The sequence below is a fragment of the Ambystoma mexicanum genome, chromosome 11 (genome assembly GCF_040938575.1).
Source record: "Ambystoma mexicanum isolate Mex_15411 chromosome 11, UKY_AmexF1_1, whole genome shotgun sequence".
In the NCBI taxonomy this organism is placed as follows: Eukaryota; Metazoa; Chordata; class Amphibia; order Caudata; family Ambystomatidae; genus Ambystoma; species Ambystoma mexicanum.
In genome coordinates this window covers 62,588,032-63,164,747 of record NC_090934.1, presented here as the reverse complement: position 1 = coordinate 63,164,747, position 576,716 = coordinate 62,588,032, and positions in this window count along the sequence as shown.

Below are 576,716 nucleotides of genomic sequence, written 5' to 3'. Positions count from 1 at the left end.
TACCTCTCCTCAATTACCATAGCAACAATTATTTGCATAAACCAGAGGCACTACCCTACATCAATTACCCTAGCGACACACACACACACACACACACACACACACACACACACACACACACACATATAGAGGCGCTACCTCAGTCAAGTGCCAATTGTGTCCCACCAACCGGAGGTGCACCTCCCTCAATTGAGGAGCTACCTCACTAATCACTGTAGTGCATACCTCAAACATTTCTAAAGAAAAGTTTCTAAAGAAAAGGTTAAAATTCATCAACACTCCCAAACGGAGGCACTACCTCCTATCCTTTGCAGTACCCATGACATACTACTTATAATTACTCTTCATTATGAGCTAGCATGATTACTCTCCAAATGGGCATACCAAGCTCATAACATCACCAGCAGGCTCATATTCACTCTCACACTTCTCCAACCATGTGAATAAAGCAGTTATTTCTCATAACATCATAAAGCATTGAATTAAAGCTTTAAAAATATTTGAGGTATACACTGCCCATGTTATAAAGCACAGTCCAGGCACCTTTAGGTTACTTCTTAGTAAGTTTACTTCAGTTTCTTAGTTACAGTTACATGGACTAAGACATCAGGTATAAGACATAGCATAAAGACACCGGCACCCATCACCCGGGGACGGAGGGCCCAACTGAATCCACATAGAACAATCACCACAGAATTCTCCCACTTCTAAATCAACATTCCACAGGTACTCAGGTGACATCATAAATCACATGACAAACCACATCAGACTAACAAAGCACTTCACAACACATCTCCCTCCTTACCAAACACACTCACAAACAAGTACTTCACAACAGTTTCCGTTACCAAAGATCCTGCAACACCTCAATTTGTTTGAGAGCATAATAATTCAAACAGTTCACCCATTTCAAGCAACTATAATCCTTCATCCAAAAACAGCAAAATTACCTACCTCTGAATTGGTGAAAGGCATTTGTGGCAAAGTAGTTTACTTGCCATTAGATCTAACGGAAAATGTACACACTCTAGGAGTGGAATGTTCAATATACCATTCTTTAATAGTCTTGGTAAATCGAGTACCAACAAAGGATCAAAACAATTTGGCAACAATGAGTAGACTTACACAAAGTTACACAAGCATTGCAATATCTAAAAGATAACAATGAGTACTTCAAGGAAATAATTATTGATGAAAGCCTAAGGCAAACAACTGAAATAATTCAAGAACCATCAGAAACTGGGCAATTCAAACATCTGGATCCAGCTACAGTATCCACTCTTTTGGACCATTACACAATTCATCCATTGCATTCCAATGAAAGCATAGATGATGCACTAGAAACTTACCAAATGCGACAAACCAAAGGGTCACCAATGAGTATTTGGGAAAAAAGTATAGAAGAACGTGTTTTTCCACTGCTATTTCCAACTGGCAAAGGTGGGAGATATGATGATAGACCCACTCAGATTGGGGCATCAGAATACCGCTCATAACGAATGTATTCACAAGATACCAGATTTAGGCAAAATGTGGAATACATATTCTACCTACTCTATGAAAGCGAATTAGCAACACTATGTTATGGAGTTGCACACATTCTTAAATCTGGAACGCACGTTCAAAATATGTCAGCTATGCAGTTAATACAAAAAGTACAAGAAAAAGATGAGGTTTTAAAATCAAGCACAACAAATGTGTTTGCAAACATGCGTGGTACAAAGGAATACTGGTTCAGATGGCACAGAGATGTGCATTGCATGATCAGAAACCTTGGACCACCAACTTGGTTTGTTACGCTAAGTTGTGCAGAATATGCATGGGAAGATTTGCATGAGTTCCTACGCATAGCAAACAGCAACAAAAACAACATAAATATATTAACACCTGGAGAACTTTTCTCTCTAGATCCCGTTAATGTCTCAAGATATTTCCATCATCGTTTCATTGCAATGCTACACTTTATTTGCAATAAAACTGTTCCTCCCCTTGGAGAAGTGCAACACTTCTTTTGGAGAAAAGAATATCAAGCGAGAGGAGCACCACATATTCACATGCTGTTATGGATCAAAGGTGTTCCGAAATGTGGGCACGACAGTGATAGCGCTGTTTTGCAGTTTATCCAAAAATATGTCACATGTGAAATCCCTTCACAACAGACCCATAGTGAGCTGCATGGGCAGATTTTACAATTTCAAAGACACAAATGTGGCAAATATTGTCGCCGCAAATACAAAAACAAAGATAAATACTACACCCAATGCTGCTTTGGTTTCCCTAGACCAGTTACAGAAACAGGTGAAGTAAACAACTTCATGTCTTCGGTTTCACATAGTGTTAAAGGTAAATCACCTAAAAACACGTATTACATAAAAAGAAGGGAAGATTCAAAATATATCAATGATTACAATGCAATAATTGCCCTCTTATGGAATGCAAACATAGATGTGCAGTACATTGCAGACAATTCAACTGCTGTTGCACGATATGTTACAGCCTACTTAACAAAAGCAAAACAAAAGGATTCCAAGATGGCCGCCGTGGAGGGAGGACGTGCGTGAGCGGAGCTCCGTCTCCCCTCCCGAGCCACAGTAGCAGCAGGAAGCATCCGACACACATGAGGGTTGAATTCGGCCTTCCCTTCTGAACTCGCAGGCCCTCGTTGCCGCGGGTGCCGAGCGCCCCCTCCACGCTGCCCCCCCCTGGGCACAACACACCGACGGCGGACACAACAAGACGCGGGAGGCCTACCGCCGAGAACTCCACCGGCACGTCCTCGGAAGGCGCCGCCCGAACCAATTTCCCGTCGGAGACGGCCAGCGATCCCGGGGCGTCGACGGACCCAGCGACGCACCCCGCAAGCAAGACCCGAGAGAGGATATACCCGCCCGGGTGAGGGACCGGCGGTAAAGGGGGCATCGTAAGATTGAGCCGGGTGGAGGCAAGACGAGGCGGCCTCACCCCGCCAAGGAAGAGCGGACCCGAGACGTGGGGCGGAGGCGCAGCCAAGGGCCCGGCAGGGGACGCGCCCGTGCCCGCACGGCCTACACTCCGCGATCGGAGCAGAGGCAGGGGACCAGGACGGAAGGTACCTCTCGCCGCTAGAAGCAGCCGGTCAGGGGCGAAGACCAGCCAACAGCGTTGGGGATCGCCGGTGGGTGAGCCACAAACTTACGAGAAGATCCCGTACAGCGCCAGGGCCCGTGGTCGGGCCTTCACCGCCTTGCGGCAACCCGACAGCGCAATATCGCAACGTCCCAGATGTCACAGACAAGAGGGAAGCTTAAACAGCCGATCCCCTCGTCCCACACACAGAAGCAGGACCAGAATCTGGTCCACCTTTGGGCGGGGAGACAAGACGAACCCGGACAAGGCCGCAAAGCCCAAGACACCGAGGGGCGCTCAGGAATCAGACGCTCCCCACGGCGAAATGGCCACAAAGGAGGACCGGAAAGCGTGGTTTGGGGAATTTCAGCAGCAATTTATGGATTCTATGAATACGCATCTGGATACCATGAAGCACGAATTCAAATCAGCCCTCCAGGAACTAAGAACAGAGGTCGATGAACTGGGGGAGAGGACGGATACCCTGGAGAGGGTGGTGCAGAACATGGAGGAGGAATCCCAACAAGTGGCAGAATTGCAGGAACAACTGACCCGACTGACGCACAATCTTGAGATTCAATGCGAAGATTTAGAAAATAGATCGCGCAGGTCCAACATCAGGATCAAAAACATGCCAGAGTCGGTCGAGGACAAAGATCTCAAATCGGCGGTGCAACAAGTCTTCCTGGACATTCTCGACCTGCAGCAGGAGGAAGAAATACCGATCGATCGAATCCACAGAGTGGGCCCAAGGAGAACGAAAACACAAGGCAACCGCCCCCGGGACGTGCTGGTGGCCCTCACCCGGTACGCTCAGAAGGAGCAAATACTACAAAAGACCAGGGCAATGGACCACATCCGAATGAATGGAGAGGAGGTACAATTTTATCAGTATATTGCAATATCAACGCTCCAGAAAAGAAGGGCCATGGCCCAAATCACAAAATAACTCACCACGCGCCAAATTAGGTACAAATGGACGTTCCCATTTGGCCGATTATTCTCGTGGGAAGGCGAGCAAAAGAGAATAACAACGAAAGCAGAAGGACTGACAATTCTAAATGTACAGGAGCAGGATGATGACTCCCCACAAGCAAGCGGATCGTCCCCACTCCCGAGGAAGATCTGGGGGGAGTGGAAGACAATGAACAAAAGGGTGCAGCGCCCTAGCAAACGGAAATAAAGCAGACGAAGGACAGATCTGGCCGAGCGGAAGCAGGAGAAGGAGGTGCGCAAGAAGCCCTGATATTTGGGGGCAAGAAATGTGAGTCGGACACAAAAGGTCTCGGGAGGGGAGGGGAGTGAAGACCAGGAGTCACTCAAGTCACGAGGAAGGGTTTAGGATCCCCTTCAAAGTTTTCCCTGAGTATGTTAGAGGGTATGAGGCACAAGGCGACACGCCTGAGCACCAATAGGAAATCATGCCATCCTCAGGGCAGTTGGGGCAAGTTGGGGGGAAACGCGCCAGTTGGGGTTTGCGCAAGTGTTGGGGGTAGGAGGGACTTTGGGAACTGGGGGAATACCGAGCTTAACACAAATACGAGGAGCGGGAGGAGGGAGCATAGGATAAGCCAGATATCACGCACACATCAATGGGGATGAAGATCTTGACACACAATGTCAGAGGCCTCAATTACCCAGTGAAGCGAAAAAAAGTGGAACACTCCATTAGGCAAGGCGCATACGAGGTAGTAATGCTACAGGAAACACATATTAGAGACCGAGATAAGCAGAAGGTGCGCCTCAGGGGCTTCAATCAAATATTTCAGGCGAACGCACAGGATAAGAAAGCGGGAGTCCTTATAGCGATCAAAAACTCCCTACACGCACAGGTTAAGTCTTCATGGAGAGACAAACTGGGAAGATCCCTAATACTAACCCTGACGATCGAAGGCAGACCCCTCACTTTGGCCACAGTATACGCACCGAACACAGGGCAGGAGGGTTACCTGAGGGACATCTTGAATAGAATAGAACAGATAGCAGAAGGGGAAATCATTATGGGCGGGGATTTCAATATGGCGTGGGACCCATCCTTAGACCGATCGGGACCCAGACAGCGAGATCAAGGCACCCCATCCAAAACTTTGAAGCAGAAATTTACATGTATAGGGCTGACAGACGCATGGAGGAACGGCAACCCCACACAGAAGACTTTCTCATACTTCTCACATGTACACAGTACCGCTTCTAGAATAGACTACCTATGGGTCTCGGCCGGGCTTCTGGGGAGGATAAGACGAATAGAGATGGAACCCATCACACTCTCGGACCATGGTCTGCTGTGGGCAGAAATTGACTGGTCAAGACATGGCCACAGGTTATGGAACTGGCGCCTCCCAGAGGACATCATTAGAGATCCGGTGATGAGCCAGACGTTAAGGGAACACATACTAGAATACATGGCCACTAATAATCTCCCCGGAACGAACATGAACACTTTGTGGGACGCCCACAAGGCGGTCGTCCGAGGGCACCTCATTACGCTTAGCTCTTAAAAAGAGAAGGCGCACCGCCAGTGGGAAAAAGAACTAGAAAGGCAAATCGGGGCGATCCAGGCAGAGTTGATACAGACTCCCACCAGGAAACTCCTGCGTACGATGAGACACGTCCAGGGGCAATTAGAAACACTCAGAACGAAGAGAGCAGAAAGGGCACTACTCTACACAAAACAATGGTACTATGTTAAGGCCAACAAAGCAGATAGACTCCTGGCAAGACAACTGAGAGGGAAACAGCAGGCCCACACAATACGAGCCCTAAAAGAGGAATCAGGCCAACTTAGAACACAAACGGTAGAGATAGGAAGAATTCTGGGTAGATACTACCAGACGCTATACTCCTCCGACTCCCCGAGGGAAGACCAGCAGGATGCCTTTTTAGCAGGGACTCACCTACCCGGCTTGACGGAAGCAGATAAACAGGCCCTAGATAGAGACATCACCATAGAAGAAGTCCACGCAGCAATACAATCCCTCCCGAACAATAAAGCCCCGGGCCCGGACGGATACACTGACATTTATTATAAGACATACAAGGACATACTAGCCCCCATACTCACTTCTCTATTCAATACACTTGGGGAGAAGGGGAATTTGACACAGTCCATGAACGAGTCCAAACTCCTGGTCTTCCATAAGAAGGGGAAAGATGAGCAACTCCCTGCCTCATATCGCCCGATAGCCTTAATCAATCTAGATGCTAAACTATACACAAAGATCTTGGCGACTAGATTGCGCCCAATACTCCCCAGAATAATTCACCAAGATCAGTCGGGATTCGTACCAAACCGCCAGACACATGACAACATTAGAAGGGTCATACATCTCGTTGAAAAGATAGGCATCAAACAAACCCCCGCCGCACTGGTAGCACTGGACGCCGAAAAGGCATTTGACAGGGTTGAGTGGTCTTTTCTATTCCGGGTCCTCCAGAAGATGGGGATGGGCAAAAGTTTTATAGACAAAGTCAGAGCCAATTATAACTCCCCGTCGATGAGAATAGCGGTGAACGGTGAAATATCGGAGGTAGTGCATCTACGGAGAGGGACGAAGCAAGGGTGCCTGCTCTCCCCCCTCCTATACGCCATATACCTGGAACCTCTTCTAGCAAGAATCAGGGACACGCCAGCGGTGCAGGGAATAGAGATGGCAGGGCAGGCCCATAAGGCGATGGCATACGCGGACAACATGTTGGTAGCCTTAGGAGACCCAGAGAAGTCACTCCCACATCTTATGGGAGTAATTGAACGATTTGGAGAAATGTCAGGATTAAAAATAAATAGGCAGAAATCGGAGGTGCTGATACTGGCCGGGAATGGAGAAAGAATCAGCGCAGTGGCTACAGACTGCCAATTGAAAATCGCCTCCGCGGGCGTCAGTTATTTAGGAATCACCCTCACAGATCATGTAAATAAACTATACTCCCACAATTATCCGCAAGCTCTAGAAAGGGTCAGGAAGGACCTGTCAAAATGGAACCCTCTATCGATCTCCTGGTGGGGCAGAATCACGGCAGTGAAAATGACAATTCTCCCCAAGTTATTGTACCTATTCCAGGCGCTCCCGATAAGACCCCCCGAGGCCTTCTTCAAAGCGCTACGGAAGGCGGTCTCTGGGTACGTCTGGCAAAATAAGACTCCAAGAATCTCAAATGCGGTACTAACAGCTCAGAGAACGGCAGGAGGCTGCGCCATGCCACATTTCAAAAAATACTACGAAGCTGCCCAACTCTGGGTCATGAGGGACTGGATATCGGAACAGGGGGAGAAAATTTGGGAAAAACAGGACAGAGCAGTGGCGACTACACCCACCAGGCACATGTTATGGGTCAACAAACGATTCAGACACCCAAACACCAACATTAGTGTAATAATGAAGGCAGCATTAGAGATATGGGACGCAGCCACGACAAACGAAACATTAACCAAGGACCCCGCCCCGTTTATGCCTTTGTTTGGAAATCCCGAATTCCCCCCAGGATTGAACAAGGGCGCGTTCAGCAAATGGGAGAAAGGGGGGTGCAAGATGCTGGGGGACATGCAACAGAACCAACAGATTAGATCATTCGAAGACTGCAAAACACTTCTGAACTTAACATCGAAAGATCGTTACAAGTACGAACAGTTACATCACTGGCTCAGCACCCCTCGCATGAAAGAAGCGATGACCAGGGACCTGACCCCCTTCGAGAAATACATCATGACGCAGTCTGGATCTAAAAAATTTGTATCCACTACGTACAAATTCATTAACACCCTAAAGGAACCTACCACTTGGCAATACATGAAAAAATGGGAGAAAACCTTAGGCTACGCACTCTCCAAAGAGAGGTGGGAACACCTATGGGGCATGATACCAAAACTGACAAGAGCCATCCAAATGAGAGAAATGTGGGTGAAGATGATGGTGCAATGGCACTACACACCGGAGAGACTGAACACTATGTTTGCGGCCTCCCCGAACATCTGCTGGAGGAAATGTGGCGGACGGGGCGATTGGAAACATATCTGGTGGGATTGCCCTAAACTACGCCCATACTGGGGGGAAATTAAAACCCAAATGACCGGAATGTTCCCGGGTACAGAACATCTGGGGGAGGAAATATGGCTAGCGGGCTTCTGGGATCCGCAAGACAAAACGCTAAACACCCCCCAAAAAAGAAATTTCATGGGCCTCCTAATAGGAGCATGGCTGGAAATCACAAAAAACTGGAAGCACGATTCCCCGCCATCGGCGATAGACTGGTCAAGAAGGGTGTGGGCGCATCTGGCTCTTGAGCTAATAACTTACAACATCCAAGGGGATCACGGGAAATTCAGAGATCACTGGGGACAGGTTCTGGAATTTCTGCAAAAAGAATATAAAGAACAATGGTGCCCTCACAATATAAGGATATTGGACTTATTCACGTGAATGAGAAACTTTCTTCCGCGGAACAATGAACTTAGACTGAGACATGAAGCTCGGGGGGTGGGGGGGTGGGTTCGTTTCTTACAATTTGTTTCTTCGATATGTTGTAATGATAACAAAAAACTGAATAAAAACATGTTTAAAAAAAAAAAAAAAAAGCAAAACAAACCAGAGCTTCAAGACCTCTGGGATGACCTAGCAGCAGACAAAACATTATCACAGAAATTGTACAGCCTAGGCATAAAAATTCTCTCTCATACTGAATGTGGGGCCTATGAAGCAGCAGACCGTTTAACCAGCACTGCTTTGTATGGAAAATCAGACAACATAGTATGGCTCAGTCTTGGTCCTGCAAAATCTAGAAAAAGAGTGCTAACATCATATTAGGACATAGAAACAATTGCCAGAAATGATCCCAACAGCCAAGACATTCTAAAAAACAATTTACTGGACACATACTATCCGAACATGAGTACCACTCTGGAAAGCATGTGTCTATACCACATAGCTCAAAACTTTGCATACAAAAATAATGTAAAACCCGATGAAAGCAAACATCGATATAGAGTGACCGGTTGTGAAGGGAGCTTAGTGAAACTTAACAAACAAAGCTTAATTAATCATGTGAAATTGTCATTAAAAACTCCTCAACAGAAAGAACTATATTACATGTCTCTGTTACAACTTTTCAAACCATGGAGAAAAGAGGAAGACATACTAGATAATTATGAGTGCTATGAAGATGCTTTCAAAGCAAATGAAAGCACTATCACCCATGTTAACTTTACGCAGTACAAAACAATGTTACACAATGAGCAGCAACAGGAAGAAGAAATACAGGCTCAACTAGATATTCTTCTGACAGTAGTCAACCTTCTGTAACAGGAAGTCAAGAACCATTAGGACAACCACTAATAGCAAATGAGGATGAAGTTGCTATGGCAGAAGTAGAAAACACCATGTATCAGTATCAAGAAGATACAGAGGACTTAGCTGTACAACAAGGAAAACTTAACAACGATCAGTGCACCATTTTTGAAGAGGTAACAAAACAAATTGTGCATAGCGTACAACACGAAAATAAAGAATGTACCTGCCTAAATTACAAACCTATACTGCTGTACGTCAGTGTTGAAGCTGGATCAGGGAAAACATTCTCAATCAAAATTATCAGCAAGTTCCTTCAACAATTGACAAACAACAAACTGTCAGCTGTTGTAACAGCCCCCACTGGTTTAGCTGCCTACAACATAGGCAGGGTGACTTTAAACCGATTACTACTGCTTCCAGTAGGCCTTCGATTCTGTTGACCGCAGAATGCTATGGCAAAAACGGAGGAAATGGGGTTGTCCGATTAACCTGAGAGAACCTCTGGAAGCACTGCACACTGGGACAACCCTCAAAGTGAGGTTGGACAGACAGGGCAACCTTTCAAACAATATGGAGGCCTTGAATGGTCTGAAACAGGGCTGTCGGTTGGCTCCTGCTGTTTTTTGTCTTTTTATATCCGATATGCAGGAAGCCTTCGAAGCAGTGAGGTGTTTCCCCCCAAAAATCGCGGAGACCACCGTGGGAAGGCTGTTGTTTGCGGATGATCTCCTGTTGCTAGACCAGACGGCTGTCGGATTACAGCGGCAACTAAAGGCACTCGAGTTATACATACAAGGAAACGGCCTCTGTATAAACCCGAAAAAATCAAAGATCTTGAGGCTAGGACCTATCATCGGCATGAAAAATCTAAGGTGGTTCCTATCCGGGGAAGAGGTACCAGTGGTCTCGACCATGGTATACCTTGGAGTAACCTTAAACAACAGCATCCAAGATGGTCCGGGTATCGTCAGGCTTAGAAGTAAAGTTACGAACTTAGCTTCACAAGCATTCTTAATTAAGCGACAATACTGTTCCTTCTCCCTTCGTCCTCTGATAGATTTCTACAAACTGAAAGTTGTGCCAATTCTCACTTATGCGGCGGAGGCGAATTTCTTCATCAATTCAGAGGTTTGGAAACTGTTGGAGGGCCTATTCTTAAAAAGAGTATTGGGCTTACCGACATCAATTCCAATGGAAAGTGTGCGTAAAGAACTGGGCCTATCGTCCCTTTACATATCCACAGTCTGGAAATCCTTGACACTCCTTGGCAAATGCCTGCACCCACAGGAAAGAAGCGGATTTGTGGCAATTAATGAAGCAATCAAAAGAAAACTGATTCCGGTTCTAACCAAGTGGCAATTAATCTGCTCAGAAATTCTGAATACCATAGCATTAAAACTAGACAATCTTATGTTAAATCCACTTATGGTAAAGAGGAAACTCTTGGATTGGGATTGGACAGCCACCCTGGACAGGCTTAGTGTTTTGCCATCAATAACCCAAGGTATGGACGAGCACTATTGCAGAGGCACCGTTCACCCGTATTTGGATAAATTTCCCTCAAATACGGAAAGGCAGAGGTTTTTAAAATTCAGACTAAACCTTTTCCACACAAGAGAAGTTCTAGGGAGAAGAAACAAAAAAGAGGAAAAACCCAGTTTGCTGTGTCAAGGTTTTGGGCAAGAGGCTGAAACCTTACAGCATCTAGTGATGAACTGCGTTACCTTATCTAAGCACAGAGAGAAATGGTTGGGGTTGCACCTTTCAAATTTAAGTACTTTAACCTTGCAGGATAGGTGGTTAATCCTGAGAAGGTGAGAAAAAGTATCTATGAATCTTTGTTGAATTTCGTGAGAGAAATTTCTTCAATTCTGGACATTTAGTTATTCTTCCTTAGCTATACTGTTTTCTCCTCTATATATAATTGATGTAATTGCGTTTTTTTTTTTTTTAATTCTCCTTCCTTATCTTCACTATGCATTTAAAGTTTCCTTTGGTAACTAATTGATGCAATAAAAATAAAAAATAAAAAATAAAAAATAATAAAAAAATAGAGCATCAAAATGAATTAGACTACTACAAACTTTCTGCAGAAGCTGCAATGGAATTACATAGAGTATTGAAACAAATGAAAATGCTACTAATAGATGAAGTGAGCATGGTCTTGTGTGGGAGCGAGGGTCCAGCAGGCCCCTCTCTGCCTTCACTTCTCAGTACAAAACTTGGACCAAGTACCTCCAGTAGTGGGTTCGCCCCTTTGCCCTTATGCAATGTTAACTTTGGTTGATTTTCGTGTAGATGGGACTACTGAGCAGGACACAGGGCATCCATTTTTTGTACTCCCTTTCGACTCCATCTTGGTGACCAGGCCTCACTGTGATAGTACGAAATGCTTCTCTCCCTCTCCTCACTGCGGTCAGGCACACAGAGCATATGGCCCCCACCTTCGTTCCCACTCTGACTGGAAAACTCTGCGACTCCATTCTCATTCTGAAGCCGGAGGTACTCGCAACAACTAATAAATGTATCACATCAGCCTTCCTCTGAGATCACTGTCCTGCATGTGAACCAGCACAAACTAAGCCCATACCCCTTCATCTCCACTAACGTGTCCTTGCCCCCGCACCCTCGCTGATGGAAACGTACTGCCATTCTGATCCTGTGTCCCTGCAAGATTTTCCTTTCATGTGCCAGACCACTGACCATGCCATGATGCCCAACCAGCAAACCCCCAAATAACATTAGACCGCTGCTGCAGTATATCGTGTGAAAGGAAGCGCCCCCAATTTCAGCACGATCCTCCCCGCAATGAGAGACAATAAAGGACTCTCCCGTAACGGGAATAATGCCAAGACAGAGTGCGGGTGAGCGTAAGTGGGAGTTTATCCAAAGAATATGGCATGCAAAGAACTCTGCAACCTCTGAGAGCGCTCTGTCTGACAATAGCAAAGACAGGCGTATTTCTAATACAAAAAACGTCATCAGAACCTACACACTATAGGGGGCACAGGTTAATTGGGATTGGGTGGCGTCGACTAACTATAGGTGTTGCTGCAGTGTGGTTGGTCTTGGCGAGAGGACGTCACTGGTCAGCCTCGTGGGTTGGGTTGGGCCTGGCAGGCCGGCTCGAGGTCATCCGGGCGGTGTTGGTGAGCTGGGGCAGCCTGTGACAAAGATGAATACCTTCCCTGACTCTTTGGCCCTAGGTCATGCACATTGTAGTTACTTAAGAAACGACATTTTAACTTCTACAGTAAATCCTTTACTTAGTTATCTTACAAAAATATACAACACGTGAGGAATGCACCCTGTGCGGGGTCTGGTGGGCATCTGTCGGGGTTAGATTTACCTGTGCCTTTGTGACCGGTATTTTGGGTCGGGGGGCTGGGCTCTGGGGCCTGGGACGGGTGGTACATGCCTGTCTGCCGCGTTAGAAGTAATTATAAATGGTCCACTTTGTCTTGTCCCAGTGCTGGGGGTCGCCCATGCACGGGGCCATACTTAGGGTGATCTGGGGGGACTGGGGAATTTACGAGAGGGTGCTGGTAGATCTGTGGATTCAATGGTGGTCTTTATTACTATGCTGTAAATAACGCAGGTGGCGGGCTGTGGCCTTGGATGCAGCAATGGGGTCTACAAATCTCTGAAGCGGCTCCAGCTTGCTTGGGGGAGGTGAGGGAGCGTGATACAGGCCTTAGCCTTCGCGTCTGGCAGGCTCCACGGGGTGGGAGGGAGAATGGCCTTGCACATATTCACAAAGGTATTTTCCTCATGTGTTGTCGACTCTTGGGTGCAGGCTTTTATAATGCCTGCCTCATTCTAGTTTGCTTGAACACACATATATTTCGACTTGATTATACATTTCTTTGTTAACTAGTTCAACGTACCTTTTCATGGTAATGCATTCTGTCCACTACAATATCTGTCTCTCTGTATATATATATTTCTGGCATAAACGAGGTAGTATTAGGTTATAGACCGCAGAGGATGGTACTCGCCGCTGCGGGTGGCTAAGAGAACATGCAGGTGTTAAGGTTTCGTACACAACTTAAAACATTCTCACATATATGGGTTACACATGTCATCGCATACTTATGTACATCTGTGCTCTGGCTTCACTAGTGTGGTCATGGTGCGAAGTCATTTACACGTTGCATTTTTATGGTTAATTCACATTTACAGACTATGTTTAAGAGAATTAGTTTTCTCTGGTACTGATGCTTGTGCAGTTTTTTCCCCCGGCGCCCTGTCCTTGCTGACCAGATCGCGCGGGGCGCAGTGTTACTTTGTGGGCTAGGGATTGTTACAATGTTAATGTTGCACCGACTTTCTCATGGGAACGTGCTCGCAGCGAATCTGCCATGGTGCTGCGGCAGCAGAGATGTTTGAAGGTCCTCCGAGGGTGGGGGCCGCGCTGCAGTGTGCTAAACTCACGCCATCTTTGTCAACCAAGATGGCTTCTAGGCATGGCTAAGTTCTAGTATATGTGAACAATGGATTTGTAAGGGCGATGTCATCGGTGGGCGAACCCTCCCTCACCTGGGCCCGGGTGGCGTGAGGGGGCGCCCAACGAGCCATGGTCCTCACCTGGGGAGAATGATGTGGGTGAGGAGGGCCTCAGAGGCCTGTCCTCCCCTACATTTCCCCCCTTTCGTTACTTAAAGTAACGAATTCTTTAGCTCTTCTATCCTTCTACACTCCTGCTCGTCTACCACTGCGTCATCCCATGCAGGTGTCCCTTGGATGGGCATCCAAGCTCGACACACCCCCCTTAAGCTCCCACCTCTTCTAGCATATTGGTCTGGTGTGCAAGTTAAGTATATGCAATCACCAGTCTCTTCCAAATCTACCCAGACCTCTTCGTACCATTCCAATTCCACATCTCGGGGCTCCTTGATAGTGGTGTGCCATAGTTTGTCAACTATATGCTTATCACGGTACAGGGGCACTACCTGGTACCTGGGAGTGTTGTCTGTCCCTGTCTGGATATGTACTTCTTGTGTTGCTTTAATTGCACCGCCAGAGTTGCCCATTGTCACCATCATCATTGCACCATTAGGCACTGCATTAACACAACACCGGAGGCCCACCTGGCACAGGCAGAAGACCACGAGGAGGAACACCACGACTGGCACCAGGAATTTCATTGCCATTCCAAGCCATGACGGAACCCAGGAGAAGATATTGTCGAACCACGCGCTGTTTTCCGCCCCGCCTTCCATCTTCATTTTCTCCCCCAGGTTATGCACTGCCTCGATCACGTGGGACAGGGAGCCGTTTTCCGCGTCTTCAGAAGGTACGAAAGTGCAGCAGGCACTTCCTATTTTTCGGCAAACACCACCGTCCATCGCTGTTAACAGGTCCAAGACATACCTGTTCTGCATTGTCATCAGTCGTAGGGCTCGTAGTTCCACCTTTATTATGTTGAACCCTTCTTCAGTGTCATTTGCCAGCTGAATTAGTTCCCAACGAGTTATCTGGAGCCATTTTGCATTTGCCCTTGCTTGGATACTTGGTATTAGTGAGGCAAAGAATGTTTCTACAGAGCTGAATAGTCGATACCTGTCCGGGATCTGTGCCAACAAATCAGATGAGGCTTGTGATATGTAGTTTGAGGCTCTTTTGCTCCGCGATAGCTCTTCTCCCTTCTCTCCGGAGGACAGGACATAGAGGTGTGGTGTTGCAGTTGGAGGGGCCGCACCTTGGCCTAGTGTCTTTTTATCCTCGTTGACGTGGCTTTCTGGGATCACCATTAGGGCTGAGTGCAGAGTGGCCATTGAGCAGCTGCCACTCCACGCCTGGGGAAGGTGCAGGTAGGCCTGATTCCCACACACCCAGTATGTGTCCATTAATGCTGCTGTTCCTTTTTTCATGTCTGGGATGGCGAGGGTTTTGTTACAGTTCTTGTTTATTCCCATTGCCACCTTCCCTTCTCCCTTGAAACATAGTTCGCTCCTTATTTCACTCTGGAGTTTGAAGGGCTTCTCCATCGCTGTTACCCAGGTTAGTTTGGAAATGTGTTCCTTCCATACTGGCGTGCATGTTTCTTCTATCCATTTCAGCTTGTCCTGTTGGACACCTTTCAGTGCTTCTGCCTTGCACAGTATTTCTTCATCTTTCCATTTGTTGTCAGAAAACAGTGTCCCTTGTATTGCAAAAAATGGTTCCTTGAGACAGATCACTCCGGATGCTTTTGGGTAGCAGGTTTTTTCTGTCTGCATAATCTTGAAGGCGACGTCGTGTGCCTGGAAGGTGTTTTTTATTCGGCATAGCGTGAGATGAAGGAGACATTGGGCATCTATAATGGGCAATTCTTTGGGTAGCAACACTTTGGGCATGCCTGATGCATGGGGGATGAGAGAGCAGACATAACAGCTCTCGTTCGTTGTTTGTTTAGCTGTTGCACTCATTTCTGCGTACCATTTATTTGTTTGATGGGGGTGTCGTGGGTCTTCCATTTTGTCTAGGCCCAACCCATAGTACTCATCATACACCCTTCTACTTGTCTCCCTTTTCCACCTTTTATCCTTGCTATTCTTGCTCCTTCTGTTTCTTTGGTGTGCAATAGGTGAAAGGACAGGCCCCCCTTCAGTCTTCCCACCCCCCTTTTCCAGTTCCCCATATAACTCCTCGTGTTCTGTCATCGTTATCACCTTGCCATCTTCCTCAAAAAATAATAAATCATTGTTTTCCATGGGGGCGGGGTGGGCAGTGGGTCTGTTATATGTTCCATGTGGGGGCATCGTGGCATTTTCTGTTTTTGATTTTGACAGGGCATCAGTGGGTGGTGTGGTATAGAAACCCCATACGAGGTTTGATCCATCCCACACCAAAAAATCACCTTCTTCCGTATATACACTTGTAGTTGAATTGGTCCCATAGGCTCGAGTGATGTTGCTCCCCCCTCCCCCCTCGTTCATCTCGATAGAGATGAACGCTATAAACCAGTATGTTACTAGACAGAAAATCGAAATAAAAAATACTATAACACACAATGATAGTCCACATTCGTATGAGTATGTGCATCTCTTAATTAACATTTCTTTAATTCTAACAAATCTATCCGTTGCAGGCTGCCCATTAGATGCCATGGTAGCTCCTGTTTGAGATACAAAAGTGCATTAAGTACAGACATGTAAACATTCCCGACATTGTAGTACCTTATCTTTACTGAGTATGGACGGGAGTGGGGGAGGGGTGGTATTCACAGACAAGGGCATATACAATCAGAGCAATAACATCAATACAACATCTTATATGTATATAGATATTTTCTTTAAAACCAAACCAAAAATATTAAAAATTCACACACAAAAGAAAACCCAATAAAAATCAATACAATTGTCATTTTTGCAGACGTTTCACCATTGATCACTGTGCATACACCGTCCTTTCACTCATTTTGTTCAATTTCACTGTCCGCTGTTGCCTGTGCCTCGTCCTGTACTTCGCCCTCCACGGCGCTATATGCTCTGCGTACATCTGTCAAATGCACCCAATATCTAAGGCCCTTCACTTTCACCGCCGTGGGCGTGCAAAATACTACTTCATAGGGGCCATGGAAACGTGGTGCATTCCACCTTCGCACAAAACTTCTGACATATATAAGGTCGCCCGGCAAGAGCTGTAGCTCTTTGTCAGGCAGTGTCGCTTGTTCTGTTGTATTTCCCTCCTCCCCTGTAAAGGGTGGCGCCAGTTGTTTCGCTATTACGCGCGCTGCCTGTGTCAACTTTTTCAAATACTCTGCGAATTCTTCTCCCAACACCGTAGCACTTCTGTGTGCATCAGAACGTTCACGGAGAGGCGAATGTGTTGTATTCATTCTCCTCCCCGTGACAATCTCGTGTGGGGACAAATGGTGGTCCTTGCTAGGCTGGTTGCGTAATTCGAACAGGGCCAGGGGTAGGCAGTACATCCAATTCTTTTTTAGTGAAAAACATAGTTTTGATAATCTACTTTTTAACAGGCCGTTCATCTTCTCCACTACGCCATTACTTTGAGGATGATAAATTGAACATAATTTGTGTTTTATCCCCAACAATGTGGTCACTTCTTTGAACAGTTCATTGACAAAGTGTGTTCCGTTGTCTGAGCGAATCACGTCACAAATTCCCCAGCGCGGGAATACTTCCCTCACTAAGAACTTCGCGGCACTTTTCGCGTCCGGGCGCGCGCAGGGACCTGCCTCCACCCACCTCGAGAAGGGACATACGACCACAATCATGTAACGGGCCCCGTTGCACCTTTCTCCCATGTCGACATAATCAATGTGGAGCTCTCTGAATGGGCCATTGGGTTTTGGTATTGTCCCTCTCAGTGTACGCAATGTCATTCCTGAGTTGTAAATTTGGCATGTTGTGCACTCTAGTGCCAACCTAGTGATGTGTTCCTGGAGGCAAGGTGCGAACCAATCTTCTTGTATCTCTGCCACTATGTGTTGTTTTGCATTGTGTGCAGGGAAGTGTAATTGTTGGAATGCTATTTCCAGCAATGTAAGTGGCATCACTACCTTCCCTGAACTTTCCTGTCGCCACAATAAATCTGTTGGTGATTTGCTGCACCCTCTCTTAGTCCATAGCAATTTTTCTTCTGTAGTAGCTCCCTCTTGTAATTCTATTAATTCTTGCGTAGGCATCATGTTATAACCTGTAGGGACCTCTTGGCTTGTCGTGTTGTGCAACATGAACTCCCCTACTTCATTCTTTTGAAAATATGACGCTTCCTTGGCGGCGGCGTCTGCTGCCGCGTTTCCCAAAGACACCACATCTGTGTTAGACGTATGTGCTTGGCATTTCACAATTGCTACTGCCGTGGGGTCTTGCAGGGCCTCAATCAATTCGTTCAACAACTCTGCATGCTGGACAGGTGTTCCGTCTGCTCGACGGAACCCTCTCCGCCCCCATCGTGCCAGCCCTCCGTGCACTGTTGTTGTCATGTATGCTGAATCTGTGTATATTGTTACTGCGCACCCCTTGGCTGCATGCAGTGCTTCTATTAGTGCTATCAGTTCTGCTGCTTGGGCCGAATAGTGTGATGGGAGGCGATACTGCACTAGTGTTTCATATTCGCCCTCCTCTAATCGTACCACTGCCATGCCCACATGTTTCTCTCCTGTTTCCATGTCAATTGACGCTGACCCATCCACGAAATACACCTCTCCCTCATTCAGCGCATTCTCAGAAACCACCCGATCCTCACCTTCGTCCCCTGTGTATGTTGCACAGTTGTGGTTCTGCATGTCTTCTATTGTGCACGCTTCTGTAATGAATGTGGCTGGGTTCACTGTTTTGCATCTTACTATGTGGATGTTTGCACTGGACAGTATTATCTCATATGCTGTGGCGCGTTGCGTTGTCAATGTGCTTTTTGATCGTTCCAATATTGCAAAAAGCGAATGTTCCACAAACAATGTCACCGGACAACCCATTACTATCGTAGCACTTTTTTCAATTGCGAACGCGGCTGCGGCGAGAGATTGCTCGCACGCGAAATGGCCTTGCATTACTGCGTCCAAAGTGCCGCTATAGTAAGCCAGTGGCTTGTGGCCCAATGATGTCTTTTGTGTCAGTACTGCTGTCATCAACGTTCCCTTGCAGTGTGAAAATAGGAAAAATTCGCGTCCGTAATCTGGGTTTGCCAGAACGGGAGCGCTTGATATGAACTCCTTCAGTGAGTTAAAGGATGTGTTCATTTCTTCCGACCACTCTATGTGTCTGTTTTCCTGTTGGGCTTCTTTTAGTGCCTGCAATAAGGGCCTCGTGTATGCTGCGTAGTCTAGTATCCATGCTCGGCAGTAGTTGCACATACCCAGAAACTTCTGCATGTCTTTTACTGTTTTGGGCTCTCCAACTGCTCTTATTGCCTCTGCTCTGTCTGGTATGATCCGTTTTCCATCTTTTGATATTAGCTGACCCAAGTATAGTACTTCTGTCAGGCAGTATTGTAACTTACCCTTGTCCACCTTGTACCCTTTGTTGGCCAATAATGTTAGAAGTATTACTGAATCCTTTCTACACTCTTCCTCGTTCTGTGCACAAACCAATAAATCATCAACGTACTGAATCACCGTACTCTCTACAGATAAGTTCCCCAGATCTTCATGTAGTATCCTGTTGAATATGCTTGGGCTTTCGCAATACCCTTGTGGTAGCCTGCAGTGTTCAAACCTCCTCCCTCCTAGTGTAAATGCTGTTAAATACCTACTTTCTTCTGCTAGTGGAATTGAGAAAAATGCATTTTTCAGGTCAATTACTGTAAACTGTGATGCTTCTTTTGGGATGTTGCATAGTATTGTCGCCGGGTTCGGCACTAGAGGGAACTCTTTTTGAATCACATCATTGAGTGGGCGTAAATCTTGTATCATCCTCCATGAACCTCCCTTCGCCTTTTTGATCGGGTAAATGCATGTGTTACATGGGGAGTTTGAGGGCACTATTATTCCCTGCGCCAGCAGTGCATCTATTGTCTCCTTGATCCCTTCTTCTGCTTCACGTGACAGTGGATATTGTCTTACCCGGGGTAGAATTGCTCCCTCTTTCAGTTTTATTACTACAGGCTGAACCCCATGCAGTAACCCCACATCATGGGGGCCGTTCGTCCATATGCTAGTGGGCACTGTCCTCATGTCGTCATCGAAAAATGTATGTGGTGCTCCTACTACTGCCATTAATTCAACTTGTGTGTCTCGCGCTGTAACTACAATGTCGCATGGCATTGCTAGCTCCAGCACTATTTCGCCATCTGTCTCGGCGTCTGAAAACAGCTCTACGTCTGACAGCTCCCGCAGCGGGATGTTTGCATCTGTACACAGTACCGTTCGCCACTCGCACCCTTCCATGTCAATGCCAATTACGCATATTCTCCTGGCTGATACGTGTACTGCGTGTAAATCCAAAGACAGCACTGACCCGGGGGCTATATCGGGACACACTATGGGGCGGAAGAGGAACTCTGCTGGGATCCTCCACTCCATTCTTTTCAATTCTGGTACTATGAGAGCCAATGTTCGTATGCCCTCAATAAACATCTCCTCATTTTTTGGTAATCCCCTAATCTCTTGCATTGTTGCGTGGCCCTGTATTACTGCCATTATGCGCAGTGGACATATGCCGGGGGTCGAACAAACTATACCACTTCCTGTGAATGATATTGTCATATTTAGTTTACTTAAGAGATCCCTCCCCAGCAAATTAATTGGGGACCGTTCGTAATACAGCAAAGGTGCCTTCACTGTTTTACCTCCCACTGTCACATCTAATTCTTCTGTGTAAGGAACTTCAATTACAGCCCCAGAGAACCCCTGCGTCTCTAACGTCCTGTTAGATAACGGGAATCGGCCTTCTTTAATGCATGATTTCTCCGCTCCCGAATCCACCATGAATATGAATTGCTTGTCTCCTATCTGCGCCCCTATCAGTGGTTCCTCTGCTGCACTGAGGGTCGTAGATAGAACTGGACACGCAAGTGTTCTCTGTGGGCTGTCCTATGCATTTTGTCTCTGTGCTCCCCCCTGATCGAAAATGTTTCCCGACACCACTGAAACGCCGCTGTAGGGCGCGGGGGCGGGTGCTCCGTTTGATACTGTGGCGAACGTGTTACCTGGTGTGTACTGTATAACGTCATTATTCTGTGGGTGGTTTTGTGTTCTGTACTGGTGTCCTTGCAATTGGCCATTGCCCCCTTGTCCTATGTTTCCTTGCTGTTGGTGCTGTCCCATGGGGAGGCCGTATGGGCTTCCTGGGTGGGGATGACCGTACTGTCCGTTCTCCTGAAATCCGTTGTTCTGTCTGTTTCTGCACTCCCTTGAGTAATGTCCCCACCTCCCGCAATTCCAACAGCTCCCCTGGGGTCCTCTGGGACCCTGCCACCCATTTCCTCCCATTCCTCCATACCCTTGTCCGCCTCTCCGGCCCCTGTACCCACCTCGTCCCCCTCGTGGGGCCCACATCGGACCTCCGCTCTGTTCTTGCTCCGTCCACTGCCGCTGTCCTTGTCCTGCCCAATTAGCTGCTATTCTCCCTTGTATTGCTATCTGTCCCCCCTCTCCTTCGTCCCCCTCCCTCATGAGTGGGAGCCCGGCTACCACTGCTGCAACCTTCACAAGTTTTGATTGTACCAACTTCGCCTCGTCTGCCAACCTTTTCTGTGCCACCTCCCTCTCTCTCTCTTTTATCCTCTTGCAATGGTGTACTATAATGCTTTGTATTTCTGGCCACCCCTTTGCCTCTATGCCTGCTATTTTATCAAGCGCCTTTTGCACCTCTTTTGGGAGCCCTCTTTTGATAATAAAATAAAACAGTGATGTTGACTGGTGCCAGGGCGTGCCCGTTTCCGCTCTCCACATCTCCTGCACCCGGAGGATGTAATCCATAGCATCCTCCCCATCATTCATTGTGCATTGCATTACTGACTGTAAATCTGGAGTATCTGGGAATGTCTCCCGCAGCGCGTCCCATACCCTTGCCCGCACTGTATTAAATGAAGCCCCATCATGGCGGTCACAATCTAATGTCACACCCGGGAAACCAGCCTTAGCCCATACCCTGTCTGCTTGATCTCCCACTGCTGATACTATTAGGCTTTTCACATCGCCCACTGCCAATGGTATGCCGGCAGTATGTTTCTCAAAGGCGTATATCCACTTGCTCGCCCCTCCTGACAACGGGGGCAATAACTTCATTAAATTAGCTTTATCCATCTGGGCCCATGGTATATAGTTCGGTCTCCCTCCTCCTCTGTGTATCAATGGAAGTTGTAACTTCCCCTTGGCAGTTGCACCTTCACTTCCTTTTGGCGTCATTGTCCCCAACGGCGCCATCCTCCCCACTCTATTCCTTAACCTTCCCATCCACTCGTCATCTATTCCTAGCGAGCATGCACCATCCATCTCATCGCTTCCCCCTCCTACTGCCATGCTCAACCTATCGCTCTCATCCAAGTCCCCTCTAACATCACATAGCAGGTCCTCCCTTATCCCTGTCTGTCGTGACACATCACTGACATCCCCCTCTGGTGGTCCCACCTCTATTATTCGTGTCGGTTCTTCTTCAATTCTGAACAGTATTTCCCCCTTTTTCCATCCTTCCTCAATTTGTCTACCTTCACTTGATACCCTAGACGTGCGTCCCGATCTAGTTGGGGAGCACGCCGTGCGCTCGCATATGTCCTTTATTCTCGACAGTTCGTCTCTTGCTATTGAGAGCCTGGATTCTAAATCATTCGTTAGTTTTTCTACATCTACTCGTGGTGTACCTGTCTGGGCTCGCTCCCTAGTACTTTCGTATGGCGGGGGGGCCGTTGGTCTTTGAGGCGTAGTTGTCATTGGGGGAGGCACATAAGTAGGGTCACTATACCCTGCCGCGGGGACTGGCTTCTTTAATATCGGGTATAAACTAATTACTTCTGTTGGTTGCTCTGCATTTGGCTGCTCCTTTTCCTCTCTGGGGATCATGAGCGGGTTGTCTGTGGTGGATGGTAAATCCGCGTTTGGTGACGTAGTCTTGGGTGGGGGTACTTCCTCGAACAGTCTCCAGAGATCTAGTATCTCCTTCCTGTTTTGCCACTGTTTACCCTTGTATTTAAGGCGAATGCATGTTAATACCATATCCAGAATGCTTTTATCAAAAGACCCCCCTTCGGGCCATATCTGGGGCAATCCCTCTCCCTTCAATTCTGTTACCCATTGATCGTGATACTTCTTTATTCGCTCGGCATATCCTGGCAAACTTTTACAAATATGTGACAAGGGAGTTTCTGCCCCCATGTTCTAAATCAATAGCAGTGATCGTGTACGGTTCCTTTACCTTTAGTTTAGAAATGGATATATGTATGTGTATCTCTATGGCACAGACAAGAGCGGACTCTCAACAATGTCACCTAAATTAATTCACTATGCAAATTCTTTCTTACTCACCGTACCTCATATCCTTCTTGTTCCATACATTCACACGTAATTTCCCTCGCAATCACTCCGCTGCTCCTTACGGCCAACACCCTCTTGCACCCCCTAACGGTCAATTCTCCTCCTTCACCACTCACACGATGTGCGCACACCTCACACTGTCTTACCACTCACACCTCACTTTTTCCTCCCTTTCCTCCCTGGCCAACTGTCCCTGTTGTTCTATTTGGGCAACTAGATGCCCTTCTACGTGTACTAGTATTCTGATCCCCTACTCGTACCCTTTTTAGTTCACCCCAAGCTTACTTTTAGTCCCGACCCTTACCCCCTGAGCAAGAGAAATAGAAAGAAATAGCAAACACTAAAATATACTCTGTGTCTCCCTTTGCCAGACACTAATAACTTATTTTTTTCACTTCTTCATATATTCCCAGTACTAGTTTAGATAGCACTATGCGGCGCCGCCTTCCACCCCCTCTCGGAGCTAGGTTTCCGTCACTTCTACTTCTTCATTCACTTATTACTCCTAATGGCCATATGCATAGAGAAAGATAAAGAAAGTTTCAAGACCCGTCTTCAGTAGACCCCCGTGGTTCTCTTTTCTACCTGTCTACGTTCCCTTATTCTCAAGTTCCCCTCCCACTCCCTTTATGATCGCTCGCACTCGGTACTCACGTGCCCGTCTTGAACCGATAGTCTCCGAAACTGGGTCCGTCCAGGCGGTGTGGCCTTCCTGCTCAACGGTCCGCCCCGGCTCCGGCGAGCGGTACTCAAAGGGGATTTTTCAACCGGGATCCCGTACCCCCTTTAGTTTGAGTGCGCACTTCTAAGCGTACCAGTCGCCGGTGGCGGGTAGCTTTCCGGAGCCGGCTCACCGTGCGTTTCCCTTTTTGACCGGAGATTCTCGTGCCAAAAGGGGGTCGTTTTTTTAAAAAGGAGTTGGGGAAAAGATTTGGAGATATCACGCTATCGGGGTCACCACTGAAAGGAAGCGCCCCCAATTTCAGCACGATCCTCCCCGCAATGAGAGACAATAAAGGACTCTCCCGTAACGGGAATAATGCCAAGACAGAGTGCGGGTGAGCGTAAGTGGGAGTTTATCCAAAGAATATGGCATGCAAAGAACTCTGCAACCTCCGAGAGCGCTCTGTCTGACAATAGCAAAGACAGGCGTATTTCTAATACAAAAAACGTCATCAGAACCTACACACTATAGGGGGCACAGGTTAATTGGGATTGGGTGGCGTCGACTAACTATAGGTGTTGCTGCAGTGTGGTTGGTCTTGGCGAGAGGACGTCACTGGTCAGCCTCGTGGGTTGGGTTGGGCCTGGCAGGCCGGCTCGAGGTCATCCGGGCGGTGTTGGTGAGCTGGGGCAGCCTGTGACAAAGATGAATACCTTCCCTGACTCTTTGGCCCTAGGTCATGCACATTGTAGTTACTTAAGAAACGACATTTTAACTTCTACAGTAAATCCTTTACTTAGTTATCTTACAAAAATATACAACACGTGAGGAATGCACCCTGTGCGGGGTCTGGTGGGCATCTGTCGGGGTTAGATTTACCTGTGCCTTTGTGACCGGTATTTTGGGTCGGGGGGCTGGGCTCTGGGGCCTGGGACGGGTGGTACATGCCTGTCTGCCGCGTTAGAAGTAATTATAAATGGTCCACTTTGTCTTGTCCCAGTGCTGGGGGTCGCCCATGCACGGGGCCATACTTAGGGTGATCTGGGGGGACTGGGGAATTTACGAGAGGGTGCTGGTAGATCTGTGGATTCAATGGTGGTCTTTATTACTATGCTGTAAATAACGCAGGTGGCGGGCTGTGGCCTTGGATGCAGCAATGGGGTCTACAAATCTCTGAAGCGGCTCCAGCTTGCTTGGGGGAGGTGAGGGAGCGTGATACAGGCCTTAGCCTTCGCGTCTGGCAGGCTCCACGGGGTGGGAGGGAGAATGGCCTTGCACATATTCACAAAGGTATTTTCCTCATGTGTTGTCGACTCTTGGGTGCAGGCTTTTATAATGCCTGCCTCATTCTAGTTTGCTTGAACACACATATATTTCGACTTGATTATACATTTCTTTGTTAACTAGTTCAACGTACCTTTTCATGGTAATGCATTCTGTCCACTACAATATCTGTCTCTCTGTATATATATATTTCTGGCATAAACGAGGTAGTATTAGGTTATAGACCGCAGAGGATGGTACTCGCCGCTGCGGGTGGCTAAGAGAACATGCAGGTGTTAAGGTTTCGTACACAACTTAAAACATTCTCACATATATGGGTTACACATGTCATCGCATACTTATGTACATCTGTGCTCTGGCTTCACTAGTGTGGTCATGGTGCGAAGTCATTTACACGTTGCATTTTTATGGTTAATTCACATTTACAGACTATGTTTAAGAGAATTAGTTTTCTCTGGTACTGATGCTTGTGCAGTTTTTTCCCCCGGCGCCCTGTCCTTGCTGACCAGATCGCGCGGGGCGCAGTGTTACTTTGTGGGCTAGGGATTGTTACAATGTTAATGTTGCACCGACTTTCTCATGGGAACGTGCTCGCAGCGAATCTGCCATGGTGCTGCGGCAGCAGAGATGTTTGAAGGTCCTCCGAGGGTGGGGGCCGCGCTGCAGTGTGCTAAACTCACGCCATCTTTGTCAACCAAGATGGCTTCTAGGCATGGCTAAGTTCTAGTATATGTGAACAATGGATTTGTAAGGGCGATGTCATCGGTGGGCGAACCCTCCCCCACCTGGGCCCGGGTGGCGTGAGGGGGCGCCCAACGAGCCATGGTCCTCACCTGGGGAGAATGATGTGGGTGAGGAGGGCCTCAGAGGCCTGTCCTCCCCTACATTTGCCTAATACTAACAAATGCCACATACCTGAGATTCTTGTGAGACTAAACCTACAGTTCAATCAGTGTATTATAGTGGTCAAGACCCTTAACCTGTGACCTGTATAATCCAAATGTTATAGATGATATAGACACCTGTGTGATTTGTATAGAGACATGATAAACTACTGAGAGTCTTTTGAACAACTATTATTTAGTGCATGCATTATTTAGAATGTATTCATTAGCTTAAATAGTGACCACCCTGCTTCATGGCGACCTGACCATCACCCATCCAGAGCACAGATGTCTGACGTCTGTCCTCTCGCCAACCAAGCAACCAACCAGGAGGACGAGATGATGCCCACACCTAAGACACCACCCTGGCTGACCAACGTAGCATCATATGTTAGACGTGTCATTGCACCTATATAGTGGAATGTAACATTAATTTTGGCAGAGCGCTCTCAGAGATAAACTTTTCCTTGGACGCTCGCAGCCTGCTCTCCTTGCCTTATTCCCCGCCCGGGTGTGTCTATTTTATTTTCTTGCACGTATAAGTCAGGGAGGGCACAAACATTTGGTGACCCCGATGTGATTTGGGGAGGTGCCTTGAGGCCCACACTGTGCTGCGAGATCCGGGACGCATCCCAGCAAAACCATCCCCTCCGCAACCGACCAGCCTGTGCGCACTACAAGAAAGGGTCAAGGGTTCCCGGTTGACAAATACCCGACTGAAAAGCTGCTCACCGAGGTGGGCCACAGCTTCTTTGGGCTTTGGACCTGACTGGGGTTAGACCACGAACGGTGACCCTCGGATCAGCTGACTGAACAAGTGAGTGCCGGTTGCGAAGGTTACCAAGGAAAGGTAAGGGGGAATAGAAGGGAACAGAGGAACAAGTGGTAATGGGTTATAGCGAAGAATAGGGCCTGTGTGAGTGATGATGAGGCTTTTCTGATCTGTCCTTTATATGGCCATTAGGTTTCGTGAAAAGTGAGAAGAAGAAGAGTAAAGGTATCCTAGCCTGAACGGGGTAGAAGGTGGCACCGCATAGCATTGTCTCGTCCAGTAGATAAAATAAGAGAAGATAAAGAGAAAATAGTAGGGGTCCCGTATATTGGGAAGACTCAGAGTTGTTATTTAGAATATTCTTTTTCTGTGTAAGCAAGAATTCTTGGGTAAGAGTAAAAGGGTGTGAGAGGTGGGGAGTGAATGAGAAGAGTAGGTAAAAAGGGGAAAGGTTTGGTAACGGGAACAAAGAGGAAATAAAAGTGCCAGGTAGTGCATGTGCATGTTATGTGTTATATGTGTTTCCATGTTCTGTCTAATTTTTGTCAAGAATATCAAGGGTATCGTAATTGATTTATTGGTAAAGTGGTACACATGCGAAAGTGAACTGTTGAATTTGGAAATGCAATAATTACAAAAGTAACAGTGAATACTGATACATAAAAACTACTAGTGATTGAGAAGTACTTGATATATTGTTGGTCTAAAAGAAAGGACGAGTGGGTGGAAAGGTGATTAGGGGGAGATTGAGATCCAAGCACACACACAGGTCAAGGGGAGAAACATCGTCATGGGGGAATAACACCACTAGCTCATATTTGTCAACACCTTCCGTTATACAGTGAAAAGATACAAAAGTACCATGATCAATGGTTGACAGATATAAAAGGAGACAGTGTGATGCCGATTTGGCCAGAAGGAGGGTCATTTGATAAGAGGGTGTTAGATTTAGTGTCTATGCACTTGCTAGCAAGATATAAGGGGAAGCAGTTACAGAATAGAAGGGAAGTGCTGGATCTATGGTGAATGTTCGAGGAAGTTACCCCCACAGCAGAGGTAGGTAAAGAAAGAACAACTGAAAAACAGAAACCACAGGAAGAGGTAAGCGGGACGCCAAAGGGCGAGTGCACTACAACCACAGCTGAGGGCGATACAACTAAAATATATCCTTTAATGACAAGACCAGCAGTGGGGTACAGCGAGCCTCTGTATGTACCGGCGTGCCCCAGCCCCACTCCCTCAAATGGAGCGGTAGCTACAGCACCCCCACCCTATGATAAAGGATGTTTGTATGGCCCAACGAGTGCACCCCCGTGAATTTAGCACGCTTAACAGGTGAGTTAGACCGCCAGCTAGCGCATGCACAGATGGAGATAACACGGCTAAGAGCACTGTGCGATAGGGGCCAAATGCTGCCAGGGGGAGGGGAGGTACCACCATTGTCTATGACAGATCTCACACCCTCACTAAGTACAGCAGGAGAGGTGGCGCCAGCAATTTCAGAGCGAGCACGATCCATATTATCACAGGGGACACACATACCTATAGGATGAGTAAATGAATGGCAATCAGGAGAGTTCCTGTTCCATCTGAATGACAAGCCAGTGCGGTATAATACATCCAGCAACCCCAGAAAGCCAGCAAGGGAAGGACAGGAGGAGAATGGTGAGCAAGAAACAGAGATAGAAGAGGTGTGGAGTGATCTAGACGAATACGAGGAAGGATTGGCCACTGTAGGATCCCCATTGCCACATCATTTCGATGACTCAGACCCACAGTCACCCACACAATGGCAGGGTAAGTTAAGACAGCGAGCAGGGAATATGTTGGTAAGTAAGGTAAAAAAGGGGACAGTAAGTAAAACTGGAAGGAGACATAAGTTACAGATGCCGTTGATACATAAGGGAGCAGGTAGGGCGCACTACATCTCGTTGGGCCCAAAAGGACAAAAACAACCTGCTGAAAGTGCTCCCCCCACTAGGGGCGGGGCAGGGAAATGGATACATGCGTTCAAAAAGAACACGGCAGGAGTGCCACTAGCAATAGGGGATGTGCTTGCTAGTGTCAGCAATTGGTGACCAGGCAGACGCGGTGTGGGAAAAGGCAGGATTTCCCAGAGTAACAATGAGTTGGGACCGCCACGATGGGTCACCGTTTAACAACGTTCGAGAGCAAGTATGGGATGCATTGCGGCGCACGTTTCCAGACATTCCAGATTTACATTTAGTGATGCAGTGCATGATGGAGGAGAGCGAGGATCCTACGCAATTCATACTGCGGGTGCAAGATTTGTGGAGAATCGAAACTGTCACGGCGTGGAACCAGTCCACCGCCTTGTTCTATTTATCATCAAGAAAGGGCTCCTGAAGGAGGTACAGAAGGCCTTGGATAAAATGGCTGGGATAGAAGCCAAGGGTTGGCCTGAAATTCAGAGTATAATTGTGCACCATTGCAGGAGGATCAAAGAGAGGGAAAAGGAGATAGCACAAAAAAGGCTGGCAGACGAGGCAAAGCTGGTACAGAACAAATTAGTGAAGGTCGACACCATAAACGCCAGCGTAGCCGCAGATAGAGAAAACGAGGGGGATGAAGGAGCAGAAAACCGACCAGTTGCAATAGCAGCGTTGCAGGCAGCAGGAGAACATGGACCGTGAAACGAAGAGGAGTCATACAGAGGATCACAGTGGCAAGAAAGATCGGCAAGAGGAAGAGGTGGGTACCGTGGCCAGAGAGGGGGGTTCAGAGGTATGGGGAATAGAGGATTTGGTGGGCAGGGGATGAGAGGAGGACCGCAAGGGTCATGTTGGAACTGTGGGAGATGGGGACACTATTCAAGAGATTGCAGAATACGGCCCTCAGGGTATTTCCAAGGGTAGCAGCCCATGGAAAACGAACAAGGATGGGGATGCCCACACCCAGGTAGCCCCTATGGATTACCAATGGGAGGGGGAAGACAACAAGACCAGTTCTATAACAAACCCCAAATGCAGCAAAGACAGCCACCCCCACAACCACATCACAGTGCATTGCAACCCATGGCAAGGCAAAACGCTGTAGGAAATGCAAATAATAACTGTTTCGCAACGGCTGCAAATGGCGCACCTGCACCATTCCGTCGCATAACAGTGGTTGGAGATACTGTCTTTTCAGTAACGGGGCAAGAAAGGTATGCAGACTAGGACAGCCCACAGGGAACACTTGCATGTCCAGTCCTATCCACCACCCTAAGTGCAGAAGAGGAACCACTAGTGGGGGCAGAGATAGGAAACAAGCAGTTTATCTTCATGGTAGACTCAGGAGCAGAGAAATCATGTCTTATGGAAGGGTGTTTCCACTCTCAGGCAGGAATTTGGAAATGCAGGGGTTCTCTGGGGCTATTTTAAAAGTTCCTTACACTAAAGATCTTGATATAACGGTGGGGGGAAAAACCGTGCGCGCCCCTTACTGTACCACAAAGACACGCCAATCAATTTACTGGGCAGAGATTTTCTAAGTAAATTGAACATGACCATTTTGTTTACAGAGCGAGGAATAGTGTGTTCCACCCCACGAGTATGCCCAGTATGAGCAATGTTGATGATTAGCACAGTGATGAATGAAGTTGTAGTGCGAGGAATACCCATTGACATAGACATGTTTATCTATGGCATCACAGTGTTAGCCCGAGTAGTGCCAGAGATAACGAGAAAGGAATGGAGAACACCATCAGATGTTATATTCCGCCCATTTGCACACACAGATGTTGTGCCAGGCACGATCATGTCCATAGACATTGAGGCAGTACAGGTATCAAGCAAACGCATTGTGGTCATAGGATTGGACACACATTGGTGTGAGTGGAGAACTGTGTTATGCATAGATCCAAACATAATGCTAAGAGACATAACTGATGAGGAATTATTCACTGATATTGAAGATGATGGAGAGATAATAATGGAAATAAGTATACCATGCGACATCATGATCCAGTATAGAGAGGTACACAACCCACTTATGGCTAGCATTAATGCCCCGCCAACTATATTTGAGGAAGACATGGCAAAGGTGGCGCCTGAAATTTTGACTACAGGCCGCCATGATGTAGGATTACTCCATGAAGTGACACCAATAAAGATAAAACTAAAACCAGGTGCCATACTGCCACGAGTGAAACAACACCCCATATCCAGAGAAGCAGAGGAAGGGACTAGGGAAACAATAAATGCACTCCTAAAACAAGGTATTATAGTACCGTCAAACTCCCCCTTTAACACGGCTATCTTCCCGATCTAAAAATCAAAAGTAGGGGCGTGGAGGATGATCCAAGATCTCTGCCCACTCAATGACATCATTCAAAAAGAGTTCCCATTAGTGCCTAACCCGCCATCAATACTGTGCAGCATACCCAAAGAATCTACATGTTCTACTGTGGTTGATTTGAAGAATGCTTTCTTCTCCAAACCACTTGACCCAGGCTCACAGTACCTGACAGCATTCACACAAGGAAACAACAGGTATGAACATCGCAGACTCCCGCAGGTATTGCGTGAAGATATTGGAAACATAGATGTAGAGAGCACCTTTATACAATACGTAGACGATTTACTCGTCTGCAACCCTACAGAAGAAAAGTGCAGAGAAGACTCCATAACACTATTAAACGTGTTGGCTGCCAAGGAGTATAAAGCGGACAAAGGAAAATTGCAATACTGCCTTGCCGACGTTGTATACCTCGGACAGCTAATATCAAAAAATGGAAAACGGATACTCCCAGACAGGGCAGCTGCTATACGTAACATAATCATACCTAAAACAGCAAAAGACATGCAAAAATGTCTGGGCATATGTACCTATTGCCGAGCATGGATCCTTGATTACGCAGCATACACACATCCACTGCTACTACAAGCATTGAAAGAAGGACAGAAGAGTAGGGCTCCAATAAAATGGACACATGACATGATGGCACAGTACTTTAGATTAAAAGACCTCATTGCAGTTGCTCCAGTACTCGCGAACCCAGATTATGAGAGGGATTTTTTCTTATTTTCACACTGCAATGGAATACTGATTGCTCACACAGAAAACCTTGTTAGGACACAAACCATTGGCCTATTACAGTGGAACATTAGATGCAGTGATGCAAGGACACTTCACGTGCGAACAGTCCCTCGCTGCAGCAGTTTTCACCATTGAAAAATGTGTCACAATCGTGATGGGATGTTCGGTAACATTATATGCAGAACACTCCTTATTTGCAGTTCTTGAGAGGTCAAAATCAACATTAACAACACAGAGAGCAACAGCATATGAGATAATAATTTCAAGCCCCAATGTACACGTTGTCAGGTGCAAAACAGTAAACCCTGCAACATTTATTACAGAACCATGCACCACAGAGGACATACAGGAACACGACTGCACCACCTATGAAGGGGAGGGCGATGACATTCCCAAAGCGAGCAAAAACGCCCTGAAGGAAGGAGAGATATATTTCTTAGATGGGTCAGCATCGATAAACCCAGAAACAGGGGAGAAGCATGTAGGGATGGCAGTAGTACGCATGGAGGAAGATGGCTATGAAACAAATGTCCAGAAGCGCCTCCCGTCCCATTACTCTGCACAAGCAGCAGAACTAACTGCATTGATTGAGGCATTGCACACAGCAAATGGATGCACATTAACAATATATTCAGACTCAGCATACGCAACAACCACAGTCCATTCAGGGCTATCCCGCTGGTGTAATAGGGGGTTCAGAAGAGCAGATGGCTCCCCATTACAGCACGCCACACTATTGACTGAATTGATAGATGCATTAGCAGAACCATCGGTAGTGGCAGTGGTGAAATGCCAAGCCCATACCAACAACACAGATGCAGTCTCATTGGGAAACGCGGCAGCCGACGCAGCAGCGAAGGAGGCCTCGTATTTCAATACAACACCAACAATCGAATGCGTTGTAAAATCAACCATTACAGAGCCATTAGAAGAGTCGTACATTAACACACCAATAGCGCAGATAATAGAACTACAAAGGAGAGCACCACAGGAGGAGCAAGAGTTGTGGAGCAAACGGGGGTGCAAACAATCAGCAACAGACCTAATTTGGAGACAGGAGACAACGGGAAAGGTAGTGATGCCAGTATACTTACTAGAAGTAGCATTCCAATAGCTGCACTTCCCAGCCCACGTAGCAAAACAACACATTGCTGCAGACATCCAGGAACATTGTCCCCAATTTACAGGAACATTTGTCAAAATTTGTAGTAGAATGTACAACATGCCAAACATACAATTCAGGGATGACATTGAGAACACTGCGTGGTACCCTGACCCAACCAACAGGACCATTTAGGGAACTCCACATAGACTACGCGGACATGGGAGAGCGATGTAACGGAGCAAGGTATTTAGGTGTGGTGGTATGTCCCTTTTCAAGGTGGGTGGAAGCGGGTCCATGTCCCCACCCAGACACAAAGTGTGCGGCGAAGTTCCTGGTGCGAGAAATTTGTTCTCGTTGGGGAATATGTGATGTGATAAGATCAGACAATGACACACACTTTGTGAATGACCTTTTCAAGGAGGTGACGTCACTCTTGGGGGTGAAACAGAAATTGTGTTCCATTTATGATCCGATGGTGAATGGGGTGGTGGAAAAGATCAACGGATTACTCAAGAGTAAACTATCAAAATTGTGTAATACGCTGAAAAAGAACTTGGTGTATTACTTACCCCTAGCACTGTTTCAACTTAGAACGCAACCATGCAAGGACCACCATCTGAGCCCCCATGAAATTGTGACTGGGATGCAAATACACACACTGCTCTCCCCGATTAGGGGAGCATCAGATGCACACAGAGCTGCCACAGTGCTGGGGGAGGAATTTAAGGAATACCTGACCCAGCTGATGTGCTGTCATGATCTCTGCTTCCAAAAGGTCAGGGTTTTCCCAACTCCCTTGGAAGCAGATCCATAACCCAGGTTCCGAGTGCCAACCAGTCCCAATTGGGACCTTTTGGACCCAGTCCTGGCGCCAGTGGCACCAGGCTCATAAATATGCCCAGTCCCAGCGCTGGAAGCGCCGGGCTCATAATGCTTGGGTGGACTTACCTGCAGCAGACCATGCTGCTTACTTGCCTGCCAGTTGAGCCTCTGATCCTCTTCTGTTTGGAACTACTTTTCCTGTTGGGTGGGGCAGGAGCCACTCCCTAGATTCAGAACACTGGAACTCTTCTGGAAAGCAGGAACTCTTTTCTTACCTAGGCGTGGCTGTGGAAGGAGACACCTAAGCACTACAGGAGGCTATGTAAACCACACCCGATGGATGAATCTTGCTTTGCGTTATTCTGCATCCTCTGCAGCAGAACGCTCATTGTGTCTTCTGCATCTGATCCTGGGCCTAAGGGAAAAGGCTTACCATCCTGAATCCAGTCTTCAGCAACACCTATAAAGACAAGAAAGAACAGGTTAGCATTACGGTCTTCGGTGACAGCTCTTCACTTACCTGGTCCATCGGCTGTCACCAACGCCTCGCGCTGCATTCCGGCATCTGAAAGACAAAGGCTTACCTACTCTTCGTGCGCTCCGGAGGTCTTCACACTGCATTCCGGCATCTGAAAGACAAAAGCTTACCAACTCTTCGCACGCTCCGGAGGCCTTCGGCGCTGCATCCCGCATCTGAAAGACAAAACAAGGTGCGTTTAAAGACATTGGGGAACTTTAATACTCACGTGCCATTACTCCTTTCCACATCTAACCCAGTGGGTATTCCGGCACCCTGCAGCCGCTCCGAACTTGTACCTGCAAAATAAAAAGACAGTTAGAGCGCATCGTGAAGCAGGCAACAAGCGCTTACTTACGTGCTTCCAGGCGCTTCTTTTCATCACACGGGCTCCATTTTCAACTCACTTCAGCCCGTCATCCGCCATCGCCGGAACCCTGCAAAACAAGAGACATCATTACTAAAGACTTTAAAGACATTAGAATTACTCGAAACTTACTGTTCGTGCAGTAAACGACGGACAGCAGTCCTCTGAAGTCAAGAGGCCTGCTCCCCTTATCCAGTGAAGAAACTGGTTACAGCACCCTGCCCCGAGGCAGATGGAGAGCACGGCGTTCACTTACCTAAGGTGAGAGCGTTAACCTTTGGGGTTCTACAGGAGAAGAGAAAGGGAAGAAGAGAGAGACATTCAATAACCCAGTTCCTTAATCCCATATTTTCTATCTGCAGACATCTTACCCTTCGAGTCAGATATACAGTGTACAGAGGTCCAGCCCAAAGAGCCAGCCGTGTGTTACACATCACCTTTGAAGATACAGTATACGCCCAGTCAAGACCGGCGCCTCTACGGGAATCAGGTGAGCGTTACATGTGCGTAGTCCGCAGCATAGCACGACAAATTGCACCACCATTTACTGAGAATGTAGCAACTGATACTACCACGCCAGCTGCAGACAGCCCTAGTGGGCCACTGATGTCAGGAGCGCAGGTCTGCGTTAGGAGTTTTGTGAGGAGATGGAATTAACTGAGGTTTCATGGCCCCTACGAGGTCATCTATAGTACGCCCACTGCAGTTAAAGTCAACGGACTGAAATATTGGGTGCACCTCTCAGATGTGAGGAGGGCACACGATAGTACACTCCCTCAGACTAAACAGGAGTGTGCAAGCGGCACCGCGGATGAGGTTCAGGCACAATGATGATGTGATTTAAGTAAACAGAACCTGTAAAGGACGAAAGTGACGACACGCTGTCTGGTTTAAAGTGAACTATGTCCATGTCATTTTCTCCTTCCACTCTCTTTTCATCACTATCTCTCTCTCTCCATATCTTGATATGAAATGCCTAAAGCAAACTAAAATAAGAGTAAAAAAAAGTAAATAGAAAAAATGAAAAGTAAATATGTAGGTACACAACTGTATTTATTATGGTGACTTAACAACTTTGACCCTCCAGGTCGCAAATGGACCAACGCAGCGCAATCACCGAAAACACCATTATGTTAGATAGCAATAGGGATGCCATTAGGGCTAATAGGTTCAGCAATGTTGAATTTGTTTTGAAATGTGTTGCAGTTTTGTTATCAGGGATGTTGTTTTTCATGGCCTGGTACTATAAACTTTTATCTTTGGTTAATGACATGTACAAGGGGGAGGAGCGGGGCTAACCTGATACGAGAAGGTTCGCACTTAATATGGACTGGAGTAAAGACAATGTGGAAAGAAAGATATGACATTGATGTTAATGGTACAAATGCAATGCGACCTTCAGAATACTCCGCCGCAGATCCAACAAGTGTCCCCTTGTCACATCCGAGTATAAATATGAGTAATGATTATGAATCGAATATATATGATGGTGACTATTATTGGCCAAGTGATGTAGCCAACACAAGTATGCGTGCACAAACAACCATAGACCCTACCTCATATTACGCTGCTGCTACTGATGAGTATACACATGCCATATTGAACAGCAATGATACTGCCTGGGCTGGAATGTTTCCAATACATTACCAAAAAGTGAGAAACAATAAGGAGGGAAGGGATAAAGAGAAGGAAAAGGGGGGCGGAAGGCAGAAGATATGATATTTATCATGACCTGGGGTTAGATGAGATAGAAGACCCTCGCCACCCTGATCAATCAAATAAATGGTATTCGGACATGAGTGCCACAGCAAAGCTTAGCAACAAATGAAAGCTGCTACATCTGTTCACTCATCCCGCACGCATCAGGAACACCGAAAATGTTATTACCACAGGAAGTGCCCTTGTCGGAGGCCCTATGTTTGATTCATTTAGTTTTGTGTAGGATAAAAAGTACCTTCCAAGCACACACTGTCACCATAGAAAGACTGGAAAATGAAAGAACATGCACAAGGAGTTATTTGCCTTAAGGAACCATATCTTGTCATCAAGGGAACAAGGTATGCAGAGACCAAGTGGCACGATATCGAATGTAAAGCAGAAGCACTCCGAGGGCTATCCGATGACACCTTCCAATGGATAAAGGAAGTATGTGCCCCCATATGGTTGCAACATGTCACAAAGCTAACGTGTGTCACAGCATTGGAAAAGCCTATAAAAATACAAAAGGAAGTACTGCACAAACTATGTTTCCATGGGGAAGGAAAAGTTAACATGGGGGAGGTAAAAAGGTGCAACAAAACAGTGATCATACCTGACCTGAAGAAAGGTACCGCAGCACTCATGGACTTTTATTGGATTTGCGGCAAGCAAGCTTACCTGCACCTCCCTGCATCCTGTAAGGGTACTTTTGCCCTAGCCATACTCCATACGGCCCTGATGGTAATACCAGAAAGCCATATCCAAGGAGCAACGGGAGAATCGGCTGGCATATCGACAGCGCCCCAACTGATGATAACAGAAGCTCCAGCTTATGAACTATTGTCAGAATATGAACTAAAGAAAAAACGATCACAAAGAGGTCCTCCAATTACATCCCATCAGAATCATCGAAACTCCTTGCTAGGATTCCGCAGAAATGCAAGCTCTTTTCATCAGCAGAGACATTTTTCGCATTGCTCCTTGCTCCGGGACTCCAAGCATGGTCAAATATCAAGTGGTTAGAGATTGTGCGCTGGGAGCTCATCCAACTGGCCAACGACACTGAAGAAGGGTTCAACGTTATCAAAATAGAGCTCTGCGCCTTGCGCCTAATGACAATGCAAAACAGATACGTTCTAGATCTCCTCACAGCAATGGGCGGTGGTGTTTGCTGAAAAATCGGGGTGGCGTGTTGCACGTTCGTGCCAACTGAAGATGCTGATAACGGGACACTCTCACATGTGATAACAGCAGTGCATAACTTAGGAGAAAGGATGAGAAAAGAAGGAGGCGCAGAGCAAAGCACATGGTTCTACAATATGTTCAGCTGGATACCATCGTGGGTAAATGTGGCAATGAAAATACTCGTCCCCGTCATCGTCTTTGTGCTCCTATTCTTCTGTGTGTGCCAACTAGGTCTCCGGTGTTGTGAAAAGAGCATGCTTACCTCAACTATGATGATGGTAACAATGGGCCGACCGACAACGGTAGTTACTATGATAGATGCACAAATACAAACAGGGGAATACAACACAACGCAATACAGGATGACAGCCATTTACAGGCAATATGGGGACAGGGTTGATCATTTGTACCACACAACAATAAAGGAACCAAAGGAGCTACAAAGTTACAGAGAGGTATGGGTGGACTTAGATGGAGATGGTGGGTTCTACTTGATGTATACACCAGAAGAATGTGCAAGTAGAGGGAATAGCTTAAGAAGTGTATGCAGGGCGTGGATGCCAATAAAGGGCACCCCAATGTGGGACGAAGCAGTTGCGGAAGCTGAGTACTACCGAAGGGAGAATGAAAAGGATAAAAAATAAATCTTTGTTACTTTAGATGTAACGAAAGGGGGGGATATGTGGGAGCGAGGGGCCAGCAGGCCCCTCTCTCCCTTCACTTCTCAGTACAAAACTTGGACCAAGTGCCTCCAGTAGTGGGTTCGCCCCTTTGCCCTTATGCAATGTTAACTTTGGTTGACTTTTGTGTAGATGTGACTACTGCGCAGGACACAGGGCATCAATTTTTTGTACCCCCTTTGGACTCCATCTTGGTTACCAGGCCTCATTGCGATAGTACGAAACGCTTCTCTCCCTCTCCTCACTGCGGTCAGGCACACAGAGCACATGGCCCCCACCTTCATTCCCACGCTGACTGGAAAACTCTGTGGCTCCATTATCTATCTGAAGCTGGAGGTACTCGCAACAACTAATAAATGTATCACATCAGTCTTCCTCTGAGATCACTGTCCTGCATGTGTACCAGCACAAACTAAGCCCATAGCCCGTTCATCTCCACTAACGTGTCCTTGCCCCCGCACCCTCGCCGATGGAAACTCACTGCCATTCTGACCCTGTGTCCCTGTAAGATATTCCTTTCATGTGCCAGACCACTGACCATGCCATGATACCCACCCAGCAGACCCCCAAATAACATTAGACCCCTGGTGCAGTATATTGTGCCTAATACTAACAAATGCCACATACCTGTAATTCTTGTGAGACTAAACCTACAGTTCAATCAGTGTATTATAGTGGTCAAGACCCTTAACCTGTGACCTGTATAATCCAAATGTTATAGATGATATAGACACCTGTGTGATTTGTATGGAGACATGATAAACTACTGAGAGTCTTTTGACACTGTCAACCACACCATCCTGCTCAACCGTCTCCGTGATAACCTGGGTATCACTGGTCAAGCTCTGGCATGGCTGACCTCCTTCCTCTCCAATCGACCCTCCCAGGTCCAACTGGTTTCCTTCCTCTCTGACATCTTTTTCTCTACCTGTGGTGTCCCCCAGGGATCTAACCTCTCCCCTTGGCTGTTCAACCAGTATCTGGCACTTCTTGCTCACCGCATCGCCACTCTCTGTCCCAACTTTCAGTGCTATGCGGATGATACCCAGCTCATTTTCAGGCTACCCTCAGCATCCTCTTCCCCTTCCCTCATCTCTGACTGTCTTTCTGCTATCCAGGAATGGTGTGCCACCAACAACCTCTGCCTTAATGCCAGTAAGACTGAGATTCTACTTATCGGCAAATCTACTCCCTCCTTCCCTGCAGCTCTCTGGCCGGCCTCCCTTGGCCCTCTTCCTGCTCCGACCTGCAAGGCAAAAAACCTCGGGGTCATCTTCGACTCCACACTCTCTTTCTCTCCTCCTATATCTGACGTCTCTAAGAAGTCACACTACCAGCTACATCTCCTCAGAGGTATCCTTCCTTTCCTCTCCTTCCCCCAGAAGCTCACTGTCTCCAAAGCCTTGGTTCTCTCGAAGCTGGACTACTGTAACAGCCTCCATCTAAATCTTCCTGCCTCTACTCTCTGCCCTTTGCAACTCATCCAGAACAGGACTGCAAGACTTGTCCTTGGCCTCAAGCCCAGGGACCGTATCTCTCCAGGACTGAAATCGCTACACTGGCTCCCAGTGGCTGCGAGTAGTAAGTTCAAAACCCTCTGCATTGTCCACAAGGCCTTCTGGGGCCTTGGGTCAAAATACCTTCAACTCTCTCTTCCTAAATATCTTTCTTCTCGAGCTCTTCGCTCATCCACCTCCAACTACCTCAGGGTCAGCCGCTTCTCCAAGCAACGAGCTGGGGGTAGATCTGTCTCCACAGCAGGGGCCTCCCTCTGGAACAGCCTTCCTGCCTCCCTGAAACTTGAGGAGAACCATCTCCGGTTCCGGAAGCACCTCAAAACCTTCCTCTTTGCCTCCGCTTTCTCTCCCTCTCTCCCCAGCTAAAATCACTGAACCTGCACTGAATCTGCAACTGGGCGACTCACCGATCTCGGTACTTGGCCCAGCCACTCTTCCCTGCACTGCCTACCTGCACTACAGGACTGTCTCTGTATCCTACAGCCCCTTCTCCTGGCACTTACCTTGCACTTGCCACCAGCTGGCACTATTATTTATCTTGTATTCTACTAACCATGTACTGCACTTTCCTCGCGCTTGCCACCAGCTGGCCCTATTATTTATCTTGTATTCTACTAACCATGTACTGCACTTCCCCATCTCCCCTTCCCCTTGCACTTTTCCCAGTCCCCCTACCCTTGCACTTGCGTGATCTGATTGACACCTGGCCTAGTAGGATTGTTGTCTGTCTCCCCTTGTCCGCCCCCCCCATGCCTCGCCGCGCCTTGAAACACTTGTATATAGGCGCGTTACAAATGCCATATCATATCATATCATATCATAACAACTATTACTTAGTGCATACATTATTTAGAATGTATTCATTAGCTTAGATATTGACCACCCTGCTTCACGGCGACCTGACCTTCACCCATCCGAGCACAGATGTCTGACGTCTATCCTCCCACCAACCAAGCAACCAACCAGGAGGACGAGATGATGTCCACACCTAAGACACCACCCAGGTTGACCAATCCGGGTCCAACGTAGCATTATATGTTAGACGTGTCATTGTACCTATATAATTATTTACCTGCACATCACAGACCAATTGTGTTTGCAAATGTTAGAGCTGCATAGAAACGCAACAAGCAATCCTGACAACACGTACAGTGTTTATGGAGTAAGGCAACAATTGGACGACTGTGCTGGAATAGTGAGATTCACTATGAACTCACAAGAAGATCCACAAGAAGGTCTAATGTACATACTATTAGTATTGGAAAACAAAAGCCTACCTGTAAATGAAATCTTCCAAATTTCGTACATGTGGAAATATACATGCACTCTCTGTAACAAAGTGATATTGGAAGAAATTCCAAATGAGCGATTTGTGTATATTACCATACCAAATTGTGAGAGCATTCCATTTCAGCACCTTGTACAAAATGCAAACCATGGCAGATTATGTAGTATTTGCAATTCAGACAATCGCTCTACCTTACTGATTCAATCACATAGTGCCTACATAATAGTTATGCTTCTACGTTATAATGCAGATGGCACCAAAAACAACTGCAAGCTGACTGGATTTAGACACGGTCAAGTATCACTTGGAAAGAAAACCTTTACAACAGAAGGAATAATCTACCATGCAGGAGCTACAACCAATGCAGTTCACTACACTGCATACATTAAAAAGAGTTCTGGATGGTTTGAATGTAATGATAGCACCATTACTCCAAAGCAGAGGTTGCCAGCTAATGCATATTTAGAGAAACCGATGGAGCTAGACTAAAAGATACCAAGTGACGGCCCTGATGCCGTTGTCAAGACCTTCTGATGGTGCACTAGCGAGGTTAGGTGTACACTAACTGGGAGGCCAAAGCGCCCCTTTCATAATTTGAGGGGGGCAGTTGCCTCTTAGCCCCACTGGTAGTTCCTGAGCATTTGGGCAGTGTCGCTGCAGGGGAAATGCTGCGGGCTGAGCTGCCGAGCCGCTGGCACACATGATGGATAGCGTGTGCACATGCACGGGGAAGAATTCACTGTGAGCTCAGAGGCTTCACAAAGAGCGACTCTTCCCAGTCTGACAAGCCTGGCTGCCCAGCTCCACCTCCCGAGATGCTTCCAGAACGAGAGCGCCCAGGACTGTCTGCAGGCAGAGCTCACCTAGTGGGGGAATGTAATTAACGTTTTAGCGCCCGGTGCGGGTGTTTGGCAAACCGACTGCTTTCAGGGGACCCCACTGCACATGTCAGAGAAGATAGAGGAGGTCTGCAGCCGGATGCGTTCCCCAACTGCTAGGTGGGGTGTCCTTTCATCCTAAACATCTGTGCAGTGATGGGAGCCTACAGGCGTGCAAAGCATACCTTTTGGTGTGTGTTTAGACAGCACTCAGCAATCGAAAGTGCTGAACAGTTTTTATAAAGCAAGCCCGATGTCTTATAAAACAGTCATCTGTACCTGGTACAGCTCAGAGGGGACTGTCGAGAGAGAGAGGAGCGAAGAGAAAGTGCAACCGGAAGTCGGCCTGCATATTTAATGTTCTTGAAGCCAAAATGTACATAATAAGGTGTACTTCAAAATTGTCAACAAAGTATGTGAAAGACTACAAACAGTTAGAATACGCCCACAGGTATCTAACTACCCAACAGGATGGAAGAATGACACAAATAAATGATTATCACAGATCGTTGGAAATAAATGCACAGGCAGAATACACCTACAGGTATGTAACTGTTTTTAAAAATCAGCAGAAAGGCAACAAAGAAAACATTAATGGGAAAGATGAAGGAAACAGGATATGTCAACGACACAAATGAATGAGTATCACAAATCTGTAGGAACAAATGCACAGTTAGAATACGCCTACAGGTATCTAAGTGTCCCTAAAAATCATCAGGAAGGCAACAAAGAAAACATTAATGGGAAAGATGAAGGAAACAGGATGTAACAACTACACAAATGAATGAGTATCAAAAATCTGTAAGAACACATGCTCAGTTAGAATACTCCTACAGGTATCTAACGGTTGTGAAAAATGGGCAGGAAGGCAACAAACATAACATTGATTAGAAAAATGAAGAAAACACTGAAAGGAAAAATTTAAGTACTTAGTTGCATAAGAAATGAAGGATTTTTTCCGACATGGATTTTTTTTCCCCCAGACCCAAGGATTAGAAAAGCAAACACAGAAACTGAGTGCAATGCACAGTTCACTGGTTTGTAAACTAAATATGAGGGTATAAAAAACAAAGTTAACTGTATATTATGCAATGTAGTAAATGTGGAAAAACTGCAAACATTAACACACCTTTTTCTTTCATCACAGAAATAGAAAAAGTGATTCTTCTGCCAAGTTCGATAACCAATTTACAAAAAAATGTATGGATTCTGAACAAAGTAAGGAGTAAGTATATTGGCAGGCATTTTCTACACATGGGAATCAACTCGTCTAATCTATGGTAGTAATATGCTGCAGTGCCTGTATGCTGGCCTTTCATCTGCGGTAAATTACCTACCACCTACGCATTACAATCAAGATTCAAGTAGTACATTTCCTATCCACAACCATCGCTGCATATGTAAAACATGATCCTTATAAATTAGCTGCTTATAAATGTACTTTGCGGACCATCGTCTGCAGCCATGAAGTGAAGAAACTAGGGCATGAACACAACGACCACAATCCACCACGCCCATATTTACTTGTAACGCCACTGCTTATGACTTCAGTCTTGCGTGCATGGGCTTTAGCCATGCACCCAAGACTGCAGGGTCTCCCCACAACTACCTCGGTGATGTTTGGTAGTGGGGGTTATTCTATATGTGTGTTATCATTAAGTACCTCTGCCCAGAGGCTTCCCTCCTAGGTGTGTGTCTGTAGATCTTACATGGGATGGGTGTGCAGTGTTTTTCAACTCTAGTACTTACCACTTTGTTCTTGGTTGCATGGCCTTTGGCCATGCACCCAAGACTGCACGCACTCCCCACAACTTGCCAATCAACACTACGGGTGTGTGCATGGGTGGCACATGTGGCGGTGGTTGTGGCCGGGGCCTACAGTCTTATAAGTAAGGCCTTTGGCATTCGGTCGACGGCCATGCATCCAAGACTCTAGGCCCTGGCCACAACCACCGTAGCATGTGCCACCCATGGTGGCGTACTAATGAATATAATGATAACCATTACAAAAAACAATGCATTCAGGGCATGTTGTCAATTTCAATGTTCCCTAACACCACACGTGTCCTTACAAATCTAACAACTTCCCTGTGCACTGCACGGGCTGAAATACTGGCCTTATTGGACCCCTCATTTTCTGTGCGTACAAGGAGGCCACAGAACATACATCATAAAGTAGGTATAAGTGTATTATTGGGTGCATGGTCTTCAGCCCTGCACCCAAGAGTCCAGGATCTCCCCACAACTACCTCTTTGTTCTTGGGTGCATGGCCTTTGGCCATGCACCCAACACTGCACGCACTCCCCACAACTTGCCAATGAAAATGCAACACAAGGGGTGTGTGCATGGGTGCCACATGCGGCGGTGGTTGTGGCCAGGGCCTAGAGTTTTGGAAGTAAGGCCTTCGGCAGCGTACTAATGAATATAATAATAGCCATTGGAAACAGTAATGTATTCACAGTATGTAGGCAATTTCAATGTTCCCTAACACCACACGTGCCCTTACAAATGTAACAACTCCCCCATACAGTGCACGGGCTCAAATACTGCCCTTATTGGACCTCTCCTTTTCTGTTCATACAAGGAGGCCATAGAACATACGTCATTAAGTATGTATAAAAGTACTGTGCGTACAAGATGTCCATACACATTACATCATGACAACCGACCCCCAGAACAAGTGCATTAATTACCCATATGTTAAAACTGTAGCCCCTGGCCAATACCACCGTAGCATGTGCCACCCATGGTGGCGTGCTAATGAATATAAAAATAGCCATTGGGAGAAATAATACGTTCACGGCATGTTGTCAATTTCAATGTTGCCTACCTATACCCGTGTGCTTTCATGAGTTACAAATTTCCTGTCTGCTACATGGACTCAAGTGTTACAAATTTCCTACCCACTATATGGACTGAAGTGCTATTGTTATTACCCCCCACATTTACCGTACGTACATAGAAATTACATCATGACAGCCGAAGAACAAATGCATAGATCACCCATTTCTTACTGTCTGAACATTTCCCAATGCTCTGTGACTCAGCAAAATAGGTTAATGAAAAAAGCATGTGTACGCTGCTTTTTGCTCCGCTTTCCGCGGATCCAAGATGTTGGGCGCATCCAAACCATCTAACACAGAACACGTCTTGCAGCAGCCAATGGGCAGAGATGTCGTGTGTATGCGGTCATGACGGCAGCCCCTTAGCCAATCGGTTTCTTGTTCGTCGACCGAACAGGGAAGTGTGACCGCGGAGCGAACATAGATATCACTAATTATTTCAGACCTACTTTTTCATAATTATAAATAAACGTACTGCACGTATGGTGACAATATTTACAAAAGCACGCTTTCTGGACCAAGCCCCTGTACCTATTGCAGATTTCATCAAAATCCGTCCAGCGGTTTCACCTGTAGCCGTGCGCAAAGTTTTTCCCCCATTCAGTCTATGGGAAAAAAAGATGTTTTGGGACCCCCCCTATAACTCCGCCCCCCTGGATGAATTCTCACCAAAGTTTACAAGAAAATTCAGAGTGGCCCATTTACTTTCTTTGCAAACTTGGGTTGGGATTCGTCCAGGGGGAGCAGAGTCATAAGCTGCCCAAAAAGTGCTCTTCCTATGGAAACAGCAACTTAACCATAACTACATGGCACAACTGTGGCCAGGTAATATACTGGTAACCCTGGGGAAGGGTTAGGATTTATTTATTTATTTATGTATTTATTTATTTATTTATTTATTTATGTGTAACACGCCGGGAGCCTGCGCCAACAAAAAGAAGACGGGACGGAGGAAGGGAGAGAGGTCATAGAGCTCTTGAATCCACTACTTGAAAAGTGTGGTCTTGAGCATTTTCCTAAAAGGGACCAAAATGTCCACCAGTCTCAGGTCCCGCGGAAGAGAATTCCACAACTGGCCGGCCCGGGCTGGGAAGGAACGACCAAGACCTTTTGCCCTTTTGAAGGTCTGGCAGGAGACCGGGGCCAGGTCAGATGAACGTAAACGTCTTCAGGGTGAGTAGGGAGTCACCGCAGATTTGGCACAGCAGGGGGCGTTACCAAGGAGGCAACGGTGGACGATTGTGCATGGTTTTGAATGTAATACGGTCCTGGGTGGCCAGCCAGCGCAGATCTTTCCGATGTTTAGAAATGCGCTCCTTCCATGGGACATTCTTTAACCGTTGAAATGTATGTAGGTATGACGCCTGTGAAACTCTGTAACCGCTGTAACCTGCTCATCTATGTAACCTTATACGCCAGTATGAAACCTCTAATGCCAGCTTCTATTCAATGTCAAGAACAGCCCCTGGATGTCCTCAGGCTTGGTGCGCTATATAAATGGCAAAATACACGCATAAATAAATAAATAAATAAAAACGTGGGTTGCGCTTGCAGACACCACGCAGGCCTCTTTTTTTTTCTTTCTCATGAAAGAGTGGGGGCCGTTACACAGCTTTAAAGACCCTGCCCTCCGGCCCTACTTGTCCAGTCTTAACCAACAGAGCATTATCACATTTCACAAAAATGTGCAACTTTGCATACAACAGGGGCCCTGAAGTTCCGCTTTTTTTACCCTCGTGACCCATTTGCAAACAAATGCTGCTTGCAGGCAAACACTTGGCCTTCACAGAGATGTGATCTGTTAGTGCACAGAGCAAAGCAGAACGAGTGACATGGCCGATAATTGGGAACAAAGCAGGAAGCCTTGAGGAAGGGGCACCCGCCTTGGAAACTCTAGAGTCTAGACCCTCTCCACCTGTCACTGGGCCCATGTATTTATTTTTATTTTATTTGTACATTTTTAAAGCGCACGTAACTCATAGCCATCTAGGTGCTATAGCTTTGAGAACATGGTCACACTTAAGTTACATTTTATGTTACATCGATACAGTTGCAATGGTTAAAGACATTTGCATAGGATCATAAATTGCAGACAGGCACAAGGAATTGCATTGGGTGATAGTCAAGGCATTACTGACAGACATAGGAGGCTATGGTTTGGTCCCTTGACATGCTCAGTGCACTGCTGCAAACATCAGAGAATATGTGATAAGGGATCTGATCTATCTGGCCCCAGGGGACATTTCTCCTCGTGTCATCAACACCCCACTTCTACCGTCCACAGTGTCCCTGGCAGCCCCAAACTCAAAATCCTATTAAACTACTCCATGAGCCCGCACCACCCTAAAAATACTGCACAACTTCACCGAAATCCGGAGAAACAGATGGAGCCAGACTAAAAGATACCAAGTGACGGTCCTGATGCCGTTGTCAAGACCTTCTGATGGTGCACTAGCGAGGTTAGGTGTACACTAACTGGGAGGCCAAGGCGCCCCTTTCATAATTTGAGGGGGGCAGTTGCCCCTTAGCCCCACTGGTAGTTCCAGAGCGTTTGGGCAGTGTGGCTGCGGGGGAAATGCTGCGGGCTGAGCTGCCGAGCCGCTGGCACACATGATGGATAGCGTGTGCACATGCACGGGGAAGAATTCACTGTGAGCTCAGAGGCTTCACAAAGAGCGTCTCTTCCCAGTCTGACAAGCCTGGCTGCCCAGCTCCACCTCCCGCGATGCTTCCGGCACGAGAGCGCTCAGGACTGTCTGCAGGCAGAACTCACCCGGTGGGGGAATTTAATTAACGTTTTAGCGCCCGGTGCGAGTGTTTGACAAACCGACTGCTTTCAGGGAACCCTGCTGCACATGTCAGAGAAGATAGAGGAGGTCTGCAGCCGGATGCGTTCCCCAACTGCTAGGTGGGGTGTCCTTTCATCCTAAACATCTGTGCAGTGATGGGAGCCTTCAGGCGTGCAAAGCATACCTTTTGGTGTGTGTTTAGACAGCACTCAGCAATCGAAAGTGCTGAACAGTTTTGATAAAGCAAGCCCGATGTCTTATAAAACAGTCATCTGTACCTGGTACAGCTCAGAGGGGACTGTCGAGAGAGAGAGGAGCGAAGAGAAAGTGCAACCGGAAGTCGGCCTGTTAGCCCCAGGGAGCTTTGTGATGCTTGAATGGTGTCCTGTCTAATCTTCCTGTTTCAGTGTGATATGCGACCTTTAATCTAAAGTTAAACAAGGAGTTTACTAGAAACCCTGTTTCACCATTTGACAGCGAGGCTGAACGCTCAGGCTTCGCATTGTACAAAGTGAATGGGTTTGCAAGTTTATTATTATAATATACACATCGATGCTTGTGCATAAACCTGTCACAACACATACATGAGAATAACTGTGCATAACCAACACCAAAACACACATTTGTAACTGGCATTACAGAAATATTAACGAGAGATTTAAAATCCTACCGCGGGCCTTGTAGTTATGGTTAAGTTGCTAAACCCATAGGAATAGCACTTTTTCGGTGGCTTATAACTTTGCTGCAGAAGGGTGAGGTGAGTGGTGCACACCGAGTAACTTTAAATGGAAGACTTAGGTAAATATAAATCCAGCGGAAGCTGGTTTAGGAAACTTTAAGGTGCGGGGGAGGAGAAAGACCTTGGCACAAAGCCTTGTTCAATGAAGAGAAAAAATAAGAGGACCCACATGTGGGATCCTCCCGTCCCCTGCACGCTTGCTACATACGTGCTATGGACGTTCAAATATTTAGATATTCCAGAGTCATATATGATTTAGATAGCAATTTGATAGACAAAAGGCATCCACATTTAAGAACAGTGATTTATTATATACAATATAGTTAGATGTGAAGAAAAACACATAGTGCAAATGGCGTTGTTCAATGAATGTTTTGGCCGACGCGTTCCGAGAATTCCCTCTTCTTCAAATGGGCCCGATTGGACTGGTCATTAAAATTAAAGGAGACAAAAAAAAGGGCTAAAGTAAGCTGATGTTTATATAGGATTGATATGAACGCAGTTATACGTGCACTAGTCAGATACATAGCAATGGAGCCTTAATTGGGGAGGATAGTTTGACGGTGTTATAGGTCAATTCAGAAAGTTCTCAACATCACCAAGGGCACTGTTAGGGTACTCTATCAAAGGGCTTGAATGTAACCATTTAGAGAGTGATTGGAGACCACAGGTACTCAAATGTGGAGTATGAGTGGTTCTAGGTGAATTACAGATAAGTAGCTTCAAGATTAGGAACCCTATAAATGTATGTAGATAGACAACCTATATGAGGTAACAGATAAGAAACAATTGGGCTCATGTGGATGGTACAAAGAAAAAGGTGGTTAATGTGATATATAACTCACCGTAGAACGGTGAAGTCTTCCACGATTACTTACATACACGGAGGCGTCGAAATGTAAAAGTGAAGCTTCAAGGTTAGATGCCTTTAAGAGGAAATGGATCCGGAAGTGCAAAAGATCTTATGTTATAACAATCATGGCATGGAGGCACACCCAACAGTGTCATGCAAGTTGTAATAAACAACCTTGTATATCTATTGTGATATTAATCAGGAGAAAGGAAATATATATCTTCTAACAGCCTGGATATAGTGTAAATAAGACCATAATCCAAGCCCTATTTCAGGAAGAATGATATGAATGACATTTATGAAAATGAATCATAATAACACGTACCAAAACATATTGCAGTTCTACATATGGGAAAAATGGTCACATGCAGTGCTAATTACCTCGCGATGAAGCTCCTGACTACAAGTAAAAATGATGTCCTTATATTCTATGGCAACATATCAATGCCATGTGTTTTCCTGACCGGGTTCACGTACCCGGAGAATGAAGCAGATTAACAAGCGTATTATTCATGGTACCAAAAAGTGTATATTGCAACGCCTGTTGCAACGTCTGTTTGAACAAAATATAAGGTACGATTTCGGAGGAAGGAAGAAAGTACCTCATAATCATGAGCCTTGGGATTGTGGTGGTGGTCCCTGTAAAGGTTGCCATGGAGACGTGGACGCGTGTGCAACGCGGGAGCCAAGTGTTAGCCGCGATCAAGTTCAACAAGAAAGCTGTATGATACAGAAAGTATTGTATTTCGGGGGCTGGGGAGCCAAACAGGCCGATTCATGGAAATACAGTCAAAAGTATCGCGCGCGGCTGGCGCAGAGTGTTCCCGTGCGAATGTCTGCGCCAGCCACGTGCGATAAAATCCATTTCAGCGCACATCGTATTCATGGATTAATCCTCCAAAACAAGCCGTGGCGCAGAGTATCGCAGCGACCCTGCAGCAGCGCCAGTTACGCCCCCAAGAACGCCCTCACGCAAGGAAAAGCCATCAAGATCGCAAAACCATCGCAAAGGGCTGCGCCAACCCTGTACCAGTGCGAGAAGTAACACACACGACCTGGGGGAGCGTGTGCGTGTATTACAGGGGTGCGCGAGAAGTTCCACACGCGATTGGCCTGGGCGCGTGTATTTCAGGGGTGCGCGAGAAGATCCACATGCGATTGGCCTGGGCGCGTGTATTTCAGGGGCTCGCAGGTGGTTTCACACGCGATCGGGCCTGGGGGAGCGTGTGCGTGTATTTCCGGGGTGCGCGAGAAGTTCCACACGCGATTGGCCTGGGCGCGGGTATTTCAGGGGCTCGCGGGTGGTTTCACACGCGATCGGGCCTGGGGGAGCGTGTGCGTGTATTTCAGGGGTGCGCGAGAAGTTCCACACGCGATTGGCCTGGGCGCGTGTATTTCAGGGGATCGCGGGTGGTTTCACACGCGTTCGGGCCTGGGGGAGCGTGTGCGTGTATTTCAGGGGTGCGCGAGAAGTTCCACACGCGATTGGCCTAGGCGCGTGTATTTCAGGGGCTCGCGGGTGGTTTCACACGCGATTGGCCTGGGCGTGTGTATTTCAGGGGCTCGCGGGTGGTTTCACACGCGATCGGGCCTGGGGGAGCGTTTGCGTGTATTTCAGGGGCTCGCGGGTGGTTTCACACGCGATCGGGCCTGGGGGAGCGTGTGCGTGTATATCAGAGGTGCGCGGGAAGTTTCACACGCGATTGGGCTGTGTGTGGGTATTTCAGGGGTGCGCGGGAAGTTTTACACGCTCGCCTACAACACGTATTCATGGAAACGAAAGTGGCCAATCCGGAAACACGTACGCCAGCAGGAAGCAGGCGTACGTTGACCCGCACAGCATAAAAGTGCGCGCAAACAACAAACAAGCCCAGACGCCAGGATGAATATACCGTTCCTAGCAGCAGTGGCCGTGGGATATCGCAGGAGGAGGAGGATAGTCCGGGCCAGAATTTTTACACCCAGAACCAGCCTTTTTGGGATGCCTGATGACCAGGTGTATGGGAGGTACAGGTTTCCACCTCACATCATACTCGACCTGGTCAGTGAGTGGGAGGATGACCTCACATCACCCACCCTTTGCTCCCAAGCCCTCAGCCCCCTGGAGAAGGTCCTTAATGTACTGCACTTCTTGGCCACTGGATCATTTCAGCGGACAAGTGCCATAGTGGGGGGGGTGTCACAGGCCACCCAGTCACGCTGCCTACACCAGGTCTTGGCCATCATCACTGCACGCCCATCAGTCCGCAGGCACATATACCTGCCCAGAACACCTGCAGAAAGGCAGGCTGTCGCACAGGAATACTACAGGGTGGCACAATTCCCCAAAGTGCTAGGCGCCATTGATTGCACCCATGTGGCTCTACGTCCCCCCAGGGCAACAGAGCACATCTATAGAAACCGCAAGCACTGGCATTCCATCAACGTCCAGGTAGTATGTGATGCCAAGGGAATTATCACCTCAGTATATGCAAACTATCCAGGCTCCACCCACGACAGCTTCATCTACAGAATGTCTACCCTAAACCGGGACATAGAGGCTGGGCGGCATGGCGATACATGGCTGCTCGGTGAGTATAAATGCCACTGCGCGTGCATGCATGTCAGATACTGAGTAATGTCACAACCCCACTAATGATACCCATCACCACCTCCCCTGGGGACAGTGCCTACCCTCTCAGCACCCACATGATGACCCCAATTCGGAACCCCACCACGCCACCCCAGGTAAGATACAACACAGCCCACATTGCAACCCGGGGCATAGTGGAGCGCACATTCGGAGTGCTCAAGTCACGCTTTCGCTCCCTTGACCGTTCTGGCGGGCAGCTGTTATACGCTCCCCCAGTAGTGCTGCAGGATCATAGTGGCAGCATGTGTCCTGCTCAACGTTGCAACACGCCGGGGCCTGGCCGTGGACTTGGTGGTGCCCCCACATCCCCAACCACATGCACGCCCGCTGCGCATGGGAGGGGAAAGGGCACGGGGGGAGGCAGCCCGTACGCATCTGGTGGCTAATTACTTCCCATAAAATCACACCCCTGTGGAGTGGGCACAGCCTGGCACATACCAGCTGACAATCAATGATGACTCATTCTGACAAAGATGATGCCTCAATGGAGAGTCACCTGTCACAACCATACCAGCCTGAGACTGGTCATCTGGAAGTGTACCATTGTGTGCCACCCTACCTACACAAACACCACCAATGCTGTGTCATCAAATGACACACTTCAATGATGCCAATATCACTATCACCATCCAAGATACTACATGACAACAGTGCCATGTCACCCAACACCTCCCCCCCAGGCCCCCATCCATGTCCCCCTGCACCCCCACCCCCCAGCAGTGAGGGGCACCTGCCAGCAGGCCCACACTCATCTCCACCATGGCATGTCATGCAATGTGAGAGCAAACAAATTCATACCCCAAACATTACACAAGTGCCACGAAGTACAGTGTCCCGAATGGAAACTGCCCACACACAATATGCCCACATATATGTAGAAATAACAACAAACATGACCAAATACTAAAGGATATGTTGACCTACGACCTGTAATGCCAGCACATCGACCACCTCTTACTGTACAGTGTTGGTGCCAGCCACATCTGTGAGTGCACTGCTTACAACATGAACTCCATCTCCAAAGTAGACGGGCTTGTGAAGACATGAGGACTGACCCTGCAAATTAGGAGGGAGACATGGAAGCACAAGCACACATCAATACACCATGCAGTGTACAATACTACTACAATATGCACTAGGAATGTATACACAGTATTGACTACAGACTGGCCACATAGCTCATGGGAGTCCAACGTCACTGTGTAAGTCACTGTCACTCTGGCACACCCTTTGCAAGCCCATGGAAACGGGAAGCAGGAGGGGTGTGTGTCTCACAAACCCAAGCATCTAACCCAAACTCAGGACAAGCCTGCATGTGCCCAACGGAATACAGTGGATGCCCACGGGAGCCACACAAGGCAACACACTGCACCTCAAAAATCAAAAAGCAATAATCAAAAATGGCCATGTGGGGGCCAGGGGGGTGGGGGAGGCCACCCAGGAGGTCCGAGGACAGGATGCTCACCAACAGCCACCTGGGTGAATGTTGCGAAAATAAAACACCTCCATGGGCTCATGGCCTGCACGGCTACTAATTTGTGGGAGAATCACTGCTGGATTCGCTCTCCTCAACCTCTGCTGCTGCCACAGGAGGTGGTGGTGCTATGGGAGGCAGCCCACACAAAGCCCTGGTTTGGTCCTCCATTGCAGCAAGCATGCGGGTGTTGAAGGCCTCGTTCTGGAGGGATATGGTGCGGAGATCCCCATGCAACACCCGACGTGTTGCCTGGACCTCCGCCCGAGTTGCCTGCATCTCTGCTGAGAGCGTACGGGTGACGCGCTCCAGCAGATGTTCTGTCCTGGTGACAGTGGAAGCCTCAAGGTCCAGTAGAGTCTGCCTGAGGTGCTGGACCTCTCCCCTCAGGGCTTCCCTCTGTCCCTGGGCATCTAGAGAAATTGATTCCCTCAGATTGTCCAGGGCCGCCTGTCTGTCCCTGTTGGACGCCAACATGTCCTCCTTTACTGATTGGCAAATGGAGGCTGTTGCCTGCTCTAGTAGCTCCCTCTGCCTTTCTGGGGGGACAATGGAAGTGGCCACCCTGTCCATGGCTTGAGCAATCATTTCTGATGATGCTGCCTGTTGGTTGGCCATACCATATATGGATTGCTCCCATACGGTATTGCCAGGTGGCGGACGGCCACCGCGTTGGCGGGCACCACACCTGTCTGGGGCAAGGCGAACTGCGCTTCGCTGTGTCGGCACTGCCTGAGGCTGCAGGACTGCATTTCCTCTCTGATCTGCTGGCCCAGGAACAGGATCAGATGTTGCGGAGTGTGGCCCTGCATCCGTAACCACCACAGGCGCACCTACCAACACTGACATCCCCATAGTGGGCTCTAGCCCTGGTGCAGGTGGGTCGGACAGAACAGTATCCCTTCCATGAACACATACCTGCGAATCCACATGGGTCTCATCCGAATCAACACGTGTAAAGAGTTCTGGGGAGGTGCACCCATATTCAGCCCTGGAGAGAATGCCCTGCAGCAAGAGTGGGTTCTCACCCACCAACACACCACGTCCCCCACTCGTGCTCGGACGTGTCAGAGATCCCTCCTGGGTGAGCACCATCTCCTCACCCTCAACAGCATCAAGTGCGTCATCCTCTGAAAAAACATGAAAGACAGAAAATGTTAACAAGCATTAGCACCATGGCACACAAATAGGCCAGACAAGCTACAGAAACAGTACTTGATAGACACATGTCCCACATGATTTTGACCCTCCCATGCATGCACTGGCACTGAGTTGGAAGGGGAGGAAAATGTCAGACACTGATGACACCAAGATGGAAGGGCAACACATCAGATGCATGCTGGCTAGCAGTGCCATCCCACAGTTGGCATGTACCATAGGCATGTCATATTTTTGAGAATAGGGCAGAGTGATGTGCAATAGAACTGGGGGTATTTCAACAATCAGCCAGAACGTGCACAGCAGAATACGGTACAATGTTGTTGCATGTTGCCACTTCAAGGTCAACTGGCGCAATATAGTGGCAAATGCCTGCTGTGGCCAGAAGGGACACTGCAATACCCAAATCCCGGGGGGCCAAATGCATTGGATGAAGCACATGGGTGACCCAAACCACTCAGGCACACACACCCTGACCTGGCACCCACCCTGGACCCCTCCCACATGCAACGTACACATGGATCACACACACATGCATGTGCACTCACCGGACAATGCCTCGTAATCTGGAAGTTCTCCCACACCTTGGATCTGCTCCTCTGTGACGTAGGTCCCAGCAACATTCTCATGTAGAGTGAGCTCAATGTCCTCTACTGGAGACCCACCTCCAGTCGCCAGAGTTGCGGCATGACTTGAGGCCAGCTTACTCTTTGCCCTGCGCTTTAGGTCATTCCATCGCTTGTAGCACTCAGTAGCTGTGCGCCTCATAAACCCAAGGGAACTTATGCTGTCCGCGACGGCCTGCCAGTGTGCCTGACGCCGAGCAGGTGTGATCCTAGACCCTGGAGTGCTCAACATTTCGGCGTCATGATCGGACACATACTGCACAAGTTGATTCAGTTCGTCATCATTGAAGCTAGGCTTCCTCGGCGTGCCGGACTGTGTAGCCGTGTCTGGGGCATCAGCCTGTAGTGCACGAGCACTCTTCCTCTTCCTCTTGTAAGGTGGTGGGGACTGTGAGTGGCATATGCCGCTCTGGCCACTCGGGGCAGGAGCTCCGGTGGACTGTGTCGTAGTGTGCAATGGCACACTGACCATCTGACTTCCTGCAGGCATTAGCTCGAGTGTGATAGTGGCAGGGGGAACCTCAGACTGATGGACTGGGACCAACACTGTCCTGGCTGGGAGAGACAGAGCTGGGGTGGACGGAGCTGCAGCTGCCCCTGCAGACTTCCCACCCCGCCTACTAAGGGCAGCAGATGACATGGCTGCCCCTGATACACGTGGCCTGGTGACACTGACTGGCACGACCACCCGTGGCCTAGACTTGGGGACCTGGAAATCAGCCTCTGAGTCAGCCTGTGCCAGGTCAGGTGCCACAATGGACGGGTCCAACAAGGGCTGAGCATCGATGGTGTCAGCCACGTTTTCCTCAACCATGGGGGGGGGGCATGGGTCTCCCTGACTGGTCCTCCACACGTGGGGTGCTAGGGGTAGCCTGCAAATCCCGGCCACATCCCCTACCGCGCCCACCATGCCCACCTCTTGAGGGTTGGCCACCTTTGCCACCCTTACCTCTTGCTCGCCTCCCAGACATGGCACTGATGTAGCTGTGCGTATGGGAGTAGCAGGAAAGTATTGTCCTGGGCAATTGGGGGTCAAAGGGGTAGGGTACTAGATGGTATTCGTACCCTAGTGCACTTGCAAGGCTGAATGGAACCCTGGTGAAAGATGACGGGTCACGCAAAGCACAGGCACCCCAATAACAGAAAATGACGTGCAAGCGACCCCTCGTAGACCACGTGCGTGGAAACAAAAACACGCACTACGCTGTGGCACCCAGAAACACAATAATGAACGTATGCGTGTCACACGCAGCCTACAATGACCTCTGAAGGGGTACGCGACACACGGGGCAAGCACTGTTAGAAAATAGGTGCGCAACTCACCGTCTGCCAGGAAAAAGTGCGTGAAGGACACGCGCGTGCACGCGCACGCGTTGGCAACACCCCCGCCAAAAGAAGAATTGTATGCTGTCTGAGGAGACAGGACTACAGGAGAAGTAAACGCTGTCTGAGGAAACAGGTCCAGAGAAAAAGAGAAAAAGAAAAACTGACAGAGGTAACAGGGAGTACGAACTCGAAACGCTGTGAAGTAATCCGCGTGTGAACCGACAAGAAGTACAGATTTCACCCACTCGCTCTCCACGAAAAGCACGTACAAGGAAATTACGTCCTACACGTACCTTTTAAACCGGACCACACGTCCAACGTCACTTCCGCGTATACATGCTAAGGACCTATTACAAGAGCTGGAACTAGGACGTGCAGTTCATGTCACAGACGCGCCTGCGCTGTAAGGGCCTTTGGTCCAATGGATTCGCGTACCCAGCCCTCACGCGTGTGAGACTTCTCGCGCACCCCTGATATACACGCACCCAGCCAAAACGTGTGTGAGACTTCTCGCGCACCCCTGAAATACACGCACCCAGCCAATACGCATGTGAAACTTCTCGCGCACCCCTGATATACACGCACCCAGCCAAAACGCGTGTGAGACTTCTCGCGCACCCCTGATATACACGTACCCAGCCAAAACACGTGTGAGACTTCTCGCGCACCCCTGATATACACGCACCCATCCAAAACGCATATGAAACTTCTCGCGCACCCCTGAAATACACGCACCCAGCTAAAACGCATGTGAAACTTCTCACGCACCCCTGATATACACGCACCCAGCCAAAACGCGTGTGAAACTTCTCGCGCACCCATGATATACACGCACCCAGCCAAAACGCGTGTGAAACTTCTCGCGCACCCCTGAAATACACGCACCCAGCCAAAATGCGCGTGAAACTTCTCGCGCACCCCTGATATACACGCACCCAGCCAAAACGCATGTGAAACTTCTCGCGCACCCCTGAAATACACGCACCCAGCCAGAACGTGTGTGAGACTTCTCGCGCACCCCTGATATACACGCACCCAGCCAGAACGCGTGTGAGACTTCTCGCGCACCCCTGAAATACACGCACCCAGCCAAAACGCATGTGAGACTTCTCGCGCACCCCTGATATACACGCACCCAGCCAAAACGCGTGTGAAACTTCTCGCGCACCCCTGAAATACACGCACCCAGCCAAAATGCGTGTGAAACTTCTCGCGCACCCCTGATATACACGCACCCAGCCAATACGCGTGTGAGACTTCTCGCGCACCCCTTATATACACGCACCCAGGCAAAACACGTGTGAAACTTCTCGCGCACCACTGATATACACGCACCCAGCCAAAACGCGTGTGAAACTTCTCGCGCACCCCTGTTATACACGCACCCAGCCAAAACGCGTGTGAAACTTCTCGCGCACCCCTGAAATACACGCACCCAGCCAAAACGCGTGTGAAACTTCTCGCGCACCCCTGATATACACGCACCCAGCCAAAACGCATGTGAAACTTCTCGCGCACCCCTGATATACACGCACCCAGCCAAAACACGTGTGAAACTTCTCGCGCACCCCTGAAATGCACGCACACGCTCCCCCAGGCACAATCGCTGAGCTGTGTATACAGTATTTTTTAAGCGCACATTTTGGCGCACATGTATTGGGACGCTACCACCTGCTTTCTGTGGCGTACGGGTATGGGCCTGTGCATGTCTTTGGCCGTGCGCTGTTTTACCTGATTCGATTCCATGAATGCCTGTTGTAGGCGAGCGTCTGGGCGTTCCGCGCACTTGCCTCCTGGACCTCCCCTGTGACGTCCACATTTTCACGAGTTGTTCCCCATTCCGCGTGTCACGCCCCGGTTTCCGCCTACTTTTGGGATGTGTGCCGCGCTATATGCGAATTCGCTGTGGCTTTATCGCACAGCGTTAGATGGCCTGTGCACTAGCATGCGGCGCGCACTTTTTAAGCGCACATCCCACATTTTGCTCGTGCCCGTGCTTCCATGAATGGATGTGCGCTGTTTTCTGTGCGATATTCTGTGATTTTGCCTGTGGCACTGCGAATCGCACGTTTTTGCACGCGTGCGCAGGTTTTTCTGCGCACATTATTTCCATGAATCGGCCTGAAAGTGAAATACCTTACTGATCCGGCTCCGGAGAACGCCAGCTGTTTGCTGTTCAGGAGAGGAGTGCAGAGTCTCGGCCAATCGTTTCCTAGGAGACTGTCAATGCCAAGAATGCAGGCCGCCATGTTAGTAAAGTGCTGATGGTGTGAGATGGAAATAGAAGAGGGCACTGGGCCTCCTGTGAATCACTGACCTCCATCTTGGAGGAGTTTAGAGTCTAGTATAATGGATAGGAGTCAAGTGAAGATAAAGTGTCATACACACGGGTGAACCTTATGTTTGTTGGTAATGAAACAGAAAAAGGCGGAGAGACTTATTTAGTGTAAATATGGGGTCCTAAGGAGGTACTCGAAAGGATGCAACCATGTCTATAATAGCCAGAAAAGATGCATACTATTAGTAGCATCAAGGGGAATGTTGCTGAACGAGGACTATTCATGTGAACATACTTAAAAGGGGGCTCAATGGCTGGTATCTGACTATTGCATGGTGCAAGAAGTATAAATATGTTATATACATATAGACGGAATCACAAATGTATTAATTACATATATGCATACATAATTAGAAAAGATGCCTACTCTGAGGAGTAATGCATTTCACAGGAAGTATCATATTACTGTAATAATATAGATCTACCTTAATCGTTGTAGTCAGAGAAATAATAACTTCACAGTTCATGTTACAAGATTTGTATTGCTTATAAATAGCGGTGTCAGTAACAATGTTGTACAAATCATTTTGTCTATCAAATTGCTATCGAAATCAGATATGACTCTGGAATATCTAAATATTTGAACGTCCATAGGATGTATGTAGCAAGTGGGTCCTCCAAATTTGGGTCCTCTTATTTTTTCTCTTCTTATAACTTTGCTGCCCCTGGAGGAATCCTCACCAATCTTTGCAAAAAAAGTGTATGGCCTGCTCAGAATCTTTTCGGCAAGTTTGGTGAGGTTTCGTGCAGGGGGGGAGACCTACAGGGGAGGATGCCAAAAGGTTTTTTTGCTCCATAGACTGAATGGGGAAAAACTTTGCGCACGGCTACAGCCCAAACGGCTGGACGGATTTGCACCAGATTTGCTTCAGGAACGGGGGCTTGGTTCAGAAAGTGTGCTTTTGTGTGTTTGGTGGAAATCTGACAAGTACTTTTGTTGTAAAGAACTGAAATGTATGTCTAAAAAAAATAGTGATTTCTGGCTTCGTTCCGTGGACCCATTTCCCTGTTCGCTCCGTGGACAGAAGTTTCATTGGCTTGCAGTACACCATGCTGTCAGCAAACATTCGATGCGGCCGGAGGACAGTGTTGTGGTGTGTGCCAAGCCCCTAAGGCATTGTGTGCATTGCTGGGGCTGTTGTACGTAACAGTGTGCCCACTAAAATGAGTTATGTGGCTCAGCTCCAGCGTCCCATTTCCCTGTTCGCTGCATGGATTGTGTGCTGTGACGTGACGTGTGTCATAACTTTACGATAACGCTGGCATGTTGTATCCGAGGACAATTCAGCGGGGAAAGGGCCTGTAAAACCTACTTCATGGCATCTGGTGGTGGGAAGAAGGAATGGAAAGGGTGGGGGAGTGAGAAGTGGTTCATCTGATATAGCTCATTAGAAGAAGACGGTGGTGTGCCAGCGCGAACACAGCATCTACCATGGTGTGTTGTGCGTGGTAAGTCTGTAGCCCCGATGATGCATGGCTAGAGCCCTTGCATGGAAAAGTATGTCCACTGCTTGAAAAGGTATGTCCACTGGTTGCAAGTAGGTTTCACATTGTTGCTTCAGTCGTGTGGTGATTGTTAGAACATCCTGCAGTTGTCAGTGTATGGGTGGAGATGCTGCAGTGAGCAGTCCTGTCGTGTGCCCACTGGGTGCAGTGTTGGAATAGTATCCATATAGAAGAGGGTACTATTGATCTATTATGCTGTGGTGGGTGTGGGCAAGGCCTAGACTGTTGCGTGCATGGCCTTCAGCCGTAGGCCATGCAGCCAAGAGCCTAGGGATTCACCACAGCCACCACAACATAATGCAGCAATGCAGTTGTAACTGTGCATGTCTTCGAAGGTGGGGACGTTTACACAATGGTTGTGGAGGACATTGGAGACTTGGTAGAACAGCAGACGTGAGATGCTATGCTTACAGTAGCATATGGTGTAGGTCATTGCATGTGCTGCACATTAGGGAGTTACATGTGACCCTTTCCGTTTGCTATGGTTTGCCCTTTATAAGACCCTTCCTATGTTGCGTTGGATGTATGGCTGGAGCCATTGCACCGACAAGTATGTCCACTGGTTGCAAGTAGCTTTCACATTGTTGCTTTGTGTGTGTGGTTTGGCTGCATTGCATACTTTGTTGGCTCCATGGGTGTGGTGATTGTTAGAACATCTTACAGTTGTCGGTGCATGGCTGGAGATGCTGCAGTGAGCAGTGCTGCAGCATGTACAGTGGGTGCAGTGTTGGAATACTGTCCGTATAGAAGAGGGTACGGTTGAAGTGGATGTGATATGTGCTTGGATAGTGTACATTGTGCAGATTAGGAAGTGTTGTACTGCACTCTGCACTATTGCTTGTATGCAGTTACTTCTTACAGTTGTCGCTGCCTGGGTGGAGATGCTGCAGTGAGCAGTCCTGCAGTGTGTCCACTGGGTGCAGTGTTGGAATAGTTTTCATATAGAAGATGGTTCGGTTGAACTGGTTCTTATATGTGCTTGGGTAGACTGCATTGCATAGATTAGTGAGTGTTGTAGTGCACTATGCAGTATTGGTTCTATGCACTTAATCGAGTGTTGGGAGCAGGACCAATGTTGTCAAGATTTTGTTCTTTGGTTGGCAGTAATAGAATGCTTTGTGAATGGAAGTGGGTAGGTGTGGCAAATAGTGTGGTTTGTTTGTGGATTAAGGTAACTGGAACATGTTTGCATGCATCGCTGTATTATGGGGCAACGCTTGAGTAGAAGTGCTGGTGCCTATGTTGCATTTGTGGATTCTAGAACCTTGCAACATGTTCGCCTGCATGGCTCTGTTATGTTGTGGTGGGTGTGGGCAAGGCCTAGAGTGTTGGGTGCATGGCCAAAGGCCGTAGGCCATAGGCCAAGCACCCAAGAGCCTAGGCCTTCACCACAGCCACCATAAGATAATGCAGGCATGAATTTGTAACTCTGCATGTATTTGAAGTTAGTGACTTTTACACAATGGTTGTGGAGGACATTATAGACTTGGTAGAACAACAAAAGGGAGCTGCTATTCATAGATAAGCATATGGTGTAGATCATTGTACCTGTTGCACATTAGGGAGCTACATGTGACCATTTGCGTTTGCTATGGTTAGGCCCTTATAAGACCCTTGCTTTAGAAAGAACTTTACGACATTACATCATGAAAGGAAGTGCTCAGCATCACACATGTAAAATATGGACAATGTACAGAGCCACCTACATACTGTTCAGCACACCCAACACAACATTATGCGACCATGAATGCAAATATGTGGCCAGGGTGAAATCTGGCAGGCTCAATTGCAGATGGGGAGTGCATTGGACAGGACATGAGCATTTAAACATAGGGTGTACTATGGTGTGTTGTGTGTGTTGAGGGCCAGATGTGGAGTGCATTGGATAGGACATGAGCATTTAAACATAGGGTGTACTATGGTGTGTTGTGTGTGGTGAGAGCCTAATGCCTTGGATGTATGGCTGCAGTGGAAAGGGAAGAAGGACTGTCCCTGGTTTACTGGGGTGCGGCCCTCACTTTAGCAGGGAAAGTGCACATGCCATATCCTGGCCTTGTAAGCATTGTGGCTATGGAAATGGAACTGTGGGAATTAGCCAATCAGGTGTCAAGGTTGTGCCTCACAGGAAGGGCTGGTACTATTTTTCCCCATTAGTCTGTGTAGTGAGGGTGGCAAGCAGAGATGGAGAGATGTAAAGTGCTAATAGTGGGTGATACCTTTGTGCAAGATGTGTACAAGTATGCTGCGCAAAGAGGCATAGCAGCTCATTTTCCCTTGGAAGGAGTGGAGGCTTTCTGGGGCACTGTCTATGAAGGAAGTTTCGGCGGTATGGTTGACCTTTGCAGATTTGTGGCCTCTGTTGGTACTGCTGCATTATGGAGCTCTACATTTGGGGTAAATGTCATGTGGACATTTGCTCCGTCGCCTAAAAAAGTTGTTGGAAGAAGTGATACAGATTTTTCCCACTGCCAATGTGGTTTTCTCAAGCATAACACCAAGAGGAGCATGGGACCATGTTGGTGTACTTTGTCTCCAGCCAGAGGTCGGAAGGTGTTTCATTAACAGAAGCATGTGTCAATTTATGTCCACTTTAAGCACTTTATCTACTTGTTTGAAGTTGCTAGCATACACTTAGTGTTGCTTTTTTGTGATATTGTTCATAGGTTTGTAGTATGTTGGGTGCTGCAGAAAAACAAATCTGTGAAGTGTACAAGGTAAGTGGCAGGGATCCTGCTGTGATGAATGCAATGTGTGTATGATATGATGTGGTGTGATATTGTATGATATGCCATTTATAGTGCGCATATACACAGGTTTTTGAAGGTGCGACGAGGGGGACAGAGGGGTGACAGATACAACAAACCTACTAGGCCAGGTGTCACTCAGATCGCCCAAGTGCATGCGGAGGGGGAGGAGAAAGTACAGTAAATGGGAAGAAGAAAAAATAACAATAAGTTAAAATACGGGGCGCTGGTGGCAAGTGCAAGGATAAGTGCAGACATCAGGTGGTGGTGGACCTGTTATGGATACAGAAAACACTCCCCAAGTGTGGGGTTTTCCAGACAACCTGTGTAGGGGTGCGACTGGTGGGTGGAGTTGGCCTGGGGCCGACATCAGAGGGTGGCCAGGTAACCAGTGCAGAATCAGTTTCAGCCTTGAAGTCAGCAGGGGAGAGGAGGGCAAAAAGCAGAGGCAAAGAGAAAGATTTTGAGGTGCTTCCAGAACCGGCGATGGTTCTCCTCAAGTTTCAGGGAGCCAAGGAGGCTGTTGTATATGGAGGCCCCAGCCGAAGCAAGAGATATACCACCAACTGGTTGCTTGCAGAAGTGAGTGACCCTGAGGGAGTTGGAGCCGGATGATGGAAGAGCTTGAGCATGGAGATATTTTGGAATTGAGATTTGCAGGTATTGAGGTCCCAGGGCCCAGAAGGCCTTCTGCATAATGTAGAGGGTTTTGACCTTATTCCTCGCAGCAAATGGTAGCCAGTCCAGACATTTCAGTGCTGGAGAGATACGATCCCTGGCCTTGAGGTCAAGTAGAAGGCGAGCAGTCCTCTTCTGGATTAGTTGCAGAGGGCAGAGAGTACAAGCGGGCAGATTTAGAATGAGGATGTTGCAATAGTCCAGCCTAGAGATAACCACAGCTTTGGAGACAGTGAGCTTTTCGAACCTTGCTTTAGTTTGCTAACATACATTAAGTGCTGCTTTTGGTGCCATGTTTTTACGAGTTATGTAGGTGACGGGATAGTGGAGAAAAAATGTGCAGTATTGTCGGAAGGAAAGACAACAGTTCCTGTTTCGATATTACAATGGGTAAATGGAAAGTTTGCAAGCATATACAATTGAAGTGCCACTTGATGGTAGTGAATGGGAGAAAAAAACAATACGCTTTTTAAGAAGGTAATGGGTGCTAAGTTGCAGATACCGTGCACACAGGCACTTATAATGGAGCTGTAAACATATTAAAGAATAAGTATTCATACCTACAGTTTGTGGTGATGGGTGCTCATGTGGATTAATGTTGATGCACAAATCGTGCATTCATTTACTGAACTTTCTACTGGACGCGCACCCCAATGACACAAAATTTGTAGGCTTAATGTGAAATGGTACATATGAAGTGTTGCAGAGAAGTGACAGTGTTAGATGCTAACGTATTCAATGCCATTGATAATCGCATGGCTGTTCCAACAACGAGGCACTAGGCCACCACAACGGTAGGTATGTTGCATCTAACCGTTAGTACCGCGTAAGGGCATACTTGTACTTGGCGATCGTCCCATAAAATGTTCCGGGTGGTAACGTTGTGCACGCGGAGAAGCAACTGGTGGTTGAAAAAGGAAGGTGAAGGGGGGAAGGGGGGGCTGTAGGATACTCAGACAGTCCCCCAGTGCAGGGGTTGACAGGGAGGCAGTGCAGGTGGATGTGATGCAAGCGATGTTCGTGTGCAGTACACAGGGTGTTGGTTTACGATAAAATAAGCTCTTCGGTCGCACTGATAATCGCATGGCTGTTCCAACAACGAGGCACTAGGCCACCACAACGGTAGGTATGTTGCATCTAACCGTTAGTACCGCGTGAGGGCATACTTGTACTTGGCGATCGTCCCATAAAATGGTCAGGGTGGTAACGTTGTTCACGCGGAGAAGCAACTGGCGATTGTAGAAACCATCCGCCGGTGTCTGGTACTCGTGACACAGACAATAATGTATTAAATACCTAAAAAATAAAAAAATAAATTAGTCTCACCATCAGATCTTTATTACAATTATTCATTTCATAGCTAGGACAGCGCTACTGGGTATTGTCATTTCCAGTAACCCACCCCCTCTCCTCCGCCTTTTTCAGAGCCGCCTGAGCGCCAGTGGACCACTTCGTCACTGATATGATATAATATGGCATTTGCAATGCGCCTATACAAGGCTCTATACAAGGGGGGGCTGTAGGATACTGAGACAGTCCCCAGTGCAGGGGTTGACAGGGAGGCAGTGCAGGTGGAGAGTGGAAGGGCCCAGGACCGAGGTTGCAGACAGTGGACCAGTTGTAGCAGGGGAGAGGGAGAGAGAAAGCAGAAGCAAAGAGGAAGGTTTTGAGGTGCTTCCGTAAAAGATAGATAGTACGCGGTACAAAACAATATGCCACCTAGAACGAACAAGTACAACTTAACCCGTCTTTAAAGCCACTGTATAGTAATTAAATTGCGGTATAAACTCATCTAAAGAGTTACTTACATTATATTTGCATTTTCCATTGTGTCTGTGCGTAGGGCAGTCGCGAAATACCACTCCTTGTATGCCGACATTATTTCTTCTAATGAACGTGAAAGAAGTCTTTCGGAATGGTCCCGGGCTGTCAAGGTCAAATAACAATAGCAACTTATACTGAGTCGTGGGCCGTTCCGGCACCCGAGCAAAAAATCAAAGCAGCTGACCTTCACTTTGAACGAGCACACATTCCAAGTTAGCTACATACATACATTCAGTGCAAGGGCATCTCACAGGACTTGAAATTTCCACTCCATCTTTGCATTTTGTCTGCGTGCTTTGCAGCCCCAGAGAAACATAAATATTTTTTGAAAAATTATTTATGAACAAGGTTGGATAGACACATTGCATGTACAATGAGCAATCACTTTCATTTACACATTCCATAGATACACATATTCAATGGGCCTGCGACATGAGGAGACACGAGAGCAAAGTCACAGGTGACACCCGGGTGGTTCGCACTACTGCACGGTGAAGGGAGGGGCAAGGGTGGAGAGACACATTGCATGTACACTGAGCAATCACTTTCATTTACACATTTCATAGATACACATATTCAATGGGCCTGCGACATGAGGAGACACGAGAGCAAAGTCACAGGTGACACCCGGGTGGTTCGCACTACTGCACGGTGAAGGGAGGGGCAAGGGTGGAGAGACACATTGCATGTACACTGAGCTATCACTTTCATTTACACATTTCATAGATACACATATTCAATGGGCCTGCGACATGAGGAGAGTCGAGAGAACAGACAATCAAATTACAATCATTTAAACCGTGATGTGTATTTCTCAATGAGCTCTGCTTTAGGTGGACATGGAACAGAGGCAATGTTGGGTGGCAATGCAGTTGCCCCCTGCACAGGTTCGTTCACAACTCCATGTATGTGCCTATCGAGGACATCTACGATAAGTCTCTCAATAAACTCATATTGCATATCCTCAAACACTGGTTTGATCACCCATTGTTTACTTCTTTTAGTGAAGGCCTTATTGTAGCGAAGCGTCCCTAAAGTTCCGGTCGTCCTACTTTGTTGACGGCCAACATTATGGTTATGTGCCAAGACCACTAGAAGAGTCTGATTTTTCATGCCTTCCATGCCAAAATGCAATCGTTTTGGCCTGTACTTTAGGCACATATTGTGGAACACCTCCCAATCTCCTGTGTGGCAGAATTCCGTGAGTCCCCTCAAATCTCTTGTTATCGTTTTATCAAATACAATCTTTTCAATGGCTTTGTGAGTGGGTGATGAAGGAATCAACCACTTCTTCTTCCGTGCTTCTTCTGTGGACAAATGGCCATGTTCACAATTGTGGAAATGTTGGTTTGTGGACCAGCGGTGAACGTTGGTGCAGTGCAACATTACTGACCGCCATTTTTCCAGTAGAATTTCCAACGACCCTTCACATGTTTTTGAGCTCCACCAAAGATGGTTGCTGATTGACTTGGACCACTGTGAAATACCTTGCATATCTTTTTTTTTACCTGCAGCCGACATTTTCTTATTGATTGTTTTTGCAAGATGCCATACGTCAAATTGGTGATTTATATTTTTGTACTCTTCTCTCATTGTCTTGGCAATTGAAACGTGTCTGTCCGTGGCTATCAGGTCGATCACCATTCCCCGCGATTGTAGTTCTTGCAATGATGCTACAAAGCCAACTTTCTCCATGGCCACTCAGGATGTACTTTGTGACACCTGCACGACCACCAAACTCACAATTTTCTTACTTTCCATGTCCTGAAAGTGGTAGGTGCAGTACTTGGCTGAAAATCCTGGGCTGTCGCACTGTCCATCACCGGCTAGCCTGAACCGTTTGCCCGCGAATGTACTTTCAATAGACATTTTTTCCATTCTCCAAGCTTCGCCAATGGCTGGAAATAGATAATCGGTTTGGTGTTTGTAGAACTGAGTTTTTGCAATGAAATGGATTCCCACAAACTGAAAGAAATACTGTAACTTTTTAAAACTTGAACCACTAAAAAGTGCGGCCGCTGCACAAAGTAAATTGCCTGCTGGCAGTTGCCCCAGCATGGGTTGTGCAGACCATGAGAACGGATGATATTGTGTACAGGTGGCATGTATTTTAAGGTTAGTGCCTCGAATTGCACGAGTCACATTAATCAATGGCTCCCCACATACTTCCCCACCAATAGAATGCCCACATTTCATCATCATAATAATATCCATCAAACAACTGCAAATACAATGAATTTGGCCTCTTTCCTTATACTGTCACTCTGCATCCCAGCTGGTTCGGCCTGTAACGTTGAGGACATGTCACTCACATGAAAGGTACAATCTCTGATATCGTCTTACGCTATGTTCAGTGATATTGATGGTGTTTCATTGTCGTCCATTTCATTCTCTTCCATTGCAACATCTGTTGCTTCTCCGGCGATGGGAGAATAAAACAATTTCTTCAACTTTCTCGCGGTCTTAGTTTTTGCGGGTGTGGATTCTGTGAATTGATCTCCGACTGCATCCGAACTACCAGGAGGACATTCACTATCAATGGCTGGTGGTGGTATAGCTCCGTTGTCAATCACGTCATATTCTTCCCATTGGCACGATGCTTCTCCAGTCTCAAGTCCCTGCCAAAAGGTTTGACAAGCAACATCTCTCGTTCGCTTCACTGTCTGTGTAGATCTAGTTCGTACACCCACTCGCAACTAGAGGACAGATTGGAAAAGGGATGTTCTGTTTAAACACAACTTACAGTATTGAACTATTAACAGTGAAAAACAACATAATATAGTGACCAGGACACTAACCTTCTTTTGTTTTCTTTTCTTTGAAACTTTCTTGCCTCGAACTTCAACATCTGGACGCTGTTGCTCCGACTCGTGTGTGCATGTCTCTACTTCCTCTTGCGCTGCAGCGACTATATTTTCATGATAAGCACATCCATCACGCACTGACGCTCCATCGACTCCCTGAAACATAGAACTTTCATTAGTATGTATAATAATAATGAAAACACAAAATGTCCTTGGGGACCAATACCCACGTACATCTCAATAGCAAAACACGAATGAACGCATTGTGTAAAACATTCAAACGACAATTATTCACGCATTGTTGATCTAGTTAGATGGAACTGTCAAGATCCATACCTCGGGCTCCGCATAGACTTCCATTGATGATATTATTGAAGATGACGCTTCAGCAACTCCCTGAAACACAGTAATAGCATTAGTATGGTTTTCTATTTTGTTAAAGAGAACATAAAGTTTGTGCAGGCGTCAACGGCTCATCTAAATAGACCTGCACAAATGATCAGTTGTCTAAAATAAATAATGGATATCTAAATATGATTCGATTTGCTCGATCGTTGGAAGTGTCACCACCCAGAGATCTGCATCAACTACTAGGGCTGATGTTCTTGTAGAAGAAGCTCCGTCATCTCCCTGAAACATAGTACTTGCGTTAATAAAGAAGGAAGTATAGCGGATGTAATCACGTCATATGATCTCGCTTGATCGAACTGTCAGTATACATACCTCGAAATGCATAAGAACATCAAGGGACGCTGTAACTGCGGTGCACACTTCTGCAAGCTGTTGCGCCGACCCGTAACTGCATGCTCCCCCTTCTTCTTGGCATAATGCTCCATCGACTCCCTGAAACATAGGACTTTCATTAGTAATGAACACAATATTGAAAAAAGAAGACACATAGGAGGGCGACGACAGAAGGACATATCAATGGCTAAAAACGAAAGAAACATTGTGTGTAACAATCACGCTACAAGGATGCAAGATCTGATGATCTCCATCGATGGAACTGTCCGGAAACGTACCTCGAGCATCTGAGTGACATCAACGGTTGTCGTCAATGCGTTGGACTCCTCAGCATCTCCCTGAAAGACAGTACTTGCATTATTTTGGATAACAATAATTATAACTGAAAACAAAGACTAGAGGACGAGTACTAGGGTGTACCATTAGGTAAAATAATTACACGATAAATTAAAACTATTGATTTACATGCCTAAAACAAGTCAGTGGCAGAATAGCTAAGTAAGATTACCCGATAGGCGCTTGAAGTGGCTGATGACTGCAATAACGACACGGATGGAGAATCTTCCGCCTTCATATTGAGTGGATACATAAATGGGGAAATTATGGTTAGCTAATGCTACTCACACTACCGCAAGGCCGAGAGCTAAATCCGTAAACTTGACTCACCAGTGGAGGGATGTGGACGAATAGAGTGGGGATAGCGGTTGAGAGCAATTTTCGCTTCGCTCGCGGTGTTTTCTTCTTTATTAGCAATGATGTGGAGTACATGTCTGAGCTAAAGTGCCTGCTGCAGATGCGGTATCGATCACCCCTCTTGTCCGCAAAGACTTCTAGGACTCTACTTTCAAGCTCAGACGGTGGATATCCGCAATATCGGACCCATTCTCTTATCTGATCTATTGTCTTAGGTAAAACATGCATTATAGTACCTTCAGATTTGTTATGGGTCTTCGAAGGGCAACCGCCAATGGAACAAGCAGGCATTGTGGAAAGTTCTGAAAAGTAAAGATCAACAATTCTCTATGAATACCAATGTGTTAAAAAATTAAATGACACATAAAAGGTTCAATGCAAGGTTCGTTTTGGTTCTTGGAACTATACACGTTATTCACATGCGGATAAGTATTTGAATAACTTTAAAAAAATAGAAAAATAATTTGACTAAACTCAGAACATGTGACTAGTTCCTTGCATGTACTGTCGTGAACGAAAAGAAAACATGGATGCATTTTTATGACTACTAGCAAATAGATATAAATAAAAAAATTGGACGCAAAATGATTATGGTACAAGGCCTTACCTTGACGAACAAACAGTTAGATGCAGGGATCAGAGTAGTTTCTTGTCGTAGAACAGGGAGCAGTTCACAGGTTGCAAACTGACGAGTTTGCTCGAAGTGGTCACGGAAGTTCACAGAGACGAAGAGCAGATAACCAGCATCTTCACGGGTTGAGTAGCAAAGCGCAAAGAAGTTCTCATTAGAAATATGAAGTGGGTTATAAAGAATTCGAAACAGGGGTGTGTTTGTGAATGAATGACGTGTATATGTCGTGGCATTATGTGGATTGCAGGGGGGCGTCCAGCGTGAGGGGGGATGCTTGGCAGGAGACACAGGGTCTGGAGGTAGACATGGGAACAACAACCCATGCTCTATAGACCACTTTGAAGTGTACATGGTCTTTGGCACCTCTTGGCCTTTATCGCTCCCTGACAGCTCCACTTGCCAGCGCAAGTACCCCGGTGCGAACTGCCTTTGATAGGGCGGGGGGTGGATTGGGGCGGTGGTCATGCAGACAAGACACAGGCAGACTCGTGAATGGAGACACACTTATGTGGATTGCAGGGGGGCGTCCAGCATGAGGGGGGATGCTTGGCAGGAGACACAGGGTCTGGAGGTAGACATGGGAACAACAACCCATGCTCTATAGACCACTTTGAAGTGTACATGGTCTTTGGCACCTCTTGGCCTTTATCGCTCCCTGACAGCTCCACTTGCCAGCGCAAGTACCCCGGTGCGAACTGCCTTTGATAGGGCAGGGGGTGGATTGGGGCGGTGGTCGTGCAGACAAGACACAGGCAGACTCGTGAATGGAGACACACTTATGTGGATTGCAGGGGGGCGTCCAGCGTGAGGGGGGATGCTTGGCAGGAGACACAGGGTCTGGAGGTAGACATGGGAACAACAACCCATGCTCTATAGACCACTTTGAAGTGTACATGGTCTTTGGCACCTCTTGGCCTTTATCGCTCCCTGACAGCTCCACTTGCCAGCGCAAGTACCCCGGTGCGAACTGCCTTTGATAGGGCGGGGGGTGGATTGGGGCGGTGGTCGTGCAGACAAGACTCGTTTGCCGCAGGGCCTCACCAAGGAGAGGCCATCAAACTGCATGTAAGAGGCAGGCTGCAGGATATAGTACATGGAAGGCAGGGGGGTGAGTTTATAAATACCTCACCCTCCCAGGAGAATTTATGGGTGCAGTTCACCCTGGAGACCCTGGTTGCCTAGGCAGTTAGTCAGCAGCAGGCTGGCCTGTGGTGGCAAGGCGGCACGGGCCAGAGGGGGTCATCGCTGTACCCGGTGCCCAAAAGGATGATTTATTATGATCAACCGTATTGATTATTTACCTATAACCATGTTTTGTATCAATAAAATCCAACGTCCTTTTATTGCCAATGCTTGAACAAAGTGGTGTGGTAAGTATTTTTGGGGGAGGAGGCAAGGCCGGGAGGCTTGATGCCAACCCGCAAAATAACATATGTATGTCTGCTGCATATGGGTTCAACGGTTATGTGGATTGAAGGTGGGCGGCCAGCGTGAGGGAGGATGCTGGCCGGAGACATGTGGTGTGACAAGACAAGGCACAGGAAGACTATTCAATGGAGACACACTAGATTCATTTAAAAAATCAAAACAACCATTGTTAAAATATATGTTGGGTTTTATTTTAGATTTTAATTAAATATAAATAATAAACATTACACATTGTAAAGTTCAGGTTGCAGCACATCGAGGGAAAATCTGCGGTATTGTCCACTGTCACTGGGGAAATGTTGTCTAATGGCAAGTACCGCACAGGCAGGTATTACTCTACGAACGCGGTGTCCGAGCCTCCCGTGAAGCCACCAAGTGAAGCAACGATAGGCCACCAGCCTGTACCACCTGTGAAAAAGAAAGATGCAAACTGTATTAAAATGACAAAACTTTCTTATCAATGTCGATTCAGGTAAAAAATGTCATTCTGCTTTGAAAAAAATTCTATCTAGAAAATGCACAATATGGAACCAATTTACATGCGTTCGAATGATATGTAGATGTAATTTTATATATGGGAGACGACCATGAAATAGTAGTGGCATCACTGACATCACAACCAGAGTATACTTACTCGTTACTCGGATTACGCGGACGAACAGTGCCGCGAAGTTCGTGCATAAGCACCATCATCATCCTCAACACGGTCCGTGAGAGGCAGGCTTCCCTGAACTCTGGCAGCTCGGTGATGCATTGCGGACTTGGCTCGCCTTCCGAAATGTAGGCCAAGCACCCGGAATTTTCACGGCAGCAGCAGTTCTCCTCCTCGGTCGGCATTAGCTCACACCGATTGCACGTGCACCAGGTGGAGACGCCGTCCATGCGACATGGTCCAGGCTCTTCATCCGTTGACTTGTCCTCCCAACTGCCATCCGAATCGCCATCGTTTTTGCGTGCCCGCCTTTCCAGTAGTTCCTCCTCGGTGTACTCGGGCTCGTACATATACAGCATTATTGTAGCCATTGTGTGGTAAAGAAAGTAAAATAATTTACAGAGATGGTACAGGTGTTCACAAGGCCTAGAAGCGGCGAAGGTAGCTGACCAGAGCACAGAAACGAGTCACAGAATACTCAAAGTAACACAGAGAGAGGAATGGAATCGAAAATCTGCTGCTGTGTGTTGTGAAACGGTCTGTTTATACTTATTGAGGAAAGAGGCGTCATGCCATTTCCATGGCGACACGTCATTAGCTGAGGCGCAGCGATTGTTGACACGAGACGTGCTTTGGTGTTGGGAAATGGGCGGTACGCGTCTGCTGATGTCTGTTTCAGGGACGGGGGATTTGATTTAGTGCCGCAAAGGCAGGTGAGCCAGGGCGATGCGGCAAGTGATAGGATTATCACAAAATGGCGGATGATTTCGAGTGCGATAATGGACGAAAAGTCGGGTAAGGTCCATAGGAAAGTTTTCTAGGATCTACCGATTTATGCTTAAAAACACATGGCCAAACCGTAGGGACAATAAAAAAAAAGTCCCGGAACTATCCTTTAACCTGAGAACCAGACCTTCCTCTTCTAAATATCTTCTAGGCTCCCACACCCAATGGATTGACAAACATATACTCACATCCAAATCCTGAGACTGTCAGAACGAGTACATGTGATTCATGTTTCCAAACACATTACTACTAGGGTGAGTGTGATCAAAATGAAAAGAATATCAAGCCTGGTGTGTGGTATGTAGTTAGTGATTGAAGCATACCATCCTTTTTATTACAGAAATATGTGTAGAACCCAGAGATCTGTTGTCATTGTCACATTCCAAAAATGTTCTTTGATTTTATGCAAAGTAGTCTGGAACCCACATTGGTGCTATTTATTTGCTTTTCCGTAGGGGTATCCAATAGAGTACAATAAATGTGTAATATTATTTTCTGAATGTTCTATATACTGGGGGAATGATCAGGAGAATTTAACATTGCAGAACTTCAAAAAGACTCATATGTTAGCACAAATAATTACATTTTTAACACATGCGTTTAATGAGAATACCCATCATTTTGGTATTCTAAAGGTTCTCCCTTCTTGCAAAAAGTCAAGCTCAGATTCAAACATTGATATCTTTTTACTGTGAGAACCACAGGAATGTGGCTTTTCTCTTGCTGGTCACTGATTGATTGTTAATGCTGCCAAGGTGCTGTGTGCTACTAGCACTTAGTATCCCTTTTCTCCCAGGGGCCATTGTTCATCACACAACAGGAGTGAGGTATGAGTGAAGATGTCTTCACCAGTTTGGATTTCCATTCAGAACCAACCTAAATGTGGATGTTTTTGCCACTTGGTTGGTTTGGCAATATAACATTGTCTGCTTTCCCTTACTGTGGGGTTTTCCAGGATTCTCAGGTGTGAAGCAATGAATGCAATTATTCAGTTTCAGGGGATTTAATAATGTCACAGGTTTCTGCCTGCAGACAATTAAAGTATATCACATACAATGTTCCTTTCACTGCATCTTCTTTTATTAGTGGGTATTGTTCAATCCATTAATAAACACAGATCATAGAAACACAGTAGCCTGTATTTTGCATTTCTCAATAAAGGTGCATGAAAAAGGTCATCATTAATGAGAAACACAACAGAACCTGTATTGCAGCCCCATGGAGCTTGGGTAGACAATTATATTGTTACTGGAAATAATAAAAGTCACAATTCTGGCTAAAAAGGGAAAAATAATGAATAATTAACAGCAATGTATGACATCCAAACTAAGATGACAGCCTTGTACCACTTGTCATTTCCATCATTTAGGCTTCCTTCTTGGAACTACACATTCCAAACCCTCTAAAGGTCATGGGTGCTTCTGCTGCAATAGTAACTGCTTTGCTCAAGTGATACCAAGGTATCTCCTAATCCTATTTACACTACTTTCCATCTTTTCTCCCTGCCATGTGCTCATATACGCCTAAATATTGAATCCCCCCATTCCTTTGCTTTATTATTGTGTTCCTATTATCTTCCTCAACCTACCACTTTCTTCCCTTTCCCCCTCTTCAACTAATCCAGAAAAAGGACTGCAAGACTTACCCTTGGCCTTAAGCCCAGGGACCGCATTTCTCCAGCCCTAGAACCTCTCCACTGGATTCCGGTGACCACAAGGATCGAATTCAAGACCCTTTGCATCATCCACAATGCTGTCTGGGGCATGGGACCTCTCTACATGCAGCTTTCCCTGCCCATATACCTCCCTGCTAGAATTCTTCGGTCCTCTAGCTCCAATTCCCTTCAGGTCAGTCCCTATTCCAAGCAGAGAGTGGGAGGTAGATCCCTTTCCTCGGCAGGAGCCTCCCTCTGAAATGGCCTCTCCACCCCCCCCCCCCCGTTAAACTTGAGCTGGAGATTTTTAAGTTCCAGAAACTTCTCAAGACTTTCCTGTTCTCCTCTTCCTTCCCTCTCTCCCTCCTGTGCTAATCTCCCTCTTCCACTGAGACGGGTGCCTGGTTCCTTACAAGTTTTACCGGGATCCAGCCCTCCTTGACCAGCATCCAAACCAGCACTATCCTTTGGCCACCTTTCCCGGACTAGCCTAAGTCTAGCACTTGTCTTCCCTCTCCCACTTTCCCTGGCACTTGCCCTGTGGCTCCCTTGCACTTGCTCAACCCCCTGGGCTCCCACTACTGCACTTCACCCCCTCCAACCATCCACCATCCAATCCCTTCCCCCTATGCCCACCCTCCCCTGCACCTCTTGTCTTTACACTTGCACGGTAAGAATGTCCCAAGGCCTAGTATGACCATTACTGCTGTTTTTTGTCTTATACCACCACCCCCTATTTTGTCCTGTGGTGCCTGGAAACACTTGTGTATAGACCCATACAAATGTCCAATAAATAAAATAAAATACATTGAGCCCTCTCTTCTTCTATTGCACATCACTCTGTTGCATCCATGCTTAGCCTGTTCTACAGAAATGCCCCTACATACATAAAAGTATTTCATCATTAACAGATGACTCAAATATAATAAGTTTAAACGTTTTTTTTAAACACTATGTGAGGAGCCAGGAATTAGACGCGGACACAGAGAACTAATAGTGGTTGCTAAAAACCTTTATTCCAATAATAGAGGGGTTGCAAAATGTCTCGCTGTGACTGCTCTAGGAGGTTCCCTACCTCAACCAAAAACTAAGGGTTGGTCTTGTGTCAGGAGGTCCAACGCAAAAATGTACTGTATCTGAAATGCTAGTCTAGCCCTCACATTCTAAAAATAACTGTAAGGTGTTAAGGGTAATGTTCTTGGCCTTATAAGCGCACAAATGTTCAATTTCAACAAAAAGGTATGATTCCAACACACATTTCAAATGGGTATTGTTCACAGTTCCTGGGAATGGCCACCTTCCCCAAGTTTCTCTTCACCAAAACAAAAGTTACAAAGAATAACTAAGTTCTTTAAAGCCCAAGAGGATGACCCAAGTCTTTTACACAATCAATGTAATTCAAAATCCTAAGGGCATGTCTCTTCCTTGAGATTTTCTTTTGAAAGTACCATAGCTCCCACGTTATCACACTGCCCAGTACTTAGCCCCTCTTCGCTCTTCGTTTCTGAACTTATATGTTCTGAATACTCACAAGGCATACTAGGTACGTCCCCCTCCCTCTTCCCTCTCTGCTCTAAAATACGGTGTTGCAATGTTGTTGTACAAGAGGGCGGAGCGACCTCTGATGGACCCATGGGTCAGAGCTCACCCTCGAGTACTTTGAAGACGAGATAGCAGCACCTTGAGGAGGATGGGGTGCAGGATTCTCTTTCTCCACCACAATTCAATAAGGACAACTCAGAAGTTTGGCAAAGGGAAGTCTGTTTAATGACCAGTTCAAAAAACAGGGAAACAAATGGAAATCAGCAGTGTTGCGATCATCTGTCTCGCTTCAACTTCCAAATTCTTCACTCAGACAGCAATAGTTATAGCACATTTTCGTCATCGTTGACGTGTTACATTCAAAGTTTGTCATGCAATTCTAATGGTCAGAAAAGGTAACTTAAGTATTGGTGCTATACCTGTATATGGTAACAGAGCGTGAGGATTGGATAACTCTCATCGGGTGGGCATCTACGCCCATCCCTCTACAACACTCGTGATAGACGTCACTATGAGTACAACGTCTTATTGGTTCTTACTAGAATATAGGACTCTAGATTATTTGGTCCATTGTGATTGGGTGGGTTACGCCCCTAGGCATAAATCTTCACTTTAATTAGCAGCATGCAGAATGACACCCAGGTGCCTTGTGCCCCAAGATTCACCCTGACGCCCTTCCATCAATCAGTACTTTAGGGTTATGTGTCAATTAGTTGGCTGAGGATGGCCTCGAAACTGTAGCTTCATATGAGGAAAAGTTATGGCATCCTTGGGTTCTGGGTGACATCAGATGTTGGTACCTCTTCGCGCTTGGCTGGTCACGTGTCTGTTCACCGTGAATCTGCTTCATTTTCCCTCTTATTCGTGTATTTGATTCTTCCTTAGCCTCGCCACCTGCCTGGGGCCTCCTTATCTCGACTTTCACTGGCTGGCTGCTATGCTCTGAAGTTTCGCTTCTTCAGAGTTGCCGCTCTCCTCCCTTCTTGGAGTTGACCTCGAATTCCCAGGCATGAGCTTCCTTTTACTGAGTTTCTATTCCGCTCCTCCCTTCTGGCTTTAGCTGGAATATGAATCTCGGCCTTGTTGGGCCCCTTACAGCCTGGGCTTAGTTCTGCTTTTAAAAAATGGAGTCGCACTTGTTATAATGTGCTTCATTGAGGTAGATATAATATTGGCGCTTGCCGCTCTATTCTTCTACTAAGCATTGCAAGCAGTACTGTTTCCTTGGCTTCTTGAGTTCCAAGCCTATTTACAGGCATTTGTTAGTTGCACATTTTCATCTCACTTCATGGTTACATTTGTTCGTGTTGCTACGTTGTTTCTTTTTTTTAAGTCTGTTGCACCATTATTCATACATTTTCAACGTGTGTGTCCTCCTTTTCGCTTATCATTTATGTTCATCTGTACAACTGTCCGGGCTCTTATGTCGTCACCATTTGTCTTCTATTAAGGCTCTCTGGGTCTCTTCGGGGACAGTTTGTAAGTAGTCTTCACTTCGTGCCAGCTGCTGGTACGGTTGCCTCAGCCGGTACCGAGCTGCCCATGGTTGTCTGGTTATAGGCACTTAAACAGGTATTGCTCTTCTGATGGGGACTGGGCATAGGCCCAGTGCAGCTCTCTGTTGGTTCAATTGTTCCTCATACGTCACGTACCTTGGCGAGTACGTTCCTGGTACTTCAAACTGTGAGGTTGGGGTGTAGGCCAGGTCTGGACCTCCTCTCCACTCCCCCCTCTGGTCGGTTCATCGACCACTTCTGCTTCCTCCTTTGGATTTGTCTTACTTGGTTCTTCTGTATCTTGTTCATCGTCTTCTGGGTTTGTACATGATGGTGTGAACATGTGTGTCTTTGGAGTCCATATCTTTATCACTCCTTTCTAACGTCCTGCTGTTTTTACATGATCGTCTTTGTTCCAGGTCATTAGCTGGCATTGACAATTTGGGCTGCAATAGACCCATTTTCCTTCATACTTTCTTCGTTTTCTGGGATACGCAAACTTTGTTCCTTCTGGGGCAAATTTGCTGTACTTCACAAAGTTTCTTATTTCTTCATCAATCAGGTCTCTGGGCTTCCATCCTTGTTCAACATTGACCATGGTTTTCATCCCAATGGCTTTCTTTGCAGTTTTCTGGCACTGTGTTATGATTATCTTGATAACACAGAATCCTAGCAGTATCATTACCAGTAAGGCTCTCAGAAACTTGAATGTATCTTCCATTCATTGTGGGACCCATGAGAATAGTGCTCCAAACCAGCTGTCATCATCCACCTCATGGGTTTAGTTGATCATCTGGTTCTTTAGGTTTGTCAGCATACTTATGGCTTCTGTTAAGGTTCAATTTTCTTTGTATGTGAAGGTATAAATGTGTAACATGCTTCTCCTATTTTTGCACAAACACCTCCATCCATCGCTGTGATCATGTCAAGTACATATTTGTTCTGGAGGGTCATCAATTGGATTGCTCTTAGTTCTTCTTTGATCGCGTTGAATCCCTTTATGGTGGTGCCGATGGTCTGCAATAACTCCCATCTGGTTATCTGCAACCATTTAGTATTTGCTCCAACTTGGATGTGTGGCAAGAGTATTGTTGTGAATACTGACGAGGTGAGGCTAAACAGCCTGTGTTCATAGGGGATTGCATTAAATGGTTCTACTGATTTGGCAGAAAAGTAATTCTCTCTCCTCATTCGGGATACCAGTTCCACAGACCTCTTCTTCCTTAGGTGAGCACCTGATTTCGGGAAACTGTCAATACTCAGGTCACTTTTTGGGATCACTAGTGCAGGAACGTGGGCGTTTACTAGTGTGCATATGCCTCCCCAGTTTTTCTGTAGTCTTATATATGCCTTTTATCCACACGCCCAGTCATTCCGGGAGCTTCAAAGATTTGTCTGCAGTTTTGATTCTCCCCCACCTTTCTTGTGCCATTGTTTCTGAAGCACAATTTCGGGCTTTCCAGTGGTACTATTTGCAAGGGTCCTCCTCTGTCTTCCACCCATGTCAACAGCTTTACCAATTTCGGCCATAGAGGTTTGCATAACCTCTGTGAGTTCTCTATTGCTTCTTGGCAGGCTCCAAGGACCATCCAAGCTCGGCAGAGTACCACTCCTTCTTCCCATCCGTTTGGGGAAACCACTGTTCCCCAGATCTGCATTTGGCCTCTATTCTTCCAAATTTGAGCCTCTTCTGCAGTCTTTCCCTGGACGTTCAGCCTCAGGTTTATTTCCCATATTGTTCCTGATCCTTTCACTTCAGTCTTCTCGTACCTGATCACGTGATTCTTAGTGTGCGCTCTGTTTCTTGTCTTGATATCCTGGACGTAACCGTCCTCATGGGGATACTCTGTTTCAGTTGCCCATATCAATGAGGCATCTCTTCCCATAAATTGTCCTCTGGTGTTGCACATTGCTACGTGTGAGATACAGTATGCTGTAGGGACATCGATTTCTACAGCCACAAAGATCTTGGATTTTCCCATGCTGTATGGTAGAAGTGCACAGACAAAGCATTCTCCTTCAGCTTTTCATCTTCCGACCTCTTTCATGTGTTGGTACCAAATGTTGTTTCCTAGAAGTGCTGTGCTGCCCAGGTAATCGTTTAGCTCATTGTTATCTTCATGCGGGCTTCTCTTGATTCTTAGTGTCTTTCTGTAGTTAGCTATAACTACATCTCTAAATGCATCTGTGTGACTTTTTCTTGCTGGAGGATTCTCAGGCATTCTTGTCGGTGAAGCAGTTTTAATTTTCTGCATCGATGTGCTAGGAGGCGGTTTCGCATCTCTTTTCCTCTCCTCTTGTATTCTTTCATAGAGTGCCTTTACCCACCATCCGTCTGACATCAGCCCAACGTAAGGCTGCATCGTGGGCCTGGTGCTTGTTCCTTGTGTTGGAACTGGTGTGCTTGTCATTACAGTCTCTGTGGTTCTATTTTTCAGGTCCTCATGCAGTTTCTTCGCTCTAGCTACAAACGGGAATAAATGATCTATCAACATTTGTGTCTTTGCAGTGAATTGTCTCGCAGCCGCTTCTGTCTTCTCGAGGGCTTTTGCTATATTTTCTTTAATTGGTCTTTCGCTTGATTCTTCTTGGTTTCTTCCACTACTTTCTGGGACTGGTTGTTCGGTAGGCATTCCCATACTCTCTGTTTCCATCGTTCGAGGATCTGTAGCCATTGACACCTGCCCTGGTTTGTGTGCATTCAGTGTATGGGTGCGCGTAGTAGTCAGTGCTACGTTTTCATTAATTCTGTGCTGACCCTGTCTCCAGCTTTTCTCTTCATTCGTTACCTCAAGTGTATATGAATCACTGCTAATTACATTCAATTTCAGTTCATTTACTTTACCATCAGATTTTCTTGGGACTGGAATAACTATAGAGGGTGTAGGTGCTTTCGTGGGACTCATGCGTACTTTATCCGGTGGGTGCACTGAAATTGTGACGCTTCGTTCACCAATGAAAAATGTAATTCTGATTGTTAATGACAGGAAAACAATGATAATTACTATGCATATACACATAATCGAGCGGTATGAAAGTTGGCAGCATTTCCTTCCAGGGAAGCGGGGGTGCCCCTCTGTTTGTGGGAGGACCAAGTTACTGTTCTGGGCCCCCATTTCGATCATGAGTCAATTTTCAGTGTTTAATTCTTTTCACTTACTCCGTTCTTGTTTATTAAAGGTTTTGCATCATAAAGTGTCTTGTGCTTCTTCATGTGTCCCCCTCCTGCCCATGGCGATTGTCTCTGGTTATGTGAAACAGTTCCCTTGCTAGACTATGGAAAAGGATTAGACTATCCCCTTTGGTGATTCGCATTTATTGAGCATATTCAAAATAGGTCAATTCCCAATCCACCCCCCGAATGTGCTTCAGTCCTGAAGAGATGCTGGACACTGTTTAATATGAAAGAATGTTAAAGATGGTACCAATCAAAGTCAAACTAGAAAAATAAAAACCTAAGAAAAAATAAAAATGAACGGTGGAGTTCTCGTCTCTGCTTTCTCGATCTGTCCCTCGGCAGAAGGATGAAGAACTGTGTCTCTGTCTCCTGGGTCTGTCCCTCGGTGGAAAGATGAAGAGCTGTGTCTCTGTCTCCTGGATCTGTCCCTCAGCGGAAAGATGAAGAACAGTGTATCTGTCTCCTGGAGCTGTCCCTCGGCAGAAAGATGAAGAGCTGCCTTGGCTTCCTTGATCTGTCCCTCGGCAGAAGGTTTCACTGGAATCTCCTTAGGTATTCTCTTTAAAGGTTGGACAGCTCCAATGTTCCCATGTGTGCGACATTAGCTGGATCTCTGATGAATGTGATTACATCAACCTTGCCAGGTCTCCCACCATTTTTGGAAAACTCAGTGACTAGATGGAATAGGACGTTGTGAGACAGCCGGCTGTCCTCGGGTGACAGGGACATTTGTCCTGCTTTGCTGGGCTCTATATCACAGGCCTTTCTTTTGACGTGAACAGTCTCTACACTTTCCGGCTTTGTGGATTGCAACCACATAGTTGAGCTTGATCCACAGTTGGTTCAAATGTTCAGTGTTTCTTGGATCTCTAATGTATGTAAGTGTGTCTGTGGTTCTCCCGACGAGTGCTGGGCATTCCTCTATGATGTGAATGAAAAGTGTATACGTGAGTTCATCAATGATCACCTGCAGTGGAAGCATGTGTGTCCTTATCACTGTATTCGGGAAACACAGTGAAGGCTTCCGCGATGACAGTCAGTAGTTGCCGGATTACCTTCTTGTTGGCAGGATCTTGAACAAAGTCTGTGACACAGGTTTCTCTCTCTACAAGTGACGGATATGATAATACCTCTAACTGGAAGTAGGTGAGTAGATTTCTGCTGGGAGGTACCATAAATTCTGCGAGACAAATGTTTGGTGTTGTTTGATTCAGGGTACTGTATTCTGCTCTTAAACGAAAATTCTTTGCTCACAGTCTATCAGAGTCTTGTTTTCCATCAATGCTTAGGTGTGGCTTGATTTAAAATTATTATCAGTGCGTTGTGGCTTAGATGCAAAATGTTCTTCTTCACCCTGCAACTACAATGCACAGAGTGTCCATTATGTCCTTATCCCCTTTTTTGCTTTAGAGGAATATGTCCAGTTTAAGCCACAGCTTGCAGAGGAGTTCCTTTTCTTGGCTTTTGCTGCTTATGCGTCCTTCTTCCTCGTCATGGATCTTGTCTGCACGTGCTGAGGTTCTTCCCCATTGTCTGTGATTTCTTTGTGGTGGGTTGCAGCAAGGGGGATCTCACCGATATAGGGTTTAATGTCATTCAGGAAGACCCATGCTCTCCTGCCCTGCAGTTTAATGGATGACGGAGTGCAGTCCTCTACGATAAAAGGGCTGTTGAATCTTGGCTTAACCCACCTTTTTCTCGTGTGGTTTTTTACCAACACGGCATCTTCAGGGAAGATGACAGGTGCACATAGACCTTGAACTGCGTTTGTTTCAGAATCTCCTGATGTGTTTTGTGCTGCGCTGCACCCTTTTTGTCATCGCTGTAGTTGGTCTGAAATTAGAATGAGACTGGATGTCATACAGTACAGGTACTCCTGCAGTTCGGCTCCTAAGACCTCTCGGGTTGGCTGGGCATCACATCTAGCTCTATCTCGAGGGGTAAGGGGGGTCCTCATTCTCCTTCCTGTGACTATCTTGTGTGGCGTAAGATGATGGTCGGAGCCTGGTTGGTTCCGAAGTGCATACAATGCCAATGGTAGACAGTGCAGACATCAGATCTTTAGAGTAAGCTTCAACTTGGCTATCCTTTCTTTTAACAAGCCATTGAGCCTCTCACAAAATCCCGTTACCTTCCGGATGATACGCCGACGAGAACTTGTGCTTTATACCAAGCATCAAGCTGATCTGCTCAAAGACTGCATTAACAAAATGAGCCCTGTTATCTGACCTCATCACCCCACACACCCCCCAACTATGGAACACTTCCCTCACCAGGAATTTGGCAGCACAGGTTGACTCTCTGTGTGTACAGGGACCTGCTTCTATCCATCTAGAGAATGGACACACCACTACAATTAAGTACCTGTACCCGTTACATACTTGAATCATGTCGACATAATCAATATGTAAGTACTGAAAAGTCCCATTAGGCCGGGGGATGACTCCTCTCACTACTTTTAATGTGTGCCCAGCGATGAATTGCTGGCAGATTATGTAGTTCACCATAAAGAATGCAACATGCTCCGCTAAATTCGGTATAAACCAGTCTTCTGCGAGCGTTGCAGCAAGATTTTCTTTTGACATATGAAATGGGGATTGCAACTGTTCCAAAGCTATTTTTAGTAGGGCTGCAGGCATTACTGGTGTACCAGTGCTGTCTTGCCGACACAACCCTTCTGAGGGGTTTAAAGCACAGCCTCGACGCGTCCACAGGTTCTTTTCGTCCTGCAGTGCCTCCCCTTGAAGCTCCATCAGTTGAGTCTGCCCCATATTACTGTAGGCCTCTGGTGTGGCTCGAGCTACCCTCATTCGTTCATGGGTGCGTGCCACTTCTACTTCCATGATCGTCTCACTTTTAGATGCCATACGCTTGGCCTCCGCATCTGCTGCTTGGTGTCACGATAACACAAAATCTATCCCTTGGGTGTGGGAGGCGCATTTCACGACTACTATGCCCACTGGGAGCTGTAGTGCCTTTATCAGCCTGTCCAATAAGGCTGCAAGTTGTACTGGTGTGCCGTCTGCTCGGAGGTATCCCCTCCTTTTCCATCGCGCTAAACCTGCGTGCACTGTTGATGTCACATAGGCGGAGTCACTGTACACCGTTACTTCCTGATCTACGTGATTCTCAATGGCGAGTGTCAACGCCAATAGTTCTGCAGCCTGTGCTGAATAATGAGATAGTATTCGTGCACTGACAAGTACTTAAAATTCTCTGTTTGCTAATTGTTTTATTATGGCCACGCCTGTATATCTTTGTCTGTCTTCTTGGTCGATTCCCAAAGACCCATCAATAAAGATGATTTCCCCTCCCGCCAGGGCATTTTCTTTCATCCTGGGGATTTCATCATAGAATTCTACGTAGTTAGCACAGTCATGTATCGGCTCTCCTTCAGTGACTGGCTCAGCTATGAACGTAGCTGGGTTTACTGTTTTACATCAAACTATTTTGATCGATGGATTAGATATGATCACTTCATATGCAGAAGCTCTCTGTGATATCAATGTGCTTTTTGGTTTTTCTAAGATGGCAAATAATGAGTGCTTGACGTATAACCAACACAGGTAAGTACACTTGCACACCAATTTGAATGTAATTTAGTTAGGTTTAAACAGAATGGTAATCTTTAGTAAATAATTTGAGGTGCGGGGGAGAAAGACACAGCCTTGGTACCTAGGCTGGTTATATACAAAAAACAAAGAAGAAATCCAATATGGATAGCCACGTCCCCTGCACACTTTCTAGATGGCCAAGATAGGCCCTTTGAACATTTTTTGTAAATTTTTTTAAATACAATATTGATAACTTTCAATGAATTCTGTAGAAAATGTCCATACATGATTCAGTTGAAACTTTCTGTTTTATAAAAAACAATTTTTGCTTTTTATTTGTCTTTTGGTGAGCCCAACGCGTTTTGAGTATAAAAAACTCTTCATCAGGGGTGGCATTTTTCAACAAATTAAAGTCTACAAAAGAAAAATACATATATACTTCAATTAGTTTGTTATTTAAAGCAGTTTTTACACAATTTTGAAAAACATCATATCAAACTTTTAGATCAATTTTAACAGATAAATTGTTTACAAGGCAGTCAGCCTAGTCTATAGGGCAACTTCCCATTTTTCAGTACTCATTTTAAATGCACCGGAGTGCTGAGCACACTGCTGCTGGGGTACAGGATTGGCTGTGGGCGCCTACATCTTGCCCAATGGGAAGGCCGGCAGGCTTGGCCGGCCCTCCTCACAAGGCCCACTCCTGGCCCTCTCTTGGTGCACTTTCCTCCATCCTGGCTGAATCTCACATGCGGCTGCCGGAGCGGCTGCATCTTTCTCCCCCCCCCTGCATTCTACGTGCTGCCTGCTCGCACGTGTTGGACTCTGGTGCTAAGGTAAGCCCCACTCTATTGGGCTCCCACGAGAGACACGCATCGGCGCATCAACATGGATGAACATATTAATAACTTTGCTTGTTTAGCACATCATCCGCATGAATGTACTGACATTTTGGAGCCTCAATACCGCTCCGTTGTGTGCCACCTTGCATTGCACCATGCCTTTTCGTTTGTAAAATCGCCATTCAAAGATGGCCGTTTCACTGTGCCTGCACCGGAGTGCTGAGCACACTGCTGCTGGGGGTACGGGATTGGCTGTGGGTGCCTACATCTTGCCCAATGGGAAGGCCGGCAGGCTTGGCCGGCCCTCCTCACAAGGCCCACTCCTAAGGCCCTGTCTACCGCTGTCCACCGCGGTACGCCGGATCGCCGGCCCCTCCGTGCGTGAGTGTCTGTGTGACCCCCTGCCCCTCCGTGAGTGTCTGTGTGCTCCCTGCCCCTCCGTGAATGTCTGTGTGCCCCCTTGCCCCTCCCTGAGTGTCTGTGTGACCCCCTTCCCCTCCGTGAGTGTCTGTGTGCCCCCTGCCCCTCCGTGAGTGTCTGTGTGCCCCCCTGCCCCTCCGTGAGTGTCTGTGTGCCCCACTGCCCCTCCGTGAGTGTCTGTGTGCCCCCTGCCCCTCTGTGAGTGTCTGTGTGACCCCCTCCCCCTCGGTGAGTGTCTGTGTGCCCCCCTGCCCCTCTGTGAGTGTCTGTGTGACCCCCTCCCCCTCTGTGAGTGTCTGTGTGCCTTCTGCTCCTCCGTTAGTGTCTCTGCGACCTCATCCTGCTTGCTCCCCCCTCTTTTGCTCTGCGTTTCACCCCCTTCCTGCCTTCTTCCCTTCCCCCCTCCTCACTTCCATCCTCTTCCACTACCTTCCTACTCCCCCCCTTCTATATTCTCCCTCCTCTCAGATTTCCCCCTCCTAGCACTTACTCCTATCATCTGTTCCGTGACTCTTGATAGCAGCTTGTCTGTCTCCCCTCCTCCCCCCTTGTTCTCTCAAAACCGACATTTTTGCTCAGTAGCGTGCCTTGTTCTCCTTCCCCCCTCCATCCCCTACCTACCCTCCCACCCCGCGTCTTATTACCACCTGCACTGCGTAAATTGTCGTCAGACATAGTAATGTTACTGCTTGCTTTGTTCTCCTTCCTATCCATTACCTCTTGCCTTACTTGTTCTAGGCACTTGCACTATCAGAAATGTCGACAGGCCTATTATGATAGTTATTTTCACATTCTGTATTGTTTCAAGGACTTTTGCTGAATGTAACTGTATTTTCCCATGTCCCCTCCCTCCTTGAAGCGCTTTGAAACACATTGTGTATAGGCGCTATATAAATAAACTATCATATCATATCATATCTCCCACAGGGCTACAAGTTATAGGATTTCGTCAAAAATCAACAATTAAGGTTGATATGCAAATGACCTAAGTCTAGTATGGGCATATAGTTCCTTATTAAATTTCGAATGTGGGATAATGTGCCTTATGTATCTATAGTTGTGGTACACAGAATTGGAGAACGTGGTATAATATTTTACGCAACTGTGAGTATACGGAGGAAGTGATGAGAGAAACAGGCTAGGAGAGGTGGGTCAAATAGTAGCATTCCGAATGTAAAAAAATGGGCAACCATCTTACCCAGGAACATATATTAGGATCATGGAGTGGTCCAAGATTAGCAGAGCTGATCCAGGTGTCAAGTGGACACTATGTAGTGCATCTCATGGAAAGAAGACTTTGGTGAAGCCTTGATGGGTATGGATATCTAAATGAGATAATGGTATAACCAAGCGGTTATTAAATTAGCTGAGCAGAATAATAAGTGCAAACGAGAGGGTCCAGCCTCTAACTCAAAAGGAACTTACAAGTTATGTATCCATCTGCGTCCAGGAGTAGTCCAAGTACGATCGGGAACCGCACCAGAGTGATGTATTCACTCGGCGTTCCTGTTTTATATACTGAAGAGAGGCTGTGAGGTCAATGCGCGCAAGTGCGTGCAATGTCACGAAAAGCGTGACGTCACCCGCGCACGCGCGCCAAGACGTAAACAAACCAAGTAAGTAGGTTTTAGGGGATTGGATTTGAGCCATAAAAGAATTAAGAGTGCTAAGGATGGTCATGAAGTTGACCAGTATTTGTAAAGACTAGGTGATGTAAATCACGATCAGAAGGTATGTAAAAAGGAAAGAGTTAGGCACATAACGAACAATTAAAAACAATGTTATTAGTCCCATAGATTATTGGGTGTGCTTTCTGGTGTTCATCTAAATGGCAAAAAAAATTGTCTGGCAAGGGAATCATCAGAATGCAGACAGTTTAGATAAATCTAGAGAATGTCACTTACATTTCAATTTGAAAACAGAATATGTACACAAATCTCAAGATGCCAACAGTATATATATCCTAGGTATACAGACTAGTACCTGTAGGAATAATTTATGTTTAGAAAATGGGGTAGCATATAATACACAATATCAGTCACAAATTTCACAATATTAGTCCCAAATTACAATTGTTGTGAGTTTACATGACATGAGTAAACTGTACATTTATATTCCAAAAACCGGGTACAGGTGATCCCTTGTCTAGACAAACAGGTGCTAAAAGTGAATAAAGTTTTAAGAAGTGTAAGGCCAAATCTTGAATTTTGATGTTTGAGCTCCTATCATGGAATGAGATGTTTGGGCTCAAAGTATTACAGGGGCAATTTACAAAAACGGTCCTAAATAGTAATCTTCATTGATTCCAAGTGGAGTCATGGAATCAAGTTTGTTTATCCAAAAAAGTTCTCTTTGGGCCAGAAGTTTTGGAAGGTCCCCACCTCTACTTAGGGGTCGTAGGACTTCGTGTACCACAAATCTCATCTGTGATACATTGTGTTTTTCGTCTCGGAAGTGTCTATATACGGGGGATTTGCTATTTTTCGTCCTCACACAAGATTTGTGCTCTGTCCACCTGTCCTTAACCTTTCTGTTTGTTTTGCCTACGTAGTACATACCACATGGGCAGCGGATTGCATAGATTACGTTCTTTGTATCACATGTAGCAAAGTTCCTTAGCCTTATTTTTTTGCCATTGTGTGGGTGTCTAATATTGTCACCTTTGATCACGTTGTTACAATGTTGGCAATGTAGACAGGCGAAAGTGCCTGTTTTTTGTTTGCTGAGGGTCATCTGAGTTGTCTGTTTGGGTTTCTCTGCTTTTATCAAATGGTCTCTCAAGTTTCTGCCTCTTTTATAGGCCATCATAGGTGGGTCCGGGAACAATTCAGATAGTGTACTGTCGGATTTGATAAGGTCCCAATTTTTGTGTATTATTCTTTTGATCTGGAAGCTTTGACACGAGTATCTTAGTGTGTGGATTAGTCCTTTGTCTTTTCTTTTTAGGTTTCCTTCCAATAGTGTATTTCTGGCTTGAGTTTCCGTGTGTGCTATGGCACTATCAACAACCTCCGAAGGAAAACCTCTATCCAAGAATCTTTTCTTCATTGTGCTGTATTCATTATGCAGCGTGTCTGCCTCTGACGTAATTCTCTTTACTCTTAGTAACTGGCTGTACGGTAGGTTGTCTTTCAGATGTTTCGGATGGTGGCTTGTATGGTGAAGACAACTGTTCATGTCCGTAGGTTTTCTGTATATCTTGGTTTTCACAGAGGAGCCTGTGATTTCCACCGTGACATCTAGCCACCATCCGAAACCCGGACCCACCTATGATGGCCTATAAAAGAGGCAGAAACTTGAGAGACCATTTGATAAAAGCAGAGAAACCCAAACAGACAACTCAGATGACCCTCAGCAAACAAAAAACAGGCACTTTCGCCTGTCTACATTGCCAACATTGTAACAACGTGATCAAAGGTGACAATATTAGACACCCACACAATGGCAAAAAAATAAGGCTAAGGAACTTTGCTACATGTGATACAAAGAACGTAATCTATGCAATCCGCTGCCCATGTGGTATATACTGCGTAGGCAAAACAAACAGAAAGGTTAAGGACAGGTGGACAGAGCACAAATCTTGTGTGAGGATGAAAAAATTGCAAATCCCCCGTGTATAGACACTTCCAAGATGAAAAACACAATGTATCACAGATGAGATTTGTGGTACTCGAAGTCCTACGACCCCTAAGTAGAGGTGGGGACCTTCCAAAACTTCTGGCCCAAAGAGAACTTTTTTGGATAAACAAACTTGATTCCATGACTCCACTTGGAATCAATGAAGATTACTATTTAGGACCGTTTTTGTAAATTGCCCCTGTAATACTTTGAGCCCAAACATCTCATTCCATGATAGGAGCTCAAACATCAAAATTCAAGATTTGGCCTGACACTCCTTAAAACTTTATTCACTTTTAGCACATGTTTGTTTAGACAAGGGATCACCTGTACCCGGTTTTTGTAATATAAATGTACAGTTTACTCATGTCATGTAAACTCACACCAATTGTAATTTGGGACTAATATTGTGAAATTCGTGACTGATATTGTGTATTATATGCTACCCCATTTTCTAAACATAAATTATTCCTACAGGTACTAGTCTGTATACCTAGGATATCTATACTGTTGGTATCTTGAGATTTGTGTACATATTCTGTTTTCAAATTGAAATGTAAGTGACATTCTCTAGATTTATCTAAACCGTCTGCATTCTGATAATTCCCTTGCCAGACATTTTTTTTTGCCATTTAGACGAACACCAGAAAGCACACCCAATAATCTATGGGACTAATAACATTGTTTTTAATTGTTCGTTATGTGCCTAACTCTTTCCTTTTTACATACTTTCTGATCGTGATTTACATCACCTAGTCTTTACAAATACTGGTCAACTTCATGACCATCCTTAGCACTCTTAATTCTTTTATGGCTCAAATCCAATCCCCTAAAACCTACTTACTTGGTTTGTTTACGTCTTGGCGCGCGTGCGCGGGTGACGTCACGCTTTTCGTGATGTTGCACGCACTTGCGCGCGATGACCTCACAGCCTCTCTTCAGTATATAAACAGGGACGCCGAGTGAATACATCACTCTGGTGCGGTTCCCGATCGTACTTGGACTACTCCTGGACGCAGATGGATACTGAACTTGTAAGTTCCTTTTGAGTTAGAGGCTGGACCCTCTCGTTTGCACTTATTATTCCGCTCAGCTAATTTAATAACCGCTTGGTTATACCATTATCTCATTTAGATATCCATACCCATTAAGGCTTCACCAAAGTCTTCTTTCCATGAGATGCACTACATAGTGTCCACTTGACACCTGGATCAGCTCTGCTAATCTTGGACCACTCCATGATCCTAATATATGTTCCTGGGTAAGATGGTTGCCCATTTTTTTACATTCCGAATGCTACTATTTGACCCACCTCTCCTAGCCTGTTTCTCTCATCACTTCCTCCATAAACTCACAGTTGCTTAAAATATTATACCACGTTCTCCAATTCTGTGTACCACAACTATGGATACATAAGGCTCATTACCCCACATTCAAAATGTAATAAGAAACTATATGCCCATACTAGACTTAGGTCATTTGCATATCAACCTTAATTGTTGATTTTTGACGAAATCCTATAACTTGTAGCCCTGTGGGAGATGGATTTAAAATGAGTACTGAAAAATGGGAAGCTTCTCTATAGACTAGGCTGACTGCCTTGTAAACAATTTATCTGTTAAAATTGATCTAAAAGTTTGATATGATGTTTTTCAAAATTGTGTAAAAACTGCTTTAAGTTCAAACTAATTGAAGTATATTTGTATTTTTCTTTTGTAGACTTTAATTTGTTGAAAAATGCCGCCCCTGATGAAGAGTTTTTTATACTCGAAATGCGTTGGGCTCACCAAAAGACAAATAAAAAGCAAACATTGTTTTTTATAAAACAGAAAGTTTCAACTGAATCATTTATGGACATTTTCTACAGAATTGATTGAAAGTTATCAATATTGTATTTCAAAAAATTTACAAAAAATGTTCAAAAGGCCTATCTTGGCCATCTAGAAAGTGTGCAGGGGACGTGGATATCCATATTGGATTTCTTCTTTGTTTTTTGCTTGATGTATAACGCCATGGAGCATCCCATTACAATGGTTGTCGCCTTCTCTATGGCGAACGCTGTGGCAGCTAAGCTCTGTTCGCATGGGAAGTGGCCTCTCATGACTGGGTCCAGATTCCCACTGTAATACGCCAGGGGCTTGTACCCCAACGAAGTTCTTTGGGCGAGTACTGCTGTCATAACGCTGCCATTCATGTGCGAGAACAGGTAGAATTCCTCTGCATAATTGGGAATCCCGAGAACAGGAGCCACGCAAATTGCTCTCTTGAGTTCTGCAAACCCTTTTTCCATTGCCTCAGTCCATTCAATTCTTTCCTCTGTCGCCTAGGCCTTCTTTAGGGCCTGGAGCAAAGGCTTGGTATACGTGCTGTAATCGAAGACCCATGCTCTAACATAATTGCACAAGCCTAGGAAGCTCTGCATTTGCTTTATCATGAGCGGCTTAGCCGTGTTCATGATAGCTTCAGCCCTTTCTGGGGTGACCTTTTTCCCTTCATGTGATATTAACTGGCCTATGTACAGCACCTCTTGTTGACAGTACAATAACTTTTCTTTGTCAACCTTATATCCTTTCTCGGCCAGTATAGTCAATAGCTGGATAGAATCGTGCCTCCATTGCTCTTCCGTGGTGCTGCAGATCAGAATGTAATCTACATTCTGCAAAACAACACTGTCTACTGCAATATTGCTTAGGTCCATTTGTAAGACTCTGTTGAAAATGGACGGGGACTCGCAATACCCCTGTGGCAGCCTTTTGCTTTTCAGGCGCATTTTTCTGAAAGTGAATGACGTCAGTCACAATTGTGAGTCACGGTGCAGCGGGATTGAGAAAAAAGCATTTTTTAAGTCAATCACCGTGAAATATTTCGCTTCGATCGGTATGTTACACAGGATCGTAAATGGATTAGGGACTAGAGGGAATTCAGCTTCGACAATACCGTTTAATGCTCTTAAATCTTGAATTAAATGCCAAGACCTCCCTTTGATTTCTTGACAGGGTAAATCACAGTGTTACAAGGTGATTCTGACATCACTAGGATGCCCTGATCCATCATGGCGGAAATTGTCTTCACAATCCCTTCATCCGCTTCTCTGGACATGGGATATTGTCGCACTCTTGGTAAAATTGCTCCTGGTTTCAGTTTGATTTTCACTTCTCCCATCCCCTTTAGAAGGCCTAAGTCATAAGGTCCTGTGGTCCATACTGAGACAGGCACCTGGGCCATATCGTCTTCAAAGTATGCGGACGGATCAGTGCCAACATCGTTCTCTGTGACACTTCTCGTTTGATCATTTTGACCCAGAATATGAGACTTACTTCCACCCTCGTCTCATCTAAGTCAGCGTGTTCTACGAACAGATCGTCATCGGTGACGTCAGTCACTCGATACCCTTCTTCAATGGCGATGATCACACACCATTGCCTGCCTTCGTCATCATTTGTCCCATGCTACCTTTCCTCGTACTGCTGCCATATGAATCGTCAAAGGAAATACTTGTCCCCCTTCTTCATGCATAGGTATTCTTGGCCTGAATAGAAACTCATCAGGGGTTCTCATGGCCCTATCTGCAAGGCCTGGCAATCCCCCCATGAGCACACGCATGCCATATGCAAAGACTTCTGATTCTAATGGTATAGCTCTCCTGGCTATCCGTTCGGAGTATGCTCTGATCATTTCGCACACGTATCAATAATGCATTCCAAGAGTGGAGCATACTATGCCCTCCTCCATGAACGAGATTGTCATATTCAACTTTGTCATTAGGTCTTGACCCAAAATGTTTACTGGGGTCTGGTGTGAATATAATAAGGGTACATTCATCTCACAATCTTCTACAGAGACTGGGAGGTTGTCCGTAAAGGGAACTCGACTATGAACTCCTATAAAACTCTGAGTATCTATGGCCTGGCCGGACAAGGAAAACTTGCCTTCTCGTATGCACGAGCGTGTTGCACCCATGTCAACTAAGAATGAATATTCTTTCCCCCCTATGACGACATTCACCCTTGGTTCCCTGTTAGGGTCTGGTGTCACTGATAGGATAGAACACATCAGAGTTCCCAATGAGCTGTCCTAGTTCATGTATAAGTTTGGTCCACTGTATGCCTGTGTATTTTCTCCATTCCCAGGTTTGCCTCCCCTTCCGGAGTTTGTGCCCTGAGAGATTTGCGGTGGTGCCGGTTGGGATTGTCCCTGTGGCAGGTTCCCCATGTTCGAGAGTTGAACCCCTTGCTGTGCACCTTGCTGCTGCACTGTGTGATTCTGTGAACCGCCCTGTTGTGGGATAGCAGGCAGATTCATGGTGCCTTCTCCCATTCCTTGACCATTTTGCCACGCGCCTTGGCTTCTGCACGAGCGTGCCACATGTCCTGTCATTCCACACAGCCAACATACTGGCGGTGGTCGGGCTATCTGTCCATTTGACATATCTGGACTGCCCATCTGCATGTCTTGAAAGCCTCCTTGATTATTCTGGAAACCTCCCGGATTACTTTGAAACCCTCCCTGATTACTCTGCCATCATCTTCCTCTGAATCCCCTTCCCCTTGCATAAAGTCCTGCGTTACCCTGATTATTCTGTGGTGGGTTAGTCGCCTGTTGTACGTTCGGTTCAACTGGGCTTGTCAGCATAGCTCCTTCGAGAGCATACTTTGATCATTTCCTTTGCACCAGCTTCGCTTCCTCACCCTTACAAGTTGCCTCCTTTTTTCGATTCTTTTCTTGCAACAACCTACACTAATGTGCAATAATCAACTGTATTTCGGCCCACAGTTTAGCTTCTACTCCTACCAATTTCTTGAGCTGTTTTTGCACCGATTCAGGCAACCCTTGGCACAATATATGGTAGAATACAGGGATAGATTTCATCCAAGATTCATGCGTTTCGAGCACCCACACGTCCTGGAAATTCTGGATATAAATCAACAGATCTTCTGACTCCTTAATTTTTCGAGTCATTATAGCTCCCATATCAGAAGTGTCCGGGTACAGCACTCGTAGTGCTTTTCACACTGCGGCTCTACAGTTATTAAATGGTGCTCCGTCATGGGTAGTGTTAATTATGGTTACACCAGGGTACCCTGCCCGCTTCCACACAACGTCTGCTCTCACACCAAGTATGGTGATCAGGAGACCCTTAATGTCCCCTATAGCTAATGTGACACGCCCTGTCATTTATTCTAACTCGAGTATCCACTTCCTGGCTCCCGATGTCAGCATTGGAAGCTTGTTTTTCAGATTCTCTCGATTCATGTGTGGCCATGGAATATATTGTGGTCTTGCTCCCCCTTTTTCTAGCAGCGGAAATTGGAATGTGCAGTCTTCCTTCTCTTTCCCCATGGCTTTCCTGTCTATCGCCAGGGTAACATTCCTACATCGCCGTCTACCTGGCAATATCCTCAATCTGTCTACATAGGTGGGTGCTGACACCCCCCTCTGACCATGGGGTGTTCCTTCATGCCGGCCAGGATGCACGGCAAACTCTAATGCCCTAGGTGCGGACTCGCTAGCGTCTGAGCATCGCACCCCCGTGTCCCTTGGGAGCCGCCTTTCGCGCCGTCTCGCTTCTTCATTTGTCTCTTTCTCTGTCTCCTCTCCGGAGTCAGACACTGATTGTTCCCAATTCACGCAACTTCTTGAATATTCGTCATTCTTACTAATTTATAGCCTGTCCAGGGACAGTCCCCTGCTTCCACTACTTCGGGTGACACCCTCTGTAGCATACACCTGAGTGCTTTCCAAGCATTTGTCTTCTCTTCCCCGTGGGAATTTGATTCTAGCCCCATTTCATCGTATATTTTACCGATCGTTTCCCCGATGCTTATGGTGTCGAAGTCATCTTCAATATTTGCCCCACATGTGCCTGGTACTGAGTCACACGCAGGAAAGAATTCTTCAATGTCTTCCCATTCTACAACAGGATTGGGTTTCTTAACTTCCTGCTCCAAATATTCGAGATCCTGTGCCCTCTGTCTACGCTTACGTTCAATATCATCATAAACTTCCTTGCGCTTCCTCGCTTCTTCTCGAGTCTTATCTTCTTCCCTTCTACTTTCATTCCTATGTTCATTTGCCCTTCTAACTTCCTCATCTTCCTATCTTTTTTTTCTCTTTTCACGTACTCTTTGCTCTTCTTCCAACCTTTTCTGATTCTGTATGTACTGGTCATAGGCTGCCTTCTGTTTGCAATCTAACTGCTTTTCTTGCTCTTTGCGATATAGCGGTTCTCGCCTCAGCCAATCTTTTCTGTTTATCCTTTCGTCCCTTTTTCCCTTCTATTTTTCTTTCTCCATTCTTTGTGTCTCATCAGACTTCTCTCTCGGTCTCACATCATCATCTCCCTTTCCATCAAGTTTCAATAATATCTGTCCTCCCATCCATTCGTCTTTTGCGAATGCTATCTCATCAGCTCTATCTTCACTTCCTTTCCACTTCTTTCCCTCTCTCTTCTTATCGAGAAGTGCACTAATCTGTGCCTGGTCCTTCCTTTCATCATTGCGTCTCTCCTTGTCCCTCGGGACTGCGGAGGTGATGTTAATTTCCTGCTCCTTCCCCTTGATTTCATCACTACTGTACATAGGTAACTCATATGCGGGGTTTCTATATCCCGTGGCTTCCTTGAACTCTCTTAGCGGGTAAAGTCCCTCTGACTTACTTCCCTCGATTTCTGGCTCAGGCGGGGCTGGTGGCGCGGTAGGCGTCTCACCCCCCTCCCTGCATACATTTAATATCCACTCTGCGGGTGGCTCTTCCTCCTTCCGCTGTTCGAACATTTTCCAAAGTTCTAGAACAGCGAGGCGTTTCTCTAGATTTTTTACCTGTATAGGTGGCATGTAGATAAGTTGTCATATGCTGTAAAACGGCTTTAGATAAGGATCCGTTCTGTGGCCATGGCATAAACATCTTGTGGGCGGTACCCTTAACCCACTCGGTGCTGTATTTCTTAAGTTTGGGTGCATGTTTAGATAGTTGCTTACATAGGTGGGCAAGTGGTGTAATATCCTCCATGCTTGGGTTTTATTTACAACAATATTTTCATGCAATTTCACCACTCCCAACAATATGAGCGAGCATCAAATACTACAAGCTCCAATCCAATCTTTTCCGCCAAAATGTTATCTCATCAATTCACTCGAGAACATCAATCCATGTGCGATTCCCTCTCAGTTACAGAATCACGTAAAACTAAAAACTTTGTTTCAAACAATCAATGATACACAATTTTTTGCATGTGACATACAACAGAACACGTACAATAGACACTTGGCAGACCAGACAGACACCAGCTGGACACATATATCTCTGCTTTCTAATCAATACCCCGACATGGGGTGTAAACGAACCCCCTTAACCAAGTCTTTAAACGTGGTCATATACTAATTGTCCCCTATTCAGTGTGCTCTGAGTTCATGTTTCTTCTGACCGCTTTATTAAAGCGCAGGAATAAGGCAAATCCTCTCTCTTCCTCAGGTGTCCTCCTGGTATCCTATTTTCTCTTGGGTGCCCCTCCCGGTAACCACTGTTTTCTCTCCGGTGTCCTGCCAGTAACCACTGTTTTCTCTCGGGTGTCTATCCCAGTAACCATTATTTTCTCTCGGGTGACCCCCCGGTAATCACTATTTTCTCTATTATGCTCGAGTCATTATCCCCTTATATATATATGTACAGTCTTCTCTACTTCTGACTATTTTTATTTTCCGCGTCCCTCCGTTACCTTTTCCCTTACTTGTTCTACTGCCTACAAGACATTTGCCAAATTATTGACTTTTTTGGTTCACTCACCGGTCACATGGTTCCTCTCTGGATCTTCGGGATCACCGCCCCTCCTTTACCGCCTCTTTCGGTCTTTTTGTCCGATCGACTGCCCATAGGAATGCGAAGGGTTATGCTCTGTAAGGCAGGTTCCATCAGACCCACTGCAGTTTTTTATGGACTTACACTATCATTGTCCACGGGAAGCTGCTCAGTCTACTTAGCCGAATGGCGAAGGACTTGTGATATTGCCAAAGACCTAGAGTTACTTTGTGTCGACGGTCAATAGGTGTCTTATCAATAATTAATCTATAATTGATGGTCAAAACCATCCTCACCGCTACCAAGTGTGCAAGAGGGCGGAGCGACCTCTGACGGGCCCTTGGGTCAGAGCTCACCCTCAAGTACTTTTAAGACGAGATAGCTGCACCTTGAGGAGGATGGGGTGCAGGATTCTCTTACTCAACACAATTCAATAAGGACAACTCAGTAGTTTGGCAAAGGGAAGTCCGTTTAATGACAAGTACAAAAAACGGGGAAAGAAATGGAAATCAGCAGTGTTGCGATCGCCTGTCTCGCTTCAACTTCCAAATTCTTCATTCAGACAGCAATAGTTATAGCGAATTTTCATCATCGTTGATGTGTTAAATTCAAAGTTTGTCATGCAATTCTATTGGTCGGAAAAGGTAACTTAAGTATAGGTGCTATATCTGTATATGGTAACGGAGCGTGAGGATTGGATAACTCTTATCGGGTGGGCGTCTGCGTCCGCCCCTCTACAACACTCGTGATAGACGTCACTACGAGTACGACGTCTTATTGGTTCTTACTAGCTCTCAAACCCTAGATTATTTGGTCCATTGTGATTGGATGGGTTACACCCCTAGGCATAAATCTCCACTTTAATTAGCAGCATGCAGAATGACACCCAGGTGCCTTGTGCCCCAAGATTCACCCTGACGCCCTTCCATCAATCAGTACTTTAGGGCTATGTGTCAATTAGTTGGCTGAGGATGGCCTCGATACTGTAGCTTCTTATGAAGAAAAGTTATGGCATCCTTGGGTTCTGGGTGACATCAGATGTTGGTACCTCTTCGCGCTTGGCTGGTCACGTGTCTGTGCACCGTGAATCTGCTTCATTTTCCTTCTTTTCGTGTATTTGATTTTCCTTAGCCTCGCCACCTGCCTGGGGCCTCCTTATCTCAACCTTCACTGGCTGGCTGCGATACTCTGAAGTTTCGGTTCTTCAGAGTTGCCGCTCTCCTCCCTTCTTGGAGTTGACCTCGAATTTTCGAGGCATGAGCTACTTTTTACTGAGTTTCGATTCCGCTCTTCCCTTCTGGCTTTAGCTGGAATATGAATCTCGGCCTTGTTGGCCCCTTGCAGCCTGAGCTTAAGTCTGCTTTTACAAAATGGAGTCGCACTTGTTATAATGTGCTTCATTGAGGTAGACATATAATTGGCGCTGGCTGCTCTATTCTTCTACTAAGCATTGCAAGCAGTACCATTTCCTTGGCTTCTTGTGTTCCAAGCCTATTTACAGGAATATGTTAGTTGCACATTTTAATCTCACTTCATGGTTACGTTTCTTCGTGCTGCAACGTTGTTTCTTTTTTAAGTCTGTTGCACCATTATTCATAACTTTTCGACTTGTGTGTCCTCCTTTTCGCTTATCATTTATGTTCATCTGTACAACTGTCCGGGCTCTTATCTTGTCACCATTTGCCTTCCATTGAGGGTCTCTGGGTCTCTTCGGGGACAGTCTGTAAGTAGTCTTCACTTCGTGCCAGCTGCTGGTACGGTTGCTTAGCGGGTACCGAGCTGCCCATGGTTGTCTGGTTATAGGCACTTAAACAGGTATTGCTCTTCTGATGGGTGCTGGGCATAGGCCCAGTGCAGCTCTCTGCTGGTTCAATTGTTCCTCATACGTCACGTACCTTGGCAAGTACGTTCCTGGTACCTCAAACTGTGGGGCTGGGGTGTAGGCCATGTCTGGGACCTCCTCTATATTGTAATCTATTTCCCACCCTCCTTGCCTTCCTGCCCTGTGGGCGCTTTGAAACAGTATATTCTTATTGTATAAGCGCCTAACAAGCAAACAATAAATAAATAAATCAAACGTGGGGGCAGGTTTTAGACTTGCAAAACACCTGGTATACTCTCCTGCCAGGTTACAGAATTTGGGTGTGAGTCCCAATATCGCAAGACACCTGTTAGACTATCCTGCCAGGCTATCTCTTTATTAATGTATTTCTTGTATTCTGACAGTTCCAATATTCTATATCGCTTTTATCAAAACACTGGGTCACAACCCACTTTCATTTACTACCTTTGTCAAAAGTCCAGACACCTGGTAAGTCCCCTGCCAGATTCTCTCTTTATTCTTGTATTTCTTGTTTTCACACAGTTTCAATATTCAGTGTCCTTTTTATCAAAGTACTGGGTCTCCCAACCCACATTCATTCTCTTTCTTTATCCAATGCCCTAGTGACCCATCCTGCTTGCTCGGGGTATCCCTACTCATGTAACTGGCACTTATTGGTACTTGATGTAGCTGACGAAGCTTCCCTTCTCGTGGCTCACTGGATTTCTTTGGCATTCAACAAACCCCCGTCAGACAGCATCTCCTGGATTGCCAGCCCAAGCTGGAAAGTCTTCACCAGGGTCCTCTCAGGTCTCTCTACTCGCCTGTCATCCTGACAGCTCGCCTTCCCTGGCAGTGACTAGCCAGTTCAATCTTCTGTTTACTTTCAGCTATTCCAGCTTCAAACTCCCGCTTCAAGGAAGGGGGTTGCTTAGAACCAGCTTCCTCCAAGCACTACGCTGCTCCTTCTGGTTCGGCTGAGTATTCGGCATTACTCGGCCCCTCTTCCTCGTCTCAGTCTTTATCATACTGTTTGTTACAGAATATTGAGGGATACTGTCAGCAGCTTTATGGGTTGGTGAAAGGGATGATCACAGTGTGCCATCAAGGCATGAGGAATGGAAGGGATGTCCTTAAAAGGGAAAGGGGGATGCCATGTCTCATCTGATGATGCCAGGCCTTGCCCCTGAGGGTCAAGATCAGATGGTGGCTGCCGTCCCCTGGCCACATGGGGAGAGGCTACTTCAGGGAAAGGAGTGATGACATCACCAGAATCATCACAACGTTCATGTCCTCCTGCAATCCGGAGTTCCTCAGTCTTTTGATTTTTCTAATCCTGTTGGTGGCACTTGGGATGATTCTGGTCAATGATATTCTGGCAAAATTGAGATGTTAATTTCAGTGACAAATGTTCCCTTCCCCTGAACGAGTAGTTTGGCGTGCCATGGCCACGTGGTGCACCTCTATTCTGTATTTCATGTTTCATTTAATGGACATAAAATGTGTCTTTGAATGCAGACTGAAAAATGTAAAAGCATGTGAATGTTTTAAGAATTAGCCCTCATGGTCCTACCTCAATTAGTCTTGCTGGTGGTAGCAACTGAGGTCTATGAGTGAAAGGAAATGGCTAGGTCTCATTACTGAGCTCTGCTTTTAAATGGAGCTTGTGCAATCAATCCTAAACTTTATAAACTTTTCGGTACAGTAAATCACCCAGATCTATAGATAATTCTATAGGTAATTCTTTACAGCATTCCAAAGAAAAGTCCCCTTCCAGCCTTTGTCCAATTAAGGGCGATTGATTCATATCCAGTGGGAACTGCTCAACAAAAGCTACAAGGGTCAAGTAGGAGCTTTTGCTGTGGGTGTCTTTCTAATGCAAGGATAGGCATTGCCAACATTGGAGCAGCATTTCTCTGGAACACAACATGCACAACAACCTACTTTGAATAGTTGTTGGGGGTCCTTAACTGTTTTCAAGCTAAAAGCTGGCGACTTGCTTAATTATTTACAGGACCAGACATCTTCCATAGGAGGAATGATTTCTCCAGACTACGCTTTCAGAACGAGGACCACCAGGGTGTGCCTGGAGTTCTGACAAAGCATCCAAAGAGTTAGTGTCTAACAGCAGCTCACACAGCCCATTGCAGGTCAATGGGACATTGTTCAACGCTCTTACAGTCAGCTCACTCATCAGTCACAGCAAACATGTGGGAACATCTCGGATGCAATCACCAATCAAACAGAACGATCCATAGAAGAATTAGCCTGTGCGGTGGCTGTTTCTCAAGTTTAAAATAAACTACAATTGAAAATGGCCACCGAGTAAATAAAACAGAAGGGAATTGCTCATAGTCCCTTCTCTTTTTCCATACAGCTATCGGACAGGCTGTCAATGTGGCAGAGTTCTGGAGATGGGAGTGGACAGAGGTGTGGAGCTGTGAGTGAACAGGCACGGTGAGCGGGCTAGAGCAGAAGGTAAGTGAAGGAGGGCAGTGGAATGTGGTGATTGGGTGGGGCAGTGGTGGGTAGTTAAGTAGCAGTAGGGAAGATGGCAGCCTTCCACACATTAGGTATATAGGAGTGTGGCCTGATGCTTGAGCCCCTTAATTGGTCAGGAAGCCACCTTGCACCTAACTACCCAGAGGTTTCTAAGTGTGGACCCAGGGATTTGAACCTGCTTTGCTCCACGTCGTCTTACTTCCAAAGCGAGCGTGTTGCCCTGTGCCATGAGTGACCTCAACGATCAGCCATTTGCCGATCTAAGTCACCCACCCACCGCAGATGCCTTTCAAGGGCCAAATCGTATTCCTCTCTGGGCGGCCTCGCGTTCTGACTTTTTGCTTTGGACGCCACGTCGGCGCATCTGCTCACTACTCCGATGAGTGGGGACAAGCATTTGAATTTGTATTAAAGCTGCAGATCATCCTCTCTTGACAGGTCGCTTAGAAACGCGATCTATTGATTCTCCGCTCAAAGCTGAAACGCAGAATGAGGCGCTGAAAGATTTATATCCATTCTGCATCCAGGGAATCAATGAGGAACCTTCCGGGGTGGAGGCGGTGGAGTAGAAATCAACAGTCTTGTGCGGTGGGTGCTAAGCGGGTAATACAGCTAAGCACCATTGGATGAGTGCTCACAGTAGCACACTGGGGGTAAAATGTGGGTCGCAGTTTGAATCCTGCCTGGACCAGCTCAGGATTTCTTCCTGAGAAGGTCACCCAGGTGAACATCGCTGCTGTGGATTAAAGCTATTATATTGAAGCGGCTAGATGCTGTTGGGTTGGTGATCTGCTCTATTTGTGCTCACTGTGTGAAAGGAGACGCCTTATTTTATCTTTGCAATGTTGCTTCTGTAATCTTTTTGCACCAGAGGGTTCTTTTGGAAGGGCGGGTAGGTGGGACAAGAAATTGAAAACTCTTTATCTCACCGCCTGCAAATTCCTTGATTTGATTGGCCCGACATTTTGATATTCTTCCCTGTAATTGACATGAAACTGATCTCTCTATGGTATGCTAATGGAATTGGTCCATTAAGTGCATGTGCTTATTGCAGGCTGCATAATTACAGGCATGAGTAAAAAGCAGGAAGATTTACGTTCCCTAAATGCACTTTTGCCGGGCGACGGTGGGCAGCTTGTGAATTTAATTTTGAAGCATTGTCTATCCTGAGTTAGAGGGATGTGGCATGGGTACACAGTTATTTCAGACATCTAGGGCAGGGGTCAGCAATGGTTGCTCTGCAGGTGTTTGCAACTGCAAGTCCCATGATTCCTCACCACTGAACATAGTGACTAGGGCTGATGCAAATTGTAGGCTTGATTTTCCAAGTTCTATAGCCTCTTGCGGGGGTAGGGGGGCAGCCATCCACAACCTGTGCCCGTACTCCAGAGAGAGTTTTTAGGTACCTGCAAATAACACAGAGAGGACCATGGCTGCTACTACTTATGAGTCCAGGGTCGACTACATGTGACTTGGATTATTTTTAGGTAAGGTGTAAAAAGGCACGTGAATCCAGCCAGTCCCGGGTTCCATTGCCATGTTACAATCCTACCAGAAAACAAACTGCGATGCCAGCCACCATGCATATGCAAGACTGGTGGCAGCAGAATGGATGCCTAGGGATTCAGACTACTTTTTCCTGGTGTAAATTGCAGACAGAGTCCGTAGAGTTGCAAGCCTTGTCACCGGCATCAACTCCTACCAATTATGTTCCGGTTCATTGTCTCGGGAGGATAGCTCAGGAGCAACGTGTTAACCTTGAAAGGAAGACGACAGGGAGCAACACAGGTTTGATCCCCGGGTCCGTACTTCGAAACCTCTAGGCATTAAGTGCGTTATAAATAACCTATCATATCACATCATGTAGCACCCAATTTAAAATGAGGCCTTTAGACTCCAGCTTTACCTTGGCTTTGTCAAATCTCACGGGTATTTGTAATTTCCATAATGTGATGTAAGTGTATTCCTTTTCTGCTCACCCTCCTTTTCCCTCTACTTGCTGATGACTGCGGCCCACTGGGCAAAGGTTAAAAAAATGTCAAGGCTGCCTTGAGGAAGGGGTAGGGGGCCATTTGCCCCAGGCCTCGCACAGTGAAGCCTGCATGCATTTTCTGTTCAGAGTGCCCATCTGACAGTGCGTCTGGGGCTTCTGTACTTACGCCACCCAATGATTTCTTGCTGTGTTTCACTGCCTGCCGATCCTAATGCCGCGGGTTTCTTTCAGGCCATCCTTTCAGATGTTGGGGAGGTTGTGGCGGGTAAGGAAGGAGGCTGGCGCACAATTCAGTGGTGTGCAGCTTCAAGCGTTAATAGCAGTCTGCACTCTGCAACCACCGAATACCGGTAATGCAGCCAAGCACAGCTACTGCAGGACTGCCGGTGCTTTCATTTGTAATGCAGTAGTTTAAGATATCCAGTGATAATATTTCAGGAAATAATAAAGAATGAATTTACACAGATGAACAAATATTGCAAGAAATAACAGAATGGGTAAAAAATACCTAAACGCAAAAAAAAATATTGAAGAAAATTTAATGATAGGGGTGGGTTTTAGGTGTAAAGAAAATAAAGAGATAAAGGGTAAGGAGACAAGAAGAGTTTAGGAGTAGGAGAGGTAAGGGAATTTGGGGGGTATTTGTGCTGCTGTATCACACCCCTGAAATGTGCTGGTCACGTCTGAATATAAGGTGACCTGAGAATTTCTCAAACAAGTTCAAAACAAAAAGTCGTATCTTCTTTTTAGTTTGACTATTAGGTGTTGTTTGTGACACCTAGGGGGTCATTACGAGTTGGGCGGTAAGGGTTAACGGTCACTGGTAAGGAGACCATTGACGTTAAACCCTTACTGCCCTATTCCGAGGTCCCTTAGCGGGTCTCACCTGCAACGGCTGGTCGGACCAGTCGTTCTTTACGGGACACGTTCAGGGACCTTGGAGCTAATAACGGGCCCGCAATTTGCGGGCCCGTTATTAGCGCCTTCCCCATTCCCATTGAGCCCTACGGGGGCCCAAATGGGAATGGAGAATGGCATTTGGAATGGGGATATACTGGGTCCGCCTAGGTCGGGATGTCCCGATAAATCCCCATTCTGCCAGACCGGACCCAGACCCTGGTTTGGAGGCCCCTAGAAGCCAAAACAATTGCATTGGAGTGTAGCTATGGAGGAATAGCATATGAGGAGGGACACACACCACGTAGGCGTTGTTTGGCTGTGTGCCCAGCCATTGACTGCCCATGGCCATGCTATTCCCTACAGTCATTTCCAGCCAGTACCGGCACCTCCCGTCCCAAAACAACTCCTCATGGGAACTCAAGCCTACCATCAAACTTTGCACTCGAAGTGCCTGCCGGTGTTCTTTCAAAGCAGTCTTCTGAGATTTGAAGGCTTAATTGGAGCTGTAAACACGCTATTTGTATAATAAAAACAGGCCTGCCTTCAGCCGCTCCATTGATAAGCCCTCTACATGCCCATCAGCCAAGCCAACTGTTTGGGCTTGTGTAGAAGTATTAAGCATTTGCCAGGCACTGTTGTTACACGCCCAGGTACTCACAACATTTTTCACCTGCCCCCATCAATGGCCAGTTAACACCACTACAGCAGAGCCTGGCTTGTGCCTTTCTCACCCATGTCTACACAAAAGCCCAAACTGTTGGCATTGCCAGTGCTTGTTGGATTGGGGAGTCCCTTTAAAACACGCAGCAATGCCCCCTTATTTGAATGTGCGCATCGATAATGCGTGCAAGTCTAATGCCCCGTGTGCAAGGGGCACATTCTTTGTGCTAGCTACCCCATCTCGGCACTTATGCCAACACAACAGACACCAGAATCTGCCCCTCTGTCTTCAAGTCAGAAACGTGAGCCATCAGAGGCTGATTACAGGTGGGTGGAATATCACACCTGGACCCATGTCGGATGCGAGTTCCCTTTCTACTGAACCCAGCAGCCGCACGTGGCTGTTGAATGATGGATATTCACCAGATGAAGTCAAATCACCCCAGGGACTGTCTTGAAAGCAATTCAGGAGAGGTACACACACCCACCTCTGTGCGGCTGGGTCCATTCCACACCATTTGGACATAGTTAACTGGAATGTGTAGGTCTTCCTGCTTCCAGGTGGAAAGCACAGGACATTAGGGTCTTTGATATGTCAATTGACTTCTACTGGATCCAGTTGCTGCCATATACTTTATTTGACAACCTGGTTTCCTATACACATAGCAGAAACTAAATAGGCCCCGGGTTTATGCACCTTCTCACACTCATTTCTTCTTTTTTTCCACGTGTGATTAATTCTACATGGAACACTCATGCAGGCATATCCTTAAAGGGTATTCTAAAATAAAAGGTTTGGCTGGTCATCACCCCAATGTAAATACGTTATTGTATTATTTCCATGCACCTTAAAATGCATTTGATGGGAGCATATCATTTCCCCAGGGACGTCATTAAGGGGTCACCAGGGGTAGCAACTGTAATCCCTGAAGTCTCCCTTGCTACCCCTGTGGTCTCCCTGGCTATCCCTGTGGTCTCCCTTGCTACCCCTGTGGTCTCCCTGGCTACCCCTGTGGTCTCCCTGGCTACCCATGTGGTCTCCCTTGCTACCTGTAAAAGAAATAAAAGATATATATATATATATATATATATATATATATATATATATATATATATATATATATATATATATATATATATATATGTTGAATGCTAGCTCCTGGGCTACTTCTGGAGTGTCTGGCTTCCTTGTTCAGGCCTCTTATAAAAAAAAGGAACAGGGGTGCCTCAAGTCTAACACTTTCAGCAGTGACCCTAAATAAGAAATAATAGGAATACCAAATAATGTGTCTTTCTGGAATTCTATACAATAATTGCTAGACGTATTAAAGGTTTATTTCAGGCACACTTCAGGGGGTGAGTCACTGATTTAGTCTGTTCTTAAACACCCCAACTCAGCCTTTCATCCTTCTGAGGTCGATAAATGAGTACCAACACAGGTTGGGTGATATTATATGTATATTTGTTCTATGTAAAGCACTTAAGTGCTATATAATGACACATCATTATCATTTGACCATGGACGTCTGCTTGCATTGACAGTAATTTGGTAATATGGGCCTATACACACTGATTTTAATGATACATATGGCGATCCATTCTTGTATGAAATGTATATCACATTTAAAGTGATATCGTAACCATATTTTTCATAGGGTACATAGGAACAATGCTATGTGATGCCACTTCCTGTTTTGTCACGGGGTGAAAGGTCATGTTCTATCGTTTCCCGCGGTATCACTTCAGGGTGGGGTCAAATGACATCACTTCCTGCAATGTCGTCAGAGGTCAAGGGTCGTGTGATGCCACTTCCACTAACCCAGGCATTTTGGTGAAATGACATTGCTGCATTTCCCCTCACAGCTAAACTATTAGGAGGGGCCTGGACATGAAGAAAGGGGTACACCGGGTAAGTCGTATACCATAAACAGACAAACCACTTCTAGATAGTGAATGGCACCTAAAAAACCTAGCATATGATGTTATGCATAATTGTTCTTTTGCCACACAATTTAATACTTAATTGCACGACCTTATACTGCTTAACAGCTGCTGCAACTTACTCCCTAGCTCTTCCTCAGTGGAACTCCCAGCACTTATGCCCCTCCCCCAAACACCCTTGTCTCTCTCTGCACTTGCGCGCTCTGAATGCTCACAAGGCCTAGTAGGCCTGCCTCTATCTTTCATTGTTACATTTGCCTTTCATTCCCATGGTCCCTCCCGGTTGCCCTGGGGGCGCTTTGAAATACAATTTACTTGATGTATAAGCGCCTTACAAATGCACAGCAAATACATGAATTAAATAAATAAGAAGGTACGCTTTTTAGGGCTTGCCTTCACTCCTTTCTGCGTACTTTTGATGTTATGCTCATGATGTGTAGATGAATTGTCTGCTGATTGGTTTAAAGGATGGATGCAGTATTTGTTAAGTAGTTCAGTGAGCTATAGGGAGCTATGTTCAGTAAGACTCGCCTTTGCATAAGTATAACTTTGTGTATTAAGCCTAGATAGGAAAGAGGAATGGTTTATTCATAACATCACATGCCACACGGGTGTCCCGTTCATTCATCGACAGTGATTACTTTGAGGTAATTGACTATAAATCAATTACTTTGAAATGACTTCGACAAATATGGGCGCTTAAGGATTAAGTGGAAAAAGGGGGTGGCCAGGGTTTTAGGGAGGCGTAGTGATGAAGGGGAAAGGAGGCCTCCACTCAAAATAAAAACGAAAAAAATTCTAAAAAAAAGTTGAAGGCATGCCTTTGTAGTAAATTACCACAAAGTAATTACTGCCAATGAAATAACAATGAAATGTCACATGTTAGGAGGCTAGACACTCACTCGACGGGGTTATAGTATTTATGATAACTTTTTTCCTACATGTACTTTGTGAGTATATTTGCAGCTCTCTTCCCATTCCCAACTAACGTTGGTGTTGCTGGTATTTGGCATTACATGCAGCATAGGGAAGCAAAGGCAGGCAAGGAATAACTTGCTATGTTGCCATAAAGTGTATGGGTGTTCGGGTAGAATTGTCCCTTTTGTCTTGGCCCAATACGAAAACCCCATAGCCTGCAGCAGGATCCGGGAGAAACCATTTGAACAGAGAACTGTCATCTCCACCGAGGACGTGTTAACATGTGGAGTGCCAATTGACTGTATTTCAAGAGAGGGTGACTACAACACTTGGATCTGAGTGTTTGGTAGTGACACGCACAGCACAACTCCTCTAATACTTTCGTTAGCACTCATTGTACCCTTTAATGCTCCGGTCCTGGATTCCCTGATACCCAAGTTAGGAACTCCCACAACATGAGTCCCCTGGGAGCACATGGAACACTCCTTACACTGCTCAGGTATGCAGTCTTAGAATGCTTCGACCTGCATACAGTACTGACTTTTCATAATACCCAAGGAGGCTACCATACACCCACCATCGAGTATTGCTTCTCGAGACTCCTTGCTCATAAACTCTCTTGCTGTGATCCCTTGATGCCACTCAGGGCTGGACTGGGAACTAAAAGAGGCCCTGGAAATAATTACTGGGGACCAAAAGAGGCCCTGGAAATAAAGTACAAAGTGGCCCCATATGACACATTTTCAGCAAACCAATGCTTTTCCTATGAGAAAATTTGAAAATACCACAGAAAAGAGGCCCAGGGTGCAGAGACCCACCGGGAAATCTCCAGAGTTCCCTAAAGGCCAGTCCACCCTTGATGCCACTCTGCCCGCGTTTCCCATTTCTCCCTCTTTCTCCTTACCATCTCCCTCTATTCCAATACTTGGCTCTATGTGCCAGCTAGTCCCTCCTTCTGTATTCCCGCGGACCCTTTTCTGGGCTCACTGTATCTGTCGGCGGTGTTTCTCATCTGCTTCTCTGCCTTTATCAGTGTGTGTGCGCTGTCTCTTTCCTTGCTATGCAGGCACACCCGAGAGTGAAGATCAGAAGTGCAGAGGCACTCTGCCTTTCTCAGGGTGTGTGCTGTCTCTTCCCTTGCTATGTAGGCACACCTGAGAGTGTAGATGAGAAGTGGAGAAGCACTCTGCCTTTATTAGTGTGTGTGCTGAGAGTGTAGATGAGAAGTACAGAGGCACCCTGCCGTTATCAGGGTGTGTGCTGTCTCTTCCCTTGCTATGCAGGCACATCTGAGAGTGTAGATGAGATGTGCAGAGGCACTCTGCCTTTCTCAGGGTGTGTGCTGTCTCTTCCCTTGCTATGCAGGCACATCTGAGAGTGTAGATGAGAAGTGCAGAGGCACTCTGCCATTCTCAGGGTGTGTGCTGTCTCTTTCCTTGCTATGTAGGCACACCCGATATGATATGATATGATAAGGCATTTGTAACGCGCCTATACACAAGTGTTTCAAGGCGCGACGAGGCAGGGGGGGAACAAGGGGAGACAGACAACTATCTTACTAGGCCAGGTGTCATTCAGATCGCGCAAGGATAGAGGGGAAGGGAAAAGTGCATGGGGGAAAGGGAGAGGGGAAAGTGCAGTACAGGGTTATTAGCATACAGCATACAGGATAAATAACAAGGGCCAGCTGGTGGCAAGTGCGAGGTAAGTGCAGAGAAGTGCTGGGAAGGGGGGCTGTATGGATACAGACACAGTCCCGTAGTGCAGGGGTTGCCGTGGAGGCAGTGCAGGGGAGAGTGGCTGGGCCGAGAACGGTGAATGGCCCAGTTGCAGATTCAGTGCAGTTTCAGTAGTATTAGCAGGGGAGAGGGGGAGAGAAAGCGGAGGCAAAGAGGAAGGTTTTGAGGTGCTTCCGGAACTGGAGGGGGCTCTCCTCAAGTTTCAGGGAGGTAGGAAGGCTGTTCCAGAGGGAGGCCCCTGCAGTGGAAAGAGATCTGCCCCCAACTCGTTGTTTGGAGAAGCGGCTGACCCTGAGGGAGTTGGAGGCGAATGAGCGAAGAGCTCGAGAAGGAAGATATTTAGGAAGAGAGAGTTGAAGGTATTTTGGCCCAAGGCCCCAGACGGCCTTGTGGACAATGCAGAGGGTTTTAAACTTGATCCTCGCAGTCACTGGGAGCCAGTGTAGTGATTTCAGTCCTGGAGAGATACGGTCCCTGGGCTTGAGGCCAAGGACAAGTCTTGCAGTCCTGTTCTGGATGAGTTGCAAAGGGCGGAGAGTAGAGGCGGGCAGATTAAGATAGAGGCTGTTACAGTAGTCCAGCTTAGAGAGAACCATGGCTTTAGAGACAATGAGCTTCTGGGGGAAGGAGAGGAAAGGAAGGATACCTCTGAGGAGGTGTAGCTGGTAGTGTGACTTCTTGGATACGTCGGATATGTGAGGAGAGAAGGAGAGTGTGGAGTCAAAGATGACCCCAAGGTTTTTTGCCTTGCAGGTAGGAGCAGGAAGAGGGCCCAGAGAGGCCGGCCAGAGAGCAGCAGGGAAGGAGGGAGTGGGAGTGCCGATGAGTAGAACATCAGTCTTACTGGCATTAAGGCAGAGGTCGTTGGCGGCACACCATTCCTGGATAGCAGAAAGACAGTCAGAGATGAGGGAAGGAGAAGAGGAGGCCGAGGGTAGCCTGAAAATGAGTTGGGTATCATCGGCATAGCACTGAAAGTAGGGGCAGAGAGCGGCGATGTGGTGGGCGAGAAGTGCCAGATACTGGTTGAACAGCCAGGGAGAGAGGTTAGATCCCTGGGGGACACCACAGGTAGAGAAGAAGATGTCAGAGAGGAAAGACCCCAGTTGGACCTGGGAGGGTCGATTTGAGAGGAAAGAGGTCAGCCACGTCAGAGCCTGACCAGTGATACCGAGGTTATCACGGAGATGGTTGAGCAGGATGGTATGGTTGACAGTATCAAAGGCAGAAGAGAGATCAAGCAAAATGAGAACACATGGAATGTTAGAGTCAAGAGAGTGTAGATGAGAAGTGCATAGGCACTTTTGCTTTATCACTGTGTGTGCTGTCCATTTCCTTGCTATGCAGGGACACCTGAGAGTGTAGATGAGAAGTGCAGAGGCACTCTGCCTTTCTCAGGGTGTGTGCTGTCTCTTCCCTTGCTATGTAGGCACACACGAGAGTGTAGATGAGAAGTTCATAGGCACTTTTGCTTTATCAGGGTGTGTGCTGTCTCTTTCCTTGCTATGCAGGCACACCTGGGAGTGTAGATGAGAAGTGCAGAGGCACTCTGTCTTTCTCAGGGTGTGTGCTGTCTCTTCCCTTGCTATGTAGGCACACCGAGAGTGTAGATGAGAAGTGCATAGGCACTTTTGCTTTATCAGTGTGTGTGCTGTCTCTTTCCTTGCTATGCAGGCACACCTGAGAGTGTAGATGAGACGTGCAGAGGCACTCTGCCTTTCTCGGGGTGTGCGCTGTCTCTTCCCTTGCTATGTAGGCACACCCGAGAGTGTACATGAGAAGTGCAGAGGCACTTTTGCTTTATCAGTGTGTGTGCTGTCTCTTTCCTTGCTATGCAGGCACACCTGAGAGTGTAGATGAGAAGTGCAGAAGCACTGTGCCTTTATCAGTGTGTGTGCTGAGAGTGTAGATGAGAAGTGCAGAGGCACTCTGCCTTTCTCAGGGTGTGTGCTGTCTCTTTCCTTGCTATGTAGGCACACCCGAGAGTGTAGATGAGAAGTGCAGAGGCACTCTGCCTTTATCAGTGTGTGTGCCGAGAGTGTAGATGAGAAGTGCAGAGGCACTCTGCCTTCTGGATCACCACCCTTCGCATCCATGCCCTCGAGCTCTTAACATGCACCTGGGTTTACCTGTCAGAGCCGACTAAATGCCGACAACAACAACTTTTACTATGAATATTGTAAAGATTCTGCAGCCATCGCTCTCTAGTGTCCAATCAAATCTAAGTGGCCTTCTTTGCTTCACCTTTGCAGAGCTCAGACCAACACAACATGTCATCTGATTACTGCCTACACACCTTAGTCCATTGAACCGTCTGCAACATATGGTATAGAGTACCTTTCCCTCAACGGCTTTACTTGCATGATTCTAAAAACCACAAAGCAACAATTGGTGTTTTTAATAATTTGAAACAACCAAAGTGACAGGGATACAGTCTGGGTAGAGAGCATACATGCACACCAAAAATCCAAAATAGTAAATGTATGAATTATGTTAAGAAGCTTGGATGTATGTCCCCATGATAAAAAGCTCGAAACATTCCTGCACTTATTCTGTTTTCTTCGTATTAAGTTCGAGACAAGCACGCTACTGTTTATGCCTTAGTAAATGCTTGAGTAAATCATCTACAACACACATAGGTTGACCGGATTAAAAAAAAAAAAAAAAAAAGGCTGTGCGATACACAGAAGCATGGCTGTAGTGTTAGCGGACATAAACACAAAGAAAGACTAAAACAGAAATAGGACTCTGATAAAATGGCAGTCCTTCTTCTATGTCAGTGGCCCGTTACTCAATGTACCGGGGTTTGTTCACAGGCACAGAACTCTCATTGGAGCAGAGAAGCCCGAGAAAGACAATGGGGGTGTGAAAATCGAGCAGGAAGAGTGGCGCTGGGCCAGATGTTGGGATTTGTCAATCAGTTCCCAGCAAAAATCAGGACAATAGTAAAGGCACGCCTACAAACGCTCACGGCAGAATAAATACAATGCGCTAGGGAAAAAAAAGACAAGAGATTCTTGCAAGGATAACAAGTTTTAAATGCACAAAAAATAGGTAGGCTAGCAAAGAACTCTGCAGCTCGCAAACGTTCTTCCTAAAAATGGTACAAGCAGAATGTTATAAGGAAACACATCGTCATCAGTGATATAAGCATATACAGTAAAAACCCATGTGGCTTTTTGGTGAGACCTTACACATGGTCAGCCTTTTCTGTAGGAGATGCCAGGCCATTGCCCTCTGCCCCGTCCGTCTGTCTTCCATTAGGTGGGGTCGGCTGGCCTCATCACCTCCTGGGGACCAAGGTTGAGTTTGCAATTAGTTACTATTTGAGAAAATGCTACTCTATCATTATGGCATGTACCTGGGAGGATCAGGGATTGGCACAGGGGGAGGCTTAAGATCACGCTGACCCACACATTCTTCACTCATTCTGTATCGCACTATCCACACCCAAGGCTTCCACCCTCACTTTGGACTATAATGTAGCCCAACCTGTACCTTGCGTTACAAATCTTATCATTATGAAATAATGTGAAATGGTCTTGTTCTTTTAGATCTTTTATGGCCAGTTCATGGTTGGTGGTCTGGGGTCCCCTACTATCGTGGAATTCAGGGGTCTTGGACTGGGACAGTTGTGGGTGTCATAATTTATGGTTGCCTGAGTGGGGGTCAGAGGCCTGCTTTGCCCTGGCTGCGATAGATGTGCACTGGAAGGCACCTGGTACCGCAGGGGACATTCCTTCCTGGGATAACACGTATTAGCAACAGTTGTGGAACAAAGGAAGGTTTCCATGGATGCTAACAGTGTGGGTCTCTTTATCATCAGCACTTGAGCCTATTCAGGTTTCTTCGTTAGGTTTATGGTCTGTGTCTACCACGCAGCCCCTGCAGGCCCGAATTTTTCTACCATAACTACAAAAGGGCACTTGTTTATATGCGTTATGCGTGCACTAAGTCTACGCATATACATTCTGCATAGTATTGTGTTTGTGCAGGTTCTCTTAAAACGCCCCTCCCCCTGGCACATCACAAGTGTACTTATGGGATTCACCTTACTCTAAAGCGCCTTGGAGGGTGGGATAGGTTCATTTCCTTCCCACAATAGTTACCAATGCAGAGTCAGTGCAAAGTTATTTTGTACTGCAAACATGACTTTGCATGGCAAAAATACACTTTGCACAGTTCCATGAATAAGAGTCTGTATCGGTAGTGCAAAGTCACTTTTCGGCGCTGCAAAGTCACTTTGAACCGTGCAAAAAATTCCACAAATGGGGCCCTTGTGGTGTAAAGTGCACATACACCCACGTCAAGAGGGACAAACCAGAACTTGCCGTTTGTTGCGTGGCCGCACATTGAAATTGCTCAGCACTCTTGGATCCCCAGGCACCCCTAGAGGCAGCATAGCACAACCTTAGAAATGCAAACAATACAAATTAGTGTAAAAGTGCTTACTTTTTGCAATCCTGCAAAGCCCCCCCTTGAATGCCATGTGGAATAATAATAAAGGAGTTCCAATACTACAGCAAGTGTCTCTGCTCAACCCAGACTCCAAAGTAAGTCCCGGGGCTGGGCAATGGAAAACACTTCTACTCTTTATCATGCACCTTGGCAATGCTCCATTCCTCCTTGTGGTCATTCTTCTCCTCCCCTTATCTCATAGTCTTCAGCCACAACTCGATCTAAATTCTACATTACCTCTACCCATCTCACTCTCTCCACATAAACTGCACCCCTTTAACATGTCACTCCCTAGCACCCATGTGTATCAATCCCCCGTCCCTACAGCGCAGCAGCTGCTATCACTCTTTCACATGGCCTCTGGAATGCATTTCCTCTCTGCAACAAGCCTTCCTACATCACTGACCACTTCAGCTCTGATCATTCACAACATTCATATTTTGTTCTGTGGGGTTTAATCACTGGCCAGCACCCAAAAGGGGAGGCCAGGATAGGGCTCTAATTGGGAAAAAACATTTTTCATATGGCAAGGCACATTGGAATAATAATAGGCCTAAGACCTGAACACAGTCAAGGGGTATCATGGAAAATGTGTTTCTCACTGAAAATGACACAATGAACAGTGTATTGTGGAAAATAACGTGTCTTGTTGAAAATGACACCACCCTTTCAACACAGAAATTGACATCATTTTAAATAAAGATGCCCTTTGTCAATTAACAAAATGAAGAGCAACCTTTCACTGTCAGATTGCCACCTTAATTAATAAAATGATGTACAGGGAAATGAATGCAATCATTGCAAATGCTGTTTTGTTTTCAGAAGCCACAGCTAAATTTCTTCTGAGCCTGAGGAAAACATGCATTTATTTGAGGTTGCTGGACAGAGTTTCCATATGCATTCCCCCACTGTTGACCTGTTGGCTCCTTATCTAGAAGCCAGATCGCTGTGAGACCTCGCCTCAAGCATACCAGGTATTTACAACATGCTGGTGGAACACAGGGCAGCCAGGGGGGGTGAAATGTTTAAAATAAGTACACTTTTACATCTCAATTGTGGTCAACTCAAGATTATAAGAACGAAAATGGCAAATGGCAGCAGGGCCTCATGATGTCAGAGGGCAGAGATGACCCATCTGCTACAGGATAAGAATCTCTTCAGCTCATCAGCTCTCAAAGAATGAAAGGCTCATGTTTTTACCCGAGAACCCTGCAACGCGTGATTTCAGGGCAAGAGAAACCAACAGAGCGAGTGGGAAATTGAAACTAACTGTCTTAATGGGGGAATACGTATCATCTGTTTTGCCAATGAATTGCCCATAGGATCACACGTTTGTGATTTTCTCCATCCTCTGAAGGGTGAGAAAAGACATTCAGGTGTCATTTTGAAGATGTTATGGAGGCAGTGTTGTGGGGGAATCCTCATAGACATTTGAATCGTAGAACTCTGGTTCCAAGTTAAAAAATGATCACAGCTCCCTAGAAAGTGGGACAAATCTGAAACCCAGTGGGATGTCAATCTAGGGAATCGTGTAACTATGAACCAGATTCAGAGATACTGGGCCTCATTACGAAGTAGGAGGTAGCCTTGCCGGATTTACGGACAAGGCTACCTCAAAACTCGCATCCAGGTCCGGCACCTGTGAATGGGCAATTATCGGGCTATTCGGGCCCAGCCAGACCCCGTAATTGCCATTTCGCGGGTGCCAGGCCCAGTACATCCCCATTCCCATTTGAGCCCCATAGGGCTGAATGGAAATGGGGAGGGTGGTAGCACCGGTACCATTAAAAATGGTGCCGATGCTACCATCATGTTCTGCTCGCGGGTGCTAGTACGGCCACCAGGTCAGACCTGGTGGCTGCAAGGGCACCCGCGAGCAGAACTCCTAGTATGGCGGTACGGTAGCAACAGTGCCGGTAGTGATACAAGCACCGTTGTTGCCTTACCGCCATACTTGTAATGAGGCCCACCGACTTTTATCATGTTTTAATAAATCGGGAAAAACTATCATGTGCGCATGCAACCTCCTGCAAACATGGCTGTTATGTCATTAAGTCTGCCATGAGTAGGGGAACATTAATATCTATACACATGCCATTTATAAGTAAATTACTAAAATTTGACACGTAGGGTCGTTTTTGAGGCAACACTGTGGTAGCTGTGGCTGAGCAGTCAGACTTCCCTCAACAAGAGTTAGACAGTATACAGAGGATACACAATAGATACAGAGGCACAGTAGTACAAGCAAACACTGACCAGAGCTAGGTGTAAAAGTATAAACTTATTTATTAAAGGCACACTCATAAATTACACTAGCACAGAAAAAGGTAAGAAAGTCCAAACACAGTTACTATCACTCATATGTACATCCCTAATCATTTGATGGACAATTCTATGTTAACACCACTTATTTCCAACCAGAGGTGAGCGCTTAACGTTAGATGGTACTCCAGCAAGTTATTAAAAAAGGGAGGGAAAAGGCAGAAATAAAGAGAGCAGTAAGGTAAAACACTTTTCACATAAGGTTAGAAAAGGCAGTCAATTGTGGAACAAGGAGAATTAGTTCGGGGCCCGCTTTAGAGGGAGCCAGGCGAAAATATGCCCAAGATCACACAATGTCACAAGTCTTTGCAGGTGAGTAGAAAAGGTTTTACTACGTTTCCGAAAAGTTTAGTTAGGGTGTCCCAGGCCTACCCAGGTTCGAGAGCCGAGGGCTAAATCTACCCCGTACAATCGGTGGCAAGGGAGGCCGGGCGGAACACAGTACCTTTAAAAGTGGAAAGGATCCTCCAGCGGTGGTAGTCGTTCCTGGTAGTGGGTGCAAGTCACGGCGTCGTCCAGAGGAAGAGGTGATCTCGACGTGGAGGAAAGCTGAAGGTCGTTGCACTACCAGGGATGAGGCCAGCCGTGGAGTTTTCCGCACACAAAGGATTTTACCCCTCTTTCGCGGTTGAGGTAAAAAGTGGTATCCCGGTTGCCGGGGTGCTTGGCACAGGCAAGGCGGCCACGAGATGCTTCGGGACGGCGAAAAGAAGGCAGCAACTGGTTGTCCCCACCAGTTAAGGGAAGAAGACTCTCCGGCGGGAGATCTCCTCTGTCGTCGGGAAAAGTGGTGAGACGGTTCCGCAGGGCTCCACCGGTGGTGTCGTCTTGGCAGGTCAGCTCGGCTTCTCCCTCTTCGACTTCTTAGGTCCTGTGGCGACTTCTGAAGAACCAGTCCCAAAAACCCTGCTTTTATGCAGCAAACCCCCATTCATACAGCCTAGCTGTCACTCAAACATGCTAAGTGGTGAGCGGGGTGGCTCACCACTTGGGCCAATCACACTAGAGTGCGACATGGGTTGGCAAGGCAACTCAGTCCAGGGTGCCTAAACCCCCTCCCACACCCCCTGTGGTACCCAGACAGAATGGCACCACTGTGGAGGGCTTCTGTGCAGAAGCCCGCCAAAAGTGGAACAAAGGCTCGACTCGGGTTCAGGGTTACTGAAGTGAACCTAGACGCCATTTTGGTGGCGAGTTCTGGCAAAAAATCCCAACCGGTGAATTTATATTAAATAAATAAACCGGCGGTATCTTTAACATTGCACCAAAAAGTGGTGCATAAAAACCAATGGGAAATCCCATTGGGAAATATTCCGGTGGAATATTTCCGTGGTATCCACTGCCACCAGCCAGAACTCGGCGAGGGGGGGACGGAACAGTACCTCCCTCGACAACAGACCCAGGGGCAATCTAATTGCCCCTACCAGTACTTCCACAGTAAGATGGTTTGTACTGGTTAAGTTCCTAAATTAAGACTAGTAAGGTCAATGGTGACTTTACAGACCCAGGGAGACAGTAGTCAGTCCCAGGGTGTGGAGTCTATGTTTGGGGGTCTCTATGACACCCCTGTGTTACTGCACTGAGGGTGCTGTGTAACACACATTCAAAAACCAATGATGGCCTATGGGGAAAATTACCCCCTAGCCCATAAGCACATAGCAAGTCACAGAAAACACTCTCAAGTCATGTCCAAGAGTGAGGGTAAAAGAGTCTCACTCTTGGCAGGAGAAAAAATGAAACCCCAAAAATACAGCAAAGCTGCTGGGGGACTCACTAGGTTAGGAAATTTAGCCTAAACAGAGAATTCTCCCTAACACTCGCCCCCCCCAGACTAAGGGACAGGAGGATTTAATCCACTCCTGGATGAACCTCATACCTCTAGTCGATGACATACATCCTAGAGAGTCCATCAGCATTTTGATGGTGACACCCTGACCTGTGCTCAATGGTGAAATCAAACCCTTGGAGGCAGATTGACCATCTCAATAGTTTTGGATTTTCCCCTTTCATTTGCATTAACCATCTCAAGGTTTGGTAGTCAGTCTGAATGACAAAAGTAGAGCCATACAAGTATGGCCTAAACTTCTTCAGTGCCCACACAATAGCAAAGCATTCTCTTTCGATTGTTGCCCACCTTGTTTCAGGATCCTTCAGTTTTCTACTGATGAAGCAAATGGGGTGTTCCCTACCCTTCTCATCCAGTTGGCTAAGAACTGCACCTATACCTACATTGGAAGCATCAGTTTGTACAATGAAAGTTTGGTGGTAGTCAGGAGCTCTGAGTACTGGAGCTTGGCAAAGAGCTTTCTTCAGGTTTTCAAAGGCCTGATTGCATTCCTCATTCCATTTGACCTTCTTAGGGAATTTTGGAGAGGAGATCACATTCAGAGGAGAAGCTATGGTCCCATAGTTCTCAATGAATTTCCTGTATTACCCAGTGAGGCCTAAGAAGGCTCTCACCTGGGTCTGAGTAGTAGGTGTTGTCCAATTTTGCACAGCTTCAATCTTGCTGAGCAAAGGCCTTATTTCTCCACCTCCTACCTCATGTCCAAGGTAGACCACTTTACTCTGACCAATTTGGCACTTGCTTGCCTTTATGGTCAGATTGGCCTGCTCAAGAGCCTGCAAAACATGTCCTAAGTGGGTCACATGTTCTTCCCAGGAGTGGCTGAAGACTGCAATGTCATCCAAGTATGCCATGCAGAAGTCCTCCATCCCAGCTAGAACTTGGTTCACCATCCTTTGGAATGTTGCAGGTGCATTTTTCGGTCCAAAAGGCATAACCTTGAATTGGTATAGGCCAACTGGGGTAGAAAATGCAGTTTTCTCCTTGGCATGGTCTGTCAGGGCGATTTGCCAATAGCCTGACGTAAGGTCCAGTGTGCTGAGGTACTTGGCTGCACCAAGTTTATCCACCAACTCATCTGTCCTTGGCAAAGGGTGGGCATCAGTCTTGGTGACTGCATTAAGAGCTCTATAGTCCACACAGAATCTCAACTCTTTGGATCCTGCCTTTGGTACTAACACCACTGGGCTAGACCATGGACTAGTAGAGGGCTCTATTACCCCGAGATCAAGCATCTTCTTGACCTCACCTTTGATGTGGGTTCTGACATGTTCTGACATTCTATATCCTCTGCTTTTGACTGGCAGACAGTCACCAGTGAGTATCTCATGCTGTCCCCAAGGGGTCAAGCCTGGTGAAAGTGAGAACAGGGGGGCAAACTGATTTAACATAGCTTTGCACTCCTCCTGTTGCTCAGGGGTCAGATCTGAAGAGATATTAACTCCTTCAACCTTTTCGTCCAAAGGTAAGCCTCTCAGGAGGTCAGGTAGAGCTTCACTCTCCTCCTCCTCTTCTGATGAAGCTAGAAGCAATGCTCCTACTTCTGGTCTATAGACATAGGCTTTGAGGCGGTTGGTGTGGAAGACTCTGGGAGCTTCCCTGGGTTTGCCCAGATCCACCAGATAGTTGACCTCTCCAAGTTTTCCCACAACCTTGAAGGGTCCCATCCATTTGTCTTGCAAGGCCCTCTGCCTTGTTGGGAGCATAACTAGAACTAGCTGGTCTTGAGTAAACTCAACCATGTTAGCCTTCTGATCATGCCAATGTTTGATCAGAGCTTGGCCAGCTTTCAAGTTGTCACTTGCTTCTGCCATCATGTGTGACATTCTCCTTCGGAGACCTATCACATAGTCAGTCACTCTGACTGGCTTGGGGGAAGGAGCACTCTCCAACCCCTCCTTAATCAGGGCCAAGGGGCCTCTGACGGGATGGCCATAGAGAAGTTCAAAGGGAGAATAACCTACTCCCTCCTGAGGGACTTCTCTATAAGCAAAGAGAAGGCATGGCAGTAGAAGGTCCCACTTCTTCTTAAGGGGTTCCTCTAAAGCACCTATCATGCTCTTCATAGTTCTGTTAAATCTTTCTACCAACCCGTTTGTCTGAGGGTGGTAGGCGGTTGAGAACTTGTAGGTGACTCCGCAGGTTTTCCACATGGCTTTCATGTAGTTGGACATAAAATTTGACCCCCTGTCAGAGATCACCTCCTTAGGAAACCCAACCCTGGTAAAGATACCAAGGAGGGCCTTAGCCACAGCCTGAGCTGTAACAGTCCTCATAGGAATTGCCTCAGGGTACCTAGTAGCATGGTCTACTACAACAAGGATAAACCAGGTGCCTGAGGAGATTGGGGGATCAAGGGGACCAACAATGTCAATCCCTACCCTCTCAAATGGGACTCCCACAACTGGGAGAGGCACTAAAGGTGCCACATTCTTGGAACCAACCTTACCAGAAGTCTGGCAGGTATGGCAGCTCCTGCAATATCTATCTACTTCAGCCCCCATCTTTGGCCAATAAAAGTAGAGGGAGAGCCTTTCCTTGGTCTTCTTGAAACTTAAGTGACCAGCCAAAGGAATCTCGTGGGCTAGTTGCAAGAACTGTTGTCTGTTCTCTTGGGGCACTACCAGGCGTTGGTAGGCTCCAGGTTCAGATTCGGTTGGTTCACTGTAGAAGAGGCCATCTTCCCAGTGTAACCTATACTTCCCAGGCTCTTGCCCATCAGCCTGAGAAGCTGCCTGCTGGCGGAGACCCTCCAGAGTTGGACATTCTCTTTGTCCCTTACGGAAAGCTGTCCTGCTGGGTCCACCTTCTGCCAGTAAAGACTGCAGCTCAGGATGGTCAGCCGGGTCCAGGTCTCCAATAAGTTCTGGGCCTCCTACTAGCTCTTCTTCAGAGTCTAGTTCAACCAAACAGGGATGTACCTCCCTCTCAGCCTCAGCTGGAGGTGGAGTTACAGGTGTAACTTTGGACAACCTCGGGGAAGTCCTGGTTGGAAGCACTGGAGTGCTTGCTGTAGGCTTTTTCCTAGGAGTCTTGGGTTGCCCTTTTGCTCCTGATCTGGTAGTTACTGCAGAAAGTTGCTCCAGTGGGAGAGGAGTGATTTCTTTCATCATCTCCTGAGATAAACCTCGCAGGGTTTTCTCTCTTGCAGGTTTTGTGAGCTCCTGTAACCTTTTACTAGGAGGTCTGGGGGTATGTGACACCACTCCAAGAGCTTTCAGGTCATTTCCCAACAGAACTCTTCCTGGCACTTCACATTGTATACTGACAGGTATCTTCACAGCCATATCATTACACTGGATGAGAACTGGTAACTGGGGACACATCTGCACAGGCCCTCCAGCTAACTTGGTGAGGCATTTGGGTGCCTTAGCAACATCCTCTGCCTTGAAAAACGATTCATCCACCACAGTTATGCTGGCCCCAGTGTCCCTGATGGCAGGAGTCTCCTGACCATTCACGTGGACACTGTCCTTATAATACTCTTTAGTATTATCTGGGATAGAATTATATACATCTAAATTCTGTTGTTCCCACAACCCCAGAGAGACTAAAGAAACACTGGCTGAGACTCCAGTGGGTTCATCAGCCAGCAGTAGAAAGTTTCCACTTGCCATAGTGACTTCCTCCTCTGGAGCGAAGGCTAAGGAGACAAGCTGGACCCCTGAAGGTTTACCCTTACATCTGGGATCTCCTTTCACATGGTCAGTAGCCTTACAAACATAACAGGCCCCAAAGGTCCTTTGGAATGGAGGCTTGTTCTGACCTCCTTCTGGTTTAGCACCAGAAGGTATACTATTCTGCTGTGGTTTTCCAGGTGGCTTACCCTTATGGTTTGGTTTGGGGCCCTCTTTGGAATTAGGATTATTAGAATTCTCTTTGGAGTCTTTCTTAGGCTGTCTTCCCTCATCCTTCTTCTGAGTTACCCCAGAATCCTTGTGAGGAGCCCTGTTGGCAACCCACAAGTCAGCAGCCTTAGCTAGCTTCCTAGGGTCTAATTCCTGTGAATCAGCCAAGTGCTGTCTGAGCTCAGGAGAGCAGGCATCATAAATTGACTCCATCATTACAAGATTTCTCATTCCTTCATAAGTGTTCACTTTGTAACCCTTAATCCATCCCTCTAAGTTTGTCAACCCTTCACACACCCAGGTAGCCCAAGGGGTACCATCATGCTTTTTGAGGCTCCTAAACCTCTTAAGATACTGGGAAGGGGTCTTCCCGAATCTAGCTATCAAAGCTAGTTTCACACTTTCATACTCTTGCTTATCCTCCTCCCCCAACTCCATTACCACATCAGTCGCAACAGGGGGAAGCCTAGAGAACAACCAGGTAAGTAAAGCATTTCCTGTGATGTTCTGGAGCCCATGATTATATTCAAACTGAGACAACCAATCCAACACATCCAATTTAGGTTCATACATACCAATCAATTCCTTAGGCATCCGGGGTCTTTTAGGACTGGTACTTCTAGAAGCATTCTCAACAGACAATTTCTTCATTTCTAGCTCATGCTTGAGCTCCATTTCCCTTAGCCTTAGTTCTTGTTGTTTGTGTTCTGTTTGAGCACTAATACTTCTATGCTCTAATTCTAGTTTCATTTTCTCTAGTTCAAAGTATTGAGGGTTAAATGTGGGACCTGGTAAAGGTCCAGTAGGTACAGCTGGTAGAGCAGACAGAGGCCTAGAGGGAACATCTACAACAGTTTCATCCTCCTCTTCTGGTTCTGACCCAAGATCATCAATACTTTGTTCAATATCAATATCATTGCTGTTCTCTACATTTGCTGGAGTGATAGGTTCCTCTGAACCATCATCCAGACTTTGGTTTTCTAACAACCTTTCTATTAGCTCCATTTTCTTTCCTTTAGTCATGAGATTCTTATGCTTACAGAGAAATCTTAGACAATCAGCAGTTTTTGTAGCAAGGGACTCTTGACTATAACTTTCCATAGTAGACAGGTTAAAAATGACTTTTTCTTTCGTGTGATTAAGCTTTGTGGTTAGTTGCACTAAGGTATCTCAAAAGTACTCTAAAGTGTATACTCAATACAAATCCCACCGCTGTACACCAGTGTTAGGCAGAAACCTGTGCAGTTCCCTCTGGGACCACTGCAAAAGATTTAAGACTACAGGTGTTGGCAGTAAACCCACTTGGTAGCAGTCTGTACCACACAGATTCACTGTGGTAGCTGTGGCTGAGCAGTCAGACTTCCCTCAAGAAGAGTTAGACAGTATACAGAGGATACACAATAGATACAGAGGCACAGTAGTACAAGCAAACACTGACCAGAGCTAGGTGTAAAAGTATAAACTTATTTATTAAAGGCACACTCATAATTGACACTAGCACAGAAAAAGGTAAGAAAGTCAAAACACAGTTACTTTCACTCATATATACATCCCTAATCATTTGTTGCACAATTCTAAGTTAACACCACTTATTTCCAACCAGAGGTGAGCGCTTAACGTTAGATGGTACTCCAGCAAGTTATTAAAAAAGGGAGGGAAAAGGCAGAAATAAAGAGAGCAGTAAGGTAAAACACTTTTCACATAAGGTTAGAAAAGGCAGTCAATTGTGGAACAAAGAGAATTAGTTTGGGGCCCGCTTTAGAGGGAGCCAGGCGAAAATATGCCCAAGTTCACACAATGTCACAAGTCTTTGCAGGTGAGTAGAAAAGGTTTTACTACGTTTCCGAAAAGTTTAGTTAGGGTGTCCCAGGCCTACCCAGGTTCGAGAGCCGAGGGCTAAGTCTACCCCGTACAATCGGTGGCAAGGGAGACCGGGCGGAACACAGTACCTTTAAAAGTGGAAAGGATCCTCCAGCGGTGGTAGTCGTTCCTGGTAGTGGGTGCAAGTCGCGGCATCGTCCAGAGGAAGAGGTGATCTCGACGTGGAGGAAAGCTGAAGGTCGTTGCACTACCAGGGATGAGGCCAGCCGTGGAGTTTTCCGCACACAAAGGATTTTACCCCTCTTTCGCGGTTGAGGTAAAAAGTGGTATCCCGGTTGCCGGGGTGCTTGGCACAGGCAAGCCGGCCACGAGATGCTTCGGGACGGCGAAAAGAAGGCAGCAACTGGTTGTCCCCACCAGTTAAGGGAAGAAGACTCTCCGGCGGGAGATCTCCTCTGTCGTCGGGAAAAGTGGTGAGACGGTTCCGCAGGGCTCCACCGGTGGTGTCGTCTTGGCAGGTCGGCTCGGCTTCTCCCTCTTCGGCTTCTTAGGTCCTGTGGCGACTTCTGAAGAACCAGTCCCAAAAACCCTGCTTTTATGCAGCAAACCCCCATTCATACAGCCTAGCTGTCACTCAAACATGCTAAGTGGTGAGCGGGGTGGCTCACCACTTGAGCCAATCACACTAGAGTGCAACATGGGTTGGCAAGGCAACTCAGTCCAGGGTGCCTAAACCCCCTCCCACACCCCCTGTGGTACCCAGACAGAATGACACCACTGTGGAGGGCTTCTGTGCAGAAGCCCGCCAAAAGTGGAACAAAGGCTCGACTCGGGTTCAGGGTTACTGAAGTGAACCTAGACGCCATTTTGGCGGCGAGTTCTGGCAAAAAATACCAACCGGTGAATTTATATAAAATAAATAAACCGGCGGTATCTTTAACATTGCACCAAAAAGTGGTGCATAAAAACCAATGGGAAATCCCATTGGGAAATATTCCGGTGGAATATTTTTGTGGTATCCACTGCCACCAGCCAGAACTCGGCGAGGGGGGGACGGAACAGTACCCCCCTCGACAACAGACCCAGGGGCAATCTAATTGCCCCTACCAGTACTTCCACAGTAAGATGGTTTGTACTGGTTAAGTTCCTAAGTTAAGACTAGTAAAGTCAATGTTGACTTTACAGACCCAGGGAGACAGTAGTCAGTCCCAGGGTGTGGAGTCTATGTTTGGGGGTCTCTATGACACCCCTGTGTTACTGCACTGAGGGTGCTGTGTAACACACATTCAAAAACAAATGATGGCCTTTGGGGAAAATTACCCCCTAGCCCATAAGCACATAGCAAGTCACAGAAAACACTCTCATGTCATGTCCAAGAGTGAGGGTAAAAGAGTCTCACTCTTGGCAGGAGAAAAATGTAAACCCCAAAAATCCAGCAAAGCTGCTGGGGGACTCACTAGGTTAGGAAATTCAGCCTAAACAGAGAATTCTCCCTAACACCGCCATACTTGTAATGAGGCCCACCGACTTTTATCATGTTTTAATAAATCGGGAAAAACTATCATGTGCGCATGCAACCTCCTGCAAACATGGCTGTTATGTCATTAAGTCTGCCATGAGTAGGGGAACATTCATATCTATACACATGCCATTTATTAGTAAATTACTAAAATTTGACACGGTGGGTCGTTTTTGAGGCAAAATGGTGTCATGACAAAATTGTAAATTATGGAAGGTGTGTACCTCCCCACTTCACTTCAACCAAGGGCTTATTGGCACAGAAGGGTTGGCTCTTGGGAGGAGGAAGAGATGATAATCCTCCAATGAAAAAGTTATCACCAATTAACTGGCACCTCCTAATTGTAATAATAAAATACGTTATAAAGCACTTTCTCTATGCAGTAGTGAACCAACTGGAGACTGACAGGTAAAGACAGAGAAGAAGAAAATGGAGTGTTGCTAAACATCTTGAAGGAGAACTGTCCTTAATCCACCTGGAGGTGTCCTGAGACAGCTGCCTGACATTACTTGGGTGAAGAGGCCGACAAATGGGAGGCCTTCAACTTTGCCTGGGAAAGAGAAACTGGAGAAGCCAACAGCAGATGGGGCCCTGATTCTTAAGGGGAGCCAGTTGAGGGATGAAAGCTGGTGATGATCTCTGACTGAAGGGACCAGACCCTTTGCTGTCTAAAAAAGAATCATGCCTTCCCTGAGCACCCCAAAACAGAGGTAAAATATAAGTAGAATTGATGCATTTGAACCCAAGAGTATGGGGGATCCCCCCCCTTAATATATTCCCTTCATAGTAAGTGGGGGGCTAACTGTGCAGACCATTAGCATACTAGACTGAATATTAATTTAAAAACTCCCAAATATATTGATGCAGTGTGATGAAACAATTTCCGGGGCACGAGTGTTCCAGGGATGAATATCGGTTTCTAAACCATCAATCAGCCCCACACCACCAATACACCAGAAGGGACCCGAACAGATTAGAAACAGAAGCAAATTATAAACCTCCTTGCCCAGTTTTGGTAACGTGGGCAGAACGGCAGACTTATCTCTGCAAGGTTGTGGATCGTTGGTTAGTTGCAACACAGCAAAAATATAGTCATTACCCAATGATGAAAGGGACTGTCCAGTTAAGGTTATATACAAATATCTACTTTATTATTTTCACAATAGATAGTTCTAGCACACTACAAAATACAACCCATCGTGGAAAGGAATGCAGGAGACAGACAGTTTCAAGACTGAAAAGGGGTGCAAACTGGATACTGACAGGAGGATAGTCAGTAAAGTAAATAATCGCAATAGTTCAAGGATACTTGGTTTCAGCACAGAGGGGACAATGGGTCATAAAATGTCACTAGAGGCCTTCGGAGAAGAATCAGGGGGACAGAACCTCAACTTACCTTGTGCTTGTAAAGGTTCTTGATGCACAACAGGGTTGAGTCGGTTTCAGGGTGCTTTGCAGCTTCTGCAACAGAGTTCAAGATGGCAGACAGCTGTGGGTATCAGTTGGCAGGCGGTTTGTCAAGCGAGGCTAGATGGATGGCTACAGGCTGGCCTACATGGCGGCTCTGGGTCAGTAATTATTTCCTAAGTGCTGGTTGGCTGGTATGAAGCACTAGTCAATGCATTTGAGATGGCGTGAGCGACTGCGGCATAACAACTGTCAGCCGTGCATACGGTTGCTGCTCGAGGGTCTCAACTGGCTCAAAAATGTCCTTTAAGATGGATGCTGGTTGATGCTTGTCGATGCACTTCTTGTAGCTTCTTCACTGGACCAAAGCTGAGGAGTTTGTTGCAGGCAGCTGCCTTGTCCCTGGTTTGGTTCAGAGACTCTCTGGGACTTCTCAGCTAGGAAGCCTGCTGTAGAGCCTAGCAGGGCATGCTGTGTGCTGGCTGAGTACCAGTTCTGGAGCTGCTGGAGGTTCCTTTGGATTCAGTATCTCCCTCTGTTCCCTGGCAGATGTTTAAGGGAGGGATATTGCTTCCCTCTCTGGAAATATTTTCCTTACTTCACTGGCAGAAGCTGTAAGGCAGACTGTATTTTCAGACAGGGTCAAATGATGAGTTATTCTTATTACTCCTTGCAAAGTCATGAGATGATCTGCCAAAAGAGGGGCTCAACCCTCTTTTAAAGCCAAATGGGCCCCAGTGATCGGTGTAGGCTTGGCCTACCTTAATGAACCAATCCTGGGTCCCCACCAACAATCTCTTGTATGTGTGAAGTCATAACCAGAGTGCTTTGCAACAGAAAAGGTAAAGGGGTGAAAACATGTAATACTAAGTCCCACCCATCTTCCAGGCTGTGGTGGATCAAACTGTCTCTTTGGTTAATTGAGCTCTCTGTGGTTCCCGATTAAAGCGTCAGGTCTTCATTGAAGCTGCAGCGGAACCAAACTTTTGGCCTCTGCCACACCACATACTCATACTTTCTGAATGGGCTCCCCATACAGGCATGACTACTGTAAATACATAGTCCCAGACATGACAGGTCACTGTCCTTGATACCGAGAGGCAGGAGGTGGCTTCATGTTGACACAGTGCATATCAAAGGTTGTTGGGTTTTCCGTCCTTTGTTAGTCCTGCGACCAGACCTCCCCTGGGCCTGTTTGAATTAACTCTGATTAGTATGCAAGACTGCCACCAGGATCTGACAAAGGAAAGGGCAGATCAATGGAGACTGTTAGTTTATTAGGCTGGCCATGTCAGGAGTAGGAATTTGCCCTCCCCCTTCTGAGATGCCTTGAGGTACTTTTGGCTGTCATATTCCAACTAAATATGACAGTGGCGGCGGCACCTGTAGGCTGTGTCCACCCAGAGAACATGGATCTATGTGAATGTTGTGCAGTGAGCATAGGAAACTGTGTGCAGGTTTGCCCCACACATTTTTCAGAGGTTGATCTACCATCATTCAATTTCATTTCAAATGTCAAAAAAGCCCAGGTGAGCACACAACCACCGTGCGGATAGTCGAATTCCTCACATGCACGGGGGAGCGTGGAAGAGTTTGAAACTTCGACCCTCTTTCCTAGCGGGACTTAAGTTAGAATTACGTAAAGTAATTGGGTGCCTTTATTTTTCCAGTCCTCCCCAGGTGCCTCTAATGAACAGGGGTGTCCTAGCCGCAAAACTAAATGTATAACTGTCACCATTCCCAACCCTTGCCTTTAAAATACTAAGGTGTTTGTTCCATTCCCAAACCTTGCCTTTAAATCAGAAAGGTTTCCTTGCCAAAATCAAAATTCCTGAACTGGGTCCACTGCCTAGACCTGGCCTTTAAACAGAGGAGAGCTGCCTATAGCTGATGCCTGAGGTTTCAGTGTTTGGGGAGAGAGGCGCTTTGCAAAGTGAAACTAGTGTAATTTCCATTGAACATTATACACTCTCTCCTGAGAGTGAGCGAGGCACCCTGATAGTAGAACGAGGGTGGATTGATTTTGGGTGAATAGGAAACAAGGTGCTTTTTGCCACCTGTATTCTTATAAATCTGTTTTTTTTCAAAACTTCAAGCATTTTCAAGTGTGCATAGAAACCCCATGTATCAAGCAATGTACATATAAGGTGTAACAAAATCAAAACTGTGCTCTGTTTTCACTCTTCATTGTATCAAGTCATGTTTGACTGTTTATTAAAAAAAAGGTAAGTGCATTGTGTGTTGAAGCTTTGCTTTGAGAAACAGAGTTGTGTGTAAACATTTAAAGATCTATTGAAAGTGTAATTTAAATAAATATATATTCAGGCCATACCATTGCCTGGTTCTTGGCTCATTGTTGGCACAGGGGGAGGGATCTAAGTGGCTCTATTAGAGTCAGAGATAGGGCTGGCTGAACCTAGTATACATGGTATATTGTGGACCATCTTAGTTGGGGGAAGGAACTCTTTATGTTGAGCGTGGCCTCCAAATATATCATGACATCTACCACAGAAACCTGGCTCTCCTCTCATGACTCTCTCCGCAATGACACACCTCCCTGCTCCCATCATAGTGTGGCAGAGTGGGGTTCCTTAATAATAAGGCAATCAACTCTGCCTACAGACCCCCTCTGATTTCACCTCTTCCTCTTCTGAATATGCCACTATTTAACTCCTCCCTCCTATTCCTGTTATGGCTCTCTACCAACCCCCTCAGCTCCTTCTTCCCTAAACTGAACCATCTCCTTGAGCCCCTCCCACCAACCTCCACCATTGTCATGCTGGGGGATAGCCCAAAGGCCTCTGCAACCACTCGTCTTAAACTTCACATTCTGTCATCCGCCGCTGCCGCGACTGGCGGATTCTTCTGCGTTGGCGCTTGCGGTAAGGGTTTAGAGGATGGTAGTCCTTCCTTTTTGTCATTGCTCTGGGCGCCGTTCTAGCTTTCGTAGCATGGAGCCTGCCAGGAGTACTTATTCCACCTCCTCCCGGCAGACTCTGCGTTGCAACCCCTCTGGATTGTTTCACGGCTTCCGGGTCAACGCTTGTGTGCTACTGACACTCCGCTCGGATCGTCAGTTTTCCTCCTTTCCTTCGCCCCTCAGTTTCACTGCATCTTACCTGTCTCCTGAATTCACTCAGGCCCGGGTCTCCCTCCCTCGAAGCACGGCATCCGTTTTTTCCTCCGATTCCGTTCCTTTTCTCCTCTCCTCCTGGTTCCTCCTGCCGCCACTGCTCCGGATTCTTCCTCCTTTCCTTCACTTACCTGTGGTCTGTGTTTCCTGTGTTCCGTCCGGGATACCAGACTTTAACCACACCTACCTGTTTCAACGTGTGCTGCTGATTCCCATACCACCGTTGCCAGTGACTTTCTCCCTGTCCCTGCTGCAGTTTTCTTCCTCGCCTGCCACGCCACCTCAGAGGTTCCTGCGAGGAGTTGGAGAGAGTCCATCGTTGTGCCACGTAAGTGGTTTTTCTTCCTGCTTGACTTTTTCCTTTAAATTTCGGCTTGCTTCCAGAAAAGGAGCCACAGGTTTGCTGTCCCATCAGCATTCACTGTGGCTTCCTTCTGTGACAGGCATTTACCACCTAAAAGGCAGAAGGATTACCTAGCCAGGCGAAACCTGTAATCTGAAAGCATCCATTCCAACAGTTCAGGTGAGGAGAGTGTGGAAACAAGGTGTGAAGAGGGAACTAAGGGGTCACAGAAAGGACACATTCCCCTATCTGACCACTCTGCTGACATCCAAAAACAGCAGACCCACTCTTTTGTGATCTTTCTTGACCTTCGCTTTAGTCCTCTGACCCTTCTACTGACCCCTCTCCCTCTGATCACTCCATTATTCACTTTGACATCTCGGTCCCTCCATCCTTCACCCCAACTTACCCTCTTCGATAACCAAGAGGATACATTCAGGGAAGACACTCTTTCCTCTTTTGTGATGATTTGATGATCACTCTCCTGTCTCTCTCCCCAATTCATGCTTTTTACATTGACTTTGACTGTTCTGATGTTTCCTATGCTCTTCTGACTCGCTTTCACTAACACTAACCTGCGTGCCCATTGGCATCTTCCTATCACCGTCCTCAAACCCTGAACCACCTCGGAAATTCAGTCACTCAAAACACGCATGCACCATGACTTACCATGCTGGCACAAATCATGGTCCCCCTCCCTAGTGCTAGCCTACCAAATTCCCTTTTCACCCTCACCACTGCACTGGACTATGCCAATTCCTCCTACTTAGCAAACAGAATCCGCTCCCTTTGAAATAGCTCCTACAAACGTTCACAAACCCTCCAAGCTTTGCTTATACCTCAAGAACCAATATCCATTGCCCCCACCTTTTCTGCTAACGATTTTGTTCACTATTTTCCTCTAAATTTCTCAAATTCATGATAATGCCACAGCTGTCCTCTCTCTTCGTCCACCCTCCTTCTGTCCACCACCTCTCTCCATCCCCACTATTTCCCGACAAATCCTAATTAATTAGCACTCGTCCTTTGCAGAGCCAACCCTTTGTGTGCTCCTATCAAACTGTTTGCTCCTCAAAAGACTGAAGACACAATTACCTCTCACTCCAATGGACGCTTGTTTGCCTCCTTCAAATCTGCAACTGTCCTTCCTGTTGGAAGAAACTCTTAAGTACCTGGAGGATAATGGCCTTGGAGAGCCATTTCAATCAGTCTTCTGCAGTAAACGTTCTATGACCACTGCACTCATGCATTTCTTTACAAGTCCCTCTACTGCTTACCACTCAACTCTCTTCTATTCCCGTCCTTTCGGACTTCTCTGCCATTTTTGACACTGTTGATCTCTACTCTTTCATCCTCACTCTACAAGACCTTGGGTTTGGCAAATCTGCATGCCTAGATCGACTCCTTTCTGGAGGGATCATAATTTGGAACTCACAAACCTCTCACCCAACTCTTCTCCCTGTGCGCGTCCTCGAAGGATCAGGCCTTGGACCTCTGCTCTTCACCCTCTATAACTATACCCCAAGAAGACTTATCTTGTCCTTAGGATTCAAATATCACTTATTTGCTGAACCCGCACACATTCATTTCTCTTTTCCCTGCTACACCTCACCCATCTCAGGGGGGATTACAAAATGTCTCACTGCATTTCATCACTGAATAGGTCGTTGCTGACTCATGCTGAACTCTTAAAAAATGGAATAACCGTTCTCCCAAAATACAATTCCAGCCCGGCCCTCTACTCCCTCGCCCATGGATCGCAACCTTGGTGCCCACTTTGATAGTGAAATTGACTTGTAAGTGGACCAATTCATCACTTCGTCTGCATCTGCATTGTCAACATTCAAAAAATGGGTCAATTTCCGTACACACCACTCTACAAATCTATAATCTCCATCCTCATTCCCAGGAAACTAGACTGCTGTCCATATTAACTCCTTGGCCTTCCTCCCTGCTCCTTAGATGTAGACAAAGTCCTCAACTGTGCTCTACAACCTTCCCATATCCTCCCCTCACTTCTGCTTATGGTGCTTTGCTCCTTGTGCACAACCACTCCCACTTAGAATTCCTTCTCGTAATCTACAAAACTAGCCATGGTCTTGCACCCCAGTACCTCTCTGATTGCGTCTCTGTCTTCCCACCAACTCGTTCCCTGTGATCCTCCTCTGCATTAATCTCACTGATGCAGGCCTTTTGTGCCTCCTCTCACTTCAGCTCTTCCTCACCCCCCCCCCCCCTGGCAACCCCCTCCCCCCAGTCCCTACACACTCCTATGGAACCCGCTGCCAATCACAATCAAAGCCAGGCCAACTCTGGATCTCTGTAAACCTTGGCTTAAAATTCACTTCCTTGCCAAAGAGGGAGTTCCCCCAGCTCTCTCCCCATTCTCCCCACCTGACTGGATAACTTCCTCCAGTGCCGCTTTATAATGTAAAACTTGCATTTTGCATATTTGTACAGTGCTAATGTTTAGCCTGAAGCACTTGACTCACCCTGGGTTAATGTTACCTTTGCAAGACACTTGATTCTTCTATTGTTCTGTTTGTCTCTGTCCCTGGTATATTGCGTCACTACTCTGCTCACACCCTCTCAAAGTGTCTCACACTCGTTTTCATCTTTGTGCTATTGTACAGGCACTCTCCATCTGTGTTTTATTTTTAGTCATTTCTGATTGAACAAATGAATCTCTGTTCTTCAAATAAATACAAATACAGGAAATGTAAACACCTACTGGAAGGACTGGAGGAAGCTGTTAAGACTAGTCCCACATTACCAGATCATAAAGCCCAGTGGCTGCTAGGTAAAACAAACCCCCCCTATGCATGACACTGAGAAAAGCTCCCCCCCCCCCCCCGTGAGCTTTGCGCTGAGTAATCAATAGTACGCTGTTGTGGGGGTTTCCCCCCAATAATACTATGATCAAAAGTTGGACAGAAAACCAAAGTTGTAAAGTCCTCCCTCCCTCACCCCAGACACTGTGTCCTGCTGTTTGATATCCCCATTGTGTGTCAGACAGGGGCTGCAGTGGTGGCAGGCAGCCATCCCACTTGAGCTGAAGACTGGGCGAGTTTAAGTTCTGTACTTCCTGTCGGCCCCTCATCCTCTGCCCTTCCCATGGGCATCCTGCAGGGTAGAGGAAGTGGTAAAACTCTGGAAAAACCCGAAACAAGCAAAGTGTCATCTTCATTACCCAGTGAGAGTCTGCCAAGGAAATACCGTGTCTGTAGGCCGGTCCCCAAGCTTCTTAGCCTTGGAATTCTGTGTAGACCGCCCACTGCCCCTGCAAAGCCGTCACTGCGGCAGTTAATCAAGCTGAGTGCCGGAGCTCACACTCTCCCGTAATTAAAGAATTACAGCCACACCTGAGGAATGCAGATCTAGGGATAAAATGAAATGATTTAAATGAAGCCTGGCCATTAATTATGCATGTTCTTCATGCTTTCATCCCCGGATAAGCTCTGGCAGTCTTTCGCATGGTTAGGGAGCCAGCTTATGTTTCTGATGTAAACACCGTAACAGGGGCCGCTGCAAACTGCAGACATAATGATGTGCAGAGGGGGAACGACAGGAACTCATGACTTTATACAGCACGTCTTGATTCATCGCTTTTTTAAGTGATGCACAATGATATAAAATGAGATAACACTCTAAGGATGTCTGTGCATTGGCGACTGGGCATGCGCACACTGAGACTCACAGCCTCCACTTTAAAAAAATCTCTGGACACAAGAATCAACAGAGTTCTAGCACCTCAATGGAGTGGCAGTTGTTGCAGACACTTTAACATACAATCCAAATCCTAAAACTGTCCAATTAAGCCCTGATGCCCTGATGGCTCAGGGTTACAGACATTTTAGGGCGAGTATGAATGAATTAATTAATTAATTAATTTCTTTTATAGCGCTACACAACCATAGGACTCAGAGTGCTCAAATAACAGAAGTCATTATTATCCCCCAGCGCGGTACTCATTTTATCAACCTGGGAAGGATGAAAGGCTGAGTTGGCCCTGCCGGGATTCGAACCTGTCACAACAGTCTGCACACAGATATCAGGGGTGAGCGCTGTAAAATGACATGAGCACCAAACCCTTCGTGATTCCAACATGCTACCCTTTTAGCACAGGCATATTTGTCAAACATACATCTCTGTTGTAATTCTTGTATTCCCAAAATGGACTTTGATTTGCTGCAAAGCAGCCAGGAACCCACATTGCCTCTATTTGCCCCCTTTCGCATGAGGGTATGTCAAAACAGTTTAATATGAGTGTCCTAGACTATCTATAGAGGAAAAATAACATTCTATCAGAAAAGAAATGTATATGGTTATTCATGATTTTAATAATACACTTTGCTCATTGCGACGGGTGTAATGTTCTTATTATAGCCACAATATGTATATATTTATTTATTTGTGTTTTACATCTGAAAAGCGCCTAAGCCGGGGGTATCAGGGTGCTGTGTCATCTGATTACAGGGCTGGTTAATGAGGGAGAAACAGTTACACTTAGATGAGGATACATACCAAACAGATAGGTGCATGGTAGTACAGGGATGTTGAACAGTGGTGCAAGAGAAAACGTAATGTGAGCCATCATGTGTAAGATAAAGTCAATTTAGGCAAAGAGCTATGTTTTTAGACCTGCGTTTGGGGGGTTGTGAGTTCCAGGGGTTAGTGGCCACAGTAGGAAAGCTAGACCCTCCTACTCTTACCCTTTCAACCTTAGGCAAAGAGAGGCGGGTAGCGTGGATAGATCTTACCAGTCTGGAAGATTTGGGTTTTGTGAAGGTCTAGGCTAAGTATAGGGGGGCTGTATTGGGGAGGCACTTGTGGGTGATGGACAGGGTTTTCAATACGATCCTCTCGCAGATCGGAAGCCAGTGAACTTGTTTTCTGGTCTCAGAGACGTGGCCTCTTTTTGAAATGTTTAGGGCTGCTCAGAGAGCATTGTTTTGGATTACTTGTAATTTGCTGTTGTTCTGTGTTGATGGTACTGCAAAGAGGGACATGCAGTAATCAAGTCTTACACCCCAATAATTGCTTGGGAGATGGTCAGGAAGCTGTCAGGGGACAGGACGTGTCTGGCCGCGTTGATGAGCTTAGGCGTGTAAGCAGATGAAGAGGCGATTGCGTTGACTTGTTTGGTAAGGGGGAGGGTGGCATCTAAAAGGACACCTAGGGCCTCATTCCGAGATTGGAGGTAGTCATGGCGCAATTTGCGCCATGACTGCCTCCAATAATGGTACCGGCACCGGTCTCGTTCAATGGGGACTTACCAGTGTAGTCCGACCTTTGCGAGACCGGTAAGTCCCCATTGAAAAAAAACATTCCCCATTCGAGCCCCCATAGTGCTCAATGGGAAGGGGGAAGTAGCTAATAACGGTACTGCTATTTGCAGACCAGGCGTTAAAGGAGGGACCCGCTAAGGAAACTCGTAGTAGAGCGGTAAGGGATTACCGGCACCGGTCTCCTTACCGGTGCCCGTTATCCCTTACCGCCCCACTTGGAATGAGGCCCCTAGAGTTTTTACAGATGTAGAGATTGGCACACGAGTTCCGTCAATGGTGAAGGAGGAGAATTGGTCACTAAGTTTCTTGAGGGTAGCTTGGGATGCGATTAGTAGGCACAAATCGTTGGTGGCCATCCAGGTCTGGATTGTAGAGTACATTTTGTTGATGGTGATGGTATCTTCGTCATAGGATCCTGACAATGAGTGTAGAATTTGAGTGTCATCGGCGTAGTTGGTGTAGGAGATGGCGAGCGTGTCTAGGATGTTGAACAGGGGTTTGGAGAAGATGGTATATAATGATGGGGATACACAAGAACATTGTGGATCACTGCATGGAATTGGGGTGGGAGGGGCACTTGCTGTGTCCGAGAAGACTCTCATATATCTACCTTCTACGAAAGAGGCTATCCAGGAAGTTGTTTCGGTTGAGAAGTTTGCTGATGTTGTGAGGTGGTGGTATAATGTTTTGTGGTCTACCAGGTGAAAGGCTTTTGGTAGGTCAATGAGGAAGAGTAGTGCCGGTTTTCCCTCATCTCTGAAGGCATCAAGTTTGATTTTAAGGTCTAAGAGCACCATTTCAGTTCCATGACTGGGTCGGAAACATGATTGGCGGGTACCCAAGATGTGATGAAGTTCTAGGTATGATTGTATTGTATTGTAGGCAGCTCAGTTTAGAATCCTGAGTAGGAGGGGTACTGTGGTGTTAGGCCAGTAGTTAGTTAGGAAAAGAGGGTCAAGGGAGGGTTTCTTAAGCAGTGGGCATACCCAGGCCTCTTTGAGGCTAGCTGAGACAGGGCTAGATGAGAAGGAAGCATTTAAGAATTTCCTGAGGAACCTGGGGTATTAGGACGTCCAAGCAATCTTTGATTACGGAGGCTGGGCTTTCATCTTGAGAATTTGAGATTTTTGATAACGTTGGTTGTTTCTAGTTCCAAGACTTCCCCGAGTGGAAGAGTGGAGTGTAATGAATTGTGGTATTGGAATATTGGTTGTGTGGTTGAGTGGTGGCTTGCTTATTTTCAATTTCTACTTGTAGGGATCAGATTTTTGATTGCAGAGCATTCTGAATGTTGGAGCACCAGGTCCACTTTTATCTATTGTAGGGGAGGGTGCAGAGGGAGTTTCTAACTCTTAAAGGAGTTCAAATAATTCTTGCGAGTAGGAGTTGGCTTTGGCTACTCTGGCGTTGTAAGCTTTGGCTTTGGCTGCAATAGTGGCATGTTTGTATTCTTTGGCATAGTGGCGAATGTGGTTTTGGAGAAATCGGTAGGATCTTTCTTCCATATGGCTGTGGCCTGCCTTTTTTTGGCTCATAGGGCTTGGAGGTTTGGGCTAACCCAGGAATTGTTATGGCTAGTGTGTTTGTTTTTTTCTGGGAAGGAGGGGGTCTACTAGGTTGACTGCTTTGGTTAACATATTAGTGTACAGTTCTGCTAGGATGCCTGGGTCTGTCGTATCTATGAGAGCTGGGTGGAGGGCTGAGAGGAAGGAGGAAAGTGATTCCTTGTAGATGTTCCTGGAGCTGCGGGGCAGGTTGAGTGGCAGACTAGGGGTAGCTGGCAGTTGTTGTTTTCTGGGTGGGAAGGTGAAGCACAGGATGCGATGATCTGACTAAGGACACAGGGTGTTGGATGTGCTGGAGATCTGGTTATTCAGGTCCACTATCCAGTCTAAGGATCTGCCTTTGTAGTGGTTGGGGCTGGTGACCCGTTGTTTGAAACCTAGGTATATGAGGGTGTTTGCTACCCCAATTGCTAGGGGGTCTTTGAGGTTGTGGAGGCCTAGCTTGGGGTCACCGAGGAGTATGACTCTTGAAGAAGGTTTAACATTATTCGCAATCATGTGAGTGATCTCTTCCTCGAAGGTAGTGGAGTGACCGGACTGTCTATAGATGATGTGCATGGTGATGGAGTCAGAGGGGGTGGATGCGAGTTTGGCAGAGAGGAGTTGGCAGTTTCTATTAATAGTGCAGTTGATAGTTCTGATTGGCAGGGAGTCTCGTTCTGCCTCTTCTCTTCATATTTCTCAAACAAATCTCAAAACCTAGCACGTATCTTCTCTTAAATCCTCTGCCTTCTCTCCCTTCTGATGTAACTTGCAACTATGCTCAATTTTTATCTTAATGAATTGTACTATTTCTTCGATACTCTTTTATTATTCAGCGCCGTTGGTGAAAGGTGCTCTATAAAGTCAATGAAATTAAGACATGTAATTAAATATACAATGTTGACTGGACAGTCCCTTTTATTGTTGGATAATAATTGTATTTTTGCGGTGTTGAAACTAACCAACGATCCCCAAACTTTCATAGATAAGCCTGCTGTTCCATCCATGTTACCAAAATTGGACAAGGAGGTTTATAATTTGCTTGTGTTCCAAATCTTTTTGGATCCCTTCTGGTGTACTAGAGTTGTGGGGCTGACTGATGGTTTAGACTGAGATTCATACCTGGACCACTAGTGGCCCGGAAGTTAATTTGTCACAAAAAGCCTTGGAGGAAGAACACATGACATCTTCTACAACCTTCAATGTCTTCTATCACTCCTAACATTGTCTTCTCTGCCTCATCTTCAGCTATCATCTCAGTGTCTTTCTCGATACCGTGGCTATCTGAATTGACAGAACGCCCACACTATCACTCCTCTATGTAGTGAACATGGGCACCCCAGGACCCCTGATCCATCATTGCAACCCACTGTCCCGGTTGGCCTCCATGGTAGCACACATCCCTCACCCACCCCCTTGGTACCAAGGAAAAAGAGCACAGGTGACCCATCACCCGGCTAACCATGGAGAGTCATTCCGGCAGAGGACCAGAAGGTCACTGTTAGCATATGTAATTTGCAATTAAAAATGACTCAACAAGCAACTTCACCTGAGCATTTGTTTATCATAATTGTCCGATTGGTTCTGGTGTTTAAGTGGCTCTGATAGTGAACATAGATCTTGGGCTAATCCCTGGGTTTAGACCCCCGATGACCATTCTTTCCTCTCTTCTCCCTGTGTTTGTGCCCAGGTGACTTTGTGTTGCTTCTCTTCTTTGTTGGCTGGTCCCAGGGTGACCATGCTTACCTCTCTTCACCCAATGTTAGTCCTCAGGTGAACTCCTCTTGCTTCTCTTCTTTCTAAGTATGTCCCCAGGTGACCTTTCCTTCCTTCTCTTCTTTGTCAGTTGATCCCCAGGTGACCACTCGTACCTCTTTTCTCCCTGTGTTGGTCCCCAGGTGGCCTTACTTGCTTGTCTCCTACTTGAGCTACTCTCCGTCTCCACAGTGAGGGCCTCTGCCCTTCCTGCTCTTCCCTCTCTTTGGGCACTTCCTCCTTGATCAGTTGTGGAGTTCTTCCACTGGACCACCACCTGCAAAGGGTCATAGGGTCTTGCCACAGCCTGTTCCCTCCGGGACTATGGTGCCCCACTCAGCGTCTTCACTTCTTGGGATATGTGCTCCTGATCAGCCCTTGCTCCTGCTAGCATCCTGTCTTTTCTCCTCTGCATCAGCTTTGCCGATTCTCTCCTCCACTACGCCTGTGTCACCGTCTCTTTTCTTGTCAAATCCACTCCTGCAGATCTTAAAATCTGCCTCTTATCTTCAGTAACTATCCCCTCCTCTGCAAAACCTCAACTCACCATCTGTATACTATTCCATTCCCTACCGCTCTTGTCCTTGAAGCTGGGGCCAGTCAGCTCTGGTCTGAGTAGCTGTGAGGGCATGTGACCTGTGTGCACATGCTCAGTGGCAGGGATGCTTTGTACATTCATCTCCACACTGGAAGGCTTCAAGGAGGCTGGCGGCCATCTTGGATCCCTTGCCTGTGAGGGTTGACTAGCTGCCGGGCTGTAGGTGCTGTTTTTCGCTCCTGTCTGTATCTCAATTAAATCATCCCCACAACCTCTGGGCTTCACATAGGATGTTCCCTGTGAACATCTAGTTGGTGTGTGTACTGTGCAGCCCCTTGGCAGGAGTAGGGAGGGGGTTTGAAAGTGTTTCTCTTCTGTTTGGTGTGGTACTGCTGTTTCCCCCATTGATCCCAATGAGGGGAAGGTCTGGAGATGCCTCTCCACCCATCCTGCCTGCAGCAGCTGTGAGTGAGACATGGCCTCTTCCCCTTGCAGATATCTCTCACCTTTGTGCATTTCCTGCCTTGCCTCCTTGGACCCCCTTCTGTTATGCCGCTCTCATTCAGGAGCTCATTCCTGTTTCTCTTTTTAGGCCTTCTCCACTGGTTTTGCCTGCTCCGCTCTCAGCAGTTTTGCCTCTGCCTTCCACCTCATCGACATCCTGCAGCTTCATTGCTACGATCTTCATGGCTCCAGCCCGCCTTGATGGTACTAGCAACAACCTAATTCTTCTGGCATTTTGACCCTCATTGATGCCAAAAGGACTTTTCCCTCTTGGAGGGTTTTTCCTTGGTTCTGGCCTTTCTAGAGCCCAGGGGCACTCTTTTCCCATGAGGGAATCCTGGCTTCTAGGAAGGACCGGCCATATCTCGACAGCATCAGGACTACTATCAAAGCACAGGTGAGAGCTAAAGCTGAAAGTTTGCAACACCAAAAACTTGATTCAGATACAGCCCAGTTGTAGGATTTATCAGCAACTGTGCAAAACCTTACACTTGAAGTCCAGTCTATAAACAATGAAAACTTGTATTTACAGCAAACATTGCCGGCTTGTGATGATTTACCGGGTGGCACCATGGGTGAAGCAGTCTCTATTGAGCAATTTTCCGTGAACCCTAAAAAACAGAAGGAATTTAGGGATGCATGTGCCATGCAATTCTCATTTCAAAAAGTCTAATTTCCAGTCTTTATTCAGCATTTTAATAGAATGCACCCTTGGAAGCCCGGTGAATCTATGATATGATATGATATGATATGGCATTTATAATGGGCCTATAGACAAGTGTTTCAAGGTGCGACGAAGCAAGGGAGGGGGAACAGAGGGAAGACAGAGACAGTGATCCTACTAGGCCAAGTGACATTCAGATCGCGTAAGTGCAGGGGAAGGGGGAAGAGGAAAAGTGCAGAGTATGAGGGGATGGGGACAGTGCAGTACAGGGGGTAATAGAATAAATAAAACAATAGGAGAAGCAGGCCAGCAGGTGGCAAGTGCAGGGTAAGTGCAGACTTCAGGTGTCAAGTGCTGGAAGGGGACTTTAGGGATACAGAAAACAGTCCCCAAGTGCAAGGGTTGCCATATAGGCAGTGCAGGTGTGTTTCTGCGGGGGAGTGGACCTGAGCCTGAGATCAGAAGGTGGCCAGGTAACCAGTACAGTTTCAGCCAGGAATTCAGCACGGGAGAGGAGGAGAGAAAGCAGAAGCAAAGAGGAAGATTCTAAGGTGCTTCTGAAACCAGAGGTGGTTCTCCTCAAGTTTCAGGGAGGCAGAGATGCTGCTCCAGAGACCCCAGCTGAAGATGATGATCTCTTTACACAATCACTATGGAGTATGGGATTTCTTGTTGTGCGAAATGCATTATGGGGCATGTAGTACTGAGTGGATGCTGGCAAAGTTCACCCCACCACAGATTTGCTCTACAAATAGTAGAGCGCATTTCAATAAATCTGTGTGTTTATATAGCACTGTAGCAATTAAAAGGTGTGCTGTTTGTGGAGGAAAAAAAACACACAATGAAAGACTAGCATTGATCGCCCATGGGGTCAAAAATTAAGTACGTTGATCCTTGGATGGACGCCCTCAGGCATCATGCAGCAAGAGACCCCTACAACTATGACAGCTGGAAAGATGATTGCTTCCCCAAAACAAAATCAAACAAAAGGACAATTACTGACTCCCCACATTTCCGCAAGACCCCTGGTAGTAGCGTTCATAGGTGATGTCCTCCTGAGACCGACCTTGCTGTCCTAGTCTCTATCCAAGCGGGCCTTCTTTGTTCAAAAGGGAAAATGGAACTTTGTTCATCAGTCTTATTGTTAATATTAGCATGGGTACTAATAACAATAGTAATGGTAGGATTTTAACTGAAGGACCATTGTAGTCAATATGGCCAATAACAGTTCACAAACAAGGTATTAAAGGAGAGGTTTTAAACCAGCTCCTAATGTCGCTCCCTGTTTCAAGTTGAGTGTTCAAACCCCTATACCAGCAATGCTGTGCCCATGAACTGGCCACAGACACATATAAGCTTTGCCGTGCTTGCGGGCGATCCTGCAGCATCTGGGGCAATAATGACTGTCCTGCAGCATCGGCACTGAGTCTCATGCCCTCTCAGCAGGACAGTAGTTCATAAAGAATATTGTGCATGGCCTCAGCCTTGCCCGTGGGCAGCGTGTTTTGTGTCACTGGCACACCACAGAGTTTGGAGATGCAATTCGTTTGACTTCCGGCCTCTTGTCAATGTGGGAAACAATAAACCAGTGTGTTTAAAGATGTTAGGCGGGAAAAACGGTCTCCATGGTGACACATGGTTTATTGCATTTCGGACGATATTACAAGGGGTTTGCACGAAAAGGTCTTCCCTAAAATGCCAAGTAATGTTTAGAGCACCTTCGGTATAGTAGATAAGATCTAAGCCCATAATATCGAACAGGGGTGCAGGGTTTGTGGGGTGTCCCCCGCACCAAGCAGTGTGGGGGACAAACAGTCAAAATCCCAAAAGACAGAATTACAAAATGCGGCCTAGTGGGCTCCGTGATTATGTAATGTGGTCGTTTGGAATACGATATTATAACGTACATTCCATGACACGTACTGTTTGACTCGGGAGCAAGTCGACACAGAGCAACACGGGTTCAATCCCCGGGTCCGCGCTTAGAAACCTCTGTATATTAAGTGCGTTATAAATAACTTATCATATCATATATATATATAATAGAAATGCAATATAGGCTTTCTGCATCACAGAGCAGTTGATTGACACCAGGGTCTCTCTATTGTGTACTTGCAAATGCTCTGGTGTAGAATGAATGTGATGCCGGCACTGAGGTCTATGCCTTCCCCCTGAAGACCCCCCTTCCCCACGGCCCCCCGGTTCTCCTGCCTGCACTCAGATCAATCAACCCGGTTCCCATAAATGATCGTCTGATCAATAATATCAATGAAGATCTGAAAGCACAAGGCCCTGGTGCCCTCAGATAGGAGGCAATGACCCAGATCATTTAAAGTATTTATAATAATGGCCGGAGTGTGGCAGATCGATGCTGAACAAATGGAGGGTAATGTTCGACAAAGTGAGACATCAAGTTCAGTGGGATTGAACGGAGTGGCGCGGGGGGGTGGCTGTAAAATGCCCCTCAGGGGTGGACTGGCCTATAGGGAAGTCAGGAGATTTCCCGATAGGCCTCTGCACCCTGGGCCAAGGGGTGGACTGGCCTATAGGGAAGTCAGGAGATCTCCCGGTAGGCCTCTGTACCCTGGCCAAGGGGTGGACTGGCCTATATGGAAGTCAGGAACTCTCCCAGTAGGCCTCTGCACCCTGGCTAGGGGGTGGACTGGCCTATAGGGAAGTCAGGATATTTCCCGATAGGCCCCTGCACCCTGGCCAGGGGGTGGACTGAGAGATCTCCCGGTAGGCCTCTGCACTCTGGGCCAAGGGATGGACTGGCCTATAGGGAAGTCAGGAACTCTCCCGGTAGGCCTCTGCACCCTGGCCAGGGGGTGGACTGGCCTATAGGGAAGTCAGGATATTTCCCGATAGGCCTCTGTACCCTGGCCAAGGGGTGGACTGGCCTATAGGGAAGTCAGGAACTCTCCCAGTAGGCCTCTGCACCCTGGCTAGGGGGTGGACTGGCCTATAGGGAAGTCAGGATATTTCCCGATAGGCCCCTGCTCCCTGGCCAGGGGGTGGACTGAGAGATCTCCCGGTAGGCCTCTGCACTCTGGGCCAAGGGGTGGACTGGCCTATAGGGAAGTCAGGAACTCTCCCGGTAGGCCTCTGCACCCTGGCCAGGGGGTGGACTGGCCTATAGGGAAGTCAGGATATTTCCTGATAGGCCTCTGTACCCTGGCCAAGGGGTGGACTGGCCTATAGGGAAGTCAGGAACTCTCCTAGTAGGCCTCTGCACCCTGGCTAGGGGGTGGACTGGCCTATAGGGAAGTCAGGATATTTCCTGATAGGCCTCTGCACCCTGGCCAGGGGGTGGACTGAGAGATCTCCCAGTAGGCCTCTGCACTCTGGGCCAAGGGGTGGACTGGCCTATAGGGAAGTCAGGAACTCTCCCGGTAGGCCTCTGCAACCTGGGCAGGGGGTGGACTGGCCTATAGGGAAGTCAGGATATTTCCTGATAGGCCTCTGCACCCTGGCCAGGGGGTGGACTGAGAGATCTCCCAGTAGGCCTCTGCACTCTGGGCCAAGGGGTGGACTGGCCTATAGGGAAGTCAGGAACTCTCCCGGTAGGCCTCTGCAACCTGGGCAGGGGGTGGACTGGCCTATAGGGAAGTCAGGAGATCTCCCGGTAGGCCTCTGCACCCTGGGGCTCTTTTGTGTGGTATTTCTAAATGTTCCCATAGGAAGAGCATTGGTCTTGCTGCACACGCCTAATATGGGGCCACTTTCACAATTATTTCCAGGGCCTCTTTTGGTTCCCAGTCCACCCCAGTACCCCCCTCAGCCCCCTTGTTCAGACATCTTCAAGAGATGAATAGGGAGAGAATGAAATGTGCAGAACGGAAGGGGGTGGAAAGGCAGCTGCTTGGTGAGTGACTGAGCCAGAGCGGTGGTAAGAAGGGTGCCCCCTTGGCGGTCCTTTCACACCCTGATGCCCCCCCACCCACCCCCTTCACCAACCACTCTCAATGGAGTGAAATGGTATTGACCTACTCCCCACGAGAAGGCCTTTATCCCATCTGGGACCCACCCTGCCTCCACCACTGTGTGCGGTGCATTGCCAAGGTGTGACTATGAGCTCGTGGTTTCATTGTATGTGAACAGCCTTCAACAGTCCACATGTGCGGGGTGGCAAACTGAAAACATGCGTGTCGCTTGAGACGTCTCTCTGTGTGACCACGACTAGTGTTTCAAGTTTTCTTCAATTCAGAAAGATGACTCCTCAGTCTGAAAATATCACAGACTTGTCACATGGATGTTTAATGGTTTCAATAAACCAGACAGCAATTAATGGAACAGCCGCGACGTGTACACGTTTTAATCCATGCAGGGTGGCTATGGAAACATATACAAATGCACACACCATAAATAAATCACACATGTGTAACTACAATCGAGTATAGGTTAATACCAAAGACTGATCTACTACCTCTAGCTCTCCGCATCACATCAAGTCGCGTCTATAACAATGAACCGTCTGTGAGAGCGTCAGGTAGGTGCCTTCTGAACCCGTGTGTAGTGGCCGCATCACGCGCACAGCCTCCCCTGCTCCGCCTGCCTGTGTCACTTGCTCACTTGGTGCCCACAGCTGAGGGGCTGCAATGTGACACACTTAGTGACTGTACTATCACGCTTCAACCGGGTGCTTCAGAATGCGCACCTTTAAAACGCCGTCAATGTTACCCAAAGTCCAAAATAACCCTGGGTCATGTAGATCGCTTCCTTGGTGGTCGCCGAGCTGCCATGTACATGATGCGGAAACTGTCATGAACATCTACTGTGTATAACATGTTCTACAAATAGTGAATACTTAGTATTTACAACGATGTGTGGGTGATTAACATGTGGCGTGTTGGTTATGTGTTAGGTACATTGTACTGTGGGAATGTTTTTTTTTTTGTTTACTTATCTATTAATTTATATTGACCTATTCCACTATGTGTATACTGTGTAAGAACTCCCTGCTAAGTTCATTACATCAGGAAATTTCAAGGGAGGCTACTCTCTACCATCTAAAAACTCATATGGAAGACCTATACAAGGAGATTGGTTGGATTCCTGCATTGAGGAGCACACTCGACGCATCAAAGAAGGCTCTTCCCAAACAAATAGATCTATGGGACTGGGTCGAGAACTTTGATCATCAGAGTAAACTTACAAAGTATCAATTTGTAAAGTATAGACTATATACCTACTTGAAACCACAGCTGTACTTTAAACTTAGACGTTTCCTTTTGTTGCTGCGTCTTGACTGTTTACCGGTGCTAGCAAATAAGTGGATAGACAACCATCTACTGCCACACGAAAGATATTGTCGAATGTGCAAGAACATTTCCACCAACGAAACAACTATACACCTTCTAACAGCCTGCCTGTCTACGCTTAAAACTTATGAACTATGCTATGGGAAAGTGGTTCATAATTTGGATCACATAGAGGCACCATGGTTTTGGTATCGCAGCTTAAATTCGACCTCTATAAAAACTCACATAGCTATGTACAGTATATGGCTGAGCATTGAGAAATCTCTGGGCATCGCCATCTAGCCCAAACAATAACTCCATCCCATCACAGCTTATTGGGCCAGCAGGTTATGTCCCCTATCATATGACTTGTTGAGATTATTATCTTCTCAAGGGCCATTGGTGTACGATATGTGATCCTGTGAAACTAATTGAAGATATTTACAACACCACTGACCATCTTACCTCGCGTTCTTCAGGTTATGCTCTCCAAAGTTGTGTGCGTGCCATGCAACATTAACAACATGTGTGAAGTTTGTCGCTTGTCTGCAATCACTATACTGAATGGTGTGTATGTTTGATGTGAACAAATAGGAAGCAGAGGTTAATTACACGAGTAATGAAGTGGGAAAGGCGTAGTGTTAGCGCATGACTGCAATATAGTTGACTGTGGGTGGCGTATCGTTTTGTGCCAATAGCAGGCAGCTTATTATTGTGGGACCTGGGCACAGGCATCCTAAAATTATTTTACTGTGGGACTGATTCTGGGAAAAACATCATGAAAATGTGTTTTACAGGGCAATGCTGGCATATATTGAAGGAACATGAATCATGAAATACAATTTACAAATGCAATCCTGACATATATTGTGGGCACAGAAGTTAAGGCAATATGTTTTACAGAGCAGTTCTGGTATATATTGCAGACATATGCATCAAGGAAATGGATTTTATGGCAATGCTGGCATACTTCTGGCATAAATTGTTGTCTTGTCGTTACTTGTTCCCCTCCCTTGCCTCGTCGCGCCTTGAAACACTTGTGTATAGGCGCGCCATAAATAAAATATCATATCATTATCATATATCACAGTGTTCTGAAAATGTACTTTATGCAACAATGTTACCATATGATGTGGACACTGGCATCATGCACATGTTTTACAGTAGCAATACTGGCATAGCGTGTGGACAAAAGCATCCAGAAATCACGTTTGACATGGCAATGCTGTTATCTATTCCATAAACACACATCATGAAATTGTGCATTACAGGACAGCACTGGCGTATATCTTTGGAATATGCTATTAAAATCATGGGATGCAGGACAATACTGGCATATTTTGCATGGACAAGCTTTATGAAAATGGGTTTTACAAGGCAATACAGCATACATTATACGGAAATACATCTGAAAACATGTTTTACAGGGTAATGATGGTGTATATTGTTGGAGTGTGCACCATGAACCCATCGTGTTCAGGCAATGCTATATTGTGTGGGTCTGCATCATGAAATAGTGTTCGGCAGGGCAATGCTGGAATATATTGCGGACACAGACATCATGTAAATTTGCTGTACAGGGCGATATAGGTATGCATTTGGAGACACTCCATCATGATGTCGTGATTTACAGGACAACAATGTCATGCCGACATTAAAATGGTTTACATGTCAATGACTGCCTATATTATTCGCACACATATCATAAAAATGTCCATTATATGGCAATGCTGGCATACACTGTGGGCACAAAAATACTAAAATGATAGACACCAGGTATCTATAGTAGGGTGGGTCACCCCTTGTTAGGTATAGCCACAATAGCATAAAGATGTAGCCTACTTTATACTCTTAAGGCGAGAGAGCTAGAAGCCACAAAATCTGGCCTTCAATGAGTTTGTAGTTTGGCTCTTCTCTGGTAGCAACTACATTCAACACAAGAATACCTAAATGTCATTACTAAGATTTGTAATAAAAATGCATACTTTATTGAAAAAAGAAATCTTCGTTTTAAAAACATTATGGACATTAAAATAAAACATGTAACTGGGACGAATTCAGTTATATTGATAATAGCTGAGCAACTATCCACAGAGGGTGCTGTGTTTCCAGTACATTTCATGGCCTTGCAAATCTAGCGGGTTGCTTACATGGAAATATCACATGTTACTGTGAAGAGTCAGTAGACTGGTTAGCACACAACAAATGCTTGATACCTAGTAGTGTGTTTAATTCAATTCAGATATTACTGTTAAGCTAATTACTTCACTTGACACCAATTTGTGGATTACTGGACACTTTTTTAATGTCCATATTATGCTTTTAAAACCAACATGTCTTTGTTGAAAAAACTATATATTTTTTACAAATCATAGTATTGATATTTAGGTATTCTTGTCTTGTCTTGAATTGAGTTTCTACCAGAGCAAAGCAACGCTAGTTTCTAATTCTCTCGCCTATACAGTGTAAAGTAGATTTGTTTTAGATGTTATTATGGATATACATTGTGTAGAAATGCATCATGAAAATGTGTTTTACAGGGCAATGCTGACTTAAATTGTAAATGTATACGTTGTAAACATATGTTGCAAAGTTAATATATATTTTGGCCACAGGCATACTGAAAATGTGCTTCACATGACTGCTGAAATATATTGTGGGCAAAGGCATTATTAGCATGTGTTTTACAAAGCAAAGCTGGCATATATTATTGGCACAGCTATCATGAAAGTTTTACATAATGTCAAAGCTTCATCTATTGTGGGCATATGGGTCATGAACGTGTATTTTACAGTGCCAGTGCTGCATATAGTGTGGGCACAGAGATCATGAATTTCGTTTTACAGGATGATGTTGGCATGTATTCTGGGCAGATTGATCATGAAAGTGTGTTTCACAAGAGCCATGCTGGCATATATTGTAGGCTCCGGTGGCATGCACATGTTTTGTCAAATGTTCCTGAGTACTATTGGTGGCCTGGTATCTACTGCATGTTTTCATGTGAACACGTAGAGAAATAATTTTAACTTGTGTGGATTTTTGTTATTTTTTAACAACTGTGCTGGAAATTTAACCATTTCAACACTTTATTTTAAACATGTTCTTGAGGGGAGCATCTCCCCAGACTTACCATGTGTGGTTTAGGCTTACTAATTTATCCATCTGGCGCCCCCTCCATCCTTAGTGGCTCACAACCCCCATAGGTAATCATGGTAAACACAGTGAATTCACCACACAGTAAACATTGATGCTCAAAGCTAGGAAACCAGTCCCAATAATGTCTGCTATTGTTATCCAAATGTTGGACAATATTTTTCCTATTTGGGTGCAAATGTGTGTCTTTCGTATAATTATTCACTGGTAAATGTGTAGCTAGATAGTACACAACCACAACAGGACATGGATTTCTGCCACGTCACATGTCTCTCTTCTGTAGGGAAGACTATTGAGAAATCTGCCACCTTCAAACTAAATGAGAGTGCCACCCAAGCCACCTCATTTAGGATAACCACTCCTGCTTCCCACCAAGCGTGCCATCATTCAGGTCTTGGACACAGCCCTTCACATCACAGAGAAGGGGGGCACCTACCGGCTGGTGCAATGCCTGTGACCTTGCCTACCACAACGTTCTCCTCAATATCCTTAACACTCGCATTGGGTTTCAGTAACAGGGACCTAATGAGCTGTGCCACCACAGGCTTGCACAAACCAAAGGCTCCCTTCCCTTCCCAGACATGTTCACCCTCTGCATGGAGCCCTCAATGGGCATGGGGGTCCATATGTAGATGACGAAGGACTTAAGGCACACCACCGCTCACTCAACCTGCATCCGAATGGAGAACCCCTACTTCTTGAAACAATAATCTGTCATTCTGAAAAAATGTTCTCAACCACACGCTCTAGATACGTGTAGGAAACGCACCTTGACAGATTCCTTGCACACCTGATGCCCCGCGTGAAATCTGCGCCATTTACCTACTGGTGTGACCGCGCCTTCAATGTTCACGTTGCCAAGTAAACGCAGACCGCTTGGTACCAAGAAGTTCGCCTTTCAGCCCAGAACCCAGTTTTAAGGCTGCTTTGCAATCTATAGCAAGGCTATCCTGACAGGTGTCCTATCTCTCAAGTTGGCACCCTGGGTTCAGTCCCACATGCTGTGGCACAGCTCCTCAGATATTAGAAAAAACCCAGCCACGCCAGTCTCCCCCTCCAGGAACTGGATTTGCCACCCCAGCGCGACTGCATCATTCTTTAATTCAGCCTCCATTACCTGCAATATCGAGATGATGAAGCGACCCTCAAACCTGGGGGGGAACGGTGGGGGGGGGAGGGGGGGGCAACGCATCAAAATAGTGCCAGGCCGGAAACAAGAAATGCAAGAAAAAAGAAAACATAAAAATAGGACTTACTCTTCTGCACACCATGACTCTGAAATAAATGGCCTACTTTGACCAAGCCGTCCCATCTCTCCTATGCTTCAGGTAGGAACTGAAGAGCTTCAATGGACAGTGTCTGGTGAAAAACTGATGCCCCCCCCCCCCCCCCCAAACATGTATATTACCTGTTCCCCTTCCAACAAGCCCCTTTTGGACACTGCCCATTGCTCACGGGCTAGGTCCAGGCTACAGAAATTAGACACATATGTGACAGCCCTAGATCTTTGTATCACAAGCATGGTAACAACGGGAGAAGCGTGAGCATGCGAGAGGGGGGTGCGCGCCCCTTTTGGAGCACAGAGCACATGGCCCAGGACACATGTGTTGGAGCTCTCTCACTGCTTGGCAGTCTGTGATTGTGATAAACATTGACAAAAGAACATTTATTACATGACAATTCTCAGCTAATGTTCCTGACATTTATTTTAACTACAGCGTTACAATGGGGTCCAGTGTATATGATTATATATGATAGGTTATTTATAACGCGCTTAATACCCAGCGGTTACTAAGCACGGACACGGGGATCGACTTGTGTTGCTCTGTGTCGTCTTGCTTCGAAGGCCAGCACATTGCCACAATCCAGGAGGCCCCCTCGGTTCCTCCATACACTGGGTAAGCCAGCAGTCTCATTAAATCAATGGATACATATGTTCACCACGTATAATTATAATTGGTTATTTATGGTGCACTTAATACCCAGAGGATTCTAAGCGCGGAGCCGGGGATCAAACCTGTGTTACTCCGCATCGTCTTGCTTCCCAAGCGAGCAAGCTGCTCCTGAGATACAATCCCGACTCGAAGTATGTTGCTGTGATTGGAGGAACAGAATACTCCACCACAGGAAAGACAGCTATGTTACTGAATACGATGGTAGTGGAGGTGCAGAGCATCTTCAAAAATCTACAGAAGGAACCAACCCCCTAGTTGCTGCTGACCATGATTATTAATAGAAACAGGTGGTAAGGATGGTCATAAAAAGGTTTGAAGACAAAGAGCATACCATGTCACAGAAGGTAACATTTTACCCTAGAGCAGGGCAAACCAGAAGATGATTATGTGGTCAAGTTGAGAGAAACAGCTGCAACCTGCAACTTCCACGAATATGCGGAAGACCCAGAAAGGGACATGCTACTTGTGTGCACCAACAGTGTCAAAACTCAGAAAAGGTTCAATCAAGAAAAGGGCTCAACATTAGACAAGGCGCTAGAAACGTAGACAAGGCGCTAGAGACAGCCAGACCTATAGAGAAGGCTTGCACCAGGAAGAGTGAGCCGCCTGCCAAATCCCCAAGCTCTGGAGTGATTGCACTAAAACTGAACCATCCCTTCAAACCTAGGAAGAGAAGTCAGAGCCGCAGAGACAAGAAAGAAGGAAGAAAGCCCAGTAAGAGACTGCCATGCCACCACGGTGCCGCCGCGTGAGAGATGAAACTCAGAGGAAGTGATGGGACGGGACGCTACTAAGTAACTTTTCAAGTCACCTTTTCCATGCCTAGAACAAATGGCATTTTAACAACATGGGCACACAGAAAATGTCAATGCTCTCGTTGGGCAAGTAGAGGGTAGCGTTGTGGTGTTATTTGAAGCATGCCCCAGTATTACATCTGGGCGCGTTGTCAACACTGAAAGTTGAAAGTGGTCGTAAAGAATATTCTGTGACTCCGTGGGATCACAATAGATGGGTGTGCACTGAATTCAGTGAACACAACACACGTACACAATCTGCCAGCACCTGAGGAATGTCCAGCGTATTAAAGCTTGAAGGACTGAAAGTTGGACAAGTCGGGCTTATGTATGAACAAGAATGTGCACATTACGTGTATTTGACTTGCAAAACCTGTGGATAAGAAAGTGAACAGTGCCCTTTTTTTTTGTGTCTTAAGTATGTGTGTAAGATTAAATTATTTGCATGTTTTTAACTGTATATTTGTATACATGTTTTTAGGATCTAGTGCATATATGTTTAATAACACGTATTCTATGATAATGAATATGTGATTTGACACATTTTATGAGTGAGCACACTACTAAATATTTCACTAGAGTGCCCTTGATATGAATTGATTGTGGAGCTGTCCTTTTGTTTAAGATTAAATCACTGTGTCAGCACAGACCACCCAACACATGGTACAACATGTCAAGAGAGTGCGGGTAGGTAGGCCACTTTGCTAAAGTCTATTGAGAGAAGCTCTGGCTACTCTGCGACAAAAAATAAATAATAATAGCCCCACCAGCAAGGAAGAAGACACAGTTTACTGCATTCAAAGCATCACACGGAAAAGAACATCATAGTCGTGCTGCGTGAATAACGCCGACAGTATTAATGTCCGATTGAGGGTCAAGTCCAGATCAGACCTCACAATCACCCCCCTTCAAACTTACTAAATGAGGATAGGCCATGATACTGCTCATGTCAAGAAAATACACCCAAGACCTGTAGCATCAATGGGGATCATGAGTAATACTCCTAGGACACAGGATTTGTCGCACAAGCTACAATGATCACACATCCCAATGTGTGTATATCTGGCAGAACATGGATCCTCCATAATAGGGTGGTACGACCGAGAGAAACTGGACCTCTTTCTTTGCCACAGAATTGTGGATTGGGTACTTGCTCCCTAAACAACAGTCTTTAGACTATTCTCGAAATCCATCATGAAATCTGTGCATTGGGTGCTTTAAGAACTATGAACAAAAAGTAAAACTGCAGCAGGAAGCCATTCAAATAAACAAAGCAAAGCATGTTCCAACCACAGTGACAGAATGCCTTAAAGCATAACTGGAGTCGCTACTACCCGAAGGGACCATAAACACTGTTCAAGCAATGGAATGGATGAGCCTAGTTATGCTAATAAAGAAACCATCATCCCAAGAGCTACGCCTCTGTGTAGATCTGAGCAGTTTGTACAAAGACGTAGTGAAATGTAGCTTTCCCCTACTGAGTATCTGAGAAATCATCTTAATGCGGCAAAAATCAAAAGCATTCACAAATACCAATTTAAGAGACTGCTGCCATTAGGTAAATATGCACAACTCTTCAGAGCACCTCACAGCATTCTCCATGCCCTTTGGAACATTCCAGCGCTCCTGAATGTCTTTTGAGGTCAGTTCTGCAACTTGCCTTTATAGACTACTTTAAGAGCGACATACTAATAATCTATCGGAAGTCAAAGCAGGACCACAGTGCCACTTTGAGTATTATACTCCGGAGACTGAAGATCGCATAGCTATGCAAGAAGTGTTTCTTTCAACCAGACTCCCTGAGTATCTGGGCTCCTCCATTTCTTTCCCTCACCAAAGATCATACCATCATTGCCCAGGAGAAGCAGGAAATTGGAGCATGGTTGAAAGATGGCATCTGGGAAGCACCCTCACCGAGGAGAGTGTTAGGGAGGCCCAGCTATGGAATCACCTTCTCCAGGCGGCCTCCCGGCAACCTCATACTGAGGGCCAATGTGGCTTTTCCCAAGAAGAGGATACAGGTGGCGGCCAAGCCCAGGCTTCAGCGTATTCCTGAATCACACGCACCGTAATGCAGGGACACATGGGGAGCAGTGACTGGGTCAGCTCGAGCATTAAGACTGTGCACGCCACCTTTAGAGGAGGAGCTTGTGAAGACGGGCACGTGTGCTGGAGCTCCTGTGCCGCTTGCAACACAGGTAGTTCAGAACTTGTAATCCTGCTTTGAGAAATAAAACGTATCATAATACACAAGCTTTCCTGATATGTTTTTCAACTACCACTTCACAGCATACATGCATAGATGTCTGTAATCAGACACGTGACATGCGACTTACCCCTGCCCCGACCTACAGTGTTTCCTGAAACCTATTAATTTCAATTAAGAACAATACTGCTAAGACTATGTTTATGTAGACGGTTGATTTACACATGAGTGTGATCAAATATAATGACAGAGCCTGCCTGCACACAGTTTAGCCACTATACAATATGTGTTGCCATCGCAGGTTAGTCAAGACACGTATGAGAAGCAGTGGCGTCGCAGTGGCGTCACCAGGAATCAAATTTAGGAGGGGCACAGAGGGGGCCAAAGACAAAACTAGGGGGGCCACAGACAAACGTGTGGGGGGGAGGTGCCTATGAAAGGTAATGTGTGATGTCACAAGCACTCCTGCAGAGAGGTTTTTGCACACACCAACTACCCACATCCTACTGCACCTCCCCTTCCATCAGAATGCAGGCACGAAACCATTCAGTGACGAATGGCCCATCATTAGCAGTTTCCTGCGCTGCATTCTGATTGGAGGGGCTGCAAGCTGCTCTGCACACTGTGGAGGTCGCTGTGCAGAAGCTGGGCAGGAACACCTGAGAAGTGGCTCGTGCTCATGTTCATACCAATGCCAGAATACATACCAAGATCACTGCTAGCTTTCAGACAAAAGGAGAGTATTTGCCGTGTGATAGGCAGACATTTGGCTTAGTGAGTGTCACAAATAACACCATGAACAGAGAACACGGTCACTGCTCGCCTTAGGTGGGGGGGGGCACAAGGGGAGGCACAGGATTTCAGAGGAGGGCCTCCCCCTTCCAGCACAGCCACTGATTAGAAGGGTGTTTCCGCTTGAGTGGAATGTTTGCTCACATGTGTGCAGCGTGCGTCTGTTGTATTTCTGCAAAGCACTCCAGGTAAAAGTGCTATACAAACATGAAATCAATAAGTGCGTGATGGAGCTGTGGGTCTGCGTTGTCGCCATCTCCCCGGGGAGCCAGGAGTTTAACCTCAATCGCAGGCTTCCATTATAATGGGTGTACCGTGAAGGGCCATTAAACTCACACAGCCCCCTGTCAGAAGGCTCCTGTGTAAATCACAGAGCTGTCTGTCTGCTCGCAGAAGCCAGCAGTGGACTCTAATCACACATGCAGGGAGTGGGAGCGGGAGGTGGGGAAGAAGGGGGCGGGGAGGAACATGTGTGCGAGGAAAGGGACGAGCAAATTGAGAGAGAGAGAGAGAGAGAGAGAGAGAGAGACTGGTCGATGGGCCACGGAAAGTGACAAAGGACTAGAGAGAAAACGGCTGACAGGTAGAAATAGAGAGGGGTGAGGGGGGGCGAACGTTTAGCAAGGGAATGGAAGTGATGGGGTACTTCATATGAGAGTGAGAGCCGGATCTGAGAAAGAGAGAGATATAGAAAAGGGAGTGAGAGAGACACGGGTCCTCATACAAAATAGACAGGAGAGAGGGGCAGCGAGAGAGGGATCTACATGGAGAGGGAGATGGAGAGAGACAGACAGAGGTCTGCAGATAACATAGAGGAGAGAGAGGGGGCTATAGAAAGAGAGTAAATAAGAGGCATATATATATAGAGAGAGGAGAATATAGAAAAGACAGACGCGAGAGAGCGCAAGGGATATATAACACTCTGGACTGTTTGTCCCTTACAAACGTTTGATGTATTGTTTTTATAAGCTTCATTTAATTTTTCAGTCACAGTACGACATAGATTAACGCAGCAAGATAAGAATGATAATAGAGCATGTGACACATTTCCTCACATGGAGCCTCGCTGTTGTGGGGGACCACCTGCAGCAAAGCTTGATGACCCCCTCCTTCATGTGTGGGCATCTTCAGCTTTCATGTGTTCGCTGCCAGATTCTACTCCAGGATTCCCAAGAAAAGCCTTCTCCAGTGCCCCGCTACCATTGGATCATGTAAGGGTGTTTCGTCTCGTTCTAAAAATTCTCCAAGAGCCTATACAAATGGGAGACCCTCCCAGACCTCCCTTCCTCCTGTGCCGTAACTTCTATCTTACTTAGCATTGGTGGGAGAGGTCCTCAGAAGGCAACCCGCCTTATTTCAGTGCGTCAGGAGGACTGCAGTTATTCTGTATCTGAATTCCACGTTATTTTGAAAGAAATGGAAGATCATATAGCGGAGATGTCATCCCCGCTTCCTCTATGTCCTTCCACTGCAGGGCTCTCATGTCTAGCGGGCCGTTAAGTAGTGGGGCTATATGTGCCCCCAGAAAGTAATTCCGCACTGACGGGACACTCATCCCCCCTATGTTCTCAGATTTCAGCATGACCTACCTTGAGACCCTAGAACGTCTACCCGCCCAAATAAACTTGGTGATGAGCTTCTGGAGCTCCTCAAGGTCTTCAGTCCTCATGCCTGAAAAACATATATAACCCTCAGGAGCAGGGTCATTTTTACAAAATGTTTTCTTTCCAGCCAATAATTCTCCTGCTGTTCCCATTGCGAGAGTTGTTCTTTCGAGTTCTTCAACAGGCCCGAGACATTGGCACCCACCAGTGAGTCATACGAGGCTGTGATCGTGACTCCCAAATATTATATCTTTTCTGTTACCCACTGGCATCCAGAATGCTCCCGGAGAGTATGCAGGGTTGTGTGCATCTCTTTGATGTTTTGATGTTCAGATGCAGTGATTTGTCGCTGTTAACTCGGAACCTCGATACCTGCCCAGAATTCATCCAGAGCCCCAGTGTGCTTGGGTAGGGACCTGAAGGGATCAGATAAGAAACACAACACATCATCTGCATATAGTGCCAGCTTATGAATGGTTCCCCGTAGGGTCACCACAGAGATCAGAGGGTTACTCCGGACGTGTAGAGCCAGGGGCTCCATTACCAGGGCGAATATCAGGGGTGAAAGCGGGCAGCCCTGCCATGTGCACCTTTCTATCTGAATTGGCCGTGACAGCTGCCCATTGACATTCATCCTAGTCTTTGGGGAGTTATAATTGGCCATAATAAATTCCCTGAATTTCAGGCCAAAGTTGTAACTTCGCAGAACCACCTCCATATGGATTTGGGTTGTTTTACTAAAGTAGAAAGAATTGCATCGGAACTGAACGTAGTTGATTTTGCCACAATTCAACTTTGGTAAAACAACCCAAAACTGCCTAAAAATCCCCCCCCAACTCCTTAGTTACCTTGTTGCTGACTGCCGCTGCTTCTCCTATACGCCTGCGTCATCAGTTCCGTCCCTTAAACGCGGGTCGGATCTGACGTTGCACAGTCCCTTTTTCAATTTTTCAGTTTTTGCTCTTTTCTTTTTTCCCACTTCCGATGTCATGGGAGAGGGAGACACCCCATGCACCTGAAGTACATAATAACGAACATGGAGAGTGGGGGACATCCCCACAATCCCCGCCCCTCATGTTCAGTATTTTGGGCTTGAAATAAATGGTATTGGCCGAATTTGGTCGAATGCTTGATACAAGCATTTCTTTCGGACAATTTAGGTAAACCCCTCCATGTTGCTCCGGTCCATGCAGTTGAATGCCTTATGGGTGTCCAAAGACAAAATCACAAAGTGCTCTGGAATTTCTTTCTTTGTAGCAATCAAATTGATGACTCTGCGAATATTATCATGCGCACCCCTCTGCACTATAAAACCCATCTGATCTCGGTCAATTAATCAATTTGTGGATGATATCGGTCAGCCTACTGGCCAGAATCTTATCATAAATGTTTGCATCCGCATTAAGTAGTTCTATTGGCCTGTATGCTGAGCGATCAGCTCCATCCTTGCTGGGCTTCAATATAAGCTTTGTGAGAGACTCAGATATGGTTTCAGAGACCAAACCTTCTGTCAGGAAGCTGTTGAATACCTTGGTTAACTGAGGAGCCAATATTGGCTTGAATATCTTGTAAAACTGAGCAGAAAGGCCATTGGGACCCGGAGTCTTCCATGATGAAAGGCTGCGGATGGCTCCCAATACCTTCTGCTCAGATATCTCCTTTTTTAAGCACGTTCCTATCTTCAGCAGGCAGTTTAGGGAGCCCCGCCTGATCTATGAATTGCGCTTTCCAACCCTGTTCCCCGGGGACCCTAGCACCTATCTCTGTAAAATAATCTTCCATTTGTGATAATCTGGCCTCTTCCTTGGTGCCCCTGTTCCCCTCACCATCTCTCAAAACTAGGCTATAATTACGCTGAGCTCATTACGAGAGTCGCAGCCTATTGGCTTTGTTGCCTTTTACATAATAAATCTGCCTTGTCCGTGAGATGGGCTTCTAATATGTTCTGTGCTGCCTCTAAGCGACTAACCTTTTTATCTAGCTTCATCCCCCTGTATTTCTGTGCTCTCATGTGGGCAGCATGGCACATCTACCGATTGCCTTGGCCGCTTCGCACACTATCCGTGGGCCAATCTGTCCGGTGTCATTCTCTGAAAAGTAATTAGTGAGGGTGTCTGAAATATGCGTTTTCATGTCTTTTAGGAAAAATGTTAGGCTTCATGGATTCTGCTGCCAGAATGAAAGAACTCCAAGGTCTAGTGAGGCTGGGACATGGTCAGAGAGGACACTAAGGAGAATCTGACATCTGGTGACAGTCGGAATAAGGGAGATGGAGACCAGTATCATGTGAAGTCTTGAAACCCCCAGATTCACTGGGGAATAGAAAGTGTTATATCAAAGAATCTTCAGGTCTCTATCACCGAGAGATCCCTCAGCAATTCTGTAGGCAACATTGCACAGAATTGGCACTCGAACCGGAATATTCCTTGTAAAATATGAGATCGGCCTGTCTGATTTTTGTGACTGTTGTAAATATGAAGTTGTGTTCCATAACCCACTTTTGTGAAAAAATAAGCTTGTGAGACAAAGGGGGTCTTTAAAGTACACACACATAAGGTGAGGTCACATCCCTGGAGCCAATCAGCCCGCAGGGAGGAGGGAACACCCGTAGCCTGGCCTATCCCATGCAAGGGGTAGGTCCAGACTGTTTCCACCCAGATTGTACAATGCTATGATGTCACTCTGCCTATATAAGTAGTATACAGGGAGACACAGGGAAATATTAAACATAAAAATTCACCCTTCAAGATTCCAAGACTCCAGATCCAAATCCAGGCAGAACCACCTATCCAGAACCACATTACTTTAGTTTAGTTTAGTTTAGTTTATTATTTGATAATGCGCTCCAAACCCAGGGGTAGCCGGGCGCAGCCGTTGCAAGAACACTTAAGCTTAGGTTACATACAGAAGTTGCATACGGAAGATACGTTACATTAGGTTACATGCAGAAGTTACTTACGGAAGATACGTTACATTGGGTTACATGCAGAAGTTACTTACAGAGGATGCATTAAATGGATGATACCATATTTTCAATAAAAATGTGCGCAAAATTCAAAAAGTAGGTATCGCTTATCACAAGGGATAGTCTATGGTCCGGTTTCAGAAATAACGTGGTAATTATTTACAGTGTTTGATCTGGTCCTAGGGCATAGTATCAGATTGATCAGGCGTCATTAGTCCAGAGCCAACTTTTCACCTTACATCTAAATCTAGAATAAGGTAGATTAGCTCTCAGTGCGGTGGGGCGTGCATTTCATGCACGGGCAGCTCTAACAGGGAAGCTTACTCCACCCACTTATGTTAGTTTGAATTCATCCCAATAATCCAGGGAGAAAGGAGGAAAGGCAGCTGATCACTTTAGGAGAATCCAGTGACCAGACTCTTTGCCCAGCTGACCCATCCCGCTGTCCACAGTGACCAGACCTTGTCCAGCTGTTCCCATCCAGGAGAGTCTAGCTGATCCAGTAACTAGATCTCTTGACCCCGCTGCCCGTGACCAGATCCTTGGCCCCGTGGTCTAGAGGCCCCGCTGGCTGTCCAAATTCCCAAACCCAAGCTTGCCTTGTAAGTATCCCATCACCCAGTACCCAAAAACGGAATATCCCGCAATGTTTCCTTGCATCCTGTTCAAACCCTATTCAAATCCCATAAAAAAACCCTATTCATATCCCAAATTGCCAGTATCCTCTGTTCACCCTTTCCTTAGAAGAATCTGTCTAAGTCCATATCTGTTAGCATATTTATTTTCTATTTCCTTCAGTTATCTGTGTAAGTCCCTAGTATCATTTGAAATACATCAATGAATTCCCCATTGAAAATTCACGTTCATTATTGTTGCACTTCGAAAGTAACAATTTTGTCGAGTGTTTTTACTAGTTATAGCCTTAAAATCTGCTTTCAGTAGAACTAATCATTGTGCTAACAAAACCGATTTTACCCATATATTTTGCTTTCTTTAAAATCCGACTTGCATTTCACATAATAAAAGCCTGTATCGTCATCCCATAAGATTCATCCCTTCCGCCCAGTATCCTATCTGTTCTATGTCATTGTTTCCATCCCAAAAATCGATTTCCAATTTTGATTGCAAGCCCATTTTCTTAACTGTTTGCCAATTTAAAGCCTGTGTGAAATAAGAAATTGCAATTCTGCCGCGTGTGATTTCTGTTGCATAGTTTCCCTCCCAAAATTGATCTTCTCACTTGTGTTCCCATTGCTTTAGTGCCCTGCTCAGTAGCATGTAAGCTTCCTTGTCTCTTTAGTGCAGCCACACACATGTCTGTTCTATCTATCCTACCGCAAATGTAAACTGATCTCTAACTAACAAGTGAAATCTGAGTATGCTATTTTGCTCATGTTTAAGGTTTTCATTGTCTTCTTTGACCTCATATCCTGGGGTGGTGGATCGAATTTAAAAACCAATGTTTCCCTTCTTGCTGACTCCTTGCTACTGCTTTCCATCCACACAGAATATAGTTAGAAGGTGTTTGGGGGAGTGCTGCAGGGAGAGTGCATAACATAAGTGCCATCTAAGCTTGTATTATAACATTTTGCATTATATTGTCACCACACAATTTGTTTTGCACTGATTTTTCATTTGAATTTTCAAATCAATAAATATTTATTTGTTACACACCGGCCTGGTTCATGGTCCATTGCAACAAAACAACCAAAAGAGGTATGAAGGACGCGATACCACCAGGCAAACCCTTCAACAAGGTTATTAACCATAACTTTTGCAAACCACAACTGCCTGTGGTTTGCTAAGGTTTGTAGCCATTCGGGGGAAGGAACAGCATTCAGCACTGTACCATCACATTAAATACTAGTACAGGTATGTGTTGCAAAAAACATTATTTTAATAATTAGTAGCTATATAAAAAGCTTCCAAGAAGCACAGAGCAAACAAAATTCATGAGCTGTTTCCTTATAATACACAATACATTTCAAACAGCGAGTGAACAACACAGTAACACACAGCAGTACATAAAAGGAAGGAATTATATTTTGATAACCCTCACTCTGCGTCTAATGCAGTGTATTCATTTCACCTCACACATCAGCACTTTTACTGATGCAATTCATTCAAACTTCTGCATTCACTCTCAAAAATACATCCATAAAAACTACACACACATCCTCATTCTTTCATATCTGTGTTCATGCTGCCCAACATGTTTCTTTCCCTGTTAGTTAGTTTGGGAAATTGATCAGCGGTGTGTGTTGATGTTAGAAATTACACTCTTTAAAAAGGACACAACACATTACAAACATTATTCAATTGCATGAAACACCACTGCAAGTGTCATTTTCCACTTAGTGGCACCGGTCTTTGATTCACCGGAGAGTAGTGTTTCAACTGAATGTCACTACCATAGGTGTCTTCCCCTGCGGCACAAACAAGTAACAAATAACAAATACATTGGATGTTGAAAATCCATATGTCAAGTGAGTATCAAGCTCATCATAGCCACTAGATTCATTAAATTCATCTATGCTATTCGCAGAATTTAACATTCTCCACACCATTCTCTAGGGGAGCAACACATCATGGACCCCTTAAATCTCAACATTTTCTTTTACTACATCGGTTGCAACATCTACTTATGTCATTTTGACTTCTCCACCAGGTCTCAAATGGGGCAATAATAGGGTTCACCATGTGGATTACGTACAGTCAAATAATTTGTGCCATCTGACTACCCCAAAGGAGAATGATTACACAATCGTACCCGTGGGGAAAGGATTGAGCTAAATAACAGCTCCTGAATTACAGTAATGAACCGTCAGTTACTACAGGCGTCACGTCAGGGCTCCTCGAATTTCCTTACTCCCAGTATAGTAGCCTGTCGGAAAAGAAACAAACCGAGGTTAGGAATACAGTTTCCTGTAGGGAGCTTTAGGAACACTTGGCAGCTCCTAGCCTTGTCTTATGTTTATACCTTGCACAGTCGAGAGCTGTAATTTTCTGAGACAACCCGCTGCGATGCTGGGGTCTCTACAAAAGGGGCTGTACCGCTCGGTGGAGCTACAAATTGGCAGTTGTCTAGCTGGTGGCTGCTGGCTTCAACAAGACTGGTGCTGACTATAATAACCAGGTGATCTGTTGGCCTAGGAAAACAATACCCATAGTGTTTGAATTGCAAAGTAGATCTGTACCAGTTTAACTTGAACTGTGCTGGTGGTGTTGCAGATATTCCTACAATTAGCTTAGAACACAGAAAGCATGATCGTAGTAAATCGTCCTATGTAATGTTGCTAATTGATTCTTCCGGTAACATTACATTCGTAGTGCATATTGACCTTCTCACGTATCCGGGGTTCTTACCTACGCGGTTAAATTGTGTTGGAGGATTGTTGCAGGCAAAATGTCCTGCGTGTATCGAAAAGACTTGTTAGTTCGCCTGCATTGAGGAGGAACTTCAAATTCAGCACGTCTCTAGTCACTTAACAGTCTTGACTCGCACGGAAAAGACTAAAAACAGGATGACACAGTGTACACGTTCCTGAGTTCGCGGAGTGCATTCACTACGTTAGTAGAGAATTCATTATGAAAGCTGATAGAAATCACACAAAATCAGCTATTCTTGCGTGTTAGTACAACCCGGTGGTACGAACGTACTCCTCCTATCGACTTCACTGTCGTGTGTGCACTGACATCAGTTTAGTGCTGCCGAGCGGGTCCTCTTAAGAGTTTGAGGTTACCATGGCAACGTAATGCTTTGGTAATATTTATCTAGTCCATTTTTTATGTCTGTCGCGCGTTGTGTGCTATGATGGAAATACGTATTGCAACTGGATTGAAACAGCTATTAGTACAAGTTTCAACTCATAATCTGTTGCTTAACGCGTTGTAATCACTGTGACACCCGTTCACAAGAATAAGCTGATTCAGCAATGTTGCAAAAATCGTAAGATGTGGATAATTGAAAAGGGCAATGTCCCGATGAGCTGAAGAATCTTGGTTATGGAGGAAAATCCTTTAAGTGTTCCATTCAATGTTTTCATTGAGTCCCGTCAACATGCTTTTGGTAAGGAAAAATATTTCTTGTCCTTTTTTCAGCAATAGTTCTTTTTTATGTTTGTTGCTGTCCACACTTTATTTCAGTTTATATACAACTAACCAACTGATGTCGTCAATCCTATGTTGGAGCTGTGCCCAATGGTCAACGAGAGGTGCATTGCATGTGCGATTTTTTATACAGCTTTTGTGTTCACTAATCCTTATTTTTATTTTCCGTTCTGTTTTGACCATGTATAATTTTCTACACGGGCACCAAATTGCATAGATCACCATTGGTGAATTGCAATTGGTGAAGGTTTTCTGTTGCCATGCTCAGGGTAGTCATAAATCTATTGTGAGGCTCTTTTTGGTTCCTGAGCAGCATGAACAGTGACCACACGGAGGATGATGTCCTACCATGTCTGATAAACCCCATTGCTGTGGTAATGTAGGTTGTTTAATGGGTCTAAGACTAAAGTCATTACGAGTAGTCAGGTCTTTAATGTTCCTACTTCTTTTAAAGGCGATAATGGGTCTAGAGATGTGCTGGTCACTTTTCTCCATAATATGCCAATGTTTGCCAATGATTTTGATCATATTGGACATGTTGCTATACGTATTAACAAAACAATTTGCTTGCTTCTTTTTTTCTTCTCCATTCTTTGTTCTTTATAATCCAGTAGGGCTTCTCTATTGTTATTGTGGGCTCGCTTTTTAGCATTGGTGGTTACTTTGATGGGATAGCCTCTATTAATCAGGTGTGTTTGCAATCTGTCAGCCTCAGCTTTAAAGTCCGCCGTCTTGGTGCTGTTCCTTTTAAGTCTCAGGAATTGGCCCAGAGGCAAATTATCTCTCATGTGCCGCGGATGGAAGCTCATGTAATGGAGTAACGCATTCTTATCCGTGGGCTTGTTGAAGGGTTTCACGTAGAGTTTATTATCAGTATCGTCCAGCATGATTGTGATGTCAAGAAAATCCAAAGATCGTCTACTGTGATGGGAAGTACATTTTAGAAATCTGTCTAGTTGATTCAGCCAGGTGTAAAAGTTTTTAAGATCGCCTTCGGTCCCATTCCAGGTCATTATACTTATCGAGCTGTTTAACAAGATGATCCACATCTGGAAATTGTGAAGTGGCATGACTTGCACTGGGAAAAGATGAGGGATGGAATCCATAAGTACAGAGAAATTGACTCATCTTAATTGAGGAGTGAAAATAATTATTATATGCATACTCGGCAATAGGTAACAATTCCCTCCAGTCATCCTGAGCAGCGGATACATAAGTTCTCAAATATCCTTCCAGGGTCTGATTTAAACGTTCAGTTTGACCGTTTGTTTGCTTATGGTACCCGGAACTCAGGGCTCTTGTAATGCCCAATTTGAGGCACACTTACTTCCAGTATTTTGAAGTGTACTGTGATCCTCAATCGGATATTATCTTTTCTGGTAAACCATAAAGAGAAAATATTCTCTCGATGAAGACTCTTGCCATTTCTGATGCTGTCGGAAGTTTGCTCAAGTTAATAAAATGTGCCAATTTTGGGAAATAGTCTACCGTAACCATTATAGTAGAACATCCCCCTGAGGGAGGCAAGTCAACAATGATGCCTGTAGATATCTGCCAGGGCTGAGATGGTAATGACAGTTGGACCAGTTTACCCAAAGGGGGATGTCGAGGAGTTTTCACCTGTAAGCAGTGTGGACAAGAGTTAAGGTATTCTGTGACATCCTTCTTCCAAGATGGCCACCAGAAATATCTGGCTACCAGCTCTAAAGTTGTACTTGTTCCTCTGTGTCCTGATACCTTTGCGTCATGACATAGTTTCAGGATTTCTCTTCTTAAGGAATCGGTTGGGAGAAAAACCTGTTGTCCAGAATAGTAACATCCTTCCTCTTGGACCAATTTCCAAGGAGTGAGTTCTTCCTTTTGTTGACTTGTCAATCTTTTAGTTTGTTCCTGAATTCGAGTTAACAAATCCTTAACAACCACCTGAGACACTTGAGTTTGCGGAAAGATTGATTCCGATCAAAACTGTTTTTGGGGCAATATTTCTTTTCGGGAGAGGACATCTGTGTCACGCTGCGCGCACGTGCGCCACTTACCTGTTCTGGGGTCCCGGTTCTCCAGCCACGGAGGTCTCCCTCATGGAGACTGTATCCGCGGTGGCGTCTTTCCTCGCGACGCCCCGCGGTCCGGGACGGCTCCATGGGCGCGGCCATCTTGAATGTTCTGCGCATGCGCGGATCGTCAGTATCCGACGTTCCGCGCATGAGCAGTGGCAGGGGCTTGCGTTCCGGGCCTCGCCTTGGCCCGGGACAATAAAAAGGCTCCGCACACACGGAGACTTGCGTCTCAACGTGGTTCTTCCGTGTGTGCGCTGCTGGAGCCTTGCTTGTCTCAGCCTCCAGTTCCCTTGTGCTTACTAGCCCTAGCCTGCCTTCCTGCCTTCTTCCTTGGGTCCCCAGTCCCAGTCCTTCCTGCCTTCTTCCTTGGGTCCCCAGTCCCAGTCCTTCCTGCCCTCTGACCTTCTCCTTGTCCTTGCCAGCCCCTGATTCTATTTCTGGGGTCTTGCTGGCCCGCCTGGGTTCTCCTTCCCCTGCTCCTTCTCTTGGAGACATCCTTCCCTGGGTGGGCTGTTCTTCCTACCTCCTCCTGCCTGTGTTGTGCCCTGCCGGTACCTGCGCTCATAACCTCCGGGGAAGTTCTGAAGACTCATTTCCGGATCAGCTTACTGGATTCAGCTTGGCCTTCTCTGTCAGTGGTAACACTGTCTCAACGTCACGCTAATACAGAGAAGTGCCCCTCGTGGCGTTGGGAGCTGATTCAGTCCCATCCTGTCGTTAATTGTCAGGAGCGGGTTGGGTCGGTTCCTAGCGTTGCACTTTCCTCGGCTGTGATCCATCGACATACTGGCAGCCTCAACTCAGCGCTCTCCAGGAAAGAAAGGTAACCCAAGCTCTCGTGACGGATCTTATAACAGATTGAGACGCCTATCCACCAGTCTCGACATGGATGACCTGCGGGAAGTACGTGATGAAATGCGAGCCATGCGCCTTGAGATGTCTGCCCTTCGTCAGGAGAATGACACCCTCCGTCAGGCGATGGAGCGGGGTGTGCATGTACCTCCACAACCCGAGAATTCCATGGCCTACACAACCCCCATGAAGTTCGATGGTTTTCCACGTCAAGTAGTAGAGTTTTGTACCCATTGTAGGATCCATTTTCAGTTCCGATCAAGTCATTTCAGTCAAGACAAGGCAAAGATTGGTTACATTCTTGGAAATTTGACTGGTAATGCTCTTGCCTGGGCCGCTCCCCTGGTTTCCTCCAACAGTCCTTTGTTGGGGGATTTCGCTGCCTTTGAGAAAGCCTTCCTGGATGTCTTCAAACCGCCAAATTTGGCAGCCATGGCCCAGAATCAGCTAATGGACATTAAACAGGGATCTGGAGACATAATACACTACATTAGTCGGTTCCGACAGCTAGCAACTGACTCCCAATGGCCTGAAATCACTCAGAAAACGTTGTTCCGCCGTGGATTACGTGATGAGTACAAGGACAAATTGCTACATATTCCTGAGCCAGAAACATTACCTGCATTGTTGGAACAGGTCCTCCGCATTGATCACAGGTTGGCCGAAAGACGACGTGAACGTCGCCGAACTGACCGATACCACCCGGGACCCTCGGTACACCCTTCAGGATCGACCTCCACTACCGACATAGGACCCAAACCTATGCAATTGGGAGCCATTCGTGGACCATTGTCTGAAGCGGAAAGGAAGAGAAGACGCCGGCAAAACCTGTGTTTGTACTGTGGAGGTTTCGGCCATTACTTAAGCATCTGTCCGCTACGTCCTCTGAAGAAGCAGGAAAACTAACAGGCCCGTTGTATGGTGAGAAGGCAGCGGCGGGCCGTTCTTTTGGATCAGACCTTCCTCCTATGCAGTCAGTGCCTTTATTGGTTTTAGAAGTAGGCATCGCCTGGCAAGGAAAATGCTTGAAGACTCGGGCTCTTTTGGATTGTGGGGCATCGGGTAATTACATCGATGTCTTGTTTGCAGCATCTAACGGGATCCAGTTACATCGCAAGGAACAGCCGGCGGTGGTAGAGGTGATTGATGGTACCCCCTTGTCTTCTGGCCCGGTGTGCCAACATTCCGATCCACTATGGCTATCAGTGGAAGGGCATCTAGAACGGATCTCATTTGATGTCATCAAGTCTCCTTCTTTTCCGGTGATTCTCGGTCTACCTTGGCTGCTCTATCACGACCCTCAGGTCAATTGGACTTCCAGAACCCTAGTCTTTTCCACTTCCCGTTGTCCTCGGGATTGTCGTCTTCTAGAAACCTTTCCAACAGCTTTGGGGTCAGTGGGGTCTCCAGCCCTTATGACCACCTTAGATGGTCTATGTGTCACTCAGTCTGTACCGCCGGAATATGCTGGATCCCTTAAAGTGTTTTCTGAACCAGAGAGTATTCCGCTACCACCTCACAGGCATTTCGACTGCTCCATTGACATTCTACCTGATGCAGTAATTCCCCATGGCAAAGTCTACTCCTTAACGCAAACAGAAAAGGGGGTCCTACATGAATACATTCAGGAGTGCCTCAGTAAGGGCTACATTGTACCGTCTAAATCCCCTGCGGGTTTTCCGCTGTTCTTTGTCAAGAAGAAGGAGGGTACTTTGCGCCCTTGTATCGATTACCGGCAATTGAACGAGATCACGTGCAAGGACAGGTACCCCCTACCACTCATCAGGAACATCATTGAGTCTCTAAAATCTGCCCGGATTTTCACCAAGTTGGATTTGAGAGGGGCCTACCACTTGGTGAGGATAAAAGAGGGTGATGAGTGGAAGACAGCCTTCAAGACTCCCTTTGGACACTATGAGTATAGGGTAATGCCCTTTGGACTTTGCAACGCCCCGGCCGTCTTCCAGCGATTTATGGATGTTGTCTTTTCGGATCTTGTTGGAGTTTCAGTGTGGGTATACCTGGACGATATATTGGTGTTTTCCTCTACCCGCACGGATCATATCACGCACGTTCAGGAAGTGCTACAAAGATTGGCTGCCAACCATCTGTACGCCAAGGTTGAAAAGTGTCAGTTTCATCAGGAAAGCTTAGAGTTTCTTGGCTATGTTATCAACAGCACTGGAGTACGAATGGACCCCACAAAGTTACGAGCCATACAGGAATGGAAACAGCCCCATGACATAAAATCGCTTCAACGATTCTTAGGCTTCGCGAACTTCTACCGACGCTTCATATCTAATTTCTCTCACCTTACCACCATGCTAACTCGCCTGACTAGCAATAAGGTTCCCTTTTTCTGGGATTCTCAGGCTGAAGCGGCTTTTCGGGATTTGAAGAGATCCTTTACTACGGCTCCAATTCTAAAACACCCGGATGATGAAAGACCGTTTGTAGTGGAAACCGATGCTTCGGACTTTGCAATTGGTGCGGTCCTATTACAGCATGATGCAGACACAGAGACGGAACATCCTGTGGCCTATTTCTCACGGAAGCTAACACCCAGCGAAAGAAACTACGCTGTCATCGAGAAGGAACTTCTGGCAATAAAAGCAGCCTTCGAGGAATGGCGCCATCACTTACTGGGAGGAAGATATCCAGTGGAAGTGCGCACGGATCACCGTAACCTTCAATTTTTACGTTCCCTGCAATGCAGAACCTCCCGGCATGCTCGTTGGGCCTTTTTCTTCTCTCAGTTTGATTTCGTGGTGACATACATACCTTGTTCACAGAATATAAAGGCCGACGCCCTGTCTCGTTCTTTGGAGAACGACATCGAAAAAGCCAAGAGCCCAGAACCCTTGATTGCCTCGAAGCATTTTTTGTCGATGTTGACTCCTTGGCTCCATCAACTACAAAATGCCACCCAGACGGATCCCTCCAGGTCTAAGATATTGCAACTTACTGATGTCAGTGAACGTAACGGTTGTTTGTTCTTTAAGGATCACCTGTACGTTCCCACGTGGGACCTCCAGAAAATTGTCCTACAAAACAATCACGACTCCGTTGTTTGCGGTCATCGTGGGGTCAAAACCACTCAAGAACTGGTTGCACGGCAATTTTGGTGGCCCGGATGGGCCAAGCTGGTTAAACGATACGTGGATTCCTGTCCAGTATGCGCTCAAACCAAGATACCTCGCAAGAAACCTCTTGGTCTTCTACAGCCCACGCCTGTACCACCATACCCATGGCATACTATAGCCACGGACTTTATAGTCGAACTACCACTCTCGGGAGGGCATACGTGCATCATGGTGGTGATTGACTGTTTCTACAAGTTGGCTCATTTCGTTCCCTTTTCTAAGCTACCCACTGCCTCTCAGATGGCGCAACGTTTCCTCCATGAAATATACCGTCTTCACGGCCTTCCTGAGAAGATATTGTCGGATCGTGGCTCTCAGTATATTTCTTCTTTTTGGGATCAATTGTGTCGTCATTTGAATATCCAGCGAGCTTTGAGTTCCGGTTATCATCCCCAAACCAACGGGCAAACCGAACGGACTAATCAAACCCTAGAGCAGTACCTACGATGTTACACAAATGCCACTCAAGACAACTGGTCAGGTTGGTTGGACACCGCTGAAGTGGCTTACAACAATGCTGTCCATTCTGCTACAGGACTCAGTCCTTTTTTTTGTTCTGTCGGCTTGCACCCCAAGTTGCTACCTGTTCGTCCTACACTTCCCAGTGCGGTTCCGTCGGCTGATGCCATGGTGTCTCTCATCCACGACCAGCATCGTCTAGCGGCCAGTACCCTAGCAGTGGCACAAACACGCATGAAGGACCAGGCTGATAAGCGGCGGAGGCCTGAGCCCGACCTTCGGGTGGGTGATAGGGTGTGGCTCTCTTCCAAGAACTTACCAGTTCGCAATCTACCCGTGAAACTGGCTCCCCGCTTTTTTGGCCCATTTCGCATCATTGGGCGGGTTTCTCCTGTTGCCTTTCGTTTGTCCCTGCCGCCTTCTTGGCGGATTCATCCAGTCTTTCATGTCTCGCTCCTGAAACCCTGTGTACCTGATGTTTTAGGACGTTCCTGTTCCCGTCCTGCCCCGGTCTTGGTTAGGGGTGTTCCTGAATTTGAGGTACAGGAGATTTGTGATTCCCGGATCAGGCGCGGGGTGCTACAATATCTGGTCGGTTGGAAGGGTTATCCGGCTTGTGACCATACTTGGGAGCCTCGTTCCTCTGTGCATGCCCCTCGCTTGGTTCGGGACTTCTACCTCCGTTTTCCCTGGAAGCCTGGTGCCCCTGGGTTGTCCGGGAGGGGGTGTGGTGTCACGCTGCGCGCATGCGCGCCACTTACCTGTTCTGGGGTCCCGGTTCTTCGGCCACGGAGGTCTCCCTCATGGAGACTGTATCCGCGGTGGCGTCTTTCCTCGCGACGCCCCGCGGTCCGGGCCGGCTCCATGGGCGCGGCCATCTTGAATGTTCTGCGCATGCGCGGATCGTCAGTATCCGACGTTCCGCGCATGCGCAGTGGCAGGGGCTTGCGTTCCGGGCCTCGCCTTGGCCCGGGACAATAAAAAGGCTCCGCACACACGGAGACTTGCGTCTCAACGTGGTTCTTCCGTGTGTGCGCTGCTGGAGCCTTGCTTGTCTCAGCCTCCAGTTCCCTTGTGCTTACTAGCCCTAGCCTGCCTTCCTGCCTTCTTCCTTGGGTCCCCAGTCCCAGTCCTTCCTGCCTTCTTCCTTGGGTCCCCAGTCCCAGTCCTTCCTGCCCTCTGACCTTCTCCTTGTCCTTGCCTGCCCCTGATACTATTTCTGGGGTCTTGCTGGCCCGCCTGGGTTCTCCTTCCCCTGCTCCTTCTCTTGGAGACATCCTTCCCTGGGTGGGCTGTTCTTCCTACCTCCTCCTGCCTGTGTTGTGCCCTGCCGGTACCTGCGCTCATAACCTCCGGGGAAGTTCTGAAGACTCATTTCCGGATCAGCTTACTGGATTCAGCTTGGCCTTCTCTGTCAGTGGTAACACTGTCTCAACGTCACGCTAATACAGAGAAGTGCCCCTCGTGGCATTGGGAGCTGATTCAGTCCCATCCTGTCGTTAATTGTCAGGAGCGGGTTGGGTCGGTTCCTAGCGTTGCACTTTCCTCGGCTGTGATCCATCGACATACTGGCAGCCTCAACTCAGCGCTCTCCAGGAAAGAAAGGTAACCCAAGCTCTCGTGACGCATCTTATAACAATCTGCCTGCAAATTGTTAGTTCCATAAATAAAGGTAAAATGAAGTCTAAATGGAGAAATAAAATGAGCCCAACAGGCCTGTCTGCTGTTACTTGTCTGTGCATACTGAAGGGCTCTCAGATTATGATGGTCTGTTCTGACCTCAATTACTTGTTTAGCCCCTAACAGTAGGTGTCTCCACTCTTCAAAAGCCCTCTTTATGGCCAATAGCTCCTTTTCCAACACGGAATAGTTTAATTCAGCCGGAGACAAAGTCTTTGAGAGGTATGCAATCGGGCGTTCCTGGCCCCTGGTGTCTTTCTGAAGTAAAACAGCTCAAAGGGCATAATGAGATGCATCAGTCCCCACTATGAATGAGTTATCCTGATCTGGGGTCATTAATACTGGGGCAGAGGTAAATCTTCACTTTAGTTCTTCAAATGCCACTTGAGTGGAATCTGACCAATGAAAAGGAATTCCCTTCTTCAAAAGTGAAGTAAGAGGATGAGCTAGGTTGGAAAAGTGAGGTATGAACCTACGGTAAAAATTGGCAAATCCAACAAACCTTTGGATCTCTTTTACCGTAGTTGGAGCAGGCCATTCTTGAATGGCGGAAATCTTAGAAGGATCCATGGCTATCCCAGTATTTTATAGGATGTACCCCAAATAGGCAACTCGGGACTGGTGGAATTCGCATTTATCAATCTTACAAAAAAGATGATTATGTTGTAGCCTAGGTAGAACTTCTCTGACATGCTTCTGATGTTCTGGTAAAGATTTGGAAAAGACCAGGATACAACCAAATAAACGATGACATAGTGAAGGAGAATATCAGCGAAGAGATGGTCCATAAATCTTTGGAATACCGATGGAGCATTTGACAAACCAAAGGGCATCACCTGGTACTGATAATGGCCAAAAGGGGTGCGAAATGCAGTTTTCCACTCATCTCCAGATCTTATGCGGATGAGATGATATGCCCCTTTGAGGTCCAACTTAGTATATACCATGGCTCTCTTGACTGCTTCAAGAATATCTGGGATTAATGGCATTGGGTATTTGTCTGGGACTGTAATCTTATTGAGACCCAGGTAATCAATGCACAGGCATAATTCCTTTGTGTCTTTCTTGGGAATGAAAAATAAAGAAGCAGCGGCGGGTGATGTAGATTCCGTTATCAAACCATTTTTGAGATTAGTCTGCAGATATTCACACAGAGCCTCCTTTTCAGATGCTGATAATATGTACATTCTGCCAAAAGGTAATGGTTGATCCGGAATTAACTCGATGACACAATCATCTCTTCGATGTGGAGGTAACTCCGAGTATTCAGATGAGGTGAATACCCATTGATACTCATGATACTCCTCTGGTAATCCAGCTATCTGGTTGAGTAAGAGAACCTTTGACAGAGCCAGCATAGATGTAGTCTTTCCTCTGGGTACAGGCGAATGACTCTGTATACAATGTCCCAAACAGTATTTGGACCCCAAGAAAAATGATCCCGCAGACCAATTAATAAACGGGTTGTGTTTTCAGAACCACGGCAAACCTAGAATCACCGGGTGATGAGCAGCTCTTCTTTGTTGCCAAATTTTAAGGAGACCTTCAAAACGATCATCCCTGTGTCGATAACCACTGAGGAAATGGGTACAGGGGGCAGCAAAGCATTAGATGAGGAACCGGTGTCCAACAATGGTTCCCGGACCGTGGTTCCCCTTACAGCCGGGCACTGGCTTTTCCCGACTTCCGGAGTGGAGCAATGGGGCAGTCCTGCACTGTGTGAGTATTTGCATACATAGTCCCAGAGTACGTCGGTGAGACCGTTCCTCTGGAGATAACGGACCCCTGGATGCATAGGTTCATCTCCCGAAGAAGAAGGTTTAGATACTGCAGAAGTTTCTATACAGGGTCTATATGTCCGTCCCTTCTTCCTTTCCAATTGTCTTTCTTTTAACCGGTAATCTATTTGTAGAACCAATGAAATAGATTCTGCCAATGTTTGGTGCCGGGGTACCCGAGACAATTCGTCTTTGAGATCTTCTGAGAGTCCCCTATGTCTGACCATCTTGTTTCACCTGACATTTGTTTAAAGCGAGTAATGTAAGACAAAATATCTTGGTTCCCTTGTTTGAGATCTAATAAATGTTCTTGAGCGGCCACTGTAAGTTCCTGACGACCAAACATACTTTTTATGCTATTGCAGAATGCAGTGTGAGAATCAAGAATAGGATTCGTGGTGGTCACCGACGGAGTGGCCCAGGGAGCGCTGGTCCCGTCATCTGGGAAATCATATACCCAACCTTGTCGCGATCTGTATAAAAATAGGTTCCATTAAAGGCAAATTGTATTGAACAGGAGTCTAGAAACTCCTTTACCTTATGGGGGTTCCCATCAAACTGACCCCCAGGTAAGGGACTAGGTGGTACTTCCGAACAGTGTGGTGTTCGAATACCCTGTTGCAACTGTAACTGTTGTTGTCTTAATGTGGCGGTATCTTGCTGTTGCTGTTGTCTGTGATTGACATTCTCCTGCTTTAATTGTTGAACCTCCGCTGTTAAAGACTGAACCACAGCAATGAGCTTGCAGCTGAAGCCGTCTCAGAAAAGCTAAAGGCACGATCATCACACACATCTCGGAATGTAATGGAAGAAACTATTACAATGGTAAGGAAGAGGAGGAGTTAGAGGTAGGGGTAAAGGGGAAGGGAGGAGGTAGGGAAGGTGGGGTGTTAAGGAGGTGAGTGGAAGAGGTAAGATTTTAGAGAAGAGCAAAATAAAGGGTAGGAGGGAGAAGAGCGGATGTGAAGGGGGAGGCAGTTCCAGTCGAAAGGAGCAAGGAGTTGGAAGGAGCGGAAGCGGCAGGGGGTGCAGGGTGGAGGAGGAGGAGAGAGTAGGAAAAGATTAGCAGAGCAGAGAGGACAAGAAGGGGTGTAGAAGGAAAGAAGGGAGGAGAGCTAAGGGGGAGCAAGATCAAAGAGGGATTTGAAAACACGACAGAGGAACTTGAACTTGAGTTGGGAGTGAAAAGAGAGCCAACCTAGAGATGGAGTCAAGAGGTGAGAGAAGGCATAGGGAGCAGGTGGCAGAGTGGTAGATGGATTTAAGAGGGGAGAGATGAGAGAAGGGGAGTCCGAAGACAAGGGAGGAACAGTAGAAAAGTCTGGAGAAGAGGAGGGAAGTAATTAAAAGTTTAGTGGCATGAAAGGTAAGGAGGAGTCGAATTTTACAAATGTTATAGAGGTGAAAGCGTCAAGATTTAGCAGTGAGAGAAATGTGGTGCGATAGAGAGAGGTGAGGGTCAATATGGAGACCAAGGTTACGGGAATGGGGAGAGAAGGAGAGCTGGGAGGGGGGAAAGAGAATGAAAGAGGGAGGGGAGGGAGGAGGAATAGTGATATCAGGGAAAAAAAGGAGTTCAGTTTTATCAGTATTCAGAGTAAGGAAGTGTGAGGACATCCAGGATTTAATAGCAGAGAGGCAAGAAGAGAGTTTATCATGAATGTCAGGAGAGAAGGAGAAGAAGGAGAGGAAGAGCTGGGAGTCATCAGCATAGAAGTGGTGCGAGATGCCAAAAGAGGAGATAATAGAAGCTAAGAATGAGGTGTAGAGTGAGAAAAGAAAAGGGCCAAGAAGTGTGCGTCACATTCAGTGTCAGTAGAAGAAGTCTCTGCCTGGTGTGTGCCATGCCATAAAATGTGTTAGCACAAGCACGGAGTGCCGGTCTAGTGTTTTCCAAGATGGCGCCCACACACGCCAGCTTATCTTTCCTCCACAGGACTGATTCTCTGTGTTTCAACCCTCCTGATTTTGCTCATTCCTCGCGAGTGAGACGTTAGTGCTTTCTTGCCTCCTATCTCTGCAATTCCTCTTGTCCTGCCCTTCAGCCTTCGCCACACTGCTTGCTTGCTGCCTTCTCTCCTGGTTTTTCCTGTGCTCACTCCTGGCGTCTATTTCTCTCCCTTGCTGGCTCGCCATTGCATGTTGATTTCTCCCCTGGATTTCCCTGTGCTCCCTCCTGGCTTCTTTTTTTCTACCTTGGTAGCTCGCCATTTTTTTCCCTGTTTTGGGGTCACTGCCCTTCTGTTCTGCCTCTGTGTACCTCCTGCACAGATTACAGGATACACTGTGGCAGAGGAGGAGGGTCATCCTTTTCTCCATTCTCAAAAACTTCAGGATAAACAGAAGGGGAAGACTGTGCCTATCGATTAGAAACTACAGGTGAGAGACTTGAGAGATACAAACCAAAATCATAGTTAAAGGTGACCTGCTAGGCAGGGCAGACAAGCACATTCCGCCAATAGCACTCCTGAAGGTCCCGCTGGCACTAGCTCACAAAAGTGATCTGGGCTGCAAGCTGTCCAAAAGGAGGCTGCAAGAGCTCTATTGGTGGCTGGGCATGGACAGCGACATCGAGAGACACATCAAAAGCATATGCATCATGCAAGGAAGGTAACAAACATCTTGCCACATGCACTCCACCAATAACATTGGTTGAATGGAACGGGCATTTCTGGTGTACAGTGGGCATAGACTTCATTGGTCCCATAGATCTCATGCCCGCAGAACACACATTTGCTATGGTATTGGTAAATTATACCTCCAAGTGGGTGGAAGTAGAATTCATGGGTGAGATAACAAGTTCAACTATTCAAGTTCTTGCAACCGTATTCAGGAGGGAAGGATGTCCAGAGGAAGTAGTCTCAGAGAATTTAGTACAATTTGTACACAAAACTGATCAACTTTCTGTTTAGGAACGTCATAAAGAAAATCAGTGTGTCCCTCTACCACCTAGAGGTAATGGACAATAGGAAGGAGAAAATTGTATGATTAAGGAAGCAATTCAGTAAAGAAGAGCATGTGGTGCAAATTGCCACAATGCAGTGCAAAGAACACTTTCACCATACAGAGTTACAGTAAATTCCACTACAGGAGTCACAGAGAGGGCGAAAAGCCAACATGAAGCTCAACCCAGCATGGACACACCAGAAGGGCCAAGAGAATACCACAGATGGCTCAAAGATCATACAAAGGGTGGCAAACCATCAGAAACACCAGAGGGAAATATTTGGTGCATGCAACTCAACAGGTGGGCAGTGTAGTTAGGGTACGTATGCCCGCTCCAAAAGGACAAGGATACATCATCCAAACAAAGTCAACCATTGACTGTCATGGGAGCACTTGGGAAACTTGAGCAGAACCATCTCCGGTTCTGGAAGCACCTCAAGACCTTCCTCTTTGCTTCCGCCTTTGCCCCTCTTCTCACCAGCTGATCTGTTTTCTCTCTCAGCACCGTGCCCCTGGACACCCTCTGTCCTTCAAGCTCTGGGCACTGGCAGGGTTTCTACATCCTGGGCACTGGCAGGGTCTCTGCATCCTGGGCACTGGCAGGGTCCCTGCATCCTGGGCACTGGCAGGGTCTCTGCATCCTGGACACTGGTAGGGGCCCTGCATCCTGTGCACTGGCAGGGTTTCTACATCCTGGGCACTGGCAGGGTCCCTGCATCCTGGGCACTGGCAGGGTCTCTACATCCTGGGCACTTGCCCAGGTGTCTGTATCCTGGGCACTGGCAGGGTACCTGCATCCTAGGCACTGGCAGGGTCTCTGCATCCTGGACACTGGTTGGGGCCCTGCATCCTGGGCACTGGCAGGATCTCTGCATCCTCAGCACTGGCAGGGTCTCTGCATCCTGGGCACTAGCTCAGGTCTCTGCATCCTGGGCACTGGCAGGGACTCTGCATCCTGGTCACAGGCAGGGTCGCTGCGTTCTGGGCACTGGCAGGGTCCCTGCATCCTGGGCACTGGCAGGGTCTCTGCATCCTGGACACTGGTAGGGTCTCTGCATCCTGGGAACTGGCAGGGTCCCTGCATCCTGGGCACTGGCAGGGTCTCTGCATCCTGGACATTGGTAGGGGCCCTGCATCCTGGGCACTGGCAGGGTCTCTGCATCCTGGGCACAGGCAGGGTCGCTGCGTTCTGGTCACTGGCAGGGTCCCTGCATCCTGGACACTGGCAGGGTATCTGCATCCTGGACACTGGTAGGGTCTCTGCATCCTGGGAACTGGCAGGGTCCCTGCATCCTGGGCACTGGCAGGGTCTCTGTATCCTGGACATTGGTAGGGGCCCTGCATCCTGGGCACTGGCAGGGTCTCTGCATCCTGGGCACTGGCTCAGGTCTCTGTATCCTGGGCACTGGCAGGGTCTCTACATCCTGGGAACTGGCAGGGTTTCTGCATCCTGGGCACTGGCAGGGTCCCTGCATCCTGGGCACTGGCAGGGTCTCTGCATCCTGGGCACTTGCCCAGGTCTCTGCATCCTGGTCACTGGCAGGGTCCCTGCATCCTGGGCTCTGGCAGGGTCTCTGCATCCTGGGCACTGGCAGGGTCACTGCATCCTGGGCACTGGCAGGGTCTCTGCATCCTGGACACTGGTAGGGGCCCTGCATCCTGGGCACTGGCAGGGTTTCTACATCCTGGGCACTGGCAGGGTCCCTGCATCTTGGGCACTGGCAGGATCTCTGCATCCTGGGCACTGGCTCAGGTCTCTGCATCCTGGACACTGGCAGGGTCTCTACATCCTGGGAACTGGCAGGGTCCCTGCATCCTGGACACTGGCAGGATCTCTGCAACCTAGACACTGGCCCTGCATCCTGGGCACTGGCAGAGTTTCTACATCCTGGGCACTGGCAAGGTCCCTGCATCTTGGGCACTGGCAGGATCTCTGAATCCTGGGCACTGGCTCAGGTCTCTGCATCCTGGTCACTGGCAGGTTCTCTACATCCTGGGAACTGGCAGGGTCCCTGCATCCTGGGCACTGGCAGGGTCTCTGCATCCTGGGCACTGTCAGGGTCCGTGCATCCTGGGCACTGGCAGGGTCTCTGTATCCTGGGCACTGGCAGGGTCTGTGCATCCTGGGCACTGGCAGGGTCTCTACATCCTGGGCACTGGTTCAGGTCTCTGCATCCTGGGCACTGGCAGGGTCTCTACATCCTGGTCACTGGCAGGGTCTCTACATCCTGGACACTGATAGGGGCCCTGCATCCTGGGCACTGGCAGGGTTTCTACATCCTGGGCACTGGCAGAGTCCCTACATCCTGGGCACTGGCAGGGTCTCTGCATCCTGGGCACTGACTCAGGTCTCTGTATCCTGGGCACTGGCAGGGTCTCTACATCCTGGGAACTGGCAGGGTCCCTGCATCCTGGGCACTGGCAGGGTCTCTGCGTCCTGGGCACTGGCAGGGTCCCTGCATCCTGGGCACTGGTAGGAGGGGTCTCTGTGTCCTGGGCACTGTCAGGGTCCATGCATCCTCGGCACTGGCAGGGTCTCTGTGTCCTGGGCACTGTCAGGGTCCGTGCATCCTGGGCACTGGCAGGGTCTCTGCATCCTGGACACTGGCAGGGTCCCTGCATCCTGGGCACTGGCAGGGTCTCTGCATCCTGGGCACTGGCAGGGTCCCTGCATCCTGGGCAATGGCAGGGTCCCTGCATCCCGGGCACTGGCAGGGTCTCTGCATCCTGGACATTGGTAGGGGCCCTGCATCCTGGGCACTGGCAGGGTCTCTGCATCCTGGGCACTGGCTCAGGTCTCTGCATCCTGGGCACTGGCAGGTTCCCTGCATCTTGGGCTCTGGCAGGGTCTCTACATCCTGGTAACTGGAAGGGTTTCTACATCCTGGGCACTGGCAGGGTCCCTGCATCCTGGGCACTGGCAGGGTCTCTGCATCCTGGGCACTGGCTCAGGTCTCTGCATCCTGGGCATTGGCAGGTTCCCTGCATCTTGGGCTCGGGCAGGGTCTCTGCATCCTGGGCACTGGCAGGGTCCCTGCATCCTGGGCACTGGCAGGGTCTCTGCATCCTGGGCACTGGCTCAGGTCTCTGTATCCTGGGCACTGGCAGGGTCTCTACATCCTGGGAACTGGCAGGGTTTCTGCATCCTGGGCACTGGCAGGGTCCCTGCATCCTGAGCACTGGCAGGGTCTCTGCATCCTGGGCACTTGCCCAGGTCTCTGCATCCTGGTCACTGGCAGGGTCCCTGCATCCTGGGCTCTGGCAGGGTCTCTGCATCCTGGGCACTGACTCAGGTCTCTGTATCCTGGGCACTGGCAGGGTCTCTACATCCTGGGAACTGGCAGGGTCCCTGCATGCTGGGCACTGGCAGGGTCTCTGTGTCCTGGGCACTGGCAGGGTCCCTGCATCCTGGGCACTGGCAGGAGGGGTCTCTGCGTACTGGGCACTGTCAGGGTCCATGCATCCTCGGCACTGGCAGGGTCTCTGTGTCCTGGGCACTGTCAGGGTCCGTGCATCCTGGGCACTGGCAGGGTTTCTGCATCCTGGGCACTGGCAGGGTCCCTGCATCCTGGGCACTGGCAGGGTCTCTGCATCCTGGGCACTTGCCCAGGTCTCTGCATCCTGGTCACTGGCAGAGTCCCTGCATCCTGGGCTCTGGCAGGGTCTCTGCATCCTGGGCACTGGCAGGGTCACTGCATCCTGGGCACTGGCAGGGTCTCTGCATCCTGGACACTGGTAGGGGCCCTGCATCCTGGGCACTGGCAGGGTTTCTACATCCTGGGCACTGGCAGGGTCCCTGCATCTTGGGCACTGGCAGGATCTCTGCATCCTGGGCACTGGCGCAGGTCTCTGCATCCTGGACACTGGCAGGGTCTCTACATCCTGGGAACTGGCAGGGTCCCTGCATCCTGGACACTGGCAGGATCTCTGCAACCTAGACACTGGCCCTGCATCCTGGGCACTGGCAGAGTTTCTACATCCTGGGCACTGGCAAGGTCCCTGCATCTTGGGCACTGGCAGGATCTCTGCATCCTGGGCACTGGCTCAGGTCTCTGCATCCTGGTCACTGGCAGGTTCTCTACATCCTGGGAACTGGCAGGGTCCCTGCATCCTGGGCACTGGCAGGGTCTCTGCATCCTGGGCACTGTCAGGGTCCGTGCATCCTGGGCACTGGCAGGGTCTCTGTATCCTGGGCACTGGCAGGGTCTGTGCATCCTGGGCACTGGCAGGGTCTCTACATCCTGGGCACTGGTTCAGGTCTCTGCATCCTGGGCACTGGCAGGGTCTCTACATCCTGGTCACTGGCAGGGTCTCTACATCCTGGACACTGATAGGGGCCCTGCATCCTGGGCACTGGCAGGGTTTCTACATCCTGGGCACTGGCAGAGTCCCTACATCCTGGGCACTGGCAGGGTCTCTGCATCCTGGGCACTGACTCAGGTCTCTGTATCCTGGGCACTGGCAGGGTCTCTACATCCTGGGAACTGGCAGGGTCCCTGCATCCTGGGCACTGGCAGGGTCTCTGCGTCCTGGGCACTGGCAGGGTCCCTGCATCCTGGGCACTGGTAGGAGGGGTCTCTGTGTCCTGGGCACTGTCAGGGTCCATGCATCCTCGGCACTGGCAGGGTCTCTGTGTCCTGGGCACTGTCAGGGTCCGTGCATCCTGGGCACTGGCAGGGTCTCTGCATCCTGGACACTGGCAGGGTCCCTGCATCCTGGGCACTGGCAGGGTCTCTGCATCCTGGGCACTGGCAGGGTCCCTGCATCCTGGGCAATGGCAGGGTCCCTGCATCCCGGGCACTGGCAGGGTCTCTGCATCCTGGACATTGGTAGGGGCCCTGCATCCTGGGCACTGGCAGGGTCTCTGCATCCTGGGCACTGGCTCAGGTCTCTGCATCCTGGGCACTGGCAGGTTCCCTGCATCTTGGGCTCTGGCAGGGTCTCTACATCCTGGGAACTGGAAGGGTTTCTACATCCTGGGCACTGGCAGGGTCCCTGCATCCTGGGCACTGGCAGGGTCTCTGCATCCTGGGCACTGGCTCAGGTCTCTGCATCCTGGGCATTGGCAGGTTCCCTGCATTTTGGGCTCTGGCAGGGTCTCTGCATCCTGGGCACTGGCAGGGTCCCTGCATCCTGGGCACTGGCAGGGTCTCTGCATCCTGGGCACTGGCTCAGGTCTCTGTATCCTGGGCACTGGCAGGGTCTCTACATCCTGGGAACTGGCAGGGTTTCTGCATCCTGGGCACTGGCAGGGTCCCTGCATCCTGAGCACTGGCAGGGTCTCTGCATCCTGGGCACTGACTCAGGTCTCTGTATCCTGGGCACTGGCAGGGTCTCTGCATCCTGGGCACTGGCAGGGTCCCTGCATCCTGGGCACTGGCAGGGTCTCTGCATCCTGGGCACTGGCTCAGGTCTCTGTATCCTGGGCACTGGCAGGGTCTCTACATCCTGGGAACTGGCAGGGTTTCTGCATCCTGGGCACTGGCAGGGTCCCTGCATCCTGAGCACTGGCAGGGTCTCTGCATCCTGGGCACTTGCCCAGGTCTCTGCATCCTGGTCACTGGCAGGGTCCCTGCATCCTGGGCTCTGGCAGGGTCTCTGCATCCTGGGCACTGACTCAGGTCTCTGTATCCTGGGCACTGGCAGGGTCTCTACATCCTGGGAACTGGCAGGGTCCCTGCATGCTGGGCACTGGCAGGGTCTCTGTGTCCTGGGCACTGGCAGGGTCCCTGCATCCTGGGCACTGGCAGGAGGGGTCTCTGCGTACTGGGAACTGTCAGGGTCCATGCATCCTCGGCACTGGCAGGGTCTCTGTGTCCTGGGCACTGTCAGGGTCCGTGCATCCTGGGCACTGGCAGGGTCTCTGCATCCTGGACACTGGCAGGGTCCCTGCATCCTGGGCACTGGCAGGGTCTCTGCATCCTGGGCACTGGCAGGGTCCCTGCATCCTGGGCACTGGCAGGGTCCCTGCATCCCGGGCACTGGCAGGGTCTCTGCATCCTGGACATTGGTAGGGGTCCTGTATCCTGGGCACTGGCATGGTCTCTGCATCCTGGGCACTGGCTCAGGTCCCTGCATCCTGGGCACTGGCAGGGTCTCTACATCCTGGGCACTTGCCCAGGTGTCTGTATCCTGGGCACTGGCAGGGTACCTGCATCCTAGGCACTGGCAGGGTCTCTGCATCCTGGACACTGGTTGGGGCCCTGCATCCTGGGCACTGGCAGGATCTCTGCATCCTGAGCACTGGCAGGGTCTCTGCATCCTGGGCACTAGCTCAGGTCTCTGCATCCTGGGCACTGGCAGGGTCTCTGCATCCTGGTCACAGGCAGGGTCGCTGCGTTCTGGGCACTGGCAGGGTCCCTGCATCCTGGGCACTGGCAGGGTCTCTGCATCCTGGACACTGGTAGGGTCTCTGCATCCTGGGAACTGGCAGGGTCCCTGCATCCTGGGCACTGGCAGGGTCTCTGCATCCTGGACATTGGTAGGGGCCCTGCATCCTGGGCACTGGCAGGGTCTCTGCATCCTGGGCACAGGCAGGGTCGCTGCGTTCTGGGCACTGGCAGGGTCCCTGCATCCTGGGCACTGGCAGGGTATCTGCATCCTGGACACTGGTAGGGTCTCTGCATCCTGGGAACTGGCAGGGTCCCTGCATCCTGGGCACTGGCAGGGTCTCTGTATCCTGGACATTGGTAGGGGCCCTGCATCCTGGGCACTGGCAGGGTCTCTGCATCCTGGGCACTGGCTCAGGTCTCTGTATCCTGGGCACTGGCAGGGTCTCTACATCCTGGGAACTGGCAGGGTTTCTGCATCCTGGGCACTGGCAGGGTCCCTGCATCCTGGGCACTGGCAGGGTCTCTGCATCCTGGGCACTTGCCCAGGTCTCTGCATCCTGGTCACTGGCAGGGTCCCTGCATCCTGGGCTCTGGCAGGGTCTCTGCATCCTGGGCACTGGCAGGGTCACTGCATCCTGGGCACTGGCAGGGTCTCTGCATCCTGGACACTGGTAGGGGCCCTGCATCCTGGGCACTGGCAGGGTTTCTACATCCTGGGCACTGGCAGGGTCCCTGCATCTTGGGCACTGGCAGGATCTCTGCATCCTGGGCACTGGCTCAGGTCTCTGCATCCTGGACACTGGCAGGGTCTCTGCATCCTGGGAACTGGCAGGGTCCCTGCATCCTGGACACTGGCAGGATCTCTGCAACCTAGACACTGGCCCTGCATCCTGGGCACTGGCAGAGTTTCTACATCCTGGGCACTGGCAAGGTCCCTGCATCTTGGGCACTGGCAGGATCTCTGCATCCTGGGCACTGGCTAAGGTCTCTGCATCCTGGGCACTGGCAGGTTCTCTACATCCTGGGAACTGGCAGGGTCCCTGCATCCTGGGCACTGGCAGGGTCTCTGCATCCTGGGCACTGTCAGGGTCCGTGCATCCTGGGCACTGGCAGGGTCTCTGTATCCTGGGCACTGGCAGGGTCTGTGCATCCTGGGCACTGGCAGGGTCTCTACATCCTGGGCACTGGTTCAGGTCTCTGCATCCTGGGCACTGGTAGGGTCTCTGCATCCTGGACACTGGTAGGGTCTCTGCATCCTGGGAACTGGCAGGGTCCCTGCATCCTGGGCACTGGCAGGGTCTCTGTATCCTGGACATTGGTAGGGGCCCTGCATCCTGGGCACTGGCAGGGTCTCTGCATCCTGGGCACTGGCTCAGGTCTCTGTATCCTGGGCACTGGCAGGGTCTCTACATCCTGGGAACTGGCAGGGTTTCTGCATCCTGGGCACTGGCAGGGTCCCTGCATCCTGGGCACTGGCAGGGTCTCTGCATCCTGGGCACTTGCCCAGGTCTCTGCATCCTGGTCACTGGCAGGGTCCCTGCATCCTGGGCTCTGGCAGGGTCTCTGCATCCTGGGCACTGGCAGGGTCACTGCATCCTGGGCACTGGCAGGGTCTCTGCATCCTGGACACTGGTAGGGGCCCTGCATCCTGGGCACTGGCAGGGTTTCTACATCCTGGGCACTGGCAGGGTCCCTGCATCTTGGGCACTGGCAGGATCTCTGCATCCTGGGCACTGGCTCAGGTCTCTGCATCCTGGACACTGGCAGGGTCTCTACATCCTGGGAACTGGCAGGGTCCCTGCATCCTGGACACTGGCAGGATCTCTGCAACCTAGACACTGGCCCTGCATCCTGGGCACTGGCAGAGTTTCTACATCCTGGGCACTGACAAGGTCCCTGCATCTTGGGCACTGGCAGGATCTCTGCATCCTGGGCACTGGCTCAGGTCTCTGCATCCTGGGCACTGGCAGGTTCTCTACATCCTGGGAACTGGCAGGGTCCCTGCATCCTGGGCACTGGCAGGGTCTCTGCATCCTGGGCACTGTCAGGGTCCGTGCATCCTGGGCACTGGCAGGGTCTCTGTATCCTGGGCACTGGCAGGGTCTGTGCATCCTGGGCACTGGCAGGGTCTCTACATCCTGGGCACTGGTTCAGGTCTCTGCATCCTGGGCACTGGCAGGGTCTCTACATCCTGGTCACTGGCAGGGTCTCTACATCCTGGACACTGATAGGGGCCCTGCATCCTGGGCACTGGCAGGGTTTCTACATCCTGGGCACTGGCAGAGTCCCTACATCCTGGGCACTGGCAGGGTCTCTGCATCCTGGGCACTGACTCAGGTCTCTGTATCCTGGGCACTGGCAGGGTCTCTACATCCTGGGAACTGGCAGGGTCCCTGCATCCTGGGCACTGGCAGGGTCTCTGCGTCCTGGGCACTGGCAGGGTCCCTGCATCCTGGGCACTGGTAGGAGGGGTCTCTGTGTCCTGGGCACTGTCAGGGTCCATGCATCCTCAGCACTGGCAGGGTCTCTGTGTCCTGGGCACTGTCAGGGTCCGTGCATCCTGGGCACTGGCAGGGTCTCTGCATCCTGGACACTGGCAGGGTCCCTGCATCCTGGGCACTGGCAGGGTCTCTGCATCCTGGGCACTGGCAGGGTCCCTGCATCCTGGGCAATGGCAGGGTCCCTGCATCCCGGGCACTGGCAGGGTCTCTGCATCCTGGACATTGGTAGGGGCCCTGCATCCTGGGCACTGGCAGGGTCTCTGCATCCTGGGCACTGGCTCAGGTCTCTGCATCCTGGGCACTGGCAGGTTCCCTGCATCTTGGGCTCTGGCAGGGTCTCTACATCCTGGGAACTGGAAGGGTTTCTACATCCTGGGCACTGGCAGGGTCCCTGCATCCTGGGCACTGGCAGGGTCTCTGCATCCTGGGCACTGGCTCAGGTCTCTGCATCCTGGGCATTGGCAGGTTCCCTGCATCTTGGGCTCTGGCAGGGTCTCTGCATCCTGGGCACTGGCAGGGTCCCTGCATCCTGGGCACTGGCAGGGTCTCTGCATCCTGGGCACTGGCTCAGGTCTCTGTATCCTGGGCACTGGCAGGTTCTCTACATCCTGGGAACTGTCAGGGTTTCTGCATCCTGGGCACTGGCAGGGTCCCTGCATCCTGAGCACTGGCAGGGTCTCTGCATCCTGGGCACTTGCCCAGGTCTCTGCATCCTGGTCACTGGCAGGGTCCCTGCATCCTGGGCTCTGGCAGGGTCTCTGCATCCTGGGCACTGACTCAGGTCTCTGTATCCTGGGCACTGGCAGGGTCTCTACATCCTGGGAACTGGCAGGGTCCCTGCATGCTGGGCACTGGCAGGGTCTCTGTGTCCTGGGCACTGGCAGGCTCCCTGCATCCTGGGCACTGGCAGGAGGGGTCTCTGCGTACTGGGCACTGTCAGGGTCCATGCATCCTCGGCACTGGCAGGGTCTCTGTGTCCTGGGCACTGTCAGGGTCCGTGCATCCTGGGCACTGGCAGGGTCTCTGCATCCTGGACACTGGCAGGGTCCCTGCATCCTGGGCACTGGCAGGGTCTCTGCATCCTGGGCACTGGCAGGGTCCCTGCATCCTGGGCACTGGCAGGGTCCCTGCATCCCGGGCACTGGCAGGGTCTCTGCATCCTGGACATTGGTAGGGGCCCTGCATCCTGGGCACTGGCATGGTCTCTGCATCCTGGGCACTGGCTCAGGTCTCTGCATCCTGGGCACTGGCAGGTTCCCTGCATCTTGGGCTCTGGCAGGGTCTCTACATCCTGGGAACTGGAAGGGTTTCTACATCCTGGGCACTGGCAGGGTCCCTGCATCCTGGGCACTGGCAGGGTCTCTGCATCCTGGGCATTGGCTCAGGTCTCTGCATCCTGGGCACTGGCAGGTTCCCTGCATCTTGGGCTCTGGCAGGGTCTCTGCATCCTGGGCACTGGCAGGGTCCCTGCATCCTGGGCACTGGCAGGGTCTCTGCATCCTGGGCACTGGCTCAGGTCTCTGTATCCTGGGCACTGGCAGGGTCTCTACATCCTGGGAACTGGCAGGGTTTCTGCATCCTGGGCACTGGCAGGGTCCCTGCATCCTGGGCACTGGCAGGGTCCCTGCATCCTGGGCACTGGCAGGGTCTCTGCATCCTGGGCACTTGCCCAGGTCTCTGCATCCTGGTCACTGGCAGGGTCCCTGCATCCTGGGCTCTGGCAGGGTCTCTGCATCCTGGGCACTGGCAGGGTCCCTGCATCCTGGGCACTGGCAGGGTCTCTGCATCCTGGGCACTGGCTCAGGTCTCTGCATCCTGGGCACTGGCAGGGTCTCTACATCCTGGGAACTGGCAGGGTCCCTGCATCCTGGGCACTGGCAGGGTCTCTGCAACCTAGACACTGGCCCTGCATCCTGGGCACTGGCAGGGTTTGTACATCCTGGGCACTGGCAAGGTCCCTGCATCTTGGGCACTGGCAGGATCTCTGCATCCTGGGCACTGGCTCAGGTCTCTGCATCCTGGGCACTGGCAGGGTCTCTACATCCTGGGAACTGGCAGGGTCCCTGCATCCTGGGCACTGGCAGGGTCTCTGCATCCTGGGCACTGTCAGGGTCCGTGCATCCTGGGCACTGGCAGGGTCTCTGTATCCTGGGCACTGGCAGGGTCCGTGCATCCTGGGCACTGGCAGGGTCTCTACATCCTGGGCACTGGTTCAGGTCTCTGCAGCCTGGGCACTGGCAGGGTCTCTACATCCTGGACACTGATAGGGGCACTGCATCCTCGGCACTGGCAGGGTTTCTACATCCTGGGCACTGGCAGAGTCCCTGCATCCTGGGCACTGGCAGGGTCTCTGCATCCTGGGCACTGACTCAGGTCTCTGTATCCTGAGCACTGGCAGGGTCTCTACATCCTCGGAACTGGCAGGGTCCCTGCATCCTGGGCACTGGCATGGTCTCTGCGTCCTGGGCACTGGCAGGGTCCCTGCATCCTGGGCACTGGCAGGAGGGGTCTCTGCGTCCTGGGCACTGTCAGGGTCCATGCATCCTCGGCACTGGCAGGGTCTCTGTGTCCTGGGCACTGTCAGGGTCCGTGCATCCTGGGCACTGGCAGGGTCTCTGCATCCTGGACACTGGCAGGGTCCCTGCATCCTGGGCACTGGCAGGGTCTCTGCATCCTGGGCACTGGCAGGGTCCCTGCATCCTGGGCACTGGCAGGGTCCCTGCATCCCGGGCACTGGCAGGGTCTCTGCATCCTGGACATTGGTAGGGGCCCTGCATCCTGGGCACTGGCAGGGTAGCTGCATCCTGGGCACTGGCTCAGGTCTCTGTATCCTGGGCACTGGCAGGGTCTCTACATCCTGGCAACTGGAAGGGTTTCTACATCATGGGCACTGGCAGGGTCCCTGCATCCTGGGCACTGGCAGGGTCTCTGCATCCTGGGCACTGGCTCAGGTCTCTGCATCCTGGGCACTGGCAGGTTCCCTGCATCTTGGGCACTGGCAGGGTCTCTGCATCCTGGGCACTGGCAGGGTCCCTGCATCCTGGGCACTGGCAGGGTTTCTGTATCCTGGGCACTGGCAGGGTCCCTGCATCCTGGGCACTGGCAGGGTCTCTACATCCTGGGCACTTGCCCAGGTCTCTGCATCCTGGTCACTGGCAGAGTCCCTGCATCTTGGGCTCTGGCAGGGTCTCTGCATCCTGGGCACTGGCAGGGTCCCTGCATCCTGGGCACTGGCAGGGTCTTTGCATCCTGGACACTGGTAGGGGTCCTGCATCCTGGGCACTGGCAGGGTTTCTACATCCTGGGCACTGGCAGGGTCCCTGCATCCTGGGCACTGGCAGGGTCTCTGTATCATGGGCACTGGCTCAGGTCTCCGCATCCTGGGCACTGGCAGGGTCTCTACATCCTGGGCACTGGCAGGGTCCCTGCATCCTGGGCACTGGCAGGGTCTCTGAATCCTGGGCACTGGCCCAGGTCTCTGCATCTTGGGCACTGGCAGGGTCCCTACATCCTGGGCACTGGCAGGGTCTCTACATCCTGGGCACTTGCCCAGGTCTCTGCATCCTGGGCACTGGCAGGGTCTCTACATCCTGGGCACTGGCAGGTTCTCTACATCCTGGGCACTGGCAGGGTCTCTGCATCCTGGGCACTGGCAGGGTCTCTGCATCCTGGGCACTGGCTCAGGTCTCTGTATCCTGGGCACTGGAAAGGTCTCTACATCCTGGGAACTGGCAGGGTTTCTACATCCTGGGCACTGGCAGAGTCCCTGCATCCTGGGCACTGGCAGGGTCTCTGCATCCTGGGCACTGGCTCAGGTCTCTGCATCCTGGGCACTGGCAGGTTCCCTGCATCTTTGGCTCTGGCAGGGTCTCTGCATCCTGGGCACTGGCAGGGTCACTGCATCCTAGGCACTGGCAGGGTTTCTGCATCCTGGGCACTGGCAGGGTCTCTACATCCTGGGCACTTGCCCAGGTCTCTGCATCCTGGTCACTGGCAGGGTCCCTGCATCTTGGGCTCTGGCAGGGTCTCTGCATCCTGGGCACTGTCAGGGTCCCTGCATCCTGGGCACTGGCAGGGTCTCTGCATCCTGGACACTGGCAGGGGCCCTGCATCCTGGGCACTGGCAGGGTCTCTACATCCTGGGCTCTGGCAGGGTCCCTGCATCCTGGGCACTGGCAGGGTCTCTGCATCCTGGGCACTGGCTCAGGTCTCTGCATCCTGGGCACTGGCAGGTTCCCTGGATCTTTGGCTCTGGCAGGGTCTCTGCATCCTGGGCACTGGCAGGGTCCCTGCATCCTAGGCACTGGCAGGGTTTCTGCATCCTGGGCACTGGCAGGGTCTCTACATTCTGGGCACTTGCCCGGTCTCTGCATCCTGGTCACTGGCAGGGTCCCTGCATCTTGGTCTCTGGCAGGGTCTCTGCATCCTGGGCACTGGCAGGGTTCCTGCATCCTGGGCACTGGCAGGGTCCCTGCATCCTGGACACTGGTATTGGCCCTGCATCCTGGGCACTGGCAGGGTCTCTACATCCTGGGCACTGGCAGGGTCCCTGCATCCTGGGCACTGGCAGGGTCTCTGCATCATGGACACTGGCTCAGGTCTCTGCATCCTGGGCACTGGCAGGGTCTCTGTGTCCTGGGCACTGTCAGGGTCCATGCATCCTGGGCACTGGCAGGGTCTATGTGTCCTGGGCACTGTCAGGGTCCGTGCATCCTGGGCACTGGCAGGGTCTCTGCATCCTGGGCACTGGCAGGGTCTCTGCATCCTGGGCACTGGCAGGGTCCCTGCATCCTGGGCACTGGCAGGGTCTCTGCATCCTGGACACTGGTATGGGCCCTGCATCCTGGGCACTGGCAGGGTCTCTACATCCTGGGCACTGGCAGGGTCCCTGCATCCTGGGCACTGGCAGGGTTTCTGCATCCTGGGCACTGGCAGGGTCTCTACATCCTGGGCACTTGCCCAGGTCTCTGCATCCTGGTCACTGGCAGGGTCCCTGCATCTTGGGCTCTGGCAGGGTCTCTGCATCCTGGGCACTGGCAGGGTCCCTGCATCCTGGGCACTGGCAGGGTCTCTGCATCCTGGACACTGGCAGGGTCCGTGCATCCTGGGCACTGGCAGGGTCTCTGCATTCTGGGCACTGGCCCAGGTCTCTGCATCTTGGGCACTGGCAGGGTCCCTGCATCCTGGGCACTGGCATGGTCTCTACATCCTGGGCACTTGCCCAGGTCTCTGCATCCTGGGCACTGGCAGGGTCTCTACATCCTGGACACTTGCCCAGGTCTCTGCATCCTGGGCACTGGCAGGGTCTCTACATCCAGGGCTGGCTCATTGTTATTCACAAACCTGATGACCAAGGTTGGTAGGGTAAGACAATTCTGGGCACTGATGCTGGCCATGTACACAAACTGCTCCACTCAGCCTTCATGACACAGCTGCACATTCTCTCTGTAACAACTAGCAGGGTGGGCCGGCATCAACAGGACCCTCATCACTCAACAACCCGCACAGTGGGGCAAAGTCAGTGAAAAGGCCAAATTGAAGAGGAGAGCCAGTCATGAGTGCCAACCTAAGCAAGACGATCGTGTTGACAGGCAACTCACCGGTTCAGTAATGATTTTGCTTAGATGGTTAACATGCTCCACTTGACACTGATAGCAACATATAAATGACGATGTGTTTCAATATCAGCTTGAGCATTTATTTTAACCAATGTGTTATATTGATTTCACCCTCAATGAACCAGTGGGAGTTGAAGAGTTAACCCCAACTACGTTGACACCATATGGAGCAGCCATGTGACACTGTATGGAGCAACAGTGGGTGGTGTCAACAGTAGAGGGGGAACTGCCCCTCCCCCACGCAAGACAATCATGCGGCCCCTGGCCCTTATGTCCTTAGAAATGAAGCACTGGTGTTCCCTCTCCTCCTGCTCTTCCTCCCTCCCGTCCCTTCATCTCACCCTTTCTTCTCTCCACACACCCCCGCCACCCCTTCCGCCCCTTCCTTGGAGGAGAGTCCAAGGTGAAGACGGGCCCTGCTCACCTCCTGCGGGCCATTAAGAGACGCATTTGTTCTGGTCAGTGGGCAGGGGCCTGCAGGGACGTTTCCCCTGGCAGCTCCTGCTGGGCCTGCGTTATCACGCACAGACGCCCGTCCATTTGTCACTATTCCCCTGATGGGGGAGCGAGGGAGGGCTGGCCCGGGCGCGCGAGGCGCATGGGACCAGATTCAAGATGCCAATCACCCCATCACAAGACCCCCGTGGACAGGCATTTAAGAGGCCGCAGCCTGAGCTACTGAAACGTGCAGTCTAGTCTGGATTCTGCCCTGTGCTGTGCACTGCATCGTGTATACAGAGGCCACACACAATAACTTGGAGACAGCAAGTAACGAAACAGGAACAACACAGATACTAAAACCTCAGCATGGCCCTGAAAAGTGACGAGATGGGCTCCGTGTAGGGTGGCCAAGGGTTTCACAGGACACTTTGGTTTCGGTGGTCCGTCAGGAGCAGGATGAGATGCGCGTGCTTCCAGACAGCATCATGCACCCACCTTTTGTTCCTCCACACCCATCAACTTTTATGGTGAGTTGTGTTGCAAAGGGCTTTTAACACTAGCACAGCATACGCTATTATATATATATATATATTTAAAAAAAAAAAAAAACCTCTCTAGGACTGTTAAAGGGAATGACCCATTAAATTTCTATTTAAGACCGGTATTGGAAGTTTCGAGGCGCTATATACAAAAGACAGGGAGACCCACTAGTCCGGATCTGATTTGACATCATCAGAAGTGACATCATGGAAAATGACATCAGAAGGAGCGTCACTCTTTGACACTCTAGAGCTGCATTGCTCATGACGTTGATAGACGTGTGTATGATATGTATGACATGATAGGTTATTTATAACGCGCTTAATACCCAGAGGTTTCTAAGTGCGCCCTGGTATAAGCTATCTAAAACTTGTGGAATGAGATATGTGAAACCACACTTTTGCTCATATGCAAAAAATCTAAGGTTTAGCACACCATGAGAGATGATATTTTAATTACAAACACTTAACACTACAGGGTTTGAAATTGCTGGAAGCTGAGAGCTATTTAGCTCCTGCTTGTAGCCCACGAGAGACTCGATAGCTTGAAACAGGAGCTACATTCGGCTCCTCCGGCTAAATGCTGCCTAAAAACGTGCATACGTGACATTCACTTTGAGTATTTGAGAATGCTCTCCTCCCTCATCTCTCTCTACTCCCCCTCCCGTTCCCTTCGGTTTGCTGACCATTTCCTTCTCACTGTACCTCCGTCCCCTTGTGCCCCCCCCCCGTTTCCGCTCCTTCCAACTCCTAGCCCCCCTGCACTGGAACTTCCTACCTCTTGAAATCTGCTCTACCTCCACCTTCTCCTCATTCCGCACCTCCCTTAAATCTCTCCTTCTCCACTCCCCTCCTTGAAATTCCTTCCCCTTCCTGCCTCCCCTCCTTCCCTCCCTCCCTCATCTTTCCCCTTGACCATTTCCCTCCCCTCCCCCACCTCCCCACTCTCTCCCTTCCCCTTCCCTCCTCCTACCCCTCACCCATCCCCACCCCACCCAGTCCTACTCCAATATTCTCCCTATCTCCCTTCAGTTAATTGCCCTTCTTGCTGTTTTGCTGACTGATTCATATTGTAACTTTGCTTCGACTGTTATATTGTTTACGTTTATGTTTTATGTATTAAGTTGTTCACTTGTACAGCACTTTGGTGTAAAGTGCTTTTTAAACCATTAAATATAAATACAAATACAAATACACATCTAGTACACATTTGAACCCAATTGATCACACACAACGTTCAACATGGGAAAGCTTGGAAGTTTGATGTGCCATGCGTTGTGTACTCCCTCCTGGTTCCCCAGAGGTAGCTCCTACCTGCTCTGTGAAGTAGACAACCAGGAGCTACTTTTAGCTCTTGCTCACTCGATCTTAATTTCAAACCATGCACTAAAACTCGTCTAGGGGCTCCCAATTTTGCAGACACAGTGGCATTACATAATTTGCCAAGGATCACACAAATGGCTTAACTATTAAAACCAAGAATGGGGCCAGGTCAGCGATTTAAGGACTTGAATGCACAGCTTCACAACGACAGTTCTGATAAACACAATTAGTATATTTTGTTATAGAAACATAATGAGCAAAATAAATGAGTACAACTTTATTTTCCCGTCCTAAATACAAGTTTAGAGTAGCAACCTCCAAAGGTATGCACGCCTAAACACATCTCATTTGGGTTGTCAAACTGTGTTTAATCTCATTTGGGTTTAAAAACAGTTTTCAGTGAAATAAAAATGCAGAACAGGCTGAGGTAACCTGCTTCAGTCATTATACCACACAATAGCAGATGCAACTTTTGCTGCTGGTGTGTTTGTGGTGGTGGGGGGTAATAAGGCTCTAGTGGTAGACTGGGCGGCACACTGGGCACCAGCGGGGAAAGGGGGAGCGGCCGCCCCCCTGCCCTCCTGGCACCACCGCCGACTGGGATTTCAGAACATGACAGGTGAGGTCTGAGTAGCGGCTTGGCATATCTACGCAACTGATGCAGCCCAGGACGTAGTCACCAGTCTTGTGGAACCCCCCTGTATACGGTCATGTAGAGCACCTGTAGAAATGTCACACGCCATTGAAATGGTCAGCCAAATCCACCAGTGTAGGGTGTAGTGGATGGGCTAAACGCCGGACTGCCCGGGCCAAAAGAGACCAGCAAGTACTCCAATGATCTGCCTAGCTCGGTTGTAGAGCAATGCTCCTTACCTGACCTGCCCACATCCAGTAGATGACCACTCCCCTGCCTCGCTGCAGTGGAGTGCAGTGGGACACACCAAAATCTCGTTCCGCTGAAAGGTTGGGAGAAAGGCCAGTGAAGGTCCACGGACCAGCCCTTCTTGAAGACCAGAAAGAAAGGGGAAGGCAGAACCATGTTCCCAGGTCACCCAATCTATGAGCTGAAGAGATGTCTACTAAAATGGGGGTTTGTACTACAGTTATTGTAGAGGAATTATCCCATTTGACTCAAAGGTGGAGGGAGCAGGGGTTTTAGCAATCAAGGAAGTGCTTCGGTCAAGTGCTGTTACGCTGTTCATACTCTGGACAAAACTGTGGAAGTCAACTTTAAAAAAAATAATAATTATTTATTTGTATCATGTACAATTGACCCTCAGGCATGCTTTAAACAGTTATTAATGGATTACATGCGAAAGGCACCTTGGACACGACCACACTTGCCATAATTAATCATAAACAGCAATTACACACATTCGATTAAGTGCTTCGGGCGAGTGCTGATACTCTGTTGAACAGCCTCTCGAGTCTTTTGTTTACTTGCCTTTGTCATCGGGTACCTTATAGCCAGACGTATTTGCCATTCCTGAGAGTTGCGGCTTATCTGCACGATTGTTAATTGGACAGGCAGCAGCGCCACGCCATGGCTGCTACGACGGGCCCTTACACACTAAAGACCTCGCACTCGGTCATATACAGCCGACATCTTGAATTACTGGGCCTCATTACAAGTATGCCGGTCCGGAAATAATGGTGCCGGTAAGCTACCAGCACCATTCTTACCAGACCAGCATACTCCGAGTTCTGCAAGTGGGTGCCTTTCTGCCCGCCAGGTCTGAACTCGCAGACCTTGACAGATGCACCGACTGTGTTGCACACAGTGCCAGTGAATTTGTCCTCCCCATTCCCATTGAGTCCAATGAGAATGGAATGGATATGGGAGTAATGTTTTCCGCCACCCGGCATGGGCAATTACCAGGTAAGTCCCCATTGCTGGGTTCTGGAAAAAAAATAATGAGGCCCACTGTGTGACTGACGGCCGACCTAGTCAGCACATTTCCGACACCAGCTCGGTAATTGTGGTCGATCTCATTCCCCAACTCATAACAGCCGATGTCCATTCGACAAATCAGATTTGTCCACGCCCCTGATTTGATAATGGAAGCAGGGTATACTGAGCTCCCGCTTGAAATTGTATCTGGAGGCGCTGAAGCCCCGACAGTTTCTGAGGATATGCCTTCCATTTTAAACCCCATGAGGAAAGCTCTGACCCCATGCTACTGCTAATGGGGGACACCCACCACTCCTCAAACACAAACCATATTCAGACCCTCTAGCGAAACAAATCTTCACGTGCCTTTCCGTCCGCTCCCCGTAATTTCCCTAGTGCTGCAACTGCACTTTCTCAGTCCCGGATCCTATTCCCTCACTTGACTCACAACTCCTCGGCTCTCTCCATTTCTTTTGCCAACCCCACTTCTAGGAGATTTCCTCAGTCTGCACTCCCGGAACACCCAACTGACAATGCATCTCCGTACTTAGCTCATACCCTTGCTACCATGAACACCGCCTTAATGTCTATTACAAAGCTTTACGAGACTCTAGGCAGTAAAATCAGCGCCCAAGGACACGTGCTGATGCAATTGCCACAGCGCGGTCAGGCTATCGGTGGTACAGGGTACAGGGTACTCCCTCCTTACGTCCTGAAAATTCGAACCCTTTGTTTGTTTGTTTTATTTATTTCTTTTGCGCACCTGACCTGAGGTATCTGGGCGCATTAAGTTACAGACATAGGCACATAGTCAGTATTACTGGATAGTAATACAATTGTTACAGACATAGGCATTAGAGGAGAGGAGGAGAGATAGAGTTATGGTAGTAGATTCATTCTTACTGACTGGCCAGGAAATGGTGTTTCTTCTGAAATTGGTAAAGTGATGGGTGTTCTTGATGTACAGTGGGAGAGTGTTCCATAATTGGGCTGCCAGGACAGTGAAGCTACTCCCTCCTGTGTTTTTTTAGTTCATATCTCGGGTAGACTAGACAGGATGTGTTGTCTGACCTAGTGACCGGTGTGGAGGATCTGACAGGGAATTTTTCAGTTAGGTAGGGTGCAGCAGTCCGGTTCAAGGATTGGAATGTGAGACACAGAGTTTTCAACTCGGTCTTTTCCTTGACAGAGAGCCATTTATGTTGTTTTCTTATTGCAGAGCTATGCTCATTCCCGGGAATGTTTAAGGTGACTCTAAGTGCATTATTCTGCATGATTTGCAGTTTGTTGAGCACAAACCTGCTGGCACCCAAGTAAAGTCCATTACAATAGTCAAGTTTGGAAAATATAAGTGCTCTGGCTAGGGTGAGACAACTTTTCGTAGAAAGAAGTTGTCTGCAAGCCCTTATTAGTTTGCCCATGTAGGCAGTGGCTGAAGCGGTCATGTTAACTTGTTTATGTAGGTTGGGTGTGGTGTCAAGGTAAAAACCCAATGTTTTTACTTGTTTCACTACTGGGATATTATGTCCACCTATGTTGAAAAAGGCATAGTTTGGGCTGATCTTGTTGATGTTGGCTGATGAGCCTACCAACAGGAGTTCAGTTTTATCATCATTCAGGCAGAGCCCATCGGATCCATGCCTGAATGATGATATAAATTTCATTCATAAACTGTACATCAGTGTCATAAATGCCAGTTAGAGGGAGGAGGATTTGGGTGTCTTCTGCATAGTTTGTGCAGGTGACACCCAGACGGTCCAGCTCATTAAATAGCAGCTTTGTGAAGATGTTATACAGGGTCGGTGATACGCACTATCCCTGAAGCACTCCACATGTGATGGGTATAGGGTCTGCTGCTGCTGACGGTGAGAAGACTCGCATGGTCCTGTTGTTAAGGAATTATTCTATCCATGTGATAGCCATTTGGGAGAAGTATGCTGCTGTGGCAAGGTGATTGCAGAGAACTCTGTCGTCAACCAAGTCGGAGGCCGCTGAAAGGTCAAGGAGGAGCAGAATTGCCATTTTACCTTTGTCTTTGAGTTCGTCAATCTGGCTTTTTAAATCAATCAGGGTGGTTTCGGTCCCGTGTTGAGGTCTAAAGCCAGATTGGCGAATCCCCAATAACTGCCTATCCTCTGGGTATACTTGGATTTGCAAGTATGCAACCCTTTCCAAGATCTTCAACTGAAAAGGGACTGTGGTGATTGGTCTGTAATTTGTAGGAATGGAAGGGTCTAATTAATGTTTTTTAAGTAGTGGGAGGACCCATGATTCCTTCAAATTACTAGGGACAATGCCTGTGGAGAAAGAGACATTTATTAGCTTTGTTATGGACGGAGCCAGGTCTCTGGCGGTGCCTTGGATGATCTGTGCCAGGCAGCTATCTCCTTGGCACCTAGACGTTTTCAGGAAGGCAATGATGTTTTGGATCTCTAGTACCGACACTTTTGAGAACTTGAAGCCTTGGGAAAGTTCGATACGAGGCTCTTGGGACTGGGCAGTGGAGACAAGGTTGGTCAGGTTACGACATGTGTCTGCTATTTTCATTTGCAATGTGGCAATTTTGTTAGTGAGGGCATTCTGAATATTTGTGCGCCAGAGTTTGTTTTTGGTGCACAAATCAGCAGGTGGTTTAGGCGTCTCCATTTCTTTCAAGATGATGAAGAGGACTTTGGTGCTAGAGCTAGCTTGGTTCTTCCTGTTATCATCGGTGCCACGTTTGGTGCGGATAATCTCATCTTTGTATTTGGCAGAGAAATTGGTAAGGTTGGTTTTATTCTCTAATGAAGGAGTATGTTTCCAGATGGTTTCGAGTTTTCTTTTTTCTGTTCGTGAAGTTTTCAACTCGGGGGTGAACCAGGAGTTCAGATGTCCTCTTGGTTTGCCTTTGCATATTTTGAGGGGATGTAGAGCAGCAAATACTGTCCTCGCACTCGATTGGCACAGACCTTTGAGGGGATGTAGAACAGCAAATACTGTCCTCGCACTCGATTGGCACAGACCTTTGAGAGGATGTAGAACAGCAAATACTGTCCTCGCACTCGATTGGCACAGACCTTTGAGGGGATGTAGAACCGTAAATACTGTCCTCGCACTCGATTGGCACAGACCTTTGAGGGGATGTAGAACAGCAAATACTGTCCTCGCACTCAATTGGCACAGACCTTTGAGGGGATGTAGAACAGCAAATACGGTCCTCGCACTCGATTGGCACAGACCTTTGAGGGGATGTAGAACAGTAAATACTGTCCTCTCACTCGATTGGCACAGACCCTATTGATCTAAATGATTGCATACAGTTACAACTTACTGCTGCTCTCCCTAAAGAACCTGCACTGGCACCCCTGGACGCTTCGCTTCAGGCACAGTCCAAGCCTGAGGCATCTAGTAAACCTGCCTTTAACATATTTGCAGGAGCAAAAAAGACACCAGCCCCCAAAGTGAAAAACAAAGAACATGAAAAGTGCAAATTGTCCACCAGGCTTGGCGTTGAAGCACTTCATAAAAACTGTATCGTTCCCAAAAAGGGCTACTGAAATAGCTTCCTTGTCAATTGTCAGGAAATATGCCGCTATAGGTTCCACGAAAAAAATCATGTAACTAAGGCAAATGTCCATCAAATGCTGAGATGCGAGCCCCTCGGTCCACATGTGCAAGAAGTCGATAACCGAACTAACCCTCAATCCATGACAGAAAATGGAGGCGATTCTGGGCCTCATTATAAGTATGGTGGTAAGGTAACAACGGTGACGGTAGCGTTACCGGCACCATTGCTACCGTCCTGCCATACTACGAGCTGTGCTTGCGGGTGCCTGTTAGCCCGCCAGGTCTGCCCTGGCGGGGAGAGCAGCACCAGTGAAAAAAGCAAGCTGGATGTATCGGCACCGTTGTAAACGGTGCCGATGCATCTGACATCCCCGTTCCCATTGAGCCCTATGGAGCCCTATGGGCTCAATGGGAATGGGGATGTACTGGTTCCGGCACTCGCAAAAGGGCAATTTACCGTGTCTGGGGGGGCCAGAATACCCCGATAATTGCCCATTCGCAGATGCCAGACCCGATTGGGAGTTTGGAGGTGGCCTTGCCTGTTTAACCAGCAAGGCTACCTCCAACCTCGTAATGAGGCCCACTGTCACTGGCCGAGCCTGTCAATACAATCCAAGTCAGCAACCGGCATCAAAAGACGACGCCTGCTTTGCAACGTTGCACAGACTCCGTTCTTCAGGACGCAATAAAAAAGGAGTCAGTAATCTCAGCACCCCTCCATTCTCCACCAATCTTCCGTGTTAACACAATTGAGAAACCTGTCAGTACTCTCCCCAGCGGAGAGAAGAAATTGCCAAATCAGTAAAGTTATACATTCAAACAACTCAAGGCTCCCATTGACAATGGCAAACACTGAATGTCTCTCAGGAGCAAGCCACTAAACCACAGCAGTTGACTACTGCGGAAACTTCATCCCTTGCAAATCAAATCAGCCCTAAATCAAGCCCTATGGACATGAAGCATGATGTCAAATCTGGGAATTCCACTCACTGTCACCATTTGATAATTGAATGCAGGAGGACTACATACCCTTCATATGACCTAAACCGGGCATGCATTCTTAACATCCTTGCTGACGTTCCGGCCTTGGAGGATCTAACAACAGCAAATATCCACCGAGTAGAATTTTTGATGGGCACAGACATCTCGATAGCCAGGATCTGGATACCATCTGGCATTGTCTTAAATGTCACCTGGCAGACCAGGTCGCCAATTCAAGAGTTAGGATTCCATTTGAAGCAAGAACACTCATTCCAAAAAAACTACTAAACTTAGTATAGACAGAAATCAGTTCAACAATATTCATCAATCACAATCCAATGTAGATCGAAGTCATCTTGACGATGACGCTTATGCATTAGACCCTTCCTTCAAGATCACTTGTTCCCGAAAGTTACAACGAACGCTGCATTGTTTTCAGCCGTCCCAGAACAGAACAGAACACGCTCAATTGGCTCATGACCTACCTCCACCAAGTAGCAATCCAAGAACCCAACAACCAAACGCATTACGCTGGCCTCCTGGAATAAGCGAGGATACAAACATTTATTGGGACTCTGCCCAAGAATTGAATAAATACGACATTGTGAGTCTTCAAGAAACTTGGCTCTCTAATCCTCCAGTCTGGGATGGCTATGACTTACTCCTTCTCCCAGCTGAAACTCAACTGAAAGGAAGACCTATGTCTGGCCTCCTCATTGCCACCAGGAAGGCTGCAGTGCTGTGCCTGGAGCGCGGGGCAGAAATGAACAAATGTATTCAGCTAGCGAAGATCACAATTCAAACCAAGGTACTTGCCCTTATCAATGTCTACTGGAACCATCCAGCAATCAAGAGAATACATCTTTTTCCAAGACATGATTGATACCATGGACCGTAATTGCATCAGATCCTTCAGTGACGCACACTCTTCTAGTGTGCAATTTGAACATTCGCTGCATTTCCAAAAATGGGACCTAGCCATCCCTCTTGGTCAAACGTTGGACCAACTTCATGAATGAACATTCAATGTTTATGGCTAATGGTTCCCTCCCGGGAGACATACCACCTAAATGCACTTGGAGGCATATGAATCAGGAAGCCATAATAGACTACGCGTTTGTGAGCACTGCTCTATTTACAGTGGCTGAGACTTTTTCAAGTCATTCAACAAGACCATAGCGATCTCGAATTAATAACGTTAACCCGGAACAGTGATTCAACCTCGTCCACTCACTCTGAAAGATTGCATGGTAGTTTCAGGGTCAATGGAGGCCGAAATCGATTCCATTGGACATCTGATAAATTAGAATCCTTATAGACCTGCATTGAGGATCATTCCTACCAGCTCTGTCAAAGAACCACCGAAGAGAAAGGTTTATAAGTCGCAGCCTTACAAATCTTTCAACAACTGCCTTCCCCCATCTCCAAACCTTTGCATAAGCATAGACATACTCATAACGCTGATTTGCAAGAGAGGAAGACTGCGCATCGAAAGGCAAAAAGACAAGATTTACGCCTTCCCTTCGACCTGAAGAATCAAACTTTAAGATTTCTAAACACGCAATACAAAAACTGGTTAACATCCACATAAAGCTATTTTCATTCAGAAAGATGGGGAACCTATGCTAAAGACTTTGGATTCCAAGAACTCGGCTAACAAATGAGGCCACCTTCATTCAACAGAGGACCCCCAATAACTCTTTTCCATTGACTTCGATCTTGACGATATTAAGAACTACATTGCAGTATATCGAGAGCTCCAGGACCGGACGGATTAAGCAATCTGATGCTCAAAAACCATCCAGTAGATTGGGCTAGAATACGATTTAGTGAATTCAATCAAATAATCCAAACACAAACTTGACCTTCATCTTGGTGCAAATCCATAGTGATTCCGATGTTTAAAAAAGGTGACCACCTCCAACCCAATAACTACCGCCCTCTAGCACTCTGGATGCCCCTAGTAAGGTGGTTGATCGCCTTATTTTATAAAGAGTTTAACCCTTGGACAGCAACCAATGTTTACAGAACCCTTTCCAAACGGGTTTTATACGTGGACTAGGAACATCTGTTAACCGGACTCTCATGAGCGCAATTAAGGCTCATTGCTCACAAACAAGCCAGCCAGTCTGCATGGCTTGTGTAGATTTCAAGTCAGCTTTTGACCCTTATCTAGGGATCTTTTGATTAGCAAATCTCACACGCTGCCTGCCCACACCCACAATCTCTTTTGACGCTCATTGCTCACTTACACAAAGACACAGCAGTCCAAATACGCCTAACTTTGGATGGTCACATGTCTCAACCCATAAAGACCCCACAAGGGCTGAAGCAAGTCTGCCTATTGGCCTCCACTCTTTTTAACTTTTTCATATCAGATATAGGCATGACATTCACAGAAGTTATATCCGATTCTCCGAAGCTAGGTCCCCATTTGGTCCCATGGCTTTTTTATATAGGCGAGTTGGTCCTTTTATCAAAAACCCCAAAAGGCCCTAAGAACTTACTAGGCATATTAGAACATTACACTGATGACGATCACCTCATGATAAACACAGAATAAACAAGATTCTGCAGCACATTCCGAGACCGACGAAACACAAGCATCAACAACTGCGGTCTCTGCATGGTACTAGGCTTGCGGTGATCAACGAGTACCCTTATTTGGGATTAAATATAAATAATCATACTGCAGATCACCCGCATTGCGCGGAACTTAAAAGAAAAATCCAAACTGCAACATCACTGGCATTTATCATTCACAAAAGAACTGGAAAGTTTTCCTATTCGCCTGTAATAACCTTCTATCTGTAAATGGTTGTACCGACGGTCCTGTACGGAGCAGAGACTAAACCGTTGACGTCAAAAGTGTTTTGGTCCCAAATCGAGGGTTTTTTCTGGAAACGTGTCCTGAAACTACCTCCATCACAACCTATGTGCATCATCAGGCATGAGCTGGGCTTGCTTTCTTTGCATAGCATGTACTTGTGGAGATTATATTGTCTCTATAGAAAGTGTCTGATCGACTCCAAACCAGGAACCTTATTGCACATTTTGTCATCGTATTTGGTGACTTCTAAGCATTCATTTCTAGCCAAATGGAAGCAACGAATCCTGAGTATCAATGAAACCGCGGACTTTCTCCTTGAACTACTTCTCAGTAATCCAACTCGAGCCAAACAAAATAACTGGCAGAAAGACCGGATAGGCACACACGAAGCATGTTTCACTGATGCCTCCTTTAAAATCAACCCTCATGGCTTAAAACAATCAGAGACTTACTTGTTCAGAGTTCCCTCCCGCTGTACAGATCTACATATCTACGATTTTGCTTAAATCTGTGCCACACTGGAGACCTCATGGCAAGATGGAAGATGATACCGAAAACCGAGAACGTTTGTAGGTTTGGCAAAGATCTTGACCAACCTGAAACTGTACAACACCTGATGACAGAATGCCCTGAATTGGGCCGCAAACTAGTTTTATATTTTAAAATGCACTTCAAGGATTTAAGAACTCTGACTCATGAGATAATGTGGAATTAATTGTTTGCCACCACCAGAAATGTGTTGCGAAGTGCAATTGTCATTCTTGATTTCGCTGAACCTTACTTGATAATAATTGTCGGGGACCTGCAATCTTGCTGTGCTATAATGTTTGAATGTCCCTTTTATCATGTTCGATAAATAATGTTCGGGAGGCTGGGGACCACGCAACTTTTCTTTTTATGTTCCCTAATTATCACATTGAAATCATTTTAAGTAACATGCTATATCTTTATTTTATTATGATAAATTATTGAAAGATTGAAATTCAGTTCGTTTTACTTTATTTTGTTCAACCAAATCAATAAAAAAAATAAAAAAATAAAAAAAATGTGCACTAAGAGGAGATTCCAGGAAGGCAAAGAGATCTGACATTAGCGTTGGCAATCAGGATGCCCAGATGAAAATGCCTGGCGTAGTTTCCACCTTCTTAAATTCAACAAAAGGTTTTCAGAAATCAAGGATAGCCACTAGTTGGCAAATAGGAGTGGATACAGACAGCCCAAACACAACTAGGAAATGGTTGCACTCCTGTTAATTACTCGTGCATCCCCTATACCATAAACAGACATTCTTCCAGTTCTTTTTATAAGCATTGCGGGTAGAGGCTTCCGGGTGCGTTGGGCTGCCGAGGCCATAGCCCCAGATATTCCCAGTGTGACGAGGCCCTGTAAAGCCATGGTATCAGATGAGGGCAGGTTAGGGAGAGACTCAACCTCCCACCAGAGGATAAGGCGTGAGTAGGAGTGGGCACTGCCTCTCTGATGACAGGCAAAGCAACAGAGACCTTCAGAAACCTCGATGACAATAATCACCACCTCCCTCTTCACTCTCAGCAGGAACCTCTGTGCGCCCTGAGGCTAACGGGCATGAGGCGCGTAGTAAGAAATAAAATAAATAAATGAACCTGGACAGAAGCATGAATGAGGACTGGCGGCAAGGCATAAAGTCAATACTATTCTGCCATCTGGAGCAGAAGTTGTGGAATGCTGCATTGTCTTTGGTGATGAACATGCAGGGTCTGGGATCCAAACTTATGGCAAATTAGATAAAACATGACAGGTCTCCAGTAAATGGGAACTATCTGCTTAGCCTGTTGGCCTGTATGTTTCCCCCTTCTGCAATCTACGTGACCTCCAGAAACGGAACGTTCCCCTCTAGCCAAGATTATCATTAAGGTTATTTCCCCCTGATCATCCTGTACCGCACCCCCATGTATTTGAAATAGCATTAAGTAACTAGATTGGTTGTCTGTACTGGTACAACACTCCCAGAGCAATATATGGACTACTGATGGTTCTCTCCAATTCGATGACCAATCGTCAAAACTCGTGGCCAGAGTCCTTGTGCTGAACTGTTTTATGAGAGGGGCTCCCCAATCCCCTATACTGTGTCGTGGCAAATAGACCACAGCCTCTTCAGGTAGATTGGTAAGCATCTTTAATGGCAGTCAGCAAAGCAGCAAACAGGTAGTCCACAAGACAGGGTGCAAAACCAATGATCTAACTGCATATAACACTGCAACCCCACTTTCCGGGATTGCAGGCTTTTTATACAGCAATGAACAGGTGTTCTTCTATGGACGGGGTTATGAATCATACAGTGGTAACAGTATACAGTGTTTTAAAGTGCAATACCAGATTCTCAACATAGGGTATACAGGTAATTGCCAAACATTTGCAACATGTAGCCGACAGTGAACTTAAGGTGCTGGCGATTAGTGTGTCATGCAGTTGTAAGGGGCACAGAGCAGTTAAAATAATCATTGTACTCAGGAAGATAGCAAAGTGCTTTTTGCTGTTTTATTATCAATTGTCTAAAGCAGGGAGTTACAACCGACATCTACGGATGTCACACTGCATTCTCTCGAGGCATTTCATACAAAAATCACAGTTATATAATAAAAACTCATCATACGTGATGTCACACTATGTGGCAAATAAGAAAAACCTACGAGGGATTGTGGTTGCTTCAAGGGGAACATCTAAGTATACTTTGTATAATGGATCGGGTTGTGGTTGGGTCTCTACGTTCAGGTGGACAACTCAGGCCCACCCCTAGTGCAAGTCATCTTCAACAGTTATTAGAAACAAGGTACATCATTGGCTCTCAAACTATAAAGGCCCTTCGTTATATGGCCCTCTACAATTGGTTAATATGCTTGTGCCATGCCTGGAACATTCGGCTCACCAGCAGGACGTAAGCTCATACCCAAAGTGCCAAGGGGTTAATTTAACTTCACCGCCCCACCCAATTAGCCCCACATCTCTCATCGTCCATGCCTTCTGCCAAGCAGATTGTCTTTGAACTTGGCCTTGCCATAGATTGTCTTTTTTGGGAACATAAGGGAGTATGGGTACATGCTTATCAGAGTTCTGGGACTATGTGCCAACTTTATTTTCATCCGGGGCTTACGTGACAGGAGACTGCAATTTGGCCTATTTTATAACATGTAACTGTCTTGAATTAATAGGATTTGGCACTCATAGTGTTCTTTCTTTGCACCTAATAAGGGATGATCCAGCTTCTCACATTCTCTGCCTTGAGAATAGATAATCAGTTCTTGGCTGCCTTCAGTCTTGAAATCAGGCCAGACAACCCTTCCTGATTTCTTCATGCTCCCAGCTAATTCTTTGCGGCAACACAGTTTTCGATCTTTCTTTCTCTGTGGGTTTGAGTTTACTAAAATTGTGACACCTATAATGGCGCTTCGCCTGCAGTCTTTTCACTACGTATAACCATCTTCTATGACCACTTATTTCTACTAGCTTTGCCGCATCTGTACAGTTATCAAACAATTTACATTTTCTTCAGTGCTCTTCACATGTGCAACCTTCATTTCGCACATGAAAGCCTCCTCGATTCTTTACTTCGTCATCAGGTTTTGTAAGGTCCATACATTCCCTTCTTCAACCAGCCTTGTCAGTGTGTCACGCTTATTTCTTGTGACTCCACCAAGTTCCTCTTTCACTTTTACTCATATTCCTTCAGGGACTTCTTCCAAGAGATTATCATACCTTTGACGATACATCATGTATGGTTTTCTTAGTGGATAACCTTTCTCAAAGACTCGCCGTGGTATGGTCACAACTGCCGGTGTCAAGCATGGCACAATCTCAGGCTTCCAGCATATACGTAGTAGGGGGCGGGACTTCCTGCAGGGGCATTCGGCTGCTCCTCTACAACAGTGTCAGATACATTTCTACCAGTTCAGTAGTTTTTACTATGACTACGATTCTCACGTGGCTCATGCAGTGCCTGTCCACCTAATGTTGCTAATTCAACCTGCTGACGCCGTCTCACCAGGCGAGGTGGAGACCTAAAACACACTTCCTTGCTTGCGCCAAACAGAAATGACGTCAGAAACAGGTAAGGTAGAAGACAGCCACATCTAGCAGAGCACCTACACTCACATTACAGTTAAGGCATGCACACAATGACTTAGGACAACACACTTATAGGCAGTAAGGATCAGGTTAAAATGGCAGCCGCGGATGGCTGAGTTTTCACAAGAGAGAATCAGACGATTACATAAATGGGTGGCTTGATGTTACTTTTGCCACCACAACTGGCATCCATTGATCTGCCCAGGGACGGTCCAGGGGAAACACTGTCAAGAGGTTAGGAGTCTTTAGCAGTAATGGTAGCTCTCCCTGATGGTCTATGTTAACAGTATTGGCACTGGATAATGCAGAGACACTGAGTTTCAAGGGTGAAGTAGGTGTAGAACTAGGGACTAAGATGGAACCTTGCCAAGGAAGCATGGTCATGGTGGCCGCCATATCTCCCTGGTTCTGGAGCCACAAACGTATGTGGTTGATTGTTTGCTCAACCCGCTCTCCCGTCTCTGCAGAAGCTGCTCATCATGGCTCGGAGGGAGGGAAACCCTGATTTCCCTTGTGTTGAAACGTATCCCAATGAAGTTCAAGATGTGAACTAGCTCCAGGTGACTCTCTCCATGTTCACGTTCCATCCGAACATGGCGAGGCTTCTGTAAACCGGTCTATGATCTCAGTTATTGCTGAGCATTCCCTCGCAGTTGCTATTTGTCATGGTATCAGAGTAACTAGATGTTCAAAGCTTGGTTAATCTCTACCAAAGTGGATAGCATTTTGGAGAAAAAAAAAACCTAGAGTTGTCTTCGGGACAAAGGGTAGAGCTGGGAACCAGTATTGAGTACCCAGCACTGAAATTATGAGTCCAGCACAGGAACATGGAGGTAAGAATCGTGCAGATCTGCTGAGCACATAAACCTCTCCCAGAAAACCATGCGACATATAGCCTGAAGTGTCTCCATCTTGAATGGGATCTTTTTGATATAGGGGTTCACCCTCTTATTATTGGTCAGAAGGCCCTTAATGGCTTCAGGTCCAGGGCCAAGGTGCCCATTTACTTGGCTGAAAAACTCATGATAGCTCTTTCTGCAACAGGGAGGAAAACCCCCTGATTATTCAGTTTTCTGTTGGACTTGTCCTTCGGCACAGGAGTGATGCCTATGCAAACTCAATAACATAGACTTTTTGCATTAACTCCAAAGCTCAGGTGCCAGAGAACTAGTCTGCCTAAGCATGGAAGAAGTTGATCCAGCAGCCCCTGTAAGAGGATTCAATTCAACACTACAGCTAAGTCAACGCCTAGTCTAGAATACTGAATGAAAACCCTTATTGATATACCTTTATGTCCAGTTCATGAGTTCTGGATGACTACCCCTATATAACACCCCTCTCTTGGAATCCTCCTGACCCCACTGAGCCAAGAAGTAGTTCTGTTTTGCAAGTTAAAAGGTTTATTTGATAATTTAAACAATAGATATAGATACCACACCTTATAATAATTTAATAATTGAATAGCACACTTAATCTGATATGATCAAGATTAACAACAGAGAATCTGGCACTAGCACACTGGTAAATAGGTACAGAAGTATAATGTGGTAGAGAATGCTTTATAGGGTTCAAATGGATGTAATGTTGAATGAAAATGCAATACAGAAAATACTCAATATGATTTCAACAAAACAATGTAATCACTTTTCTCTGGCAATCCCCTCCCCCCCTTGATGCAATGCAAGGAAATGGAAGGAAGCACACAGTTCTCAGAAATGCAATCAACTGTAATTCAGTTCACCCCAGCAAGCTTACACTACAGAAGTTGAAAACACAGGCAAAATGCTTTTATATGTGCTGGCAATGAATTGAAAAATATGCGGGAAATGCTTTTAATTCCCTGTAGAGGTTCAGGGTGAGTGGTATCTAGTTAATATTAGTCCAGGCTCACACTAGCAATGATTCAGGGATAGTTAGCAGGTTAAACGAATTTCTGGCAAATGGAAGGCAAGCAGCAGCAGATTTTTTACACGTGGAGAAATTTGTAAATCGCGGCAAAATTCGCGATTGCGCCGAGCGCTATTACAGAAGAACTACAAGGACTATCACTATCGTTTTGGGGTCCTAGGAAAGCCTAGGATCTCAGCTTCCAAATGAAAGTTACTGCAAGTCTCTAAGACAAACGCGGAGATATGAGCGATTTTGTGAAGGTCGTTTTTGGTTTTGCAAATTTTAAAAGCTCAAAATGACAAGTGACAGATTTTGCAGCTAGAATGACAGGTGACAGATTTGGAGCTATCAGGCAGTTCTACTTAGGTTAAATAGATTGAATTAGATGAATTTAAACTAAGAGCTTTGGTTTGCTACAGTTTGGCGGTACTCACAAGAGATTTTAAACAGGAAGGCGGCTTTGTCACGATCTGATCAACAGGTCTGGACTTCGGACGGTCTCTCTCTGGGTACAGCACTGCTTTCTCTCTGGGTACAGCACTGCTTTCTCTCTGGGTACAGCACTGCTCTCTCTCTCTGGTCTGGTCTCTAGTTTGGCTTTCTGGAGGTTGATGGAGGTAGAGTATGGATTTTCCGGCAGAGCTTCCAGCTGCAGATGGAATTGAAGGTCTCTACCTAAGTTTCAGTGGTCCATTTATATGTTCTGCCATTGGGTGTGTGTGTTGGTCATAACTAAACTTGCCCCTCTCACTTGTCATTGGTCAAATTTCCATTCCTCACTTGATTGGGGAAGGAACTGTGAGTCAGAGTGATGTCATTTTATGGCTTGCAGAGAGGACACTCCCCTGTCAGATTGCACACATTCTATATTTGATAACAAAAGACATATTTCACAGTTACACAGTTGCTTGAAATTACATATACATGGTGTGGCTGAATTTAGCCATGTCTCTGTCCAAATCTGCTCTTTCTAGGAGCTTGCATTCAGAAATGGCACATATTTCACTTTTTAACTGATTTTGCCATTTCTGACATTGACCCCACTTTACATACATGTGCGCAGGGAGTATGGACATTAACTGATGAAGTTTCAGATTTTTAACATGCACACATTTAGAGTAATATCCTCTTTTCCGCTAAAACCCCCCTGAACATACCACCGGTTCTAAAAACCTCTTAAATTGTGTACAGAAAAATCACAAGAATTATGGTATCATTTATAACATTTTCACATGTCCGCACCATGAGTTATTCATCTTTTTCTAAACAATATTCTGGCTACAAAGGGGTGTGGTTTCCCAGGTCACATGGTGGAAATACTGGTTCTTCCAGTTCTGCCAAGCCAGCTTGCTCTCACAGGCAGTGCCCCTCCCAGCTTCTTCCAGGAGGAAGCTACATTTTACGACCGCTGTAATAAAACCTTTGCCTGAGTCAAGACAGGCTTTGTTCAGAGCTCCTGTATTCTGTGGGGCTCCCCTTAATTCAATTATCAGAGAGATGGCATATCCTTAGTGTGGCCAGCAAAAGGCAGATAGGCCTGGGAACACAGTTGTGACTCAAGTTTCACTCCTGATGGGGGTAGCTGTCAAGCAAAATCAAGTTCCTTAAGCCAGACTTTCAGCTAACTGTCATGTTTTTTGTTGCTTTTTAAATTAACTTGCAATTTTACACATGCAGCTAGAATGCTGATTCTAAGTGCAAAACTATGACATTTCAACAGTTACAAAGGCATGTGACACCAAACATAGGTCACTCATTTAATCTAAACATTTTCGATTTTAGTGTCTTTAAATCCAGTGCAACTTAAACTGCTGACTCCATAGCAGTTTTGTTATAAGCATAGTTTTGGGCTCTTCATTTCCCAAATTTTGTAGGCACACAAAACTCCATTCTGCCAAATGTCTGCTGGTGTTCAGTGAATATTTTGCACATGTTGCAATGTTTGAAAATAGGCATTTTGAGCCTGCCTTCAGAGAAACACAGGGTGGTTTTAAAACGCCGGCTTTTGGATAGTGGTGAGTACTGGTACTGCACCCATTTTTGGGATTTAAGAAATGAATTCCCCACAATTCTAGGTTGCATTTGGCAATCAGCATTGCCATTCCCAATGGTTTCAGACTACTCTGCGGGTAGTCCTATGGTGGTTTTAGGCAGTGCCCTTCTGTGCCCATAACATCGGCAAAAATGGGTGGCAGCCTATTCCTCATGCATTTCCCTGGGCATTTTCTGGGAAACTCTGGCCATCATGATGTTTTCCATATCAATACTGCACAGTTTTGAGGTAGGGCTCGAATGCATGGGTAAATACATCCCACAAGCCCCCCTCTTGCGATGGCCATTCGGTTTCACTGATGGGACTCGCAAGATCTGGGATGTAGTTCTCATCTTCTTCCGGTAGATGGCACAGTTCAGCATCTTTTCCTTCATCCGGTACTGATCGATCGGTTCTCCTCGCCGGTCCTGATGGGAATATTGGGCGGTCCACTGGGCCCATTGGATCTTCGTTCCCGGTCTCCGGATCGTCCTCCTTGGGCCGTCTCCAGGTTTTCTTTCTCCTAGGACGACAAAGGAAGAGCGGCAATACCTATTCATGGACGTTTTTCCACCACTGTTGAGATAGTGGGGCAGCATATGCATTTCATCATAACAAAACATTACATACTTATTTTGGAAAAAAAAACAGTATAACTAAGAGACAGTTTCTTCCCCACCATTGATATGGTGGGGTGGCATATGTATTTTGAACGTGCACATTTTTTTTTTTTTTACATTCATAGACAAGAACCCACATTTGCAAAACACAGAATTTGATAGGCTATATATAGGATATTTTAGTTTAGAAATAAATTAATCTGAGACCGTACCCTCTAGGATTCCAGAGGATTCCTCCAGTTGTTGCAGAGTGTGCCTGGGATGGCAACATTTCAACTGGTTTATGTGGACCCACTTGTCTTCCCCCGCTGCCAAAGGACCTTTGGGGATGTGGATTTTGTAGGCCACAGGGGAGATCTTGTCTATGATCTCAAAGGGTCCCTTCCATGTAGGCAAAAATTTGCGCTGCTTGGCCTGGTTCCTTTGAAAGTTGTATAGATAGACCCGGTCTCCCACCTGATATTCCTTCCTGGAAGTTTTCAGGTCATAATGGGTCTTCATGCTATCAGCTGATCTTTCTAGATTCCGCTGAGCATAAGCAAAAGCATGTTGGAGGTGTTTCCTTAAATTCTCTACATACTCATGAGTAGTGGAGGCATTTATCAGTGTCTGCTCTTGGGTCCTGTAGAGCAAATGCTGAGGAAGCACCATCTTGCGCCCAGTCATCAACTCAAATGGTGATATTTTGGTTGCAGATGAAGGGGTAGATCTGATAGCCATTAGGACCAGAGGTAATCGGATATCCCAACTTGGTCCAGAATCTGCCACAAACTTCTTTAATATGCTCACAATTGTCCGGTTATATCTCTCTACTGCCCCAGAAGAAGCTGGTCTATAAGCAATATGCAGCTTTCTCTTGACCCCCAGTATCTCCCACATCTTTGTCATTACTTCACTGGTGAAGTGGCTACCTCTGTCTGACTCAATCCTTTGAGGTAGACCAAAACGGGAAAAGATGTGGTTAATCATCAAGGCAGCTGCCGTTTCTGCCTTGCAGTTTGGGGCTGGGAGACATTCCACCCACTTGGTAAACAAGCATGTCACAGTCAACATGTACTTATTCCCCCTAGCCGAGCGAATCACAGGGCCTACAAAGTCGATTTGTAAATCTGACCATGGCAGTGTCATCCCCCTCTTTTGGAGAGGCGCACGGTGCGTGAGGGATGATGGCTGAAATTGTGCACCCACAAGACACCCCTTCAAGTATTGGTCGAGGTCCTGCCCCATGTGTGGCCAGTATGCAACCTCTCTTAAGATTTCCAATGTTGTGTGAAACCCCCTGTGACTGGCAGTGGCCGCATCATGGGCGTGACTTAACATCAGGCTTCGGAATGAGGTAGGAACCACCCACTGATCGTGGCCAGCTTTGGATTTCCTTACCAACAAACCGTCTTGGATTCGGAACATTTTTGGACATTTCATCAACACTCTTAGGTCCTCTTTCCCAATGTAATCGGTATCCGTCAGGGGAAAGTTCTCAGGGTCCTCAAGGTGCTGGTAAAATTGACCAATTATTGGATCCCCCTTCTGAGCAGTAATCAAATCAGCATCAGGGGTCTCCTTACTCCATTGTGCAATTGAAAGGTCGTTGTGAGCATTTGTCTGGGACCTAGTGATGGCAGTGACCTGGATTTCCCCTAACAGGGACTCAATCTCAATTAGATCCCCTTGGGTGGCCCTGGTCTTGGCCAGCTGATCAGCTAAGTCATTTCCAGTTTTGTCTGGTCCCTCTACTTTGGAATGACCCTTGATCTTCTTCCAGTAGATGGTCATCCCATTCGATGTGACCAGATCATCAATGTTTTGGATCAACTTCCCATGTTTCAAGGGTTTGTTGTTAGCACATAACATGCCTCTGGTTTTCCAATTAACCAGGTGCTCCACGAACCCATTCCGTACATAATCCGAATCTGTGATTATGACCAGTTCGTGGAGTTGATGCTGGACAGCAGTGAGGATGGCCTGATGCACAGCCATCAATTCTGCCACCTGACTACTTCGGGGACCAATTTTGTATCCAGCGGAGGGTTCTGGGGACTCATTCACCCATGCATTCCCTATGCCGACCACCAGTTCTTTCTCTCCGTCGTTGTCAACATGGTAAGAGCATCCATCCACATAGACAGTGGGCATTCCCTCACACTTGTCCTCTTCAAAGACTTTGTGGGGGGAATTAAGGTATGCCTCCATGTTGTCCTTTATTTCTAGACTTTCGTCCTCGAGACAGTTTTCTCTGGCACAATCATGCAAGTCAGCCAGACCTTGCGCGAGGGGACTCTTCTTGTTTTGGCCATATCTGACCTCCACAGGAAAGCCTTGCATTGACAGAATCCAGGAGGTAATTCGGGAATTACTCACATTTCCGGCCCGGATTCTGTCACTTTGGAGATATTGCAGAGGCTGGTGTGGAGTCTCCACTATGATGTGTTCCCCCTGGATAAACGGGCGGTAATTCTTCAATGCCCACACCGTTGCCAGGAGTGCCTTCTCACAATCGTTGAATTTTTCCTCCACAGAGGATAAAGTTTTGCTCGCATAGGAGATTACTTTATTGACCTTGTCATGCTTTTGGTATAATACTGCCGTCAAGCACGTATTAGAGAACCCTGTCTCCAGGAAGAACTCCTTGTTTCTGACAGGCTAAGCTAGGCAGGGCGCTTGTGAGAGGCTTCTTTTGAGTTGTTTTACCGCCTCGGTTTGTTCTGGACCCCATTCCCACTTGACCCCCCCCTTCAGGAGATGAATCAGGGGTCTGGTGATCTCTGCGTAGCCCTCAATGAACTTTCTGCTGTAATTAGCCAGTCCAAGGAGGCTCCTTAGTTCCCACAGAGTTGTGGGGTCTTTCAGTTTCTGAAGTGCTCCCACTTTCTTTTCCTGGGGACAGAGACCCTGAGGAGTAATCTCATGCCCCAAGAAATTAACACGGGTTCTACACCACTGTGCTTTCTGAAAGGGAAGTTTTGCTCCGGCGGCCCTCAACTGTGTCAGAACATAACGGATCTCCGCTATGTGTTCCTCCACAGATTAACTTTTGATGAGGACATCATCTACATAAGCCAGGTTACCCCTCGTACCCAGGTCGGGCATGGCCTTATGTAGAAAAATGTTGAATTCATTGCCGGAGTTGAGGTATCCGAAGGGAGTCCGGGTCCATGTGTATTGCTGGCCCCCAAAGGTAAAAGCCAGTTTGTATTGGTCCTCCCTGCTGACAGGCACGGTCCAGTATCCATTGGTCAGGTCTATTGCAGTGAATACCTGTGACCCCTGAATCTGGGTCAGCCCTTGGTCAATGTAGGGCAGAGGCCATCGGGAAGTATGGACCCGTTTGTTGAGCTCCCTGAGGTCGGCGCAGAGCCTCCACTGGCCGTTTGGCTTCAATATTCCCAGCACCGGATTATTGAAGGTGCTGTGGACTGGACGGATTATTCTCCGGGACTCAAGGTTCTTAATTATTTCAGTAAGGGACTCCATTGATGCGAGAGGCAAGCGATATTGCTTCACAAACACTGGAGTCATGCCAGGGTCCGTGGGGATTGTTGTTGTGTGGATGTCAGTGCGACCACAGTCATATGAGTCTACCGCAAAGAGATCTTGGAAATCCAAGAAAACTTGTTTCAACTTTTGCTTTTGTTCCAGAGTCACACAGGCATCAGCTAGGTTGACTCTCTCTTCCACCATCTGCCTGAAGCCTGGAAAGACTTCTGGCTTGGCTATCTCCGCGGCCTCCTCCAGCTGGGTGGAGAAGTCCCTGGTCAAAGTGCTGATTTGGACCGGAGGCTTCAGGTGGGAAAAGCAGCCCTCATGGACCTGGAAAATCACCTCATCCCTCCTGAAGTCACACGTCACATCTTCCTTACCATAAGGGCAGGAAGTGTACACCAGGAAGTTCCCCCCATGCTGGGTGAAAATCCTGTCTGGTGTTGTATTGTCCTCACTGTCACTGTCAACACAGTCCTTGGGGATTGGTCCTAACAGTTCATTTACAAGCTCAATGGAGAAATGTCGGTCATCAACCGCCATTCCAATAATGGTGCCTGCGGCTAGAGTAATACTCTTTAAGTCGCTGTTATCCACCTCTATTAGAATGGTGTCATGTTCTATGTTGATTAATGGAGTTGGGTTTACCCCCAACCCTTGCTGTTGGAGAGAAGCATTTAGATGTATGTAAGCATCAGGGTTTTTCAACTCTTGTCCCCTTTTAACTTTCACTTCCAGGGAGAATTGTCGGGTCCTTTCTGGGATGGTGACTTCCTCTTTAACCTGAATTTCAACTGCATAAGGTAGCAATTGAGCTGACCTAAATGCTTTTTCTGGATCATCAAAGCCCATGGGATTATCCGCTAATCGGGACCAAGCTTTGAAGTTTATTAGGTCCAAACTAATGGCAAAGCGATTGAGAATGTCACTGCCTAAGTAAAAGGCGGCAGGGACGTCTCGCACGACCCAACAATTGTGGACTATGCTCTTGTTGCCAATGGAGATTTTGAGCATACACCTGCTTGGCAGGAGATGTTTGGAATTAGGTGCTTCCAGGTCCATTTCCCATTTGTCTATCAGTTTGAAGGTTGGAATGGCCGGATCTTTTTGGAGTTGGCGAAACATGGCTTCGCTAATGAAGCTCTTACCGTTGTTCACACACACTCGAGCGAGAACAGAGTCCTTCCCATCATTTAACTGATCAGGGATGAACAACTGCTCTCCAATTTGCTGAATATCAGCCAGGCTCTGAGCTGATTTCACATCTTTCTGGACTATAGGAGTGGGAGTTTCTGATTGTGGATTGGTATAGAATTTCAGAGTGTTTCCTTCCAGCGTGGAATACCACTTTAGACTGGAAGGAAGGTTGATTTTCAGAAATAGAGAGGACCCCCCATCACCAGTCTGTTGTCCTACTTCTATTACTGTCACGTCTGGAATTTGGTTATTCTGGAAGTGGAATTCTACTTGGTCAGATTTTTGTTCAACCATGTGGCAGGTGCCGTTTAAACTAACATGGTTAACGCTCTGTTTTAATTTTATGGGTCGGCTAGTCTGGGTCCAGAGGACCTTGTTTACGCAATCTATTAGGGGTGACAACCTTCTCAGGAGGTCATTCCCTAGTAAACAAGGGGTGCCCTCTGGGGTCACAACTATGACCGGGTGTTTCAACTTGTGTCCCCCAATTTTAATGTCCAAATCTGCCGTCCCTTCGACGGGAATTTCCTTCCCGTCAAAGTTCTGCAGTTGTCCAGGAAGAGAGGTGAGAGGAATTTGGTAATTCTCTCCCCTTCCTGCATTCAGTTCGTCAAAGGCCCTTCTGGACAGAAGGGTAGCTTGAGATCCAGTGTCCACCAGTGCCGAGATTGTACCCTGCCCCTGTACTTGTACCGGGGCATAATATCTTCCCTCCTTCTCCTCAAGGGGGCACAGATAATGTACATTTTTGGACAACGGGTGGGCTAATTTTCTGGTTTTGGACATCGCTAGCGAAGAGATTTGGGCAGACTTCTGTGCAGAGCCTTGGGAATCTGAAAGAAAAAGTTGGCAACTGGAGATCAGAGCCATTGTGGGTTCCCCTGGCTCCGGTTCTGGGCCGCCCCCCCCCCTTTTGGAGGCAGTCACCAGGATGGGTTTGAACCAGGGGATTTTCTTGCTGTTGGTTCTGGGATGAGATGGTGGGCGGCGGTAGCTCAGTCTCCACATCTCCCCAGTTTGGATTTGCATCCTAGGGACCCATCTTTCTTTGGGAGGAGTTCCCCCCTCTCTGAAGGAGAAGATCCTTTTCCCAGGATCCTCTGAGGATCCCTCTCCCTCAAATTGGAAGATCTGTACCTCCTCCTCAAACTGAGTCTGTTTGGGTCTTTTGTTTCTCCTACCCCCCCTCTGCTCCTTAGGAGGCAGACTTTCAGGGGCAAGAGATTTTGTTTCCGGTTCCTGGGTTTCCAGGGGCTGTTTACAAGTGAGGAAGGAAGCTTCCTCCAAGGCTTTACACCCCCCTTCCCTTTGTGCCTCCTCCCTGGGAACCGGTGAGTTATCGGGGTGCTGCCCCCGTCATTGTTCTGGAGCACCAGGCCCAGAGTTGGGTGCGTTCTGCGCCGGCACGCCCATCTGAGGGTTCTGCTGAGGCCTCAGTATGTGACCCAGATCCCGCGCCATGTTTTGAACCTGGCGCTCTAACTGGGAAACCCGCTCAGGCTGATACAGGGCCCTGTTTTCTCCCCTGGGCTGATCCCGGGAAGGGTAGCTGTCCCTCCTCTGGTAATACCCCGGGTTGGGAAGATTTGGGTACCCCTCCACCCTTGGCCTCCCCTCTCCCGGATTCAGTGGTCTGGGCTCAGGGAATTGGGGAAAGAAGGATGGATGGTTTTGGGGCTGAAAGTCGGGTGGATATCTGGGGAAAAAGTTCTGCCCAGGGTTTGGTAAATTTCTGCCCTCCTGTGGGAAGTTAGGAGGGAAGTTCCCTGGGTTAGGTGCTTGGCTGGATCCCCCCCCTTGGGCTGGAGGAGTCCACACATAACCCAGGATGGGTCGATTTCCCTTGTAACGGGGACTTACATAATCAGGAGAGCGAGGGACCCCATTTGTGGGGCTGCCTCCTTGGCTCCCTGTCTGTGACTGACCCGAGGACCTCCTGGGCCTAGCATTATTAGGTGCAGGTAGGTTTTTAGGCCCCCCCATCTCCAAATCCAAAACGGGGGTGACCTTTACCTCTGCCACCTTGGCAGCAGCAGGGGTGCTGTTGGCTTTGGGGTTTTTCTGGGCATTACTTTTGCTATCTACCGGTTTCTGCACCTCATAGATCCGGGTAGCCTGTTCAATGACCCAGTCTAAAGATCTTTTCTCGTGAAAATCCCTCACGAGCTGGGTCATGATATATTTGGGCAAGGCATGGAAAAACGTATTAATAAATTCTCTGCTATCCGTGCGCACCCTTCTTGTGGTCTGTGCAAAAGCACGCTTTAACTCCTGCACAAATTCTTGTGGGGCCTGATCCTCCCCACATTGTAAATTGTAGGCTGCCCTGCGAGCCTCTTGAGGATTTCTGTGAACAGAAAAATGTTTCAAGATGGCCGCCTTATAGGTGGACCATCTTAAATGATTTTGGTCCTCCAGCCCCGCAAAGAAACTGGAGTATTCCGGGGAGAAGGTCCACTTTACATATTGAATACAGCTTTGGCTGTCCTTCAAATGAAAAGTCTCCATCATTTGCTCAAACAACTCTAAGTGCTCCCAAACAGAATACTTAGCGTTCTTATGGTAAGGCGTGATGACGCTCCTGATCGCCTTAATCTGCTTTAAGGGGTCCTTAAGCAAGGCCCTTTTTACCTTATTGGCCTTTTTGGTTCTGGTAACCCTTGTCCATTCGTCCTCGGACTCAGAGGCACTGCTCCCAGAGGTTCCCGTCTGTTCTTCCAGGTTTTCCCGGATTCTGCGAGCCTGGTAATGGCTGGCAGAATGTGGGGACCTGGTCTCCTGTGTCCTGCGCAGTTCAGAGGAGTCTTCAGATTCCTCCTTGCTGCCAGGATTTGATGGGTACCCCCTCCACTGACCTAACTGGGCAGAGGTTTTCAGAATGCCCTTAATGGGCCTACTCTCCTGGGGTTCCCCACTGAACTGTACTGTACTTGGGTGCCCATACCCGGATGCCCACCCCTCCATTCCTGGGTGGTACTGGCCTATGAGCCCCATGCTTCTGGCTGGATAGTAATCTGCCATCCCTGTGGCCCTGTGCTCACGTGCACCAGGGGACATGGGGGTGGCAGAGTCCAGGGACTGAGAGGTATGAGGGCCTCTGGTAATAGGGCTCCTGAGGTTATGCTCCTGAGTTTCCATTTCCCAGCGAACCTCATCTCTATCCGCCCCTGCTCCCTGTTGCAATGCAAGAGCCTGCACTTGTGCCTTCAGTTCCTCAGTTAAGGCCTTACTAGACTCTATCAGTCTCTCCTGCATCGCTACCTGTTGTTGGAGTCTATCATTGTGCTGGCAGAGAGCCTCATTTTCCCTCTGTGCTTCCTGGTTGGTCCTGGAGAACTGGGCCAGTCTTTGCTGCAGGAGGTTTACCTCCTGAGCTGTGTCCCTATTGGCCTGCTCCTTTCTTGCTAGAGCATCCTCCACCCTTCTGGTGTGCTCTACCAAGTTCTGGTTTTCTTTTTGGAGGTCACCCAGCCCCTGGAGGGCCAGGTGATTTTCTTCAATTTCCTTTTTTAAGTGGCAGACTTCCTGGCCTAAGGTATCCCTTTCCTGACTAAGAGCCTGCATCTGTGCCGCCAGGTCGTCCCTTTGCCTTTGGAAGGCACCAGCTTTTTGGCGCTCCTGATCAAACTCTGCCTGGGTATCCAGGTCTTTCAGGATCAGTTTATTGCTCTCCTCTTTCTCTCTGTCTAGTTGGATTTGCAGGGTGGCTACCTGCTCTGTGCATGCCCTGTTGAAATTGATCTGTTGCTCCAGCTTTTTCTGGCTCTGCAGTAGGGAGTCCAAACTGTCTTGGTGCTCCTTCTGCAGGGCCAGAAATCTGGTATCCTGGTCTGTCTTTTCCTGTTGTAGGATGCCCATATCCTCTTTTATTTTAATGATGTACTGCCTACTATCATCTTCTGACTCCTGGCTCCTCTGCAGCCTCTGCTCAGAAGAGACCATGTCAGATTGGACCTTCTCTAACGCCATCTGTTGCCTTTTTGCCAGATCATGGCCTTCAGCACATTTATTCTGTATGGCTCCCATATATAAATATAAATATGCCGCTATCCTAACAATCTTGTCGTGTTCATCTTTGGCCTTAGGAGCCATATATAGTTCACTCAGGGCCACATGTAATGGACCCTGATCTCTCCATAAGTCTGACCCTGTTTCAGTGACCTGTCGCGTGATGGCCTGCAACCAGGCATCCTGGCCCTGCTCAGCCCATTCACCTCTCACAAATAATTTATGTAAGAAGTGCTCTCTGGCTATTTTCATATCTACCAAGGTCGTCATTCTAGAGATTGGTCTCTGTCCTGACTTACAGAAGTTAGTATTTTATTTTTGCAGAACAGAACTTTTCTTGGAGTGTCCCTTTTGAGGAATGCTTCACAGCGTAATGCAGCGTGGTGATCCGACTGGATGTATGTATCCCGTCAGTTAGCACACTGTATTAAGCTGCACAAGTGGTATTCTAACCCAGAATCCCGGATACGAGCCCCCAGTTTGTAAGAGGATTCAATTCAACACTACAGCTAAGTCAACGCCTAGTCTAGAATACTGAATGAAAACCCTTATTGATATACCTTTATGTCCAGTTCATGCGTTCTGGATGACTACCCCTATATAACACCCCTCTCTTGGAATCCTCCTGACCCCACTGAGCCAAGAAGTAGTTCTGTTTTGCAAGTTAAAAGGTTTATTTGATAATTTAAACAATAGATATAGATATCACACCTTATAATAATTTAATAATTGAATAGCACACTTAATCTGATATGATAAAGATTAACAACAGAGAATCTGGCACTAGCACACTGCTAAATAGGTACAGAAGTATAATGTGGTAGAGAATGCTTTATAGGGTTCAAATGGATGTAATGTTGAATGAAAATGCAATACAGAAAATACTCAATATGATTTCAACAAAACAATGTAATCACTTTTCTCTGGCAATCCCCTCCCCCCCTTGATGCAATGCAAGGAAATGGAAGGAAGCACACAGTTCTCAGAAATGCAATCAACTGTAATTCAGTTCACCCCAGCAAGCTTACATTACAGAAGTTGAAAACACAGGCAAAATGCTTTTATATGTGCTGGCAATGAATTGAAAAATATGCGGGAAATGCTTTTAATTCCCTGTAGAGGTTCAGGGTGAGTGGTATCTAGTTAATATTAGTCCAGGCTCACACTAGCAATGATTCAGGGATAGTTAGCAGGTTAAACGAATTTCTGGCAAATGGAAGGCAAGCAGCAGCAGATTTTTTACACGTGGAGAAATTTGCAAATCGCGGCAAAATTCGCGATTGCGCCGAGCGCTATTACAGAAGAACTACAAGGACTATCACTAAGGTTTTGGGGTCCTAGGAAAGCATAGGATCTCAGCTTCCAAATGAAAGTTACTGCAAGTCTCTAAGACAAACGGTCGCAGAGATATGAGCGATTTTGTGAAGGTCGTTTTTGGTTTTGCAAATTTTAAAAGCTCAAAATGACAAGTGACAGATTTTGCAGCTAGAATGACAGGTGACAGATTTGGAGCTATCAGGCAGTTCTACTTAGGTTAAATAGATTGAATTAGATGAATTTAAACTAAGAGCTTTGGTTTGGTACAGTTTGGCGGTACTCACAAGAGATTTTAAACAGGAAGGCGGCTTTGTCACAATCTGATCAACAGGTCTGGACTTCGGACGGTCTCTCTCTGGGTACAGCACTGCTTTCTCTCTGGGTACAGCACTGCTTTCTCTCTGGGTACAGCACTGCTCTCTCTCTCTGGTCTGGTCTCTAGTTTGGCTTTCTGGAGGTTGATGGAGGTAGAGTATGGATTTTCCGGCAGAGCTTCCAGCTGCAGATGGAATTGAAGGTCTCTACCTAAGTTTCAGTGGTCCATTTATATGTTCTGCCAGTGGGTGTGTGTGTTGGTCATAACTAAACTTGCCCCTCTCACTTGTCATTGGTCAAATGTCCATTCCTCACTTGATTGGGGAAGGAACTGTGAGTCAGAGTGATGTCATTTTATGGCTTGCAGAGAGGACACTCCCCTGTCAGATTGCACACATTCTATATTTGATAACAAAAGACATATTTCACAGTTACACAGTTGCTTGAAATTACATATACATGGTGTGGCTGAATTTAGCCATGTCTCTGTCCAAATCTGCTCTTTCTAGGAGCTTGCATTCAGAAATGGCACATATTTCACTTTTTAACTGATTTTGCCATTTCTGACATTGACCCCACTTTACATACATGTGCGCAGGGAGTATGGACATTAACTGATGAAGTTTCAGATTTTTAACATGCACACATTTAGAGTAATATCCTCTTTTCCGCTAAAACCCCCCCGAACATACCACCGGTTCTAAAAACCTCTTAAATTGTGGGCAGAAAAATCACAAGAATTATGGTATCATTTATAACATTTTCACATGTCCGCACCATGAGTTATTCATCTTTTTCTAAACAATATTATGGCTACAAAGGGGTGTGGTTTCCCAGGTCACATGGTGGAAATACTGGTTCTTCCAGTTCTGCCAAGCCAGCTTGCTCTCACAGGCAGTGCCCCTCCCAGCTTCTTCCAGGAGGAAGCTACATTTTACGACCGCTGTAATAAAACCTTTGCCTGAGTCAAGACAGGCTTTGTTCAGAGCTCCTGTATTCTGTGGGGCTCCCCTTAATTCAATTATCAGAGAGATGGCATATCCTTAGTGTGGCCAGCAAAAGGCAGATAGGGCTGGGAACACAGTTGTGACTCAAGTTTCACTCCTGATGGGGCTAGCTGTCAAGCAAAAGCAAGTTCCTTAAGCCAGACTTTCAGCTAACTGTCATGTTTTTTTTTGCTTTTTAAATTAACTTGCAATTTTACACATGCAGCTAGAATGCTGATTCTAAGTGCAAAACTATGACATTTCAACAGTTACAAAGGCATGTGACACCAAACATAGGTCACTCATTTAATCTAAACATTTTCGATTTTAGTGTCTTTAAATCCAGTGCAACTTAAACTGCTGACTCCATAGCAGTTTTGTTATAAGCATTGTTTTGGGCTCTTCATTTCCCAGATTTTGTAGGCACACAAAACTCCATTCTGCCAAATGTCTGCTGGTGTTCAGTGAATATTTTGCACATGTTGCAATGTTTGAAAATAGGCATTTTGAGCCTGCCTTCAGAGAAACACAGGGTGGTTTTAAAACGCCGGCTTTTGGATAGTGGTGAGTACTGGTACTGCACCCATTTTTGGGATTTAAGAAATGAATTCCCCACAATTCTAGGTTGCATTTGGCAATCAGCATTGCCATTCCCAATGGTTTCAGACTACTGTGCGGGTAGTCCTATGGTGGTTTTAGGCAGTGCCCTTCTGTGCCCATAACATCGGCAAAAATGGGTGGCAGCCTATTCCTCATGCATTTCCCTGGGCATTTTCTGGGAAACTCTGGCCATCATGATGTTTTCCATATCAATACTGCACAGTTTTGAGGTAGGGCTCGAATGCATGGGTAAATACATCCCACACCCCCTACTGGAATCTGTGGCTGTTGTGACGAATTGAGGGAATTCACCCCTTCTCCCCAAGGGGGATCCCCACCCCATGGGGCTAGGAAGGTGAGCCCACTAGGCAAAAAACTCCCTAGTGGTTGAAGCAAGTGTGACCTCACAAAGACACTCCCCGTTTGGGGACAAGCATTGACATTCCTGTAAGGAACTCCCTAAAGCTGTGTACTACATGGGAGACTCTAAAATACAAGAAAGATTTAAATACTAAGGCTTGGGCGTATAAACTCCTAATAGATCCCATTATATTACAAAAATATCATGTCCCTTTAAATGTAAATATCCAATCAGCTGGGAGGAGTATGTTAAATAACGTGCACTCGATGACCTACGGGGAGAGAGAAGAGAGAGACGAATGCATGCACAGCCAAGGGGAGGCCCGGTGCTGCGTAACACCTGGTGGAAGTCGGGTAAGCACAAGCCTGGAAGCCCGCAAGTTTGAAACTCTCCACATATTGCAGACTGGGTTGCCAGAGCCATGACGACCCCCAGCACAAGAAACAAGCAGGACACAAGCCCGGAGGAAGGTGGTGGCATGACCACGATCCTGTGGTGAACAAATGGTCCTAAAACATCACGGATACCACTACATGTAGAGAGCCGCAGGCTGTCTGGTTCCTAGGTAGAAAACCGGGACACCAAAGGGAGAAGAGAGACCAGAAGGGGGAGTGCTCTGATGAAGATAAGGCGGTGGTGCTCTGAGACCAGAGAGAGGGTCCCTGAAGAACGAGACTCCCGAAGACGTTTCCCTTCTCAATAGAAGGTAACGGGGAGAATGGGAATAGTGGGAGGCCACGGAGGGATCATTATACAGTACAAACAACTTGTCTCAGTGGAAGTCATGAGACAAAGTTACTATTGAAGCCGATAAACTTCAACTGATGGGATAAAAGAAAAAGCAGTAATATTGACAGAAAAGATCTGTGGATAACAATATCCTGGGAAAAGGGGAAAGAGGCAAAGCCAAACCTGAAACCCATGAACTTTAATTGCCATGATTCTAGAGAAAGAAGTACTGGAAATCTGAATACTAAGAGAAAAGGACAGTGGCTAAAAAAAACCTGGGAGAAGGGGAAAGTAAGTGGATATTGTGTACAAGAAGAAAACAATATCAAAAAGAGAGAATATTTTAAGTCAGCGTTCAGAGGAACAAGATCCCATTAGAAGAGGTACAGAGACTGATTGAAGAACTCATGAGAGGCGATTTGAGGATCATATATTGATAAATCATTCTACAGACTGGTACTAGAGGTACCCTCAGGAGAAGGGAGTCATTCTCCAGATATAAGTTAGTTTTCATAGTGGTAGGGTCAGTTAGGATAGTTTTGGACAGCAAACATATTCCTTTGGACATTCACAACTGACTAACAAGCACCTTAGTTGGTAACTTAGGCAGGGACCACCCATAGTGGTAGAGAAAGTTTGGTCTTATACTTTTTCTTTAATAAAAACTTGTAAACCATGTCCTTAAAGTGTATGTCCTTCTGACTCGCTGCACTGTGTGCAGGTCAGGGTGCCTGGATTCCAATTAGGAATGCTGACCCTTGACTGACTGTGGAGGGAGTCTAAACCTGATCTGGGGAGCTGCCCTTCTCTCTGAAACTTCCTCTGGGTTCCACTTTCGGCAGAAGGAAGACATCTTGCTTGGTTCATATCAGCACTACTAAGTTGGTTTTGAGGACTGTGGCTTCATCCGAAGAGCACGGTTTAAGTCGTCAGCATCTTCTTTGCTAATTCCCTGGCTATTTGTCTCACCAGTTTCTTACGCCTAGGAATTATCAGACGCCTGGGAATGGATGTTTGTGGTGCATCTGCTTTCCCGGCCCATAGTCCAAAATGGCATCTTCCAGCCTCTCCCAGTACCTCATCTACGGCTACAGCTCGAAGCATTTAACACGCAATTTCTGATGCCAACATCAATTGCTACTCAATGATGTAAATCAGTGGGGCACTGTCAGACCCCTCTTTCATGCTGAAAAGAGTGCTTGATAGTCCTTCAGCGCGGATTGGGGAATTATAGCCAATGCATATCTCCAACAAAACCCAAAATGGATGCCACATGACCATTCTTTAGTAGAGCGCCCACTCTTGTCCCCATGGTCTGTGGAGGAGACATCTTCTGACGGCTGGGAAACACGGCTGGGGTGAGTAGAAGTCTAGTCATGGGGACACTCAGGCTGAAAACCCTGGAGTCGATGCATGAAGGCCAATGATGTCCTGTCTGTTCACACTTTTTTTTCTGGGTGCCTTCATTCTTTCTCGTGGTTTGCAAAATTGGGATCCATCTAGTGGGAGAAGTAACATAACCACTGTTTGCGTCCTCATGCTCGTCGCGTGGAAACACTGCCACCGCAGGTGTGCCCCAGGTTGGTCAGGAGGCGAGCTGTCACTGCTATGACAGCCTCTCCTAAGGGTTTTCCTGGCCGTCTCACAATCCCCATCCTCTTCGTCTGTTGGTCAGGAAGAGCTGCCTGGGTCTCAGGATTGGGGGTAGAAGAATAGGTATCCCGTGCCCTGACAAGTGCTGAGGAGGAAATCCAATATAAAAGGCAGCGTTTGACAGAATAAAAAATCATTATCTACAAGTCACCCACCTAAATGGTAACAGTAAAATGGATTGGATTAGCGAGAACCCAAGATTTGGGGAATTTGAGATAAGGATATGTGTTATGACTCCTGTGGGGGGCCTTGTATTACTCATATGCCCACTACCATATGACCTGGAGTGTGCACTGGGTATTCTTATATTAAAGGAGCTCTGTTTCTCACTCAACCAGTGAAATAGTATATTTGTAAACCTGGTCCACCCTTGTGTGCACTCTAAATGCTGAGTTATGAGCTTCTGTTGCTCAGCAATTCACTGCCTGACTTCCAGCGATTCGCTAAGCGCTTCCGGCCCGATGCTAGCATGGACAGCCTCGGGGGAGGTAAAGGGGTGTGTGGGACTAATGGCTGCACCCGTAACTGGGGCGGCTCATGCAGCATCCTGCACTCGTAGTGAGGGACATTCTTCAAAGTATGGCCCTTGAGACCTTCATATTCTGCCCCTGAGGGGAGATACCTTAAACAAAGGCAAAGGAAGTGAAAACCTGCCCATTAGAGAGAATACTCTCTTGGGGGAGTACCTTGATCACCTACAGATGGAGCTAGCAGTAATGACGCTCATCCCCTCCTGAGGAAAAGAGAGGAGGGACTTTGTTTTTTTCTTCTTTTTTGTCAAGCGCACAACTGGTTGAGCTTTGACGTCATTAGCATTGAATATATGGGATGCAATATAGTGGCATATGCATAATTGGAAAATGTCAACATTCTTAAAGTTATACCTTGAAACCGTATATTCATGTTTTCATTATCCCTGTCACTAAAGATGTCTCACTTAAATGAATTTTCATAATATAACAGAATCGCGACTGTGCTTAAGGTTTGTGTGACAAATCAACTCCCGTGGCACCAGTGGACCAGGGATGAATATTGGTTTCTTACCCATCCATCAGCCCCACAGCTCTAGTACACCAGAAGGGTTCCAAACAGATTGGAAACACAAGCAAATTATAACCCTGCTTGTACAATGTTGGAAATGTGGATGGAACGCAGGTCGTGGGTTATTGGTTAGTTGCAATACAGCGAAAATACAATTATTACCCAATGATAAAAGGGACTAGCCAGTTAAGCTTGCATACAAATATCAACTTAATTATTAACACAACAGACTGTCTTTCAACACTACAAAATACAAACCAAGGAATGCAGAGGACAGACAGTTTCAAAGAAGGAAAAAGGGATGTACTCTGGATACTGACAGAAGGGTAGTCAGTATGCTTAATAACCACAACAGTTGGTTAAGGTTTCTTGGCTTTTTCACAAAGGGAGACATGGGTCTTAAAATGGCTCTAAGTGCCTTCTGGGAAGGACCAGGGGGACAGAACCACAATGTACCTTGTGCTATAGATGTTACTGGTGCTTGACAGGGTCGAATCGACTTCAGGGCACTTTGCATGCTTCTGTGACAGAGTTCGAGACAGGAGTCGCAGGTATCAGACAACACTACAGTTCGGCATCAAAGCTGAATAAACGGCTGCTGGCTGACCTACATGGTGGCTTGGGGGCACAAATTGTTGTCTCAAGTCTGATTGGTGGTTCTGAAGCACCATTTGAGATGCCTCAGATATCTTTAAGTGACAGTGGCTTGACAACGGTCAGTGTTGTGGTCAGTTGTGGATAGAGGCACTCGACTGGCTCGAAAATGTCCATTAAGGCGGACGTAGGCAGTGGCATGTCATGGCGCTTCTCCCAGCTTCTTCAATGGGCTTGTGTCATCCTTAAAGGTGGACGGCCCAAAGCTGAGGAGTGTGTTCCACGCAGCGGCCTTTTCCTTGGTTGTAGGTACAGAGACCTTCTGGCACTTCTTATCCAGGAATCTTGCTGCAGAGCCTAGCAGGGCTTGTTTTTTCTGGAGCGGTTGGATTGTCCTCTGAGTTCTGTATCTCCCTCTATTGCCTATGAGATTTTTAGGGGAGGGATCTTGCTTCCCTGTGTGGATAACCTGGCCTTCCTTAACTAGCAGAAGACGTAAGGCTGATTGTACCTTCGGCCAGGGTCCAAGGTTGAGTTCTCCTTTCTTACTTCTTGTGAACTCTTCAGATGATCTGCTTAAAGATGGGCTCCGTCCCTCTTTTAAAGCCACAAGGGTCACAGTGATTGATGTAGGCTAAACAAATCCTGGCGTCCCTACCAACAATCTCCTGTATGCATGCGGTTATAATCAGAGTGGTTTGCAACAGGGAAGGTAAAGGGGTGAAAACAGAACAAGGTGTGCCCCAGAACTAAAATGACAGAGCCCTTCTTTCAACCGAAAGAGTTCTAGGCTAACTGCCTTGTGATACCAAGTCCCACCCATCTACCTGTTTGTTGTTTTCAAAAAGTCTCTCTGGTTAATGGTTCTCATTTTCTGGTTCCCATTAAAGAGGCAAGTCTCCATTGAAGCTGCGGTGAGACCATACTTTCTGGCTCCTGCAAATCACATTCTCATACCTTTTGAATGGGGTCGCCTTAGCGGGGTGGCCTACTGTAAACAGCAGTCCCAGACATGACAGTTCACGGTCATGTATACAGAGGGTGGGAGCTGGCTTTAGCTTGATCCAGTTCCATATGAAATTTTGTTGGGTTTCCTGTCTCCTTTGTTAATCTCTGCAGTCAGGCCTCCATGTGGGAATGTTTCAAGTACTCTCTATTAGTAGGCTAATTGCTGCCACCCGCTGCTGAGTCTAACAAAAGAGGTGGGCGGATCCATGAAGCCTTAGTTAATCAGACTGGCCATGGCAGGACAATGTTGGCCCTCCACCTTCCAGGAGATGACATTGTGCGCTTCTGGCTGTCACTTTCCAATTAAATATGACAGCGCCAGTAGGTTGTGTCCATCCAGAGTACATGGGTCTATGCATTTGCCATGGTGTGAGCATAGGAAAATGTGTGTGGATTAGCGCCACATATTTTTGTGAGGTTGGTCTACCATCATTACATTTAATTACACATTTCAAAAAGCCCAGATGAGCGTACGCCCACCATGTGCTTGGTCGTCTTCCTCACAGCTTGTTTGGAGGATTTGTTGGGTATTTTAAGGATACACTCAAGAAAAATATGCCCAGAGCTAGCAGGCACTGTGCCAGGTTCATGATCTTCAGCCCTGCACTGCCCACTACTTAACCTATGACTTAATCTAGAGAAACCTGCCCAGTGAGTGCAGTTCAGCCACACCCCAGATACAGTACAAATGTAAACAGTGCCCATGTGCAGTGTCAAAGGTCATGACCATTAGTCCATGCCACGGCATGGCCTTCACACATGCCCTTTTCACACGGCACATACCAATAATACCTTCTGAGCTTTTGCTGTGAAATAAATAATAAGAGGATGTGTGTCTTAATTGGATTAAAGGTGCACATCTGTGCTTGTTATCCCTGGAAAACAGAGAAATGACCCTGGGAGGCCAGGCTTGCCTGTCCTCTCACATAAGACCATTGTGCTAATTGGAGGGAGTGAAATCCTTCCTAGAGAAGTTATAGAATCTTCCTCTTCCCTATTGAAGTCAATTAAATAAAATGAGGAAACATTTTTCTGATAAAGGGGTGGGATAACACAGTGTTGGGATTGCTTGGGGATTGTGTGCTGTCCATTCCTCTGTTAACCCTATAGTGCTGCTATTAAAGATTTTATAGGCTGGCCACACCAAAGATTCAAGCTCTGCATCTGATTTCCACAATAGTTTTAGTATTTATATTCTCAGATTCATTGTCTGAGAGGTGCCCCAGAGGAGTCACAGACTAGCCTCCCATTGTTGCCCCCAGACAACCGAACAATGCAAAATGCTATCTCTTAGAGGGAATCCTGAGAGGGAGTGTTCCTGGGTTAGGATGCCTTTTGGTCAATTGGAGGAAGAGGTGGCTTTACTCAGAGGACGGTTCAGTAAATGTTTAAGATCATAATTGCTTGCTTTCTTCTATATGTTCATTGTGTTTGTCTCTGGTAATTGTTATTCTGGATCTGAAAGAAAGATCACTCTTAAAAAAAAAACATCTTGTGGGGTGCCAGCCGACTGTCAATAGTAGAAGCTCTTGCATCAACACACCAAGTTGAAGGGGTCATTATAATTGTAGGAAGTCAATATTCTTACACAATCAGCGCTTACATTAATGTGAAAACAACTTAGGAGGCCAATCTTGCCTTTCTCCTTGTAGAAGACCATTGTGCTAATTGGAAGCAGTGAATTCCTCCTTAGTGAAATTACAGAACCTTCCACTCGTATTTAAGACAATTGGGCCTCATTACAAGTTTGCCGGTCCAGTAGTAACGGTGCCGGTAAGGTACCAGCACCGTTACTTTTGTACCGGCAAACTAAGAGTTGTACTCGTGGGTGCATTTATGCCCTCCACGTCTGACCTGGCGGGGATACAAGCACCCAGGAGTACAACTTGACGGATGCACCAGCACCATTCTGAATGTTGCCAGTGCATCCGGCTCCCCATTCCCATTGAGCCTTTTGGGGCTCGAATGGGAATTGAGAGCTTTTTTTACCGGCACCCGCAAATGGATAATTACCTGCCCCGGCTGGGCCATGATGACCCGATAATTGTTCATTTGCAGGTGCTGGTAAAAAAAATGATACCTGCGGCAGCGGTGCCTGTGTTACAGGCACGGTTACTGCCAGGGTCGTAATGACCCCCCAATGTACTGAAAACCTATGAAAGTTGTTGATAACGGGTCAGGTAAATCAGTGATTGGATTAGTTAGGGAGAGATTACCATCTGTTCCTGCTTTCACTCAACAGTGGAGCTATTAAAGATTTACAAAACTAGCGTCACCTGAGATTTGAGTCCAACCTCCGATTTCCACCGCATCAATGTTTTTTTTTCCCATCAGCCTCATTTTGGTGTATTTATTTTGCAGGGTCCGACAGCGGGGAGACATAGGGGGTAATTCATAGAATTCAGCGCACAAGTGGCGCACGCGGTTGGCGCAAAGTGTGCGCGTGCGAATCCCTGCACCAGCCACGTGCGCTAAAATACATTTCCGCGCACAGCGTATTCATGGATTCCAGCCACCAAAACCAGCCGTGGTGCACAGTGGCGGAGCGAGCCTGCAGCAGCGCCAGTTACGCCCCCAAGAACGCCCCTTGCGCAGGGACAAGCCATCCAAATCCCCAATCCAGCGCAAAGGGCTGCGCTAACCCTGTACCAGCACGGCAAGCGGGGTACGTGTATCACTGGGGTGCGCGGGAAGTTCCTCACGTGAATTCAGCTGGGTACGTGTACTACTGGGGTGCGCGGGAAGTTTCACACGCGATTGGCCCTGTGCGAGCGGGGTACGTGTATTACTGGGGTGCGCCGGAAGTTTCACACGCGAATTCAGCAGGGTACGTGTATTTCAGGGGTGCGTGGGAAGTTTCACATGCGATTCCATCAGGGTACGTGTATTTCAGGGGTGCGCGGGAAGTTCCACACGCAATTCCATCAGGGTACGTGTATATCAGGGGTGCGCGGGAAGTTTCACATGCAATTTCAGCTGGGTACGTGTATTCCAGGGGTGCGCTGGAAGTTCCACACGCGAATGTCCTGGGTACGTGTATTTCGGGGTGCGCGGGAAGTTAAACACGTGAATTCAGCAGGGTACGTGTATTTCAGGGGTGCGCGGAAAGTTCCACACGCGATTCCATCAGGGTACATGTATATCAGGGGTGCGCGGGAAGTTCCACACGCGAATGTCCTGTGTACGTGTATTTCGGGGTGCGCGGGAAGTTTCACACGCGATTCCATCAGGGTACGTGTATATCAGGGTGCGCGGGAAGTTCCACACGCGAATGTCCTGTGTACGTGTATTTCGGGGTGCGCGGGAAGTTTCACATGCGATTTCAGCAGGTTACGTGTATTTCAGGGGTGCGCGGGAAGTTCCACACGCAAATGTCCTGGGTACGTGTATTTCTGGGTGCGCAGGAAGTTACACATGTGAATTCAGCAGGGTACGTGTATTTCAGGGGTGCGTGGAAAGTTCCACACACGATTCCATCAGGGTACGTGTATATCAGGGTGCGCAGGAAGTTCCACACACGAATGTCCTGTGTACGTGTATTTCGGGGTGCGCAGGAAGTTTCACATGCGATTTCAGCAGGGTACGTGTATTTCAGGGGTTCCGTGGAGTACTACATGGCCATGTGGGTCCTCCCAGGTGTTCGCTCTACAACCTCCACGGCCCCTGCAGGCAGCCCACACCACGGGGGACTACCCTGCACCCCTGCTCATGTCCCGCAGGCAGCCCATCCACCATGGTCATGCCCCCCAGCCAAGCCACATGTCACCTTGCACTACCGATCAACAATGCATGTCTCCCAGCACCCCCACTCCCCAGCACTGTGGGCCACCCTCCACCATGCCCCCACTCATGTCCAACTCATGTCCCTCAGCGCCCCCACCCCCCAGCAGTGCAGGGCACCCTCCACCAGGCCCCCAACTCATGTCCCCATGCACCCCCACCCCCCAGCATCCAGGGGCACCCTCCACCAGGCCCCCACTCATGTCTCCCAGCACCCCCACCCCCCAGCAGAGCAGGGCACCCTCCACCAGGCCCCCACTCATGTCCCTCTGCACCCCCACCCCCCAGCATCCAGGGGCACCCTCCACCAGGCCCCCACTCATGTCCCCCTACACCCCCACCCCCCAGCAGTGCAGGGCACCCTCCACCAGGCCCCCACTCATGTCCCCCTGCACCCCCACGCCCCAGCACTGTGGGGCACCCTCCACCAGGCCCCCACTCATGTCTCCCAGCACCTCCACCCCCCAGCACTGTGGGGCACCCTCCACCAGGCCCCCACTCATGTCCAACGCATGTCCCCCAGCACCCCCACCCCCCAGCAGTGCAGGGCACCCTCCACCAGGCCCCCAACTCATGTCCCCCTGCACCCCCACCCCCCAGCATCCAGGGGCACCCTCCACCAGGCCCCCACTCATGTCTCCCAGCACCCCCACCCCCCAGCAGTGCAGAGCACCCTCCACCTGGCCCCAACATATGTCCCCATGCACCCCCACCCCCAGCACTGTGGGGCACCTGTCAGCAGGCCCCCACTCATGTCCAACTCATGTCCCCCAGCACCCCCCACCCCCCAAAAGTGCAGGGCACCCTCCACCAGGCCCCCACTCATGTCTCCCAGCACCCCCACCCCCCAGCACTGTGGGGCACCTGCCAGCAGGCCCCCACTCATGTCCAACTCATGTCCCCCTGCACCCCCACCCCTCAGCAGTGCAGGGCACCCTCCACCAGGCCCCCAACTCATGTCTCCCTGCACCCCCACCCGGCAGCATCCAGGGCCACCCTCCACCAGGAGACCACTCATGTCTCCCAGCACCCCCACCCCACAGCACTGTGGAGCACCCTCCACCAGGCCCCCACTCATGTCCAACTCATGTCCCCCAGCACCCCCACCCCCCAGCAGTGCAGGGCACCCTCCACCAGGTCCCCTACTCATGTCCCCCTCCACCCCCACCCCCAGCATCCAGGGGCACCCTCCACCAGGCCCCCACTCAAGTCCCCCTGCACCCCACCCCCCAGCAGTGCAGGGCACCCTCCACCAGGCCCCCACTCATGTCCCCCTGCACCCCAACCCCCCAGCATCCAGGGGCACCCTCCACCAGGCCCGCACTCATGTCCCCCTGCACCCCCACCCCCCAGCAGTGCAGGGCACCCTCCACCAGGCCCCCACTCATGTCCCCCTGTACCCCCACCCCCCAGCACTGTGGGGCACCCTCCACCAGGCCCCCACTCATGTCTCCCAGCACCTCCACCCTCCAGCACTGTGGGGCACCCTCCACCAGGCCCCCACTCATGTCCAACTCATGTCCCCCAGAACCCCCACCCCCCAGCAGTGCAGGGCACCCTCCACCAGGCCCCCACTCATGTCCCCCTGCACCCCAACCCCCCAGCATCCAGGGGCACCCTCCACCAGGCCCCCACTCATGTCCCCCTGCACCCCCACCCCCCAGCAGTGCAGGGCACCCTCCACCAGGCCCCCACTCATGTCCCCCTGCACCCCCACCCCCCAGCACTGTGGGGCACCCTCCACCAGGCCCCCACTCATGTCTCCCAGCACCTCCACCCTCCAGCACTGTGGGGCACCCTCCACCAGGCCCCCACTCATGTCCAACTCATGTCCCCCTGCACCCCCACCCCCCAGCAGTGCAGGGCACCCTCCACCAGGCCCCCACTCATGTCCCCCTGCACCCCCACGCCCCAGCACTGTGGGGCACCCTCCACCAGGCCCCCACTCATGTCTCCCAGCACCTCCACCCCCCAGCACTGTGGGGCACCCTCCACCAGGCCCCCACTCATGTCCAACGCATGTCCCCCAGCACCCCCACCCCCCAGCAGTGCAGGGCACCCTCCACCAGGCCCCCAACTCATGTCCCCCTGCACCCCCACCCCCCAGCATCCAGGGGCACCCTCCACCAGGCCCCCACTCATGTCTCCCAGCACCCCCACCCCCCAGCAGTGCAGAGCACCCTCCACCTGGCCCCAACATATGTCCCCCTGCACCCCCACCCCCAGCACTGTGGGGCACCTGTCAGCAGGCCCCCACTCATGTCCAACTCATGTCCCCCAGCACCCCCACCCCCCAGCAGTGCAGGGCACCCTCCACCAGGCCCCCACTCATGTCTCCCAGCACCCCCACCCCCCAGCACTGTGGGGCACCTGCCAGCAGGCCCCCACTCATGTCCAACTCATGTCCCCCTGCACCCCCACCCCTCAGCAGTGCAGGGCACCCTCCACCAGGCCCCCAACTCATGTCTCCCTGCACGCCCACCCCGCAGCATCCAGGGCCACCCTCCACCAGGCCCCCACTCATGTCTCCCAGCACCCCCACCCCACAGCACTGTGGAGCACCCTCCACCAGGCCCCCACTCATGTCCAACTCATGTCCCCCAGCACCCCCACCCCCCAGCAGTGCAGGGCACCCTCCACCAGGTCCCCTACTCATGTCCCCCTCCACCCCCACCCCCAGCATCCAGGGGCACCCTCCACCAGGCCCCCACTCATGTCCCCCTGCACCCCCACCCCCCAGCAGTGCAGGGCACCCTCCACCAGGCCCCCACTCATGTCCCCCTGCACCCCAACCCCCCAGCATCCAGGGACACCCTCCACCAGGCCCGCACTCATGTCCCCCTGCACCCCCACCCCCCAGCAGTGCAGGGCACCCTCCACCAGGCCCCCACTCATGTCCCCCTGTACCCCCACCCCCCAGCACTGTGGGGCACCCTCCACCAGGCCCCCACTCATGTCTCCCAGCACCTCCACCCTCCAGCACTGTGGGGCACCCTCCACCAGGCCCCCACTCATGTCCAACTCATGTCCCCCAGCACCCCCACCCCCCAGCAGTGCAGGGCACCCTCCACCAGGCCCCCACTCATGTCCCCCTGCACCCCAACCCCCCAGCATCCAGGGGCACCCTCCACCAGGCCCCCACTCATGTCCCCCTGCACCCCCACCCCCCAGCAGTGCAGGGCACCCTCCACCAGGCCCCCACTCATGTCCCCCTGCACCCCCACCCCCCAGCACTGTGGGGCACCCTCCACCAGGCCCCCACTCATGTCTCCCAGCACCTCCACCCTCCAGCACTGTGGGGCACCCTCCACCAGGCCCCCACTCATGTCCAACTCATGTCCCCCAGCACCCCCACCCCCCAGCAGTGCAGGGCACCCTCCACCAGGAACCAAAATCATGTCCCCCTGCACCCCCACCCCCCAGCACTGTGGGGCACCTGCCAGCAGGCCCCCACTCATGTCCAACTCATGTCCCCCAGCACACCTACCCCCCAGCAGTGCAGGGCACCCTCCACCAGGCCCCCAACTCATGTCCCCCTGCACCCCCTCCCCCCAGCATCCAGGGGCACCCTCCACCAGGCCCCCACTCACATCTCCCAGCACCCCCACCCCCCAGCACTGTGAGGCACCCTCCACCATGCCCCCACTCATGTCCAACTCATGTCCACCAGCACCCCCACCCCCCAGCAGTACAGGGCACCCTCCACCATGCCCCCACTCATGTCCAACTCATGTCCACCAGCACCCCCACCCCCCAGCAGTACAGGGCACCCTCCACCAGGACCCCACTCATGTCCCCCTGCACCCCCACCCCCCAGCAGTGCAGGGCACCCTGAACCAGGCCCCCACTCATGTCCCCCTACACCCCCACCCCCCAGCATCCAGGGGCACCCTCCACCAGGCCCCCACTCATGTCCCCCTGCACCCCCACCCTCCAGCAGTGCAGGGCACCCTCCACCAGGCCCCCACTCATGTCCCCCTGCACCCCCACTCCCCAGCACTGTGGGGCACCTGCCAGCAGGCCCCCACTCATGTCCAACTCATGTCCCCCAGCACCCCTACCCCCCAGCAGTGCAGGGCACCCTCCACCAGGCCCCACACATGTCCCCCAGCACCCCCACCCCCCAGCACTGTGGGGCAGCTGCCAGCAGGCCCCCACTCATGTCCATCTCATGTCCCCCAGCACCCCCACCCCCCCAGCAGTGCAGGGCACCCTCCACCAGGCCCCCACACATGTCACCCAGCACCCCCACCCCCCAGCAGTGCAGGGCACCATCCACAAGGCCCCCACTCATGTCTCCCAGCACCCCCACCCCGCAGCACTGTGGGGCACCTGCCAGCAGGCCCCCACTCATGTCCAACTCATGTCCCCCAGCACCCCCACCCCCCAGCAGTGCAGCGCACCCTCCACCAGGCCCCCAACTCATGTCCCCCTGCACCCCCAGCATCCAGGGGCACCCTCCACCAGGCCCCCACTCATTTCTCCCAGCACACGCACCCCCCAGCAGTGCAGGGCACCCTCCACCAGGCCCCCAACTCATGTCCCCCTGTAACCCCCACGCCCCAGCATCCAGTGGCACCCTCCACCAGGCCCCCACTCATGTCCCCATGCACCCCCACCACCCAGCAGTGCAGGGCACCCTTCACCAGGCCCCCACTCATGTCCCCCTGTACCCCCACCCCCCAGCATCCAGGGGCATCCTCCACCAGGCCCCCACTCATGTCCCCCTGCACCCCCAGCCCCCAGCAGTGCAGGGCACCCTCCACCAGGCCCCCTCTCATGTCCCCCTGCACCCCCACCCCCCAGCACTGTGGGGCACCCTCCACCAGGCCCCCACTCATGTCTCCCAGCACCTCCACCCTCCAGCACTGTGGGGCACCCTCCGCCAGGCCCCCACTCATGTCCAACTCATGTCCCCCAGCACCCCCACCCCCCAGCAGTGCAGGGCACCCTCCACCAGGCCCCCAAATCATGTCCCCCTGCACCCCCACTCCCCAGCATCCAGGGGCACCCTCCACCAGGCCCCCACTCATGTCTCCCAGCACCCCCACCCCCCAGCAGTGCTGGGCACCCTCCACCAGGCCCCAACTAATGTCCCCCTGCACCCCCACCCCCCAGCACTGTGGGGCACCTGCCAGCAGGCCCCCACACATGTCCAACTCATGTCCCCCAGTACCCCCACCCCCCAGCAGTGCAGGGCACCCTCCACAAGGCCCCCAACTCATATCCCCCTGCACCCCCAGCCCCCAGCATCCAGGGGCACCCTCCACCAGGCCCCCACTCATGTCTCCCAGCACCCGCACCCCCCAGCAGTGCAGGGCACCCTCCACCAGGCCCCCAACTCATGTCCCCCTGTAACCCCCACGCCCCAGCATCCAGTGGCACCCTCCACCAGGCCCCCACTCATGTCCCCATGCACCCCCACCACCCAGCAGTGCAGGGCACCCTTCACCAGGCCCCCACTCATGTCCCCCTGTACCCCCACCCCCCAGCATCCAGGGGCACCCTCCACCAGGCCCCCACTCATGTCCCCCTGCACCCCCAGCCCCCAGCAGTGCAGGGCACCCTCCACCAGGCCCCCTCTCATGTCCCCCTGCACCCCCACCCCCCAGCACTGTGGGGCACCCTCCACCAGGCCCCCACTCATGTCTCCCAGCACCTCCACCCTCCAGCACTGTGGGGCACCCTCCGCCAGGCCCCCACTCATGTCCAACTCATGTCCCCCAGCACCCCCACCCCCCAGCAGTGCAGGGCACCCTCCACCAGGCCCCCAAATCATGTCCCCCTGCACCCCCACTCCCCAGCATCCAGGGGCACCCTCCACCAGGCCCCCACTCATGTCTCCCAGCACCCCCACCCCCCAGCAGTGCTGCGCACCCTCCACCAGGCCCCAACTAATGTCCCCCTGCACCCCCACCCCCCAGCACTGTGGGGCACCTGCCAGCAGGCCCCCACACATGTCCAACTCATGTCCCCCAGTACCCCCACCCCCCAGCAGTGCAGGGCACCCTCCACAAGGCCCCCACTCATGTCTCCCAGCACCCCCACCCCCCAGCACTGTGGGGCACCTGCCAGCAGGCCCCCACTCATGTCCAACTCATGTCCCACAGCACACCTACCCCTCAGCAGTGCAGGGCACCCTCCACCAGGCCCCCAACTCATGTCCCCCTGCACCCCCTCCCCCCAGCATCCAGGGGCACCCTCCACCAGGCCCCCACTCATGTCTCCCAGCACCCCCACCCCGCAGCACTGTGGGGCACCTGCCAGCAGGCCCCCACTCATGTCCAACTCATGTCCCCCAGCACCCCCACCCCCCAGCAGTGCAGCGCACCCTCCACCAGGCCCCCAACTCATGTCCCCCTGCACCCCCAGCATCCAGGGGCACCCTCCACCAGGCCCCCACTCATTTCTCCCAGCACACGCACCCCCCAGCAGTGCAGGGCACCCTCCACCAGGCCCCCAACTCATGTCCCCCTGTAACCCCCACGCCCCAGCATCCAGTGGCACCCTCCACCAGGCCCCCACTCATGTCCCCATGCACCCCCACCACCCAGCAGTGCAGGGCACCCTTCACCAGGCCCCCACTCATGTCCCCCTGTACCCCCACCCCCCAGCATCCAGGGGCATCCTCCACCAGGCCCCCACTCATGTCCCCCTGCACCCCCAGCCCCCAGCAGTGCAGGGCACCCTCCACCAGGCCCCCTCTCATGTCCCCCTGCACCCCCACCCCCCAGCACTGTGGGGCACCCTCCACCAGGCCCCCACTCATGTCTCCCAGCACCTCCACCCTCCAGCACTGTGGGGCACCCTCCGCCAGGCCCCCACTCATGTCCAACTCATGTCCCCCAGCACCCCCACCCCCCAGCAGTGCAGGGCACCCTCCACCAGGCCCCCAAATCATGTCCCCCTGCACCCCCACTCCCCAGCATCCAGGGGCACCCTCCACCAGGCCCCCACTCATGTCTCCCAGCACCCCCACCCCCCAGCAGTGCTGGGCACCCTCCACCAGGCCCCAACTAATGTCCCCCTGCACCCCCACCCCCCAGCACTGTGGGGCACCTGCCAGCAGGCCCCCACACATGTCCAACTCATGTCCCCCAGTACCCCCACCCCCCAGCAGTGCAGGGCACCCTCCACAAGGCCCCCAACTCATATCCCCCTGCACCCCCAGCCCCCAGCATCCAGGGGCACCCTCCACCAGGCCCCCACTCATGTCTCCCAGCACCCGCACCCCCCAGCAGTGCAGGGCACCCTCCACCAGGCCCCCAACTCATGTCCCCCTGTAACCCCCACGCCCCAGCATCCAGTGGCACCCTCCACCAGGCCCCCACTCATGTCCCCATGCACCCCCACCACCCAGCAGTGCAGGGCACCCTTCACCAGGCCCCCACTCATGTCCCCCTGTACCCCCACCCCCCAGCATCCAGGGGCACCCTCCACCAGGCCCCCACTCATGTCCCCCTGCACCCCCAGCCCCCAGCAGTGCAGGGCACCCTCCACCAGGCCCCCTCTCATGTCCCCCTGCACCCCCACCCCCCAGCACTGTGGGGCACCCTCCACCAGGCCCCCACTCATGTCTCCCAGCACCTCCACCCTCCAGCACTGTGGGGCACCCTCCGCCAGGCCCCCACTCATGTCCAACTCATGTCCCCCAGCACCCCCACCCCCCAGCAGTGCAGGGCACCCTCCACCAGGCCCCCAAATCATGTCCCCCTGCACCCCCACTCCCCAGCATCCAGGGGCACCCTCCACCAGGCCCCCACTCATGTCTCCCAGCACCCCCACCCCCCAGCAGTGCTGCGCACCCTCCACCAGGCCCCAACTAATGTCCCCCTGCACCCCCACCCCCCAGCACTGTGGGGCACCTGCCAGCAGGCCCCCACACATGTCCAACTCATGTCCCCCAGTACCCCCACCCCCCAGCAGTGCAGGGCACCCTCCACAAGGCCCCCACTCATGTCTCCCAGCACCCCCACCCCCCAGCACTGTGGGGCACCTGCCAGCAGGCCCCCACTCATGTCCAACTCATGTCCCACAGCACACCTACCCCTCAGCAGTGCAGGGCACCCTCCACCAGGCCCCCAACTCATGTCCCCCTGCACCCCCTCCCCCCAGCATCCAGGGGCACCCTCCACCAGGCCCCCACTCATGTCTCCCAGCACCCCCACCCCCCAGCACTGTGAGGCACCCTCCACCAGGCCCCCACTCATGTCCAACTCATGTCCACCAGCACCTCCGCCCCCCAGCAGTGCAGGGAACCCTCCACCAGGCCCCCAACTCATGACCCCCCGCACCTCCACCCCCCAGCATCCAGGGGCAACCTCCAACAGGACCCCACTCATGTCCCCCTGCACCCCCAACCCCCAGCAGTGCTGGGCACCCTCCACCAGGCCGCCACTCATGTCCCCCTGCACCCCCACCCCCCAACATCCAGGGGCACCCTCCACCAGGCCCCCACTCATGTCCCCCTGCACCCCCACCCCCCAGCAGTGCAGGGCACCCTCCACCAGGCCCCCACTCATGTCCCCCAGCACCACCACCCCCCAGCATCCAGGGGCACCCTCCACCAGGTCCCCACTCATGTCCCCCTGCACCCCCACCCTCCAGCAGTGCAGGGCACCCTCCACCAGGCCCCCACTCATGTCCCCCTGCACCCCCACTCCCCAGCACTGTGGGGCACCTGCCAGCAGGCCCCCACTCATGTCCAACTCATGTCCCCCAGCACCCCCACCCCCCAGCAGTGCAGGGCCCCCTCCACCAGGCCCCCACACATTTCCCCCAGCACCCCCACCCCCCAGCACTGTGGGGCAGCTGCCAGCAGGCCCCCACTCATGTCCAACTCATGTCCCCCAGCACCCCCACCCCCTCAGCAGTGCAGGGCACACTCCACCAGGCCCCCACACATGTCACCCAGCACCCCCACCCCCCAGCAGTGCAGGGCACCATCCACAAGGGCCCCACTCATGTCTCCCAGCACCCCCACCCCCCAGCACTGTGGGGCACCTGCCAGCAGGCCCCCACTCATGTCCAACTCATGTCCCCCAGCACCCCCACCCCTCAGCAGTGCAGGGCACCCTCCACCAGGCCCCCAACTCATGTCCCCCTGCACCCCCAGCTCCCAGCATCCAGGCGCACCCTCCACCAGGCCCCCACTCATGTCTCCCAGCACCCGCACCCCCCAGCAGTGCAGGGCACCCTCCACCAGGCCCCCAACTCATGTCCCCCTGTAACCCCCATTCCCCAGCATCCAGGGGAACCCTCCACCAGGCCCCCACTCATGTCCCCATGCACCCCCACCACCCAGCAGTGCAGGGCACCCTTCAACAGGCCCCCACTCATGTCCCCCTGTACCCCCACACCCCAGCATCCAGGGGCACCCTCCACCAGGCCCCCACTCATGTCCCCCTGCACCCCCACCCCCCAGCAGTGCAGGGCACCCTCCACCAGGCCCCCTCTCATGTCCCCCTGCACCCCCACCCCCCAGCACTGTGGGGCACCCTCCACCAGGCCCCCACTCATGTCTCCCAGCACCTCCACCCTCCAGCACTGTGGGGCACCCTCCGCCAGGCCCCCACTCATGTCCAACTCATGTCCCCCAGCACCCCCACCCCCCAGCAGTGCAGGGCACCCTCCACCAGGCCCCCAAATCATGTCCCCCTGCACCCCCACTCCCCAGCATCCAGGGGCACCCTCCACCAGGCCCCCACTCATGTCTCCCAGCACCCCCACCCCCCAGCAGTGCAGGGCACCCTCCACCAGGCCCCAACTCATGTCCCCCTGCACCCCCACCCCCCAGCACTGTGGGGCACCTGCCAGCATGCCCCCACTCATGTCCAACTCATGTCCCCCAGTACCCCCACCCCCCAGCAGTGCAGGGCACCCTCCACAAGGCCCCCACTCATGTCTCCCAGCACCCCCACCCCCCAGCACTGTGGGGCACCTGCCAGCAGGCCCCCACTCATGTCCAACTCATGTCCCACAGCACACCTACCCCTCAGGAGTGCAGGGCACCCTCCACCAGGCCCCCAACTCATGTCCCCCTGCACCCCCTCCACCCAGCATCCAGGGGCACCCTCCATCAGGCCCCCACTCATGTCTCCCAGCACCCCCACCCCCCAGCACTGTGAGGCACCCTCCACCAGGCCCCCACTCATGTCCAACTCATGTCCACCAGCACCTCCACCCCCCAGCAGTGCAGGGAACCCTCCACCAGGCCCCCAACTCATGACCCCCTGCACCTCCACCCCCCAGCATCCAGGGGCAACCTCCACCAGGACCCCACTCATGTCCCCCTGCACCCCCAACCCCCAGCAGTGCAGGGCACCCTCCACCAGGCCCCCACTCATGTCCCCCTGCACCCCCACCCCCCAACATCCAGGGGCACCCTCCACCAGGCCCCCACTCATGTCCCCCTGCACCCCCACCCCCCAGCAGTGCAGGGCACCCTCCACCAGGCCCCCACTCATGTCCCCCTGCACCCCCACCCCCCAGCACTGTGGGGCACCTGCCAGCAGGCCCCCACTCATGTCCAACTCATGTCCCCCAGCACCCCCACCCCCCAGCAGTGCAGGGCACCTTCCACCAGGCCCCCACACATGTCCCCCAGCACCCCCACCCCCCAGCACTGTGGGGCACCTGCCAGCAGGCCCCCACTCATGTCCGACTCATGTCCCCCAGCACCCCCACCCCCCAGCAGTGCAGGGCACCCTCCACCAGGCCCCCAACTCATGTACCCCTGCACCCCCACCCCCCAGCATCCAGGGGCACCCTCCACCAGGCCCCCACTCATGTCTCCCAGCACCCCCACCCCCCAGCAGTGCAGGGCACCCTCCACCAGGCCCCCACTCATATCCCCCGGCACCCCCACCCCCCAGCACTGTGGGGCACCTGCCAGCAGGCCCCCACTCATGTCCAACTCATGTCCCCCTGCACCCCCACCCCCAGCAGTGCAGGGCACCATCCACCAGGCCCCCACAGTTGTCCCCCAGCCAACATGTCATCACAATCTAGATCCCTGGCCTTTATGGGCAGCCTCCAAATGCCAAACACCCACCCGAGTATTGCATCCACCCACTTAGAAATGGCAATAACATGATAGAACTCCAATTGCAAGTTTGGAAATGAACACATGTCCCACACATACACCCAATGGGTGTCAGTGAATGTCAAAACCCATATCATGATATGCATGAAACCAATGAGATGATACTACACATTGAAGTTTGAAGAAAAAATATGTATTAAAAGCAACATAAATTGAATCAAAAATAAACAAACAAAAATGGGAATTAAAAAAAATAAAAACCAGCATGTCCGTGAAATAATGCAAAACCACAAATCATAATCCAAAGGAAAGGTGTCCAAAGTCACAGTCCACAAAAGTAAATCCAATGGAAAATTAAAATCGAAAACCATTGCTCCATGGGTAAATCATTAAAAAAAAATGAAAATCCAACAGTCAACTATATACAGATAAACAATCCAGGGTCCATGATCCCAATAGAAGAAATGAAACCTATCTAATAACACTACCTAATAAAAAAAAAACTATATACAAAAATATGGCCCATTGTCCAAAAGGTCCAAAAAAAATGCAAAACCAATGGAAACCTAACACTAACTACAGAACTATTTACAAGGGCAGCGGGCTAGTCAGACGGCTCACTTTTGGATGTCCCGGGCCAGGGCATCATCAAACTCCTGCTCAATGTCCCAGAGGCGGTCCTCCTCCATGGCCCCGAGGGTCCGCAGGGCCGTCAACATGTCCACCTCCAACCCCCTGCGGATTGCCTCGAGGCACTCGGCCCGCCTCAGGGCCCTCCGCATGGAGTTCTCCACCCTGACCATCGTGAGCCGTGCCTCTTCCGCCCGCTGCCGCTCCACATCTATGGCGTGGCCCAACCGCTGCCACACGGAATACACTTCCCATCTTGGGTCCTCCTGCCCTCCGGCCGATGCCTGCCCCTCCGATGTCAAAGGCCCCGAGCCATCATGGCTCCCACCACGTTGCTGCTGCTGCTGTGCCTCTGCCTGTGCACTGCCTCCTGCTGCCTGCACATCCTTCGCTGGCTGGGGTGCAGTCATTGATGTGGCCACCCCTGCTGGACATCTGACTCCCGACTGTGGCAGGGATGCCTCCTCCACCAGCCTGGCCGCACCGTCAGAGGCAGCTCCACAGGGCACCCAGGTGACTAATGGGTGGGAAGATGGCACGGAGGACGACTGGCGCATAGGGGGTTCAGTTGAGGAGGGGGTCGTAGCAAGCCCCATCAAACAGAGGAATCCGGCCTGGGTGACCTGTCCCAGTAGGCCGATGCGGTCAACGAGCCATTCGAGATGATTTACATTCTCCTCATGAAAAGACTGCAGGTCACCTCGCATGGCCCGTTGACGCAACGCCACACCAGTCAGGACAGGCTCAACCCGGACCCGGATAGCCACGTCTGCAGGCAGAGGAAGGCCAGTTGTCGTGAGCTCATCCTCTGCCTGAAAACGGGTCTGGACGTAGGCATCCCTGCTGGTGCAAGATGATGCAGTGACAGGATCAGGGACAGGATTGCACACAGGCACCTCCGCGGCGGCCTGTGCTGCCTCCTGTCCCTGGTCCTGCACTGCACCACTAGCATCAGTGGAATCCCCACCTCCAGACCCCATCTCTGTTGCTTGCACGGCCTCCTCCTCCACCAAACCCCCCACCAACCTGTATGACTCCGTGCCATCTTCCCCCGTTGGGCCCTGTGGGGTCCCAGCTTCCCCTTCTGCTGCCGAGGAGTCCAACTCCAACCTCCGCCTCTTGACATCCCCCCGGCAGCTGCAGCCTGGGATGTGGCACCGGACTCCTCACTCCCCGACGAGATCACAATCTGGGACGGGAGCCGGGCCTTGCGTCTCTGGCTGGCGGTGCGATCCCCGCCGCTGTGCTCCACAGCACCTTCTCCGCCCTCTTCATTAGTTGACGCTGCAGACAGGGAGAAATAAAACACAGGCATCAGGGCACTGTACAATGGACACACACACACGTGACAGTTGTACATGAGTGGCATTGGCAAACCTCAGACATGGCATCACAATCGCCAACACACATGTCATTTCAACTTGCACACATGAGCCATACCACAGCCATATCGCAACTGCCAGCACCATCCATACACATACAACAGCATGAGCAGGCAAAGGTGAGCCAGACATCACATGCAACACAGGGAGTGCACTGCACATGCACGCACACCACCACACTTGCATGCATGTGTACACCTCTGCCAACTGTCGCAGTGTTCAGATGGGCATCCATGTCACATCTGCCAATCAGGCTTCCACATCCCGCTGTCACATGCATCCATGTTGCATCACTGTTGCACCTTTGTCAAATACACACAAATGCACATGTACACAGTGCTGATACATGCAGCTGAAAACAACCTACATGCATGACATCACGGACATGTCTACTTACATACACATTCATCCAAACATGTGTGCCCACACAACTGCATTTGGCATGCAAGCCTACACACACAAGCACCATCCATGTCTCACACATGACAGCCCTCGCATGTGTTAGCCTCACGGCCCTGTACACCCCTCCCATACTCGGCCCCAAACAAACAGATGTGCAACCTGCACACTACTGGCACATCACCACACGCACAGCTTACAATCATGATGCATGTACACTTACCGCTCGACTACAGACGGGTCTGCCTCTCAAGGACCTGGATGGGGAGCGCTGGGGATATGCATTCCAGGACCCTCATCAGATCTTCTGACAAGTGGCCCCGGCGCCCCTTAGCATCCGCTGCCTTCAAGAGGCGCTGGGCCATGTTGAGGGTCCTGGACCTGAAGTCCTCCCAGCGCTTCTTGACATGTTGGAAGTCGCGGACTGCAACCCCCTCCGCATTGATGGCAATCACGATGTCCGTCCAGATCCGAGTCCGTCCTTCCTTGTTGGCGCGGGAACTTCCGAAGAGGGCATCATACTGCCCCAGGACTTGCTCCACCAGGACACCAACTACGGTGGCAGTGAAGCTGGTGCCCCTCTGCCTCTCTGGCCGGGGGTTGTCAGTGATGCCAGATGTTGCAGTGCCCGACATGACAACCCCAGAGGCAGGAGTGGGTGGGCAACTGGGGGCTGGGCTGTGGAGTGATGGAATCCCAGTCAGGAGTCTTCGGTTCCAGCAGGGGTGGTCACAGCAACAGCACCCCTTGCTGATGTGCAGGCAGCAAATGGCAGGGCACGTGGGCTGCAGGCAGTCAGGCAGCAGCAGATGGCAGGTGGGTGCGTGCTCGGGGCTCTGGGGGGCAGTAATTCGGCCTTCTGGGCAGGAGCGTGGTCTTCCGTGTGCTTACGCGTGGCCAGCTTGATACGGAGTGATTTGGCACGTGAAAATTCTGCACGTCAGCGTGTAATTCGAGAAAAGGCCCTTAGCGCATAAGCGCGTCTGCACGCATACTCAATTTCATTGGACAGAAGGCCCTTCAAGCGCAAGTGCCTCTGTGAAGTGACGCGTGCAGGCGTGCATGGGCGTTTCAGCGCGTGTGAAAAACTGCACATCCGCGTGTAATCCGAGGAAAGGGCCCATGCGCGTAAGTGACGTGACGCGCATGGGCGTTTCCCTCAGCACGGGTTAAAGGTGAGCGGGGCCAGCAGTTCGCTGTACGTGCCTTTCATGGAGACTGACGTGTGTTGCTGCTTCCTGTTGTTTCGCGTGCCATCACAACTTCACAGCTATCAAGGACGTATCTCTTCTTTTGGCAGGGGGTATTGGCTACACGTGTTTTTCTGCATCGCGCTAGTCAGACGGTTAGTCGCACACGCTATTTTTCTCACTGCGTGTGCCCCTGTGTATCGCACCCATTTTCGATGTCATAGTAGCCTGCGTGTCCCACACGTACGCGTTATTCGTGTTACTGGGTGCCACCGCGTACTGCGGGAGGTTGATTCCACTCACGTAGGCTGCAGGGTTGCGTGGACGTTTTTACTGCAGTTTTGGGGTGCCTGAGCGTTGCGTGACCCGTCACTACATCACCGGGGTCACATACAGCCTTGCAGGTGCAGGGGGGCTGTTAACATCTTGCTTCCCACCCCCTTCACCCCAATTTCCCAGGTCAATTGTGGTGTACACCTCCCATTGGCACTACTCCATCTGTGCCGGCACTACTACATCTGTGCCATGGTTGGGAGGACACCAAATGTGAGGGGCGCCTCAGCTGGGCGTACTCTTTGTGGTGGGCGTGGTCGGGGACGTGGCCGTGGTGACCAGGTAGTAGGGGGACTCCAGGGTGTCCAGGGCGGCCACAGAGGGGGAAGAGGCAGGGGTGCGCCACTTGAGCACAATGTTGTGCCATGTGTCGGTGCAGTCATGCCATCACCCCCTGTGGTTCCGGGGGATGCAGCTTCTGCATCTGGCACTGGCGCCCGTGTGACCCGGCAGTCCGTTCCACCGACTGCCACGGGCCCAAGGGTGGTGGTAGCTACAGGTGCAGCTGTGGACACCGCCACCCAGGCTCAGGGTCTGCCAGCGCAGGCTGCCTTGGCACTTGAGGAGCCCTTGGTAGATTTCCAACAGGCCAGGAGGGAAACCATAGGGGCAGGCAGGGCTGCTCAGACCAAGACACGTGTCCCTGGGGCAGTTATGTCATCTGCTGCCCCGAACAGCCGGGTGTTGGCAAGTGCAGGGGCAGATGCACCCCCAACAACACCCCGGTTGTGAGTCTGCCAACCAGGACCGTTGCGGTCAATGACCCTGCCACAGCTGATGTTGCTGCGCAGGGTCCATAAGAGGGCACCCAGATGCCACTGACACAAGTCAGGCCTCTGGTCGTCCCTCCACCTGCCACTCCCTTGGCTCAATCCACCGAACCCACTGGCCATACTGGTCAGGGCGGCATTAGCCAGCCAGGGTCTGCGCCACAGTCCAAGAGGAGGAAGGTTGCACCTGCAGCACAGGCTGGGACCCCACACACAGCCACGACCTCCTGCACGTCGAGGAAGAAGCCTTTCTGCAAGCATGAACTGGACTTCCTCGTGGGCTACGTGCAGGGCCACAGCCGTGACATGCTAGTGGGTGCCAATAGTCAGACTACGGCTGCCCAATGTGACACCCACTGGAAGCATGTTGTGGAACATGTCAGTTCATTCGGCCATGAGGTGCGCATGGCACAAGAGTGCAAAAAGCGTTGGAATGACATCAAACGCAGCACTAAGGCTAAGCGTGCCTCTAATTACAACTTGACTCTGGTGACTGGCGGTGGGCCTGCACCAGAGGAGGAAGAGCTCACTCCGCATGAGGCACTCGTTGCGGAGTTCATACCACCTGAATTGGTCAAAGGAGTGGTAGAGATGCTGGACTTTGATGCCCAGTCCAGTGAGTGTTGATGCGTGTTTGTTGAGGACGTGTGTGTTTCACTTGTGGGATGTGTTGTGCATGATTGCCACTACATGTGACGTGTACATGGTTCTGATGTGTAAGTAATGCAATGCTTCCGTGATGCATGTCTGCTCTGCTGGATGGTGGACATGTGGAGCAGACGGGGACTGTCCGCATCACCACTATTGCACCCTACTGACATGCTGGTTACAAGTATGCCCCTCCGGTCCATGTTCCAGCTCACTGGCCCTTCTGCATGTGGTGTGGGGTGACCTTCCTCTCAGCCCAGGCACAATGTCATTGCATGACTGACGTGCATGTCTCCTCTGCCTGCATGCGGGGACTCCATCTGCCAGACATATGCCGTGTGGTACAGCCTTAGTACTTGATGCAGGGTATCTCACTTGTACTGTGCATAGGTCAGATGTCCTGCAGGGACATGAGTGCCCATTCATGCTCCATGTGCATTGCACGCATGCCCCTATGTGTCCTTGACTGTATGATCACTGTAATACAAGTCCTGGGTGACATACATTGCATGGCATCACATCAGCCTTCCCATGTCAACTGTGGCTCAGTACTGCGTTGCACACATGTTTAGGGTCTGACAATCTATGTGGCTCACAGGCCTCAGCCTGTTCAATGGCCAATGACTCTGTCCAACTGTTGTTGTGTCTTCTTCACACGTGGGCGGCCTCCAGAGTTTTCATCATGTGTCCTGCTTACTGTCCCATCATCATTTGCAGTGTTGTCACTTGAATCACATTAAGCTGTTGATGCCAGTCAACACTGCCTGTCAATACACAGATGTATGGTCAGCCTTTTGATACGATGCTACGCATCCCTGCTTTTGTACTGGGGTGGAGGGGTGCTTGGCTTCTAGATATGGTACACATTGAATGCACAATGCACGTGATGCCTGAATTTGACCTTGCACTGCCTTCACATTTCCTGACACACACCATGGAGTCCTTGTACATGTAGGTAGTGAGTGGCGTACACATTTTCTGCACTGCATAGACCCACTTCCATGGAAACTGCCACCTTTCAACAAGTCTGATCACAGAAGCAATTCAAAGTTGACCCAGCATGCATGCCAGGTTATATGTTGTGTGTCACATGTCTGCCTGATGCGTTTGTTGTCGGTGTGTGTGTGTGTTGTGTGCTTCTGACATGTGTAGTGACCTTTTTTCTCTATATTTTTCAGGTGATGACGCAATGGAGGCGGAGGATGGTGTTGTCATGCCAGACACAGGGTTGTTACCACTACATCAACCCGGCACAAGTGGGGGTCGTGGGGTGGTAGGCCACGAAAACCCCCAAGTGCTACAGTCTATCTTGTCTCTGGCTGCCTATGAGTCCAGCCTTGATGACGACTCTGACATCCATGTTGAGTTGGATGAGCATCAAGTCCATGTGTCAGGGGTGAGTGATTCTGATGTGGACACTCCTCTGTCCGCGACACCTGCACTGAGGGATCAGACAGTCTTGGTTCCTCCGCCCGAGGTGGATCGGGACGCAGGGTCACCTTCCACACCAGTCACTGATGTGTATGCTTCCCTCAAATCCACTCTGGGTGTCCTTATGATGTCCCAGAGGCGGCGGGCAGAGGAGAGGTTTGCACAGCATGAGCGTACCATCTCGGCTGAGCTACAGGTTTTCCGGGAGGTGCAGCGGTTGTCCAGCCAGGCCTTGCAGGAGGAACTCCGTGTTACATGTGCTACCTTGCAAGAGGAAGCACGTGTATCATGTGAGGTTCTGCATGCAGACCTACGTCACATCGCCACACAGAACCAGGCTCACCCGTCCGGCAGACTTGCTGCCGACGAGGGGCAAGCTGCGGCTAGGCGTGGCCAGGCTACTATGCCACGTCCTCCTTTCCAGGATGAGCCAGACTCGGACGACCATCCATCTCCCACATATGTCGGGCTGTGCAGGCGTTGAGCCCATGGAGGTTTTTTTTTTGGCTCAGCATCATTGATGTGGGTGTTGACCAGCACCCTGTACCTCCCCCCTCCTGGGTGCCTCCCCTTCCCCCGGGTCGTATGTGGCCATTTTTGATTTTTCTTTTAGTTTAGTTAGTTATGTTTCTGTTTGATAGTTAGTTTAATTAGGTAATGTAGGTTTTTCATAGTTAGTGTAATTAGTTAATATAGTTTAAAATTGCTTGTCTATTGTGCTTTCATGTGACGGTGCGGTGCTTTGTGGCTTTTGAAGGCATCCACTGTCTGTTCCAGCTGGGCCCTTCAGGCTTGTCTTGTGTATGTGTTTGCTGCTTGGGGTCCTTGACTCACATATGCCACTCCTGCCTCCCTTATCCATGGGCTTGCAAGGATGGTTCGGTGTGACAACCTATTACACAAGGGCTTTGAACTGTCATATCTGTGGCATTTCTGGTGCTATGTGACTTGTGTTGACACCCCTAGTGGGGATGATTGCGGTCTTATTATCCACTGTTCAGCTTTTGCTAGATGGGGTGTTTCATGATTAATGTGTACATTCATTGCTATGCATTGTGTAGTATGTTTCTTATCTTTACTGTACACGTGCTTGTTGCAATTCATGCCGTAGATAGTGTGTTCCACACTTTGGATGTGAAAGACGGACTGATGGTGTGATTTCTGATGTAAGTCTCTGACATGGTCCAGTAATTAGATGCCTGAAGAGACACACACAGATGACTTTAAAGCATTAATCATGTGTTTCATGCCCTTTCTGCAGGGGGATGAGCCTCGAGAGCACCTTTGCCAGCAGACATGGCCCATTGGACATCTGAATTCTGGACACGTTTGTTGGTGCCCACATACACATGTGTGCACAAGCAGAGGCACAGGGATTGCAGACCTACATCCTAGAAGTGCTGACGTGTTCCAAGGAACTCCAGGCAAGGTGAGCAGCACAGGGGGGCCACAACACAGCAAAGCTTGCACCAGGCGAGTTGCACATGCAGGCTTAGTTACAGCACTGAGGGTGAGCTTGGACGAATATTGGTGTTGAAGCACACAATGCAGCTCAGATGTGTTGGTGGACTGATGGCTGTTGATTGTAAGGTTGTCTGAGATACCTGCAGGGGCAGTGGCACATACCCTCCGGTACACCAAGGTCCATTGAGGCGCTTGTATCAACCATGTAGCCTTCCGAGACATGGAAAGGGGCAGCTCACAGGGACATACAGCAAGGGACATACTCGGGTGAAGTGCATTTCATTTCCATGTACATTTTGATACATGCACTGCCTGCTTTGTTTCGGTTATGGTGGAACACGACTTGTTCTGAAGTCATGCCTTGCTATATGGGTCTGTCTGCTTACCCAGGGAACATTGCATGTTGTGTGAATTGTGACACATTGGTGTTCCATTTGCCACGCACCCACCGGCGGCTGACTTACTGCATTGACTGTGTATGACCCATCACAGGGGTAATGTTATATATGGGTACGAAGCATCTACACCAGATTGTCTGTTTGTAGAGTAGTTTGTTGCTATGGGGCATGTTTGGTCGTGTGTTTTTGTGTTATGGGCACAGACAGATTATTAACTGTGGCTCTCTTTGCAGCATTGCAGTGCTCCTGTAACCGGACCTGAGAGTGCGCAGGCAGGAGGCCAGCACTCAAAACCAGAGCTAAGTGTTTTGTTGTTTTTCTTTCAAACTGCTCTGCATAGGCTTGCTGGGGGGTACACTAATGCATGGATGAATTTGTAATTCAATTTGGTATGTTTGTTTTCCCCTAATCACCCAGAGTCCTATCCAATTTTAAAACCTGTACCCTCTACCCAGTGTTCCTGCTTCCCGTACCTATCCAAGCAACGTTCCCTAACCCTCTTTCCCCGCTGGGGTTGCGGATGCCTGTGTAAGCCCCAAACTTGCAGGCGCTAAAACCCTAGAGGGGGTGGTTGGTTCGTGCCACTCCTAAGCCTGGACTACAGAAGGCCATGACAATGATGTCCAAGTTTGTTCGGATTGTGTATGTGTTCATGCAGGTAGTACATTTTCGTGCATTCCCTACTTTCATGTGTCATTCCTCCTCCCCTCTCCTGCCACTCATTCCAGTTATCCAGTGTGCCAACACCTGTCCCGACTGCATATCCCTGACCCTCCTTCCCCACCAGGGTCTCAGGGGCCTGTGTGAGTTTGACCTTGCAGGCACCCGGGACACGGTGGGGGTGATTGTTTCGTGACACTCCCGCGCCTGTACACGGGACCTGTGAGAGTACACATCCGTTCGTGGTGCATCATTCTATGTTATGTACCACACATGGTTCACATCCTGTTGTGACATTGTTTTACTGTGCTACCTTGGTTGTTGCATCATTGTGATAGTACTTGGCCTTTGTGAGGTACTGCTACGTCAAGTCATCTACTGGAGGGTGTTCTGGTTCGTTTTTATGCCTTGGATTTTGTGATTTTAGAAATGAGTGTGGATTCTGAGGGTGCAGGCACCTTTTTACACACAAGGTGGGAGATGGTGACGAAGGGGAAGGGTGATCCTGTGGCCAGGTAAAATTGAGGTTGAAGGCTCCATGACCCAGGTGCAGTTGTTCAGTGGGTCATGGTGATTTGTGAGGGAGGGGGGGTGTTTTGTTGTTGATAGTTGCCTTGCCCTGCAGTGTGATGGGAAGCCTGACATTGTGATGGTGGTATCCTATGTACATGTTGTGTTCTGCTGATCAATGCCTGTTCATGTGTTGTGTTTACCTTTCAGGTGTGAGGGGATAGTTGTGGTTTGACATGCTGGGGTGTACACATGGTGAATGTTCACATGTGATGTGTAGAGGACACTGATGGTTACTTGATTGCACATGCATATGTTGAGTGCATGTCCTTACTGACCCACACACTTGCACTATGATGCACTACATGTACAACCACCCTTGCATATGCAGCACATGTTCTGTGACCAATTATGGATCCTGTACATGCCTAACTTGCTTTTTGATGTGGTCTGTCGCTTAGATGTGATGCTCAGGGTGTGCATCACACACAATGGCTGTTCACTGTGCTGTGCGCTGAGCAGTGTGTTGCAGGAGTTGGACACAGCACACAGAAGCTGCAGTGTTGATTTTGCAATGCACAATGTGCATGTAGACAGTCATTCATTGTTATGTTACGTCTACAACTTTTGTAATGCATTTGGGAATGACTTATTTTGGGTGGGAGGTTGTTGGTCAGTCATTTCATCTGATTCCATGTCAGGCATCATTGTCTGATGCCACTGTACATTTTTGACATGGCAATGTGTACCTTATTGGTACTGTGTTGGTGTATGGGTATTGCTTTCCATGTGATGTTGTGGTTTGGGAGGGTTTGAGTGACATAAGAGTGATGGTCATGGCCTGTTTTGCAGGTGTGTGTGATTCACACCTTGCATGTCAGGGTCATCCGCTTCTCAAAGCAACTAGCTGGGGGTAGATCTCTCTCGGCGGCAGGGGCCTCCCTCTGGAACAGCTTTCCTGCCTCACTGGAACTTGAGGAGAACCATCTCCGGTTCCGGAAGCACCTCAAGACCTTTTTTTTTGCTTCTGCTTTCTCTCTCCCTCTCCTTTGCAAAATCCTTCACTGGAACTGCACTGGATCTGCAACTGTGCCACTCTCACCGACCTCGGTCCCTGGCCCAGCCACTCTCCACTTGCACTGCCTCCCTGGCAACCCCTGCACTGCGGGACTGTCTCTCTATTCCCTACAACCCCCCCTTCCCAGCACTTGTCTGCACTTACCTTTGCAGTTGCCACCAGCTGGCCTATTTATTTGTTTTTTAGTCTACTTACCCTGTACTGCACTCCCCCCCCTCCCCTTCCCCTTGCACTTTTCCCTTCCCCCTAACCCTGCACTTGCACAATCTGAATGACACCTGGCCTAGTAGTATCGTTGTCTGTCTTCCCTTGGTCCCCCCTCCCTGCCTCGTCGCACCTTGAAATACTTGTGTATAGGCACGTTACAAATGCCATATAATGTCATGTCATATGTGTGCCTTTTGGTCACACAGGATAGCTTGTGTTTAAGTAGCTAGGGATGCAGACAATGTGGCACTTCCATGGCAACTATCTCACGGTGGTAGGGTTGTGACAGTTGACTGTCTCTTTGTCATCATCGATTGTCACCTGGTATGTGCCAGGCCTGTGTGCACTCCGCAGGGGTGGGAGTTTAGGTGAAAAATGTGACCACAAGCTGGGTCCGGGCTTCCTCGCCACGTGCCCTGTCCCCTCTCATGGGCAGCGCCTGTGCCTGTGGTTGGGGATGTGGGGGCACCACCATGTCCACCGGTACGCCCTGCCGTGTTGCAACATTGTGCAGGACACATGCTGCCACAATGATCCTGCACACTACTGGGGGTGCATAGAGTAGCTGCCCGCCAGAGCGGTCAAGGGAGCGGAAACGTGACTTGAGCACTCTGAATGTGCTCTCCACTATGGCCCTGGTTGCAATATGGGTGGCGTTGTATCTTACCTGGGGTGGTGTGGTGGGGTTCCGGATTGGCGTCATCATGTGGTTACTCAGAGGGTAGGCACTGTCCCCTGGGGAGGTGTAAATGGTTGTGATTATTGGGGTTTGTGTATTTGTGTGTGTGTGTGTGACATGCATGCATGTGCAAGGGCCTTTGTACTCACCTAGGAGCCATGTGTCGCCATGCTGCCCAGCTTCCAGGGCCCGGCTCAGGGCGGACATTCTGTATATGAAACTGTCATGGGTGGAGCCAGGGTAGTTTGCATAGACAGAGGTGATGATTCCCTTTGCATCGCATACCACCTGTACATTGATGGAATGCCAGTGCTTGCGGTTTCGGTAGATGTGCTCAGTGGCCCTAGGTGGACGTAGGGCCACATGGGTGCAATCTATGGCACCAAGCACTTTGGGGAAGTGTGCCACCCTGTAAAAATCCAGGACAACGGCCTGCCTTTCTGCGGGTGTTCTGGGCATGTATATGTGCCTGCGGACTGAGGGGCGCCCTGTCATGATTGCCAGTACCTGGTGTAGGCAGCGTGACTGCGTGGCCTGTGAGACCCCCCCACTATGGCAGTAGTCCGCTGGAATGACCCAGTGGCCAAGAAATGCAGGACATTGAGCACCTTCTCCAAGGGTCTCAATGCTTGGGAGCAAAGGGTGGGGGATGTAAGGTCATCTTCCCACTCCCTGACCAGGTCTAGGATGATATGGGGTGGAAACCTATACCTGCCGTAGACCTGGTCGTCAGGCATCCCAAAAAGGCTTGTCCGTGGTGCGAAAATGCGTGCCCTGGCTATTCTCCTCCTCCTGCGGTGTCCCACGATAAGTGCTGCGACAAATGGGGCATTCATCGTAGCTGTATATACGTGTTTGTTGTTTGCGTGCACTTTTATACTGTGCGCGGGGACGCCTGTGTGCGTCTTTTGCCGTGCGCGGGTTTCCCGTATTTGAATCCATGAATACGGGTTGTTCGCGTGCGTGTGGGCGTTCCGTGTAGTTCCCTGCAGTTCTTCCCCAGTTACCCCTTCTTTTTCACGCGTTGTTCCCCATTCCACGTGTTATGCCCACTGTTCCGCCCACTTTGGTTGTGTGTGCCGCGCTATGTGCGCTTTTGCTGTGCGCGTAGCGCACGCCGTGTGTGCCCGCGTGCGCCATGGCAGGATTTGGCGCACGGACAGCGGGAAACACGCGCAGCGTCTTCCTTGAATCGCACGCGTGCGCGTGCGCTGGGTTTCTCACGCTTGCGCCACCTTGCGCCTGCTTGCGCTGGGATTTTCGGCGCACGTTTGCTCCATGAATCGACCCCATAATGTGCCTGCCTCCTTTTCCCACTTCACATAAAATGTGGGTGCATTAAAGCAGTTCATCCCAGGTGTTTTTACCCTGGCCTGGAGGCTCTTGTTCACATCTGCTCCCACGCCGGGAAGTGTCCACTACACCTCCCCTCCCCCACAGTTCAGCTGCAAGGGAAGTGTTAGGCAGAACTGTAGCACAAAAGGTTGTCAAACAGCCAAACAGGAGAAGAGCTACATCCTGAGTTCCTATAATTCACAAAGCCAACCACACCCTCTCAGATGTTACCTCAACCCGTCTAAGAATGACACCAGGCACCAGGATAGCTTTTTTCGGGTCCAAGTGGGGACCTATATCTATATACAAATAACCGAGAAACACAATGCATATAACGTTTTGAACCTGCTGGCAATGAACATTTAGTACATGTCCAGACCGGATACAGCCCTTCTGCGGTGTCCTGCTCAACCTATCTCCCCACTCTCAAATGGGACAAATTACTCCCCCACACTCCCCCCCGCCCTGGGGTGAGCAGGCACAGCTGTTCCCCTATGCCCCATTCAACCACGTCCCAAATGACTGAGGGGCTAGTGGGTAGCCCTTTCCAGTGCCCCCTCTACCAGGATGCACTTGAACATAGAGTGACCCATCACCCTACTACAACACCCTTGTCACTTACATCTACATTACCCCTACAACCGTGGTGCTCACAATAATTAAGCATGTGTACATATAAATATATACTTATAAATGAATCTGAACATACATACATGGGTGTAGCTGCTGCAGTCAGACACCCCAAATGGCCGCCATGTTCTTTCGCCAGGGCTCTGACAGCCCCATCCGCGGTACCTTGATTCTGTGTCATGGGGCAGGATCTGCCCCTTACTGCTGCTCCTGAGGGACTGGCCGTCCAAGGCGCTGTTCTTTGCTGATGGGGCAATGGTGGGTATCCCTCAGAGTCACTGCCATAGGGTCAAGAGAGTCTCCATCTTCATGGTGTTCACCATGCACTGGTGGGGAGTCGCTATCAACGCCTGGGGTCCAGAGAGTCAGTTCTTCAATGTGGTGCCCCATGCCCCTGAGGGGTGCTGCAGTTTCTAACTAGTGTGGCCTGCTCCAGCACATGACCCCCCTTTGGGGAATATGGAGACGGGTCCGACCCGCCAGCCCATTCATTCTCTGTGCACCCTGTACATATGCACCCCCTCATGCCAGGGGGGCCTGTATGCTGGTGTCTTCCCCCAGGCCGCACTGCTTATGCAACCATTGCATCTGGGCTTTCTTACCCATATGGGCTGCCCCTGGGTGTGTAGCATGTCTCTGAGGCCTGTCCCGGTGCAGGCTAGGGAGCCTTCCTGGCCAGGGTATCCTACTGGGCTACCTACCACCTGTGTCCTAGGTATGCCGACCCTCTGGCCAAACCCGGTCAGGCCCTCAGGTGGGCTGACTCACTGTCAGTCTTTGTGGGTACCCGGGCATGCTGCCCAGTGGGCACACTTCACACTGGGCCGCGGTTGGCATACGTGGCCTGGCTTGCTGACTCCATGCAGCCTTGGGGAACCGTTAAATACCTTGACCACCGTGGGAGTTTTTAGCTGAACCTCCTACTCCCTCTCTCTCCAATGGTCTTTCTTTAATGATTCCAGTGGACCAGTCTTGTCATCCAGACCATGTGGTGGGCTATCCATTGCTCCTGATCCCCAAGGTTCTACATGGCCCCTGAGAATGGATAGATGGCATAGTTTTGGTGATAACTCAGCGGTAAATCCGCTGAGGTACCACCAAATCGAAGTATTGTTATCGCCACATGGTCTGGCGGTATTATTGTCCCCATTTATTTGGACTACATGGGGCCTTTTGGCAAAATGACCATTGTGGTCATTCCGCCGGCGGTAATTCTGTCAGAATTTAGCGGAGAGCTGAAGGATTTAACTCCAGCTCATGGCTGGAGGTGAATCCCCGAACTTTCCACCAGACATATAGTTGGGCGGCACGGTAATGCGGCAGTATACGGTAATGCCGCTGCATTTAACCCACACCTCGCAACCCGTAATGAGCTCCACAGTCCCCTAAAAAGAAGTTAAGTCCAAGTAACAAAAAACACATACAATCAAGTACCTTCACCACCACTGGTGTGTGTCTTTTTACATTCCTCTTCTTTCCCTCAGGGTTTGGGCCGTGTAACACACCTAGCCAGGGCCTAATTGGGTTAGGGGCTACGGCAGCATGGATTCCCATAACGGATTCCTTTTGAAATCCGCCTAAAATGACCACCTGGTAAAAGCATGCAGATTCCCTAGGAAGCTAAAGAAAAACCTAGTAAAACCATGCAGATTCCCTAAGGAGCAGTAGTAAAACCTGGTAAAAGCATGTAGATTCCCTAGGGAGCAATAGAAAAACATGGTAAAAGCATGCAGATTCCCTAGGAAGCAATAGAAAAACCTAGTAAAAGCATGCAGATTCCCTAGGGAGCAATAGAAAAACCTGGTAAAAGCATGCAGATTCCCTAAGGAGCAGTTTAGTTTAGTTTAGTTAGTTTAGTTTAGTTTATTAATTTGTATAGCGCGCCATACCCTGGAGTATCAGGGCGCAAACAGACAAGGATATGCTCAACTTAGTTACAGGTACATAGAAATGGGGGTACAGAGATGCGCTGAGCTTGGTTACAGATATGCTCGGCTAATTGCAAGTACAGGAAAAGGCAGGAGGTGTAGACATAAGGAGACATAAGCAATATTACAGCAAGCAAATATGGACAGGGAGAGATCAAGGACAGGGGAGCAAGGAGCATGCTCCTGTTCACGTAATATATAGTTATATACAGTAATGTACAATGTGACAAGTGGACTAGTTAGCTGTCATTGGCTCTCAGCCACCTGGTGAGGTTTTGTCTGAATTTTGCAAAAGGCTGAGGTTCTCTGACGTCATGGGGGAGGGAGTTCCATAGCTGCGCCGCCTTAACCGGGAAGCTATTACCTCCTATAGTGGCAAGTTTGAAGCGCGGGACTTGAAGGCAATTGGCGTTGGCTATTCTGGTAGGTCTGGAAGAGGTCCTTTTACGTAGTCTATCCATGAGGTAAGGTGGAGCTTTGTTATTGATACATTTGTGGGTGAGGGAAGTGATTTTGAGATGAATTTTGTCTATGGTGGTGAGCCATTTGTATTCTCTTCTTGTGGAGGATATATGCTCGTTTCTGTTTATCTTGAGTGCTGCTCTCAAAGCGTTGTTCTGGAGCACTTGAATTTTGGGGATGGTCTGTTTATTAGCTCCAATGTAAAGTCCATTACAATAGTCTAATTTGGATAGTATCAAGGCTCTGGCAAGTGTAATGCAACTGTCTGTGGAGAGGAATTGTTTGTAAAACCTGGTAAAAGCATGCAGATTCCCTAAGGAGCAGTAGTAAAACCTGGTAAAAGCATGTAGATTCCATAGGGAGCAGTAGTAAAACCCGGTAAAAGCATGTAGATTCCCTAGGAAAACCTGGTAAAAGCATGTAGATTCCCTAGGGAGCAGTAGGAAAACTTGGTAAAAGCATGCAGATTCCCTAGGGAGCAGTAGGAAAACCTGGTAAAAGCATGCAGATTCCCTAGGGAGCAGTAGGAAAACCTGGTAAAAGCATGCAGATTCCCTAGGGAGCAGTAGGAAAACCTGGTAAAAGCATGTAGATTCCCTAGCAAAACCTGGTAAAAGCGTGCAGATTCCCGAGGGAGTAGTAGGAAAACCTGGTAAAAGCATGTAGATTTCCTAGGGAGCAATAGAAAAACCTGGTAAAAGCATGCAGATTCCCTAGGGAGCAGTAGGAAAACCTGGTAAAAGCATGCAGATTCCCTAGGGAGCAGTAGGAAAACCTGGTAAAAGCATGCAGATTCCCTAGGGAGCAGTAGGAAAACCTGGTAAAAGCATGTAGATTCCCTAGGAAAACCTGGTAAAAGCGTGCAGATTCCCGAGGGAGTAGTAGGAAAACCTGGTAAAAGCATGCAGATTCCCTAGGGAGCGATAGAAAATGGTGCCTGCAAAGCGTACTGTGCAGCAAGTATCATTTACACTTTTCTACTAACGAGATGGAGAAGTGAAGCGGAGTGGTGAGTTTACCTCGGTTTTACTCCTCACGTTTCCTTCATATAATGGAAATGAGGAAATTGGCATGGACTGAACATTTATGCATAAAAAAGCCACACTGAGGAAGATCCCCTCCGTGCAATTAGCATCAGAGGTTGTTTATTGTTGATTCTAAATACCCATTTCATTCCCTGGTGCAGTAGGGGGGCGCACACTTATCCAGCGGTGGACTGTGAACCAGAAGAGGCCCTGGAAATAATATTCATAGTGGCCCCATGTCACACACGTTCAGCAAGCCCAAACCTTTTCCTATGGGAACATTTGGAAATACCACATAAAAGGCCCACGGTGTGCAGAGGCCTACCAGGAAATCTCTGGGGTGCCCTATAGGCCAGTCCACCCCTGGCAGGGTGAAGAGTCCCACCGGGAAATCTCCAGTATTCCCTATAGGCCAGTCCACCCCTGGCAGGGTGCAGAGTCCCACCAGGAAATCTCCAGTGCTCCCTATAGGCCAGTCCAACCCTGGCCAGGGTGCAGAGGCCTACCAGGAAATCCCCCAGAGTTCCCTACAGGCCAGTCCACCCCCTGCCCAGAGTGCAGAGTCCCACAAGGAAATCTCCAGCATTCCCAATAGGCCAGCCCACCCCTGGCCAGGGTGCAGAGGCCTACCAGGAAATCTCCAGAGTTCCCTATAGGCCAGTCCACCCCCTGCCCAGGGTGCCGAGGCCCACCAGGACATCTCCAGAGTTCCCTATAGGCCAGTCCACCCCCTGCCCAGGGTGCAGAGGCCCACCGGGAAATCTCCGGAGTTCCCTATAGGCCAATCCACCTCTGGCCAGGGTACAGAGGCCTACCAGGAAATCTCCAGAGTTCCCAATAAGCTAGTCCACCCCCTGCCCAGGGTGCAGAGGCCCACCAGGAAAACTCCAGAGTTCCCTATAGGCCAGTCCAACCCTGGCCAGGGTGCAGAGGCCTACCAGGAAATCTCCCAGAGTTCCCTATAGGCCAGTCCACCCCCTGCCCAGAGTGCAGAGTCCCACAAGGAAATCTCCAGCATTCCCTATAGGCCAATCCACCCCTGGCCAGGGTGCAGCGGTCTACCAGGAAATCTCCAGAGTTCCCTATAGGCCAGTCCACCTCTGGCCAGGGTGCAGAGACCTACCAGGAACTCTCCAGAGTTCCCTATAGGCCAGTCCACCCCCTGCCCAGGGTGCAGAGGCCCACCAGGAAATCTCCAGAGTTCCCTATAGGCCAGTCCACCCCTGGCCAGGTTACAGGGGCCTACCAGGAAATCTCCAGAGTTCCCAATAGGCCAGTCCACCCCCTGCCCAGGGTGCAGAGGCCCACCAGGAAAACTCCAGAGTTCCCTATAGGCCAGTCCACCCTTGGCCAGGGTGCAGAGGTCTACCAGCAAATCTCCAGAGTTCCCGATAGCCCACCCACCCCGGCCAGGGTGCAGAGAGCCGCCTGGAAATCTATGGAGTACCCTATAGGCCCATCCACCCCTGCACACATCTGACTGTTTGGATTCACATTAAGAAGACATTTTTTTTTTGTTCAGTTTTAATTAGCAATAGTGTGAGCATTGGTAAACTTATGATGGTTTATCAATCTGAATGTAATGCTTAAAAAAAAAGAAATATATATATATATATATATTTAGTATTTGATCAAGATTATGGGACCCCTTGAAACATGATCTACACAATGTATTTGCAACTATTAATGTGTTAGGTGCTTTCGACGTAAAAAATAGGTCAATACAAGAATAGGAATAAACAATATGACTAAAAATAAATAAAAAAATAAGAGATGTTAGAAAGCATGAAGGGAAGAGAGAGTAGGTGGGAATGGATCTGATGTGGAGATGCAAATAGTTCCAGTGTTTAGGAGCCAGTCAAGAACATGAAAGGACACGAGATTGTACGCAGGGTGGCTTGGGACTGTTAGTAGAAACCTTCACTGAGACTGAAGAGAGCGGGTGTGGACTGCGGCAGCATAGAATGAGGAGCCTGACTAAATGTTGGAATAGTGAGTGCTATAAACCTTTATTAACAACCAACAAAACCTATTTTACCCTAACTAGAGGTGGTGTCCCTAGCTCAAACTAACTCAAACTCTGGCAGTCAGGAAGGATGTGTAGTCCAAATCAAAAGTCCACTGTCCTAGTCCAAACTCCTATTCTATCCCTACCACTTAAAGACAAATCCTAATCTATGAAAAGTTGGATGACTCCCATTCTATCCCTACCACTTAAAGACAAATCCAAATCTAAGAAAAGTTCTCTCTATAGCCCAGGAGAATGACTCCCATTCTATCCCTACCACTTAAAGACAAATCCAAATCTAAGAAAAGTACTCTCTATAGCCCAGGAGAATGACTCCCATTCTATCCCTACCACTTAAAGACAAATCCTAATCTAAGAAAAATACTCTCTATAGCCCAGGAGAATGACTCCCATTCTATCCCTACCACTTAAAGACAAATCCTAATCTAAGAAAAGTTCTCTCTAAAGCCCAGGAGAATGACTCCCATTCTATCCCTGCAACTTAAAGACAAATCCAAATCTAAGAAAAGTTCTCTCTATAGCCCAGGAGAATGACTCCCATTCTATCCCTGTCACTTAAAGACACATCCTAATCTAAGAAAAGTTTTCTCTATAGCCCAGGAGAATGACTCCCATTCTATCCCTGCCACTTAACGACAAATCCTAATCTAAGAAAAGTTCTCTCTATAGCCCAGGAGAATGACTCCCATTCTATCCCTACCACTTAAAGACAAATCCAAATCTAAGAAAAGTACTCTCTATAGCCCAGGAGAATGACTCCCATTGTATCCCTACCACTTAAAGACAATTCCTAATCAAAGAAAAGTTATCTCTATAGCCCAGGAGAATGACTCCCATTCTATCCCTACCACTTAAAGACAAATCCTAATCTAAGAAAAGTTCTCTCTATAGCCCAGGAGAATGACTCCCATTCTATCCTTACCACTTAAAGACATATCCTAATCTAAGAAAAATTGTCTCCCAATTTATCCCTACCACTTAAAGACAAATCCAAATCTAAGAAAAGTTCTCTCTATAGCCCAGGAGAATGACTCCCATTCTATCCCTACCACTTAAAGACAAATCCAAATCTAAGAAAAGTGCTCTCTATAGCCCAGGCGAATGACTCCCATTCTATCCCTACCACTTAAAGACAAATCCAAATCTAAGAAAAGTTCTCTCTATAGCCCAGGAGAATGACTCCCATGCTATCCCTGCCACTTAAAGACAAATCCTAATCTAAGAAAAGTTCTCTCTATAGCCCAGGAGAATGACTCCCATTCTATCCCTGCCACTTAAAGACAAATCCTAATCTAAGAAAAGTTCTCTCTATAGCCCAGGAGAATGACTCCCATTCTATCGCTTCCACTTAAAGACAAATCCTAATCTAAGAAAAATACTCTCTATAGCCCAGGAGAATGACTCCCATTGTATCCCTACCACTTAAAGACAATTCCTAATCAAAGAAAAGTTATCTCTATAGCCCAGGAGAATGACTCCCATTCTATCCCTACCACTTAAAGACAAATCCTAATCTAAGAAATGTTCTCTATATAGCCCAGGAGAATGTCTCCCATTCTATCCCTACCACTTAAAGACACATCCTAATCTAAGAAAGATTCTCTCTATAGCCCACGAGAATGACTCCCATTCTATACCTACCACTTAAAGACAAATCTGAATCTAAGAAAAGTTCTCTCTATAGCCAAGGAGAATGACTCCCTTTCCATCCCTACCACTTAAAGACAATTCCTAATCTAAGAAAAGTTCTCTCTTTAGCTTGGGAGACTGACCCCCTTCCCCTGGGTATTAGTTTTTCAGGTTATAGCTGTCTGAAGTTCTGGAAATGTTCCAATGTTCTCAAAAGAAAAAAACACATTTCCACAATACTCCAGTGGTGCAGGGTGAATGACCCCTTCTCCTAGCTTGTTCACCATTCTTTGCAAGCCTTGTCTGGGCTATTTCAATTTTAACTTATTCCACAACTTATGTAGCTCCCTCCAAGGATTTCCTTCCCCTTCTATTTTCTCTAGTCTCTTTACCTCGCCCAACAGAGATGAGGAAGAGACTTGTCGATGGCACTTTGGTTCTCCGGAGAAAGTACCTCAAGCACAAGGCAGTTTGGGTATATGTTGCAGACCCGAGGGCCCAGCGTATCCAGGTAGCGTGTTGCTCATACTCCCGGATGTTTATCGTACAATCGCCTATCCATCTCAGCGGGAGACCAGTGCAGGAGGTTTTGGTGCTGTTCTCGGACTACTTGGTCCACCTACCGCAGGTCACCCCACCACCACACTTTCTCTTGGTTTTTACTGTGTATGTCCGTGGTCGACTTGCACAATACTCTCTGAGCATCCAACGCCCAATCTTCTTGACTTCACTCAATCTCTTTAAGTAGGTGCACCTTCGAACTGCCCGGTCTCTCTTCACTCAGGCTGATAGTCCACTACACCCATCTAGCATTTCCTCAGTCTCTTGCTTGCTCTCAGGTTTCCACTTTCTTCTTGCACTTCTACAGGGAAACTGCTTTCCTGAACACCCGTGAAGATATGCTCACTGATCTTGATTCAAGATTCCTTCTGTTTGTTTGTTTGTTTTATTAACATTTATATAGCGCACATCAGTCCGGGGACATCGTGGCACTTGTTACAGTACAGTCTTAGTTACATAGTCACGAGCAAGATATATACAAGGTACAATAGTTACATTATTTAAATTTCTGGTTATTTTACAATATACATGTCAAGGTGGGAGAGGCAGTCATGCTACTAATTGAGGAATGTGGACTTGAGGTTGTTGCAGAAGGCCGAGATGGATGTTTCAGCTCTAAGGGTAGATGGGAGAGAGTTCCAGAGTTGTGGTGCAATGTATGAAAAGCCCAGGCCTCCAGCAGTGGCTCTCTTGATGCGAGGTTTGTATAGCTGGTTGGTGTACTGAGATCTAGTAGGTCGGGTGGACGTGGTTCTAGATATTGCTTCAGATAGGTTAGTGGGAGCAGTGTTGTTGATGCATCTGTGTGTGATGGTGAGGGTTTTCAGCGTGATTTGATCTTTGACCTGAAGCCACCGCGCTGTGCGTCTGGCATGGGATATATGGACCCTTCTGGGGATGCTCAAGGCAGCTCTGAGGGCGTTATTTTGCGTGATTTGTAGTCTGTGGATGTTTTTGGCTGAGGTGCCGCTAGGAGAGCATTACAGTATTCGAGTTTAGCACCTATGGTTGCTCTTGCTATGGCCACTCAGTTGGGGTGCGGATAGGTAAGTTTTGATGGCATTGATGAGTTTGGTGCTGAAAGCTGATGCAGAGGCTATGGCGCTGACTTGTTTGTTCATTGATAGGTTAGCGTCAATGTGAACACCTAAGGTCTTGACGGATGGTGATACCAATATGGTTGAGTTGTCTATGTTGAAGTTGGCGTATTGGGGGCTTAACTTTGTTATAGTGTTTTTTAGTCCAAGAATGAGAATTTCCGTCTTGTCTCCGTTGAGACATAGGCCGTCAATTGCCATCCATGCTTGGATTGTGGCATAGATGTTGTTGAGGATGGTGGCGTCTTTGTGGTAGAGTCCAGTTAGGGGTATGAGTACTTGAGTGTCGTTTGCGTAGTTAGTGTATGCCACACCAATGGAGTCAAGTAAGTCGAAAAGGGGTTTAGTGAGGAGGTTACAGAGGGTAGGGGCTGTACAAGATCCTTGGGGGACACCGCAGTTTATAGTGGTAGGGTCTGAATTTGCTGTGCTTCTGTCCTCATCCTCCTTGACCTTTCCTCTGCTTTTGACTCTGTCAATCACGCCATTCAATCAATCAACTCTGTGAGAACCTGGCATCACAGATCAGGCCCTGGAGTGGTTGACCTTCTTCCTCCTGGACTCACCCTCCAAGCTCCAACTTCAATCATCTCTCTCCACCACCTCTAACTCCACATGTTGTGTTCCCCAGGGCTCCAACCACTCACCCTGGCTCTTCAATGTCTACATGGCCCCGTTAGCCCACCTGATGTCCACCTTCTCTACCTTTCAGTGTTATGTGGACGACACTCTGCCATGCTATCATGAGCCTCCTCTCTTGCTCATTCCAACTGTCTATCAATGATTCAGGAGCGGTGCACCTCCAACAATCTCTGCCTTAATGCCACTAAGGGACCCCTTTTCTCTCTTTCCCTCTCTCACTCAGCTAGTCCTCCTTGGGCCCTCTTCCTTCGCCTTCCTGTGAGGCAAAAAACCTTGGTGTCATCTTTGACTCCACTGTCTTCTTCTCTCCTCACATCACGGACCTGTCAAAGAACACCCTTTTCCAGGTGCACCTCCTCAGAGGTATTCTTCCTTTTCTCACTTTCCCCCAGAAGCTCACTGTCTCCAGAGCCCTAGTTCTCTCTAGGCTGGACTAATGCAACAGCCTCTTTCTCAATCTGCCTTTGTCTACTCTCTGCCCTCTTAAACTAATCCAGAATAGGACTGATAGACTTGTATTTGGTCTCAAGCACAGGGACCATATCTCTCCAGCCTTAAAATCTCTCCACTAGCTCCCGGTGGTTGCAATGATCAAGTGCGAGAGCCTTGGCATTGTCCACAAGGATTTTTGGGGCCGGGGTCCACACTACATCCAACTCTATGGGCCTCATTAGACGGAAGGCGGTAAGGGTTTACCGGTACCGGTAAGGGCACCGGTACCGGTAAACCCTTACCGCCTTACTACGAGGAGCCTTTGCAGGTCCTCCCTTAACGCCTGGTTTTTACGGGCGTTAAGTACGGGACCCGCAAAGGGACCTTGGTGCTAATTACGGTACCGCAATTTACGGTACCGTAATTAGCACCTTCACCATTAACATGGAGCCCTATGGGGCTGACTGGCAATGGTGAAGGGGCAATGGTGGATGGCGGAATTAGCGCCCCCACACACCTTGGAATATGGTGCTAATTCCGCCATCCACCAAGGCGGACCCGGTAAGGTACCGGCGGCAGCCATGGCACTAATAGCGCCATGGCTTACCGCCTTCCGTGTAATGAGGCCCTATGTTCCAAAACACCTTCCTTCTCGAGCCATTCTCTCAGCCACCTTAAAGTCTTTGTGGGGTAGTTATCTCTCTTCTGCAGGTGCCTCCCTCTGAAATGGACTCTCTGCCCCTCTCAAACTTGAGCCGAACCACCTGACGTTTCTTAAGCAGCTCACAACCTTCCTTTTTGCCTCTGCTTTCTCTATCTCTCTCCTCTGCGCACCGACCTGTCTGGCACACTGACTGGTTGCCTGGCTACCCTCACAGTCTACCTGGATACCAGGCTCCTCCATGACCTGGTGCCCCTGCATTGCCTCCGGGCCTACCATGCACTTAGGGGCTGTAACTGTAACCCTACATCCCCCAGCTTCCTTACTTACCCAGAGCCGCCCTGCATTGGCAGGGAGCAATGCTGCCCTGATTGCACTTCCCCCTTCGCTCTCCCTAAACTTCCCCATCATGCTCCACCCCTGCACTTTGCGTTTCCTCACTTGCACAAACTGAATGACACAAGGCCTAGTAAGATTGTTTGTTGTGTCCTCCCTCTGTCTTTCCTCCATTGTCTTCTCGCACCTAGAAACACTTATGTATAGGCGTGTTATAATTGTCTTAAATCATATCATATCAAATCATATCATATCTACTGCTGTAGATGTCCGGCCAACCATCAAGACATCCTTTGCACTTTCTACTACTACTGCCAACACCCTGCAACCTTCACCATGTACGTGTGTGTTCTGATGAACGACACCCTGCATGTCAGTCGCCTATTCTCTGTTCTCATCCTTTTCTCCGGTATCTCTCTTGAGAGACCTCCACCGGTCTCTCATTCTATCTCTTCTGGATTCACAGCAGAACAAATTCCTTCTTTACTGTTTAGTTTAAATAGCAGGGACTTCCCCAGCGTAACGTCAGATTGATTGACAACAGCTGGTCGAGCACTCTTTCTATTTGATGGCACCTTGCTTGTGACATTCTTCATCCCAGTATTTATTACAGCGAGATTATCTGACACTTTACCATAACACATTGTTTCAGGCTGTATCATAGGTAGAGAAGGTGTTGGTGTTACCCTATCGGATCTGGAGTTAAAGGGGTCATGTCACAAACTCACATCCTTTTACCCAGGAAGGGAGTTCCTCCCCATAAGGTGTTCCCACCCGCAGGGGGACTATTGGTTAGTGGCTGCACCTCCCTAGCCTCATGAAAAGGGTCTTCCCTCTGGGGAGAAGTGATTACATCCAAAGGTTCCTCACATACCCTTCCTCTTAAGCTTCTAGCTTACCCATCTAGATTTGTCAAAAGGTTCCTAGTTTTGCCATTTTCCTGGGTTTAACTCTTTGGGATTTTCTACCCAGCTCCAAAGATTGTTTTTTCAAGAAAACCTATAATATTTTTCTTATTTCTAAATCAACTTTTTTCACTTTCGACATAGTAAATTAAGATCAGAGACAATATCAACTGTCAGTCAAAATATGCAATGTATGCAATTGTGTGTACATGTGGATTGATATACATAGGTAGCACAATTTGTGAACTGCGGGTTCGCATCCGAGAACATTTATCTTCGATTGGCAGCAAAGATATAACACTACCCATGGCCCACCAGTGGCAGCAGAAGCACCAAGTATATGACAAGAAAGAAATCAAGTTTATTGGTTTCAGCAAGGTCAGCCTAGGACCAAGGGGCGGCAACCAAGAATTAAGGATAAGACAAGAAGAAGCCAAATTAATTTGCAAATTTAGAACAGTCGAAACTGGACTGAATTCGGACAGTGAAATGTCTTTCTTCTTGTAGGAATGTAATATCATGCACATTTGGAGTTGCACACACTCCAAAACATCGTCAAAGATTTACAGTGCAAGAACAATACGTGTTTCTCAAACAGCGACAAGTGTGTGAAGACAAGATCAGACATACACCAGAGAATCAAACACAAAATATAATAGACAACCAAGAGTTACAACTCACCAAAAAATCAGGAATGTTATTTCATTAGGCACCCCCAGTGGTAATCACTAGGACAAATGAAGACCTGTACCTATATAGACTGTGCGCAAATGTGGCACCACATGATTATTAATGTGCACAAATAAATATAATTAGATACTTTAATAGGTACCCGCCAGATCCAGACAACAGTCCGGACAATTACCAGTCCCACAATTAATCCTCTCAGGGCTAATTAGATAGCAAGACAAACTTATTGGTCACATTAAAAATGTACTTATGTTAAATTAAGTATCTTTGTATGAAAATAATGCCCAATCGATACGGGCACAGCCCGCCATGTTGTATGGCTGTGATCCTATCTAACCCCCCCTTGAAATCTTTGGTCTTCCTGGATCTGGTGTTTGACCAGGTGTTCTAATAATATCTCTATGGGACTCATGGGTTCCTCTAATAACACCGACTGTTCCTTTAACCCTGGAAGATTCTTCTTCAGTACTCCCACTATCAGGTAAAGGGGAATTTAAAGGAATTGCTGGTGGTAATTTGCTTGAAGATCGTTTTAAACTAGGTTTAATCCCTATGCTTCCTATCCGTTATTTGGTTTTGTCTTTAACCATAAACCATTATATGGAGGATCCCCCAATGACTGTATCAGTTGGGCAGGATCCCACCTCCAACACCATTTGTGGCAGCATGGATTGAGGAGTATTACCAAAAGGTGGCAAGGTGATTGCTATAAACGTGTATTAACAATAAACAAAACCTATCTAACTCTAACTAAAATTGGTTTCCCTAACTCTAACAAAATAAAACATGGGCAGTCAGGAAGTCTGTGTAGTCCAGATCAAATATTCACCAGCCTAGTCCAAACTGCTATTCTATCCCTACCACTTATAAAAAAAATGCTATTCTAAGAAGAATTTTCTTCCAGTCTTGCTTTTCCCCAATCTCTTGCTCGCCCTCAAGTTTCAACTTTCTTCTTGCACAACTACAAATGTAGATGGTGGGCAACTTGCGAGACGTCCTTTCCACTTTCTACTACTACAGCTGCTACTGCCAACACCATGATGACCTTCACCATGTGCTTCTGCGTTCCGATGAACCACACCCTGCATGCCGGTCTCCTTTTCTCAGTTCTCTGGTCCTTTTCTCTGGTTTCTCTCGTGACTTCCTTCGGTCTCACGTTCTGTCTCCTTCTCGATTCAGAACAGAACAAAGCCCTTCTTTACTGTTTAGTTTAAATAGTGTGGACTGCCCAGCGTAACGCCAATTTGATTGACAACAGCTAGTCGAGCACTCTTTCAACGTGATGGCACATTGATTGCAATTGTCTTCATCTCTGTTTTCATTGCAGCAAGATTATCTGATACTTTACTCTAACACACTGGGCCTCATTACGAGTATGGAGGTAGCCATGCCCCTTTTAGCGGAATGGCTACCCCATACCGGGTACCAGGTCCGGGTCCCGCAAAAGGGGACTTACCGTGCTATTCTGTCCTTGGAGGGCCAGGTAAATCCCTTTCGCGGGACACAGACCCGGTCCATCCCTGTTCCCATTACCATTCTAGGCAGGGGGATTGATATCCCCCTGCCTAGAATGTAGTCAGATCTCGCCTCTGTCTAGGTTAAACAGAGTAAATCCGAGGCCCATAGGTGTAACTCACCACCTGTTGGACTGGCCGGGGCATTGAGAAGATGGAGTACCAATTGGACCGGAATATTCTGTCACTGCTGAGTATTGTCCAAAAGGACTCCTCAGACCGGACTGCCTCACTTAAGGCAGCTCTTTATGATAATGGAGTATTACCCAAAAGAGCACGGAAAAACCATGCCGCCACACCAAGCTGCAAGAAACAAAAAGGCACAAGTTAGGGCAGATAAATCAAAGAACTAATAGAAGTCTAGAATGTGGGTGAGTACCTGAAAAGGATTGTCAGCTAGTGGTAAAGGAGAATTCTAATGAAGAAGAAAGAAAGAAAAGATCAATAGTTGAAGTTCTATTCAGATGGGCAAATCTAATAGGAGACTATAAAGAAAGTCTTAGCCCCCTCTATTGATGAGAGCGGTCCACAAAGAACACAACGGCGGTGTAAAATAATAAACAGGTAAGGTTAGTAGAGGGTAGCTTCCCGGATGGCACGAGGGTCGCAACTAGGTTCGGGATGGTGCAAGAAATCAGCAGAGTGTCCAGCTTGCACATGTGAGGTTTCCAAAAGAAAGTTAGTTGTGTTCCTTCATAGAAGACTGCAGATGGTAAGCGAAACAAAGTCACAGTGGTTGACACGTCTTACTGTGGGTAGTATGGAAATAGGAGCACTAGTAGCAGACACCAGAAAACGGATGAGGATGGAGTTGTCCAGCTGAAACTTTAGTGAAATGTCAAAAAAGAACAGATTCAAGGAATGCAACGAAATACACAGCCAAGCGAATTTCAGGTAACCTTGCGGAGAAGAATGAAATGGCCGATAAGGAGAAGACAAAATCAGGTCAGGATGCATTCCGAGGTCGAAAAAACAGCCGGTGGGTCCAATGGCAGACAAGGGGCGTGAAATAACAAGGTCAAATAGCAGAGTCCAGAGTCAAGGAATAGGAGGAAGTCCAAATCAGCACACACGAACGACGGCGAGAAAACAACGCTAATTAGAAGCGCCGCGCTTCGTGTCACGTGTGTTTTTATGCAGCAGAGGGTGTGTCTGAGTCAGCTGATCAGGATACCGCCACTCAGTCCTGCGACATGGTTTCCCTGACAGCCGCCAGCACTGCCAGAACAGGGAAGCAAGGAATGAAACCCGCTCTCTTAGACGTCGGGAACACCGCGAGCTGAATAGAGCGGATCCGCGCCTATGTATAACAGCATCCGCCCCCAAAGAGAGCGGCAACCCCCTGGAAATGTGGAATTCCCACAGAAGGTCAGGTGAGTGGATGTGCGACAAGGGTTCCCAAGTCCTTTCTTCAGGGCCGTAGCCCTTCCAATCAACCAAATAGAGCAAGGAACCCCTAGAAACCCTAACATCCAGGATACGGGCCACCTCAAATTCCTCCTCCCCATCCACCAAAAAAGGTGCGGGACGGACCTGCAGACGGGTGTCGGGCAGACAGGGTTTCAACAGGGACACATGGGATATCGGGTGTACACGCCAAGAGGCGGGCAAAGATAGACGTACCGCCACAGGATTGATCACAGCCGATACCTGAAAAGGACCCACAAAACGAGGTAAGAGAGATCTCTTACCGGGAAGGCGCAAGTGACGCGAAGACAACCACACAGACATGCCCATGCTATATGTCGGAGCAGGGGTGCGATGGGTATACGCAAATTTATTCGCCCGTATCTGGGCACGTAATAAATGCACCTGCACATCTCGATGTAATTGGTCCATATCCCGTCCATATCCCGCACACAAGCCTGGGCTGCTGGTTTGTCTATACGCAACGTGGGATCCAGCGGTAGCGAGCGGGGATGATAGCCATACAAGGCATAAAATGGACAGACCTTAGTTGCAGAATGCAAAGAATTGTTGTAGGCGAATTCCGCCTGAGGCAAGGCAGTCAGCCAAGTAAGTTGATATTGCAGGCATAAACAGCGCAAGTACTGCTCCATAGTGGAATTTGTACATTTCGTGAGACCATCGGTCTGAGGATGGTACGATGAGGAGTACCTGCCATCAACAAGTAAAGAAGCGGTGAGGGCGCTCCAAAAACGAGAAGTAAAACTGGGACCCTCTGTCAGAGATCAGGACTGAAGGTAGCCCAAAATGCTTGAAGATGTTGACCACAATCAATTCCGCCAGAACAGAAGCTTTTGGAAGACCGGAACAAGGAATTAAAATGGCGTACCGGGTGAAATAATCGATTACCACCAGAATGGAATCGAAACCCTTGACTGTAGGTAGTTCAACCACGAAATCCATGGCAATCATCTGCCATGGTCTGTAGGGAACCAGAAGTGGGTGTAACAACCCCCTAGGTTTCGACCTGGATGACTTACATTGGGCGCAAATAGAACAAGAGGCCAGATGGTCAACAACATCTCGAGTCATGGAAGGCCACCAAGACCATCTACGCAAGGACTCAATGGTTTTCTGTTGACCAGGATGCGCTGCTACAGCTGAGTCATGAGCCCATTGCAGAACAAATGTGCTGGCACGGACAAGCGGCACATAGATCCTTCACTTGAAGTAAGCCAAACAATGATGTATTTCAAGCTCATAATCTGAGACAGCCGTTGGATTGGACCTAACCCATTCTTCTAACATAGCCCGCAACAATGGTTGAACAGCGCAACCACAGACCACATTGTCCTGTAATAAATGAGTTGGTTCAGGGCGGAACCGTGGAGCACCCAATGGTAAGGCGTGCCGGTCGATAAGTAATGGAGAAATGAAATTGCGAAAAGAACAAATGCCATCGGGCTTGTCTTGCGGTCAGGCACTTCATAGACTTGAAAGCCAAGAGACTCCTGGGATCCGAATAGACCGTGACGGAGTGTTTGGCCCCCAACAGGTGATGTCTCCACTCGACGAACGCCTCTTTGATGGTTAGAAGTTCCCTTTCCGTGATTGCATAAGTTCCCTGGACATGGGCCCCATGCAAGCGCCATCCACCACCCTGGCTACCACCACCCTGGCTACCACCACCCTGGGTACCACCACCCCGGCCACCAGCACACCCGCTACCAACGACTCCTTTGAGGCTCGCCTGTCAAGGGTGGAGGCACGACAGGAGTCGATGCTAGACCTACTGCGGCAACATATTGCCGATGGGAAGGACTCCATGAGGGCCATCACTACAGCCATCGCTGCTAACACTGTTGCCATTGAGGTGTCCACAACTCCCATGAGGGAGTGTCTGGGGGCAGTTACGCAAGCCCTGATGTCCAACCTGCTTCAAATGCAGCGCCCACACCTTGGAGCAGGCATGGGACCGGCCACTGACACGTCCACTGCTTCGACCCCTTCGACCTAAGCCCCCTCAGGCCCCATGCAGATGACCGGGAGGAGTGCACAGCACTTGGACATGCCACCCCCAGATCCCAAAAAGGCGAAGAAGTAGAGTGGCCAGACAATGCCATTGGACAAATGGACGTTGGTCAAGAGAACAATCTTTGGTGTACATTTGGGGACATTTGGGGTTTGTAGGGTGGGTGAGGGAGTTCACTGGGGTATTTTTGGGGTTTGTAGGGTGGGCGAGGGAGTTCACTGGGGTATTATTGGGTTTTGTAGGGTGGGTGAGGGAGTTCACTGGGGGTTGTGAGGGGAATGTTTACATTATTACGTGTCTGAAAAATACACCCGTTGTGTGCAAGAAAATCAATGGCTGGACATACTTCATTTTGTGCATGTACATTTAATGTGTGATGTGTACAGTGGTGAACTTCAAACAAAACAAGTGTGCATGTCCACATGCAGCCAGTGTGTCACTGGCACATGACTTTCATGGGCCCTGCATTTCAGAAGTATTTGTTGATTAGTGCTTGGCGTACAGCATGGCCATCCTGTGCATCACGTACTGGCAGGGGGGCTCCTTCGCCTCCGTCTCCATCCCCTTCAACCTCACCCGGCCCATGCATGTCAATGTCAGGTGGTACTGGTACATTCCTCAGGACGCACATGTTGTGCAGCATGACACAGGCCATGGTGATCTTTGCCACCTTCTCAGGCCTGTATAGGAGTGCCCCACCAGACCTGCTGAGGCAGCGGAACCGCGCCTTCAACAGGCCAAAGGTCTGCTCAATCACAACATGGGTACGGGTGTGCACACGATTGTACTCCTCCTCATGGCTGTTCTGCGGGTTCCGCACAGGGGTGAGTAACCACGTCCTCAAGGGATATCCTTCATCACCTGCAAGCAGACACAAATAGGCATGTGTCACTCTGAACTGCCACCTTCAGGGAGCACAGTCATGGCGGCAGCTATTTGGTGTGGGCATGCACATGTCCCTGTATGCATTCAAAGATGTTACCTAGATGCAATCTATACTGTCATGAGATGTGGTAGTCTGGATGGGGTTTAATAGATGATGCAGGGTGTAATCATGCATGCTGAGGCAGATGTGCAGTGCTATTGCAACAATTTTTAGCCCCCAATGCATGCTGTTCATTCTCCACTATGCATGGTCACACTGACCACATTGCCACAGTTGCCATCCTGTTCATTCATGCATTGCTTGCCATCAGCATGGTTGCCTGGTTGTGCCTCTTACTTGTTGACATCGATATGCATTATTTGTGATATGTGGCCCAGTGATGTGTCATGTTCCGTTTGAATGGTTCAGGTCAGGAGTGTTTAGCTCTGCATGCATTCTCCAATCACCGGCTATTTCCACCCAGGTGCAGTACCCTCCCCCTTTCCCACCCAGGTGAAGTATCCCCCCCTTTCCCACCCAGGTGCAGTATCCCCCCCTTTCCCACCCAGGTGCAGTATCCCCCCCTTTCCCATTCAGGTGCAGTATTCCCCCCCTTATGCATCCCCACACATCAGTGCCCCGAAGCACTGCCATGGGATGGTTGTGCAACTCACCAAGCAGCCAGGCACATGATCCAGCATGTCACTCCATTTGATGGGGTAGCGTGGAGTTACGCAGTACCATGGCATCATGTGTTGACCCAGGAAATCGGGCACAGAAATGTGTGATGATCTTGCTGGAGTCACATACGATTTGCACATTGATGGAGTGGTATTGCTTGCGATTGTGGTACACCGCCTCTATGGCATGGGGGACTACCAATTCCACATGGGTGCAGTCGAGTGCACCGACAGAATTGGGCATGCCTGCCAGTGCATGGAAGCCTACTTTGGTGTCTGCTATCTCCTGGGCAGTCCGTGGTAGGGATATGTGGCTGCTTGCGTGCTTCAGGAGGGCATCCAGCACTTGGTTCAACATGCGTGAAAATAGTGGCTGTGAAATGCAATGCAGCTGGCCCACTGTGTGTTGGTAGGTGCCTCTGGCCAGGAAGTGTAGCACAGACACCACCTTTAGTAGCGGGGGGATGGCAGTGCGTATTTCAATGAGGCTGGCAATGTTGTTTTGTATCATGTTCACTATGGTGGTGATGGTGTCACGGTCCAACCGGTACAGGGTGTGGATCTGCTCAGGGGTTAGGTTGAAAGGCCTGGGTCTGGTGCGATGGATTGGTGGTTGCCTATGAGGCACTGCTGCCTGCGCTGGTGGTAATTGCTAGGCCTGTCTCACCCTCCTTCTCCTCCTGCGTCTCCTCTGTGCTGCCTGTTGTTGCTGCTGTAGTTGTTGTTGTTGCTATTGTTGCTATAGTTGTAGCAGTATGGGCATGTCCTCCAGCGCCATGATTGCAACAGCTAGTGGTAGCATTTTGGTGTTGGAAGGGGTGTGGTGTGTGAGTGTGCTCATTTTATACTGGCCCAGCCTCCATTGACTCCACCTGTGGGGATTGTGTGCACCTGTGGCAGTTGCCTTGTATCCTGATTGCTGTTTGCGGGTGGTCCGCGATGCCTGTATGGCCGGCATCGTGTAGTGATTACCGGCTTCACAATGCCGGTATTTGCATGTCTGCATGGGTTGGGATTTCCCCCTATTACCGGCATGCCGGTATTTGCTCCCTGAAGGGGCGCGTGTACGCGCCTAGGCCGCTATTAGCGGCAACGTTATTTAGGGTGCCGCTAATACTGGGTTTGCGAGTAGGAATACAACGGAGCGGTAAACGATGCCGGTATTACTATACCGGCATTGTTTTTGCCTTACCCCAAACCTCGCAATGAGGCCCAATGAGTAGACTCTGCTTGATGGTATTTTAGCCCCCAGAACCAGCTCGATAGGGCAGTCATAAATACGATGAGGTGTTAGGATCTCAGCCTTTTTCTTGTCAAAAACGTCTAAAAAAGACAAGTACTCACGAGATATATGTGGAATATTTTTGAATGATAGTGCTCCGATGGATGATGAAAGAGTCACCAACAATCGACTGGAAGGGCTAGAGACGACCTCATGTGCAGAGAAACACTGACTGTTACAAAAGGCAGAAGAGAATTGGATAATACCCACAGCCCAATCGATATGGGGGTTATGTAACTGTAACCAAGGTATTCCCAGAATGATCCTATAAACTGGGGCTTTAATCACGTCAAAAACGATCACCTCCGAATGTCCGTCCTCTGTACTCATAGTTAAAGGTTCCGCTGCTGGACTACCATTCCGGAGACCAATGCTGAACCGTCAACAGCACTAACCGACTCAGGTTGGGGTTTAGCCGCTAAGGCCACCCCGAAGGAGTTGGCAAACTCACAGTCAGTATATTTACCCGTGGCGCCTGAGTGACGACCCCATCACAGTCGCAAATGTAGCTGACAAGTGAAACAAGGAAGGAGGACTAGCAATGATCGAGTCCAGAGCAGATTTTCCTGACAAAGGGACTCTATCTATTGTCGGGACCTGGCGTTTCCCCCCTTCCTCTTGGGTTTTTTGTTACAATCAGGTAATAGGTGGTCTGCTGATCCACAATACATGCAGAAATTGTTCTTCCTGCGATGTTCCCGTTGGGCGGGACTTAATGGACCCCTAATGGTTTCCGCTCTACGAGCGTCGATTTGAAGCACCAAATCCAGCAGGTCATTAAAACCCATAGGGACCACTGGAAGGGTAGAAAGAGTGTCCTTTAGTTCCTCGGAGAGGCCTTGGTAGAAAACTGCTGATTTCTTTTCTTCAGGCCAATCGGTTTCAGCAGCCAACTGATTAAACCTGGCCAAATAGGCGAGGAGGGTGGTAGAACCCTGCCTGAGTTTGAGAAGTTTCAAGATCAGAAGCTTGGGTAGTATAGCGGGTATCGAACACTCTACTCATGGCAGTGAGGAGGGCATCGTAATTGTAAAGAACATGGCTATTAGACTCTAAAAGAGGATTAGCCTGGCGGCTTCTGTGCCCCCCAAGTGTGACAACACAAAAGCAGCCTTGGTGGTGGACGTAGGGAAAGAGGAAGGTCGGCAAAGAAAGTGTAGGGTGCACTGGTTAATAATATGCAGTATTGCTTAGGGTCCCCTGTAAAGCACTCTGGAGGAGCAAGGGGAAGTTGGGTAGAGACCACTACAGAAGGAGTGTCTTGAGTAGTAGAAGGGAACCCCAAACCAGAAGTAGACGCACCTGTTGCTCCTGCCCCTTGCGAGGCAGATGACATTCCCAGGCCTTGTAAGTCATCCACCCTCTGACAAAGAGAGTCCTGAGCAGCGACCATGTCTGCCCTTAGGTCAGACATCGTCTGCATCAGCTGGGCTAAAGTTTCCGAAGGTTCCATTGGTGACGTTATTTATTTGGCTTCTAATTCTGTAACTCACCACATGTTGGACTGGCCGGGGCGTTGAGAAGACGGATTGGATACATTACTCACTGTAATCGAATTTCTGGTGCTTGTATCTGCTTAGATTCACACGCTCTGCAGCGGCATGCACCAAGCCATGGACAGCAATATCTGGACAGCACTATCAACAGCACCATATACAACACCGTACACCGGACAATGGGCAGCCCTAATGAAAGCACAGAAGATAGCACCAGGGACAGCACTTAGACTGCACCATACACCACAGCAAGTCTAGGACCGTGTACGGCTTCCTGGATACCACAACCGGAATATTCTGTCACTGCTGAGTATTGTCCAAAAGGACTCCTCAGACCGGACTGCCTCACTTGAGGCAGCTCTTTATGATAATGGACCCCCTTGACTGTACTAATAGAACAGGCAGGTTGGTGCATTACCCAAAATAGCGGGGAAAAACCACGCCGTCACACCAAGCTGCAAGAAACAAAAAGGCACAAGTTGGGGCAGATAAATCAAAGAACTAATAGAAGTCTAGAATGTGGGTGAGTACCTGAAAAGGATTGGCAGCTAGTGGTAAAGGAGAATTCTAATGAAGAAGAAAGAAAGAAAAGCTCAATAGTTGAAGTTCTATTCAGATGGGCAATACTAATAGGAGACTATAGAGAAAGTCTTACCCCCTCTATTGATGAGAGCGGTCCACAAAGAACACAACGGCAGTGTAAAATAATAAACAGGTAAGGTTAGTAGAGGGTAGCTGCCCGGACGCACGAGGGACGCAACTAGGTTCGGGATGGTGCAAGAAATCAGCAGAGCGTCCATCTTGCACATTTGAGGTTTCCAGAAAGAAAGTTAGTTGTGTTCCTTCATAGAAGACTGCAGATGCTAAGCGAATCAAACTCACAGTGGTTGACACTTCTAACCGTGGTTAGAATGGAAATAGGAGCACTAGTAGCAGACACCAGGAAACGGATGAGGATGGAGTTGTCCAGCTGAAACTTTTGTGAAATGTCAAAAAAGAACAGATTCAAGGAGTGCAACGAAATACACAGCCAAGCGAATTTCAGGTAACCTTGCGGAGAAGAATGAAATGGCCGATAAGGAGAAGACAAAATCAGGTCAGGATGCATTCCGAGGTTGAAAAAACAGCCGGTGGGTCCAATGGCAGACAAGGGGCGTGCAATAACAAGGTCAAATAGCAAAGTCCAGAGTCAAGGAATAGGAGGAAATCCAAATCAGCACACACGAACGGCGGCGAGAAAACAACGCTAATTAGAAGCGCCGCGCTTCGTGTCACGTGTGTTTTTATGCAGCAGAGGGCGTGTCTGAGTCAGCTGATCAGGATACCGCCACTCAGTCCTGCGACGTGTTTCCCTGACAACTGCCAGCGCTACCAGAAAGGGGAAGCAAGGAATGACACCCGCTCTCTTAGTCGTTGGGAATGCCGCGAGCCGAGGAGAGCGGATCGGCGCCCATGTATAACAATAGGCTATTGATCAATCCACTTTTTTCACCCTCCTTTAGTTTTTTGCCTCGTCATTTATCGCACCAGCAATCCATTGCTCCATTGCTCCATTGATGCCCCCCTTTATTCCCACTTCAATCATTCTTGGTAAGCATTCCGCAGTAATGTCGAGTTTTCTGATTCCTACCGTAAGGCAATATCTGCTGATTTCTGCGGAAACAGGAAAACGCTTGAAAATTACCAAATCTTTCATATTGTGATTTGCACTCACTGTGTGTCCTCCCGCTCCTTCCTAGGACCCTCCAATACCCCTGGAAAAGTTTGTGCACTTTCTTCATGACCTCCTCCCATTTCCCCCTTCCACTCTTTGTTTTTTGTGAGAAATGTTCCTTTGCGAGCTTGGCTTTTGATGTTACTGTGAGATACTTGTAAGATTCCTGGGGGGTTCCTCCAGTAAGACAAAAATGTTCCAGCCCAAACGGCTTCAAAGCCCACCCGTACTTCCCCCACAGCACGTGGACGTATCCACCCCTTTCTTTCCTCCAAATATCATTTTGATAACTTTTCTTTTTCAGCTTGCCTTACGATTACAGTAAGAATCGCTTGCATTGAGGAAAAAATATGTCGCCTTTATACTTCTGAAAAGCCTCTCAGCTGCAATAAACCATGGGAGATATATAAAGGTTTTCTGGGACCAGGCTCACCAGCTTCTCTGAATTATTTCATAAACCACTGCATGGATTTGCACCAAATTAACAAAATGCAAATCTGTAATGCTTTTTGCCCAACCTGTTTATTTGTTGCAAATCCGTCCAGTGGTTTTCGTGCTGCACATGTTTAATTACAGCACTTTTTATTGTTTTGGAAAATTAATTAAAAAAAAAAAAACGTTTTTTTTTCTATTCTTAAACGTGTCTACAATTTAACACATTTACTTAAAATGTGCATTTTGGAAGGACCTGGGCCACAGATTTCCTTTGGAAAATGTCATCCAAATACATTCAGCAAGTCACACTTTAGCAAACAATGGAATTTTGTTAAAAACTCAGTGTAAACAAGTTGTATCTTGGCTATAGGGCAGCATATGTATATAGATAGATAGGTAGATAGATAGATAGATAGATAGATAGGTAGATAGGTAGATAGAAAGATAGAGAAAGAGAGAGCGAGAGAGATAGATAGATAGATAGATAGATAGATAGATAGATAGATAGATAGATAGATAGATAGATAGATAGATAGATAGATAGATAGATAATGCCATTGCATTAGCAGATGGTATCGTGAAGGTTAAGACAAACTGTCTATGGAGTTGCAGAACATAACTTTTGAAAATAACTTTTAAAGGTTTGCTTGCAAAACTCTGAAAGAAATCCACAGTGAAAGTTTGAGGAATCTGCCTCTGCATGGAATAATAAAGAATGTTTCCTGGTCAGCTTTATATTAAAAGAAAATATGGTTACTTTGACTGCTTTTTTAAAAGCTTTTAACATGGAATTTTGAACAGCAACACTTGTGGATACGGCGAAGGCCCGCAAGGTAAAGGCCCTGTTAAGGATTCTAAAGGGGCGTTACACTCCAGACCAGAACTCTTGATACTGGCCTAGGATGCAGCACACAATTAAAACACTTGTACTTTATTTTCTAAGAATTCAGATTTAGAAGGCACCCAACCTGTCTCACACCCACCTTTACAAACACCCCGGGTCACAATGGACCATGAACCAGACGGTGTGTAATAATACAATATTTATTTATTTTGAAAATCCATCTGAAATCACACAATTTTAATATTGGGCAGCAATCACCAGTGGGGTGATAATGACACTGTAAAATGATAGAACACACTTAGTTTGACCTTCTAATATAACATAAACAAATCACAAATGAATAAGAGCAAAATTACTTTTCGGGTAGATAGCACCAATTAAGATTTCGCCCTGCAACGCTCCCTCACACCTGATTAACTGAATTTTGGGTTGAAAGAAAGGAGTAGCAAGGAGTCAGGTATACTACGAGACTTTCCCCCAAGAAATGGGAGGAAAAATCAGATTTAAATACCTTTGCAATTGCACAAAATAGCACTCAGAATTAGTAAATATTTGTTTTACACAGTGCAGCAAATCACACTTGGAGAAATTACATTTGCTACTTTTCACGGGTTTAAAATGACAAAACAGCTGGAAAAACGGGGGAAACAGACACAATTGTAATGCTGTTTTTATGCTGAGGGACAAATACACATCACAGGAATGATAAGAACGTGCAAGAGGAACTCTAAATGAATGACAGCATGAGATTCTCAATGGGAAAGGAAATCTGGTTTTTGAAAGTCACAGCTGAAGACAGGGACAATCGGTTGGAAAGGAAATGACAAGCGTTCTTACAACTATGTTTCGCAACTGGATTATCAAAAGGAGAAACACTGCCCGTGGGAAAGGTCAAGCTGCAGTCTCGGCACCCCTCACGCCGCACCTCTCCTTATGGGGGAATTCATTATTTATTCCAAATATTACTAAGGATTCATGCAATGGACTATAAGGACGGGGAAAATGACGCTAACACTTGGAAATCAAGGAATAGGACACACAGAGGGTTCTGGTAATTTTAAACAGTTACTAGTGCACTTTCAGGATTACTTATAGGGTTTGAACAAATGGCAAAGTATGAGAATGGGACATGCTATGTTTTGCAATGGGATGAGGTGATACTTACAATAAGCATTTGAATATGGAATTCTGCACTGCCAACCATATATCTGAACAGCGGGGCAAGGGTTTGGTCACGGCACACTGCCCATCAGCTGGATAAAGCAGGTAGCAGGGCAAGCAGATAGCGCTGGATAAACCCAATTAGGATTCAGCCACCTGTCCCCTTTCTCCGTGAATTGCTGGGATGTTTATGGGGTTTAGCTCTGCAGGGTGGTTTTGCCTGGATAGGAGGGTCTGGATCAGCTATCCCTGTCCTAGCAGTGGAATCTGGAATCTTGCAGGGTGAGTATGAAGTTTCTGGATGTCTAGATAAGCTGGAGCTGGAAATCAGAAGAGTCTGTCTTTTGTCTCTCTGAGACTCCACCTCATATAAGGCGGATGACATCACAGGATTTCACTATGGAGGCAGGCTTTGGCTGGACATGCTCTAACATCTGGATTGGTCAGAGGTGGCTGTAACCGCCTTCCTGTCAGCTGGTTGGACTTCAGGGACATGACATTATTTTTATGGTATGTGCCTGCAATGCCTACAATGCACATGGCCCTCCTGCAGTAAATTTTGCCACAAATCAGTTATGACATGACTTGCACATTTTTACAGTTGTGGCACTTTTGCCCAATCACATAGGCAAATGACATATTTCACACAGAGCATGGCATTCCAACTCCCAAGTTTGTACAGTGTCATTTAGCCCTTCTAATAATCTTTCACAATTTTTAGTTGGAACCGTCTCCCCTAAAAATCGATAAATAAGTGCACTGAAGCAGGTTAATATGGGTCATATTTACATCCAACATTCATAACCGGGTCCTTTGTACTTTTCCCAGAAATGTCATTTTTCCAGCATTTGCGTCCACAACCTGTCAGAAAGGTCTACATCGTCGTGTTGTAAAAGCACAAACTTTGCATTCGTACTGTCAAAATCTCACATTATTACGTTTTCAGGTTACAGAAATAACAGTTTTAAGAAGAAATGTTTTTAGAACCAAATGGGCCGGATTTACCCCCGTTAGTCTTCCAACCCTCCAAGCCAAATGTCTTTCTCTGGCCCACTGGCACAGAGGTTGTCATGATAATTCCTATGAGGTTCTTCAGTTTTAGTTGAGAGGAGGGGTCACCAGGACTTCACACCTATGTGTCCTGGAAATCCTTTGTCCCGGGATGGAGCACTGCCGCTTTGTCTGACGAGGGTGCAAGATCCTGCACCCCTGCCTATTCATATGCCCCAGATGCTGGTCCACTTGGGGGAGGGGGGTATATCCTGTTCCCAGGAAGCAATGTCCTTTGAAGCCAGGGCCTGAAAGAAACCTGTTCTGCTGGCCTCACAGCAAATGTAGTTATTGATTTATTGTTCCTGAACCAGAAAGCAAGTCTGTTGGAATTAAATATCCTATATATGTTTTCAAACAAACCCCATCACATTTCTATGCAAGGACAGGGCCTTAATTCAACATTTCACTTTCAAACCAACATTGTCTTGTTTGTCAAAAGCACAATTTTACACATGGTTAATTTTTCTTGAATGTCACTTTACAAAATGTGGCCTTCTTCGCATCCATTTTCCAAACCTTTCCAAAGTCCTAGTCATGTTTCTAATGCACAGGCAGCTGTTCAAATAAAAGGTCCTTTGAAACTGACATGAGCTAGCAGAGAGAGAGAGCTTTTTGGAAGAGTTTTCCTGTGATATTTTGTTGCGAAATAGTAAAACGCTTTCTGCACGGCTTGGAGTGTAGTTCTATGCTATTTCACAGCTCTTGCCTGACACAGACTATCATTCAATGAGGAATTTCCCCTTTTGCAGGAGCATAACCTGAAGGTCGATGAACATAGCTGAGTCTTACTGGAACCAAATTGTGTATAGTTGAAAGGATGGACAGGGCATCGGTGCGCAGTCATTTTTAAATGCAGACGCTTTCTTTTTCAATGGGAAATTCGGAGCTGGCAGCATAGCAGCTCTGCCCTTGACTTCTTTTCTCTGGTGCAAATGAAGACATTATTGGCAGCAATTCTTAAGGTATTCTGTGTTTCCTCTCGCCTCATATGTGTCTGGTGAGACAGCGCAGCCATTATTTTGGGTGAGTGCAAAACACAGTTTAAAGGCAAGGCAATCGTGCTCAACAGAGTCAGCACAGCCATTCTGCTGGTGACTGCTGAGATGTAGTTTGGTGAGTTAGGGGGTTTTGCTGGACTGGTAGATGTATCCCACAGCCCTGCTTGTGCCTCCAAACCCCCCACTCCAACCAGGACTGCAGGGAGGGGAGGAGCCCTCTCCCTACACCTACGACATTCAGCAGCATCACCCCCATCTTGCTGCAGGAGCCACAGGGTCACGCTGTGCACCATCCTGTGCACCATCAATTGGAAGGTGAGCACATCCGTATCTCGTATTTCCCCAAATAACCTTCCAAGGAGACACAATTGTGGTGAATATACGAGCAGATCCACGTTTGTTGTCCCAAGGCTGGCGCCTGTTCATAAAATGGCCCCCCGTGTTTGATCGTGGCTGGCATTGCGTTGCTAGGCAATGCGTGTTGCATATTAATCCAGCAAATCTGCTGTCAGGTGGAAACCGGCCCGCTGCAGCGAAGGCCCGCAAGGTAAAGGCCCTGTTTTCGCCTATTCGCTCACTGGAGCGCAGTGCCGTACCGATACCCCTCTTACGGATGCACATAAAAGTTAGGACCCCTACTCCTGACCATCTCGGACCTTGACTCCCCTACTCGCACCTTACCCTACCACGGCCAACGAGCAGCGTAATAGCCTTACTAAAAATATTTCTGCACAATCTGTGCCCATTAAGCCTGTACTGCATTACTGATCTATTTTGATAAAAGGTATTACTGCCCAATCTGTACTGTGCTCAGTCAACCGCGTACTGCATTACTGATCTATTGAGCTAAAAAAAAGTATTTCTGCCCAATCTGTATCGTGCTCAGTCAGCTCTGTACTGTATTGCGGCTATATTGTGCTACAAAAGTATTTCTGCCCAATCTGTACTGTGCTCAGTCAGCCCTGTACTGCATTACTGATCTATTGTGCTAATAAAAAAAAATATTTTCTGCCTAATCTATGCTGTACTCAGTCAGCCCTGTACTGCATTACTGATCTATTGTGCTAAAAAAGTATTTTTGCATAATCTATGCCGTGCACAGTCAGCCCCGCACTGCATCACTGATCTACTGTGCTAAAGAAGTATTGCTGCCCAATCTGTACCGTGCTCAGTCAGCCCCGTACTGTATTGTAGCTATATTGTGCTACAAAAGTATTTCTGCCCATTTTATGCCAAACCTAGTCAGCCCGTACTGCATCACTGAACTACTGTGCGAAAGAAGTATTTGTGCCCAATCTGTACTGTGCTTAGTCAGCCCTGTACTGTACTGTACTGTGGCTATATTGTGCTATAAAAGTACTTTGCCCTATCTGTGCCGTGCACGCCCCCTACGTATCGATGCATCCTAATACTCTATCACAGCCACCACACATGCTTACACACAAGCACACTCCATACACCACTCTCTCACTACACCCCTTCATTGCTATAATATTCACACTAGCCACACTCCGGCACTCGGATTCCACCACCACAATGACATCCACCAGGAACTCCAGGCTTAGAGCACGCACCGAGCCATCGCTACACCCGAACTTCCCCAACATCATGGCTAGTAGAAATCTCAAACTAGGCTCTTGCACTCCCACCACATACTCACCCCCTCATAACACCACAGCCAAACACACTCATGGCAGACTCGCGCGACCACGCATGACTCCTCCCCAGAGCCTCCTCACACAACCTACCCGCTCCCTCTCACCTCCTACTACCAAACTTAACTGGCCCACCACATCCTCAGCCACCCCCCTTCTGTGCTCCACCAGCTCCCCCCAAACACCTCCCACCCCAAAAAGATCAGGCCTCCCCACGCCCTCAAATGAGCCCTTATCAATGCCTGATTTCTCCCCGCTCACTCCCTCGAGATTAACGACCTCATTACCACTATTGACCTAGACCTACTTACAATCACGGAAGGAAACTTGGCTCCACAAGGCATCCAGCCCAGCCATCTCTCTCGCTCTCTCACAAGGTTACTTCATCCTCAGACAGGACAGACAGCACCTCAAAGGTGGAGGTTTAGCTCTCATATCCAGGGATGAATTCCCCATAAGGATGTGTAATCACACCTGGGAAGGCAATGCTGACCTCCTCTCAGCCAAACTGTCCCTGTCCCCTAACTGCACTATAAACATGCACATCATATATAGGCCTCGTGGCACAGCCCCCGACTTCCAAGGGCACCTCCTCCATGTTCTAGGTAATAATTTAAAAAGCTCCACTAAAACCATCTTACTGGGTGACCTCAATTTAGGTCTCACTGACCCCAAGGACAAAGAAGCCTCAGCCATAGCCAATGAACTCCAAGGCCTTGGGTTCACACAAAAAGTTACTCATTCAACTCACTGCAAAGGCTGCACCCTTGATTGCGTGGCAGACCTCAACTGCTCAACCACCATAATTTCCAACTCGGCCTACCAATGGACAGACCATAATTGCATCCAATCTTACCTTCCCTCCGAGCCTACCGCTAAAGTACTCTCTTAAAAATAAACAAAAGACAACCTTCTTCCCTTCCTGGATGTCCAGGAACTCAAACCCCTGTTTGCAAGTGACCCCGGTGCACTCGCTGACATCTACTCTCACACAAAAAATCCATGCATACCAACTCATGGTTCCTGGATGACTTACTAGCCCTTTGCACCAGCAGATGGATTCCTCTTACCAACTGGCAGACCAATCCCTCTGACCCCACCAAGGATGAATTCAAAAGGCTTTCTATGCTATATAATAAAGCAAAATGCAATGCCAAGTCTAACGCATTCAACCTAAGGATCTCTAACGCTAATTCTAAATCTAAGGAGATTTTCTTCATTTTTAAAGATCTCACCACCCCACCCACCAGTCCTGATGAGATCATAAAGGATGGAGCCTGGTGCTCCAGCATACAGGCAGCCATGCTAAGCAAAATGACTCTCCTCCAAAATAAAATTCAAACTCAACGCAAAACGCTACCCAAACCGGACCATCTTGCTGTGCCTAACGCCCACTCGCCCAAGCCCCTTACCCCCCTCTTCTATTTCAGAGACGTTTCAGAAGAGGAAGTCATAGACCTCCTCCGACATCTCAAATCCTCCACGTGTAAAGAAGACATCTGTCCACCCAACATTATTAAAGACTGCGCGGACTCCCTGCCTCCTCTCATCACTGCCTTCACTAACGCCTCATTTACCACTTGCTCTGTCCCGTCCAGCCTAAAAGAAGCATGGTCCGCCCCCTTCTCAAAAACCTTCCCTAGACCATCATCCCCCAATAAATACTGCCATATCACCACTATCCCATTCCTCCTTAAAATCCTAGACAAAGCTGCCCACGACCACATCCAACACTTCATAGAGTCCATTGCCATCCTAGTGAAAAGGCAATCAGGATTCCATAAAGGCCATGGCACCGAAACCGCCCTCCTGGACCTTTAAAACCTGATAACCGAGATAATGGACAAAGGTAAACCAGCACTCTTATTGCTTCTGGACCTGTCAGCCACATTTGATCTTGTTGATCACAAATCCTTACCGCCCATCTCACCAATTAAGCCCACTTCTCTAAACAGGCCTCCTCCTGGATATTCTCCTTCTTAGATAGCAGAGCCATGAAGGTCTTCTCTGACCAGGCAAACTCAGCTCCCGCCACCATCCACTGCAAAGTACCCCATGGCTCCTGCACGGTGCCTACCCTCTACTAGCTGTTTACAAAGCCACTCTTTGACAAACTGGACTCCTTCGGCATAGCTTACACCAACTATACCGATGATACACAAGTACTCCTCCCTCTCACCAGCTCGTATGACCTAGACTCTGCAGCCCTTCTCCAAATGTACTCAACCATCCAAACTTGGATGGCAGACAACAACAACAGACTTTGCATCAATGTAGACAAAACAGAGATCGTACTCATAGGCCCCAAAGAAATACTGTCCAAAATCAACCAAAATACGGCGACTTCACCATTGACAATACCACCATCCCCGTCTCCTCCTCATTAAAGACCCTCTGGGTTTACCTAGACTCCACCCTGTCTATTACCCAACAGGTCAGTGCCATTACTTCCCCCTCTGCTCACACCACAAAATTAATAAATTCTATATAAACCATTCCTTTCCAACCAAAACTGCCTCTCCATCGCCCGAGCCACCAATGAAGGTAAACTAGAATATTGCAACGCTCTTCTTGCAGGCACCTCAGCAAAAAACTTAAATCGGCTCCAAATAGTCCAGAATAACGCGCTCACGCAGCACTCAATATCCCCAAAAGAGACCATATCACACAGGCTAGAAGGGCTGCCCACAAGCTACTGGTAAAAGAGAGAATCACATTTAAGACACTCACATTAACATAAATGCTTAGGCCTTTGAGCCCCTCCCTACCTAGATGAAACCATCATCAGAGATACTTTGTCGAGTCCCAAGAGAACTCACTATGGCAACCAGTTGTGCATCCAGCCCATCAACAGGGCCAAAGCAGGGGGGATCGGCTTTCCGCATTTAGCACCCAAACTTTGGAACGCCTTGCCTGACGCACTCCGAGCTGAGACATCCCTCGCAGCTTTCCGCAAAGGCCTCAACACTACACTATTCGACTAAAACACTCCACTTCACGCCGGGTGGATCTCTGCATAACTTATGTATTGCCTGTAACAAAGTATGTACATCTAAGCACACTGTCATGTAACTAAGTATGCCTTTCTTCTGTAACCAGCTATGAGTATATGTAACAGCACCACAATGCCTCAGGGCTGCTGTGTGCTATATACATGCAAATCAATAAATAAATAATTAAATGAATACATAAATAAATACTACTTGTACGTACTGAAATCTCACATCAAATTTAGAGCTCACTTCAATGTGAGTTTTCAAACGTAGACAAGGCGCATAACACGTGAGCAAAATGGATGTATATTGTATATACAAACTCTATACATACATGTGGGAGATGTATCTTGCATACATGTGAACTAATATATGTTTGAAAACTCACAGGAAAGTCAGAACTGGCTTTTGTATCAGTTCTCAGGAGATGCAAATTGCATGCATGTATGAACTACAAAACTCATATGTGCCTCGTGTATGTATTGAAAACTCACAAGAAAGTTATACCTGTCATCAGTGTAAGGTTTCAAACATATACGAGAAGATTAGGACATGTGCATTTTATGACTTTATACCAAATGCTCATACCCTGCTTATACATCATAAACTCACATGTCAGACATTTACATCTCAACAAGCCATACTACTTGCATCACACAGTCTTACAACACGTGCCTTAACGACACACACACACACACACTTAAGACAGATGCTCCTATGACACTCGCTTTTACAACATGTGTTTTTACAAAACACACTCGTACGACACACATTGTTATGACACACACACTTATGACACACATTCTTACAACACACATTGTTGTGATACATACTGTTGTGACACACACCTTTACGGCACACACCCTTATGACACACACTCTTACAACACTCTCAGTTATGGCATGCACTTTTACCATGCATGCTTTTACCACAAACACTCTTATGACACTTGCACTTACAACACACAAGGTCTCATGACACCAACCTTTACGAGACACACTCTTATGGCACACGCTGTTAGGACACACATACACTTACAACACACCCTCTTACAAAACACATTGTTTTGATACACACCGTTATGACACACATTCTTACAACACACACACTTATGACACACACTATTATGGCTCATGCACTTAGGACAAACACACTTACAACAGTCGCACTTATTACACACACTCTTATGGCCCATGCTCTTATGACAAACACTCTTACAACACAACTCTAATGGCATTCGCACTTACGACACATACTTTTATGACACACAATGTTATGACATACACTTTTTTGATGCATACTGTTATGACACACTCTTACGATGCACTCTTGTATGATACACACTGTCATGAAACATAATGTTATGGAACACACGCACACACACACACACACACTTACGATGCATGCTCTGATGACACACGCTCTGACAACAGACACTCTTACCACACATGCTCTTATGACAGATATACATACAACACACATATTTAAGAAACATACATTTACAACACATGCTGTTACACAACATACTCTTACCTCACACACACTTACACTTAATGTTGTTATATCACGTGCTATTATGACACACACTCCCAATCAATGCGCAATTTCTATACAATATGTACAAGTACCTGTAGAAGATATACATTAATCACATTTACGATGAGTATAAAAACTCACATTAAATGTCTGAGCAGTGTTAAGTCAGTTTTCAGGAGAGGTAAATTGCATACTGGGACGAAACATAACACTCATATATGCCTCTTGTATGTATTGAAAACTCACACCAAGCTTGGAGCTCACTTTGATGTGAGCTTTCATACGTATAGGAGGCAGATCATATCTCAGTATAAAGACTCTAAACAGACGTGTGTGAGATGTACATTGTATACGTGTACACTGATATATGTCTACACATGTGCAGTGTTCGATGTAGTCCTAAAATTCAAAAGCTCGGACTGGGGATTCATTGTTGGTTTTCTGTTCACGTGATAGGCCATGGGCTGATATTATTTTTCCAGCCTAGGGATAACAGCCTCACCCATGTGGCATGGGCTGTCTCTGCTTTTGGATGTAGAGAGAAGTGTGTGTGGAGGACCAATAGATAGCGGCCATTGGCTAGGGAGCAAACATTGGTGCTGGCTTTGTTGCTGCAGTCTTGTGAGCAGGTTGTTTGGGGTTCAGTGTTTCCCTGCATCTGCCATATGACGCATGTGGCTACCAGCATGTCAGTTCTGCGGTCCATTTGGGGGAATCATCCCATCTCTCTCAGGCTGCGCTTCCTTTTAACGATGCTTTGATGATCTTCAAGTGCAAGTGGGATTACTTTATCAGTCCGTGTATGACTGTCCCTGGTGTGCAGTCATTTTTTCACAAAAAAAATGTCGAAAGACAATAATGTCGAAAAATAAATGTCGAAAAAAAAAAGTCGAATTCCTTGTTTTTAATTATATATTTATTTTGGGGTCTGGGAATAAAAAAAAAAGGGGTAAAATAAATAAAATTAAAAAAGGGGGGGATGATTTTCTCGAAAAAATGACTTTCGACATTTTTTATTTCGAAAAAATGACTATGAACCACTGTCCCTTCCCTAGTGCCATGACGGATGATAGGTGATACCGGAATGTAGCTGTCCTATCCAAATTTTCCTGGAAAATTGACGATTTTATTTGTGAACTCACATTTGTTAATGAATGCGAAGCACAATATGTACTAACGGTATCAGCGACTTGCAGCCCCAAGGACATTTGGGTTCCTTTCAGAAACTTCCTGTGTACCATGCTATCTGATAGTGACTTCTCCCCTCATCTACGCCTCGTTCTACTGCCTCTTCCACTGTATATATGCTGTTACTCTTATGTTGTATTGATTGTGATATACCTGTTGGTGTTGATATGACTCTCAATAAAATCGTTTTTTTTTTTAAAACAAGTGTTCCTGGAAAATGCTGCTCCTGGATTGAGTGGCTACCTCTAGGCACTTGTCTCGCTGATCAGGTCAGCTGATGTCATGGCTCTGGGAGTTGCCTTCTCAACACTATGGAGGTGCGATCTTTTGTGCATTGTACTTTGCGGGACTCGGAAGCTGACCCATCCTGACGGTGTCGAGATAGGGAGGTCAGCTTGGTTTTTTGCACCACGACGGAGTTGAAGTAAACATTGGGCCCATTACAAGCTTGCCGGTCCGGGAACTACGGTACCGGTAAAACTATAAGTTCTATTCGCGGGTGCCATAATGGCCGCCAGGTCTGTCCTGGCAGCTGTACCAGCACCTGCGAGCAGAGCATGTCGGACGCACTGGCACCATTCTGAATGGTGCCGGTGCATCCGACCTCCCCATTCCAATAGAGCCCTATGGGGCTTGAATGGGAATGGGGAGTAAAAGTTTCTGGCCCCTGCCAATGGGGAAATACAGGGTCCAGCAGGGTGTAATCGCCCTGTATTTCCCCATTGGCAGGGTCCAGAAAAATGTGCAAGTGTGGCAGCAGCTTGCCGGTTTTACCGGCAACGCTACAGCCAAACTTGTAATGAGGCCCATTGTATAGTTGGGTGCAAAGCCTCGGAGCTGATCCTTGGTGATTGGGGAGTGGGGGATTACAGCTCCTGATTTTAAATCTCTGTTCATATGTGTACAGATGAAAGTGCTTGTTGCCCCACAGCTAGGAGTATCTGCGTTCTGTCTCCACGAGGGTCCAGCTGGAGTAGGCCACAGTGTGATGGCATTGGTCACTGTCTACTTATGTGAGCACAGCTCCTTGGCCATGTGAAAACATAAAAATTGATATGAGGCTGGGAAGCCCAAAGGAAACACACCAACACAGGTTACAAAGGACATACAAGTGCTTTATTTAAAAAGCTACAACAGTTACCAAAGTCAATTGACAAACGGATAGCTAGTCGGCTCTTAGAGTAACGTAACGAACTTCAACGAGGGTTTGATGCATTAGTCGAGAGACCGTACATTGGAATACTTGGGCTTTTATATCCTTTATCCAGCCCTTGGCCAACCCCCTCGCGGGTTAACCATTCTTGGGACCAGGCCTAGGGTTCCTTGCCAGGTCAATCCTATAATGTATGCATTTTGATCAGTTCCGCTGATACAGTTGTTCATTTACACATAGGTCAGTGATAGGACAAGGTCTCAGTTCGCGACCCCGACAAGTGGCCTGCAGGCATATTAATTATTTGTGTGTGCGGAGGTCACAACGGCCAGAATCTCACTCAGAATGTTATTCGGCCTCCATTTTGATGTTCAGGGTGACTTCCACTTTACAAGAGAACCTAAAATGGCGGCTAAATCCAAGATGGCGACTTACATAACTTTTCGTTAAGGTCAAGACCTCGCCGCGGAGTCTATTTACATGTTATTTTAGACAACTTGGCGTAGGCCAATACACATTAAAATACTGCGATAGGAGGCATAATATCATTTCAATTCCAACAGACCCTCCTTTTGGCCTATGCCAAGTGCTAATATCATTTCTAATACTTTTGCAAATAACTCCATGTGCTGTCATCCATACATCCCGAATCATTGTCTGTAATATCTATAGCCATTAGGTCGTTCATCAGAACCTCTTTTAACACAAACTCTTTGGATGCTGTATCTGGGGCATACATTCTATGCCCTATTGTGCTCCCTGCTTGGGCACAACATCCCCCTAGCATTCCACATATACTCGGAAGACATTGAAAACAGCAACAAAGGAATAGCAGGATCCCCAAAATAACTAGAATAACAGAAAGCACCTTCCAACCCCAAGATCGTAAAGAATCCCAGAACCAGGTGCTAAGATTCCAATCTCCTACAGGGATATGTACTTCAGAACTAAGAATATGCAAGTTCTGTATTGCTTTAAAGATTGTCGGCGAGGAATCTGGTACGAAAACACAGCAAGCGGACCCCACCAATTTGCATACTCCACCTCGTTCCGCCAAAATGACATCTAAAGCCATCTGATTTTGGAGTGCTACCAATCTTATTGCTTTTTGTTCTAGTGTCATATTGTAGAGTATGTCCGTGGTCTGGTTAATCGTTCTCTCCAGTACCCTTGCTAATCCCCTAATGTTCTCAGAGTTTGTTATTTGTCCCCAAAAGGGCACAACTGATTTTGCTATATCTCCCAATACTTGCCCAGGGGTATCTCCGTTCTTGTCCCGCCGTGGGCGAGCCTTAGAAACCTCCAATGTACTAGCTACAAATGCCCCGGGTAACAGGATTCCTAAATAACAGGTTCCCTGCCAATCCTTGGGCAACCAGGGAAATGCTAAACTACCACAAACAAAATAAACAGGCCCCCCTACATACAGAGGCCTGTTTTCTCCAGTCAAATTTACAATGTTCATACAACCTTCAAAATCTTCCATTGGCCGAGTGCCGTTTCTTTGTGCACAAAAGGGGACCGAGTCAGGGCTATGATTTATAGAGTAGGAAGGAGGCACGGCATCCTTATTGCCTATCAGAGCCATTTTAAAGGAAATTAAAGTTTGAAAAGGAAGAGACAGTTTATCAGATGGCCTAATAGAAGCGACATTAGGTTTACTTCTATTTGCAAAAAGCGAGCATCCGAGGGGAGTTAATTCACGTTTCTCGAAATCATTCAAATTAGTTCCATCAAAGTTCCCTGAGATGCTATCATTCCAACGGCCAAAGAATAGTGCTCTAAGAGAGGCATAGCAAGCAGTCGTTAAAGGTAAAGGGTGAATATACCATCCTAGTCCCTTGTTCCCATGTTGCGGTAAATGAGTGCAAATCCAACAATTACTCTTATTAAAAATGGCATGTGTTGCATTCATTACTATCATTAGAGTGTTGTTATGATACTTTTGTCTATGTTGGGAGTCTCTAGGGGACAGAGTGTGAAGGTGTACAGAGGGAGTCAAAGCAGTTGGTACAATCTCGGTCGGTAGTAGAGGTTTTAGAGGATATATTTCTTCAAAGTACCAAAGTCCTACAGCAGTAATCGCAAAAATAACAATTATCATTATCAAAACACAGCAGTACGTTTTCGGGGCTCAGGCACATTGTTCATTGTCCAAGTTGGTCACCCCCTTATTCACAAGTCCAGTGCGGGGAGCAGCAGTGGAGGTGGCAGGCATTGTAGTTCCTCAATCGACGACCCCAATGTTAGTTGCTGGCGACGCTACGGTCGCGCGATTTCTTAGTCCTTCCCAACCCTAGCCAGCAGAATCCCTTTTGTTCAACAGAAACTTTCTTATACAAAAGAAAACTTCCAATCACTTCCCTTTCCCAAATGCACAGAAAACCCGTGCCGTAGTTCTATTGTCTTCTTCGAAGGTTGTACCTGGTGGTACCCAAGATTGTTTGATCCAAAAATAAGGTGTCGTCACTTCCTGAGGGAAGCAACGTGTCGGAGGCGACGGAAGTCGCAGAGCTTGAAACAGTGTTTTCCGGAAGTGATTTTTCAAGAGAGAGCGGAGACGAAATGGACTGTTCCCCAAGCTCCACGGGCTCAGAGAGATTCTCTGACGCACTCACAGCACTGTTTGCTACTCCAAGATCAGAGACTGTAGCATCAGTGAGGGGTTCTGCTTCTTCTGTAATGTGTGGCGTCGGGTGAGGAAGTTTCTTGACATGTGTCGCGTGGATCCAGTGTTTCTTCCCAGCCACCCGCACTGCTGTCTGGGTGACCAACAGCACATGGTAGGGTCCCTTCCAATGAGGAGCGAGACAGGAAGACCGTTCGTAGGCCTTCACTAGGACCCAACTTCCAGGCTGTATATCGTGTCCTGCGCCCGTGAACCGTACAGGTAAAGAAGAATGCACCTGGTGATAAATGAAATACAGGTTTTTAGTTAACTGGTTACAGTAGTCTACAAGCAATACATTTTCCACCTCTCTCAGGGCTTTAGGTTTTGGGAGACCCCAAATGTTAGCAGGTCTCCCCATCACTACCTCAAATGGAGAAAGCCCAGTCTTAGTTTGAGGTGTGGTACGCATAGCCAATAATACAATAGGTAAGGCATCTGGCCATTTCAGTTTGGTATCGGCACATGTTTTTGCAAGCTTATTCTTTAAGAGACCATTGTGTCTTTCCACCAACCCAGCACTTTGAGGATGTCTAGCTGAGTGAAATCATTTCTCAATATGTAAAGCTGTGCATACCTGCACAATTACTGCTGCAACAAAATGAGGACCATTGTCCGACCAAATTACCCTTGGGAGCCCAAATCGAGGAAATAATTCTTTTACCATAATCTTTGCAGTGGTCATGGCGGTAGCATCTTTAACGGGGAAAGCCTCGACCCATTTACTGAAGGCACAAATAATTACAAGAACATATTTTAGATTGTTACACCGTTCCATCTCAATAAAAACAAAGTGAATGACCTCGAAGGGAACAGAAGGGGGCCCAAAGCTTCCCCTTGGAGTTACTGTCCCCTTACCCACATTGTGCTGTAAGCAGATCATGCAGTTCCGAACATGTCTTTTTGCAGTCTCCAGAATCTTGTTATTCACCCAAACTTGTTCTAACATTTTCGTGATCTGCTGAGCACACACATGGGTAGGACCGTGTACCATCGTAACCATTGCCAGTACATATGAATCTGGGAGCAACCATTTTCCTTCAGATGTATCCACCCAACACCCATCATCATCTAGTTTCCCCATTCCTTCGGCCCACCTTTTAGATTCTTCTACTGTGGCATCAGTTTCAATATCTCGTACAGACCCAATACCTTCATCCATTATATAAGCATCTTTCATTTCCCTCAAAGCATACATGTCCGTGCTAAGGTCTGTGGCCGTTTGCCTGGCTATCAGGTCTGCAAAAGCGTTCCCTGTTCCCACATCATCTATGACCTTACGATGGGCTGCACACTTCATGATCGCTAACTGCCTAGGGAGTGAGAGTGCCGAGAGCAATTGCACTATCAAGGGGCCATGCTGAATCTTGGTCCCATGTGAGGTCAGGAACCCTCTTTCCGACCAGAGCCTCCCAAAGTTGTGAGCCACCCCAAAGGCATACTGGCTATCAGTGTATATATTTACTATACGCCCTTCGGAGAGTTCACAAGCTCGGGTCAATGCTATAATCTCTGCGGCCTGCGCGGAGTTATGCAAAATTCTCTTAGTTTCAACAACTTTACTCAATGTAGTAACTGCGTAAGCAGCTGTAGATGTACCATCTGAAAGTTTGAAGCAGGAGCCATCACAAAACAGCTCCCCTTCTGCATTGTCCAAAGGAGTATCTATAAGATCTATCCTTCCCTTCGTTTCTTGTTCAGTGGTGTACAGACAGTCATGTAATTCTTCGTCACCGCAAACAGTGTTTTGCGGGAAAGGTAAGAGTTCAGCCGGATTAAGAATACAACACCTCTTAATTTGAATGGGCGGGGCAAACAGAATTAGTTAATACCTTGTTAACCGTGCAGAGGTGAGGTGTTGCGTTTGGGTTTTGTTCAATAGGATATCCACAGAGTGAGGTACCATCAAAATCAAATCATGGCCTAGGACCATTCCCTCACTCTGTTTTACAGACGCGGCAGCAGCAGTGACAGCTCGCAAACATCTTGGCAAAGCGCATGCGACAGGATCAAGGGCGAAGGAGTAGTAGCCGCACAGCCTATTCTTCCCTCTGTGTTCCTGTGTTAACACAGCCAAAGCACATCCATCACATTCATGCACAAACAACACAAAGGCCTTGTCATAATTTGTAGTACCCAGAACCGGTGCAGAGCATAACGCGGTTTTGAGAAGCTCAAATGATCGTTGATGTTCCGATTTCCATGGCAGTGGCAGAGAAATGCCCTTCTTCATCAAAGCCAACATTGGTTTTATCACTAGCGAAAAGTTCGGGATCCACAACCTACAGTAAGAAGCCATACCTATTAAGGCTCTGACTTCCTTCTGTGTATTTGGAACAGACATGCCAGAAATGTGTTTTATTCTTTCAGGTGTCAATCTTCTCCCCTCCTTTGACAGGAGGTAGCCTAAATAGGCGACCTCCTGACAATAATATTGAAATTTTTTTATCTAAGCTTTATGACCATTTTCGGCTAGATGAATAAGCAACAGTACAGTGCCTTCTTTACAAGCACTTTCAGAGTCTGCAGCCAAAAGCAAATCATCGATATATTGAAGCAGTGTACAAGTAGGTGGCAATTCAAGGGTGTCGAGCTGCTCTTTCAAAGCTCTACTATAAATGCTTGGACTTTCAGTATACCCTTGAGGTGCCCTAGTAAATGTAAATGAGCGCCCCCCCTAGGTGAACGCAAACAAATATCTACTTTCCTTATGTATAGGGATACTAAAGAAAGCCTTTTTTAAATCCACAACGCTAAAGTGCGTAGCCGTAGCAGGGATCATTGTCAATATCGTCGTCACATCAGGCACGATTGGAAATTGTGGGGCGACGACTCTGTTAATAGCACGAAGATCAATTATGAACCGGTATGGGAGTGCATTGTCGCCTTTCTTATTTACAGGCAAGATCGGACTGTTACACAAACTCCCTGTAATCTCCTCGATCACTCCTCGATGCACGAAATCAGAGACAATGCACTTCAAAGCACGCTCGCCCTCAACTGATATTTTATACTGCGGAATGCGTGGTAGTTTAACTCCATGTTTCAAAACTATCTTAACGGGCTCAATCTGCAGTACCCCGACATCATTGTCGTCAACCGCCCATAAACATTCCGGGAAATGCTAAACTCGGGAGGTAAAGGTCGAATCAGAAACTGAGAATTAGGAAGTTGCTGTGGTGAAACCGTCAGCCGTACTCCATCAGAGGAACAATGAATTACTGCATTCAATTTCTTTAACAAATTCAACCCCAGCTAATTCTCTCCACAGTTTGAAGTCAGAAGAAAAGGGCAATGGTCCGTAAAGGGACCCAAAGAAACAGACACCGGTGAAGAAACTGGACAAACAATTGGTATACCAGAAAACCCTACGGAAACATAGGTTTGCCCTGACAGTGGAATGTTTGGAACCCGAGAATGATCAATGGAGCACTTCTGTGCTCCAGTGTCTATCAAAAACTGGTGTTTCCTATTCCCTACTAATAATTCAACGTAGGGGCCTTTCTGATTAACGGGAATAGGTGAAGGTTCCAAACCCTGCTTCGGGCAGTCCTAATGAAATAGAGTATCATCAGAAAGAAGCTGTTCAGATAGGTAGGCAGCAGAAGGGTGATCAAATATGTTCCTCGAGTCCACACTCGAGGGCTGATTTTCCTGTGAAAAAGGTTGCTGAGGATCTTGCAAAAACTGACCTCTATCAGGGCCCCCTGCTCCAGGGCGACCCCTGGGTCGTCTACCCATACTCCCAAACGCACTGTTTGACCTTTGTCGAAGGACGGGGCACTGTGCTCGCCAATGACCTTCCTGGCGGCAATAAGCACATTGATTAATATTCACAGAACCCAAAGGAGCATTTCCTTTTGGGACATACTAACCTCTGGTCTGTGTCGTGCCTCCTCTGGGATTTCTAACAATTTGTTGTAATAATACTTTGGTTTTCAAATCTCCTTTCCTCTTTTCTATTTTCTCCTTGTCATTATTAACACGGTTCTCATAATACTGAGCCATGTGCAAAACCTCAGATTGAGATTTTGCCTGCCAAGCGCTCTCAGAGGACATAATCTGTGACTGGATGTCGGGCAACAATCCACGCACAAATTTGTCCACAAACAACCTTTTCCCAGACTCTGTACCCAAATCCTGCCCACTGAAGTCAGAAAATACCTGCTTGAATCTGTTAAAGAATTCGGTGGCGCCTTCAGTTTTCCCTTGAACACAGGCCGTAAACTTGTCCCAAATAATTATTTTCTCTGGAATTATAGTCTTTAATTTTGCGACAATTCTATCAGGCAAAGTAAGTATTACCTGTGGTGGTTTCTCACCTGCTGGTCTTTCCCCATCTATCCTAATCATATTAGCCCACGTATCTCCCAACCCTGGCACATCGTCTATTGTCCGAACCTGCTTCCATACATCTACGGGTAGGAGTACAGGGAATAGCAAGTCAATATCACTTAAGGTGAACACAGAGGACTGCAAGACGGACTCTATCTCTTTGTAAAACCCCGTCGGGTTTTTCCTGATGTCGGGAACTGATTGTCTAATAGTGTTCACTTCCTGTCGTGAAAACGGGACGTGAAAGAATTGCGATACATAATGTGCAGGGATATCCACAGCGGGTGCACCAGTCCCAGCGTTGGCGGGAATCTCAACTTTTGGGACAAAGGTCGGAGGAACCTCTCTCATAGGCAACTGAGATATAGGTACCTCCGGCCGCTTACTAAGCAACAGAGCTAGGTCGAGCGCTAAGGCAGCCGAAGAAGTGTCGGGCGAAAAAGCCCTTTTACAAATCCCCAACAATTCTATGGGGCAACTAACCTTCTTTCTTACACATTCTTCTTGCAGGTACTGTACCATTACCTGAATTACCTTTCTTTGCATTTCTACTGTATACTGACTATACGTGTCATACACTTCATCTGGCGGAATCGATGAATCCGAGATCCATCGTATCGCATCTTTGGTACAAATTCGTACTTCCTCAGGTGCCGATCTATGACATGGAAGGAACCGTTTCTGTACATACATACTATCGTCTTCATCATCCTCATCTCGTGACTTTTCAAAGTCCTTCCTATACTCAAACAATCTTTCAACATGACCATATACTTTCTGCTCTGTGTCCCTCGAAAGTGCCAAAGCATTTAGATCTCTCACCCCTTGTGGAAGATCCGAATTTTGTAATCTACCCCACATCACACATAAATGAGTCCCCAAACCTTCGATAAAAACATTTTTCTCAGGAAAACTGTTCAAATTAGATAATGTGGAAAGAACATGAACTTGATCACCTTTCTCCATACAGTGCTTAGCCCATGCAAACAATTCCTGTTTCTTATCTGCAGAAACAGTATTACGAGTGACGATCTTTGATCCTGCACCTTGATCAACTTTAGTCAATACGGAACCACTCGGAAGTGGAGGTGCAGGCAAATTTAATAAAGGTGCAACTATCGGCGCAGAAGGAAGGGGTGGTGCGATAGGTGGAGGAACAACAACTAGAGGAATAGGAACAATAGGTTGTACAGGGGGAACAGGAATAACAGCAGGAACAGCAGCAGGAATGGGCAGAGCGCCCAAGAAAGGATCATACGGAGGCGGCGCAGAGGCACCAGGCCTACGTTCGTTTAACAATTTTTCAATAAATTCTTCGGAAACATGAAAATCTTTAGAGGGGTAAATTTTCTGGATTCCAAGTGAAAAAGCCCTATCCATATTTTTAACTGATTCTGAATGTTTTTCTTTATCATATAACAACGCTTTTTCGGCATTTGTTTTATGACAGCGTGCATGTTTATCCCTACTTTTAAGCTGCTGTAACGCTTCTTTTTTCCAATTCTGTAAAACATCAAAGGCTGCAGGTCTAGCCTTCTTTTTTAGCAAGACCGATTCTAGGTATTCAATACGGGAGATCTCAAAACTGCCATTGATTGGCCACTGAAATTCGGAGGAATGTCTGGTCTGTTTGTGCCAAATATCATTAAATACTATAATACCAATGCCATACTTACAGTACATAGTACATGCCGGCGACCCCTCCTGTGGTGCCGGGCGGCTAAATTCCAAAGATTGTCGATCGCTGCGGAACAGAGCCCTAAAGCAGCTAGACAATTTCCAAGGCATTTCACAAAAAATTGGTGTTACCTGGTCAATAATTGTGTCTGCAGATACAATACGCCAAATTCAAATTGTCAGGGTTAAATTAAGAGCCGGGTCACGACTGCACCTGACCAAACCTAAGGAGGACCGTACGGTTTATCAAAGAACTTACCTAACAAATTTTGCCTTGTGTTTGGTGGTTTCGACAAATCTGCCCGCCTCAAAAATGGACCCTCGTCAAGATGCCGTGTCAGACCACACGACTATCGTCCAAGGATCGGATCGTGCAGCGCTGCCGAGGTATCGCGTCTCGTTCGGTCGGGCCCGCAGAATCACACCGTCCGATCCCGGTTCGATAGTCTGCGTCAACCTTCAATGATCCGGCATCAATCTTGGGGGTCCCTTTCCGGGCGGCAACTGTGAAAACATAAAAATTGATATGAGGCTGGGAAGCCCAAAGGAAACACACCAACACAGGTTACAAAGGACATACAAGTGCTTTATTTAAAAAGCTACAACAGTTACCAAAGTCAATTGACAAACGGATAGCTATTCGGCTCTTAGAGTAACGTAACGAACTTCAACGAGGGTTCGATGCATTAGTCGAGAGACCGTACATTGGAATACTTGGGCTTTTATATCCTTTATCCAGCCCTTGGCCAACCCCCTCGCGGGTTAACCATTCTTGGGACCAGGCCTAGGGTTCCTTGCCAGGTCAATCCTATAATGTATGCATTTTGATCAGTTCCGCTGATACAGTTGTTCATTTACACATAGGTCAGTGATAGGACAAGGTCTCAGTTTGCGACCCCGACAAGTGGCCTGCAGGCATATTAATTATTCGTGTGTGCGGAGGTCACCACGGCCAGAATCTCACTCAGAATGTTATTCGGCCTCCATTTTGATGTTCAGGGTGACTTCCACTTTACAAGAGAACCTAAAATGGCGGCTAAATCCAAGATGGCGACTTACATAACTTTTCGTTAAGGTCAAGACCTTGCCGTGGAGTCTATTTACATGATATTTTAGACAACTTGGCATAGGCCAATACACATTCAAATACTGCGATAGGAGGCATAATATCATTTCAATTCCAACAGCCACACTGGCAGCAGATACTAACTCTATCTGTTTGTGTATTGCGAAGTTGGCTCTGGTGGTGCTGCACAGGCGAGGTTCCTTGGCTTCTTGAAGCATTGCCTGTTGGAAGAGCTCCAACCATTCCTATCTTCTACTGCCTCTGGTTACGACCCTGACAGGTTTGGTGAAGGTGGCAAGCCTTGGAATGAGGCATCCATAGTAGTTGTTTATGCCAAGAAAACTGTATAGGTCCGAATAAGGGCACAGAACAGATGTTGTCTACCCTGTTCAGATCGAGCAATATCCCATCATGGGAGAAGATGCAGCCAACATATTCAGAAGTGAGTTTAAAGTATTTATAGTTCTCGCCGTGGAGCATCCGCCCACAGTTTTGAATGCCTGGCATATTACATGTCAGTTTCATAAATGTTTGTCTTCTGTGACTGAGTAACTGGAGTGTAGGTGCTCTGAATGGCCTTCTGGAATACTTTGACGGTGTACGAGAATCCAAGCTTTACCCATTTGTGGCATTTTATGGTGTCTAGTCAAAGGATCGAATCAAAAGGGTCGACAGGTCAAAGGATCAACACCAAAGGGTCGACAGGTCAAAGGATCAAATTTTTTGTTTTAATTATATATATTTTTTTAGGTTTTCGTTTAGGGAAAAAAGTGTTTTTTAGCAAAAAAAGGAGTTAGGGGGTGGAGCCCCCCAAAAAAATAAAATATATGTGAAAAAAAATAAAATAATAATTCGATCCTTTGACCTGTCGACCCTTTGGTGTCAATCCTTTGACCTGGCAACCGCATTTTATTTATTGTGCATGTGTAAGGCGCTTATACATCAAGTATCGTCTGTTTCAAAGCACCCACAGGGCAACAGGAAGGGAACATGGAAATGAAAATCAAACTTAACAATGAAAGATACAGGGGCACCTACTAGGCCTTGTGAGCATTCAGAACGCGCAAGTGCAGAGAGAGAAGGGATGATGAGTGGGGGGTAAATGCCAGGAGTGTCAAGAGGGTTGTGCTCCTACGCCCAGTTTAGGTGGTGCATGTGGTGTAGGCTCTGGAGGTCTCCAACTCCATTTGATGCCATCAAGGCGAGAGCTCTGGACTAGAGAACAAACACTGCTCCAATGGCATCAATAGCGGCTGTGATGTAAGACCCCCGTTTTCAAGGCTGTGTTATGCAGCAGATGCAGGCTTGTCCAGACTGCTTGACCTTGTGAGTCAGTGCGGTTGGAGAGACTCACAGGATGGATCCATAGACCTGCTCAATGACTCCAGCAGCTCTGAGCTTCTCAAGCTCTTCTTCGACCTTTTGTCGCAGGTGCAATGGGAAGCGTTAATGGCAAAGACAGAAAGGTTGGACACGGTGTCGACGTGAAGCTTGACAGGTTTACTTTCAGACAGCCTACACAGGCTTGAATTCTACCAGGTGGTCTTCCAAGTCGGAGGCAAGGAAGTGGGAAACAAAAGTCATGGAGACTATGGCCTCATCGGCCTTACACCTACTGTGTCCGAGCCAATCTCTGCAAGAACCCCCTTTCTGATATGCCGGTTGACCTATGGGTGATGGAAAGGGTGAACACCCCTTTTGAGAAGATGTGAGTTCTGTTGCCTTATATAAAACTTACAACGTTGCTGTGATATAGGTGTGGATGAGAGATATTTTGCAAAATGTCAATCCCAGCAATACATTGATCGAGGAACCTGTGGCGATGGCAGAAAACACACAAAGCCCATTCATGTGCATTTGGCAACTAGGAGGTTTTGTTTTCCAACTTCGAAACTTGTATGGAATTTCATAAACATCGAAGATGGCTGGTTTCTAGAGCCTTGCGTGTCTCCAGGTGTCTGTCTTCGGGTGTAACTGCCATCCATTGAACAGTGGAACTCCTGTTGGCTGATTTGCATGGCCAGACTGACGAACATTTGTTTAATTTGATGACAATTCCTGCTTGTGTTGCTGTTAGGCGGAAACCTGTGCAGTTCCCTCTGGGACCACTGCAAAAGATTTAGGACTACAGGCGTTGGCGGTGAACCCACTTGGTAGCAGTCTGTACCACACAGATTCACTTGGTAGCTGTGGCTGAGCAGTCAGACCTCTCTCAAGAAAAGTTGGTCAGTATGTGGAGTATACAACATAGGGCAATTCTTCACAGCAAGACAAGCAAACACGCAACGAGGCTTAGTGTAAAGATAGTAAGTTATTTATTTATAACAGAACGTCTATGGAAAACACTAAAGCAAATCACGGCAAACAAATCAAACACAATTACTCTACGGAGTAGAAAACGATCAATCCCCCTAACACAATATTGACAACTCTAGGTTCTACCGGTACCACTTATTTTCAGACAGAGGTGTATACCTCAACCTAGATGACACTCGAATATTAGTTAGGAAGGGAGAGAAAAAGATAGGCAGGTCATGAAATCAACACAGTTCAATCCGATGCGGATACAATGCAAGGCGTAAAGGCAAAAATCACAATAGGTCATAAAGTTCAGGGGCCAGGCCTTCTTGGAGAGAGGCAAGGCGCGATGTCCCAAAAAGTCTCTAGTGGAGATGCATTCAAGTCTTTTGTAGCAAATTGTTATCGGCAGATTGAACCAGTTCAGAACAAAGAATGAGCAAAGCTTGGAGGCGACCCAACGGAACGGAGAGGATTAAGACACCTCACTCGAACCGATCGAAAGGGAAGCCAGGTGGACACGGTACCTTGTTGTGGAGGGCAGCTCCGGCGGGGGCAGTTGTTACTGGTGGTGGATGCACGTCGGGTCTTGGCTAAGATTAGAGATGATCTCGTCGTCGAAGGAAAGTGAAGTCCGGTGCACCACCAGGGAAGAGACCAGCCGCGGAGTGCTCTGTCACAAGGCACCACCTTTTGGTCGCGGTACAGGGGTAGTGGCTATCCGGTTGCCGGGTGCTCTGCACGGGCAATTCGACCACTGCGTCCTGAGGCGAATAAAAAGCAAAGGGAGACTGGTTGTTCCCACCAGTCAGGGGAAGAGACTCTCCGGCAGGGAGATCTCCTCTGTCGTCGGGAAGTGGTGAGTCGGTTCCGCAGGGCTCCACCGGAGGTGTCGTCGTGCAGGTCGGCTCAGTGTTACCCTCGTCGGATTCTTAGGTCCTGTGGCGACTTCTGAAGATCCAGTCCCAAAAGCCCTGCTTTTATGCAGAAGACCCCCATTCATTCAGCCTAGCTGTCAATCAACACATGCTAAGTGGTGAGCGGGAAGGCTCACCACCTGGGCCAATCACTCCAGAGTGCGACCTGAGTTGGCAAGGCAACTCGGTCCAGGGTGCCTAAACCCCCTCCCACACCCCTGAGGTAACCCAGACAGAATGGCACCACTTTGGATGGTCTCTGTACAGAGGCCCGCCAAAAGTGGAACAAAGGGCTCAACCTTTGGTTTAGGAGTCACAGAGACGAACACAGACGCCCTTTTTAAAACCGAGTTCTGGCAGAAAATACCACTCGATAAACTTATTTAAGATAAGTAGATCGGTGGTACGTCGAGATTAATGAGAAAAAGTATCAATCTCCAACAATGGGACGAATCCCATAGGGTTATGTTCGGGGTCGAACATAACAAGTAGTTTCCACTGCCACCAGCCAAAACTCGACGAGGGGGGACGGGACAGTGCCCCCTCGAGTAACAGATCCAGGAGTAATCGAATCACCCCTACCAGTACGTCCACAATAAGATGGTTGGTACTAGTTCTGTTAGTAAATGTAGGTCTAGTAAAGCCAATGGTGACTTTACATGCCATGGGAAACAGTAGTCAGTCCCCGGGTATGGAGTCTATGGTGGGGGAACCTGCTAGGGCGCCCCCGTGTCACGACACGTAGGGTGCGGTGTGACACACATAGAAAAACATATGAGACCCTATGGAGTAAAAGAACCCATAGCTCATTGAACACATTGACATTTCAAAGGAATTACACACATACATGTCCAAGAGTGGGAGAAAAAGAGTCTCACTCTTGGCAGGATAGAAAAACAAACTCCAGAAATCCAGCAAAGCTGCTGGGGGACTCACTAGGTTAGGAAATTCAGCCTAAACAGAGAATTCTCCCTAACAGTTGCCACTGCTGGACAGTCCTTTATGTCGTTAACATCTCTGCCAGAGTGGGTGAAGGCTGCATGATGTTGTATTAGTCTACGCTCGCATTGGGCGTCTGACTGGTTTGGAAGTCTGATGCAGAGTTGGGATGACGACTGCGTGTGCCGATTCAGCTGTGGGCCTCTCAAGTGCTTACTCCATGGATGCAGTAAGGCACTCCTTGAAGTCTGGAGTTTGTACCATCTCCAATGTCTTCAGAAGCGAGATGTGTCCTTCACACAGAATGTTGTGTCGCAATTTCATGAATGCAGTCTTGTATTTGCTGGGTGTGAATTTTGTTATTTGCGTCGTCCGGTTCACATAACATGGCATGGTGTTGGACTGCGTGTGCCAAGCATCAGTGGTTTGCCAGGCCGCTGGCATGACTGGCGTAGATCGAATCTCTCATAGTCTCGGTTGATCTAAGCTTGAAAGTGTTGGAGAGGGCAGTTGCGGCAGTGATGTAGTCATCGCCGTGCCAGTCTTGGAGACGGCACTGACGAGTTCATGCACATCATTGCCAACCAATGCACAAGTGCAGAAGAGTGCAACGAGTTACTCATGGATCAGCAAGAAACAGATGCTGAGGCGACCCTGCCAAAGTGCCCATCTTGAGCCTTGCCTGGAAGGATTGTTGACCATGGCAGTGGGTGCAGGCCAGATGTGAGAGGCATTAGTAATAAAAAGGGGGCTGCAGCCGCAGCAGTGTTGCCGGCATTCGTCAGTTTCACTTGACATTGTGGAGAAGCAAATCTTATAATGTAGGGGTGTGCTACCTCCGGCTCTCAAGATGTTTTGCACTACGACTCCCATGACCCCTCAACACTGGCTATGCTGGCTAGGGCTGATAGATTTGTAGTCCAAAACATCAGAAGGGTCAAAGGTTGCAGACCCTTGCTGTATTGGAATATGTTGTATGTTCGACCACAGGAAGGGGACCAGCAGCTATAAGAAGCAGCTGCCTAGGGGGCTTGGAAAGAGGGCACGGCTCCAGCAGGGGGCGACTCGTGCTGTTGGTTGTGGAGAAAGAACACACAAAGCTCATTACGGCTTCACACGAGAGGGCAGTGGATGCTAGCCACCTAGTAAGCAGTTCAACCACATGAAAACTATGGTGAAACATGCCAAATAAGGCAGCGTGAGATATCGTGATGCTCGATTGTGATTGCATGCCAGTGCGCGGGGGCGTGGCTCTTCACTTGCATGAGAGGTCACGTGGGGAAGGCCACCTGGCATGGTCCTAGAGACGCCTACGGTGGCCTATCAGGGCCATAAATATGTGTTGCACATAACAGGATCCATTCACATCGTTTTTTTTTGCAGGCTCGGCTTTGTTAATGTCTTCGGAAGGCAACTCGTGGTATTCTTGATTTCCCACTGGTCGTGCATCAGCATCCGTGCAAACTGTGGCTTGTGGTGGTGAGTGTGATCCTAATGCGGTGCCCTAAAGGAGCCCATACATATTAGCAGTGCAAGCAGTGGGAATACTTTTCGGGTGGATGTGTTGGCACGGGTTGAAATCTGCAGGGCTGGCAGGGTTAGGCGCGGGTTGAGTACTCACAGCTGGGAGTGTGTCGCAGTGGGTGTAGAATGTGGGATGGCAGGAATAGCACTGGGTGCACAGCGTGTTATGGCAGTGTTGGGAGTGGCTATGAGTTCAGGTAGGGTGGGGAGTGCAGGGTGTGTACACCTGTGAAGTGGGAAGCAGCTCACTGAGTCTGAGGTAGGGTAGGGAGTGCAGGGTGTGCAGACCTGGGGTGTGGGGAGCAGCTCACTGAGTCTCAGGTAGGGTGGGGAGTGCAGGATGTGTGCACCCGGGAAGTGGGAAGCATCTCACTGAGTCTCAGGCAGGGTGGGGAGTGCAGAGTGTGCAGAGCTGGGGAGTGGGGAGCAACTCACTGAGTCTCAGGTAGGGTGGGGAGTGCAGGGTGTGCGGACCCGGGGAGTGGGGAGCAGCTCACTGATTCTCAGGTAGGGTGGGGATGCAGGGTGTGCAGACCCGGGGAGTGGGGAGCAGCTCACTGAGTCTCAGGTACGGTGGGGAGTGCAGGGGGTGCAGACCCGGGGAGTGGGGAGCAGCTCACTGAGTCTCAGGTAGGGTGGGACGTGCAGGGTGTGCGGACCCGGGGAGTGGGGAGCAGCTCACTGAGTCTCAGGTAGTGTGGGGAGTGCAGGGGGTGCAGACCCGGGAACTGGGGAGCAGCTCACCGAGTCTCAGGTAGGGTGGGGAGTGCAGGGTGTGTGCACCCGGGAAGTGGGAAGCAGCTCACTGAGTCTCAGGCAGGGTGGGGAGTGCAGAGTGTGCAGACCTGGGGAGTGGGGAGCAGCTCACTGAGTCTCAGGTAGAGTGGGGAGTGCAGGTGGTGCGGTCCCGGGAAGTGGCGAGCTGCTCACCGAGTCTCAGGTAGGGTGGGGAGTGCAGGGTGTGCGGACCTATGTGTTAAGTTTAAATGTTTTAAGGAAACGTTCCCGTCTCCTGCGGTGGCTTGCGCACTGCCATGTCTCCTGTGGTGGCTGCGCACTGCCATGTCTCCTGTGGTGGGTGAGCCCTGTCACGTCTCCTGCGGTGGGTGAGCCCTGTCACGTCTCCTGCGGTGGGTGAGCCCTGTCACGTCTCCTGCGGTGGGTGAGCACTGCCACGTCTCCTGCAGTGGGTGAGCACTGCCACATCTCCTGCGGTGGCTGAACCCTGTCACTCTCCTGCAGTGGGTGAGCACTGCCACGTCTCCTGCGGTGGTTGAACCCTGCCACGTCTCCTGCGGTGCGTGAGCACTGCCACGTCTCTTGGAGTGGGTGAGCACTGCCACGTCTCCTGCGGTGGCTGAACCCTGCCAGTCTCCTGCAGTGGGTGAACACTGCCACGTCTCTTGGAGTGGGTAAGCACTGCCACGTCTCCTGCGGTGGTTGAACCCTGCCACGTCTCCTGCGGTGCGTGAGCACTGCCACGTCTCTTGGAGTGGGTGAGCACTGCCACGTCTCCTGCGGTGGCTGAACCCCCACGTCTCTTGGAGTGGGTGAGCACTGCCACGTCTCCTGCGGTGGCTGAACCCTGCCAGTCTCCTGCAGTGGGTGAACACTGCCACGTCTCCTGCGGTGGCTGAACCCTGCCACGTCTCCTGCGGTGGGTGAACACTGCCACGTCTCCTGCGGTGGCTGAACCCTTCCACGTCTCCTGCGGTGGGTGAGCACTGCCACGCTCTCTGGGTGAAGAGTAAAATATAACATTCGATCTTGAAGTGATAAAACCTTTCTTAGGTTAACTCATATTTTTGGTTGCCGCTATCTTTTCCCTTCATCGGTAAGTGAGGGGATGTGTCTTTGTACCTGAACCAGGTGGAGGGTGGAGTAGCAGGGGAGGGGGGGAGGGTATCGACTATGTGGGACGTAAGCTTGGAGGCTGAAATTACAAATTCAGCAAAGTCACAAAACTGAATACACTCGGGGCCTAATTCACAGAAGTGTTTTATAATGGCAAAAGCCCATTTGGAAACGCTCTGTGAATGGCTACCTTTCTCACTTTGCCTCAGCTGGCATAAGTCTTACTGGTCGGTATCCATGAAAGCAAAGAGCTCACACGCAATGCAGGGTAAGCGCTCTGAAATACAGTGTGTATAGGCGCTATATAAATAAACTATCATATCATAAGTGACACATTGGAGTATGGCCAGTTTGTATTATTTTTTGGGATCTCAGCAGAGCCTCCGGAAGGGACCGTTGGGTAAGCTGTGCTCACAGAGTTCAGCCCTGCGACGTGCCCGCCTCTGCAGGAAGCCTGTGTGCCAGAATACCCTGGCACAGAGACTCGATGCCACCGTCGGCTGGCCCCGGGGGGAGCCTGTGAATGCATCGGCTTGGAGACCTGGCCGCGCGGCCGGGGCGAGATTACTTTTGCCGGATCGATCAGTTACTCGCTCTCCCATTTGTCCTAATAAACGGGCCGCGGCCCCATTCATCACGTCGCCCATGCTAATGGCAAAAGTAGCCAGGACGGGTCCCCGGCTGCAAGGCCAACTTTCTCTCCGTCACAGTGTTGATATTACAGTGTCACATCATGATAGATTGGGGCGTCTGAGCTGCTGGGGTGTAATATTCCGCTGCCGCAGGCAGTCGTGCACGAAACGAGTGTGGGGAGAGGGTTGTGTGCAGCGCCTTCCTCGGCCTCACCGATACCCGGCCTGTGCCCGCCTGTGCCCGGCCAGTGGCAGACACTCCCCGGCCGTGTGGCCACCGGGACCCTCCAGTGTATGCACCTTCCGAGGGCCTTCTCTCTAGGGGTCCTGAAAAACCCGGAAAGTGGGAGCCCCTGACCAGGCAAGCCACGACTCGCCTCGACTTACACAGGGCAGAGCAGTGTGTGCGCCCACAAACGCAGAAAAAAGGGTAACACTGTCTCAGATATGGGGCCTGGGGATTAAATTACCATTCGGTCATCCTGCAAGCATTGAAAGGGTTAAAGGCGGCACTGAGTGATCACTGATTAAAAAAAATGTGGTATGTGAAAATACCGCTTCCCCCTCCCCCCGTACAGCTCTCCGCAATTATATCCGGGGGAGACACTCCTGTCCCCATGCTCCCCTTATATATTGCAGTATCCTATGACCCCCCCCCCTCCGACCACCCCTTCCCCCCCATATAATCGCGTGGGAATGTGCATTTCGAATTCGGTATTTCCGTGCTCCAGATTGTCTCCAGCTCAGTCATTAGATGATACCCTTAACGCGCATGCGTATCTCCTCCTTTGATACTTTTTTACTATACTTTGTAATAAAACCGCTGGGGACCACCAGGATGGGTGCGGGGGCATGTGCTTCCCCCATCCAAGACGTCCAGCAGGAAAAGTCCATGCCCCCCCCCCCCCCCAATCAGTGACTTCATGCATCTTTTCAATGGGACCAAGGGGTTCTAGAATCTTCGTCCTAAGCAAAGGTTATGACTATCTGGAAGTCAAAGTTTCCTCCCATTACATAATGACATTAAGTGAATACATCCCCTGCCTCTGAAACGGTATTAAGAAGAAATATCCTCAATCATTTGCCTTATAGCACCAAAATTGTTTCAAATACAGGGACCTCCCAAGAGGAAGACGGTAACACGCTGGAGTGACTCTGCGTGGTACTGGAGGACGCTCACTTGACACTCAGCAAGTGTGCACTCAAACTCTTCGGTCTCTGAGGAAGGTACTGCACACGCTAGATGCCGGCCAGATCAGAAAAACAGGGTGAAAAGCCACAGAAACAAAAGAGAAACCCAGCAACCTTACCAGCCCAGTGGTCGTTCTTAGGGATGGCCAGACGCTGTGCCTGCTGCCTTCAGAATTTACACCCATCAATAAATTGTTGAAGGTCACAGGTCACAATGCTTTCTTTGGCATTAAGCACCACAATGTCAGAGCAGCCTGCATGGCCTACTTTGACCTTGAACTGAAGTGTTGAGTGATGTGCGAGTGCTGAAGGCAGCTAGCAAGCAAGTGTGCCAGGGTGCTCTCAGCACGCCCAGTATGACTCCTCATGAAACTTTGTAAAAAAAAAAAAAAGTATATGGCTCCCTCAGATTGATTCTGCGAATATTGGTGAAGTTTCGTGCAGGGTGTGCAAAGTTATAGGAGAGGCCCGAAATGTGTGGTTTTCCCATAGATGCAATGGAAACAATGTGTTGCTCACGCCTACAGCCCAAACCGCAGGATGGATTTTCACTATATGTGCGGCGGAGCAGCGGTTGGTCCCGGAAGCATGCTTTGGGAAATATGGTGTAAATCCATCCAGTATTTTTTTTTTTTTTTTAAAAACAACCCAAAAAAAGTAGGTAAAACAAAATGAGTGATATCTGTTTTCGGTCTGTGCACTCACTTCCCTGTTCACTCTGCGGATTGGCCTTCGATTAGTCCAGACATAGGACGCGCAGGATGATTGAATGGTGAAAAGCGTGAGGTGCGTCAGATTTTTGGAAATGCCCGCCATCTTGGATTAGGGGACTGCGCCCGAAGTCTGCAGACATTGCGATAAAAACATATTAAAAACCACAACCTTGCACTTGTCAAACTAATAAAACAATCTCCGGGGAGATGAGGGGTGTTGAATATTGGATGGGATATGGCCTTAAAAAGCCTCAAAAACGGGTGGCTTTTCAACCCCAATGTACACGAACAGTCTGGATGCCCGGGGCAGTCCTGTGATGTTTGCGAACATCAGTGAGATTCGGGCTTGTGTATGTTTATTTCTGCATTAAAGGGTTGGTAAAATGCAGTTTTTGGATGGCTTTTTTACTTTGGTGCCACTCAATGAAACTGCATGAAATTTGGGAATTTCTTTCTAGACCTGACTCTGAATAGTTTTGCAAAGTGTGGTGCTCTTTTGTCAAGAGCGAACAAAATCAGATGGTGGGGCCCCAAAATATTTTAAAGGCTTATACATGTGGAACCATTTAACAAATCTGCAAAAGAGTTTGCAAAAAAGATAGATATCAGGTTTTTTTTGCAAAGATTGGTGGGATTTTATCAATAGGGGGCACAATTAGATGGGAGTATCAACATTTTAGAGGACTTCTAACTTGTTGCCATTTGACGAATGCGGACACACGTTTTCAGAAAGATTATAGACCCGACCTTGAATGTTGTGCAAAGTCTGAATGTATTTTGTCAAGTGGGGGCTAAGTTGCATGACTATTGTATTTACGTACATTTTGACACTTTTGAAAAAAGAAAACATGGGCGGGTTTGTAGCAAACTCGTGTAAGGAGCATTGGTGATGACCTGAAAGCATGGTCTTGCAAATGTGTTCACCTTTTATTTTTTGAAAAGTTTCATAATGGAGGTACAAAAAATAGTGATATACCTTTGGTGACTGAGGTATAGCCTGAGGCCATGGGCCGAGGGCAGATTGTCCGGGTCATGGCAAGCCCCAGACAATCTGGCTACTGGCCATGACCACGAGGGACCAGCAATGGGGTTAAAGTGTGCATGGACACCAGGGATGGGCTATCTGCTGAAGATCTTCGAAATTGGGATAGATTTGAATGGGGAAAGAAAATCTGCTTGTGGGTACAGGTTGATGTGCTGGATGGAATTGCAGCAAATATGCACGAGGGGGGTCAGCAAGAACTTCATAGCATGGTTTTACAAATGTGACCTGTTTTATTTTTTTTAAAGTGTAAAATATAAGTACATTACACAGGGATATAACATTGCTGTCAGCAAGGACAAATGTGTACTGTAACTTACTTATTGGGGCATGCAGCATGGCTGAAGCAGTAGGTTTGAATTGGAAAAAACATTCTGCTTGCGGTTACAGCCTGAAGTGGTGAACTAGATTACAACAAACTACCGTTGGGGGAGCCAGCCAATCAGGTGGCTAGGAACATGGGCTTGAACCGCCGGTACAAGCCTGCATTCCAAGCCATCTGACAGCCAGCTCTTTGCGCTGCCAACTTCCCCCCTACTTACCTGACGTCAGCAGCGGTGGTTGCTTCCACTGTATTCGCTCCTTCTCTTCGCTTCCTGCAGACCTCCATGGAAAGGGAAGAGGGGCTGCACATGTCCCACCGTAGCAAGGAACATCCCTTTTTTTAACACCCCGGTTTACCGCTGTGGCAACCCGGGATGCTTATGGCCTTCATCCCCAGTTGCAGGGGCTGGAACGGGGGATAATGGCCCAGAGCTTCTTGTTATCTACCCTCGCTTCACTTGGGCCAATAAGCCTCTGGAACGGGGGATGAGTCCATATTATTGCCATTAGCATGACACAAAATGCTAATGGATATGTTGGAGAATCTTACTACTTTATTGAGAAATGTAAAGTAGACAGAGTCTATACGATTATTGCTATTAGCTCTATTTTCTAAATGTGAAAAGTTGCTCCTAAAGGAACCTTCTTTATTTTTTGCAAGAGATATCAGAAAGTAAGGCAGGGAGGGAAATGAGGGAAGAGGCACCAAGCACTAATATGGGGGCCGGAGGGGCAGGTGGACAGTGGAAGATGTTGCGTGTTGTTACTTCTATGGTAGGGGGCAGAGTTTCTCATGCTCCTTGATTACAGCTTTGAAAGCACTTTGAAATTGCTCCTCCCTGCAGAGTGGTGTATTGCTGTATATACAGAGTACTCTAGTATGCAAAATATATGGACCAACAGCCTCTTTTATTGGTTGCAAGGTAGCCGGTGGGATTTTGTTTGCCACAGAAGTAGGCTGTGTGGTTACAGTATTGGTTGAGGAAGATAAGGTAGAGGAAGACAGACGATTACTTGCTAAGAAAGGAACAACAACCTTTCTGAGAGCATTGCAGTGGTTGGATTTGGTGTGGCGGTGCATGGAGGTGGTCCAGTAGGAGTACTCTCCGTGACTGAGAACAGCGTTTTCACTTTGGTAGCTTTAGCCTTTGGTACATTCCCAACAGTGGTAAATAACTGCCACACCCATGATTCTCTCTGGGTGCTAGAGGTATGCACTTCCTCTACCTCATCTTCTTGGTCCTCTTCATTGTCTTTGGAAGTACTGCGCTTTTTTCTTGTGTAGGGTCTCCAGTTGGTGAAGGTTGTGGTGGTGGATCTTGGGCAGGAGGGATGGCAATAGCTGATGATGTTTTTACGATAAATAGCAGTTTTGCTAATATTCCTCCAAGTATGTGCGCTGTGCTATATTGTTAATGGATAATGAGTAAGCATAGGTGGTGGAGCTGTGCAAGGGGAACATTTGAACTTGAAAGTTCCTAGATCAGTAGAAAATGCAGTTCCAAACTTTCTGTGAAACATGGACCCGATCGCAAAGTGAGGATACGTTCATTGACACGTCATCATGCTGTGAGCATGCGTGGTCACATGATACTGTCTGGAAAGTCATCGATGACATCAGATGTTCGCGAACGTCAACAAACACAAAAATCTGGAAAAAGTTGCAAAAAGTGTGTAGAAGTGTTAAAAATGATGCTAGAAGGTGGGGAATGTCAGACTGTAAATTGGACAAAAAAGTTTCTATATTGGGGTAAGTATGATATTAGTAAATTGTAGGAAATTAGCGTGCACTGGTAAAAAACCATGAAATTTACTGAAAACACTTTGTTAAAGGGATGTTATGGTTACGTTTCATTAATAAAAACCTATAAAATTCACAGAAAACATGTTGTCAAAAGGGACATTATGGTTAAGTTGCACTAATAAAAACATATGCAATTTAATATAAAAACGTTGTTTAAAAGACATTGGACCTCATTACGACCCTGGCGGTACGGGGTAAACGGCGCCGTAAAAGGTGCCGGCGCCGTTTACCCTGTACCGCCTCATTACGAGGTCCCCTCGCGGGACCCAGGAAGCAATGCCTGGTCAGACCAGGCGTGCTTACCTGGTCCCGCGAGGGGAAGAGGGAGCAAAGAATGGGCCAACTCGTAATGGCCCGTTGTTTGCTCCCTCTACCATTCCCATTTCAACCCTATGGGGGCTGAAATGGGAATGGGGAAGGACCGGGTCCGGGCCCTTGGAGGGAGGAATTACCAGGCCTTCTGAACTCAGAATGGCCCGGTAATTCCTCATTCTGAGGACCCGGACCCGGACCCGGACGCGATTTCGGCGGCAGCCACAACCTCAATAGTGGCATGGCTACCGCCGAGGTCGTAATGAGGCCCATCATGTTTACAAGTAAAACCGAAAAACCTATGAAATTTGCCAGTTATCATAAGCTAAGAAACCATATCTCGTGCCACCACTGTGTACTGCTAAGACTTACACCCAGGACATGAAATATGACATCACAAATGTCATTAATGACATAGCGTAAGGATTGGCAATAGGTTTTTCTTAGTATAGAGCACTATATTTGACACAGGGACTGCCATGTTTTCATTTGATGGTCGAAGTATGCCCCATCTTAGATTTAGGTTCAGATTAGGCGTTTATCTCACCCACTTTTGCAGTTCAATAAAGACCCTTGAACTGTGATCCCTTGTGTATGTTTTTACTGTTGCCACCATAAGTTCCTTACAAGGGATATACTGAAAAATGCATTCTGCAGATCAATCACTGTGAAATGAGTGGCTGCGGGTGGTATATTACACAATATCGTTCTCACTCTGGGTAACATTGCCCACTTATTCAGTTTTACTTTCACTGCTCCAATCCTTTTTAACTACCCCACATCATAAGTGCTGGTTGTCCATATTGTGCTAGGCACTTTTGCATCTTCCTCCATAAAGCATTGCACTTGCTGAGCTAGCATTATACTGTGTGGCACTTCCCTATATTCTATATTCAGCTGATAGGATATGGCCATTTCAAAAATGACCTCATCATCTGAGTCACTGTCTTCAAACAATTTGTCATCTGTCAAGTCAGTCAGCCTATCTGTAGAATCAAGGGCTATCACTGTGCACCAATTCACCCCTTCCTTATCTTCTCCCTGTAAAATCAGCCTGTCCCCTGACACAGGATTGTGTTGCTCCAGTGTCAACTAAGAAAAAAGGAGTCCTGTCCCCTACAGTTACTCCCACCCTCGGTTCCTGTTTAGGGTCTGTAGTTACTGAAAGGATAGTGTACATCAAGTCACTCTGTGGGCTGTCCTATTGTGGGTACTTATTCAGTCCTGTTCCTGTAAAAGGATACCTACAGCCACTGTCACCCCTCTGATCCTGGGTGTCTGAGTCCATGGTAAAAAGTTTGCATCCCACTATGACAATGCTTGTTGTGGTTGTACTATATTCTGTGGTTACTGCGGCATCTGGGTCTGCTGTGTCTGTGATGGCACTATCTGTGATTGTGTCTGTGGCATTTGTGGTTGCTGCATTGGTTGCATCTGTTGTGTTTGTGTCTGATCTTGTGGATATTGTGTGTAGTCATAATAACCATGTGATGCACCATGCGGTGGTGAATATGCCATCCCCCCTCTTGGCCCATATTGCATTGCACCTTGCTGCATGGCTCCTCTACTTCTGCACCCCAGTAAAAGGTTATCAACCTGTCCAAGGCTGCCGTACAAGACGGGACCACCCACCAAGGCCATCCTCTGGCAACACACTCCATGTGGCTGGTACCTGAGATTTGGAAGGGGATTGGTTGCAGCAAGCTCCTCCTTAGGGTCCCGAGACCCCCTTCCAGGAAGGGTGAGCTGACATAGCCGGTCCCTGCTTAGATCGAGCTCACACAAGTGTGTTTAATAAAGAGGGGTCACCTTTGGGATCCCTATAATAGTTCACTCTGGTGTCTGTGTATGTTAGTCATCTAAGAACTCAGGGTGTAGCTCATCTCCTGTTTTCAACAATTTTATTTTAGTAGGTGCAGTGCCCCTCCCTACACAGTGGGCTAGGGGTTGGGGGTGATGGTGATCCATGGGAACTGTCCATGCTCCCGGGAAGGGAAGAGTACACCCTTGTATGGACCAGGGCCGAAAAAAACCAGGGGCTACACAAAGGTTCACCAAAGGTTCACCATTTAAAGAAATATTAAGGGAGTACAAAGGGACCTCCCATTTCTCATGATGTGCAGTGAGTGGTGCATACAGAATTCCGATGAGCAGCATGCTACGGCCCGCGTGGATCCCGGCCATGCATTCGGCTCTCACTTGCAATACATCTGCCGGCAGCTTTAGAGATGATGAATCTTTTCCCCTCTACTGCCCGCTGGATCATGGTGAGCATCGTAGTCACCGATAATGATAGTTTGCGGACTGTGCCGACTGTCCCAGAGGCAACCCTGCCTCGGCCACCATGTTCCCATCACTGCAGGAAAAGCAATGATAGCAGAAGGGGCAGAGAGAAAAGCCATTACTCACTTTGTGACGCACCTCTGGGCTCTGCACATTGTCCCCACCACAAGGCTCACATACTTTGCTATCCCAATAACCTTCATTATATGTGCATCAAATGTTATGGCAGCACCAGGGTAATTTGACAATTTGTTTATCAACATGGTTTTCTTCGGTGCTCGTTAAAACTTGCAGAGGTTAATTACGCATATACTCGTGTGGCTGCCTTGAGATTGTATACTGATGAAATCTCTTGCACATACATGGCATTTGTATGTATTTATACCCAATAAGCAAAAGGTAGATAACGACATACACGCACACACACACACAGACCCACATACAAAGCAAAAAAAAAAGATGCATACTTAGGGCTGCTGGTAACAAAACAGACATAACGGCACTCAGAGGCTTTGCTGGGGGGACTGAGGGGGCTATAGTCCTGAGTCTTTTGGTTGTAGCCCTGGACAGAAGTTCAGGGGCTACTGCCAAAAGACCAGCTAGTCCCGAGCCCCGGCAGTCCCAACATTAGCGTTGCCCCAGATCTTTTCCAGACCTAGCAACACCCCTGAAAGCACTATTGCATTCAGCAGTTGCATTTTACTAAAAGACAAAAGAATGCATAATGTGTACCCTGTCCATGGCACTAAAAGAAGACACAAACTTAAACAGAGAAGAAAGACACCCATCTAGCCTTGATAGCCAGCAGCCAACAATATGAGCTGTTAGCCTAGTAATACTATACACTCTGCAAGAGCACCATTTGATGTAACTGTGTTAAAATATTTATATATATATATATATATATATATATATATATATATATATATATATATATATATGTGCATATATATATATTACACAGCCACAGTAGTGGCTGTGTAGTTATGGCTAAGTTTCTAATCCCATAGGAAGAGCACTTTTTGGGAGGCTTATAACTTCGCTCCACCTGGACGAATCCTCACCAAACGTTGTAAAAAAAAAAGTATATGGCCCACTCTGATTTTTTTCACTAATTTTTGTGAGGTTTGGTCCAGGGGGGCAAAGTTATAAGTTATAGGGGAATCCCAAAATGTATTTTTTTCCCATAGACATAATAGGAAAAACTTTGCGCACGCCTACAGCTCAAATCGCTTGACGAATTTCCACCAAAATTGCAGGAGGAGCGGCGGCTTAGTCCCGGAATTGTGCTTTTGTTAATTTGGTGTAAATTCGTCCAGTAGTATTTTTATAAACGGGCAAAACATAAGGCAAAAAAATTAGTGATATCTATGTCTGCTCTGCGGACACACTTCCCTGTTCGCTCCGTGGACAGGGCACCGATTGGCTAAACAGCTTGCGTCATGTCCGCGGACACACAATGTGTTCTCTGATTGGCTGGGGTGAGGCGTGAGGTACATCACACTGTTTCGATGCACCCGCCATCTTGGATCCTCCGACAGTGTGGCGGCGAACAGAGGCAAAATGCAATTTTGGGGAGTGCGTTGGTGTGCAGAAGTGCTTGGGGATGGTTGGGGAGTAAGAGATATGTGTAATACTGTATTTGTTTAGGTGGCAGGTGCCCCTGATGTGTTCGCCATGTCCGCGGTCAATATCGCCTATAAGCAGCCCACATACCACAGTCAAAATGTTTGGTATTATAGGTGTGTTATGCTGAGATGGTTGTGGCCAGGGCATAGAGTTTTGGGTGCATGGCCGAAGGCCGTAGGCCGTAGGCCATGCACCCAAGACTCTACACCCTGGACACAACCACCACAGCATAACACACCCATAGAATCAAACACCCATGAAATATCCAGAACGCAAAAGTTTGTGTACTGTTTCATTTGTAGAGTTTGTATGTGAAGTTTTGGGTAGGCTATGCAGTTAAGACTGTACTGTTTGTAATGGGACTGCGTTATAAGATACCTTTGGAAGTAAAATATTTTAGATTGTGGTGTATGATTGTGTACATTTTCTTTGAGATCTAATCATAAACAAACTACTTTTGCCCCGAATGCCTTTCACTAATTTAGAGGGAGGTAATTTTGCTGTTTTTGTTGAAGGTGCACTGACAGCGCGGCGGCGAACAGAGGCAAAATGCTATTTTGAGGAGTGTGTTGGTGTGCAGAAGTGCATGGGGGTTGGGGAGTAGGAGAAGGGGCAAATACTGTATTTGTTTAGGTGGCAGGTCCCCCTGATGTGTTCACCATGTCCGCGGTCGTAGTGGTTGTCCGTGGATATAATCAATGCACTACTGGCTGTATCACTTTAGTATGATGTTTGTTTTGAGTTGCTGTGTGAACAGGAGAATAGCTGAGCTGACAGGTGGTGTGGCGTGACTGTGGGTCACCCGCATTGTTGAATGGTAGCAAACAATTCATATGTTTTTCAAAAATATTTGTAATGCCTCTGTGCTGTGAAGCACTATCTGCTCCCATCGGGAGTGAAGGTCAGTGCCGTAGAATTTTAGTTTCCTAGCTGAGCAGACCCACGCATGGTACACAGTATAAGGTTCAATTGTTTTTTGACCTTGAAACAAAGGGAGGATTGCGAACAGAATGCATGAAGGTAGGGATGTAAGACTTTCAAATATGATAATGTTCACCATTAAAGAATTGCAGAAAGAAACATGTAATTTAATTTTATGAAAAGTTGTTGAAGTGGAGGGAGTGCTTGTTTTACGTCGATACAATGGAAATGCTGAATATTATGTAAGTTTTACTTTGGACGATTTTGTACACAAACTATTCAAATTATAATTTGGTGACAATATTGGTGGGGTAAATAGTATTGTGTGTTGTGTGTGGTATATTGCAATGACACGCAATTAGAACTTGTGTGTTTAGTTTATTTTGTCGTGGGGATAGGGGCAGTGCAGCATCGAGATGGGTGTAGTGCAGTCGTGGGTTCCCCTAGGTTCACAAACGCGTAATTGAACGCTACTATTTAATAAAAATTCTGTCTATCTGTTCTTTTTGGTTTTATTTAGCTCTCTGATTGTAGCGTCAGCGTTAGCATCCCATTTCGAGCTCACCATACTCCGTAGCAGTAATGTGTACAGAAAACTGAAGAGTAATTTGCACGTTTGTTTGTTTAAATTATCATTGTTCGACGTCCGTGTTTATCAATAGTTGCAACAGGGGCCCAAATTGATGGATAAAATGCTAAACTGTAATAAGATTGGTTACTGAGACACATTTTTGTTATCTTTTTTTAAACAGCTGCATCTTGAGTTTCTGCGATTGTCATTGACTCCAGATACCAACTGATGGTTTATTTAACAGTCAGCTACAGATATACGCCAGTGGTTGGATGCCAGTGACACTTTTTTGGGATGATCGACACGGGCCCATGTGCCCGTACACCATACCAGCGATTTCATATGTTTTGCGGTGGCCTAGCGGAAGCTCATGCAAAGTCTTCACAGGAATAACGCGTGACTCACGATAAACATTTTTGGATCGAGAACGAAGAAAATAATTACTTATATGCTTGCATATGTAAGTCTCTGGATGTTCTCGGAGCGTTTATTGTGAAATAAAAGTACTTTACAAATTGTACAATTTGGTATTTCCTTTAAAAGTATGGTTTCATATGCAAAATTGGGACGCGCTTTGTTGTGAGATGATGTGTGTTGATATTCTGGGTTGTGCGTCAAGTAACGTTATCACGTAGGTGATGATTGGGTGTGTTTTACTACGCTGTATTGAAATGTTCTGGACATAGGTGGAGCATATCTTTAGTTTTTGTGATATTAGACTCAGGGGCCGGGCATATGCATTGGTGCGCCAGGGCAGTTCACCTTCGGCGATGCGGGAACAGATAAGATTATCACAAGATGGCTTTGCCCTGCTGCCTGATTTCGCACGTGTAAAAAAGAGTAAATGTACGTTAAGGTGCATAGGAAATGTTTGTACGATCGATCAATGTATGTTTAGAAGTACATGCCCGAACACTTGGGAAATAATATTTCTGAGTGCACTATTATTTTAATAGATACATTTTTTTCTGCATTCGCTGCAGATGACTTCTATGGTCTGTTTCTGTATTATTTTTAATGTCTGTAGGGTGTGTTTAAAAATGTTTTTGGGGGAAAGTACACATAAAGTAATGGGCAATAATTTGTTTATATAGAGAAATGTGGTGTTCTCCATTAGGAGGGCCGGTCTTAGAAGGTGCAGGCATTTACAAAAGGAATGCCACTGAGTTGTCGGTTGAGGGGGTGCACACTGTGATCCGATTTAGCAGACTTCTGGTAAGAGGTTGTATACAACTGACTATGCTGGCATTTTCAAACACGACTAAGGAGGATTTCTGTGCTATAAAGGAAGTTGTTTCAATGCATAAATACACACATGGTCCAATCACTGTATCAGTAACTAGTCTGCCAAAAATTGGTTTCAGTCTGATATGCTTGACGCTACATTTAATGGTCGTCTTCCTATCCTGCTGTCCAGTCAGTGCACCTTTGAGCCTTGCTTGCATTTCCAAACTCCCTGCCACGCTTGATGTCCAAGTGCATAGCTGCCATGTGAGCCACTAAGAGCCATTGCTGGCTTTTCTCGTTGCATGATTGGATTTGTAGTTTCATGTTTCCCATGCTAAGTATGGTCCTACAAATTCCAGCCTGTAAAGTCAAAAGCAAGAACAGGCTTGTATTATCGGGCATAATATGGGAGCACTTGACAGCTATGCAAGTGTTCATCAAAAACTCATGCTCGCGGCAGGTTTTGCGACTGCTCTTCACACTCTGCTATGCCCAGTACTGTGCTTTTAAATGCTTCTGTAGCAGAGGTATTACCACGTGTTGGTTTTTAGGTAAACTAAAGCATGTGTCTGTCCTATATTTTTAAGAAGACTGTCCCTTATTTCTGAGAGCACCTCATGGTGGCCACAGTAGTGAGACGTTCAGCAAATGGTTATTTTCTTAAATCCTATCAGTTTAAATTGAGGTTCTTGTCACGATGCCCGCTCCCGGGGAGCCGGCTCAGGCCCTGCGTCCCCGAAATAGGACATCAAGTCCCCGAGTAAGGTCCCAGCAACCCCTTATAGGGGCCCTTTGGACAGCGTCCTGGTGCCTATGGCGCCAGGCTCATATAAAACGTCAGTCCTGGCGCCATAGGCGCCAGGCTCATTATGAAAGTGTTTGGGTGCACTTACCTGATGCAGACCATGCTGCAGAACCCCGGCCTCCTTGAGGCCTGAAAGGAACTACTTTACCTGTGGGACTCATTTACCACCCGGGCGTGGTCGGGGAAGGATACATACCTGATTGGAGGAAGGACACATTCTAGGAACTTCTTCCAAGGCTATTTAAACCACACCCGATCAGCCACACGTGCTTCGCGTTGTTCTGCATCTAGCAGCTGGACGCTCACTGTGTCTGCTCCTGCATCTTGACTTCTGCCACACCTGCCAGCATCCTGAATCACCTGCAAAGGAAGGGAACAAGAGAACAGAAGAAGGAAAAGGCCTCACCTGCTAAATCTGCATCCCAGAGACATTTCGCCGACAATCCTGAAAAGGAAGACATTTATTTTTAAAAGCACATCGCATCGATCGCTGCGGCGCCGCATTCTACTCACCTTTACAGGGCGCCTCCATGTTCAGCAGCGACCATCCGGATTCGCAGTCGCGCCCCCGCGCCTAGGGAGAAAAAGACAAGAACAAAGGCGAGAGAAAGAAGGGAAAAGGGAAGCTAAAACTCCATGTCAAGACTTACCTGTTGGGTCATTCCCTTTTCATTTCGGGTCCGCGCCGCATCCAGGCATTTTCGGACCCCGGCCCCTAAGGGGAAAAAGACATCAGCGTTAATGAGTGAATGAAAAGACATTACCAAAACACTCATTAAAGATTTACCTGATTTCCACAAGGATTTCACCGCTCACCTCGGGTCGGTGCCTGTTCCCCGGCATTCCGTACCCCGGCCCCTATGGGGAAAAAGACACTAGCATTAGAACATTAATGCATGGAGACAAGGGGAACCACTTATAGAAAAACTTACCTGGAAGCCAAGCAAGTTTGGTTCTCACCCATCCGAAAATCCAGTGACGTAACTGGATACCAACGTGCCACTGCATCAGAAGCAGGATGGAGAGCTCGTCCTTCCAGACCCTAAGGTGAGACGCTACGGGGAAGCACAGAAGGGTTTTGAGGAGGGTGAGAGGGGTAAGTGGGAGGCCGATTGCATTACCCCGCAGACAGTTAACCCCCTTTTCTCACCTACAAAAGGATACTTCTGCGAGTCAGACAAGCCAGATCTGGGGCCCGGTCCAGTCCGTCTTCCGAACCCTGCGCATCACCTTAGACGAGGTCACAGCAGCGTGAACCAGGCCAGCGCCCCCGTGGGAGTCAGGTGAGCGTTACAGTTCTTGGGGTTTTCAATTTTAGTTATACATGCATGATAGTACATATTCTAGAAGGCACAGAGATCTAAGTTAAGTGCTACGAGCCAAGTGACTAGGCAGGTTCAACATGACGGGGACCCAGTCCTGCTCCTCAGACACACGTGTGGTCTGGTGCTACATCCCGAGTCTCCCCACAGCGTTTAACCATCCCTGGCTGTCTGAAGGTTCAGCATAGGCACCAGAATTCTGAAGTGCGTCAAGCGCACGTTTGTCTGAGTGTGTATGTGTGTGTGTATTGTGTGTGTGTATTGTGTGTGTGTGTGTGTGTGTGTGTGGCCAATGCTGGTCTTTGCATCAGGCCATGTATTTTTGAAATGTCAAAATTAACTTGCAGGATTTAAAGCACTTCTTTTAATCCTGCGTGTTAATTTTGCTTCCCATTTGCACCTCGTTCACACTCCCATTCACACCTGCTGGTGGTTGCGCCCCCTGGAGGCTGGCACATCAGGCAGCCACCTGCAAGGCCTGATGCAAAGTTAGTATCAATGTTTTCACTTATTTCATCACAAAGAAAGGTTTCTTCCAGCCATTCTAAAGTAGTAGACATTGCTGTGTAAAAAGAAATATATATATTATTTTACTGTACCTAATACAGAAAGTTTATAAATATATAAAATGAGTGAAAAAGACTTTGTTAAAGGGACGTTATAGTTAAGTTGCGCTACTAAAAACTATGAAATTCAGTGAAAAAAACTTTGTTAAAGGGACGCTATGGTTCGAAGTAAAACAGAAAAATCCCAGAAATGTGCAAGTTATGGTAAGCTAAACAACCATAAATCACCGCCATGCCCTGCTAAGACTAACACCCAGGACATCAAAGATGACATCACAAATATAATTGATGACATCGCTGATGTCCAGCCCCTTCTTTTCTGTTCACTGCCATATCTAGGCCAGGTGGTTTTATTTAGTGACAGTCAGAAATTTTACTTTCTAAAGACATTACATTTATAGATTTTGCTATTCTCACATGTTCTTACACTACTTTCCTTAGAATTTAAATGCATCTTATGATGCACATATATAGAGGAAGACGCAGGCTTGAAACACAACAATCATTTTTGTGCGTGAATACAATCATGTAGATTATACACAGTTGCTAGTGATACTGCATCTTGTTTGCTTACTTTAATCTCCATATAGAAGCCCCATATTTGTATGCATTGTAGTCTAATAATGTTTTGTGTGTATTAGTAGAAATATGCAGTAAGTGATGCATTATTAGCTACTTAGTACATGTTTCACAGTACGGAAAAGTCTGATACAGAAGCATTTAACGTTTTATTATATAACTTTGGAAAATTACAAATATAGCACCTCTGTGCTGTATGCCGCAGCCAATACCTACATTTCTGTATGAGTAAGTTCCTCTACTAGAAAGAACACTGCACGGGAATTTTCTTTAGAACACTACATTGCGTAATGAAGTATGTAGTTTATTACACATTTCCCGATAATCCCTTATACTTTTTTGCCAACATTACATTCACAATCCCTTGTATGAAAAGTAAATGCACATGTGATGTCATCAGTGATGTCATCAATGATATTTTTTATGTCATCTTTGATGTCCTGGGTGTTAGTCTTAGCAGTGCACGGTGGTGGCGAGAGTTATGGTTGCTTAGCTTACCATAACTTGCAAATTTCTGGGTTTTTTCGGTTTTTTATTTCGAACCATAACATCCTTTAACAACGTTTTTAGGTTTTTAGAAGCGCAACTTAACCATAACATCCCTTTAAAAAAGGGTTTTTCACTGAATATATATTTAGAATATATATTTATTTATATGACATGACCTGCGGGTGTGGCCGTGCAGTTTTGGTTACGTTGCTCAACTCATAGGAAGAGCACTTTTTGGGTGGCTTATAACATTGGTGCCTTTCAACGAATCCTCACCAGTCTTTGCAAAAGAGGTATTTGGGGTGAGAAACCTGAAGGTGTCCCCCTGACTAGTCCCCGGGGGTCTGTTATTCAGGTGACCAGGATCCAGTTTCTGTGGGTGGACCAGTGAGGGAGGATCACCTGGATGTGGGGTCCTCGGGAAGTGGAAGTGGGTTACTGATGGGTGAGACGTGGTATACCCCTTCTTATGACACCTTTTCCCCACCCTACCATGTAAAATACACAAACACTTTACCCGTCCCCTTTTTGCATATTACAAAGGACGACAGACTAACACTCAAGCCATTTACCTGACATGTACCAACACCAGGGTCAGGCAAAGTCAGTCAATTGAGCAAAACCACACACACTTGATGGCCCTTTCCCTTCCCCACAGGGATAAAAGATGGAGCACAAGAGCTCAATACGAGCAAGGCCGACCCCACAGCAAGGGAGCTATCTCACCATGGCAGTAAAAGAGGAGGAGAAAGACGGCACATACCGAGAAGGTAACAAGGACAGAAGCCAGCCTTGCCCTTTCTGACAATGGACCGTGTAACCTCCGCACAAGGAATCGTAAGACCGCAAACAATAGCCAGCATGTGTTGCAGCAAATGTTATGGGTACACAAGACCCTCCTCCACTGACAACCAAGCCGTGGAGAGACACTTGTCTCTGTGGTACCAACCTTGACTCCAAAGAGAAAGAAAGCAAAGCGGTTCATCATAGCTCGTGAGTCGAGGAGAGAGTCAATAAGAAACCAAACTTTGTTGAACAAAAAGTAGCAAACGGCTAATTAAACTGTGAAAGGTTAAAAGAGTTATTGATGCGAAAAGGGAGAAAACCAGCAAAAGAGGAGTCCTGCACCACGTGGGTGCTCACTCAGGAAACTCTGGGTGATTACCCGATTGTCAAAACTACCATAACCAGAACGCCTTGGGAAAGGCGAGATAGGGGTCAAAGTAGTGATGCAGTGGTCTGGTAAACTCCTCTGTACAGTCGAAAGTCTTTGACCGACAGATGACTGTGAAGCCAAGGAAAATGAATCCTGCATCATAAAGAGGTCAATGAAAAAGGCATTATTGACAAGATTGGCAAGAGTGAACCCGAACGAGGGATGCCCATAAAGAGGGGGAAAAGTGTAAAGTCTTGAAATACAGTGTCTTGACAAGAGTGAACCCGGTCGAGGGATGTACACATTGAACTGTACACAAAGACATTAAGATTTGTGAAAGTCACCAGCTAAATTGCATTGAAGGCCATAGTGAACATGATCGAGGGAGGCAAACAGTCGAGGCGGATCTGAACCTGGAAGAGGGGGATCCAAGGGTGAGAAACCAACACCCACCCACCAGTGAATGCAACAAAGAAAAGTACAAGAGGGAACATCTTTGAGTACATGCCATGCCAGAGTGAACCCCGACAAAGTGAAGCAAACATTCAAGAGGGGTTTGAGCACGGAAGAGGGGGAACACCGGGGAGAAGATCTACCAGACAAACAAAACTTTTTTTGTTGAGTCTTTTGTTTTGATACTTTGAACCTGACAGGCCCTCGAAAGCAAGAGAACATAAATATCTGAGGTCCTAGTATCATTACTTTCTAGGGATCTTCGCCAGGAAAAGGGGAATCCAGGGGTGAAAGGCATCACCCAATGTATACGTGAAAAAGAATGTTTGTTTATCATTTTGAATACATCAGGCACACAGCGACAAGAGACTTTTTGTAGAAAAGAGACTTCACCACCGAAGGCCGTGATTGCTGAGAACAGAACTGTTAGCTTGTGTTGGGAAAACTTGAGCATGTGCTGTGCTCCAAAGTCCAACCTTATCCCGTGCTGAAAACATGGGGACGGGAATCCACAAGGGCTGCATCCTGACTTATTATTTGTGAACGCTTCCGTCTTTGTAAAGAACATTATCCCACACTTCCTTTTGAATTTAGCGTAAGGATTGGCAATAGTTTTCTTTTAGTACTGGCGCTTTTATTTTGACAAGACACCACTCGGACTGCCTTATTATTGTATGATAGTTGAAGCTTGCTCCCATCTTAGATTTATTTTTAGATTAGATGTTTTTCCAACCTACCTAAACAGTTTAATAAACACCCTTGGACTGTGATCACTTGTGTCTGTCTTTATTGTTGAGAAGAAGAAGATGTTCCCAAAGTGGGCCCTGCACACTGTCTAATATCTGTATAAACAGATCAATCATTTGTATAAGTGGTGTACAGATACCAGGTAGTAGAAATATTACCCAGTATAACCACTTGCTACTATTCAATACAATTTGGTTCAATTTTACATATAGCATAGGAAAAAAAGTTTTTTGTCAAATGAAACATTTATAAATGACAGTCTTCAAGTTAAGAGCTTGAGATTTATTGTATTTGTTGGCCCAACGCGTTTCGAGAATTCACTCTTCATCAGGGGCAAAGTAAATATGTCATAAGTTCTACAAAATGAAAGAAAAGTAATGACAAACTTAGTATTACATATTTTACATAATATTGCATAATTATAAACTTCATGCCAGTACCTATCACAATATTTCATAGTACAGGACCATTTAGCCTGCACAAACATAAATTCAAAAGAAAAATTCAAAAGAATTTTTAACAGTCCATGATCTAATTCAAATGACATCTGGATGTTTGTGCTTATACAGAACAGGAATATACCTTGTTAAAAAGTTGAAATGAAGATAAAATTAAATTCCAAATTTGTATTTCATTGAGAGGAAAAAATACTAGGCTGAGGGCTAAGAAGACGAATACATAATTAGATATTCTGACCTTGTGAAGGTGCATCATTCCTTCTGAATATGGGTGTGTTTCTGTTTCCATTAATAGCTCAACAACTGAGAGTTTCCACTGGTTGAAAATGTCGGTCCCTGTGGATTTGTTAAGTAAACACTTGTGTTAGTATGCTAGAAGCATGAGCATGAATAGTGTCACCTCATTGATTAATTGTTCGAAGTATGTTAACCTTTTTCATTTTGTACCCATCGTTATCAATATAGGACAAGTATCTGGTGTCCAAACTTGTAATTCCCTATGGGGTTATCATAGAAGACACTCATTAGAGCTAAGAAAAAGGAAACAATTGAAAGACGAAAAAATGATAAATAAATAAAATGGAGGGTGGTATAGCTTACCCTCAGTAGTTGAATATGCCACAAATACGGGGAAGATAAGGGGTTTGTCAAAATTGAAGTTGTTGAAGGAACGACTTGAACTAAGTACGGCACTAATCCACCTGATGGAAACAAAAGAACAAGGTTTCCCCATCAGGCTCTCAATAGAAGGTAACGTGAGAAGGAAACAGAGACTAACTCTGTTCAAATGAAACTTACTCAGTGGACGTACTGTTGTATGGAGACTGGAGCTCTTGCTGCGTCTAGCGCCACCTCGAGCAGGCGATATTCTCAGGATGTGAGTGTTTACTTTATATGGCGTCATAACAGTGACGTTATTGCGTGAATGCATGACTGCATCATTGCGATTGACGTCATGTCGCACATGCGCAATGGTGAAGGTTACGGAAATTTCCAATGCGCTAGGGTAAAAATGAAAATAAGATGAAGATGGAGTTTTAAATGTGTGTTAACCCGGAAGCGTGCTGGTCATTTATAAAAAAGGTACATGCGTAACCTTGAATGATAGTGATGTCACACAGTGTTATAGAATTGTAAAACAGTTCTCCAAAAAAGATTGGAGAACACGAGACTCAAAAGGATCCCAAGGCCAAATTTGTTAATAGATTCCTCTCAATGAAATACAAACTTGGAATTTAATTTGATCTTCATTTCAACTTTTTAACAAGGTATATTCCTGTTCTGTATGTTTGTGCAGGCTAAATGGTCCTGTATTATAAAAACTATTGTTATAAGTACTGGCATGAAGTTTATAATTATGCAATATTATGTAAAATATGTAATACTAAGTTTGTCTTTACTTTTCTTTTATTTTGTAGAATTTATGAATTGATTATTTTGCCCCTGATGAAGAGTGAATTCTCAAAATGCGTTGGGCCAACAAATACAATAAATCTCAAGCTCTTGTGATAAACTTGAAGACTGTCATTTGTAAATGTTTTATTTTGACTAAAAACATTTTTCCTGTGCTATATGTAAAATTGACACAAATTGTATCGAATAGTAGCAAGTGGTTATACTGGGTAATATTTCTACTACCTGGTATCTGTACACCACTTGTACAAATTATTGATCTGTTTATACAGATATCAGACAGTGTGCAGGGGACAGGAGTTCCCCACTTTGGGAACATCTTCTTCTTCTCATGTTATTTCCAACCCAGCCGCCAGGGTTGAGTCTATCTCCCCCGCACTGCAAATCCTATAAAACTAATATCTGATAATAATATAATAACATCTCTAAACAATTACTTATACTTTCCAAAACAAGAGGTGTGCCGAGTGTAGACACTTGGTCCTCTGTCTTTATTGTTGCCATCATCAGTTTCTTACAAATGGTATCAGAACTGATGCTTAAACTGATACAAATTGAAACCCATGCTATTAATTGTGGTACCTCCAGAAGGGGAAAACAGATTTGTTGAACTCCTCGACTCTGACCGTGTATCATTTGTTCTTTAAGACTCAGGTATTACTAGCAACCCTTCCTCTCTCACACTATGACATACAGCAGTATGGGATAGTATCATATTGAATGTTCGACCCATTTTTTCTTTTGTAAGACCTAGCACCCTGAATCCTCCTCCCTGTGAACTTTTATTTTTGGCACCCAATTACCCTCAATCGCAGGACCATCAGGGATAGAGATAAACCTACTGAAGTCCAATCCTCCACAGATTCAGACCCAGAAGAACATGAACATTTTTAGACATGATACAAAGGGATCGAGACTTCTTTCTTTTCTGATTCTGAAACAACCACTGAAGGGACCCTTACACCCACAGAGGAGATGGCGACCTAACCAATGTCATTGCCCAGTGTCATGTCCCACAGGAGGCGCTGGTCGATCTGGCACAGCTGGAGACGGGTTGGATTCATCTCTCATGTTCCCTCCAACATGGTGGCCTGTATCCACAGATGCATTCCAGCCTCATTTCATACTGCTCTGAGGCTGACTCCACCCCCGTTGCAAGGGACGGCTTGTCAGACGTCTCAGACTGGGCTTCGACACGTTGCTACTCTTCCTAGCTCAACGCTTCATGAGTTTGTGTCTTAGTATCTTCACTTCTCGCTTGAGTGTACCTCGTCCTCTTTTCTGACATCTTTCTGACATCTTTCTACCCCTTAGGACTCCCTGATTATACTGATCACACTCCTGTGCCCCGATCAAATTCTGCTTTTCATTCTATTTGTTCCGTGGATAGGAGCCCCTCCGGTACGAAACCCCTGTTCCCTTTCTTGGCCAACCTTGCACTTGGTTCTGGTAGTAATCTCTCTTGTCATTTCAGGAATCGCTAAATTTCCTTGGTTGCTACAACAACGAGCGACACCGTCTTCCTTTCCGCAAGTACGCATATGCTCCACTGCAATCCCAGCTGTAGCTCCTCTTTCTCGGAGGGTCACGAGGACGTCTCCGGTAAGATTCTCTCACTCCCCAGATATTCTCATATGTATCGTTTCCTCCACTCACGCCCTCACTGACCTGTCATGATCTTACAGAGTTTGTCTTCTCCTTTCGTCCGCAATTCATCTGAGCAGTCACAGCAACTCAAGACTCCATTCTGATCCTATGTTTACTCACGGCATTCCCGTTCTAAAGCTTAATCTTAATTTCTTTAGGGCCAATAGTATTAGCTACCTGAAACATCCCTACTAACGTTCTGCCTTGCATTTAATAGTCTCATCTGGAAGAAGCTGCCAATCCTCTAGCCTGATCTTACTCGCTACAAAAACATCCAAAAGGATGCCCAGTCTCCTAGAAGCAAGCAGGGTTTTATTCCCCAGAGGGTTTCCCTGGCGGTTTCATTCCATCCTGGCAAGATTTGCAATGGGTTGGAAAGGGATCACCCGGAAGCTTCTCATTGTCATCTTCACTGCTGCCTCAGATTCAGGTTGGTGAACTTTGTAATACTGAAAACCATTTTGTGTTAAATGTGCATACAAACCTCACACCCAGTTAGCGGCCCATCAGCTATAAGTTGAGGTTAGACTCTAAGAAATATTTACAAAACTAATTGAGTTGCAAGCAAGACCCCTACTACCACAAGGGTTGCTTCAACCATATCTGGAGGGCGAAGATTTGGGTTTTTCTTTCCTAAACCTTGAGCGTCTAGCGGCACAGCTGGGATGAGAGGAGAATCTTAAAAGATGTTATTTGAGGCATCTGTTGAAAGGCGAATAACAAACCTCATATCAACTACTAAATCTGGCCCAAGGAGCTACCTTTCTATACATCAAACAGTTGCTACTGAAAAGAGTGGGACAAACCTGTAATCTTTATCAGCAGAAGTTAAGAGCTATTAAATTAAATCCAGGAGAACCCCCCTTAGAAATGGGTGAACACTGTGGCTCTGTGGATAACTTGTAAAACCTTAGAAGGGCTAACAGAAATGATTACCCTGGAACAGTTTACTAATTCCTAACACCCATTTCTGCAAAAAGCTGTTCTTCAGTTAAATAAGCCTACCCTGGCTATGTCCATTGAGACTGTTTGAAACCACTCAGACACAGCTAAATACCTCAATTCGGCCCATGCTTGGGAAGATCAGAGGGATAAAAAATCGATCCATCGACTTCAACATCACGGAATAGAGAAACTAGGGGGATTATATCAAGGCAAGGAAGGGCTGCTACGCAAAAGAACAGACATCAAAAGAATTGACCCCAACGCCAAAAATTAAAGCAAAAAAGGAAGAAACAAAAGGAAGTAGACCATCTCCTCCTGTCTTTTTCTCCTGTAGAGAAACCAGTAATGTGGCTCGACACTGTCCAAAGAATCTAAAGGATGAAGTTATGCAAATAGGATGCCTAAAATGTGAAGAATGGGATGAACCTGAGGAAGAGATAGAAACCTTTAGTATCTGTTTATGCCAATCATCTACAGATTTTACATACGAGAAAGCTCGGGTAAACGAAAGACAATTAAGGGCCTTAATCGACTCGGGTAGGAAGCAAACTGCTAACCGAGCCGATTTAATCTCAACTAAGGACCTAGTAAATGCAGGCCTAGTTTGATTCACTTTTGTGCATGGCGATAACAAAGTTTACCCCAAGATTCCCATACACATTAACAACTGGGGAGAATCTTGTGAAATATTGTCAGCCATAATACCTGGGCTCCCAGAAGACGTTATCCTGGGACGAGACTTCCCTACCTTTTCAAATCTCTTACAGGAAAACAAACCTCCATATGGAGATGTTCTACCCCAGAGTAGCTGGCAAGCAGACTATTCCTCCCAAAGCTCTTCAATATGGAACTGGGAGATAGCAGAATTTATAAAACCAGAGACAACCCTCAAACCCCCGTTTATAGGTTTCTGTAGAGAGACCAATATAACCTCTAGACCTCTATGAAAACCAACCAACGACAAGCAATAGTATATGAAAGAGTTTGTGGATATATCTCGTCCCTGTTCTCTTCCATATCTTGGACAAAGAACAGATATATCCACCCGCATAGGGGAAGGGTATGTGAGAAACCTAAGGTGTCTCCCTGACTAGTCCCCGGGAGTCTGTCATCCAGGTAGCCAGGAAACGGCCATCGCTATTGGATCCATTTCCGGGATGGACCAGTGAGGGAGGATCACCTGGATGGGGGTCCTCGGAGAGTGGAAGTGGGACACCAATGGGTAATACACGGTATCCCCCTTCTTATGACACCTTTTCCCGAACTTACCACCTAACATACACAAAAATTTTACCCCCTGCGCTTTTCCGATGCAAATACTTTTGCATATTACGAAGGACATCAGACTAACATGGAACCATTTACCTGACCTGTCCCAACACCAGGGTCAGGCAAAGTCAGGCCAATGACCAGAACCGCACACACCTGATAGCCTTTTACCTTCCCCACAATGATAAAAGGTAGAGCACAAGAGTAGAATACAAGAAAGGCAGACCACACAACGAAAGAGCAAACTCAGCATGGAAGTTCAAGAGGAGGAGAAAGACGGCACATACCGAGAGGGTACAAGAAGAGAAGCAACATTGCCCTTTCTGTCCAAGGCCCATGGAACTTCTGCAGAAGAAGACTGCGAACAATAGCCAGCGTGTGTTGTAGCCAATGTCAACGGTACACAAGAACCTCCTCCACTGATAACCAAGCTGGGGAGAGATGCTTGTCTCTGTGGTACCAACATTGACTCCAAAGAGAAAGAAAGCCAAGCAGTTCATCACAGCCGGTGAGTCGAGGGGAGAGTCAATAAGAACCCGAACTGTGTTGAACGAAATGAAGCAAATGGCTAATTGAACTGTGAAAGGTTAAACGAGCTATTGATGCGAAAAGTGGGAAAACCAGCAACAGAGGAGTCCGGTACCACATGGGTGCTCACTCAGGAAACTCTGGGTGATTACCCGATTGTTGAAACTACCATAACCAGAACTACTTGGGAAAGGCGAGAAGGGGGTCAAAGTGGTAATAGAGGGCTCTGGTCAAATCCTCTGTACATTCAAAAGTCTTTGACCGACAGATGATCGTGAAGCCAAAGGAAATGAATCCTGCATCGTAACAATTTGAATGAGAAAGGCACTATTGACAAGATTGGCAAGTGTGAACCGGAACGAGGGATGCTGATAAAGAGTGGGCAGAGTCTAAAGTCCCGAAATACAGTGTGTTGAAAAGAGTGAACCCGGCCGAGGGATGTACATAGTGAAATGAACGCAAAGACATGAAAAGTTTTGAAAGTCACTAGCTAAATTGCATGAAAGCCATAGTGAACCCGATCAAGGGAGGCGAACAGTCAAGGCGGATCTGAACCCAGAAGAGGGGAGTCCAAGAGTGAGAAAGCAACACCCACTGACCAGTGAATGCAACAAAGAAAAGCACAAGAGGGTAAACCTTTGAGTACATGCCATGCCAGAGTGAACCCGAAAAGAGAAGTGAATATTCGAGAGGGGTCTAAGCCCAGAAGAGGGGGAACCCAGGGGTGAAGATCTGCCACCCAAATGAAACAAGAGAAGAACTCTAGAACTTTTGTTGTTGAATCTTTTGTTCTGATACTTTGAGCCTAACAGGTCCTCGAAAGCAAGAGAACATAACTATAAGAGGTCCTGATATCATTAAGGAACTTTCTAGGGATCTGCGCCCGTAAGTGGGCAATCCAGGGGTCAAAGGCATCACCCAATGTATATGTGAAAAATAATGTTTGTTTATTATTTTGAATACATTAGGCCCACGGCAAGAGACTTTTTGTAGAAAAGAGACTAAACCATCAAAGGCCCTGATTGCTGAGAGCGGAACTGTTAGCTTGTGTTTGGAAAGCTTGAGCGTGCGCTGTGCTCCAACGTCCTTCCTTATCTCTTTCTGAAAACATGGGTAAGGGATACCCCAAGTATCGCATCCTGACATATTATTTGTGAACACTTCATTCATTCTTAAGAACATTATCCCACACTTCTTTTTGTATTTAGCGTAATGATTGGCAATATTTTTTGATTTTACTATAGGTCCTTTCATTTTGACAAGATTCCACTCTGACTGCCTTATTATTGTTTTGTGATTGAAGCTTGCTCCCATCTTAGATTTAGGTTTAGATTGGGAATTTTTCTAACCTAGCTGCACAATAAACACTCTTGAGGTGTGCTCATTTGTATCTATCTTTACTGTTGCCACCATGCGTTCAAAACAATGGCCACCTCAGAATGATTTTCCGAAGTTTGGTGTGGTTTCGTGCACAGGGGGCAAAGTTGTAAGGGGGTTCCAAAACCTTTGAAATCCTCATAGACATAATGGAAAACGAAATTCTGCTCATGCCTACAGCCCAAACCGCTGTACGGGTTTTCACCAAATTTGCGCGAGGAGCGGCAGCTTTGTCGCGAAAGTGTGTTTTTCCAAATTTGGTGTAAATCCTTTTGGAAGATTTTAAAAAATTGTCAAAAAGTAGATACAAAAACAATTAGTGGTATCTGCAGCCAGTCCACAGACTCATTTCCTGATTTGGAGCCTGCGGATGTGTCTGGGCCAATCAGGGAGTGGCTTGGTGTTAGCAGATATCAAACCCGCACACTGACTGGATGTTGAAAAATGTGAGGTGTATCATCATTTTTGAAACAGTGGCCATATGTATTCCATGGACCACTGCCTCCATCTGTGGATAGTGTGCTGAGAAAAAAGTCTGGAAAATACAGTTGGGATTATTTTGTGGGTGGAAGAAGGCATGGAAAGGTTGGGGGAGTGAAAAAAAATTCATATGGTGCAGATTTTATAGGTGAAAAACTGCTGTGCAGGTGCCACTAAGTCTGCAGTCAATTTTACTTTCCGCAAACACAAACGCGTGTCCGTGGACGCCATTGGGATTGGGGGGGAGGTTTCTGGGTGAGTCATGTTAGTTGAAGGTGTATTGTACACATTTATGATGAGGTTTAATTTTAATGTATGTATTTGATTTATTTACAATGTGCTGGGACATGGCTCTTAGGCATGGAAGCGCAGTACAAGACAGACAAACAAAAAACAAGGATTCCAAACGACAGGAGGAGAGTAGCTAGAAGAGGCTATCATTTGAAAATTCTATTGTTGTGGTGTGGTCAGTGGCCCGTTTCTTGAGGCATGGCCATAGGCCATGCCCCAATAATCTTGCCACTGGCTATGGCCATAGTTATGTGTATAGTAATTATAGGTACTGTAGTGGGAATATGCAGTATTTGAAATATGGTGGAATCTTATCATTGAATTTCATGTGGTATTTATAATCATAGTACAATTGAGGATACTGCTTATTGAATCTGTGGTTGTTTGTTTGTGAAGAAAACATTATAATACTGGGTATGGATACTTAGTTGCATATGGTAATAAGGCTTCAATCTCTGGTTCTTTGTCTGTGTAAAAACAGTATAATTTGTTAAACAAGCTACTACAAAACCTTTGATTGCATTCCATTGTACATATAGATATACTTATTTGACCCTCGTAAATAGTACATTGTATGTACTATGTTTGGTACAACATTTGTGTGTGGTACACTGTTGTATTAACATGAAGTAATCATTGGGTCATTGGGAAAATAAATCCATGGTGGATAAAAACAAAACCAATTGTATTTACATACAGTTTTTGGCATGCAAATGATTTTAAAGAATATACATGTTACTAAATACATTAGTTTGGTAACATGTATATATTATGTGAGTGTAAGTGTGATAGGATGTTTGAAGTGTATTGGCATGTAGGGTATGGTTAAAGTAGTTAGATACCCGTAGGGGTATGCAGTCATAATATCGAAAAAATAAAGTCGAATGACAAAAAAGTCAGTTGTTTTTTTATTATTTATATATTTTTGTTGGGTTTGGTAAGTAAAAAAAAGGGGTAAAATAAAAAAAAAATAGAAAAAAAGGGGGGTTGGGGGGGGAACCCCCCCATTTCGAATAAAAAACGTATTAAAAAAAAAATGCGACTTTTTTTTTTTCGAGATTATTTTTTCGAGATTTTGACTTTCGATTTTTTTTATTTCGATTTTATGACTAGGAACCACCCGTAGGCGTATTCTAACTCTATTGGATTTTAAATGTACTATTGTAGTGTTATGGATGTATTTTGTAAGCATCTCTGAAGTGTGTTGTAATTAAGGGTATGTTTAAGGTAGTTAGATGCCGTTGGCATATTCTAACTCTATTGGATTTTACAAGTAGCATTGTATTACTTTGGATGTATAGTGCAAAAATAACTGTGATGGCATATTTGAAGTGTACTATAATAAATGGTAGGTTTAAAGTAGATTGCAAGGGAGTTGGAAGTTTGGTGTCAGATCAAATGGTCCCCTGCCCAACCGTTCGTGTGTGTTTAAAGTTTAGCCTGTGGCCTGGCACATGGTTTGTCTGGGAACCAAACTCCAACGTTCCTGGGAGGTTACATGTTCTAGGTGGGGTGACAAAACCTTGTTAGTTGTGAGCGTCGGCAGGAAGCTGGTGGTTCAGTACTGTCGATAATTATTCACAATTCAGTCTTGGGTTGTAGTTATGCATTGTTATTTATTTTGTTCAAATGCAAAATAACAATTAGGGCACATTGTACCAGAGTGGTGAAAAAGAAAAAAGCTGACGCACGTTTCAACCGAAGTCTTTATCAAGGCCAAGAGAAGTTGAGCAACAGGCTCGCATTGGAGCACGTAGCAGAGTCACCCTGGATAGGGTGCTTGGTAGTGGCTTAGTAGCTCATCTGAGAGGATGTCACCGTCCCACGTTCCAGTGAAACCATTCGGTGTAGGACGTTGACATCCTTCCATTGTTACATTCAAACCAACCACTTATTTTGTTGACATATCCAGTATAGTGGCCTGAAGTGGTTGTGGCACCAGTGTGGTAGAGTATTCCTACTATTGTGAAGGGTTTCCTGCCAAGATATACTTGGCTATGTATAAAGCTAATGAGCTTACAGTTATTTTGGTACCATCTGCATTGTACCTTAGAAGCATTAGTATGACATATTTGCCATATGAGTTTATTTGTATGCTTGAACTGTGGAAATCAAAATAATATTGTACCTCTTATCGCATTGTTTAAATGTATGTTGGCCTACGCCAAGCTGTCTAAAAACATTGTGTACATAGATTCCGCGGCAAGGTCCTGACCTTAATGTATTGTGCAAATCGCCATCTTGGATTAAGCCGCCATTTTAGGTACTCTTGCAGTGTGGAAGTCACCCTGAACAACAAAATGGAGGCCGAATGACATTTCGAGTGGGATTCTGGCCGTTGTGACCTCCGCACACGTGAATAAATAATATGTCCGCAGGCCACTTGTTAGGGTCGCGAACTAAGACCTTGTCCTCTCTCTGACCCATGTGTAAATGAACAACTGTATCAGCGGAACTGATCAAATTGCATATATTATGGGATTGACCTGGCTACGAACCCTAGGTTTGGTTCCAAGAATTGTTAACTTGCGAGAGGGTTGGCCAATGCCGGACAAAAAGTATAAAAACCCAAGTATCCCGATGTTCGGTCTCTCACACTAACACGGCGAACTACCGTTGATGGTTCGTTCTGAGGGGAGAAGATTGACACCTGAAAGAATAAAGCACATTTCTGACATGTCTGTTCCAAAGACGCAGAAGGAAGTCAGAGCCCTGATAGGGATGGCGTCCTACTGTAGGTTGTGGATCCCGAATTTCGCACTAGTGGTAAAACCGATATTGGCTTTGACGAAGAAGGGCATTTCTCTGCCACTGCCATGGGAATCGGAACATCAACGATCATTTGAGCTTCTCAAAACCGCGCTATGTTCGGCACCGGTTCTGGGTACTCCAAATTACGACAAGGCCTTTGTGTTGTTTGTGCATGAATGTGATGGATGTGCTTTGGCTGTGTTAACACAGGAACACAGAGGGAAGAATAGGCTGTGCGGCTACTACTCCTCCGCCCTTGATCCTGTTGCATGCGCTTTGCCAAGATGTTTGCGCGCTGTTGCTGCTGCTGCTGCGTCTGTAAAACAGAGTGAGGGAATGGTCTTAGGCCATGATTTGATTTTGATGGTACCTCACTCTGTCGATATTCTATTGAATAAAACCCAAACGCAACACCTCACCTCTGTACGGCTAACAAGGTATGAACTGATTCTGTTTGCCCCTCATATCCAAATTAAGAGGTGTGGTGTTCTCAATCTGGCTGAACTTTTACCTTTCCCGCAAAACACTGTTTGCAGTGACAAAGAATCACATGACTGCCTGTATACCACCGAGCAAGAAACAAAGGGAAGGATAGATCTCATAGATACTCCTTTGGATAATGCAGAAGGGGAGCTGTTGTGTGATGGCTCCTGCTTCAAACTTTCGAATGGTACATCTACAGATGCTTATGCAGTTACTACATTGAGCAAAATTGTTGAAACTAAGAGACTTTCGCATAACTCTGCGCAGGCCGCAGAGATTATAGCGTTGACCCGTGCTTGTGAACTTTCCCAAGGGCGAAGAGTAAATATATATACCGATAGCCAGTATGCATTTGGGGTGGCTCACAACTTCGGAAAACCTTGGTCGGAAAGAGGGTTCCTGACCTCACATGGGACCAAGATTCAGCATGGCCCTTTGATAGTGCAATTACTTTCAGCGCTCTCACTCCCTAAACGATTAGCAATCATGAAATGTGCAGCACATCGCAAGGTCATAGATGATGTGGGCAGAGGGAATGCTTTTGCAGATTTGATAGCCAGACAAATGGCCACAGACCTTAGCACAGACATGTATACCTCGAGGGAAGTGAGAGATGTTTGCATAATGGATGAAGGTATTGGGTCTGTGCGAGATATTCAGACTGATGCCTCGATGGAAGAATCTAGAAAGTGGGCTGAAGGAATGGGGAAATTGGATGACGAAGGGTGTTGGGTGGATACATCCGAAGGGAAATGGTTGCTTCCTGATTCTTATGTATTGGCAATGGTTACGATGGCACACGGTCCTACGCATGTGTGTGCCCAGCAGATTACGAAGATGTTACAACAGGTTTGGGTGAATGATAAAATTCTGGAAACTGCAAAGAGGCATGTCCAGAACTGCATGATTTCCCTACAGCACAACGTGGGTAAAGGGACAGTGACTCCAAGGGGAAGTTTTGGGCCCCCCTCTGTCCCTTTTGAGGTCATTTACTTCGATTTTATTGAAATGGAGCGATGTAATAATCTGAAATATGTTCTTGTCATTATTTGTGCTTTTAGTAAATGGGTCAAGGCTTTCCCCGTCAAAGATGCTACCGCCATGACCACTGCAAAGATTATGGTGAATGCTGCTTTACCTGTACGGTTCACGGGCCCAGGACACGATATACAGCCTGGTAGTTGGGTCCTTGTGAAGGCCTACGAGAGGTCTTCCTGTCTTGGGCCTCGCTGGCGTGGACCCTACCAGGTTTTATTGGTCACCAGGACAGCAGTGCGGGTGGCTGGAAAGAAGAACTGGATTCATGCGACGCACGTCAAGAAACTTCCTCACCCGACGCCACACGCTACAGAAGAAGTAGAACCCCTCGCTGATGCTACAGTCTCTGATCTTGGAGTAGCAAACAGCACTGTGAGTGCGTCGGAGAAGTTCTCTTAGCCTGAGGAGCTCGGGAACAGTCCATTTCGTCTCCGCACTCTCTTGATCAATCACTTCCGGAAAACACTGTTTCGAGCTCTGCGACTTCCGTCGCCACTGACGCGTCGCTTCCCACAGTAAGTGACGACACTTTGCTTTTGGATCAGACAAATTTGGGTACCATCAGGTACAACCTTCGACCACGGAAATAGAACTACAGCACGAGTGTCGTGCAACTGGAAAGGGAAGTGATCAGAAAATGGTTTTGTTTTGTTGAACAAAAAAGGGATTCTGCTGGCTAGGGTTGGGAAGGACTAAGAAATCACGCGACCGTAGTGTCGCCAGCAACGAACATTGGGGCCGTCGATCGAGAAACTACGATGCCTGCCGCCTTCACCGCTGCTCCCCGCACTGGACTTTTAAATAAGGGGGTGACCAAATCGAACAATGAACAATGTGCCTGGGCCCCGAAAACATACTGTTGTGCTTTGATTTTGATTATTGTTATTTTTGCAACTGCTGCTGTAGGACTTTGGTATTTCGAAGAAGTCTATCCTTTGAAACCTTTATTACCGACCAAGATCGTACCAACTGTTTTGACTCCCTCTGTACACCTTCACACTCTGTCCCCTAGAGACTCCCAACATTTTTTAAAGCAATTCAGAACTTGCATACTCTCAGTTCTGAAGTCCATATCCCTGTAGGAGACTGGAACCTTAGTACTTGGTTTTGGGATTCTTTGCGATCTTGGGGTTGGAAAGTGCTTTCCGTCATTCTGGTTATTTTAGGGATCCTGTTATTTCTTTGTTGTTGTTTTCAATGCCTCCCAAGTATATGTGGAATGATAGGGGGGTGTTGTGCTCAAGCCGTGAGCACAATAGGGCATAAGATATATACCCCAGATACAGCATCTAAAGAGTTCATGTTGCAAGAGGTTCGTATGAACGACCTTATGGCTATTGACATTACAGACAATGATGCGGAACCTATGGATGATAATACCTGGAGTCATTTTCGAAAGTATTAGAGATGATGTTTAGCACTTGGCATAGGCCAAAAGGAGGGTCTGTGGAAATCGAAATAATATTGTACCTCTTATCTCATTGTTTAAATGTATGTTGGCCTACGCCAAGCTGTCTAAAAACATTGTGTACATAGATTCCACGGCAAGGTCCTGACCTTAATGTATTGTGCAAATCGCCATCTTGGATTAAGCTGCCATTTTAGGTACTCTTGCAGTGTGGAAGTCACCCTGAACAACAAAATGGAGGCCGAATGACATTTCGAGTGGGATTCTGGCCGTTGTGACCTCCGCACACGTGAATAAATAATATGTCCGCAGGCCACTTGTTAGGGTCGCGAACTAAGACCTTGTCCTCTCTCTGACCCATGTGTAAATGAACAACTGTATCAGCGGAACTGATCAAATTGCATATATTATGGGATTGACCTGGCTACGACCCCTAGGTTTGGTTCCAAGAATGGTTAACTTGCGAGAGGGTTGGCCAATGCCGGACAAAAAGTATAAAAACCCAAGTATACCGATGTTCGGTCTCTCACACTAACACGGCGAACTACCGTTGATAGTTCGTTCTGTTACTCTGAGGGCCGAATAGCTATCCGTATGTCAATTGACTTTGGTAATTTTGTAACTTTGAATAAAGCGCTTTGTATGTCCTTTGTAACCTGTGTTGGTGTGTTTCCTTTGGGCTTCCCGGCCTCATATCAATTTTTCTGTTTTCCACAGAACAATTGTCTGAATTGCAAAAAATGGGCCTACTACATAATGATTTGTATTCTGTAGAAGCTGGTGAAATGGAATTGATTCATGATTTGGTATGGATACATAGCTACGAGGATGTGCTCGTATGAAACATGGTTCCAGATAGCGCATGTATGTTTCCACGTTTATGAAATTTGCAAGATTTCATTCATAGGGATGTTTTTGCTTTCTAGTATTTGTAGTAAGTACATTAGGAATTTGCGTGGATCTTCCTGTGGGCTTATGATGAATGTGACCATTCCTGTTCAGTAGTCCAATTATTGCCTTATACCTGAGACACTGTAGGTGCTATCAGGATTATTTGTGGCATTTCTATGAAGGGTGACCATTTGCAATCACAACTAGTCCGAGGCATCTAAGTGAATGTTCTTAACAATTGGTGGCAATTGGAAGAGTAGATTGACTGCTACATGTGCATAGCAATTTACTCCAGTTGTGTTACTGAATTGAAATGCACCAGAGAGTTGTGCCTCTGTATCCTTTTATGTGCCTGCAGTTGTTATTTTGAGAAGAGACATGTGTCTCTTTGTCTTTTGATAGACATGCAGTTGTTTTTGGACTAGAGAGTTTGGTGGTTATATTATTTGACAGTGCAGCAGTTGTTCTTTGTTTTCTTAGTTATATTCCATGGAGATCTAGTATAGTTTCTGTTTGTAATAGTTTTTTTTTTTTAAAGGTTTTGTTTGTTGAGGTACAGGATACATATCCAGATGGGGGTATACAGTGCACGTATCCTGTTGTATTCCAGGAAGTAAGGAATGTCAGCATTGACTTTGCTTGCATCAAAGTTAAAGAAGAATAGACCATTGAGTGTACAGAGATGTGAAAGTGCTATGTAACTCATACCTTCTTTGAAGACTGTGCTGCCACTGTCAAGCAATGCATGATCTAGAGTTAGACCTTGTGATTTGTGAATAGTGACAGCAAATGCAAGAGATAGAGAGAAATGTTCTCTGTGATATGATATGGTATTTGTAACGCGCCTATACACAAGTGTTTCAAGGCGCGACGAGGCAGGGAGGGGGGAAACAAGGGGAAGACAGACAAACGATCCTACTAGGCCAGGTGTCATTCAGATCGCGCAAGTGCAGAGGTAAGGGGAAAAAAGGAGAAAGTGCAAGGGGAGGAGGTGGGGGGGAAGTGCAGTACAAGGTAAGTAGCGTAAAATAATAAATAAAAGGGCCAGCTGGTGGCAAGTGCGAGGTAAGTGCAGAGCAAGTGCTGGGAAGGGGGCTGTAGGGATACAGTGACAGTCCCGCAGTGCAGGGGGAGCCAGGGAGGCAGTGCAAGTGGAGAGTGGCTGGGCCCTGGACCAAGGTCGCTGCGCGTGGCCCAGTTGCAGGTTTAGTGCAGATTCAGTGAAGAGTTAAGCAGGGGAGAGGGAGAGAGAAGGCAGAAGCAAAGAGGAAGGTTTTGAGGTGCTTCCGGAACCGGAGATGGTTCTCCTCAAGTTTCAGGGAGGCAGGGAGGCTGTTCCAGAGGGAGGCCCCTGCTGCGGAGAGAGATCTACCCCCAGCTCGTTGCTTCGAGAAGCGGCTGACCAAGAGGGAGTTGGAGATGGATGAGCGAAGGGCTCGTGAAGGAAGATATTTAGGAAGAGAGAGTTGAAGGTATTTAGGCCCCAGGCCCCAGAAGGCCTTGTGGACAATGCAGAGTGTTTTGAACTTAATCCTCGCAGCCACTGGGAGCCAGTGAAGAGATTTCAGTCCTGGAGAGATACGGTCCCTGGGCTTGAGGCCAAGGACAAGTCTTGCAGTTCTGTTCTGGATAAGTTGCAGAGGGCGGAGAGTGGAGGCAGGCAGATTAAGATAGAGGCTGTTACAGTAGTCCAGCCTTGAGAGAACCAGGGCTCGGGAGACAGTGAGCTTCTGGGGGAAGGAGAGGAAGGGAAGAATACCTCTGAGGAGGTGCAGCTGGTAGTGTGACTTCTTAGAGACGTCAGATATATGAGGAGAGAAGGAGAGTGTGGAGTCGAAGATGACCCCGAGGTTTTTTGCCTTGCAGGTAGGGGCAGGAAGGGGGCCAAGGGAGGCTGGCCAGAGAGACGTGTATATATATGTCTTTGAATAGAAGGAAACATGCTTTTGTGCAGCCTTTTTTTTACCTCTGTACATTTGTCAAAGGGTATTTTGACAAACTAAATGATGTTGTCAAGTGGATATGTTTGGAATCCAATAATTGTACCAATTGCTCCATCCACTAAACCTTGTTCTACGTCAAGGTTACATTTTAGAATGACTCTGCAGTTTAGACACAGAGATAATCATTTTTTCTAATCCAGGGGGCTGATTCATGGAATTATGTGTGCTAAAAAACGGGCTTTGTGCGCCATTCTGCCAGCAAATCCCTGTTTCACAAATGGATCAGCCCCCAGGTATGTTGGAGATATAATTTATATGATATTAAGTCATGCTGTTGCTTGTTGACACATAGGTTGTGTCATGCTATGCACTTCTAGTTTGTCTGTGGAGCTGATATGCATGATGGGTTGCATTTCCTTTTTAAAAATTGAATTGTTGAATTGACTACAGCTGGCAAGGGTTGGCATTAAGCATTTGCATGTTATATTTTGTTGAGTTAACTGGTCCATGACATCAAGGGCCTATGTTTTTTGTCCATATAGCTCATGAATTACTCATGTTTTTAAGATGGATATAACATCTTTAGTGAGCAGGCCATTTCTAATGTTTTTAAAAAAATGTTTGCATTGGTTAGATCTACAGATTGATGCATGTTTTGAGTTAGTTGTCTGTAGCAAAAATGTTGCAAGAGATTTACATTTTCAATGCTGCTGAGTGTATTATGGAATTGTTTGTGTCCGAATGTTTTGAAAATAGGATAACTGTTTACTGGTGTTAACTGTAGGAGGTCTCCGAAAACATTAACGTGTTTCCTCAAAACAGTTCTTCACTGTCACATTTTAGGACTTCTTGCATTCTGGGATGAATTAAAGCCAGTCTGACATTGGAAACCATGCTCACTTCATCAATAAGGAGGCCTTTCATTTGCTTCATAATTCTGCGTAGTTTAGTTGCAGCTTCTGCTGGCAATTTGTAGTATTCTCATTTTATTTAGTGTTCTACTGGGAGGAGAAGTAGTCGGTGTGAAGTTACTCTTCCTATGTTGTATGCAGCTAGACATGTGGGGGTTGTTACTACAGCTGAACGGTTGTTGTTTGTTAAGATCTGTAGAAATGTGCTGATTATTGTAATTAAGCACTTTTTGCCAGAACCAGCATCACCACTTAAATGCAGGAGCCAATGTTTATAATGTTTACAGCTACAAGTTTTAGTCTCATTTTTAAAACCATGTTCAATTTCATTAGTGACTTCTAGATAAATGGTGAGTTGTTCATCATCTAGCTGTGAGTTGAGCACGGACAAGTCTTCTTCAGATTATTTATATTGATACATGGTATTTTCTACCTCAGTCATGGTTATGTTACTTCATTTAGAATTAGTGTTTCTCCAAGTGATTCCTGGATTCCTGAAATAGAAGGTTGACTGCCTTTAAGAGTATCTTTATCTAGTAGAAGTGCAATTTCTTGCTCTTGTTGGCGTTCATTGTCCAAAGTTTGTTTTTATTGTTTAAAATTGAGATTTATTATAGTGCTTTCATGTTCATTGAATGCAGCTTCAAATTAGTCATAGTCACCTAATCATTCTGGATCTTTTTTCCAAGGTTTGAATAGTTGTAATAGTGCCATGTAATAAAGTTCTTTATGTTGCAGAGATTTAAATGATAACTTTATATGATTAATTAGGCTTGGTTTGGTAAGTTTTACGTGGCTTTCCTTCACAAGTTGCGACTGAATATTTGCCAGTTGCCGCATTTGGCTTGACATTGTTATTGTAGGAGTAGTTTGGGCTATGTCTAAAGGTAATTGTTTTCCAAAACAGTACTTCTGTTTGGGTAGTATGTGTCAATTAAATTATTTTTTTTAAATGTCCTGGCTGTTGGGTTCATTTGTGACTAATGTTTCTATTGCTTGGTAGGAATTTAGTACCCTTTTTCGTGATGAAGCTTGACCAATGTTTAACCAGACAACATGTTTTCAGGTTTACCATATAAGGGTGTATCTGCGAAACGGCCTGGAGCTTCTTAGCACCCACATTATCTATGGGAGAGCATTTTTATTCCAAAGCTGTAACATTTTTGTGACAGCGTTTTGTCAGATGATATGTCAAACCAAACGTCTTTTAGACCTGTCTGCTCAGCTTTGGTGAGGTAGGCTGTGACATATCTTGCAAATGCAGTGGAATTGCCTGCAGTGTATTGTATGTCTATATTTGCATGCCACAAGAGGGCAATGATTGCATTGGAATCATTGATGTACTTGGATGCCTTGTCCCTTTAAATGTTGTATGTGTTTTTACACTGTGTCTAACAGAAGACAGCAATCTATTTACTTGTCCTTTTGTGCAAACTGGCCCAGGGAAGCCAAAGCAACATTTGGTAGAGCATTTACCTCTGTTTTCATATCAACGTCAGCAGTATTTGCCACACTTATGTTTTTGAAAGCATAAGATTTGTGTACATAGGTCACTATATGTGGTTTCTGAAGGGATGTCACAGGTAATCTATTTTTCAACAATTGTAAAACAGTGGCATCACTGTCATGGCCAAACTGTAGAGCATCTTTTATCCACAAAAACATGTGGATGTGTGGTTCTCTGGATTGATATTCTTTTCTCCAAAAGAAGTGTTCTACTACTCCGAGTGGAGGGGTAGTTTTATTGCAGATGAAGTGCAGCATGGCCATGAAGCGATGGTTAATGTACCTTCAAACATTGACAGGGCCAAGAGAACAGAGATCTCCTGATGTTTTATATGTATTCCCTCTGTATTTTGGTTTGCGTAAGAAGTCATGCAAGTCAATCCATGCATATTCTGCACAACTTAAAGTAACAAACCATGTGGGTGAGCCTAGGTTCCTTAGCAGACAACCTACATCAATGTGACGTTGGAATCAGTATTCTTTTGTACCACGCATGTTTGCCAAGAGATTAGTGACACTTGACTGCAAAACGTCATCTTTGTCTTTTATTTCTTGAAGCAGAAAGGTAGCAGAGATGTTTAAGAAATGAGGGCCTGTTTTCAATGTGTGTGCAACTCCATAACAAAGAGGTACTAGTACAATTTCGAACAGGAGATGTAAAATGTATTCTACATTTTGTCTGAGTCTTGGGTCTTCAGAAAACATTTGTGAAGACCGATATTATGATGCACTAACTTGTGTGGATCTTTCATCGCATCTACCTCCTATTCCTGTAGGAAAGAGTAGAGGAAAAGAAGGTGCTTCTATTTTTTTCTCCCATATATTTGTTGGTTATCCTTTAGCTTGACCCATTTGATATATTTCTAATGCATCATCAATGGTGTCTTTGGAGTGTAGCGGGTGAATTGTATACTGGTCTAAAATGTTGGCTACAGTATCAGGATCTACACGTTCACAATGATCAGTTTGTGGTGAATCTTGAATTATTTGGGTTGTTTTGTTGAAGTTTTCTTCTGTGTTTATATCTTTGTTGTATTGATTATTTTCTTTGAAATATTGTAAGGCTTGTCTAACTGTGTTTAAATCAACTATTTGTTGCCAAATTCTTTTGTCTTTTGTTGGTACAGCATTGACTAGTACAATCAATGATTGATTACTTGGCTGTCATGCTCCTAGATTTTCTACATTTTCTTTTAGATCTAATGGCAAACATACTGCTTTCCCACAAATACCTTTTAGTAACTCAGATTGAGGCAATTTGCCCTCTTTCGGTTGAAGGCGTATTATAGCTTGAAATGTGTGTACTGTCTCGAGTAACATGAGCAAGATAGTGGAGCTGCTCCAATGCTACTCTCAATAAAGCCAGAAGCGTAGCTGACTTTCCTGGCTATCCTGCCTCCAAATTGCCTCAGTGGGGGATAAAGAACACCCCCACATATTCCATGACTTCTTTCTTCCTGTGATGCTCGTCCTTGTATCTCAATTAACTTTACAAGAGACATTGTATTAAATCCTTCTTTAACCAACATGCATCGCCTTTTCACTTTCTTTAACTCTTTTTACTCATCTTCACACATAGTTGAGTGATATGTGCCATGTTGGCCTCTATGTCTGAGGCTGTGATCCCGCAAGAGATTGAGTCTGTCCTTTTTGAACGAGCGGTGCATTTTACAATGGCTATGTTTGCTGGAAGGTTTGAGGCTTCAATGAGTTTGTCTAATTGCCCTGCATGTTGCACTGGAGTGCCGTCTGCCTGGAGGAAGCCCCTCCTCTTCCCACGTGCTAGACCTGCATGTACTGTTGGCGTCACATAGGCAGAGTCAGAGTACACTGTTACTTCCTCATCTTCAAAGCTTTGCAGTGCATCAATAAGCACAGCTAATTCTGCAGCCTGCACTGAATAGGTTCACGTTAATCGTCTGCCAATTAATACTTCAAAGGTGCCCCCGCGGGTGACCCTTACTACTGGCAATCCTGAATGTCTCACACCAGTTTGTTGGTCAATCTTGGATGAACCATCAATGAAAACCACTGCCCCTCTTCCTAGAGCTTTCTCTCTAACATGAGGAATATCATTATAGCATTCAGTGTAAGTGACACAGTCATGCACATCATCATCTTCCCCTACTGGGTTAGCGTTGAACATTGCTGGATTCAGTACGCTATATCTTACAATTTTAATTGCTGGGTTTGAGATAATTACTTCATACCCCTATCCTCTTTAGGTGATCAACATGTTCTTGGGTTTCTCTACAATTTCAAATAATGCATGTTCTGCAAACAAGGTTACAGAACATCTCATAGTTATACTTGAAGCCTTTTCTATGGCAAATTCAGCAGCCACCAAAGATTTCTCACACGGATATTGTCCTTTCATAACTGGATCCAAGATCCTACTGTAATAAGACGATGGTTTGTGACCATGTCCTAGTGTCGTCTTTTGTGTAAGGACTTTGGGGATTAAAAACACACATTTCTTGGCTTCTTATGGCCATATCCTATCCCATCCTCGTTACCCCCCACTTCTGCAGAGATTTTTGATGAGTTTGACAAGTGCAATGTTGTGTTTTTCAATACGTTTTTACTGCGATGTCTGCGGACACCGGCGGATGTCCGCAAATCCAACATGGTGGGTGCTTCCAAAAATCTGACACACTTTCACCATCCAATCAGTGGGTGCGTAAGATGTTCGCGGACATCACGTCACTCTCTTGGCCAATCGGAGGCCCGTCCGCGGACCGACCAGGGAAGTGAGTCAGTGGACCGAACCCATATGTCACTCATTTGTTTTGACCTACTGATAGCCCATTTTTAAGAAAACTACTGGATGGATTTACACCCAATTTACAAAAGCACACTTTCGGGATCAAGCCACCACTTCTGCCGTAAATTTGGCAAAAATCTGTCCAGTGGTTTGGGCTGTAAGCGTGTGCAATATTGGTTTTCCATTGTGTGTATGAAAAAAAAAAAGAATTTTGGGACCACACCTACAACATTGCCTCCCCCTTGAGGAAACCTCACCAAACTTATCAGAAAAAATCCAGAGGGGGCCATATACATTTTTTGCAAAGTTTGATAAGGATTTGTCCAGGGGGAGCAAAGTTATAAGCCACCCAAAAAGTGTTCTTCCAATGGGTTGAGCAACTTAACCATAACTACAGGGACGCTACTGCAGGCCTTGTAATATATAAGAGTCAGAGACTTGTCCATTAGCATGCTGCAGCAATCAGGCTCAGAGCAGACACACACACGCAGGGCAGTGCCTCACATACTTAAGGTCAGGTTCCATCACGGGTGATGGTAAAATCACACTCATACTCACAAATTGTGGAGTTGGGTACTAAAGGCAACTCTCTACATCTGGTGCAATCTTGAGTGAATGGGTGTGAAGTGAAAAAATCTGTTTTCATCAGAGAAAAGAAATCAATTTAGAAAGACCGCTCTGAGACTGCTCTGTAAGGTCTTTCTAAGTCAAACTGTCCTGCCCCTGGTGGGGGTCCAGGGGATCAGCCTCTGTGAGTACTTGGACGGTGAAGTCCCCCAGATATGTCTTGTTTCCGCAAATTAAGGCAGCAGAAAATCGACTGAACAAAATTGGTATTTTTTGTGTTCGGTCTTCAATATGCAGAAACATCACTTGGAACCGAAGAATGAAGATACGGGGCATGCCAGGAGTAGTACCAGGGTTTAAGAGTAATGCAAAGCATTCTTGGAATCACTGATATTGTTTACCTTAAGCCCCGCTGAGTGGGATGGGTATGCCCAGAGAAAGGAGCCAGGCCTGTTGGGCCTAAAAACCTAGGCCACACCTCACTAATGATGCAAACCCATGACACCCATGTCTGGGTATGCTTGTGATATTGTGCAGAAGGGATGTGACCAAGCAGTTCAGGCGACAAAGATTGCTTTGCATATGTCTTTCCCATATCTATAATGGTTTGGCAGGATAAAGAGTGGCTGCCTGGAGGGTTCACCAGAGCAATGTTGATGCTTAATTGATTTCAGAACCTTATTGCCATCTCCTCTTTTATTTTGCTTCCTGAGCACAGTTACTGTAATTTGATGAACTTCGTCTGATATTTCAGGAATCTTTCCAATCATATTCAGTCATTTTATGTTCATGGTCTATGCAAACGTACAGCAATTATAGGTATTCATGGTTTATAGATAACAAGTTGCTGCCATGCCATAGATTTACCCAAGTCCCTATGTACAGTCACAGCCTCATAATAAATACATAATTCTTCTCATTTCCTTTCAATGGTTTCCATATTTTCTTCCCTATTACACACCATCTCGCATCTGTATCTTTGAGTCCCTTTCTAATAAAGTGATCTACTAGCGGGGCAATGGGTAGCTACCTTCATAGCCAGGACTGATGCCACCAGCTCTGGGCATCATGACAACAAGAAAGAAAAACGAGTAGAAGTTACCCAGCACATGAAGTTAAAGCTGTCTAACAATCCTGACTAATGAATCTATTGTGAAGATCACCTCACATCCTCTTCAATGTTTTACGTATTGATTTCTACTTTATTCAGTCCAGATAATTTTGATATCTAATTTTGTTAAGGTGTCAGGCCAGGACGTCATTTCACCAAAATACCAGCGGTAGCAGAAGTGACATCACACAACCCTTGGCCTCTGATGACATCACGGGAAGTGATGTCATTTGACCCCACCCCAAAATGACATCTCAGGAAGCAATGGTTATGGAACACGACCTTTCACCCCTTGACAAACAGGAAGTGGCATCACATTTGATTGTTCCTAGGTACACTATGAAAAATATGGTTACGATATCACTATAATATGATATACATTTCATACATCATATGCATTGTTAATGTCAGTGTGTTTAGGCCCATATTACCAAATGACTGTGAATGCAAACAGATGTCCAATGCCAAATGATAATGATGTGTTATTATATAGCAGTTACGCTTAAGCGCTTTATGTAGAACAAATATACATACAATATCACCCAACCTGTGTTTGTGCTCATTTATCAACCTCAGAAGGATGAAAGGCTGAGTTGAGGTGTTTAAAAACAGACTAAATCAGTGACTCACCCCCTGAAGTGTGCCTGAAATAAACCATTAATGAGTCTAGCAATTATTGTATAGAATTCCAGAAAGACACATTATTTGTTATTCCTATTCTTTCTTATTTAGGGTCACTGCTCAACGTGGTACACTTGTGGAACCCCCCGTTTTCTAAAGAAGCCTGACCAAGAAAGCCAGCCACTCCAGAAACAAAGTCCGACATGGCACTGGCCACAGCCCAGGAGCTTATACTTACAAACATTTTTTATTTATTTTTTTATTTTTTTTGGGGTAACAAGGGAGACATCAGGGGTCGAAGCTACGACCACTGGCAATCCTCAAATGGCATCCCTGATGTCAGGTATTTTCCATAAGTCTCCACTGTGTCATTAATACATGTTCCTTTTATTTGAAAACCAGGACAGAAAATTTAAGAACTGCTTACATCCGGGGAGCTAACAGTTTCAGGGTGATATCACTAACCTTGATCACACTGTCAAAAGCCACAGGGTGTAGTATGCATTCCTTAATGTGCAGAAAGAACTAAAATTGCGGCGAAGGCCCGCGTAGGTATTCCACATCCCATTCATGTGGTCTTCCCTTCAGGCAATTCAGAATCTTCATGTCCGTCGAGCCAATTCTAAGGCCGGGTCCATCTGAGCCTGAGATCTAGTACCGCCCAGTCGGTTGATCCAAGGAGCAGCCGTGCTATTGGCTGTTCAAACCATTACACTCATTCCTGGATCTGAAACTAAAACCACAGGTGGACCCTATCGACCACTACCTACTCCTGTCCAGTTGGAGGAGTGAAGAAGTACCCAGTGATCCCACATAATCTGATCACATGGCGGCTGTAGGGAATTAGCCATTAAGGACTGCTGCCATCTCTTGTGGGAACAATTGGCAAAGGTCAGAACAAGGGATGTGTGTCATCCTTTGCACTTAGACTTTTAGGTGAAGGCCATAAACTTGGCCCTTGCCGTTGGTAGTTTTATACTATTGGGAAATTCATTTATTATCAACCATAAGCCAGTAGCTTGTAAGGAAATGTTTACCAGCACTCTCCACAGCCATTCTTATAATCGATCAACAACCTCCCTTCCCCCCAATTTCTACTGGGGTTGGGGAGAAACTCCAATTGCCTTTGCCTGGCTCCAAGGAAGGGAGAACAAAAGGAGTGATGGCTGGAATGTTTTGGACGAATTTTAACCTCAGCACTGCTCTGGGCAACCTTCCAGACCATTGTTCCTCATCCTGGCAAGATATTGCAGTAAGGGGCAAGAGCATGTACAAATAAGGCTTGGTCCCACATGGAAAGGTGCAGACATGGCCAAACTGCTTGGTCACATCCATTCTTCGCAAGACCACATGTAACCCCAGCCTCATAAACTGCACCTCACTGCGCAATGAGGCCATAACACGACTTCAGAGAAGGATTGCTCATAGCTATGTGTTCATCATACCGGTTCTAGGACCCATCCAGTGGTTCAGTGTGCTGTCCACATATTGTCCGAAGTTACATGTCCCCAATGTGGGGACAGGTGATGGAAGTTGCTATCACGCTCAAGCTCCTCCTTACCTCTGCCTCCCTTGTATCCTCCTACTTCCCCCTTCCACACTAGTCATTCACAACACCACACTCCTCCTCGCCAAAAGCCTTCCTCGAAAGGTATCCTCATGGGATACATCGACCTAGGTCTCAATGACGCAGCTGACGCTAACGTACGCGCCATAGCCAGCACCATTAAATCACTAGGGTACACGCACCACATCTCTAAACCTACTCATGACAAATGCTGGATACTAGACTGGCTGGCCGACATGAACTGTAACACCATAATAACATTAAACAGTCCTTGTTCCTAGTTGGACCACAATATTATATTGTTCTCGGTTCCAAAATAACAACCCCCGAAACACCACCCCACTCTCCGCACCAACTGCCCTCACAAGAAACACTCCCAGAATCACACCAGCAAACATGCTCCGACTGAAGCAACCGCGCTTCTGAACTACCAACTTCTGACAATGATCCCAAAACCATGGTAGAGCTTTACAGCAACAAACTGCTTCTAGCCATCGACCAAATAGCACCTCTGAGCACACGCATATCAAAGCCCTCTGCACACTTAAATGCCTGGTTCACACCTAAGCACAAAGAGCTACGCACCAGTAAGAGAACTGCAGAAGCTCTCTGCAAATAAATTAATCAGACACAAAGAAAAATCTATGAACCTCTTTGGCCAAAACCCACAAACGTGCCTTTCTTCTAGCTAAAAGAGCTCTTTGCCATCCTACGTGAAGTTGAATCACATGTCACACCTCCAGATAATTGACCAAAGGACCTTACATGGTGCTCCAACATCCAAAAGGCCCTCCTAGACAAAATTGTCATGTTACAAAATGAAATTGAGATTAAAAGGAACTAACTAACACCTGCTGAATCACCGCCCACCACCGACCCACCACCCCACCAACAACTATCGCCCTTTGAATTCAACAATATGACCACGACAGAATTCACCAGAATTATACAAGTCCTCAAGCCTTCGAAATACCAAGGTGATATTTGCCCAGCCTCTCTCATCAAAGACTGTGCTACCGAACTTGCCCAATTCATAGCATCTCTCATAAACAACACCTTTGCATCTGGCAGCATCCCCACTAACCTCAAAGATGCGTGGATGCTTCCGCTACTGAAGAAGCCACCACTCAAACCTAATATTCCGACCAACCACCGGCGCAGTAGTACCGTACTGTTCCTTCTCAAAATAATTGACAGAGCAGCCTACTTACAAATCCAGAAATATCTACAAAGCAACAACCTCCTTGACCTGAGGCAATCTGGTGTCTGTCCAGGTCATGGGACGGAGACTGCTCTCCTGGATTTAAAAATTCAAATGGATGAAATAATTTACAATGTTAACTTAGCCATTCTCCTTCTGCTGAACTTCTCGTCGACCTTTGATCTATTAGACCCCAAAATACTATGTCAACACCTCTCCTCAGCTACCCAGTTCTCACCCAAAGCCAACCGGACAATGAGGTATTTTCTAAATCTGCCACAGCACCCCTGACCTAGTCACTTACAGGGTTCCACAGGGCTCTTGTGTATCGGCAACACATTACAATGTCTTCACTAAGCCGCTGTTTGACCTATTGGATGAGCAAGGCATCTCCTACACTAACTATGAGGACGACACACAGATTCTCCTACCCATCACAAGCACCTGCATTACTGACTCTACCGCGCTGAACAAGCCATTCAAATATGGATGGCACACAATGGTCTATGCCTTAATGACGATAAAACTGAGCTTCTCTTTGTAGGTAACCAAACTAAGCTCAACAAACTAGATGACAACTACAAAGGCTTCGTCATTGATGGGAACCCCATCCAGGTATCCAAAGAAGTTAAGACATTGTGCGTTTACCTGGATTCCTCACATTTGTTCACAAGACAAGTTAATGTCATTGCCTCAGCAGCAGTTCACGCGACTAAGCATATTAACACTTGTAGAGCAATCCTCACCCCTGAGAGCTGCATCACACTAGCCAGGGCACTGGTCCTCTCCATAATCGACTACTGCAATGCCCTTGTTGTTGGCTCTACCACCCACACATCCAAAAGCTGCAAGTCATTCAGAATAATTCCATAAGAACAGCCTTGAACGGTATCCAGTCATTATTTCGAAAAAATTGTTTTGAGCGCAAAAGTTTCGAAAAATAATGCATTGAAAAATGTTTTTTTTTGCAGGTAAAGGTTTTTTTTTTACTAAAATGGGTGTTAAGGGGTAAAAAAACAGGGGTTGGGCGGACCCCCCCATTAAAGAAATTAAAATGAAATGCATTTTTTTCGATACATTTTTTGTGGAAACTTTTGCATTCAAACTTTTGTAGTCGAAACAATCACTATAAGCCGTCTTGAACATTCCAAAAAAAGAGCACATTTCCACGGCCAGACGGTAGGCCCATTGGCTCCCGGCACTTGAGTGCTTCACCTCCAAAAAGCTCTCTCTGACACATAAATGCCTTTCAGCCACTGTCCCCATACCTCTCCAGCACATTCAGCAAACATCAATCCAACAGGCCCACCCGAACAGCCTATACTCGTCTCCTTGCCATCCCCAGATTCAAGCAAGCCAAAGCATGTGGCTGTAGCTTCCCAGTGATTGCAGCCGAGCACTGCCGCATGCGCCCGCTCGCCCTGAGATCGGAACTCTCACACTGGAACTTCCGCAAAAACCTCAAGACCTAGCCCTTCATGCTAAATTCCTAAACACCTCAACGCGTTCCTGGTTCATCCATAACCATAAACCCAAACACATAGTACCCCCACCACAGTCCGGCCTGGAGCCTCTCTGTAACCTACCCACACTCTTCTCCTATCTACTGTACGAATAACAGGTTAAGACTGGTTGGCACCTCTCTGTAACCAGCCGCCAATCCAATTTGGGTGTGTTTGCTTGCCTTCCCTATTAACCTAGCACACAGATGCCTACGGGCTTGAAGTGCTCTACAAATGCCAAACTAAATAAAATAGATAAAACACTTGCTTTTCGGTTCTGTTCTAAAACACCCTTGTGCCGCCTATTGTCTCTGCTCTTTCTCTCCCCTCCCAACTAAACTCTGGAGCACGTCCTCTATCTGATATGTGTTGCTCGCCCTCACGTCACATCGTCAAGCTCTTTTCCCACTAACTTCTGTGTGTTATTACTTACTTTTGTACCTTATCGAATTCATATTTTATACTGCTTTCTTTAGGTCCTGCACAGCCCTTTGGCGAAATGCACTACAAACGTCAATAAAATGCATTACACAAGTGTCGAATCCATGGTTTTCTGGAACTTTCTGGTCAAGCAACTGCAAGAGACTGTGATCACAGTTGACCTCAGTATTCTCTCAAAAGTCCCCCAGTTGGAGTCCATGCAGCTCTACCTAAGTGGTAGAAGTGAGCGGGAACGGTTGGGAGCTCCACAACTTTTTGCAACTATTTTAACCATTCTGGAACTGCTCTTTGTGAAGTTAAAGCCCACTTCTCCATTTTACCACCGGATATCAGTAACCGCCAAACTGAAATCCATTATCAGCGGACCCCTGGCAAGGTAAGGAGTCTCCTGTCCCTCACCTCCCAAGAAGGCAAATTTAAAAATAAATACATGGCGTTTAAAAGCACCATCCACTGCGCACTCGGCGCGTGGTTTGTCTCCCCGGGGCTGGCCGCTTCCTGGTTTCCCTTGTGCCCGCCTTCCCGTCCCGATTGGCCCATCCAAGATAAGAAAAAAAGAAAGAACCAAACAGAGACCGCAGCGAGACTCGGCTCGAGCAGCACCCCGCCATTATCAGCGGACCCCTGGCAAGGTAAGGAGTCTCCTGACCCTCACCTCCCAAGAAGGCAAATTTTAAAATAATTACATGCGCTTAAAAGCACCATCCATTGTGCACTCGCTGCGTGGTTTGTCTCCCCGGGGCTGGCTGCTTCCTGGTTTCCCTTGTGCCCACCTCCCAACCCGCCCACTGCACCCGGATTGGCCAACACATCCCATATCAAGAACATCCCAAGGCAGCCCTCTGCCCGGCAGCCCCCGCGGCGAAGGACCACGAAGCAAAGGGCTGCTCCTACATTGACGGCTCCAAGATGTGTCTGCAGGTGTCAGCAGGGGAAGCCAGCAGTCAACAGACACCAACAAAAACTGTGAGTGTGGCATGGGTGGGGAGTAGAGCAATCACTCTACTCCAGAAAACCCCTGCCACTCTACCTTACCTCCAAATAACATAGCGTGCCATAATATTAGCATGTCCACTCCTAGATAGAATTGTGAATATTAGCATGTCCACACTTAGATAGAATTGTGAATATTAGCATGTCCACACTCAGATAGAATTGTGAACATTAGCCTGCATCGCATCTAGATAGAATTGTGAATATAAGCATGTCCACACTTAGATAGAATTGTGAACATTAGCCTGCGTTGCGTCCGGACAGAACAGTGAATGTTAGCATGTCCACACTTAGATAGAACTGGTAAATATTAGCATGTCCGCACTTAGATAGAACTGGTAAATATTAGCATGCGCACACTTAGATAGAATTGTGAACATTAGCCTGCGTCGCATCTAGATAGGATTTTGACTGAAGGATAGCATGCCCGCGCCTAGATGAAACTTGAATGTTAGCATGTGCCACACTCAGAACTGTGAACACCAGCCTGCACCGCATCTAGATAAGGCTGTGAATGTCAGCATGCCCACACCTAGATAGAACTCTGAGCATTGGCCTGCGCCACATCTAGATAGGATTGTGAAGGCCAACAAGTGCCACACTTAGACAATACTGTGAATGTTAGCATGCAAAAGGTCAGGTAACCCACTAACCAATATAACCTCAAACTCTGCATACTTATCTCACTCAAAAACTCACACAACCATCTCTCGCACCACAAGCCGCACACTGCAACAACACATAAGCCGGAGCAACAGAACATGAGGCCTGTCACCGATCCAATACCCGCACCAAAGCTCAGCACCCGGTGTATACCGAGTTGAAGCTGCCAACAGAACACCACCCCTCTCACTATCCTAATCCTTCTTCACCTTACTAACCCATCCCCCCTTATCATTTGCAGATCCGCCAGAGCGCCTGAGGACCAATTCCGTTGGTGACGGTGCGCGGTACAAATACCTTTAACATTTAACATTTAACATTTCAACTCCATTGGCCATCAACCAGCATGACTGCAACTCTTGACAAATGAGTTGCACGTTGCTGACACCTACCCCCTCCCCTCTCCCCCAGTCACAGTCCCACTACTTTTTTGGAACACTTCTATCACTGGAAAGAACTTCCGCCTGCACAAGATCACACCGTGTAAACTGGGACTCGTAAGCACACGATTCATTCAGCAGATGGAAGCCTCGCCGGGCCATACGTCTGCAATACACGACCGGGCATGCAGGATGCTGAGCGCACCCCGGCCCTTTGTTGTTATTCCTGTTCTGAAGCCCCAGTGCAATGGCTGCCTCACTTCACTCCAAAAGGCGCTTGCACTCGCAGCCACACATGTCAAGAGCTGCTGCTAAGTGAGTGTGGCTAATAATTGCGGCACTAATGAATGCGCCGTGTCGAGCCCCCCAGACCCCCTCCCCCCCAGCCTAATGTGCCATTATTCACTCATTAGCCACGCAGTGCTCACATGTTAATTGATCTTGGCCCTGCTCTCATTAGCCTAGGAGCCCCCCCCCCCCCGCCCGTGGGACCGTCTACTGAGCCCTCTAGAGCAGGGGAGGTGTAAGTGCCCCCCCCCCCCCCCGTTGCGCCCCAACTGCACCACGTAGCTTCCCGGCCACTCAGGGCTGCGGGTGAGGGTATGGGGGGAGGGCAGGTAATTGAGTGGGTCAAGTTTGTGTTCACTTGCTTTCCCCATAGAGGAAGTACATTGGTCCTGACAATAGACTGGCTGCCAATCAGGGTGGTGAGATGGCCCCATTCCCCCGAACCCCACGTGCGCCAGTCCTGGGCTTTCATTCTGCAATTCACAGAGTGCAGGTGCAGAAGTCAGGGTTGCTCACATGAAGTCAAAGAAGACTGCACAACCCAGAATTCAGTGGGTTTCTTAAAATGGCATCCCAGGAGTGGGAAATGGGTGTCCCAGTGACATGAAGTTGACGAGTTTCCCTATTAACAGAAGACATTCAAAAGGACCGTCCACTTTCTAAATAGCACAATACTGGTGGCAAGGCTCAAAGGGTTAAACAACATGTACTGGAACTGTGCTTATCAGTGTCCCGGCCTGTGGGCACTCCCTGCCGACCCTATACCCAAACTCTTCCAGCCATACACACCTCATACTCAGCCCCCAACCCTGTATTACAACTGGACTATCAAGACTGAAACAAACAGTGAACGAAACTTAATCATGAACGCCCCGTTACTTTCAGTAATTGTCCCCCAAAGTATGTATCGTTAATCCCCCTCCCCTTCATAATCGCTCACCATTTGCATATCTTCAGGGTCATACTTTTAAGGACTTCATTGATTCACGGTGTGTCACCCTTTCTCAACTCTCATGCTGGACTTCCTTTGCATCTTGTACTCATGGTGGCCTTGAATCATGCTCTTCCCATCTTCAACTTGTATCCTGGCTTGCAACATTATGTGTTACTACTGACCTCTGCAATTGGATTCACTCTCCCCTCTTGCTTCTCCACTCTTTTTGACTGCTTACTCTCTGTTCTCTCCTCCCCTCCCCTCTCCCTTTTCCTATCCCCCCCTCGTCCCCTTACTTTCTTCTTTGCACTTACTCTATCAGAATTGTCCCTGGACCTAGTATGATAGCAACCACGTCTGTCTCCTCCCCCGTGCCCTTACCTGCACCCCACCTCTTCAGCACTATCTGAAAAGTCATCAGGCCTAGTACGATAGTCACTTGTTTTGTTCCTCCCCTCCCTTTCTGCACCCCTCTCCCTCACCTTTTGTTTTTTCTCCGGATCTATCAGAAAGGTTGTCAGGCCTAGTACGGTAGTTGCCAGTCTGTTTCCATTTCCTTCCCACTCTCCCCCTCCCTTCCTTATCTATGTTTTAGCTCTTGCACTATCTGAAATGTCGTCAGGCCGAGTACGATAGTTAATTTCACATCCTTACTGTTCATGGCCAAAATGAATGTCATTGCATTTCCCCTTGTTCCCTCCGTTGCCTTGAAGCGCTATATAAACAAGCTATAATATCAGATCATATCATGCCAAGGACTATGTATGTATGACTATGTCTTGGGAGAATAGCTCAGCGGCAACATGCTCGCCTTAGAAGCAAGACGACACAGAGCAACACAGGTTCGATCCCGGGTCCGCACTTAGAAACCTCTGGGTATTAAGTGCTACTGTGGATAGTAAATCATAAACATGACGCAATTAGAAAAGGGGTATCCGTAGAAATTATCAAATAGAAAACATTGAATGCAGAAATCACTGCATGTTTTTACTGATTTTGTTCGGAATTCGGGGACATTTTAAGAAAATATAGGTGTGGGTGGGATAAGGGTAATAGTTAATGTAGGGGGTGAAGCAGGATTGGGGGTCTCCCAGTGCATTTAAAATAGAAAACAAAAAAGGTATTGTCTCTATTCGATGTTTTGATGTTCAACTAGAAAATGAACTTTGAAAGTAGACCAAATTGAATAAAAAATCATTTACACTGGTCTTCGGGAGAACATTAAGGGGGTAATTCACAGAATTCGGTGCACACAGCTGGCGCACAGAGTGCGCATGCTGCAGTCCGCAACAGCCGCATGCGCCAAAACCCATTTCGACGCACAGCATATTCGTGGATTTATACATCCAAAAGCAGGCGTGGCGCAGAGTGCCGCAGCAACCTTGCAGCAGCGCCAGTAACGCCCCCAACCCCGCCCCGTGCGCCAAAAACATCGCACAAATCCCCTACATGGCGCAAAGGCCAGTGGACCAGTGGACCAGCATGCAGCCCCCCAACCATGAAAACACGTGGAAAACTCCCCGCGCACCCCTTGGAATACACATACCTCACGGGTGTAAAAGTCCACTCACACCCCTCGGGTGATGAATGTCTTGCACTTTTTACAAAGGACGAAACATATAGGGTTACTGTACACATCAGATATTTCACATGTTTCAATTAGACATTTAGTTTGCAGCTAGATTGTCCTATATTGTGTTTCTGTGAATTAAGTTATTAATGTTCCAGGCCAATTTGTCTAACATTTTATGTAACACAACAAATGGGTCAGTCTTTTTTCCTGTATCTAGAACAAGTGTAACTGTTTTGTTTTCTGTTTTGTAGTGACTTTTTAACATATTTAAGGACGTTAAAACATTTCTTTCAGAGAGACTATGAACTAACGCAATTGTTAACAAACCACACTTTGTTTACTTTAAAATGATATTAAATGACATAGTACATTTTTGAGTAGGTTATTTTTCAGCTGTAATATAATATATTACATTATAAGGTTGTGGACAGCATGCCTCGGCCGTCCGGAGTACCAGGAGGCCCCACTCTACCAGCCCTACAATCTCTGGACACCCATCCTGGCCCATGTTTGTTTGTTTGTTTGTTTATTTATTTATATGGCGCTCCATACCCAGGGGCAGCAGGGCGCAGGCAGAAAGAATATGTGAGGCTTACAATGTTACAGAAATATACAGTTGAGATAAAATTATAGACATATGCAGTTAAGGATTACAGGAATAGGAGATATACAAAGTCTTCACACTTAAAAATATCAATATCTATACAAAGGAGTGAGATATACAGATATGTACAGGGGCTGTTTGTGGAGAGAGCAGGTCTCCACCAGAAAGTATCAAAATCTATACATAGATGTAAAATGTACAATTATATACGGGGGTTGTTGGAGTTCAAATGACTGATGAGATTTCTTCTAAAGTGCAAATAGGGTTGATCGGCTCTAAGGTTGTGTGGCAAAGAGTTCCAAAGTGTACACCCCTTCCACCCCTTCCACCACCCCACGGTCCGGATGCTGGTAGGATCTGATGAGGTGGGTAAGGAAGCTGGGCGCTGACGGCCATAGAAGGAGGCTCAACACTGCAACCCCTGCACTGGAGGCCATGCGAGGACCATGCATTGATAGTCATCAACTTCATGGAGGAGTGCGACTGGGGTGGCAGGTGAGTAGGCTACATACATGTGACTTTAAATGTTTGCGAGAGGGCAATACTATGCAAGTGACACAAGCACACATGCTCTTGCGTCAGTCACCACACACACAAACACACACACATGTGGCAACTGCTCGGTTTTGAGTGTATAACTCGATTTGTTTAATTCACATTAATTTAACTTCGTTTTAGCAAGACCCAATTGCCCTTTGTAAACCGAACTTTTAATAAACACCCCTTGCATTACTGCAGGACCGCCTGCCCGCCCTGCCATACCTTTCACTGCATAAAAGTGTGTGCTGAGACTCACGGGCAAGTCGCAGGCTTGAGAGGTAAGTGTTTGTCTGTGTGCATGTTGGGGGGAATGTTTTTAGTGTGGAAGGTAGGGAGTAGGTAGAGAAGCGGAGTTTGGGGGGTGAATCCCCCCCACTTAAAGGAAATGCCGCCAGGACTGGAGAGGGCAAGTGAGACAGGGAATAAACATCCAAGGTGGGCTCAGGGGGGTAAACCCTCATGAATTTGTGACAATACTACTATTGAAGGCCAACCCAAATTGGGTGAAAACAAGAGTCTTTTTTGAGTGCAGCCTTCAATAAATGGGCTATCCCATTGAATCAACTGCTCTGGACATGTCATATCATCAGTGTCTGCTCCCCTTTGCCTTTCCCCTACCGTCTCTGCGCACACAGCAGTGTGTACACAGTGTAACATGCCCTGTCCATAGAGCCAGATGATGTCTCCATGTGTGTGAAGAGGTCAATGGGCACATCCCATCCCACTCCTGTATGAATTCATTGCCTGGTCGATCAGGGTATTTATACTGTTGGCTGTTCAGTTACCAACGATGGGAGGATACCTCTAAGCAACCGGGGTCACTGGGCCAGACCCCAACATGCTGAGTGCACCCAGCCACATGGAGTAACTGTGCATGGCCAGAGAGCAGCACTAAATGTATGTTTCCACCTACATGGTGCACTAGATGGGTTTTCATTATTTATGTATGTATGTATGTATGTATGTATGTATTTATTTATTTATTTATTTATTTTTTGTGCATTTATTAGGAGTTTATACAATAAGTAAATTGTGTTTCAAAGTGCCCACATGGCAACAGGGAGGGAAACATGGGATAGAAAACAATATATACACTGGAGCAAAAAGACAAACCTACTAGGCCTTGTGAGTATTCAGAGTGTGCAAGTGCAGAGAGAGAAAGGGGGGAAGAGGGAGTGGGGGTAAGTGCTGGAGAGACCATGCTCGTGGATGAGCCGCAGATATAAGTGCTGAGTATAGTAAGTGCAAGGGAGCGTTGAACTACAAGAAGCGGGTAAGTGCAGGCCTACAATGGCTTAGGCCTTTGAGTGCCGAGGCCAGTGCTGTGTGTAAGCAGAAGCTGAAGCATTTGGAGGTGGGAGGCCAGGGTCCCCTAGTACACATAAGGGCCCTGGTCACCAATCACAGCGAATGTGAGGTTAGCAGACGAGGGAGGAAGGGAAGGAGGAAGTGAAAAGGAAATTCTTGAGGAGCTTCCAGAATTTGAGGAGGTCCATATCAAGACAATGAGGTTGGGGAAGAGTGTTCCACAAGACGGAGCCAGCAGAAGCAAAGATCGGCATCCAGCCCTCTGTTTAGCAAAATGCTTCACACAGAGAGTTGGTTACAGAGGAATGTAGAGGTCTAGATGGGGAATATTTAGTAACAGAAAGTTGCAGATAGCATGGTACCTGGCCCCAGACAGCCTTGTGGATGAAGCAGAGGGATTTGAATTTAATCAGTGCAGAAACCGGGAGCCATTGGAGAGGTTTTAGAGCAGGAGAGATGTGGTCCCTGGGCTTGGGGCCAAGGAGAAGTCTTACTGCCCTATTCTGGACTAGATAGAGGGGTCCTAGAGAGGAAGAGGGTCGATTCAAGAAAAGGCTGTTGCAGTAGGCAAGCCTAGAGAGAAGCGAGGTCTGGTAACATCGAGCTTCTGGGGAAAAGTGAAGAACCAAAGGATTCCTTTGAGGAGGTGGAGGTGAAAGTCGGCCTTCTTGGCAATGTCCTGAATGTGAGGGTAGAAGCATAAAGAGGATCCAAAGATGACTCTCAGTCTAGCTGGCATTGAGGTGGAGATCATTGGAAGTGCACTAGGACTGGATGGCAGATAGGCAGTCCAGGATGTTGGAAGAAGCAAGGAAGTTTGAATAAGAGTTGAGTGTTGTCTGTGTAGCACTGGAAGTTGTGGGCGAAGGAGGAAATGATTTGTCCCAGCGGAGCAAGTTAAGTGTTAAAGAGTCAGGGGAAAAGGTTGGAGCCCTGGGGGACACCACATGTGGAGAAGAAGGAAGGTGAGGACAAGGTGCCCAGATTAACCTGGGACTGAGGATCAGTTAGGAAAGAGGTCAGCCAGTACAGTGCCCACTCCGAGATGGCCAGGGTATCATTGAGTCATTTTATGAGGATATAGTGGTTGTCCGTGTCAAAGGCAGAGTAGAGATCGAGTAGAATGAGGACAGCTGGAAAGTTCAGAATCCAGAGATGCAAGCTGTCCTTCAGGGGTGTTCAGAAGAGCAGTTTCCGTGTCTCTGGATACTCAGAATCCAGATTAAAGATCGTGGAAACTGCCAACAAGTTCAGTGTGTGAAGTAAGTTGGGGGAAGGCCAGCTTCTCCACGAGTTTCCAAGGAAGGGGGTGATAGAAATAGGTCGGTAGTTTGCTGGACAAGTAGGATCTGCTGAAGGCTTTTTCAGGAGAAGGCACCCAAGGGAGTGCTTGAGGGAGGAGGGGAAGGATGCAGTGACAAATGAAAGGTTGCAGAAATCAGCAAGAGCGGAGGCAAGAGAGCCAATGCTGTCCTTGATGTTTCTGGAGGATCAAGGGGAGGCCTGTTTAGAGGAGACTTTCATAGAGCGGACAACTCTGGTAACCTCCACTGGTGTGACGGGGAGAACGAGAAAAGAGAGGAAGAAGGAGAATGAGAGGCCATGGGAGGCAGTGGGATTGGAAGAGGGGTTGAGGGAGTGGGTGGAAACGGTGCTCAGGATGTCCAGAGTTTTAGTGGTGATGTGTGTGACCAGTGCATTGTAGAGGGCTTCAGAAGGAAAAGGAGAGGAGGAGACTGCGGAAGGGTTGACTAGTTCCCTGCAGACTTTAATGAGTTCAGCCATGTGGTTGGAGGCACCCGATACCCGAGCCTGGATCTGGGCCCTTTTCTTGGCATGGATGGAGAGTATATATTGCCTTTGGAGCAGGCGGCAGGCCAGATTGTCAGAGCGTGTGCCTGAGGTTTACCTCTTCCTTTCTGCAGCTCTGCACTTGCGTTTCAGGGCAACATGTTCCGTGTTGTACCAGGTGTTACGTTTAGAGGCAGGTTTCAGGCAGATCCTCATGACTGGGGCAATAATGTCCAGAGTGTTATTAAGGGCCAGATGGAAGTTGCTGAGAGCAGAGTCAGAATAAGAGTCAGGGGTGGGTGGTGAGGATGGGATGAAGGTGAATGCGAAGGCAGCAGCTGACACTCGTTTCATTGGACGGATGTTCGGAAACAAGGTTGGCACGGAGGAGGTGCAGTCAGGGGGCTGAGAGGACCCAGGTGAGAAGAGAGATGAGAGTCGTCAGACCAAGAGAGTGGCGCAACGAGAGGGGGGGATAGAGATGATCAGATGGTATGAGGGCATCCAGAGTGTGTGCAGCCGAGTGGGTTGGATCAGAAGGGAGAATGGCGAGAGATAGAGAAGTCCAGAGGTCAAGGAAGAGACTGGATGCTGTGACAGGTGATTCCAATTGAATGTTGAAATCGCCCAAGAGAAGGAGATTGGAGATGGTTGAGATGAGTGAAGAACAGGGAACAGTCGCAAAGAAAGTGGTGTCCGAAACAACAGGCACTCTTGTCCCATGCACACCTATATACTGAATAGATAAGTCAAAGTATTTCAAATCAATATAAAGTGCATATAGGTACAAGTTAAGTGTTGAGCTTTCTCAATAATGTTGTAGAAAGTGATGATATAAAAACTTGGATTTTCAAATTCTTCTTTTATATTCAAAATAAGTGTTGCACAACCCGTTTCGAGAATCTCTCTCTTCATCAAGTGCAGATTAAATCACTACAGTACAATAAGATATAGAAAAATGTTGTACGTTTTTGTAGAACTAATAATAATACAGTCTTTTTGCTGATACTCATATTTAGTACATAAGCTAATCGATGCTAATGAGTATTTATTTCAAATCATACAGTAGACAATGTTAAATGCACACTCCATAAAGGGAATTCATTGTTGAATATGTAAGGTCGCACTATGTGTAAGGAAAACGATAGTGTTTCCATAGTAGTATCCCTGAAATCCATAACCAGAGTATAACGTTGGTGTGCACAGAAGGAAAGTGAATAGTGTAGAGCAGAGTATCCCTAAGTCGATGGCCTCAATATAGTATATCTGAATGCAGATAACCAGTGTAGCGTGCTGATAAAAGTATGGGGTTTAGTCGGTAAGAAAGACCGGAAAAGTACCTAAGGGTGTCAGGGAACAGCTCCCTGTGTAGCTGAAGTACTATGAACACTTTGATCATAAAGCATGTTCTAGAAACAGCTTCAAATAATGAACACAACCGAGAAAAGCCTGGTTTGTATATCTAAGTTTATCATACAGAGGTGGCATGAACATGTAGAAAAATATACAAGTGTAGCTTGAGGTATGTCGCAGATAGCATCAAGTGATTCAATAATTGAGGGAAAAAAAGAGTAATTGAGGGAAAAAAGAGTATACATAGAGGGGGGGATATTTTCTAAACATTCACGTGTTCCAGTAGATATAGTGAACCGTTTTATATTGCCTATATGCAGGTACAGGTACAGGTACACTCAGCTGTAGTGCTCATAACGCGCCGTAGCCCACATGCATCAGGGCGCACATGAACCATAAAAGACGAAACCACTAACAATACTAACAGACATATAGGGGGGTGAAACTACAGAGTAGTGAGATTACTAGGCCAAAGGTATAACCATTGCTGAGTAAAGACATCTAATTAAATAGTAACGAATTGAGCTGTTTGTGGAATGTGGGTAGGCTCCTCTCTGTGCGCATCTCAACTGGAAGGTCATTCCAGGCAAGCGTGGCTGTTACCATGAAGGACCGACCCCTACCCCGTGTTCTTTTGATCTTTGACAGATGAGACAGTGGGCCTCATATCGACCTCGGCGGTAGCCATGCTGCTATTGGCAGCATGGCTGCCGCCGAAATTGCGTCCGGGTCCCCAGAATGGAGAATTACCGGGCCATTCTGAGTTTGGAGGGACCGGTAATTCCTCCCTCCAGGAACCCGAGCCCGGACCTTCCCCATTCCCATTTCAGCCCCCATAGGGCTGAATGGGATGGGAGAGGGAGCAAGCAACGGGCCAATTACGAGTGGTCCGTTGTTTGCTCCCTCTTCCCCTCGCGGGACCCGGTAACAATGCCTGGTTCTACCAGGCGTCCTTACCGGGTCCCGCGAGGGGACCTCGTAATGTGGCGGAACGGATTTAACGGGTCCGCCTCCTTTTGCGAAGCCCATTAACCCATTCTGCCAGGGTCGTAATGAGGCCCAGTAAGTATTGTTAGATATTGTCACGATATATTAACGGCACACGCAAGCCAGGGAACTCCTTCCCCTGCAATGAATGTGGTGCACAATAAAAACACTTTTTTTCAGTATACTACGTATTCTCTTTGAGTAGGCCTCAAACCCGTATCGCACCCAACCTCCACAAACACCCCATGTCACAATGGACTAGGAACCAGGCCGGTGTGTATCAATAAGATATTTATTAATTTATTATTTAATGTCAAAGGAAAATCAACCAATTACAACAGCTACCAATGTTGTGGCAAAACAAATAAAAAGACTTCTAGAAGGCATCCAGGTTAAGGTATATAGTGATACTACTTGCTTTTAAATGACAAAGCAAGACAAAAACAACTCAACTCAAAATGGATGCATGAAGGTTAAGCACTACCCCTGTGACACTCAACCCCCAAACACCAACTGGACTTGATTCCTTTGAATGGAAGGCAATGGCACGGAGTAGGAATACAGGGAACACATTGGTTTTGGTGTGGTGCCCACAGAAACAATATGGGGAGCCAGCAAAGAGGGGGAAATCAGTTTTTAGAGCTCCAATGGAAGAATATTTTTTTTCATTTATTTCTCACAACTGCTAGGGAAGAGACAGAAAAACAGGGAACTTGCTTGCTTATGGTTAGAAAAGGCAGAGCTTTTAGCGAATACTAATCAGCACACAAGGAGAACATCGATTTTTAGAATATGCACATGTGTAATGGAAAGTGAATGCAAATGAAAAATCATTTTGACCACACAATAGGGAAAGAGGAACAAAACCGGAAAATCGTGTTTTGGGATGTTACGTGTAATTTCAATGGAAAAGAACATGCAAATGGAATTCATTTTATTTACACTGAGGCTGTAAATGACAGGTAGGCTCTGGGAATGAGGTAGCTCACACAAGGCAAATTGGTTTTGGTTCACAATGACAGATGCAAAGAGAAAATACAGTGGCAAATGGAAATTTGTTTTTTATCAGGGCCAAATTTAAACACAGAGACAAATTAATTTCCCAAATCACAATGGGGTTACTTCTTTTGGGCAACACTTTATAACTATAACAATTAACAAAAACACTGGGAAAAAGATGTCTGGTTTTGAATTCCACCAATCCCCATCCTGTGAAATTCAATGGGGGAATTAATTGATTTACTTTACAAACATACTAAGGATTTACACAGACAAATTAGGTTTATTTTCCAATGGGGATATGCTAACATACACAGGCAAAGAAGAGATTCTTCAAAGGGAGAGGACTGAAATGCACTGGCAATTGGGGTTTTCAATGGGGAAATATTGGATGCAATGCTACACGAATTAAGGGCTTTATGGGGGTTATTGCTACTGACATAGCAAGCCTTTGTTTAAGAATCAGGAATGCCAGCTGCACCCCAGAACACTCTGGAAAGAAAGGGCAAGGGTCTGGTCACTTCACCTCAAAAATGGTAAATTTCAGTAGCCTTCTCTCACTCCTTCGTTTTCTGCCTCCACTTTTTTTTTTTTTGTGTCCCAGTCCTAGTGCAGACCCCCTAGTTATGGTAGAAATTACATTGCCAATCCTACAATCTATGGGAAGTACCCTGCAATGATCACTGCTACTAGGATTGGACTGTTACCCTCTCTCTCTTTGCCCTCAATCAGGATTGGTTTAGGGGTTTGGAGCAACATCTGTCTATTCCCATTTGTTATCATCCTTTGTTCTCCTTTCCCCTTTCTGGCAAAAACTAGTTATGCATCACAACTTCATAATTATACTAGCAACGGCCATATTAAACATATTTCTGATTTAGCTGAACATGGGGAATTAGATAAGCCACCACCAAGTCCGTATGATGTAGCATGACCATGTGTCACATTTTTGTCATTTCATAAAATGTACAACAGCTATGAATATGTAAGTTATCAAGCATATTCCCAATTTCATTGTCCATCTTTTCCCCAACTCTCACATTTGCAACATGTTCAGATCAGCCAGAAACCCAGTCTAACTGACCATTACAGTTCCCAGAGTCACAGGTGGATGCATTTTATACCCCCAAAGTCACCTGGAATTCACATGTAAATTGGTGTAAAAATGAAATCCATCCACAGCATGGTTGCTGTGTAAAATGCCAAAATGAAATAGTCTTCTAAATTAATTGTGAGTATTACTGTTCAGCAAATGGGATGGCTGTTTCATCTCCCACAGCCATCTGTCCCCCTGTACCAGCCTGTGACCAGAGGGTTTTATGAGTCTCTTTGAAGTTAGTGTGTGTGCTCTTTGAAGTGGGTACAACAAGGATTCACACATTTTAGTTTTGCTCCAGCCAAGGATAGCTTTCTCTTGAAGCCCTTGCTTCTCTATTCAGTAGGTCTGGAGGATACAGAATGTTCACACGTTTAGCAGGACCAAATTGTATTGTGGGTTATTAGATTTGAGATGTGACATCCAGCTGAAGTGGGGCTTTCCTTTGTGAAGTTTTGCCCCCACCCAGAACAGGTTTCTCCTGAAGACTAAAGTGTCTCTTCACATGTCAATGGAGATTTGGTGGGTGAAACATAATATGCATTGCTTTGGTCAGCCCACACATCATGTTTTGCTTTCCTGGCATTCTTCTGTGAGAAGTAATATTTTCCCCATTTTGGCTTTTTAAAGGCGTTTTTATTTGCAAACATATGTGCAGGCCCTTTTGGCTTTCAATGTTGAACAATCCTGTTTTCCATGTTACAGGATTATTTGATTCCCCCTTCTTTGTAAATGAAACGGCTGCTTGTCCATTGATAATGATAGGTAGGCCCCTTTCCACATGGCTCTTTAACTTTAAAAGCAAAAAAGCGAGGCCATTTTTGTTGCATTGTTTAAATGCCTGCCATTCAGATGAAAGGCAAAAGAAAAAGCCAGGCCTTTTTTGTTGCAGGGTTTAAAAGCCTGCCATTCATGTGGAAGGGACTTCTGTTTGGGGCCTTTAAATGCATCCCATAATCTTGTTGATCACCCCTGTGTTTGAAGAGTGAGACCGTGTTTCAAGTAGCTTGGTGCATGTCTGTGTTGGCATTTATGCATCAGGGTAAGGATTTTGAAGGTAATTCTAGATGTGACGGGCAGCCAGTAAAGTTCCCTCCAGCCGTGGTTATATGCTCCCTTTTTGAGATATTTTTTATTATTCGGACAGCATCGTTTGGAAGGTTTGGAGCTTCTGTATACAGTTCTTGATTGCTGTGCTAAGGAGAGCATTACAATAATCAATAAAGGCCATTATAATAGCTCTAACCAAGGTTTCACTTTTCTTATTGGTGATTTAGGATTTAACCAATCAGATTAACCTCAAGTGGTATTGAGATTTTATAAAAACATTTTCCACATGAGTGTCTGCTCCCAGTGACTGGTCAACTATCACTCCTAGCGTTTTGACCTGGTTCAAGGTCTTGATGCGGTGGCCATTAATGGAGAACTTGAATATCGAGATCCCAGTTAGATCCTCGCTGAGAGGATCCCAAGACCAATAATTCTTTGCACAAATAAGGCAGGGCCAATGTTCAGTCATCCAGTATTCTACTGTTTGAATAAGAATCATCATATAGAATGGGCAAATCTGACAAAGATCATGTAAATTTAAAAGTATTCACATCATATAAAACAGTGCACGTTAAAATCCTCGTCCATTCCTTTAGGATGTACTGTATCCAAAAGATGGATCCAGTGCATTTCTGTCTGCATTAGTTTCTGTATTGTATTGTCTCCTCTTGGTGATGTTCTAACCATTTCCAGACTCATAAACCTGATCTGGGTCAGATTATGTCTGTTCTCCTTAAAATGTCTAGCCACTGGTGACTTGAGGTTTTGTGTTCTGATGTTAGATGTATGTTCCAGCCATTTTCCCTGGCTGTCCCGCTGGTCTGACCCACATATAGTAGTCCACATGGGCATTTTATGGCATAGATCACTCCTGTGCTGTTGCAGGTCACAATTTCTTTCAGAGCTATTTCATACCCTCTCTGTAGATGTTGGATTGTGTTTCCTTTGATGACTTTGTTGCAGTTGCGGCACTGCAGGCATGGATGTGTACCCTTTTTACGTTTCATGAAAACCTTTAGTGTGTCTGGACTGTTCCTTTCAGCTGTCACTAGTCTGTCTCTGAAGTTTTGACCTCTCTTGTAAGCCATCATAGATGGTCTAGGGAATAATTTCTGCACTTGTGTATCATGTTGTAAATGTTTCCAATTACTCCATATGATCCTACGTAAGTGAATGCTCTGTCTGGAAAATTCAGATATGTACAGACGTGAGATGCCCTTATCATTGGGGATAGGATGGAGTAATGTGTTCCTGTCTAACGTTGTGGTTTTCTGCATGGCTTTGTCCACAAACGCTAATGGATATCCGAGTGTGAAGAATTTACTACTGGATCTATGTATTCTTTCTTCGAGCAAGGTGGTGTTTGTTTTTATTCTTGTGATTCGTGCAGAAAAATCAAATACTAATAAAAACAGGTGAATACCTGATCTAGCGCCATCGTACAACAGGGTTCCAATCCCCCAATCATAACGTTTCAACATATTTGTCAATCATAGGCCCATTAGGAATTCATACACAATAGAAGGGATGATTGCAGTGTTTCCTGGCCTTCTTTCTTGTTATCAATTTTGCAGGAGGCGGGGTGGTGGCAGGATCCTGAACCCCTCTTCAAACAGCAAAAAATGAGCAGGTCCTCCCGATTGGCATTGCACGATAAGCAGGACTGATTATTACTATCGCGCTCTCAAACGGCCATAATGGCCTTAAGGGGCCGGCCGTTAAAGTGCGCCCTGGTTATCAGAATTTGCTGGGAGGGATTCACTGCCCATAACAAGTATTTTCGGGTACAATGGGGCAGCTATAATCTCGTGCCTCCTAGATACTTGTGTGTAATAATATCTGAGGGGCTGCCTATATTCTCAGAGGGCAGAGTCCATTTGAGAGGGTCCCGCACTACAAAATGATACATTTTGATATTAATGCCATTTGCAAAGCTGAACTCACTTTGATGCTTCAAATGAAACATGGGAAAACTCTCCTTGCCAACCTCAAACTTCGATGGGGAAATGCATAATACAACTGACACGAGTGAACATTAAAAGGTGGGTCTATTAGGCTTTTCATAACTAGGCACATCAGATGTTTTTGAAGACTTGGGCAAATTGGACAAATTGGGCAAATTGGGCAAATACCGGATGACGGGAAAACTTGTCAGAAAGCACATTCCAGGAAAATCAAAGTACATCCAAAAATTAGCATTGGACTCCACAGATAAAAAGCATGACGCTTGAATAGAGATAAAATAACGTTTAGCGACAGGCTTGCCCAAAAAAGCACACAGGATAGCACTTGAACAGAGCGGTCAGATTTGCAGTTTTACACACAGCAGAGATGCCGAAGCAGGAAAGGGGTTTACACATTTATTTTACAGTGCATTTTACAACACTCAAGTTTGCATGCAACTGTCAATGTTTTTCCATTCTGTAATTATGAACACTTCATACGTGCATAACTTAAAATAAACGGAGGTTTCTTTTTGCACCTAGTAGTTCATCTACTTTTCTGACACCACCTAGCCCTTGGTGGGGGTGTGGCAGTGGAGCCCTCTTTCTCTGTGCTGTCCACCCACCAGGAGGGAAACAAGCCGGCTCCCAGGGATTTGACAATTAATTGAACACAATGAAGGGTCAAGGACGACAAAGTACAGACAAACTTAGGGAGCCTTTCAATTTAAGCTCCGTTTGAAGGGTTAAACCAGGTTTTCAGAAAAATGACACATTATGCACAAGTTACAGGACTCTAGCCTGCCACCTCTCAAAACCACTGGGGCCAAGACGACCCACAATGCTGTGCAAAGGTAGTGAATAATAATGAGCTTCAGGAGTCCAGGAAGCAATTTACAACCGCACAATTCGTTAGCGTGAATGTATGTACAGCATGCATACGCTTGAGAGGGTCCCCTGAGGCTCAACAACAGACTGAACAGCCCCAAATCTCATGGAAACTGTCTAAAATACCCCAAACAGTGTTTGAAACATTGAAAACTGAAGCATACATATGTTTAATGGCAAAAGGTAGGGGCGACGTGTGTGGTTAAACTAAATCTCAGAAATACATCACACAATGGAAGTCAGTAGAAAAGTGAGTGCAACACCACCTTTTAATGGCTGAGGTTACTGCACTAGGGTTGAGCAAAGCACATAAGTCAGAGCATTGGCATATGCACATGGAAGAAAGGGAAAGCTACAAAGGGTGCAACGGGCAAGGCAGATGACAACCCAGAGGGACTGCCAACAGTAGAGTCTGCACAGAAAAGTGATGTACCCTTACCTCCTGCTGCACAGCAGCGGTATCTTTCATGGATTCACTTGCTGTTGTAATATTCACTGTCATCAAGCTGGAAATCCTGGGTAGCATTAAGCATCTGTATAGAAATACAAGAAATTTCATTCACTTTAGTGTCCTCTTAGTGTTGTTTTGGGTAATTTACTCTTCAGTCAAGAGGAGTTCATCCCTCAGCTCAACCTGTGGAGGCCATGTCAGATGTGTAAAGCGCGTGTAATAGTGCCACGAAGAGCCACATGCCCGGTAGGGCCTAAGGGGTGAACATGAATTTATGAAACAGGCCAGTGCTGGAGAAAAGGAGTTACAGGTGCGTACCTTATTTCTTCTCCAGTACTGGACATTTCATAGAGTCACATGCTATCGGAATAGACTAGAAAGCAGCAAAATGCATAAACATGAACATACATGTAAGCAGGGAGGAGGAAGATGGCTGACCTTAGCCCTGAACTCTAAGATGTTGCTATGGAGAGATTTCTCCTACACGGACCAGAGGCCTCTGTGTGTGAAAGATTGGCAGTGTGGGCGCCCCACACCTCCATGGAGGCATATGTTGTAACAGTCACATGATCGCCTGGGACTGTGAAAGGAGCCTTATTGGTAAATTTGGCAACGTCCTTCCACCAAAGTAGTACAATGTGAAAGGGTTTGTTGAGGAAGAACATAGGCGCTAAAAACACAATGTACTTGTTGTATAAGCACCTTACAAATTCACAATAAATACATAAATAAATAAGTCCCCGTGGAGTCCCCGCTTTGCCGCTACACGCTGCTGCAGTCTGCTCTGCTCTGCTTTGGATATTGGATTTGCAAAACTTCTGTGGACTACAACGCCCAGCAGGTGAAACCGACTTCCAAGAAAGCTTTTTTTTTACTTTATACACAAGGTGGACTACATTAATTATACCTTGTTTATATTTATTTAGGCTTTGTGCTGGTCCCTGTTGGAGGCGGGCCTACATAAGCCTCGAGCCACGCGCACAGCGCGCGCGCACCCGAGCGAGTCCCCGTGGAGTCCCCGCTTTGCCGCTTCGCCGCGGCGTCCGGGGTTCCACGGGGCCTTTATCTTTCCTATTTCTTAAACGGTAGAGCATTTTTACCACACAGTCTGTTTTGGTCACAAAATCTGTGACATATTTAAACATGACCACCAAAAGAAACAAAATGTATCGTCTTGCAACTGATATGCCCACGAACACACGGCTTCGAATAATGTCAGAAACCCAGCCTTTGCTGGTCGCGTCGGCGGTCGAAAGACTTCCATTAAGTCCTGCAGGAAATATCTGTTCCAAGCCTGTCCAGCACTCTGCTCGAATCAAATGCAAATCAAAGGAAAAAATGAAAAAACCACTGATGGACAATGTTGACATTCGGAAATATGGCTTCGGGGCGCAGTGTGGAACGACTACCCCAGCTCCCTTGACTAATCAGTTGGTAACTGCTGCACATGTTAATAATATTATTAATATTGTGCCGATTAACTCTGAAACAGGTAGTGGGGGGAGCGGGTGCTCACATCAGATGACAATCTAAACTTAAAAGAGACACTGGAAACCTCTAAAACGCCTGCCTCTATGTCAGACAGTATGCTTTTAAAAAATGCTTCGTCTGGTGTTGTGCCATCTGGAGCTGCTGTAACCTTTGAAAAACCAAGTGAATTAACAAATGCTATAGAGAGTAACAACTCGGATTGCTCGGCTAGAACAGAGGGCTCTAAATGATCACAATCTCCAGATATGTTCCATCGTCCTGATTGTGACATATCGACTTTGGAGGTATCCTTTATACCACCAACTCCACGAAGATCGAATAATATCCTTACGAGTCTTGAAAGATCTCCTACTAATCCTAAATCTGAAAATCTGACTTTGGAAGTCATGAACATAGCATTAATGGCTCTTGCGAAGCTCTTTGAATCAGTGGATAGCACCTTAAAGTGCCTCACTGTTAATGTTAATACTCTTGAAAATAATCAAACCAAACTGTTATCAGAGATGTCCTTTTTACATGATGACATTAATGCAAAAATAAATAATGTCACCCATTTACAACAAAAAATAGCTGAGTCTCTGGCCCAGAAGCCGAGTTGTACATTAAAGGAAAGTGTGATTGGGACCTGTATAAGCACTCAAACTATAGAAGACCCAGATTGTCAAATCGTAGAAATCATTATGGACTCACAAATTTGTCTTGAATCACACAAATCCAGTGTCCCACACACCTCCAAGACAGCGGTTCCCTTTGTGCCAGGTATTATAGTAGAAAAAATGGCACCTCAAGAACTTGTCATACTGCCCTCCGTTGAATGTTCTTCAGCACAAAAAGAAAATAATAAAAAACTGGAATGTGCTCAAGCACATAAAATGACCTACTCTGTTTTTGACAAAAAAACTATCAATGAAGTGAGTGAGAATCTCTCAAAAAAGAAGAGCTCTAAGCAAATGGCAGAAAAAAAAATAAAATATGAAAACTGTAAAAGTAACAGCCTCTCCATCTATCAGACAATTTGTCAATAATATCACAACGGCGAACTCTAGAACAACAACAGCAGCGAGCCTCATAACTAAAAAATATGTTGCTCTAGCAAAATCTAAGAAGCAAAAAAACATCACTAGCACTCAGCCAGTGGGAATGATCATGGATCATCCCCCATTGAACGATTTGATCACATTGGCAGAGGGACAACAAACCTCACTCAAAAACAAAGATCATAGTGCACTAATCTCTGTCCCACTCATCAATTCTAGCATTGATCTTAACGTAGTGGCTGAAAGCTTATCTTTTAGAATTCAAAATAAACAAGCCTGTGTGCCTTCGAGAACCACTGTTGAAAAAACAAATGCAGTGAGTGTCCCAATTACAAAAGTGACAGACATAGTTGCATCATCAAGAAAAGAACTAAGGGAGGAAATTGATTTATATCTGGAGACACGTAAATTTGACCCTCCAGTTTTTCCGATCATAACTAATGGTCCAGCAAAATGTTCAACTCTTAATTCTCCGGATCCTGTATATTATCCGATGCCTAGTGAATCAATAAAGCCATCAGTAAAACGAGTATCGTTTGCTGACTCATTGTCATATGCCGATGAGAAAACAACACGAGAGGGGTTTGCTAATAATAACATGTCACAATCAGATCTAAATGAAATTAAAGAGTCCATTGCACGCCTATGGATGCTAAATTCCAAAGCTCAAATGCAAAACTATCCGAAAGATGAAAAACTCAAAAAACAACCAAACCCACATCAATTTGCTAACCAACCAGTGACAGATCCAAAGCCTACTTCTGATAAACCAACAAAGTCGTCTGGTAGAAGACAGCAAACAAAAGTAGAAAACAGACACTCCTTGCTCTTAACAGCACGAGAAGATTTAACTACATCATACAACATGAATCGACAAAGTATTCTTAGACTTTTCTCGGATGTGAAATCCTTGCGAGAGATCGACTCTAATGATATTGATCAGATCGAATTCCCCCGCAGTGAGGATCTGACAACAGTCCTTATATGGTGTCGGTCTCTAATTATTCATAACCTCATTTGGGCTGCCCGGGACGAGCTATTTGATTTAGGATTTGCACTCTCACGAAATAACAAAGATGAAGGACCTATCAAATCTTGCTTGAAATCTACCCATAGATTCCAACCATACATCCCTAAACATAGAAATGAAACTAATACACCTATGTACAAGAACCAAAATGTTATTACTAGAGTATAACTAGATCGAAATAGGGAGCAGGTTGATTTGTCGGTGCTAAGTTGGAACACTCGAGGTTTCTCTCATTTTATTAATAACCCTGAAAGTATACTGGGTGATTATGATTTGGTTTTTCTACAAGAGACTTGGCTGTCCACTGCACCAACTTGGAACAATTACGATATATTACTTGAACCAGCATTGTGTGCTTTGAGAGGTAGACCCATGTCAGGTCTGCTTATTGCATCAAATTCTCTAGCAAATATCCATCTTTCTCCATTGCCTTCTAGCAACCCGTTCATCCAATGCTCTTATATTTCGGTTAGTTCTCTTAAAATTGCTTGTATTAATGTTTATTGGAATCCAATGGGCATTACAACTGCCAAATTTTTGAAAGATATAACAGCTGTCCTCGAAAATGTTATGCTTGTGTGAGAAATTGTACATTTTGTTATTGCGGGCGACTTGAACTTGCATCTTCTTAATAAAGAAACCTCAAAAGATCTTGAGCGTATAAGATTATGGAACAAACTCATGAAGTCATGGAATTTAATTATGCTGAATGGCACAAGTGCAGCGGACTCTCCTCCATTACCGACATGGCATAGCCAAAAACAGTCAGCAACTATTGACTTTATTTTTGTTTCCCGAAATCTATTTGCGCACACTACTGATTTTGCCATCAAGTCATCGCAATACAGTGACCACTGCCCATTAACATTTAAGATCATGCTGTCCCCAGTACCGATTGTAGAAAGTCAATCGCTTATGGGCAAATACGAAACTAATAACTCTCTAAACCGATTAAAATGGTCTCACGAGTCTTTAACATGCTATCGTGACCATATAAGATCTTATGCAGAAATCTCTCAAATGTCAGTAGAATCATATAGATTGGTCCCTTTTGATCTTATGCAATTATATGCTACAAAACAAAACATCAAACTAAAGTCCGCTCAACCATATGATACTGCAATTCGCACTAGGAAAGCTCTGTTTAAAACACAAAAGCGACAAGCTCTCAAATTATCTCCACTTTTAAAGATTCACACATTAAGAGCTATCAAAACCGCATATAGAAATTGGATAAAAGAATACAAAATAACAAAGCAACAAAAAGAAGGAGAAACTATGCTAGATCAAATTAAGAACAAAAATACAGCACAAATTTGGCAATTCCTAAACTCAGTAACCAATGTATCGCAAGTATCATCTCATATAAATGGAGTGTCAGAAAACGATTGGTGCAACCATTTTTCATCCATATATGTTGCTCCAACCGTAAGTGAGCCCTCGGACATGATAGTGTCACCCTTTACTTTAAAATTTGATCAAGATGACATTTTTTATTATATTAATAAAACAAGCATGTCACGGGCTCCGGGTCCTGATGGACTCTCGAACGCGGTCTTAAAGAATCATATCGATATGTGGGCACCAATTCTGTACTCACTTTTTCAACTAATCATATATCTTCAAAAAATTCCAGGTTCCTGGACACATTCTATCATTGTCCCTATCTATAAAAAAGGAGATAGGCAAAATCCTCTGAGTTATCGACCTATTGCCTTATTGGATGTACCGGGAAAAATCTTCTGCAGGCTAATATTACGTGATCTAAACAATTGGTCTCTCCAGTATAAGCGTAGAGACCCGTTTCAATCGGGTTTTGTAGCAGGTCTCGGAACAGCCATTAATCTGACCATTCTTAATGCAATTAAACAATCCTATGCCATGCGAAAGCAACCCTTATATGTTGCATTTGTGGACTTTCGCATGGCATTTGATTCCGTTGACCGAGTGCGTCTTTTGAGGAAATTGGCGTATTATGGTTGCCCAGGGAGACTGTTAAAAATTGTGAGTTTGCTACACTCTAACACATCTGTCCAGGTGAAACTTAATTTAGAGGGCCTGTTATCTAAATCTATCCCAACTGAGAGGGGGCTCAAGCAAGGATGTATACTCGCCTCTACTCTTTTCAATCTATTTTTGCTTGATTTGGCGGACGACCTTGCAGTGGCACACTCTGATCCCCCAAAGTTGGGTAATCAAGCTGTTGCTTGGCTTCTTTATTCTGACGATCTAGTCCTCATTTCCCAAACTCCCAGTGGGCTCCAACATTTATTAAATGTCCTCGATCTTTATGTGGCAAAAAATAATCTCACAGTGAATGATCACAAGACGCAAATTATTATTCTTGGGAAACCAAAGTCGTCTCCACGGACTAAATATACATGGTCGATATGTAATAAAAAATTGCAGATTGTGAACGAATATAAATATCTAGGAGTATATTTTAACAACTTTGCCTCGGAAAATGCATTTATGACAACAATTCAAACCAAATTAACAGGATTAATTTCACAGGCCAAAATAATTCATGCAAGATTTGGTAAGTTTAACCTGCATTCCGATCATGACATTTTACCAGCAAAAGGTAATACCTGTTCTTATATATGGTTTGGAATCTCTGCTCCCACGAACCTTTAAATTCTGGAATGGTATTGAAGCCAAATTTTGGAAACGTGTACTTAGACTGCCCAAGTCCACACCTAACATGTTACTGAGATTTGAACTTGGCCTGCTGTCCATTCATGCTCAAGTTACATGGAAAATGTGCACCCTTCTAAGAAAATGTCTTATGGGGATAAATAAGAGAGATAGCCTTGCCATCTTAGCAAATTACCTTTTATTCTCCACCCACTCATTTCCACAAAGGTGGAGAACACATGTTATGAATGCCCTTGTTGAAGCACACATATCAATTGATCTATTGATTACAAATCCAAATTGAGCCAAGACTAAAATGTACCAGACCGATTGGTTAACCACTCAAGAAAAGTGCCTAAGATTAAAAGATTTTAATAGATCTCTCTTTGGTCACAAGGAATTTGGTAGCATGGCTGAATATCTCATTAAATGTCCATCTGTAAATTTAAGAACGAAAATCATGCATTTGCGTTTTAATCTATGGCCAGTCAATGAAATTTTGGTAAGACGTGGTCTGGTCACAAAGAAGCAGAGCCATTGCCGGTTTTGTAATGATAAGTCTCAAACAGAAACGCTTGCACATATCATTATCCAATGTAATGCCTTTGTTCCACATCGATTTAAACTGATGAAAGAAATGACATGGCAACATGTCAGTCGATCCTATGATGAAATATGGTGTGAAATTTTCAGTGCAAGAAAAATATTGATCAGCATTGCTGCCATACAATTGCTTGACATAGCATTTCCTTGTGCAAAAAGAATTTCCTAAAAGTTGCACTTTTTGTACCTGAAAATAGAGCAAAAAAATATGTATTTGTAATTTTATAGTTATTTTTATATGTTGTAACTAAATGTTGATTTTATCTGTTCATCTGTAAAAATGAAAATTTGTAAAGTTGTACTAACAACTAAATCAAATAAAAAAATAAAATAAATAAATACATAAATAAATAAATATGCAGAGACTGGATCCCATGGGCATCAAGGATTTCTTAGAGGGGCACAGATAAAGCAGGCATTTTTTGAATATCCAGCTGTAGGAGCACATCGTGCCCAAAAGGAATTTGAGTGCCCTGCAAAAGCGTGATTCGCTTTCTGGCACCTTTAGACGGGAGCTATAGTACTTCTAGCTGAAGCTCCCATGAGGCGTACAACGTCCCGCTGTATGACTGGGAGTGGTATAATATTTAGTACTCACTGCCAGATCTTTAGAAGCAGCGCTGCTTTTAACGAAATTACTGAAAGGGTGTTCTTTGCTGAAGAGTGCCAAAGGGCGTGGCCATGGCTTGTAAAGTATCATTCACATTTATGCCAACAAGGCCTTCGCCATCAAGTGGCATATTGACGTCTTTCTTTTGCACATCAAGTCTAAAATGTGTGGCCTTTTGCCAATCTTGGTATGGTAGGACTGCGCCATTGCTCATCTGGTGAAATCCTCTGTCGGCAATATTAACAGCCAATGAGATGGCATGGTCTGAGGTGGGATCGCCTTCTTGAAGCAGCGAGAAAGCCTCCCGTTTCTCATCGTCAGGGAGGAACTCGAGGATAAGGCGGATTTTAAAGCAGAGTCATATTCGCAAGGATGTTGAATTGGTGGCATTGCTGGTGGTTGGTGCTGTGGAAATTACTATTTTGCCTAAACGATCAGGCTGTCTGGCTTCCATGACCAGGGGGTCTTCACGGTGGGATCAAGAGTTAGCCAATCTTTTATTATCTGTTGTCATGACAGCCGAGTCGAGGCTAGGGACTAGGCTGAGTGCTAAGCATTTGGAGGCATGGTCCTGTGCTCTCTGTTGTTTATAGAATCGGTCCTACTTTGTCAGAGCCATGAAAAGATTCTTCATGGCCACAAACGCATCTTCTCAGATGCCATTAAAGAATGGAATGGACATCCCTGTTCTTCGTGACTTCTCTTTCTGTTGGTACAGGAAACCTTCCTTCCTTTGCTCAGTCGGGAGGAAATCAAACATCTTTAATGACTTTGTTATAGTAGAAGAGAAAGCACCAACCTCATACGAAGGCAAATCTCTTGGTGCAAGCTCCGTCAGCTCTCCATCAGAAGCACAAGATCATCAAACTTGTCCATGCAGGAGGAGTGAGTGGAGGTCATGTCCGGATGTCTGTCATCCTGGGAATTAGTGTCCGAGGAGACATCTATGAATTGGTGAGTTGGTAGTTCCCCTGGTGGAGGAGGGCACTAATGAAGGCATGAAGGCCAAGGTTTGGGTGGAATAGTAGGTATTGGGTTTGGTGGATGAGCAATAGTGTCTCCTTGTCTGGAGCTCTGATACAAGAGTTTGCAGGTTGCATAAACTGTCTGTGGACTGGTAATGCCCCTCAGACCATGGCTATGAGGGGCCTAGCAGATCCATTGGAAGTGTTTCTGATGCTGGAAGCAGTTGTGGGGGGAGGGGCTGTGTCAGAGGCATCACAAATAACCTTGTTTTATCCTGGGAAAACACTCCTTCTGGGCCCTCAAAATGTGTATCAGTGGTGTGCTCCAGGATTTCCTCCAGAGGAACATTGGACGGTTATGACAGACTGGGTGGGCAGAATCTATGTCATTACTGCGCCGCCCTTAATTCCACAGATGAATATGTAGACTACAATTAATGTGCGGCGCATTGATCAGATATATCACTTTTGCCCGCCTGCTCCAGCCCGCAATCCTCAAAACAGCACCACTCCAACCCCTCATTTACCTTTACTGCGGCGCACTTCTGTGTGCGCTTCCGACATCCTTGTACCCCTGCAGCATCAGTTCCTCCCATTTATGTGGGGCAGTGCTGATGCTGCAGGGTCCTTTTTTCTTTTTTAATGTTATCCGCCATTTACCCTAATAGTAAGCAGAGGACACCCCTGCAACCCCTGACTCCTGTTATTGCATCCAAGGAGAGCGGGGGACTCCCCCGCTACCACCCTCTCTGCTTGGGTACAGTAATGGGGGTCGGGATTTTTGTAACGCGCTCAGGCGCAGTTTTAGAAATGTCCCCACAATCGTAGCAACATTTTGGTATGACTCCGGCGGAACAAAAGGCTAGAACATGAAAGGGGCTGCTTAGGACTTTTAGGTGACCCGAGAAGTGCAGGAGCCATGTATGGATGCGCTGTTGAGAGGCACATACACAAGGTCACAGAGGAAACAAAAGTAGATGAGATGACCATGGACAAGGTGGTTGATCGGATGGGTGTCAATGATTTGGGTGTGGTGGTTGTCACAGAGATAATGGACGAGGTTATTGAAGGAGAAGGTCTGGAATGTTATGCAAGCTTAGTAGTCAGTGAGGAAGTCAGCGACCGATTTATTGATGGTTTGTGATTGGTGGATGAAGGTGCATTCGTTGATGCTTTGAGTTTCGTGGACGAAGGTGCTTTTGTCATCGACTGAGTCGTTGATAGTTTAACAGTGTGTAACTTGAAGGCGTGCCCATTGGTGAGAATTTCGTCATTGAGGATCTTATGTGTTATGAAGAAGCAGAGACACGAGCAGGTAGCAGGTTTGCCAGGCGTAGCCAGCCTACCAGGGCCTCTCTGAGCATGGAGGGAATTTGATTGCTTCACCCTTTTCCCAAAGGGACTCTCCTCATGGGATCTTGACTTTTTGGAAGACAGATTTCTCCTTGGTGGCCTGCTAGAATACAATGAAGCACAGCTCCTCAGTGATGCAGAGTCTGGGACCACAGCGCCTTCATTGTGCTGAGTAACACATCCCTTGTGCCTACCCTAGTATTACTAGTCCCCGGTGCCTATCTGTTAGAGTCTTATGATAGAAAGATTGGCAAATAGAGCACGAATCCAGATTGTGATCTGGCTAAAGGCAATGAAAGCATTTCTGGAGTCTTTTTTCCACATAGATATTCTTCAGGTTGAGGTGGAACAAATCTTGAAAAGTCTCTTTTTTATGCCTGGTATCAGTCATGGAGGTTGGGGGCATTTCTGTGTGCTCCAAACTGGGTGAGCATATGTCCCCCATAGGGGAGCACTAAATGAGTGCAGGAACTTTCAAACCCCTCAATAATAAAGTACTTATGTTTAAATGATGTCAAAGGGAGAAAAGAGTGATGAAGAGTCTTGGAGAAAACATTGACAAAGGGAACAATTTGTGAGGACCCACAGCTCTAATCGTGCTGTGGAAAATAATCTGAATATAACCTACAGGGGTGGAGCTAAAGGAGACGCTGCCTATTGGCTGATCAGTAAATTAACCAAAACAACACTAAGGGAACACTAAAGTGAATGCAAGTTGTTATATTTCTATATAGCTGCTTAATGTTACAGAGGATTCCCAGAGGATTCCCAGAAAATATTCAAACAGCATGAACGTCTATGAAAGATCCAGTGCTGGAGAAATAGGCACTACTCGGAAGAATATCTTTCTGGGAGCAGCTCCCACATGTAGCTGGGGTACTCACATGAAGTCCAGAGAACATCATACCTGCCATAGTCCAGTAATGGCAGGATAAGAAAAGAGCAAGGCAGCACACAACAGTTCTCAGGGACTTTCATGGGAGTAGAACTCTAGCACCATGGAGGACAGGCCTCAGGCAGGTCTGTCAGTAGCAAGCGGGCAGGCCAGACAGCAGAACACACACATACATGGATGGTCCCAGGGAAAAAGCCATACCCGACCCTAGGGGCTTGGGCTCAAATAACCAAAGGGGCAGTCCAAGTGAATGCTGTCATGGGGGTCCATCTGAATAATACTACTTTCTAAGAAATGGGTAGAGACTTCAGATCTACATGTTAAAACCTGCAAATAAAGAGCCACTGGAATAACATACAGTACCACAACAATCCTAATACTAAAATGATGCAATAAAGTGAGCAATTCATGAAATTACACAACGTGTTCTGACTTCATAAAGTTAGATACATGTATGCAGGTTACAGAAAGTGTCTAACTGGCCTCCTGCAGATAGTCCCAAGTGGACTGCCCCTACGTGAGGACGGGGGGCACCCTGGAACTTTACATCTTTGAAAAGTCTGTCAACCAGGATCTGGAAGCATTGGAAAGTTCTAGCGCATTGAAATCAATGCACTTTCTAGAACGGAAAGAGGGTCTATAGGAAATCGTTGCTGTCAATCGGCATAAGGGCAACTTAAAAGGGAATTTTACATATGTTTATATTTCAGCCCAACCCAGTCCTACAGTGCATAGTAGTTCAGCCATTTCTGTTCATGCAGTCTACCTGCACCTGGGACAGGCTTGGTGGCAGGCCTGGCCTATCTTTAAGATACACAGCCCAAATGGGAGACTGGCCATGAATCCAGAATCAGGGGGCCCACAGACCACTGCTGAGGGGATCAGCTAGCAGTGTGTACACTGGCCTTTGTTTGGGGGGAGGGGAGACGTTACAATTACTTTATCTAGGTTTGTGCCACAATCGTAAATCCCAAAGAAGGGCTGATAGTAGGCACGTATGCCCTCGTGGGGCACCAGTCTTCCCAAACTAAAGGCTGTGTCACTTTATAGGTGCTTTGCTGACCAAAGGCAGAACTCTTTCATAGGTGTTCTCTTATCACTGACTTGCTCTCAGCTCTTTGGTGTGGGGAAGGGGATTATCTGGGGGGATACCTAAGTTCCATGAGGGGCTCATGTTATGCACCCACCCTGATAAACCCATGGTAATTACCCATGCGCATGCTCGCCTATAGTATGAAGTCTAAGTTTGATCTTATTCAGATCTCCCTTCCTCTGTCCCAACTGACAGTCCTGGAACCTCCATGCCCCATGAGGTTCCAAGCTACCTCATCACATTCCACTGGCTGCATCAGTGCACATGACACCAGCCAGATACTACAGCGCCTCGAAGAGCTCGAGAACATTCTCAGAGCCAGTGCTGTGTTGATAGCTGAACTATGGAACTGTCTTACACTTGAGCTTCGTAAAACTGACAGTCAAAACATATATCAAAAACAAATATTATTTGTCTGACCAAAAGACTGGTTGTAACTGTATCTGTGAATGGTGTCTGTGTCGAGCACTGTGAAACATATGGTTTTAGTGCTTCTAGCAACAGAAAATAGAAACAGAAATAGGCTTGGTTTGTCCTGCGCGAGCAGAGAACGACTTCTAGTTAACAAACATTTTTCAGAGGTTTCACACTCACAACAGCCCTAATTGTGCGTCTTTTACTGCTTTTAAATTTCTTGTTCACTGCTGTAAATAACTTGTTCCTACTTTCAGACACAATGGACCTAAAGGTGTATCTTCTGCTGCTTGAAAAAATGTTGCTGTAAATCGCTCATTGACACTTTCAGAAACTAACTTGTGCGCCTAGTCAAAATTCGCTTCAGATGGTTATCAATGGGGGAGTGAGGGAGCCCCGGCTCGAGAGGTGTTTTTGAAGACAGCTGGGGTTCCATCCTGCGTAGCCCTTGTCCACTTAAAGGCCTGATCCCTAAGCATCTGTGTCCTCATGATCCTTCCCCCTGGAGGACGATTCTGGAACTCACGGTGCTCCAGATATTTTGGACTATGGTGGCCATGATTCCTCACTATTGACTACGCTGGCTAGAGGTGATAAGAGTTGTAGAGACTCATTACAGGGTTGCCGGTGTCCCGCTGGTATTTCTGGCGGGATACCGGCAACCCTTCCTTACTATCTCTGCTGCCGAATATCACGGTATTACTAAGATATTATGGGTGGTTGAGTGATTGTAAATTCCCAATCCATGGAGTTGCAGAGGACTCTATGGGATGGACCGAATCACCAGCACCGGGAGTACTGGTGCTGGTGATTCAGGCATTTATGTGCTGGTTGGGGCCTGATCTGCCATCAGGTCCGGCATGCAGGGAGATCCATGGACACCACCAGCAGACTTGTGTTTTGCCGGTCTGAATTAAGTGCTGATTCTGGAATTACCAGCATTTATTCCAGCATTTATTCCAGAATGGCAAACACGTAATGAGTCCCATAGTCTAAAGCATCTTTGTCGCATGTGGCAGACACATGGGTAGGAATACAGAGGGATTGGTCAGTGAAGAGGCTTTTAAAGGGCTCTCTCCCCGATAAAAAGGGGCTTAGGGTATGATTATGTTTGCATTCTTTTTTTGCAAGGGTTGCAAGATAACTGTCAAAAAGACCTGTTATAGTATAAACACCGTGGGCGTATGTATGGAGAGAAGGCAGGTTTATTAGTGTAGAAGACCCACCAGAGCACTGGTTAGCAATACCCTCTCCAACAATAGCACAACAGTCTCACCCTGTGGCATTCTAGAACCAGTGGGTTCCAGAACTCCACAGAGCGACACCACAGGATATGTCAATAAAACACTATAACACCCCCCACCCCCATTGGCAATGAAAGGAAAGGAGCAAAGCATAGCAATACAGCGGAAGACAGAAGGAGAAGATGGAGGGGGGAAGGAGGAAGGAAAATAAAAAGTATTTGCTATTTAATAAAAGGATACAGTTCAGTAATATACAAAGTCTCTTTTGAAGTTGGCCAACATCCACCTTCTCCTCTTGATGGACCAGGAGACCACTCAGATGGACCAGCTAGCTCCTCCCGCCTCAGAAATTGTGTTGCCCCCCCTTCAAGTGGCACTTCAGTATGAGGGGTGCTGGCAGAGGTTCCCATGACATAATAAAAAGATCAGACTTTCCCATCATCAAGAACCACAGACTTCCATCCCACTCTCTCAATCCTCTGTGGGTCTCTGAATTAAGCCAGGTCTTTCAAAACCTTCCGATGTTCTTGCAGCCTGACCCAGTCACCTCCCTTGAACATAACATCATAATATTCCTTATATTTCCTCTGTTTTTCCTCCACTCTCTCAATGATCTCACCCATATTTAAAGGCTTGATGTTCCTTACTGCTAACCTGCCCTCATCAAAACAAAGGGTTCAATTTCCATTGTGGAGTGTGGACTCATCCTGTAAGCATCCAATGACTCCGTGAGGGTATCCCTCCAGGGTATTGAATTTGCCCTTGCCAACTGATTCATCCCCTACACAAAACCATTCATGCATTCTACAAGGCCATTAGCCATGGGATGGTATAATGATGTGCATATATGTACTATTCCGCAGTCTTTCAGAAACTTCTGCGCAATCTCGGAGATGAATTGTGCACCATTATCCATTACTATTTCTCTTGTGTCATCTTTTCTACTGAACACACTCTCCAGAAAGTGCACAATCTTCATATCTGTCCCATTACCTTCCATGACGTACCATCACTCCCATTTTGATGTGTAGTCCATGAAAACCAATGTGTACACCTTGCCACTCTCTAAACCTTCAAAGAGACCAGTTATGTCCATTGCTAATTTCTTCCACACTGACTCAGGAACTTGCACGGGTAGAAGAGGTGCCACATTTACTTTTTGGGACTTGTCACTTCCAGCGCAAACTTGACACATCTTTCCCAAATCCTAAGCTTCTCTTAACATCCCAGACAACCAGTAGGTTTGCCTCAGCCATCTTTTTGTAAGCTCTCTTCCTAAATTACCTTCATGGGTCAAACCAAGAATTCTGTTTCTGAAGGATTTTGGAGGAATTATTCGGTCTCCTCTCAGCACCCTTTCTGCATTCTTAGATATTTCATTACGAACTTGGTCAAACTCCAGAAGAGTATTTTCTACGGTTTTCCACCCTTCGTAAATAGCTGTCCTGAGTAGGCACTGTTCAGGATCCACCCCTGATTCTTTGACCTATTTTTCGTTTGGGATCCCAGGTAAAATGTGCACAATAATGTTCTCTTCTGCCTTCTCTGACACTGTCTCACCCCTGTTCCTTGTCCAATGTAACCCGCAGAAACAGTCAGCAACCACATTTCCCTTCCCAGGAGTATACACTTCTCTCGCGTTGTACTGCATAATTTCCAACATCCACCTGTGAATCCTCAGAGACAACAGATAGGGATTTTGGAGTTCATGATGTGAATGAGGGGCTTGTGATCCATTTGAATTATCACTGGTAGACCCCAGAAAAGTGTTATAAAATGTTCAAAAGCCCTTTTCACAACCAACGTATCCTTCTCTATGGTGGAATTATTATGTTCTGCTTGTTACAACACCCAAGAGGAAAAGCAAATTGTCACTTCCCTCCCTTCCTGTATCTGTTACAGAATACCTCCCAAAGCTGCATTGCTGGCTTCCATTGTGATTATGTTTGTGGCAGTGGTACAGATCATTGCAAGAGTTGGTGCCTTACTGACATCCATTCTTATGTCCTCCCATTCCTTCTGCCAGGAATCTGTCCATTCAAATCTGGCACATTTCTTCATAAATTCTCTCATATTTTTAGTTTTATCTGAGAAATTTGAGACATATTTGGAATAATATTCTGCTAGCCCCAGAACAGATCTAAGCTGATCCTTGGCATGTTTGTTATTGTTTCCACAATTGTTCTCCTTGATCGAATCCCTTGACTGTTGATCATATGACCAAGGTAAGTCACCTTCTTCACTTTTATTTTACACTTTTCAATTTTCAAAGTGAGTCCCTTATCTTTATCACTTGTAACAACCCCAACCGTTTTGTATCATGCTCTTCCTCTGTGTGTGAAGCTGTTAGAATGTCCTCCTGGAAATAGTAAATAACTTCCAGGCCACCAAATAATTGTTGCATCAATCTCTGGAAGACTGCAACAGCTGATGCCAACCCAAAAGGCATGTGTTTATATCTAAACGCTTCCAGGAGCATGACAAAGGAAGTTAGGTATTTGGAGTCGTCACCTAAAACCACCTGAGGGTACGCTGATGACAAATCTAATGTTGTAAAGAGTTTTGCTTGTCTCATTGAGGTTAATAACTCAGTGATATTTAGAAGGCGGTGTCATTCTACCCAAATATTGCCGTTCAGATCCCTGAGATCAACACAAATGTGAATTGAACCATCATCTTTCTGGACAATCACAATGGGGGACAGCCAATCCAACTATTCTCTTGGCTCTATAATATCCTGTTTGCACAATTTTGTGTGTTCTTCCTATAGGACAGCCTTTGTGCCAGAGCAGATGTCCCTTACATTATGTACAATTGCTTTTGCTCCCCTCTTTACCTCAATCCGATGTCTGACTCCCCTGAGCTTCCCAAAGTCATTGTTAAAAACTGGGGCTAAACGCTCCACCATCCCTTCTTTGGAAGAGAATTCTAGACCTGTGACACATAGTATTGGTTTATCTTCCCCTGGGTGTATTGTGAGTCGCAAAGCAGCCTGCTCATCCCAACCCATGACAGACAATCCCTTCTGGGCAACATACAGCTAACAAAATGTGTCTCTAGTTCCAAGCTTGAGATGGACCCACTTGAAACCTAATATCTCAATAAGACTCTGACCATAACCTATGGCACTTACTTGGTAAGGTTTCAATTTGCACAAGTATCCAGCTAATTCATTTTTTTTTATATGTGAGGACAACTACCATGGTGTCACTTCCAGTGGTCTCTTATCCACTTCTACTTTCTCCCAAGGTCTTTTTTTACTGGATGCATTTAGTGATATAATTCATATTAGGCTTACCTCTTCTGGCTCTGTGATGGTGTGGAGACTGCTGGATCCTCCAATTTTCTCCAGCATGCAAAATTGGGTTTTTACTCACACCCTGTGTGCCCCTTGACTTATCAGCATCCATCCTACACCTTGTCACATTAATGGAATTTCTCCTCACTAGTACTACGGTCACATCATCTCTGTCGCTGTAGACATCTTCTATTCTCTTCTTCAGTAGTGCTAGACTCGTGTTGCACAGCTTTCATGCATTTCTTTCCCAGCTCAATTGTCCTTGCCAAATCAATAGCTTGACCGAATGTGGGGTCTTTGGCTTTCCACAATCTTTGTTGAATCTGTGGATCTGCGGTATGTAGGACGAGCTGATTTCTAATATATTCATCTGCAACACCAGTGAACTTGCAGGACGCAATGAGACCGCTCAGTGTAGCAATGTAGTTGTCTACAGATTCTCTTTTATTTTGTTTCCGTGAAAAGAAGTAAAATCTCTCAAGCATTTTGCCAGTTCTGCACGCCGCGGACGAGCTGCAGTCTCCTGCCCCTTCAGAAGATAGACTTTCAGGAAGAGTGCGAAATATCCTCAGTACTTCTGCGTCTAAACAGTTCAATAGCGATGCCTCCTTTAAATTATCACTGAACTTGCTTCCTCCTATGACATGCAAATATACTTGGAATGGGTCCACCCACTGCTCCCATTGTACGGGGGGATCTGCAGGGGAGGCAAGGAATGCACAAGTAGCAGGCACGCTCTGCATAATGTTAAGATGTGGGCTTGATGGCAATCAGTTTTATATCCTTTAAAATTAGTTGTGCTGCATGTTTCAGTAGTGTTCCCTGCGGCTACTTGAGCCCCAATGTTTCCTGCTCTAATTGCTTATTTTGTCATTGGTTTTCCCTAGTGGTTGCCTGTATGGGGAGTGTAGTGCTTGTGCGGTGAATTCTACGTTCATTCAGTGCTTTAACCGGTCCCCGCGACTAAACTAAGCATTCTCTGTAACGCGATCTTTGTGCTTTGTAAACGTTGGTTGCCTAGGAGATGGTATAAACAAAATGGCTCTGACATAGAGGAACATTCATCGGTCCTTTCCTCTAACTTGCTTGCGCCGGAACCAAATTTAGCAGAGTGGAGGGAGGAGGTGAGCGCCACTCTCCCTCAAGGCCGCTCTTTCTTCGTGGCCGCTTTTACCCTGTGACAGATCTCACCCCATGACCTCTCTCACCCCGTGACCACTCTGTGGGGCGCACTGAGGGGGCATAGGAGAAGCACACCGGCGCAGCCTATCTACAGGGGTCTTCCTCCTACCAGGTGGGTTCCCCGGCAGCTCCTCATCAGCAATTGTTATGGTATAAACACAGGAGGCGTATCTATTGAGAGAAGGTAGGTTTATTAGCGAAGACTACCCCCGGAGCACCGGGTACCGTCTCCAACAGTCCTACACTGGTATCACCCTGTGGCATTCTAGAACCACGGGGTTCCAGATCTCCACGTAGCGACACTATGGGATATGTCAAGAAAACAGGGCGGGTTAGGAGGAGTTTGAGTAATGAAGATGGCCGCCAAGTCACTGCAAGGCAGAGCTCAAGCAGCAGCAATACCACGATTGAGATTGGAAGTAATTGGCTGGTAAATGTCTTGAACCACACAAGAGGTCATGGCGTCATAGAGTCCGAACGTCGCGCTATTGTCATCTGCACCCAGTCCAACTGCATCCCACTTAGCAAACTCAGTGCGTGGGAGAAAATAATGATGGCAGGTGAGAGAGGTGTGGAGAGAGGGGCGAGGAGAGACTTGGAGGCGAGACTCCCGGTGCCATGGGTACCACCTTGCGCAACAACCACTGCCATGGAGATCCATTTTACGATTAATTGGCGGCTTCGCAAAGGCTTTTGCGCACTAATGTGTTTACAAAAAAATGAAAGAAGCTTTTCGTGCACTTAGGTGTTTCTGAACCCGCTATTGGCTCCCAGAAATGCAATTAGGCCCTAATGTAATGATCTGTTATGCATATTTGAAAAGTGTGAGGAAATCGCTTTGTAATTGTGTTCCGTGTGTGTGGGAGAGAGAGAGGGAGATAGAGGAAGGTGGGTGGGGGGGAGGTGTACAGTCAGAGTGACACAAGAAGACAACGATGTGCAGTCATGTCGACTCTTTGCCTGTCTCCCGCCAACGCTGTGGCGAGGGTGGCAGAGGGAGCAAACTGCGATACTCCTTTGCCATGGGGCAGCTTGGCCATGGCACTGGCAATGCAATCGTGTCGAATGTGGGCTGGATCATTAGTCATTGTATTATACCCGGGCATTAGTCCCTTTCAAAGCACGCAGAATATTAACATTAAAAAGTAGGCTAGATTCCAGATTATGAGTGGTAGAAATGAAGCCCTGTGGTGTTCGAAGAGAAGCTGGACAGCACAGGAAGCCGCAGAACAAGAAACACGCACACACGCACACACACGCACACGCGTACTGGGCCCTGATAAGCACAGTGCCAGGTAAAGCACAGACAGGCCTATTGCACGTTATCGCCCACAAAGAAGCGTAAAAGCACAAGCATCCTTCACGCAAATGTACAGCATCGAATGAAACAAACATATTGTTGTCAGTCTGCTGCTCTATCAGGTCAGCTGTGGAGGCCTGGGAAGGGACCATGACAGAAATGGCCTTTAACTATACTGTAAATATTCTCCTCCACAGATTATTTTAAATAATTGGTAAACATTGTAAATTTGACGGCACATTTTTTGTATGGAAACGTAGGTGAAAAGACGTAAAATGCGCATGAAAAAATCCAATAAATACGTGGTCAACAACATTAGAAAGGAGCATTTTACCAACACATGTTCAGCATGCCAGAATTGACACTGTAAGAACTCACTCATGGTGGCAATCAATAATGCTAGCATTGCTACTATTAGAACACAGTCATGTTGGCTTTGCCCAATAATACTAGTAGTGCCACTGTAAGAGCACGCCCATATTGGTGTTGCCCGATAACACCAGCATTGCCACTGTAAGGGCACACTCATCGAACACTACTCGAGAATGCCAGTTTTGAGTAGTGCCAGTTTTGCTTGTCACAAAGCACTTCTGGGATAGATATGATCATGAAACACGTTTGAGTTCTGCAAGTCTGGTTTATCCATACGATTGCAGCAATCGTGGCTTTTAACAGTTCCTCTCAATGCAATGGGTGTTATTTTCTCCTTGACCTTCCTGTTCCAGGATTGTTTACGGAAGAACTCAAATTTGGTCAGGGTGGATCTTTCCAACTGGGCATTAGATATATAGACGTTGGCCGGTTTTCACCACAGGCAGACTTCTCTCCTCAAACCAGGGATACAGTGAATTGAAACAAAATGCTTTGGGTATAACCAAAACCATTTATTTAATAAAAAAAGTCTCTTGCAATGTTCCTGGGCCTTTCCCCAGCATCACCCACAGTCTCTACAGTATTTGTAATCTTGGTGGAAACAGAGGTCCAGCATTTCTGAAGTTACTCGGCTCTGAGTCCTCTTGGGAAAGATTTGTGGTGTGTTGATTGTCCCCCTTCCCAACATTTGACAGTATCCACTTTGATCTCCACCTCATTTGCTCTTATTCTTCCTTCCAAAATCTGCTCCTCTCTTCACCAACTCCTCTGCTGATCTTTCTCCCCTCTCCACCTCGTCTGCAACCCCTTGCAGTTCCTCCTTCCTAGGATCTTACTCACCTCTGCCTCCTCTGTTGTGTTATGTTAATAATACTAATATAGTGCAACTTAGACCTGAGGTGATGAAAGGATCTAATCCTCAGAAAAGGGCCTAGTCATCAGTGAAAAGAGCGCTGGCGACACTACCTCCCATCTCCAAAAACAAACGTTTGCAAGGCATTCCGACAAGAAGAATGGTCATCATTGGCGCATAAAAAAAGAGGGCGCGAGTTCCATAAAATGTAACCCTCTACCGAGAAAGCCCTGCCACCAATTGTAGTTTTAGAGACCCGAGGTACATGAAGTAGCAGTAGTAGGTTGGCTGATCGAAGGTTGCTTGAAGTGACATATCAGGTAAACTTCTCATGGAGATAAAGTGCGCCTGAACCATAATAGGCCCGGTGGACCAGGCAGAGGGACTTACATTGAATTCTGGTTTCCACCGGGAGCCACCGAAGGCTCCAGAGCACAGGAGAAGTGTGGGCCCATTTGGGTTGATCCACAGCCAACCAAGTTGCAGAATTGTTTACATCTTGAAGACGATGTATGAAATATTTTGGATGGGAAACAGGGTAGAATTTCACTAGACTAGTGCCCCGGAGATAGTAGCTGAGATAACAAGGCTCCCCAGGTTAGCAGGATACATAGAATCATTTTCCTTAGGGTTTTTATCTGTAGGTGGCCCGAGCTACATCTATCGCTAATCTGTGGTGCCACAGAAAGAGATGAGGCTGTTTTTACTCCTTTATTCTTAACTGATTAAACGGGTGTAGGTAGAGGGCCCAAAGATGAAGGCCAACATTAATTAGTCCACAATGATTGGGCACTGGTACCCCTTTCAGGACCTCATGTCTTGCTCTATCCCCCACTTACTCTGCTCCCCCTTTCAGATCCTCCTCCTAATGATCTTACTCTCTCCCCCCCACTGCTCCTCCATTCACGTCTTCCTTTTCAGATTTAGTGCCTTCCTTCCACTCCTCTGCTCCTCTCTTCATCATCTCTTCCATTGATCTTACTCTCTCCCCACCTCCTCTGCTCCTCCATTCATGCCTCCCTCTTCAGTGGCTTCCTTCCACTCCGCTGCCCCTCTCTTCAGCATCTCTTCCATTGATCATACTCTCTCCCCACCTCTTCTGCTCCTCCATTCACGTCTTCCTTTTCAGATTTAGTACCGTCCTTCCACTCCTCTGCTCCTCTCTTCATCATCTCTTCCATTGATCTTACTCTCTTCCCACCTCCTCTGCTCCTCCACTCATGCCTCCCTCTTCAGTGCCTTCCTTCCACTCCGCTGCTCCTCTCTTTAGCATCTCTTCCATTGATCTTACTCTCTCCCCACCTCCTCTTCTCCTTCTTGCAACTCCTCCTTTAATCATACTCTAGACTTTGCTTCCTCTGCTCCTGATTTTCGATCCTCCTGCCTATGCTCTTACTCTCGCTGCTGCCTTCTCTGCTCCCCCGTTCATATCCACCTTCGCATGATTGTACTCTCTCCCCCAAACACTTTGCTCCTGCTTTCGAATCCTCCTCCTTCTGATCACACTGTCACCTCTGCCTCCTCTGCTACCCCTCTCAGATAGACATACATATAACTCTCTCCCCCACCTCCTCAGCTCTTGCTTTCAGCTCCCCTCTTGTAATCATAATCCATCCTACACTCACTCAGCCCCCTTTTTAGATCCTGCTACCAATGATCTTACTCTCACCTCAGCCTCCTCTGCTCCTCTCTTCATCTCTTCCACTGATCGTACTCTCTCCTCTACCTCCTCTGCGCTGGATTTGAAATCCTCCTGCCTATGATCGTACTCTCTCCCCACTTCCTCTGCTCCTCCATTCATGCCTTCCTCTTCAGTGGCTTCCTTCCACTCCGCTGTTCCTCTCTTCACCATCTCTTCCACTGATCTTACTCTCTCCTCTACCTCCTCTGCGCTGGATTTGAAATCCTCCTGCCTATGATCGTACTCTCTCCCCGCATCCTCTGCACATATTTTAAACTCCCCTCCTTTAATCATACTCTAGACTTCACTTCCTCTGTGCCCCCTTTCAGAACTTCCTCTTTAATGTGCCAGTATCCTTTTTGGTTTTCCAAACCATGCATTATTTCCCCATGAGAAGATGATTTACTTTGCTACCAGAATTGTCTTTGCACTCTCTCGCTTCACCCACACTTCCTCCTGCCACCAGCAGCTGGCTGGCAAACCATCGTGATCAGGGACAAATTCCTGCTACTAGTGCATACATCCATCCGCTTAAGGCACCACTGTATCTATCCTCTCCTGTCAACCCCTACAAACCTTCTCGCAGTCTTCGCTCTGCCTCCTCCATCACCCTTGTGGCACTACGAACACCCAGTGCTTCCTTTCTCTTCCGTTCTTTCACTCTTCTTGTTCTGCTTAATTGGAACTACCTCCCCTCTACAATTCGAAAACACGGGCCACATGGATGTTTTAAACAGCAAATTGAAATCACACCTCCCCTCTTGTGGGCTACCTCTTGACTCTCCCTTCCAGCCATGTTACTTACACCTTCCCTCTCTTCTCCCCACCACTCTAGCACTTAATAGTTTGAGGTCACAGCTCATGCTTAGCTGGCTAGATTGCCTACCTGCTGACATTAACTTGTCTTAAGTTAGTCCACCATATTGTTCCCAATATCTGTCCAATATATATCTTCGCAAACACTGTAAACATGGCTCTCAAAAATCTCCCCATTATAAGAGGCTCACTTCCTCCCATGTGTCTGCTATATTACCTTTTTACTCTCCTTTGTGACCAAAAGAGCTTGTATGTGTCCAAATAAACAAAACACAAAAAATCAGCCAAGGCTATTATGTCTCACTCTCCACCTTTGGTTTCCCAAACCAGTACTGTGAAACTTTTTACATTTTTTCATAAAACCATCTGTTTTTTTTTTATTTTTTATTTTGTACCAGAATAGCTCATATATATATATATATATATATATATTATTGTATTTTTTTTCAATTCATGTATATACATGAATTAGCCAAAACAAGGCCTTCATACAATATTTTATACAATGATAACACATATTTGTTTCAGACGAGATCCAAACCCTGGAATTTTCCAGTGTCACATTTCAGTTCCTTTTTTTTTCCCTTTTGTGTAAAACCTGCCCTAACTTAAGCAGTGCTGGTGGGAGCTGTATATAGAATATTGACATGGTGTGTTTCGGCCATCTCCTCACCCACTGCGGTGTCACAAGTATGCAGCCCTCATCAGGGCAAAATACAGTTTCTAGCGTACACAGCCAAATGTGTATTGTGTGTTATTAAATAGTAGTGGGAAAAGAAAACGGGCTCTAGGTTGGAACCTGCCTTGCTGAGCTCTGGTGATATGTTTTCCTGGTTATTGATGTAGCGGCAAGATCACAGGTTAGGATTGAGGTGCAGCCCACAACTCGTTTGGTTGGTAGGAAAAGAAGGGGAGACCTGGATACCTTGTCTTATTTTTATATATTGAATAATATATTGTCCACACAATTGTGTGTTTGAAGTGCTGTCTTTGTAGCACGATTGGTTTATTTTCTTTGAATTATCAATACTTTTAGTGGTACAAGTGAACAGGGCTTCTAGTTGCCCCATGTGCTCAGCCGACACGTGTTTCGACCCGTAGGTCCTTTTCAAGGCTATGTGGTACTGTCCTGCGCCCCCTGTGGGGTCCTGGATTCAATTGGTCCGGCGTATGCAGTGGCTCTGTTGGGCCCTTCTTTTACGGCGAGTGCTTCCTAGTCTGTGTTCGGTAGGTGTAAATAGTAGCCCAGCACAATCAGCATTCAGAGACAAACTACATATTAGGAGTAATTTCCAGTAAATGGACATACTCAGCGCCAGCTGCCTTACAAAAGTAGGCCTCGTCACAGAGCTGTGGGTAGCCTGCGGTGTCAGGAGTGGTGAATAACAAAAGCTGTTCTAGGTATAGAAGGGCTGGTCCCAGTCCATGTGATAATTGACGAGTACAGGAGCAGATCCTCTGACGTTGCGTTGCGGCTGCAGGTTCCTTTTGGCTCACTACCTCCCCTAAAACATGATATTCCTTCATTAGAGGGACTTGAGGGGGAGGAGAACTGAGAGACACACTGTGGGACAGAGAAAAAAACAGAGAGCACGCGCTAGGTGGGGAAGTAATAGTCAAGATTAAGTTTCACAAACATCATGGTTCGCGAGCCTCTGCAGACGGCAGAGTTCTGGAGACTGCAGAGTTCTGGAAAATGTAGGCAACACATTACCCAGAAGAGCGCTATCGGGAGACTCTCTGGGCATGTGGCGCTGTGTGATTCTGTTGCCCAGTGCAGACCCAGCAGCGGGAGGTAGAATGTGATGTAGGGCCATGCAGGCCCGCACTGGATACTGAATAGATTTTCCAAGATGCCACCAAATGCCACTTAGGTCTATAACACCTTGCTCACTCTGCATGGAAACCATCAAGTACACGCAAAAGAGAACCAATCACCTAACGAGAGCAATTATTACTTCTAATGGACCACCAGTAGGACATCAGTTTGCCTGAAACAGTTGGCTAACACTCTCGGAGCACCACATTGCCTTCCTGGCTATCATACATTCCATATTCACCCCCACCGTGCACACTTTCATTCGATGCATGCACACTGTGATGATGTCCTATGTGGTGGTGATTGGAAGGGGATTTAGGGAGACACTGGGAGCCTGTGGAAACTAAGCGTCATGCAATATAGCCCATGGAGGAGGTACCTGTGGGCAGTGGCTTCACCAGGAATCCAATTTAGGAGGGGCACAGACAGAAGTAGGAGGGGCACAGACAAAAGTATGGGGGAGCCTATAAAAGGGCAATCTGTCACGTCAGAAGCACTCCTGCAGAGAATCTTTTGTGCACACCAACTACCACACCCCACTGCACCTCCCCTCCCATCAGAATGTAGGCACTAAACCATTAAGTCACTAATGACCCATCATTAGCGGTTTTGTGGGCAACATTCTGATTGGAGGGGCTGGTCTTGGCTGCAGGGGGAACTTAACAGCTCTTCATTGTTGTGCGGCAGCATTGAGTGTGGCCCTGCCTGTGTGCTGTGCTGGTGGACACAGCACTGCAGACAGTGCAGAGAAAGTAACCCAGCTGAGGTAGGGGTGGGTAAAGGGGATCCCAGGAATTCAGAGGAGGGTCTGGGCACCCCCCATCACCCTCTATCGATGCCACTGCCTGTGGGACCCCCAAGATTGTCTCTCTATTCCCCGCAATGCTCAGCGACAATACCTCCATGCCCCTGGCGCCCTGTAAAGAACATTAAGATATCGAAGCTCATGTTCCAGAATGGCGGTCTTTGAGTCAGTACCATACATCATTGTGTTGTCACTTAGAGGCCAAGACCGAGTACATGAGACGGCCCACTGATACCGGACTAATATGACAGAATCACGGAACAACCCAGGGGCTGGTCCCTGAGCTGTGACTCATGGGCACAGGTTGCAGGAGACAGATAGGCCTGTGCACATAAGGGACAACCATGATGCAATCAGGTGCATGCCAAGAAAGTTATGCGGATTTCAAGATGGCGGAAGGTCTCTTTTACAGCTCAGGCTGACTGATCAGTGAGGACAATCTTTTTCAATTAGGCTAAAGCTGCACAGACACACTGGGGAAGCCTACAATGATGACAAGGGAACACTCACCTAACCATCCCACAAGTTCAGAGGAATGACGCGGCGGGATCACCAGTCATGGGGCGGAGAAGTCTCATGGGCTTTCACCCCATCCTATAAATGCTGCCAGAGTCAAGTAGACAGTACAGGAGTGAGGACAGTATACCACAGTGGCACGAAGATAGCAAGCAAGGAGGAGGGGTGTGCAAGAGTGAAGGAGGATAAAGAAGCAAAAGACAGTTGAATGAGGAGGAGGGATAAAGAGAGGAGGAACGAGAGATGGGGCAGGACAGAACGACAGAGGAAAGGGCAGAACAAAAAGGAGCGAAACAGGAGGAGATGGGAAGAAAAGAGGAGGAGGAGGAACAAGAGGTGGGGATGGTTGTAAGAGAGGAAAGGGAATACCAATGAGGATTGAGACAGGAGGGGGTTAGAAGAAGAGAGGAAGAGGAGGAACGAGGGATTGTGTTGCCCGGGATCGGGTCTGAAATAAAGGACACGCAGCCGGTGGGAAACGGAGTCAAACTTTCTTTATTTTATGAAAACAGTAACTGGCATGAAACGCGCCTTCTCCCAACTTCCCCCAAACCTCTGTCACCAGTACCGCCCCTTAGTGAGCGGGGCTACCTCTTAAAGTTGCTGTGACTGGCAACACCACCCCCGGACAAATGTCCAACCGTCGGGTCAACATTCTTCGACTAGTCGTGTTGGTCTCTTAATCACCCGCTGTGGTCTCTCGTGTCGGGCTTCTGCTTCCCCTCCACTTGGGGCGTCTTTGCTGGGTTCTGATCTGCCGCCATCTCCCGCAGGGGGGCCCGCGCATCATCTTGCTCTTCTCGTGGGATCGGGTTGCAGGCTCTCGGTGGAGACTCACTTTCCTCTTTCTTGAGGTAGTGTTTGAATTGTTGGCAGTTCCTTGTGATTGCCTTGTCGTGGTCTTGGGCGGTTACCATTGTCCCTTTTACCGCTGTGACTCTCATTGGGCTCGGGGAAAACCGTGGGTCGGCTTTCGTAATCATGGGCTGTTGCACCAGAACTTCCTCCCCAATCTGGAAATCCTTTGGTGTTGCCTTGCGCCTTGTGTCAGTGTCCTGCTTCACCTTTTCTTTCGCTTCGTCATCACCTTGTGTTACTTCAGTGTCTGTGTCCACTGTGGTTGATGGATTTCGTAAGATGCGGGCATGCACTTCATACCGGACCATGAGTTCTGCTGGAGTCTTATTCGTAGCGTCGTGAGGTGTATTTCGGTAGTCTCTGAGGATCCGGCATAGTGCTTGGTGTGGGTTGATTGCCTCGATGTGGGCCCTCTGGATTGTCTTCTTTATTGACGCCATGAATCGTTCTGCCATTCCGTTTGACTGTGGGTGTCGAGGTGTGATTTTCATGTGCTTGAAACCTAGATGTCTTGCCAGCGCTGCAAATTCATATCCGCAGAAGGGTGGACCGTTGTCAGATTTGATGAATCTGGGAATGCCCCATTCATTGAACACTTCATCTAGTACTGCGGCTACTTGGGGAAAAGCTGTGGTAGCTTCTTTCTTGACGATGGGGAAACATGAGTATTTGTCAATCAGGAGGAGGAGGTAGTCACCTGATTCCATAGGTCTGTAAAAGTCCACAGCCACTCTCTCCCAGGGGTGGTCTGGTATTTGCATGTGTTGTAGGGGAGCGGGAGGTGCAGCTGGCGACGTGCACTGGCAGGCATGATCCTTTTGTCTACTGCTACGTTCAGGATTGGGAACCAGTTGTGGCATCGCAGTTGTTTTTTTTCTGTTTTCTGCCCTCCGGTGTCCTTCATGTGCGGTGTGGACTACATCTGCTCTCAGGGCAGCTGGGATGACGATGCGGCAGCCTCTGAGTAGTATGTTGTGGTCTTTGACGGCCAGTTCGTTGTGTACTCTGGCTAGTCTTTCGATCTCTTCTTTGCATACCCCCGGGTGAGCTAGCATTGCTCATTGATGATCTTTCCACTTATTGGTCAACATGAGGCTGATGGCGAGTGAGGTTGTGAGATCTGCTGCTGAGGCCACTGCGACCATCTCCATCGACAGCGCGGGTGGTAGTGAGTTTGCTATGACGTAGTTGACATAAGCAACGTCGCCTCTCCGGGTCAGTGGGGGCCCTACCGGGTGTTGTGACAGGTAGTCGGCGAGATTTAGATCACCTCTGGGTCGGTGAATGATGTCATAATCATATTCTTGAAGGCTATTCTATCTTCGGGGGCATCTTAGTGTGCGGATTGCCAAATAGAGAGAGTAGTGCCTGGTGGTCCGTGATCAAGGTGAACTTTTTTCCTATTAGGAAGTTGTGAAAGTGTTCACAGGCCCAGACTGTGGCCAGGCTTTCTTTTTCGGCTTGCGAGTAGGTCGCTTCTGGGGTGGGCAATGCTCTGCTTGTGTATGCAACAACGTGCCTGGGGTTGACGTCCTCGCCACTCGTCTGTTGCTAGAATGGCTCCCAGGCCGACTGGGCTGGCGTCCACTATCACCTCCATGTGCCAGGCTTGGTTGAAGTAGGCTAGATGGTGAGCTTCCATGAGAGCTTGTTTGATGGCATTGAATGCGCTTTGGAACGAAGAGGACCAGTCAAATGTTGCTTCTTTCTGGAGAAGTCTTTGGAGTGGTTCTGTGAGTGAGGCATAATGTGGTATGTACCTGGCGCAGTATCCCGCCATTCCAAGGAAGGAATGGACGTCTGCCGCCTGTTGTAGTTCTTTCAGCTTTGTGATAGTGTCTACCTTCTCCGGGTCAGTCATCATCCCTTCACTCCAGAAGATGTGGACAGAAAATTTGAGCTTTTACTTGCTGAACTGGCATTTTTCAATGTTCAGTGTGAGGCCAGCAGTTTGTATCGCTTCACACGTGGCGAGGAGGGCGGCGTCATGAGCTTCCTTCGATGACCCAAAGATGAGAATATCATAGCTGTAATTTATGGCTCCCCAGATAGGTCTGATGATCTGTCGCACAGCCTCCTGAAACATTTCTGTGGCAGATGAGATGCCAAAGTTTAGTCTCCGGTATCTGAACAACCCGTCATGTGTTGCAAAGGTTGTTATTCCTCTGGAGTCGGGGTGTAACTCCAGTTGGTGGTATACTTGGACTAGATTGAGTTTCGAGAACATGCAGGCATTGTTAAGTTGTACTATCATGTCCTCGATGCATGGGCCTGGGTGTCTTTCACGTTGGATGGCGGTGTTGGCCATTCTCATGTCGACGCATGGGCGTAGTCTGCCCTCGTCCTTGGGTACGATGACTAGAGGAGAAACCCAAGGAGTTGGGTTCGATAATGCCGTCAGATAGTAGTTGTTCAAGTTCTTTGGAACTGCCTCCTGTAGGTGGAATCTGACCCTCCTAGGGTGTTGTGGTACGGGTCTCACTGTAGGATGTATGTGTAATTTGATAGGAGAACCTTTGTGTTTTCCCGGGCCCGTACACAGTTTGGGGAATCTTTGAATCATTTCTGCTTTGGTGATGAGGGTTTGGTTTTGTCCATCGGATATCGTCCCGATCTGCTCATTTGAATCCTGTTGGATCGTGGTTTAGGTGATGGTGTCTTCTGCTCTTACGTGGATCTCGATCAATCCTAGGCGTGAGGTGGTGTAGCTGAGGAGGCACCTCCCTTTGGTGAGGGATCATATCACGTGGATGGTGGTGTCTACTTGTCATCCATTCAAGAGGAGGCGACGTGTAAAGTGTCCAATGGACTGGAAGGGTGTGGCTGCCCTCCACTGGCAAATTCTGGATCGTGATGGTTCAAGTGCCGGTGGGTTTGTAATTTTCAAGAATTCTTGTTCGCCCATGATATTCACGGTGGCGCCTGAGTCCTCCATGAAGTGAAATAGGGTGTTTCCCATTTTGATTGGAATTTTCGGGACTTCTCTGGCTTCTTCGCTGTCGAGGACGAGGTTGACGTACTCGTCTTGGTTGTGCTGGTCATAGTACACTGTGGTTGCGGTTGGTGTGGGGTCGTGGTAGTATGTATCCTCCCCATAGCCCTCGGTGGGTTGTCGTATTCACCTGTGAGGTATTGGGGAGGTTCTGTGTAGTTTTGAGTTTGAGGGTAATCATAACTCTGGTATTCATCGATGGCTCTCACATATCGCCGTTGGTTTGGTCCATACTGGGGAAGTGGCGGGCGGAACGGCATCCTGACGGGTGCTTGGGGTCGTAGTGTGGGGAGCGGTTTCCCTTCTCTACACACCGATTGGATATGTCCTTCCCTTTCGCAGTTCGTGCATCTTTGTGATAGTGCTGGGCACAACCTTGAGTGTGGGAATGCCATGCCGCACCGGTAGCATTGTCTCTGTTGACATGGTATTTGTAACGCTCGTGGCCTGTATGAGTATGGTCCTTTGTTGCTCTGGCGGGGTGGTTGAAGTGTTGCAATAAGGTCTGTGGTATCTTGTTTTGAGGTGCTGTGCCGGCCAAGGATGCAGCCTGGGCGTCAACTCTCTCAAAAATGCAGGCAAGTTCGCTGACTTCGAGGATAGTGAGGGGTCTTTTTAACAGTTGCTTCTTGAGTGCCGGTGATAGGCAGCCTTTGATGATTTTTAAGCGTATTGCTTCATCTAGCAAGAATGCGTCAAATTGACAGTGGGTGCCTTTCACTCTTAAGTGGGTTGTGAATTTGTCTACTGTCTCTTGTGGTTTCTGGAAGCACTGGTTTAAAAGATATCTTTCGTAGTCGCGATTGGGGTCGATTATGAGTAGGTGGTCAGGGCTTTAATTAGGGCTGCAAAATAATTTTGTTCTGCTGCTGGGATGGTTTTTTACAATGGTCTTTATCTCTCCCCCCACTAGGTTAAGGAAAATGTCTCTGATGTGTGGAGAATCGCCGTCTCCTGACCCCCTTACAAAGTGATGGAAGTCTTCCATCCACTCAGTCCACCTCAGACCTTTCATGGCTTGCGGCGTTGTGGCAAATGATGGTAGCATCCTCAGCTGAATGGATTTGGCTGCACGGGCCAGCTGGGGGGACGAGGGGTTGCTCATCTTGATGAGATGATGTTCTTTTTATAGTGCTGGCAGCTGGCAGTAGGAAAGTGGGTGCCACCAGGGTTTCCCTTTTCACTCCCTCTCCCTTGTTTGTGTGGAGGCAGAGGGTAGCGTGGCCAGGTGGGTGTTCAGGTGCACGCTGTGTACCTGATAGGTAGGAACATGTGGGTCGATGCGTCCAAGCCACTTGTTTCACTGTGCTGGGCCTTAGCTACAGGGCTGTGTGTTATTTTGAGGAGGCAGGTGTTTCCTGGTGGCTGGGTTGGGTGTGGCGTGCAGGGGGGGAAAAGGGCCGCTCACCGTTGTTTTTGCCCTTGTTCCTCTTGGCAGGTGGAGGCTTCGGGCCTCATGTGTTGTGGGGGTTAGGCCGTTCTTCTTGTGGGTGGCGCGTGCATACCCACGTGGTCAGTGTAGGGTGTTGCAGGCAGGAATGAGTGGAGCACCGTTGCTCTGAGGGACCCCGGCTGGGTCCGGAGGAGGAGGCGTGGCAGGCTGCCTGGGGCTGCGTTGTAGGTGCGTTGGGATCACTGGCCGTATCAGGAGGAGGAGGAGACCTGGCGGGTTGCAGGAAGCTGGTGTAGGAGTGCGGCGGGATCGCCGGCTGGCAGGAGGAGGAGGCCCTGCGGAATTGGCAGGGGTTTGGATGTGCAGAGGACCGCTGATAAGGAGGACTCCGGCGCGCAAGGGGAACGTCCTCATCGCCAATGTTGCCTGGGATCGGGCCTGAAATAAAGGACGTGCAGCCGGAAGGAAACAGAGTCAACCTTTATTTTATCAAAACAGTAACTGGCGCGAAACGCACCTTCTCCCAACTTCCCCCAAACCTTAGTCACAAGTCCTTCCCCTTAGTGGGCGGGGCTACCTCTTAAAGGTGCTGTGACCGGCAACAGATGGGGCAGTTGTAACTGAGAAAATGGCGAGCAAGGTAGAGTGAAACAGGAGGAAGGGGGAAGAAGAGAGGAGGAGAAGGAACAGGAGATTGGCCGGTTGTAACAGAGGAAATGAGCAAGGAGGAGTGAAACAGGAGAAGTTGGGAAAAAGCAAGGAGGAGGAACGAGAAATGGGGCATGCTCTAACAGAGAAAATGGCAGAGCAAGGAGGAGTGAACCGGGAGGAGGTGGGAAGAAGAGAGGTGTATGAGGAATGAGATATGGGGCATGTTGTAACAGAGGAAAGGGGAGAGATAGGACGAATGAAACAACAGGAGGAGGTGGCAAGAAAGAGGAAGAGGAACACGAGATGGGGATGGTTGTATAAGAGGAAAGGGCAGAGCAATGAGAAGTGGAACACGAGAAGGTTGGAAGAAGGGGGGAGGAACGAGAGATGGGGCAGGTTGTAACTGAGGAAAGGGCAGAGCAAGGAGGAGTGAAACAAGAGCAGGTGGGAAGAAAAGAGGTGTAGGAGGAACAAGATATGGGGCAGGCTTTAACAGAGGAAAGGGCAGAGCAAGGAGTAGCGAAACAGTAGGAGGTGGGAAGAAGAGAGGAGGAGGAAGAACGAGAGATGGGGCAGGTGTAACAGAGGAAAGGGCAGAGAAAGGAGTAACGAAATAGGAAGAGGTGAGACGAGAGGGGGAGGAGGAAAAAGAGATGGGGCAGGTTGCAACAGAGAAAAGGTCAGAGCAAGCAGGAGTGAAACAAGAGGCGGTGGGAAGAAGAGAGGAGGGTGAGGAATGAGATATGGGGCATGTCTTATTATTAGGTCCGAGTTTAAATCATGGGAAAGTAAGCTCAACATTATTCCAGGCACAGAATTACTCCTGGTCAAAATAGCGATCAGTGCTGGAACTACACTTAACATTCTCCTATTATATAGAGCTCCCACATCAGATCCTACCTTTCCAGCCATCTTGAATAGTTAATTATCTCTCTTGAAGCTTAAAACACCATTTATTTTATTGGGAGATTTTAATCTTTGGCTGGAGTGTGCCACAGATGCCAACACTAAGGTTATGGAGAATGCACTGGACCCCTTAGGCTTTGTGCACATATCAAAGTAACAACACATATTAAGGGACATATTCAAGATTTGGTGTCCTCTCTTAATTTGACCCTTACTGATATAGAGGTCATAGCTTGTCCATTGTCTGACCATTCCTGCATATGTTTTCAAACACAAATCAACTATTTTAAAAACAAACCTTTTCTGCCTAAGCTGGTATTCAAGATCAGAAACCGCAAAAAGCTGAATCTTGCAAACCTCAATGATTGGGCCTCTGCCCTTAATAACAAAATCTAATCTTTAGAGAACCTAGAAGTAATAACGTCTACATTTACTATTTCTTTGGGCACAGCCACAGAGAAGTTTGCACCAGTGAAAAGTAAAATACAATCACCTATGGTGCGGAATTCTTGGTTTAATGAGGATCTTAAAGAACTCAAATGTAAAAAAAAATAAACTCTTTTATGCCTGGCGTCTTTCAAGAGAACCGCTCAGTCTGGCCGCCTATAAAAAGGCAGCAGCAGAGTATAAATCGACCATATACAATGCCAAAAAAGAGTCATGTAATATTAGAATTATGAATGCCAAATCTGATAGCAGAGAACTTTTCAAAATCCTTAAGGAACAATCCCAAACACCCGGCCCTACTCAGGATGTTATCCTTTAAAATGAGTCATGGTGCACGGAAATCCAGCAAGCCATGTCGAATAAGTTGGAAAAAATGAAAGCGACTATTCGGGAGAAAAAACATGGTATGCAGAAACAAGATCAGGAGTCTAACCTAAATACTGCAGAAAATAACATCAAGGACCACCCTACCTTTAGCTTTCAGACAATTTCTGAACAAGAACTGGCCAAAGTTATTACTCAGCTGAAAAGCACAAGCTGTAAAGGGGACCCTTGCTCATCCATCATCATAAAGGAGTGCTCTCCCGTTCTTATCCCTGCACAGACGAAATTTGTCAATTCATATTTTGCCCTTAATAGGGTTCCAGATAATATCAAAGATGCATGGATTTCACCACTTCTTAAGAAACCTAATCTTTTCCCCCAGAATGCAGCAAATTATAGACCCATTAGCAACACTATTATTTTGCCTAAGATACTTGACAGAGTGGCATACAATTAAATCTCAGTTTTCCTGGAGGAAAACCACATCTTCCATGATTATCAATCTGGTTTCAGATTGAATCATGGAACTGAGACTGCTCTGCTGGTTCTGAAGTCTCTTTTACTGCAGAGGATGGATTTGGGCCATATTTCCCTCCTTATGATTCTTGACCTCTCTGCAGCTTTTGACCTGGTGGACCATTCCATTCTGGCCACCAGGTTAAAGAACAATGCCAAGTTCTCTCAGGCGGCCATTGATTGGACTACCTCCTTCCTGAACGGAAGGCAAGTTAGGGTATCCAGTGATAATGCTGAAGCTGAACCCATTACTCTTACGTACGGTGTTCTGCAGGGAGCCTGTGTGTTGTCTTACTCCTGCAACATCTTTATGATCCCTTTTTTTCAGATGTTAGAAATTGAAGGGATCATATTTGCTAATTATGCAGATGACACTCAATGTGCCATCCCTATCTCAGGATCATACATGGGGGATAACAATCGTATGAATAAGATTTACCAAAAGATGCAGCATTGGATGGTGGCGAATGGTTTAGCCATTAAAAGTTCCAAAACAGAGCTCCTACTAGTTGGATCAGAGATCAAATGGAGGAATTAGGACACAGCTATAAGAACCTTAGCATAGACAACTGTAATATCTGTGTCATGAGCAAAGTGAAGAGCTTGGGAATCTACTTAGATAAGAATCTCAACATGAAGGCCCAGGTCAATAGCCTGATTTTGTCGGCCTCATATTTTATTAAACTATTCCGCTGCCTTAGATTGTTTATATGGGAAAAAAATGCAGAAACATTGTCAAGGGCAATCATAGGCTCCAAAATAGATTATTGTTGTAGCCTTCTGTTGGGACTGCCGCTATCAGACTTTCACCGACTTCTGGTTATTCCGAATGGGGCGGTGAGAGTGGTTAAAAGTCTCATGAAAAGAGATCATGTGTCAGAGGCAAGAAGAAGTCTCCACTGGCTGCCCATTCAGGACAGAGTCTAGTTTAGGTTGCTTCTTATCAATCACAAATGTGTGCAGGGACATATGCTGTGTACCCAAAAGAACTCATCATTCCAAAGCAAAACACAAGACTCCTCAGGTCAAATGACTCCAAACTTCTTACTGTTTCTTGTTGGAAGACCAAGAAGTCTAGGGATGCCGCCAGTGGCGTAACACAAATTGTGGGGGCCCCCCTGTGAGCCATGCTGAGGGCCCCCCCCCCCAATTCAGCAACAAATCAAAGGTTGCGCCACACTCTAGGCTTGCTTAGATTATCACACTTGCGCAATATGCACGAATGTGCTGCTGAAGGGATATGCCGCGCACTGCACTAGGAGAAAGATATAAATATGTGTTTTAATATAATATACAGAACACTTTCTGAGAAAAACTGGCTAAAATGCCAGAGTGTTTGCAATTGTTTTGTAGGATAACACCAATTCAATACATGCAAGTCACCAACAGGGCACATGAACATTAATGCTTTGCTATTAAAAATGCCATTCCACCAAGAAAACATGTCCAACTGGCTGCACAATGTAGACCAGTGTAGACACATAATAACAATATAGAAAAGCTTGCTGTCATGACAACAGGCCCCAGAACACAAAAAACACACCATATAGTGATGGGGGAATGGGTCACTTGACTCACTTATGTCCCTTTGGGACCTATAAACACAGGGGCCTTGGCTGGACTCAGTCCTGGCGCCTTTGGTGCCAGGTTCATATAGAGATGTGAGCAGGGACACTGTCTTTCAGTGCAGGAGTGCTTTTATGGTATTTCAGTGCAGAAGTGCTTTTATTTTACAAGAACTTTCCAGGAGCTGAAAGCCTTTATTCCAGAGAACATCCTCATGTGCTGACTCATCGGGTGTGGCGCCCTAGGCCTGGTCTTCATGTGCTGATTTATCTGGTGTGGCAGGGTGTGGCAGGCAGGCTGAACCTGGTGGGCATGGCTTCAGAAGCTCAGCTATATAAGTTGCTCCATCCTTAAGGCTGGTGCTTCGCGTTACTGTGCACTCATGTGTAATGTGACGCTTTCCGCCGCTTGGACCAGTTAATTTACCTTTGAAACCAGGCGTTCTCCTGCATACTCACCTCCAGGAAACCAGTGCTTCATCGCTTCATCTAAAGACTCATCTCCTGACATCCAGTGATCTTGATCCCAACGCCGCAGCACTGCACTCCGCATCCACGAACTCGGACTCTATGAATAAGAAGTAAGACAAGGTTAGAACATCCGTCCCAGGGCCACGCCACATTTGAACCCCGCGCGCCCCCATAGTTAACAACTTACCAGCTACTGTACCACTGCAGCTTTGTTCCTCATTCCCTCCGGCTGCCGCCTCGAGCTCCGCAGCTTCTGCCGGGCCAGCAACATCACCTGCAAGGGAAGAAAGCAAAAGAGCAAACATCAGAAGTGAAACGGACATCAATACAAGACAACGAACTGTACAATACAACAAAAACAGATGAGGAAAGACAAAGGCAAACAGGAACACTTACCTGAAGTCAAGTGGCTTAGTCGCAGCAGGACTGGACTACCACGTGCAAGGGACCAGTGAAGGAACTCGGTCCAGATCATACAAGCGCCCCTGCCAGAAGCAGCAGGACAGAGTGCTCACCAAAACTAATCAACAGGAGCAGTCCCGAACAGCATCACCTATTACCACCAGTCACCAAATAAGCACAGAGGGCAAAGCCGGAGCCGAGTGATCTGACCCCCGGGAAGGCTGCAACCGTACCCCAACACCTCCGCAGAGACCAGGTGAGCGTAACACTTGCCAGGCCACATTTAGACATATCTAGACTGGTAGCACAAGAATGCCAGTCGAAGCAATAACACTCATCAAGAAGAGAACACACATTCAAGCCCGTGTCTCTGTGGCCTGTAACAACATGGCCAAAATCTTTAAAATCTGAAAATAACTGATCACTCATGTTGCGGTCTTTACCTCTCCTGTTCCCTCCCAGGCCCTCTGTATGGCTCTGTCATCTCACTTTTCCGCTAAAACTCAGGACATCCTGTCCTCCATCTCTTCTTCCTCTCCCACTTACTCTCTGCCCCCCTTTGGCCATTTCTACCTCTCTTCCTCCTTTCTCCTCTTTCTCTCTGACAACACCTGATGAGGTTTCTAGACAAGTCCGATCTATGAAAGTGTCATCCAAACAGGTGCTCTCCTGCTCCACCAGAACCATCAAGAACCATATTGACACCCTCGCTCCAGCCTTGACCTATTTCTGTAATCACTCTTTCGCCACTGGAACGTTGTCCTCTCCCATTGAGCACCCACTTATGCACCCACTCCTCAAGAAGCCGTCTGCCGATCCTGCCTACCCGGCAAACTATCGCCCAATCTCCATCACCCCTTTTCTGGTCAAATTGTTGGAAAAGCTGGCCATCTCCCAGCTTACTCTCCACACGGAATTTGTTGGTTGTCTCCATGACCATCAGTCTAGCTTCAGAGCTGCCAGAGGTACGGAAACTGCTGTCCTGAACATCTGTGAAGATCTGCTCTCCAACCTTGATTCCAGCATTCCTTCTGTTCTCATCCTCCTTGATCTTTCCTCTGCTTTCGATGTGGTCAACCATGCCATCCTGATCGGGGGAGGGTGGGGATGCGTAATCCTGTTGATTTGTGTTAAATATCACAAGCGATGACGATTATGTTTGTTATATTGTTAAAACCAATAAAGAAATTTATTTTTAAAAAAACATGCCATCCTGATCAATCCTGATCAATTGAATCCATGAAACCGGGGCATCATGGATCAGGCCCTTGAGTGGCTGACCTCCTTCCTCTTGTACTGCCCCTCCCAGGTCCAACTTGGTCCCTTTCTCTCTGCTCCATCCTCTCACTCTGGTTTTTCAACCTCTACGTGGCCCCTTTGGCCCATCTGATCTCTAAATCCTCCTCTAACTTTCAGTGTTATGGGGATGACACTCCGCTTTCCTTCAGGCTCCTTTCAGACTCGTCTCCTCTCTCGCTCATTCCTGACTGTCTGTCCGCGATTCAGGATTGGTGTTCCTCCAATGATCTCTACCTTAATGTCAGTAAGATGGAGATCCTTCTCATTTGGACTCCTGCCCCTGCTTTCCCTCTCTCACTCTGGCCGCCTGCCTTGGGCCCTCTTCCTTCGCCTTCCTGTGAGGCAAACAACCCTGGTGTCATCTTTGACTCAACTCTCTCTTTCTCTCCTCACATTTCGGATGTCGCCAAGAAGTCCCACTACCGGCTGCTCCTCCTGAAAGAGACTCTTCCCTTTCTCACTTTCCCCCAGACACTCACTGTCTCCAGAGCCCTGGTTCTCTCTAGGCTGGACTACTGCAACAGCCTCTTTCTCAGTCTGCCTTCCTCTACTCTCCAGCCTCTGCAACTAATCCAAAACAGGACTGCAAGACTTATCTTTGGCCTCAAGCACAGGGATTGTATCTCTCCAGCCCTGACATCTCTCCACTGGTTCCCAGTTGCTGCAAGTATCAAGTTCAAGACCCTTTACATTGTCCACAAGGCTTTCTGGGCCCGAGGCCCGCACTACATCCAACCCTTTCTTCCAAAATATTTTCCTTCTCGAGCCCTTTGATCAGCTACCTACAACTCTCTAAGGGTTAGACGCTTCTTCAGGAAGAGAGTGGGGGGTAGATCTCTCTCCTCTGCTGGTGCCTGCCTCTGGAATAGCCTCGCTGCCCCTCTTAAACTTGAGCCAGACCACCTGAAGTTCCGGAAGCAGCTCAAAACTTTCCTCTTCTCCTCTGCTTTCTCTCTCTCACTCCCCTGCTGTCATACCTGATCTACCTGTCTGCTATACTGACTGATTGCTTGGCTACCCTCAGAGTCGCACTATGTCCAGACTCTTTCTTGATCAAGTACCCTTGCACTGCCTCCGGGCCTACCACGCACTTAGCGGCTGTAACTGTAACCCTACAGTCCCTTGTTCTCCATGCACTACCCAGAGCCGCCCTGCTCTGGCCACACTTACTCAGAGCATAGCTGCCCTGTTTTTCCGTCCCCTCTTCCTTGCACTTCCCCCTCACTTTCCCCTTTCAAATCTCGTTCTCGCACTTGCACGATCTGAATGACACAAGTCCTAGTAATATTGTTTGTCTTGTCCTCCCTCTATCTTCCCACCCTTGTCTTGTCATGCCGAGAAACACTTGTGTGCAGGTGTGTTATAAATGACTTATATCATATCATTTTATCACAGATGAACAGAAAAATATACAATTCCGCAGTAAGAAACGGCTAGACTGGCAGCACCCAAATGGCAGTCTAGCCAGGTAATTCACTTAGCAGGACTGCTTTATCAGAAATGCCCAGTTAAAAAAAAAAAAAGTCATACCAAACAGAGGAATGACTGGACTGGCTGCACCAAAATGCCTCTCTAGCCACTAATACCACATATCATGCCTGCTTAGCCTGGACATGGACAGCCATTATGATTTGTCGTACAGTCCTGTCCCCCCACACATCCCCTCTCCCTCCCACACCAACCTCCAAAATCAGCTCCTTGGCCCAGAATTACCTCCACGTCCCTCTTTCTTGCCACCGATCTTACAGTTGAGGCTTCTTGCCTCATAGGTAAGTACTGGGATGAAGAAGAGTGGGACTAAGAGTAATGAAGATTACAGGTAACTAAATCAGGTATTACCTCCATGTACTTCTACCTCATCCCAGTACTTGTGCATGAGGCAGAGTGCCTTATACCCAAGTACTGTCTCATACACACTGGGAAGAACAGGGCTAGGAGTAATGAAGATTACCAATAAGTAATCCAGGCATTAAACACAAGTATTGGTGCAAGATCATTAAGTTGACTGAGATTCAGACCCCCCCCCCCACCCTGAAATGTTGGGCTTTGTTGACTCAACCTGGCTGACCTTCAGAGAAGTTGCCAGACAGAGCAGGACACAGATGTTAAATGGCACCTGGGTTTCGTTTTTAACAAGAACCCACAAATTACTAACATAAAGCATTTCACTGTTAGTACCTGCATTGAACTGCCAAATTTTTTGGGCAATTGAAATTGTGATGTGGATTTAATACTTGCATGCCAGGGGAGTGATTGGAAGGGTAGAGAGGGACAGGAGACCACTCATTCTCACAGCAGTCCATAAGTGGGTGCTTTCAACCTTAAAGGAGAGAGTTAACGGCTTGTAACATTGAAGCTGCACTAGAATAGTCTCATTAAAATGCGTAAAGAAATTAGATGCTCCAAAGAAATATGTTTGCCCCTTCCCCACCGCCCATGAAGTTAGCACCTCTACAAACATTTGAAGGGTTAGTCCCCGAAATGTAGGTTGTGTTGCACCCCTGAATGCAAGCACACACACCATTCACCATTTATACATGCACACCCAGCCATTAATACATTTAAGTGTGCATTCTTTCACCATCGTAGTGTAAAACCTGATAGTTTGGAGAAGCCTGGGTTGTTATCATTATGGCATCATTACTTTGTTGTGGAATCATTACCCATCATTCCATCATTGTATCATGTTTAGTTATCCATTATACATTATGAAGTAGCATCATTAGACTATCCACATTATTCTGCCACATATATGTAGCCATTTGCATTTGCTTATAGAATGACACACTGTCATATTTGAAGAGCCATGTAGAGACATGTTGAGACACATGTAGATATGTTGTTATGTATTGTGTGAGCATTGAGTGTGCACTTAGAATATGCATTGAGCTTTAAATATAGTGCTTGGTATGAATGAAAGCTTATAGACACTACAATCGAGAATAGAGAAAGCATGAGGCCTATGGCATTATAAAGCCATTCTGATGGAGACACACAGAAGGGTCACTTTGTTCTGTGCGAAGTTGTTATCGTACAGTGTGAAGAAGGAATGCGTAATCAGTTTGGTTGATAGGAGGTCGCCTTTGCCTTAGTAGAGACACAGAGAAGGAGGCCTAATCAGCATTGGGCTGATGTTCACACAGAGAGAAAAGGTGGGTATGAATGGAGAAATAGATGGTAGGATGCTAGGCAGACAGAAGATAGATAGGATATAGATAGGCCAAAATGTCACATTGACAAAGAAAACGCAGTGATTGACCAGAACACGGAGTGACTGCAAGTGAAAGAACATGCAACACAGACATTTAGGCACAGCTCAAATATAGAATGCTGTCAGAGACAGAGAGGCATTTTAGCTTAGAGAGAGAGACATGTAACCATGGATATGAGTACGTCATTGAACAGTATAACCAGAGGAGAGGGGAGTTGCTGGTCTAGATGGTGCTAGATGTAGATGTAGATGGAGTTCGAGTTAGATGAGAGAGAGACGTCTGGTTGTCATGAGATCGAGAGGCATTTAGTGGGGGATTGATGCAGCCTTGGCAGACCAGCTTGGCAGAGATAGATGAGCTTGGCAGAGGCTTGAGGCAGTTTGAGTGACCAGACTTAGCTGAATTGGAGAGGGGAGAGATGGGACACATTCGAGATGAGACCATGGGAAGCTGAAATGGGAAATTTGGTTTATGGCCTAAACTGATTGATTGATTAGGGCAGACACTCAAACAAAGAGCTTTGGATTTGGGAAAGGGGAAATCAGACAGGGATTGTCTTAGAGAGAGAGGGTGAAGCATGGTGTGGATTAGAGAGGAATGCTGAATGCTGGCACTTGCCATCTGTATATTGCATTAGACACGATAGTGTCACAGGCTTGCATTAGAAGCCTGTAAGGCTTATAGTCATTGAACTACATGGTAGATTTGCACCAAAAGTATAAAGGTGCACATTTGAGATTTGCATAGTTTTAGTAGTGTTTGCATCATACTGACCATGTTATTGTTATGTATGAATAAATGTATTCTATTGTTATAATTGAATCAATTTATGTTTTTTCTTTGTGCCTTATGTTTATGTGTCCATAGGAGTAAGATAGTAGTTAGTAATCTAGGAGTAACACAGAGCACATAGGCCCTGAGATACAAAAGTAGGGGTGGCATAGTGATCCACACCCCCCTAGGAGATTGTCTAGGGGTGTCTAAGACTGATACATGGTCGCCCGAGTGGGCCTAGACCATGGTAGGATTTGTTTTAGGAATAACACTGGCACACCCAGGCAATCATCCATACATTTAAGTCTGCACCCTTTCACCATACAGGCACACCCATGCAGCCACCCGTACATTTATGTGTGCACCCTTTCACCATACAGGCACACACACCCAGGCACCCCCCATACATTTAAGTGTGCACCCTTTCACCATACACTCACACAGGCAGCCACCTATACATTTAAGTGTGCACCCTTTCACGATACAGGCACACCCAGGCAGCCACCCGTACATTAAAGAGAGCACCCTTTCACCATACACCCAAAAAGGCAGCCACCTATACATTTAAGTGTGCACCCTTTCAACATTCACTCATTCAACATTCACTCCCACACGCACAGGAACCCTAACACTTCAAAAAGAAATTTGGCATCATTACAACTGTGTCGGGCTGGAAACAACGGTACCGGCACCGTTGTTTCCGGGCCGGCATATTACAGCTCTGCGAGCGGTCGCCATCCTGCCCAGCAGGTCAGACCTGCCAGGCAGAACGGCAACCACCCGCGTAGTTTTCATGGAAGCACTTGCACCGTTATTAACGCTTCTGGTGCTTCTGTGGTCCCCATTCCCATAGATTCCAATAGGACTTTATGGAAATGTGGACTTACCATTTGCCGGCGCCTGACTTCCCAGCCCGCCGGGGTTGTTATCTCTGGTGTTAAAGTGAAGTCAGGAGCTGGTAAATCATTACGGGTCCGGCGGCAACCTGCTGGTAGCACCGGCACGGTTACCGCCAAACCCATAATGAGGCCCATCATTTCTTTTTAAAGTCATTCTGACTTCATAAAAAATGATTTCCGTAAAGGACCGAACCATAGCGGAAATAATTTCTTTATGAATGCAGAGTGAAAAAAAAAACGAACAAGTGGGGGCCCCTTCCAGGACATGTGCTTGTGGGACCCCCTGGACTCCACGTGGTTACACCACTGGATGCCGCCTTTGCGTCTGCGGCCTGCCAGGCCTGGAACACTTTAATGCCTTCTTTGAGAATTATTGCTTCTACTGAGGTTTTTAAGAAAACGTTGAAAACAGTACTTTTTTCTTAAGGCCTACCTCACTCCTCAACAATGTCACGACTGCCTATGGAGTCCCTACTTTAATCTGCCATAGTTCCTATCTTTGGAAGATGTCTGAGTTTAGTTCTTTGTTTGTTAGTAAAGCACCCTTAAGCATCAGGGTACTTGGTGCAAAATATAATTTCCAAAAAATAAACATAAACATAAACATGTTGTAACAGAGGAAAGGGCAGATCAAGGAGGAATGAAACAGGAGGAGTGAGAAGAAGAGAGGAGGAGGAACGAGAGATGGGGCAGGCTGTAACAGAGGAAAGGGCAGAGCAAGGAGGAATGAAACAGGAGGAGTGAGAAGAAGAAAGGAGGAGGAACGAGAGATGGGGCAGGCTGTAACAGAGGAAAGGGCAGGCACGGAGGAGGTGAGAAGTGAGGGTGAGGCGGAACGAGAGATGGGGCAGGCTGTAACAGAGGAAAGGGCAGAGCAAGGAGGAGGTGAGAAGAGAGGGGGAGGCGGAACGAGAGATGGGGCAGGCTGTAACAGAGGAAAGGGCAGAGCAAGGAGGAATTAAACAGGAGGAGTGAGAAGAAGAGAGGAGGAGGAACGAGAGATGGGGCAGGCTGTAACAGAGGAAAGGGCATGCACGGAGGAGGTGAGAAGAGAGGGGGAGGTGGAACGAGAGATGGGGCAGGCTGTAACAGAGGAAAGGGCAGAGCAAGGAGGAATGAAACAGGAGGAGTGAGAAGAAGAGAGGAGGAGGAACGAGAGATGGGGCAGGCTGTAACAGAGGAAAGGGCAGGCACAGAGGAGGTGAGAAGAAAGGGGGAGGCGGAACGAGAGATGGGGCAGGTTGTAACAGAGGAAAGGGCAGAGCAAGGAGGAATGAAACAGGAGGAGTGAGAAGAAGAGAGGAGGAGGAACGAGAGATGGGGCAGGCTGTAACAGAGGAAAGGGCAGGCACGGAGGAGGTGAGAAGAGAGGGGGAGGCGGAACGAGAGATGGGGCAGGCTGTAACAGAGGAAAGGGCAAAGCAAGGAGGAATGAAACAGGAGGAGTGAGAAGAAGAGAGGAGGAGGAACGAGAGATGGGGCAGTAACAGAGGAAAGGGCAGGCACAGAGGAGGTGAGAAGAGAGGGGGAGGCGGAACGAGAGATGGGGCAGGCTGTAACAGAGGAAAGGGCAGGCACAGAGGAGGTGAGAAGAGAGGGGGAGGCGGAATGAGAGATGGGGCAGGTTGTAACAGAGGAAAGGGCAGAGCAAGGAGAAATGAAACAGGAGAAGTGAGAAGAAGAGAGGAGGAGGAACGAGAGATGGGGCAGGCTGTAACAGAGGAAAGGGCAGAGCAAGGAGGAATGAAACAGGAGGAGTGAGAAGAAGAGAGGAGGAGGAACGAGAGATGGGGCAGGCTGTAACAGAGGAAAGGGCAGAGCAAGGCGGAGGTGAGAAGAGAGGGGGGGTGGAACGAGAGATGGGGCAGGCTGTAACAGAGGAAAGGGCAGAGCAAGGCGGAGGTGAGAAGAGAGGGGGGGCGGAACGAGAGATGGGGCAGGCTGTAACAGAGGAAAGGGCAGAGCAAGGCGGAGGTGAGAAGAGAGGGGGGGGCGGAACGAGAGATGGGGCAGGCTGTAACAGAGGAAAGGGCAGAGCAAGGCGGAGGTGAGAAGAGAGGGGGGGGCGGAACGAGAGATGGGGCAGGCTGTTACAGAGGAAAGGGCAGAGCAAGGCGGAGGTGAGAAGAGAGGGGGGGCGGAACGAGAGATGGGGCAGGCTGTAACAGAGGAAAGGGCAGAGCAAGGCGGAGGTGAGAAGAGAGGGGGGGCGGAACGAGAGATGGGGCAGGCTGTAACAGAGGAAAGGGCAGGCACGGAGGAGGTGAGAAGTGAGGGGGAGGCGGAACGAGAGATGGGGCAGGCTGTAATAGAGGAAAGGGCAGAGCAAGGAGGAGGTGAGAAGTGAGGGGGAGGCGGAACGAGAGATGGGGCAGGCTGTAACAGAGGAAAGGGCAGAGCAAGGCGGAGGTGAGAAGAGAGGGGGGGGGCGGAACGAGAGATGGGGCAGGCTGTAACAGAGGAAAGGGCAGAGCAAGGCGGAGGTGAGAAGAGAGGGGGGGGCGGAACGAGAGATGGGGCAGGCTGTTACAGAGGAAAGGGCAGAGCAAGGCGGAGGTGAGAAGAGAGGGGGGGCGGAACGAGAGATGGGGCAGGCTGTAACAGAGGAAAGGGCAGAGCAAGGCGGAGGTGAGAAGAGAGGGGGGGCGGAACGAGAGATGGGGCAGGCTGTAACAGAGGAAAGGGCAGGCACGGAGGAGGTGAGAAGTGAGGGGGAGGCGGAACGAGAGATGGGGCAGGCTGTAACAGAGGAAAGGGCAGGCACGGAGGAGGTGAGAAGTGAGGGGGAGGCGGAACGAGAGATGGGGCAGGCTGTAACAGAGGAAAGGGCAGGCACGGAGGAGGTGAGAAGTGAGGGGGAGGCGGAACGAGAGATGGGGCAGGCTGTAACAGAGGAAAGGGCAGAGCAAGGAGGAGGTGAGAAGTGAGGGGGAGGCGGAACGAGAGATGGGGCAGGCTGTAACAGAGGAAAGGGCAGGCACGGAGGAGGTGAGAAGTGAGGGGGAGGCGGAACGAGGGATGGGGCAGGCTGTAACAGGGGAAAGGGAAGAGCAAGGAGGAGTGAAACAGAAGGATATGGAAGAAGAGAGTGAAAGGGGTATTGGCTGAAAGTGCTGATTGCCCAAGACAGGAGTCAATAGGGAAGAGGAGAATTCTCCTGCTGGGGATTGAATCCCCCTCACTAGGGGAGGTGAAACCCTGCACCCACTGCATCCAATAGGCTCATGCATGAGCGCCCCATACTCTGCTGGTGGAGAGGAGGGGGTATGAATGGCCTGCCAACCTCTACAACCCCAGAGAAGCTATGACATTGCTATTAGTCACCCGGGAGGCTTACTCAATGCTGTGGCCTGCACCTCCGTCCCCGCGAGTGACTGGGTGAATACTCTCCCAGGGTACGACAGCCCTGATGAGAGATATTCTCCCCTCCAGCTTCCAGCAACACCATTCTGAGGGGGGTGGAAAGATTGGCGAGGGGACGTGCTTTCCAGGAGCATAAGCTCATAAAATCTATAGTTGTGAGGCCAGCGTGAGCAGCAGTATCCCTTTAAGCATTTCTTAAAAGACTGCCACTTTTCTGATTTAAAACAGCGTCCTTGGTTTTTTTAAGTAAATTAGATGAGTGGTGCTGCAGTCTGGGAAACGCCTTCATTGTGAGGGTAAAATTGTGTGCAGTAGATGTTAATGGCACCCCACCGGTGCCGTATTTTAACTCCTTTTTCTACATGCAAATGCAGAGATTAGCAGGGAGAACGCCCTCGCGGTCCCTGGCATGCATTTGGGACGTTGTATGGGCGTACATCAGACATACTCAAAAGTCAAGGTTTTAATGCCAGTACAGCAGAGTCTTTCTTCTTCAGAATATGGTGCTTTTAAGTAAATTGTTCTTCTTTCTTGGACCAACACATTTCTATTTTTACACGGATGTCTGAATCAGGCCCACGGTAGCTACTTCAATGGCGCAACAACGCAAGTACAACGTTAGTAGCAGAAATGCATGCGTCCTTCCCACACAGAAGAAGCACAACAAAGGGACCAGGAATGCAAACCCCTCAAGCACGCACACAAGAACACAAGAAGAACACAAAGTCTTGCATTGGTGCATGCTTCACACGCCCAGTTGCACAAACACACAGACACAGTGTCACACACATGATGGACAGCATGGACATAACAGTACAGCATACCATCTTACACATATGAACAGCCTGCAGATCAGATGTGCAAGCTTGCTTCCCATAAGTAGCAGGTACAGCACACGTAGCAGCAACAAAGGATCCCCCATACTTAGCAAGCGAAGAGATAACAAATTGCCCTCATTACAACACCGGCGCTAAACCTTGGCGCTATTGGCACCATGGTTGGTGCCTGTGTTGTAACGAGTCCGCCATGGTGAAATGGGGAAATACTGCCCCATTTCAAGTTTGGCGGGCGGTATTTCCCCATTTCACCATGGCCCTTCCCCATTCCCAATTTTGCCCCATGGGCTCAATGGGAATGGGGAAGGCGGCAATTACGGTACCAGACCAGCTGTTCAGGTCTGGTCCCGCAAAGGGACCTCGTAGTAAGGTGCTAAGTGGTTAACGGCGCTGCAGCCTTTTACGGCGCTGTTAACCACTTAGCGCCTGGGTCGTAATGAGGCCCATTGTGTGGATCGGGGAAAAGGTGACTTGGATCTGGATCCCAAGAGCAGTCCTTTTGCCTCTCCCGACCAAGATCTGTTTTAAACATGGAATGTACAGTGAGAAGGTACAAATTCAGCCTTGGCCACATCTGCAAATACAGGACTGAGGGACCATAAAGAGATTTCTAACATATATATTTATAGATATATTGGATAAACAGTTTAAGGTTCATCTAACAAAAGAGTGGGAATAACAAGTAATAACACAGAGCTACAAACACTCACTCCCTACCACTACAAATACAACCTAAAACTCACTTCAACTATTTTTATGTATTTAATTTGTATCTGTGTTCAGCGATTGCCCTACCCAGTCTCAGAACCAGTGGTCAAAGTGCATGAAAAGAAGTAGTGGAACTATGTTCCCTGCTGGCCTGGCTCCACTCCCCACAAACCCCATTGCCACTGCACTAAAGTGCACGTTTTAACTGCAAAGTATAGGAACAGGAAAAATGTATTTAAAAAAGTAGAGAAGCACTGCTCCCAACCACTCACGCCCACTTCGACCAATGCTCAGAACACCTTACAAGGTTCAAAGTTTCAAAGGGTGGGACGTGAAACAGAAGTTACAAAATGTTTTCAGGATAGGCGGGAAGATTAGGATAGACAAGGCCTAGAAGTGGAGGAAGAGAATCTGGATTACGTGTTCTGGGGCTGGTTCAAAATGTGGTGGCAGAGGATGCAGTCTGGATGTGAAGTGGTACAGTGTTCCAGGCTCTGGGTGGCCACCGGGTAAAGGCTTGTTTTTGTATGCATGTTAGTTTGCAGAGTGGAATGTGTAGAAAACGCCGGCTCACTTGTCAGGTGTTTATGTGAGTGATGGGTTTCAGCTTTTCGATCAGTATGCTATTGATTTTACCTGCCTATTCCTTGACGTGAGTGTGAAGGTTAGATTTTTTTGTAGCTGCACCACTTAGCAAACCAATCCCAGCTCGGAATATATTACTGCTCCTTGAAGCAATCACTCCCAGTAAGCTCAGCCCAGAGGACAGGGCTGGAGTGCAACAAACAGCACACACACTTGGGCTTTGATGAAGGCATTGTGAGTTGGCGGGGTGGACAAGTATACTGCGCGAGAGCGGAGGTGGTGGTGAAGTGAGAAAAGAAGGAAGTGAAAGGACTGTGGAGAAAGGAGGTTGTGAGGAAGAAGGAGGGGGGAGTAATGAGAGGAAGGTGGGAGAGAACATCTGCGAGAATGTTTGATGGAACATAAGCTAGAAGAAGGAAAGGAGTACTCAGGAGGGGGTTAGGTGGACCTATAGGAAGGGAGACAGGAGTATGTTAAGGAAAAGGATGGAAGGACTATCAGAGAAGAGGTTCCATTTGAACCAAGGAAGTATAGGAGGAAACACAGGCAAACAGAAAGAGGAGGAGGGGCGAGGGGGAATGAGAGGCCCACTTAAGTATGAGACCATTGCAAATGTTAGCATCTCTTGTACCGCGATCGACCCGCAAGCCAAACCTATTCCATTCCTCCCACCGCTCTGGCCCGTGTACCTACCTAACCACCCCTGCATCCTGCCTGAAAAGCTATTATTGTTGTCTCCACCATTCCCAAAACTTTGGAGCATGCACCACCCATGCCGCCACCATCAGCACACCACACATCGCCACCTCATTGTGCTCATAATTCCACAATTAAAGGTCTGAGTACTCCATGCAAGTTCTCATCTAACATGCCCTGTGCAACGAACCGACCTATACCACAACCCTCCCTCAACCCGCCACTCCACTTCTTGCCAGGCATTGCAATTGTGACTCCCTTGCAGCTAACAGCCCTCCACGTAGAACACCCCTCCAAGGAAAGCCAGTCACACTTTGGAGCCTCGCTCTCCCAACATCATGCCTCATATAACTCTCCCCCTTCTCTCACCTGGACACCAAACACCAACCCCAGGTCTCTAGCAACTGATGTCCCCTTAGCAAATCATGTATCTACTGTCCTCCCATTCCCACAGGCTGAACACTCCTACGATCTGGCAGTGTGTACCTTTAATCCCACCATCCCACACAAATCCACCACCCCATGGTAAGAACTCACAACACAAATCTCAGAAGTTGCACATCCCCCCTGATTCCCTCCCAACTCCCACCACAGTGACTTTACCCATACCCTCCACCCAAGCACCCTCTCCACCTATCACCACCTCCCAACAACTATCACGTGCACTTATCAACGCATGCAAACACGCCTCGGATGTCAAGAACCTTTGTAAAAGTCACAACCTAGACATTCTAGCAATAACAGAGTCGTGGCTCCATCCGGCTGCAGGCCTAGCACTCTCCATTGCAATCCCGGACGGCCATACCATCCTCCGCTGTAACTGCCCTTCACACAAAGGTGGTGGAGTCACCATCATCTATAGGGACATGCTTACCTTCAAGACCGTCCTGGCTATTGCGCCTCCCACCAGCGATCTACTCAGTGCTAAACTATCACTATCCCCCACCACCACAATCACCTCCATATTATCTACCTGCACCTCTAATCCCAGCATTCCACACACATCTTTCATTCCAAAGGTCAGAACTCGTAACGCAATTCTCAGAGGTCACACAACCAACCCTGACTCCCTCCCACATCCCACCACAATGACTTTACCCATACCTTCCACCAAAACACCCTCTCCATCTATCACCACTTCCCAAAAACAATCATGTGCTCTTCTAAAATGCATGCTAACAAAGTCATGTCTCCATCCCTCCACAGGCCCAACACTCTCCATTGAAATATTATGTTTTGTTAGGTTATTTGGCATGTATATAGCAATTCCTGTTCACTGCTCACATTGAACCTGCTGGTGGTCTCTGTGAAGTACTGACGGCCAAATAGCTATTTGTGTACTTTGTTTCGTAAACTGTTCAGTATTGCAATAAAGATTCTGGGAATCTTTACAAGCCCGTGTTGCTGTATTTCTCTTTGCATGGTGTAAAAGCCTTAATATTGTATTTTCTGCTTTCACACTCTAAACTAGTCCTCATGGGGGTCCTGAGCCTGGGACTTAGCGAACTCATCTGACAAAGACGCCCTCACACTGACCAATTTAATTGCCTCAATAGGTTTCACACAACACGTTTCTAGGCCAGCACACCATCTAGGTAGGTCCTTAGACTGGCTCGCCGACCTGAACTGCAATGTAGCCAACGCCACCATCACCCCCAATCTCTCGTCTCACCACTACACTATAATTTTCAATGAGCCGAAACCTATGTGCTGACTAGTACCACTCACCCCCAAACCCCAGCAATCACACGATGCTCCTGTAACTTCACTAAAGAATGCCTCCTCCCCATGCTTATAGCTGATCATAAACTCACCCACAAAGCACTTCCCTCCACTCCCAGTGACCTACTCAAAACCTACAACACAGCCATCCTACCAGCATTTCATGTCATCACCCCACTAAAATCCTGCAAGGCCAAACCTACCAATCATATCAACTCTAGGTCCACGCCTAGTGTCCAATCCATGCATGCCAAGAAGCAATCCATCAAAGCCTTTCGGTGCAAATCACCATCCACAGCCATCAAAACTAGCACCCTCAACTTCTCCACAGAACATAAACAAGCCAACCTCAAAGCCAATGCCAAAGCCCTCTCCAACTGGATCTCTAAATCCCAATCCCAGTCACAGGCAGTGGCAGATTTAAGGCAAAGGGCCCTGTGGGCAGCACCTGACACAGGGCCCTAGGTGGGCGGGGCATGGAGGCGGGGCTTTGGGTGGGCGGATTTAATTGTGGTCACAAGTGAAGAATGGCAAACTGAGCTCCATCTGTTCCCATTACAGTAGGACCATAGCTAAAAAATGGGTATTATACAGGATAAACCGAGCCGCTTCTAAAGCAAGGGCTCTCTCTCTCTCTCTTCTCTCACACGCACGCACGCGCATCACCGCACTGTAAATATGTCTAAACAGAAGTTTGACCAGAATGATTGAACACGTCCAGGGAGCTGAACTGGAGTGAATTCACAGCTGAAAGGGCCCCGTGCTGTGTGGAAGGGGTGGGGCCTGGTCGTCATTTGTTTGTCTGACGACCGTTAAATCCGCCTCTGGTCACAGGAATTATTCTCTGTCCTGTGCAAACTGGAAAAGCCCATCTTCTCCACTGCAAATTTCACTAAGGACGACTCTTGGTGCCAAAACATCCAGGATTCCCTCACCTCAATAACTGCCACCTTCAGATCAAAATCAATGAGAAGCAAGCAGCCATCTGTGCCAAATCACCTAAGCCCGTCGCCATTTCTTCTGACCCCAGTCTTACTCCTCCACTGCCATCACCTTTAGCTTCCTTCCTGTCACTGAAGCTGCAATCAGTGAACTCATCGCAGGTCTGAAACCATCACGCTGCCAAGGAAACATCTGGCCTGCCCATCTCATTAAGGAGTGTGCAGAAGCTCTCATACCAATCATCACCGCTTTTGTTATCTCCACCATCATCACAAATTCCATCCGATCCAACTTTAAAGGATGCCTGGTTTTCCCCCCTCATCAAAAAAGCCTCCCTCGACCCCACCATCCCGACTAGCTATTGCCTCATCACCACCGTTCCATTCCTACTAAAGATCCTGGACCATGCTGCTTACTCCCAAATGCAGACCTACCTGGAGAACAATAACATCCTCAGCCCACGCTAATCAGGCTTTCACCTGGGTCATGCTCAACATAAGGGAAAAACTCAAAAGCACAGAAGGAACAAATGAGTAATAGAACTGTAGCATAAAAAGGGGTGGGGGGTCCCCTCAATGAACATATTCAAATGTATTTCTGTAAAGCCACACTCCTGCTAGAGCATGTGGCTATTTTTGATTTTATTAGAGTACATCTATAATAAGGCACACAGATGAATATAAAATAAATTATTTATTCAAAAAGCCTATTGTACAGGCATAGGGCCTCATTACACGGTAGGCGGTAAGGGTTTACCGGTACCGGTATTTTACAGGTACCGGTAAATCCTTACCGCCTTACTACGAGGTCCCTTTGCGGGTTGGGGAATTTAACGCCTGCTTTTTGCAGGCGTTAAAAATCCAACCCGCAAAGGGACCAGGGAGCTAATTACGGTACCGCAATTTGCGGTACCGTAATTAGCGCCTTCCCCATTCCCATTATGCCCTATGGGGCAAAAATGGGAATGGGGAAGGGCAATGGAGGAAGGAGGAATTACCGCCTTCCCAACCTTAGAATAGGGCGGTAATTCCCCTTTCCTCCAAGGCGGTACCGGTAAATTACCGGCATGAACCATGGCGCTAATAGCGCCATGGTTTACCGCCTACCGTGTAATGATGAGGCCCATAGACATTTAATTGCGCAATTTGAATTCTTTTTTCTGTGTAAAAAAAAACAAATCTTATGGGACACAGGTCAGAGACATAATATTTCAACAAGAACATGGCTATAGTAATAAGTCAATCTAATTGACTCAAGTAGAGGAACTAGATCCTATACTGCTGACCTTGACTGACTAAATATAACACAGTGCATAAATGCCAGTGTTGCATGAATAAAAAAAAAAAAAAAAAATGATATAAACCGATCTATATACATATGATATGATGTGATATGATATGGCATTTATAACGTGCCTATACACAAGTGTTTCAAGGTGCAAAGAGGCAAGGGAGGGGGAACAGAGGGAAGACAGACAATGATCTTACTAGGCCAGGTGACATTCAGGTTGTGCAAGTGCAAGGGAAGGGGGAAAGGGAAAAGTGCGGGGGGGGGGAGTGCAGTACATGGGATAATAAAATAACGAGATAAATAAGTAAATGGCCAGCTGGTGGCAAGTGCAGGGTGAGTGCAGACATAAGTGCTGGGGAGGGGGGGGGACTGTAGGGATACAGAAAGCAGTCCCCAGGTGCAGGGGTTTCCATTGAGGCAGTGCAGGCATGCAACAGGCAGGGCTTGGGCCTGAGAACAGAAGGTTGGCCAGGTAACCAGTGTAGTCTCAGTATCAGCCAGCAATTCAGCAGGGGAGAGGGGGGGAGAAAGCAAAAGCAAAGGGGAAGGTTTTAAGGTGCTCTCGGAACGGAAGATGGTTCTCCTCAAGTTTAAGGGAGGCAGGAAGGCTGTTCCAGAGGGAGGCCCCAGCCAAAGAGAGAGATCTACCACCAACTCGTTGCTTGGAAAAGCGACTGACCCTGAGGGAGTTGGAGGCGGATGAGCTAAGAGCTCGAGAAGGAAGATATTTAGGAAGAGAGAGTTCAAGGTATTGATGCCCCAGGCCCCAGAAGGCCTTGTGGATGATGCAGAGGGTTTTGAACTTGATCCTCGCAGCAACTGTGAGCCAGTGCAGCAATTTCAGCCCTGGAGAGATACAATCTCTGGGCTTGAGGCCAAGGACAAGTCTTGCAGTCCTGTTCTGGATAAGTTGCAGAGGGCGGAGAGTAGAAACGGGCAGATTTAGAAAGAGGCTGTTGCAATAGTCCAGCCTAGAGAGAACCAGAGGTCTGGAGACAGTGAGCTTCTCGATGAAGGAGAGGAAAGGAAGAATACCTCTGAGGAGGTGCAGCTGGTAGTGTGACTTCTTAGAGATGTCAGAGATGTGAGGAGAGAAAGAGAGTATGGAGTCGAAGATGACCCAGAGGTTTTTAGCCTTGCAGGTGGGAGCAGGAAAAAGGCCAAGCGAGGCCTGCCAGAGAGCTACAGGAAAGGAGGGAGTGGGTGAGCCAATGAGGAGAATCTCAGTCTTACTGGCATTAAGGCAGAGGTCATTGGTGGCACACCACTCCTAGATAGAAGATAGACAGTCAGAAATGAGGGACGGAGAAGAGGTGGCCGAGGGTAGCCTGAAAGTGAGCTGAGTGTCATCCGCATAGCACTGAAAGTTGGGGCAGAGAGCGGCGATGCGGTGGGCAAAGAGTGCCATGTATTGGTTGAATAGCCAGGGAGAGAGGTTAGACCTCTGGGGGACACCACAGGTAGAGAAAAAGATAGCAGAGAGGAAGGACCCAAGTTGGACATCCCAAGTTGACCCTCATTGACAGATCCCAGAGATCTATGTAATACCCAGATTGTCACGACAGAGCATTTTGGAAAATAAACTGCCTTCTTCAGGCCCCGAGGGAAGTTGGAGCTTGTGTAAGTGAAATCTGTAGGCAAAACTGTAGTGCAGTCGAACAATTAATGACAATGGAATGAATCTCAAGCAGAACAGGTATCCTAATAATGGTCATGGCACTGAGTCATCTCTCCATGACCTCAAAAAACAAATGGATGACATCTACAACTCTGGCAATCTGTCACTCCTCTTATTGCAAGACCTGTTGGCAGCATTTGACCTGGTTAACCACCAAACACTCTGCCAACAACTCACCACGGTCACCAATTTATCCCCGAAGGCCACTAGCTGGGTTACCTCATGCCTTCCGGATCAAACTGTTTGCATCTTCTCAGGCAGCATAGCTGCTCACCTGACTCAAATTTCCTGTAGGGTCCGTCAAGGCTCCGGGGTCTCTCCAACCCTATACAATACTTATACTAAACCACTCTTTGACCACCTGAACTCCTACAGCATTTCCTTCAACAACGATGACACTGAATCCTCATCCACATCGAAGCCAACTACTATCAAGACTCATAAAATCTATGGCACTATACAAGTCCAGATGGCTGCACACAATTTGTGCCTCAACAACGACAAAACAGAGATCCTCTTAGTGGGCCCCCCTTCATGCTTAGCCAAACTAGACCCCTCCTATCAATCCTTCATAATTGATTCCTTTTGCATCACAGTCTCCTGCCTGGTCAAAACCCTCAGAATCTTCCTGGACTCTAGCCTTAACATGACCCTCCATATCACTCATCCGCAGCCTACACCACCATACTCTTGAATGCTACCAAACCCCTCCTTTCCACACAAGACCCCCTGACTATATTGTGCAGTAGCACTTTTGAGCGTTTTTATGCACAGAATGGGATTACCATAATACATAATCTCGGACCCAAACAACCAGAGAGATTCAAATAATATGGCAAAATACTACTTTATTATCAACTCAAAAAAGTAGGGAAACCTGGCGAACAACAGATCGTAGTCTACCCACTCTCAGTTACATTTTAGGTACACAAAGCTTTATACCTTGATGTGTGTCAACTATGACATCGGGCCTCATTACGACCCTGGCGGAAATGGAAAAACGATGGCGGAAATGCAATACCGCCATCGAATACCGCTCGTTGCGATTATGACCCGTCACCGTAAAGTACGATGCCATTAGCGACACCGCAGTGAACGGCAACGCTAACTGCACCAAGTACGCGCACGTGCACCTTGCAAAACCGGAATCAGCGCCATGGCGCAACGGTACGCGAATTCTGACCCTAGCGGACATGTACTGAACGCCATCAAGCACGGCGGAAAGTACCATTCCGCCATGGCGAGAAATACGGCATCGTGAACCAACCGTAAATGGCCCACTGAGTGCCTGTACTCCACTCCCTGGCCACATTGCACAACTCCTGGCAGGCGCAACGTACTCACACTATGCAACCAGTGAAATCTACAATTCACCCATGCATGCCAACGTAGAAATGCATGCAGGGGCTCAAAGCGCCCCGTGAGTGGGCATCCATGTACGGCATGTCACCATAGGCGTACAGATGCAGCACAGGCATGTGAAGGTACAAGACATCAAAATGAAAACCAAGAACACATGACACAAAACAACAGTAGTCCCCCATCGCATGCCACCAGCGCAAGGCAACATCCAAAGCAGCATCCTGAGGGGGATAGCACCAGCCCTGTACTCTTGCCAGTAAACAAACCAACCATCAGCAGAAGCATGTACCACACAAGTTGGCAGAGTGACTGAGCAGCCAGGCCATCTCAAGAGGGGCCGATGGGAGCAGCAGGGCACAGATGGCACGAATACAGAAGCTTACCCAATGGACATGACCCCAGTCCCCCTCCAACAAACGCACGCAAACACAGGCACCTGTGACCAGCCACATTCTGAACATCCCATCATTCCACCAATCGACCTGGCTGACAGGCACCAGTTGGCCAAAAGCCAATCCCCCGCCCCTGAACAGCACATCATGTAAACAGTCACAATGGCAGCCCCTATCCGTGACCATACTGTGCTACGTAGGCAAACGCGGCCAGTACAGTACCACACAACTCAACTCAGAAGGCGGAACACAATGCAGATCATCTCGCAATACATACCGCCACAAATCGAAAATCGCTACATCACCTGCAAAGAATAACGCAACACGGCAAATATCGGAATACAATTTAAATGCACATCCAAATGACAAAGGCCTCACAGCAATTTGCACAATAACACCAAAACATCCATCATCACCGAGGGCTGCATCTGCAATAATTGACCATCTTCCACTTGTGTGACGCCCTGTACCATCATGGCACACAGGGCCTACATCAACGTTCCAAAAGGCAACATGGAAGCGGCAAGAACCGCAGGTCCGTCCCATGAGGCAGGCACTAGTCCAGCTGAAAGGCCGAAATGTTGCACCTAGCCACCAGTACAGCGTATGGGCATGTTGCCCATTGGCGATCGTCCCATAAAATCGTAATGGTGCTCCACTGATTCACCCGAAGCTGCAGGTGTCGAGAGTAAAACCCATCTGGAGGAGTGGCGTACAGATGGCATCTGCAAAAGGGCAGGAGATACCTGTCACCCAAATGAAACACAAATTAACCGATTGCATTACGGGACTCATGATGCATTACAATCTTCATTCAACACACCAAATCCACACCCATATGCATGCTAGCCCACTCCAAAGGAATATACACACCCCTAAATCAGTATCGATTCATAACGAAATCAATCGAGGTAAATACACCATTGGCAACGTCGGTTACTGTGCATGCGTCCGTCAAGACAGAACCCATGACATGGGATTAGTAACGTGCATAGACACAAGTGTATGAAGGCGCGTCGAGACAGGGAGGATCCGACAAGGGCAGTTAGACGTAAGTCCCACTATGGCAGCCTTGCATCACATAGCGCAGGGGAAGTGGATCGATTCAAAAAACCCATGTACATGGCAGACCCTAAATGGAATCATCTGTCCATGCATCCATTCATCATTCCCTCATCCCGCAATGTAAACGCATGAATATTCACTCACATAATATTTGAAACTTCCATCGCGTCTGTGCGTAATGCAGTCTGCAAAAACCACTGTGCTCCTGGCCGGATCTGTAGTGTTGTGAAGCAAGATGGATTTTGGAACGTCCTGCCTTATCGTCCACTACGCTATTGCGCATCCCATTCAATTCATGTCATTCATTGCTTGCTCGTTATGGGCCCTGTCCCAAGGACATTCAACAATAGAACGTTACATTTCCAGGCAGACCTGTGGGCGTCTCCTCACCGCTACTTCAAAACCAAAAATGCTGGCCTTCGAATTCCTCACTTGCAACATTATGTCGAAAAGGCTTCTGTGAACGCTTGGATTCACAATTACATCAATGTAGTGCGGCTGTGTGTCATAATGCTAACTGGCTACAATCACAAATGGGACGCCACGCCCGGCGGTGAAGTACGTAACTGTGCTGCATGAGGGTCGGCCGTCGATCGAGCCCTACATACCACTGACTCTTCACAGGTATGTAAGCGGCTGCAATTATAGCATGTGTAACAATGGGAGCATAGCATGAAAATCAGTCAAAGTACATCACACTGCCATCGGGATTTGATACATGATTCCAATCCCAAGATGCCATGCGGCCAAATGCAGCCGTACGTGCGGGATGTACTCGGCCAGAAGGGATTGCATCTGCCACAGATTCATTCAATCAGCACAGGTGGAGGCCATACAGGCCGACAGCACATATATAGCAGACCCAAACCCCTCCCACAACCACTCCCACTCCAAAATGCTACCGGCAGGACTAGCGATGTTGGGCCTGGGGGACCAGATAGCACTGCAAGTACTACAACTACAAGAAGACGACGAACAACAACAGCTACAACAACCGGCCGCACAGAGGAGACGCAGGAGGAGAAGGAGGAGAAGGAGGGCAAGGCAGGGTCAGCAAGGCCCACAAGCACTGCCACTACCAGCACGCAGGCGGCCCGCAATCCCACGCCTCCGAGCCGATCCGTTCAACCTCACTGCTGAGCAGATCCACACCCTCTACCGTTTGGACCGGGACACCATAATCGCCATTGTGGACATGACACACGCTGACCTCGTGAGCATGATAGATAGCCCAACCGCCATCCCACCCCTACTGAAGGTGGTGTCTGTACTCCACTTCCTGGCCACAGGCACCTACCAGCACACAGTCGGACAGTTGCATGGCATTTCACAGCCACTGTTCTCACGGACACTCTTCCAAGTGCTCGATGCCCTCCTGAAGCACGCCGACGACCACATCACACTACCACGCACGTACCAGGAGATTACCAACGCAAAAGTGGGATTCCATGCACTTGGCGGCATCCCGGGTTGCATTGGTGCCATCGACTGCACCCATGTTGAATTGGTTGTCCCACATGCCATGGAGGTCCAGTACCGCAACCGGAAACAATATCATTCAATCAATGTGCAAATGGTGTGTGACTCCAACAAGATCATTACGCATTGTTGTGCCCGATTTCCAGGATCTACCCATGATTCAATGGTCCTGAGGAACACAAGAATACCACGCTACATGGAGCGACACGCAGGGCACAGATCCTGGCTACTCGGTGAGTCTCATTCCATGCATGACATCGTGGCCCATTTGATGCGTCAATAACCTTGCAGGAAGGGGGGGGGGCTACTTAGCACTATCATTCCACTGACACCCTTTATTTGTCACATACAGGTGATGCCGGGTATCCACTGAAGAGATGGCTCCTTACACCAATCCGGAACCCACAGAACCAGCATGAGGAGGAGTACAACCATGCCCACTCACGTACCCGTGTAGTTATTGAACAGGCATTCGGCCTACTGAAGGCTCGTTTCCGCTGCCTCAGCAGGTCTGGCGGGGCACTCATGTACAGCCATGAGAAGGTTTCAAAGATGGTCATGGCATGTGTCATGCTGCACAACATGTGCATACGTAGGAATGTGCCCATGCCCCCTGACGCTGTACTGCATGCACCTGAAGATGATAATGATGAGGGTGGGGATGTGGAGGCACCTCAAGGAGTCCATGAGGCACAGGATGCACGTGAAATCCGACAGAGCGTCATAGATGCATGCTTCTAGCAACCACGCATGGTGCCTATTACATGGAAAGGGGACCTGTGGCACTGTGTGTGTGTGTAGTACAGGCACATTGTGGACTGTACGCCTATGAAGGCCTCGTACGCAATGATCAATGTCCACACATGTCATTGGATGATAATGAAGTACTGTATTGTAAATGTGATTTGATTCATACACCCTATGGACCCGCCACCCAGTGAAGCCCAACACACCCCCTCCACCCTTCTACCTCCCCCCCCAACACCAGTGTCCAAATATGCATGCTGTCCGTGGGTAGACGCTATTGCAAGCCCCCTCTACGGGTATCAGGGGCACCCCTGCCCGTGGAGCGCAGGTTCCTGGCAGATCTGCGTTGGGGGCTGCCCTGGACGGAACTTGCCACGGATGATGTCTCTGCCTGCTCGCGTCCATGCATGTCTCTGAGGGTTTGTGAGAGCTCCGAGAGCACACGGCGCACAGCGGCAAGTTCAGCACAAACGTCTTTGGACGTCGCATGCAGTTCCCCCCTCAGGCTCTCGGTGCTTTTCTCCATTTGTGCTCTCAGGCTCTCGGTGCTTTTCTCCATTTGTGCTCTCAGGCTCTCGGTGCTTCTCTCCATTTCTCCCCTAAGGCTCTCACTACTTTTCTCTATTTGTGCCCTGAGTGTCTCGGTGGATGTTTCCATGGCTGCCCTGGAACCCCCGCATTCATTTGCATGGTCCTTGAGTAGCGTGGCCACTTCCTGCTGTTGCTCGATCAGCAGGTCGAGGGACTGTTGCCTCTGCTGGGCCATGGACATTTGCGGTGGTGTGACAGGGGGGCTGCTCAACACATGTTGCCTTGGCACAGGACTTGTGGGGGTTGGCCAGTCGTCGTCTTCAGGGTGCCCCTGCGTGGTTTCGTCATGGTGTAGGGGATGGAACATGCAGGGGGATTGGGAGAGGTCATGGATGGTACCTACGTCGCCAGCACTGTTTTCCGTGTCGGAGCATGCTGGCATGACCGCTGTGTCACCTATGGTGCTGCTACCACCAGAAGCAGTGCCATCAGATACGTCCTTTGGGGGGACCTGTGGTGCTGGGGTTGTGGACTTGCTGGCTGCTGTGGTGCCTGTTGCAGTCCCCTCCAGTGTGCTGCCACTTGATTCCTGGTGCTGCCGTGCCTTGATCCTTGCACCTGAGGTGGAGGCTCTTGGGACGTTGGTCCTGGCCCTCTTTGCAGGCGTGCTGGTAGGGGTGTCGTGCAGCTCGTCGTTGGTATCGGACCCTGTGGTGGAGTAAAGAGGGGCGAGCGTTAGTTATGGGTCTGTGGGATTTGGAATGGCAACGTATCACATGCATTGGGGTGGTACATGAGGGTGATTTGGGACTGGGCCTTGGAGGTGGTCTCATTTTCGTGTGGATTGAGGATGCATTCATTTGCCTGCCTGCAGTTAGGGGGTGCATGCTGCACATGTAGGGGTTGTGTATGGCATCTTGATTAATTTGTTTATTCATTCTGACTTTTAGAGGGCGCTGTCAGGGCAATGTATTGCACTATGGGGTCACATGGTACTGCACATGTTCGTGCTTTGTGGATTTCGCATTGTTTCTCTTGGCCAACCTACCTGATTCTCCGGATGTCGGCACTCCTTTCTCCATCCCTCCGACTCCCTCTATGCTCTCCATTCCTATGGTGGAGGTGCAGATTTCCTCCCAGGGGGTCAACTTGATGGGCGACTCTGATCCCCCCCCGGTAGCTGTGGCGATGTTCCTGTTCGCAGAAAGTATGCTGCGTACGCGGATCCGCAGGTCGTCCCACCGCTTGCGACATTGCTGTGGAGTGCGGGGTGTTGTCCCCACCGCACTTACGCGCTGTGCCACCAGGGCCCATATGGCCTTCTTGTTGGCAAGGGCCGTCCTGGTCATTTGACTGGAGAAGACGACGGCGGCATTCTCCTGGAGGGTCTCGGTGAGCACGGTCAGTTCCTCTCGGGAGAAGTGGACCTGCCGCTTGCGATCACACGCTTTCTTGGCTACCTTTCCCATATTTATTTTTTTAACTGGGGTTGCTAACGGGTTGGGATGTGTGTCAGGGTCGGATTTTTAATGGTTGTGTTGGGATTCGGATTTTATAGTTGTGCGGCGTGCTGTTTCCCGTTCCGGCCACATGCTTTTACTTCCGTTTCCGTATATTTATGGTGCATGTAATTTGCGGTGCCCGCTCATTACGGTGACCGCTCATTACGGTGACCGCTAAGATGGGTGGCGGTATTGCACCTGGTGCAGCGTACGGCGGCGGTAAGGGCCGTTTTGGGGTCATTTCCGCCATCGCAGCCTTTTGGATTCCGCCATGGCGTAATGCTTGTGCCCGATGGGTCGTAATTAGCCGCACTTTGCTCCATCGTGCAATGGCGGAAACGCTATTTACGCTATGGCGGTCCGGTCTGTTGATTTCCGCCAGGGTCGTAATGAGGCCCATCATCCTATGTGGCAAATAATAAAACTATCAGATGGAGGGATTGATTAGGGAACATATTTACCTATAGGTTCTGTAAATGTTAGTAACATTATTTGCTGGCCCCTCGTCTAGAGGGCAAACCTCGAACTTCCCTCTAACTACATATAATACCGATTATGACAGCATACCATCAGCAGAATGGCCCTTGCAACATTGCATGCTCATCATTGCATAGGCCCTCATGATAGTTTGGTATCTTTCCCCAATCTTGGACACACGACTCACCAGCAGCACGTAAACAAAATGAAACCCAGGTGCAGAGAACAACGTCAGACTACTGCCCACTTGCCCAACTAGTCTACTATCTCTAATCAGCCAAGGCTTCTCCATTGTACTTGACCTTGCAGGATGTTCTATTCTCTGAAACTTTAAGTTTCAGATAGGTACATTGTTATCTTCGCCTGGAGCTTATGAATAGGCCTTGTTTCTGGTTTTATACCATGTGTGAGGTGACCATGATTTTGTCTATTTTACATTATATTTAGTGCTATTTGATTAAAATATGCGGCCTCTAGAGTCTTGGTTGCTCCGTCTCACATATGATTTTCTCCATCTTCAATTTGTCAATACTTGGCATTCGCTCATTTACTTAATCTAAGAGATAAAAGTCCTGCAAACCTTGCTTATCCTGGTATACTCCCCATGTACTCTTTAGTAGCTTCTCGCTGTGTCATCCTTGATCTCTGACCAGCAGCTATTCTTTGTTCATGCATGAATTTGTATTTCCAGAGTCTGTCAGCTCTGCAGCCCTGGTCTCTCTCCTCTGAGCTCTTTGCTTACTTTCATTGAGAGCCAGCATCCATCTTTTCAACATGGCCGCTTCCCCCGTGTTATATTTTCTACTGCAGTAAGCTTCTATGTGGCACATCTACCTTGCGTTTCTGCATATATACATTCACTACTCATCTAGTGACTTATCTTCTTTGTATATATGTCTTCTTTTCACTTATATGTATGTTACTTTGCTTCTTTAATTATATCTACATTCTTTAAGTATTCTTACATCGTTTCTGTGCATCATTGTATCGTCTCCTTATGACGTCACTTAACACCTGTCAGGTTTTCTCCACAGGTCTTCGATACTCAGTGGTATCTGCAAATCTCCTGCTACCCCTTCCGTTAGGGTGTACATTTGGTACAGTTATCTGAGTGCCTAACGTCTCTCATACATGCGATGCTGTAAAGGAATGATAGCTGGTGTCATGCACAGTGTCTTCCTGTCTTTCATCCAGTATGACTGAGGTGAGGAGGCGGGATCCATCAATGACACACGTTTACTCCTCTACAATAGCAAGAGCAATATTCGACTCCCGGCTTGACTATTGCAACTCTCTCCTAGCCGGCACATTGGTATACAACTGCAACATACTCCCGATTATCCAAAACAATGCAATCCCTGCCACCATCAACTTGACCAACCAAGACCACATTTCAGCCCATAGAAAAGCTGCTCTGGCTCACAGTTAGAGAACAAATTGACTTCAAGATTCTCTCTATCACCCACCGATGTCTCTCCAACTCTGCACCGCCCTACCTCTCGCAAAGGATCACCAAATGCACCTCTTCAAGACTTACAAGATCAATCGATTGCCACAAATTGACCATTCCACATTTTAGGTGCACCAAAGCTGGGGGCTCTAGCTCCCTGGTCATTGCTGCCCGGCTGTTGAACGCTCTGCCTCTACACTTACGTGCCAAACACTCTTACGGGCTGTTCAGGAAACAACTTAAAACCAGTCTCATCAGCTGACTGCAGACTGCTCAAAGAACATACTGAGACCAACTCTGACTGAGCCACTTCCTGCCTCCCCAGTCCTACGCCCCTCAAACCCTTCTGGCTTCTTGTAACCAGCACTTTGATGCGTGTTGGGTTTGTGTGTTTATAAATGTAAAACCAAATACATAAATAAATAAATAAATAAATCTCAAAGGAGGAAGATGAGGCTGAGGTCTTTATACAGTGGCCCTTCAAATGTATGGACCATGGTCTACAAAACCGTCCCTTTACTACACCACGTGCCAGGTAGCACTGGGCTTATCAACACGCACTCTCTACTTTGGTCCTCTACTCTTGATAAATGCTAATGCTTTACTTTGGACTTTGCCCCCATTGCTATACTCCTCATCTTTGTCCCTTCATCGTCTCCAATCATTTACCTCCTTCTTCCTCATCTCACTCCTCTCCAGTTTCCTCAGGCTTCAACGTTTCTTCTCACTCTTCCTGCTCGGTTCCTTCTACCACACCAACCTCCCCCTTGAAGGTCTGCTTCCCTCCACCTTCTTGACCTGTATCTTACTCTGTTTCTTCTCCATCCTGCAACTGCAGCCTCTGCCTTCCTTCATCTTCAATTCTTTCTCTCCTCCACCCGTAACCACGCAATTGGAAGACTTGCTGTCTCGTCCTCCGCCTTCCTCAGCTACAGCTCTCCCAGGCAGGCCAACTTCCTCTCACCCTGAATCAGGACGTGGATCCTCTTATATATAGTCCTGAGTCGAGGTGTCTTCTCCCTGATTTCAGATGATCCCACCATCTGATTTTGTTTGAGGTTTCGCAGCTCAGCCAGCCGGCCATGCACTTCTAAGTGTGTTTGTTGAGAGAGATACCAGTTTGCTGCCTCTTCTATAAGTAAAGTGCTGTAAACCTGAGGAGTTTTGAAGGGCTAAGTTTGCTTATTTCCCTTTCCACAGGGGTGTTGCTAGGTCTGGAAAAGATCTGGGGCTATGCTAATGTTGGGACTGTCGGGACTCTGGGCCAGCTAGCCTTTTGGTTGTATCCCCTGAGCTTCTATCCTGGGCTACAACCAAAAGACCCGGGACTATAGCCTCCCCAGGCCCTCCTAGCGACGCCTTTGCCTTTCCATGTATTAAACAGTAGGCGGTCTCCCGATGGGTCAAGGCGTGAACATAGAGGAGCGCAGTCTCCACACTAAAAAAGAGCAGCCCTCAACACCCTGGCTCCGGTTAACAACAAACACAGATTCCATGATCACTCGGAGCAGGTGTCACCCTTGGACTTTTGGGAGCAGATGATCAAAATGACCACTGAAAACTAAGTGGACAACTAACTGTGCCTAGCTGCAAGAGGGAAGACATTGCTCCCGTAAAAAGTGTATGGTGGACCCCTATATCGAGGAACCCTGCTATTACCACCTACAGTAGACCCCGAATTACGTGTACGCAGGACAGGGTGGAGGTGAAACGAAACACATAAAAGTTAAAAAGTGTGATAAACGACTAAAAGGGAAAATGCATTGCTTTCATTCGTAAACACGTGTAGATAAAAACAAGTAACCAGTTTTAGTCCTCTTTACATACTGTTAAAGGATTCAGCAGACTTGTCACAGGGAGGCATGTGTCTAGAGACCCCTTGAGACCCTGTCCAAACAACCTCCTTCAGCGCAGGACACATCCTCTACAGTTACCAGGTTTCGGCGGAATTTAGGGGCAGGACTATTACTCTGACTAGACCGCGACCAACATTCTTTCCTTGAAGGACCCAAAACAGATTCTTCTTCTTGAACCCACCCACCCCCTCTCTTTCCGCTGTCTTCTGTTTTTCTGTGCACCTCCTTCAGCCCCTTCTTGCCTGTTCGGTCCTTTTCCTGGTTTGTTTAGATTATTTTCTCCTCCTCTTGGTTCTCTCCCAACCTCTCTCTTGTGCGTCTATTGCTCTCCCCCTCCTTCCTCCTGCAATTCTTCTCCAACCTCTTCTTGGTGTATTTATCCTCCATCGTTCCGTTCCCCTCCCACAACCTCTCTGGTGCTCTGCTCTTCACCTCTCTCTCCAGTCTCCTCTTGATAGGCCTCTCCACATCCCCCTCCTCTCTGGGACCCTTCTCCTTCACCCTTTCATCTAGACCTATGCCACTCCCCTTCCTTCTTGTAAATCAGCCCATATTCCATCAGAGCCTGCTTGGCTCTGACCTTTAATGTAACATCAGGGGCTCTCGTGGTTGGCTGGTGTGCACTTCTCCTGCCTCTTCCCCAGGGGTCCTGCCCTCTGGGAGCCCCAGTGCATTTCCTTACAAACAATCTCTGCAATTCTAAATTCTTTGTCTGTAATCCACAACCATGCGTCAGAAGGCTCTCCCGTTCTGCTATTCCTCTTTGGATTCTGGGACTTGTAGATTTTTCTTTACATTTTGAAATACAGGAAAACTACACATCGCAGAATTCCAAGCAAAACCAAAACTAGGGGACCTGCTCACACATGGCCACAAGAAATTTGAGAGCTGTGGAAACACAATTTCTCAGAGAGGGCACTGGAAATCCTTGTGGATGCTGTAATATACCGATTGCTGGAAATGGGAAAAATATATCAGGGGAACTCTCTCCTCCTTGGGAGGGGTGGCGACATGGGGGAGGAGTGGGCGGTACCGACTGGCATGGACCCAGGCCAGGTCACGCAATATAATATTTCTTCATAGAACCCAAGCCTGACGATTTGCATATAAGGAAGTATGTCCACAATTTTAAATTTGAAACATACCTTATTGTGATTCAGTAAGAAACCCTTTTGAGAGAATAATGGAAGTTCGGGTTTGCAGTTTTAATTGGTCACACTACCGACCCTAAGAAAAATATGTCTCTACATTGCAGGAAATATTTACCAGTCTGGACAGCTGAAGGCAAGTTCCTGAATGCTCATGCCAGCGAGAATACAACCCGCTATGGAAGAAAGGCCCAAGTCGATCTTGTAAGGATAACAAGTTTTACACACGCAGTTGAGAGCAAGGGTTCTGCTGCTAAGAATGTTCTGCCGAAAAATAGTACAAGCAGAATCTTATAAAGAAAAACATTGTTATACATGACGCAATACATAGAGTAAAATCCAGCACGGTTGGTTGGTGTGCGCCCATACAGGATCCGCATGCTCTATAAGGGATGCCAGGCCATTGGGAGGATAGGGAGGATAGCTCAGTGGCAACGCGCTCGCCTTGGAAACAAGACTACACAAATCAACACAGGCTCGATCCCCAGTCCGCGCTTAGAAACCTCTGGGTGTTTAAGCGCGTTATAAATACGCAACTAAGACACAAAAAAAACCAATTACGCAACAAAAAAACTATTTCTGTAACAGCGCCTCGATGCCTGCGGCCTGTGTGTGCGCTTTAAAAATGTAAAATTAAAATTTTAAATTTAAATTGGTTCCAGTCCAATCCATCCTTCTTCCGTCACGTGGGTGCTGCAGTGATCGTCTTCTTCTCATGTCGAAGGTCAAAGAACAAATTAATGATATTCCTACTTTACAACGACTTTATCAATATTACTGTGCACATGGCAGGGCTTAGGAAGGCCACAAAGGAGGTTCTGGGGCTCTCTAACCTTCACACACACATTTCACTCACTCCCTTCCACGACATCCAAGGTTTCCACACTCGTTTTTAACTATAATTTATCCCTCCCAGCACCTCTCAATACGAATCACACGATTGCCGCTTCAATGATGTGTCCTGTCCGTCCTCTTTGAACATTTCAAGACGGGTTACTTTGGGGTTGGTGGTCAAGGGGCAACTGGTGCCATGGAATTCAGGGGTCTTATGTTTTAGTCAGTTATATGGGCTATAACTCGTGGTCACCTGGGGGTGGGCTGCGTCATGCTTTGACCAGTATGAGATAACATGCACACCAGGCGCCGGTCTGTGATCATGGCCTTGTAGGGTACATGCCTCTCAAACATCTTTACAACACTGTTAGAACAATGAATAGGCATTTTGGTGGTTGGGCGTGTGGGCTGTCCTCATGGGAGCTCGGGCATGGCTGGAGATTTCCCTTGTTTTGCAATTTGGGCCTAGTGGATTCAATACCCATTTGCCACGAAGGCCTTCCTTCTACCTATGGTTACTAATATCTATGCAAAATAACAATGCTGCCCGTGCGCTCTGCTGTACCATGTGGATAGACTATTTTTAGTTATATTGCAGTGGGGTCCTTCTATGCTGGGAGGTGGTCTTCTCACCCTCCCCCCTCCACTCTGGCCTATCATAGTGCTTCAAATGCATCTATCCTCACTCTAATGCACATGGCGGGGTGGGGCGGGCTACCCTTTTCCCAACACAGCTACAACAAGTATGTAAGGCTTTGGCTGTTTCTGGATTCTTAGGCCCACACCCAATCTATTTAAAATGTGGGTTGCTCACACATGTGATAACTCGGCTTCAGGGCAAATCTCACTGAAGCAACCCACACTTCATCAAGCAGACTGCTTACAGAAGTCTGCTCATTAAAATGTGTGTGTTGTGAGAAAACCCTTGCGTCGGGGCAGCAGGCGCAACAGGTTTTGCCGGAACCCCACTCCATCATTTTCTGGAACATTCCTTGTGCAGCATATACCAAGAAAATACACCTTTCTAATACAACATGCCCTGTATGTCATTACAGGTCTAAAAATAATAGGCTGTGCCTGTTGAACAAAATCAATGGAGAATCCGATGAGAGCCGTTCTGTGGACGACCTGCGCTGAAAGGTTCTGAAAGGAAAGGAACAGAGGAACTATCAGCATAATTGCAGGCCAAGAAGGTTCTTGGCATAATGTATCCTGGGCTCTGTGAGTCCACCTGGTGTTCACGTAGCAGTGACGTTTCAGACAGTGAGTAAAGTTTTGTGTGCGGCGCTGCCTTGTTATGATGCGCACTGCGAATATGCTTTTACCCTGCACCAAATCACCCACACAGTAGATTCAGCTCCTCAAGGCTTGTCTGTGGAGGGGTGCACATTGCCGCTGCTAGGGGTATCCAGCTCTGAGCCTGCTGGAGGAAAGAAAATGGGCGAGGTGAAGATAAGCTTTGGAAACTGGAAGTAGATGCTACAAACAAAGGGAGGGAAGAAGGCAGTGGCGAAGAAGGTTTTGTGGTGGCATGCAATCATGTCAGTCTTGTTAGGTGGACCACACTTCTGCAAAGGTGAGGAGCCGGGTATGACCTAAAGTGTTGCCATAACGGGGTTACGTTTCCAAATCAGATTTGGAGAATTGTAAGTTCGCACACAGTGCAATGTTGGATACCAGAGGAACTCGCGAGAGAGTGGTCTCAGGTAATCCTGGGCGTTTGGCGGCTTATTTGCCTGGTTGCCTCTTTACTCTGCACCCCAGGGAAACCTCCAGAATGTTAATTCTGTGACTGTCAAGCCTGAACCACGTGTGAACTAATGAATAATCGACGGTGTATAAAGGTGCATGTTGTTGTTGGTAACAGAAGGTAAAGGAATGGAGTGGTCCAACTGGTACAGTACAATTTAAAAGGCCTGGCACGTGGATGTCAAAAAGGGTATTCTTAAGAGTTAGTTCCATGTCATATCGTTCTAGATTATTTATTTTTTTGCGGTGAAACAAGTGCCTCACTTAGAAGTAAGGTCATGAAAGTATAGCGCTATCTAGCCTTCGTCAGTGAGAACATATAGATCATACGCTGACTGCCCTTCTAGTCCCCTGCAAGCAGCTTTCTCCCATGTATTATCCACGTGGATTAGCAATTTAGCTTGTAGTGGTCTCCTCTTTCTTTTTGAACTGCTTACTACCAGAGCTGTGACTCGATAACCAATGGAACTGGTACCTCAAGAACACTGCCCGTCCCCTGACCATATGATGGCTAATACAAGTAGTGTATCAGAAGTTTAGAAAAGGAGTGCGCCCAGAAGGCAGCATCTGCAGGATGAAAGACCGGCGACTATTCTGGATAAGGGAGTCCTTAAGGATAAGCCCATGGTCAGCCTAGAGTGGCCTAAGACAGATGTTGGCACGGGGAAGGCTCTTGAGGATGTGCCGGAGGTGGCCTCTAGTAGTGGGTGGTCCGGTACTTTTGGTGACCCAGCTCAACTCTTGGCAATTGTACATGAGGTGATGCAGTGTTCTACGGAAGTGCTTACACAGTCTCATATGGTAAACAAAGGATCGGATAATCGCCAAATGGGCTCTAATATCTGGCAGATTATGAAAGAGAAAATAATTTTTAACCTCAATCAATGTAAGACAGTATGGACTTTAGTATTTGGGTAGAATCCTTTGATGACTTTATATCACAAGCCTCTTCAAATACGTCTGAAATGTCCTGTCAGACTCAGGTGTACCGTCAGCGTATGGACAAGGCTTGCCAATGCAACTTGATTGTGACGGAGGCACATTCTTATATGCCAGACACACTGGTTCAACGCACTTTGACGGTGTGCGATAGTAAGGTAAATGGTGGTGTGGAAAGCAACAAACCTCAGTCAGTGGGGAGCATATGGCCCTTTGGATATCGTGCATGCAATGTGTCTAACTACTGCAAAGGTTTCCGTTTATAGAATAGAAAGGTGTCAAATTATTTCACAAAACATACATGGCCTGTCATGTCATCTAGCTTGTCTAGATCATCTTCAGGATCTAACAATGCTCCTTGAGCACAAGCTTCTATCTTGGGTCTCAGCAGGTCCTTATAGGCGTCTGTGATGTGGGGGTCACTGTAGGGGTCACTAGCCTAGAGTTATCTATCACCAATAGTGTATGCACCCGGAGTTGCATACTAGGCCCACGGAAGGTGGTATAATGGTGTGTCCAGGATTGCCCTAATTCTAGTGGGTATATGCTTGTTTGTTTGTTTGTTTAGTATTTACTGTGCGCACCAGACCCAAGAGTAACAGGGCGCAAGAGATAAGAAATCGTACAGCTTGGTGCAAAAGGTTACAAGGTTACAGGTATCAACAGAGACATGTGATTGCAATCCACAAACTAACAATGAGCAATATGGCAATAACAATATATACAGGATCAGTATTAATATGCCTATTTAAGAAGAGACTCCTTCCACATCAGCCGCCCTCACCTTCTTCTTGTGCATTGGGTTTGTAGTGTGTGCTGTATCTAAGGTTGAAATGTTCACCTTTCGGCTGTACATTGGGAAATTATCCCGAACTCAAGACAAAAAAATGTGAGAAGGCTTATCCACAGCAAAGTGTAAAACAGGATCACTGCTACAAAGAAGTTTGCAAATATTTGTGCACTTTGGACGGTCAAAAAATAACCTTCATCTTCACGAGCCTTGTATCCAGCCTTGTTCCGGGTTCTTCAGTTCCTGGAAAAACAAACATATCTTCAAAGGTTTCAGAGGTTTCTGGAGCTTTTGTTAACTTCAAATTTGTTTCTATTCTTGCCTGCTTGTCGGTTTGTTCAAGAGAGAGTGTCTTAGATTATGTAGCTAGACAGGGGCGTAACCGTCTGGAGTTGGTCGATGGACACTTGCAAAGTACCTTTCTTAGGAGGCGGGGCTGGGAGGACTGCTGTTCTTGAGTCAATCAGTTTCAGTACCTTCCCACGAGGTGTGTAGCGCGGCACACATGCTTCTTTGCAATAAATCTTCTCTAAGACATTGGGCCTCATTACAAGTTTGGCGGTAGTCTTGCCTGTAAAACAGGAAGGCAGCCGCCAAATTAGCAATTTTTTCGGGCGCCCGCAAATGGGCAATTACAGGGTCATTACGGCCCTGTCAGACCTAGTAATTGCCCATTTGTGCCAGAAAAAAAAGGCTTCCCATTCCCATTCGGCCCCATAGGGGAGGTCAGATGCACCGTGCGTCCGACATGCTGTGCTCGCAGGTGCCTTTCAGCCCGCCAGGTTGTAGTTTGCCGATCCGGGAACAATGGTACCGGCATGCTTACCGGTATCGTAATTCCCATACCGGCAAACTTAGAATGAGGCCCATTGTCCCTGGATTTCAAGGCAGTGTGTGACTTGTGTTTGTCTTAGTGCTGTGGTGTTTCTTCTCCATAGTGCAAGGAGGAGGCCTTGTATCCCACCAACCTGAGCTGCTTTGTTTGTGTTTTCTGGTGTTCAAACTCATTGTTATGATTGCGTCACCCTTTAACATCAGCACAGACAGCAGATTACTTAGAGTGTATCCCAAGTGCCAGAACTGCATTCTCACCATAGTACAGTATGTTTTCAAACATCCAAAGTGGGATAGCTGTTACTGCTCTTTCTGCGTCTGGTTGTAGAGACCATTCCAGATCATACATGTGTAACTATGCTAGTTTGTAGTGATGCCCTATGTCTGGTGCTGTCTCTGTTGCTTCTGCACTATCATTTGTACAGCAACCATAATCTTTTCTTCTGGAGCAAGTTGTAGCTGAGGTATTGTATAGACTTGTGAATGGTATGCTATGGACTTTGTCTCTCCCTGATTACATACTATATATGTAAGAGGATTTGGACCAGGAAATAGTGTATCTTGTAAGTCCTTACCTCTGTTCCTGTCCTAAGGAGGACTATTTTGAGTCATCTGTTGCTAGGCATTATGCAGGATGCATGTGTGCTCTCCCTTCTAGTCTGTGGGATCGAAGTTGGGCTTTAACAAGTCATGTGGTGGTTTCACTAATGCTGAATAGTCTGCCACATATGATCACCCAAAGTTAAAAAGGCCACATATGGCCTGCAATTGCTTACGTGTACATGGGCTTTAGTGTGCACATTTCTCTAGGAATTCTAGAGAAAGTCCCCTCCCCTCATCAAATAATGAAAACCACAGAAATAAGATTTCTCTATGGGCTAACGTAGACTTCTTCAAATTGAATATGTAGCTTTTAGCTGCATGTGTCCTAATGATCAAGTCCACTTTCTACAAATGTTCATCTAAGTTATCATATGTACAATATATATCATCTGCACATGTCCTTCTAAAATGGATTGTGTTCTCCTGTCAGAGTCTAGTGAAGCATGTGGTTTTCCCCTAAAGGTTATATCTGTGTACGTATAGTTCACTGACTCAGAAGGTTGTGTAACTAATCCATCCCCAGTTCCAATACAGCCTTATATGTGTATCTCTGTATGGTACCACAAAAGCCTGAACTATTCATGTTCCGTACAGCCTCTGTGCGTGCATTAGCATTTAAGTATTTAAGATTCTAAAATCTATTACCAATTGATATGAACCATCAGGTCTGGCTAATTAATGCTGTATTGTATGGGTGTGCCTGTTGTATCAGAACACCATGTCCCAATGACGTATCCACAATTACTTTCAAATATGGTATAGCCTGTGATTTGATTGGGTATTGTCTCTGGGGATCTGGTGTTTCAAACACTGTGCTCTATGTGGAGGGTAATCAATGTCATGTCCTACATGATTATTGTATAGCTGTGCTGCACATAAAGCAGACCATAAGGCAACATAGGAGTTCACTGTATTTCTCTATGTTTATATTAAAAGGTTGGATTAACCCTTTAAGTGCCTGGGTTTTTCCCCCCAGTGCCAAGGCCTTTTTTGGTGATTTTGGTATGTCGCCATTCAATGCCTTGTAACTTTTTGTTGCATGAGATATCTCAGCCAAAATTGGCCCCAAGGAATCCTAGGTTGCTGTAGGGGGGTGAGAGAAAATAACCAAAAAGCACGAACATTTGGTGTTTTTTCAAGAAATGGCAATAAAATGATGTACAAAGAAGCCTGTGTTTTTTTCCTTGTATGCGCAATTTCCTGGCTTTCAAGAACAGGTTGAGTGGAAACAAAATTATTTGTGTGTGGTTATCAACTGTTTTGTGAGAGGTAGGCGATTTTGGCAATTTTTGCCAATTGGACATGCATGGACGGAATGGAAGAAAAGGGTAGGAAAGCCGAATTGGAGGACAGAAAGGCATACATGTTCGAAAAAGTAGACTGAATTCCAAGTTTAGGAAGGGGTGATTTGAGCAGGTTGGGCAACAACTAGGTAGGGGAAAATGCCATAGTTTGGGGAAAAAGCGGGAAAATGACAGAAAAAAAGGTATGTGGCGGACATGGTTGGCTTGGTATGGCAATGGCTTCTATGCATTTTGAGAAAAATAATGCTCTGCTACATTCCCCCGACTCTTGCAGTTAGGAAAGCACACATTTTTTTGTAGTGTTTGACAAAACAAGCAATACCACAAGACAAACACTGAGCCATGGTACACAGGAGTTTTATGCTTACTGCTTGAACAGACGTACTTAGCATGTGTAAATCAGGGAAACCAATGTGGTGAGGAAGGGCAAGCATATATTTTTTGAAAGAGCACAGGCAGACCTTTTCAAGAGTAGGTGACTCGTGCAGGTTACAAAAGTGTATGGTGCTGGAAGCAAAAATTGTGAGACAGGCCCCCCAGTGGGTGGGACAGTAAGGTTTGGGCACCCTGCGGTCAGATTGGCACACCAATGTGCCCCTCTGTGCCAAGGGGAGTTGGGTTACCAAAATAAAAAAGTGAAAATGGTGGACCGCATTTTAGGGGGGCTCTGGGGCACCCCCAAATGATGGGTAGTTTTCTAATGGGAAGGGGTGGTGACCAATTGCCTCCCCCCACAATGGAGTGGGGGCCATGTCATGCAGCCCTCCCGGGGGCCAGATATCTGCTCCTAGGAAGGGACACCTGAGCCCAGGAAGGAGTGGAGGACAGCGCCCCTTATCTGCCCCCAGAGAGGGCTACATGAGATGCGCTTCCCCTCCAATTGGGGTGGGGGTGGAGAGGAGCACCCCCCTTCACATTACAAAATTCCCTGGTGGTGTAGAGTGCCCCTCAGCCCCCCTAAATTGCAGCCTCCATTTTCAATGTTGTTCTTTGTTTACCAAATGGGTGGCTGGGGCACCTCATGCAGGCCTCCGTGGGCCTCCTACAAGCGCTGCGTGAGGTACACCCCCCTCCATTTGGGGTGGGGTAGAGAGGGATACCAGAAATTGTGGTACAGACCCCCCAGTGGGTGGGGCAGTAAGGTTTTGGCACTCTGGGGCCAGATTAGAACACCAATGTGCCCCTCTGCACCAAGGCAAGTTTGGAAAACAAAGAAAAAAAATGGAAATGAAAGGCTGCACTTTGGGGGGGCTGAGGGGCATGCTAAACCGCCAGGTACTTCTAATGTAATGGAGGGTGACCCTCTCTCCCCCACACCAAATGCAGGGGGGGCATCTCATTCTGCCCTTCCCGTGTGGCAGATAAGAGAGTGGCATCTCATGCAGCCCTCCCTGGGGTTAGATGCCCCATCCTAGGAGCAGATATCTGCCCCAAAGAAGGTCTACAAGGGGTTCCCCCATTTCCCCTTGGGGTGAGGGGGAGAGGGTCACTCCCTTTTCCGTCAATTAAATCCCTGGTGGCTAGTGCCCCCCTTTCCCACCCAAATCTCCATTTTGTTTTTTTTTTAATTTATTTTTTAATTTCTTTTTGGGCCCTAACCTGCAGGCCCCATCCTTTGGGGGGCCTGCACACTTATTCCTGGTGGCCCTCCCCCCTCCAATTGAATGGGGGGCCACCTCATGTACTCCTGCCTGGGGGCAGAAATCTGCCCCCAGGGAGGGCTACAAGGGGCGGTCCCCCTTTCCACTTGATGTGGGAGGTCCACCACCATTTCAGGGGGGCAAGACAATCACTGGTGTCTAGGTCCCCCACAGCCCCACCCCCATTCCCGTTCCATTTGTTTATTTTTTTTTTATTTTGCCCCCTTCCCTGGGGGCAGATGATCAGCCTACTGCCCCCAGGGTAGTGCACATATGTGCCCCTATGCTTTGGGGGCTGGGAGGGGAGAGCTGCTTACTGTAAGCAGCCCCCAACTCCCCCCCGCATTCAAAGACATCCCTGATGTCTAGTGGGCATTGCTGGGTGTGGATCGAGCACTCTGGGCCCAATCCACGGCCAGTAATGCTTTCACACAAGGTGTCATTGGAAAGGGGAGAATCTCCCCTTTCCAACGACACCTCCTTCGATCTCCGGCTTGAAATACAGCCGGAGGTCGAGGGGGAGAAATGTGGAGCCTCACCTTTAATTTTCACCGCAGCAGACCGAAATGGCTGCTGCAGTGAAAATTACTTTCACTTTAATGGTGGCGTGCTTTTCGCACGCCGAAGTGAAACTGTAGGTAATCCAGCCCCCGGGCAGTGAGGTGGGACCTCACCCTCACATAGCCTGGGGGTTGGATTACTGTTTTGAGCGGTCCCTGCTTTGCGAGATATCTCGTCCTTAGTACTTAAGGGGTTAATTACCTCATCCCCTCTAGCGCATTCCCTAACATAAACCTGGGCCAATTATGTTCTACTAAAAGGCCATCTTGTGTTATATGCACATTAGGCCAACATAGTGCGTCTTACTCTTTTGGATATTCCCCTTCAAGTTGAATTCTAAAGATATACACATTGTTGTCCTCAACCACCACTCTTGTGGGACTAGTGACATCTACTTTTGGATTAGTAGTGCGCAGTAGCACCTGGAGCGTATCAAGTGCTGGACGGGATTACCATAACAACTAATTATGGGACCAAATAAATGGACAGACTCAAAGAATATGGCAAAGTACTATGTTATTATCAGTTCAATAAAGCAAGGAAATCTGGCACGCATAACAAGTCATAACTCACACACTCTCAAATACATTTCCAATACACAAAGGTTTTATACCTCAATATGCATCATCTATGACATCAACCTACATGGCAAATTGTAAAAACAAATTGGGTGGAGGGATTGGTTAAGGGAACATATATACCTATAACTTATTTAACTCATTGACTGACCCTTTACTGGTAGGCACGCCTAGAACAACTTCTAACTAGGTAATAATACAGATGATAGTTTAATAACAGCAGCGAATTGGCTTCTGAAGTAATGTATGGTTCATCATCCCATAGGCCACCCTAATTGGTTGTAATTCTCTTCCAGCCTTTGACATTCGGCTTGTTAGAAGCACGTAAGCAAAACACAACCCAGGTGTGGGGAACAAAGCCAGACAACTGCCTACTTGGCTAATTAGCCTTACCATCTCTCATCAGTTAGGCCCTAAACCAAGGCCTCTTCTTTGTAGTTGACCTTGTTGACTGTTCCCTTCTCCAGATCATTTAAGGGAGTGAGGGTACATTTCTATCTTCATCTGGAGCGTTATGAATAGGCCTTGTTTTCTGGTCTTGCATTACATGTGAGGAGACCATGCTGTGTCCTTTCTCTCCTTTTATTTAGTTTTATTTTAATTCATTTATACTGGGTGCTATTACTCTCATTTGCCTTTGGAGACTTGGTTGCTCTGTCTTGCATATTCTTTCTGCATTTTTAACTGTCAATACTTGGCACTCACAAATGTTTACTACTTGTCTTAATCTAAGAGAAATATGTCGTACGTACATGGCTTATCCTCTTTCACTCCTTTTGTACTTTGCAGTTGTTTCTCACTTTGGCATCTTTGATCCTTGGCCAATCAAATATTATTTTTTCTTGCATGACTCTGTATTCCAGTGCCTGTCAGCTATGCAGCCTTGGCCTCTCTCCTGTTTTTTTTTTAGCTTTCTATTATACAAAAACCGACGTCCATCATCTCATCATGGCTGCTTTACCCATGTTTCATTTTCTACTGTAGCAAGCTATTATATGTCTAATCTACCGTTTCTTTATGCTTATATACATCTACTGCATTTCTTCTTACTTATTTTCTCAGTATAAATGATTTCTTCGTATCCACATGTTCCTTTACTTTGTTACTTCAGTTACATCTTCATTCTTTAAGTATTCGCGTATTGTACGAGTGTGTCATTGTGTCTTCTCTTCATGACGTCACTTTACACCTTGTAGACTTCACTTATAGCTGTTCCATGTCCAATAGTGTCTGCAGACTTCCTTCTATCACTTCGGTTTGAGTGTACATTCGATGTGGTTGTTTAAGCGCATAACGTCTTTCATATCTTTGACGTTGTATTGGGACGATACCAGGTGTCATGCACAGTGCTTTCTTGCTGTAATTCCAATATGAAGAAGGTGAGGGGGGGAGCTCCGTGAGTCATGTGTACTTCTCCTTCTCCACATTCCCCCCTCTGTTCAAGTCCTCAACCACCTCCTCAATCCTCTTCACCTTTTCTTCACAATGTAGCTTCTTCGGAATCCATATCCTTGTCACCACAGGTCACCTGTGTTCTTTATACGTTCATCCACACTCCAGATCATGTGGCAACATTCCTCAGTTGGTTGACAGAATATTCAATGCCCCACATATTTCTTATGATCCTTAGGATAGTAGAACGTTTTTCTTGGAGGTGCCAGAGGACTTCCCTTCATGTGCTCATGGGTGGTGTTTTCGGTCTGTGTGTGTTCTTCAGTCATAGCATTCAAATCAATCATTATCTTTATCTCAATAGCTTTTTTAGTGTCTTCTTGCACTGTCCTATGATTATTCTTATAAGACAGAATCTTAGCAACACCAACACTAGTATTGCTCCTATTAGTTTGAATGCATTTTCCAACCAGGTTTGAACCCATGAGAAGAGGGATGAGAACCAATCTGAATCTTCATTTGCGTTTACTTCTTCTGCCATTTTCGTATGCAGGGTCGACAGCATAGTTATTGCTTCTGTCAGTTTTCGATTTCCTCCATCGTGGGCAGGTAGGTAAGAAAAGCAAGAAGCCCCGATCTTGGCGCAAACACCTACTTCCATTGCTGTATCAAGTCCAAGACATACCTGTTATGGAGGGTCATGAGCCTGATAGCCCTCAGTTCTTCCCTATTCACATTAAATACTTTTATTGTTCTGTTAATTGTCTGTTGCCGTTCCCACCTTGTGATTTGTAACCACTTGCTGTTTACTGCAGTTTGAACTACTGACATGAATATGCCTGTGAATATCATTGCCGTTCTACTGAAGAATTTGTGCTCCTCTCGAATGTCTACTGATTTTGCTGAGAAATAGTTCTCTCTCTTCTGTCGGATTTTCCTCTGATGTACATCCGTTTTCAGAAAATCAGTGACATCTAGATCACTTTGGAGAATCACCAATGCAGGAGCATGTATGATCACTATAGCACATATTCCTCCCAGTTCTTAGGCAGCTGCATATAGGCTTTGGATCCACAGGCCTCATAGTGGTCCATTAGCACAGCAGTTCCTCCATTCATTCCTGGGAAAACAATTATTTTCTTGGGTCTTTTATATTCTCCAGCTGTGGTCAGTCCCCTGTTTCTGAAACACAGCGTCGTATTCTTCGTTGCCAGTATGAACACAGGTCCTGCTTCATTTTCAACCCATGTTAATCATTATGAATACTTGCATTTTTTTAGGCATTCACCATTGGCCATTTACACTATGTGTACTGGTGCTGCAATCAATAATTATGCACTGCATGCCAACATTCCGTCTTCCCATTGTGTACTGGTAGCAACTCGTCCATATCCCAATAGCTGAGGACCCTCCCAGCATCCCGGGATTCCTGGTGTTTCCCATACATCTGCACAACCCAGTCTCTTTTGTTCGGCAGTCTGTATCTGTATTTGTATTTGTATTTATTTATTTATAAAGCGCAGCCAGGCCCAGGGGCATACGGGCGCATAAGTTAGATCTGGTTACAGTTGCAATTGAAAGCAGTCAATAAGGGTTACGTTACATTGCAGTTACAGGTGGGTACAAACTTAGTCATGCAAATGCATATATACATAGTCTAGTATAAGTACATTAATTACAAAAGTGTGCCAGTGACAGTCGATCATGCTGGGATCAGGCGGTTAGGGTGTCATAGAGTCCATGTTGTGAAGCCAACACTTCGTGTTATGTTTAAATAGGTTAAATGAAGGTTCTGCTCCCCAAAAGCGCAGGTATTGTGTTCCATAATTTAGAGGCTTGTACAGGGAAGCTAGCACCACCCGAGTTATGAAGTTTAAATCTCGGTATGGACATAGTGTTAGCTTGTGCTGCTCTAAGTGGTCTTGAAGAAGTGTGAGGTGTAAGTTGGTTGGTGAGGTAGGCTGGTGCAAGGTTGGCCCTGGCTTTATGTGTAAGGGCCAGAGTTTTAAGGGATATTCTGTGCTTGACTGGAAGCCAACGTAGTTTGCGTCTGGTCTCCGAGATGTGCATCTTTTTGGGGATGTTGAGGGCAGCCCTGATGGCATTATTTTGAATTACTTGCAGTTTGTTGATATTTTTGTAGCTAGTGCCTAAGTAAAGGGCATTACAATAGTCTATCTTGGATAGGACTAATGCTCTAGCGAGAGTAATGCAATTGGGTGAGGAGATGAACGGCCTACATGCAGCGATCTGCTCTCCAGTCATACCACTGAATGGAAATTGGAGCATTCTACTTTTCCAATCTAGTTCTTTTTCCATGTTTTCATCTTTATGTAACCATCTTGATATGGAAACGTTCTTTTCGACATCCATCGGACGGTAGCCCATCTTCCTTCAAATTGTCCTCTTGTTGTGCATGCTGCTAGATGACTGAGACACTTCACATCAGGCATAGGTATTTATCTTGCAAGGAATGTTCTGGCTGTGCTGATTGCATAAGGGATGAGAGAACACACATAACAGCTTTCGTCTGACGGTCCCCACCCCACTTCCTTCATGTGCTGGTACCACATGTCATTCTTTAAATTGGCCAAATCATCAAGATATGAGTCTATATCCTCATTATCTTCCCCAACATCTCTCTTAAGTCAGATAATGTGTTTGGAAATATCAGGGAAAATATCACTTGTACCTTTGTTAGGGGTAGAAATAAATGTCTCATTGCAAACTACTCCATTTGCATCAAAAAACATAATTTGGCAAATTGTAACAAGCATGGGAAAGTAAATGATATGATATGGCATTTATAATGTGCCTGTACACAAGTGTTTCTAGAAGCGACAAGACAAGGAGGGGGAAACAAAGAGAGGACAAAACAACAATCTTACTAGACCGTGCGTCATTCAGATCATGCAAAGCGCAGGGAGTGGGGGAGGGGAGAATTGAAAAAGGGGAGGGGGATGAAGTAGTGCAAAAGGGAGGGGAGAGGGAGAAGTGCAGGAACAGAGTGTTGCCAGGTGGCTAAATGCTGGTAATCAGAGGGTGCATCCAGTGGGTGGCTAATAAGTGCAGAGAGTGGATGGACTGTAGGGTTACAGATGCAGACCACAAGTGCTTTGTGGGCCAAGAGGCAGTGCAAGGTGCATCTGAACAGGCAGCGACCATGACCCAATTTCAGAGGATCAGATGGGTCATTAGCAGGGGAGAGGAAGTGAGAAAGCGGAAGCAAAGAGGACGGTCTTAAATTGCTCTTGGAACCAAAGATCTTTCTTCTCAAACTTGAGAGAGGCAGGGAGGCTGTTCAAGAGGGAAGCCCAGCCAAAGAAAGAGATCTGCCCCAACTCACTGCTTGGAAAAGCGACTGACCCTCAGAGAGTTGGAGGTGCACGAGCAGAGAGATCGTGAAGGGAGATACTTAGGAAGAGAGAGTTGGAGGTAGTGCGACCCAGGTCCCAGAAAGCCTTGTGGACAATGCAGAGGGTTTTGCACTTGATCCTTGCCACCACTGGGAGCCAAAGAAGAGATTTCAGAGCTGGAGCAATACTATCCCTTGGCTTGAGGCCAAGGTCAAGTCTCGTAGTCCTGTTCTGGATAAATTGTAGACGACGGAGAGTAGAGGCAGGAAGACTTCGAAATAGGCTGTTGCAGTAGTCAAGTGTTGAGAGGACCAGAGCTCTGGAGACAGTGACCCTCTGGGGGTAAGTGAGGAAGAATACCTCTAAGGAGGTGCAGCTGATAGTTTGACTTCTTAGAGATGTTAGAAATATGAGGAGAGAAAGAGAGGGTGGAGTCGAAGAAGACCCCAAGGCTCTTAGTCTCAGAGGTAGGAGAAGGAAGAGGACCCAGAGTGGGTGGCCAGAGAGAGAGGGGAAAGGAGGGATCTGGTGTTCTGATGAGGAGGATCCCCATCTTAATGGCATTGAGGCAGAGATCAGTGGTGGCACACCACTCATGAATTGCAGACAGACAGTCAGGTCTGAGAGAAAGATTAGAGGTGTCCGAGGGGAGCCTGAAAGAGAGCTGGGTGTCATCTGCATAACATTGAAAGTTGAAGCGGTGAGCACCTATGTGATGGGCGAGAGGAGCCAAGTATTCATTGAACAGCCTGGGAGAGAGGTTAGACCCTTGGGAAACACCACAGGTAGAGAGAAAGATAGAAGAGAGGAAGGACCCCAGTTGGTCCTGAGAGGGTAGGTCAGTAAGAAAGGAGGGGGTGCACAAGGGAGTGCTTTATGGGGGAGGGAAAAGTTATAGTGGCAATAAAAGTGATTGCAAAAATCAGCCAGGGCCGATGCAAGAGTGTTGATGTGATCCTTGATGGTTTTGGAACAGGGAAGAATTTGTTTTGACAAAACTTTCATAGATCGGACATGTCTAGAAACATTGTCCGGGGTGAACAGGGGAAAGGAAGAGAAGGTAGGAGGAGAGGAGGCCACGGGATGGCCAGGTGTGGAAGTGGAGGAGGAGGAGGAGGAGCAGGAAGAGAGCGTGGACAGGATGTCCTGAATTTTATTGATGAAATGAGATGCCAAGGCTGTGCAAGCGTTGTTTGGCCGAGTTGTTAGATGCCGCAGAAACGCGGGCTTGGATGTGTGCTCTCTTCTTGATGAGGACAGAGAGTCTGTACTGACTTTGGAGCATGTGGCAGGCCAGTTTGTCAGAGGGTGCACCAGTAGCCTTCCGCTTCATTTCAGCCACCCTGCACTTGCGATTCAGGGTGACAAGGTCTGAGCTGTGCCAAGAGTTGCAATTTGAATTGAGGCTTCAAGCGGATCCACATGACAGGGGAAAGTACATAAAGTGTGTCAGAGATATAAAGATGGAGGTTATAGAGGACTGTGTCAGGATGTGAGTCAGCCAAATGTGCAGAAGGAGGGGAGAAAGCAGTGGCGAAAGCCTCAATTTATACACGCTTCATGGGTCGAATGACCGAGAAGGTAGGTGGCAGTGCTGGGATCGGCTGTGCTTGGAGAGTAGAGAGAGAGAGATGGGAGGAAAGGAGAATGTGGTCACTTCTGGAGAGAGGAGTGGTGAGAGGGTTGGAGAGGGGGAGGTCTGAGAAGATCAGAACATCCAGGGTGTGTCCTGCAGAGTGAGTCGGGCCAGAGGGAAGAAAAGAGAGACAGAGGGAGTCACAGAGGTTGCAAAAGAGTCCTGCAGAGGGACAAGAAGCATCCAGGTGGATGTTAAGGTCTCTGAGGAGGAGAAGTTGAGATGTAGAGGTGAGGAGGGAGGAGGAGAGATTCGCCCACTCAGAGAGGAATGTGGCTACCTGGACGGGCATCCGGTAGATAGTGCCCACAGTGAGAGAAAAGCCAGGAGAGAGAGGGAGCCTGCAGTCCAGGCATACAAAGGAGGAGTAGCCCTGCGTAGGAATGATAAAAGCAGAGATCCACTCCAGGAAGATAAAGGCTACACCCCCACCGGGACCATTTGTTCTGGGTGTGGAGAGGATCTTGTAGCCATTGGGAAGGAGAGTGTCAAAGCTTGTGACAGAGCTTTCCGTGAACCACGCCTCAGTCAGACTGAGGACATCCAGATCGAGTTCTTCAAGGAGACGGCAGTTTCAGAGGAGTGTTTGACAGCTGAGCGAAAATTGAGAGTGGTAATGTGGAGCAGGTTGCCACCTTTAAAAGACTTCTGTGGAGGGGTACAGGCCAGGGGTACACCCTGAGGAAGTGTTGGAGGCACCCAAAGGTGGGCAGAGGATGAAGGATGAGAGGTCAAAGTAGCCAAGGAAGAGGAGGAGGGTTCTAGAGGGGTGTCAGGAGGAAGAGGCAACAGGGTGGTTGGAGAAGCAGCAGGGGATAAAGGTGGCCAAGGAGGAGGGAGTCAGAGGAGCCAAAGAAGGGAGAGAAGGGACAGCAGGAGAAGGAGGAGAAGAAAGGAAGTTGATAAGGTGTGGGAAGTCTCTATCAAAAAGGAGGAGGTTGGCCTGAGGGCCTTGGACCAAGATGGTGCCATTTAGGTAAACAATAATGATGGTCTTGGAGAAGTGAAAAGGAGTCAGGAGGGCCTCCCATTGGTTGCCACCATTAATGGGTGAAGAAGAAAAAGGAGAAAGAACAGCAACCATTTGGAGGGTCCATAGGCGCAAGAGAGGGAACAACTAAGAGGATGTTGGTAAGGAGCTGTCTGGAGGAAGTGCTGGTGTAGGTATCAGCGATAGGGAGGCCTGGATTGGAGAACAGGATATCCCTCTAGAACTTCTTCCTACCAGACTTACGAGTTTGGCGGTAACCCTTAAATGAGGCGGTAATGATATTACCGCTGCATTTAAGTGTCTGCGAAATCACAGCTCTGACCTGGAGGCAAATCTGCGGCGATTTTGCAGAATTTCAGCACTATTACCACCACACTAATACCGCCGGCAGCAGTAGCACAGAAAATTCTCTGATGGGCCCAATGGGGAATGGGAAATCCCTGAATGGGCCTAATGGGGAAGAGGGACTTACCGTTCTGCCAAACCCGAGATCCAGTGCTAATTGCTCTGGGGGGTTTGCCGGTAACGCTAAAAGTTTTTACCGCTGGGGATACCTCCCAACTCGTGATGAGGCCCTTAGTGAGAAGGATAGGATAGTCAATAGAGAAACAGTCGGAGATGATAGGAGAGACAGAGAGCACCATGTAGGGTGCAGAGTAGGGGGGAAGGCGGGTGGAGAGAGGAGGGAACGGGTAGGCTAGGGGATAGGTGGGGGAGAAACATAGGATGAGGGGAGGACACAGAAGGTGGAGGTCACAAAGTGGACAGCACAGTGACCGAAATCAGATACAAATATAGACAAGCAATCGTGAGCAAAAACACTGCTAGAAAAAAGAACAATCAAATAGGGAACCTGAAAGAACGAAAGAACAGTGAGATGTAGGCAATAAAATGTTGCAAACAAACCAGGGAATCTTAGAAAGGAATGGACGACAGGAATAATGATGTAAGCAGCAAAACCGCCAGGTCAGAGAAATCAACCAGGGATTATGGAAGAATATAGAGTACGGCCGTCTGGCCTGGTGTAAAGGTTGGAGCAGCCAAGAACTGGTTATCTATTCTTGAATGCAGCAATTGTGAGAAGCTTAATCATCCTTTGTTAAGGTGTGAAAAAGAAAATCATGAGTGTCAAGTTTTATTCATTTAAGACAATTAAATGCTGAAAAATGGGCCGAATCGCGGTCTCCTGTCATGTGAGCCAAGGATGGAAATAGAAGTTGGGCATGCAGTTCCAGAACTATGATAAGAGCTTGCTCACACTCCCATGTATTCTCAGAAGCAAGGATACTTTGCAGGGCCAAGTTCAAAGGCAATCTTCATGGCAGAAGGCATGGGTAATGAGAGATGATGGGCTAATTCCGTGGCGAAGTAACGTTATGTCCATCTCCTGGCACCTGGGGTAAAGCTTACATGCTGCTAGTGAGCCGAATGTTCCAGAAAGCAACGAGTGGGCCAACCAATTTTAGAGGGCCATATCACGAAAGGCCTTATAGTATGAGAGCCAATAATGTACTGTGTATCTTATAATTGTTGAAGATGACTTGCACTAGGGGTGGGCATGAGTTTTCTACCTGACTGTAGAGACCCAATCACAACCTGACCCCTTATAGAAGGTATACTTAGATGTTGCTTTTTAGCGCATCACAACCCCCACATAGGTTTTTCTCATTTGCCACGTAGTATGATGTCAAGTATGACTCATTTTTGTTATATTAGTATGATTTTTTATTGTATGCTTTTTCAGAAATGCTGTGCGTTGTCCGTTGATGTCCGTTGTAACTCCCTGTTTTAGACAATTGACATCAAAACAGTTGAACTTGCCATCTTCCTGAGTTGGTGCTGGTATTTGGTGTAAGAGTTACTCTGTTTCCCATCCACTGCATGACGCGCTACCACGACAAAAAGAGCCACAATGCTCCACCTGATGTTAAATATCCCCTCTTTTGTGATGTTTTGTTTAGTTGGACCTCTTTTTTATGGAAGTTGAATGTTGTGTAGGTGTTTTTGTGTTTGCTTAATTACATTTCTTTCTGGAATTTAGCATTACTAAGCGAAGTGAGTGGGAAACGGTCTCTGACCACAGGGGCAAAGAAGGTGTTCAAAGAAAGGACAGAAGGGGACAAGGAATACTTGGATAAGAGGTGGCTGTAAAAGGAGAGAATTCTGGAAAGGAGAGACCAGGTGTTGGTAGAAAGTTTGATTCTTCATATTGCAGCCTAAACAGGGATGCAACGGTAGGTGAAGCCGGATAGGAAAGTAGGACCCTTAAGGTTCAGGGAAGACTACTATACCTGTACGGGGCATTGAACCCCATGGAGTGCAGTGGGCCACTCCACTCTGCCAAGCACCCTTGGACCACACCTCGGATTCAGGGAACCTCCACACTTGATGCCAAGGCCCTTGCTTCCTCTTGAAAGAGAGTGAGGACTTCTGCGGCAGGGGGGGGTGCATGTGGTGCGTGGGTCAGGGGGGCGTTTGCCTCAATGATCACACCAAAGGAATCACGCGGTTGAGTTTCACCTACAGTGGCCCAGCAAGGGTAAGGGGCCAAAGAGAAGGAGAAAAAAAGGGGAAGGGTGAGATGGGGTAGGACATGTGAGTCTCCAGCTTTCCTGATTCCCACCCCCAATACACCCACACTTCCTCGATCATCTCACACATCCCTGATTCCACCCCCGTCTCCCCAGACTCCCTTCATTCCAATCTCCCCCCATAATCATATACTTCTCTTATTCCGAGCCCCTTCCCTCCCATAATGATGCCATACATCCTAATGAGTGGGCTCGTGCCCTTCTGGTGGCCCTGTGCGTTGGCAGGCTGGCATCATGGATGGAACCTGGACATATCACGCAGCAGTTAGTGGTTGTGAGATCTGCATCGCAGGTCACCTGAGCATTGATGCTCTGTTGCTGATTCTGACTCCTGTACACACGCTCCCTTGCCTGTGGGTTACATCAATGGGACATGTGTGCAGTCCAGTGCACCTATGACATTGGGGAACTGAGCTATTTCATAAAACCTCCCTTTGATGGTATTGGTGCGATGCGGGGTGGGAGGAAGTACAGCGCGGTCCAGGTTGAAGGAGAGCATTTAAGACCTGGGCAAGCCACAATTAGAATGTGCACTATGGCATACCGTGCACCATGCCGACCAAGTGCTCAAATGTGTTGGTGGTACAGAAACACAGAACAGACACCATCTTCTGCCAAGTCTGTCAAGAACATCTTTAGTACAACAAGGCACATGGTCACGTCCCTGCTTTGCTGCCTGGTGACCTGTGTTGTGTTGGAGGTTTTGTTTTGCGAATTGTCTATCCTATTGACTTTGCTGGCTGTAATGTTGGAGGTATTTCTGGTGTTATTTGGACAATTATATAATCATGCAGTTTAGATCATGCAGATGGACCTCATCACTTTCTACATACCGCATTTTTCGCATGTGGTGTTGACCAAATAACACATTGGTTAAATTGGCCCTCTCGCCACCCAGTATTTTTTCAAGCAACAAGTCATCTAGATTGTGTGGTTGATACACCTGGTAATTGTAAATACCATCTTTTTCACGTTTGCTGCAAATTGATAATGAGGCCCATAGTGCCTAGAAGCGGACACACATGAGGCATGCGGCTGCCAGGCTTGTTCTCTGGGCTCTCCACTTCTGTCTGCCATTGTTCTGTATTTGTTGTGCTGTCCTCCTCGTTATCGGTCGTGTCCTAGTCACAAATGTGGTGCAGCCTTGCCATAAGCAAGGCAGAGTCATCTTTATCTTGGCAATCAATATTGTGTGGCTGTGACTCGTGAAGTGAGAGGAGGCGTGGAGTTGCTGATAACACGTTCTGCCTCGTGCTTGACCAGAAAGGGACCTGCACCTCTTCCACTCTCCCAGCTGGACTGGGCTGCACCTCATCCGGCATCACCTCGTGAGGCTGCCGCACCTAGGCTTGTACTAATTGCATGCAAGCCAATGCATCAGACTGTGGTAAATGTGAGACTGATGGCCACATACTACCACACTGCGTTCTGACATCTCCTGCACAACACACCTGCTACTGGAGCTATACTAGAGTGCCAATTTCTCCTTGCATGCTGATGTGCAGGTTCCAATCCCGTCCTCGTCGCCAATTATGTTGTAAAATGATGAGGATAAGACTGTGAGTTCAAACAACTTTATTGCTGTGAAATTACTCAGCGATTGCAATTCAATAAGGTTCTGTAAACTTCCAGAAACACTGGCAATAAGTGATGCAAAACAGGTAGTAATATAGTCATTAAATGTCCTTAGAATCTCCCTTAAGGAGAAGCGGTGGGAGCACGACTTGCTCTGTGGCTTGGCACCTTGGCTCTCCACGTGACTACGGCTTGACGTGATCTCGCGAGGTCCTAATAGTGCCCATCAGCCGCAGCCCTCCTGCTGCCCTGCCATATCTGCAGCATGAGTTTATTCTGGGGTATGACCTCCCTTTACCTAACCTCCATATCAGTTTGCTCGTCTCTCAATTTACTGTGATTTTGTAATTCGTCAGAAACAAATCACGTGTGTATATCACACACAAGCCATTCTCACTGGAGGTATCCTGCTCCCTTAATAAAAAAAAAGAGAAATGTGTGTTTCAAGTTCATTTGTATTAAAATAGTGGTCGGCAACCTTTAGCTCTCCAGGCGTTTTGGACTACAATTCCAAACAGCGCCAGCCAGAATAGTCAATGGTAAGGGATCATGGGAGTTGTGGTCCACAACATGTGGAGCGCCTCAGGTTGCAGACCCCTGTATTAAAACATGCATATCCTCCAGCCACTGCCAGGTTCTGCAATATTACTTTGCCCATCAGAAAAAAAGTACATGTGTGCATCACTCTCAAGCCAGTCACTGTGATTTTCTGCTCTCTCACTCCCAGAAAATCTCCTTCAAATCACTGTGGTATATCACCCTCCACAGTAGTACCGTACACTCCCGCTACACCGACTGCAAGTACCTCTTGCGTCTCCAGACCCCAGCGGTTGAAATTGTTTGAGAAGCTTAATTTAGGCAAATCTGCAAATACCCGGCGGATTCCGGATTGGACTGATCCATGCTTGCACAATTTTCCTGCTCTGAGGGTGAGGGCTCCAGGAAGTTTCTCGGGTGTGTGATATGGGTCAGCATTATTAGAACGGCCTTCGCAAATCAGGGCAGCTCCAAGGATATTTGTCACAAAGTTGCATTGGCATGGACCTTTCTGGAGTCTCAAGTTGCACCAGCTAAAATTGTGTTTAATATATCATTCGGGTGGTAAGGTTTGTAACATAGGAGGTCATTACAGGTTGGGCGGTAAGGGATACCGGGAACCGGTAAGGAGACCGGTGCCGGTAATCCCTTACCGCCCTATTCCAAGGTTCCTTAGCGGGAACCGTACAGGACTTGTGATCTGACCACACGTCCTTTACGGGTCCCGCTAAGGGACCAGGGCACTAATAACGAGGCTGTTATTAGCGCCCTCCCCATTCCCATTGAGCCCTGTGGGGGCTCAAACAGGAATGGGGAATATTTGGTTCAATGGGGACTTACTGGGTCCTCCAGGGTCGGAATGACCCAGTAAGTCACCATTGTACCAGACCGATGCCGGACCCGGTCTTGGAGGCAGCCATGGCGCAAATAGCGGCATGGCTACCTCCAAACTCAGAATGAGAGCCGAAGTATGTGGTGATGATACGGCGGCCAAAACGCTCCAGGGAATGACATGTGAGCTCCACGTGGCAGGGTGGGACCAAGTTCTTACCAGACGTTCAGTGCATTGGACAGCACACACCTCCATGCAGAAGTGTGCATTGTGTGGCAGGGTTACTGCAGAGGCCAGGGCGTGCACATTACCAATACATAGTTTTATGTCATGAAGGTGAGGTGGTGCAAATTAGCGTGTGGACATCTGCTCAAACGTTCCCGCAATCCTGTCAAGTTGCCATGCTCAGCATGTTCTAAAAGCACTGCCCTCGTCATCAGGATGGGCCAGCACCGCATCCCATCCAGCCCCCCAACCCCACAGGCATCATTTAAAACATATGGTCTTACCGCGGCACAGGGTGGACCCTGTTGCTCAGTCTAGAGCCTGGACCATTCAAGGATTTCATTGCAACCCATGGACTCACATTTGTATGTTCCGGATGCACGCCCCAGCTGCCAAGCAACCATAATTGTCTGACAGATAAAAGTGTCATTATTTGTAATAGCGTCAGGTCTGGGAGATGAGTTATCACAGTAATAAAAGCTAATTAGATTCCCCGTGCTCTGTTCCTTCGTCCCTGTTCCTGACTCGTCCTCCCCGCCTTATCGATTGCCATCCCAAAACCACATCACTGCACACCGGGCCATTGGCACTAATGGACGACTTGGAACTATTTGAGACGGGGGCCGTTTAAGGTGAAAAGTCTTTCCATGGGCTCAGATTTAAAGAGATGATTTGGTCATTAAGTGCCAAGGACGAGTATGCTCGTCCTTTTTGCATAGACTCGCATAATAGCCTGGCAGTTAAGGGAAGGGAGACAGGCCCTACATGCCTGGGTTAGGCTCTAGCTTGGGTTCAGCCATGGGAGTTGCTGAGGGTATGGTGGGTGTGTCTTGGTACCAGGTCTTTGCAGTAGAGTGAGTCCACTGTTCCTTTAGACTGACCTCAAAGTTTTCTCCCCTTCCTTCTATCTACTGGCGTTGCAGTGTGAGATCCCCCCCCCCCGAGCCCCCACACACACAGGCATTTCTTTCTTGTGCATTAGAACAGTGTCGGCACGTTTTTCTACATCTTCTTTGTGTTAGCTGGGATGCTCTTACAATATAGCAATAGCAGTTGATATAAAGTGCGCTACAAGGTACATTATAAGAATACCGCAAATCACTGAGGCGTTGTGTGACTAAATAGAGGAGCGAGACTGAAGGCCGAGCTCCTCAAGTGTTCTTCTGAAGGATCATGGAACTCCGAGGTGACTTGCAATATCTTTATACCTAGGCTAGAGGGTATTTTATTGCTTATAATACATGACCCCTTTGTTATGTACTTCGGTAGATGGTGTGGCAGGGCTGCAAAACAGGCCTTGTCAGGTGCCGGAGGCAGCCCGATGCGAGATGCCCCAGTGGATGCTGGAGTGGTTGCAGGCAGACCCTATCCCTGCCCCTCCTTAACTGCTCCGAGGACAGGTGCGCGGCTTCAATGATGCTTCAAGCCACAGAGATTGCACAAGCCATGAGCTGAGCCCGGCATCATGCTACAAGCGGTGGATGAGGCGGGCTAGCAACGGAGAGGAAGAGGTGGAGCCAGATGGTTAGTGTTGCATAATGAATACGCAGTGTTACGCATGCGCGGCCAACAACGAGGCAGTTGCCGCCGGGGACCTGAGCAATCCACACGCATCCCGTGTGGTCTCTTGAGTATGCATACCATGCCAGGTGGCGAGTCCAGTGGAAAGAGGGCCGCCCATCCAGGCCATGGAAAGAAGTTAACAACCGTGGGGGACGGTGCATGCTGACTTCGGGTCCATGGGCCGAGGAATGTACTTTCGGGCAGTGGTAGACCAGTGGGCGCGATATCCTGAGGTGGAGCTTGTGGAATCCACGGCCAGCGACCACACCATTCTGACCCTGGAGAAGATGTTTGCCACCTATGGTTTCCCCATCGAGATCTGTTCGGATAACGGTGCGCCGTTCCAGAGGCAGCAGTTTGCTCATTACTGTGAGGAAAGGGGGATCAAGCACCGGAAGGTCACCCCACTCCGTCCCAGAGCCAATGGGGAAGTGGAACGCATCATGCAGACGCTGAATATAATCTTCCGAATATCGCTGAATGGAGGGGAGGAACTCCAACGCAACCTCTTTCAATTTCTGCGCGAATACCGCACGACCCCATCAGTCTACCGGGGTCGTGCCAGCGGAGGCCCTCTTCAAATGAGCTCCCAGGGGACTACTGCCCGAAGTCGAAGGCTGCTGCCCGGGAGTGATCGACAACAACCGAGTGCGGGTGGAAAGGGCCGTCCAGAATGAGTGGCAAAGCGCCGGGCGGAACCTGCCGGAGAAGGCGATTGCAGTGGGGGACACGGTGCTGGTCCGGAATCGAAGGCCAGAAGGGAAGCTGTCATTACCATACGAAGCGCAGCCATTGGGAGTGACCCACGTCAAGGGGTCCATGATAACAGCGGCCAATGCCCGAGGCACGGTCACGAGGAAAGTATCGTTCTTCAAGAGGATCGAGGCGGTGCCCACCCCCGCAATGAGCGACGTGCCCAGACCCGGGGCCGGGGCAGGATCTCCACCAAGGGACGATGGACTGGCAGAGGCTCCCGGGACACCAGAGACGCCCCCAGAGGAGTCCAGAAGGTACCCAAGCCGGGCGGGGCACAAGCCACCACAGAGGTTCCAAGACTTTATCATGGACACTGCCTCGTAACAGGTGGAGGACTGTTCGTGAACTTTAAACTGTTCGTTTTGGGTGCACATGTTATAGCTGTTTCTTGTTTGGGAAAAACGGAGGGATGTTGCGTAGTGAATACGCAGTGTTACGCATGCGCGGCCGGCAACGAGGCTCGCACATGCGCATTGTTAATAAAGACGGCCCTACCCGGCAGTTGCCGCCGGGGACCTGAGCAATCCACACGCGTCCCGTGTGGTCTCTTGAGTATGCGTGTGTGACTGCGCGTGAGTGCTAGCGCGGGCCTTGGGCGGCCCACGCTTTACAACAGTTAGAGGACACCGCGGGAACGCCCTGTATCAGACGCACCTTCAGGAAGAGGAGCGCGGCTCCAGCAGCTCACCGCTGCTGGAGCCCACGCACACAGAACCAATACACCACCAGGAAAGTAATTAAAGAAAGGCCTCCAGGAAGGCCCTAGCAATCCAACTACCCCATTAGGGATTTTATTAACCCCTTAAGTGCCAAGGACAAGTATGCTTGTCCTTTTTGCATAGACTTGCATAATAGCCTGTCAGTTTACATGAAGGCCTACCAATCGGCCCTGATAAAAGAGAACAACAGTTCTCTATGGGTTATCATACTACCCATATGAAAACATGGCCAGACCGCATGGAGAGGAGGGGGCAGGGCTTGCACGCCATTAATACGCCTTGCATAACCATTCTTTTGTCACAACCCCTGGAATAAGGTAAGTGATTGGACAAGGGATGCTAGCCAATCCTGGGAGGGATTTGGGATATTTAAGCTGGGGATGTGTTGGTGTGGGTTGTAGTTGGGAAGGACAGCCAGTGGAAGAGGGCATCAGAGAGAACAGAGGAGGAGAGTGCGGAGAGAGTGTGGAGGCTATTGGAGAGAGGGGTCTGTGGATGGGTGTGAGGAGTGACTGTAGTAGTGTGGTGGAGTAGGAGGAATACAGTAGTGGTTGTAAGAGGGGAAGTGGTAGTGGGAGTAGTGGAGTAGTAGTCAGTGGTAGCGGTAGAGGAGGCAGTAGTAGTGAGCAGTGGTAGTGAAGTAGGAGTAGTGGCCAGAGTGGAGAGGTAGCAGTAGTAGAGAGGAGCTGTAGGACATGCTGCAATATGAGATGGCCTGTGAGTACGATCCCATTGATAAGTTAGTCAAAAAAGGTAGCAGGCGCTCCTCTCCAGAAAGAACATGGCATGTAAACCTGTTCTGAGGTGAGAGTTTGCAGCACACGCTTTGTGCTCACGGTACCTTTCACAGGTGGGAAATAACCGTTTGCATATCAGTCTTTGTCCCGCCCACATGGGCAGTCCAGCACCAAAATGCTATGGCAATTCCAATTGATAAGTTATGTAGGGACCACTATGGCATGAGTGAAGCTACTCAGCTGCTGTTTCAGCTGACATTAGGAACCACTATGGCATGAGTGAAGCTACTCAGCTGCTGTTTCAGCTGACATTTAATAGCATATGTTGAAGTGGAAGTGGAGAGGGGGTTCGTATCAGACCTCCATCTATCAGACACCAAAATAATGTTTCCGCTAGTGCTGAGTTTCTTCGAATTCTCCAAACCAAGACGCGATCTAATAAAAGTGACCATCGTCGTGCCGTTGTTTAACCTAGTCAGATATAGCCAATACATGAATGCAATTGGATTAGTATGGATGTTATCCCAACTGGGCCAAATTCTAGGTATAAAAAGTCAACGGACAGAGCTGATGGAATGCAAACGAATTTTCGTAGGATTTTGGCTTCGAAACAACTCTTGACCTTTTTTATGGCCCGAAATTTCGATTCCATAAAATAACACTGGAGCTATTTTGGCGGTGTATAACGAAAGTAATGTCTGAGTGGACCATTGCTCATTCCTACCAATGAATGTACTTATGACGTCAGCCATGACCATGCATTTGGCCTTAGTTTCTTGCCAGTGAATATTCCACTTTAGAAAACAGCCTTAATATTTGTAGCTTTGAACAGTCTCCAGGTGTATTCCTTCGAATGACCAAACTGGACAGCATTTCAACCTTCTTCCCGGTAAGACCATTCTGCATAGAATAATACATTCTCATAGAAACGCTGTTCTAAGTTTGTTCAGTTTATACACGAAGAAGACAGAAATTGAGAACAAAGAAAAGTTGTAAGATGTTCTCGAGAGGTGAATAGGGAATCCAAGGTGTCAATGGGAACAGGGCGATTATTCCACAGTTTAGGGCCGAGCACTGAGAAACGTCCTTCGCCTCTGGTGGTTCAGCGGTGTGTGGGGACAATAATTTGGTGTGCAATTTGGGTATGAAAGGATCGTAATGAGGCGATATGACCCAAGGCAGCGTGCTGACCCAGACAGTAATTGACTGCTCTGCAGGTATCGGGCCCCAGCGAAGCAGGGGTACCTTAACAAGGGTGGCAGTGCTTTTACTGACAGGGCCTGCCTAATGCCAAGGGTCATATTGCCATTGGTATCCGTGTAGTTTCCTACGTGGATGGTAAATGTGTTTAATTACAAAAAAAAAATGTAAACTTACCTTGTGGTGCTGCATGTCACCGCAGAGTAACTTCTGAAGTCTGTTGTCTATGGTGATGACTGCAACATCATCAACATGAAATGGATTTGGGAGACAACTGTGTGGCGCCACACATCAAGGTAGGTTTCTTCCTTTTTTTTAAATGAAACACTTTTACCACCTGAGATGGTTACTAATTACTACCATCACTTGTAATCTGGTGGTAAATTCACTGCACCAAGTGGCGGTAACAGTAATTCAATTGGGTGGTATTGTGGCAGATTTACCACCAGAATACCGCCCAACTCGTTATGAGATCCTATGTCTGTTGAGTGGGACACTATTTCTTCTTAGTTATCTCTGATCTCATTTTCAGTTTGGTGGTAAATTGGTGATGCATCTGCCCAATCATTTGGTCCTCTGGCATGAACATGGGATTATGAGTGATGGGAAATCCGCGTTTTCGGCATGCATAGGACCCCATGGGGTTTTTAGGAGGTTTACTGCGAGCAGTAATATTGTGCGTGAATCTTCTGATTTATTGAGGTAATGAGGAGGATTTTCCCCAAGCATTTTTCTGGAGGTGAATCCTCAACTTTAATTCCTGGCTCGGAATTCAGTGATGCAGTTAAACTGGTGGTAATTCTATTACCGCCCAAAAGATTGTCAGTAACACAATTACTGACGCTTTTTGACCACACTGCCAAACTCATAATGAGGCCTGTTGTCGTTACCACTTTCACTTTGCACCCTAACTTTACACTTCTACTCCGAAGCCGTTGGTCTTTAAACCCCAGGATTTCGCTCCGGCCATGGGTTCTGTAAGACCTGACCTCCTAAATTGTTCTGTAATTCAGAGTTAGTATGGCCAAACTGGAGGACGCTGCACGTAGCTGTAAAGGGAGCATGTACTCTTAAGGAAATTAACGTACCTTATTGTGGTTTAGCTTAATTAAAAACGTAAATGCACACACAAAACCAGAGTGGGTAGGGGGTTAGTGTAGTTGGTAGGGGGAGTAAGCAGGGAGTATAACTGGAGTATGGGTACCCAAAACATAACAACAAAAAGGAGGTGGGCCTCCACACCAACTCAAAGCATATGGCAAAAATTGGGTGCATAAAGGGATCGTGCAGCACACATAGCAGAGATCCCACCACATTCAACCAAAGCTGACATGGCTGGGGCTACTCTCACAGTTTTCTAAATAGCATCTCGCTTTTTCTTATGGCCTTGTTAACACGTTCTGCAAGATAACTCAGAGGGTAAATGTAGTGTTCCAGAGAGGACACGGTAAACGGAGCCAGAAAGCTCCCCCAACCAATGGAAAGCTGGACAGTGCACGCATGCGCACTAGGAACCCCGCACAGCAGGCAGTGTGACACAGGGAGAAATAAAAAACGTTGTCCCTCATAGCGGCTCATGTGTTTCTTCCCAGTGACTGGCATGTATGCATATACGCTGCTTACCCTTTTAATCATTGTTTCCCACATGTGAAGCCCCTGAGGAGCAGACAATGGCGACGAGGAGAGGATCTGCTTCCCAATAAGGATTACAATTTCTCCAAGCAGTCCCCTCTCAAGCTGATGGAGTGACAAGATGTCAGAAGGTGAGCTTGCAGAGGAAGATGGGCACAGCGCAGCAGCATTTCGCAGGCCAGGACCATTTGACATGGGCGATCAGCCAGCCCTAGGACCATGGTGGATAAGAGGTTTGAGAACTACCTACATGCCCATGATGAAAGCCCGCCTGACAAATTCGCAAGAAGGCTGCTAGTGAGCCTAGTGGGAGACGAGGAGGAAGATCTCATTCCCACATTCCCACCAGATAACGTCAAAACATAAACAGGCCTCAAGGAAGTGCTAAGCGCATACTTCGACCCGTAACGCAACATCGACCACAAGAGGCACACCTTTAAAATGGCATGCCAGATGGCTGGAGAGTTCCTGGATGCCTTTGCGGCCCGCCTTCGCAAGTTGGTGGCTCACTTTGACAAATTCACGAACAAAGAGGCCATTAGGATAATAATAATAGGAGGATGTCTCTCCTCTGCATTCAGGAAGAAGCTGCTCCGGGAGCCGCTCCTGCTCGCCCCTATACTGCAAATGGGCAGGACGGAGTTCAGAGCAGATACCCAAGCCTCTGAAATCGAAACTGCCAAGACCCCTGGAAGAGAACAAATATGCCAAGTTGCAGAAGCAACTCGACGACGTCAAATGAGTGGACAGCTCCCCAAGAGACCTACATCGTCCAGGAGATGTTACCAATGCGGCCTCCCCTTTCCTCATGTGGAAGGTGTCAGATGTCCTGCATTCAGACAATCATGCACCAAGTGTGGCAGAGAAAACCACATAGCAGTCATGTGCAACTCCCGTCCAGGGCAATCACCAGGATTTGCTCTGCCATTCTCCAAACCAGAATCGGGCCCACGTGGGTTCGGCTCAAGAAGAGATGTGGGTGCAAGGTGGAACCTTGTCAGATATGTCAGGCAAGTCACCAGAAGGTCCCTGTCACTCCCTCGAGAGGCTAACCAGCACGACTACGTGTAGATGATGTAATGAACGACAACTCCGCCGCAGGGTGATATCAGTCTGCTAGTGCGAAATCATCCAGCCAAGTTTTCCATCCACACAGGTGCCACCCTGAACATCATGTGTGTGTCGGAGTACCTCAAGGTGGCATCTCCCCCACAACTACAGCCATCTGATATGAAAGTCTTCCATTTGGCTGTGAGAGAAACCTGTGCGAAACCACTGAAAATTCTTCACAACTCTGCAATACAATAAAAAGCCTGCACATGCCGTTTTTCATGTACCACAAGGAGTAGTCCCTGGAAACAACTTTCGGGACATCGACACTGCCCTTGAAATGAGCATTGCCGCAGTAAGTTACACTATACAACACATGATCTCAGTCATGCAGATGTTCCAGAGTCTATTCGAGGAATGGAGAGCCTCACAAGAGACCCCATGACACTCCATATTAATGAATCTATACCACTGGTAGCTCAACACCTGAGAAGGATAACAATTAATCCTGCAGCCGCTTGTAAAGAAGGAGATACAAAACCTACTGGCTGAAGACATAATAGAACCTGCAGATGGGCCCACTGTGTGGGTGTCCCCCATTGTGGCAGTGCCGAAAAGAGTGTTGCTGGACAAGATACGCATATGTGTGGATATGCGCCAAGCCAACAAGACCATTTGAAAGAAACCTGGGGATGCATCTGGATGATAGGACCAGCCTACTCAATGGAGCAAGAGTCTTCTCAAAACTCGATCTGAATAAAGGATATCACCAGATCCAAATAGACAAGCAGTCTAGATATATCACAACTTTTGCCACATCAATTGGACTCTTTCGATATAAGAGGCTTTGGCATCTGCTCAGCAGCAGAAATATTCCAGGAGAGCATTAGAATAGTAATCCATCATGTGAACAATTGTTTCAACTACAGTGACGACATTCTGGTCTTCGGGGTGACCACGGCACAACATGATCAAGGTCTCTAACAAGTATGCATGGCACTAGTAGAATCTGGTCTGACTCTAAATAGCGAGAAATTTGAATTTCATAAATCTCGCCTCAAATTGTTCGGTCACATCTTCTCACATGATGGCATGAGTCCTGACCCCAGCAAGGTTTCTGTCATCTCAAAAATCTCAGCTTCCAAAGACGTCAGTGAAGTCAGATCATTTTTAGGGATGGCCAGCTACTGTGGCCAGTATCTCTGTGATTTCGCTACCACCAGCGCTCCCTTCAGAAAACTCACCAAGCAAGGCAGGGTGTTTCAATGGTCACAACAATGTGAAGAAGCATTCAAGCAGATAAAATTAAACGTTGCCTCAGCAGAACGCATGGGGTACTTTGATCTGAACATATGCACAGAAGTAACAGTGGACACAATCTTTGTCGGCCTCGGGGCCATTCTAGCACAGCATTAACTAGCGGGAATCCCCCAGGACTGTGATAGCGTACGCCAGCAAGAGCCTGTCTGAGATGGAATCAAGGTATTCACAGCCCGAGAAGGAAGGGCTCCCTGTCATACGGGCCTGCAAACACTTTCAGATGTTCATTCTAGGGAAACCATTTACAAGTTTAACAGACCATCAGGCTCTGGTAACCATTTATGGGAGTTCCAACTGCAAGATGCCCCCTAGAATAGAGTGATAGGCCCTTCGCCTACAGGACTTCAACTTTACCATTGTTCACAAACCTGGGAAGGAGTATAACCCTACAGACTTCATGTTGTGACACCTCTTGCCAAACCCATCCTCCAATGAATCCCTTGTGGAGGAGTATGTCAACCTTCTCACCCATCAGGGTCCCCCAAGGGCCATCACGCCAGAGATTATCTTGGGACACACCAGGCACGACAACATGCTAACGAAAGTGCAAGAACTCATCAAATCCAGAAGATGGAGAGACACTGATCTCACAAGCACCCCTGGGGAAGGCTGCTACACAGCTGAGCTGCGAGAGTTTAAGAACATACGAGATGAATTGCAGTATCAGCAGAAGGACTCATTATATGGGGACAGTGAATAGTAATCCCCACTGACCTGCGACAACAAGTTGTGGATCTAGCTCACAAAGGTCATCGAGGGGTGGTATCCACAAAGAGACAAGTAACGGACACCATGTTGTTCCCAAGAACACAACAGATGGTAGAGTGCACAGTCAACGCATGCCACCTGTGCCAGAGCACTTCCAGACCCAACAATACGCAACTCTTACAAATATCTGAAATGCCAGAGCACCCGTAGACCCACATGCGCTATCAACTTCTTTGGCCATTATGGTGACAACAAATACTGGCTCATCATCATGGACGAACTTTCTCGTTTCCCATTGGTGCACATGCTCTCGTCCACTGGAACCAGAACTGTGATACCGATGCTGGACAGCATATTATCAGCATGGGGAATCCCAGAGTTCCTAAAGTCAGACAACAGTCAACGCTTCAGCAACCTGGAGTTTGCAAGGTTCATGCAGTATATGGGCATTCACCACAAAAAAGTTACTCCACTCTGGCCCTAGGCCAATGGCATGATGGAGAAGTTTATGAGCAGCCTCAAAAGGGTTCTTCAACAAAATGAGCTGCGTCCAATGTCTCTCAGCCAGGCGGTGTGCAACAAGCTGAGGGACTAGAGAAACTCACTGCATGGCACGACAGGAAAATGTTCCTCAGAATTACTGTTTGGAAGACGGACAAGGACCCGACTCCCTCACCTAGTGAGTAGTTTGAGTGAGGACATAGAACGTATTAGAGACTCTGATGCCCACAGGAAGCAAGGCATGCAGGATTACGTTGACAACAGGAGGCGAGCCAAGAGTTCCCACCTTCAAGTGAGATACATGGTACTTGTATGCAGAAGACAGGACAAGAAAGCAGAATCAAAGTTTGATCCTGAATATTTGACAATCTCCCATGTGAACGGGACAATGGTGACTGCTCCCTCTCCAGAAGACTGGTCACACGAAGTGTCTCTCATTTCAAGCTTTACAGAGAAGAAGACAGGGAATAAAGAGAAGAAAACGATGCTGCTGTGACGACTGAAGAGAAGAGACAGAGGGAGAGCAAGAGGAGTGAGGTGCCCGGCTATTCGATACATCAGGAGACCAAAACGCCTAATTGAGGAGATGTAAAAGGGACAGAACCGTGAGTGACTTTGTTCTTTGGTCCAAAGGGGGAGATGTAGTGTCCAAGAGAGGACACGGTTAATGGAGCCAGGAAGAACTAAGGAGCCCGCACAGCGGGCAGTTCACTGCAGAGAGAAATAAAGACGATAATGCCAGCAAGACAGGGATCCTCCTCATCAGCACACCTGTACCTTCCTTTCCTGTCACTCTCTGGCCTGCCTGTCTTGGCCCTCTTCCTGCTCCCACATGTGAGGCTAAGAACCGTGGGGTCATGTTTGACTCCACATTCTCCTTCTCTCCTCACATCTCTGACGTCTCTGAGAAGTCAAATTACCAACTGCACCTCCTCAGAGTTATTCTTCTTATCCTCACCTTCCCACAGAAGTTCACTGTTTCCAGAGCTCTAGTTTTCTCTAGACTGGGCTACTGCAACAGCCTCTTCTAAATCTGCCTGTCTCTACTCTCTACCCTCTACAACTCAACCAGAACAGGAATGCAAGACTTGTCCTTGGCCTCAAGCCCAGGGATCATATCTCTCCCACCCTGAAATCTCTGCATTGGCTCCCAGTGGCTGCAAGGATCAACTTCAAGATCATCTGCATTGTCCACAAGGCTTTCTGGGAGCGCAATATCTACAATACCTCCAACTCTCTCTTCACAAATATCTTCCTACTAGAGCTCTTCTGCTGGGAGCTCCACCTTCCTCAGGGTAAGTTGCTTCTCCAAGCAATGAGTTGACGGTAGATCTCTTTACTAGGCTCATGCCTCCCTCTGGAACAGCCTCCCTGCCTCTCTGAAATTTGAGCAGAACCAACTCTGGTTCCGGAAGCACCTCGTGACCTTCCTCTTTGCTTCTGCCTTCTATCTTCCTCTCCCCTGCTGAACTCCTGCTGATATTGTACTGGTCACCTTCCTACCCTCTAAATTCGGGCCCATGTCCCTGCCCGCTCAGTTGCACACCCGCATTGCCTCCTGGCAACCCCTGCACTTGGGTCTGTATCTGCAACCCTACAGTCCTGAACTGAAGGATTCGCATCAGCCCTTTAAGACAAGGTAGCAATACCGCGGGGATGCATAATTTACTCAACATCAATGATCAAAACGACTCAGGGAGTTGGCAAAAAGTTTAACTATTTTAATATCAGTTATCTAAAACAGGGAGTTACAAAGGACATCATCCAAGGTCGCACAGCAATCTCTCAATTTACTTTAGAAAAAACAAACAATATATAGCAGAAACTTGTCACGAATAATGTGAGCCTACGTATTTACTAATGTCATCCTACATGGCAAACTTCTAAAACCTAGTGGCAAATGTGATAGGCATAAACGGAACATCTACATATACTTTCTCTGGACTACCGGGATGTGATTGGATTGCTAAGGTCAGGTGGGCAAATAAGCCTCACCCTAAAACTGGTCATTAAGAATGTCGCTAAATACACAACGTCCCATTGGATTTACAACTGTAGGGCTCTCAATCATGCAGCCCCCTACAATTGGTTGGCACTCTTACATTCATCAGTATTTTTCCACCCTTGTTTAGCGGCACGCAGGGTGGGCTTCCAAGTGCTGGTGAGCTGGTCATAACCATAGCTTCCAACCAATTTAGCATATCATCCATCATCACCTCAGTGGTCTGCTGTCAATTAAGGCTTTGAACTTGGCATTGGAAATGTTCTTTGCTCCAGAGAATACAGAGTGAAGGCACGCTCTGCCCTGATTAGTAGGTGTGACCGTTGTGTACGTCAAACTTCATCCATTGACGTGACTGAAGACCACAAAATCAAGCTCTAGTGCATTTAAAACACTATTTTTTTTATAGACCTCTGACGTCTTCCTTGTTTTGTCTGTGCCCTCTGAACAGGAGTTTTGTTCTTTCACACTATTTGTAACTCCTTTCTGCTCGTCCACGTCTGATATCCAAACTCGCCTTGCTAAGATCTGCTTCTGTAATTCAATTGATTTTTCAGCTGCGACACATTGTAACAAGAGGCCTCCGCTCTTTTAAGTCCAGCTCTGCTATAACACATCGTGTACACTACGTAGCCAGCCTTAAGAACACTTCATCTGCTTGTGTTTCGTTGCATACATGCAAGTAGAAAATGACTTGATATCTTCATTGTTTCTGTAGCATACATTTCTGCATCTTGAGCCCAAGATGCCACTTATATTTGATGCTTTCTTGATGACTTACAGAATGCTTCCATTCTCTTGTCTCTGCAGCTCTTCCATATATGTCGGCTCAGCATATGGCTTCATCGGCTTCATGTGTGTCATCACCAATCCGCTATTTCATTCTTCAGGAATTTCATTCAAGTGGCCATCATACTGTCTTGTATGCAGGTATGGTTTTCTTAATGGGAACCTTGTTTCCAAGATTCTCCTTGGTATTGGTATTCTCACTGGAACGGCACATGTCTCACATTCAAATCCCCAACTTATAGGTAATGTGGGCGAGATGTGTGTGGTGGGGGTACTTGGCTCCTCCCGTACACTCTCCCCTCTGGGCAATTCGTCAACCACACGCCCATCCATCTTTACATCCAAACATCCTCGCTTGAGGAAATGCTTTTTCTGAAACTATATCTTTACAACCCCTTTCAGGCATCCGGCGGAATTCACAGCTCATCTTTGCTCCATGTCATGAGCATGCCCTGTCCACTTGGACGACAATAGATCCATTTTCCCACATAAGTCTTATGGTTCTTTGGGTACAGGAACTTCGTTCCTTCAGGGGCATGTATACTGGCATTCACAAAGTCTCTTTGATTTCTTCATCTGTAAAATCTCTAGCCATCCATCCTGATTCAACATTGATCATAATCATATGTCCCCTCTCTCCGCCTTTCCGTGGCTTCCTCGCCTCCCCCTTCTGCCTCCTCCTTGGCTACCTTGCATTCTCCTTCCCTCTCTGCCCCCTCTCTGGCTCCTTCCACACCTCCGAAGGGCGTGCCTCTGATCTGTACTCCTCCCCGGAAGTCCTTCAAGGATGATAACCTTCTCCATGTTGCCACTCTGAACTCTTGCTCTGCTGTCAAACACTCCTCTAATATCTGCCGCGTTTTGGAAGAACTTGACCTCGACGTCCTCATTCTCACCAAGACATGGTTCACGGCCAGCTCTATCACGAGCTTTGACAGGCTCCTACCTGATGGCTACAAGATCCTCTTGGTGCCCAGATCAACCGTTCTGGAGGGGGAGTTGCCCTGATCTTCCCTGAGTGGATTCCTGCCTCTGTCACTCCCACACAGGCCTACTCCTCTTTTGAATGCCTCATCTGCAGGCTCTCTCTCTCGCCCAGCCATTACCTTACTGTGGCTACTATCTGTTGGCAACCTGGTCAGATCTCCTCCTTCCTCTCTGAGTGGGCGGACCTCTTCTCCTCACTTCTGGCCTCGACCACTCAACTCCTCCTTCTCAGAGATTTCAACATCCACCTGAATGCCTCCTGTCCTTCCTTTGTACTCTTTCATGACCTCTGCTACTCTCTCTCACTCACTATTCTTCCCTCTGGCCCGACTCACTCTGCAGGGCACACTCTGGATGTTCTCAGACCTTCCCCTCTCTGATCCTCTCTCCACTCCTCTCTCCTGGAGTGATCAATGTCTCTTCTCCTCCCACTTCACCATCCCTACCCCTCAGGCCAAGCCACTTCCATCACTGACAGCTACCTTCTCGGTCATCCGACCCATGAAGCGCATGTCAGCTGAGGCTTTTGCCGCCACCTTCCCACTCCCCTCCCCCTTTGGCTGACTCTCACCCTGACACAGCCCTCTCCACGCTCCACTCTGCAATCTCTGATAATCTTGATATCCTTGCCCCTGTCATGAGAATCCGCCTGAAGCCCAAAGCCAAGTGCAACTCCTGGTACGATTCAGATCTTGTCACCCTAAAACGTAAGTGCAGGGTGGGCGAGAGAAAATGGAATGCTTCATGTACATCCTCTGACAAACTGGCCTGCCGCCTGCTGCAAAGGCAATACCAGCTCTCTGTCCTAACCAAGAAGAGAGCTCATATCCAAGCCTGCATCTCTGCGGCATCTAACAACTTGGCTGAACTCTTTAAAATCTGCAAGGAACTGGCCAATCCTGCTGCAGTCTCTACCTCTCCTCTCCCTTCCCAGGCCCTCTGCACGGCACTGGCCTCTCATTTTGTCTCTAAACCTCAGGACATCCTGCCCTCACTCTTCTCCCATACCCTCCCTCCCCTACTCCTGGCTCTTCCTCTGGCCCTTCTGCAGCCATCCCTCCTTCTCTTCCGTTCCCCTTTTCTCTGCAGACGAGGTTTCTAGAGAGGTCCGATCTATGAAAGTCTTGTCGAAACAGGTTCACCCAAATTCCTCCAAAACTATCAAGGACCACATCAACTCCCTGGCTCCTGCCCTGGCTGATTTCTGCAATCACTCCTTCGCCACCGGAGTCTTCCCATCCCCACTGAAGCACTCCCTTGTGCACCCCCTTCTTAAGAACTTAAGAAACCCTCTGCCGATCCCTCTCGCCCAGCCAACTATCACCCAATCTCCATCACTCCCTTCCTGGGCAAGTTCCTGGAGAAACTGGCCATCTCCCAGCTTAATCTCCATACTGAATCTGTTGGTTGTCTTCATGACCATCAGTCTGGCTTCAGAGCTGCCAGAAGCACGGAAACTGCCCTCCTGAACATCTGTGAAGATATGCTTTGCAACCTTGACTCTAACACCCCTTGTGTCCTCATCCTGCTTGATCTCTCATCTTCCTTTGACACTGTCAACCATGCCATCCTGCTCAACTGTCTCCGTGATAACCTGGATATCACTGGTCAGGCTCTGGCGTGGCTGACTTCTTTCCTCACTGACCGACCCTCCCAGGTCCAACTTGGGTCCTTCCTCTCTGCTACCTTTTTCTCTACCTGTGGTGTCCCCCAGGGGTCTAACCTCTCTCCCTGGCTGTTCAACCAATACCTGGCACTCCTTGCCCACCACATCGCCATTCTCTGCCCCAACTTTCAGTGCTATTCGGATGACACCCAGCTCATTTTCAGGCTACCCTTTTCCTCCTACTCTCCTTCCCTCATCTCGGACTGTCTGTCTGCTATCCAGGAGTGGTGTGCCGCCAATGACCTCTGCCTTAATGCCAGTAAGACCGAGATTCTCCTCATCGGCACAACCGCTCCCTCCTTTCCTGTTGCTCTCTGGCCGTCCTCTCTTGGTCCTCTTCCCGTTCCAAACTGCAAAGCCAAAAACATCAGGGTCATCTTCAACTCCACACTCTCCTTCTCTCCTCACATCTCTGACGTCTCCAAGAAGTCATACTACCAGCTGTACCTCTTCAGAGGTATTCTGCCTTTCCTCTCCTTCCCCCAGAAGCTCACTGTCTCCAGAGCTTTGGTTCTTTCTAGTCTGGACTATTGCAACAGCGTCTTTCTAAATCTGCCTGCTTCTACTCTCCACCCTCTGCAACTCATACAGAAGAGGACTGTGAAACTTGTTCTTGGCCTCAAGCCCAGGGATTGTATCTCTCCAGGACTAAAATCTCTGCACTGGCTCCCAGTGGCTGCGAGGATTAAGTTCAAAACCCTCTGCATCGTCCACAAGGCCTTCTGGGGTCTGGGGCCTCAATACCTTCAACTCGCTCTTCCTAAATATCTTCCTTCTCAAGCTCTTCGCTCATCTGCCTCCAGCTCCCTCAGGGTCAGTCGCTTCTCCAAGCAACGAGTTGGTGGTTGATCTCTCTCCTCAGCTGGTGCCTCCCTCTGGAACAGCCTCCCTGCCTCCCTTAAACTTGAGGAGAACCATATCCGGTTCCGCAAACACCTCAAAACCTTTCTCTTTGCTTCTGCTTTCTCTCCTCTTCTCTTCCGCTGACCTCCTGGCTGATACTGGCACTGCACTGGCTACCTGGACACCCTCTGATCCCGGGCCCAGGTCCCCCTCCCACCAGCGTCACACACCTGCACTGCCCACCTGGCAACCCTCACACTTGGAGACCGTCCTGTATCCCTACAGTCCCCCACCACACCTGGATAGCTGATGTCTGCACTTACAAATGCACTTGCCCCATGCTGGCCGCTATTTTACATATTTTTTTATTTTATTTTTTTATTTGATTCAACTGTTTTCACAGTTTTTACAAAATGTGCCACTCGAAGAAATTCTGATCCCGAAAGAATTCTGATCTGTTACGCTTCTGTGTCTAGACAGGTGAAAATGTACTTTCCAAGTTACTGTCAGATTGGGTCTTCTTTCTTCAGGTTTATGTTCTGGAAGAACTGGCCGACTGCGATTACTGATTTTACATTTCCACCTGACATCAGGATGTTCCACCAATATTCCTCCTCCCCGCATCTGCTGTTTTTGGATAAGTGGCCCATATGTATCATTCTTTTAGCAGCTAGTTCCGGGCATGACAGCAGAAGATGCCTCAAGGTTTCTATTGTTTCGGGTTTGTTGCAGAATCTGCAGAGGTTATTGGCAACAGAACCTCTGATGAATAGGATTTCTTTCGTGTGTAAAAGATTCAGCCTGGCCCTTAGAAAGGTGTTTCTAATTTGCTTACTTGGACCTTGTAGTAAGTAGCTCATGGGTTCACTTTGTTTTTGGTAATTTACTGGTAGGTCCGCGGCCAGTTTGTATTTAGCGGCCTCTTCCAGCGTTTTGATCCAGTCCATTTGTTTAAATTTTTTTGCTGTTTTAGCAGGGTTGCTTTCCAATTCTTCCCATGAGCTTCCAATTTCCTCAAGGGTTTCTGTGTTTCTTTGCTCCCAAGAGGCTAGGATGTTGTTCTCTCCTGTTTTGAGTTCTTCCTTTATGAACTTGAAAATCTTCACAGAGGATAGTCTAATTTTCCGATTCAGCATTAAGGTGTTTAGCTTGACTCTTCCTTTTAAAGAGATGACGTTGATTTCTCTGCGAATAGATGCCATCGGAGTGGAATTTGGGAGCGTTAGAATTTTCCTCCAAAATAAGCCTTCTAGCTTCTGCCAGGTCCGCTCTGGAATCATGGGCATCGCTTCTGCACCATAAGTAATAGCGGGTACCGCTTTCGCTGTGTAGAAGTTCAGCACTGGTTTCAGTGAGAATTTTCCGTATTTTTTGTCCATGAGTCGAGCTTGTGTTATCATAATTTTGGTCTTGGCAATCAAGGATTCCTGCATGGGGGTTTCAAAGCGATTTGCGCTTATCGTGACTCCCAGGTATCGGAATGATTTTACTTTCTCCAGTTTCCCTCCAGCCAAGAACCATTTAGATTTTTCTTTTTGTGTAGTGGATTTTTCCAGAGTCATTATTTTTGTTTTTGATGAGTTTAGAATCAGGTCGTTGGTCTCAAGATATTCTGCAAGCGAAGTAAGTTTACGTTGTAACCCTATGGCGGTTTGGTCCAGTAATAAGATATCGTCGGCATAGAGTAGTCTGCCAACCGTTTCATCTCCAATTCTAGGCGGAAATGTTCTGATAGTGGGGTCCCAGTTTTGGTAGTCTCCAATGAACGCATTGTACAGTGCGGGGGCCAGTGGGCAGCCTTGTTTCACGCCTCTGTAAGTGTTGATCTCCTCTGAAAGTTGGCCTTTTCCATTGAGTCTGACCCTCATGGATGTTCCGGAGTACAACTCCATGATTGGGTTCAGGATTGATGTGGGGCAGTTCCCTGTCCGCAGTTTAGTCCATAGGCGCTCTCTATTGACTGTGTCGAATGCGTGAGAGAGGTCTATGAACGCCAGGTGTATCTTTGGTCGTCCCTCTAGCACCTTGGCTTTCAATACACTGAGTAACATTATGTTAGCCAGTGTTCCGATATTTTTTACAAATCCTGTCTGAAAGTCGTCATGTAATTCGGAAGTGGCTGCCCAGTTCTTAAATTTATCTAGAAGAAAAGCTCCAAACAGTTTCCCGATGGTGTCCAGTAAGGCTATTGGGCGGTAATTTGCTGGGTTGCCTTTATCCCTATTTTACATATTGTTATTATCTATTCCCATGTACTACACTTTCCATCCTCATTTTCCACGCACTTGTGTGAACTGAATGACACCTGGGCTAGTATGATCGTTGTATGTACCCCTTGTTCCCCTCCCTTGCCTCGTCGCTCCTTGAAACTCTTGTGTATAGGCGCGTTATAAATGCCATATCATATCATATCATTATTCTAATCGCACAAACGCCAAGCAACACCATCACAATCAGGGCTCCAAGAAACATGAAGATATCTGCCATACATTGTGGAACCCAAGAAAAGAGTGATCCAAACCAGCTATCATCAGCAATGTCTCCTACCTTGTCTATCATCTGGATGTGTAATTTTGTCAGCATCTCTATGGCCTCCGTCAAGGTGCCATTCTCGTCATCATGAGAAGGTATGAACGTTCAACATGATTCTCTGATTTTTGCACAAACACCTCTATCCATAGCTGTGATCATGTCCAGGAGGTATCTGTTCTGAAGAGTCATCAGTCATATGGCTGTCATCTCTTCTCTGATAGCATTGAATCCCTTAATAGTCGTGTTGATTGTCTGTAGCGATTCCCATCTGGTAATCTGCAGCCATTTGATATTTGCTCCAACTTGGACACTTGGCATACAAATCAGCGTGAACACTGACAAAGTTTGACTGAACAGTCTGTGCTCATGAGGGATGGCATCAAACGCTTCTATTGTCTTGGCTGAGAAGTAGTTCTCCCTCTTCATTCAATTTATTAGCTCCAGAGATCCCTTCTTCCTTAGGTGAGCATCTGCTTTTGGAAATTTGTCGAGACTTAAGTCACTTTTTGGAATCACCAATGCTGGAACATGAACATTTACCAATGAACATTTTCCTCCCTGGTACTTGGGCAATCTCACATAGGCTCTGGATCCACATGCCCAATAATGATCCATAATTACTGCTGTTCCAAGTTTCATTCCTGGCACGTCAAAGATTCAACCATAGTTCTGATTCGCTCCGACTCTTCTTGTGCCATTGTTTCTGAAACAAAGCTTTGCACTTTGAAGAGGCACTATCTACTGGGGTCCTCCTTTTATATTGACCCAAGTCAGTAGTTTAGCAAGTCTTGGCTATAGGGGTGTGCATCCATTTTGCACGATGTCAATGGTTGTTTTATAACAACCAAGGACCACCCAGGCCCTGCAGATGACCACTTCTTCTTCCCATCCATCTGGAGATAATACTGATCCCCAAATCTACATCTGGCCTCTGTTCTTCCACCTCGGAATTTCTTCTGTAGATTTTCCTAGACGTTCAAGTCTCATCATTTACTTCCCATCTAATTCCGGCTACTTTTACTCCAGGATTTTCATATCTGATCACATGATTCCTGGTATGCGGCCTGTTTCTTGTCTTTGTGTCTTGAATATAATCATCTTCATCTGGATCTGTCCATTCAGTTGACCATTCGAGATAGGCATCTCGACCCATGCACTGGCCTCTTGTCAAGCAGAGCGCTATGTGTAATACACAATGTGCAGTCTGCACATCTATTTCAATAGCTATGAAGATTTTGGACTTCCCCATGATGGAAAGGTAGGAGTTCACATGCAAAACATTCCTCCGTTGAGGTCCTCCTTCCCACTTCCCTCATATGCTGATACAATATGTTATTCCCCAAATGTGCTGTACTGTCCAGGTAATCATTTAACTCATGAACATCCTCCTTAGCACTTTGTTTAGGCCTCATCCTTTTCCTTGGAGCTTCGATAATCATCTCATGAAGCATGTCAGCATCATTCCTTCTAACTGGACCAATCATAGAAACATTTGTCAGTAGACTCTGTGCTTTTACATGTGCTACCTGTGTAGGAGACTGGTCTAAAAGCTTCATCCTATCCTGATGCCTTTTCTTAGCAGCAGAAAATGACGGCAATAGAGAGTCTGCTATAATCTCCCTGCGTGCCCTTCCTCCAAAAGGAAGCCCTGTTTTATCTATTTCAGGATTAGATGTCTTTGAATGTACCTTTAGTGTAGGAACATTTACATAAGGTATTGGTTGCCTTGTAGTTGCAACCTCTGTACCTTCTTTTTGCATAGGAAGATACACAGGACTAGTTTCTCTGGGTTCACATAGTAAGCTGTGTGTACTGTAGGTGAAAGAAGTATCACTATAAACAAAATGCATGTGTAGATGATATATAGGTAACCCAATTTCTTACAGCAGTAGCTTCTTGCGCAATGTGGACGTCTCTCGTTATCTGCTAAAACTTTGTTGCTAATGACGCTGCCCATTCGCTTTTTTAAGGAAGGAAAAAACACTTTTAATCGGGCAACATCATGCAATACTCTGATGGCTACCGATCCTGCTCCACAAACACATACATGCAATGTCCAACATACAGGAGGTTTCCTAATTTGACCTTCCTACATGCCTTGATTATCTGTGTGTTCTAAAACCGACCTTGGTTATTCTGAAAATTCCCTTGATTATTCTGAAAGCCTCTACCTCGGAAATGTCCCCGTCCCTGTGGTATGAATCCATTATTACCTTGATTGTACTGCCTTTGGTTATTTGCCTGGTGCAAGCCAGCTGCTTGTTGCAAGCTCAACGTTTCTCTGCTAGTTGACATTGCCCCTTCAATGGCATACTTTGATAGTTTCTTCTGTACTAACTTCGCCTCTTCACCTTTCCTCGTATCATCTTTCTTTCTGCCCTCCTCTTGTAAAAGTCTGCAATAATGTGCAATGGTCAACTGAATTTCAGACCATTGCTTTGCCTCCATGCCCACCAATTTCTTGAGCTGTTTTTCCACTGACTCTGGTAGCCCTTGGCCTAATATATGGTAAAACACAGGTATAGATTTCGCCCACGGCTCGCAAGTTTCCAAGCTCCATTGCTCCTGAAAATTCAGAATATAGACAAGAGGATCATTTCCTTCTTGCATCTTTTTTGTCATTATAGCTCCCATGTCAGACGTGTCCGTGTACAGCACTCTAAGTGCATTCCAGACTTCCGCTCTACAGTTATTATTGAACGGTTCTCCATCATGAGCGGTGCTCAACGTGATAACACTTGAAAATCCTACTCTTGACCAAACGTCATCAGCTCTCTCCAAAGGATAGCAACTAGGAGATCCTTAATGTCCCCTACAGCTTTCTTTTTTCTGATTCATATATCCATTTCCCAGCACCAGAAGTTAAACTCAGGAGTTTAAACATTAAATTGTCCTTATCCATTTACGGCCAAGGATATACTGTGGTCTGGTCCCTTCTTTTTCCAGCAACAGAAACTGTGAAATTCCAAACTCACAATCGTCCCATATTGCCTATTTATTCATGGTAGGGACAATAGTTCCACTCCGCCTTCTCACTTGCAATGACCTTAACCTGTTCACATAAGGTGGCGAGTCCCTCCTCTCACCATGCGATCGCCTCTTGGGAGGATCTTGCCGCGCCAGAGATTCGGACGTCCGTGATTTGGGCATCTCTATATCAGACCATCTTACTTCTCAATCTCTTAGCGAGCATCTCTCTGGACTACACACATTATCCCCCTTCTCCCCTTGGAAGGTAACTCTGTGATTGTCTGACATATCCTGTCCCCTACTGGTGTGACTTCTCTCTTCTTTGTCTCTATTCAGAGTCAGTATATCTAAAGACAGCTCTTTAGGCTCAACACTGCATGAGCCTCCCTCTCTGTCATAGAGTTGAGTGCTCTCAAGACAATCATTCTTACCCTTTCCTGCCAGTTATTTTCTGGTCCTCATATCATGATGGACTTTATCGATAGCTTCACCAATGCTTCTAGGTACAAACTCATCCTCTCGATTTACTCCGGATGGACATGCTATGGGCTCCTCTGCTTGGAAGAATTCCTCTATATCCTCCCATGTCACTACTGGATTAGGATCAATTAATTCCTTTTCCATATGTTCAAGATTGCATGCTCTCTGCCTTCTCTTTCGTTCTATGCCATCATCAAGCTTTCTTTGTTTCCTTGCTTCTTCTCTCGCCCTGTCTTCTTCTCTTCTTTTCCTGTCCCTTCTTTCATTTGCCCTTTGTATTTCCTCATCTTTTCATCTCTGTATTCTTTTATCCCTTCATTTTTGTTCCTCTTCTTCCTCTTTTTCTTTCTAGTCTCTCTCGTTCTTCAACTGCTCTGTCTATTGTCATATTTCCTCTGCTGCTCTGCTCTTTCATGCTTTCTCAGTTGTTCATCTTGATACAACAGTTCCCATCTTTGTCTCTCCTTTCTTTTCGCCCATTTTTTTCATTCGTTCCTCTCTTTCTCTGTCCTTGTTGTCCTGTTTGTCTCAATCTTCCCTTTGTTTTACGTCCTCGATGCTCTTACCATCGAGTTTAAGCAAAATCTGCCCCCCCATCCATTCATTCTGCATAAGCGCTAAATCATCAGTCTTATCTCTTTCTGCTTTCCATCTCTTTATTTCTCATCCTATATCTAAGGATGTGCTTGCTCGATCGCTTCTTTCCTTATCATGTCTCTCCTTGTCCCTCGGGACTTTAGAGATTATCTTTCTCATGAACTTTCTATACGGTTTCATTAGTCCTTTGCGCAGGCAACTCAAGTGCCGGATTGCTGTACACGGTCGCAGCCTTAAGCTCTCTTAGTGGGTACAATCCGTCCTCTTTCTTACTATCGTCATCTACTTCAGGCGCGGCGGGGGGTGCAGAAGGCTCCTCACCTCCTTCTTTGCATATATTATGTATCCAGTCATCAGGTGGCAGCTCTTCCCTTTCCTCCTAGTACATCTTCAAGAGCTCTAAGCACTCTAACCTTTTCTCTTACTTTTTCCACATGTATGCTGTGTGTAAATATGTTGTCATGTGCTGCAACACTGCTTTTGATAGTGATCCGCCTTTTGGCCACGGCATGAACATCTTGTCTGCGGTACCCATAACCCACTCGGCACTGCACTGTTTAAGCTTAGGTGCGTGTTTTGGCAGCTGTTTGCAGAGATGTGTAAGTGGAGTAATATCCTCCATTTTGACTCATCACACTTGACTGTCAATACTCACCTTAACACTTGCACTTTTTTCAATGCTACAGTTCAAGAAAAATAATACAATATAAGCGTGCACCAATCGTCACAGGCTGCAAACCCTTTATATAACGTTTTCACTTGAAACTACTTCATTCGTTAACAGAACACTATTAATTCAATATCCTTGACAAAAAAGAAAAATTCTCAGACCTCACGCTTTCCCTTTTTCTCATCTCTTTATTTCTCCATTATATTTTTCTCTACATATTAAGGTTTACAATCACATAAAACAAATAAACAAACTGACAGACTTGGCCGGCCACATATATCTAAGTCTGTGATCCTCGAGACTTAACCTGCCCCTATTTCAAATATATCCCGATTTGGATTTAAGCCACTCTTTTTGGATTGTCTTTAGATGTGGCTTCTTCTGTTACGTTCTTTAAAACGCAGAACACTGGTCTTACTCTATCATGGCTCCTTTCCTCACGATTTACTCAATTGCTTGGCTCCTCTCCTCAAGTCAATTTCTCAATAATTTGATGTTCATCGTCTCGAGTTGCTTTTTACCCCATACATCCCTCTGTTACTTGATTCTCCTTATCACTTTTCCCTTCACACTCTGCCCATTCACAATTTTGCCATCTCACTCAGTTTTACTATTCATTCGGTTTTTCATCTTCCGACTCTCGGGATCGACGCATTGTTATCGGCCTCTTCTACCATTAGTTTTTCAGCTTCCTGTAGAAGTCAGGAGGGGTTTCTGCCTCAAAGCAAGGGACCCATCTGACATGTGCTTGCAAGAGGTATGTCTTTAAATTAATACCGCTATCTGCAGGGAGCCTCACGTCCTTTTAGTTAAATGGCGGGTGTGCCATGGTGTATGTCCTTAATGTCTTTGGGTCCAAGGAGGTCAGGGGAAAGCATTTTAGTAGGAACGTAGAGAGGTAGTAGACATTATCAGGAAGGTTAGGTCAGTTCTAGGAGAAGGCAGGTTGCTAAGGGGATGTGCAAGTGTACCAAGGTGTGTTTTGTCCCAAAATTCCCTCTACCCATCCAACTTTGTTACCCTAATCCTCTTTCTGGTTTTCCTACTTTCCCCCTTCCTATTGACAACCACTCCCTAATCCCTCCTTCCCCCATTGGCTGCCACATGGTCCCCTGTAATTGTTAACTTCAGGAACCTGTGCCAACCACGGTGGGTGGGTCAAACTCATTCAGCTTCTGTGGTTAGGGAGTGGGTGTCGGTACCCTTCACTTCAAGTTTTGTCACTCATCGTAATATTGCCTGTTCTTTTTAACATCCATGTCTGGCCTCTTGCTAGCCTCACCCATCAGCATGGCTGCTGTTTCTATTCTTACACAGATGATACTCAACTGATCCTTATAGTGTATCAGAACCTGCACGAACAGCCCATCTGAAGTCCTGTCTTGCGGCCATAGGCGAATACATGAATTGAAATAGGCTAAAGCTCAAATGCGGCAAAACCAAGGTCCTAGCTATTGGTCCACCAGGAGCACGCTATTTTTGGGCCTCTGATTTGTGGTCCCCCAATTTGGGTAATATTACCACTCCTGAAGATTCAGTAAAAAACCTTGTCAAAATCTCAGGTATGTTATCACCGGATTTGCAAGTCAACTCAAGATGCCGTGCTGGCTACTTTAAAATTAAAGTTATAAAACAGGTGATATCCTTTCTACAATCCTCCTTGAGCGGCCAGGTGATTGCTTCTGTGGTCCTAGGAGCTCTTCATTATTGTAATGTCGCCCTTGCGCCCCTGAGAAGTGTTATACACGCGGCCGAACACCTCATCAAGGGTCTATGCAAACACAATGCAAATACGACATCACCTCGGCCATCGTCGACCTTCACTGGCTCTCTCTAAACGCACAAATCACCTTCAAGACTTTCTGCGTTATCTATAAGGCAGTCGCCCTCAAGTCACCCAGCTACCTCACGGAGAAACTCTGCATCTTCGGTGGATAGCGCACCACCAGAAGCCAGGACACGTGCAGACTTGAGATCCGCCGCTTCAAAAAGGAAAAGACCAGAAAACATGCCTTCTCCCCTATGGAACCTCCTCCCTGTCAGCATCAGACTTGCCTCCATGAAAAGAACTCAAGACCGACCTCTTCAAGGAGTCTCTCCGCCTCAACACCTAGTCCATCACGTCGCCCACATGCCACCCGACTCGCCAGACGCCCCACCCTGTACAGCTCCACCCCTCCTATGTGCACATCAGTATCCTACCCCACCACTGAATATCAGTGTGGTTGTTATCTCTGAAAAGACCTCCCCTATTCATCTGTAATGTGGTATACCCCTGTTAAACGCTCTGTTGCTTCTCGAAGCTAGGTCCACACTCAATAAATACATAATAATAATAATAATCATCATAATCATAATCATAATCATAATAATAATAATAAAACGGCTCTTTGTCTGACCCATTGAGCTTTGCATAATCAGAGGGCAAGGCATCTTCAGGAAAATATTATTCCCTGCAGCTAGAGATCTTTGCTCGACAAATGCAGGCCTGATTGTTGTTCCAAGAATTAACAACAACAACGCAGTGGGGGTAGAGACTTTGAAGCGGCAGCTCCCTCTTTCTGGAATACTCTTTCTTCGTCCCCGAGGATGATGGAAGATTACATCAACGTCCATAAAGCACTGAAGACTTTTTATTTTCCGAAATAGGTTTGGTATCTCTTCATGCAGTTCCTTCCGCTGGTTTCCTTGGCCCTCGCGGCAGGATATCTTCAGGTGGCAGTGTGCTCTGCAAGTAAACCATAACATAACATACCACTAAGTGGGCACCACTTGCAAGTGAGCATCCTTGGAAGTGAGTGATACTGGAAATAGCCCTCATCACTTGAAGTGGTGACACTGGAAGTGCACTACGCTGGAAATAGATGTTACTGAAAGTGGGTGACACATGCAGAGAAAGCTGGCAGGACTGCTATAGGCAATGTCCAGTGTCACTCAAGCGGTGGGTGACATTGAAAGTGGCCATCAGTGGGCATGAGTGACAAGTAATGTATCCCTCACTGTAAGTGGGCAACACTGAAAGTGTCTCACATCGAAAGTGGGCGACACTGGAAGCGGGTGAGGCTAAAAGGGACCCACATTGAAAATCGCCGCACCGAGAAGTGGGCAATGCTGGATGGGCGGCAGTGGAAGTGCCCATCACAGGAAGAAGCCAACAATGGAAGCGGGAAACACCCGAAGTGGGTGACACTGGAAGGGGGCAACACTTGAAAGTAGTCATCCCTAGAAGTCGATGATAGTAGAAATGAGTGACACTTGAAATGTCTGTCAGGAATTGTGTGACGTTGGAAGTGGATCGCACTGGAAGTTGGTGAATCATGAAGTGGGTGACACAAGTAGGCAACAACGCTGGCAGTGGGTGATAATGGATGTGGGTGACACTGCGTCACTGGAACTGGGTGCCATATGCAGAGAAAGTTGGCAGGCCCAGCATAGGCCACTTTGATTGTCACCCAAGAAGTGGGGAAGTACGCGATAATGAAAGTGTCCCTCACTGGAAGTGGTCAACACTGAAAGTGGCTGGCATTGGAAGTGGGCGACACTGGAAGGGAGCGACACTGGAAGGGGGCGACACTGGAAGTGGGGAACACTGGAAGAGAGGGACACAGGAAGTGGTCAAAACTGAAAGTGGCTGGCATTGGAAGGGGGCGACACTTCGGGCCTTTGTTAATTAGAATGTTCAAGTATTCTAAAGGCAGGGACTATATCAGGCCTGCCAGCCTTCTCGCATGGCAGCCGGGTCCCTGCCAAGCTCCTGATGTCTCATCTCCCTTGATGTCCAGTGGCCAGTGCCCAGTGCGGCGCTGGATTAATGGCCAACCCTTGACCCACTGCTTGCATCTCAGAAATGAAGACTCAGTCACTTTCTGCTGACACACAGAGTGCTGATGTTCTGGCAATGAGAACCCAACTCTACTTAATTATTAACTGCAGTGGGTGAGCAATGTGTTTTAGCAGATTGATGAGGGCAGCAGAGACCCGAGGACGGTACAACAGTGGGCGTGAGAATGGCGTGATCCTGCCTGCAGCGCCTTGAGGTGAGGCAGCTTGCTGAGCGGCACTTTATAAGCTCGTACAACCACTTGTTTACACGCGGAGGATGAAGTTAAGTGTTATGCCATGACAGCATCAGGGTGACAGGTGGAGTTTGGGGGGACGGAGGGTGTCACTCTTAGGGTTCGTGCAGGAGGCCAATTTCCTGCTTTTCATCCTTGCCCCTCCACTGCCCTCTAACACAAATAAAATGATCACGTGGGCCTGTTTATGAATTTGGCGGTAAATCTGCCCATTTGTTTAAGGTAAAGCTGAGGTTTCACTTCCATAGATTAAGATTCATTGTAAACCTTCAAGTCATCACCTTCATGTTTTTTGCTGAGGTGTCACTGCTGCCATTATGCTGCAGATGAAACCTTAATTTTACCTCAAAACTCGGAAAGTCAGTGGTGTGGTAAAAGAGGCGGTAATTCCGTTACTGGCAACAAAACTAGCGGTAATGATATGACTGCCACTTTTTTACCACACCACCAAACTCATAAGGAGGCCCCGTGTTCGTAGATAGCACAATGCGATTCAACAAAAAATAAATACCCCGGATTGAGTGCCGCATCGCCAAGCAAGCAGTATGCATTTTGAAAGAGCAACCGCGGCTGTGGAGTTCCAATGACGCAACAATACGCACAGCAACATGGGTGCTCTTTTCCAGCCCTTGCCAATCCCTCTTCAACATATTCTGCATTATCTTGATATGGGGCATGTGAGCAGTTCGAATGTATTACAATGGCTCAGAAAATACCCCTCTATCTCCTCCTCCATCTGATCACGGAAGTCCAGGTTTCTCCATGCACGCATCAGGATTAAGCGACACTCCATTCTAGACAAGTTGTTATCTGGGGATTCCCAAGGCCTGTACTTTTCACTCCCCTCACCCGCTTGTGTGGCAAAAATCCTTGGTGTCATCTTTGACTCCTCTCTCTCCTTCTCTCCTCACATCGCAGACCTTGCCAAGAAGGCCCACTATCAGCTGCACAACCTCAGAGGCATTCTCCCTTTCCTGACCTTCCCCCAGAAACTCATTGTCTCCAGTGCTCTGGTTCTCTCCAGGCTGGACTATTGCAAAATCATCTACCTCAATCTTGGTTTATCCTCTTCGCCCCCTTCAACTAATCCAAAATACGACTGGCAGATTTGTGCTTGTACTCAAGCCCAGGAACCACATCTCTCCAGCCTTAACATCTCTTCACTGGCTCCCGGTTGCTGCCAGGATCAGGTTCAAGACCCTCTGCATCATCCACGAGGCTTTCCGGCCCCCCTAGATCCAACTCTTCCTCCCTAAATACCTCCCTTCAGTCATTTAGATCCAACTCTCTGCAAATCATACGCTTCTCTAAGCAGAGAGTGGGGGGTAGATCTCTCTCCTCCGCAGAAGCCCCCCTCTGGAATGGTATCCCAGCCCCTCTCAGGCTTGAGCCAGATCTCCTGAAGTTCCAGAAGCTCAAGACTCTTCTTCCTTCCCTCTCCCTGTAACAAATCAACTTCCGGGGCACCAGTGGTCAAGGGATGAATATGGGTTTCTAAACCATCAATTAGCCCCACACATCTAGTTCCGAACAGATTGGAAACACAAGTCAATTATAAACCTCCTTGTCCAATTTTGGTAATGTGGACTGAACGGCAGGCTTATCTCTGCAAGGTCGTGCATCGTTGGTTAGTTGCAACACAGCAAAAATACAATTATTACCCAATGATAAAAGGGACTGTGGAGTCAAGGTTGTATTCATATATCTACTTTATTATTATCACAACAGACAGTTCTAGCACACTACAAAATACAACCCACCCTGTAAAGGAATGCAGAGGACAGACAGTTTTAAGAAGGAAAGGGGATACACTCTGGATACTGACAGAAGGGTAATTGGGAAAGTAATTAATCACAGCAGTTCAAGGATACTTGGTTTCAGCACAAAGGGACTAATGGCTTGCAAAATGTCACCAGGGGCCTTTGGAGAAGGACCAGGGGGATAGAACCACAATGTACCTTGTGCTTGTAGACGTTTGTGGTGCTTGACAGGGTCGAGTCAGTTTCAGGGCGCTTTGCAGCTTCTGCAACAGAGTTCAAGATGGGAGACAACTGTGGGTATCAGGCGGCTGGCAGTTCAGCGAGCAAGGCTGGATGGATGGCTGCAGGCTGTCCTACATGGCAGCTCAGGGTCAGGAATTGTTGTCTCAGTGCTGGTTGGTGTTAGGAAAGATTTCATAATTGTATGTAATTTTCCCTCCATGTGTCAACCCCCAAACTTTTTGCTGCTGTTTTAGACACCATTGACTGACTTTGCCTGGGAAGCACAGCCTTCAGCCGCACTCCTCTGGGCATTCGCTAACTTCTTATGGGGAAACTGACATGCCATTAAGACAGTCAGTACTGGGAGACTTTGATTCCCTTAGTCCTTTCCTCATGTTGCAACTTTTGAGCAACATGTAACAAGTGTGCAATGTATTTTACCATACAGCACCCTTGGGTCTATAGTCATTTTCAAAGGCCCTAGACACTCTCGCTTGACTTTTTATGAACTGTGCAGATGTGTCATGGACAGGACTGGTTGCAGCTATCTTTTGCATTATTTTTAACCCTTTCCTGCCATGTTAACCGCCTTAACTGCATTTGGCACGAATAGGTGGCCTGGCTCCAAAATGGCCGTGCCACGAGGTTCTTTGTCCTGTCCTTTGGCCATCTTGCCCCTTCACCTTGACCAGGTTGAGTCGACCCGGGTCAGTCCTTATTTGGTCATGCACTTTCCCGCGAATCCCAATGCTTTTGCGGGCTTCTGCATGTCTTGTGTGTGTGCCTCCAGGAAGTGGGCTGGAACGTCTGGTTCCTATACACATCCTGGGTGCCTGGGACCACTGTGGCCCGTTATTGGTCCATGTATGGAGTGTGTGCTTGTGAGCAGATCTCCCATTGGGTCCTCTCCGTTTTTGCACGAAGGGAACTTTGGATAAGAGGAGGTTGAAAACACCACTACCATGTCGATCTCCTCAGTTCTCACTGAACAAAGGATAAGATCCAAGTATCCTGCAACACAAAGCCGAGTCGAGGAACTGCTGGTGACCCGCTGGAAGGTTTGGCACCCTGAGCCCACTGTCGTGGGACCTCTCTGCATCTGATCATCCTAGAAGGAATGTGAAGACGCTTTGACCCATTGGATTAATAGTGGACCAACTATTCTCGGCAACTTCATCAAACCCTGCAAGCAAGCTTTCTCTGAAGTGTCCCTGGGCCAACCAGTGGACTGACCAGCTAACCCAGTTGCTTTGCTCTGTCACCGCCGCTGTTTCGAGGAGGCCCTCTAAACTTGGTATACTGCTAGCTCTGTGTCCCCAGCACCCTCACACCGAAATTCATACACTTGGCATTCCCAGGTCTGAAGTGAGACAAGTGCGCCAGGACCAGAGTAAACGTGGTTACTGTGTTGCCCTGCCGCGGCAACGTCCTTTGCAAGTCCGCTGCATTTGTGACCCTCTTGCCCCTGAAGCCTGCTGCTGTGAAACTGGGTCGATTCATCCACCTAGGGTGGAGAAATTGCCACTATCCCGTTTGTGAATCATCGCTGTATCTCAGGAACTGAAAGGTGCCGAGATGTCCTTTTTGCCGCATTCAAGTCTGCAAACGAAGTGGACTGAACTGGTGAAGTTTGGGTCCACTTCATCGTGGCACCGGTGAGTACTCCATACCCAAACTGGTGGCCCCTAGCGCAAGGGCCCATTTTTACACACAAGTGGCCCCTGGGGGTCCCTCTCCTTTCCACTGCTATTGCGAAATAGCAACTCCATCCCAAACTCTCAAACCGCCTCTGCCTTCAAGTGGAAGACATTCTTGAATAGTGGGAACTTGTTCTGTATCATCTCATCCATCTTCCCGAGCTGCTAGAGACCCCTGAAGAGACCCTATTCTGCCCATTGGCACAACCACGTGCACTTGCATTGCATGTACTATTGAGCACAAGGCTCCTCTCTTCTTAGGGCTTGGACTGCCTCTTAGCTAGGTGTAATTTTGATGTTGAACTGGGCCTAAAGAATATCTGCACTGCCTGTTTCCTTCCCCTCTAGGTTGTCGACATATTTTGTGCATGTAACCCTTTAGACCCCAATGGTATTGTATATATACTGTATTTATTGTGATGTGTCAGTTTACTTAGTACTGTGATTCTTTTGCTATGGTCTATGTTACAAAGGCCTTGTAATAAATGTGTCTATATTTTTGATATAACACCTGTCTGGAGTAATTTGTAAGTGTCCTTGCTTTGTGTGTTCATTAAGGTCTTTCAGTCACCCTTACCCCTCCTCAGACTTAGACTTGACCGCCTGCCATAGCTACCTTGATTGGTCTGGCTTGTCCAGAGGTTACCCTGTTCCAAGAAACTCGGCTGGCCCTCTGAACATCTGCCCACAAGGTCAGAGTTCAGAAATCCATCTTAATAGTTGGCGGTTCTGAAACACTGTTTGAGGCATGTCGGATGGCTTTAGCGACTACGGCATGACAACAGTCAGTGGTGCAGTCGGTTGCAGCTCGAGGGACTTCACTGTCTCAAAAATGGCCTTTCAGATAGACGCTGGTAGATGCTTGTCGATGCACTCCTCCTAACTTCTTTGCTGGGCTTGTGTCCACCTTTAAGGCGGACGGGGACGGGCCAGTGCTGAGGAGACTGTTGCAGGCAGCTACCTTGTCCTTGGTTTGGTTCAGAGACTCTTTGGCACTTCACATTTAGGAAGCTTGCTGCAGAACCTATCAGGGCACGCTGTGTGCTGGCTGGGTACCGGTTCTGAAGCTGCTATAGGGTCCTCTGGATTCAGTATTCCCCTGTGTTCCCTGGAAGATGTTTAGTGGAGGGATCTTGCTTCCCTTTTGGAAATATTGGCCTTCCTTCACTGACGGAAGCTGTAAGCCAGACTGTACCTTCAACAAGGGTCCAAATGAGTACTTCTTGTTACTCCTTTCAAAGTCTTCAGAGGATCTGCCAAAAGAGAGGCTCAACCATGTTTTAACGCCAAATGGGCCCCAGTGATTGGTGTAGGCTTAGCCTACCTTAATGAACCAATCCTGGGTCCCCCCAACAATCTTCGGTTATACATAAGGTCATAACCAGAGAGCTTTGCAACAGGGAAGGTAAAGGGTTGAAAACATGTACTAGTAAGTCCCACCCATCTTCCTGTCTGTTATGGATCAAAGAGTCTCTCTGGTTAATGAAGCTCTCTGTGGTTCTTGATGAAAGGCAGGTCTCCCTTGAAGTTGTGGCAAGAACAGACTGCCTGTCTCCACCAAATCACATACTCCTACCCTCTGAATAGGGGTCCCCCTGCAGGGGTTGCCTACTGTAAACACATGTACCAGACATGACACTTCACTGCCCTTGATACTGAGAGGTGGGAGCTGACTTCAGGTTGACACAGATGCATATAAAAAAGGTGTTGGGGTTTCCTGCCATTTGTTAGCTCTGCACTCATGCCTCTCGCAAGCCTGATTCAATTTATTCTCATCAGTATGCACTGCCACGAGCAGGACTGACTATGGACAGGGCAGATCAATGGAGTTTTTGATAGTTATTATTATTATTAATTGGTTATTTATAATGCCATTAATACCCAGAGTTTTCTAAGTGCAGACCCGGGGATCGAACCTGTGTTGTTCTGCATCATCATGCTTCCAAGGTGAGCCTGTTGCCCCAGAGCTATCCTCCCGTGACAGTTATCCTCCTGAGTTAATTAGACTGACTATGGTCGGCAGAAGGTTTTGCCCTGCTCCTCTTGAGATGCCTTCCTGTACTCCTGGCTGTCACATTACAACAAAATGGGACGGGTGGGGTGCCTGTAGACTGTGTTCACCCAGAGTACACAGATCTATGTGTTTGTCATGCTGTGAGTCTGAAAACATGTGTGTGGATTTTCCCCATACATTTTTCGAGGTTGATCTCCCATCATTCAATTTCTTTTAAAAATATCAGAAAAACCCAGGTGAGTGCACACCCACCGTGCAGATGGTGGAATTCTGTGTTTCTCCCTCCCCTGCTAACACCACTGTCTGCCGCAGTGACTGGATGCCTGGTTCCCTCCGAGTTCTACAGGGCACTACCACCCCCAGCCCAGTCACCCCCCTTCTCGCAATTAGCATGTGGACCCTCACCCCTGCACCCCATGCAATCCCTGGCACCTTCCCTCCTGGCCTCCCCTTTTCCTATCCCTGTGGTCCTTTCCCCTCCTCTGAGCCCCACCCCATCACTTGCACTCTCTTCTCTTTACCGTGCACTCCCCTTCCCACCCTAGCACTTCGCATTTCGCCCAAACTGGCACTTCTGCTCCACCACCCCTCCTTTGCACTTCTTGTTACTTCACTTGCACGATCCGAATGTCACAAGGCCTAGTAGGACTGTTATTGTTATCTTTCTCAATTGCCCCACACCCCCTTTTTTGTCTTGTGGCACATTGAAACATCATTTGTTGTACAAACATGCAATAAATAAAATCAAAATGTCATGTTACTTACATTTTAGTGAATGGTTCATGTGGTGGCCATGCCACCATAGAACCCAGGAGCAATGGAGGCCGGTGGTCTCCTTGTGAGGGTTCGAAGGGTGGCAGTTCGAAGGAAGTAGCAGAGAGTAGAGAGACTCTTTTGCTCCAAGGCACTTGGTGCACCCTGTTCCTGTTTGCAGACCTTGTTTACGACTTCAAAAGTGCTGCAAACTCAAGTACATGCAGTGTGGCATTATCCCTCCATGATTACAGTTATTTCTTTTCTATGCAATACATGTACTGGACTTTTGCCGTTGGGTCTGACGCATCACCCTCAGGACTGGCCTTCTTAAAAAAAGGGGGTTCGGCTCATTTGTTGGAGGACAGTGGGCAATGCAGCACAGATGCGAAACCTTTGGTGTTGATGGGTGCAGGTCGGAGGTACCCAGTTCCTGAGTGCCAATCTGCTACCTATGGCATTGGCAAAGAAACTTTGGAGCATGTTATCCATAGGAAAAAGCACACAATTTGATAGACTACAGCCCTTTGGGTCTGGTTATCTGCTGATGTGGGAGAGTGAGAGAGCGCTAACGAGGAGAGCTAACGAGGAGAGCTTAGTCGTGGCTCGGTTAGTGTTGATGCGCTAATGGCTAGGCCTGTGGTGGCTGTCTGTGGGGGATTTGTGTATGTAGTGTAAGGTGGTAGGAGATCTTAGCAGGGAGTCATTTAGTTGGGGGAAGGCGGGAGTAGGCCTTACAAAGCAAAACATCCTGCAACGCTACACTCCTCACCCTGGCCATTCGCAGACAGGTCCCATGTCTCTAGCTCCCAAAGTCACCTCTCTCTCATGCTCTCGCTTTGTCTCTGTCTCAAATAGATACATTGTACCCCAAGAGGAACAAAACAAGCATATGCTGTTTAGCAGATGTGGGAAAGGCTCAGTGTGGATACTCAGACATTAACTGTAACTTGCCTTAGGCTTATGGGAGTCATGACACGTCCAAAATGGGAAGAGTGAGGCAAGTCCGCCGAGTGCCTCAATCTTTCCCTACTCTCATCATTGGAAGATGCAAAACCCACGAGTTCCTCATTCTCCCTCCTCTGTCGCTATGGGAAGAGTGAGGTAAGTCACTGGAGTGACTCAAACCCTCCACTCTGTCATCATGGGAAAAGTGAGGTGTCTTCTCCCTTTGGGAGACAGGGGTCTTGAGGAAGCTTGGCCCATCCTTCCCCTGCTGGATTTGCAAACACACTATAACAACCTGACAGGAACAGGACAGAGTTCTCCAAGTAACCTGGCAACAGCAGTTGGACCAGCACTTTCAAGTCACCATGGCTATACATGTATTAGCTACACATCTGGGCCACAGACTTCATGCCCTGCCAGCTTTTTCTTCTTTCTGACACATTGTAGATCAGCCACCAGAACCACGCCATCTGCAGAGTGCTGGGAAACAGTAGACTAGGCACTTACTGCTCCGCACTCTAGTCCCTCATCCCTCTCTCCTGCTCCATACTCCTTTAACCAGCCCAGATCATCTGTCTCTCAGGGGCTATGTGAAATGGGAGCACTGGTGGCCGAAACTGCTTATTTATTTATTTATTTTTACATTTGTATAGCGCACTAAGCCCACAGGCATCAAGACGCTGAAACATGGAACAGTTACACAGGAGTATACAGGATAACAAATGACACTGGTTACACATGAATGCTTGGGGTTATGTGTTACGCCGGTGAGGGTGTTGCATCTATAGATCGGGTTGTAACGAGGCTAAAGAGCCAAGTTCTACTGGGCACCGAGACCTTACGGTAGCCTGTGGTGTAGTCATCGACCTCAAGAGCGGGTGCATGCGTGCGTGCATGCGTGCGCGTGCACGCATGCATGCATACGCACAGGGGTATGCCACAGTGCCCTGTGATGCAGAGAACAACCAACAGGAGAATGGCATGACCCCACCCCCTCTAATTGACCGTCAAGTTAAGGATGAGCATCAAAGGCAGGGGCCAGATGCCAGTATTAAGCTTTTTGAAATAAATATTGAGGCGCATCTCATTCGATGGGTGCAGTGACAAAGGAGGTGAGTTGGGTCTGTGGTAATAAGAAGTACTTTGCTCATTTGCATTCATTGTCCAGTATAGAGGTTCAGTTTGCTGCTTGGTCAGAGCTGGAGGTGGCCCTGGTGGGTAACGGCTCTAACGTAGGTATCAATAACCGGGGTACGTGGTCAGTGTGCGCCCTGAGGACCATGGGCATGTGGTGTGTAATAAGAAATTAATAATAATAATAATAATAATAATAATAATAATAATGTCTGCATTTGGCAGTGAATGCCCTTTTCGCAGCTAGTCTTTGGACTTTCATGCAGCCGTGGAGAGGCTTCAGCATCCTCAGGGCAAGCAGCCCTCCCTGCTATCATTATTGGGTTGGACTTCCTTGGGGAGTAAGAGGAAGCCTCACACCTCAGAAGCCTCCCTCTTCCGCTGGATGTAACCATAGGATGTAACCATAGGTGTTCTACAATAAGGTGATGTCAGTGGACTGCTTTTTGGCCACCTTCTACTGCCGGCCATGGGAGAATGTCTGTCTGTATTCCTACTGGGCAGCAGTAATCGTTTCACTGTGTTTAGAGGTGGCTTTCTGCAACCACCTGGGCTTGGCTCACAGCTGCATTCTTGCAGCCTGCTTCTATCTACACAGGGGACCTACAGGCCATTGCTAAACAAGAGTAATTCAGTGCCTGAATAATGAGGCCAGCTGTAAAGAGGACCCCTGGACCAATGTCCTGAAAGTCTTGTGGGTGCCCAGAAACTGCATGTGCCCCAAGTTGATGAAGCCATCCCAGTTAAAAGGCAGTTTCTAGCAAAAGAGAGTACTTACCTCCTCAAAATGTATAGACTGTACAGATTAATGTATAGATGAATGAATACATTAATGAGGCACATATGGACAAAGGCATTTTATTTTTTATGTTATTGTTTAAAGTGCAGACCGAGCTCGAGAGCAGCATCAGCTAACCTCCTCTCGGGTGGATAACTCAGCGGCAACATGCTCGCCTTGGAAGAAAGACGACACGGAGCAAAACAGGTTCGATCCCAGGGTCTGCGCTTAGAAACCTCTGGGTATTAAGTGCCTTATAAATAACTTATCATATGATATCATAGCAGGGTCTGCAACATTTGGCTTCCCTGTTGTTTCCAATGGTGAGGAATCAGGGCAGTCGTAGTCTAAAACATCTGGAGAGCAACAGGTTGCAGAGCCCTGCAGTACAGAGTGTGTGTAGTGAACATTTGGTCTGGCATCGTTTAACAGTAGGGCAGTACTGTGAGTTGCGCTCCGTGCGGCCATTGGATTCGGTCCTTCATTAGGACAAGACTGGCAAATACACAGAGAACTAGGGACTCATCAGGAGTTGGGTTGTATCCCTTAAATGCGGCAGTGACGCTATTACCGCTGCATTTAGGGGCTGCCCAATAACGAGTTGGGACCTGCCAGGATGCATTTACCTCCTGCTCTGAGCTAGAGGTGATTGTGCCAGCAGAGAGGGCATTTATTCGGCGCTAATGGCGCTGCCAGCCCCATAGAACCAATGGATCCAATGGGGAATGGGGCTTAACCGCCTGACCACTACACGGGATCCAGCGCAAATTGCACTGGGCCGAGTAGCAGTAACGCTATTTCCATTGGCAGTATCCCGGCACTATTACTGCCGGCATACCACCAACATCCTGATGAGGCCCATAGAATTTAGCATTCTCAAAATCTCTCATTGCTCCGGTGAGCCCGGGTTACTGCACGGAGGGGAGACAGTCCGCAGTACCATATGCTGTGTGTTTTCTTAGTTTTAAATATTTCATAACACACAAGGAGAATGTAGAGGAGAAACTGCACACCTGTGCAGGAAATTGTGCCATGCTTGACAAACGCTGTTGTGACCATACCACAGCGAATATTTGAAAGAAAATATCCTCTGAGAAAACCCTATCAAATGTATCCCCGAAGAGATGACAATCTGAGGGAGGAACTCCCTGAAGGAATATGAAAAGGAGTGAAAGAGAAGGTAATGACGTAGCAAGAGACAAGTGCGACGCCCTGAGAAAACTGGCCGAAGGGAATGCATGCATCTGACGGAAACGGATGACAAAGTTAACAATCGAGTAAACTTTAATATGCAGAAAAGAAGATTGCATGTGTGTGAAGCACTGCTGAAAATGGAAGCTGTTCAACAACTGTACAGATGCTGTAACGCAAGTAGACTATGTGATCACAGAAGTTGGCTATGTGTAGTGAATAGATTTTAGGTGAAACTGCCACTGTACAGAAACTGGACATCGGTGTCATGAATTTAGTAAGCCGGGACCCAAGGAAAGAAAGGTTGAGAACTGTGTCGCAGCAAGAGTAAGCTGCGATTGTGGACAAGAATGGCGAGGCTGTCTGGCCTGGTACCAAGGTCAAAGCAGCCAAGACTGGTTATCTATTCTTGAAGGCAGTAATCGTGTGAAGCTGAATCATCCCTTGTTCAGGTGCAAAGAAAGAACACCAAACGTGCCACGTTTTATTCATTGAAGACATTTATATGCTGCAAAATGGACGAAATTGTGGCCTCCTGTCACATGAACCAAGGATGGAAATAGAGTTGAGCATGGAGTCCTAGATCAACGATAGTGCGTGCTCGCACTCCCATATATTTGCAGAAACAAGAATATATTGTAAGTCGGAGTTCAAAGACAATCTTCATGGCAGAAGGCATGGGTGATGAAAGATTTTGGGCTAATTGGATAGGAAGGTAAAGTCAAGTCCACCTCCTGGCACCCGGGTCGGAGCTTACGTGCTGCTAAGTGAACCGAATGTTCCAGACATGGCACGAGCGAACCAACCAATTATAGAGGGCCGTGTAACGAAGGGCCTTATAGTTTGCAGACCCATAATTTAATGTGTACTTAATATTGTTGAAGATGACATGTTTAGAGGTAGGCATAAATTGTCCACCTGACAGTAGATATCAAATTACTATCTCATCGCTTATAGAAAGTATACTTAGATGTTCCCCCTTGACCCTATCACAATCCCTCGTCGGTTTCTCTCATTTGCCACGTAGTATGACATCACAGCTGACTTATTTTTAGTATAAAGGACGTTTTTATGTGAAATGCATTGAGAGCTCGAGCGAACATCCGTTTGTTGTGCATTGTAACTCCCTGTTTTAATTGATAATAAAACAGCACCCTTGCCATCTTCCTGAGTTGGTTTAATTATTTGGTGTCGGAGTAATTCTGCATCCCCATCCATTGCATGCACGATACCCAAAGGGCCTTATGCTCAAAAACACACAGCATCTGCATTTTTTTAAACCGGGCTTCTGTCATTCATTGAAAGTATTGTGGTTTAAAGGTCAAGCTGCCATGGGGCTAGCATGAAAAGAGCAGTTCTCTGTGGGTGAAGAGCTGCTCATACTTGGAATTGCAAATCCAGCTTTTGATTTTCGCTATGGGGGCAAAAGTATCTCCACATATGTTATTCTTGCAGCTGGTCATATTTTCCCTTTTTGTGTGCTGCTTAAATGTGGTTAGTCAGGGTTATGCGATGTATCCCAACATTCACCAAGAAACCGGTCATAAAACAAGGGACTTGTAGCACGCCGTTCAACCAAAGTGTGTGATCTTTGGCAAACAATTTAATCTCAGAGTCATTTGCCTTTAAAAATTGTTAGTTCTCAAATCCTGCCATCTTTTATACATAGCAATACCACTGTCAAAACAGGTCAAAATCAGTCGCTGTCTTTGTGTGATGGTGGCATTAGGGTGGATTTACCTGGTTAACCTCTCAAACCTGGGCATGTTATTCTTGCAGCCGGTCGTAAGAGATTGTACCCTACTTATGCACGCAATTAAATAATAATATAATATGTGCATGTTTACACTAGAAAAACAGTTTAGTTATTTATTTATCACATTTGTTTAACACCCAAACCCAAGGGTATCACAGCCTGTGTACAGGTAAATAATAGTGCTGAGCAGGCAGGTAGGAGGGACAGAGGGAACAGCGTCAAGGCCAAGTTAGTCATATTTGTTAAGGAGCTAGGTGTTTACAAGTTTTCTGAAGGTCAAGTAGACACGTTTGTTTCTGATGTTTGGAGGGAGCAGTGGCACGGAAGCATGTGCCTCTGGCTCTTTTGCAATTGAATGTGGGACTGGAAAGCGAGAGCCTGGAGGAGGAACGCAGTAGGCACATGGAGTTTCGGGACGAAGCAGTTGTTCAGGTAGAGAGGGGCCTCTTTGTAGATGCACCTGTGTGTGAGGGTCAGAATCTTGAATTCGATGTAGGCTTTGATGGGAAGCCAATTGACCTGTCGTCCGGTGGCTGAGATGTGGTCTGATCACCGTAGGCCCAGGGCTGCAGGGAGAGCTTTGTTTTGTAGGAGTTGTAATTTGGTGATTTTGTTCGATGAAGTGTCCATGTAGAGGGCGTTGCAGTAGTCAAGTTTTCTGCTTATGATGGCTCTGGCAAGTGTGAGGCAGTTTTCAGGGCCGAGAATTGTTGGCTCAGAGAGATGAGCTTATCGGTGTCAGCTGTGGAAGAGGCAAGGCCATTGATGTGATTGTTCATTGAGAGTTCTGCATCAAGGTGAATACCAAGGTCTTTGACATGTTTAGAAACCGATATAGATATGCCGTCGACGAGGAAGGAGGCTAAGGTGGGATCTAGGCATTTGAGGCAGTAGGGGTGCCCATAATTAGCCGCTCAGTTTTGACATTGTTGAGACATAGATTGTTAGTGGCCATCCAGTATTGAATAATACTATTTCAGGGAAGGAAATGAACCCGTCCCACCACCCTAGGCGCTTTAGAGTGAGACGAGTCCAATAGACAGAGGTGCGATGTACCAGGGGGGAGAGGGAAGTGATAAGAGACCCTGCACGAACACAATATTGCATGAATTACAAATGTATAGGCATAGTATTTGCATAGAAAGAGACGCCATTTTGTAGTTATGGTAGACACATTTAGTCTTGCATGGCCACGTGGTAAATCTAGGCTTGATGGAAAAACCTGAACACGCCCAAGCGCAGATGGTAGAAGAACCTGCGCTGCTAATTCCCATGGAGGCTTCCCCATTTGTTCTTTAACTGTTGCATAGACTTGTTATCCCTAAAAGGAATGTGCCCTGCAAGGCCACGAGGCAGAGCCAAGCTGCTCTCTTCGCACATTCATCACTGCCAGACCAAAGGAGGTCTCCAAGCCCCACCCAGCCAACCAGGAGTTATAACACCCACAACTGTCCCAGCCTAAGACCCCTCAATTTCACGATAATAGGTTACCCCCAGACCACCAACCATAAACCCAATGGCCATAAACGATCTAGACAAACAGGACCAGTTCACATTACCCCATTAATACACTCTTTGTAGTACGAGGTACAGGGAGGAATGCATTATAGCTCAAAACGAGGGCTAAAGCCTTGGGTGCGTAGAGTGCGATATGAACCGAGTATAGAATGTGTGGGTCAGCATGACCATGATTCCCCCCCCACGACCGCCGACTCCCAATGTTTCCAGGTACATGCCATAATGATGTAGTAGTGTATTGTACAATAGTAATCCTGGAACATCAACATGTGAAAAGCCTGACCTTACGTCCCTGAAGAGACTGGCCTAGCTGACCCCACGTGAGGGGAGACAAGCGGACTAAACTGGAGCCAATCATAGCCTGGCATCCCCTATGGAGCAGGCCCATGCATAGGGTCTCGCCAACCAGCCGTGCAAATTCCAACTGTATGTAATGATGTCACTGATGATGCGGTGTACCCTTATAATGTCACTGGCAGAACGTTCACGAGCAGCAGAGTCCTTTGCTTGCACCTATACCTTTTGTACGAATAAAACGTGTTATCCTTGCAAGCAATCTCTTGCCTTTTTTAGCAAGTGGGTTGTATTCATTCTGGCGTGAGCGTACAGGGGCAAGCCTTCACTATACACCCTGTTTGAAGTGGCTGAGTCGTCTGTGCTCCGGTACCCCCAACCGGCCCATAGAGTCAGGGTTTGCCCAGAAGCAATTTAGGACAAGATAGCAGCACCCTTGAGATGGATGGGGGTGCAGATTAATACTCCAACACAAATCAATAATGACAACTCAACGGTTTGGCAAAGGGAGTCTGTTTAATGACAAGTGCAAAAAAAGGGGAGTCTCATGAATATCAGCGGATGCGTGATCTTCTCTCTCGCTTCACAACTCCAACGATCTTCATAAAAACATAACATTTACAGTGAAAATTCATCATCATTAATGTGTAACACTTAAAAGATGGCATGCACTTCTATTGGTTCAGGAAAGGTAACTTTAATATAAGTACTATATCTGTATATGGTAACGGAGTAAGGGGACTGGGTATACACTGTCAGGTGGGGCCTCTAAACCCGTCCTTCAAAATGGCTACCCCACTAAAAATACGACGTCCTATTGGTTCTACTACCTATAGGACCCTAGATTACTTGGTCCTTTGTGATTGGGTTGGCACCAAACCCACTCATACTGTTTACTTTGCTTAGCAGCACGCAGAATAGTCAGCCAGGTGCAGGGTGCCCCCCTAACTCCCCCAGCCTTCCTCCAATTATTTTTACGATCAATCATCACTTTAGTGGCCATGTGTCAATCATTTCACTGTGGTTGGCCTCAAGACTGCATCTCCTGTCTGGAAAAGTTCTGATATCTTCGCCTGGCCTGTTGCCATGCGTAGGTGTGAAAGTCCAACTTCTCCTTGTGCAGCTGACCACGTGATTCAGACACTGTGAATTTGCCTCTTCTTCGTGTAATTTGAGTATTTGATTTTCGTTTCACCCACCACCTGCCTTCAGTTTCTTATCTTGACCTTTTTAAAGCAGGATATTCTGTTCTTAGTTTCAATCAGTTGTAGCTACTGCTCGTCTATTCCACTGATACGACCTTGGTTGTCCTGGCACCGGTTGCCTCTGCTGAGTTTTTTGTTGATGCTGCTTATTCTTGATTTTGCTAAATATGAAGTTCTTCTCGTGTGGCCTTTAGTAACATTTGGTTAATTCTGCTTCTTGTGCAAAGTGGAAGTATACTTATATAACGTACTTCTTTTGAGGTAGATATGTATAGGTGGCGCTTGCCGCACTATCTTTCTACTAAGCATAGCAAGCCGCACGATTTTCTTAGCTCTCTTGTGGTTCTAAGCATATGTACATGTGGAAACTGGTTTAGTATCTTCACCATGTTCATGGCGTAAGCTTCTTACGTTTGACATCGTCCTTTCACTTTAGGTTCATGATATCCCTAGCACATGGCGTTTCATCTCTACGTCATTTTCTGTTCGTCATTTCTTCTATATGTGAGTCAGTCCGGGTTCTCGTGAAGTCACCATTCGTCTTCCATTAAGACCTTTTTGGTTTCTTCAGGGACTGTACTTAGACGACCTTCATTTTGTTTAATTTGTTGATATGGTTTTCTCAATGGGTACCTTATTGTCCATGGTTTCCTTGGTATCGGTACTTCAATAGGTGCTGTTCTTCTTATAGGTACTGACAGAGCCCCACTGCGGCTCTCTGCTGGTTTATTTGCTCATCAATTCTCACATATTTCGTTGTGAACGTTCCTGGTGTTTCAAAATGGACGGGTGGAGTGCGGGCTGCATTTGGGACCTCCTCTACACTTCCCCCTCTGGGCGATTCATCGACCAATTTCACCTCTTTCTTGGGATCGATCTTCTTTGGTTCCTCTGTATTCACCTTCACTTCATCGCCTGGGTCCGTTCTTTCTTCATCTTCTGGGTCTATACATGATGGTCTGAAGTAATATCTCTTGGGGTCAATATCTTTATCACTCTTTCTAAACTTCCTGCTGTTCTCACGTGTCCGTCCTTGTTCCACGTCATCAGTTGACACTGTGAATTTGGGCTGCAGTAAACCCATCTTCCCACATAATTTCTATGCTTCCTGGGATATAGAAACTTTGTTCCTTCTGGTGTGTGAATGCTGGCCTTCACAAAGTCACTTATTTCTTCATCAGTCAGGTCTTTGCATTCCATCCTGGCTCGACATCAATCATGATCTTCATCTCTATGGCTTTTTTTCGCAGTTTTCTGGCACTGAGAGATTATTATCTTGATCACACAGTATCCTAGCAATATCATCACTAGCAGCGCTCCTAAGAAACTGAATCCATCTGCCATCCATTGAGGAACCCACGAGAATAGTGATCCAAACCAACTGTCATCATCTACTTCATCAGTTTCATCAATCATTTGATTCTGTAGTTTCATCAGCATACCTATGGCCTCCATTAGAGTTCCATGTTCTTCATCGTGAGATGGATTAAATGTACAACATGATTCTCCATTTTTCGCACAAACACCTCCATCCATAGCTGTGATCATGTCAAGCTGTCTGGAGAGCCATCAATCAGACTGCCCTTAACTCTTCTTTGATAGTGTTGAATCCCTTTATGGTTGTGTTGATGGTCTACAGTAACTCCCATCTGGTTATCTGCAACCATTTAGTATTTGCTCCAAATTTCAAATCTTGGCATGAAGATTGAAGTGAACACTGATGAGGTGAGGCTGAACAGCCTGTGTTCATACGGGATCGCATGAAAAGCTTCTTCTGATTTGGCAGAAAAGTAGTTTTCTCTCTTTACTCGGTTCATCAGTTACACAGATCTCTTCTTCCTCAGGTGAGCATCTGCTTTCAGGAAACTGTCAATGTTCAGGTCACTTTTCGGAATCACCAATGCTGGAACGTGGACATTCACTATTGTGCATATACCTCCGCAGTTTTTTGGCAGTCTGATATATGCTTTGGATCGACATGCCCAATAATGATCCATAATTACTGCAGTTTCATGCACCATTCCTGGAGCATCAAACATTCATCCACAGTTCTGATTCTCTCCCATTTTTCTTGTGCCATTAGTCCTGAAGCATAGTGTTGGGCTTTGCAGTGGCACTATCTGCAAGGGTCCTCCTCTGTCTTCAACCCATGTTAGCAGTTTTAAAAGCTTTGGCCATAATGCATTGCATATCCTTTGTGCATTTTCAATAGCTTCTTTGCAGGCTCCAAGGACCATCCATGCCCTGCATATCACTACTCCTTTCTCCCATTCGTCTGGTGAAAGCACTGTTCCCCAAATCTGCATCTGGTCTCTGTTTTTCCAACTTTGAGTGTCTTCCTGAGTTTTTCCTTGGACATTCATTTGTTTGATTTGCTTCTCTTCTAATCTCCGCTCCTTTAACTCAAGGCTTCTCATATCTGATCACAATGTTTTTGTCTTTCCATTGTTTCTTGTCTTTATGTCCTGGACATAACCGTCTTCATTAGAATCAGTTGCTTCAGTTGCCCATTTCAGTGAGGCATCACTACCCATGAACTGGCCTCTGGTTTTGCACATTGCTACGTGTGAAAGACGCGCTGTCAGGACATCAATTTCTACAGCCACGAAGATCTTGGACTTCCCCATGCTGTACGTTAGGAGTGCGCAAACGAAGCATTCTCCTTCTGAATTCCTTCTTCCGACTTCTTTCATGCGCTGGTACCAAATGTTGTTACCTAGGTGTGCTGTGCTATCCAGGTAGTCGTCCGGTTCATTGTCATCTCCATGCATGCTTCTCTTGATTCTTAAGGTTCTCATGTAGTTTGCTATAACTACATCCCTGAATGCATCTGTATGGCTTCTTCTCGTTGGAGGATTCTCGGGTACCCTTGTCCATGGTGCAGGCCTCCTCATCTGTACCATTTGAGTAGACACATTCTGGCAGTTATTTCCTTGTCCTCTTGTATCTTTTTTCTTCTGGTTAGAAATGCCCATATCATCCACTTTGACATTGGTCCAGTATATGGCTGTATTGTAGGACTTGTGTTTGTCCCCTTCATTGGATCGTGTGTGCTTGTTAATGTTGTCTCTGGTGGTTTATTCTCCGACTCCTCTTGTCTCTTCACGAGTTCAGCTTTTCCCATTTGTCTTTTCACCTCACTTGTAGTGGAACTTCTCATAGTAGGGAGTCTCTTCTTCTCCCATGCTTCACATTGTGGTTCTGCAGGTATTGACACTAGGCCTTGTGTGTGTGCATTCAATGTTTGCATGCGTGTGGTTGTCAGTAACCTTTTTACATTCACACTCTGCCGACCCGGTCTCTGGCTTTTCACTTTGCTTGTTACAATAAGTGTGTGTGTGTGTCATTGCTACCAACATCCATCTCAAGTTCATTCACTCCACCATCATATTTCCTAGGGGCTAGAATGACTATGCAAGGTCTGGGTGCCTTTGTGAGCTTCATGTGTGCACCATTAGGTGGGTGCACAGGGATTGGAAGGCTTTGTACACCAATAAAAAATGCAGTTCTGATCGTCAGTAACAGTAAAATAATGCAGAATATAATGAATAAGTACATAATACCCCTGTAGGTCAATCTACAGCATTTACTTCCAGAAAAATACAGGCATCTCTCCTCCAGAGGGAGGACGAGATTGCTGCTCTGGACCCCATCTCGATCATCCGTTGAAAGATGCTAACTTTTAATACAGTTTCTAAACAATATTATCTCTGGATTCTGTTTGTGAGCTGCAGGCACTGGAACAATTGTCCCCCTTTGTCTGAACACAGGATTGTCTATTATTTATGGACACAGTTCACTTGCTGGGCTATGGGAAGTGTCGAAATCAAGCAATGATTCAGCAAGTCTCTTCACTGTGCATGTTCAAAATATATTAGTTCCCAATCTACGCCTCTGATTTGCTTCATTCCCGAAGACATGCTGTGTCCTTGTCAGTATAAAAATAAAAAATGAAATCTCTGGCACTGCTCTCTCGATCTGTCCCTCGGCGGAAAGTTTAAAATCTTCTCAAATAGTTCTGTTGATGGTTTAGAAAGTTCAACTTGCATCACAATACCATGCAAGAGCATGCCCATCTGCGTAGAATTAGCTGGATCTCTGATGAATGATAGGACGTCAACATCGACAGGTCTCCCCATAAGCTCTAGAAAATCCTCGATTAGGTGAAAGAAAACATTACTCGCCAACCTGCTGTCTTCTGGTGACAGGGACATTTTTCCTGCTTTTACTGTAGTTTGGGACTGTTTGGCTCTCACTTACTGTGAACAGTTTCTGCAATGTCGGTGTGTGTGAAGAGCAAATTGGATAACAATGCCTTTTTAAGATTATGCTTAAACGTTCTGTATTTGCTAGATCTCGAAGAAATGTCAATACGTCTGTAGTTCTTCCGACAAGATTTGGACAATCTTCAATTAGGCAAAGGAACAGTACATTAATAAGCCTATTCGCTTCTTCCTCCGCTTGGGACATTTTGTTTTTCCTCGCTGTATTCTGGAAGTAGGAGGAACCGTTCGGCAATTACTTTAAGCAGCCCCCTTACAGTCTTTTCATTTTCAGGATCTTGAAGAAAATCAGCGATATTGGTGAGCCTCCCCACCAGTGATGGGCATGACCTCAAGAGTAGGTCAAAGTAATTCTGAACGTCTTTATTGATGTCGCTACTGTGGGACACCATAAGTGATTCCGAACAAGGTCTCTGTGTGGAAAGAATCTGGATACTGTAGTTTCTTCTATTTATGTGTCCTCTGTCAACATTTGGCATATTCTTTTCTAATCAGGGCTTCAGTGTGCCTCAGTCCAAAGTTCAAAGTCAACAGACTATGTTGTGGCTTATGAGTGCAATTTTCTTCTTCACCCTGCAACTACGATGCACAGAGTGTCCGTTTTTATGTCCTTATCCCTTTTCTTTTTCTTTTTTGCTCAGAGGAATGTCCAAAAGGAAGCCACAACTTTTACACAAAAGTTCCTTGTCTTTGCTTGGCTGCTGGTCATGCGTCCTTCTTCCTCGTCATGGATCGTGTCTGCACTTGCTGTGGTTCTTCCCCGTCATCTGCAGTCTCTTCATGGTGGGGTGCAGGCAGGGGGCCTTCTTCGATGTATGGCTTGATGTCACACAAAAAGATCCATGTTCTTCTTCCTTGCAGTTTCACTGCAGAGAGAGTGCAGTCTTCCACTATAAAGGGACCGTTAAACCTTGGCTCGTCCCACCTTTTCCTCATGTGGTTCTTCTACAGGACGGTGTCTCCAGAAAAGATTGATGGAAGACGTAGTCCTTGAGCAGTGTTTGCAGTAGTATCGCCTTCTGTGTTCTGTGCTGTCTTGAACCCTTTTCCTCATCGCTGCAGCTGTCCTGAAATTACAGTAAGACCAGATGTCATGCAATGCAAGTAATTTTGCATTTCAGATCCTAAGATGTCTCTTGTTGGCTGGGCATTACATCTAGCTGTGTCTCGGGGTGTCAGGGGAGTGCGCATTCTTCTTCCTGTGGCTATTTCATGCAGCGTAAGATGATGGTCAGAACCGGGTTGGTTCCTGAGTGCATACAGTGCCTAAGAAAGGCAGTGTAACCATCCCTTTCTTAGAGTAAGCTTCACCTTGGCCATCCTTTCCTTTAATAAGCGGTTGAGCTTCTCACATATCCCATTACCTTGCGGGTGATACGCCGACGAGAACTTGTGCTTTATACCAGCGAGCCCCATTATCTGATCTCATGACTTCACATACTCCCCACCTGGGAAATACCTCTCTCACTAGAAATGTGGCACACAGGTAGAGTCTGGGTGCGTACATGGAGCTGTTTCTATCCATCTAGAGAATGGACACACCACAACAATTAGATACTTGTACCCGTTACATACTTGAATCATATCGACGTAATCGACATGCAAGTGCTGAAAAGGTCCATTGGGCCTTGGGATGACTCCTCTAATTACTTTTAGTGTGTTCCCAGCCATGAACTGTTGGCAAATTATACAGTTCACTATAAAAAATGCTATTTGCTCTGCTAAGTTCGCTATGAAACAGTCTTCAGCAAGTGTTGCCGCTAGATTCTCCTTTGTCATGTGTGCTGGATAGTGTAACTGCTCCAGCACTATTTTTAACAGGGCTATAGGCATTACTGGTTTACCAGTGCTGTCATGTCACACATGTTTTCGGAGGGGTTTAAAGAACACACTTGCTGCTTCCAGAGGTTTTTCTCCTCCCGTGGTGCCTCCCCTGGGAGTTCCATTAACTGTGTTTGTCCCATATTATTGTAGCTCTCAGGTTCACTCTGTGAGTCAATCATTTTTTCATTCACATTTGCGACTTCTACATCCATGATTGTCTTGCTCTTGGATGCCATACGCTTGGCTTCTGTGTCTGCTGCTTGATTTTCTAGTGAGATAAAATCTGTCCCTTTCGTGTGGGTGGTGCACCTCATGACCGCTTTGCCCACTGGGAGCTGTAGTGCCTTAATGAGCCTGTCCAATAAGACTGCGTGCTGCACTAGCGTACCGTCCGCACAGAGATAGCCCCTCCTTTTCCAGCATGCTAAGCCTGTGTGTACGGTTGATGTCACATAGGCAGAGTCAATGTACTCTGTTACTTCCTGGTCCACGTGATTCTCAATCGCGAGTATCAACACTAATATTTATGCAGCCTGTGCTGAATAATGAGATGGTAATCGTGCACTTAGAAGCACTCGAAATTCTCCATTTGCGGTGTGTTTCATTACAGCAGCGCCTGTATACCTTTGTCCATCACTTTCATCGATCCTCGAGGAACTGTCGATGAAGACAATTTCTCCTTCTGCCAATGCATTTTCTTTCACTCTGGGAATTTCGTCATAGAATTCTTCATAGTTTGCGCAGTCATGCATTGGCTCTCCTTCAGTGACTGGTTCTGCTATGAACATAGCTGGGTTCACTATCTTGCATCAGACTATCTTAATTGATGGGTTTGATATGATCACCTCATAAGCAGAAGCCCTCTGAGATGTCAGTGTGCCCATCGGTTTCTCTAGAATAGCAAATAGCGAGTGCTCGACGTACAATGTCATTGAGCATCCCATTACAATGGCTGTAGCCTTCTCGATGGCGAATGCTACAGCAGCTAACCTTTGTTCGCAAGGGAAATTACCTCTCATCACAGGGTCTAAATTCCATTTCATAACGCTGCCATTTGTGTGTGAAAACAGGTAAAATTCCTGTGCCTAATTGGGAATCCCTAAAACTGGTGCCGTGCAAATGGCTCTCTTGAGTTCAGCAAATCATTCCTCCATGGTCTCAGACCATTGAATCTTTTCTTTCATCACTTGTGCCTACTTTAGGGCATGTAGCAATGGCTTGGTATATGAGCTGTAGTTGAAGACCCATGCCCTGACATAATTGCAAAGGCCTAAAAAGCTCTGCATCTGCTTTATCGTGTGTGGCTTAGCCGTGTTCCGTATGGCTTCAGCCCTTTCTGGGGTAACCCTTTTCCCCTCATGCAAGATCAGATGGCCTATGTACAGCACTTGTTGACAATATTGTAACTTCTCTTTGTCAACTTTATATCCTTTTTCAGCCAGTATGGTCAATAGCTGAATAGAATCGCGTCTGCTTCTTTCCTCTGTAGTTCTACAAATAAAGATGTCATCCACATATTGTAAGACAACACTTTCTAATGCAATAAGTAAGGTCCATCTGCAAGACTCTGTTGAAAATAGGAGACTCACAGTATCCCTGGGGTAGCCTTGTGCTTTTCAGATGCATTTGTCTGAACGTAAATGACGTCAGATCTTACAAGTCTCTGTGCAATGGAATTGAGAAAAAGGCATTTTTCAAGTCAATCACCGTGAAATATTTTGCCTCAAGAGGTATATTACATAGAATTGTAGCTGGGTTAGGGACTGAAGGGAACTCAGCTTCAGCAATATCATTTATTAACCTCAGATCTTGAATTACCCTCCAAGAACCTCCCTTTGATTTTTTTTTTATAGGGTAAACTGCAGTATTACAATACAACGTTGACATCACTAAGATGCCCTGCTCCATAATAGCTGAAATTGTCTTAAAATGTCCTTCATTTGTCTCCCTGGACATGGGGTATTGTCGTGCTTTTGGAAGAATTGCTCCTGGCTTCAGTTAGATTTTCACTTCTCCGACTCCTTTCAGTAAGCCTACATCATAGGGACCTGTGGTCAACACTGAGAGAGGCACCTGTTCCATGTCGTCCTTGAAATATTGAGGATGGATCTGTGCCAACATCATTCTCTGTGGCACTTCTCTTTTGATCATTTTCACCCAAAAAGTGAGGTTTACCTCAACTGCTGTTTCTCCTATATCTGCTTGTTCGTCAAACAGATCATCATCAGTGACATCAGTCAATCTGCACCCTTCTTCAATGGCGATTACTGTGCACCATTGTCGGCCTTCATCGTCACACCCATCAATCAAAGCCATTTTCCCTCGTATTGCAGCTGTGTGTATCACCAAGGGAAATACGTGTCCCTTTTCCTCGTGCATAGGTATTCTTGGCCTAAATAGAAATTCATCTGGGGTCCTCATGGTTTTCTCAGTAAGGCCTGGCAGCCCTGCCATTAACACACGTGTTCTATACGCAAATATTTTGGGCTCTAATGGTACAGCCCTCATAGCTGTGTGTCCTGTGTCTGCTCTAATAATTTCGCATACATTCAAATAGTGCATTCCTGGAGTTGAACATACTATGCTCTCCTCCGTGAGCGGGATTGTCATGTTTACCTTTGTCATTAGATCTCGACCCAAGTTGTTTACTAGGGTTGGTCGCGAATATAATAGAGGTACATTTATCTCACATTCTCTTATGGAGAATGGAGTTGCCTCTGTAAAAGGAACACGACTTGTAGCTCCTGTGAAACTCTGAGTATTTATAGCATCGCCGGACAAGGAAAACTTGCCTTCACGTATACACAAATGTGTTGCACCTGTGTCAACTAAGATGGAATATTCTGTATCCCCTATAACGACATCCACCCTTGGTTCCTGTTGAGGGTCTGGTCTCACTGATAGGATAGAACACATCAGGGTTCCCAGCGAGCTGTCCTAGTCTATATATAATTTTGTCCCACCTTGTGCAATTGGACTTCCCCCATCACCAGTGTTACTCCTCATTCCAGAGTTTGCAGCCTGTCCTGCACTTACGGTCTGTGACAGTTCCGTCGGTGTTTGTTGTTGTTCCGTGTGATTCTGTGCAACTCCATTTCCTCCCTGCTGTAAAAACACAGGTGGATTCACCACACCTGCTCTTGTTCCTTGGTCGTTTTGCATCATGCCCTGATTTCTGCGCGTGCATGCTAGATGCCCTGTCATCCCGCACAACCAACATACTGGCGGTGGTCTGATTATTTGCTCATTTGACATGTCTTGATTGACATTTTTCGGGTTTTGAAAGCCTCCTTGATTATTCAGAAAACCTCCCTGATTACACTGCCATCCTCTTCCTCTAAATCCTCTTCCCCTGTGATAAAATCCAGTATTGCCCTGATTATTCTGCTGTGGATTATTGGCCTTCTGCACTAATTTTGCCTCTTCACCCTTTCGTGCAGCCTCTTTTTTGCAATTCTTTTCTTGCAGTAGCCTGCAATAGTGTGCGATGGTCAGCTGTATTTTCGACCCCGGTTTGGCCTCGATTCCTACCAATTTCTTGAGCTGTTTATATACCGGCTCTGGCAGCCCTTGCATAACATATGGTAGAACACAGGTATAGATATCCCCTAAGATTCCCTAGTCTCGAGTACCCATGCGTCTTGAAAATTGTGGATGTAAATCAAACGGTCCTCTGACTCCTTCATTTTACGTGTCATTATGGTTCCCATGTCGGAAGTATCCGGATATAGCAATCGTAATGCTTTCTATACCGTGGCTCTGCAATTGTTAAATGGAGCTGTCATGCACAGTATTAACTGTGGTCACACCAGGCTACCCTACCCGTGTCCACCCATCATCTGCTGTATCACCAATTATGGCGATTAAGAGACCTTTGATATCCCCTATAGCTAACGTATTCCCTCCCATCATTTTTTCTAGCTCGTGTATCCATTTTCTGGCTACCGATGTCAACTTTGAAAGCTTATTTTTCAGGTTTTCCTGATCCATGTGTGGCCATGGAATATACTGAGGTCTTGTTCCGCCTTTCTCGAGCAACGGAAATTGGGATGCAAAGCCCTCTCTCTCTTCTCTCATTATTCTCCCGTCTATTGCAGGAGTAATATTCCCGCATCGCCGCCTACTGGGCAATGTCCTTAGCCGGCTCACATAGGGTGGTGGAGACACCCCCTTTGACCATGAGATACTTCTTCATGATGGTTTTACTGTGTGGCTGATTCTGATGCCCTCGGTGCAGACCCACTAGAATCCAACCATTTTATCCTTTTCTCTCCTGAGAATCGTTTTTTGCATCTTCTCCCTTCCTCCTTTTCCTCATGCTCCTCTCTTTCGGTATCAGACATTGTCTGCTTCCAACTCGTGCAACTTCTTGCATCCTCTTTATTCATACTGATTTCTAACCTATCTAGGGTCAGTTCTCTATTTTCACTGCTTCGGGAGACGTCCTCAGTGTCGTAAAGCTGAGTGCTCTCCAGACACTCGTCTTCCCCCTCGGGGTACTTGTTCTAGCCCAATTTCATCATATATTCTATCGATCGTCTCTCCGATGCTTCTGGTTTCGAGGTCATCCTCAATATTTGCCCTAGACGTGCCTGGTACTGAATCGTACTCAGGAAATAACTCTTCTATATATTCCCAGTCTACTACTGGCTCAGGTTTTTAACCTCCCTTTCCAGATATTCGAGATCGCATGCTCTCTGTCTTTGCTTACGTTCTACATCGTCTAGAATTCTCTGCGCCTTCTCGCTTCTTCTCTGACCCTATCTTCTTCCTCTTTCTTTGCGTCTCTACGTTCATTTGCCCTTCAGATTTCCTCATCCGTTCATCTCTTTATTCTTTTCTACTGTATTGTTTGTTCTTCCTCTATCCTTCGCTGCTCTTGATCATTGGCTATTCTCTGTTTACGATCGCGTTGCCTTTCTTGTTCTTCGCAATATAACTTTTCTCGTCTCTGCCTATTTTTTCCTTATTCTTTCGTCTCTCAATCACTTTTCCTTTTCCTTTTCTTTTCTCTGTAAAACGTCTAGCTTCCCTTTTTTGTTTCTTGTCATCTGTCCCTTTACCATCGATTTTCAATAAATTCAGACCTCCCATCCATTTGTTTTGTGCGAATGCTATCTCATCAGTTCTATCCTCATTTCCTTTCTATCTTTTACCTTCTCTCTCTGTATTGAGATAAGTACTTGCTTGTGTTTGGTCTTTTCTCTCGTTCTCTTGTCTCTCCTTGTCCCTCAGGACTTTGGAGGTGGTATCTCTATCTTTATCTTTACCTTGATTTTCGTCACTACTTTGCGTAGGTGACTCACATGCCGGGTTGCTATACCCTGTGGCTGCTTTAAGTTCTCTTAACGGCTATAACCCTTTGTCCTTACTGTCTTCAATTTTCATTTCAGACGGGGCAGGTGGTGCTGTGGGCATCTCACCCCCCTCAGTACATACATTAAGTATCCAATTTACTGGCGGCTCCTCTTCTTTATCCTGTTGGTACATTTTCCACAACTCTATACTAGCTAGGCGTTTGTCTAACTTTTGCCCGTGTTTATGGCGTGCAGATATGCCGTCATGTGCTGTAGGACTGTTGTAGATAACGATCCACCCTGGGGCCAAGGCATAAACATTTTGTTTGCGTTTCCTTTAATCCATTCTACACTGTACTTTTTCAGCTTAAGTGCATGTTTGGCAACTGTTTGCACAGGTGTACTAATGGAGTTATGTCTTCCATATTCAAATTTGTTCACTTTCTCTTTATACAACACTTGTTATGCCTTTCGTTATTTAAACAATTCCAACAATATGAGCGAGCACCAATCGTTGCAAGCTCCAATCCCATTTTTCCACAAAATTTTATATCTTCTATTTTACTTAATAAACAACGGGTTGTATTCTACAATATTTCAAGTATCCAATTGTGAAATATTTATGCTAGTTCCTTGAAGGAAAAATGTTTGTCCTATGACATCACAACAAATAACACGTAAGACAGATGTTCACAGACTAGACAAACTCCAGCTGGTTACACAGACCTCTGCCTCTAATATTAGCCCGACATGGAGTTTAAACTCATCCCTTTCACAGGCGTCTTTAATCACCGTGGTGACCTATTTGTTCCTCTTTATTCAGGACTCTGGATGCAAGTTTCTTCTAGCTGCCATATTAAAGCGTAGGAATAAGGTGAATCATCTCTCTTCACGGGTGTCCCCCCCGGTATCCTCTCTCTTCTCGGGTATCCGCCCCGGTATCCTCTTTTACTACTTTTAATCACCCTTTAAGTCACTATTTCCTTCCCCATATATATTTACATCGTACTCTACTTCTGACTATATTTTGTTTTTCCACCTCCCTCCGTTACCTTTCCCTCACTTGTACTAAAGCATGCACTTTTGCCAAAACATTTTGGGCCTCATTACGACTTTGGAGGTAGCCATGCCCTTAATAAAATCAGGTCCGCGTCCTGGTTTCCTGAATGGGGAATTACCGGGCCATTCCGAGTTTGGAGGTCCCGGTAATTCCTCCTTCAGGGAACCCGGCCTGGACCTTCCCCATTCCCATTTGAGCCCCCATAGGGCTCAAATGTGAATGGGTGCAGGAGCTAACAACGGGCCGATTACGCTGGCCTGTTGTTAGCTCCCTGGTCCCCTCGCGGCACCCGCTCTGGAAATCTATTAAACCCAGACGTCCACATCGGGTCCTGCGAGGGAACCTCGTAATAGTGCGGAATGCATTTAACGGCGTCAGCACCATTACCGGTGCCGTTAAATGTATTCTGAACAGGTCGTAATGACTGTCTTAGTATTTTTCACTCACCGTTTGCATGTGTCCTTTCTGGGTGCTCGGGATCACTGCCTTCATGACCGCCTCTCCTGCCGTTCGCTCGCTCCACTGCCCGTAGGAGTGGGAAGGGGTTATGTGGGGAACACAGGTCCCTTCAGTCCTCTGTCTGCAGATTCTATTTTTTTACTCTAACCACTGTCTACCGGGAGCTTCACGGTCTACTCAGCCGGATGGCAAAGGACTTTTGATATTACCGAGGACCTAGAATTACTTTATGTCGACAGTCAATAGGTGTCTAATTCTAATCGATAATTGATAACCATCCGATCTCTGCGACCAAGTGTGCTCTGGGACCCCCAACCAGCCCATAGAGTCAGGGTTTGCCCAGAAGCACTTTAAGGCAAGATAGCAGCACCCCTGTGATGGATGGGGGTGCAGATTAATACTCCAACACCAAATCAATAATGACAACTCAACGATTTGGCAAAGGGAGTTCATTTCATGACAAGTACAAAAAACGGGGAGTCTCATGAATATCAGTGGATGTGTGATCTTCTCTCTCGCTTCACAACTCCAACAATCTTCATAAAAAACATAAAATGTATACTGAAAACTCATCATCATTGACTTGTAACATTTAAAAGTTGGCTTGTACTTCTATTGGTTCAGGAAAGGTAACTTTAATATAGGACATATATCTGTATATGGTAACAGAGTAAGGGGATTGGGTAAACACTGTCAGGTGGGGCCTCTAAGCCCGTCCTTCAAAATGGCTACTGTAGATGTCACAAAAAATACGACGTCCTATTGGTTCTAGTACCTATAGGTCCCTAGATTACTTGGTCCTTTGTGATTGGGTTGGCACCAACCCCACTCGTACTTTTTCACTTTGCTTAGCAGCATGCAGAATAGTCGACCAGGTGCAGGGTGCCCCCCTAGCTCCCACGGACTTACTCCAATTCTTGTTACAATCAATCATCACTTTAATGGCCATGTGTCAATTATTTCACTGTGGTTGGCCTCAAGACTGCATCTCCTGTCTGGAAAAGTTCTCATATCGTCACCTGGCCTGTTGCCATGCGTAGGTGTAAAGGTCCAACTTCTCCTTGTTCGGCTGATCACATGATTCAGACACCATGAATTTGCCTCTTCTTCCTGTAATTTGTGCATTTGATTTTTGTTTCACCCACCACCTGCCTTCAGTTTCATATATTGACCTTTCTGAAGCAGGATATTCTGTTCTTAGTTTCAATTAATTGTAGCTACTGCTCATCTATTCCACTGATACAACCTTGATTGTCCTGGCACCGGTTGCCTCTGCTGAGTTTTTTGTTTATGATGCTTATTCATGATTTTGATAACTATGAAGTTCTTCTCGTGTGGCCTTTAGTAACCTTTGGTTAATTCTGCTTCTTGTGCAAAGTGGAAGTATACTTATATAACATACTTCTTTTGAGATAGATATGTATAGGTGGTACTTGCCGCACTATCTGTCTACTAAGCATAGCAAGCCGCACAATATTCTTAGCTTTCTTGTGGTTCCAAGCATATGTACATGTGTAAACTCGTTTAGTATCTTCACCATGCTCATGGCGTGAGCTTCTTACATTTGACATCGTCCTTTCACTTTAGGTTCACGGAATCCCTGGCCCATGGTGTTTCATCTTTTTACGTCATTCTCTGGTTGTCATTTCTTCTATATGTGAGTCAGTCCAGGTTCTTGTGTCGTCAACATTCGTCTTCCATTAATACCTTTTTGGTTTCTTCAGGCACTGTACTTAGACGACCTTCATTTTGTTTCTTTTGTTGATATGGTTTTCTCAATGGGTACCTTACTGTCCATGGTTTCCTTGGTATCGGTACTTCAATAGGTGCTATTCTTCTGATAGGTACTGGACAGAGTCCCACTGCGGCTCTCTGCTGGTTTATTTGCTCATCATATGTCACATATTTTGGCGTGCACCTTCCTGGTACTTCAAAATGGACGGTTGGAGTGCGGGCTGCATTTGGAACCTCCTCTATACATCTGTATGGTTTCATGAGATGGGGATAAGCATTTGGGTGTCATCAGAGGGAGAACTAATGCTGAGGGAGTCAATCAGGTCAAAACAGGGGTTAGTGTAGGTATTATAGATGGTAGTAAAGTGACAGGTGCTTTGAGGGACAATAATTGGGTCTCTTATTGAAACCCTGGAGGTACATTTGCAGAGGAACGATTTGACCCAAGGTGCGGCTGCAGTGGAGAAATTGAGGTTTGTGCCGAGGTGATTGTGGAGCAGATGATGATCCACCAGATCAAATGCTGTGGAGAGGTCTAGTAGTATGAGCAAGGCCAGGCTGCCTGTGTCTCAGATGGTGTCTAATTGAATTCTGTGGTCGAGTAGGGCTGATTCGGTTCTGTATTTGGAATGGAATCTGGATTGTCCTGTGCCTAGGAGGTTATGGTGTTCGAGGTAGTGCTGTACTTGGTGATAGGCCATGCGGTCCAGAATCTTAAGGAGGAAGGGCACAATGATGATGGGGTGGTAGTTAGTGGGGAGGGATGAGTCAAGCAACTGTTTCTTGAGGATGGGGTGACTAAGGAGGCCCTAAGGCTCGAGGGGACTGATCTGGTAGCAAAGGATTCATTAATTAAATCAGTTTTCAGGGGTAAGGGTGGAGGTACAAAACGTAACGATGCGATCAGGTAGGTGTCACCCTTGCAATTGGAGGGTTTGAGTGCTAGGATGGTTCTGAGCACTTCTGCTTGGGAGACTTGCAAAAAGGATAAGAGGGTAGGCAAAGGGTGGGGGTGGGCCTACAGCCTTCTTTGAATAAGGGGATTTAGCCATGAGCTGTGCTTTTTTGGTTGTGATTTTGGATCTTAGGGAGTCCATTTTGTTTGTTAGGGCCAATTGTAAGGTGGAGCACCTATCTTTGTGTGAATCTAGGGACGGTTTGGGACTGGATTTTCTAGCTCTATCAGGATGGCGAAAAGTTCTTTGGTGTTTGAACTGGCGTTGGCGATACGAGAGTTGGCTTTGGGCATGATGGGACTATGTTTGTCCATTTGGGTAAGGTTGGAGAGGTTTTCTAAGTTGGTGGGGAGTTTCCTCCAGAGGTTTTAGAGAGCTCTTGTGTTCCTCCGTGAACTTCGATTGGTTAGGCTTGTGAGGTTTGGATGTTAAAGATTTTAGGGGGGCATGTTGGTCCATAGCAGTTGGAAGGCTCTGCGAGTAGGGATCCACAAGGAGCTGTGGATCATTACAGGTGAGGATCGCAGCAGCGAGTAGCATCTGTCAGCCTGCGTGTATTGCGCATCAAAGTGAGTAATGTAGGAGAGATAGGTTTGGTAGCCTGTTAGGCGAGGGAAATGCCAAACTCTATAAGGGAGTGATCCAACCAGGGCACTCGGTTGATGGCTAAAATATCCATGAGAATGTTTGCAGAGAGGATCCAATCTAGGGTGCGCCTCTGTCATGTGTTGGGGCAGAGACGTATTGGGAGAAGTTCATATCTGCGAGTGACTTTGCCAGGGCAGAGGCTTTGGAGTCAGACGGGTAGTTGAAACCAAGTTCAGTGCTACCGATGTACATAGGCAGTAGATATGCTGTGGGATATGGTGAGGGGTGGGTTTAGCTGGGTACGCCGTGAGCATCTGCTGAAATACCTGGTCTTGGTGTGGCAGCGAGGTAGAGCACCAATCTATGCAGCAAGTACATAAAGGGGATGTCTCATCGCAGCAGGGGTCGAAATAGCATTAGGGAGGTGTAAGAGGGGCAGCAACTGTGTGGTCAGTGGGCACAAGGCTGTGCCAGGGCATAGGGGAGGCAGCACTCTTCTTTCCTTTGGCGTTGCTATGGAACCCTAGATATTCCTCCGGCTAATAGTTAGTGTAGAGTAACCAGATGTCCTAGAAATCGCCCTCCGTCCCGGGAGTTTTTTTTAACTTTTTAAGCCCCATCCCGGGATTGGATGGGTGGGTGGATAAGGTCCCGTTTTTTGCAGGAACCGATAGCAAAATGCCAAAATCGGGCCTGGCAGTGCGCGTGAATGAGGGCAGGAATGCTTTTCATGCCTGTTTCATCCCATTTACCCTCCCTGGCCACTATAATTCAATGAGAGGAGTGTGCCTGTGAGCACACACCCCACAACAGACCAGGGAGTTAGAAGTAGGACTAGAGTTTTATCGGAGTCCTAGGTGTGTTTACTGTAGTCCTACTTCTATGTCTATGGCCTGTCCCCTTTTTTATGTGGTCACCCTAAGCTAGTGCAGAGTTCAAATTCATCATACCACTTGAGTGGAGGAGTCCAATTCAGTGCTTCGGTTTGCCAGATGAGATGGATTAGGACAGCGGACACGCCGGTCATGCCAGGACTGGCCAAGACAGGCTCCCTTGCCTTTAATAAAGGGCCTTTAAATGAGGCCAGGTTCGCCATATGGCTCGTGGATACTATCTCCTTTACCTCTGCCTGCAGCCAATTAGTTCACATGTGTGTGGAAGTTTCATCCAAGGCTGGGAGGTCACTGGGGAGGGATGCTTGAGACGCGGCAGCCATTTTTGCATGACGTTTTGGTTCCTCTACAGTCAATTGAAGTGCTGAGGCACTGCTGGGGCTTCAAGCTTGATGTGCTCACCTGTGCAGAGTTCTGTGATTGCTTAAAGGGGGCACACAGGAAAACACTGAGAAAAAACACAGATTCTGAAATATTTGCAAAACACTGGAAAAACATCCCCAGAAGTAAAAATAATAAACAATGATAACAGGAAAAACTAATTATAATTAAACCCTCGGCTATGGCGAAAAAGTAATTTAAAAAGTTTGTAGTCGTTTTAACAGACACAGTGAGGTCGGAGTGAAACATCACTGGCATGGCTAGCTGGCTAGTGATGTGGTAGTGATTTTAAAAATGCAGTCGGCAAGGCCGAAGTCCATGGCCAGTTGGTCCGACTAGGCTAGCATCAGCCTATATGCGTTGCTCTTTTGTGCATTTGAACGATGCACTGCGCGCTGTTCTACTGCACTGTGCATCAGCCTATGTGTGGTGCTCTTTTGTGCAGTAGTGTGATGCACTGTGCCTCAGCCTATGTTTGATGCTCTTGTGTGCAGTACCACGATGCACTGTGCACTGGCCTATATGCATTGCTCTTTTGTGCAGAAGCACAATGCACTGTCCTACGGCACTGTGCATGGGCCTATGTGAGGTGTTCTTTTGTTCAGTAGTGCGATGCACTGTGCATCTGCCTATGTGTGGTGCTCTTGTAAAAGCAAAGAAATATCGAGGCTGAGTACCACAAATGAAATGCGCCAAACACGGGCTATAAAGATTCACAGATCTTTATTTTACTGTACAGTTTACAAAGAAACAGATAGCTATCTGGCTCTCAACACTCTGCAATGAGTACCAGCCCATCAAAGAGAGGAGAGAGACTGCTGGAAGTCTAAACATTTGTGCTTTTATACAATTTTGAATAATATTGTCCAGCCTCTCTTCATGTTAATAATTTGTGGTCTAGAGTTTGTGCCTAGTTCACATACAGCTCATACAATAATATGCAAAAGGATTACACAGATTTGCGTTTTCCATGAAGGCACAATGGTGGTGTATGCTCTCGGATCCCGCGGTAAGCCTTGTTCTAGATCTATGCGCAATGCAGTTCGGCCTGAGTATACACTCGAGGTTTGTTCTTCATTGTCTCCACATTTATACAGGGATGAGTCTTACGCGGCGGGGCAAGGGCGCGGTGTTTGGCGCCGCTTTGGTGGACTCCGGGACTTCCTGGTTCGTGGCCCCGCCCCCCTGGGCTTATCTGCGCCTCGCTAGCCCCGCAGCGGTGAAGCCCGCGGCGGGGCAAGGGCGCGGTTTTTGGCGCCGCTTTGGTGGACTCCGGGACTTCCTGGTTCGTGGCCCCGCCCCCCTGGGCTTATCTGCGCCTCGCTAGCCCCGCAGCGGTGAAGCCCGCGGCGGGGCAAGGGCGCGGTGTTTGGCGCCGCTTTGGTGGACTCCGGGACTTCCTGGTTCGTGGCCCCGCCCCCCTGGGCTTATCTGCGCCTCGCTAGCCCCGCAGCGGTGAAGCCTGTGGTGGGGCAAGGGCGCGGTGTTTGGCGCCTCTTTGGTGGACTCCGGGACTTCCTGTTTCGTGGCCCCGCCCCCCTGGGCTTATCTGCGCCTCGCTAGCCCCGCAGCGGTGAAGCCCGCGGCGGGGCAGGGCGCGGTGTTTGGCGCCACTTTGGTGTTCGGCGCTGCTGGAGCCCAGCCGGACTGGACATTGTAAACAGAGGTGAGCTGGGGAGGCGGTCTACGATGGAGGTGTGTGGCGTGCCCCTCCATAAGTATCTGGACACAGAAACCCCACAAGTTTCGGCTATGGCGCAGCCGACTACTGACCCCTTATCCCCGCTTCCCCCACTCCTTTTCTGCCCCCAACTCACTGACCATGACCCCCCCCTGCAGAAATTCCAGCGTAAGACTGTGGTATTGAGGAGACAGCGACCACAGGGAGGGGTACCCTCAGTAACTACCATGGGCACTACTTTGGGGGCCACTGGGACATGTGCCGGCTTGCTTGCCACCAAGCCCATTGTAAATCAGTCCCTGCCTATATCCGGCACCCTAGCAGTGACACTAATACCACCACCAGTAATGGCACAGCAGCACCTGGGGAGCCAGGTAACCCTGAATAGTAACCAGGGCAGTCTGTTCAAGCTGTTTCCGGATGCCAGCGGAGATGCTGGTGGCAAGCCGGAACCAAGTTTTCCTCTGTCTCAAAGCACGGCCCAGACCTCAGCCACAACCATCGAACCCCTCTCCCATGGAACCCCCTCAGCACTTGCGTCATCCCTCCTGGCTGTAGGGGACAGACTGGAACAAATTGTACTAAGGGGCAAATCCTCTTCCAGCTCCCATAATAGCTCGTGGAGTGATGTTCTATCATCTACGAGCTCTGGGGCTAGTCCCTCCCCCCATTTGATCCTACCCCGGATGGTTGAGGCCATCAATCAACCAACTGCCGCCAGTAATCATGAGTGTAACCTGTCTATTGACCGACTACCAGAGGAGGCTCTGTTACATAGGGGGTGTGGGTGCAATCAAGTTCTGGCAGAACTGGCCATCATTAAGGCTCTCTTGCTATCTGTACTAGAGGCCCAATTGAAGGGTGGTGGAATTGTCCAGGGGGAGCCCATGGTGACCGATTCAGCTGCCGTGAGGCATAAGGCCTTATCCCTGGAAAGCCCCTTGGAAAGTTTACTTGTTCAGGTCCCCCCAGCCCTGACCACCCCCAAAGGGACTGCCGTCCCCCTTAACCTGGCATTAGGGGAATCATTCTCTAACAACGGGCCCTGTGTTCCCCATGCCATTACCAGGGAGAGCAGGAAGGTCTCCAACTTTAGTGTAACATCTTTGCCTTCGGTGGCCCAGTCCTCTGTTATCTTGGGCTCTGTGTGTTCTGAGTCCAAAGACCAGGGCCTGTGGAAGTCTGGGGGACAGCAAAAACCCTCAGAACAAGGAAAGCCCAAACGCCCTATTGTCTTCCTACAGGGGGTTCCCAAACTGGCAGTAAACAAGTCTGAACCAAAGGACGCCCTACTTAACAAATGTTTATTTTGGCTGAACACTTCTGGAGGTTGCCCATTTGTACGCAGAGAAGCTTTGGTGGGCTGTTGCAGAATTCCAAGTATGGGCATGAACACCATGCATAGCATCAAACTTTCTTTTTGGGACCAGAGTACAGCTAACCGGGTTTTGGAAGGTTGGGGGCGGGCTGGCCAACTAGCTACGAGTGGGATTTCAATCAACATGCACCCTTTTCTAAACTCTGCTGCCCCTCCCAGATCTGCCAGAGTAAACACTGGTTTTTTTTCTAACAACAGCCACCTCTCAGGGGCAAATCTGACTACCTTGGGCCAGAGGCGCCATGGGAAATGGTTGAAGTAAGGGGATGGTGGGTTTAGACCATTATTTCAAAGAACTGTCTATGGTCTTTTTTGGAGGGGGCGGCTTGTTCGTTCTGCCCGGTTGTTTTTTTTAATGTTGTTTCCCTGTAACTCTGTTTTCGATTTGCATCTCTATTTTTAGAACTGTTTTTGCAGGATGTACTTTGATGGTCATTTTTTTGGCCGAATAAAGGTGTTTGACTGACTGACTTATGTGCGCAGACAATACTTAGTTGACAGTTCTTATGGAGTGCAAGGTCTCTTTACCTAGTCTAAACAGTTGGCTCTCGGACAGCCTAAACATTAACAGGACTCAAAGGTCGGGAGGCTTGCTTGCAAGTTGAAAACACAATCCACCATTTTAGAACAGAGAATCGTAGAAAACAGAAATCAAAATGGCGGATGAATCTTAAAATGGCGGCAAAGTCGATCCAAAATCGGAACTTTGCAATGCAGTTTTCTGTGTAAAGCGATTGGGCTTAGGCCATTATAAATATAGGGAGGCACTATATATTTTCCGTTTCACACTCTTTTGTACAGTATCGCTATGCACTGTGCATCGGCCTATGCATGGTGCTCTTTTGTGCAATAGCGCTATGCACTGTGCAACAGCCTATGTGTAGTTCTCTTTTGTGCAGTAGCACACTACACTGTGCGTCAACCTGTGTGGTGGTCTTTTGGACAGTAACGCGGTACACTGTGTGAAAATGTGTGTGGTGGTCTTTTGGGCAGTATCGCGGTGCACGGTGTGAAAACGTGTGTGGTGGTCTTTTGGGCATTAGCGCGGTGCACTGTGCATCGGCCTATGTGCAGTGCTCTTTTGTGCAGTAGCGCGATGCACAGTGCACAGGCCTACTGAACTGTCCATTGGCCTATTTGCAGTGCTCTTTGTGCAGTAGCACGATGCACTCTATTCTACGCCTATGTGCAGTGCTCTTTTGTGTGCATCACGCTTCAGCCCTGCGGTCTGCAGTCCTCAATCGGCTCACATTGCACCCGCACTGCACCTTCTGTCTTGTGGAGAATGTCTACTTGTCTGTGCCTTACCTGCTTTGTGTGCGAGAGTGTTTGCTCTGTTTCTGTCTGCCAGCTTTGTCGAAGAGAAGGAAAATGTTATATTTCAGACTTCGGTCCACTTAAAATACATTTTTTTTTAATAACATATTTTGTATGCTTGACATAGCTAAGTGAGCAAAAATGGCAAATGTTCACGTACTCGGGCGGAAGTTGAATTGGGTACTGTTTCAGGCTATTTCTGGAGCCTCGCGATCCTTTAGGCATCAGCCTCTGTGTGCTGACAGGTCCCCCGGCTCTTGCCGGCTTGACTGCTGGCAATTAGTGCTGGCTTCTGGGGGCATGCGGTACACAGAGGGTATTTCCTTTGCGTATTCTACTGGGGACTGAGGAGAGGAGCTGGTTTAGAGGCAGAGATCTCCCCACTGATCAGAAGCCTAAGAAGCTGCCTGCCTTCATTGCAACCTCAACAAAGATATAGCAGTCATCATAAAATGGTGGCTTCAACTGTATCAGGTAATAATGTCCCCATGCATAATGTCCCCATACATAATGTCGCCATACATAATGTCCCCATACATAATGTCCCCATGCATAATGTCGCCCTACATAATGTCCCCATACATAATGTCGCCAGGGAAAGCCATTGGCAATATTATACATGGTGACATTATGTGTGGGGGCGGGTTGTGGAGATGTCCCCTGCTCCCATTAAAAAAAAGACATTAAAAAAACGGTTGCAGGGGTGTCCCCTGCATTTTCAATGTAATAATGTCTCAGCAAAAACCAGCAACTTTTTTGACAGGGATATTTTTGGCTAGGACATTATTATACAGCCCCGGGATGAAAGACCTTTGGAGGTATCTGTGCTGCTGGTGGGGGGAGGCGGGGCTCTCCCTTATGCATGAAACACTTACAGTATATTAGCTTTGTTGGTTGCCTACTCATGTGGCACTAGTGCATTGGGTTGAAGATATTAATTGCATTCACTTAGTTGTGCATAGTAGGTATGGTCCAAACATTTTGCTTTTGCGTTTTGTTTGTGATTTATTGAAGTTTTATCAATTTGAGCGAGTGCCGACACGTGTTTCGACCATAAAACAGATCTTTATCAAGGCTGGTTTTGGGGTATCTAGGTAAGAATATTAGAGGGAGGTGTATAGACTTAAACTGTGATTCATTGTATTTGCAGGGCTTGTAGCCTTGAAATAGGTTGTCCTTTTTGGTTTAAGCACATCTCTTGCGTTAATGATCGCGTGCTCGAGAGCTTCTGTCTGTGTCTACATGCCTCCATCTAATCTTCGGACTGCAGTTTCTACCAACAGGCTTCAAGTGCAACGATTAAATATAGTAAAGACGCGGCCACCACTAGTTCCTAGTGCTCATTTCTCTTTCTGAATTTACAGTAAAATACTGTCTACATATTTTCCATTGAAATTAAGAGCCCCTCCCCGCCTCTTAATTTATGTCCCCAAGTCTTCTCCCAGAATTTACTGGGCCTTACTTTCCAAACCCTGGAGTGGTAATCTAAGGTGTGCAGCTGAGGCGTAATACCACTCCGCAGCACGGTGGAGAATTAACTTTCCTGCCATGTTTTCCTCCTCCGTCTTAAAAGTGTGTTTCCTTTTAAGTCTAAAGGAAATTTTCATGCATGCGTAAAAACGATGGATTCTTGTGGAACCCATTTCCATCTAGCACCTGCTGCCATCAGGCGGATTCCATACGAATCCTTTGAAAATGTTACCTGCACAGCATCATTCACAATCAACAGTTACGTATTTAGCAAGTAGGACTGCAAAAGTGAGGCGTAAATGGGATGTCACCTGCTTTTTCATTTCCCCCCTGCATTATGTTCTGCTAATGAAGCAAATTGCATGCAGGGGTGTAGATGGGATATGAGTTCTATTGTTGGCGATCCCTGCGTGTAATTAGCATCTTTGGTAAAATGAGACTGTTTTTGGCCTTCGCCACCCGGCTAATAGCTTTACGTTTTGTTGTGATGTCAGCTCACCCTGGAGCAGAGGTCTAAAACCTGTGGCTCACCAGACGTTTTGGATGACAACTCCCATGATCCCTTACCGTTGAGTTGCCGGCTAGTGCTGATGGTAGTCCAAAACACCAGGAGAGCAAAAGGTTGTAGACCCCCTGCCCTAGAGTGTTGCTGGGGTTGCCTCAGTGTAGGTTGCATGCAGGTCCGTTTCTTAGCCCAGGCGACGGCCTGCAGCGCAATTGCTCGAATTACCTTGGGGGGCGAGATTGACTGAGGGCGGGTGCGATTGCTCAAGGGTGACCCGGGCCATTTTGTCATTTGTCGTGCCACTGCTTGGGGACATAAAGGGTGCCTGTTGTTGGTGGCTGCTTTTGGATTCCATCCGTGAGCCATCGTGCAGGATTCCGATTGCACGCTCCTGTCTGCTCCAGGTAGACGGTAGTTACAGCGGGGGTGCGCGGCCCTTGTGATCCAAGGGCTTGGGCACTGTGCAGTACAGGGTTGCCTCAGTGCCGCCCCCTTCCTCAGAGCTGTTCTGTGTATGGTCCCCTTTCCTTTTCGCATGTTCACGCTAACCTAGGTCGTGTTCTTTCCTGTTTGTTTCGTGTTATGTCGTTAAATCAGAGGCGTTGCTAGGGGGGGGGGGGGGGCTGAGGGGGCTAGAGCCCCGGGTCTTTTGGTTGTAGCGCCGGATAGAAGCTCAGGAGTTACAACTAAAGTGCTAGCTAGCCCCGAGTCCCGACAGTCCCAACATTAGCGTAGCCCAAGACCTTTTTCCAGACCTAGCAACACCCCTGTGTCGTTTCATTCCTAATGGAGTGATTAAGCAGTGTCCTTGCTCCCGCACTCCTGTTATTTAGTTATTTACTCACCTGTCTTTTTCTTTTGCTCATTTGTCCATTGTTGTGTCTTGCATTTCCCCTACCCCCATTTACTTCGTATATGTTTAATAAATTCACGCTCGGAATGTTCAGTTGTATATTAGACGCTTTCCTCATAGAACCGTGATACAGAATGTGGGTGTTAAATGTAGAATCCCCCTGAAAATCTTGAATTGTCAGTGTTATGCCTCTCTGCATAGCATTTGAATCATCGGGTGTGTAGTACACAGGGGTGCACTGCTAACCCCAGGCTGCTGCTGGCTGGCGTGCACGGGCCGGACACAAAACTTGGGAAGCCGAAGCAAACAGCCCAGTGGTCATCAACAGTGGTGAGCACCACTGGTAGAGGTCACTCCTTTCCAAGGTTGGAAGGAAGCAAAAGTCAGCGTTAACCACACCAAGCACAGGCCACGGGACAAAAGCCTGCCTAAGCCATAGGAATGCCCATTCCTCCAGGTTGTTGTGGTGACGGGGCCTTGTCTAGATGAGCCCTACCACCATACAAATAATAGACACGCACACCCTGTTGCTCATTCGGGTCCCCTGCTCACTGCCCCTCGTGACACGGCATCCCCGTGACCTCCTCCGTCTTGGTATGCTTAAAGGAACACACACCACATGCCACCTTTTTCATAACTAAACAAAACTAATCACACAACTTGCACTTAACCACAACAGGTGGAAGTAAACAATACACCATATAACCATTATTAATCACAAACAGCATTTTGGGGCGTAAACCCAAGTTATGGGAGATCGATCTCAAAGTCTTGCAGGTAGGTTGGCTTCCTGCTGCGTTCTCTCACATGAAAATGTCTTTCTCCAACCGGACCTTCTTCTCTCATGGTCGCGCCTCCTCCTTGATCTGTTGACCCATCCTCATCACTGCTGGACAACTGTTCTTCCTGATCAGACTCCTCGCTGTCCAGCCTTCGTGGAGGATCTCCCCTCCTCCTTCTGCTCTCACCTCCACCTTCTGGCGGCCCTGTGATTTTCCATAAGGAACGGGAGTTCTTTGTTACTGTCGCTTGACCACCCAATGCGGTGATCACAGTACTTTTTGTGCCTACCACCTTGAGCGGAGTGGGCTCGTGGGTAGTGACATTTTTCCTTTCGGGTATCTGGAGCATACCAACACTCTATCTCCGACTTCCAGGTGTTGATCTCACAGTTTCCTCCTGATGTTCTCTCTCTTGTTTGACATCCTCCTTCTTTCGAAAACAAAGTCATCATCGATCACCCCCAGGCTGCACAGTGAATGGTCCGGCAATAGCTCTCTCGGGAAGCGCTGGAAGAGGGCCTCAGCAGTGGTATACCAGTTGAGCATGGGGGAGTGGTGCGATAGACTGACAAGAATTGGTACAGGGCCCTACCTTCGCACTCTCCCTGTCCGTGTGCAATGCAAAACATTTTATCGAGGGTATGCATCGTCCTTTCTGCTTCACCGTTGCCCCTGGGCCACACCGGTGTTACCTTTTGGTGCTTTACTCCAAGGCCCTGTAGGTATTCGGAGAACCCTCGACTAGGGTGGGCCATTATCGATGCATAGCTCAGCAGGAAACCCATGGGTGGCAAATATCTTTTCTAGGATGGGCACTGCATCTTCGAGCAAGGAGGATTCTATGAATTCTACCTATGGATAACTTGGTCCACCATGACCACAAAGTACGTGTCAAGGTAGGTGGATCCAAAGTCCATGTGTACCGTCCCCCAGTGAATGCTGCTCCTGTCCATAGATTCGATGCAGGGTTCCTTCTGGTGGGGCATTGCTGCTTGACACCACACACAGGTGCAGACAAATTCATCAGCTTTGTTTTCAAGGCCTGGGAACCACACTTTCATCCAGAGTCGTGCTTTGGTCTTGGCTACCTCTTGATGGCCGATGTGGGTGAGCTACAATACCCAGAGCACTAGATTTGTGAGGATAACCATCTTCAACCCCCTTAGGACCTGTCCGTTGTCCATAAATGTGAGTTCGGACCGCCACATCTGTACGAGCACCAGCTTTGCGTCACGTGTGCGCCGATCCACCTTCTCAAGGGCCCTCTTCCATTCCCCCTGAGTTCAAGCTGATTGTAAGATTCGTAAGCACTCATCGTTTGCTGATGGCTCCCTTAGGTCATCAATAGACATGCAGAAGGGAGTGGTGGCCGACCTCAGAATATGTAGGAATTCTTCTGTTTCCTCCTCATCGTTTCCCTCTTGCTGCCCTGCCTCCACGGGGTGGCGGGATAGGGAGTCCTCAGCATTGGCTTTCCCTGGGTGGAATACTAGTTCAAGGTCATGGTCTTGTAGGGCGAGCATCCATCTCTCGATTCGAGTAGGAGATTTGGAGGAGGAGTCAATCATTATCGGGATCAGCTGTTTGCGGTCAGTGACCACTGTCACTGATTTACCATACACGTTTGCAGCCCCAGAGTACAGCTAAGGCTTTGCACTCAATTTGTGAGTATCACTGTTCTGTAGCAGAGAGGGCCCTGCCTGTGAAGACTACAGGGTGTACATTTGCCTGGTCATCTGTCTGCATCAGCACAGCACCAAGACCAAACAGGATGGGGTCTACCACAAGCTCAGCTTTCCTGCCTGGATCGAAGAAAACCATATTATCCTCTGCCGTAAGTGTGTTCTTGATTTCTTCGAAGGCACTCTGCTCCAGGGTGGCCCATTTCCTCCGCCCTCCCCCCCTACTTCCATTCTTTCCCCCTGCCGATCTTCCTATTTCCGCCTATGCGAGGAATCTAGGAATCTACTTTGACTCTTCCCTGTCCTTCACTTACCACATTTCCCTCCCTATCACCTCTTTAATATCCGTAAAGTCTGTTCTTCTCTTACTTTCCAAGCTACTAAACTCTTAATTTCTTCCCTCATCTTTTCTCGCCTTTTCTACTGTTCTTCTATCTTTTTCAGCCTCCTTTCTTCCCATCTCGCCCCCCCTTAAATCCCTTTACCACTCTGCCGTCCTTACCCTCTGTCTTCTCTCTCCTTATGATTCCATCTACAATTCACTTGCCAACCTAGGCTGGTTTCCCTTACACTCCCAACTTAAATACCACATTGTTTGTCTCGTTTTTAAATCTCTTCATGACCTTTCCCCTCCTTACCTCTCCGCTCTTCTCTCTTTTTATGCCCCCTCTCGCTCTCTACCCTCTGCTGATCTCTTTTTACTCTCTGTTCCCCCCACTGCCTGTGCCTCCTCTCGTTTCCGCTCCTTCCAACTCCTTGCCCCCCTACATTGGAACTTGCTCGCTTTCTCTATTCGCTCCATCTCCACCTATTCCTCCTTCCGTTTCTCCTTAAAAACACTCCTTCAGCCCCCTTTGACTTCCACCCTCCCTTCTACTCCCTCTACTCCCTCTCCCCTTTCCCTTTCCTCCTTCCCATACCTATCCTCTTCTCTTCCTTCCCAAATGCAAATTGTTCCACATGCTGTTTTTCTGGTTTGAATAATGTATATTTTATTGCTTCTATGTCCCATGTTTAATGTATTTTGGTTGTTATGCTGTAAAGCGCTTTGGTCTAAAGCGCTATATAAATAATAAAATACAAATACAAAATGCAAATACAAATATATCTCCATGTGCAGTCCTTTTTTGTGAGATTTCAGAGGGGCTCAGGCAGGGTGGCTAGGGTACGTATGAATCAACTGCAGTATGTGACCATACCATGGAAGCTACTCACTTCGGACACGTTCAGGGGGCTCCCTCATTCCAGATGTCTTCCACCTTTGCAGGGTTATGATATGATAAGATATGATGTGGCATTTATAACACGCCTATAAACAAGTGTTTCAAGGCGCGATGTGACAAGGGAGGGGGCACAGAGGGAAGACAGACAACGATCCTACTAGGCCAGGTATCATTCAGATCGCGCAAATGCATGGGAAAGGGGGGGGGGGAGTGCAGTACATGGGATAAAGAATAATAACAGTAAGTAACGTACGACCAACTGGTGGTAAGTGCAAGGGTAGTGCAGACATCAGGTGGCAAGTGCTGGTGGTGGAACTGTACGGATACAGAAAACAGTCCCTAAGTGCGGGGGTTGCCAGGAAGGCAGTGCAGGTGTGCTACTGTTGGGGGGGGGGTGACCTGGGCCCATGATCATGGGGTGGCCAGGTAACCAGTGCAGTTTCAGTATCGGCCAGGAAGTCAGCAGGGGAGAGGAGGAGATAAAGCAGAAGCAAAGAGAAAGGTTTTGAGGTACTTCCAGAACCAGAGATGATTCTCTTTCAGGGAGGCAAGGAGGCTGTTCCACAGGGAGGCCCCAGCAGAGGAAAGAGATCTATCTCCAACTCATTGCTTGGAGAAGCAACTGACCCTAAGGGAGTTGGAGGCGGATGAGCGAAGAGCTCTAGAAGGAAGATATTTTGGAAGAGAGAGCTGAAGGTATTGAGGCCCCAGACTCCATAAGGCTTTGTGGACAATGCAGAGGGTTTTGAACTTAATCCTCGCAGCCACTGGAAGCCAGTGCAGAGATGTCAGCCCTGGAGAGACACGATCCCTGGGCTTGAGGCCAAGGACAAGTCTCACAGTCCTGTTCTGGATGAGTTGCAGGGGGTGGAGAGTAGAAGCAGGCGGATTTAGGAAAAGGTTGTTGCAATAGTCCAGCCTAGGAGAGTGTCAAAGCTTATAACAGAGATGACCGTGAACCATGTCTCGGTGAGACCGAGGACATAGAGGTCAAGTTCCTCTAGAAGGCGGCAGATGTCGAAGGAATTTTTGACAGCTGAGTGAGAGTTTAGTGTGGCAATATGGAGAAGGTTGCCATCCTTGAAAGACTTCTGGGGAGGGGTACAACTCCTAGGTATGCCCTGTAGAAGTGTAGAGGAAGCCCGAGGGGGGGCAGAGATGGGGGTAGGAGAGGGCAAGGTAGCCAAGGAGAAGACAGCGGGCGAGGAAGCTGTGGCAGGGGTAGAGGGTACAGCAGGAGAAGAAAGGAAATTGATGAGGCGCGGGAAGCATCTATCGAAGAGGAGAAGGGTGGCCTGAGGGCCTTGGACCAAGACGGTACCATTCACATAAACATTAATGAGGACCTTAGAGGAGTGGAAGGAAGCAAGGAGGCCCCCCACCAGGTGCCATCATTAATGGGAGAGGAGGAGAAGGGAGAGAGCACAGAGACCATATGTAGGGACCATAGGTTTAGTTTAGTTTAGTTTAGTTTAGTTTATTATTTGTACCGCGCGCCGAACCCTGGGGTAGCTGGGCGCCGGAGACTTAGAAACAGTTACAGCATGGCAAAAATATACAATACAGACTGTGATAAAACAACAATGGTGTAGCAGACCGGGTTACAGGTGGTCAACAGAGGCATGCAGAGAGGAAGTGCATTAAGCAGCGTTTTTGTTGGAAAGCCATGTTTTTGTTTTGGCTCTAAAAGTCCAAAATGAGGGTTCTGCTCTAAGGTATGGTGGCATAGCGTTCCATAGTTTGGCAGCTAGGACCGGGAAGCTGGCGCCACCTGCTTTTTTTAGGGAGAATTTGGGAACGGAAAGGCAATGTGAGTATGGTGTTCTAGTTGGTCTAGTTGAGGTGTGATTGTGGAACTTGTCTGCCAGGTATTTGGGTGCGTCATTAGAGCGGCATTTATGGACGATGACGAGGGATCTGAGGGTGATTCTGTCTCGTACTGGGAGCCAGTGAGCATCTTGTCTGAAGCTGGAGATGTGGGCGTTTCGTGGGATACTGAGGGCGGCTCTGATGGCATTATTTTGAAGTACCTGTAGTTTGTTCAGGTTGTGTTCTGATGAGCCAAGAAAGAGGGTATTGCAGTAGTCAATTTTTGAGAGCACTAACGCTCTGGCTAGTGTAATGCAGCTGGAAGGTGATAGGAAAGGTTTGCAGGCGTTGATGAGCTTATTGGTGTAAGCTGTTGAAGAGGCAGTTGCGTTCACCTGTCTTTTGAGCGAGAGAGTAGAGTCTAGATAAACCCCAAGGGTTTTAATTTCTTTGGCTACTGTGATTAGGTTACCGTCTATGTTGATGGACGCGTAACGGGGGTCTAGTTTGTTTAGCCGAGGTTGGGAGCCGACAAGGAGGAGCTCAGTTTTCTCGTCGTTGAGGCATAGGCCGTGCTCTGCCATCCAGGCTTGGATCTCTAAATAAAGGTTGTTGATTCTGGTGGAGTCCTCGTCGTAGCACCCTGATAGGGTGATGAGAACCTGGGTATCGTCAGCATAGTTTGTGTATGTGACACCTAGGTTATCTAGGCGGTCAAACAATAGCTTTGTGAAGATATTGTATAGGGTCGGCGAGACGCACGAGCCTTGAGGAACGCCGCAGGTGATGGGGACAGGGAGTGCTGATGCCCCTGGGGAGAAGACCCGGGTGGTTCGGTTGGTTAGGAAGGACTGGATCCAGGCAGTCGCCTGGTTAGAGAAGGCCGCTGAGGTCATCAGATGTTCTGTGAGGATCTGATGGTCGACGAGGTCGAAGGCAGCTGATAGATCTAGCAGTAGGAGAATGGCTAGATTACCCTTGTCCTTTGCCTCGTCCATCTGGATTTTTAGGTCCAGTAGGGCTGACTCTGTTCCATGCCTTGGCCTGAAGCCGGATTGTCTGAGACCCAGGAGGTTGTTGTCTTCCAGGTGCTTCTGTATTTGCAGGTAGGCCACTCTGTCTAGGATCTTTAGGATGTAGGGAACGGTGGTGATTGGCCTGTAATTAGTTGGGTTATTGGGGTCTAGATTAGGTTTTTTTAGAAGTGGCATGACCCAGGCCTCTTTGAGGCTGCTGGGCACTGATCTTGATTTGAAGGATGCATTGATGAGGGCTGTTATGAAGGGGGCCAGAGTGTTGGCGCCTTCTTGGATGATGGGAGCTGGGCATGAGTCCCCTTGGCATCTAGAGGGCTTGAGGCCCTTAATGATGCTTTCTACTTCTTTAGTGGAAACTGGTGAGAAGGAGAAGGGGGGGCAAGTAGGTGTTTTGGGGGTGGTGGACGGTGGATGGTTTGTTTTTTTGGATAGGCTGAGCTTTTTCTGTTCGATTTTGGATTGTAACATGGTGATTTTGTCTGCTAGGGCTTTTTGAATCCTCTCACACCAGTCTGCATCTTTCACGCAGGTTTCAGCCAGAGTGGGGGGGGATTCGAGTTCCCTGAGGATATTGAAAAGCTCTTTTGTTTTGGATTTGGCGCTCTCAATTCTGTTATCATATGTCTCTTTTTTGGCCTTAAGGATAGCAGTTTTGTAGGTGGAGGCTGCTATCGAGAGTTGAGTTTTGTTGGAGAGGTTGGGCGTTTTTCTCCAGGTGGCTTCTGCGGCTCGTTTGGAGTTTCGGAGGATTTTTAGCTCTGGTGTGAACCATTTGTTCATATGGGCTGCCGGTTTGGCTTTGGTGAGTTTGAGTGGGGCGATGGTGTCTACTGCTGATTCTAACGTTTTGTTGTAGAGGTCAGCGAGTTTCTCCGCATCTAGGTTGGCGTAGTTTGTAGGGGTACAGATATGGTCTATAAGTGGGCAGACGTTTTGTAAGGTAATGTTGCGGTTGTTTCTGGTGAGGGTTTGGGGGATGGTAGGGGTTGGAGAGTTTGGTTGTGATTTCCCTTGGATGGAGAAGGAGATGGCGTGGTGGTCAGACCATGCAGTTTGCTCGTTTTTTGTGATGGTCGTAGAGCAGTTGAGATCCGCTAGCCAGTCCAAGGTCCTGCCTTTGTTGTGGGTAGGGTCTGTGATTCTGAGCTTGAACCCTAGTTGGGAGATGGTGCTTTCCAGGGAGAGCGCATTGGTATCGTTTGGGTCGCCGAGACCGAGGTTGAGGTCACCAAGAAGGATAATTTGAGATCCTGTTTTGGTGTTGGTGGTCAAGAGGTCAGATATCTCTTCCTCAAATGTGGTGATGGGGCCTGGAGGTCTGTAGAGGAGGTGTAATAGTATGGTTTGTGTAGCAGAGAGTTGGAGCTTTGCTGACAGAAGTTCTGCAGATCGGAAGCTGGGCGGAGGGATTAATCTAAGTCCAAGGGATGTTTTAGCAATGAAGGCTACTCCTCCTCCTTTACCTATGTCCCGGTCTTTCCTTAGTATTGAATAACCTTCTGGGATGGCGAGGGATAAGGCTGGGCCTGCTGCTTGGTGCAGCCAGGTTTCCGTGATAGCCAGGAAGTGTAGATTGTTGACAGAGATGAAGTCTGCGATATCTAGCGCATGGGCGACCAGGGAGCGGGCATTGACGAGGGCGCCCTTGATTAGTGGCTGTTCAGATGTGCTCAAGGGGGCTGTTTGGGTGATGTTCAAAGTTTGAGCGGAGTTTGCTTGAATGTGTGTGGGATGAGAGGAGTGTATTTTGGCGAGTGTCTTGGGGGTTATGAACCGAGAGCCGAGTCTCAGGTTTCTGTCTTTCAATGTGCATGGGTTCCAAGGAGTGGGCGGAGCAGCAAATCGGCGGATCCATTCTATAGGACTGAGGGCGTCAGGCTTGTCAATATGTTGGGCCTCCAAAAAACCCATAGTGTGTTGGGTTGGGAGTGATTGCGGACGGGGTTTGTGGTGGGTGGTGTTGTTGTGGTGGAGCAGGGCGAGTGTAGCCGTTAAGGTGAGTGTGGCTAAGTAGAAGTTTGCCATGGGTGGTCAGAGTAAGACCCGGGTGTAGTTGGCCGAGGTTGACTAGGTGGTAGTAATAGAGTAGTTTGAGGTGAGGCGGGAGCCAACTGGGTCGGGATAGGCAGGAAGGCAGGTAGTCAAGTTCAGAGTAGGTACAATGGGCAGGCACGGTGGTCGATGGACTAGGCACAGAGGCTAGCAGATAGGCACATTCAAGGTGAGGCACAGTGGTCAACAGACTAAGGCACGGTGGCTAGCAAGTAGGCACATTCAAGGTGAGGCACAGTGGTCAACAGACTAAGGCACGGTGGCTAGCAAGTAGGCACATTCAAGGTGAGGCACAGTGGTCAACAGACTAAGGCACGGTGGCTAGCAAGTAGGCACATTCAAGGTGAGGCACAGTGGTCAACAGACTAAGGCTCGGTGGCTAGCAAGTAGGCACATTCAAGGTGAGGCACAGTGGTCAACAGACTAAGGCACGGTGGCTGGCGAATAGGCACATTCTAAACTGAGGCGCATAGGAAAAGTACATGCTAAATGCATGCACCAAGGCACAATACAGCGGTCTAGATGGTCTGTAGGCGACCAATGGGCACAATATAGCACACTAGATGGTCTGTAGACGACCAAGGCACAATACAGCAGTCTAGATGGTCTGTAGGCGACCAATGGGCACAATATAGCAGACTAAATGGTCTGTAGGCGACCAAAAGGCACAATATAGCAGGCTAAATGGTCTGTAGACGACCAAGGCACAATACAGCAGTCTAGATGGTCTGTAGGCGACCAATGGGCACAATATAGCAGACTAAATGGTCTGTAGGCGACCAAAAGGCACAATATAGCAGACTAAATGGTCTGTAGACGACCAAGTCTGGCGAGGGAACGACAAAGAGGATGTCGGTGACAGTTTGCCTGGAGAAGGCACCGTTATAGGTATCAGCGATAGGGAGGCCTGTGTTGGAGACCAGGATGTCCTTTTTAAACTTCTTCCTATCAGATTTAGTGAGGAGAGCAGGATAGTCAATAGAGAAGCAGTTAGAGAATATAGGAGAGATGGAGAGCACCATAGAGTAAGTAGGGAAAGGAGAGACAAGGAAGGGAAAAGGAGACCACTGGGGAAGGACACAGCAAACGAGATAGAGAGGTGAGCCAAGTTGAGCAATTGGATAAGACGACAGACACTCAGATGTTAAGACTAACACAAAGCTATCTAAGTCTGAGAATCCCGAGGAGAGGAAGGGCCTAGGTTTTTTAACAGTGCAGTTTCAAAAACAGGAGAAAACCACATCTAAGTTTGAGAATCATGAATAGAGGGGGAAAAGGCCTAGGTTTCACAATGCAAATTCAAAATACTTTAACAATGCAATTTCAAAAACAGAAGAAAAACACATCGAAGTTTGAGAATCCTGAATAGAGGGGGAAAAGGCCTAGGTTTCACAATGCATATTCAAAATAATTTAACAATGCAGTTTTAAAAACAGGAGAAAAGGAGGAGACAGCATATTTGACAGGTGATTCAGGATTGTCGAACTTGGATGTGTTTTTCTCCTGTTTTTGAAATTGCATTGTAAAAGTATTTTGAGAAATGCCTCCTTCTTGGAACACAAAGCCAAAGAATTACATTTTATTTTGCAGGAACGTGCATTTGTCCTTGTATGGTTTAAGTCCCAGTTGTTGGATGCGTTTCAGGACATTGTCTGTTCTCTCCAAATGTCCTGTTCTTAACTGGCGTATACCATGATGTCATTGCTTATGTTGATGGCCCTTTTTAATCATTCTGGGACTCCACGGATCGTGTTTTGAAACACCTCCATAGCCGAGGATATGCCAAAGTTGAGGCGCTTGTATCTATATAACCCACAGAACGTGTTGAACGTCTTAATGTAGCAGGAAGCTGGGTCTAACACCAATTGGTGGTAGCCAGATCTCAGGTCAAGGTTCAAGAAGTACTTTGCCCCCTGTAGATCAGCCACAAAATCCTCCAACGTTGGTGTGATGTGCCTTTCCCTTTTTATTGCTCTGTCTGGGAGATGCATGTCAACACATATGCAAATGGAGTCTGGTTGTTTGGGTTTTCTGACAATTACAATCGGAGAGGCCCATGGTGCTGGCCCTTAGACAATGTCCAAGTTGACATGGTTCTCTAGTTCTTTTTCGACCATCTCCCTTAGGTGGAATGGCACTCGCCTGTGCTTCAGGGCTGTGGGATGGATGGTGAAATTGATGTGAAGGTGGATTGGATCATCTGTGAGCTTTGCTATGCCTGTGAATATGCTCTCATAAGGATCCAGTAGGGATTGAATACCTTCCAAGTAGACGCTGAAAGCAAAAATTACTATGTGCAGTGCCTCTGCTGCAGTGGATGCCAGTAGTGTTACATTGCTCACCTTGGTGACAAATAATCTGGCTCTGATGGTGGTGTTTTCATGTCAAATGGATGCTACATTAAGTCCCTGTAGTAGCAGGGGCTGTTTCCCCCTAAACGTATATATCTGTACCTGTGTGTCCTTCAGGAGTGGAGCATATGTCAATTTGCGATAATGGTCATCCGCCAATGTACTTACGGAAGCTCCAGTGTGGAACAACACAGGAATTTGAGATCCGCAATTGTGGACTATACATTTTAGCTGTTGTCTTTTTGAGGCTTTCAGCTCAGACATGTAAGATATGAAGAACATGTCTTATTTGTCTGTTTCCACCTCTACAGGCAGGTCCTCATCTTGGGAGTTTAGTCCGACCTGAGATACCGTTCGTGGCTGTCTCTGAAAAACCTGTCTTGAAGCGGCTTACACTCGCATGTGTGAAGATGGCGCAGGTGATCAGCAGACCCGAGCAAAATGGTTTGAGAAAACCACTTCTCGCACAGATGTGACTCTTTGCCAGACAGTTTTTTGAGTCTGGAAGGTCATAGCTGCAGTTGTGGTACTTGTTCTTTGTTTAGATTCAGCCACTTCTACAACTTCTACTTCAGGGTTCAGAATGTTTCAAGAAGACAGTTTCTTAATAGAAACTAAATTAAGCACACACAATTTCGTTTTAATCTTGTACTGCCACTTCAAAAGATACGCCTTCCCAACTTTTGGTCAGCATTAAGCTTCCAAGGTAATAGGGAAACACTGTTTCATACGTGACTTCTTCTGATGTTAGATTGTGCTTATAACATTTGGGAAAGTCAGTTCTCCTTCAATAAGTTTACCAGCAACGTTCTCGTGTTAACAGGAGCCACGCGACCGCTCAGCATCAAGTTATGTTTAACGATGAAGGATCAGGTTAGGTAGAAGGCGGCTACTGACACGCTTTCCATGGGTCATATGACCTTGTAAACGAGAGGCAGTGCCGGATTTACCGGTGCAAGAGGAGAAGAGACCTTTAAGTGAGATGAGAGGAGAGAGTGATCAGTCCAGCAGAGAAAGGTAGTGGGAGGGATAGATAGAGTAATGTCAGTTGAGATGAGAGCATCCAAAGTGTGGCCAGCAGCGTGCGTTGGGCCAGTGGTTAAGATAGAAAGAGAGAGATAGTCCCAGAGATTGCGGAAATGTCCTTAGGAATCAGGTGAGTCTAGATGGGTGTTGAGATCACCCGGTGGGAGGAGTTATGAAGAGGAGGAAAGGAGAGAGGAGGCCAGGTCAGCCCTTTCTGAAAGGAAGAGGGAGGGCTGACCAGGTGGCTGATAGAAGGTGGCCAGCAGGAGTGCAGAGCTGGGGGAGAGGGAGAGCCTGCAGACCAGGCACTCAGAGGATGAGTAAGCCTAAGTGGGAATGACAGACATAGGGATCCACCTTGAGAAGATCATTGCTACTCCCCCACCTGGTCTGTCTGGTCTAGGCAGAGAGAGTATCATGTAGCCTTCTGGGAGAAGTGTGTAGAAACCTGTGACAGACTCAATAGTTTCATCTTATAGGTGGCGCTAATAGCTCAAATTAAAAAACAGTAATGATGATTGACATGGAGGGGCTCATGTTGTCTGATGGCTATGTCCCTGTATGCAGTGAGCCAGTCATGTGGCACTATACTCTCTGCCTCCCCTGACTGCTGGGTGTGGCCATGTGTGCGAAAGTGAGTGAGTGCAACCTTGCGGGCCTCTGCGACAAGAGCATGAGGGCCCACACTTTTAGAGACAGCAGGCCTTGGCTTCTATTCTGGTTCCTTCCTGCCCTGTATCGGTTGCTTCCCCTCCTCCTGTGCAGGTGGCAAACTGCAGTAGCTTGTCTGAGGAGGCTGCTCTGTCTCTGTCCTGCATCGGTGTGTGGTGTAGCATGTCACTACCAGTGCTTGTCTGGCCCCCCACAAGCAGCACTTTCACTTTGCTGTCGGGAGCCAGCCTGCCACAGTCACTCCTGCTTGAGACCTGAGGTGAGGGAGACAAATGATCATCAGATTGGGGAATGTAGATACATTCATCATCCATGCAGGACTGTCACAAGGTCGGTGCCAATGTGGGGTGAACTGCCCTGCATCTCATAAGGCTGGACGGACACATGGGGTTGGAGAACTTCCTGAAATGTTTTATAGTTTATTATTTGCATAGCACTTTTGGTGTCTGCAACCAAGTCCCAGTGATGACAAATTGGGATGTGTGGCCTAGTGTCCACATTACTGAGCTTAGCATGCAGACATCTTGATTTAAATCTTAGCTTCTGTAACTAATCAGCACAGTGTTATTCTGGATCAACATAGGCATCTCCCTGTGCCTAAAAGTGCAATTATGTGGAATGTGATGTGAAACTGTAGCCGTCAGCTTCTGTGCTGCCATGTGCTAACATCGCCCCATTACCTCTAGGATTCTCTAATTTGACCTTGAAACACTTGTGTATAGGCGCGTTATAAATGCCATATCATATCATATCATACCTCCTCAGCCCCAAGGTCAAATTGTTATTCATGCAGTAGCACATGTTTGAGGTGCCCTTCCTCCATCAGTCACAAATATCAGCTTTTGTCCAGCAGGGTACCGGATCAGTGCAGTAACAGTTCACCTTTTACATTACATTGGATTTGTAATACCCTGCTCAGAGTACACAAGATATACATAAAGTTAAAGGAAAAGGAAATGGGGTGCTGAGTTCTGTAACCTGTAGGACACCGTTTCTGAGCCCATCAAAGCTGACTCAGGATTTCATCCTTTCAAGGGCAGAAAAATGAATACTGTTTAGCTGAGCATTGAAACCCCTAATTACTTAAGCACCAGGTTGGTTTAAAGTGCCCAAAATAACATGACTCCTAGATTTTTAAAAATACTTGTCTGAGGAAGAAATACATTCATCAGATTAGGTGAGGGAGCCTGAGGAGGGCATTGGTGTCCTCACTTTAGTTGAAAGTAATTATAGTGTGGCATCCTCACCTGATCATTGATTCTGGACGGCACACAATGAAGGGGCTCCTCCATCCGCAGGGACTGTAAAGAAGTGTATGGCTTCAGAAAGCAGCCATACAATTTGGAAAGCAACTTAATATGGTTTTCACACAGCATGCTGGAAAAGCTGAATAATGTCTTTGCCTAATTGTTTGTATAGTGCCTTGTACCATACATAGTTTAGGAAAATGCTGTCTCAGTCAGATACTGGGCCACTTCTAAACATACCATATTTGATTTGCATTGTTATTGGCTGGGGTAACCACCATGGAGCCTTTGTCTCCAAGAGAAAACAAAAGCAGGTGATGGATAGGTCACGTCCGCTGATGTTACAGACCAGTAATAGCAATGCAAAATAATTATGTTTTGGTGTGTGAAGGCTTTCTTTGAGATTATTTATTCTGGCAATTATGTGCATGTTGAATTGCTGTATGAGGGGCTATACTAATTAGAATAATCAGACATACATTGCAATCTCGCCTTAGGCCTTATGGTTCAATGTTAAAAATACTTTTGAAAAACAAAAAACACAGACATGGGTAATTTTCTGTGAGTGTGTGCTTTGTAGCACGCCTGTGACAGTTCCTCTTTGGTGCAGGGCTGGCATCTGCACCACAGCCATTAGCACATCGTAAATCTCAATCAGCTCTTAGCTAAGGTGGTGGTTCACAACAAAATGAGATTGACAACAGGCAGGACAAGTGTAATCTATTTGTCTGCATACACTGTGATGTTGCACTGTGGAAGAGGCCCCCACCTGGCTACCCGGTGAACATAAGATCCTTAATCAGTAAAACGTCATGCAAAGGATGGGAAGCAGAGTAACTCTTACACCAAATAATCTGACCAACTCAGGAAGGTGGTAAAGTCCAATTCCATTGTTTTAATATCAATTGTCTAAAACAGGGAGTTACAACGGACATCAAAGGACCTTCGCTCTGTGAAAACATAAAAATAATATGAGGCCGGGAAGCCCAGAAAGAAACACACCAACACAGGTTACAAAGAACATACAAGTGCTTTATTTAAAAGCTACAACAGTTACCAAAGTCAATTGACAAACGGATAGCTATTCGGCTCCCAGAGTAACGTAACAAACTTCAACAAAGGTTCGATGCATTAGTAAGAGAGACCGTACATTGGAATACTTGGGTCTTTTATATGATTTGTCCAGCCCTTGGCCAACCCTCTCGCTGGTTAACCATTATAGGAGTCGGGCCTATGGGTTTCTAGCCAGGTCAATCCTATAATATATGCATTTTGATTAGTTTCACTGATATAGTTGTACATTTACACATAGGTCAACAGTAGGACAAGGTCTCAGTTTGCGACCCCGACAAGTGGCCTGCAGGCATATTAATTATTTGTGTGTACGGAGGTCACAACGGCCAGAATCTTACTCAGAATGTCATTCGGCCTCCATTTTGATGTTCAGGGTGACTTTCCATATTACAAGAGAACCTAAATTGGCGGCTTAATCCAAGATGGCGACTTACATTACTTTCTCTAAGGTCAAAACCTTGCCGCAGAGTTTGTTCGCACATGATGTTTTAGACAACTTGGCGTAGGCCAATACACATACAATTGCTGCGATAGGAGGCATAATATTGTTTCAATTCCGACAAACCCTCCTTTTGGCCTATGCCAAGTGCTAATATCACTTCTAATACTTTTGTAAATAACTCCATGCATTGTCGTCTATACATCCTGAATCATTATCTGTAATGTCTATAGCCATTAGGTCGTTCATCAGAACCTCTTGTAACACAAACTGTTTAGATGCTGTATCTGGGGCGTACATTTTGTGCCCTACTGTGCTCACCGCTTGAGCACAACAACACCCTAGCATTGCACATATACTAGGTAGACATTGGAAACAGCAACAAAGGAATAGCAGGATTCCCAAAATAACCAAGATAACAGAAAGCACCTTCCAACCCCAGGATCATAGAGAATCCCAGAACAAGGCGCTAATATTCCAATCTCCCACAGGAACATGCACCTCGGAACTAAGGATGTGCAAGTTATGTATTGCTTTGAAAATTGTCGGTGAGGAATCCGGTACGAAAACACAGCAAGCGGACCCCACTAATTTGCATACCCCACCACGTCCTGCCAGAATGACATCTAATGCCATCCGATTTTGGAGTGCTACCAATCTTATTGCCTTTTGTTCTAGTGTCATATTGTAGAGTATATGCGTGGTCCGGTTGATGGTTCTCTCCAGTACTTTTGCTAGTCCCCTAATATTTTCAGAGTTTGCTATCTGTCCCCAAAATGGCACAACTGATTTTGCTAAATCTTCCAATACTTGCCCAGGGGTATCCCCATCCTCGTCCCGCCGTGGGCGAGTCTTAGAAACTTCCAATGTACTAGCTATAAATACCCCAGGTAACAGGATTCCTAAATAACAGGTTCCCTGCCAATCCTTGGGTAACCAGGGAAATGCTCACAAACGAAATAAACAGGCCCCCCTACATACAGAGGCCTGTTCTCCCCGGTCAAATTTACAATGTTCACACAACCTTCAAAATCTCCCATTGACCGAGTGCCATTTCTTTGTACACAAAAGGGGACTGAATCGGGGCTATGATTAATAGAGTAGGAAGGGGGCACAGAGTCCTTATTGCCTATCGGAGCCATTTTAAAGGAAATTAGAGTTTGGAAAGGAAGAGATAGTTTATCAGATGGCCTAATAGAAGCAACATTAGGTCTACTTCTATTTGCAAAAAGCGAGCATCCTGGGGGAGTCAATTCACATTTCTCAAAATCATTTAAATTAGTTCCATCAAAGTTCCCTGAGACGCTATAATTCCAACAGCCAAAGAATAGTGCTCTAAGAGAAGCATAGCAAGCAGTCGTTAAAGGTAAAGGGTTAATATACCATCCTAGCCCCTTGTTCCCATGTTGCGGTAAATGGGTGCAAATCCAGCAATTACTCTTATTAAAAATGGAATGCGTTGCATTCATTACTATCATTAAAGTGTTATTATGATACTTTCGTCTATGCTGGGAGTCTCTAGGTGACAAGGTGTGGAGGTGTACAGAGGGAGTCAAAGCAGTAGGTACAATCTCAATTGGCAGTAGAGGTTTTAGAGGGTACATTTCTTCGAAGTACCAAAGTCCCACAGCAGTAACTATACAAATTCCAATTATTATTAACACAACACAGCAATACGTTTTCGGGGCCCAGGCACATTGTTCGTTGTCCGGGTTGGTCACCCCTTTATTTACAAGTCCAGTGCGGGGAGCAGCGGTGGAGGTGGCAGGCATCGTAGTTTTTCAATCGACGACCCCAATGTTCGTTGCTGGCGACACTACGGCCGCGCGACTTCTTAGTCCTTCCCAACCCTAGCCAGCAGAATCCCTTTTTTTTTCCTTTTGTTCAAAAGGAACTTTCTTTTACAAGAGAAAACTTTCAATCACTTCTTCTTTCCAAATGCACGGAAAAGACCCGTGCCGTAGTTCTATTTTCTTCATCGAAGGTTGTACCTGGTGGTACCCAGAATTGTTTGATCTGGAACCAAGGCGACGTCACTTCCTGAGGGAAGCGACATATCGGAAGCGACGGAAGCTGCAGAACTTGAAACAATGTTTTCCGGAAGTGACTTTTCCAAAGAGTGCAGAGACGAAATGGACTGTTCCCCAAGCTCCACGGGCTCAGAGAAACTCTCCGACACACCCACAGTGCTGTTTGCTGCTCCAGGATCAGACATTGTAGCATCAGCGAGGGGTTCTGCTTCTTCTGTAACGTGTGGCGTCGGGTCAGGAAGTTTCTTGACATGCGTCGCGTGGATCCAATGTTTTTTTCCAGCCACCCGCACTGCTGTCTGAGTGACCAACAGCACCTGGTAGGGTCCCCTCCAGCGAGGAGCGAGACAGGAAGACCTTTCGTAGGCCTTCACTAGGACCCAACTTCCAGGCTGAATATCGTGTCCTGGGCCCGTAAACCGTACAGGTAAAGCTGATTGGACCTGATGATAAATGAGATACAGATTTTTAGTCAACTGGTTACAGTAGTCTACAAGCAATGCATTTTCTACCTCCCTCAATGCTTTAGGCTTCGGAAGACCCCAAATGTTAGCAGGTCTCCCCATCACTACCTCAAATGGAGAAAGCCCAGTCTTAGTTTGAGGTGTGGTACGCATAGCTAACAAAACAATAGGTAAGGCATCTGGCCATTTCAATTTGGTGTGGCACATGTTTTTGCAAGCTTATTCTTTAAGATACCCTTATGTCTCTCTACCAACCCAGCACTTTGAGGGTGTCTAGCCGAGTGAAATCGCTTTTCAATGTGTAACGCTGTGCATATCTGCAAAATTACTGCTGCAACAAAATGGGGACCATTGTCCGACCAAATTACCCTCGGAAGCCCAAATCGTGGATAGAATTCTTTTACCATAGTCTTTGCAGTGGTAATGGCAGTAGCATCTTTAACGGGTAAAGCCTCGACCCATTTACTAAAAGCACAAATAATCACAAGAACATATTTTAGATTGTTACACCGTTCCATCTCAATAAAATCAAAGTGGATGACCTCGAAGGGAACAGAAGGGGGCCCAAAGCTTCCCCTTGGAGTTACTGTCCCCTTCCCCACATTGTGCTGTAAGCAAATCATACAATTCTGAACATGGCGCTGTGCAATCTTCGAAATTTTATCATTCACCCATACTTGTTCTAACATTTTCGTGATCTGCTGAGCACACACATGCGTAGGACCGTGTGCCATCGTAACCATTGCCAGCACATATGAATCAGGGAGCAACCATTTTCCTTCAAATGTATCCACCCTAACACCCATCATCATCCAGTTTCCCCATTCCTTCGGCCCACCTTTTAGACTCTTCTATTGTGGCATCAATTTGAATATCTCGCACAGACGCAATACCCTCATCCATTACATAGGCATCTTTTGTTTCCCTTAGAGCATACATGCCTGCGCTAAGGTCTGTGGCCGTTTGCCTGGCTATCTGGTCAGCAAAAGCGTTCCCTTTTTCCCACATCATCTATGACCTTACGATGTGCTGCACATTTCATGATTGCTAACTGCCTAGGGAGTGAGAGTGCCGAGAGCAATTGCACTATCATGGGACCGTGCTGAATCTTGGTCCCATGTGAGGTTAGGAACCCTCTTTCCGACCAGAGCCTCCCGAAGTTGTGAGCCACCCCAAAGGTGTACTGGCTATCAGTATATATGTTTACTGTACGCCCTTCGGAGAGTTCACAAGCTCGGGTCAACGCTATAATCTCTGCGGCCTGCGCAGAGTTATGCAGAATTCTCTTAGTTTCAACAACCGTACTCAATGTAGTAACTGCATAAGCAGCTGTAGATGTACCATCTGGAAGTTTGAAGCAGGAGCCATCACAAAACAGCTCCCCTTCTGCATTGTCCAAAGGAGTATCTATAAGGTCTATCCTGCCCTTAGTTTCCTGTTCAGTGGCATACAGGCAGTCATGTAATTCTTCGTCACCGCAAACAGTATTTTGCGGGAAAGGTAGAAGTTCAGCCGGATTAAGAACACAACACCTCTTAATTTGAATGTGAGGGGCAAACAGAATTAATTCATACCTTGTCAGCCATGCAGAGGTGAGGTGTTGCGTCTGAGTCTTATTCAATCGGACATCTACAGAGTGAGGTACCATCAAAATTAAACCATGGCCTAGGACCATTCCCTCACTCTGTTTTACGGACGTGGCAGCAGCAGCGACAGCTTGCAAACATCTCGGCAAAGCCATTGCAACAGGATCAAGGGCGGAGGAGTAGTAGCTGCACGGCCTATTCTTCCCTCCATGTCCCTGCGTTAACACAGCCAAAGCACATCAATCACATTCATGCACAAACAACACAAAGGCCTTGTCATAATTTGGAGTACCCAGAACCGGTGCAGAGCATAACGCGGTTTTGAGAAGCTCAAATGATCGTTGATGTTCCGATTTCCATGGCAGTGGCAGAGAAATGCCCTTCTTCGTCAAAGCCAACATCGGTTTTATCACTAGTGAAAAGTTCGGGATCCACAACCTACAGTAAGAAGCCATACCTATTAAGGCTCTGACTTCCTTTTGCGTATTTGGAACAGACATGCCAGAAATGTGTTTTATTCTTTCAGGTGTCAATCTTCTCCCCTCCTTTGACAGGAGGTAACCTAAATAGGCGACCTCCTGGTAACAATATTGAAATTTCTTGAGCGAAGCTTTATGACCGTTTTCGGCCAGATGAATAAGTAACAATACGGTGCCTTCTTTACAAGCACTTTCAGAATCTGCAGCCAAAAGCAAATCATCGACATACTGAAGTAGTGTACAAGTAGGTGGCAATTCAAGGGTGTCAAGCTGCTCTTTCAAAGCTCTACTATAAATGCTTGGACTTTCAGTATACCCTTGAGGTGCCCGAGTAAATGTGAATGAACGTCCCCCCAAGGTGAACACAAACAAATATCTACTCTCCTTGTGTATAGGAATACTAAAGAAAGCATTCTTTAGGTCCACAACACTAAAATACGTAGCTGTAGCAGGGATCATTATTAGTATCGTTGTTACATCAGGCACAATTGGAAATTGCGGGGCGACAACTTTGTTAATAGCACGAAGATCAATTATAAAACGGTATGGGATTGCATTGTCGCCTTTCTTGTATACAGGTAAAATCGGGCTGTTACATAAACTACCTGCAATCTCCTCAATCACCCCTCGGTGCACAAAATCGGAGACAATGCACTTCAAAGCACGCTCGCCCTCAACTGATATTTTATACTGCGGAATGCGTGGTAATTTAACTCCATGTTTCAAAACTATTTTAACGGGCTCAATCTGTAGTACCCGGACATCATTGTCGTCAACCACCCATAAACATTCCGGGACAACACTAAACTCAGAAGGCAATGGTCGAGTCAAAAACTGAGAATTGGGAAGTTGCTGTGGTGAAACCGTCAGTAGTACTCCATCAGAGGAACAATGAATTACTGCATTCAGTTTCTTTAACAAATTTAACCCCAGCAAATTCTCTCCACAGTTCGAAGTCAGAAGGAAAGGGCAATGGTCCGTAAAGGGACCCAACGAAACAGACACCGGTGAAGAAACCGGACAGACAATTGGTATACCAGAAAACCCTACAGAAACATTTGTTTGCCCTGACAGTGGAATGTTTGGAACCCGGGAATGATCAATGGAGCACTTCTGTGCTCCAGTGTCTATTAAAAACTGATGTTTCCTATTCCCCACTAACAATTCAACGTAGGGACCTTTCTGATTAATGGGAATAGGTGAAGGTTCCAAACCCTGCTTTGGGAAGTCCTAACAAAACAAAATGTTATCGGAAGGAAGCTCTTCAGAAAGGTAGGCAGCAGAAGGGTGATCAAATATGTTTCTTGCGTCCACACTCGAAGTTGATTTTCCCCTGAAAAAGGTTGCTGAGGATCTTGTGAAAACTGACCTCTATCAGGGCCCCCTGCTCCAGGGCGACCTCTAGGTCGTCTACCCATACTCCCAAACGCATTGTTTGACCTTTGTCGAAGGACGGGGCACTGTGCTCGCCAATGACCTTCCTGGCGGCAATAGCCACATTGATTAATATTCACAGAACCCAAAGGAGCGTTTCCTTTTGGGACATACTGACCTCTGGTCTGTGACGTGCCTCCTCTGGGATTTCTAACAATTTGTGTAACAATACTTTAGTCTTCAAATCTCCTTTCCTCTTCTCTATTTTCTCTTTTTCATTATTCACACGGTTCTCATAATACTGAGCCATGTGCAAAACTTCAGATTGGGACTTCGCCTGCCAAGCGCTCTCAGAGGACATAATCTGTGACTGGATGTCGGGCAACAACCCACATACAAATTTGTCCACAAACAACCTTTTCCCGGACTCTGTGCCCAAGTCCTGACCACTGAAATCAGAGAATACCTGTTCGAATCTATTAAAGAACTTGGTGGCACCTTCCGTCTTTCCTTGAACACAGGCCGTAAACTTGTCCCAAATAATTCTTTTCTCAGGAATTATGGTTTTCAATTTTGCGACAATTCTATCAGGCAAAGTAAGTATTACCTGAGGTGGTTTTTCACCAGCTGGTCTTTCCCCATCAAACCTAGTCATGTTAGCCCACATATCTCCTAACGCTAGCACATCGTCTATTGTTCGAACCTGCTTCCATAAATCTACGGGTAGGAGTACAGGGAATAGCAAGTCAATATCACTTAAGGTGAACACAGAGGACTGCAAAACGGACTCTATCTCTTTGTAAAACCGTGTCGGGTTTTTCCTGATATTGGGAATTGATTGTCTAATAGTGTTCACTTCCTGTCGTGAGAACGGGACGTGAACAAATTGTGATACATAATGTGCAGGGATATCCACAGCTGGTGCACCAGTCCCAGCGTTAGCGGGAATCTCAACTTTTGCGACAAATGTCAGAGGAACCTCTCTCATAGGCAACTGAGATATAGGTGACTCCGACCGCTTACTAAGCAACAGAGCCAGGTCGAGCGCTAAGGCAGTCGAAGAAGTGTCAGGCGAAAAAGCCCTTTTACAAATTCTCAATAACTCTATAGGACAACTAACCTTCTTCCTTACACATTCTTCCTGCAGGTACTGTACCATTACCTGAATCACCTTCCTCTGCATTTCTACTGTATACTGACTATACGTGTCATATACTTCATCTGGCGGTATCGATGAATCCGAGATCCATCGAAACGCATCTTTGATACAAATTCGTACTTCCTCAGGTGCCGATCTACGACATGGAAGGAACCGTTTCTGTACATACATACTGTCGTCTTCCTCATCCTCATCTCGTAATCTTTCGAAGTCCCTCCTATACTCAAACAATCTCTCAACATGACCATGTACTTTCTCCTCTGCGTCCCTCGAAAGCGCTAAAGTATTTAGATCCGTCACCCCTTGCGGGAGATCCGAATTTTGTAATCTACCCCACATTACACATAAATGAGTCCCCAAACCTTCGATAAAAACATTTTTCTCGGGAAAATTGTCCATATTTGATAATGTGGAAAAAACGTTAACTTGATCACCTTTCTCCATACAGTGCTTAGCCCATGCAAATAATTCCTGTTTCTTGCCTGTAGAAACAGTATTTCGAGTGACAATCTTCGACCCCGCACCCTGATCAACTTCAGTCAATACAGAACTACTCGGGAGCAAAGGTGCGGGCAAATTCAATGGGGTTGCAACGATCGGCGTAGGAGAAAGGGGTGGTGCAATAGGTGGAGGAACAACAACTAGAGGAATGGGAACAATAGGTTGCACAGGGGGAACAGGAATAACAGCAGGAATGGGCAGAGTACCTGGGAGAGGATCATACGGAGGTGGCGCAGAGGCACCAGGCCTGCGTTCGTTTAACAATTTTTCAATAAATTCTTCAGAAACATGGAAATCTTTAGAGGGATACATTTTCTGGATACCTAGTGAGAAAGCCCTATCCATATTTTTGACTGACTCCGAATGTTTTTCTTTATCATATAACAATGCTTTTTCGGCATTTGTTTTATGATGGCGTGCATGTTTACCCCTACTTTTAAGCTGCTGCAACGCTTCTTTTTTCCAATTCTGCAAAACATCAAACGCTGCAGGTCTGGCCTTCTTTTTTAGCAAGACCGATTCTAGGTATTCAATACGGGGGATCTCGAAACTACCATTGATTGGCCACTGAAATTCTGAGGCATGTCTGGTTTGTCTGTGCCAAATATCATTAAATACAATACTTCCAATGCCATACTTACAGTAAATAGTACATGCCGGCGACCCCTCCTGTGGTGCCGGGCAGCTAAATTCCAAAGATTGTCGATCGCTGCGGAACAGAGCCCTAAAGCAGCTAGACAATTTCCCAGGCATTTCACAAAAAATTGGTGTTATCTGCTAAATAATTGTGTCTGCAGATACAATACGCCAAATTCAAATTGTCAGGGTTAAATTAAGAGCCGGGTCACGACTGCTCCTGACCAAACCTAAGGAGGACCGTACGGTTTACCAAAGAACTTACCTAACGAATTTTACCTTGTGTTTGGTGGTTTTGACAAATCTGCCCGCCTCAAAAAATGGACCCTCGTCAAGATGCCGTGTCAGACCACACGACTATGGTCCAAGGATCGGATCGTGCAGCACTGCCGAGGTATCGTGTCTCGTTCGGTCGGGCACGCAGTATCACACCGTCCGATCCCGGTTCGATAGTCTGCGTCAACCTTCAATGATCCGGCATCAATCTTGAGGGTCCCTATTCGGGCGCCAACTGTGAAAACATAAAAATAATATGAGGCCGGGAAGCCCAGAAAGAAACACACCAACACAGGTTACAAAGAACATACAAGTGCTTTATTTAAAAGCTACAACAGTTACCAAAGTCAATTGGCAAACGGATAGCTATTCGGCTCTCAGAGTAACGTAACGAACTTCAACGAAGGTTCGATGCATTAGTAAGAGAGACCGTACATTGGAATACTTGGGTCTTTTATATGATTTGTCCAGCCCTTGGCCAACCCTCTCGCGGGTTAACCATTATAGGAGTTGGGCCTATGGGTTCCTAGCCAGGTCAATCCTATAATATATGCATTTTGATTAGTTTCACTGATATAGTTGTACATTTACACATAGGTCAACAGTAGGACCAGGTCTCAGTTTGCGACCCCGACAAGTGGCCTGCAGGCATATTAATTATTCGTGTGTACGGAGGTCACAACGGCCAGAATCTTACTCAGAATGTCATTCGGCCTCCATTTTGATGTTCAGGGTGACTTTCCATATTACAAGAGAACCTAAAATGGCAGCTTAATCCAAGATGGCGACTTACATTACTTTCTCTAAGGTCAAAACCTTGCCACGGAGTTTGTTCGCATATGATGTTTTAGACAACTTGGCGTAGGCCAATACACATACAATTGCTGCAATAGGAGGCATAATATTGTTTCAATTCTGACAGCTCGAGCTCTCAATACATTTTACATAAAAACACATTTATATTCATCATAAGTGACGTCATACTACGTGGCAAATAAGAAAAACCTATGGGGCATCGTGGTTGGCTCAAGGGGAACATCTAAGTATACTTTCTATACGGGGGTGGGTTGTAATAGGACATCTACTATCAGGTGGACAATTTAAGTCTGCCTCTAGCGCAAGTCATACTCAACACTTATAAGATACATGGCACATCATTGGCTCGCAAACTATAAGGCCCTTAGTTATATGGCTTTCTACAATTGGTTGGCACGCTTGTGCCATGTCTAAAACATTCAGCTCTTTAGCAGCAGGTAATCATATACCCAGGTGCTGGGAGGTGGGAACGACTTTGCTTTGCCACCCAATTAGTCCAACATCACTCATCGTCTATGCCTTCTGCCATGAAAATTTCCTTTGAACTTGGCCTTGCAATGTATTCTCATCTCTGGGAAAATAAGGAAATGCAGCACACGCTTATCACAGTTCTGGTCTGCATGGCCAACTCCTATTTTCATCCTTGGTCCATGTGACAGGAGGCTGCAATTCGGCCTGGTTTGCAACATTTAATTGTCTCAAGTTAATACATTTGTCACTCGAGGTGTTGTTTCTATGCACCATAACAAGGAGTGATTCAGATTATCACGTCTGCTGCCTTTGAGAATAGATAACTGGCCTTGGCTTACTCCAACAGCTTCACCCTTCAAGTGTGCAATCTGCAGCTAATTATTTGCTGCAACATGCACATCTCTCGATCCCTCTTTCTCTGTGGGTTTGAACTTACTAAAGTTTGTTGCACCGATGTCCATACACTATCCACATGTGGCTTTGCCTGCAGTCTATTCACTACGTATAGCTAGCTTCTATTATCACTTAGTCTACTTGTTTTGCTGCATCTGTACATTAATTTAACGTCTTGCATTTTCTGCAGTGCATTTCACACATGCAATCTTCTTTTCACATACAAAAGTTACCTCAATTCTTTATTTTGTCATCAGTTTCTATAGGGCCCATACATTTCTTCTTATCTTCTTAGCACATCACTATTACTTCTTGTGACATCACCAACTTCTCTTTCTCTCGTTTTCATATTCCTTCATGGACTTCTTCCACAAGATTGTCATCTATTCGGGCATACATCTGGTATGGCTTTCTTAACGGATACCTTTTCTCAAACACTCGTCGTGGTATGGTCATAACAACTGGTGTCAAACATTGTGCAGTTTCAGGCTTCCAGCATACAGGCAGTAATGTGGCGGGACCTCCTGCAGAGGCATTCAGTTGCTCCTCTACACCAGCAAAGAAGTTGTGAGACTTTTTTTTAAAAGTCTTATAAACATCATGATAATGCATAGTGTGCTGATGAGGCATTGCAACCAAGTTCAGATCCGATCAACTGAACATCTAAATGCCAAGTTTGTGCGTTTACTACAGCACAATCTTGGTGGCAATTCCATCTTTCTTTGGGGAATATATTAACAAAATGCAATAATCAAAGTTGAAATGAACATTGATAATTGGTGTTCAACCATGGTGAAAAAGATAGCTCAGAGAGTTAAGCACCTGTTGCAAAAATCTGTTCTTGTGTGCTGGGTTCATATTTGTGTGTATACATGCTGTTGATAGGAGTTCTTTATGTGCCCCTAAACAAAAAACTAAATACATACAACATATAAAATAACTAGTTATGCAAACTAAAATAGTGTCATTATAGGGCTGGTCTAGTTAGTGATGATGTGTGTCTTTCCTCACACCAATATTTTTTATAGCAAGAACAGCATTACAAGGTACATTATAGCTGCTATATTGTTCAGTGTCACCCATCTACTGGTTTATGGAACATGTGCAATGGGAAGTGGTGTTAGTGTTTCTCAAATCCCCCTTATAATTGCCCCCTTCAACTCTTGTTTATTTTACTTTAATGTGTGCTTTCTTTGAGATGTATTTTTCATATTATGGGTCCCCGTTGATCAACATCCAGCTGTTTTAATCAATTCCTGAGCAAGGTGCATGTCACATTTTAGAATGTACACATTGTGATGGATTGACATCTGGCAGAGGGGCAAAGCCATGGATATTTAAAATTGTATTAATATATAAAAATGATGCAGGTTATTCCATCTGCAGAAGGGTAATCTTGAAACCAGATTGATGGAAAGGGGGTGCGATTAGAGTAGGCAGGAGGCCCTGGTCAATGGAAGGAGACTACCACCATCTTCTTCCTCGCAGTCTCGTTCCTGTCCCCTTCACTTCTACTGAAGCAAAGTGCTTTGGGTGTGACATCAGAAGGGCTGGGTCCACTCCGTTCAAGAACAGGGACTGAAGCACTAAATCAGGCTTGTTTTAATCCAATCACATGGGGACATTTGCCTTTAAAAGAAGGGGTCTCCCACCCCTTCTTTACATTCCCTCATATCCACTCGGATCCTCTCAAGACTCGAAGATTCACCTGGGAAGACCTCACTGTACTTTCCTTTTTGAAAGTTGTGCTTTCCAAAGCCCTCAACCTGAGCGGAAGGAGCCATACAAGGCAGAAGGAAGAGCTGCCCACTCCCCACTCCCAGAGCATATCTGAAGTGACCTTTTCTGTGGACCAGGACCTACCACTCTACGGTAGAAACACCTTATGCTGGGAGAGCAGACCCAGAATTGAATCATCCTGTCCTTGAGTTCCACTGAGCAGGCTTCACAGCAGCCAGAGGGCAGAACCAGCTGAAGCTCTCTGTTGTACCGAACCGGTCCCTCCCTGTTTATCACAACACAAATGAGAGGGAAGGCACCAGTGCTGGCTATTGCGCTCCTCCACCAAGTCAAATTATTGCTTGCACTTCGAACCAGCTGAACATTGCCTTATGTCCTAGCTAAGCCTGTCACCTGCTAGTCCCAAATCAACTGCTTGACAACTGGACCCGACACCCTGGACCCGATCCAAATCACTGGTGAGTCACACGCCGACTCTGACCAGGGGATACAACATTGGCTCAAGCAGCTATCCCTTGAATAGCAGTGTCATCGACCGACACATTGACACCCCCAAAGTCACCACTTCGATGAACCTTGTCCACCAACTCGAACCTCAAGAGCGTCAAACTCTTCCCAGTGGGTAAAGCCCAACTGTGCCTGGCTCAACTGTGAAACAATCCTGGGACGGCCCGGCACCCAGCAAGCACTGAATCCTGTTACTATTGACCCTGAACTTCCCCCTCGGCCCACGTGGGCCCTAGAGAATGGTTAGGTCATGATCACACCTTTTTTAACATCGACATATCCTTTTTGTGGCTAGTAATTCACCTACCACCCCTAGAATCACGTTCAGAGTGCTAGTTTCATCTTACATCTTCTCTGTTCTTCCTTCGGGTGGTTTGTTGCACAATATGTTCTATTTGTTCGATTGCAGGTGGTGTGTTTAATTAAAATGTATATCTTATTATAGAACATTGATTGGACATTCCTTTTATTTTGTACTCTGATCTTGTGTTTGGTTCACTACTGATTCACCTGCATGCCCCTTGGCTCGGCCCACATTACGACAAAAGGAAGAGGAGGTATCCCTCTTAACTGTCCCTGTTGTACCTTTATGATTGTAGCCAGATTTAATTATTTGGCTCTGTTAAGCATTGAGACTGAAATGGTTCAAGAGACAGAATGTTCTAACAATGATTTTACAACATGCAGATCTAGTAGGAAAAATATAGTTTCATCTTGGCAGTGTTACAGGCACATAAGCCTTGGGCAGTAGAAAGCACATCCTCACCGGGTGCTTCTCAATTCATTCTTTTAGGATTACTTGAATTAGTTTGTCTGCTGCGTGGGCATGAACTGAAATGCTGAGTGGATTTTGATGTGTCCTGCATGCATTGGCGTGGGCTATGCTATATCGTCATGCAATGCTTTTTTTCTATATCGTCATGGAATGCTTTTTTTCTATATCGTCATGGAATGCTTTTTTTCTATATCGTCATGGAATGCTTTTTTTCTATATCGTCATGCAATGCTTTTTTTCTATATCGTCATGGAATGCTTTTTTTCTATATCGTCATGGAATGCTTTTTTTCTATATCGTCATGCAATGCTTTTTTTCTATATCGTCATGCAATGCTTTTTTTCTATATCGTCATGCAATGCTTTTTTTCTATATCGTCATGCAATGCTTTTTTTTTTTCAAGAGAATTTACTTTGGACACTTTCATACAGAATGAATGGTCAAATCTTATAAAATAAATACTTGCTGATGACAAATAATTTCTCTTATTTTCTTTCAAAATTATTATATTACTCTAAAATCAAAGTGAACATGTCTTCAATATAGCACCCTCTTGGGGAAAGAGGTCACAGGGATGTGTAATGTTAATATTTTATTAACAACTAGATACTCTACTTAAAGCCTAGACGAGTTTCTGTTAAATTAAAATCGAGGAATGTAATCCCTTCATTTTTCGAATTAGGAGGGTAGGGTTGCTGGGAGGTTGAGGTGACATGGGTTTCTGGGGGTGGGAGTAGGACATGGGCTTTGGTGGGACGGGGAGAAAAAGGTTGTCTGTGCCCTGGGCTCCAGAAACGGTTATGCTGACCCTGACCAGGAAAGGCATGCCCTGGAATTACGAGGGATGGCTTGCCCTGATGGCATGCCCTGGAAACACCATGGATGGCATGCCCTAGAATCACCAGGTACTGCATGCCCTGGAATCACCAGGGATGGCATGCCCTCAAATCACCAGGGATGGAATGCCCTGATGGCATGCCCTGGAAACACCATGGATGGCATGCCCTAGAATCACCAGGTAGGGCATGCCCATGAATCAGGAATGGCATGCCCATGAATCACCAGGGATGGCATGTCCTTGAATCACCAGGGATGGCATGCTCTCAAATCACCAGGGATGGAATGCCCTGATGGCATGCCCTAGAATCACCAGGTAGGGCATGCCCATGAATCAGGAATGGCATGTCCTTGAATCACCAGGGATGGCATGCCCTGATGGCATGCCCTAGAATCACCAGGTACTGCATGCCCTGGAATCACCAGGGATGGCATGCCCTCAAATCACCAGGGATGGAATGCCCTGATGGCATGCCCTGGAAACACCATGGATGGCATTCCCTGGAATCACCAGGGACAGCATGCCCTCAAATCACCAGCGATGGCATGCCCTCAAATCACCAGGAACGGCATGCCCTGATGGCATGCCGTGGCATCACCATTGTCGGCATGCCCTGGAATCGCCAAGGACAGCATGCACTGGAATCAACAGGGATGGCATGCCCTTGAATCACCAGGTAGGGCATGCCCATGAATCAGGAATGGCATGCCCATGAATCACCAGGGATGGCATGCCCTGATGGCATGCCGTGACATCACCATTGATGGCATGCCCTGGAATCGCCAAGGACAGCATGCCCTGGAATCATCAGGGATGGCATGCCCTTGAATCACCATGTAGGGCATGCCCATGAATCAAGAATGGCATGCCCATGAATCACCAGGGATGGCATGCCCTGATGGCATGGCGTGGCATCACCATTGATGGCATGCCCTGGAATCGCCAAGGACAGCATGCCCTGGAATCAACAAGGGATGGCATGCCCTTGAATCACCAGGTAGGGCATGCCCATGAATCAGGAATGGCATGCCCATGAATCACCAGGGATAGCATGTCCTTGAATCACCAGGGAAAGCATACGCTTGGTAGAAATATCAATAATTCCAAGCTAGCATGACCACTCTGGGTTTCGAAGGCAGCAATTACTGTTGTCTCCTCCTCCCGAATATTAGCATTTTTCAAAGTTCCTCTTTTTCAACCACTGTCTCCTGACGAACATCAGAGCCCTCCTCCCTGCCCTCTTCCTCCGATTCCGCAATAGTAATTCTGTCATCTTAATGCATACCCATAAACCATTCTTCATTCATCTGATCACCAAAAAGCTTTTTTATGCTGAAGAATTATTACATCATGTGCATTTTATCATTTGACAATTTCCACATTTACAGCCAAGCTTCTCACATCTATTTTCTTAGTTCATAATATTGGTATTAGTATTCATGAACTGTAAATGGTTTTTCAATATCCACCTTTGGTATTCTCATTCTCTTTATTAGACCTTCCCAACAATTGTTAAGAATATGATGTTGTGACGTCAGGTCCGGTTGCTGAACAATTAGACACCACCAAGTAGTGGAATGATATATTATTCCCAAAACATAAAATCCAAAGCAGCATAAGCATCAAACCTGTATGCATTTCTTTACAATCCTGTTTACCCTTTCCGTGTTTCCATTCACTTGGAGATGGTCTAAATAAGGAGTATAAAGGTGATCTTTTTTTTATTTTTTTGTTCTGCATTTTTAGTTTAATTTACAAAACCTTAAGCACATGTAAAAGAAGATTATATAAGGATAATAGATTACATATGTATAAACATTCAAATACAATGTACATGTATAAAACTTTCCATAAAACATCAGTTATAAAAAGTTCTTTCTACAATCTTCAAATGAAATTTTACATGATTTTCTATTACAGTCTATCTCATCTCCAATTTCCTTTCCATGTCTTTCCATAAACCAAAATTAGTGCTGATCACAACTGTTGTCTGTGCTCCATATAATGTGGACCAAAACTGATCATGCTGTATACTGTCGATATTGCTTCTACAATGTGAATACCCTTTGCTCTAACTACTATCCGACAAAAATGGAACCCAAATGCCAGACACAATGTTCACTGGAACATTTCCATTGGTAAACATCATGTTAAACATTTGAATTGCATTGTTTCATTTCCCAGCCTTGAATTCAATTTCACCCCCCTAATAGTGAAAAATAATCATCACAAGGGCATTTTTAGATTTATCTAGCATAGTTTACATGCAACATATGACATGTTGCTAATGTATTCCACATGGTCTCTCCAATGAACACTCCAAACATAATTTGTGTATCGTCTCTTTCTACTTTTGTCCATCTACTCCTATATTTGCTCTTCTCACAGAACCTGTCACTGCCTCAATCACTTCCTTGTTTCCTCTAACCTTTACACCCAAACTCCTTCAGTTACAGCCTAGATAGGCTAAGCTGGACTCCCATTTCAGACCCTATTATTTACACCCAATTCTAATGCTATCTTTGCGATTTAGAGTTGGATCATGGCAATATCATTCATTTCCCTCTTGTACTATTATGAAACACACTCGCCACATGCCTGATATCTATTTGTGTGGAGTATATGTTCGTTAGTCTATTCATTTCTTGTATCAATGCAGCACCTTACCCATATGCAGGTGTGCCCAGTTGTGAGAGTACACAACACGTCCATCGAGGATGGATACACTGTCGATATCAATGTCTTCTTCCAGCTACTAAAAAAACGAGTTATTTTCTTCATCTCAAAAGAATTCTGCTCCGGTTCTCAACATGTAATTTAGTTCTACGAGGCTCACACACATTAGTTATCAAGTAGACCACAATACTCACTTTGCCCAAAAAAGGACGAGAGTTATTCCTTAATGCATGATTTTGGAGTTGGATTCTTCGCCTCCGTCAGCCGCCATCAGAGCCATATGTCATCGGATGACATACATGTCTTACAAGGTCTATCTCCCAGGCGAGTAATCCCATCCCATCTTTGCCACCCATGTAGAAATGGCACAGTAGAGGTATGCTTACTGGAAATCCCGGGTGGCGTCGTGAGTGGTTTTGGACGCAGTGCTGCACTTACAACCAGAGAAACACCACATCTAACACTCAACACAATCCACTCTCACATCCAACATTGTTGCAATTCTGCTCACACACACACCCGCACTCAGACTAGGCACTCACTCATGCACAGACATGCCGGCATAACACCCACAAATACATAGAAAGATTCACACACCCTAACACACTCAAAACACAGACACAAACAAAACACACAGCATTATGAGGACTGGTTCAGGTCCTCATAGGGATACCTTCTGTCTGGTCCCATCATAGACACCAGCAGTGTGAGGACCAGAGCAGTCCTCATGGTGTGTGTTATACACCCCCGCCCCACCACACACACACACACATGCATACAGAGCAACACAAATGCACACTCAAACGACACATTCACACAAACATGCACACACGCACACCCTCACACGCCCCAAGCACACATGCAAACACACACACACACACACACACACACACCCCATTGTAATGACCGGTATAGATACTTGTTTTCGGATCACATCATAGGGACCAGCAGTGTGAGGACCAACACAGTCCTCATAGTGTGGGCTACACCCCCCTCCCCAACACACACACACATGCAACACAAATGCACACTCAGACGACGTATACACACACAGAGACAGAGACACTGCGACAGTACAAGTCGTTTTACAGAGATCCATGAGATGTGAAAACATCTCGGAATGTATTCAGTTGTGCATTAAAGCCTTTTACCACATTACTATATCCCCTGTGTGTTGCAAATGTTGTGGAAAACGAACTCTAACAGTGCCCTGGTGTCAGGGACGAGTGTAAATATGAAATGCAGAGTATGGGGTGAATCGATTTATTTCACCCCTGCAGCTTACGGGAGAACGTGGCAGCCGCATTATGCAGCGGGCTATTTATGCAAGCCAGTCCCTCCCTCCCTCCCTCCCTACCTTCCTCCCCCTCGGTCCCCTTTCTCTGAAAATGGCATCATGAATAAATAGACCAATTCAAGTCATTTTTCGTGTTTCCAAAAATCAAAACACACAGGGCGACGCATAAGGCGCAGAGCAAGCGAGGGCCAGCCGAGCCGCCACCGCCGCGGCTCCCGGGGTGGAGGCTTGTAGCCGAGGCAGCTGCTGCGCGGGAACAAAGTGCTTGCCTGTCCTCGCGCCTGTTCCCTGGATTCACCCGGCCTCTGCAGCTGCGAATAATGCGATGCCTGTCACTGCTAATTCTGTCACCCAAGGCTCTGCCTGCCTTCCTTTTTTTATTCCCTGGGTTTCCGTGTTTTGTTTCTGGCGGAAAGTGTCAGCATTTGAATATGAGGATTTTGTAGCCTCTTCACCTCTACCTGCAACGCCTCAGACCTCTAAAAAAAAAAACGAATTCAGGCAGTAATTGCCGCAAGTGCACAGGGAAAAGGAGTGGGCCCTGGCCCCTTCCTGGTGGCAGATCTTAAGGAAATACCTGCGTAGAATCCGGTGGTATTTACCCTCCCCCACCTCATATCTGAATATAATTCAGATAAATATATATATATACACACATTTGTGTACTGTAATTGTATATTTTCTTCAGTGTATGTATTGACTTATTCTTTCGTGTACCTGTACTACGTCTGTTCATATCGTGTAACCTTTAACCTTGCATATCCTGTACCTGCTGCGCCCTGATACCCCCGGGTCTGGTGCTCATTATAAATGAATATACAAATAAACAAACATGGACCTACTGGGACCACTTCTCAGGACCCTAACACCGCACTCCATCACGTTATCAAATTATACCAAAAACTCAGTTATACCGAGGCACCGCCCAAATGTCCTCACCTCTCCAAGACCGGATGGTAAGAATGTACCTCATGGTCAGTCCCACAAAGATGTCCTTCGTGGTCACCCATCTAAGCAGCTTCCCAGTCAAGGACGGCTAAGCGACATGCACCTTGACAGCTCCCCACGGTACTGGACCGCAACGGCCAAATTATTTGGGTTCTCTATAGACACCACTCTCTCCTGCCGACAACATACCAACAAAATTCCCAAACCACCTGGTACCAGATCTCCCTCCTCACCTGGAAGATAAAACCCTTCCTTCCACATTACAGGAGTTCAGATCCACAGCCCAGGTGCTGGTAACTTACCACATCGATAGTGGAAATGCACTCCTCACTGACATTCCGGCGACACACCTGGCCCAAATTAGGGTCGCCCAACACACTGCAGCGCAACTCATAATGGAAAGCAAGAAATTCATCCACCTGCCTCTTATCCTAAGGGAGCTGCAGTGACTTCCCATCACAGCCGGCATACTCTTTGATGCTGCCTGCATCACCTATAAGGCAACCACCACTCACGCAGATACCCACTGAGCTGCAACGGTCTACAGCTCAGGTGGGACACGCTCCTCCAGGAGTCAGGCTGTCGTTAGGCTTGAGGTAAAACTGGAAAGCAAGTTAAAAAAAACAGGAACCACTTTTTCTTGCTACGCCCATGCCTGTTGGACCACCATTCCATCTGGACTGTGCAAACGCTATTGCAGTTCAGGAAGGAACTCAAGCCCTTACACTTCAGTCAATACCTAGGTGCCACATAGAGTCTTTGTGTTCCTGTATCACTTCCACCCCCCATGTTCAAACATCCCGTGCCATATATTGTATCCCACCTCCTTACCTTCTGTGTTACTCTCAGCAGCAAGTAGTGTGTGGGTGTAACCAAAGGCACCAAACTGAAAGTCCATGTGAAAAAGGCTGACCTGTCATTACCAAATAAAAAGCAGCATTTTAATCCACAAAGGATGAAGGAATTCAAGGTTCCCTTTCACATGAAAAACAGGATTTTTAAACACTGAGACAAAAATGCTTTGCATGAGTGTTTGCAAGTTAAAGCAGTTGTCATGGGTAGTTTAGCTCAGTGGCAATGCGCTTGTCTTGGAAACAAGATGACACAGAGCGACACAGATTCGAATCCCCGGTCTGTGCTTAGAAACCTCTTAAGTATTAAGCGTGTCATAAAAAAACGATTGTAATGATCAAATGTGAAAAATGTACTCCTGCTAACAGAAAAAAATGTCAGGGAAAAAGACATGGCACGTGTTGACAACGAACTAATGTAAATTATGTTTTGCATGCAAAATACCAGCAAACATTTGAAAAGAAAACCCAACTTTATTGCCATGCAAATGTTTCTGTAGGTCTGTGGCAAATGCTTTGCTTGCTGTGGGACAAATGTCACAAAGGACTTCGCCCTGAAAGCCAGGTTTCCATCCCCCCAGCTGTTTTACAAAAACAATTAAATGTGACCTCTGAAAGCAGTGGAAACCAAGTGTCCTTTAGACTTACTGTCTCTGCAGGACAATCTTGCCTGGCTGATGCAAGACCAGAATGTAAGCAGGGGGTGTGAAAACGGGGGCTACAATTAAGGGAGGCTAAAACTCCAACTGCAAAGAGCAAAGAATCAATGTCAAATAGACTAATAAATCCACTCTGGTCACAGGCTGGCCCAGAGTGGCAAATTGCAGATGGTGTGGAGGAAGAGAAGCTCATATTTGCACATATGAAGATTCCATTTGTTTAAAAGGACTATAATCGTGTAGGCCTTTTTCTCAGCAGCCATAACTCGTACTGATTACATGTATGTATCATTCTTTAAGTAATTTCCAGGTGACTTGGGGGATATAAAATTCATCCTCCTTAGACTCAGCGAACTGTAATGGCCATCTAAAATGGGGTTCTGGCTGATCCCAAATGTTCCAAACTTGGGAGTTGGTGAATGGGTGGAGCGTCTCATGCCTTCTAGTCCTTCACAACCTCTCTGCCACATTTGACAAGGTTGACCAATTCACACCAACCTACCTGCAAACAGGCTTCTCTATCTCTGTTCCCAACATGTTTGCATCTTCCCTCTTGTACGGGGCGCAGGCTGTCTGGATGGGAACTTTAGGCCAGACTATGGGCCTCATTACAAGGAAGGTGGTAGAGGGTTAACGGCGCCGGTAGAGATGCCGGCGCCGTTAACCCTCTACCGCCTTAATACAAGGTCTGCTCACAGGTCCCGCTAAGGACATCTGGTAAAACCAGGCGTTCTTAACGGCACCCGCGAGCAGACCAGGATGCTAACAACGGGCCCGTCATTAACGGGCCCGTTGTTAGCATCCTCCCCATTTCCATTGAGCCCTTTGGGGGCTCAAATGGGAATGGGGATTTACCGGGTCTGGGTCCAAGGAAAGGGAATTACTGGGCCCTCCAAGCTCGGAATGGCACGGTAATTCCTCATTCCTGGAACCCGGTACCCGGTATGGGGGTAGCCATCCCGCTAAAAGCGGTATGGCTACCTCGATACTTGTAATGAGGCCCAATGTCTGGCCATCTTTGGAGTCTCATCAGTAGTGTCCTGGGTGATCTTTAATCTATACATGGAGCCATTGCAATCACTATGCAATGAACCCGGCATCTCACTACAACAATACATGAGATACCCAAATGTATCTAAATGTCAGTGGTAAAGAGGACTTCTCACCCTTCAGGAATTGCTTCAAGCCAGGATCACAAGCACACACCCGAAGGTCTATCTCCACACATACAGAAATCATTCTACTTGGTCACCCATCTTAGCAGGATACCATTCAAGGAGGCCTAAACAAGATTTACCTGGAAAGTTAAACCTCTTGATATCACGATCAACAGCATTCTCTCTTTTTGACAACATACCAAAAAAGGGAAAAACTGCCTTTTGCCAGCTAAACCTCCACTGGAAGACAACACACTCTCCATCTAGCTGAGGACTTGGGCACACAGTCCAGGCAGTGCACACCTTCCACACTGATGGTCAAAATGCCCTCCTCACTAGCATTCCAGTGACACGACTGGCACCATTCATGACCGCCCAACACAATGCAGCAAACCTCATGATGGAAAAACAAGACATCCAACCATATTTCTCACAAGTTAAGGGGGATCCACAGGTTTCCCACCCCAACCACAAAGTATTTTAAGACTTCTTGCCGTAACGATGAGGCAACCATCACTTGTACACTTGACTATCAAGCTGCACGTCTACATAGCTCCAGTGGGTCGTGCTTCACCAGGAATACGGCCACTGCTCGGCTTGAGAAGAAACTGTTGGGAAAGGAAAGAAAACAGCAAAGACGCCTTCTCTTGCACCCTTCTACCTATTAGAATAAACATCTGGTGGCAATCAGGAATGTGCCAATGCTTGTGCAGTTCAGGAAGGAATGCAAGGCCTTAGTCTTCTGTAAGAATGTAGGTGCCACCTCAGCTGCTTTCATTAACATCCCACCCCCAATGCCAGAACATCTAATGCCACAAATTGTAACCCCCACTTACCTCATTTTTCCCCTTAACAACATGTACCATGCTCTGTTGGTTCTTAGGTAGGTTTCACCATATAAAGCACCAAATACAATACAGTATTGCAGACAGCCCTCAATGGTGCTGAAGGCCCTACACATATTTCACCCTCATTATGGATCATCAGTGCAGTATAGTCAGACATTGAGTAAGTTTAGCAAACACCATCAATGTTATGGTGGGTTTAAAAAAAGCATGACAAAATGTTCTACCTGAAATAGGCTAGTAGAAACCCTGACACTCCTGAGGTGTGTCCTACATCCTGCAGCAGGACTCAAAAGTCCACAAATTCGACCTCAGCACCATGACCCTCATCAGACTGGACTGGCTTCCTCTGCAAGCCTATCTCATCTTCAAATCCTGCTGTGTCATCTACAAAGTTGTCACCCTGAAATCCCAAAGCTACCTCACTGAGAAACGCAGCATCTCTGTAGGCCTACCATCCACCAGAAGTAAGGACCTGTTCTGATTTGAACTCACTGGGTGCAGGAAGGAAAGAACCAGAAGACAGTCCTTCTCTTTCTACACCCCACGGCTCTGGAATGTTCTTCCTATCAACATCAGACTGGCCCCCTCACTTCTAGAGTTCAGGGAGCTCAAGACCCTTCTCTGCAAGGAATGGCTCTACCTCAACACCTATCTCCACACACACTCCACTACCTGGGTGACCTGATACTAACTGTTTCCTCCCCAGTAGCTTGTAGATCCCTTGCTGACAAACTCCCCACCTTCCCAATTCCCTGTTATTTCCTCTCCTCTTCTTGGTTTCTCGGCTCCCCCTCGTCATGTTCTTCCCCTTATAATTGTAAAGTGTTCTGTTGCTTCTCAAAGCTAAACACAATAATAATAATGATATTAATAATGACATTTCAGATAACAAGCCACACAACACTACACTGGCTCATGGGAATTGCGGTGTCCAAACTTCCAGTTCAGTTTAGCTCCCATTTCTGGCGATCAACTTGCAGTATTCCTCTAAAGTTAATAAGCATGTTGAATGGCTGATGTGAAAAGCTACAGCCCTGTATTTTAGGTAAAGGATTCTAGAGTGGGCAACCGCTGGCTGTGCTTTCCACAATGTTATCACACACGCATCACATCTTGAAGCATGCTGCCTTGTAGAGGGTTTTTGTAACAGTACAAAGAGCCTGTTTGCTAGAATTGTTTGTAGGGATAATGCGTCCTTTTTCCAGTGCACTTGTGCAAGTGTCAATCAATCCGTCCTCAGAGCTGGTGCGTACGGAGAAGGTTTTTGCCACTCTCCGCGGGGAAACCCAATGAAAGTCTGATTTGCCCCGACTTCCCCACCGCCTGAGCAGGAGTTGTGCTCACTGCAGGCATTGCAAGTGATCATATACTCCTGCACAGACCTAACTGATTGCTAAACCGTATCTTGCAACTTTACCAGGAATCAAAAACAACGAGGGAATCCAATCTTTGCTGCATGTAATACAAAAGGAATTTCCTTCAAAAATCTCATTATTACCAGTTTCAAAGGATCCACCTGCCTGGGAAGCAGCATCTATATGGACAGCTTTTCAAATTGGAGCTCCTGGACCTGAACCGCACAACAAATTGGATATTGATTATCAGCAATGCTAATAGCAATTTTCATAATCATCCTAATCTCTAACAGGCAGCGCCAGCTTTTCTATCGCTGCTCTGCACCTGCTCGAGCCCCCAGCGCAGCAGTGCCAGGCTAAGCACAAAATAAATCAACAGCCTTTCTTGGGCTGCTTCTGCAGGCTGGGTGCCCCACAAGACAGGTCCTTCCATAGGACACTTGCTCCAAGAGAACTGCTTGGCTGTCCCCCATATCTCTGCCCCTTGAGTACCGAAGACTAGATGATTGTGAAAACAGGTAGCCTATAGAGAAATCGACTAGAACATGCCCATGAAGACACGACTTCTCAGGACATTTCTGAAATACCCGGTGACCCATCTGCTATGTGGTTGGGGAAACGGTGATGGAAGGACCCAGGGAGATATGTTGTTGTGGCTAGGACATTTCTCAGCTTAAACCAGGTTGGATCTATAAATGTGCCTGTCTTTTTTACCTAAATGTGGGATCCATCCACAGTATTTCTATGTGCAATGCTTCCCATACATGTGTGCTCTTCAAGCTTCACTTGAGATCAGACTCTGTGAAGATAACTTTCCTTGATTTACCAATATATGAGGTTGGGGGGCAACCCAATGTATGTTCTTTAATCGGCTTTGGCAATACCCTTGGCATCAATTCACTGTTTCTTCTTTTGTCATCTGATTCCACTGATCATCCAGTAGGATGACCCCCTCTTTACTAGACATGTCTGTAAACAGTAGGTTCCACTTTGTTTTTAATCTAACAAAGAGCGCAAATTGGGCTAATGTAACTGCAGAAGCAATATTTAATTTACGCCTGTAGCAGGTTCAAATGCCGGTAAGGTGGGACGGAGCCCTACATCCTTCCAGAAATCGCCAAGAGGTAGGATTGATGAAGTGAAACATCCTTTGATTTTCAAGGAACTCGAGAATATGGAGTTTATGGTGGAGCCTGGTGGCCTTTTGTGGATTAGGGAAGCCTTTATACCCCCTTTGTGGTGGCTCTTGATTTGAGAGCGAGAATTGCAAGTAATACAATGCATACGATGATTCGTCGTGAGTGGATAAAGAGCGATACTTCCTTTAAGTCACTAATTGGGCTCCATTTCGCCAAGTCCCTGACACGCCATTGCTGCTGTTAATGAACCAGTCATTCTTTAACAAGATCCGTAGAAACAACATCATTGTTTTATTGTGGAAAAGACCGTTCTATTTATCTACACCTGTTCCGTGTTTGATTGGCATGCATCTTGGCCGAACAGAGAAGCCGTCACTCATCTTTTGACTACTGCTATCATTTGCAGTCTACATTTTGATTTCTGAATTAATGTGGTGAATGTCTTATGTGTGTGGGTTGTAGCATGCCCTTGACGTGTTGTACTTGTTGTACGGTGAACGATGCATGCATACGGCATTGGTGAGCCGATAGAGCGTGCAGATGATCCAAATAAGGGAACAGCAACATAAGCCTGCACACATCTGCCAGTTGGCGGGAGCTATTTGGAAGCTCACTCCCAAATGCACAATCACATCTGTGTCCCAATGAGGGTCGATGGCATCGGCTGCCGCTTCGTTGGCAGAGATGCCAGTATCAGCCACACAGGTTTAACGTTCCGTTCCGGAAATAGACCTTGGCCAGTTCTTCTGCAAATGAGCTACCTAAGCTGAGTAGTGTTCATTCCCGTGTGTCTCATAATATTTTATTAGTCTAATCAATTTCATGCATGTTACCAACATGAAAGCCAAGCGAGCATTCGTATTGGATGAAGAGAAGCTGGACTCACGAAATCCTGAATCCATTAGTCCTCCCTTTATGAAGGGTGTTTAGATGATGGGATGAAAGTGTGACCTCAACATGCCCCAATAAGGACTGGCTATAAGTAGGATATTGAGAGTCAGAGCAAATCATGACATCTGCAAAAGGACGGTAATTGACAGTGTCAAAGGCAGCTGAACGGTCAAGGAGGCTAATGTTGTAGAAGAGTTGGATGAGGTGAGGAAGTCAGGGACCACGGTGATTGCCATCTGCTACAGGGCTCAGACCGGAGTAGCTGCAGAGCCCACTGAACTGCAAAAAGAACGTTTGAGACGTTATTTAATGCTCATCGTTTTTTCACAACATAGTGGTCTTAGAGTGCCAAGGCTTCTTCAGAGAGTTACCTGGAGAAGGGAGAGTGGCCGATGGTTGGCTGGGTTGTTAAGGGCAGCAGGTATGCCTTTATGTTGGATTATGGAATAGCCACCATGTATTAGGCTGGGAAGGAGCCAGAGGTAAGTTATAGGGTAACTCCTTTATTGCCACAGGCATTTTTGCACAATGCTCAGTGTAATTAATGTCAAATGTGGTAAGAACTTGTATGCCGTGTTTTTAGTACTGAGAACATAGTGACAAGAACCTGACAGGCAAGATCTTAGCAGCTGAGGGGGTAAAAAGAAAAGAGAAGAGAAAGAGGGAGAGCGAGAGAGATGGAGTGAGTGTGAGAAGAGCCGGCTATAGGTGCCAGCTCTCGAACTGCTTGATTGGAGCATAGAATGCGTTTGCAGCCACGAGGATGGTTGTGAGCTCAGCAGGGGTGGCGGGAATACAATACCGGGAGGGAGGAGAGAGTGGGATGCAGTGCCTTAGGGCATAGGATCAGGCAGGTAAAAAAAGGGCACTCGAGGGGCCTATTAACTTGGATGTTTCTGAAGAACTGACAGGCGAAGTCAGCTGTCGATAGGGAAGAAGAGAATACGTGTGGCTAATGGGGGTGGGGCAGCTTGCCCTGGATGGTAGAGAAGAGCTTATGATGGTGCAAGCTGAAAGAAGGAAGGGGGTCGCTATAATAGGTAGACTTCATGGATTCCAGGACAGTGGAGAGGGCGAGGAGACCGGTCAATGTTGGAAGGGCTTAATTATGGGCTTTCATAGTTGCCAAGTCTAAGGAGAGATCTAGAGTTGTGCATTTGGGTGAGAGGAGGTGGAACAGGATATAGGCCACTGGAAGCATTGCCATCTGACAGGGGAGCCTGGGAGTATTGTGTGGAGGAGTAGCCTCTCTCCGCTCTTTGGTAAAGGGACAGGGGACTATGCCATTTAGGGGCCGTGTCCAGCCCCCGGGTCCAATAGTGCAAATATGAGAAGAATTGTATACTCAGAAAACTGTATTATTCATACTCTAAGCAGAAACCGGGAGGATAAACAGGATATGGATGAAGGGTGACATTTCACCTATGACATCATATAGCTGCATGAGAGATAGGGTAAACATGCATTTATTATAGACCAGCACAGGCATTTAGCCACACTGCGTTTACATATGAAGGAGGTTGTCCACACTCAATAGGCATTTCACATTAGAAAACTGGTAACGTTCATATATATGCAGAAAGCAGTTCCCTGACAATAGAAATATGACCGCATTTTCAAAATGGATTCCATTGTTTGCCTTGAAAATGAATAAAGGATTCATGTTTGATAGGCTATACATGTTTAAAAATGTTAAGAAAACACAGAAATGTA